This window comes from Bubalus bubalis, chromosome 6 (genome assembly GCF_019923935.1).
Source record: "Bubalus bubalis isolate 160015118507 breed Murrah chromosome 6, NDDB_SH_1, whole genome shotgun sequence".
In the NCBI taxonomy this organism is placed as follows: domain Eukaryota; kingdom Metazoa; phylum Chordata; class Mammalia; order Artiodactyla; family Bovidae; genus Bubalus; species Bubalus bubalis.
Genome location: NC_059162.1, coordinates 29378632 through 29865801, shown reverse-complemented (window position 1 = coordinate 29865801; position 487170 = coordinate 29378632). Strand labels below are relative to the sequence as shown.

At 42.5% G+C, this 487170-nt stretch overlaps 10 protein-coding genes, 2 long non-coding RNA genes, 1 other non-coding gene and 2 pseudogenes across 36 annotated transcripts; 7 read left to right on the top strand and 8 right to left on the bottom strand.

Moving 5' to 3' along the window:
• Window positions 1-3363: 3363 nt before the first annotated feature.
• PHTF1 (putative homeodomain transcription factor 1) lies at window positions 3364-74107 on the bottom strand. Of its 4 annotated transcripts, none has more exons than XM_025289425.2 (19): window positions 73594-74104; window positions 73209-73410; window positions 72549-72605; window positions 46285-46354; window positions 45690-45848; window positions 32661-32817; window positions 31341-31475; window positions 29904-30063; window positions 25777-25950; window positions 25588-25677; window positions 23815-24036; window positions 20658-20786; window positions 19862-20134; window positions 18741-18872; window positions 18153-18239; window positions 6443-6598; window positions 5266-5361; window positions 4447-4572; window positions 3364-3896 (listed from the first exon to the last, which is right to left on the bottom strand). In XM_025289425.2, exons 2-19 carry the CDS (start codon window positions 73251-73253, stop codon window positions 3876-3878), a joined length of 2289 nt encoding a protein of 762 aa, XP_025145210.2. In that variant the 5' UTR covers window positions 73254-73410; window positions 73594-74104; the 3' UTR covers window positions 3364-3875. The 4 variants fall into 4 exon arrangements, with proteins under 4 accessions (XP_025145210.2, XP_025145221.1, XP_044800468.1 ...); XM_025289436.2 differs by having other exon boundaries at window positions 73209-73283; XM_044944533.1 differs by lacking the exon at window positions 31341-31475 and having other exon boundaries at window positions 73209-73283; window positions 73594-74107.
• A 2180-nt stretch (window positions 74108-76287) lies between these two features.
• On the bottom strand, window positions 76288-119507 carry RSBN1 (round spermatid basic protein 1). 2 transcript variants are annotated; one of them, XM_044944532.1, is made up of 8 exons: window positions 118750-119507; window positions 108258-108931; window positions 91330-91467; window positions 90631-90773; window positions 82941-83108; window positions 81482-81590; window positions 80378-80854; window positions 76288-78367 (listed from the first exon to the last, which is right to left on the bottom strand). In XM_044944532.1, the coding sequence occupies exons 1-7, from the start codon at window positions 119453-119455 to the stop codon at window positions 80381-80383; spliced, it is 2412 nt and encodes an 803-aa protein (XP_044800467.1). In that variant the 5' UTR covers window positions 119456-119507; the 3' UTR covers window positions 76288-78367; window positions 80378-80380. The 2 variants fall into 2 exon arrangements, with proteins under 2 accessions (XP_044800467.1, XP_006064894.1); XM_006064832.3 differs by having other exon boundaries at window positions 76288-80854; window positions 118750-119505.
• On the top strand, window positions 118492-214663 carry LOC123334014. 2 transcript variants are annotated; one of them, XR_006551725.1, is made up of 6 exons: window positions 118492-118647; window positions 121154-121282; window positions 169653-169840; window positions 199362-199413; window positions 211543-211730; window positions 214529-214663. It is a non-coding gene; the product is annotated as an uncharacterized LOC123334014 (long non-coding RNA). The 2 variants fall into 2 exon arrangements; XR_006551726.1 differs by lacking the exon at window positions 169653-169840.
• PTPN22 (protein tyrosine phosphatase non-receptor type 22) lies at window positions 122450-180290 on the bottom strand. 3 transcript variants are annotated; one of them, XM_006064827.3, is made up of 21 exons: window positions 180097-180290; window positions 163205-163313; window positions 162875-162951; window positions 162649-162744; window positions 162177-162215; window positions 160998-161069; window positions 160822-160881; window positions 160110-160252; window positions 159552-159618; window positions 155267-155344; window positions 151878-151964; window positions 140989-141065; window positions 140038-140855; window positions 137143-137226; window positions 136877-136986; window positions 135431-135458; window positions 131949-132032; window positions 130565-130680; window positions 128999-129029; window positions 124975-125052; window positions 122450-122748 (listed from the first exon to the last, which is right to left on the bottom strand). In XM_006064827.3, the coding sequence occupies exons 1-21, from the start codon at window positions 180181-180183 to the stop codon at window positions 122684-122686; spliced, it is 2406 nt and encodes an 801-aa protein (XP_006064889.1). In that variant the 5' UTR covers window positions 180184-180290; the 3' UTR covers window positions 122450-122683. The 3 variants fall into 3 exon arrangements, with proteins under 3 accessions (XP_006064889.1, XP_025145207.1, XP_025145208.1); XM_025289422.2 differs by having other exon boundaries at window positions 151878-151958; XM_025289423.2 differs by lacking the exon at window positions 151878-151964.
• Window positions 194437-200961, bottom strand: BCL2L15 (BCL2 like 15). Its single transcript, XM_006064831.3, has 4 exons — window positions 200548-200961; window positions 200116-200237; window positions 197084-197308; window positions 194437-196184 (listed from the first exon to the last, which is right to left on the bottom strand). The coding sequence occupies exons 1-4, from the start codon at window positions 200669-200671 to the stop codon at window positions 196167-196169; spliced, it is 489 nt and encodes a 162-aa protein (XP_006064893.1). The 5' UTR covers window positions 200672-200961; the 3' UTR covers window positions 194437-196166.
• TRNAS-GCU lies at window positions 204038-204109 on the bottom strand. The gene has a single exon. It is a non-coding gene; the product is annotated as a tRNA-Ser (tRNA).
• On the top strand, window positions 204267-205374 carry LOC102406302 (annotated as a pseudogene).
• AP4B1 (adaptor related protein complex 4 subunit beta 1) lies at window positions 208917-219386 on the bottom strand. Of its 7 annotated transcripts, none has more exons than XM_006064822.3 (11): window positions 219257-219386; window positions 218767-218954; window positions 216887-217111; window positions 216311-216441; window positions 215636-215783; window positions 214582-215078; window positions 213156-213239; window positions 211596-211699; window positions 210639-210846; window positions 209931-210212; window positions 208917-209685 (listed from the first exon to the last, which is right to left on the bottom strand). In XM_006064822.3, exons 2-11 carry the CDS (start codon window positions 218877-218879, stop codon window positions 209258-209260), a joined length of 2220 nt encoding a protein of 739 aa, XP_006064884.1. In that variant the 5' UTR covers window positions 218880-218954; window positions 219257-219386; the 3' UTR covers window positions 208917-209257. The 7 variants fall into 7 exon arrangements, with proteins under 7 accessions (XP_006064884.1, XP_006064882.1, XP_025145232.1 ...); XM_006064820.3 differs by having other exon boundaries at window positions 219155-219297; XM_025289447.2 differs by lacking the exon at window positions 219257-219386 and adding an exon at window positions 219055-219192.
• Window positions 219387-219447: 61 nt separating this feature from the next.
• Window positions 219448-227701, top strand: DCLRE1B (DNA cross-link repair 1B). Its single transcript, XM_025289448.2, has 5 exons — window positions 219448-219595; window positions 219700-219962; window positions 220774-220939; window positions 221417-221599; window positions 224554-227701. Exons 2-5 carry the CDS (start codon window positions 219774-219776, stop codon window positions 225642-225644), a joined length of 1629 nt encoding a protein of 542 aa, XP_025145233.1. The 5' UTR covers window positions 219448-219595; window positions 219700-219773; the 3' UTR covers window positions 225645-227701.
• Window positions 227702-236522: 8821 nt separating this feature from the next.
• On the bottom strand, window positions 236523-252034 carry LOC102404139 (basic proline-rich protein). The gene is made up of 4 exons (XM_044945438.1): window positions 252025-252034; window positions 249428-249529; window positions 248438-249149; window positions 236523-237723 (listed from the first exon to the last, which is right to left on the bottom strand). The coding sequence occupies exons 1-3, from the start codon at window positions 252032-252034 to the stop codon at window positions 248557-248559; spliced, it is 705 nt and encodes a 234-aa protein (XP_044801373.1). The 3' UTR covers window positions 236523-237723; window positions 248438-248556.
• HIPK1 (homeodomain interacting protein kinase 1) lies at window positions 248960-302762 on the top strand. 6 transcript variants are annotated; one of them, XM_025288060.2, is made up of 17 exons: window positions 256221-256244; window positions 259771-260848; window positions 270322-270445; window positions 279505-279624; window positions 280420-280506; window positions 281435-281619; window positions 281959-282121; window positions 282916-283141; window positions 287740-287861; window positions 288805-288939; window positions 291535-291677; window positions 292077-292259; window positions 292736-292942; window positions 294562-294803; window positions 296811-296941; window positions 297648-297752; window positions 298038-298177. In XM_025288060.2, the coding sequence occupies exons 2-16, from the start codon at window positions 259773-259775 to the stop codon at window positions 297738-297740; spliced, it is 3237 nt and encodes a 1078-aa protein (XP_025143845.1). In that variant the 5' UTR covers window positions 256221-256244; window positions 259771-259772; the 3' UTR covers window positions 297741-297752; window positions 298038-298177. The 6 variants fall into 6 exon arrangements, with proteins under 6 accessions (XP_025143842.1, XP_025143840.2, XP_025143839.2 ...); XM_044944531.1 differs by lacking the exon at window positions 297648-297752 and having other exon boundaries at window positions 291538-291677; window positions 298038-298679; XM_044944530.1 differs by lacking the exon at window positions 297648-297752 and having other exon boundaries at window positions 298038-298679.
• Window positions 302763-304237: 1475 nt separating this feature from the next.
• On the top strand, window positions 304238-307376 carry OLFML3 (olfactomedin like 3). Its single transcript, XM_006064815.3, has 3 exons — window positions 304238-304570; window positions 305499-305784; window positions 306093-307376. The coding sequence occupies exons 1-3, from the start codon at window positions 304457-304459 to the stop codon at window positions 306911-306913; spliced, it is 1221 nt and encodes a 406-aa protein (XP_006064877.1). The 5' UTR covers window positions 304238-304456; the 3' UTR covers window positions 306914-307376.
• A 6481-nt stretch (window positions 307377-313857) lies between these two features.
• LOC112585587 lies at window positions 313858-319890 on the top strand (annotated as a pseudogene).
• Window positions 319891-389229: 69339 nt separating this feature from the next.
• On the top strand, window positions 389230-395652 carry LOC123334011. The gene is made up of 2 exons (XR_006551723.1): window positions 389230-391457; window positions 394528-395652. It is a non-coding gene; the product is annotated as an uncharacterized LOC123334011 (long non-coding RNA).
• A 5468-nt stretch (window positions 395653-401120) lies between these two features.
• Window positions 401121-467703, bottom strand: SYT6 (synaptotagmin 6). Of its 6 annotated transcripts, none has more exons than XR_006551722.2 (8): window positions 466211-466775; window positions 454124-454389; window positions 452190-452745; window positions 414688-414808; window positions 409817-409988; window positions 408499-408628; window positions 404641-404709; window positions 401121-402668 (listed from the first exon to the last, which is right to left on the bottom strand). XR_006551722.2 is itself a non-coding variant. In XM_044944525.2 (7 exons), exons 1-7 carry the CDS (start codon window positions 467209-467211, stop codon window positions 402597-402599), a joined length of 1584 nt encoding a protein of 527 aa, XP_044800460.1. In that variant the 5' UTR covers window positions 467212-467703; the 3' UTR covers window positions 401121-402596. The 6 variants fall into 6 exon arrangements, 4 of the variants coding, with proteins under 4 accessions (XP_044800460.1, XP_044800459.1, XP_044800458.2 ...); XR_006551721.2 differs by having other exon boundaries at window positions 408478-408628; window positions 466211-466773; XM_044944525.2 differs by lacking the exons at window positions 404641-404709; window positions 466211-466775 and adding an exon at window positions 467049-467703 and having other exon boundaries at window positions 408478-408628; window positions 454124-454472.
• Window positions 467704-487170: the final 19467 nt, after the last annotated feature.

Sequence of the window (487170 nt, the reverse complement as noted above, 5' to 3'; positions counted from 1 at the left end):
GAGAGCTCAAAAAAATGTGCTGCGAGTTCAAGTCTTCAGGTGAGTATGCATCAAGGACATACTCAACAGGGAAGGACCACCAAAAAGAATCAGGCCAAAAATTCTTGAGCTGGGAATAGTTCATGTTCAAATAGTTCAGTCAAACAGAGAAAACCCCATCATGAAGAGGGCATCATGTAGAGTGCTCAGAAAAATATTGCATCAGTTGTGGAAAAAAGTAGCACCAGGTTTAAGGCTGCTCTGGCCCTCCTAACAAAAGCTTAAAAGCAAGCCTTAAAATGATCAAACTATTTGAATAATTTAACTATATTCTAAAACAAAGCTCAAGAATAAAGAAGGCACACACACAAAACCCCAACACCCAACAATGTAAAATTCACATCCAATAAGAAATTACTAAGCATGTAAAGAAGCAGGAAAATGACCCAAAATGAGAAAAATAAATCAATTTTAAAAAACCACAGAATGACATAGATGATAGCTGTTTTAATGTTCTTATTTACTATTTCTATTATAAATGTTATGAAAGCAATGTAGAGAAAAGAAAGAGCATGTTAAAGACAGACATAAAAGATATAAAAACAAAAGAGCAGTATCAAACTTCTGCAGACAAAATACACTATGTAGGATTAACAGCAAAATTAGATTATTGAAGGCACAGCAACAGAAACTATCCAAAATTGAAGACAGGAAACTGGGACATTGTATAGAGCATCAGTAAGCTGCAGGACAACCTCAAGCAGCCTGACACATCTGTAAGGTGGAATCTCAGAAGCAGGTGGGAGAATGGGGTGCAGAAACATTTTAATAACACAGCAACCCAGCCTGGTGTTCTGTGATGACCTGGAGGGGTAGAGGGAGGGAAGGGAGGCTCAGGAGGGAAGGGATATACATATATGACTGATTCACAGTTATATAGCAGAAACCAACATAAAATTGTAAAGCAATTTTCCACCAATTAAAAAATAAATTTTTCTAAAACAACAGCTAAAAATTTCCCAAATTTTATGAAAACTATAAATCAAGAGGCCCAGTAAGTGCAACAAATCCTAAGCACACACACACACTCACACACAGAAACTACAGCAATACACATTATAACAGCACAAATTCAATGAAAAAGATAAAAACCTTAAAAGTAGCCAGAGTTTAAAAAAGAGACATTATACACAGAAGAACAAAGATGAGAATGACAACGGACTTCTTGTCAGAAGCAATGCAACTCAGGAGGCAGCAGACTAACAACATTTCTAAAACTGGAATTTTATGCCCAGCAAAAATCTTTCAAACAGAAAGATTCAAAAATATTTCTCAACAAGGAAGGCCTATATACCTTGCTAAAAAGATTTCAGATTTTTACCTTCAAAGAAATACTAAGCCATTGGTAGATTCTAAATGATGAGACTAGCATTTCAAAAAATACACATGAGTTTTTGAGATGAATAGGTGGGTATGGGAAAGAGGGATGCCATGTATATTTAAGAGCAGAAAAGCAGAATCCTGTTCAAAAACAGAAGATATTAACTTAGATGGGGGCGGTAAAAATGGGGATGGAAAAGAATGGACTGATTAGAAAAACATCTAAAAGATAATTATTCAAAGACTTGGTGACTGGATGTGAGGTATGAGAAAGGCAAGAGTCAAAAATGATTCCCAGGACTTCCCTGGTGGTCCAGTGGTTAAGAATCCACCTTCCAATGTACGGGATGTGGTTTTGATCCCTGGTCAGGGAACTAAGAACCCAAATGCCATGGGGCAACTAAGCCCTTGCACGGAAACTACCGAGCCCATGTGCTCTAGAGACCACATGCCACAACGAGACAGCCTGCAAGCGGCAACTGGGGAAAACCACACACCGCGACCAGAGGAAGCTGGAGCACTTCAGTGAAGAGCCTGTGTGCCACCATGAGGGCCCAGTGCAGATAAAAAGTGATTTTCAAGGTTCTGACATGAGCAAGTACACATACAGAAAAAATTGCCCACCTGAAAAATCACTTAAACCAATTACAAACCCTCAAAACCATAACTGAAACAACTCACTGGAGTAAACAATTCTAAATACTGCATTTAAGCTAAAGAATTCAATGTGTAAAAATTTCAAATAAAAACAATGGTGTTTTTGTAGGTGAAAAAAGATAAAGGCATCCACTTTCTTCACCTGAAATCTGCACGGAGCTGCTCAATCCTGGCTTCGAGATAATTGTTCTTATTCCTTATGATTTCTGAGTCACCTGTCAAAACACTGAAGTGCCTTTACAGATCAGTTCCTTCCAAAGGTAAATCACTATAAAGGGGTTTTACTTAAAAAAAAAAAAAAATTGTAACTCTCACACAGTATTTAGAATGGCTGCAAACTTCTGGCAATCCACTTCTAGTTCAGTTATCTTGCCCTCTATGTTTCTATCTTCACAGTTAGGAAATCTGTCAGCAAAAGATTTTTAAAGGGTTTTAAATAGTAATTACAAATGTTTATTGTGGATTTACCAAGGGTTAAGTACTTTATGCTAAGTACCTTACATGATAACCTCGTTTGACCTTAACAACCCTATTAGGTAGTTATTATCCCCATTACACAGGTGAGGAAATTGAGGTGCAAAAATGTTAAGTAACTTGCCTTGGACTATGAAGCTAATATGTAGCAGAGCCAAGGATATAAATCCAGAAAGGTCTGAACTCAATCCCTGGACTCAAGAAATTCATCTTTAAACCTCAAAAATCTTCCTGCCATATAAGGGTATGTATAAATGATACACTGATTTTGCATGTACATACTTCACATGTAATAATAAAGTTTCTTAATTATTCCCATTCAAACATTCACAAAATCTTATCATTAAGATCTGTGTGCTTTCTATTTGCCTCAAGAGAGTCTTCAAAGTGGGTAACTTAACGAGCAGGAATTACTTGGAGATTATTTGTTTTCATTAACATATGTGTGTGTATGTAAGTGTGACAGGGGATGCGGATAAGAGAACCCAAATCATCAATGGCACAGCTTGGCTCAGTATAGACACTGAAGACCGAAGACTGTACTGAGGGTACAGTAATGTAATGAATTAAATACATTCATTGATTGCACAACAAACCAAACACTTCACTTAGTACTGTGATGGAAAACATAGCTCAGATGATTCCAAATGGAAGACATACTGTCTGGTGAACACGGACAAGTGTGCATAGAAAAATGTCTTATGCTGAATTACATGCTATATTATATGCATGACTGTTTCACCAACAACTATACGGTTATTAGGGTTAACTTCAAAATTATAAACCAATTGAAAATTTCTCCATAGTTTCACAGAAAATCACAGTTTAAAGGTTATTTTTTCTTTCAACAACAAAAAAGCCTAGAAACTGAAATTCTCCAATAAAGTTCTTTTATTCAGGTTCAACCTAAAATAGTTAAAATTTAAACTTGATCTCTCTTTGCTAGAGAAATGAAATATCCAGTTCTATAGACTGTAATAGAAAAGTACTGAATTTGCATATTTCCAATATAGGATTTTGCTTCATGCTTTGGGCATCTACCCAAAAGAGTATTTCCAGTAAATATAACTGTCACAGCATTGAAATGCCCAGAATAAATTTCCTAACTTAAAAAGTTGTCCTTAAGTTACTATAACACAACATTCTTCAGTCTCCTGACTATTCATACTATTTGAAAACCATGAAAATACAGGATTTTGGCATGCACGCCCAGTTGGAAAAGGCTCTGTTCCTCTGAAAACACGATTCATTAGATTAGGAGAGCTGAGGGCACCTCTGCGTATGAACAAGCAGGTGCGTGTCTCATGGTTTTGCAGTCATCTCTTTCCTTAATGGGGTAAGCACTGATGCCAGCAAGGGGAGAGAGTCCAGGCACATGACTCAGCTTATGACTTAATTTTCCACAGCTAAGAAAAGAAAATCACCAAAATCAGTTAGTTGGGGTTGATAGGTGGGGTTGATAGGTACACTTACATGTAAACCAAGAACCATTTACATAAGAAAAAAGTATCAACTCTGGCAATAGCAACCATAGAACATCGTAGAGAAAAAAACATTAAAAATTTCCAGCATCAAAACTGATCTACTGCAGCTCATGGGGGTTTCTGGTTTTCCTTCATTCTGCCTCTGTACATTTCCCTAGCTCAGAGGCCACCCCAGCCCATGCTATTAGACTGACATGAGATTCAAACTTGACTTTTTGTTCCATTCAAGAGCACAGTCTATTGTGCTTGTATAAAATGAGAAACTCTAAGCTGAATGTCTATTTCACATGCTCATTTCTCTACCTGAAGAATCATTTCCATGCCAGCCACTCTCTCCCTCCATCCCACCTTCCCCCACTAGCTCTCCCTTTCTCTCACACACAGGCACACTGGGAAGGTTAAAGATTATTATACGTACTAGCAAGTTTTAAGACTAACAAGGCAGATGCTACAGAGTGGTAATCTCACTTACTCTTATATTAAATCCTAGAAGATCACTTATAACACCCGAGACTGCAGAAAGGATAACGACTCGTGTGATATTGTAGATTAAGGGATTCATCGTTAGTCCATAGAGTCTAAATGGTGTGTCCAACTCCTAAAAAACATGAAAGAACTGAGATGAAATACATGGTTTCACAATAGCTATCAGTGATTATCAGACTGGTTTTTGAGTCTTGGGTGAGGATGACTGCTTAAGACCTCTTTCCTGATGTTCAATAGCTACCTTCAAAAAACCTGTAACGAGGGGGAGGCGGGGGAGGGATAAATTTGGAATCAACAGACACAGAGGACTGCATATAAAATGGATAAACAATAAGGACCTACTGCATAGCACTGGGAACTATATTCAATATCTTGCAATAGAGAAGAATCAGAAAAAGAACATATGTATATATATAACTGAATCACTTTGCTGTACATATGAAACACTGTAAATCAGCTATACATCAATTTAAAATAATTTAAAAATTTAAAACTAATAATGTAAATAAATAAACACCTGGAATGGGCTCTCACCTAGTGTTCCACTAGCTAAGTTTTTAAAGGTGGATTCAAGCAAGATGCAATTTGTGATTTTTTAATGTAATTTTCAAATGTGACAGACAACAGCAATGATTAGAACTTGGGTAATAAGCTGGGAAACTTTTCTCATAGAGTCATTAACCCCAACTATCAAGTCTGTATTTGGAATCTACACAGCATTTATCTGTTACTAAGGTCCTCTCCAAGAAGTGCAGCATTGATTTAATTAAATAGTAATAAAAATGCATCACAGGGCATTACTTACTTTTAACAACTTGGTGGAGAGCTTTAACACATTGTTTACTAGGGTAAGCTGTTCTTTCTTATTCGGCTTTTTTTCCATTTTAAGATATAAATTAATCTAAGGGAAGGAATAGAGATTAGGGCAAATGTCATGTAAAAGATATATATATGTATGTGTGTATATATACATATATATTGCGTTCAATATGGCAGATTTGGAAGGCAATATTTTCAACTAAAATAAAATTTGAAATTCTAGTAGCTATTTTTACAGAGCGCATATGTCACATACCCAACCCCCATCCCTAATCAGTCACATGTGGGGGAAAAAAAAGACTATTTAGTGAATAAAAAATAATGATGAACCAATTTATCGAAACAATGAAAATTTTATATTAATTTTAACAAGATGTAAACTCCTTGAGTTCAAAAGCTATATCTTATTCATCTTGGTATCCCCCCAAAATCTAACATCCTTATCAAACATTCATGGAATGGAAGAAGATAGTATAGCTACTTTTAACTTACTAATTCCTTGTTTCTTCCCTTACAGTAAGAATTTTTCACTATAATTCTAAGTTCCACCCAACCACCCCCCCCAAAAAAAAACTAATGATATCAGATATTTTAAAACTTATGGATAAACATGAAATTAAAAACAAAAAACCAACTCTATACTACTTTATATTCATGAGAAACATTTCTCAATCATTATATCTACTCACATACTAAAGAGCAAGTATTTTTCAAACACTGAATGTATTCTATGACTGACAGAAAAGAAAGTGAAGAAGCTTACTAAACATACTTAAATGACGGGTACACCAAAGAGCTAATACTTGACACAGAACATGAGATTAAAAGCATGCTCCATTACCACCACCAAAAATAATCTTTATACTACGAAGTAGCATGGAGAATCCCCATGGACAGAAAAGCCTGGCAGGCTACAGTCCATGGAGTCGTAGAGTCAGACACAACTGAGTTTCGAAGCACAGCACCCAATCCTGGGAGCAGGTGGGGAAGATATTATCCTCACTTTAAATACAAAACAACTATATGGTTGCAGAGTGACTTGTAAGATATAAGGTTACACAGCTAGAAAGTGACAGAATCTAGACTCAACCCTGAATCTTCTGCATAAATCTTATTACACCATTTCTAACCACTGAATCAAACTATCCAGGACCAGTCAATACCTGTTCAGTAAGTAATATTGAGACATTGCTGTATTTCTTATTGGTTTCAGACCCCAGTGAGGCTAAGCGCAGTAAGAAAAGTAGTAAAGCTGATTCCCAGATCAAAAACTCCCAATTATAAGCATCATTTAGGAAAGTTTTATGTCCACGGAGTACCTATGAAAAGGACCAGAAAAAAGTTAAGTTTTTCACTTGTATTAATTACTGTAATTACTCCTTTGCCGATTTAAAAACATTTACAAGATACCACCATTTTAATACTCAGAGCAGAAGTTTTAATACTCATAAAGTATTATGTATTTCTCTAAGCTTCCCTACATTTTCTTCTTTGCATAAGGGACAGCAAGCATCTGGAAATAACGAAGGAAGAAAACATAAGTGAAATAAGACAAATGCATTTCCAAGCTCTTTAACCACAAGTGTGCCCACTCACAATTATATGGTGGTCATTTTTCAAAGTATTAAATTCGCATTTGACTAGCAGAGGCCCTAAAACCTGCTGCCCACTCCACTTACATGACTAGAAAATCCTGAGGATCAGTTCTTCACCCCACTTTAGGATCTGAATAACAGCAGCAGCCACCAGTATGCCCATTATGTGTCAAGTTTTCAGGTAAAAGTTTTTTTTTTTTTCTTCAAAACAAGGAGGACTGGAGATAACATGACAGAGTAAAAGAAACTTGAGTTCATCTCCTTTCATAAGCACACCAAAATCACAACTAACTGCTGAACAACCATCAGTAAAAAGACTGGAACCTATCAAAAAAGATATTTACATTCAAAGACATAAAGAAGAAACCACAGTAAGATGATAGAAGGGGCACTCTCATGATCATAATTATAATCAAATGCCATATCCTTTGGGTGCTGCTGCTGCTGCTAAGTCGCTTCAGTAGTGTCCGACTCTGTGCGATCCCATAGAGGGCAGGCCACCAGGCTCCCCTGTCCCTGGGATTCTCCAGGCAAGAACACTGGAGTGGGTTGCCATTTCCTTCTCCACTGCATGAAAGTGAAAAGTGAAAGTGAAGTCACTCAGTCGTGTCCGACTCTTAGCGACCCCATGGACTGCAGCCCACCAGGCTCCTCCGTCCATGGGATTTTCCAGGCAAGAGTACTGGAGTGGGGTGCCATTGCCTTCTCCTCCCTTGGGTGAGTGACCCACAAACTGGAGAATAATTATATCACAGAAGTTCTCCCAAAAGAGTGAGAGCTCTGAGCCCACCCCAGGCTCCCTAGCCTAGGCGTCTGGCATTGCAAGGAGGAATCCACAGAACATTTGGCTGTGAAGGCCAGTGGGGCTTGATTGCAGGAGCTCCTCAGGACTGGGAGAAACAGAAACTCCACTCATGGGGGGGGCACACAAGGGGACTGAGGGCAAAAGCAGTGACTTTGTAGGAGTGTGGGCCAGACCTCCCAGCTGCCGCTGGAGGGTCTCCTGGGGAAGCAGGGAGTAGTGTGGCTCTCCCTGGGGTCATAAAAGCTGGCAGCTGACATACCAGGGAGTAGTCACAGAGATGTGAACTCTGACTGGTGGTAAACATCTTGCTTGGGATCTTGGCACCAACACCTGGCCCCACCCAACAGCCTATAAGCTCCAGTGTTGAGACACCTCAGGGCAAACAACCAAGAGGGTGGAACAGTCCCACTCATCAAAAATAGGCTGCCTAAACACTTCCTGAGCCCACAACCACCTTGAGACACGCCCCGTGACACAGCCTGACCCACCAGAGGGCCAGCAACCATTCTACCCACCAGTGGGCAGGCACTGGTTCCTCCCACAGGAAGCCTGCACAAGCCTGGAGACCAGTCTCAACAACCAGGGGGATAGCAGAAGCAAGAAGCCACAATCCCACAGCCTCTGGAACTAACTCTGCAAGCATAGGTCAGAAACCACCCTGAGAGCGGCTGGTCCCTGGCCCTTGGGTAACAAGGCAGGTGGGAGAAGACTGCTGGGACACACAGGACATGCCCCACAGAGGGTCACTTCGCCAAGGTCAAGAAATGTAACTAATCTACTGCATACATAAAAAAAAACCAGACGACTTCCCTGATGGTCCAGTGGTTGAGAATCCACCTGCCAATACAGGGGACATAGGTTCGATCCCTCGTCTGGAAAGATTCCACATGCCTCAGAACAACTAAGTTCGTGCACCACAACTACTGAAGCTTGTATGCTCTAGAGCCCATGAGCCTCAACTACTGAGCCACGTGTTGCAAGTGCTAGGGCCCACGTGCTGAGAGCCTGTGCTCCACGAGAAAAGCCACCGCAATGAGAAACCCACACCACAACTAAAGAGTACCTCTCACTCCCTGCAATTAGAGAAAGCCCACGAGCAGCCATGAGGACACAGCACAGCCCAAAATTTAAAGTTTCTAAAATAAAAAAATAAACAGCAAATTGTTTAAAACAAAACAAACAAAAATAAAAATTTAAACAAAATGACACGGCAAAGGAATATGTTCCAGATGAAGGCACAAGGTAAAACTCCAGAGGAACGACTAAGTGAACTGGAGACAGGCAATCTACCTGATAAAGAGTTCAAAGTAAAGATCGTAAAGATGATCCAAGAACTCAAAAAGAATGGATCAAAGAGCAGTAAGTTCTTAACAAAAAGCCAGAAAATATAAAGAACCACCAAAAAGAATTGAAGAATACAATAACTGAAATGAAAAATACATTAGAAGGAATCAATAGAAGAATAAATGAGGCAGAAGAATGAATCAGTGAGCTGGAAGACAGAATGGTGGAAATCGCTGATATAGAACAGAATAAAGACAAAAGAATGGAAAGAAATGAGGACAGTTTAAGAAACCTCTGGGTCAATGGCAAATGCACCAACATTCGCATCACAGGGGTCCCAGAAGGAGATGAGGGAGAGAAAAGGCCTGAGAAAATATTTGAACACTTTCCTATCATGGGAAAGGAAACAGTCACTCAAGTCCAGGAAGTGTAGAGAATCCCATACAGGATTAACCTAGGGAGGAACATGCTGAAATATACAGTCATCAAACTTACAAAAATTAAAGACAGAGAAAACATGAAAATCAACAAGGGAAAAGCAACAAATAACATACAAGGGAATGTACATAAGATTATAAGCGGATTTTTCAGGAGAAACTCTGCAGGCCAGAAGGGAGTGGCCTTATAATATAAATATAAATGATATATTTAAAGTGATAAAAGGGAAAAACCTACAACCAAGACTACCAAGCAAAGCTCTATATTGTGTTTGATGGAGAAATCAAAAGCTTTACAGACAAGCAAAAGCTAAAAGAATTCAGCACCATAAAACCAGCTTTAAAACAAATGCTAAAGCAATTTCCCTAAACAGAAAAGGCCACAATTAGAAACAAGAAAATTAGGAAATGAAAAGCTCATCAGTGGAGGCTCATCCAGTAAAGGTAAAAAACTGTCCACACACAAATATAATATTAAAGCCAGAAATCATGTGGGGAGGAGAGTACGAATGCAGGCTATTTAAAATGCATTTAAAATTAAGAGATCAACAACTTCAAACAATTTTGTATATATATATATATATACACACACACACACACACATATATATATATATATATATATATATACTGCTACACCAAAACCTCATGGTAACCACAAACCAAAAATCCTAAATAGATGTACACACAAAAAATAAAAAGGAATTCAAAGACAACACTAAAGATAGTCAACAAATCCAAGAGAACAAGAGGAGAGGAGGAAAAAAAAAAATCTCCAAAAACACGTTCAAAACAATTTAAAAAATGGCAATAAACATAGATAGTGATAATTAAATGTAAACAGATTAAATGTACCAATTAAAAAAGACTGATTGAATGGATATAAAAATAAGACCAATATATATGCTGTCTTCAAGAGACCCACTTCAGATTTAGAAACACATTCAGACTGAAAGTGAGAGGATGGAAAAACGTAATCCATGCAAGTCATGGAAAAGGTCAGTTTTCATTCCAATCCCAAAGAAGGGCAATGCTAAAGAATGTTCAAACTACTGCACAATTCACTCATCTCACATGCTAGCAAAGTAACGCTGAAAATTCTCCAAGCCAGGCTTCAACAGTATGTTTGACCCATGAAATTCCAGATGTTCAAGCTGGATTTAGAAAAGGCAGAGAAACCAGAGATCAAATTGCCAACATCTGTTGGATCATCGATAAAGCAAGAGAGTTCCAGAAAAACATCTACTTCTGCTTTACGGACTACATCAAAGTCTTCAACTGAGTGGATCACAACAAACTGTGGAAAATTCTTAAAGAGATGGGAATACCAGACTACCTTACCTGCCTCCTGAGAAATCTGTATGCAGGTCAAGGAGCAACAGTTAGAACTGGACATGGAACAACAGACTGGTTCAAAATTGGGAAAGGAGTATGTCAAGGCTGTATATTGCCACCCTGCTTATTTAACTTATATGCAGAGTACATCATGCAAAATGTCAGGCTGGATGAAGCACAAGCTGGAATCAAGACTGCCAGGAGAAATATCAATAACCTCAGATACACAGATGACACCACCCTTATGGCAGAAAGCGAAGAACTAAAGAGCCTTTTGATGAAAGTGAAAGGGAGAGCGAAAAAGCTGGCTTAAAACTAAACAACCAGAAAACTAAGATCACAGCATCTGGTCCCATCACTTCATGGCAAACAGATGGGGAAACAGTGGAAACAGTAGCTGATTTTATTTTTCTGGGCTCCAAAATCACTGCAGATGGTGACTGCAGCCATGAAATTAAAAGACGCTTGCTCCTTGGAAGAAAAGCTATGACCAACCTAGACAGCATATTAAAAAGCAGAGACATTATTTTGCCAACAAAGGTCCATCTAGTCAAAGCTATGGTTTTTCCAGTAGTCATGTATGGATGTGAGAGTTGGACTATAAAGAAAGCTGAGCATTGAAGAATTGATGCTTTTAAACGGTGGTGTTGGTGAAGACTCTTGAGAGTCCCTTGGACTGCAAGGAGATCAAACCAGTCAATCCTAAAGGAAATCAGTCCTGAATATTCATTGGAAGGACTGATGCTGAAGCTGAAACTCCAATACTTTGGCCACCTGATGAGAAGAACTGACTCATTGGAAAAGAACCTGATGCTGGGAAAGATTGAAGGCAGGAGGAAAAGGGGACGGCAGAGGATGAGATGGTTGGACTGCATCACTGACTCGATGGACGTGGGTTTGAGCAGGCTGCAATGGTCTTGGACAGTGAAGGTAGTGTGCTGCAGGTCTGTGGGGTGACAAAGAGTCTGACACAACTGAGCAACTGAACTGAACTGATGCAAGTGGAAATCAAAAAGCTGGAGTAGCAATACTTATGTCAGACAAAATAGACTTTAAAACAAAGACTGTTATAAGAGACAAAGAAGGACACTACATCATGACCAAGGGGTCAGTCAAAGAAGGTGTAACAACTGTATATTCATATGTACCCAACATAGGAGTACCTCAATATGTAAGGCAAATGTTAACAGACATTAAAAAAGAGAAACTGACAGTAACACAACAATAATAGGGGATTTTAATGTCCCACTTACATCATTAAACAGATCATCCAGAAAAAAGATCAGTAAGAAAACATAGTCCTTAAATGACACATTACACCAGATAGACTTAACTGACACTTCTTTAAACTTTTTGTTTTGTACTGGGGTATAGCCAATTAACAATGTTGTGACAGTTTCAGGTGAACAGTGAATGGATTCAGCCATACACATACATGTATTCACTCTCCCCAAACTGTCCATCCATCCAGCCTGCCACATGACACCGAACACAATTCTATGTACTACACAGTAGGTCTTTGTTGGTTATGTTTTAAATACAGCAGTGTGTACATGTCTCAGACGGACTTAACTGATATTTATAGAGCATTCCACCTGAAAGCAGCAGAATGCACATTGTTTTCAAGTGAACATGGAACACTCTCGCAGATAAATCACAGGCTGGTCCGTGAAGCAGGCCTTGGCAAATTTGAGAAAATTGAAATTATATCAAGTGTCTTTTCCAACCACATTATAAGATTAGAAATCAACTACATGGAAAAAAAAAAAAATCACATGCAGGCTATACAACATGCTACTAAACAATCAATGTGGAATGTATGTAGACATACAGCTGATTCACACTGTTGTACAGCAGAAATTAACACAACACTGTAAAGCAATTATACTACAACTTTTAAAAAATTAAACAAACAAAGAAAACCACTATGACAAATTGAGAGAGAGAGACCACAGAAGAAAAGTAAAAGCTTTATATTTTGGTATCATTAACAGCACTTTTTCAAACAAGGCCCCCACCTTTTCAATTTGAACAGGCTAGAATCCATTCCTCAATCTTGATTGTAACTAGGTATAGCTATGTGACTGAGTTCTCACCAATATAAAAACAATCACCACCACCACCACCACCAATGGATTACTGAAGAAATCAAAGAGAAAAAAATTTTTAAATACCTAGAGACAAAAGAAAATGAAAACACAATTATCCAAAACCTATCAGACACAGAAAATCAGTTCTTTATAGAGGGATACAAGCTTACCTTTGGTAAGAAGAAAAATCTCAAACAACCTAACCTTATGCATAAAGCAACTAGAGAAAGAACAAACGAAACCCAAAGGTAATAGAAGAAAATAAATCAAAAAGATCAGAGCAGAGATAAATGAAATAGAGACTAAGAAAACAACAGAAAAGATCAATAAAACTAAAAGTTTGTTCTTTGAAAAGATAAACAAAACTGATAAATATTTAACCAGACTTATCAGGGAAAAAAGGGAGGGGGACCAAATCAATTAATTAGAAATGAGAAACCACTACAAGCAATTATATATCAATAAAACAGACAATTTAGAAGAAATGGACAAATTCTTAGAGAGGTACAATCTCTCAAGACCGAAAAAACAGAAAATATGAATAGATCATTCACAAACACTGAAATTGAATCTATGATTTTAAAACTCCCAGACCAGAGAGATTCACAGGCGAATTCCACCAAACATTTAGAAAAGGGATAACACCTATCCTTCTGAAATTATTCCCAAAAACTGAAGAGGAAGGAACAATTCCAAACTCACTATATGACGCCACCATCACTCTGATACCAAGACCAGACAAAGAAATCACACAGAAAAAGAAAATTGTAAGCCTGTAACACTGATGAACATAGATGCAAAAATCCTCAACAAAATAATAGCAAACTGAATCCAACAAAACTGTAAAAGGATCATATACCGTGATCAAGTGGGATTTATCTCAGAGATGCAAGGATTTTTCAATATCCACAAATCAATCAGTGTGATACACTACACATTAACAAATTGAAGAATAAAAACTGTATGATTATCTCAATAGATGCAGAAAAAACTTTTGACAACATTTAACATCCATTAATGATTAAAAACTCCCATCAAACTGGACATAGAGGGAACATATCTCAATGTGCTAAAGGCCACATATCACAAAACCACAACTACCATCATATTCAACAGTGACAAGTTGAAAGCATTTCTTCTAAGATCAAGACAAGGATGCCCAACTTCACTTCTTTCATTCAACAGTGTTTTGGAAGTCCTAGCTACAGCCTTCAGAGAAGAAAAAGAAATAAAAGGAATCCAAATTGGAAAGGAAGAAGTAAAACTGTCATGGTTTGTAGACAATATGATACTGTACATAGAAAATCCTAAAGATGCCATCAGAAAATGATTGAAGCTCATCAGTGAATTTGGTAAAGTTGCAGAATACAAAATTAATACACAGAAATCTGTTGCATTTCTATACACTAACAACAAAAGATAAGAAAGAGAAACTAAGGAAATAATCCTATTTACCATCATATCAAAAAGAATAAAATACCTAGGAATAAACCTACTTAAGGAGGCTAAATACTTGTACTCCAAAAACTATAAGACACTGATGAAAGAAATTGAAGATGACACAGCAGATGGAAAGATATATACATATATATACTGGTTTCTTGGACTGGAAGGATTAATGTTGTTAACATAACCGTACAACTCAAGACAATCTACAGATTCAATGCAATCTCTATCAAATTACCAATGAAATTTTTCAAAGAACTAAAACAAAAAAAAGTTTTTCATTTGTATAGAAACACAGAATATGTCGATAGCCAAAGCAATCTGGAGAAAGAAAAACAAAGCTGGAGGAAACAGGCTCCCTGACTTTTGACTACAATACAAAATTACAGTAATCAAAACAGTATGGTACTGGCACAAAAACAGAAATAAGATCAATGGAACAGGATAGAAAGCCCAGAAATAAACCCACAGACCTATAGTCGATTAATCTATGACAAAGGAGGCAAGAACATACAATGGAGAAAAAACAGTCTCTTCGATAAATGGTGCTGGGAAAACAGACAGCTAAGTGTAAAAGGACGAAATTATAAAATTTCTCTAACACCGTATACAAAAATAAAATGGATTAAAGACCCAAATGTAAAATTTGGATACTACGATATAAAGTTCCTAAAGGAAAACACAGGCAGAACACTCTTTTACATAAATCACAGTAATATCTTTTTGGATCCATCTCCTAGAGTAATGGGAATAAAAGCAAAAATAAACAAATGGGACCAAATTAAACTTAAAAGCTTTTGCACAACAAAGGATACCACAAATGAAACAAAAAGACAAATAACAGAATGGGAGAAAATGTTTATAAATGATGAGACCAACAGGGCTTTATTCCCAAAATATACAAATAGCTCATACAACTCAATAACAAAAACACCCAAATTAGCCCAATTAAAAAAGGGACAGAAGATCTAAATAGACAGTTCTCCAAAAAAGGACATGCAGATGACCAAAAGGCACATGAAAAGATGCTCAACACTGCTAATTATTAGAGAAATGCAAAACAAATATATAATAAAGTATCACCTCACTTCAGTCAGAATGACCATCATCAAAAAGTCTACAAATAATAAATGCTGAAAAGGGGTGTAAAGAAAAAGGAACCCTCCTACACTGTTGGTGGGAATGTAAATTGGTACTGTCACCAGGGAGAATATGAAGGTTTCTTAAGAAACTAAAAACAGAGTTACAACATACGACCCTCCAATCCTACTCCTGGGCATATATCCAGACAAAAATATAATTGAAAAATATATATGCATCCCAATGTTCATTGCAGCACTATTTACAACAGTCAAGACACAGAAGCAAAATAAATGTCCATCAACAGACAAATGGATAAAGATGTGGTATATATATCACAGGGAATTATACTCAATATTTATAACCTATGTGCTTAGTCACTCAGTAATGTCCAACTCTTTGCGACCCCACAGATTGTAGCACACCAGGCTCCTCTGTCCATGGGGATTCTCCAGGCAAGAATACTGGAGTGAGTTGCCATGCCCTCCTCCAGGGGATCTTCCCAGCCCAGAGATCGAACCCAGGTCTCCCACATTGCAGGTGGATTTTTTACCATCTGACCTACCAAGGAAGCCCATATAAGGGAAAAGAATCTGCAAAGAAAATATATAGTTACATATAAACATGTATAAATATGTATAACTGAATCACTTTGCTTTACCTTAAACTAACATAACATTGTAAATCAACTATACTTCAATTTTAATAAAAAAGAGAGAGAGCTCAGAAATAGAAAATATTTTGTAGCAAACTCAGATTTGTTACCAAAATAAATGAAATAAATGTTCAACATTAGAAAAGCAGAGATATTACTTAGTGAACAAAGGTCCGTCTAGTCAAGGCTATGGTTTTTCCAGTGGTCATGTATGGATGTGAGAGTTGGACTGTGAAGAAAGCTGAGCGCCAAAGAATTGATGCTTTTAAACTGTGGTGTTGGAGAAGACTCTTGTGAGTCCCTTGGACTGCAAGGAGATCCAACCAGTCCATCCTAAAGGAGATCAGTCCTGGGTGTTCATTGGAAGGAATGATGCTAAAGCTGAAACTCCAATACTTTGGCCACCTCATGTGAAGAGTTGATTCATTGGAAAAGACCCTGATGCTGGGAGGGATTGGGGGCAGGAGGAGAAGGGGACGACAGAGGATGAGATGGCTGGATGGCATCACCGACTCGATGGACGTGAGTTTGAGTGAATTCCGGGAGTTGATGATGGACAGGGAGGCCTGGCATGCTGTGATTCATGGGGTCGCAAAGAGTCAGACACGACTGAGTGACTGAACTGAACTGAAAGATATTAAAGCACTTTGATAGATTAACAGCAAAAAAAGAAGAAACAAGCAATCAATATGCTGACTATAGAAGGCAACTAAAATATAAAGAAAAAATAAATGAAAAGGGGTAGAAAAAAAGATACAGCATACAAAAACTAATCAAAAGACAGTATGGTTACATTAAAATCAAATAGAATAGATTTTAAGATACATTAGAGACAGAGACATTTTATCAGTTCATGAAGACAAACAAAGCTTGACACTGTTCAGGATTAAGGGAGATTAAAGAGCTAAATGACAGATGAGAGATGACAGCTAAATGAGTATGTGATCCTGGATTGAGAAAAAAAAAAAAAAGACTATAAATTACATAAAAGTCAATCCACCAAGGAGATGGATATCAATTCTAAGTCTGCATGCACCCAATTATACTGCTTAAAAACATATAAACCAAAAATTGACAGAAACAAAAGGAGAAAAAGATAAATCCACCATTAGAGCAGACATGACCACACTTCTCTCAATGGTTTATAAAATAAGCAAACCAAAAAGATGAGTAAGAATATGGGAAATTTCAGCCATACAACTAATAAACTTGGGCTAATTTATAGAGAGGGAAAACTGCTCTCCAAAACAATGGAATACAAATTCTTTCAAAGAGCTGATGGAAGATTTAGTGAAACTGACTATGTACTGGATAATAAAACAAGTCTGTACATATTTCAAAGGACTGAAAACATTCAGAGCATGTTCTCTGACTGTCGTAGAATTAAAACTCAGTAAGTGGAAAAGTACAGAATAAAGCTGTCAATTCTTGTAAGTAAAAAACCACAGAAATAGAAACAAAAATATATATAGGGACCTCTCCAAAGAACCTAGGAATGCACTTTAAGGGTCTCCCGCTGGCCAAATCTAGGACAATTATGCATCAAAACAATATAGTAACAGTTTATAATCCACTGGATAAAAATAAGAATATAGGAATCCATAACATAATAAATGAATGAATGATTAAATGGGGAAAAGTCTACTTTAGAGTGACAATAAAATTAGAAGAAATGATGAAGTTAGAAAAATCACTATTTTGTATCCATCATGATATATAGCTTTATTACCAATCAAAAACTTCCAATTAAGTTACCATGATTGTGGAGTCTTAAAGGACTAAAAATTACTCTTATTCTCATTTCAAAAGTCATAAAAATTAACAAGTATTCAAAATAGCAAAAGAAATTTAGACACAGTAAATACACACACACACACAGGGTTGGCCAAAAAGTTAGCATGGTTTTTCTGTACCATCTTACAGAAAAATCCAAACACATTTTTTGGCCCAACCCAATACTTCAGCATAACCATTCTGGCACCTTCACCTTGGACTCTCCGGTTCCCAGAGCTGTCAGCAACAAACATCTGTTGCGTATGTGTGTGTGTGTGCACGTGTGTGTAGTCACTTAAACACAGTGAACTAGTTTAAAACAGAAAGCGAGTTCTATTTTCTACTTTTCACTGAAATAGATCTGAAGCTCTTACCTGGGCACAACAAATGAAAGCAATGGAAAGTGTCAGCAGGAAGACGGAAGACACAACGACGTCCACCGATCGCTGTGGGCCCCGTCTCTAGAGAGTGAGACACAGGTTAGCGTTGTAGGTCCCCACAGGAGACAGATTAGGGGACCCAATCTTACTGTGCTGGTGTGAAAACGAACGTTTATAAGAAGTTTCTGACACAGGAGTTTAATATATTTTGGACATCTTCAACTTTAATTAAGCTCTGAGATTCATGCCATTCAAGTTAAGGGTGTGATTGATTCACTAACACATTTTCAGCGGGAATGTTTCCACAGAAGTCAGAGAAAGATGCAACATTCAGCTTATCACTCTGCCCTAAGAGTTTAAAATTTATTTTCCCTTTCCAAGCCCTTATTTAATTAGCTCTACCAGCTCTGCAGATAGATCACTCCCAATCTGGTGTCAAACAGGTGAGCTAGATGTCAGTCACTGATATGATCTGTCCAGAACATAGGACTACCCAGCCTAGTGAGTATCTGCCACCAGAAATTTCAATGAGCATGTTTTCTGTGTATTATTGCAGATATTCCATGGTTAGTTAAAACTCACCTTTAGAAAGGAACGCAGTGATAACCATATCTTAATGTTCTCCACCTTTTTAAGTCTGAAATGAGGTATTTCATATTTCCTAGCTTTCCTGGCAGAAGTAATATGGCTGAAGAGTTTTGCAAATAAAAATCTCTAGAGGAGGTTAAAAAAAAATCACAAAGTGAAATATATGTGTGTGTCACTGTGTGTATACTTATATAATTGTAAAATATTCCCAGCACATAAAAAATATTAAAAGAATCAAGTTCTGATCATTATGTATAATGTGCTTTCTGTAGCAACAGATTAATGAGCTATTAACAATGCTTTTTCACTTCCTGTCTTAGTGACTTCTTCATGGGGGTTTCCCCAAAGGCTCAGTAGGTAAGGAATCCACCTGCAATGCAGGAGACACAGAAAATGCGGGTTCAATCCCTGGGTCAGGAAGATGCCCTGGAGTAGGGCATGGCAACCCACTCCAGTATTCTTGCCTAAATTATCGCATGGACAGAGGAGCTTGTAGCTTGGGCTACAGTCCAAAGGGTCACTAAGAATTGGACACAACTGAACACGCATGTACACATCCTTCTGATATACTACACTCTGGACATTTTCAAGGAATATACCTTGGAGACCATTGTGAATCCCAACCTTCACAAATTCAAACATTTATACAAAATTCTAGCTTACTCCCAAATTACATTTCCATTCAAAAACTGTATTTTTTTGCACATATCACCAATATAATAAGCCCTCAATACCAAACTCTTATCCAATTTCAATAAATTTATTTATTTATTGGATATTGGCCATTTTTCAGAAACATTTTCACCTTGGAATTACTACACACTCTACATATATAAAACACATGAAGGCACATCAAGGAGCAGGTGCGAGCAATCAGCTAGGCTCAGCCACTCACTCCTACATATAGGCTCAGTAAAATTTCAGATTACAGCATGTCATTTGTAAATAATCAATATCAGAAGTGTTAAACCCACAAATACCAAAAGTCCACTTATCAAGCCTCCACTGCCCATGTTAGCTTCTGGAGAGAGAACAAATCAAGACAACAAAAGCAACTCAACAGACTATCATATACAAAAAAAGAGGTGAGAAATTTTACTCAATTTTCTACTGACCTGTTTATATGTTCTCTCTGCCACACACATCATGAAAAAAAACATCCAGGTAAGACACAGTCGCTCAAAAAAGTTAATTATAGACAAAATAATAATAGGTGTAACAGGTGGTGCCCCACAAAAGAGAGTCAAGATCTCCTCAGCTGAGATGGACTTTAGCTGGTCAAGGTTCTTCTCACGGAACAGTCGGTGTAAAAAAGGGAAAAATGCTAATCCAATGGTGACGACATTTCCCAGCATCTGATAACCTACTCCTTGCTGATATGCATTAACCTGGAAATTAATTTAAAACAGCTATCATTATTGCACAGCTTTATGGAGTTGTGAAGCAGTATTTGTCAAATACTATTTAGATTATTATAAACTAAATCTGTTCTAAAAGAAATACAAATAAAAATGACGTACAGATTTATGACTTTTAGGATTAAATAAGAAATATTTGTAAAGTCTACCTGAATAATTGATCAGGCTCACAGAGACCTTTGTAACAAATTTAAAAACACACTACCAAGTGAAAACTGGCCACAAAATCTAAGGTACACATACTTGTATCTTAAAAACAGAGTCAATGTTTTGATCATTAAACACAATCTGAAATAGCTGTCTGTGTGTGCCTGTGTGTTCAGTTGTGCCTGACTCTTTGTGATCCCATGGACTGCAGTCCACCAGGATCCCTCTGTCCATGGCATTTCCCAGGCAAGAATACTGGAGTGGGTTGCCATTTCCTTCTGCAATGAAACAGCTGCTGATTATAAAACAGATCTTTTGAAAACTCTGAAAACTTATTAAACCTTACCCTGCTCATGATGATGCCACTTATTTCCAACACAGACATATCCATCTTTTTGCACTCATTCCCTTCCCAGATTATTGCACTAACTCGATCCGAGGCAGGACTTGAGTTCTGAAGCCAGAATAAATGGTTCTGAGAAGAAAAAATAAATATTTCCATCCACTCATTCTTTCCTCCTTTAGAATTTTTTCCCTTTGTCCGGTTCCCAGGCCACATTCGCCAGTGCTCTGCCTTGTCATCCTCCCAAAGCCCATTGCTCCAATTACCACCTCCACGATGCTGGCTCCTGGTCCTTTCTCTTCACTAAGCCAATTTCTTACCTGAAGAGAGGTTGTATGTCTTCTATGATAATGGGAGGTAGGAGTCCATGATCTCCGAAGTTACTTCCCCCTCTAAGCATATGGAAGTGAAGATAAGCTTGGCGTATTCATGGGATATTAAGGAGGAAAGTATTTCCATAGCACCATGACTAGACCAGGGGTAGGAGGAAGTTAGGTAGGAGAGGCGCTAACAGGCCTTAGATATCACAGGAATGGAAGGAGGTCAGCCTTTCTCTGGTCTAATCAGGACATGGAAAAGCACAGAAGGTCACTATGAAAACAGCCCAGCACTTTCCTCTGTCATGTCATGTCTTGTTCTTCAAGTCCCAACTCAGGTCCATTTTCTCAACATGTGCTCTCTGAAGGCCACAAGTCTCTCTCATATTGCCCTTCTGTGAATCGATCAAAAGCCTGTACAGTCTATCGCAGATAAATTTGCATCTAATTATATGCTGCTGCTTTTATAGTGCCTTCTACTTGTTTTCCATAAAATCATCTTGTCTCCAAACTAATACATAAGTTATTTTTTTTTTAAATATCATATGGCATATTTCTTCTCCTACAACAATGCTTAGCATAATGCTGAATAGCACTTATGGATCTATTAACCGATTTAGCCAAAAAATATTTATTAAGCAGCTACTATTAACAGGAACTATGGATATAATGGAGAACAAGATACAAGGTTCTTGACATCAAGGAGTTATCAGACTTATAGAGAAGACATGATTAAATAAAGTTACTGCATAGTGTGATAAGGGAAGAGAAGAATGCTTTAGGAGCATATTAAAAAGACTTCCTAAGGAAGTATCAACTGAGCCAAGATATGAAAGACAAAAGGGGGTGACCCAAAGGAATGAGTGCTGGAGAAAAGTGTGTTTCAGGCAAATCAATCGGTTTGTGGAAAGACCCAGAAGTACATGAGGAAACTGGAAGAAGTTCAATTGAGTTGTGAGACTCAACTCAACCATGTGAGACTGTATCAGAGCAAATAAATAGAAGCAAATAATCCAAAAGGAAAAAGAAAGCAATTAAAGCATTGTAGGGGGAGTGGCATCAGATCTTTACTTTTAAAAAACAATTTTAGTATTTTATTTTTTTAATTTTATTTAATTATTTGGCTGAGGTGGGTCATAGTTGCAGTGTGCGGGCTCTGTAGTTGTGTGTGGGCTCCAGAGCCTGTGGTGCACAGGCTTAGCTGCCCCAAGGCACAGGGGATCTTAGTTCCCTGACCAGGGATTGAAACCATGTTCTTTGCATTGCAAGGCAGATTCTTAACCACTGGACCACCAGGAAGTCCCAGATTTGTATTTTAGAAGCATCATTCAGGCTGTAGTGTGGAAAATGAAGCAAAAGGGAACAAGACTAGAGAAGCTGTTGTAAGGATCCAGATGAGAGCCATCCACTAAGCAGGGTGGACACAGATGAGCAGATGCAGATATTATACAGCAGAATCGAGAAAATGTGATGACAGATTAGATACAGGGGATGGCGGAGGGAGGGGTGTTAAGGGGGGGCAGTGGTGACATCAAGAGTGGCCCCAAGAATTCTGACTTGGGTGGTTAGTGGTGGCATTTAGAAATATGGGGACTAAAAGAAGAACATGTTAGGTGGGAGAACTGGGGAATGATGCACTCTACTTAACATGGTGAGTTTCATCTTAACCTAGTTATTCTTACATATGCCTTAAAATTATACCATAAATCCCCAAAGTACAAAGGTAGAAATCATCATGATGCTATGCATAACTACCAAAGGCTAATGTAATTCAGATGAATCTTCAGACTGAATGAAAGAATATTTAGATTCAAATTTTGACAGAAAAATTGGAGGGAAAAGTTTAAAACTTTAGTGATAAAGTATATGTTGTTTCCAGGTAGTTTATGAAAATTGTATACATTTAATGAAGCAGAATGTTTTTCATTATAATGTATAACCTAAATCTAAGGTATCTTAGAATCAAGAAAATTCAATAACTAAACAAATGAATATCCAACATCCACTATTTATTAAGTCATTGTGGAAAAAAGAAAAGAAAAAATAAAACTAAGAAGAGTCATGATCATTGGCATTAAACACAGGAAGGGCTGATATGAAAACCATTTTTTAATCTTTCAGTCCAGCCAGCAGAGGGACAAGCTCATGAAATAATCATTGCAGCTCTACAAGTATTTAAGTAGAGAGTAACCAATCGTCCAACAAAAATAGTAATAACCAAGCTAACATGTACTGGCTGCTTACTCCTTGCTAAGATTGTGCTAAGCACTTAAAATTATCTCATTAGATATATCACAATATTTCTAAGAAGTAGGAACTACTGTTACTACATGACAGAAAGTAAAAACATTTCTGAAGAATGAATTCCTAGATTGATTGGAAGGTTGAAATAAACTAAGAATCCCCATTTACAGGCTATCTGATTTTATGATACTAAAAGAGAACCTGAAATTAAAAGCATCGCTTGCTTTATACATTATTAGAGAAGAAAGCAATGCCATCTCCTAGTAATTCACATAAAATGCTGTGATATATCTGAAAATACAGTATGAGGTTACTACAGCCCTGCTCATATAAAATGAATATTAAGGATCATTCTAAGGAAAATAAGGAAAGGTATTAGGAAGAAACCGTTAGGTTAGGGGAATTAGAGAGTGCTTTCTTCTGAGTACTGAGCCCAACATCTTCAATTACAAATTACGCTCAATTTCTTCATCTCTAAATTAGGGATAATAAGGGTCCACCTTATAGGGTTACTATAGAATTAAAAGAGATAATACGGTGCCTGGCACACGGTAAGTACACAGTAAATATTAGTTATTATTATCGTCACCTTTACAGACCTGCTGGAAAACATCCTCTTTGGGGTCCCGTTTGGTCCCTGAGTGAAGGGAGCTCACATGTGCCCCCTCACTGTCGCTGGTGACAGATGACCGGCACTCAGGGCCATGCAGCAGGTCATCCCATAACATGTCCTCTGTCTCCGAGTCGTGGCGGGTGCTCTCCGAGTCTCTTCTCAACATGTTGAGGCTTCGAGAGCCACCACTCATGCCAGACCTAGAGCCCTTTAAGGGAAAAAGAAAAACCAAAAAAAATTATTTCATTCATTTTTAAAAACAACTATATCTGAAATAAAATGAAAACAAGGCACCTACGGTGATGACTGGCATGCTCTCATAAACTGATGGCCATGCCTTTGTTGACAAGACTTGACATAACAATAATACCCTTTCATATTTAAACGTGAACACTGATGACTCTTAACAGACTATAAAAGAGGACTCTCTCTGAGAAGTATTGCCAAGTCATGGGATTGTTCAGCTGAGATGCCCTGGGGTGGGAGTGACTCTGGGAGTAGGTGTGGCTGAGCCTACTGGCACACCCAAAGTGTCTTCTACTCTAAATATTGTGAGCTTGACCATAGACACAATCACATCTGGGAACCCAGCCAAACAGGGAAAAGGGTAATCAAGCAGAGGAAAGGATGGACATTGCAGCTCTCCTGCAGTATAAACATAAATATGAAAGTTTTTCCACAACCCAACAACCTTGCCAATCAAAACAAAAGCTACCACCATCTCCTCCCCTGATCTCTGAATTATGATGTCCCAAATGTACAATGGGCTTCCCTGGTGGCTTGGATGGTAAAGAATCCACCTGCAATGTGGGAGACCTGGGTTCGATCCCTGGGTTGGGAAGATCCCCTGGAGGAGGGCATGGCAACTCACTCCAGTATTTTTGCATGGAGAAATCCCATGGAGCCAGTATAGTCCATGGGGTTCCAAAGAGTCAGACAAGACCGAACGACTAAGCACAGCACAGAAAATGTACAATATGTCCATTAGCTTTCATGATAAGCAGATTTACTGCTCCCATTTCTCATTTCTCAAATATCTGTCCTCAGCATTAATGCCACTTACACAGAAACAATGCTTAAGAATAAACTCCATATTCCAAGTGAATATTAAGTGGGTTTCCCTGGTGGCTCAGACAGTAAAGAATCTGTGTGCAATGCAGGAGATCTCGGTTCAATCTCTGGGTTGGGAAGACCCGTGGAGAAGGAAACGGTTACCCACTCCAGTATTCTGGCTATCATCATCCAGGGATTCAGGAATCTCTTTCTGGGTATTATCTATGATACTTTTATGATCAGATCAAAGACAAAGAGCTCATTCTTTTTCTTGGGTGACTAGTCATATAAAAGCTGATAGATTAAACAAAAAAAGCTGCTAAATAGGTACAGTTGGAGGCAGAGGAAAAAGTGAAAGTGTTAGTCAGTCATTTCTGACTCTCTGCGACCCTATGGACAGTGGCCCACCAAGCAGCTCTGTCCACGGAATTCTCCAGGCAAGAATACTGGAAAGCGTGAGTAGCCATTCCCTTCTCCAAGGGATTTTCCCGACCCAGGGATCAAATCCAGGTCTCCTGCACTGCAGGCAAATTCTTTACCATCTGAGACACCAGGGAAGTCCTTTACCCATTCCTTTTTTTTTTTTTCAATTGGTTGTCCTAAAGTTATGTGTATATTTGCTAGCCCCTCCTTTGCATCAAAAAAAAACAAAGGAATGGATAAACTTACTACATTCAAGAATAAGCCTTGAAAAAGGATACATTACCTGACTGAAGGCTGCTGATTCAAACTCTGATTCAGCCAGGCTATCTGAATCCCGCACAACAGAGCACCACTTGGAAGTGGTCTTTTTTACCTGCCAAAAATCAAGACCACAAATGACAGGAAAATATGTTAAATACTTTGTTACGTGGGAATTAATGCCTATACTTTAATAAACTAAAATAAAAGTTACCTGAGTGTTTAGTTGTCTTGAAAGTATTGATTTTCTACTCTTAATTTCACAACCGTTGTCACTTGAGGCCCCTTCCACACTCCTCCGCAGTATCATCATCTGTGTCTGGGCTTCACCGTCATCGTCACTTGACAGATCATCTGAAATCCCATTACCCAAACGCCTAAAAGACTCCTACAAAGAGAACAGCAATGTACTCACAGGGGACCTCCCAGAAAACTCTAGTAAGTTGTGTGTATAAAAACTACGAAGCAGTAAAAGTAAACTAAGTCAAAGTTGAACAAACCTACATATTCGTTGGTCTTAATAAAGAAAAATATTAAGCTTTCTTGAAACTAAATAATTTAAATAATGTAGAGGTTAGAAGCACAGGCTTGAGTCAAAGTCAAGTCTGAATCACAGCTCTTCTACTTATTAGCTATGTAACTTTCAGTTCAGTTCAGTTCAGTTGCTCAGTCGTGTCTGACTCTGCAACCCCATGAATTGCAGCACGCCAGGCCTTCCTGTCCGTCAACAACTCCCGGAGTTCATGCAAACTCATGTCCATTGAGTCAGTGATGCCATCCAACCATCTCATTCTCTGTCGTCCCCTTTTCCTCCTGCCCCCAATTCCTCCCAGCATCAGAGTCTTTTCCAATGAGTCAACTCTTCGCATGAGGTGGCCAAAGTACTGGAGTTTCAGCTTCAGCATCAGTCCTTCCAAAGAACACCCAGGACTGATCTCCTTTAGAATGGACTGGTTGGATCTCCTGGCAGTCCAAGGGACTCTCAAGAGTCTTCTCCAACACCATAGTTCAAAAGCATCAATTTCAGCACTCAGCTTTCTTCACAGTCCAACTCTCACATCCATACATGACCACAGGAAAAACCATAGCCTTGACTAGACGGACCTTTGTTGGCAAAGTAATGTCTCTGCTTTTCAATATGCTACCTAGATTGGTCATAACTTTCCTTCCAAGGAATAAGCGTCTTTTAATTTCATGGCTGCAATCACCATCTGCAGTGATTTTGGAGCCCCCCAAAATAAGGTCTGACACTGTTTCCACTGTTTCCCCATCTATTTCCCATGAAGTGATGGGACCAGATGCCATGATCTTCGTTTTCTGAATGTTGAACTTTAAGCCAACTTTTTCACTCTCCTCTTTCACTTTCATCAATGTAACTTTAGGTAAGTAATTAAATCTCTCTGGGCCTCAAGTTCCTCATTGGAATGGTGATGACAATAAATAAATAAATCCCTCTAAGGTCAGGAACAAGACAAGGATGTCCACTCTCACCACTATTATTCAACATAGTTTTAGAAGTCCTAGCTACGGCAATTATAGAAGAAAAAGAAAGAAAAGGAATCCAGATCAGAAAAGAAGTAAAACTCTCACAGTCTGCAGATGACATGATATTATACATAGAAAACCCAAAAGAAACTATCAGAAAATTACTAGAGCTAATCAGTGAATTCAGCAAAGTCGCAGGGTACAAAGTCAATACACAGAAATCACTTGCATTCCTATACACTAACAATGAAAAATAAAAAGAGAAATTAAGGAATCAATACCATTTACCACTGCAACAAAAAGAATAAAATATCTAGGAATAAACCTATCTAAAGAGACAAAAGACCTGTATACAGAAAACTATAAGACACTAATTAAAGAAATCAAAGACGACATAAACAGATGAAGAGATATTCCTCATTCCTGGGTAGGAAGAATCAATATTGTGAAAATGACTATACTACCAAATGCAATCTACAGATTCAATGCGACCCCTATCAAAATTACTAATGGCATTTTTCACAGAACTAGAACAAAAAATTTCACAATTCATATGGAAACACAAAAGACCCGGAGTAGCCAAAGCCTTGAGAAAGAAGAATGGAGCTGGAGGAATCAACCGTCCTGACTTCAGACTATACTACAAAGCTACAGTCATCAAGACAGTATGGTACTGACACAGAAACAGAAATATAGACCAATAGGACAAGACAGAGAACCCAGAGATAAACCCACACATCTACTCATACCTTATTTTTGACAAAGGAGGCAAGAATATACAACGGGGCCAAGACAGTCTCTTCAATAAGTGAGACATCTGGACATCTACATGCAAAAGAATGACATTAGAACACTACCTAAAGCCATACACAAAGATAAACTCAAAATGGATTCAAGACCTAAATGTAAGACCAGAGACTATTAAACTCTTAGAGGAAAACATAGGCAGAACACTTGATGACATAAATCAAAGCAAGATCTTCTATAACCCACCTCCTAGATTAATGGAAATAAAAACAAGAATAAACAAGTGGGACCTTATTAAACTTAAAAGATTTTGCACAGCAAAGGAAACTACAAACAAGGTAAAAAGACAACCCTCAGAATGGGAGAAAATAATAGCAAAGGAAATAACTGACAAAGAATTCCCAAAATATACAAGCAGCTTATACAGCTCAATACTAGAAAAGCAAAGAACCCAATCAGAAAGTGGGAAAGGCATCTGAAGAGACATTTCTGCAAAGAAGACATACAGATGGCTAACAAGCCCATGAGAAGATATTCAGCATCACTCATTACTACTGCTGCTGCTGCTAAGTCACTTCAGTCGTGTCTGATTCTGTGCAACCCCATAGACAGCAGCCCACCAGGCTCCACCATCCCTGGGATTCTCCAGGCAAGAACACTAGAGAAATGCAAACCAAAACCACATGAGATACCACCAGCCAGGATGGCCATCATCAAAAAGTCTATAAACAACAAATGCTGGAGAGGGTGTGGGGAAAAAGGAACACTCTTGCATTACTGGTGGGAATGGAAACTTATACAGCCACTATGGCAGGTGGTATGGAGATTCCTTAAAAAGCTAGGAATAAAACCACCCTATGACCCAGCAATCCCACTCCTAGGCATATGCCCTGAGGAAATCAAAATTGGAAAAAGACACGTGTACCCCAATGTTCACTGCAGCACTATTTACAATAGCTAGAACATGCAAGCAACCTAGATGTCCATCGACAGATGAGTGGATAAAGAAGCTGTGGTACATATACACAATGGAATACTACTCAGCCTTCCTGAGGAGTTCTTCCACAAAAAGGAATGCATTTGAATCCGTTCTAATGAGGTGGACGAACCTAGACCCTATTATACAGAGTGAAGTAAGTCAAGAAGAGAAATATAAATATCGTATTCTGACACACATATATGGACTCTAAAGAGATGGCACTGATGATTTATTTTCAGGGCAGGAATGGAGAAACAGACATAGAGAACAGAGCTATGGACATGGGGGGAGGAGAGGAGGGAGAAGGGGAGATGTATGGAGAGAGTAACACAGAAATTTACAATACCATATGTAAAATAGATAGCCAATGGGAATTTGCTGTATGACTCGGGGAACTCAAACAAGGGCTCTGTGCCAATCTGTAGGGGTGGGATGGGGAGGGAGATAGGAGGGAGGTCTGGGAGGGAGGGGACATGCATGTACCTATAGCTGATTCTTGTTGATGTATGACAGAAAAAACCACAAAATTCTGTAAAGCAATTATCCTTCAATTAAAACATTAAAAAAAAAAATAAAAGCATCTATCTCCCAGAGCTGTTGAAACAATTAAGTGAGTTATTACATGTAAATCACTTAGAATAGTGCCTGATTGCAGTAATGGTTCAAAAAAAATTAGCTCTTTTCATAACTCATAAATGCCACAGTCTAACAAATGATAAAATATTTCATGACTATAACATAAAAGTCTAGTTATTTTTAGACATAAAGCAGAATAATAGCTCTATCTAAACATAAAAATATTTTCCCAAACCTTAACACACACTATTCCTGCCTCTCTGGAAGATGACATGGAAGCCTCTACACCAATCTGTTCATTGAATCTACCAGCCTCCTCCTAAGTCTTGGACCAGGGGCAGATACAACAATAAGTTCTGCCCCTAGAAATTGGAAGAATAAGGTAAAATCTTCATATTATTCTTCATGGTGTTCTCCTTTTCATGTCCTTTGGTTTTACATTACAAATGCCACAAATCTATTAGAATCTATTGTGTGCTTTTAGCAGAGTCTAAGAATAGAAAATTTTACACAAGAAAAGGACCAGGTAATACTTATACTCATCTAAATCTTACCCTACGGCCCTTTTCTCCATCGGAAAATTTTGCTTTCTCTCTTGTTTGCCACATTCTGATCTCTGGTCGACACTGTCTCTTCTTGATGATAGGATGCAGACAACCTGAATCATAGTCAGTTTCCGTCCCTCTGTTACATATTAATTTAACTCTTTTCATCCTATTTTTTTTAAAGGAAAAAAAATGATTAGTAATTAGTTTTCTGAAAGTAGTATCTTTCATGAAACCACTTTTCTTCTGAGGAGTAGAATATGTTAATCTGGAAATCAAGAAGATTCAGAAATCGTGTTTTTCAGGCTCTCCAGCTTTCCTAAGGGTGTAGGAAGCCAGAATATAGTTCTCTCTCTACTTTCCAAAGACTTGGGTCAGTTGATTGAGAGGAATCCTGTTCTTTTTGGTTTTGCAAGGAAGTAGGTTCACAGTCTTCCTCTCAAACACAAAGCCAACCCCTCCCTCACACTGCCTGTTTGTTACACTTCACAGGATGTCTTTCCCTCTTCTGTCCTTCAAAGCCCAGTAACTCTCAGCTCTTCCGTGACTCCTGCCGACTGTGTCACCCCAGAATAGTCATTCCATCTGCTGAACTGCATGGCCTTCAGTCAGCATGATACCATTCACGGTATTTTCACATTGTTGTGACTGCCTCATGCTAGTTTTACTTTCCTAATAAGACGGTAAATCACTGAGAAGAGGAAAGTGCAGTGCCCAGCACAATGTTCAGCTAAAGAACTCAAATGCTTCAATAAAAGAGTGTCAACTTATCTTTAGAAAAATAGGTGGACACAATTTGTCTTCAAAAATGAAGCTGCAGAACACTTTACTTTTGAGTCACAAACATTAATATATGACAAAAATAAGTATTTCTTCGAGTCACAGTACCGCTGTCATGACCTACAAAATCATGCAGGAGGTCGAAGTTGTCTTAGACTCATCTCCCCTTCTGTCCTACGGCCCACTGACAGCAGCCTCCTACCCTGCATCCCACATCTATAAAGAGAAATCAGCTCTCACACTGAAAAATACCTCATCTCCTAAAAATTCTTCTTTCTCTCAAGACATTTGCCAATATGGCTTAAAATATTTAATCTTTGAGAGTATTTATATTCCTGTAATCTTGTGGTCTAAAAAGCCACTAAAGATCAAACAGAAGGACACTTTTATGGTAGATAACTGGACTTATGGGTAATACGGCAGACACTGGTGATGCTGTGAATAAGAAAACCACTCTAGAACTTTTAAAAATCACACCACTATGATAATATGCTTATGCTGCATACTCCTAAAACCTAATCAGGTTATGTACTATGCAAACACTAACGTGAACACAAAAACAAGTAAAACTTCCTTTTTATGGGAAGTATTAATAAGTATTAATTTGGTGAAAATGTGAAAATTGGGAAGTATTAATAAGTGGGAAGTATTAATAAGACTTCCCACCTGTTGCCAAAGAGAGTCCTCCAAAAACTACCATTAAGGGGTGCAGATTCCAAAGTTTCCACTCCTCTGGCTTTATCAGAGGAGTTATTTCCATTTTCTCGGCTCCCATCACCATTCACAGTTTTTCGTAATTTTCTACAAAAAAATATTTCAACAACTTCAGATTATTCAAGACCTTTTCTATTTGTGCTTAGAATATCCCTACCATTTACCACCTGAAATTAAGTATAATGAACTTCTCATAATGAGGATAAATTACGCATGAACATTTCTGATTTAAGGGCAAAAACAGATTCCAAAGATACCAAAGGGTATCATTTTGTTCATTCATTAAAGAAACAGAACTGCTATTCAAAAATATTACTAGCAGGAAAATTTTCTTATATATGATCAATAGTCTTTTCAGGAAACACTAAAAAAAATAATGAACAATTTCTTTAAATATGGATGTCAGAAATCTACCCATTTGGCACATTTAATCAGGGAAACATGAAATAATAGCAAGCAAGCATTTTTTTGGCTATCCTATGCAGTGAAAAGATATATCCTGTAAATACCAATGAAACACAGCAAAATATTTCTTTAGAAAACATTAAATAAATTAAACTGAATTTTCAAGGAATATTCTTTTCTGGGGAGAAAAAAAAAATATGTTTAGAAAATAACATTCAAAAATAAGTATAAATATGCTGAAATTCTTTGCACCAAATGAAAAAATCTTAAACTCCTTGGGGGAACAAAAACTTATCAATACTCTGAGGAAAGATGACTTGTGGAAGATAATACCATATATACTTTAAAAATGTTTAACAGTTCCAAAACCCATACACAGCACATGATCAGTAAAGACATGACATGAATCCAACGTGTAGAAAAGTTAAATCTTTATTAAAAGTTCAGAACATGTAGAAATCAATTCTTTTTATTTACTATTGAAAAAAGGTAAGAACATTAATACCATTAATCAGACATACTAAGATCCTTGTATATAGTGAATTTTCACCAAATTTTAAGACTGAATTGTGAAGAATGCTTTACAAAAATCATCATTTAAGGTAAATTTTAGTAAGGAATAATACAGTATAGAAATTTTCCTTTTAAACAACTGTACTGAATGACCCCCTCCCGGTTAAAAGTTTATGACAAAGTTTCTTAGCATCAGGGAGAAAAGTAAAAGTAAAGCACTCAATTTCTTCTAGCCAAAAAAAATAATGAAAAATATATGCAAAAGAGGAAGACTTTTATTAATTTATTTAAGATTTTGTTCTACAATGCCTCTCCTAGAAAATACACAACCACGAGTACAACTTCTTATCTCACCTTCTTCTCCGATTTCCATTGTTCCCTGATGGCCTTGTTATCTGAGTAGACACAATTTGACAGTGGACAGTTCCCATGAGTAACATAAGGCACAAGGGTCCGAGGACTTCACTTACATTCACGATAGGCATCATAAAATATAACACGAGTGCTATCACTGAAAAGAAAAGGTTTCAAAATGGAAACCATTAAGGCTCATCTTTAAAATCAATTCTAATAACCATACAGATTATTTCTCCAAAAATCTATCATGTAAAAAGGATACAGGTGATTTCCTTCAACACAATCCACCTGCACATTAGCTGGGTGAAAACCTGAAGCCCTAGATCACAGAGCGAGTGAAAAATGATGTGTCCACAGGATATGCCTTTCTGGCAATATGATAGTCTAGGTATTTCTAGATATTTCCACCACGAAACAACTAGCTGCCATATAATCCTTCATACTGTTGCTCTGCTCAGAGGAATAGTATTTTTCAAGGCCCAGAGTTATATGTAGCAATTAGTAGATCTAAGATTTGAACCCAGGCAGCTAGGCTCCAGAGTCTTTTTTGGGACGTGGGGGGCGGAGGGGGGAGGTTGCACAGTGTGACATGTGAGATCTTAATTCCCAGACCAGTGATAGAATGCAGGCCCCTGCAGTGGAAGCATGGAGCCCTAACCACTAGACCAACAGGGAATTCCTAGAGTCCTTACTGTTAACTGCTATGCTACATTTCCTCTCTGTATGTGCAAAATGTCCAAAGATATAAAAAATGAAAGAAACAGAAAAATATTACAAATTATCTCCCAAAACTTTCAGATACAAGTTTACAGATTAGTTCTTTCAGACTTGCTCATAAAGATGATTCTTGTGCTATACGAACTTTTCTATGTGGAGAAAAATTAATTTCATTCCCTAATACCCTGAAGCGGAGAAGGCGATGGCACCCCACTCCAGTACTCTTGCCTGGAAAATCCCATGGATGGAGGAGCCTGGTGGGCTGCAGTCCATGGGGTCGTGAAAGTTGGAGACAACTGAGTGACTTCACTTTCACTTTTCACTTTCATGCATTGGAGAAGGAAATGGCAACCCACTCCAGTGTTCTTGCCTGGAGAATCCCAGGGACAGCGGAGCTTGGTGGGCTGCCGTCTATGGGGTCGCACAGAGTCAGACACGACTGAAGTGACTTAGCAGCAGCAGGAGCAGCAGCAGCAATACCCTGAAGAGCATTCTTGCCTTGAAAACCCCATCAACAGTATGAAATGGCAAAAATATATGATACTGAAAGATGAACCTCCCAGGTCAGTAGGTGTCCAATATGCCAATGGAGAAGAGAGACATAGCTCCAAAAGGAATGAAGAGGCTGAGCCAGAGCAGAAATGATGCCCAGTGGTGGATGTGTCAGGGGGTGAAAGTAAAGTTCGATGCTGTAAAGACCAATATAGCATAGGAACCTGGAATGTTACGTCCATAAATCAAGGTAAATTGGAAATAGTCAAAGAGGAGATGGCAAGAGTGAACATCAAAGGAGTAAAGGGCTGAAGACACTGAGACATCACAGCAATGCTGGAAAATAACAACAGCAATACATGCTCCACCCTCCACTCTCTGCCCGGACAAAATAACCTTTAAGCAACAGTAGAACAAAAGTATTTCAGATTAAAAAACTAACGATTTCTCACCAAAGGCCTGCATTACTTCTATTCCTTAAAATGTGGATCCTCAAGAAGGAATGAAGAGTATTGCAAATGGTAAATACCTTGGTAAAATTAAACACAATTTGTCATTTTACTCTACTTAAAATGTATAGGCTGATTTAAAACAAAAATTGTTATCTTGTGGGGTTTATATGTGCTTATAATGCATATGGCAACTGTATTGTAAAGGGTTCAGTTCAGTTCAGTTCAGTTCAGTCGCTCAGTCGTGTCCGACTCTTTGTGACCCCGTGAATTGCAGCACGCCAGGCCTCCCTGTCTATCACCAACTCCCAGAGTTCACCCAAACCCATGTCCATCAAGTCAGTGATGCTATCTAGCCATCTCATCCTCTGTCGTCCCCTTCTCCTCCTGCCCCCAATCCCTCCCAGCATCAGAATCTTTTCCAATGAGTCAACTCTTCGCATGAGGTGGCCAAAGTACTGGAGTTTCAGCTTTAGCATCATTCCTTCCAAAGAAATCCCAGGGCTGATCTCCTTCAGAATGGACTGGTTGGATCTCCTTGCAGTCCAAGGGACTCTCAAAAATCTTCTCCAACACCACAGTTCAAAAGCATCAATTCTTCAGTGCTCAGCTTTATAGTCCAACTCTCATATCCATACATGACTACTGGAAAAACCATAGCTTTGACTAGATGGATCTTTCTTGGCAAAGTAATGTCTCTGCTTTTTAATATGCTGTCTAGGTTGGTCATAACTTTTCTTCCAAGGAGTAAGCCTCTTTTAATTTTATGGCTGCCATCACCATCTGCAGTGATTTTGGAGCCCCCCAAAATAAAGTCTGACACTGTTTCCACTGTTTCCCCATGTATTTGTAAAGGGTAGGGGAATTAAATGAACCTAGAAAACTGCAAGGTTTTTACACAATAGGCAAAGTGCCCAGGTTCATTACTTGCAAGTAAGGAAAGACATGGAATGTTGGGAGTGCCTTTAGATCAGGTCGTTACTCTCTTAGGTATTAGCCAAGAGAAATGAAAGCATATGTGCACACAAACATTTGTATCTGAATATTCATAGCAGTTATATTTGTAATAGTCCCATATTGAAAAAAATTCAAATATCCATCAACAGGTGAAAATATATACAAACTATGTCCCATTCAGAAAATGGAAGGCTACTCAGCAATGGGAATCAAGTACTGACATACAACAACATGAGTGAATTTCAAAATAATTTTCCTAATAAGTCAATCAAAAACAGAGCACAAATTCTATTCTACTTATATAAAATTCTAGAAAGTGCAAACTAATCTGTATTAGTAGAAAGCTGATAAGTGATTTCTAAGAGAGAACAAAGGAGACAGAGGAGAGGGATGAATTATAAATAGGAAAATGAAAACTTTGGGGAAGGGTGGATTTGCTCATTACCTTGATTTATTATATACCTTGATTATATTTTCACAAGTGTATATATATGTCAATTGCATTTCATTGTACACTTTAAATAAATTCTAATTATTATACATTAAAAAAAAGTGTGAAAATCGACATTTTAGGAATCAGTGAACTAAAATGGACAGGAATGGGCAAATTTAATTCCAATGACTATTTTATCTACTATTGTGGGCAAGAAATCCTTAGAGGAATAGAGTGGCCCTTATAGTCAACAAGAGAGTTCAAAATGCAGTACTTGGATACAATCTCAAAAATGACAGAATCACCTTGGTTCATTTTCAAGGCAAACCATTCAACATCACAGTAATCTAAGTCTATGCCCCAATCACTAATGCCAAAGAAGAAGAATGGTTCCATGAAGATCTACAAGACCTTCTAGAACTAACAGCAAAAAAAGATGTCCTTTTCATCATAAGGGATTTGAATGCAAATAAGTAGGAAGTCAAGAGATACCTGGAGTAACAGGCAAGTTTGGCCTTGGAGTACAAAATGAAACAGGGCAAAGGCTAATAGTTTTGCCAAGAGAATGCACCAGTCATAGCAAACACCCTCTTCCAACAACACAAGAGAAGATTCTACACATGGACATCATCAGATGGTCAGTAGCAAAATCAGATTGATTATATTATTTGTAGTCGAAAATTGAGAAGCTATATACAGTCAGCAAAAAGAAGACTTAGAGCTGACTGTGGCTCAGATTATGAGCTCTTTATTGCCAAATTCAGACTTAAATTGAAGAAAGTAGGGAAAAACCACTAGGCCATTCAGATTATAGAATGGAAGTGACAAACAGATTCAAAGGACAGGATCTGATAGAGTCCATGAAGAACTATGGATGGATGTTCACAACATTGTACAGGAGGTGGTAACCAAAACATCCCCAAGAAAAAGAAATGCAAAAAGGCAAAACGGTTGTCGGAGGAGGCCTTACAAAGAGCTGAGAAAAGAAGAGAAGCTAAAGGTAAAGGAGAAAAGGAAAGATATACCTATCTGAATGTAGAGTTTCAAAGAATATCAACAAAAGATAAGAAAGTCTTCTTAAGTGAACAGTGCAAAGAAATAGGGGAAAACAATAGAATGGGAAAGACTAGACATCTCAAGAAAATTAGAGATAACAAGGGAACATTTTATGCAAAGATGGGCACAATAAAGGATAGAAACAGTATGGATCTAACAGAAGCATGAGATATTAAAAAGAGGTGGCAAGAATACATAGAAAAACTGTACAAAAAAGGTCTTAATGACCCAGAGAACTATGATGGTATGTTACTTAGCTAGAGCCAGACATCCTGGAGTGTGAGTCAAGGGGGCCTTAGGCAGCATTACTATAAACAAAACTAGTGGAGGTGATGGAATTCCAGCTGAGCTATTTCAAATCCTAAAAGATGATACTGTCAAAGTGCTGTACTCAATATGCCAGCAAATTTGGAAAACTCAGCAGTGGCCACAGGACTGGAAGAGGTCACTTTTCATTCCAATCCCAAAGAAGGGCAATGCTAAAGAATATTCAAACTATCACACAATTGCATTCATTTCACATGCTAGCAAGGAAATGCTCAAAATCCTTCAAGTCAGGCTTCAACAGTACGTGAATCTGCAATTTTCAGATGTACAAACTGGATTAAGAAAAGGTGGAGGAACCAGAGATTAAACTGCCAACATCCACTGGATCATAGAAAAAGCAAGAGAATTCCAGAAAAACTTTTTGCTTCACTGACTACATTAAAGCCTTTGACTGTGTGGATCACAACAAACTGTGGAAAATTCTTCAAGAGATGGGAATACCAGACCACCCTATCTGCCTCCTAAGAAATGTGTATGTAGATCAAGAAGTAACAGCTAGAACCAAACATGGAACAACAAAACTGGTCCAAAATTGGGAAAGGAGTACATCAAGGCTGCAAATTGTCACCCTGATTATTTAACTTATATGCAGAGTACATCATGTGAAATGCCAGGCTGGATGAAACACAAGCTGGAATCAAGATTGCTGGAAGAAATATCAATAACCTCAGATATGCAGACGACACCACCCTAATGGCAGAAAGCGAAGAGGAATTAAAGAACTTCTTGATGAAGGTAAAAGAGAAGACTGAAAAAGCTGGCTTAAAACTCAACATTCAAAAAATTAAGATCATGGCATCTGGTCCCATCACTTCATGGCAAATAGATGGGGAAAAGATGGAAACAGTGACAGACTATTTTCTTGGGCCCCAAAATCATTGTGATGGTGAATGCTGCCATGAAATTAAAAGATACTTGCTCCTTGGAAGAAAAGCTATGACTAAACTAGACAGCGTATTAAAAAGCAGAGACATCCACTCACTTTGCAGACAAAGGTCCATCTAGTCAAAGCTCTGGTTTTTCCACTAGTCATGTATAGATGTGAGAGTTGGACCATAAAGAAGGCTGAGCGCTGAAGAACTGATGCTTTTGAACTGTGATGTTGGAGAAGACTCTTGAGAGTCCCATGGACAGTAAGGAGATCAAAGCAGTCATCCTAAAGGAAATCAGTCCTGAATATTCATTAGAAGGACTGATGCTGAAGCTCAAGCTCCAATACTTTGGCCATATGATGTGAAGAGACTATTTGCTGCTGAAGACCCTGATGCTAGGAAAGACTGAGGGCAGTAGAAAGGGGAGGCAGACGAGGAGATGGTTGAATGGCGTTATTGACTCAGAGATGTGAGTTTGAGCAAATTCTAGGAGATAGTCAAGGACAGGGAAGCCTGGTATGCTGCAGTCCATGGGGTTGCAAAGAGTCAGACATGACTGAGGAACTGAACAACAATACCCTGATACCCAACAAATATAACAACAGCAAGAAAACAATAAACTACAGACCTTGCAGACTCGTGAATATGGATACAAATTTACCTCTAAAATGTTAAGCACCATGAAGGCAAGGATATTTGTCTATTTTGTTCACTGCCATATCAAGATAGTATCTGGCACAGAGTACACATGCAATTATTTGTTGAATGAATGATTAAAATACTTCAATGTAAATTTGACAATATAGCAAAAGAATAATTCACCAAGACCACATAGGGTTTATGCTAGAAGGAGAGTAGGAAATCCTTCTCAAAGCCTAAAAGAGTACTTGGCACAGACATGTTAGGCACTTAAGGAATTGCTGACTGAGACAGAATCTATGAAATTTAATATTTTAATAGGATGTAGTTTTGATCATGTGCATACATGTCATCTCAATCACCAATTGTGTAAAAGGACTTTGTCCCTGATTCCTGAGAGGTAACTCTTGGAATTTCCCAAGGGTTGGAAAGTGTCTTTGTTTTCACAGTGGTTCCCTTGGACCACACCAGGTAATATATGCCAATAAAATGACTAAGAATAGGAGCAGCCATACCAGAAATACCAACTATGTAATTAGAGGGCTGGGGCTCTGAACTACATTATATCACCCTGATCTTTGGGGAGGGAACAGGAGCTAAAGACTGAGTTTACTTCCATGGCCAATGATTCAATCAACCAGGCCTACATAATAAACCCTCAATGAAAACTCTGAATTCCAAAGCTTGGGTGAGTTTCTCTGGTTGGTCATACCTTGTGCATATTGCTATCCATCAGGGATAGAAGGTAACACATCCCTAAAGATGACAAAAACTTCCTGATTGGAGCCCGCCCAGACTTTGCCCTGTACATCTCTCCTAATTTGTATCCTTCTGCTATAATAAAACTGTAAATACAGCACTTTCTTGAATGCTTTGAGTTATTCTGGTGAATTATCAAACCTGAGGGAATGAGTGGGGGACCCTGAAAGGCTGAACAGAGTAAGGATAGCCCTAGGGATCCCCAAAGTAAGGCTGGTATCTTGGGAAGGACTGTGCCTTTAACATGTCAAGTCTGGTCCAATTCTAGAAGTGAAAACGCATTCCATAAAATTAAACATCTGTTCCTGATTTGTAATTAATCTTAAATGTCAATCTTTACTAAAATACTAGGAATGTAAAAATATGTTAACATGCTAAAGAATATATAAGTAGTACACACCTTGGCAGCACATATACTAAAGAACATATAAGCAAAATCAACATACATCATATTAATGAAGACATTCTGAACAGAAACAAAATAGGGTGACCACTCTTCCTGTTAACACTGCTCTAAATATGTAGACTAATTCTATGAAATCAAATGTATGGTAAAAGACCAACTTTTCATTACACTAACAATTGGGCTGTATAATTAGAAAATCCGAGAGAAGCACTGAAAAACTGTTAGAAAAAATGAGAGTTTAGAAAACGGCTGGTTATAACAATTTTAATACAAACTAAAATCTTGCAAATATAACAGCAAATACTAGTAAAAATACATAAGCAAATAAAAAGCCTCATACCTAAAGCAGCAACAACAAAAATAAAGGCAAACTATTTTCCTTTAATATGGAACTTCCCTGATAGCTCAGTTGGTAAAGAATCTGCCTGCAATGCAGGAGACCCTGGTTTGATTCCTGGGTCAGGAAGATCCACTGGAGAAGAGATAGGCTACCCATTCCAGTAGTTTTGGGCTTCCCTTGTGGCTCAGCTGGTAAAGAATCCGCCTGCAATGCAGAAGACCTGGGTTCGATCCCTGGGTTGGGAAGATCCACTGGAGAAGGGAAAGGCTATCCACTCCAGAATTCCATGGACTGTATAGTTCATGGGGTTGCAAAGAGTTGGACACGACTGAGCAACTTTTACTTTCAAGCATCCTCTGATGGATGACATACATAAACAAAGTGTGGTCTATACACACAGTCAGTTACTATTCACCCTCAGAAAGGAAAGAAATATTGGCACAGGCTACAAATGGATAAATCCTGAAGACATTATGCTAAGTGATATACAGTATGATTCTATTTATGTGAGATAGCTAGAGGAGTCAAATTCATACAGTCAGAAAGCAGAATGGTAGTTGTCTGGGGCTGGGGATAGGACGAAGTGGAGAGTTATTGATTTAAGGGTACAGAGTTTCAGTTTGGAAAAATGAAAAAAACTCTAGAGATGGATGGTGTTAATAGCAGACTAGTACTGTGAATGGACTTAGTATCACTGAACTGTATACTTAAAAATGTTAGATGGTAAATTTTATGTGTATTCTACCATATGGAAAAAAAAATGAGCGTAACAAGATCTAAGCAAGCTTTGTAAGAAAAAAATAAATTCCTACAAAGCTTTACAAAAAGATATAATAGAAGATTTGACTAAAAGGAGAAAAATACCAATTTTCTCTCTATTCCCTCCAAATATATATCTATATTTTGGAGTGGGGTATGGGGAGTTCCAGTCCAAATTTCAATTTTTTTGGTCTTTGATCATGATAAAATATTCTAAATTATTTTGCAAAGAGTAAGCAAGTAAGAATACCTAAGAGAAAATGTTGGAAAAAACAGAGTAATCGAGGAATACTTGTCCTGCTCAATGTTACTGTATATTAAATAGCTACAGTAATTAAAGAAATATGGCACTGATATGAAAATAACCAGGCAAATTGATGGTACAGAATATATGGTCCAGAAATGGACCACAGCATATGTGAAAATTTAATATATATAATTTATCTCAACAAGAAAGGAAATTCTTTAATAACAAACATGTGGAAAAATATTTAACTTCATCCTTACAAGTAACCAAAGAAATGCAAATTAAATAAGCAAAATACTAACTTTGGTATATCAAATTAGGTAACATTTTTTAAATTATGATAATGCTGATAAGATTGTGGTAAAACAAAATCTACTACTTTCCAAAAGAATTGTCACCAGCAGTTTCACTATATGCACTAAAAACCTTAATATCTTTAAGGTCTTTGATCTGTTAATTTTATTTCAGAGAATAAACTCCAAATATATAATATATGAAAATTTTTGTTCATGATGGCATTAATTAATAGGAAAATACTAAAAACAACCTAAATGTTCACTAAATGAGAAAGCTTATGTGAATTATGGTACTTTTATATAATGGAATATTAAATAGTTATAAAAAGTGTTTACAGTAAATCCTTATGATAGACTCATACAGACTTTAAAATATTGGGTTGGCCAAAAAGTTTGTTAAAGTTTTTCCATAACATCTTAACAGAAAACCCAAGAAAGCTTTTTGGTCAACTTAATAGTATGAAATGATGGTGTGTCCACATGATGGAACATTATGCAGCAATTAAATTATATTTTTGAAGACAATTTAAAAAAACTGATGCATGTAAAAGAAAATAAAAATCACCCCAAATTCTATCACCCTAACCCAACCTTCCCCTTTCACCTACTCTTTCTTCTCATTCACATCTATCTGCTCAGGACTCACTATATCTACATTGCCCTCTTTCAGGAAGTGTTTCTGGTAAGCAATAGAGTACAGTGAAGAGCATACACTGGGTCCCTATACATAGTGAGAAGAGAGAAAACATCAGGTAGTGATGTGTGACACATAGTCCCCTGTGACAGTGACTGAGGGGTGGCAGGACTATTTAGAAAGTACAGATATGGCAAGTTTATGAAAGCTACATCTGAGTGCAGATCTTAAAGACGAGAGAGAAGACAGTCATGTGAAAAACCTTACAATTATTTCAATCAGAAAGAAAAGCCCTGGGTAAGGAAAAGAAAAAGGCCTCTGCCTGCAGTGAGCAAGGAAGAAAGTGCTAAGACATGGCATCCGAGAGTTCAGCAGAGGAGCAACCACGTAGCGCACTGGAGGCCCTGGTGAGGAGGTTTGGGCTTCTATTCTAAGAGCAATAAGAAGTCACTAAAGGGTTTTAAGCAGCGAAATGGGATATAGGTTCCATTTCAAAAGATTTCTAAATAGACATTTCTCCATAGAAGACATACAGATGGCTAACAAACACATGAAAAGATGCTCAACATCACTCATTATCAGAGAAATGCAAATCAAAACCACAATGAGGTACCATTTCACGCCAGTCAGTATGGCTGCGATCCAAAAGTCTACAAGCAATAAATGCTGGAGAGGGTGTGGAGAAAAGGGAACCCTCTTACACTGTTGGTGGGAATGCAAACTAGTACAGCCACTATGGAGAACAGTGTGGAGAGTCTTTAAAAAACAGGAAATAGAACTGCCTTATGACCCAGCAATCCCACTGCTGGGCATACACACCAAGGAAACCAGAATTGAAAGAGACACATGTACCCCAGCGTTCATCGCAGCACTGTTTATAACAGCCAGGACATGGAAGCAACCTAGATGTCCATCAGCAGATGAATGGATAAGAAAGATGTGGTACATATACACAATGGAGTATTACCCAGCCATTAAAAAGAATACACTTGAATCAGTTCTAATGAGGTAGATGAAACTGGAGCCTATTATACAGAGTGAAGTAAGCCAGAAAGAAAAACACCAATACAGTATACTAACACATATATGGAATTTAGAAAGATGGTAATGACAACCATGTATGCGAGACAGCAAAAGAGACACAGATGTATAGAACAGTCTTTTAGACTCTGTGGGAGAGGGAGGGGGGGATGATTTGGGAGAATGGCATTAAAACATGTATAATATCATATAAGAAACGAATCGCCAGTCCAGGTTCGATGCAGGATACAGGAAGCTTGGGGCTGGTGCACTGGGATGACCCAGAGGGATGGCATGCGGAGGGAGATGGGGGGGTGGTTCAGGATGGGGAACAAGTGTACACCCATGGCGGATGCATGTTCATGTATGGCAAAACCAATACAATATTGTAAAGTAAAAAATAATAATAATAATAAAAAATTAAAAAAAATAAAAATAAAAACCAAGAGATTTCACATAAAAAAAAAGATTTCTCTAACTGTTGTGAAAAGAATGATGGGTAGAAAGAAAACTCAGAATAGACATTGTTCCAGTGATCAAGGCAAAGGGATGCTGGGGCTCTGGCCTATGATGGTGGCAACAGAGACTGGGTTACATGCTCAAGACATATTCCAGAGGTCAGACTTACAGACCTGGTTACAGATAGGATGTGAGAGTTGATGACAGAGTAGAAGGGAGTGAAAGTGTTAGTTGCTCAGTTGCGTCTGACTCTTTGCAACTCCATGATTGCAGCCCACCAGGCTCCTCTGTCCATGGAATTCTTCAGGCAAGAATACTAAAGTGGGTAGCCATTCCCTTCTCCAGGGGATCTTCCCAACCCAGAGATAAAACCCAGGTCTCCTGCACTGAAGGTAGATTCTTTACCCTCTGAGTCATTAGGGTAGAATAGGAAGGCTTAATTTTTCACTTGAAAATTGGGTGGTTGATGGAATCATTTAATGAAATGGGGAAAGATTTGAAGAAGAATCAGTTCAGTTCAGTCGCTCAGTCTGACTCTTTGTGACCCCATGAACCGCAGTATGCCAGGCCTCCCTGTCCATCACTAACTCTCAGAGTCTACCCAAACCCACGTCCATTGAGTTGGTAATGCCATCCAACCATCTTATCCTCTGTCCTTCCCTTCTCCTCCTGCCCTCAACCTTTCCCAGCATCAGGGTCTTTTCAAATGAGTCAGCTCTTCACATCAGGTGGCCAAAGTACTGGAGTTTCAGCTTCAACATCAGTCCTTCCAATGAACACCCAGGACTGATCTCCTTTAGGATGGATTGGTTGGATCTCCTTGCAGTCCAAGAGACTCAAAAGTCTTCTCCAACACCATAGTTCAAAAGCATCAATTCTTCGGTGCTCAGCTTTCTTTATAGTCCAACTCTCACATCCATACATGACTACTGGAAAAACCATAGCCTTGACTAGATGGACCTTTGTTGGCAAAGTAATGTCTCTGCTTTTCAATATGCTGTTTAGGTTGGTCATAACTTTCCTTTCAAGGAGTAAGCGTCTTTTAATTTCATGGCTGCAATCACCATCTGCAGTGATTTTAGAGCCCCCAAAAATAAAGTCAGCCACTGTTTCCACTGTTTCCCATGAAGTGAAGGGACCAGATGCTATGATCTTAGTTTTCTGAATGTTGAAATTTAAGCCAACTTTTTCACTCTCCTCTTTCACTTTCATCAAGAGGCTCTTTAGTTCTTTACTTTCTGCCATAAGGGTGGTGTCATCTGCATATCTGAGGTTACTGATATTTCTCCCAGCAATCTCAATATCCACCTGTGCTTCCTCCAGCCCAGCGTTTCTCATGATGTACTCTGCACATAAGTTAAATAAGCAGGGTGACAATATACAGCCTTGACGTACTCCTTTTTCTATTTGGAACCAGTCTGTTGTTCCATGTCCAGTTCAGTGTGTACAAAAGAAGATTGTAAAAAAATTAAAATTCAATTATATCCAAATATAACTTAAGTTCAAGATACCTATTAAATCTTCATATGGAAATGTCAAATAGGCAGTTGGCTTTACAAGCCTATGTTTTCCCTGCTGGCTCAGATGGTAAAGCGTCTACCTATAATGCAGGAGACCTGGGTTCGATCCCTGGGTTGGGAAGATCCCCTGGAGAAGGAAATGGCAAACCACTCCAGTACTCTTGGCTGGAAAATCCCACGGACAGAGGAGCCTGGTAGGCTATAGTCCATGGGGTCGCAAAGAGTTGGACACGACTGAGCGACTTTACTTTCACTTTACAAGCCTACAGTTCAGCAGAGGTCAGTTTGAAGATATTATTTTGAGAATCACCTTGTTAAAGGAACAAGGCTTGATAAGAGTACCTAGGGAAAAGAATCTGGGATCTAACCTTGAGGATTCGAAGCTCAGTCAGAAGAAAAGTTTACAAAGGTCTGGTCAATGAGACAGGTGGAAAGAAATTGAAGAGAGAAGAGTTAGACAATCATATCTGCTCTCTCTGAACAAATAAATTTAAGATGATCTCGAAATAGTGAATGTCCCTTCATTTTTTTGTACATGAAACCATCAAATGAAAGGGTAAATATAAGGGACAGGAAGGTCTGCATGATGTAATAGCATAAGCAGCAAAAAGAAACTCATAGTTTATCCAAACTTCTCCAATTACCTTGCATGAGGTAAAGCAGTAGCAGCCAAACAAAGATTCTTAAAGAGGTAACTTGAATCCACCAACTGCTGAAAAGTGGAAAAAACACAACTCGAACAAGCCCCTTCCGAGTCAGAGATGTCCATGGAATTTCAGGTTTGGCTTTAGCAAATGTTGAGCCTTTAAATATACATAAAACAAAACATCAAACATTTTCATACACGAACGCCCACTTGTAACACTACACTAAAAACAAGTGAGAGCAAAAATCAGCACATAACTTGTTCAGTTAAAAAGAATCCACTTAGATGTTCCAAACATATACTAACCTCAGTCAGCCTCCTTTGAATGATATACAATATATTTTTCTTCATTACACAGCAGTAGGTCTCCAAATTCATCTCTCTTTCACCCTCACAGAAACCTTGCAATTTACATAGCCACACAGTATTAAGCAAAGGGGAAAGAAGACTAAAGCCTGAATGATGAGGGAAGAACACTACTTTGGGGAATTAAAGTATACCATGTAGAGATGATATCTAAGAAGAATCTTTAGCACTCCAAGGAAATAACATAATGATATACCTAAAAGAAACAAGTCAACTTTAGAACTCACCTCTGATTAAGTCAACATCAATCAAGTCTGCCTTTATGTGACCCATCTTTTTTGGTTTGTTTTTGAAGCCCTAGAATAAAACAAAACAAAAAAACAGAAATAAAGTTTTAAGAATCCCCTTTAAAACAAAAGATACGCTTACATCTTTTTTCTCTATTCCTGACTCCCTTTTACTGGTACATTTAATCCTAATGCTCCTTAAAGGAATCTGTCATTAGTATTTAAGTTTTATCAAGTAACACGTGCATATACTTTTATTATCTTTAAAAATAATCAAACAGTACCAAAAGGTCAGTAAGTGAAAAATAGGTAGTCCCTAACCCACCTTACCCACTTCTCCCAATTTTATTCATTAAAAACAAATAGCTTTCATCTTTTTTAGCCCTTTTTCTTGTTGTTTACTTACATAGGTCTAAATAATATGTTTATACTGCTATTTTTCAATTTATTGATTTAAAAAATCATCTATGCACTCCTAATATATGAGAATTAAGCTCTCTTACACAGCACTAACTCCTACAACCTAACTTCCACCCAAAAACATTTATCTTCACAATACAGTCAATTAATTTCTGGCAAATCAGTAATTAGTTGTTTATGAATGATTCCTTGTGTGTATTTTTCCATTTATTCTATGATGTCAGTGAAAATAATTTATCCGTTTCCAAATACTCAAATGCCAGAAAATTAATCTAAGTCTTTTTTTTCCCTAAAGGAAAAAAAAAAATTCCTGGAAACCCCCTTCCCAGGACCCTCTATCTTGCTGCTACAACTGGACGAGTTGCTGCCTGGGCCTGCTGCACGTCTATCACCCCAGAACTTCTCGCTCCCTGATAATCCCCTTCTCCATCTCTGCACTGAGTCACTGCTCTATCCATGTTCTTGGGGCACATTCCTTTAGCAGCTTCCTGAGAAAAAGGGTTACAGAAGATCACGTTCTCAATCCTTGTATGTCTGAAGATTTTACTCTGCCCTTATACTTGATTAAAAGCTACACTAGAGGATTTCCCTGGTGGTCTAGTACTTAGGAATCTGCCTGCCAATGCAGGGGGCATGGGTTTGACCCCTGGTCCGGAGAGATTCCACATGCCATGGGGCAATTGAAGCCCTTGTGCCACAACTATGAGTCCACACACCCTAGAGCCTGTGCTCTGCAACAAGAGAAGCCATAGCAATGAGAAGCCTGCACACAGCAATGAAGGCCCAGTGCAGCCAAAACCAATAAAAATAAAGCTACATTAGATGCAGAATTCTGAGTTGTTAATCATCTTCCCTCAGGAATTAAGACACTGTTTCATGGTTTTCTAGCTTCCAATGTTGCTGTTGCCAACTCCAATGCCATTCTGATTCCTGATCCTTTGAATGTAAATTCTTTCCTCTTAATCCTCACTTTATCCATGGTGTTCAGAATGATGTCTTTTTTTTTGACAGAAGTAACATTCATAATAAGTCATGTACTTTATCACATAATGATATGCCTTGATATACGAGTCTTTTATCATTTACTGTGCTGAGAATCCCTTCCATATAGAAATACATGTCTTTCAGTTTTAGGGACATTTTCTCATAATTTATATTTAAATTTCTTCTAAGACTTAACTTTTCTATTTTCTACCTCTTTTGTCTTTTTGTTCTCTTTCTAAAATTTCTTCTAATTCTTCTATTGAATTTTTCATTTTGGAGCAGAGACTGCCACCCTGTCCGGCCTGCCATGCCATCCACCGCACATGCTGGGCTGTCACTCCAGGACCTTGTTTCAGACAGGCAAGCTCCCCCATCCATTAAGCCAGTCTCTGTCGCTGACTCCAAGCTCTTTCTTTCCTCTGGAAGCTGCGTGGAGCACAGACCTTGGAGGCCTGTGGGGTGCAGCCCAATAGAGGAGTGTGAACTCTAAGGCAAAACTATCCTTCACTAGAGTCCTAATGAAGTCCAGACAGGACACAGTGGTGAGTAAGTGTGAACTGATTCCAGGGTTGGTTTGTTGTTGCTTTTAAAGCTAGACTTTGCCGTATTTCACCACGGATTAAGTGGAGGGGAGGGTTGAGGAGAAGGCAGAAGCAAGTGTTTCTATTTTAGACGCTAGAAACATTTATTAAAGTGGGGAAACCAAGTGTCCCACTTCTCACACCGTTCGCTGAACCCAGGGTGGGCAAGGTGTGAGTGGAGAAGCTGGAAGGAAACTTGAGGAGCCGTAGGAACTGCAGACACATTTATTCTCTCTGGGCTCGCAAGGCAGCTGTAACACAGCCATGCTGTATTCTCTGATGGCTGACCCAGCAGACACAGCCAAAATGCAGCTGCAAGGGCTTTTCAGGTGAGCTTATACAGGCACACAGAACAAAAGTGGCCCCGTGGCCAAGCAAGTATATCCTGATGCACATGCACAGTGCTACAGATGATCTCAGCTATTACATAACCATGTGATGTCATGGTTTACAGAATGTGGGCTGAGAGGCCGTAGGGCAAGAGCACCAGGCCACCGCCATCTTGACTAACTGCTCCTTCCTACATTCCATCCCTTCAGGGTCTTTTGCCTCACAATACATGCACAGTCCATCTTCCATGATAGTCCCTTGGTGAGTTGATGCTGACCCTTGGATCCACATCCCATAACAGCAGTACAGGATACAACAAATAGCACTCGTCACCCAAGATGCAACCTGGAACTCATGTTACCTGCAAAAGCCCCCACAGGCATCAGGCCCACCCCTCAAGGAGGGGATTTTGTGCTGTTCACAGGTCACCCACATGATTACATTTTTTAAATCTGAGGACACACAGAGGACACTGCTTTTATAATATACTGTTTTAAATCTACGTCACAGGACATAGCCTTTACAGTAAACACAACATCAACATAACAACTTCATTGATGCTGGACGCTTCCATTTCACCCAGTCTTCTGTAACCAGCCTGTGGCATATAGTTGGGCTATGCAGGTACCCTTGGGGAAGGACCTGGAATGTCCACTCGCATCCCTCCCAAGTGAATGCAAAGTGACACTGGCTCCCAGCTGTTATAGCTATAGAGAAAAAAGCATTAGCTGAGTCCACCACACGGTGGTAAGTGTCAACGGGCACGCATAGGTGGCACCGCCTCACTTAGTTCTCTGTGATCCACAGTCATCCCCCATGAGAATCAGGCTTCCGAACAGGCCACACGGGGGAGTTAAACGGACTGGACTCTAAGCGGGGTGTACAATGTCCACTTTTGCCAGCTCGGCAATGGTGGCGCCTGTTTCTTCATAGCCACTTGGTAGGTGATACTGTCTCCCAGCTGTCACCCTCCAAGGCGCTGGCAGTAACTGTGGGGGATGCTTTGTATAGCCCCTCACAACAGCCTTCACCACAGGCATTCAGAGACGAAACTCCCCCACGGAGGTCTGTAACATTAAGACTTGCAGAACATCTATCCCCAAAATATATTCTAGGATCAGGGACACATACACAGTATACACCTGCACAGGGAGTCACCCAGTTTCTAAAGGTAAGGACACAGCTTTTACCTTAACCGTTTGGCCGCCACAGACGTCAGTGTGTGCACTATGATTGGAAACTGTTCTGGCTCGCCATAAACAAGCCTGCGTTCGGCACCGGTGTCAACCAGGGCCATTACTCTGTACATTAGCCAGTGACCAGTGAATAGCAAGTTCCACGTGGGGCCTCCCGTCCCCTCTTGGGCACTGTGGGCAGGCATGTTGGCCTGAGCCCTATTCAAGGTGGAAAAGGCCATCTGAAGGAGCACCCTTGGGCACCATAAAATATTTTAACTGAACTGCTGTATCTCTTGCTGTGTATGCGTCTCCCATTTGGTAAACTTCTGCTTGGTTCTCAGTTGCTTCCATAACTCTAGAAGTACGTGCTAAGTCAATTCAGTCATGTCCAATTCTTTGCAACCCTATGGACTGTAGCCCACCAGGCTCCTCTGTCCATGGGATTCTCCAGGCAAGAATACTGGAGTGGGTTGCCATGCTCTCCTCCAGGTGGTCTTCCTGACTCAGGGATCGGACCTGTGTCTCTTATGTCTCCTGCACTGGCAGGCATGTTCTTTACCACTAGCACCACCTGGGAAGCCCCTCTAGGAGTATATCAATTTTATTTCTGTCAATTCCCACTGCCAGTAAATCGGCCCACATCTGCATTTACATCACCTGGACAGGGTCTTTACCAGATTGGTCCCCCTTCGGGATCTTCACACTCCTAAAACCTTTGGCCTGCCACCACCCTCTATTTCTCCCAAGGCAGCCACCATCAAGCTGGCCTCATAGATGGGGTGCCCCACATAGGGTGCAGAATACAGATATCCAAAAGAGGTGAGCGAGGCATTGTTCAAAATAGCATCTCACATGCTACCTATGAAATGCTTGTCATCTGAGCCTCAGGTATTTAGGTTAAACATCAACTGCTTCATGCCCAGTTCTCTCATCACTTGAGTCAGTATCTGGGAGCTCTCCCATGTTCGCCCACATGGTGTGGATGGCAGTGTTAATCCATTCTATCAGGGTGTGTTTGGTTAGATGCATAAGTACTCTGCAATCTTTGTTTCAACAAGGGGTGAGTAGTTATAGATGCTAACTGCTCTGTCTCATCCCCGGAACAAATGACACCATCCACCCCTGCATCCCAGAGTTGCAAAAGCCACGCTGCCAAGGGTTCCCCTTCTTTTGCTGAAACTGCTTACACAAGTTAACGAACTCCGTCTGAGTATATGGTCAATATGTTGTGAATTCAGTCACATTGGGGGCCCCTTGAGGATGTTCCCCCAGCCCGGGCCACAGGTTGCTCATTCTTGACTTTCTATTGTACAACGGGCCTTGCTGACAAGTGGAGACCTGTGGTCTCAGTGTGCATCATCGTTCAAGTTCCTTCACCAGGAACTATACTCGGCATCTCAGCATCAAGCCCCCATAGCTTTGAACTGTGTCTGTGAGCATCTGTGCTGTATCTCAGTGTATTTTATGCATCTGATGGCAGGATATGTCCTAAGATAATTACTTCATCACTTTATGCTACTTTGGCTTACAAAAAGTTTCACAGGAATGCTCTACTTTTGGATAATGGGGGAAACCTGTATATTCATATTTACTGAACATGTTTTATTAACACATAAAAAATGGTTTTGCAGGAAAGACTCAGGATCTGAAAGTCATGATAACTTTGCTGTATATGACGACTCACAAGCAAATTTGTAAATTATCTTTTGTGTTTCAAAATCCTGGTTTGCCTAACAGTTTTATTTCATTAGTATTAATAAGGAAAATTGTTTCAGAGGACTGGATAAAGAAGATGTGGTACATATACAGAATGGAATATTACTCAACCATTAAAAAGAAGGGAATAATGCCATTTGAAGCAATGTGGATGAACCTAGACAGTGCCATACTGAGGGAAATAAGTCAGACAGAGGAGGAGAAATATTATGGAATCTAAAAAGAAATGATACAAATGAACGTACAAAACAGAAGGAGACTCACAGACTTAGAGAATGAACTTACGGTTGCAGGGGGGCAGGGGCCAAGGATGGGAAGAAGGGATAGTTGGGGAGTTTGGGATGGACATATACACACTGCTATACTTAAAATAGGTAACCAACAAGGACCTACTGTACAGCACTTGGAACTCTGCTCAATGTTATGTGGCAGCCTGGATGGAGGGGAGTTTAGGGGAGAATGGATACATGCATATGCATGGCTGAGTCCTTCTGCTGTTCACTTGAGACTGCCACAACATTGTTTGTGAACTGGCTACACCCCAATACAAAATAAAAATTTTTTAAAAATAAGTAAAACTATTTTTAAAAGATGAATTTTAATTTTATGCTCAATCAACACTCAAATATGCTAGTTCCTGATTAAATTTTTTAGATATTTAACCATTAAAATTATTATAAAAATAAAAGGTTAGAATAATTTGATGTTTCTCTATTTTAGATACTGAGTCAATATTGATCTTTAGTTCTGTTTAACTGAATAGATGCAGCCAAACAATTTCTTTAAGTGAATCCTATATTTCTATCCAATTAACTGTATATTTTACCAAAAAAAAAAAAAAAGGTTTAAAACTCTAAATGCAACAAAGTTAAATCTAAGAAGGAATCAAATTTTGAAAATTAGACATTTCAGGGGCAAAAATAGCCCTCTAGAAAAAAACATGTGCACTAATTTTTGAAATATGCATAATATTCATGGGAATAACAATGATCTTGTGCTACATTTGAAATCAGAAATGAAAAGTTTAAAAGTAAAAATATCATTGTATTGTATTCTACCAGACATAGGCCTTGTGGATATCTGCATCAGTATTATTCTAACTAAAGATGCTTAAAGTGCCTTAACTTTAGAGCCAAATTAATTTTTCTACTTTATTGCTTTCTAGACTTTATGGCACCCCACTCCAGTACTCTTGCCTGGAAAATCCCATGGACGGAGGAGTCTGGTAGGCTGCAGTCCATGGGGTCGCTAGAGTCGGACACGACTGAGCGACTTCACTTTCACTTTTCACTTTCATGCATCGGAGAAGGAAATGGCAACCCACTCCAGTGTTCTTGCCTGGAGAATCCCAGGGATGGGGGAGCCTGGTGGGCTGCCGTCTATGGGGTCGCACAGAGTCGGACATGACTGAAGCGACTTAGCAGCAGCAGCAGCAGCAGCAGCAGCAGAGGTAAATACCGAATTATGAAAACCTTACTTAACAATGGAAACACATTCATTCTCTTAGTCAACAAACACACAACATGCTTCTTCTCTATGCCAGACACTCTACTTGAGCTCAGCATAGAGCAATAAAGAGGTCAAAGCATGGCTCCATCTTAAGAGTGTGCACAACGCAGAAGAGAAAACAGATAATAAAGCTGAATGTTTGAGTGTTCCTCAGGAAAATGTTCCCTGAACCTCCTTCACCGCTTTTTCTTTCCTAGGAGGACAAATTGGATTTGGATTAAAGATTTACTGAGCATGACCCTGCCCACCAGAGCAAGACTCAGTTTTACCCACAGCCAGTTCGTCCCATCAGGAAGCTTACACAAGCCTCTTATCCTCATCCATCAGAGAACAGATAGAAGAAGCAAGACTATAATCCCACAGTCTCCAGAATGAAAACCACAATCACAGAAAGCTAACCAAAATGATCATATGGATCATAGCCATGTGGAACTCAATGAGGCTATGAGCCATGCCATGCAGGACTCAAGACAGATGGGTCATGGTGGAGAGTTCTGACAAAACATGGTCCACTGGAGAAAAGAAAGGCAAACCACTTCAGTATTCTTACCTCGAGAATCCCATGAACAGTATGAAAAGGCAGAAAGATATGACACTGGAAGATGAGCTGCCCAGGTCAGAAGGTGTCCAATATGCTACTGGGGAAGAATGGAGAAATAGCTCCAGAAAGAATGAAGAGGCTGGGCCAAAGTGGAAATGACGCTCAGCTGTGGATGTGTCTGGTGCTGAGAGGAAAGTCCAATGCTATAAAGAATGATACTGCATAGAAAACTGGAATGTCAGGTCCACAAATCAAGGTAAATTGGACATGGTTAAGCAAGAGATAGTGAACATTGATACCTTAGGAATCAGTGCACTAAAATGGATGGGAAGGACAAACTTAATTCAGATAACCATTGTATCCACTACTGTGGGCAAGAATCCATTAGAAGAAAGGGAATAGCCTTCATAGTCAACACGAGTCAGAAATGCAGTACTTGGGTTCAATTTCAAAAACGACGGAGTGATCTCGGTTTGTTTCCAAGGCAACCATTCAACATCACAGTAATCCAAGTCTATGCCCCAACCACTGATGCCAAAGAAGTTGAAGTTGAATGGTCCCATGAAGAACTACAAGACCTTCTAGAACCAACACCAAAAAAAGATGTCCTTTTCATTACAAGGGATTGGAATGCAAAAGCAGAAAGTCAAGAGATACTTGAAGTAACAGGTAAGTTCGGCTTTGGAGTACAAAATGAAGCAGGGAAAAGGCTAACAGAGTTTTGCCAAGAGAATACACTGGTCAGAGAGACTACCCTTTTCCAACAACACAAGAGATGACTCTACACATGAACATCACCAGACAGTCAATATCAAAATCAGATGGATCATATTCTTTGCAGCCAAAGATGGAGAAGCTCTATACAGTCAGCAAAAACAAGATCTGGAGCTGACTGTACCTCAGATCATGGGCTCCTTATTGCCAAATTCAGGCTTAAATTGAAGAAAGTAGGGAAAACCACAAGGCCATGCAGGTACGACCTAAATCAAATCCCTTATGGTTATATAGTGAAGTGACAAATCGATTTAAGGGATGAGAGCTGCAGGTAGTTCTCCTCCTGGAGAACTATGGATGGAGGTTCATAACACTGTACAGGAGTTGGTGATCAAAAACATCCCCAAGAAAGAAGAAATGCAACAAGGCAAAGGGGCTGTCTGAGGAGGCCTTACAAATAGCTGAAAAAGAAGAGAATTGAAAGGCAAAGAGAAAGGGAAAAATATACTGAAATGAATGCAGAGTTTCAGAGAATAGTAAGGAGAGATAAGAAAGCCTTAAGTGACCAATGCAAAGAAACAGAAGAAAACAATAGAAGGGGAAAGACTAAAGATCTCTTCAAGAAAATTAGAGATACCAAGGGAACATTTCATGCAAAGATGGGCACAATAAAGGACAGAATTGGCAAGGACCTAACAGAAACAGAAGAGATTAAGAAGAGGTGGCAAGAATACACAGAAGAACTATACAAAAAAGGTCATAATGACCTAGATAACCATGATGGTGTGGTCCCTCACCTACAGCAGATATCCTGGATTATGAAGTCAAGTAGGCCTTAGGAAGCATTACTACAAACAAAGCTAGTGGAGGTGATGGAATTCCAGCTGAGCTATTTCAAATCCTAAAATATGATGCTGTGAAAGTGCTGCACTTAATGTGCCTGCAAATTTGAAAAATTCAGCATTAGCCACAGGACTGGAAAAAGTCAGTTTTCATTCCAATCCCAAAGAAGGGAAATGACAAAGAATGTTCAAACTACTGCACAGTTCATTTCACATGCTAGGAAGGTTATGCTAAAAATTCTTCAACCTAGGCTTCAATAGTAAACCAAGAACTTGCAGATGTACAAGCTGGATTTAGATGGCAGAGGAACCAGAGGTCAAATTGCCAGCATCTGCTGGATCACAGAGAAAGCAAGCGACTTCCAGAAAAACATCTATGTCTGCTTCATTAACTACACAAAAGCCTGTGACTATGTGGATCACAACAAACTGGAAAATTCTTAAAGAGATGGGAATACCAGACCACCTTGCCTGTCTCCTGAGAAACTGTACGCAGGTCAAGAAGCAACAGTTAGAACTGGCATGGAACAACGAACTGGCTCAAATTCGGGAAAGGAGTACAACAAGGCTGCATACTGTCACCCTGCTCATTTGACTTCTATGCAGAGTACACCACGCGAAATGCCAGGCTGGATAATTCACAAGCTGGAAGCAAGACTGACAGGAGAAATATCAACAATCTCAGATATGCAGCTGATACCACTCTAATGGCAGAAAGCAAAGAGGAACTAAAGAGCCTCTTGATGAAAGTGAAAGAGGAGAGTGAAAAGGCTGGCTTAAAACTCAACATTCAAAAAACTAAGATCATGGCATCTGGTCCCATCACTTCATGGCAAACAGATGGGGAAAAAGTGGGAACAGTGTCAGATTTTATCTTCTTGGGCTCCAAAATCACTGCGGACAGTGACTGCAGCCACAAAATAAAAGATGCTTGAAAGAAAAGCTGTAACAAAGCTAGACAGCATATTAAAAAGCAGAGACATCACTTTGCAGACAAAGGCCCATATAGTCAAAGCTATGGTTTTTCCAGTAGCCTTGTATGGGTGTGAGAGTTGGACCATATAGAAGGCTAAGCACTGAAGGATTGATGTTTTCAATTGTGGTGCTGGAAAAGACTCTTGCAAGTCCCTTGGACTGCAAGATCAAACTAGTCAATCCAAAAGAAAATCAACCCTGAGTATTCATTGGAAGGACTGATGCTGAAGCTGAAACTCCAATATTTTGGCCACCTGAGGTAAAAAGCTGACACAATGGAAAAGACCCTGAAGCTAGAAGAGATTTGAGGGCAAGAGCGGAAGGGGGTGTCAGAGGATAAGATGGTTGGATGGCATCATCAACTCAATGACATGAGTTTGAGCAAACTCTGGGAAAAGGTGAAGGACAGGGAAGTCTAGCATGCTGCAATCCACGGGGTGCAAAGAGTCAGACACAACTTAGTGACTGAACAACAAAAAGAAGAGGACAAAAGTCATTACGAAATTGATGACCAGGACTTCCTTGGTAGTCTAGTGGTTTAGACTTCACTTCCAATGCAGGGGATGTGGGTTCGATCCCTGGTTGGGAAGCTAAGATCCCACATGCTTCACTGTTGATGTTCAGTCGCTCAGTCATATCCCACTCTTTGCGACCCCATGGACTGCAGCACCCTGGGAGAAATATCAATAACCTCAGATATGCAGATGACATTACCCCAGTGCCAGAAAGCGAAGAAAACTAAAGAGCCTCTTGATGAGGGTGAAGGAGGAGAGTGAAAAAGCTGGCTTAAAACTCAACATTCAAAGAACTAAGATAATGGCATCTGATACCATCACTTCATGGCAAACAGATGGGGAAAAATAGAAACACTGACAGACTATTTTCTTGGGCTCCAAAATTGCATGTTTCATGGTCCAAAAAAAAGTAATTGATGCCCACTGTTCTTGAGTCAGATTAGAAAGTCACTACTTTCATATGTGATTGTGCTGAGGAAGAATAAAAAACACTTATGCCATGCTTTTGTTTCAGGATCTGTCAGCTTGATCCTACACATTCTATAGTATGTATATGAAGAAGCAACATTTGCCAGGCACTATTCTAAGCACTTTACATAAACTTCAAAACCATATCTCTTATGTCTCCTGTATTGGCAGGTGGGTTCTTTACCACTAGCACCCCTTGGGAAGCCCCTATTACATAAACTTATATTAATTTAATTCACTTAGTCCTCACAACTGTCCTGTGAGACAGGGGGCTTTATTATCTTCACTTTATAGATGAGGAAAAGCGAGGCACTGAGACTAACACGTCCATTCTCTCTAATAACCACTACACATCCTGCCCCTCATGATACAGTACAAAATGCATTCCTAATCAATGCAGGAAGAGATCCGCAAGCCTCTGAAAGGTTCAATGGGACTAAACCTTGGGAGCTGTGAGTGAATGTCCCTCTTGGCCACAACCTCAGAGCCCAGGAAACAATCACAGGAGGAAACTAGATGTCCTTGCACTAGCTTCTACAGCAGTGGTCTGGAAATTTTCTGCCGAACCGAGGTACAGCTGTATTTAGCCCACTGAATTGTTTGTACCCCAAAGAGCAGTGTACTGTCATCAAAGCTCAGAACCACCTGACCAATGTAGTTCCTACTTCTAGGCAGAGGAACTAAAGCACTCAAATACTGATGCAGTACCACTGGACTCCATATTTAACACGGAATAAATGACAAGTGAACCCTGCTACACAACTCTCTCAGTGTGCTGAAACGTTCGCTTTACTGCCACTGATTCTATACTACTGTATAGTAGTCAGGCACAAAGAGGGAAGTCATCTGGTTTACAATAGATGATGAACAACAAAACAACAATTACTAGGCAAGTACAGCATAATAGGAATATGTGTGAAGGACACCTAACTCAGATTTAAGAAGGCAAAGAAAGATTTCTAAAAGAAGATAATACCCAACCCAAGACTTGGAAGGGTGTATAAAAATTTGCAAAGAAAGGACATGAGCTGTAGCAAAAAGGGAAATTAAGTATATGAAGGCTTCCCTGGTGGCTCAGTGGTAAAGCCGCCACCTGCCAACGCAGGAGACCAGGGTTTGATTCCTGGTCCGGGAAGATCCCACATGCCGCCGGGCAACTTAGCCTGTGCATCACAACTATAAAGCCTGTGCTCTAGAGCCCAGGAGCCACAACTACTGAGCCCATGTGCCCTCCTAGAGCCCGTGCTCCACAAGAGAAGCCGTTGTAACAAGAAGCCTGCACGTCACCACTACAGAGTAGCCCCTGCTCACTGCAACTTAGGAGAAAAGCCCTTGCAGCAACACAGAACCAGCACAGTCAAAAATAAATAAATAAAATTACTTAACAAGATAGCATGACAAAAACTAAATAAAGGAGATGGAAAGAGTGAACATCAACATTTTAGGAATCAGTGAACTAAAATGGACAGGAATGGGCAAATTTAATTCAGATGACCATTATATCTACTACTGTGAGCAAGAATCCCATAGAATGAATGGAATAGCCCTCACTGTCAACGAAAGAGTCCAAAATGCGGTACTTAGGTGCGATCTCCAAAACAACAGAATTATCTTGGTGTGTTTCCAAGGCAAACTGTTCACCATCACACAGACAATAAGTCTATACCCCAAGCATTTATGCCGAAGATATGAAGTTAAATGGTTCTATGAAGACATACAATAAAAAGATGTCCTTTTTATCATAGGGGATTGGAATGCCAAAGTAGGAAGTCAAGAGATACTTAGGGGAGTAACAAGGCAAGTTTGGCCTTGAAGTACAAAACGAACCAGTGCCAAGGCTAATAGAGTTTTGCCAAGAGAATACACTGGTCATAGCAAACACCCTTTTCCAACAACATAAGAGACAACTCTACACATAAACATCACCAGACAGTCAATATCAAAATCAGACTGATCATATTCTTTGCAGTCAAACATGAAGAAGCTCTAAATACTCAGCAAAAACAAGACCTGGAGCTGACTGTAGGATGATCATGAGCTCCTTATTGCCAAATTCAGACTTAAATTGAAGAAACTAGGGAAAATCACCAGGCCATTCAGATATGACCTAAATCAAATCCCTTATGATTATACAGTGGAAGTGACAAATCAATTCAAGCAATTAGATCTGATAGACAGACAGCATGAAGAACTATGGGTGAAGGTTCGTAACACTGTACAGGAGGTGGTGATCAAAAACATCCCCAAGAAAAAGAAATGCAACAAGGCAAAGTGGTTGTTTAAGGAGGGCTTTCAAATAGCTGAGAAAAGAAGAGAAGCAAAAAGGCAAACAAGAAAGGGAAAGATACACCCAACTGAATGTAGAGTTCCAAAGAATAGCAAGGAGAGATAAGAAAACCTTCTTAAGTGAACAATGCAAAGAAATAGAGGGAAACAATATAATGGGAAAGACTAGAGATCTCTTCAGGAAAATTGGAGATACCAAGGGAACATTTCATGCAAAGATGGGCACAATAAAGGACAGAAATGGCAAGGACCTAACAGAAACAGAAGAGATTAAGAAGAGATGGCAAGAATACACAGAAGAACTATACAAAAAAGGTCATAATGACCCAGATAACCATGATGGTGTGGTCACTCACCTAGAGTCTGACATCCTGGAATGTGAAGACAAGTGGGCCTCAGGAAACATTACTACAAACAAAGCTAGTGGAGGTGATGGAATTCCAGCTGAGCTATTTCCAATCCTAAAAGATGATGCTATTAAAGGCTGTACTCAATATGCCAGCAAATTTGGAAAACTCAGCAGTGGCCAAGTGCTGGAAAAGGTCATTTGCATTCCAATCCCAAAGAAGGGCAGTGCCAAAGAACATACAAACTACAGTACAGCTGCGCTCATTTCACATGCTAGTACGGTTATGCTCAAAATCATTCAACCTAGGCTGCACCAGTGTATGAACCAAGAATTTACAGATGTACAAGCTGGATTTAGAAAAGGCAGAGGAACCAGAGTTCAAATTGCCAACATTTATTGGATCATAGGGAAATCAGGGAATTCAGAAAAACATCTACTTCTGCTTCATTGACTACACAAAAGCCTTTGACTGTGTGGATCACAACGAACTGTGGAAAATTCTTAAAGAGATGAGAATAACAAACCACGTTATCTGTCTCCTGAAAAACCTGTATGCAGGTCAAGAAGCAACAGTTAGAACTGGACATGGAACAATGGACTGGTTTAAAATTAGGAAAGGAGTATATCAGGCTGTATATTGTCACCTTGCTTATTTAACTTCTATGCAAAGTATATCATGCAAAATGCTGGGCTGGAAGAATCACAAGCTGGAATCAAGATTGCCAGGAGAAATATCAATAACCTCAGATACAAAGATTATACCACTACCATGCTAATGTCATGTCAACTAGATGAAGCCTCCATAAAAACCTCAATAGTCTGTACAGAGTTCAGACAGCTTCCAGGTTAGCGAACATACACACCAGTAGGGTAACATACCCCAAACTCCACAGAGACAGAAGCTCCTATGCTCAGGACTCTCCCAGACCTCACCCTAAGTATCCCTTCATCTAGCTATTCATCTGTACCCTTTATCATATTATTTAATAAACTGATAGTTGTTTGAGGAAGTGTTTCCCTGAGTTGTGTGAACCACCCTAGGTAATTAATCAAACCAGAAGAGAAGGTTACGGGAACCCCTGACTTGTAGCCAAAATGGACAGAAGTTGGGGGTAACCTAGGACCTACTTCTTGCAGTTGGCATCCCAAGTGGGACAGGAGCCATCCTGTGGGACCAGGGCCTTTACCTGTAGGAGCTGACACTATTTCCAGGCACACAGTGTCACAACTGGGTTGAATTGCAGGACACCCAGCTGGCGTCACCGAGAATTGCCTGGTGTGGGGAAAAAACTTCCATACATTTGGTGACCAGAAGTGGCGTTTTGCGTGAATAAGGGAGACTCACAAGAGAAACACAGGAAGCAGACTGAATTGAATTTCTCTAAATTTATTTCTGAAATTTCATAATAATGCTGATTACTCAAAAGATCCTTTTGACCTGTAAATGTGTTTATTTCAGTCCTGGGAAGTTTTTACAATATTATTTGATAATTACTTCTCCGCCTCCTATTTCTTTCTCCTGGAACACATACTAGTTGGATGTTAGGCTTCCTACATGAACTGTACTCATTTTTTAATATTCTTTTTCCCTATTCTTTCATACTATTTTTCTGGGAAATGGCCTCAAGTTTATCTTCCAACTTTTCTACTGAATTTATTTTTGTTACTTTTATTTTCTGGTGCTCTTTTTCATTTACAGACTTAAAAAAAAAATAGTATCCAGTACTTTAAATATATTAATTGTATCTTTAAAAATAGTATTCTTAAAATTCCTGATCACTTTTTAAAATCTCTATCTTTTTTTAGGTCTCAGATATTTGAGCATTTTCAATTATCCATTCACACTTAAGAGCAAGGCACTATCATGCTGAACACCCATTCAGTGCGCAGTGGAGGAGGGGCAAGGGAGGCTCTTGTTGAACAGTGGCCTCACTGTAGAGGGTAGCCAGACATTTCACTTCCAATATCTTTAAGCCTTTTCAGTCAGCTTGTGCAAAAAGAAATTCCAGTCTTCTGTTTAGAGATTATAAACCTGGCCACCAGCCTTTTACTTGATCTCCTTTACTAGTCCATTATTTCACCTCATTTTCATTTGTGTATGGTATTCCGGAATCTGGAACTTCTCTGGTTCAGCCTCTCCATAAAGCAATCTTCTGTCAATGGAAGATAAGGGTGGCTATGAGGTTGTGGAGAATGAGGAGGATCTGAGGATAGGTCTATTGCTCCTAATACATATGCTCAAACACTTCTACTTTCAGTTCTATAATACCTTACATCTGCAGATAGACCTGGTGCATCCAATTCCTGAGTCTTTCAGAAATTAAATACAGGGACTTTCTTCTCTTAACTTTTAAACTGAACAATAGTTGATGTATAATATTATATAAGTTACAGATATACAATATAATGATTCACAATTTTTAAAGGCTATACTCCATTTATAGTTATTTTAAAATATTTGCTATATTCTTCGGGTTGTACAGTATATCCTTGCAGCTGATTTTATAGATAATTGTTTGCACCTCTTAATTCCCTACTACCATATTGTGCCTCTCTTCTTCCCTCTCCCCACTAGTAACCACTAAACACAGGTGTTCTAAAACAGCAAGTTTAAACTTACATTTCTTTCAGTTCTTGAGGGCTGATTTTTTTCTTATTTATTATAATTTTAGAGGCGTTTCAGAAGAAACCAGATAGAGATTAATGTACATAGTCAACTGTCATCTTTAATGAGGAGTCTTATCTGTCATGTATCCACCATTCCCACTCAAGAAATAAAATGTTACAAATACAGCTGAAATCACCTCTGTGTTTATGCTTAGCTATTTAAAATTTTCTAGGTGTAAAATCATATTTTCAAATACTGATTTTTTTATATCCCAAAATTAATTAGAAAAATGAAGGAAAAGTTTAAAATATTTTAAAAGCAAAGATAACAGTAATTAGAATGTTTTGCTAATCTTAACAAATATCTCAGACAGCATGTTAAGTAGTAATAGAGACCACTCTTGTTTTATTCTTTTGGTGGGGGAGGAGAACCAAGTTGAGCTTCATCACTGAAAATAATCTTAGATTTAATATATTCTCTTAATTAAAAATTTTAGAAGACAAATTTCATTGGAAATATATAGATGAATTTCTTGTGTACTACATTATTATCTCTCCTGTTTTTTTTCTATTGGTGTGATTTAAGAAAATAGCCATATTGAGGTATAATTAATACTGTGCAAAACTCATTCATCTTTAGGTGTAGTTTTAGTAATAACCTGGTAGATTTCTGGTAAATTGAGAGAGTTGTGCAACCATTATCATGTTCAAATTTTAGAACATTTCCATCACCTGAAAATAAGAATGGCAATAAATCTGTATTTCTATTCCCCAGCAACAGGCAAACACATATCTGCTTTCTACTTCTACAGATTTGCCTTTTCAGAAATTTCATGCAAACTGAATCACAGAATATAGTCTTTTGTGTCTGGCCCCTTTTACGTACATAACATTTTTGAGGTTCATCATGTTGTAGCATGTATCAACAATTTTTATTGCTGAGTCATATTCCATTGTATGGATATAATACATTTATTTATCTACTCACAAGTTGATAGACATTTGGACTTTTTTCTAGTTTTTCGGTAATTAGGAGTAGTATTGCTATGAATATTTAAATACGTTCCTATGTTTTTATTTATCTTGCATAGGTACTATATGGAAATGTTGGGCCATATGAGAAGTATGTATTTAAATTTTTAAAAACCATCAAACTAATTTCCACTTTCCATTCCCACCAGCAGTGTATGATAATTCTAGTTCCTCCATGTCCTGGCCAACATCTGGTAAGGTTAGTCTTTTTAATTTTAGTCATTGTAACAGGTGAAGTGAACAATGCAAAGAAATAGAGGAACACAATAGAATGGGAAAGACTAGAGGTCCCTTCAAGAAAATGATAGATTCCAAGGGAACCTTTCATGCAAAGATGGACACAACAAAGGACAGAAACGGTATGGACCTAACAGAAGCAGAAGGTATTAAGAAGTGGCAAGAATACACAGAAGAACTGTACAAAAAAGGTTTTAATGACCCATATAACCACGATGGTGTTATCAGTCACCTAGAGCCAGACATCCAACTGGGCCTTAGTAAGCATTACTATGAACAAAGCTACTGGAGGTGATGGGATTTCAGCTGAGCTATTTCAAATCCTAAAAGATGATGCTGTTAAAGTGCTGCAATTCAACGTGCCAGCAAATTTGCAAAACTCAGCCTTGGCCACAAGACTGGAAAAGGTCAGTTTTCGTTCCAATTCCAAAGAAGGGCAATGGCAAAGAATGTTCAAAATACCACACAATTGCACTCATTTCACATGCTAGCAAAGTAATGTTCAAAATTCATCAAGCTAGGCTTTGACAGTACCTGAACCAAGAACTTCCAGATGTACAAGCTGGATTTAGAAAAGGCAGAGGAATCAGAGATCAAATTGCCAACAACCGTCAGATCACAGAAAAAGAAAGGGAACTCCAGAAAAACATCTACTTCTGCTTCATTGGCTATGCTAAAGCCCTTGACTGTGTGAATCACGACAAACTGTGGAAAATTCTTAAGGAGGTGGGAATACCAGACCACCTTGACCACCAGACCACTCCTGAGAAACCTGTATGCAGGTCAGGAAGCAACAGTTAGAACCAGACACGGAACAATGAACTGATTCAATATTGGGAAAGGAGTACATCAAGGCTGTATATTGTCACCCTGCTTATTTAACTTACATGCAGAGTACATCGTGTGAAATGTGGGGTTGGATGAAGCACAAGCTGGAATCAAGATTGCCAGAAGTATCAATAACCTCAGATATACAGATGACACCACCCTAATGGCAGAAAGCAAAAAGGAACTAAAGAGCCCCTTGATGAAGGTGAAAGAGGAGGGTGCAAAAGCTGGCTTTAAAGTCAACATTCAAAAAGTAAGATCATGGCATCCAGTCCCATCACTTCATGGCAAATAGATGGGGAAACAGTGACAGGCTTTATTTTCTTGGGCTCCAATATCACTGTGGACGGTGACTGAAGCCATGAAATTAAGACCTTTGCTCCTTGGAAGAAACGTTATGGCAAACCTAAACAGCATATTAAAAAGCAAAGATACCACTTTGCCAACAAAGGTCAATAGTCAAAGCTATGGTTTTTCCAATAGTCATGTATGGATGTGAGAGGTGGACCATAAAGAAGGCTGAATGACAAAGAATTGATGCTTTAGAACTGCGGTGCTGGAGAAGACTCTTGAGAGTCCCTGGGATAGTAAGGAGATCAAACCAGCCAATCCTAAAGGAAATCAGTCCTGAATGTTCATTGGAAGGACTGATGCTAAAGCTCTAATCCTTTGGCCACCTGATGCGAAGAGCCGACTTGTCAGAAAAGACCCTGAGGTTAGGAGAGATGAGGGTAGGAAGAGAAGGGGGTGACAGAGGATGAGATGGTTGGATGGCATCATTGACTCAATGGACATGACTTTGAGCAAACTCTGGATGATAGTGAAGGACAGGGAAGCCTGGCATGCTGCAATCCATAGGGTGGCAAAGAGTCGGACATAACTGAGTGATTGAACACAGCAAACAGGTGTATAATAGCATCTCACTGTGGTTTTAATTCATACTTCGCTAGTAACGTTGAGCATCTTTGGACAGGCCCAATCATTTCAGCTATTGTCTTTAGTGATATATCTATTCAAATCTTCTGCCCATTGTTAAACTGGGTTTTTTGTCTTCTGAGTTGTAGGGGTTATGTATCCTAGGTACAAATGCTCCACATATTAATAAGTGTACGATTTGAAAATATTTTCTCACAGTCTATGGCTTGCTTTTTCTTTTTTTAAAATGGGATTTTGAAGAAAGGTTTTAATTTTTGATGAAGCCAAATTTATCAAATTTTTTTCTTTCATAGCCGTTTTTCTAAGAAATCTTTGCCTATCTTAAGGTAAGAACGATCTTCTATGTTTTCTTTTACAAAACCTCAGTCTTTCAGTTCTTACCTTTAAGCCCACGATCCTTTTTAATTAATTTTTGTATACACTGTGAGGTAAGAATTAAAAGTTTATTTTTATATATGTGGATATCCAATTGTACCAGCACCATTTGTTGACAAGACTATCATTTCTCGTTGAATTGTTTTGGCATCTTTGTCAAACTCAATTTATCAAAACTGTAAGGATTTATTTCTAGATTTTCTATTCTGTTCCACTGATCTATTACTCATGTCAATACTATACTATCTGAATTACTTACAGCTTTACAGTAAATCTTGGATCCAGTGAAGTGAAAGTTGCTCAGTCATGTCCAACTCTTTGCGACCCCATGGACTAGAGAGTCCATGGAATTCTCCAGGTCAGAATACTGAAGTGAGCAGCCTTTCCCTTCTCCAGGGGATCTTCCCAACCCAGGGATCAAACCCAGGTCTCCAGCATTGCAGGCAGATTCTTTACCAGCTGAACCACAAGGGAAGCCCTTGGGATGCAGTAAGCCTTCAAATTCTGTTCTTCTTCAAGTTATCCTGAATGTTCTAGGTCTTCTGCCTTCCTGATCAACCTCAGAATTAGCTTATCAATTTTTGCCAAAAGAAAAAGAAGACTGCTGGAATTTTAAAGGGATTATAATGAATCTATAGATATTAATATATTTAGAGGATTGCCATCTTAACAATGTTAGGCCTTTCACATCCCAAACTGAAATATTACTCCATTTCTTCAGATCTTTAATTTTTCTTAGCAATGTTCTGTAGTTTTCAGTGTACAGGTCTTATATATGCTATGTTAAACTTACTCTTAAGCATTTTACTATTTTTGATACTACTGTGAATAAACTGTTTTCTTAATTTCATTTTTGGAACACTCATTGCTAGTATACAGAGATACAAATAATTTTTGTATATTGATTTTAAATCTAGAGGCCTTGCTAAACTCATTTATTGTTAGTAATGTCAGGATTTTCTAAATAGGGGTTCAAGTCATCATGAATAAAGGCAATTTTCATTTTCTTTTGCATCTCAGTGCCTTTCACTTCTTTTCCTTGCTTTACTGCACAGGCTAGAATCCCTAGTACAATGTTAAATCGATGTTAAGAGCAGACATCTTGCTTTGTTCCTGATTTCAGAGACAAAACACTCCCTAACTATAGTGGGTTTTTTATAGACATCCTTTGACAGACTGAAAAAATTACTTACTGTTTCATCAATAATAGGCACTGAATTTTGTCAAATGTTTTTAGTCTCTACTAAAAAGATCATGTGGTTTTATCCTTTATTCCATTAATATGGTATATTATATCATCTTCAAATTTTAAACTAATGACACATTTTTCAGATATCCCACTTGGTCACAGTAGATAATCCATTTTGTATGTTACTGAATTTGGTTTGCTGATATTTTATTAAAGATTTTTACATTTTTGGGCCAATGTATATGTTTAGGACAAATTTTCTTTTTTTTTTTTTAAATAAATCAGTATGATAGTTATTAAAAACTCCATATTATGTCTCAGGTAGGACTTTTTTCTTTCAGTTTTATTGAGATATAATTGACATACAACACTGTATTAAGTTTACAGTACAGAGCATAATGATATGACTTATATACATCATGAAGTGATTACCACAATAAATTTAGTGAACATCTACCATCTCATAGGTACAAAATTAAAAAAATAGAAAAAAATTTTTTTCCTTGTGATGCAAACTCTTAGGATTAACTCTGTTAACAACTTTCATATATAACATATAGAAGCACTATTTATGGTTTATCATGTTGTACATTACATTCCTAGTACTAATTTATCTTATAATCGGAAGTTTATATCTTCTGACTGCCTTCATCCAATACCCCTCCCACAACTCCCCACCCCTGGTAATCACATACCTGATCTCTTTTTCTCTAAGTTTGTTTTCGAAATACAATTGACCTAAAACAGTATGTTATACAACATAGTAATTTCATACCTTTATACAGTTCAGGATGTACTGAACTTAAGTCTAATTATCATCTGTCCATGCAAAGATATTACATAATTACTGACTATATTCCTCACACTACATTTCATACAAGTGACTCATTCATTCTGCAACTGGAAGTTTGTACTTCTTAATCTCCCTCACCTATTTCTTTCCCTTTGTAACCCGTCTCTGGCAACACCTGTTTACTCTATCTACATCTATAGCTTTTTTTCTGTTTTATGTTTGTTCATCTATTTTTTAGACCCCACATATTAAGAGAAATCATAGAGTTTTTGTCTTTCTCTGACTATTTCACTCAGAATCACATCCTCTCGGCCATTCATGTTGTCACAAACAGCAAGATTTCATTCTTATATGACTCAGTAATATTCCATTGTATACAGATACGACATCTTTATCCATCCCTCTGTTGTGAGCACTTATGTTGCTTCCGTATCTTGGCTATTGTAAACAAAGCTACTATGAACATGGAGTGCATGTATCTTTTCTAATTGTTTTTGTTTCCTTCAGATAAACAGCCAACAGCAGAATTGCTAGGCCACATGGTTGTTCTATTTCTAAGGAATCTTCATACTGTTTTCCATAGTGGCTGCACTAATTTACATTTCCACCAACAGTGCAAAAAGGTTCCCTTTTCTCCATATCTTCACCAACAACTGTAATTTACTGTCTTTTTGATAATAGCCCTTCTGCCATGTGAGGTGATATTTCGCTGTGGTTTAGATTTGCATTTCCCTTATGGTTAATATGCTGAACATCTTTTCATGTGCCTGTTGATCATCTGTATGTCTTCTTTGGAAAATGTCTATTCAGATCCCCTGTCCATTTTTTAATAGGTTGTTTCTTTTTTTGATGTTGCCTGGTATGAATTTTTTGTGTATTTGGATAAACCATTTGTAAATATCTTCTCCTATTCAATAGGTGGTCTTTTCATTTTATTGATAGTTTCCTTTACTGTGCAGAAGTCTTTTAGTTTGTTGTAGCCCTGTTTATTTTTGGTTTATTTCCCTTGACTGAAAATATATATCCAAAAAAATATTACTATGACCAATGTACAGCCTATGTTTTCTTTTGGAAGTTTTATAGTTTCAGGTCTTACATTCAAGTTTTAAATCTATTTTGAATTCATTTTTGTGCATCATGTGAGAGAACAGTGCAGCTTGAGTCTTTACATGTAGTTTTTCAGCTTTCCCATTTATTGAAGAGACTGTCCTTCCCTCATTGTATATTCTTGCCTTCTCTGTTGTAGATTAATTGCCCATATAAGTGTAGGTTCATTTCTGGATGTTCTATTTTATTCCACTGATCTATTTGTCTATGTTTATGCCATTATCATACTGTTTGGATTACTGTAGCTTTGTAGTATAGTTACAACAAATTCTCTGGTGCTGTCTTTGTAATCAGGGTAATACTGGTCTCCTAAAATGAGTTGGGAAGCACACTTTCTCCTCGGCTTTATGAAAGAATTTGTGTAGGATTCATGTATTTGTTCTTGACCTAATTAACTGTTATTTATCCTTCAGATCTCATTTGACACAACAATTCTTCAGGGAAGGCTTCTCTGACTTCCTTGACTAGGTCCATTTCCCTGTTGTAACAGCTTGAAAAGAAGAGCTTTCTTTCTTAGCATTTATCACAAAGCAATTTTTATTCATTACTAGGATTAATCTTACTATTGTTTTGTCTCCCACATTACCATAAGCTCCATGAAAAAAAAAAATCGAACGTTTCTGTTCATCATTATACAGACATATCGCCTAGCCTATTGCCTACACATAATAGGTAGCTGCTAACAAATATTGGTTAAATGAAGAATACATAAACATCTGTTTTACTTTTATTTTTTATATTTCTTCCACTTTATTTTGACTTATTTCTGATTCTTTTCATATTAGCTTGAATCATTGTGACTCTTCCTTCCTAATCAATCTAGACATTTTTTTTTTGTTAATATAGACATTTAGAGTGATATTATTTCATCAAGCATTGCTTTGGAAGCCCTCTACAAATTTTGTTATAACTACATTTTTATTTCTATCCTCCAAAAAAACAGATATGATGTGCCTCCTCTACTCAAAACCATACCATTTTTTTCATTTTCTATAATATAGTGTCTGAAGTTCTTAGAACAGTGAACTCAGCCCCAAACTGACTTACAATCTATCATCTCATTTACATATCTTATACTCCAACCAGATTGGGCTACTTATTCTTCCCTTATACAACTGTTATACTTCTGTTTGTAAATACTTTTTCTCCTCAAAATCAGCACCTAGCAAAATGCTTTAAAGACAGTAGCTCAATAAATGTTTGTAGTACAGTGCCTACCACTTTGCATGATCCAAGTTGATTTTTTAAATTTATGTTTTTTATAACTTTGAATTATATTTTTATTATATAATTTCTAATTATATTGTCATCTGATGTTATTTTTTGTTTTCAAATTTTTTCCTTTTTCTTTGTTTTCAAAAATCATTACATTTGTGTAATCTGTTTTAAATTGCATTAAATACTTCTTCATAACCTACACTTTTGTCAGTTTTCATCTAAGACTTAAACATACTTAAAAACTTGGCTTTTCTCCCACCACCACTAGATTGTGAAATTCATGAAGGCAAGAACCATGTGTGTCTTGACTGTATTGTTAGCACCTGGGAGGCCTTGGTACCTTAACTGTAAATTTTAGAGTTCTCTTTAATTTTATTCTTTCCACTGCTAAACTAAGGAGGTGTTAAGATTACCTTATGAGAAAACAATGATTAAAAATATACATAATAGGTTGGCTTTAATCAAACACAGAAATACCAAGTTCCTAGTGTGAATCAAGATGTTCTAAAAAAATGGGATACAAATGCAATTCCTGTCCTTGAGGTCCATGAAAACACACAGGTTAACAAATAACACAGGATACAGTGTACCAAAAGGAGGGTATGTATAAAATGGCATGGAAATAAGAGTTGTGGAAATATTTAAATCAGGTAGAGGAAAGAGGTAGGTAAAGAAATTGGATGACAGGAAGCAAAATCTTTTAAAACATAAATAAACCAAAACCAGTCAAACTACAGGGCTTTTTCAAGATCACAAAGCTAGAGACAGCTCACAAAAGGAGATCCAACCACTAGTACTGGGTGCTTTCCATTATACCAGACTTGCTACCCATACTTTTTGGAGCTCACAAAAGATCAACAGGACAGGATTTGAGAGCTACAATATAAAACTGGGGGATTTATTCATCCTAACCCCATCTCCTATTACTATAAAACATCAGAGACTGTACAAAACTATGAAAAGTTAACCAAGTACCAAGTATTTCTAATAACTTCTTAGTTGATTGACTTATAAAAAGAACACGCCCTAAAAGTATTTCAGCTGAGATTTAAATGTTCCAGCCCAACCAATCTGACTTGGAGATAAACAGAACCAACTATTAAGTTGTACTGGGCTTCCCAGGTGGTGCTAATGGTAAAGAACCTGCCTGCCAATGCAGGAGACCTAAGAGGCGTGGGTTTGATCCCTGGGTTGGGAAGATCCCCTGGAGTAGGGTATGGCAACCCACTCCAGTATTCTTGCCTAGAGATTCCCATGGACAGAGGAGCCTGGTGGGCTACAGTTCACAGGGTTGCAAAGAGTCGGACACGACTGAAGCAACATAACACCGAGATATAAATATTTTTTTTAATGTTTTTTTTCTTTAAAAAAAAAAAGAAAGGTCCAAAAATAAGAATCTGCCAGCCATTATTCAGTACTTTCCAAGGAGGTAAGACCCTAAATCAGTAGATCTAAATATTAAAGTCAATAGATATTCTTTAAGGGCAGGATGGTCTTTAGGCTGTTCCACATCTCTTAAGACTATGCAATTACATATGGCTACCAAGCAACAATTCCATGACTAATTTGCAACACCCCCCCTCCAACCCCCCAACTCCCACAACACATATTGATCCCACAGCCCTGGTTTGGGAACATTAGATTATTTAACCCTTCCTTCCCCTATTCCCTGGTGGCTCAGATGGTAAAGCGTCCGTCTACAATGTGGGAGACCTGGGTTCAATCCCTGGGTTGGGAAGTTCCCTGGAGAAGGAAATGGCAACCCACCCCAGTACTCTTGCCTAGAAAATCCCATGGATGGAGGAGCCTGATGTCCATGGGGTCGCAAAGAGTCGGACACAACTGAGCGACTTCACTTGACTTCACTTCACTTCCCCTATTATAAATTAATAAACTGCACCTGAATTACACATCAATTTTGGTTTCTTGGTTAGCATGAAATAACTCCAAGAAACTGCTCAGATCCAAAAGTAGTGTAGAAAAACATTTAAGAACCTGAAATACTTAAGATCATACTCTAAACCAGTAATTGAAAAAGTGATTCAGGTAACAAATGGATTTTATTTGACTTGCAGAGGAAGAAAAAGAGGAAGAGGGAGTGGGAGGGGTGGGGGACGAAAGGCAAGGGTGAAAGAGGAGAGAGGCAAGGAGAAGGAGATGCTCTAAAAAACCTGGACAGTTCATTTTCACAACTTCACCTGAAAACCTTGAAGGTCTAGCAAATTGGCCTTGTATTACCACAACTAACTCTCAATTACCACCAGTTAAAGAGCCATAGTTCATTTATACTGGATATTTGATTTCAAATTAATCACAGACCAACTACTCCTTTCTGTTTCTCTCATATGGAGGCCAAATGTTAATTGTCATTTATCATCCCACTGGTACTGTTGTTTTCCTTATAAACTTCAAAGAACAAAGAATACCTTAGTGGATAAGTGCAGATTTTTTTTTTTTAAGTAAGTACAATCCATTACTTACAACACATTAATGCAGTAAAACAAAGTGGAAAAAAATCAAAGAAATCAATTTACCTTAATCTGAGTCTGTTCGATTGACTTTTCCCATATCTGCTGATCATATGCTCCAATCTGAAATAAGAAGCAGGCTACTTAAATGATGGAAAGGAAATCCTTTTATTTAGGCCAAGTCTCACAAGTCACGAAACTATTTAAAGTGTCTATATGATATCTGGGAAATGTCTGTGCTTTTCTGAGGCTAGGATAAATTATTATTTCCAAGGACTATTTCCTTCAAAATTTCAAACTTAGCTGGAAGCAATGTCCAAAATATTTCAAATTAAATATAAACCTTAAAAGATATTTCCACTTAAGAAAAAATATCAGTAGAAAACTAAATAGAAATAAAAGGCTATGGGCAGCTCATTAAGATTGCTGACACTGTGCAGATAAAAGTTTTATGTCTAAAAAAACAGCCATTTGATGAGAAGCAAACTCTCATAGCCCTGCTGTGACACTGTGAATGTAGTCTGGAGACAGGAGGTTGAAAATCTTATGCGGGGACCTGGAACTGAATTCAAAAGACCTAGTGACCTTGTACTAGGTTTTCTATTTGAGATACCATGTAAGAATACACTGCACTACCAAACTCATTAAAAACTAACATGATAGGTATTCTTTGTGGGAGCTTTCTGCAGGGAGCATGCTTTACAAATAAAGATACACTGATATTACCTTCTTTTGGTACCACGATATAGCATCTCTCTCATTTGAGGCCATCTGTGTCTCCAGCCAGAGAATGGGATTTCACTGAAAACGAAGGAAAACCAGTCCGTGAATCCAGTAGTTTAAAGGTACTTTCCCAGTTTGGACAGAAGTCAAAAAACGCTTCTCTCAGCCTCTCCATAAGCTGCTGACCGTCTCGTTCTCCGGCCGACTGCCAGGAAAAAAAACAAAAACAAAACAAAACAAAAAAACCCTCTGGCGCAGCGGCGACCGGAGCCTCTCGGAGAGATTTTGTGCGGGTGTGTTTAGGGATGCAGGAAAGTAGGAGAGGAGGGGAGGTCGCTGGAGTTGACCCGCACCCTACCTCCGCCTCTCTCCAAGGTCCTGCACTCACCTGGTGACCAATGCCCCGCCGTCCGGCGGCCGGGACCTTCCTTCTCAGTGGCCCCGGCCCGCCCGTGAGGCCGGGGGCGAGGCGGCGGACCCGGCAGGCCGCATCTTCCCCCCGAAGCAGAGACGCCGGCCGGGCCGTTACCATGGAGACCGGGGAGGCCGCCCCAGCCTCAGAGGCAGCCGGCTGCCCAGCGCCCAGACGAGGGCAGTCTGCCGCCAGAGAGCCGGCGCCCTCCAAGCCCGACCTATAGGGTCATCGGACTGACCCTAAAATAACCAAACAATGAACTGAGAAACGAGGGCGATAAAAAGTGAAGGGGGTATTCGCTAGACTGCCAGTCGCTACGGCAACGGCCGAAGGTTTTGTGCCCGGCCGCAAGAGTCAAGTGCAGAGGTCCCAAGGTCCGGTGGCAGCTGCTTCGGGGCGGCGGGCACGCGTGCTCGCTAGGCCGGGCCGGGCCGGGCCGTGACTCAGCCGACCCAGACCTGGGAAGCAGCAGCTCCGCAGACCACGGTGCAGCCGGGCTGCAGCTTCCGCTTTCCGGGGTTTGCAGTGAAGTTGGCTCCGCCCCCGGCCCGGGTCCTTCCCGCCGAGCCTCCGCCAGGCTTCGGGACCTAGGAGCTGGGGAGCTACACCGCGGCGTATAGGCCCTGAGCAGCTCCCTCAGATCACCCTTCAGGCCACTTCTTCAGAAATGACTTCCCAGCCATCCATCTAAAGGAGGTCGGTCCAGATATTTCAATAGTTCCCTGTTCGTTTCTTTGCCAACACTCGTCTTTCCTTGTGTTTTATATTTCTTTGTGCTTCATTATTTACTGTCGGCCTTCCTCAGTAGGCTGGGGGCTCCATGAGGTCAGAAACTAGGGTCTGGCACGAGCCTGGCCTAAAGTTTCTCAACCTTTGCTGTAGGAACAAATGTTTTCGTGAATTTACGCTGTTCTGGAACCAAAGACCTGACAAGCTGCGGCTTATTAAATCTCTCCCGCCTCTCAACTGCTCTAGGACTTCATCTTTCTGGGTGCTCAGGGGTAAATAAACAGAGGGGCCAAGGTTTAGGACAGTTCCAAGGCACTTTCCCAATTAGGATAGGGGCAGGTAGCGAGGGGAAGAACTGTTTGTAGGTTAAGAGTTCAAGCAGGCTGACAGAGGTCAGGAGAAAGGAATGGTTGCCACCTCAAATGAATATGTAAGAATGGGTTAAGGTTTTAAGTAAGCTGCTTTCCTCTACCTTTTTTTTTTTTTGGCCATTAATGCAACACTGACCTCTAACGGGGATTCTAACCTCAGTTGAAGCAGTGTCCTTGCTTGGCCAGCAATGGTAGCATTTGGGTCCGTTTAAAGCTAATGAGATAATAATTAGACCAGTCTAGAAAGCCTTAGATGGGCAGTTGTAAATGTTTGCTAGCTAATTTTGGATTAGCTAGCAAATCGACATAAATGGAAGTTACTATCCCTGTTTCACCAGTGAGGAAAATCGACCAGGATAAAAGTAACTCCCACAGAATAAAATCATTTTACCCAGTCTTATTTCTATATTCCACACATTGGCAGTGGTTCCCTTTCTGCTTTTGCTTCGTGACAGCTTTTCCCGTCCTTACAACTTAAAGTTCTGTTGGGTTTCAAGAATGGCTGACTAAAGAAAAACACGGGAAGAATGACTAATCAAAAAGTCATTTTTTGTATATCTAAATATTTGCTTTAAGAGGTAGGTTACAGTAAACTAATTAAGCATTTTACTTTATTAGCACACAGAAAGGCTTTAGGGGGAGTTCCTGGAAGAACTGCAATCAGGGAAGACGAGTAAGTAGCAAACTGTCCTTCAGGAGCCCCATCTACAAAGTTACAATGCTCCCTAAGGCTCTTACTGAGCAAAGCATGGGCTTTGAGCCCACAACTGCATTCAAATGCCTGCTCCCACTATTTAACTTCAGGTAATTTATTCAGTCTAACAGCCTGCTTTCTCACCTGTATTATGGAGATTGTATTGTCACCTTCCTACTCAAGGCTGTGAGGATTAAATGTTCAGTTCAGTCACTCAGTCGTGTCCAACTCTTTGCGACCCCATGAACCACAGCACGCCAGGCCTCCCTGTCCACCACCAACTCCTGGAGTCCACCCAAACCCATGTCCATTGAGTCGGTGTCACCATCCAACCATCTCATCCTCTGTCGTCCCCTTCTCAATAGTTACTCAAAGAACATCAGTTCCTTTCCTTTTCCTTTCCTAATCATAAGCAAGAGCTATCAGCGCTTAGGAAAGGTACCTTAATTAATGAGAAGTTCACACAAATAAGAACTGATGAGGAAAAAAACCACTGAGTTATGTCAATACAGCAATGACATCTGAAATGTCTGTAAGAGCATGTTCATTAACTAACACTGCATGCATGTACTTTCAAAAATATCAACATCCCCAGATCAAAAATTTAAGACTGTTCTCAGATATGAAACAATTTTTGTGGTAAGAGGGTTAACTGCCACAATGCCAAGCATAGTTTTCCTTCTTCCCCACAAACTAACTGCCTCTTGATATGGATGAAATTTTACCCTGGCATCTATAACCTTTTCCTTAAAAAGTCAAGATTTTCTAAAATAGTACAAAATAATAGAAAACAGAGAAGAGAGGGATACTTTAAAAACAGGTTCCAGGTAGCTAGAATTCATATGTGCTATTCATTTTGTCATGAAACATCAGTAAAGGACAAATCAGACTTTGTTTATTAAAAAAATACTTTACAGGAAAAAAAAAAAACTATGCATTCCATTGTCCTATTTTACAAAGAAATAGCTTAACAATTTAACACACTTAGACAGCTACAAAAAAGCACTGTGTTAAAAGGATTATTATTCACACAAATTTAGATTTAAGACTATTCATTAAAAACCTTTTTAAAACACTCATTAATGTCAATAAACAAACTAAGGCCACAAAACGCAAATAGTCCGCCAGGCAAATTATACATTTCATCTATATGCAAAGACCTCTTAGATAAATTAAAGCCACAGGAAAAAAAAGTCTTAGCTGCCAATCAAAATGGAGTTTAGTCACAGAAAACACTATTACATGAAAATTTACAACATGTGATAGTAGTACATAAGTTTTTTAGAGAGAATTGAAAAGTGCTATATTAAGAGACATTGGTCTCAACTACATGCACAAGTGAATCCTAAAAGATGTATGAATAAAATGGAAGGCCATAATATTTATGGAGAGATACTTGCTTTTAAAGCAACAAACTTTCAGGATGAGGATAGGTCCATGTGCTAAAGAAAAACATCTGTCTTGTACATTTCCTCTACTTACTGCATGACCAATAAATACAGCGACAATCTGTTTTTAAAAAAATAATACTTAGCAGAAATATGAACCTCTGGCATGTACTAGTGAAAGGTTCTTTTTATAAAACTTGTAGCAATGATAAAACAGAAAGACACAAACTCAATTATTCTAAAGATATAAATGCAAATAAATTTTAATGGCAAATACAGATGAAAATGATCTAATAATGAGCTAATAATAATTAAAAATATATGCACTAAGGGTTTTTTGAATGTTAGTCTTGTTCCTAAATTAGCTTTCATTCTAGATAGTATTTATAGAGGGAAAAGCTATAAGCAAAAATCTCTCCAGTTACTAAGCATGAACTTTTTGCCTATTAAGACTGATGCAAAACATCTTTTCCTAAGGTTTAGTAAATAATTTTATTTGATAAGCTCCTTTTTCCCCCTACAAGAGCTTTTAATATTAGTCGTTATTCCAGCTGTCTCTAAGGGGAAAGGGGACCTTCCAAATGTCTTTAATTTGAAGTATTAATAATAAAGTACCAGTGAAACAAATCCTAAGTATTAAATTAGCAAATTAAAAGTACAATTAAGCCGATGAATTTATTTGTAAAGTTAAAACTTTGGAGGGAAAGCAGATCTGTAGTTTTTATTATTATTGCTTTATGAATTTGGGCTACTTCTTTGAATCATAATCCTACTCCGAGTATATCCTGGTAATTACAGTATGACTTCTGGGGCAAGGGGAAGACTTTTCTCCTGATTAGTGAATACCATAAAATCATTCTAATTACTAAGTTAGGAATACGTATTTACTGGATCCTTTTCCGTAAGAACATTTAAAAAATATCCCTCTGCTCCACAAAATACTAAAACTTATAGCCACATTCTGCAAGTAATCTCAAAAGAGCTGGCACAACGGATAATATACCAAAAAGGAAGATCAGCTTAAACTTCAGTTACAACTTCACTGCCATCACTACTTTACAAATCAGAAGACGCCAGATTGTTCCATGCCTCACTCCACCAAACCAAATAATTTAATTTTAGAAAAGTTGCTATCATTTGTATCGCTAAACTAGGATACAGCTTTAAAGCAGTAACAAACTCAAAACTTGCGCTTGTATATTCATCAGTCTTTAAAGCATGCTATTAAAATCTAATACTCACATAGGACATTCAGTTTCCAGATACATTACTAGCTAAATGTTTCTCTCTCGGTTCTATTGCAGTTCTAACATACAATGAATTTATTAGTACATGATTTTAAACATCTTTATACTGTTTTCATATTGGAGTTGAGGGTAGAATGTTTTATAAAAAGAAAATGGGGATTTGTTTTTGATTGTAGGTCTTTGCAGATCCGCTGGTTCCTGAGTGATTTATACACAGTGCTGGCTGTCAGGAGACAGTCTCCTTGTTTATTAGCAATGACCAGCTTAGATGACAGATGGCATCTGCTGGATGGCAAGTGGGAGATGGGGAAATCGGATCTTGGAAGACAAGAAAAAAATAAAAAGTTTTCACTTTAACAACCTTGTTCTTCATGATTATTTTGAAAAGCAAATGTTGCCTGAGAAGAATTTTACTTTGCACAGCCTGGTAAAGCTCTATGAAATTCTTCTGGACAGAAAAACAAAAACAAGAAATAACCCAAACCCACATACTCAGTGATTCACCCCCTCCCCCTAAAATAACAAAAAACACCCTCAAAGGCAGGTCCCTTAAAAACTAGTCTTGATAAACTAGAATTCACCCTAAAATTTATACCCAGGATTTTGAAACACCCCTGCAATAATCACATTACTCTTCATACCATTCTAATTACCTTATTTACAAAGATAACTAAAACCAACATCACTTCCAATTCATAAATGGTTTACACTGAAATGTTTCTCTATTTGTCTTCATCCTTTGTAACAGAGAATACATACATATACATATATATAAGGAATAATACAGATTCTAACTAATCACTGCAGTATTTGCTGATGGTTACTTTTCTATCGGTTTACACAGTGACCTCTATACTTTGCTAATATGCGTTTAACTACACAACAATATTGCACAAAGTAATATTTATATAAGATTTAACCTATTTCAGAATATTTTAGAGAAAATTCATATTTGTATTTCAAAAGATGCAGCTATGTTTTCATGGTGACAGACATAATAAAGCAGCATCTTTTTTTGCCTATGTTAATGTAAATATTCCAAATCTCACTCTCCAGGAAAAAAAAATCTCCAAATTGCACTATAACCAGGTAGATACAAGAATCTGGTCTTAGGTGTGGGGAGTACTCTTCCTTTAATAAGCAAAAGGCCTATCATATTATTAACTAAGAGAAAGTGAAATGTGTATCACATTAACATTCTAAAATAACAAAGTTAAGACTACTAGCTATATGAACTGTGCCTGTTCAGAAAAAAAACTGTTAAATACTCAGGCACTAATAAGGATTAGGCTACCTGAAACTCTAGGATGAAGTCTAGTGCCATATTCTTTATTAGACAGTAGCAACACAGAGCAATAATAAATAAACCCAGGTGTCAACAGATCTTTATCATGAAGAGGTTGATGCTAGGTGACAAAAATAGTTTTTCCTAAGTTTCATGCACAAAATATGGCAGCCTCATCTGAAAGATAGATATCATTCTATAAGTTTGATACTCATGATCAGTTTAGGAAGCAAAAGTGTCCACACAGAATGTGAGGATGCTAGGAAGCAGAACAATATAGAGTATCATGTCAACATTATCTCTTTTACCCAAAACATCTTCCATAGTTACCAAGTATTCTAGAAGAGATTAATGAACCATGGAGAATGAATGACCAAGGACTATTCATCTTTAGATATTTTTAATTGAAATATCCACTGGGCTTTAAATAACAGATACCCAAAAAAAAAAAAAGTTTGGATCAGAAAGTGCTGTGCTTTCTTTTGTTAAGAAATCAGAGAGCCACTGAATTCCTTAGAAACTACCTGCTCTTTATGGTTGAAACTAAATAAATGACTTGCCCATGTAAAAGATGCAGGACCTCTTTCCTGCAACCTATGCCATTTTTACTGCAGAAATTGGATCTGTGCCATAAAAGCACAAGTACTAAATCATAAATCTGATCTTCTATCATAAAAACAGCAAAAATGGCAAGAGACAAGTCAAGATAAAATTAAAGGAAGTGAATTAATTTACCAAATAAGAATCTGTTATTCCAGACAATTCTCATTTTGATTTGAAGAAGAGATTGAATTGTTACCTCACACCTTAAAACAGAAAGTAGCAGCAGACCCACTATTACATACTGTACTAACGGGATAAGATACAACTCTTAACTTTGCATAATCTGTGTAAAAAAGATATGCTTGACATTTGTGGAATGTCATTTCTCTTTATAGAATTATAGGCAAGATTTCTCCAATAAAACTTAACTTAGGCCAGTTATAAAACTATAACTTCACATCAAAATTTAAAAAAGTTAAAAAATGTGTTTGAATATGTACATATCACACAGGAGTGCTTGAATGTTCCTGTAGACTGTGTTGCTGGTCAGAGTCCAGTCTACTTTCCACCTTTAAAACTGGAATAGACTGAGTCATCTGATCGTGCTGTAGATTAAGTTCAGATGAAGGTGGGAAGGACGATGAAGCAGTTGTCAAAAGCTGCGTCTCTGTGCATGTTTCCTCAGATTCAGTTTTTATCCTCACACACTGGGAGTCAACTTCTAATTCTTGCTTTCCAGTTAAATCACAGTCCACATTAGAACTGCCTTCTGTGTTTTGAGAGGCATCCACAACAGGGTGGTACTGTTTAAGCCTTATATGCCAGGCTAAGCTGCACACTGCTGACACTGTTTTGAACTGATGAATGACATTTCTAGGGATGAAGTAGATATCATTGTCACACAGCTGAATTCGAGCATAACGAATGCCTTCCCGCCTCATTTGGTTTAGTTTTGCTTCATCCACCCACTGCACACACTGAAAAAGGGAAAAAAGTTTCATGAGATTTTAAAGTAAAATATGCAAAGATTAAGTCAAATAAAATAATCAGCACAGGAAAACAGTAGGTTCAAATTAAAGCCAAACAATACTATACAATATACAATTTACTACAATTTCCTACAATTCCTAAGATACATTTTTCCTCATATGTTATTACTTTTCTAGTAATAAAGTACAGGTTAAAATTAGGACTGGCCTACAGAATCATTAAATAATTCAAAATGCAACTAAATATCAATATTCTTTGCCCCATGCCAGAGCAACATTTATCTGTTTCTTTCACTGTCTTCCAGCCTTTTGTAGGTGAGGGCACACAGTGCAATCTGGTTAACAGCTGAGACTGCTCATGGCCCAAATTGAGCATCCGGGGTCCTCTCCTCAGGCCCACCTGGCATCCCAATGACTGAAGGGAGACCCTAAGCATTTTTCTTGGGAAGCTCCATTTTAATGATTTTCAACATCCTCCACAAACAGCTTTTAAAATGAAATTAAATTCACTATACCATGTATCCAACTAAAAGGTAAAATGCACAATTAAATAAGTACAGATACTTAATTTCCAAGATCTCACTCAAAGAGCAAACAAAAAGCAAAAGTTTTTACCTGGGAAACTGGAGGTTCATGAAGGTCTAACTGAAGTCTCTGTACAACATCAGTAAAATCCTCAGCATGAAAACAAATCACATCTTTGGTTATGCGAGGTTGGTCACTCCTAAGATTGACAAAATTAAGTTTTAGAAACAAGCATCTCATAATGGAAAATGATGACAATTTCAATCTTCCTGTTCCTGGAACTGCTATACTAGCAAAGAAATAGATGCATAACACCCAAGGACAAAGTATACATTTGTTTCTTTCATCAACTTAAAAAATTAAAACATCAATAAAGTGATTTTTAAAAAATTAAAATTAGTTGTTATAAAACTTAAACTTTAATGACTAAATCATCTAACCACTTTGCCCCACCATCTCCATGCCACCGGACATCATCATCTTGACAGAAAGAAATGGACAGAATACATCTCAGACACAAATACCACACATTCCAGAATACATCTCAGACATAAATACCACACATTCCAGTTTTCAAAGTATAGAGTAGGAAAAAAAATAATCTTTAACTTAAAATATTACTGTCAACCTGTGATTGAACTCTAATTCTAAAGATCAAACCAAACTCTACAATAATATTGAAGACCCTAAAGGCATAAATATGAAAAACAAAGTAAAATACAGCTTTTAAATATGTTCTGAGCCTTGGTAAAACCAGGCCCTAACTGAGTGTAAAAGGGTGCAACCTGTAAGAAAGCCAGTATAGCAGTTGCTCCCAAAATTAAAAATAGAATTACTATGCTGCCAAGTCGCTTCAGTCGTGTCCGACTCTGTGGGACCCCATAGACGGCGGCCCACCAGGCTCCCCCGTCCCTGGGATTCTCCAGGCAAGAACACTGGAGTGGGTTACTATATGACCTAGCAATTCCACTTCCGGGTATATACCCAAAAGAATGAAAGCACGGCCATGAAAAGATGTTTGCTTATAACAGCCAAAAGGTGGATGCGACCCAAGTGTCCACTGACAGACAAATGGACAAACAAAACATAGTATATACATATAATGAAGTACTATTCAGCCTTTAAAAGGAAGGAAATTATGACACGCGGTACCATATGGATGAACCTTGAGGATACAATGCTAACTGAAATAAGTCAATCACAAAAAGACAATAACTGTTTGATTCCATTTATAGGACGTATTTAAAGTGGTCAAATTCATAGAGTGATGTTCGCCAGGAACTGGGGGAGAGGAGAAAGGGGAGTTATTGAATAAAAGGTATAGAGTTACAGTTCTGCAAGATGAAAAAGTTCTAGAGATTTGTTTTACAACAATGTGAATATACCTGATATTACTACAAATATTAAAATTAAAAATTGTTAGGATTTTCATTTTCATTTTGTTATGTGTATTTTACCACAATTAAAACTGTTCCCAACTTTTCAAATTGGTTAATGCTGCCTTAAGAAAATGTGGACTCAATCTTGCAATTGAGTTCCATTAACTTACCATTCACCAAACTGTACAGCTTTCAAAACCCCAACAGCAGCCGTACTCTGCCAGTCAAACCCCTGACCTACATGATCAGCATGAGCTCTTGTCCTATCTTCAAAGAGGACTTCCCGGGGTTCACTGGTCCGAGGTAGGTACTGGAGATTTTTAATTTCATTCATTGATCTGTAGTCAATTTGGTTTCAAAATAATGAGGGAGAAGAAAGCAGCAACATAAAAAATTAACAGCAGTAAGACAAATAAGTCTACTAAAATACCAAATCTTAAATGAGGGCTCCAGAAGGTTCAGCAATTTCGATCATCAGCATCTGACATGCCATAATGTAATGCTGAATGGGGTGACCTCCTTTTCTCAGTCATGATGTCATGATAATATGACAGCTGTTATCCTGATCTGGCACAAATGCGGTGTTTGAATATACAAACACTATAAATAGATAAATATATATAGCTCTCTAGCATGTATATACTGCTCTATTTAATATGGATAATCAATGAGGACCTACAATATACATAGCACAGGGAACTCTGCTCAATGTTATGGGGCAAGCTGGATGAAAGAGGAGTTTAGGGGAGAATGGACACATGTGTATGTATAGCTGAGTCACTTTGCTGTCCACCTGAAACAATCACAACATTTTTAATTGGCTATACTCCAATATGAAATAAGAAATTACCAAAAGATTAGTTGCCTAGTAACAGAAAATTTGATTCACAATTCAAGGCTGTATGTTTCTTGTACCTGGAGTCATTTTTAAGTCTCAAAGCATTCTACTAGACTTAACTGAAGAAGGCAACCTGAGCATCTACATCTGCTTCCACATAAAAATGGAAGTAAAAGACTTCAAGCTAATGTAGTAAGGGTGGGGAAGAGAAGTGGAGGAATGGATGGGATTATAGATGAAACAGAACTGGCTATGAATTGGTAACTGTTGCTATTAAATACATGGGAGTTTATTATATTATCTTCTTTTTTGTGCGCTCAAAACCTTCTAAATATAATAATCTAAAGGTGACAGTAAAGGAATGAATGCGAAGCAACACAGAAAATGAATCAGTAAATGAACACCATCAACACATTTCTGGAAGATGAAAAATGATTAAAACTGTTTTTGGACTTAAAGCCACAGGCCTAGACTAAACAAGAAGGGAATGGCAGCTAAAAAGGCTAGTAAAATAAGGATAATGGACAGAAAGGAAGTACAGTTGAAAAAAGAGCAAATAAAGTGAAATCCTGCAAATTAAACCTGTCACCTGTCACTCCTGTGGCAGAAATGTGGTCAGGTATTTAAACTCATACAGAAGGCAATGTAGGTGACCCACCAGCATTTATCTCTCACCTTAATTTCTTTGAAAGAACTCTAATTTTTATTAGGTCTCTCTGTCCCTACCCTCATTCACAAGTTCCAGAGATGGATCCTGATGAGCTCTGGCAAACTATGTTAAGTTCATTCCCCTTGCCAGTGAATGATACAGGAATAAGCACAAACCGATTCTGGCTAGCAATATGAGAGGAAATCTGCTAAGACTTTTGGGAAGCTCCCTGGCTCCTAAGAAAGTAGTAAAGAAAACACTCTTTTCTTTTTTTAGATATAACCAGATCCAGATGTATACCTAGAACTGCTATCACCATTCAGCAGCAACTGTAACGGAAGCCACTGTAAATACAAAACCTAGGTAGAGAGAATGACAGAGGAGAAAAAAGGAAAAGACCTTGTTTCTTGATGACAACACTGAACTACTGACTATATGGGCCTAGAGTCAACCTCTCTGAACTTCCTAAAATACAAGACAACATTTTACTTTATGAACCAGTTTGAATCAATTTTGTTGCTTGTAACCAAAACCATTCTGATAAACTTTCAGCCAAAAAAATCCTGCATGTTCTTCTCTAAACACATTGAATGTACTATATACATTCACGTAATCCTCTGGCGTTTGGACATACCCTTTAATGTCCACTTCTATGCCTGTTAACTTGAAAGTGAAACCTACCTATTGACAAACCTTACTGAAATAAGACCAATGCTTTATTTCTAAATAGAAACAAGTAAACCAAGAATCACCAGATACGTGAAGACAGTCTACAGCAGCCTGAAAAACACCAAAATAAACAACACTGAAATGTAAGAATTTTGTCAGAAGACAAATGTCAAGTAAATGTCCCAAAATCGAAAGCAGAAAGATAATAAGAAATATGAAGCTAATCAAACTGGGAGATCTATTATTCAACCAACAGCAGTTTCCAAAACCATTGGTTTTGGTTACAAGCAACAACAGAAAGAAATAATAGAGAAATGAAGAGATTACTGAAGCAACTAAGCAAGAAAAATTTCCAGAAATCAAAAAAGACATGAATTTTTAAGTTTAAGGCCACCAAGCAACTAAAAGGATTAAAATCTAAGAATAGGAATTAAAAACCCAAGCAAAGATGTGTCATTGGGAAATTAAGCTCCCAGGAGAGGAAAAGAAAACAGGTTTACTTACAAAGGAACAATAATGACACTGGAATTAAGACTTCTCATAAACAATATTAGATATCAGAAGACATTGGGGCAATGTTAAAAAATCCTAAGGAAAATATATCTTCTAGACTCCAGCTAAACTACAGATCATATTTAACAACAGAAAAAGAAATTTTCAGACATTATGATCACTCAATACCTTCCTTTTCTTAGAATATAATGAGTATGTGATCAAGCAAAAAAAGAAATAAACCCAGAAAGAAGACAACCATAAGTTTAGGTAGAAAAACATTAAATGGGAACTACAAGGTAGGTAACTGTGAAATAAGCTTTTCACACTGAGGTAAAAAAAAACACAGAGCTCCAAAAGATTTCCAGGTAAAAAGTGATGTGTTAGACCAGACAGTATGGTTGAACTTCTGGATTCTTGAGGGTATGATAAAAGCAAAGAATGCAATTAACTAACAACATTCTCCCTCAAAGAAGCTATATTTAAAAAAAAAAAAAAAGCCAAAAAGAAGCAGTAGCCAAAGCCATGCAGAAAGTCAGTGTGATTTTAGAAAAAAGTCTTTGTAACCCCCTTGGACTGTAGCCCCACCAGGCTCCACTGTTCATGAAATTCTCCAGGCAAGAATACTGGAGTGGGCTGCCATTCCCTTCTCTAGGGGATCTTCCCAATCCAGGGATTACAGGTCTCCTGCTTTGCAAGCAGATTCTTTACTGTCTGAGCTACCTGGGAAGCCAAATCTTAAACAACAGAAAGAATAGAAGATATTAGAAATATGGTCAAAAGTGTACAGTAGTATCCCCTCAAAAAAGGCCATCAGAAACAACAAGAAAAACCGAACAATTCAAAAATAACCAGCAAGATCCAAATATGAACCAAACTAAAATGTGGCATGATTTTCAGTATATAGGTGAAATATAGAAAAGAAAGATCCTTTTGTTTATTATTCCTTTGAGTGACAACACACCACTCGAACCTTAGAATACAGATTTTAGCCTCCAGTAAACTTACTACCCATATTATTTTAAATGCCATTTACTGACTTTAAAATTTTAGAATACTCCTCTTGACAAAGCATATAGAGCCTAATTACAGTTTTAAAACAGAATATGAATTAACCTCAACAATGTATAAGCACAGTTGACAAAAAGTACAAGGGGAAGGAAAAGGCTAGAGTAAGAGTCATTTAACTATCTGGAAAATCCCAAAAGGAAGGAATCCCTACCCAGTATACCATGAAATTTACAAATTTCCTGTCAAAGCCTTAAAACAAAAAAGGCATTAAAAACAGAAAACATTTTTGCCTTTGGTGAAAAAAAGGTGTTTTCATCTGGAGGAAAAGGTAGCCAGGATTTTGTTTTAATTATAACCCCCCTCATACTGTTTGATGTTTTAAAACCCTGTGCATATATTTCTTTAACTCTAGAGTTCATAAATTTAAAGATCATCTTCATTTGCAGTGCCCTTGATAACTAAACAGCTTCTGCATTGATTTCATCATTTTCAGCAACAGGACATTCTCAGTAACACATAAAGATGACATTACTGTTTAAGTTCTGATTTATTCACTCTAATTCAAACTGCTTTTGATGCCTCTCTTAAGAATATTTAATCCCAATAAAAATTAAATTTGATAGTACCTCAGATTAGTGGAGAAATAATAAATTGTTAAATAAACAATGTGGGTACAACTGTCTAATTACTTGGAAAGAATGTTAAACAATCTCTCCCTCTATACTGAAATCAACACCAGGTTAAACACATAATACTGAAATCACATATGTAACTAGGAGAAAATGTGAGTATTTTGTAACACTAAATGAGAGAAGGCCTTTCTAAATTTGCCACCAAGAAAGAAATCTCAGAGGAAAAGATATATCTGACAACATATGAATAAAACTTTCTGTGACTAAAGAGAAAAGAAACAACATCCCAATGGAAATATAAGTAAAGAAAATTAAAAGGGAATCACAGAAGAAGAAATTCAAACCCCTCAAAAAAGGCAAATTAAAATAACATTTTTGTCCAATCAGATGAAAAAAGAGAATGTTAGTGGAGGGTACAGGGGAAAGGGTACTATCTTACTATGTTGGTAGAAATATAAATTGGTGCATTTCTGGAAGTCATTTAGAAATGTGTATATACTTTGAGCCTTTAGCAATTTCTACTAAGAAAATAAACATGCATATACACAAAAAATATCTACCTACCTACCTATCAACCAACCAGCCAGTCAACCCACTAGCCAGCCCCATAGATGTTTAGTAATTGGCTTTAGTGGGGGAGATGGCTGATTTGCATTAGGTTGGTGCAAAAGTAATTGCAGTTTTCATTGTTGAAATCTGCCATTTAATATTGGAATACATTCTTAAATAAATGTGATTATGTTATACATCATTTTAATGTGCATTTCTTGCTTTATGTTTTGCTAATGACTTATTGCTTACTGTTTGCTTTATATTTATTTTAGACTATAGAAATGATGTTAGACAAAAAGCACATTTGAGGAATTTTCTTATTCGAGTTCAAAACGAGTCGTACAGCAGCCGAGACAACTCACACATCAACAACACATGTGGCCCAGGAACTAGAAATGTACATACAGTGCAGTGGTGGTTCAAGGGGTTTTTGCAAAGATGATGAGAGCCTTGAGGATGAGAAGCACTGTGGCTGGCCATTTGAAGGTGACAGCAACCAACTGAAAGAATCATCAGCGCTGATCCTCACACAAGAAGTTGCCGAAGAACTCAACCTCGACCATTCTATGGTTGTTTGGCATTTGAATCAAGTTGGAAAGATGAAAAAGCCCACTAAGTGGATGCCTCATGAGTTAACTGCAAATCAAAAAAAGCATCCCTTTGAAGTGTCATCTTCTCTTATTCTACACAACAATGAACCATTTCTCGCTTGGACTGTGATGTGTGATGAAAAGTGGATTTTATACAACTGCTGCCAACCAGCTCACTGTTGGACTGAGAAGAAGCTCCAAAGCACTTCCCAAAGCCAAACCTGCACCAAAAAAAGGTGATGTTCACTGTTTGGTGGTCTGTTGTCGGTCTGATCCACTACAGCTTTTTGAATCCTAGCAAAATCATTACTTCTGAAAAGTATGCTCAGCAAATCGATGAGATGCACGGAAAACTGCAATGCAGGCAGCTGGCACTGGTCAACAGAAAGGGCCCAATTCTTCTCTATGACAATGCCTGACCGCCCGTCTCACAACCAACACTTCAAAAATTGAATGAATTAGGCTATCGAAGTTTTGCCTCATCTGTCATATTTACCTGACCTCTTGCCAACCAACTACCATTTCTTCAGGCATCCTGACAACTTTTTGCAGGGAAAATGCTTCCACAACCAGCATGAGGCAGAAAATGCTTTCCAAGTGTTTGCTGATCCCAAAGCATGAATTTTTATGCTACAGAAATAAACAAACTTATTTCTCGATGGTTGTTGTACATTGTAGGCGGTTGTACAGCTGTTGCTGACTGAAATGGTTCCTATTTTGACTAATAAAGAGTGTTTGAGCCTAGTTAAAATGATTTAAAACTCACAATCCGAAACTGCAATTACTTTCATGGCAACCTACTAGCTGATTTGCTGATTTCTGTGGTACAAATACTCCCAACATGGCCAATTTCAAGCTATTCATGTGACCTCACTCAACGTGGAATTGTGAGGCTCACAATGGCCCTATGAGCTGGTATAAACTGGCTCCAGCACACCACTGTCATGTTTATCAAAATACCATTTATCAATATACTAAAAAAAATAGAAACAATTTACATTAATAAAGAATTGGTAAAATAAATCTTGATACAACCATACAGTCAAAACTACACAGTTATTTAGAAATGATGATATGGCTGCATCTTAATAAGACACATTTTAAAGTAATCATCACGTAAAGAAGGAATTCATCTGCGTACAAAGAAAATTTATGAGTGAATATAGACCAAAATTTAAAGGTTAACATGCCTAAATGAGTGGGATTATAGATATTTTTTGCCTTTTTACTTTTTTTCTGTTATCTGATGTTTGTTTTTTAAGTTTATACCAATCAGGAAACCAATCATTTCCTTTGGGGAAAGATTATAGAATAAAAAAATATATACAATACTTTAGAATTTAGAATATCAAAATTCATCATTATGAGGTACAAAAACTGCTGTGGTTTAGCAATGTGCAGAAGTTTTGGTTTATTGCCATGTTCTATCATGCTACCACCTCACATTTATAGTTTTTATAAACTACTTTCATAATTATCGCCAAGTACTAAGGTTATCCATACTTAAATCTAGTATTACTTTTCTTTGAGTTTTAAGGTAAGGTCTAAAGCTAATCTGTTAAAACTCATTTTGGGGACCTTAATTTTGAATTCCTATTTCCATAATCTAAGCAAATATATGCCATGTTCAGTCTCATTAAATGAGATTTGTTCTCATAGTTCTAAAGTAAGTTAATCTACGTTTGTTTTAAACAAATTTTGCTTCAAACAAAAAATGTTAGGCCAATATGAATCACTATACATCATTGGTTTTACTCAGCAAACACTGATCACTTGCTATGTGCTAAGAAGAATTAGACTGTCCTTAAAAAGGTTAAAATTTATAGTAAAAACCAAAAAATTTGTCAACAGATCATTAACGGACAGAATGATGTGTGAGCACAGAAAAGGGAATGACCAATTGTTTAAGGGAACAAAGAAAAGCTTCACAAAGGAAGTGACATCCAAGTTGAGTTTTGAAAATTCATCAAGAGTATATCAGGTAGAAAGGAAGATGATGAAGGGATGCCACTCCAAGTAAAAAGAGCGAGGCAAAAGCACACAGATGTGAAAGACCATGGTTTAGAAACTGAATTCAGTGTGACCAGACCAGACTAAAAGCAGATACACCTAGAAGAAATACTGTCAGGGCCAGATGATAACAGAACCTTATCAACCACACAAAGGAGTTTGGACATTTATCTCGCAGGCAATTAGGACCCAGGTTTTAAGAATAGAAGGATTTTTTTTTTTATTTTTAAAAGGATGCCTCACTCTGGTATCTGTGTAATGAGTGAACTGGACTAAGGAACTGACAAGAGATTTACTTAAGATAGCTCTTTAAATAAGTCAGAAAAAATGGTTTTCAAGCTGCTCAACTCTCAATCATTTCTATAAGCAATCAACTAAAAAAGGGCTTTTGCTTATCTGAGAAAAACCAGTGTTTACCGTCGTCTTTTGAAGGGTGACTTTGGCATGTCTGCTGTAGGGATCATCTGCTCTCCTGGCCTGACCCACATGATGGGCCCATCATCACTCTGGGACCTACACTGGAGTCGGAGGCTGGAAAGTGTACCCCAGGGCAAAGTCATCTGGAAGTCAGAAGAATAAGTCACGTTAAAGGAAATTTTTTAGACTACTTACAAGTTAACCCCTCACACCCAAAAGAAAGCTTCAGGAAGCTTATTTTGTGTGTGTATAAGAAGAAAAAAAATGTTGTATTATTAGATAGTAATTTATATGTAAAAAAGAATAAGTGAAGTATTTTACTTAAATAATTTTCTGAACAGTTCTCTTCAAAATATGGGATAAACCTGAATTTTAATAGATAAGATTAGCTTGTGTATGCATGTGCTCCGTCACTCTGTAGTGTCTGATTCTTTGTGGCCCCAGTGACTGCAGCCTGCCAGTCTGTCCTCTGTTCACAGAATTTTCCTGGCGAAAATACTGAAGCAGGTTGCCGTTTCCTCCTCCAAGGGATATTCCTGAACCAGGGATCGAACCTGCCTTTCTTGTGCCTCCTGCATTGTAGGCAGATTCTTTACCACTGTGCCACCTGGGAAGCCCCTACGATTAGCTTAAGATTTTTTAATACAAAGTATCCATTTAAATAGTGATCAGAACTTTAATAATCTGAAAAACACTCACTTTCAGAAATGGTGATTCTTCTAACATATCAAGGAACTCAGGGAAATAATCACCAACTTCTTCATCTACTGCTCCAACGAGACTTATCTGCCGCATAGGACCTGCTCGGTAGGTGCCACAGCAGTATGTCCTGTTGACCTGAGATGAAACGAAAGGGGGGCGGAAAGGAGTGAAGTATACTATAAGAATCAGGACAGCGTATTGTTTCCAATGTTCCTATTTCTTTTACATACTAAGAATTCAATGGTCAGTACCTTGGATAAAATCAGCAGTTACAGAAAGGCACCCTAGCACACTGACAAATATATTGACATATGAACCACAAACAGAAATTCCAAAATGCAAGTCAGTCCATGGTCCCAAGGAAATCTCAAGGAAATACTGAAAACATTAAGATATACTTAAATTTCTCTGGGAATGATGATTTTTAACTCTTTAAACACTTGTGATCTTTATTAGGGAAAAAAAAATCAGTAAATAGTTAAATTGACAGGATGGGAAAAAAAAAACAAAACTATTAATTTGACAAAAAAGTCAAATTAATCTTCCATATTCATTTTGTAGTCCCTAGGCTGAAAGCTTTCACATCAAGCCAGATACAAGGACAACTACTATCAAAACCAATCTCCCATCACTTCCATATCTAAGATTCTCCACCCAGGTAGGCTGATCATTTTTTCTAACCAATTTAGCCAAACTTGTATCTACCTGCAGTGATTTTTTTCTTGAGTCTGCCTTCTTGGAATGTCTTCTTTTCTGTCAACCTAAATCTTAACTTTCAGAGATCAGTTCTAGACTTTTCCTCTGGAAGCCTTCCTGATTACTCTTATAATAATCTAATGTTACCTGCAAGCACATAGAAATTTTGTATCAACTCTCTAGTAAGCTTAAGGCAGGTTCTAAGCAGCCCTAAGAAATATGAAGCCCAGAGAATCCTAACCTTCACAGAGAATCTACCAACAATACAATATAAGCTGATATTAATTCTAGTCATATCACGTATGTTCTTAATACTCCAACCTCCAATTCAGAATGAATTGTTTCTCAAATGGAGAGACAGATTCTGTACATACAGATGACTTAAACACTAGATTCTAACCAGCATTTCACCTTGGTTCAGTAACCTAGCATTTTCTACCTTATGTAAGATGCAGATTAAGTTGAGAAGCCTAATATATAATTATACTTTTAAAAGGTAGGTCTCTATTGAACACTCAAAAATTTTTTTTAAAGACAATTGTTACTGTTTCAAAAACCGCCTATTTTGCTTAACAGAAAGAATAAAGGACCTTCTAGTATTTCTTACAGTTCTTTACTGCTAGTTTTTTAGCAGTGTTTTCAGAATCATCCCACTGCTTTTTTTTTCTATAGACAATTTAATGTCATCCTACACACACACACACACACACACACACAAAATGTCTGAGATCTTGTTATTAAATAGCAGTCATTTCTTAATTCCTTATGAATCTTTCCCCCCCAGATCTCCTTAGGTGATCCCAGACCAGAATGACCTTGCATATATTTGTATGAATTACATTCCATTTGTTTGTATGATCATCATGCTATTAAAAGTCACGGGAGGCAGTCTGGGGAAAAGGATATATTATGTGATATAGAGGTAAAGAAGTTTTTTTAAGCAAGCATTATTCTAACCTTTCTAAGCCAAGCACCCTAAACAACCAAAGCAGATTTAACTTTGGTATTGATACCAGCTCTAGGAACCATATGCTTTCAGAGTTAACAAAAGAATTATCAGTCTCCTCCAAATACCTCCTCCAGCTATTTCCAATTATCAGAAATTCCTTCCAGCAATGGCTTTCAAACTACATGGTAAGTCTCCCAAAGATGAATCACCATTTAAATCTCACATAACTTAACCTTGAAGAAGTACACAACCATGTGGTAGTTTTCATCAACTTCTGTGGCCTGCTGGCTTTGAGATTATACAACTTTTAATGCATTAAAAATCTGAAATCACATTGCTTTAAATTTTACACACAAAGTGAAATTGAATTAACATTTTTATACAGTACTCCATGATTACCTAATTTAAGTACCACTAAATTCAACAGCACTGAACTTGAAGACAACGTAAAAAGGCAAACACCTAGAATAATTAATATGTGACATGTAGTAATATAAAACATCCTCTCCTATTCTGGAAAGAGAAGAAAGTAAACCTGAAGAGGAGAAATTGTTGAATTTATGCTTACTGAGTCTAGAAATAATCAGCCATTAACCTCTGGCCCCCCAAAAAGGTGGTGGTAGTAGAGCTGTTTAACAGTATATACTGTTTATATATAATAATTTAACAAATGCTAATGTTTATAATGTATTTTAAAAATTAACAGCACAAGTTAGAAGACTGACAATATTTATGGCCAGAAATTCAACATGTACTAACTGTGACCTAATGCCAAACAAGCAAATTACTAATTATCGCCCCGTAACTATTCTTTTTTTTTCTTACAAAACTTCTTGGGCATGGCAGCTAAGTGTGACTAAGTTCTGGCCAAAATGTTAGCATAAGTTACATATGCAATTTCCAGACCATATATAAGCTGCCTGCTTTCCACTTCCTCTTTTTTTCTTTTGAGGGCCAAGTTCAACCATGCACATGACAAAGTCAAAGGAAATGGAAAAACCAAAGATAGAACAAAAGTAGAATCCAAGATGACATCAGATGGGACAGAGCTGCTTTACCTCTGGACTTGTTATTTAAGAGAGAAACTTATTTTGTTCTAGCTACTATATGTGCAATCTCTTTGTTATGGTGGTTTAGCCTATACCATACGTACACTTTGTACTAAAGGAGGTAATACTTCATATTGCACAGATGACATCTGGAGTATTATCTCCTGCTCTGGGCTAAAAAAAAAAAAAGAAGTCTATTACAAAAGCACACTCAAAAGAGAACAACTAAGATGATTAGTGACTTGGAAATCAAAAAATTGGAAGAATGATGAAATTAAAAATATTTCAGAAGTATATGACTTGAAATTATTAAAGTGGGGACACAATAATCTTCAAATACTTGGAATCTTCTCACAAGTAGCCTTACATAACCTTAAATACAGCACAAGGATTACAGGAAGGCCAGTATCATTCATTTAATCAAAGTTTACCATATATTATACGCAGAAACTGTCCTAAATACAGATACAGCAAACCAGACCTTTAACTAGTCCCTGTAAACTTACAGTCTAGTAGAAAGAGGCAGACACTAAACAAATATTTAACTATAAAGTGTGACAAGTCTTCAGGCACTTTTAGGACACTATGAGGGAGAACATGGGATCCTGATCTAGGGAATAAACTGTTCCTCAAAAATAACAATGAATTAAACTCTATAGAACAAGTTTAAGAGTTTCCCGGGTACCTCAGCTGGTAAAGATCTGCCTGCAACGCAGGAGACCCTGGTTCAATTCCTGGGTTGAGAAGTTCCCCTGGAGAAGGGATAGCCTACCCACTCTAGTATTCTTGGGCTTCCCTGGTGGCTCAGAGGGTAAAGACCTGCCTGCAATGTGGGAGAGCTGGGTTTGATCCCTGGGTTGGGAAGATCCCCTGGAAGAGGGCATGGCAACCCACTCCAGTATTCTTGCCTAGAGAATCCCCATGAACAGAGGAGCCTGGCAGGCTTCAGTCCATAGGGTTTCAAAGAGTTGGACACAGCTGAGCGACTAAACACACATAACAAGTTTAAAGGAAACAAAATCCTTAAGCATCACTCTTCCTAGGGTCTAAAAGACAGCTAATGGTGCTAAACAGAAAACAAAAGAGAAAAATAAAGATGAGACTGGAGAAATGAACTATAGCTGGATTATAGAAATCCTTGAAGACCACATTAAGAATTTGGGAAGTCACTAAAGTAAAAGGAAAAGAAAGTTATCAGGTTTGCCTTTTTTTAGTGGGGTAGGGGGCTTGGGGTTTGGTTTGGTTTTGTCAAAGGGACAGTGAAAGAGAAGAGACTAATTAGGAGGTTTCTGGAATATTCCAAACAAGAAACAACAGACTAAGCTTTCAGCAGTGGAGTTGATGTTTTAAAAACTTGAAAAATAATGATAAAACTGTGAGCTCTTGGGGAAAGATCAGATATGATAGAGAAGAGAAAGGATTGTCAAGAATGTCTTACAGGTTCTGCCCCTGGCAACCAAACAGAGAAACCACTCTTTCTACCAGAGGAGAGGACCAGGTTTGGGTGGGGAGGTGTTACCTTCAGTTGGGGACAAGGTGAGCTAAAGAACAACTCTTCTAAAGACTCTCAAGGTCTTAATCCCTAAAACCTGTGACTGTTATCTTACATGGCATCTTACAGGACTTGGCAGCTGTGAATGAATTAAGACTTTGGAGATGGGGAGATAAGTCTGGGTTATCCAGGTGAGCCCTAACTGTAATCATGGGTGTCAAAAGAAGGAAGCAGAGGGGATCTGACAAAGAGAAGGTGATGTGATGATAGATGCTGAGACTGGACTGATGCACTCTGAAGATGGAGGAAGGGACTCACAAGCCAGGAAATACACATGGCCACTAAGCAAAAAAAAAAAAGCAAACAAAAAACAAGCAGATTTTAAGAAGATTCTTCAGACCCTTCAGAACTGTTAAGAGACTAAATTTATATTGTCTTAGTGAAATGGAGCAGGACCATATGGTCCTTGCCACCCGCCATGTCCTCTGCCTGCTTTTTGCCTTGGAAAACTTCAGTCAAGAAAAAGTTTAATGAGAGAAGTGAGAAATGTGGGAACAAAGGAAAACAGTCAAAGGAGACTAAATAATAATAATGTAGTCATTAACCACAATCAAGGACTTTTAGCTCTTTCTCAAGGGCTATAGATAATATTCTGAGCCATATCCTGTGAGCTGTCTTGTAGATACTAAAACCTCGGATGGAAAAGTTAACTACATGGTGACCAGACTGAAACAAGAACCTGAGCTGCCACAATTCCAAGAATTGACTGCAAAGAAATAAGTCCACCCTGAACTGAAGATTAACTGTACCTAAAACCATCATGATGATGCTAGTCAGACCACTGATGACCAATCTGAAGATGACTGTTAGAGATGACTGTGCTGTTTCTGCATGGAGACCGCACCCCCCCCCCTTCCCCCCCCGGCCACTGTCTATAAATGCTCTCAACTCCCTGCTTGTCAGGGTTGGGGAAGTCAGCCTTTGGACAGATGTCTGTACTCTCGCCACACCCCACACCCCCACAACCCCAGCTGCTGGCACCTGAAATAATGGAAACTTTCCTTTCCACCTGCCCACAATGTGGGAAAACCAGGTTCAATCCCTGGGCTGGGAAGATCCCTTGGAGAAGGAAATGGCAATCCACTCCAGTATTCTTGCCTGGAGAATTCCACGGACCGAAGAGCCTGGTGGGCTACAGTCCGTGGGGTTGCAAAGAGTCGCACATGACTGAGCGACTCCACTTTCACTTTTCCTTTCCAGCAACCTGGCCTGCTTATTGGCTTTTGAGCAGTGAGTAGCAGGACACTGCCCCTCCACCCCCCACACAAACTCCTTTCAGTAACACTTAGACACTATGTTTTGTGGTAACTTGTTAACTTAGTTTTAAAAGAGACCTGACTAGAGAAAATAAGAGTTCAAAGAGCAAGCATCTTAGAAAGCTCCAAATTAAAAAACACAAAGGGGAAAGAAAAGTCGGCAAAAAAACAACTTACAGGAGTTGTCAAGTGGTCAGAGAGGTGTGAAAAAAACCGAGAGAGCACAGTATTATGAAAATCAAAGTAAGAAAATATCTCAAGGAATTTGATCAAAATGCTGCTGAGACTTCTAGGAAGATGAAGATGAAAAATGCTCACTGGTGACCTTAGCAAGAGATGTTTCAGGGAAATTATGAGGCCAGAAACCAAACTGATGTGGAGATATAAGGAAATGGAGACAGCAAATGCAGACAATTCTTTCAAGAAGTTTGACTGTGAAAATAAGAATGGTTTGTGGTTAGAGAAGGACACAGGATCAGGGAGAAATAGGATGGAAAGACTAAGCAACCCTCAATAGGGTGTATAAGCTTTCAGCAGCTATATAAGAAAGTACGAGTTGCCCCACTACCCCATTAAGAGGATATTAAAAAACTTCTGGATTTTCACTAATAAGTTAAAACTGGCATTTTAGTAGTTTTAATTTCATTTTCTTAGGAATGAAGTTGCATACCTTTTCAGATAAGAGTATTAAAGGGCCATTTGTATTTCTTTTTCTGTTAAGTGTCCATTTGGAATGCTTATTTTTATACTGTGTTGCTAGTATTTCTCTTATCTGTTAGTATTTCTAGAGCTCTTTATAGTTTAGAAAGGTTAATCTTCTGTCGGTGATACAAATTTGTCTTTTGACCTTGTTTATGTGATTTTTGGTTTTGTTTTGGTCATAGTTAAAAAGACCTTTGCCACTCCAAAGTTATGAAAGAACTGGTACACAGTTCCTTCATGGTACACGGTGATAGCAATACTAATACACTGCTGTCCCAGCACTACCATCTCTCTGTCACCAATGACTTCAGATGCTATCATTTTTATATATCTCATGTCTATACGTATTTGGGTCTATTTCTGGACTTTTCTGTTTCACTGAACAATGTTCACAAACTAGTCTATGCTTATTTAATAATTAAATCTTTAAAATATATTGGTATCTGATAAGGCACTCCTCCATCACTGCTTTTCTTTTTCAAAGTTCTTATCTATTTTTTCACATAAATTTCCAAGTCAAAATTGTCCCAGAAAAAAACAATTACTGGGATTATGTTTGATTTACAATTTAGGGGAATCATCATTTTGATGTTGATTCTTCTCAATCCAAGAATGTGGTATATCTTGCCATTTATGTCTTCTTTTGTGTGATGCTTTAATACTAATGCAAAGAGTAGTGAAAAGGTAAAGAAGGCTGCTAGTTAAGGTAGACTGAACATATGATTTTTTTTTATTCCTTATCAAAATCCCACTCAATTGAGAGTAAAACAGAAAGGCTATAAATTCCAGAAACTCAAACAGAAGTGAAAATGATAGATACAAGCTATCAAAACATATTCTGAAGGTAAAAAATGTATAGGAGAATCAGCAAACTGAGAACTTTGAACACTGAGTATAGAAGATACCTCAAAAGCAAGTTTGTGCTACAAACTCATGGAAAGGCTAAATATCACAGAAGACGGGAAACAAAGCACAGAACTAAAACAATGAAGATGGGTTTAAAATCTGTTACAAGTCATTCAGACCCTTCCACCTACTTACCTTCCACCTCCCACATCCAATCCTTTTTCTTATCCTATCTATATTTGTGGAGAAAATGGACAAGAGGCTATAGAAACAAAACTACCAGGTACAACTGTGAAAGTGTGAAAGAAACCCTGTATACCGAAAAGACAGAATTAAAATTCCATATAGTTTAACAATGAATCACCTACCTATTTCCATAGTTCAGTTCCAAGAATTCTAGCAGATAGGGATACAAGCTACTCTACTTCTCTAGCAAAAATGTGGTAGATTCTTAGCTGTAAAAATTAAAAGCCCCAAAGAAAAGATCTAGAAATGCTAATATCTGGAGTTTTCTGATAATGACATGGCCAGAGTCCTTACCCAGTCATCATCAAATGCTAAGTCCCACCTACGAGTTCATGAGTTTCTAATCAGTTTTGTACTGATTCATATTTAAATATAAACAGATGACCAGACCTTTGAAGAAAATATCTAACATAAACAGAAAATTAAGACAAACAAAAAGAAACCTGATGAAACTGACAACTTAGAGATAAAAGAAATTTCAAAACAAGTATAATTAATACCATCAGAGAGATGAAAGATGATACTGCATTCATGGAATAAAAACAGGAAAGTTATTTTTTTAAAAGAAGAAAAAAAGCAAAAAACAAGAACAAGCTCTTCAATACAAAGTAGTACAGCTGAAATAAACCAACAGGAGAAAAAGAAGATAGTTAAATCTCCCCAAAAAGTAGAATAAAAAGACAAAGAAAAATAAAAGGATCGATAAGAAAATTGGAGGTTCAATCCAACTCGTAAAAGTTTCAGACGGACAGGAAAACTGAGGTAAGGAAATTAACAAAGAAGTGACAGAAGAACAGAAGGATATGCATTCCCACACTAAAAAAACCTAAATGTTCATCAGAGTGAACAACAACAAAAGACTCATACCAGTGAGACCTGAGAAAAACCACAGGGGTTGGAGGTGGCCTTCAACTACAAAGTGGTGAGAATACATGTGCTTATTATTCTTTATACCTGTTTATCATTTATTTCATAAATTAAAAATTTTAAAAAGCAAAAAGAGACCCATCTCAAGGCACATTATTCTCAGTGTTTGGAAATTTTTTAGGAAGGAGGTTTTGAAAGCTTCCAGAGAGAAAAAACAGGACACCTTGACATTGGATTTCTCAGTAGCAACACTCAAAGCTTAAAGATACTGGAGCAACATCTTTATAAATCTGCAGATAAATGATCTCCAACGTAGAATTTCACATCTACCTGAACTACCAATCAAATGTAATGGTAGAAGAAAGACTTTTCAGATATTTGAGTCACTAAATTAAGGCAACAAAATAGTCACAGACTCCCAGAAGAGAAGAAAAAGGCAAACAGAAATCCCAGTATATACGTGTACAGGATACATGGGATGCATACAAGATATATACACCTCAGGATAAATCTCCAAATATATTCTTAATCCAACACAATAGTATTACAAAACTGCAAACATGCTAAATGCTCAAAAACAAGAAAATAAATTGATATAGTCACACATACACACACACACAGTGGTTAAAATAAATGAATCTGAATTACATGTATCAATGTAATTCTAAAAAGCAATGTTGAAATTTAAAAAAAGCAATGTTGAACCAAAGCAATGTGTAGAATGATACATGCCATTTATTACTTACAATGTTAAATGACACAAAATTGTTATATAACATTGTTTATATGTGCATACATGCATAGCAAAACATTAGACGATAAATACTGAAATAAATCTCATAAAGACTGACTTCTTAGGAGAATAAAAATATTCCTTTAATTAAAATGAAGGAACCATACAAAGCAGGAATTCACTTAAAATAATGTGCAATTTTCTTTACAGGGCAATGGAAGGGGGAAAGATGGGATGGAAAGATGATCTGTAAAGATCCTAGGGAAGTAGGTATAGAGTTTCTGTTTGGAATTATGAAGTTGTTTAGTGTTTCTTACACTTGCCTGATCACAAGAATCAAATCACTTGAGTATTTATCTCAGGTCTCACTCTAGACAGAATGAATCAGAAATTCCAGGAGTGGAACATGAGATTCTAAATATGTGTCTGGAACTAGCAAGCCCAGATTATTCTTAGGATCTGGCATGTTTGAGAAACTCTGGCCTGGAAATGGCACTTGAGAGCAAAGAACAAATTGAGTTCTACCACTTCCCAAAGTATGTGATGGGAAGGAAGAAGCAAGTATAATGAGAACTGGAGGGAGGTATGTAGAGAACAAAGAACAGGAAAAAATAAGGCTGCTATGGAAGCAAGAGACATAATGCCAAACAGGGAAAACTCACCCTCTAGTAAAATCAGAAGGCAAAGCAAGTAGGGGAGGATAGTTTGTACATAGGAGGGTAATGCCCATGAGAAAATGGTAGTTAGCTTTGGATGCATTAAATTTTTAAATGTATTTATACTATCTATAAAAGTTGAAACAATTATATTTGAATATATTTTGCAATATATATTGCTCTATGTCAATACATATGTAGTCCTTTAGATCAGAAACTTTATAAAGTTACCCTGTATCAACTGAGTGTTAAATAACCTTCAGCTGTGCTCCCCAATAATACACCTTGTAATAAGGATAGCCATAGATCAGTTAAAAATTAGAAGACAGTAGCTTTACTCATAATAGCCAAAACCTGGAAGCAACCAACAAGTCCTTTAATAAATGAATGGATAAATAAACTGTGGTACATCCAGACAATGAAATATTATTAATATTTAGTCCTAAAAAAAGGAAAGTACATCCGGGCTGGATGAAGCACAAGCTGGAATCAAAATTGCAGGGGGAAATACCAATAACCTCAGATATGCATATGACACCATCCTTATGGCAGAAAGCAAAGAGGAACTGAAGAGCCTCTTGATGAAAGTGAAAGAGGACAGTGAAAAAGCTGGCTTAAAACTCAACATTCAAAAAACTAAAATTGTGGCATCTGGTCCCATCACTTCATGGCAAAGAGATGGGGAAACAACAGAAACAGTGATCGACTTTATTTGGGCTCCAAAATCACTGCAGATGGTGACTGCAGCCATGAAATTAAAAGACGCTTGCTCCTTGCAAGAAAAGCTATGACCAACCTAGACAGCATATTAAAAAGCAGAGACATTACTTTGCCGACGAAGGTCTGACAAGTCAAAGCTATAGTTTCCAGTAGTCATGTATGGTTGTAAGAGTTGGACCATATAGAAAGCTGAGCGCCAAAGAATTGATGTTTTTGAACTGTGGTGTAACAGGAGAAGACTCGTGAGAGTCCCTTGGACTACAAGGAGATCAAACCAGTCAATTGTAAAGGAAATCAACCTTGAATATCCATTGGAAGGACTGATGCTGAAGCTGAAGCTCCAATACTTTGGCCACCTGATGGGAAGAACTGACTTATTGGAAAAGACCCTAATGCTGGGAAAGACTGAAAGCAGGAGAAGGGGACGACAGAGGATGAGATGGTTGGATGGCATCACTGACTCGATGGACATGAGTTTGAGCAAAGCTCCAGAAGTTGATGATGGACAGGGAAGCCTGGTGAGCTGTAGTCCATGGGGTTGCAAAGAGTTAGACATGACTAAGCAACTGAACTGATCAAATCATGATGAGCTATCACACTGGCTATCAATGAGCTATCAAGCAGGCTTCCCTGGTGGCTCAGATGGTAAAGAATGTGCCCTCAACGTGGGAGACCTGGGTTCAATCCCTGGGTTGGGAAGATCTCCTGGAGAAGGGCATGGCAACCCACTCCAGTATTCTTGCCTGGAGAATCCCCCATGGACAGAGGAGCCTGGTGGGCTACAGTCCATGGGGTTACAAAGAGTGAGACACAACTGAGCGACTAAGCACACATATTAACCCATGAAAAGCCACAGAGGAAGCGTAAATGTATATTTTACTAAGTGGAAGAAGCCAATCTGAAAAGGCTACACATTATATGATTCTAACTATATGACATTCTTTTAAAGTTGAAACTATGGAAACACTAAAAAAGATCAGTGGTTGGCAGGGGTTAGAAGGGGAGAAAGGGAAGAATCAGGCACAGCACAGAGGATTTTTCGGGCAGTTTGAAAATACTCTGTATGTTACCCTAATGATGAACATATATCATTATACGTTAGTCCAAACCCAGAGATTGTACAATACCAGGAGTGAAGTGTAATATAAACTATGAACCTTGGACGATTACGATGTTATCAGTGTAGATTCAGCAATTAAATTTATCACTCTGGCGGGGAGAGCAGGGGGCTGGGGGTGAGGCGGTGGGGAGGTGGGCTATGCTGATAATGGGAGGAACTAATGCATATGTGGGGACTGGGAGTATATAGGAAATTTCCGTACCTTCCTCTCAATTTTGCTGTCAAAACTGCTCTAGAAGAATAAAATAAAACAACTTCTTTTTAAAAAAGAAAAACCTAGTAGAACACCAAGCTAGAAATACACAATATGGAAAAACCCCGAGGGGAGGAGAAGTAGGGGGGAGGTGGTGAGGGGTGGTAGAGTAATAATTACTGCATAGAACTCATCTTTCAGGAAGAAGCCTTTTCGAGCTGATTGTTTAAAAAAAAAAACAGAAAGGAAAAAGCTAGCCAGCAATCTTCCTAACCTTGTGACCTGTGAATAGAAAGGCATTCCCACTTTAAAACATACAGTAAAAAAGCAGCATGAGTCAAAACAAGTCTATTGTAAGCTGTACTTAGAATGAGAGAAAAAAAAACAAGTCTACCATTTTTATGCTGTTTTATAAAGTCAGTTAACTAAAATATTTATTTCTTCTTTTATGTAACACACTGATGTGTAGTTCTTTAAGAGTTTCTCAGTTATTTACCAAGCTAGAAAGCACTCTTCTAGTTCTATGCTCTCTTTTAATATTTATTTATTTATGTGGCTGCGTTGGGTCTTAGCTGTGGCATGCAGGCTCTTCGTTGCTGCTCAGTCTTCTCTAGTTGCAGCTCTCAGAATCAGTTGCCCTGTGGCAAGTGGGATCCTGGTTCCCATACTTATTGCAGAACTATCACACTTCAAAGTTGAAAACCATAAAAAAAAAGTTTCCAAGTAGCTAATAATTATAAGAAATAACATCCAATCAAAAAAAAATCATAAATTATATATATTCCATAGTTTTTTAAGAAGGAAATACATTTCCAAGTGAACACTAATTTTTCTCCATTAACTGACCAAAAGATTTCACAAACACAAACTTTTGGTCAAAACTGTTATTTAGCCAATGATTATTTAAAACTTAATTTGACCTGAATAATCCACAGAATTATAAAAATACCATATTATCAATATATGTGTAGTACTTTAGATTGGAAACTCAACTTTACAAAATTATCCTGTTATCAACTTCTAATAGATAAGTAATCAAATTTGAGAATCAGCTTCAACTGATATTTATCATGAACTTACCTCCTGCAGGGTTAAAACATTTGACTTTTTTTTGAACCGTAAAGGAAACAAACACTTCCATGTGCATCCTAGCTTGCCTACTACAATAATTTAAATACATGAAAGTAACAGAAGTTATAATTTTTCTTGCACATAATAAAAACCTACATTTGAATTTTACTTTCTCCAGCCAGAGCCAGTAAGTTCTAAAGTAGTACTTCTCAAACCTTAATATGTATATGAATAACCTGAGGATCTTGTTAAAATGCAGATTCTGACTCACGACCTGGGTAGGGACCTGAGAGTCTGCATTTCTAGCAAGCTCCCTGGTGGTGCCAAATTTATTCACAGAGCAAGTACCAAGCTTCTTTAAAAAAAAAGCATAATTTACAATATTTAAATGGCCATTGTTTGCAAAGCACTGGTCTAAATAATATTTCCAATTAAATTCCTAATTAAGCAACCTAACACTTTTCTGTCCTTATCTTACTTGACTCCTAATATGGATGTGATATTTAAGCCCTTCATCAATTCTTAAAACCTAGAAAAGTTGTACTGTAACCTTCCTTCTACCTTTCTTTCTTTTTGAATTCTTCCCGTGTTCCTAATACATGTTGGTGCATCAAAGAATTCCATTCACAGCTTCATCTCTTCCATTTCTAATGCTGTCCCTGGATCATCTATATATGCTAATGGTCCAACTTCTGTATCTTAGGTCTAGATATGTCTCCCCATCTAAGATCCATATATCTTACTATCTAACAGAGAGAAATTTCTGTTTGTCCTCACAAGTACTTCAACATAAAATATCTCAAATTCAACTCAACACCTAGAAACCAACTTTTTCAGTCCTGTATTGACTTTGTCACCACAGTCCGTTCATTTGTCCAAACCGCATTTTAATACTCCATTCTTCTCCCTCACCAAGTGCAATTAATCCCATCTTCTAATTATTTCTCAAATTTCATTTCTTCCTCTCTAATGTCAATATCAGTTTGGACATGGATCATTTCCAATCTAGTTACCATAGTAATCCAACCAGTCTTCTCGCTCTCACTCTCATTTTCCTCTATTTCACCCTTCACAATACAGTGCAATCTTTGCAAACATACCTTGATAGCACTCTGCTATTAAAACTCACCAATGATTCCCCATTTCCTTCGGCAAAAAGTACTTTTTTTAAGCACATCGTACGAAGCTCTTCACAACTTTGATTTCTGTCTCTCTCTCCAGTGTTAACTGCCCTTAACAGTCAGCATGTACTCTTACTATGCATGTCAAGCTATTTGCAGCTTCCTGAAAGCGCCCCATTCTCTAATGCCTCCATATGTTTGCACAGGCTGTTATTCATTATTCACTATGTTTAAGATGACCTTATTACGCTAAGTAATCTTCTTTCAAGACTCTATTCAAGCATCACATGCTTTAAATGCCTTTTCTAATCACTTTAAGTCTGAGTCAGGTAACACCACAAACTGTGCTCCCTCTATTACAGGGTTTTGCCTATGCATTACCTCTATTCTAATCCTCAAAACTGTATTATAATTGCTAGTTTATTCATCTCTTCCACTAGGATTGAGCTCATCACTTAGTCCTTTTAAGAACAGACTGTGCAGTACGTGGTAAGTTCTCAACAACAGTTTGCTGAATAAACTGTCTTGAAATATAGTCATGAATAATTATCATGGCTACATATTTAAACTATAACTTCCATTAACTGTATCTCTAAGGTAATAAAAAATTTACTTCGCTTTATTTTTAACAGAAATTCATAAGGCTTAACAAAACACAGAATTCATAAGGTATTCACTTAATTCCCAACAATCTAAGAGTATTTTGAAAAACATTACAATAGCTTTCTGAACACTGTATTAAAGTGAGATATTTTAATTTCACTAACCACAATATTTAGACAAATAAAAGCACTAGTTTCATCAGTGAGGGAAGGAGAATTGGTAAAACAATGCATCTGTCGTTCCCGTGGCTTAGGTTTGCACACTGTTTCTTTCTGGAGGGGAGAGGCAGGCATGTTGCATGGCTTATGGGATCTTCGTTCCCTAGCCAGAGATTGAACATGGGCCCTCAGCAGTGAAAGCACCAAGTCCTAACCACTTGGCCACCAGGAAATCCCCTGACCAGTATTTCTACTTAACTAGCTACATGACCTTATTACAACAATGAACATCTCCAAGCCTCAGTTTCTTCAATGAAAAATAGATAAAACTGCTTACCTACCCCCCGACAGATTATTTCAAATAGTAAGATATGAACATGAAAGCGCTGCTATAAACCCCAAAGTGCTAAACAAATCTGAACTACTATGTGAGGTTCCATCCCAACTACCAAAAATTTTAGCTGCAAATTCATAGTTTGACGGGCTATGATAATCTCCCATACCCATACCTCATGTCCCTCCAATGACTGAAATTCATAAATAAAATTAAGTGCCAGGATCACTGGAACACAAGACTTACTTAACAGCCCTCAATATCCTTAGGTGGTTGAAATGATGAATACTATTTGTTATGTTCTTAAAAAGTGGCTACTTTATAAATCTCAAAGCAAATCTCAAGGTAAGTTGTTGGTACAGTCATTTAAATTTCAGCTCCATTAAAAAAAATTAGTTGGAGGACAAAAATCAGCAGGGAATATTTAGAGATATTTTATTCTATTAATTATTTAGACTGGGTACTGTCTATTGACATATAAGCTTGATCCACTAGAGACTAGCTAATATGAAATTAAAAAAATCACCATTAGAAAACCAAGATATTCCCCCCAACCCCCAGGTTTCTGGCTTATTTCTCAGATATGTCTGCTGGTCTATCAATTAGAATAGAAAATTTGCTGCATTTTTCTAAATGAAAAAATTGATAGAGAACAATAATTCTGCTCTCAGCAATATCCTTCTTTGTTAAATAGGGACTTAGGAGGATTAAGAACTATATTTAAGAGAATTATTTTCAGTCCCTTTTCCAATATTTATAAAAATAGGATTCCTTAACCTTCAAAGGGCAAAACTCCTTTTAAAAAAAAAAAATTAAAAGAAAAAAGAAAATCTACTACAAAAGTCAGCACTTCGGTACCTGATTGTGGTAATAAGGCCAAAATCCAAGACGAAGCCCTTTATTGCACATCGTGTTCCAACATCTTGGGCAGCCCCATCTTGCGACCTCTCCAGATTGGCTGCTCCTGCTCTCTCTACTGTAGAGAGAACTTCAATTAGAGAAATTCTGAAGCTCATAAATCTAAACTGGATACTCCCCTCATTGGAGGCAAGGATGGTAAGAATCACTAAAAAGATTCAAGTCAGAGAAGGTTTCATATAAATCTAAGTGGCTTGAAACCACTATAATGCAGGTGGCTGAGAGTCTTGTGATGCAAATCTATTTACTTAAAAAAAAAACCTTAAGGAAAAGAATGGCAGCAAATTATTAGATAACCTGAAAAAACAGGTTATATAATCATAAATCTCTAAAAAGTCAAAGTCTCCACTAAACTAGTGTAGAATTTATATCTATAATACAAATTATAGCTGACCATTCATGTTTAGAATCCTTATGAAAAAAGCAAGCAAGAAAAAAACTAGGACACATTATCAACTTCTTTTTATGCCCTAAAATAACTTCACTGAAAAAATGTTTGGTTAAAAACCACTAGTTAGGAAGGAGAGGTTTCCCTGCTGACTTAAGCCTAGCTGCCCAAGCAAGGCTTCAGAAAATGTCTTTACCTACTATAATGCATAGGCAGAAGGAGCAGAGGCTATGGCGGTCTTCCTAGTGACACTTCCAAGTCACATTAAATGGGGTATGTTTCTGGGGTAGACTGCCAACAAGTTACTGAAAGAAGAGAAACAAAAACAGCAAAAACCTGACAAGTAGGCCAAGGCCTTCATGTGTTTTATCATGACATAAAAGGTAAGTCTTAACTAGTCACCCTGAGGCTACCAGATCTAAATCACATCATCCACACTAATATTACGAATTTACAAAAAACTGGGTTGGTTTTCAAGCTGGTTTCCCATAAAAATTTGTTCCACAAAAAATGATGTAAAACAGGTATAAAGCATTTCTTAGACCAAGCAAATAACAAGCCACACCCCAAAGAATTTCAGCAGTTAAGATTTTTTAATTAGAATTATAAACAATCTGAACCACCTTTACCACCATGAATTTTAATCAAAAGTGTGCCGCTACGTGTTATAAAACAGAATGAAGTTAATACTTCTGAGGTACTGTAACCTGTATTTACTAAATAATTTAACAATGATTTTTACCTTACCTGAGTGTGAAAATTTGAAATGGTGGTTGTTTCAATATCTTTCTTGCCCAGAATTTCCATTTTCACTGGAGTGTTGGGGAAATTAAAAGCAAAGTAGTCCAAGAAGTCTGGGAGATAAGCAGCCGCTCCATGCACTATTGCTAAAGCATAGTAAGCAGCATTTTTCTCGTTTTCACTGAATGTCAAAGCAAGAAACTCCTCAGAAAATCTCTCCATCTCCATTGGAGACAAAAATGAGAGTTCATCCATGTAAGCGTGAAGGACAAGAGCACCACCATTGGACTGGTGTTCCTCATGAATAAAGTTGCTAAATTTAGTACCTGTTTTTAAGAAATTTCTACGAATAGAATGTTCCTGGTGAGTCATAAAAGGTGTTTGTACTCCTTGGGGTACCCGATATTCTTGCATGCCCAAATTTAATCGACACAGCTGTTCATCTTTCAGATACCTGAAGGACTCCTTATTAACTCCTGAAGTGCTATTTATTTGTCCTTGGGTGAGGATTTCCTTACTGATGCGGGTCAGGCCAGCACAGATGGTTTGTACTTCCTTATTGTACATTTTAAGGCGTCTTCCTCGCATATCTTCTCGGTGTTTCTTTTTCTTTTTCTTCTTTATTTTCTTCAAGACAAAATCATCAGCTCTCTGGGTTTTACCATTTTCATCTGGTGTTTCTGGCCACAATAATTAAAAAGAAGTTAGTTACTAGGCCTAGTGTCAACATACAAGCTTCTTAAGGTATGCAATCTGAAATTAAATAGCCTGTTTTCAGTTTCTCCCGAATTTGTCATTATAATTTACATGTTTATAAAATGAGACAAAGATCTTAAAATATAAAAATATTCTGGATTGAAGACTTTGCTAAATAATGCAAAGGTAAGCATATAGCCTAATATGATTTATAATCAAAACTAAAGATAACTAAAGATAAATATCTGAATAATTTCACATATACCATGCTGTATGGAGTATCTACTCAGGAACTGTAAAATCTAAATTAAAGCTTGCCATAATTTGCTGTTTGTCTATAAAACTAGTATGATACATACAGGCGAAGCAAACAAGAACAAATTAAGCTGTAACATCATCATTTTGCCTAACAAATTGGCAATTTTGGGGGGTGGCAGTCTTATATATTGTTACTAGAAATTTAAACTGGTACAACATGGAGGGCAATTCAGTATCCCCAAAATGAGTATGTACAAAGCCCTGAAAATATTTATAATTCTTGGTCTCATAAACTCCACCCCAAGTAAAAATTACTCAAGAAAATAAGAAAACAATAACTAAGAAAAGACATATAAGATATGGATGACAGTGTTATTTAGGGAATCCCCTAAATGACTAACAACAGGATATGGATTAAACTCTGGTATTTACATACAAACTCTGGTATTTAAACTCTGGTATTTACATTAAACTCTGGATAAAATACTACCCAACCATTATAAATTATATTATAGACAAACAGAACTGACAAATTACAAGGTTATGAAATGCTTACATTGTCATGCTTCCAGAAAGCGTTCTCTAACAACTCGTCCCCACCCAATCTGGACACCTTCTACTATGTAATGCCTTAATACTGCACTTCCTCTATTATATAGAACTTACCATATTAATTGTCCACCTTTCCTCTAGACTGTAAGCAATACACATCTTACCTTTCTTTCCAGAGCATCTAATGTATGTATAATCTGATCTTATTTTTATAAATATTCATTCAAACATTTATTAAGTACCCACTATATGCCAGAAACCCTTCTAAGCACTAGAGTTACAGCGTTAACTGAAACAGATCTTATCCCTCCCTACTCTCCTAGACCTTACAGTCTAGTTGGACTAGAAAATTAACAGTATGCTACTCTAGATGCTATGGAAGCTCTCTTTGGAAGGTGACATTTAGGCTGAGCCCTAAGTAATAAGACAAGCTAGGCATATTTTCTAAGGAAAAATATTCTAGAGAGAAGCAAAAGACCTAAAGAGAAAAAAGTATGACCAATCTATATATATTCTGTATATGTACAACACAAAAAAATATCTGAGAAATAAACACCAAGGTAATAATGGCAGTTATCTAGGCTGGTAGGATTATAAATATCTATCTTTCTTCTTTTTGGCTTATCCTTATTTTCTAATTTCTACAATAAATGTACATTACTTTTATAATTTGAAAAAGTACTTTTAAGTTTTAAAGGATTATCACAGGTTGATAAAACCCAAAATAAAACAGCATCTGTATTTACTAGTTGGCAAATAATACTGAAAGAAATATTGAGTCAATTAGTCAATCAGTCCTGAAAGAAATATTCCAGACTAAATAACAGGTATGGTACTGACCATCTTTCAAGCTTGGAGTGGTATTTATTGTATAGAATTTATCCATCCAAAAACTGTATTTCTGATGTGATACAGTAATTCAATGTTAAGACTGATACTCCAATTAATCCTACTACTAGATCTAGGAAGAACAAGTTCAATAGCTTTTACAGTAAAGAATTTACTTGTTATAATATGTAAATGTATGACAAATCACACTACTTAATACAAAATCATTCCAAATCATCAGATATTACAATAGTTATAAAAACTTTCTAAAGAAAATATTTAAATGTACAAGTCAGACTTTGAAATATACAGATACCAAATGACTTTCAGTCTGTTTAACAGAAATAAAAATTAAAATAAAAATTTAACAAAAATAAAACCTTTCATTTGCAACCATCACTTACGAGTAAACTGAAATCATATATCAAAATATAATGTAATTAGATTGTTTAAAGTTGCAAAAGGAAAGGCCATCTTTTATATATAACTAAATCTTGGAGAATTCTTATAATACTTAGTAATTTATATTTTTTACCAAATAAAATTAATCTAATACTTTTCTCATATATCAAATCAGTAATTTGGGCAATCCTCCCAAGCAACCAAATGTTAATGCCATTAAATATAAAGGTTAGACCAATTTTAAAATAGTCATCTAATTATCCTCTGCTTAATGTTTTGGCAATTTCACAGGAAAAAAATAAAAAGAAAAAATACCTCTGAATAGGTCTTGTTATTTTAAGCTTCAGAGGAGGCATTTGGTATGCACAAGATGAATTGTGACCTAGATCTGCCACTGAAATTAACACCAAGAAGAAGCTGCCTTGATTGTAACACATTTTCTATACTACCAGCTTACCAATGGTATTTCTATGATGGTCAAGTCTCTACTCATTTATATGAGAACCATTCAAGTAGTCCAACACAGTCCAACTCAAAAAAAACCACTGCACAAGGAGATGAAAAGGGCCTTAAATTGATTGCAATCTCATATTTCAAACATAAAAGTTTAAAATATGAAATAAATGTCAATTTCCTCACTAATCCTATTTTTCAAATTTTGATTCTTATCTAAGGTTCAGATAAAGAAAGCCTGCATTTATAGAAAAATTTGAGACTACCTGTATCATACTATGAATTTTCATGAATAAAATTTATTTTTGTATTATTGTGACAGCAACTAATTAAGAATAGCATACATACACAAAATTGTTAAAGGTTATTGCAGGAAGTTAGTCACTGTTGCTTTTAGAGAATGATACCAAAGTTATCTTGCCTTGCATTAAAAATGTTATTTAAAAGTCAATGTCTTTGCAATAAATATATCAAATCAATGCTGTATACCCTAAACTTACACAATGTTATATGTCGATTACATATCAGTTTTTTAAAAAGGGCAATGTCTAAAGTCTTCACAATCCTTCCATTTCTAGTAGAGAGTTTTTAGTTTTCCAGAGAACGTATTCAAGTGTATTTCCCTACAGTGGAAAAGTTATTATTTATTGTCATCAGATTAAAGAGAAGTATGTAATGCTACAGAGGAAGATATACATTTGAGAGATAAAATGCTGGCTGTCTTTTTAAAAAGGGCATTATAACTATAGATTAATACATGACACTATCCATAAAATCCTTATGTATGCTAATACTATTAATATATTATCAATTATTAAATAGTACCATTTAACATCACTATTGAAAGCCTTCATGAATGCAAAAAAAATTACCTTTTCACATTACAAAATTTAAATTCATCAACACCGTTCTTATGCTTGAATTATAGCTTAGAACTGAAAAATAGGTAATATCCTCAATTTCTAAAAATCATGGTGGATAAGCAAAAGCAAAACAATTATAATTTTTTTAAGGTGTGCTGCGATTCATGGGGTCACAAAGAGTCGGACACGACTGAGCGACTGAACTGAAGTGAATCATAATAAATAAAGGCTAACTTTCTCTAATAAATACTCTTTGGTCTTAAAAGTTCTTCCAGCTCCATATAAAAACCTGACTCAAAAGGAAAAACAAAAAACTGCAGATTTGGAAGGCCATCATGTTAGTAATCACTGAGCACTTAATAACACTGCCTTGTTTTACCCACAACCCCTCTAATTATGGTGTTTAAAAGTGATTGGCTAGATTTGAATCCCTGTCCGAACACTTCCTAGCAGTATTACCTTTGCAAGTTAATTTCTTTGTATTAATACCCTGTTTCTCACTGGTAAAATAGGAGGAAGTACAGTATCTCCTCATAAAATCAGTGTGCAGAGTAAATGAAACAAAGCATATAAAGTATTTAGAACAGTTCCAAAACATGACAAATACTCGATACATAACACCTCTGGGAAAGCTTATAAATTTCCTTAAACTTTTAATTTTACCAGGTAAAACATTATTAATACTAGTATCTATTTCAGAGTTATGTAAGAATTAAATGAGACAATGAATATAAAGCCCTCATTACAGTATCTGACACACAGTAAGTCCTCTCAACACCTTTATCACTTTCACAATATTTTATAACATTCTTTGAAATAACCGGTAATAATTCTGGGATATCAAAACTAGAGCTAGTGGTGGGCCACAGAGAATCACATAAAAGGGGGAGATATCTCTGAAAGAGGGAAAAAAACTATTATTAAGTGTCTGCTAGGGATCATGTGTGTTTATTTCAATCTCCAAACCAGTGAAGGAGATATATAAATTCTTTTTACAGAGAAGAAAACAGCTTGAAACAAGATACGTTACTTCTGCATGTGTGTATGCTCAGTCGTGTGTGACTCTGTGACCCCATGGACTGTAGCTGCCAGGCTCCTCTGTGCATGGAATTTTCCAGGCCAGAATACTGAAATGGGGTGCCATTTTCTTCTTCAGGGATCTTCCCCACCCAGGGATCAAACCTACCTCTCCTGCGTTTCCTGTGCCACCTGGGAAGCCCATGTTACTTAAGTCACAACTGGAACAGGTGACAAAATAAATTTAAACTCTTACCTGTCTGACCCCAAAATTCCTCTTTCTGCCTTCTCTCTCCCTATTCTCCCTAGATCTATTCTCCCTAGATGATAAAATTAAAATTATCTAACTACAGTCAACAGACCTGAGATGGCCTGGAAGAACCTCCAATAAATGGAGCATCACACAGTCAAACAATATTTTACTGAGTGCCCACTACATGATAATTCTGCATAATCACAAAAATAACATTATTAAGGTTATGTAAATATGTCCTTAAAGGCTTCTTCTCTCTCTAGGTAAGTAAAGAAATATATCAGTCCCTGAAGGTATTGCTCTGATAAATGAGATTATCTATTTATCTCAGTTCTCTATATGTGCTATGCTGGGCTGTGCTTAGTCTTTCAGTCGTGTCTCTTTGCGACCCCATGGACTGTAGCCCGCTCAGGCTCCTCTGTCCATGGGGATTCTGCAGGCAAGAATACTGGAGTGGGTTGCCACTTCCTTCTTCAAGGGATCTTCCCAACCTAAGGACTGAACCTTGTGCCTCCTGCATTACAAAGATTCTTTACACTAGGGCCACCTGGGAAGCCTGAACAACTCCAAATGTCTGAGTCAAAATTCATAATTAACTCATACACGAATTTGGATTGAGTACTGTTTGGCTGGTATGTAGAAACGTGTCTCTTAGCTGAATGGCCTTCAGAGATCAGCAAACTTCTACAAAGAGCCAGAAAGTAAGTTTGCAGGTCATACTGTCTGTCCCAACTATTGCCTATACTACCACAGTGCAAAAACTCTGAATGTATACAATACATCTGAATGAGAAGAGTGCTGTTCCAATAAGATTTTATTTCTAGACACTGAACTTGAATTTCATATGATTTTCACATGTCATATATTTTTCCCAGCCAATTAATATGTAAAAACATTCTCAGCTCATAGGTTGTACAAAAATAAGCAGTGGAATTGATTTTTGACAAAGGTACAGAAGTAATTCAATGAAGGAAGCACAGTCTTTTCACCAAAAGGTGATGGAGCAATTAGATACCATAGGCCAAAAAAAATGAACCTCGACCTAAACCACACATATTATACAAAATTTACACAAATGGATCAGAGATTCAAATGTAAAAGTTGACATTAAAAAAAACTTTTGGAAAAACAGTAGAAGAAAATCTTTGGGACTGAGGTCTTGGGACCTTAGACGTGACACCAAAAGCATAATCCATAAAAGAAAATCAATACATTTACTGAAATAAAAATATCTGCTCTCTGAAAGACACTGTTAAGAGGACGCAAAGACAAATAACAGAGTGGGAGAAAATATTTGCAAACCATTATTCTGATAAAGTATATACAAATCTGTAATACATGAAGAATTCTCAAAACTCAATAATAAAAAAGCCAAAAAATAATAATAAATTAGAAAATGGGAAGAAGACATAAAGACACATTTTACTGATGAGACTATATGGACAGCAAATGATGGCATGGAAAGATGTTAAGTATCACCAGCCATTGGAGAGATTCAAATTCAGTCCATGATGAGGTATCATTACACATACTAAAACAGTAAAATAAAAATAGTAACAATACCATATACTGGCAAGGATGTAGAGAAAATAGATCTCTCATACATTGCTGGTGGGAATGTAAAATGGTACAGATATTTCAGGAAATTGTTTGGCCGTATCTTCGAAAAACAAAACCTAAACATACATTTGCCAGCAACTACATTCACAGAGAAATAAAAATTCACGTTTACACAAAAACTTGAACATGAAGTTCACAGAAGCCTTGTTCAAAATGGCCAAACTGGAAACAACCAAAATGTCCTTCCACAAGTCACTAGTTAAGCTGTGGATATCCACAACATAGAACACTACTCAGCAATGAAAATAAGTGAGCTATTGATACATACCACTTGAACAGATCTCAAGGACATGCTGGGTGGAAAAAAAATCTCGAAAGACTGCACACTATATATTCCATTTATGTAACATTCTCAGAATGACAAAATTATAGACACGGAGAACAAATTAGTGGTTTCCAGGGATTGGGGAAGGTGAGGAGACACAGTAAGTTCTAGTATTACAAAGACAGAGCACAAGGGAGATTTCTGTGGTGACGGAATAGTCCTGTACCTTGACTGCAGTGGTGGTAAACTAATCTACAACTGTTAAAACAGCACAAAATTATAGGCACACCACTGTAACAATGTTAGTTTTTCTGGTGTTGATATTATATAATAGTTATGTAAGATGTAACCTCTGGAGGAAACTAGTGTAGGGTAAAGACCTCCCTGTATTATTTTTGCCATTTCCTGTGAATATATAATTATCTCAAAATAAGTTAAAAAGAGTTCCCGAAAATCTGAGGATAAGGGAAGATATAGTTCTATAAATAACAAGGGTTGAGCAACTCTCCTTATTAACCTTAGAGTTGTTTCAAGGACCAAGCGTGACAAAATAACAAAAAGCAGCTTTAACAGTACCTAATAACAGCCAGACATTGTTTTAAGCGCTTTCCACATAGTGTCTCACTTAAGCTACAAACAATCTTACAAAAGAAATATGCTATGCTAAATCGCTTCAGTCATGTCCACCTCTGTGCGACCCCACAGACGGCAGCCCACCAGGCTCCCCCGGCCCTGGGATTCTCCAGGCAAGAACACTGGAGTGGGTTACAGAAGAAATACCTCAACCTTATTTTACAGATAAGAAAACTGAAACTGAGGTAGCTTAAGATAATTTGTCCATAGTCACACAGTAAGTGGTGGAGCCATGATTTACACTCAAGATTGATTCCAGAGGCATGCCTCCAGCATATCACTATACCAAGTATAAAGATATTCAGTGGGAAAACAAAAGGTATCCATCAAAGTGTTGTGCAAAAGCCTGGATTAAACAAAGGTTAAACCAGTTTATTTTCTGCAAGATTCTCAGAACTTTTAAAATGTCAGTGTGTGTCATGTATCTAGAAGGCTACTGTATTGTTTTTTCCCTCAATGTATCTGACCAGGGAACCTTTCCCTCCAGAATACATAACAAAGTCTCATTCAAAAGTCAAATTGTTTAAACTAGTTATTGTGGTGATCATTTTGCAATGTACACAAATACTGAATCATTACTTTGTATACTTAAAAATAATATAATGTTATAGATCAGTTATATCTCAATTTTTTAAAAAGTTAAAATGTTTAAATGACCTCACTATAACCCACTTTTCCTTCACACACTGGCAAACCACAAATGCTTGGAGCTGCACTGTACAATGTGGTAGCCACTAGCTGAAAGGAACTATTTAATTAAAAAATAATTAGAATGAAATAAAATTAAAAATTCAGTTCCTCAGTTACACGAGCCAAGGCTTCAAGATTTGTCTGAAGGGCCACATACTAATGGCTACCACACTGGGTAACACATTTATGGAAAACATTTTTATCACTGGAAAAAAGTTCTGGGAGGCAGCACTGGGTTAAAGGTTTGTTTTTGTTTGTTTTTTAGACACGGCCTCTGCAATTTTCAGAGACACACACTGTGAATTATACATGCATTTGCTGCTTCCCCCCATAAAAGGAGGTGAAGTCAGAAATTCTAAATGGAACTGGCTACTGCCACTCTGATGCCAAAGAACAGGGAAAGGGTAAGCAAAGAACTGGAAAAAATGAATAGCAATTATGAAAAAGCAACACCATGCAGCTGGACGATGAAGCTTGAACTAGGATTCAGGAGATCTGGGCTCTACTCCCTATTATGCCAATGATTTTTTAAAAATTTTTGGTACTTGTTACTAATTAACTGTGACTAGATTAGAAAAGTCTCTTTACTACTTTAGGCCTGGTTTTTCCCTCTTCTACAATACAAATTTGATTTGGATGATCTCTAAGATTTCCTCTGGCTCTGTACAATTAAAACCCACAAAAATACATACACACATGAAATGAGAAAGTGAAAAATAAAGGTAAAAATAAAACAGAGCAAGATTATTGCATACTGGTGGTGGAAACTGGCACTCCTGTCCATCTGGCACAAGTTCTATTCCTCAGGATAAGACTTAGATACCAACAAAGGAAGAAAAATTTAATTCAATTCAATAAAAACTTACTGAGCAATAATTTGCAACAAACTGCACCATCACAAAACAAAATAATTAGCCCTAGGTTAAGATCAAATATGTGTAAGAAATCCAAAACTCACCCAACCTGAGACTAAAAGACTAGTTCAACTGCCCCAGTACTAAGAACACACAAGTATTTTAAACTCTTCAGAAGATAATGCTAAGAAATTACATAAAATCACCGACAAAGTACAAATACATGGCATAGTCAAAATTCTTATCCTCCCCCCCCCCCCCCCAACACCAAAGAGAAGGAAAATAAATGCTACAGGTACTTTTGAATAGGAAAACAGCAATTTTTGTTAATCTAATTTCTCTAGAACCCACACTCACTTAGTAGAGTCCTACATTTTCTGGATTATATTCTTGACTTTAGTAAGTTTACTGGAAATAAATGCATTCTCAATCTGTTGTGCCAGGTAAATTAAAATGCAACTGGAATTCTTGTCTCTACTATCGCCTACTGAACATTTCCACTTTTCAGAGGCTCGGCTGGTCCTGTTTTCCAGGATCGAAGAGGAGAGAAAGCCCTTTCCTGAAAATTAAAAATGATTTTTACCTCTACATAAAAAAAGAAAAAAAGATAAACTGTGTTTGATATCTCATCTTTCAGAAGCTAAGGCAACCTGTGAGTCCAGCTAATTAATCTCGGTAAAAATTCAAACTCCTTAATAGCCCCAAACCATACTCGTTAATATTGTGGAGCTTTCCATCAAGGAAAACGGGGCGGGGGGACATTTTAGCGACAAGCCTTTACTTCAGACAGTTTTTAATACCCCACATACTATCCCATGCCAAGGATCTCGCGGCGCGGAAACCCTGGCGATTTTGAAAACAAACGTAAAGGCTCCGGGAGGGGGAAATGGTAAGGGGGTTAGTAACTGACAGCTCGGCCTCCAAGCAAGAAGCTTCAAGTAGGTCAGACGGTGTCGACGGCTGGAAATCCAGGGTCCACCCCAGTGGGCTTAGGGGAGGAGAGCAGCAGGAGGTAAGCGGAGGGCAGGCGTCTTTCAGGATTAAAGGGGCGGGATATCGAAACAGAGAGAGACCCAGATAGAGCCCGAGCTCGGGGCAGTTCGGCTGCTCTCACCTCTCTTGGGGGCCTTGAGGAGAGGCACCCCTCCTGTCCTCTCGCCGTTTTCCTGCTTGTCCTTGTGCTTGAGCTCTCCGGGAGCGCAGGGGCCGGGGTCACCATCAGAGCCGCGGTGGTGATGGTGCTTGTGCCGCTCCTTGTGGCCCTTATGCTTGGGCCCGGCTGCGCTCACCGTCAGGGGCGAGAAGGTGAAGAGGGCCGAGGTGCCCGGGGCCGGGAGCGGGGCAGCGACAGCGGGCCCGGCGGGTGCCAGCGAAGGTGGTGGGGGAGGCGGCAGGAGCAGAGGCTCAACAGGGCCTGGGACGGTTGGGGCTGCATTCGTTGGCGGCAGCGGCCCGGGATGTTGGCGGCTGCGACGCCGCCGGTGAGGGGGAGCGAGAGGGGGGTCCTGGCTCGGCCGCCCTCGCTTCTCCTGAGACCCCCCGCTGCTCGCTCGGCGCTGCCGCTTCACTCCCCGCGGCGAGACCCCAGCGTGGGGTTTCTCCTTCCCGTCTTTGTCCGCCTCCTCCTGCGCCGCCACCGCCCGTACTACGCGCACCGCTCCGACCTGCGCAGCCATTTCACCCACAAACACACATTTAAATGGCCCGACCGCCCCCCCGTCCGCGTATCGCGCAAGCGCCGCCCGCGCACGGCCCGCTGGGCATTGGAGTCTCTCCCCCACCCTCCACTTCTCGGCCATTCTTCGTCCAGAGCTGAACATGCCGGAAGCGGCACTTCCCGGTGCTTCTCCGCAGGCCCCTCCGACCGAGCTCTATTGTAAAGTACCCAAGGCCGCGCAGAGCCTCACGGGAGCAGTAGTTCCCCGCGCCCCCGCCGCGTAGCTGGCTTGTCGAGCCGAGGAGCAGAAAGAGAGCGTGCGCCGAGTCACGCTTCGGGCTGCGACGCAACCGCCGCTGGGCGGAGAGTTGCCGCCAACCGCCTTAACGGCCGAAACAATGTTAATAGCTTTCGAAGTCTGTAGGCGCGTTCCCATTATCGTCTCTGTGTGCCCCTTCGTCATTTTACACGGAGTAGGTGGTCTCCATAGTTACTTTTCAGTTTGCTATTCCTCTCATAACCTTTGTGAGGTAAAAGAATCTCCGGCCTTTTACAACCCTGGACAAGCGATGAGATGCAGAGGAAAAGGGAACGTAGTAACATAGCAAATGAGGGCGATTTTGCTTTAAGATAGAATGGAGCTGCAAATCAGACATTTCTGAACCTCTTCCTGGGCAGTAATTGCTATGGTTACAAGCACAGGCGCGACAAGGCAGGTGCAAGAATTGCCTGGGAGCCCGCTGAGCGCCGCCCACCTTTCCATCGAGTCACAGCCCCTCTAGTGCCTGGAAAGGTAGAGTCTGTGTATTATTTAAATCCGTTCCTGCAGTTGCGGAAAAATTCTAGATGGAAAAGTATGTTTTGAAATTTCTTAAGATTTTTGCAAATCGTAAATATACGGCTGCATAAATTTGAGAAGTGTGTCTACCATAACACACTCCAGAAATCATCACTACTCACCAAGTTTTCTGCCCGGAAATTTATTTACAATTTGATCGGAAATTTATTTACAATTTGATCGTCACGTTACAATTTTACCGCCTTGATAAAGATATTTGAAAGTAATTGATTACAATAAGCTACTCAAGATAAAATCACTGTGGTTTGATACCACTAGTATCATGAAGTATTCAGCTCAGTGGACACTATAAAGTTAGTTTAAAAACCAGAAAGTTTATTGAGCACCTCTTGTATACAGTACACTATACAATAAAAAGGTAACATTTCATCTAATGTGTGTCTTTATTGGGATTCCTAATGAACAATATTGAAGAACAAATGTCTATTTCATTTTCATAAAGTTATAAACTTTTAAAGTGAAATCATTATTAGTCAAGGGGAATCCTTTGTAATAATCACCCACTAACTTGGTTGTTATATACAATTAGATTTGAAAGATCAACTTTCTTAAGGCAAATATATATAGAAAATATATATTTTATATATATATAGAAAATACATAGAAAAAAATTTAACTAGTAGTACCTCTGGTTAGTTGGATATAAGTTGTACATGTTTTACAGGACCTTTGAAATGAAAAAATGCTACTGTATAAACAGCATGTTTATACAGCTACTTTGTTGTTTCGTTTTGTCTTTATTTTTTATTGAAGGATAATTGCTTTACAATATTGTGTTTGTTTCTTCCCTACATCAACATGAATCAGCCATAGGTAAGCATGGTCACTTCCCTCTTGAACCTCCTTCCTGCTTCCCACCCTACTATTTTGTTGATTATTTTTCTAGATTTGGTAATTGAACAACTTTGGCTAAAGCTTTTCAGAAACTGAACATCTTGTTATTTGGTATATCCAAACAAAAGGCTGATTATTGTCATTAAGTATATATTTTATTCTCCTTAGGTGTAACTTCTTTTCTCACTACTTTGTTTCCCACAACACTTGGAAAAGGATGTGTACTCCATTTAGGCAGAAATAACTCCCAAGAATCAATCATTTTCACAAGCAGTAATTTCGTACTGCAACCACAAGGTAAGATTTTTCAAAACACTTTTTATAGTAACATCTGAGAATGTAGACAAATTGAGGTCAAATTTTTACAAATCTTTTAACTTTATATTTAGGTAGAAAGGTAAAGTAGAATAAAAATAACTTCTAAAAAGGAAAAATAAGTCCATTCTAAAACTTTGTCATACAGCATTCTCTGTACATAAGTTTAAATGACAAACTCCTATTTGTGCTTTCCAACCCAATGTAGATGAGATGAAATGTAAAACTTCTGACACTTATTTGCATATTGGTCTTCTTTTAAAGCTAGCATCATTCCTTCCAAAGAAATCCCAGGGCTGATCTCCTTCAGAATGGACTGGTTGGATCTCCTTGCAGTCCAAAGGACTCTCAAGAGTCTTCTCCAACACCACAGTTCAAAACCACCAATTCTTCGGCGCTCAGCCCTCTTCACAGTCCAACTCTCACATCCATACATGACCACAGGAAAAACCATAGCCTTGACTAGACGAACCTTTGTTGGCAAAGTAATGTCTCTGCTTTTGAATATGCTATCTAGGTTGGTCATAACTTTCCTTCCAAGGAGTAAGCGTCTTTTAATTTCATGGCTGCAGTCACCATCTGTAGTGATTTTGGAGCCCAGAAAAACAAAGTCTGACACTGTTTCCACTGTTTCCCCATCTATTTCCCATGAAGTGGTGGGACCGGATGCCATGATCTTCGTTTTCTGAATGTTGAGCTTTAAGCCAACTTTTTCACTCTCCACTTTCACCTTCATCAAGAGGCTTTTGAGTTCCTCTTCACTTTCTGCCATAAGGGTGGTGTCATCTGCATATCTGAGGTTATTGATATTTCTCCCAGCAATCTTGATTCCAGCTTGTGTTTCTTCCAGTCCAGCATTTCTCATGATGTACTCTGCATATAAGTTAAATAAACAGGGTGACAATATACAGCCTTGACGTACTCCTTTTCCTATTTGGAACCAGTCTGTTGTTCCATGTCCAGTTCTAACTGTTGCTTCCTGACCTGCATACAAATTTCTCAAGAGGCAGATCAGGTGGTCTGGAACTCCAGTACTTTGGCCACCTCATGCGAAGAGTTGACTCATTGGAAAAGACTCTGATGCTGAGAGGGATTGGGGGCAGGAGGAGAAGCGGACGACAGAGGATGAGATGGCTGGATGGCATCACTGACTCGATGGACGTGAGTCTGGGTGAACTCTGGGAGTTGGTGATGGACAGGGAGGCCTGGCATGCTGCGATTCATGGGGTCGCAAAGAGTTGGACATGACTGAGCGACTGATCTGATCTGAACATTATTACCATATCTTCATGGTTGATATTATGAATATACACTTATTTTAGCTAGCAGTATTCTATTAGTTTTATTTACAGATTCACTTGCAGGCAATATTCCAAAGCTGTTTTAAATTTTCCAAGTTGATGGTGGGTTCCTTGGTCCTTTGGGTTTTGAAAAACGATTTGCAAAACCTGGGAACAAAAATAAAACTGAATGAAGAAAGATCTCTTATATAGAAATGAACACTTTTTCTTTTGAGTATATTGTAATGTGTGGAAATATATGGATTTTTTTTTTCCTAAAAGGTTAGCATCTTTGATCAATTTAGTAATAGATTATAAAAGCATTCTAGTAATTACATTAGTGCTTAAATGATGACAATAAAATTCTAATAACACCTTAAATTTGTGGAACACTTGCAAATTTAATAACGGTAATAATTAGATGGTTAGAATAGCCTTTAGTAATTCAATATTTTTTCTCCAATATTGAGATAATATTGACATATGTATGTTTACATGTGACATATGTATGTTTAAGGTATATGATTTGATACACATAAATACTGTGAAATGATTAGCACATTAAGGTTAACACCTCCATCGCCTCACATCATCTCCATCTTGTTTGTTTGATGAGTTTTTAAGATTTTTCTCTTTGATTTAAGATTTTTCTTTTAACAGCTTTCAAATATATAATACAGCACTGTCTGCAATGCAGGAGACCCATGTTTGATCCCTGGGTCAGGAAGATCCCCTGGAGAAAGGAATGGCATCATCTCTAGAGTACTTATAATACCTTATATAATGTAAATGCTGTATAAACAGTTGCTGGTGTATGGCAATAAGACAGTTGATGGAGGGCTTCCTTGGTGGCTTAGTGGTAAGGAATCTGCCTGCTAATGCAGGAGACACGGGTTCGATCCCTGATCCAGGAAAATCCCACATGCCACAGAGCAACTCAGCCCATTGTTGCTTTCAGTAGCTAATTCATATCTGACTCTTTGCTACTTACTGCAGCAAGCCAGGCTTCCCTGTCCTTCACTATCTCCTGGAGCTTGCTCAAACTGATGTCCTTTGAATTGGTGATGCCATCCAACCATCTCATGCTCTGTCACCCCCTTCTCCTCCTGCCCTCAATCTTTCCTAGCATCAGGGTCTTTTCCAATGAGTCAGCTCTTCACTAAGCCCTTGTTGTAAAGTTAGACAGGCCATGAGCTATTGAAGTGGTGTGTCTGATTGAGAGAAAAGAAGAAAGCAAGGAACATTTATGTTTCAGGCAAAGTTTGGTGGTTTTTTCATAGGTTATAGAATATCCTATATGAACTTTTTAACTAAATGATTTAATAAGAATAATAACTTTTCTGAATATAACATATTAAACCTTAGAGTTAATGTAATCCAAGTAAAAATTTTAAAACACAAGAAACAGATCCAGAGATTCTAGTTAAATACTTTGCCTTGGTGAGACAGGGACCATAACCCCAGTTGTGGCAGAGATTGCTACCTGTCCACCCAAATTTTTCTTTGTTTCTTCTTCAGGAATAGAATAGTATATGGGAAACTTATCTGCCCAGTGTTATTGCATTTTCTGGGTGTCTTTTATAGTTTGGATGTAGCACACGCATAGCATAATGTTGCCTCTTCCAGGCTAGTGCCTTAAGTCCTAAAGAGGAGGCCACACCTCTTCAACATTTTTCTCTCTTCCTGCCACTTACAGTAGGAATGTGGCTGCAACAGTTTTGATCATTCAGATAAGGACAATACCATGGAGCAACAGTTCCCTAGGGTGTGGTCCCTGGGACTACTGGAGGTCCACCAGACCTTTTCAGGGGGTCTGCTTTTTGGTTTTTAGTAGTAATATCCTATACCATTTACTATACATCTTACAAACTATATAATACTACCTTAAATAGTATGAATTTGTGTTATATAAATAGTAGAATGCTTAATATAAAATTATTTTTAATTTATATTAAAGAGAAACTGGGCAAACAGTTCCTTTAAACTGTCAGAATTGTGCTTCACCTTCTGCTGTCGAATGAGTTTAATAAGATTAAATAGTAGCATCATCTGCTCTTTTCATCATACTTGTATATTTCTTATAACTTTGCTTAGATATGAATTAGAGTATTAATAGTATTTCAGAATTTCTGCATGTGGCTTTCACATTCATTTATTACATGCCAACATGATCATTTGGTACCTAGTTTTATTTTCCACATATGCTAGGCAATTCAGGCCTATGTAACATGTAAGAGGAAGCTAAAAATAAAAAGATAAATGGCATGAAAAAGAATATAAACATAAGGACTTACACATGTAACCTTAAATCATATTAAAGTTGTATCTCTTATACTACAAATGAATAATTAAGGTAAACATTTTTTTAACTCTACTGGAAAGTAACACACATACCAAAATTCAAAAAGGAGCTGGAGTTTTTTGACCGAGCAGTCTCTGCAGGCTTGTTTGGTGGGGAAGAATTACAGATACCTAGAATCAAAAGAAAAAATTGTAAGGGAAAGAATGAATATAGACTCAGACAACATAATTGTTGAGATTAAATGTTTCCTCCAAATTAATTAATACTTCTAGATAAACATCACATGTAACAAAATATAAATGCTTACAAAGGAGTTCATACTATTTTCTCATTCTTGTGTGCATTTTTTTTTAAGTTTTCTTTGCAAACATTGTATGGTAAACCCAATACTAAAGAGAATCACCAAAATATTCAAGAATATGATCTATTTTATTGTGAATGTACTTTCTATGGGGTTTACATTTTGATTTTCAACTGCATCTTACTTTGCATTCTGATCACTCTTAAGTACATTTTTAAATAATTTGTTCTCCACATTAGCTCATCTATGGCAAGTCTGTAGTTTTTCTTCCACCATCTTCTACTCTGGAATATCTTTATTCACTTTCCAACCAACATTTTTCTATTTTGGATGTTTCTAGTTAGGTCTACAATATTCCAAAAAGCACTGTTATGTTGCTTTGTTTTGCTATTTTAGCTCCATATAGGTAGACTTTGAAATACATTTCTCTTCCTATCACCTTAATATATTCATATATCAATATCTACCCAATTCTGAAAACAATCCAATGAAAACATGGTCCGTATTTTGCACAAGTACTGCCTTATCACCAAAAAAAGATAATTTCAGGTTTGTATGAACTTTCTAGGAAACAGTACATAATTGGGGAGAAATCGCTAAATATACACCTTTATTTGTTCTCATCATTTTCAGAATATAGTGTGAGGACTGCATATATGTTTGTACACACAAAAAATTCTAGAAAAAAAAAAAAATTCTAGAAAGCCCTCACACTTCCTGGAGCTACATCAGTATGAATTACTAGCTGCTGCTGCTACTAAGTCACTTCAGTCATGTCCGACTCTGTGCGACCCCATAGATGGCAGCCCACCAGGCTCCCCCATCCCTGGGATTCTCCAGGCAAGAACACTGGAGTGGGTTGCCATTTCCTTCTCCAACGCATGAAAGTGAAGAGTGAAAGTGAAGTCACTCAGTCATGTCTGAATCATAGCGACCCCAGGGACTGCAGTCTACCAGGCTTCTCCATCCATGGGATTTTCCAGGCAAGAGTACTGGAGTGGGGTGCCATTGCCTTCTCTGATGAATCACTAGAGTATATCATGAATTTCAGTCAGATTCAAGTAAAATATTTATTGAATACCTACTAGTGCTAAGAATTAGACTAGCCATTGATGATAGAGACATGGATAACAAGTGGGTGAAGGTGAGAAAGTTCAGGAAATAGCTATCATCCCTATATTGCACATGAGCTGAGAGTTGTATACATCCTTCAGAAAGAAAACAATTGTCCCAAAAGGGAAAATTGGTGTTTTATAACTGGAGACAAAAATTTTGCATATATATAGTGAACTACTATTTTGCTTATAGCTTGTCATGGATACTTTTATGCTTCCTGCCCAGGATTAATGCCTTCTTCTGATAATTGAATTTTACTTTAAGAAATCACCCCTTTCCAATGTTCACCTCCCATATCTTTTGTGGAGCTAATCTACCCATAGATCAGAGAGCTGATTTATGACCAGGGCTATCAGTTGGTACTTTGCCATGGTCACCAGTTGTTTAGATCTGACCTCATTCTCTATTGGTCAGTGTCTATGTGTAACAATTGTTAAATATTAGGCATGACACTATCCTCTTAATCCAAGCATTAAATATACTGGCGATAATTGGTTTAGGTTTGACCAAGACAAGCAGGCCTAACAACACTAGTCATCCATCAAGCTGTGGTTTGAGCAACCAGGAAGGAGCTCAGTTTTTTTATCATAAGCCTGAAATCACATGGTAAAATTCAAACAGACAGAAACAAAGTTGGGAGATATGGAATAAGAGATTAGGCCCTAATTATATCATTTGAACTCTTGGTCATAAGTCAATAAATTCCTCTTTTCTGCTTAAACTAGCTTAAGTTGGGTTTTCTGTCACTTGCAAGTAAAGGATTTCTCAGCAACTAAAGTTTCCCACCAAAAGTAGCATTGGATATCATAGCTGACATTTTCAACTCTTGTCACCAGCAGCCATAAAGTGAAAATGAAGTCGCTCAGTCGTGTCCGACTCTTTTCGACCCCATGGACTGTAGCCTACCAGGCTCCTCCCTCCATGGGATTCTCCAGGCAAGAGTACTGGGGTGGGTTGCCATTCTTTTTCAAAAAACAGATTTTGTAACATATCTGTCTTAAACTCTTCTGTGACTTTCTATTGGGTCATTAACATGACCTATAAGGGTTTATTTTCTGCTTTTTTTAAGAGAAAGAAAATGATGTTGCGTGAAAGTGAAGTTGCTCAGTTGTGTCCAACTCTCTGCGACCCCATGGATTGTAGCCTACCAGGCTTCTCTGTCCATGGGATTTTCCAGGCAAGAGTACCGGAGTGGGTTGCCATTTCCTTCTCCAGGGGATCTTCCTGACCCAGAGATCGAACCCAGGTCTCCCACATTGTAGAAAACAATGTTTCGTAAACTAAGCTAATCAAATCAATCTTTGGCTAACTGTTCAATTTACGCATGTTTTTGCTTTTTGCCATTTTATTTCTTATGCTTTCTATTATAATTTGCTCTTGAAATGTTTTAATTCTCTTTTGACTGACTTCAGAAGAAAGACTATATTTTCTAATCATGCTTTCCTGAATTTGCCTGCAATCAGGAGATCCAGGTTTGATCCCTGGGGCAGGAAGCTTTGCTGGAGAAGGGAACCCACTCTTGCCTGGAGAATTCCATAGACCGAGGAGCCTGGAAGGCTACAGTCCATGAGATTGAAAAGAGTTGGACATGACGAAGCAACTAACATTTTCATACTATGATTTCCTCTTGAAATGTTTAAATTCTCTTTTGACTGACTTTAGAGGAAAGAGTATATTTTCCAATCATGCTTTATTATAGGTAGGAAATTAGTTCACTTCAGAGATCAAGTGTGGTAGCAATAAAAGCAGACTAGCACAAGCTTATGGACAGGAAGATACGAGTGAAAACTCAGAAGACTAATATTCAGCTATAAACCTTCTTACTTAGCTAACACCTTACATCCAAGTTTTCTCAGTGCTCTTTGTCCTTCCCCACAATACCAGTATAGCTGTTTAATCCTTGATGATTAACCCGATGGATCAAGTTTGTAAAAAATATACCACCATATACTTTGTAGTTATAAATAGGATTTTGAAGATAACCAGTTTCCCATAGTTTCAGGAGTCAGGGTTTTGTTTTTATTACAATATAGGAAAAACAGTAAGCAACAGACTTTTATTGCTAATAATATTTGGTAAAAATGGAAATGTGTCAATACTTTGCTTATTTCATTAAATCAACACATTTGTTTCACAATATGCTTTGCTGTGACTACTTTCAAAGAAAATACATCTGAGGTTAGACTACTGGGAGGTTTAAATAACACAGTAATGACAGCATTTTAGGATGTATAGAAAGTGCCAAACATCATACTTATTATTATTTTATTATTATTCCTGTGAATCACACAAAGACTTTTCCCTCCCCTTACTCCCTGCCCAGTATTTTAGCATTGTGGAGCCTAACAACAGTGCAGGGCCTGGAGGTGACTGTTCTGATACATAGGCCCTTAGCAAGGTTCTGTTTAGGAATAATACTGTTAATTATTTTTCCCAGTGGTTGTATAAGGAAAAATTACATATACTGAAAGTAGTATGTGAAGTGAAAGAAAGTGAAGTCGCTCAGTCATGTCCGACTCTTTGCGACCCCAATGGACTGTAGCCCACCAGTCTCCTCAGTCCATGGAATTTTCCAGGCAAGAATGCTGAAGTAGGTTGCCATTTCCTTCTCCAGGGGATCTTCCCCACCCAGGGATCGAACCCGGGTCTTCCGCATTGCAGAAAGTGGTATATATATATTCTAAAAATAAGTAACTTACTCTTTTTCACGTTTCGTAAAATTTTCAAACTCTACAAAAATGAAGAAAAGGAAAAGGTTAGTTTTTTCCCTGTGAAATCCAAACACTTTAATCAACTAGAAATATAGACTTCAGTCAAGAGGATTAATTTCTTTAAAAATGGATATCAAAATACACAAAATTATTTTTCTATCATGCCATTTTTAACTCAATGCCAAGTCTCTACTTATCTTGCTGTTTAGAAATAATACTATTATTCTGTCATGAAAAAAGATGGAGTTTCTACTTTTCTTCTTTATTTTTTAAACTATTTTATGTACTGATTTATTAATTTCTGTGGCTGCACTGGATCTTCATTTGCTGCGTGACAGCTATCTCTAGTTGTGGTGCATGGGCTTCTCACTGCGGTGGCTTCTCTTGTTTGGAAGCATGGGCTCTAGGCACACAGACTCAGGAGTTGCGGCTCATGGGCTCTAGAGTGCGGGCGCAGTAGTTGTGGTACACAGGCTTAATTGCCCCTCAGCATATGGAATCTTCCCAGACCAGGGATGGAACCCGTGTCCCCTGCAGGTCTTAACCTCCATGTCTAACCACTGGACCACCTGGGAAGTCCCCTACTTCTCTTCTTTATTAAGTGACTGTTCCAGGACCCACAGTGGCTTCTGAAGATAGCTGTGATACATTCCCAGTCCCATTCTAGTCAAAAAATTTTGCCAGTCATATTCTGTACTCGATTTACTGAGATTCTCTTCATAAAATTAACCGTGCTACTTCCTTCTCCGTCCTTTAAGCAAACCCATATCTTCTGCCTCCTTGATGGTGGAGTCTCTAACTTATCTCTTCTAAAATTCTACGATCTCTTCTTTTCTTCACATTTCCTCAGGGTGTATGTTTTTCCACTCTGTTCCACAGTATATTATTTTTTTGATAATTTTCATTTTATTTCTCATATAGGTATTATATTCTAATAATTAACTATACTCTTTTCAAGGACATTTCGATGTCCTTTATGGCATTTCTATTTTTCTAACACTTAACAGAGATGTAATCTTCTATATAATAGATATTTTAAAATTTCTTTTTGAAAAATTTTATTTGGATTTTTAAATATAGATTATTTGTAATTCAAAATATCCTAGTGAAAATGCTCTCATCTTTGTTCTCCATCTTTTTCTTCTGCTTTGTTGGTGTATGTTTCTTTTCATAAACCAATATCATGCCATTTTAATTATTTGGGCTTTATAATATTTTAATACCTGATAAGACTACCCTTCTTTCACTGCTTTTATTTATTTATTTATTATGCTGTTTCCTGACTATTCTGGCTCTTTCCCCGCACATATAAACTTTGGAATCAGTTTGTCTAGTTTCAGGGGGAAAGAAGTTGGTAGTTTTGGGGGGCATGCTCTAAGTTGCTTTTTTTTTTTTTATTTTTGGCTTCCCTCTATTAATTTTTATTGCTGTGAGACTAACAATCAATATTAGTGAAGATATTTAGTCTAATTTTTTCATCTTAATGCTGGAGGGTTGGAGTGATAAGGGTTAGGACACCTCTGGCGTATTCCCATAAACTCCTATCTTTTTTACCTTACTCCTTGTAAAATTCTTTCCAGGAGGTTTCAGTGTCTGTTTTGAAGATGTTGAATTTTCCATGGTGTTAGGACAGCTCGTAGAACAAGTCTCTACAGGTTGAGCCTGTGTACCTAAAAAACAAAATGTTTTGTTGCATAGCTTCTTAAGACTTCAGATTACATACAGGTATATATTCAGTAATTCTTAGCTTGATTTTTCTGTACATTATTTTTGCAATAGATTATGCATTTTTATTTTTTTTTTAATTTTATTTTATTTTTAAACTTTACATAACTGTATTGGTTTTGCCAAATATCAAAATGAATCTGCCACAGGTATACATGTGTTCCCCATCCTGAACCCTCCTCCCTCCTCCCTCCCCATTCCATCCCTCTGGGTCGTCCCAGTGCACCAGCCCCAAGCATCCAGTATCGTGCATCGAACCTGGACTGGCAACTCGTTTCATACATGATATTTTACATGTTTCAATGCCATTCTCCCAAACCTTCCCACCCTCTCCCTCTCTCACAGAGTCCATAAGACTGTTCTATACATCAGTGTCTCTTTTGCTGTCTCGTACACAGGGTTATTGTTACCATCTTTCTAAATTCCATATATATGCGTTAGTATACTGTATTGGTGTTTTTCTTTCTGGCTTACTTCACTCTGTGTAATAGGCTCCAGTTTCATCCACCTCATTAGAACTGATTCAAATGTATTCTTTTTAATGGCTGAATAATACTCCATTGTGTATATGTACCACAGCTTTCTTATCCATTCATCTGCTGATGGACATCTAGGTTGCTTCCATGTCCTGGCTATTATAAACAGTGCTGCGATGAACATTGGAGTACACATGTCTCTTTCCCTTCTGGTTTCCTCAGTGTGTATGCCCAGCAGTGGGATTGCTGAATCATAAGGCAGGTCTGTTTCCAGTTTTTTAAGGAATCTCCACACTGTTCTCCATAGTGGCTGTACTAGTTTGCATTCCCACCAACAGTGTAAGAGGGTTCCCTTTTCTCCACACCCTCTCCAGCATTTATTGCTTGTAGACTTTTGGATCGCAGCCATACTGACTGGTGTGAAATGGTACCTCATAGTGGTTTTGATTTGCATTTCTCTGATAATGAGTGATGTTGAGCATCTTTTCATGTGTTTGTTAGCCATCTGTATGTCTTCTTTGGAGAAATGTCTATTTAGTTCTTTGGCCCATTTTTTGATTGGGTCATTTATTTTTCTGGAGTTGAGCTGGAGGAGTTGCTTGTATAGTCTCAAGATTAGTTGTTTTTTTTTAAATTATTGTCTTTATCTTATTTAATCATTCTTTGTACCTTTTCCATTTAGGTCCTATTTTATGGTCTCATTTTTCTATAAATTTTGAGAGAGTACTGTCACTTACAATCTTCATCAGCAAGAAGGAAGGACTCTAAGGTTCTCTCTGGTAGTGGAGGTGGTGGGGAAGAAGAACGATCTTGTTGTAGATCTATGAAAAAAAGTATACAAAAAAAAAAAACCTATCAATTGAAAGTCCTAAGTTAAGCTCATTTTTTGAGACAAATGTATGATATTGCTTATTTGTGGAATAAAAAAAAATGGTACAAAGAACTTATTCACAAAACAGAAATAGAGTCACAGATGTAGAAAACAAATTTATGGTCACTAAAGGGGAAGAGGGGAGGGATAAATTGGGAGATTTGGATTTATATATACACACTGATATAAAATAGATAACTAATAAGAACCTACTGTATAGCACAAGGAAATCTACCCAATACTCTGTAATGGTCAGTATGGGAAAAGAATCTAAAAAAGAGTGGATATATGTATATGTATAACTGATTCACTTTGCTGTACACCTGAAACTAACAACACTGTAAATCAACTAAGCTCCAATAAAAAGTATTAAAAAAATCCTTTTGGTTTTATATTATTTTTCCAATTTTTCAATATTAACCTGTAACAGCCAAATATAAAATTATCTGAACAATGACTAGAGCCTCAAAATTTTTGTTATTGTAGCTCTTTAGTCAGTGAACCTATGCTTTATCACAAATTTAATAGCTGATTTATAAAAGTACTCTTCCAAAGAATTTGAATCTGACTTTAATCAAGCTTCTAATCTTACTATAATTTTGCAGGGAATCCTAGAGATAGAGGAACATGTTAAATAAAACCATGAGGATACAAACAGCCAGATTTGGAATATTAACAGTCTTAAGGACATTCCCTTCAACAAGTAAATGGCAAGAGAGAACATTAAAAAAAGAACTGTTACAAACTTTAAAAGGCTTAACACACATATAAAACAAATGCAAGATGTAGACTTTGTTTGAATCCAGCTTCAGATAAATCAACTGTAAAACATTGTTTGAAAAAAAAAAATGCTTGAGACAATTCAGGAAAATGAACAAAGTCTGGATATTAGATAATATTAAGCAATTATTAATTTTATTAGTGTGATTAATGCTATTATCGTAGGTTTAAATGTATGTTTGAATATTTCTGTGATTTGATTGTTGTTGTTTAGTTGCTAAGTTGTGTCCGACTCTTTGGGACCCCATGGACTGTAGCCCACCAGGGCTCCTCTGTGGAATTACCCAGGCAAGAGTACTGGAGTGAGTTGCCGTTTCCTTCTCCAGAGGATCTTCCTGACCCAGGGATTAAACCTGTGACTCCTGCATTACAGACAGATTCTTTACCACTCAGCCACCTGAAAGCCCATTTCCGTGATAAAGAATTTTAAATAATGGAGCTATTTTCCCACAACATAAGTCCTAAAGATACAAATGGTGTTCTATTGATGTATGCTCCTCATTGTACAGCACTAAGTATAATTATATACTTTATTAATGTCTTTTGAAAATGAATACATGGTTAAGTGCTAAAGTTTTATCTGTCTTTGGTCATTGGGTTTTTTAGGTCTCAAGACTTATCTATAAAGCAAGTTCTCTTGTTTATTGCTTGTTTCCTGGGTAATATGCAAAAATTAAATATCAATGCAGTACTTCCATCACCGAATACAATCACTGGCAAATAGTAGGCATTTAATAAATATTTGATAACTACTCTAAAGTAGCTTATCACCTTCCAGTTTGATTTTAGGAAGTATTATGAGAACTATAACTTTCAGATAACAATATCCTGCCAAATACCTTCCCAAAATAACATTTTCACCTTATTGCTCCCCTGATAAAGAACCTGCAGTGCTTATTACTTATTAAATCTAAATTCTTCTGCCAAATTTTATGTGTGATAAAATACACATAACAATATTTGCCATTAATGACATTTAGTACATTCATATTGATGTGCAAATACCACTGCAGTCTGGTTACAGAATTTTAATCTTCCTGAAAAGAAACTACACACCCATTTGGTAATCACTTCCCATTACCCCCAGATTAGATGGGCAACCACAAATCTGCTTTCTCTATATATAGATGTGTTTGTTCTGGATATTTCATCTGCATATCCTTTAAGTCCTTCAGAACTTTCCCACATTATCTATCCAAATTTATTTTCCTTATTTCCCTAAAATAGAACCTCTGTTGCATTTAAATTAACCTACTTACAGTTTCCTTACAGTTTATGATCTGTACCCATCATGCTTATTTTTACCTTTGAGTCACTGTTACTCTGATCTCTGCTCCTAGAATTCACTCTTTTTTCTTCTATCAATAATTTTCAATTTCTTTTCTCTACTCAATGAAACCTTCCCTAACCACTCCAATGATGCCTTTTTTCCCCCAGCCATATAGATACAACTTAATAGTTGCAATGAGTATTAATTCTGTCTACCCAGTTTGAGTACATATATAATCATTAAGCAACCCACTCCAGTCTTCTTGCCTGAAGAATCCCATGGACAGAGGAGCCTGGTGGGTTACAGTCCATGGGATCACAAGAGTCAGACACGACTGAGCAACTAACACTGTAATCATTAAGCAAGTGCTCTTTCTTATATATCCTGCCTATTCTAACATTGGATAAGGCACACAGAACTTAAAATGTTCATTTAATAATTACCTAATGAAAATTATAATAGGTAACATTTAATGAGGGGCTTCCCTGAAAACATTTAATGAGAACTTATTTGATAACCACTGTGCTAAAAGCTTTATACTTCTTTTATCTCACTAAATCCTCACAAAAATCCTCTTAGAAGGGACGTTCTATTATCCTCATTTTATCAATGAGAAAAATCACAGTCCATGGAGTTGCAAAGAGTTGGACACGACTTAGCAACTGAACAACAGCAATATATAACTTAAACAAGGTCATGGATTTTGATAACTGTTGGTAGGCCAGGGATTTGAATGAAAGTCTACCTGACTCCAAAGCCCATGCTTTTTAACGTCTATGTTATACTACTTATTTATATATTTGAATAATATGTTAATATGAATAAATATGTTAAGGGTAACTACTACCTGTCATAATACATGTAAAATACCTATCAGCGTTCAATAACTGTTCGCTGTTGGTGGTGTTATTCATTGTGTAAAACAAGTAAGAAAGTACTGGAGAGGCAACAGCAAGTTAAAAACCACTTAAGTGGTCAGAAATAGTTTTTCAGAATGACAGTGTTAACAATGATAAAACCAGTAAAATGGAACTGCTGCAAAGTTTTAAGAAGTTGTATCTGAAATTGTTGGGTTGTATATCAAGGAGGAGAATTCTAAAATCCTGTTTTCCTCTTACCCTTCACAAAACAAAACTACTAGCCTAGGAAAACCAGAAGTAAATCAATGAGTAGTGGAAGCTATTATGGAAACTATGCCATCTCCTAAGGTGAATTACTCTAAACTTAATGAGCCATTCTTGTAGTACAAATTGTTACGGCTAAATGTCGCCTAAAGCCAAAGAAAATAAATGTTTTACCTGATTTTGGACTCCGGGGTTTTACACTCTGGAATAAAAAAAAAAAAAGTGAAAGAACAACATGTACACAAATCTATAAACTCTAGGCAATAAATAGCATTAAAAAAAATTATATTTCTATACCGAGTTAGGAAATGTTTCCCTATTTTTCCTAATTTATAAATATGCTGAATGAATTGTGAAGAATCATCTACTCTTACAGTTATTTTTTTATATATCATGACTTTTGGTTCTAAATTGATCCCTTCTATACTTATTTCCTCCTACTCAGAACATTTCCCTGAAAATTTAATTTAAGGTTAGGTTGTTGCAATTGAAATTACTTCAAGATGCTGGAATAGAGGGATTGTTCTTTTTTACCCTAGAACTTGTTAAGATAAAGACCATTAGCAGTAACAGTAACAGTTACTAGTACATTAAAAGTGTAATTTAAAAGGTAGAGAATATTTTTACCACCACTGCAACTGTAGGTATGTTTAAATGTTTTAGATAATTACTCTTCTGATCTCTGAAAGGTTAAGATAGTTGGTTCATCATAGAATTGTACACAAATGCATAACAGATTGTTGAAAGTGTAGGTTTTTCTTCTAGAACCAGATAACATAATTCCAGAAGGTTTATATTAAATAATATAGACATCTGTTATTTAAAAAAAACTGCTCTCTATAATATGATATCACAGCTAACAAGAAACTGCCTACCAGATGACTACTATGAACAAGCAATCTATTTATGAAACAATTATTTTTGCCTTGATTGTGCTTTATGAATAAAGTCAAATGTTTACTCTTTCACTAAATCTTCCTTGATCACTTCCAACCTGAAGGGATCTCTCACTCTTTCAAACCTTAAGAGCTTTCATATGGCGTTGATTATATTTGTCTTGTTATAATAAATCCAGACAAAAATAGACTTTCTTTACACATGCTATATCTCTACTGCTAAACTTCAAATTTCTTAAGGACAATAACTGTATATTACACATATCTTTTTATTCCCCACATTCTCTACCATATTGTTTTATAAAAAGTATCCGCTCAATATTTACTAAGTGATAGATGTTAAAAATATATAAAGACTAGACCACAGTCTGTTGAATCTTAGTGAGTAGAGTCAGAAAAAATAGTTATTGAACTTGCTTGGTCTGCTGCTGCTGCTGCTGCTGCTAAGTCACTTCAGTCGTGTCCGACTGTGCGACCCCATAGACGGCAGCCCACCAGGCTCCTCTGTCTCTGGGATTCTCCAGGCAAGAACACTGGAGTGGGTTGCCATTTCCTTCTCCAATGCAGGAAAGTGAAAAGTGAAAGTGAAGACACTTAGTCATGTCTGACTCTTAGTGACCCCATGGACTGTAGCCCGCCAGGCTCCTCCATCCATGGGATTTTCCAGGCAAGAGTACTAGAGTGGGGTGCCATTGCCTTCTCCGTTGCTTGGTCTAAGTCTTACCAAATCATCAGATTTCTTTGATTCAGATGTTCCACTGCATTCTAGTGATGTTCCAATTTTTGCCTTCACAGGTGAAGATGAAGATGTGGGAACACCCTGTGGGAGTTCTCCTGTAACATAAATAAATAAATATGATTCAATTCTTAGGAGTATTGTAATTTTAAAGGGCAAATGTTACTCAGCATTGGCACACAGAATACTGAAAGGGCCTGAGAAATAATCTAGTTAATCCACACTTTACTTTACACTTACTGAACTGTACTCACCGGCTTCCTCTACTACAATAAAAGATTCAGGTGTCCGTTCAGGAAGTGGAGGAGGGATTTCATCATCTATCCTTGGAGAAGTTGCTATCAAAAATATAATCACAATTTTTAATTAGAAAAATTCAAAGATTTTTAAAAGATATTTAAGCTGGTATCTGTTCACTCAACAATCCAAAGAAAATTCTTATATTCTAATCTTGATACAAATTATGTCAAGCATCACTAAGATGTATAAACTGGTATCTGTTCACTCATGGAAAAAGCAACATAAATTCTCTCATCCTAAGTTGTAAACCCAGGTTTTTTTATTATTCTTCAAAATTTACTTCTTTTAAAAGCCCAAGGATATTTTAATTAAGTTGCTGAGTATCAGTTAACATAATTAAAATTTTATATTAATTTAGGAAGCTTTGAATTGTTTTCTGCATAACTTTTGCCTTTTGTTTTACATAGAACATACAATACAGCATCATGAAGCGCCTTAACATGCCAGATTCAATTACAGAGGAGGTAAAATCATAAAGATTTTAGTATTTCTTCTTCATTCTTATAGAATTAAGAATACTGACATTTTCCTTTTTACAAAACAATGGTATAACAAGGTTTTCTGTTAATATATTTTTATAGATGTATTCAGAATTTTTATAGAATTTGCTGTTGCAAGAAATTGCCACCAGATGGCACACATGTCAATGTTGCTACAATCCTCGAAAAAGATTTGGTTTCCAAAGTTGGCACTCAGACAAGTTTAAGGTATTGTGGGTATCTAGAAAAATAAAATTTCTTTAAATCATAAAACAAGATCAAAGTATATAACCTTTCCTTCTAATCAAAGAAGGAACTAGATACAAATGAAATATTTTTATAACAAAGCTATGCATCTGTGTATCTTTTGAGGAACTCTGTACAGTGAATGTCATGGGTGGGTGCTCTGTCGCTCAGTCATGTCCTACTCTTTGTGACCCCAGGGACTGTGGCCTGCCAGGCTCCTCTATCCATGGGATTTTTCAAGCAAGAATACTGGAGCGAGTTGCTATTTCCTCCTCCAGGTGATCTTCCTGACCCAGGATTGAACCCGCATCTCCTGCATTAGCCGGAGGATTCTTTACAAATGATGTCATAGAGAAAAAGCTTTCTCTGTTTCCTACTTAGGTGGAATGTTCTATGTAAATTTCTGATGATATACCTAAGAGAGTTAAATTTGATTTTTTGCTTTCCTTCATCTTCTTCCACATCAAACTATTACAATTGGTGACTACAGCCAGGAAATTAAAAGATGCTTACTCCTTGGAAGAAAAGTTATGACCAACCTAGATAGCATGTTCAAAAGCAGAGACATTACTTTGCCAACAAAGGTTCGTCTAGTCAAGGCTATGGTTTTTCCTGTGGTCATGTATGGATGTGAGAGTTGGACTGTGAAGAAGGCTGAGTGCCGAAGAATTGATGCTTTTGAACTGTGGTGTTGGAGAAGACTCTTGAGAGTCCCTTGGACTGCAAGGAGATCCAACCAGTCCATTCTGCAGGAGATCAGCCCTGGGATTTCTTTGAAAGGAATGATGCTAAAGCTGAAACGCCAGTACTTTGGCCACCTCATGTGAAGAGTTGACTCATTGGAAAAGACTCTGATGCTGGGAGGGATTGGGGGCAGGAGGAGAAGGAGATGACAGAGGATGAGATAGTTGGATGGCATCACTGACTCGATGGACGTGAGTCTCAGTGAACTCCGGGAGTTGGTGATGGACAGGGAGGCCTGGCATGCTGCGATTCATGGGGTCACAAAGAGTCGGAAACGACTGAGCGACTGATCTGATCTGATCTGAATAGAATATTTACTTCTACTTTCAAACCACTCAGTAATATGAAACATTGTTTTTGCCTAAGAGCTTTCCAGGTGGCGATAGTGATAAAGAACCCACCTGCCAATGCAGGAGACATAAGAGAAAAAGGTTCAGTCCCTGGGTTGGGAAGATCCTCTGGAGGAGGGCATGGCAACCCACTCTAGTTAGTATTCTTGCCTGGAAAATCCCATGGACAGAGAAGTCTGGAGGGCTACAGTCCATAGAGTTGCAAAGAGTCAGACTAAGCAACTTAGCACAGCAATTTTTGTATAATATGCAAAAATACAAAATTGTAAAAGAGATAAAGTATGAAATTAAAGATTTATAAAAGATTAAAATCTCACACAGACTACTGAACATATATCATCTATAAAGTTATTATAGAAGGACAGAAAGTGAAAGTGTTAGTCACTCAGTCATGTCTGACTCTTTGCAACCCCATGGACTGTAGCCTGCCAGACTCCTCTGTTCATGGAATTCTCCAGGCAAGAATACTGGAGTGAGTAGCCATTCTCTTCTCCAGGGGATCTTCCTGACCCAGAGACTGAACCGAGTTCTCCTGCATTGCAGGCAGATTCTTTACTGTCTGAACCACCAAGGAAGCCCCTATAAAAGGACAAGAGGAAATCAAATCCTCCTCTTCCTACTCCTGCAGGAAAAGAATTCAAGTCTTAGCAATCTGTTCAATTTAGTATAGCCACATGGTTCTCCAACAAAAATTCTGAGTGACCATGTGGTACTGTTGATCGAATCTTTTCTGATGTTCTTTTGGAAGTTGTTTCTGCATGCTAAGGATAAACTGTGGACTTTTGATAGACACACTGAGGAATGAGGATTACTGCTTTTAGGAGCACGCCTGCTGGCATAGGTCCTGTACTAGATCTGATTGCCTCTACTGTTGCTTGTTTCATGGAATTTTTCTTTTTTTCTTTTTTTTTTTTTTGAGGAGGAGGAAAAAGAGGCAAGCAGAGAAGGAAAAGGGGGAAGGTGAGATGAAACCAAATCTTACAGAAACAAAGTATCTAAAATGCCATACTAACTTTTAAAAATAACTTACCTACTGCTGCTGTCTCTTGGTTCAGTGGTGGGGGAAAATTGGTCAGAGTACTCAGTGTTAAAGAATCATGTGAATTGTAATAAGGAAAGAGGGTTGTAGAGGATTTTGACAGTGAAGAACAAGGTAAAACACTTCCATCTTGCTTCTGAGGTAAATTAAAAGACATCTTAGAACGAGCACTACTTGGAGACAATGATGAAAAATAAGGATCTTCTACTAAAGACATATAAGAATGCTCATTAAAAGCACCAGAGTCATGCTGCTTTGCATTAGCAGCATTGCATGTTTGATGCTTAGAGTCATGTAATGGTGAAAAATTCAGTTCTGCTGAAGAAACATGCATCACTTTTTGAGCCTGATCAACACAAGAATTGTGTGGTTGAGATTCCAAATAAAAATTTCCCTTTATGTCCAACTCTTGGCTGTCTCTCTGTTGCATCAATTCAAAGGGAGTTGATTTGGTCCGCAGTATTGGCTTCTTTAAATTAGAATATCTTCCTGCTGCATTTACAGGTTTAGATTTAGGATATGCTCCAAACAAAATGGAACTCAAGTCCAAACTTTGATGCTTCTGAAGAGGCTCCCCAGCTATTGGGAATACCTTTGTCTCCCATTTCATGGTTGTGTCAGCATTTTTGTTACAACCACAGTTCAGTTCCAAAAACTCTAAAGAACTGCTCTGTTTAGCAGGGTGCATGACTAACCCTTCCTTTTCATTTATTTCAGAAGTCCTGAGGTCAAAGGAAGAAGCTTCTGCACTTTTCACCCTTATCCTTCCTTTGCTCTGTTGGTTCATCACTGTTGCTTCGTTTATGTTACTGAAACAGAAAGAAAGTGATGATGATACCATATTCCAAAGAGGCCTTTTCCCATATCCTCTTCTCAGCATCACGATGAGATATTCCTCCCAGACACAATTAGACAACATTGTATGTGTAAAACTATACTCACCTTTTTGGTAAACTAGGAGAATAAGATTTTGCTTTTATGTTGGGATTTTGCTCAAAAACTGAATCCTTTGCTTGAATCTTCAAGAGAAGTGAGAGATTGATTTTTAGTGAAGCGATGGTCATGATAGATTTTAACATTCATAAGATGGAAAAGTTATTTCTCAAAAAAAATAAAGATTTAAAATAATTCATGAAAGAATCATATGAGTTTCCAAAATATTGAATGTAGCAAGAACTTGTTCACATACTGAGATCAAAAGGATCAAAATAAAAGATTAAATAGTGTTATGGAGATTAAGAAGGACTTGCTTATAGCATCATCTTTCATATGTAAAAGTTTTAAAATGTTGTTTACTTAAAATACAACTTTATTCTCAAAAACATTGTACTTTCAGAAATTTCATCATCTCAGCTTTTTATGTTATGTCCTCATGCCTGCTCCATCTTTTTCTTCCTTACTGTGCTCCAACTATACCAGTTTTCTTGCCATTCCTTAAGTATACCAAATTCATTTCCAATTCAAAGCTTTTACTATTCTTTCTGATTGAAATACCCTTGCTCAATACATTTTGCATGGTTGGTTCTTTCTAAAGTGATTATACTCTACTTAAATGTCACCTATGTAAGGAAACCTTCCTTGACCACTCAACCTAAAATCACACTCCCACCCACCTGCACAAACACTCTCAATCTTTATTTTCTTCATAGCAATTATCACATTATGAAATTTGTTACTGTGGCTCATGGAATCCAAGCTACCAGCAATTGTAAAAAATATCCTGCCTTTGGAGCTGTTTAAATTTGTTTTCTAAAAAGTCAGCAGTGATAAGATTCCACTTGTAATGGGTTTAATTGCGACTCTCAAAAAGATATGTTGAAATCTAATCCCTGAAATCTGCGAATGTGACTTTATTTGGAAATAGGATTTTTGCAGATGTAATTTAAGATGAGATCATATTGGATTATAGTGGGCCCTAATACAATGACTTGTGTCCTTATAAGAAGAGAAAGCACAGGGAGAATATGGTGTGATGATGGAGACAGAGACTGGAGCGATGTATCTGCAAGCCAAAGAACACCAAGGATTTCTGGAAACACCAAAAAATAGGAATAGGCAAGGAAAATTCTTCCCCTAGAGCTCTGAGACCATGGCCTTGATGACACCTTGGTTTTAGACTTTGTGACTCCAGAATTGTGAGTTTTAAGCCCTCCTTGGTTTACAGTACTTGTTACAGTAAGCCTAGTAAACTGATACAGAAAATTTAATACTCCACTTTTAATAATGAATAGAACAATCAGAAGATCAACAAAGAAATAGAGGACAGACATGGATAATCAAATTTTGGTTTTGTTGGTTTTCTCCATTGTTTTTTTATTGTAAACCGAAAAGAACTAACAAACGTTTATAGAACACTCTACCCAGCAACACAGACATTCTTCTCGAACATTTATGGAATGTTCTCTAGGACAGACCATATATTAGGCCACAAAACAAGCTTTAATAAATTTTAAAAAATAGAAGTCATACAAAGTATCTTTTTCAATTAGAATGGATTGAGACTAGAAATGAATAACAGGAAACACTGGAAAATTCACACAGATGTATAAATTAAACTGTGTTAAACAACTAGCAGGTCAAAGGAGAAATCACAATAGAAATGAGAGAATACTTAGAAATAAATGAAAATACATCATACCAAAATATACGGGATACAGTGAAAGCAGTTCTCAGAGGTAAATTTACAACTGTAAATGTGTAAAAGAAAGATTTCAAATTAATTATTTAACTGTACATCTTAAGGAACTAGCATAAGAACAAGCTAAACCCAAAGCCGGCTGAAGTAAGGAAATATTAAAAGATTACAGCAGAGATAAATGAAATGGAGACTAAGAAAACAATGGAGAAAACCAACAAAACCAAAATTTGATCCGTTGAAAAGATCAGTAAAAATTCACAAACCTTTAACTAGATGGACAAAGGAAAAAAGAGAAGACTAAAATTGCTAAAATCTCAAATTACAGAAATAAAAGTGGGGACATTATGCCCAATTTCATAGAAATAATAAATATACATAATAATAGGAACAATTGTATGCCAACAAATTGTATAACCTGGATTAAATGGGCAAATTCCTGAAATACTTGATCAACCAAGACTGACTCAGAAAGAAATGCAAAATTTGAATAGACCTACAACTGGTGAGTAGACTGAATCAGTAATCAAATATTTTCCCAACAAAGAAAAGTCCAGAATCAGACAGCTTCACTGGTGAATTCTACCAAACGTTTAAGGAAGAATAAACACCTGCACAAACTCTTCCTAAAAATTGACTTGACAGTGCCAAGTCGATCACCTATGAGAACAGTAAATCCCTGTTACCAAAACTGGACAAAGATGCTACAAGCAAAAGACGAATATTCTTCATGAATATTGATGCAAAGTCCTCAATAAAATACTAGCAAACTGAATTCAGTGTAGGAAAAGAATTACACCCCTTGACCAACTGGGATTTATTTCCAGAGGGCAAGGAATCTTGTGCAATAATCTTCAACATAAGAAATCAATGTAACATATCATATTAAGAGAATTAAAGGGAAGAAATCCACATGATCATATCAATTGATGCAGAAAAATTTGACAAATTCTTGTTAAAAATATTCTAATAAACTAGGAATTTAAGGGAACTTCCTCGATATGATAAAGGTTATATATGAAAAACCTACAGCTAATATCATCCTCAATGGTGAAAGATTACAAGCTTTCTCCCAAGATTAGGCATATGATAAGGATGCCAATTTTTACCACTTTTAGTCAACATAATACTGGAGGGTCTAGCCAGAGCAATTAGGCACAAAAAAACCAAAGGTATCAAAATGGAAAAGAAGTAAGTAAAGTTATCTTCATTCGCAGATGACATGATTTTATACGTGGAAGGATTCCACACACACACACACACACACACAATTGCAAGATCTAATAAACCAATTCAGCAAAGTTGCAGAATATATAGTCAACACACAAAAACCAGTTGCATTACTATAAAGTAACAATAAACAATCTGAAAAGAAAATTAGAAAAGCAATTAGCATCAAAAATATACATACTAAAGAATAAATTTAACCAAAGAAATGAAAGACTTATATGCTGAAAACTACAAAGCATTGCTGACGAAAAAAAAGGGGAGACGTTCTATGTTCATGAAGTGGATGATATTATTATTGTTACAATATCATTACCCAAAGTAATCTACAGATTCAGTGCAATCCCTATCAAAACGATGCCTTTGCAGAAATAGAAAACCTCATCTTAAAATTCATGCAGAATCTCAAGGGACTCTGGCTAGCTAAAACAATCTTGAAAAAGAAGAGCAAAGGTGAAGGACTTAAACTTCCTGGTATCAAGAGGTACTACAAACAGTAATAAAACAATAAAGTTTTAATAAAACTTACGTAATAAGTTTTACAATATGTAAAACTTACCAATAAAACTATATGGTACTGACATTGAACAGCCATACAGATTAATGGAATAAAACAAAGAGCCTAACAGTAAACTCACAGAGTAACTGATTGTTTAAAATATTTATTTGGCTATGGTCAGGTCTTATTTGTGGCATGCAGGATCTTTGATGTTTGTTGAAGTATGTGGGATCTAGTTCCCTGACCAGGGATTGAACCTGGGTTCCCTGCATCAAGAATATGGAGTCTTAGCCACTGGACCACCAGGGAAATCAATGAGCAATTGATTTTTGATGAGGTTGCCTAGAGCATTCAATGGAGAAGAGACAGCCTTTTCAACAAATGATGCTGGGAAACTGGGCATCTATATGCAAAAAAATGTTGGATTCTTGCAGTATATACAAAGATTAACTCAGAATGGATCAAATACCTCTTATGATATGAAATATCATAAGAGCTAAAACTAAAACTCTTAGAAGAAAACATAGAAAGCTTCATGGCATTGAGTCTGGCAATGATTTCATATATATGACACCAAAGGCACTATCAACAAAACAGAAAAAGAGACAAATTGGATTTTATGAAAATTAAAAACTTATATGCATCAAAGTGCAAAATCAACAGAGTGAAAGGTCAACACACATATATCTGATAAGGATTAACATCCAGAATATTTAGAGAACTTCTAAGACTCAAAAACAACCAACTCAAAAATGGAAAAAAGACACAAAAACAGACATGGACAATGGAAAAGAATAGAGAGCCTAGAAATAAACCCACACACCTACAGTCAATTAATTTTCAACAAAAGAGGCAAGAATATACAATGGAGAAAAACAGTCTCTTCAGCAAGTCGTGGTGGAAAAGTTGGACAGCTGAATGTAAAACAATGAAATTAGACCACACCCTCATATCATACACAAAAATTAACTCAAAATGGCTTGAAGACTTAAATATAAGATATGACACCATAAAAATCCTAGAAGAGAATTCTCTAACATAAATTGTACCAATGTTTTCTTTGGTCAATCTCCCAAGGCAACAGAATAAAAGCGAATATAAACAAACGGAACCCAATCAAACTAACAAGCTTTTGCACAGCAAAGGAAACCATAAACAAACAAAAAGACAACCTAGGAACTAGGAAAAATATTTTCAAATGATACAACCAACAAGAGATTAATTTCCAAAATACACAGCTCATACAACTCAATGACAAAAAACCAAACAATCCAATCGAAAAATGGGCAGAAGACCTAAATAGACATTTCTCCAAAGATACACAGGTGGCCAAAACGCATATGAAAAGATGCTCATCATTGCTAATTATTAGAGAAATGCAAATCAAAACTATGAGGTACTACCTCACACCAGTCTGAATGACCATCATTAAGTCTACAAATACTGGATAGGGTAGGGAGAAAAGGGAGCCCTCTTACACTGTTGATGGGAATGTAAATTGGTACAGTCACAATGGAAAACACTATGGAGGATCCTCAAAAAACTAAAGTCATAAAATCCAGCAGTCCCACTCCTGGGCATATATCCAGACAAAACTATAATTAAAAAACATTTTTTGTTTTAAAAAGAAACTTGTTTTCAACAAATAAAGAAGAAAAGATGCATGCACCCTTATGTTCATAGCAGTACAATTTATAATAGCTAAGATATGGAAGCTATTTAAATGTCCATCAACAGATGAATAAAGAAGATGTGATATATATATATATATATATACATATATATTTATATTTTAATACGTGTGTGTGTGTATATATATATATATGTTAGTTGTTTAGTCATTAAGTTGTGTTCAACTCTTTGCAACCCCATAGACTAGAGCCTGCCAGGCTCCTCTGTCGCGATCCCTGGGTCAGGAAGATCCCCTGGAGAAGGAAATGGAAACCCACTCCAGTATTCTTGCCTGGGAAATCCCGTGGACATAGGAGCCTGGCGGGCTACAGTCCATGGGGTCACAAAAGAACTGGACACAACTTAGTGACTAAACAACAACAATAACAACTTTTTATTGTATGCATTTAGGGTGCTATAAACTTTGCTCTGGAGCTGTCTGTGACAAATCTCAATATGTGGTATTTTTGTATTTTTATTCAGTTCAATGTGTTTTTCAGAAATTTCTCTTTAAACTTCCTTTTTTGAGTCAGTGGATTTTTTCGAAGAGTCTTATGTGGTTTCCAAGTACTTGGTTCTTTTCTTGTTATTTTTCTGTTATCAACTTTGATTTTCATTCCATAGAACTCAGAGAATACATTCTATATGATATCAATTCTTTATATTTTTGAGATTGTTTAATGGCCCAGGATGTGATCCACCTTGGTATATGTTCAATCAGGACTTGAAAAGAATGTATATTCTTGTGTTGTTAGGTGGAGACTCCTATAAATATCAATTTGATCCTGTTGGTGGTGGTGGTGGTAAGTTCTCACATATTCTTGCACAGTTCCTGCTGAGTTCTATAAATTTTGAGAGAGGGGTATTGAAGTCTCCAAATATAACTGTGGATTTTTCTATTGCTCCTTTTAATCCTATCAGTTGTTGCTTCACCTATCTTGCAGGTCTGGTGCATACACACTTAGGATTGTTAAATACATCTTATTGGTGGGTTGACCCTTTTATCATTATACAATATCCCTCCCTTTCTGTGGGAGAATAACTCTTTATTCTGAGGTCTCTCTGTTACTAATATAGTTACTCCTGCTTTCCCTTTATTCGTGTTTACATGATATATATTTTTCTAATCCTTTATTTTAAACCAACTTATATATTTGAAACGTATTTCTTACAAACAGCATATAGTTGGGTCATGTTTTCAATACACACTGCCAATCTGTCTGTTAATTGGTATATTTGTACTACTTACTTTCAGTGTAATTATTAATGTGGTAGAGCTTAAGTCTCCAACTTTATCTGTTGTTTTCTGTTTGTTCTTCATTTCTCATTTCTTTTTCCTGCCTTTTTCTCTGTCCTGCATATTTAGAATTTCATTTTGATTTACCTATAATGTTTTTTTAAATATATCTTTGTACAGTTTTTGTAGGAGTGGCTCTAGTAATTACACCATATATTCATGACTTATCAAAGTCTGTAAGTGTTCAGTTCAGTCAGTTCAGTTCAGTCGCTCAGTCGTGTCCGACTCTTTGCGACCCCATGAATTGCAGCACGCTAGGCCTCCCTGTCCATCACCAACTCCCGGAGTTCACCCAGACTCACGTCCATCGAGTCAGTGATGCCATCCAGCCATCTCATCCTCTGTCGTCCCCTTCTCCTCCTGCCCCCAATCCCTCCCAGCATCAGAGTCTTTTCCAATGAGTCAACTCTTCACATGAGGTGGCCAAAGTACTGGCGTTTCAGCTTTAGCATCATTCCTTCCAAAGAAATCCCAGGGCTGATCTTCAGAATGGACTGGTTGGATCTCCTTGCAGTCCAAGGGACTCTCAAGAGTCTTCTCCAACACCACAGTTCAAAAGCATCAAGTGTTATTGTTTTACTAATTCAATACAGAAGCCTTACCTCACTTTACGTGTCTAACCCTTCCTTTTTCATAATGCAATTGCCTTACATATTTCTTCTAATACATTTAGAACCATATCAATGTTATAATTTTCACTTCAATCATTAAATAATTTAGAAAAATCAAGAGAAAAAGGAAAACCTATTATATTTACCCATGTTGCTTACCATGTTATTTTTTCCTTTCCTTTCTATTTAGAAAAATTGCTTTCCCATTTTCTTAGGGTAGGTCTGTCTACTGGCAACAAATCCCCTTAGTTTTTCTTCACCTGAGAGTGTCTTGATTTCGCCTTCATTCTTGAAGGATATTTTTTACTGGATGTAGAAATCTGTTGACAAGCTTTTTTCCTTCAGCACTTGTAAAATACTGTGCCACTTCCTTCTGGCCCCCATGTTTTCTGATGACGTATTAATTTTCATTCTAATTATTTCGGCCCTTCAGTTAATATCATTTTTCTTTGGCTGCTTCCTAGAATTTTTGTATTTAGTTTGCTGAAGTTTACTTATGATGAGAATTTCAGTACTTTTTTAGACTTGCCTTTTTTCTCCTTTCCTCCTTGGACATCAATGACATTAATGCTAGGGGTTTTGTTATTGTCACTTAGTTTCCTAAAGTTCTATATTTTATTTTTATTTTATTTTTTAGTCTATTTTATTTCTATTGCTCAAATTGGGCAGTTTCTATTGTTTTGTCTTTCAATTCATTAATTCTTTCCTTGTGTCCTGTACTCTGCTGTTAAATCCATCTACTGAGCTGTTTTGTTTCCATTACCGTTATTTTTCTTTTTTTTACTGATTAGAGATTTTTTTTTTTTAAACTTTACAAAATTGTATTAGTTTTGCCAAATATCAAAATGAATCCGCCACAGGTATACATGTGTTCCCCAATGTAAAATTCCTTTTCGGTTCTTCTTTATATCTTCTCTTTCTTTGCAAGATCTTTATATTTCTTTGCTGAGACATTTTATCTTTTAATTTGTTTTAAGCATGCCTGTAATTGCTCACTGAAGCATTTTAATCATGGCTGCTTTAGAATCTTTGTCAGATAATCCTTACATCTCTGTCATCTTAGTGTTGTCATCTGTTGATTGTCTTTTACTCATTTGGTTTGAGATCCTCCTGGTGCTTGGTATGACAGATGATTTTTCACATGAAATCTAGATGTTTTTGTATTGTTATATTATTCTCTTTTAACTGGGGTAGCTTTTAAAAACCCATTCTGACAGGGGAAAGAAGAAGGGTGGGGTGCTACCTCATTACTGCCTTGCCATTGCCAAGTGGATTCAATCCCCACCAGTTTTCTCACAGTCTCTGTTAACACCTGAAGGGAGACACCATGGGAGAGGCTCTCCAGGTGGTCTCTATTGACACCATGGTCTGGGTGGTCTCATTACTGCTGGGTGATGTTGAAAGTCCTGACTCTCCACTAGGCCTCTTCTGACACTCCATCAGTGGAGAGACGCTGGGGTGCCAGGTTACTGCCAGGTAGAAACTCAGGCTCCCCACCTGGTTTCCATTGACACTGCAGGGAAACCTCATTTCAGGCCAGTGGAAATAAAACTCCTAGCTCTTTACTTGACTTTTTCTTGTTTTAAATGATTGTATATTTTTCTTTATTAGATTGATCACAAGAATGACACATAACACTGTCCTTCTGATAGAGTATTTATAGCTGACCTGTTGTCCTTCTCTGTATTACCATTTTTGTGAGGATGGAAATCTAGGCTCTCCACTTCTTTGTTGGCATAGGTGGGGTTGGGGGCCATTTTTTTCTTTAGTGTTGACTGAAGTAAAATACTTAGTATCTTAAAGTTTTCTGGTTTGCTCGACTGCCCCTTTCCTGGTTCTTTGACTGGAGAGAGCAGGATTTTGTTGGTTTTTTGTTGTCTGTCCAATTTGTTGGTTTCTTCAGTTCCAAATCTGTGATATATGAAGAAAAAGAAAACTCAAGGAACTCACTTTCATGTCATTCCTTGGGTCCCAGTGTTCCTAGATGGTCTGTCTTCTCTCCATCTTTCAGAGTCTTCTTATATTTATTTTATATGTATGTTATCCAGGGTTTCTAGTTGTATTTAGTGGAAAGAATAGGGGAAAGTATATCTACTTGATATTCCCAGAAACAGAAGTCCTCCTTGGCTGAGGTTAATCAGTTCCTTCTGTGGGAGGTTGAACCATGTTCCTATGTTCCTATTTATTGACTAAGGGCACACTCCAAACAACTCAACTGTCTGGAGCCATGGGCTATATCTGAGTACTGACATTTCCTAGAACCTAAAGTATTAAACCACATACTCCAACAGCATGTTAGGAGAATATTCTTTGTTCAAGAAGGTTTTATTTGAAGAGCAAGGATATGACTGTATCATCATGTCAAAGGAGAAAATCCATGTGATCATTCTATAAATGCAAAGATATGCAGTTGATAGACTTCAACATTTTTTCTGAAAAAAATTCTTAATAAAATAGAAGTCAATTAATACTTCCTTAAAACAATTAAAAGATATATCTCAGACTTCCCTGGTGGTCCAGAAGAATTTGCCTGCCAATGCAGGAAACACAGGTTCAATCCCTGGTCTAGAAAAATCTCACGTGCCATGGGGCAACTGAGCCCTTGCGCCACAACTACTGAGCCCATACTTGAAAGCCCGCAAGCTGCAACTATGAAGCCCATGCACCTAGAGCCATGCTCTGCAACAAGAGAAGCCACCACAATGAGAAGCTTGCACACGGCAACGGAGAGTAGCCCCCACTTGCCACAACTAGAGAAAGCCCTCACACAGCAAGGAAGACCCAGCACAGCCAAAAAAGATAATAAAATAAACAAATAAAATAACTCCAATCAAATCAACATCACGGTTAGTAGTAAAACATGAGAATCTCTTCCACTAAAATTAGGTCATGCAATCACTTCTGTTATTTAAACTTGTTTTGGGACTACTAGCCAATGAAGTAGGCATGAATAGGATATAAGTAACAATGTCTGGCAACTATATTCTTGTTTTCATCGCCTTCTCCTACACTTTTTCTTCAGAGCTGACATTCACTATAGGATTGCATAGTTCATTCTCTAGCCTCAAGAGTTTTTTTATTTTTTCTTTTTCACTCCAAATGCTTCGTCATTCAAGTGATAGGAGTTGTGAGAGTCACATCTTATATACTTTGTATTCTTAATACTGTAAAAACAATAGGTACTCAGTGAATATTTTCAGATGCATAATACAAAATGTGGTGTCAAAATTTTAATTAATTTGTATATATTACATACACCCTGGAAGGTCAATCAATAATTTTGTCTTATTAAGGTTTGTTCAGAATCTAATACTTCGTGATTCCATAGTAAATATTTGACATCAATTTTTGTGATGAGTTCAAAATAACATATTTAGAATACTCAATATTTTTCAATTAGAATTTGGTCAAATCATAATTGTTTTTATACACAACATTTTCAGCTAAGAATCCTTTGGATATTCTAAAATATTTTCAAAATTTGATGATACATATGCCATCAAAATGAAGCTTGAGTAACCTGAAAAACCATGTAAAGTACTCAACTACAATTTCACTTTATAATTGTCACTCTAACTTCTAACTTGCCGCACAACTGTCTAAAACATGAAAACAGAATATATGCTTGCCCTTTCACCCACTCCTATGGTTTCTAAATTGAGCTTAAAATGGTATGCAAAAGGTTAACCAAGACATTAATTTTCTAAGTTAAAGTACTTCAATTAAATTGTCCTTCTCCACAGGAGATTTATAGTGCAGCCGCATGCACATCTGACACTCCAGTTTAGTTGTGATGATAAATTATAAGTCGCCCTGCAACTAATCTGAGATCCTTTGACCAAAATCAACACGAAAACATTTTTTTTACAAAACATCAAATTTAAAATGTACCTCTGTTCCAGAGTGTTTATCCCTGATAATATCCATCTGTCTCGTAAATAGTTCTAATACAGCGTTGTAGACCAGTTCATACTGTTGCTGAAGAGCATCGCAAACCGAAACAAATGAAAATAAACAAATCTTGGTGAACTAACAGAATCTCAGGAGTATGAACACCAATCAAATCCTAGTATAGCAAACCTGAAACATTAGTTTAATGATAGTGCCTTATGTCTGTGCAGCCCATGTCAGGTTTCAAAGTATTTTTAGGATGCTAGAAACAGCTAAATATTTGATCTACCTCTTGCTAATATACAAGGACCTTGCAGCATGCTTTTTATATTCTAACCCCACTTTCTTATTTATCTTTCCTTCCACTATCCTCCCTCTAATTTTGTTTGCTCACACTTTAAAATTTTCATTCCAGGGACTTCCCTGGAGGTCCAGTGTTTAAGACTCTGCTCTTCCATTGCAAGGGGCACAGGTTTGATCCCTGGTGGGGAAACTAAAATTCTGCATGCCACATGGCCAAAAAAAAAATTGTTTTTTATTTCATTCCAGACGCATTTTTTCAGGGGTAATTCATCTCTTCTGGGAAAAGGTAGATTAATGTTGTTGATGGCTAATAGATAGCTTCAATATGACTCTCACAGTTGATCTGTAAAGTAGCTAGGTTGTTAACCCTGTTAATGATTTGTCTGAGATCATTCAGAAGTAATTTCAATGTCTTGGGTTAGTACCTGAACCTTTGACTCTTAGTTTAGTGCATTTGGATCAAGCTGCTGAAATTCGGTCTTAGCAAAGGATACCAAAGAAAAGAAGACCACTAAATAAAGTTTGGAAATTTGTGGTTATAAAGGAATTCCACTGCAGAGAAATGAGACCGCTATAATTACAGGTTTATGGGTTTTTACTACCTTGTTTTTGCCTCTGTACCTGCTCAAGCACTTGATTTTTGGATCTATTTTTCATCTAAATAGGCCTATTCAGGTTTTTCAATGACACTTCACACAATCGTATACAAACAAAATATAACTTTTGCCAAAAATAATTGTAGCAGGAGAATAGTGCAGAGTCTGTATCATCCAACATAGCCATTGGCCCACTCTTCAGTTTTTTCTAAAGACAGGAAAATCAGACAGGAAGCACTCATCTGGTTACAGTGCTGTTTCCTGGTTAGAGCAGTATCAGAAAAAGCAGCTACAGCAGGTAAGTTATTTGTCCAAATAGTTGTTGATAATGCCAAAATGTGAAAGCTAACTTAAAACTATGTTAGCTGTCTTCCAACTTTTACATATAGGCCTGAAATGGACTTTTTCTGAAATGATATGTGGCTTTATTTATTGATTCAGTAATACAGTTTAATATTATACAATTAGGTTGCATACTTCCTGGAATCTTTATACATCTACATGGATTGGCCTTAAGTCTGACAGCCTTAAACCAGCCAATGCTTTCATTTCACATAAACATTTCATTTCACATAAAATAAAGGTTGAATATAGAAAACACCTACAGTCATACACATGAAAAAGAATTCTCTTTTTCCACTAACTATTAGTCGAAAACCTGTGTGGGCCAAACAGAAGGTTTATATTATAATAACTCATAATTTTTTCCCTTTGATTTAGAACTTTTACATAAAAACATCTAAAATGCCATTGTCATTGTTTCACTTCTAAACCTGTGTTCAGGTTCATTTGTAAGTGCTTTAAACACTGCTGCTGCTGCTAAGTCGCTTCAGTCGTGTCCGACTCTGTGCGACCCCATAGATGGCAGCCCACCAGGCTCCCCTGTCCCTGGGATTCTCCAGGCAAGAACACTGGAATGGGTTGCCATTTCCTTCTCCAATGCACAAAAGTGAAAAGTGAAAGTGAAGTCACTCAGTCGTGTCTGACTCTTTGCGACCCCATGGACTGCAGCCTACCAGGCTCCTCCATCCATGGGATTTGCCAGGCAAGAGTACTGGAGTGGGTTGCCATTGCCTTCTCCAGCTTTAAACACTAGGGTCTTACTATTTTAGCAATAAGAAATAGTTCTAACAAACTATGCAAAATGTGCTGTGTGTTTAGTTTCTACAGTCATGTCCAACTCTTTGTGACCCTATGGACTGTAGACCACTAGGCTCCTCTGTCCATAGGATTTTCCCAGCAAGTATACTGGAGTGGTTTGCCACTCCCTCCTCCAGGGTATCTTCCCAACCCAGGGATGTAATCTATGTCTCCTGCGTCTCTTGCTTTGTACGCAGATTGTTTATCCCTGAGTCATCAGAGATACCCATGAAAAAAGTCTCTTACCTAAAAAAAACCAATGACTGTTTGATGAAAGAATGAATGGGTGAATGCTTAACTCTATCTTAAAGATGGAGACCATTTAGAAATATAGGTAAAATTATTGGTGTTGAAATATGGACACAATATGGGTGTTGGGCTTCCCTGGTGGCTCAGATGGTAAAGAAGCTGCCTACAATACAGAAGACCCAGGTTTAATCCTTGGGTTGGGAAGATCCTCTGGAGAAGGGAATGGCCACCCATTCCATTATTCTTGCCTGGAGAATTCCATGGATAGAGAAGCCTGTCAGGAGAATTCCATTGTTAGAGAAGTCCATGGGGTCGCAAAGAGTCAGACACAATGGAGTGAGTTAACACATATGTGGGTGCTGAAATATTATAGAATGTGAGAGATTTGGGCTGGGAATGTTTCACCTAAGAGGTAGAATGTGAGCTGGAGAAGAGAGAACAGGTGGAAAGCATTTCTTATGGAATGAATAGGTATGAGCACTCTGGGGTGGGTTAATCATATACTATGATACACATATAATCATATATATATATATAATATTGTTGTAATTGTGGAGTTTAAATTTTTTTTTTAAATATGCATACAATAAGGACCAGGGAAAACTATAGAAAAATAGTAACAGTGACTGTCTCTAGGTGACAGGATTATGGATGATTTTTAAATTTTTTATTATTTTCTAAAATGAAGAAAATAATATAATTCTCCAGATTCTGTTACCACCTCCTGAAGAAGAAATTACAAATCTCTAATTTTGTGTGGTTTCAGAAATGAATTACCACCACAAAATTTCAGGTTAACCTGACCCAGCTATTTCTTTCCAATAGGTCAAATAGTTTGTAGATTTTTAAAAAATATCCTTTGTAAGAAATATTGCTTTCTTAATATTTTCTGAACAGACAATAAAATATAAGGAATGAAAGGAATTTGGTCCAGGGCCAGGGATACAGGAAAAATATTGGGATATTCAGAGTTAGAGGAAGTGGAAATGGACCAAAACCCTTGATAGTAAAGCAGTCAGCTATTTTTGGATGCCTTGCTGTTACCAAATAAAGAGATGGAACCAGACTCAGACATGTTATATTATTCACCATAGTCCATACCTGAGTTTGAACTAATGAAGGCCTCTGTGTTCGCATTTCCTGGATCAAACTACAAACACTGAAGTTCTCAGGAATTATCTATCAAATAAAAGGAAAAAATATCTTACTCTTTTGTTCCTATCTAGAAAAAAAGAATGCACTTTTAAAACTAATGAGGTTTTTCATCACTTGAACCATTACTTAGAGCCTATGAAATACTGAAGAAACTCTTCAGAATGATTTCACATTGGGTGATCAAATGTCTGAAGTTAAAAATATAATGAGGGAACACCCCACTCACACCAATGGACAGATCATCAAAACAGAAAATTAATAAGGAAACACAAGGTTTAAATGATACATTAGATGAAATGAATCTCATTGATATCTTCAGGACATTCCATCCAAATGTAGAATACACCTTCTCAAGTGCACATGGAACATTCTCCAGGATAGACCACATCTTGGGTCACAAATCAAACCTCAGTAAATTAAAGAAAATTGAAATCATATCAAGCATCTTCTCTGATCACAACACTACGAGCGAAGATATCAATTACAAGAAAAAAACTGTAAGAAACACAAACACGCGGAGATTAAACAACACATTTCTAAATAACCAAGAGGTTACTGAAGAAATCAAAAAAGAAATAAAAAAGTTTCTAGAAACAAATGACAATGAAAACATGACAACTTAAAACCTACAGGATACAGTGAAAGCAGTTCTAAGAGGGAAGTTTATAGCAATACAATCCTCCCTCAAGAAACAAGAAAAACATTGAATAGACAACCTAACTTTACACCTAAAACAACTGGAAAAAGAAGAACAAAAAAACCCCGAAAATTAGCAGAAGAAAGAAATCATAAAGATCTGAGCAGAAATAAATGAAAAAGAAATGAAAGAAACAATAGTAAAGGTTAATAAAACTAAAAGCTGGTTCTTTGAGAAGATAAACAAAATTGACCAGCCTTTCGCCAGACTCATCAACAAAATTAGAAATGAAAAAGGAGAAGTTACAACAGACAATGCAGAAATACAAAGATTATAAGAGACTATTATGAACAACTATATGGCAATAAAATGGATAACTTGGAAGAAATGGACAGATTCTCAGAAAAGTTCAATCTTCCAAGACTGAACCAGGAAGAAATAGAAATTATTAACAACCCAATTACAAGCACTGAAATCGAAGCTGTGATCAAAAATCTCCCAAAAAACAAAAGCCCAGGACCAGATGACTTCATGGGAGAATTCTATCAAATATTTAGAGAAGAGCTAATGCCTATCCTTCTAAAACTCTTTCCAAAAATTGCTAAGGAAGGAACACTTCCAAACTCATTCTATGAGGCCACTATCACCCTGATACCAAAACCAGACAAAGGCAGCACAAAAAAAGAAAACTATAGGCCAATATCACTGATGAACATAGATCCAAAATCCTCAAGAAAATTTTAGCAAATAGAATTCAGCAACAGATCTAAAAGCTCATACACCATGATCAAGTTGGGTTTATTCCAGGAATGCAAGGATTCTTCAATATACACATCAATCAATGTGATAAACTATATTAACAAATTGAAAGATAAAAACCATATTATAATCTCAATAGATACAGAAAAAGCCTTTGACAAAATTCAGCACCCATTTATGATTAAAACTCTTCAAAAAATGGGTATAAAAGGAAACTACCTCAACATAGTAAAGGCCATATATGATAAGCCTACAGCAAACATTGTTTTCAATGGTGAAAAACTGAAAGCATTCCCCCTAAGATCAGGAACAAGACAAGGGTGTCCACTTTCTCCACTATTATTCAACATATTTCTGGAAGTCCTAGCTAGAGCAATCAGAGAAGAAAAAGAAATAAAAGAAATCCAGATCAGAAAAGAAGTAAAGCTCTCCCTGTTTTCAGATGACATGATACTGTACATAGAAAACCCTAAAGATAATATCAGAAAATTCCTAGAGCTAATCAGTGAATTTAGCAAAGTTGCAGGATATAAAATCAATACACAGAAATCACTTGCATTTCTATATACTAAAAATGAAAAATCAGAAAGAGAAATTAAGGAATCAATCCCATTCACCACTGCAACAAAAAGAATTAAATAGGAATAAACTTACCTAAGGAGACAAAAGAACTGTACACAGAAAATTGTAAGACACTAATGAGAGAAATCAAAGACGACATAAACAGATGAAGAGGTATTCCATGTTCCTGGGTAGGAAGAATCAATATTGTGAAAATGACATTACTACCAAATGCAATCTACAGATTCAATGTGACCCCTATCAAATTACCAATGGCTTTTTTCACAGAATTAGAACAAAAACTTTCACAATTCATATGGAAACACAAAAGACCCCGAATAGCCAAAGCAGTCTTGAGAAAGAAAAATGGAGCCGAAAGAATCAACCTTCCTGCCTTCAGATTATACTACAAAGCTACAGTCATCAACACACTATGGTACTGGCACAAAAACAGAAATATAGACCAATGGAACAAGATAGAAAGCCCAGAAATAAACCCATGCACCTATGGGTACCTTATTTTTGACAAAGGAGGCAAAAATATACAATGGGGCAAAGACAGCCTCTTCAATAAACAGTACTGGGAAAACTGGACAGCTACATGTAAAAGAATGAAATTAGAACACTTCCTAACACCATACACAAAGATAAACTCAAAATGGATTACAGACCTCAATATAAGACCAGAAACTATAAAACTCTTAGAGAAAAACATAGGCAGAACACTCGATGACATAAATCAAAGCAAGATCCTCTATGACCCACCTCCTAAGGTAACGGAAATAAAAACAAAAGTAAATAAGTAGGACCTGATTAAACTGAAAAGCTTTTTCACAGCAAAGGAAACTCGAAGCAAGGTGAAAAGACAACCCTCAGAATGGGAGAAAATAATAACAAATTAAACAACTTGGATTAATTTCCAAAATATACAAGCAGCTCATACAACTCAATGCCAGAAAAACAAACAACCCAATCAAAAAGTGGAAAAAGACCTAAACAGACAGTTCTCCAAAGGAGACATATAGATGGCTAATAAACACATGAAAAGGTGCTCAACATCACTCATTATTAGAAAAATGCAAATCAAAACTACTATGAGATACCACCTCACACTGGTCAGAATGGCCATCATCAAAAAGTCTACAAACAATAAATGCTGGAGAGGGTGTGGAGAAAAGGGAATGCTCTTGCACTGTTGTTGGGAATGTAAATTGATACAGCCACTATGGAAGACGGTATGGAGATTCCTTAAAAAACTAGGAATAAAACCACCACATGACACAGCAATCCCACTCCTACGCATATACCCTGAGGAAACCAAAATTGAAAGAGACACATGTATCCCATTGTTCATTGCAGCACTATTTACAATAGCTAGAACATGCAAGCAACCTAGATGTCCATCAACAGATGAATGGATAAAGAAGTTGTGGTACATATACACAATGGAATATTACTCAGCCATAAAAAGGAATGCCTTTGAGTCAGCTCTGATGAGCTGGATGAATCTAGAACCTATTATACAGTGAAGTGAGTCAGAAAGAGAAAGATAAATATCATATTCTAATGCATATATATGAAATCTAGAAAAATGGTACCAAAGAATTTATTTACAAGCCAACAATGGAGAAACAGACATAGAGAATAGACTTATGGACATGGGGAGAGGGGAGGAGAGGGTGAGATGTATGGAAAGAGTGACATGGAAACTTACATTATCATATGTAAAATAGATAGCCAATAGGAATTTGCTATATGGCTCAAGAAACTCAAACAGGGGCTCTGTATCAATCTAGAGGGGTGGGGTGGGGTGAGAGATGGGAGAGAGGTTCAAAAGGGAGGGGATAAATGTATACCTATGGCTGATTCATATTAAGGTTTGACAGAAAGCAGCAAAATTCTTAATGCAAGTTACCTGGCTAAAGGAAGGGTAACTATGATTTAGGACAGTGGTTATCAAAACTACTTCTCTGCAGAAGCATCTGGAGAACTTGCCAGGCCCACCCCCTCCAGAGTTTCTGCTTCAGTTCATCTGAGGTGGGGCCCAAAAGTTTGCATTTCTAATGAGTTCCCCGGGTGATACTGATGCTTCTTGTCTGGGGACCACATTTTGAGAACCACCAATTTAGGAACTAAGTTAATTGTCTGACAAAGCCAATCTACAAGTGAATATTCTAGAATCCTAAAGATAGATGTTTTGAAGAACCAGACAATTTCTAAGTCTGAAAGTAACAAGGTTAAGAAAATAGCAAGTGCCTATTGAGAAAAACTCACCCCATCTTTTAGCAACATCCACGTGTAATCAATAGCACAGAGAACACCAGTCCTTCCACAACCAGCACTGAAATGAAAGATCACAGTAGCATGTATAGTTGCAGAGAGTGGATTGTAGCTGAAAAATTTCACCAGCAGATTTGAGGAAGAAGAAATCTAGAGACCATGAAACTGTCTAAACCCTACCATTTCCCAGAACATGTTTTTCAGTTGCCATAGACTACACCAAGCCTCAGGACAGGTCTTAGGCAAGTTCTCACAGCAAAACATGTCTAGAGCTATGATGTTCACAAGTAATTTACCAGAAAAAAAAAATCATTAATTCTCAGGTTGAATTTATCAGAGTTTCTATTGACCTTTCTTTTTCAATCATTCTCATTTTTAAACTTGATTCCTTTCTGACTGACTGGAAAACATGAGCCTCAAATTAGGAACCTACATCTACATAGGGTTTAAGTTCCAACAAAGTCAGTCTTCCTTTGGTTAAAAGCAGAAGTCCTGGCCTGAGTGTGACATTTGGTTTATTCTGGGGAGAAGGTTCACACAACAGCATCATACCTGCAGTGAATGCATATGGGAACACTGTTATCGTCTTGGTAACAACGCACATCCCAAATGAGCTCAAGAATAGGGTCTATAGATGAAGGCACATCATGGTCTGGCCAATTCTTATAATGGAACTGATAGATGGTTCGAGTTTCCTATAAAAATAACCAGGATAAAAGGAGAGTTCAAGATTAGCATGTCACCTCATTCTATCACAAGATGACTCTGTCTTACTAAGTAGCATCTTATCTTTTTTGCAATTTATGTAATCTTCTTCCCTACAGACCAGATGCCCTGTAAGAACAATTATAAGTAATTTCAGGTCACTCACTATTGGCCTGTTCCTATCTACTCACAAGAGAAGGTAGATGTGAAAATGGTCCAAACCAGAGCTTCCCAACTGGTATCCTTTAAATGAGTCACAGGCAGGCTGAGGTACTAAATCCCTTTGCCTTAGAGAAACAGAGGAGTCTGAGCTTTCAAGTTGGTTCCCAGCCTCTATTCACCCTAGAAATAATATCATTTTATATGTGGGCCATTGGTGTGAAATAGGTTGGGGAACACAGATTACACCAAAGGTCTCTTTTGGATATTACAGGCTATCCAGAACATGAAAGGCCCTTCCATCCCCTATTATGATATGTCCAGACTGCATCATATACATGTACATTTACTTGCCTGGTCTCTGTGGGCTTTTAGTTTACATTTAGTGTTCTATACTTACACTATTGAACTTGGCTTTTAGAGTCCTGATTGTATAATCAGATTTTCTATTTTCAGCTTCCTAAGAAGTAAATCAAAATATTAGTTATTTCAAAGACTAATATTCAAAAACTACTCTCTATAAAGTAGGTTCTGGAGCATCTGCTCAGCCAAAGTGGAAATAGACATCATACTTACACAGGATATGGAGAAAGGACCAAGTTGCAGTTGCGTGTCTCCTGGTTCAGCCCAGTAGCGCTCACATTTTTTCTATTGCACAAAGCAAAAGGTGGTGATTTCCTTCCATAGATTCTAGTCTTTCCTGGACAGTGAAACCCTATCCCCCATTCAGAAGCAAATTCAGCTGTGTCCTTTACCCTAGGTTAGGAATTTCTAATGCCCTTGGACTTCAACACAAGTCTGAATTTTCCAAAGATGGGAAAACAAACCTCAAAGGATATACAAATTTAAGACTTCCTGGAAGTCTCAAAAAGTAGAAATAGGGATCTGACATTTTCAGTATTTCAAAAGGATTAAAACAAAGCTACACAAGCTAACTGAAACCCCAAGTTCCCTTGGTTTTCATTGGAATTGTATCGATTCAGAATGGCAACAGTAGTTTCAAAGAGTGTTGTTCAATAGAAATATAATATGAGCTACATATATAATTAAGATTTTTCTAATAGCCACATTCAAAAATGAAAAAAAATAGTAGGGTTAATTGTTATAATATATCTTAGCCCAATAAATTAAAAAAATTTTCAAGTTGTAATCAAACTAAAATGGTTATTAGATATTTAACATCTTTAAACTGTCTTCAAAATCTAGTATATATTTTATATTTAAAGCATGTTTCAGTTGCTATGCTAAATTTTCATTGGAAATATTTTGTATCCATTTAGATTTCATAAAATCTATGGTTGAAAAAGATTCACATACCCAAGTTCCAAATTAGATTTTCCAATAACTGAATTGAATATCATTCTTTAAATTTAAATGCATTAAGATAAGCTGAGTTCTTCAGCCACACCAGCCATATTTCAAGTGCTCACCAGCCATACATGGTTAGTGAAGGCCTTGTCAAGTGGCACAAAAGGAGCTCTGACTGGCAGTCTAAAATGTCTGATTAATAACAACAGGAAAATGAATTGTTATTTTAAAAAGTATACTTTATTTTTATTTTAAAACACAGGGGAAATGGGCAAAAAAGTTTCTCACGGGTTTAAAAAAAAACCTTGAGAATCATTTGGCATTCCCAAACTGAAGACTAGGAAGATAAGCATAAATGTCTACCAAGTCACAGTTAAGGAAAATTCTGCTACCAAGTTTCCCCCTTCATTTTCTTTTTTCCTTTAGGTTTACTAAACAGCAACTCACCTTTCCCATTTCAAACTCCATGCACGCCATAACAATAATCTAGGGTGATAAAATAGAGACTTAAACACTGATACAGTTAGAAAAGCAGTTAATACATGAGTCCCAGAGTCCAAAAGTGTCATACTTTTTTTTTGTTTTTTTATAACTGAAAAAGAAGTCCTAATAAATTATAAAATGTTGCTCCTACTCTTCTTTCTTTGTCCTCACTTCCCTTTTCTCTATTCAAATCAATAAATTCTTGTTAACAAATGAGACTGTTAGAAAGAGAACTTTTGTTTCCCTGAACAATAGTGACTGTGATTTTGACTAAAGTTGCCTGAACACCAAAATTCTAGCAACTGACCCCAAAAAGCAATGATTCTGATACATAGGAAACCTCAGTCACTTATCCCGCCACCCTATCCCCCACATCTCTAAGAACTAGAGAATATAGTAACAACAACAACAAAAAAAAAATCAACTCTGCACTTACCAGGATGCTGTATTCCCAAATCATCCTCCAGAAGTCCAGGACAGTTGTAGGCAAAGGTCCCTGGGTGGCAATATAAGTCTTGGGTCCATAAACTCCCTAAAGGGAAAGAGAAATTACATGGGGTAACTACAAAAAACATGCTCTTCTTCTTGTCTAGTATTCCTCCACCCCCCACCCCACCCCCACTTTTTTAAGTACCTAGAGAAATACAGAATATTCAATGTACCTTAATGAAGTTGGCATTGATGTAGCTGGAATCCTCATCAGAGGTTATCATGCACAGTTCTACTAGGCTATGGTCATCTATAATACGAAAGAAAGACTAATTAAGAGGGTTTGGTCAGAGGGCTTCTGTAAGTCTGAAACTAGCACTGTGAATAGTGGATGCTCATAAGTGATTAAAGAGTGAATGAATGTTCTTTTGTAGTCATCTACAGTACAAACTAATTTCTCAAAGCCATGATCCAGGATTAGGAATAGCAACCAATGGGTAAAAAGAGATAAGATGACTGAATTAGGGAAAAGGTACAAGTTTAAAGGGAGAAATGAAACTTACAGGGCAAAATATCCTTATATCTGTTTTTCTTGATATTCTTGGGCCTCTCAGCCACAGTTGTAGGATAGGTTTTATCTGCCTTATACTTGGCGGATAATCTTTTCAGCATCTGTAATAAAATCACAATAATTCAATCATCCTAGGGAAAAGAGGCAAGAAGCTATCTCTAGAGAGATTTCCTTCCCCTCTGCCCAAATATTCCACTTCAGCTGTTTTAGCTTCCCTGGTGGCTCAGACTGTAAAGAATCTGCCTGCAGTGCAGGAGACCCAGGTTTGATCTCTGGGTCAGGAAGATCCCCTGGAGAAGGGAATGGCTACCTACTCCAGTATTCTTGCCTGGAGAATCCCACGGACAGAGGAGTCTGGCAGGTCACAGTCCATGGGGTTGTAAAGAGACAGACACAACTGAACAACTAACACACACTCACACATAGTATCCTCTAGGGCTGGTTCCATTCACAAGGGAGCCCAGAGCATAAGGACAACAGGGTTCAGTGACATTTGGAGAAGTGAAAAGATCACACTTAAGGCAACTGAGCTACAAACAGAAAAAACTTAAAGGTGAAACTAGTGAATATTTTAAAAAAAATAACATCTTCTGAGCACAAATTCTGTGTTCCATCCAAAGAGTCAGATAGTAAACGTTTGACTGACTTTCTTTACAACTATTACAGAACTATTTTATGTAGAAATGGAGCTTAAGATGAATACCATCTCTCTAGTTAGCAAAATTTCCAAGATATCAGTCCCCAAAGCAGTCATTCTTTTATATAACCTAAACTTCAAGCCCACCCCTCAACCAAACATGAATCTTTAAATAGTATCACATTTCATTTGTAGACTATGATCTGGGTCAGTCAGAGGGTAGCATAATATGGTTGAAAGAGGCAGTGAAGTGTCTCCTTAAAAGTATCTCCTTATTCTCTGTTTTAAAGATGAGGAAACTGAGGCACAGAGAAATAAGTGCCCCAAGATCACAAAACTACCAAACACAGTGTTCAGAATTCTAAACTGAGGTAGCCTAGAACTGGAGTCAGCGCTTAACCTATGTTGTGACCTGTATCCCATGACTAACGGCAGTCACTGGAGATGTGTGGGCATCTGTATTGTTAACCAACTTTGTGGTTGATTTCCAGTGTATATATCTGAGATGGGTGCAGTACTGGCTGAATGAAGTTGGGCAAGTTATTTAATCTTTCAGTGTCTCAGTTGCTTTTTAAGTAAAGTGGGAGGATATTTGTCTTAGAGTTGTGAGTGAATTAAATGAGTTATCATATGTGCAGTACTGGTACAGAGTACCTGTTTAATAAAGAAAAGGTGTTGTTACTAAAACAATAAATAAATAAAATTATTCTCACTTGCCAATATTATAGTACAGAGTGAAATTTTGGGTCAGAAGAAATGATAGTTCCTCTTTAGCTCCATCTGATGAATCAACTTCACTCCATCTAATGAATCATCTTCATCCCAGATCCCATTATGACTCAAAGAAACTTCATGTAGTAGATCTGAAAACTGTATTGACTGTTACTCAGTTTGAGAAAGACAAGGGAAAAACATCTGTGGTAGCTAATAAATATTTATTGACTTGAACTGCAGAAAATAATTTTCATTATTTACCCACTATTTAATGATGACTTGGTCACATGAAGATTATTATTTACTTCCTATGGGTCAGATCCCTCAGCATCTTCTCAGTCTTCATTCTCTTTAACTTAACTTCCTTCTTGAAATTTCCTCCTCCTTTTGCCCTTATTAGTCTATATCATTTTGGTTCTCCTCTTTCTTTTCTGACTTCTCTTTCCCTCTTCACATTCTTTCTTAATGCCTGTATGTCTGCTTCTGTCTCTAATTGTTAATTATCCAACATTCCAAAGTTAGGTCCTCAACTCTCTGCTCTTCTCACTAAGTACATTTGCTCAGAAACATCATCATAGAAGACGTACCAATGTTTTTAAAAATGTATCTAAGTGATTCACATTGAATTATAATTCCAACCCCTATTGGATAACTTTCAATTTTTTTCAATGAGATTTGATTACTAATTTCCAGTCCTGAATTTCCAACCACGTTCTAGACATCTCCACTTAGATGTCTCAAACTGAGCAATCCCAAACTAAAATCATCACTGCCCTTACTGTGGAAAAGGCAATGGCACCCCACTCCACTTGCCTGGAAAATCCCATGGATGGAGGAGCCTGGTAGGCTGCAGTCCATGGGGTCTCTGAGAGTCAGACATGACTGAGCGACTTCACTTTCACTTTTCACTTTCATGCACTGGAGAAGGAAATGGCAACCCACTCCAGTATTCTTGCCTGGAGAATCCCAGGGATGGGGGAGCCTGGTGGGCTGCGGTCTATGGGGTCACACAGAGTCGGGCACGACTGAAGTGACTTAGCAGCAGCAGCAGCAGCAGCAATCTTACTAAAGTATTGCTTTCCTTATCTATCTCATGCTAAAAACTACTTCAGCTAATCTCTCTTGCTACTAGAAAAAAAGAAAAACTCCTTAGCTGGGTTTTTCTGATTCTCCTCAGTTGGATCCCAAGTTAATTTTCCCATATTCCCTACTGTCCTACAGTTATGAGTCTCCCAAAGATTCATTTCTAGCTTCTTTCAAGATTGTACAAACTGATGTCACTGACAATTATATGTAACATCACTCCTTTAAAACTATGGGTTTCCTTTCCTTTCTCATAAAAATTTATATACCCAGTACTGCTTCTGCTTTTCTCACCCGTGATTATGGACTATTTTTTTCCACAGGGTAAACTAATAGATAGCAATAAGGAAATAGAAAAAGAAAATTTCTCATGTGACTGGCAATAAAGAAAAAAAAAACTTAAAAAGAAGGAAATCACTATTTTACTTAATTGTTTATATTTCATGTAGAGTTTTCACATAATTAGGATGTATATCTATCTGTAGGAGTTTACTTAAGGACACTAATAACTAAGTCATTTTTTAAAAATGGGTGAGAAAGGGAGCATCTAAAATAAAGGAATGATGACACAGAGAGACAGAGATAAGAAAGGTAGGTGTAAATAAAAATTTGTTCCAACAAATCATCCAAATTCATCATTAGATTTCAAAATTAGCTCAGGGTAACTTAATAGCTGAGTCTGCAAGGAGAGGGAAAAAGTTGGGGTCATGAGAGATTTGTTAGCTGGGAGGGACTTCATTATACAACAAATTATCAAATATCTTGAATCTAATTAAACTGATTCCAAATAATAAATAGATCATTAATCATTATAACAACTTAAAGTATAGAAGAGTATGCTTTTTCCAAATAACAATGACAAATGGAACAGACAACTCTCTGCTTATCTGCTGGACCACAAATGCCAGCATGTATTGTTTTAATGACCATTTTTTTCTGTTTCTAGAGTTAAATCAGACACAGGCAACCTATATAAAAGCAGGTATATAGTCACTTGTTAAATCCTAGTTTCTTACCATGGTTTGAATTCTTGTGGGTTTTCAGAATTGAATTTAGGAAGAGAGATGCTGAAATGATCTTTATGTAGCATATTTTTACACCAAAATGGATGAAAGTGGGCTAGTTTCGGAATTTAAGGATGTAACACAAATACACGAAAGACTGTAAAATATTTCCAACTTATGCCAATATCCAAGTTATACCAATTTTCAGCTCTCTCTGATCTTGTGCACCTTTATAATGATAATTTTCAACTAGCCATTGATTCTAGGGCTGCTGAAAAGATGTCAAATCCCAGAGAAGCTCATTCTAAAACTCTCCAGAACAATTTATACTGTTATACTGTTTTTGTTTGTCTTGCTTTGCTTTCCTGTGGAATGCTTTCCAGGGAGAATGCCATAGCCAAAGTTCTTTTTGAAAGGTATGCCTGAATTAATTTGGCAAAATTTCACACATACAAATTTTATGTGTGTGTAATGTATTATTGTTTAGCTGTCTTGACTGCCACCTTCAACAATGGGAGAGAATGGATTTTTTTAATTAATTAATTTTTTATTGAAGGATAATTGCTTTACAGAATTTTGCTGTTTTCTGTTAAACCTCAGCATGAATCAGCCACAGGTGTACATATATTCTCTCCCTTTTGAACCTCCCTCCCATCTCCTACCCCATCCCACCCTTCTAGATTGATACAAAGCCCCTGTTTGAGTTTCCTGAGTTTCCATACAGCAAATTCCTATTGGCTATCTATTTTACATATGGTAATGTAAGTTTCCATGTCACTCTTTCCATACATCTCACCCTCTCCTCCCCTCTCCCCGTGTCCATAAGTCTGTTCTCTATGTCTGTTTCTCCATTTTTGGCCTGCAAATAAATTCTTCAGTACCATTTTTCTAGATTTCATATATATGCATTAGAATATGATATTTATCTTTCCCTTTCTGACTCACTTCACTCTGTATAATAGGTTCTAGGTTCATCCAGCTCATCAGAGCTGACTCAAAGGCATTCCTTTTTATGGCTGAGTAATATTCCATTGTGTATATGTACCACAACTTCTTTATCCATTCATCTGTTGATGGACATCTAGGTTGCTTGCATGTTCTAGCTACTGTAAATAGTGCTGCAATGAACAATGGGATACATGTGTCTCTTTCAATTTTGGTTTCCTCAGGGTATATGCGTAGGAGTGGGATTGCTGTGTCATATGGTGGTTTTATTCCTAGTTTTTTAAGGAATCTCCATACCGTCTTCCATAGTGGCTGTATCAATTTACATTCCCAACAACAATGCAAGAGCATTCCCTTTTCTCCTCACCCTCTCCAGCATTTATTGTTTGTAGACTTTTTGATGATGGCCATTCTGACTGGTGTAAGGTGACATCTCATAGTAGTTTTGATTTCTATTTCTCTAATAATGAGTGATGTTGAGCACCTTTTCATGTGTTTATTAGCCTTCTATATGTCTCCTTTGGAGAACTGTCTGTTTAGGTCTTTTTCCCACTTTTTGATTGGGTTGTTTGTCTGACAACGAGTTGTATGAGCTGCTTGTATATTTTGGAAATTAATCCTTTGTCAGTTGTTTCATTTGCTATTATTTTCTTCCATTTTGAGGGCTGTCTTTTCACTTTGCTTATAGTTTCCTTTGCTGTGCAAAAGCTTTTAAGTTTAATCAGGTCCTACTTGTTTACTTTTGTTTTTATTTCCATTACTCTAGGAGGTGGGTCATAGAGGATCTTGCTTTGATTTATGTCATTGAGTGTTCTGCCTATGTTTTCCTCTAAGAGAATGGATTTTTATTTCCTACTCTGTTCCTTCTCCCAGAGTTATCTGGCTGGATGACAAATGCAGACATTCTTTTAGCAAAACATCACATAGGAAATGCCTGTAGAACTGTTAATTTGGAAAGTGTGAAAGATTTTTTTTTTCAGATGTCTTACCTAAAGGTCAGACTACTGTGAAGGTCTTTTTCTCACTCCCCTTCTCTCTCTGCTAGACCCCCAGGGCTTCAACACCCAACTAGGGAATGAAGCAGAGCCGACTCAGGACAGAGAACTAGTAAACCTCACAAGAATAAGAGAAAATCTGAAGGTTGGAAGGAAAAGAGTATAAAAGAGAAAGCAGAGCCATGAGGGTGGGTTGGGTTGGGGGAGAAAAGAGAGGCTGAAGGGAGAAAGTATTTCTCTACCAACCACAAAGTGGATATGAGTTCCCTAAAGGCAGCACCAATGAGAGAAATCAGGGAATGAAGAAAAGCTGCTGAGAGAATAGAGAAAAGGGGCCTTCTGAGTCCTGATCGTTTGGAATGTATGAGAAACTGGATTCTGTGCATATGCTTGATAAGCTAAAAGTATGCTGATTTGGTTTGTGGACTATACCCGTTTTCTTTCTTTCTTTTTTTTTTTTTCGGAATAATTTTTTAATATTTATTTTTATTTATTTATTTGGCTGTGCTGGGTCTTAGTTGCCACATGCAGGATTTTCCATCTTCGTTGCACTATGCAGTATCTTTAGTTGGGGCATTTGAACTCTCAGTTGTGGCATGTGGGATCTAGTTCCCCGACCAGGGATAGAACCTAGGCCCTCTGTATTGGGAGCACAGAGTCTTAGCCTCTGGACCACCAGGAAAGCACCCCCATTTCAAGACAGGAAAACAGAACTGAGGTTCTGGCTATGAAATTGTGGAAATCAGGACTGAATCTATTGCATGCTCTTTTTCACTGACTAGAAAAGCAATTGCTAGTAAATGAATCAACATCACTCTCAAAAGAGAACAGGAAGAAAAAGAAAGCACAAGACCGCATTTGGTGTTTGCACTCTCTGCCTTGGAGGACTACACTATTGTATAGAAAACAGAGCATAAGTTACATCTGGGTGTGGGGAAAAATCAACCTTGGCCCTCCTGAACTAGACAGAAGAGGGGACTCAAGGTTGAAGTGTCTTAAGTTAGTTCTTCATCGCCTTACAATATTACAGTATTGTAATATTACAGTATTATCTATTCCAAGCCTCCAACAGGATAGAGACAGCATGAATTCAAAGGAATGGAATTAGGAGTTCAGGCCTCTATGTCCAGCAAACAAGGCTACCACTAGCATGAACGGGGAACAAGACTGAACTGACCCGGAGTGTGCACGCAATCATCTTCAACTAGACAGGCAAGCTTATGGGGATCGTGTTGCCACACATTAGTCAGGTAAGTGAGCAAGTGGGAAAGCAGTAGCTAAACTGGGGTGAGTAAACAAAGAGTTTCAAATTTAGATCAATAAAATGTAAGGACATGGCAAAAAGAAATGTATTTAAATGTATTTTAAATGTCCAGTGAATAACTTTAAACGTGGGACTGGATGGTCCTACGTGGGACTGGAGGCTGAAGATGGAACTGGAATAAATGAGCTTTATGGATAATATGATATATTTATTCTAGTGGAAGCACTAAAAAAATCTGTACCTTAATGGGTACAATGGAGTAGGAAATGGCAACTGACTCCATGATTCTTGCCTGGAAAATTCCATGGAGAGAGGAGCCTGGCGGGCTAAAGTCCATAGTGTTGCAGACAGTCAGACACAACTGAGGGACTGAGCACAATGGGTACAAAAGTCAGGAAATGCTGATAAGTTTGTTCAAGTGATAGGCCAATTCCCATAAATGAGTCATTTCAACCCAACAGATGTTTGTGCACTTGCTATGCAGGAGGTACTGTGTTCGTAACTGCTTGGCTAGTATTGTTATAAATAAATACAGAACTAGGATGTATCTATATCTTCTCTATAGAGCTAAAATGTATCCAGGTCTTCTCTGGTCTGTCTATGATAAAGTCTTCACAAGTTGCTACAACACCAACCTGACTTCTAGTGCATTATAAACCGACATTAGCACTTGACCTTCAGGACTGGATATCTTCTTTCTATTAGGGTTCATTGAATGCTTCATATTTAATAAATGTCTTTGTATTAATAAATTCCGTATTTACCTTTTCTACAAAAGCACCTCATATCCAGGAAGCATAAAATTCTTTTTTTTGCTTTTTATTGTTTAAATGGAACCCAACAACACTAAAAGAAAAATTTTAATATAGATTTTTAAAGTAAAAAGTAATGCATATGAATTGCAGAAATTTTTAGAATATACAAAACCCATAAAAAGATGATTAAAAATCACCTTATCTATAACCCTCAGAGTTAATTATTCTTAATATTTTGAAATATTACATTCCAGCCTTTTATTCACATGTGTAATGAAGATGGGCTCATACTGCACATAGTGTTTTGTAACTTGCTCTCTTTACTTAACAGTTTGCATTCTTCTACATTATCTGTGGGCCTCCCTGGTGGCTTAAACATTAAAGAATCCACCTGCAGACTCTTCTTTTGTATGAGATGCAACATAAGTTACTTAACCCATTCCTTTATACTCTTGGACATTTAAGTTGCTTTCAATCTTCCTAAACAATCCGACAATATTACAATAGGTGGCCAGAATCAATATAAATATCTTTCATTATTTCCTTCACATGAATTCTTAGGAGTGTTCAACGAATTTGCCTGTTTTGAAGGCTTTTTATCCATATTACAAAATATACATCAGAACCAGTATACAAATTTTGCCTCCAGAAAGTTATAACAGCAATGTTTGAGACCAATATACCAGCCATGTAGAAGCCTGCATAATTCTAAATGCTGGCCAACATAAAGATTATGATGTTTTAAGTATAGATGCATTTGGTAGGTAAAGTGTTATTAGTTGTATTTTATGTTATTTGAATTTCCCTTTGCAGTTTCCTCTCTCCAAAACAGTTTTTAGAAGGAAGAAAATACACTGTAATCGCATCACCCTACCTGTATGAAACTGTGTTCCTGTTTCTGTATTCACATCCAGTCTTTGAACAAATACGTATAGACATCCAACAAACTCATATATGCATATTTAGCACACTTGCCATTCTCTAAACTCACTTTTCCCACATGATCATACTTTTTTTTTAACACGTGCTTTTTAAATCAAGATGCCTCGACTACCTCCAATGTAGAAAAGAAAAAAGCATCTAAGGAGTTTTAACCGTAAAGGAATGCATCAAATTGACCAGCATGAAACATATAACCAAGCCTTAACCCATATTTAACACAATGGCTGAAAAGCACATGTAATAAAACCACAGTTGGTTGTAGTAGTTGACCAAAGTGAATATCGATTCCCCTGTAAATTATCATTGATCGGATTCAGAAAATACATTAAAGCAAGAGGATGATCTTCATTAAGTTTAGAAGAAGGAAAATAAAGTCATTAGTGTCCAGAAAAAAGTGGTGAACACCATCCTGAGGGTTCAAAGAGATGAAGACATTGTATACCATCACAGTTGAGGTCACTAAAATCACCATGCTTATCAAGCAGCTTTCTTACTATCATTGGCTTCTCATGTAAGTTTCTCTCCAAATTCAGAGAATATGGCGGCCAGTCAATGCAAACTTCTATTCTGACAATAATTTTTCTCCACCCAAAATTACTAAATTGGCATTCTTATTTTTGGTGAATTTCATATGTATTTGCCTGATTCTGATCAACTCTCAGTGTACTGACAAAATTGATTTTTTAGACCAACAAAGCTAAAGTCAAGACACTGAACTATGGTGACTCAAAATAGTTAATACTACCCTAAGTGACTATTTGGTCTCTCTCAGTGCACTCTCGGAGAAGGCAATGGCAACCCACTCCAGTACTCTTGCCTGGAAAATCCCATGGATGGAGGAGCCTGGTAGGCTGCAGTCCATGGGGTCGCTAAGAGTCAGGCACAACTGAGCAACTTCACTTTCACTTTTCACTTTCATGCTTGGAGACAGAAATGGCAACCCACTCCAGTATTCTAGCCTGGAGAATCCCAGGGACAGAAGAGCCTAGTGGGCTGCCGTCTATGGGGTCGCACAGAGTCAGACACGACTGAAGTGACTTACCAGCAGCAGCTAAGATCACTCTGTGATCACAGCAGTAATTGCATATATTAAACCTTGGCAGAATTCATAAAAATAGGACTTCAGTGGTCTAGTGGTTAAGACTGTGCTTCTACTGCAGGGGGCATGGGTTTGATCCCTGGTCAGGGAAGCTCTGCCTGCCACACAGTATGGTGTAAAAAAATGCTTTTAAAAAGAATTCATAAAAATGATTAGAAAAAATTAAGACCCAGCTACATGCAACTAAATGAATTTTAGAAATACAATGTAGAATGAAAAAGGAAAATATTTAAAATGTATATATGACATTTTATTTACATAGAATTCAAAAACAGGTAAAATTAATCTCTATTGCTTAGTGATATATGGCCTTGAAGCTATGCAAAACAAAGGAAAAAATAATATTGTGATAGTGTTTACCTCTAGTCAGGTGGAAATTGAGAGGAGCTATGATCTGGAAGGACACCTAAAGGATTTCTGGGGTGTGGGCAATGTTCTATTTCTTGATCTGAGTGGTACTTATATAGATACCTGCTTTATTACTAATTGTTAAATTGTATGTGTGTGTTTAAAGCACTTTCCTGTGTGTATGTTATATTCTACAGTTCTCTTAAGAAGTTGAGTGTTGTGCCATGCTAAGTCGCTTCAGTCATGTCCAACCCACCAGGCTCCTCTGTCCGTGGGATTCTCTAGGCAAGAATACTGGAGTGGGTGGCCATGCCCTCCTCCAGGGGATCTTCCCGACCCAGGGATCGAACCTGCATCTCTTGTGTCTCCTGCTTTGGCAGGCAGGTTCTTTACCACTAGCTCCACCTGGGAAGATGGATGGATAAACAGGACTGGGGAGATGTGGTGGAGACCAAGAGCACAAACTCAAAAGTTAAATAGTTTTATTTCAAATCTGAGTTCTACAACTTATGATCTCCATGACATTAGGTAAGTTGTTTGATTTCTCTGACCCTCAGTGTCTACCATGTAGCAAATACTATTCTAGTTGTTGAGGATATCAAGACAAGCAGAAGTAAATCTGAGCCTTGCTTTTGTGGAGTTTCAGTCTGATGGGAGAGCAGACATTAATCAAATAACAACACAAATGAATGTATAATTGGAACTGTGATAAATGCTATGAACACTTTACTAAAGCTGGGGACTGGGGAGAAACTTTTTAAAAAAATGACAGATGGTGCTGAGGGCTTATTTGATTTATTTATGGAGGTCAAAGAAGGCTTCTCTGAGAAAGTGACCACCAAATTGGTATCTGAAGAATTATGAAGTGTTAAGTAGGTAAAAGAGGAGAGTGAAGGAATATTCAAAGCAGAGGTAACAGCATGTGTACAAAGTTCTGTGGCAGAGGAGATATAACAAGGACAAGAAACTGAGCATGCTGTAAAAAGCTGGAGAACTCGGCAGTGGGTCCCTGTGGGACTTTATTAGCGTTCATTACAAATGGCTCTTTGGGAATTAAATAAGGCTCTGTTCTTGAAGCACTCAAGCAGAGAGTCTGGAACATGATTCAGTGGGTTAGCTATTATGGAAAATACACGAACAGTAAGTTTATATGAGGAAATGCAGATTGAAAATAGTGATGAAAAGTTTTCAGGCTTGGAAATCAAATAAAAGTAACATAACAAAGTACTGTTTTATACTAATTACATTTAAAAACTAAAACATGATTTTACTTGATGTAGTTTAACTATAGAGGCTAAGAGGCCTTGGAATCAAACATATCAGAGTTCCAAATCCTGGTTTTACTATTTCAAGGATAAGATGAAGATAATTATTTCCTCTTGGGGTTGTTGTAGTGATTAAGATCATATATGGTAAACCACTTTGATAGCCTAGCATATGATAAGCAGTCAAAAAATTTATCTATTACTATCTTTTTTAGATATTAACTGAGACTAGTTCATGAGTCGCTAAGTCATGTCTGACTCTTCCCAACCTCGTGGACTGTAGCCCACCAGGCTTCTGTGTCCATGGGAATTCCCAGGCAAGAATCCTGGAATGGGTTGCCATTTCCTTCTCTAGGGAATCTTCCTGACCCAGGAATCAAACCCTGGGCACCTGTATTGCAAGCAGTTTCCTGCATTGCAGGCTGATTCTTTACCTACTGAGCTACCCGGGAAGTGCTGGTGGTAGAGAATATGATCAATTCAGATACTGTAAGTTAAAAAAAAACTCTCTTGGAAATACATTTGGCAAAACTTTACCAATTAAATGCTAATACTCTTTGGTCCAGTAATAACAATTTTGGGCATCTAGCTCCAGGATATCGGAGAAGGCAATGGCACCCCACTCCAGTACTCTTGCCTGGAAAATCCCATGGACGGAGGAGCCTGGTAGGCTGCAGTCCATGGGGTCGCTAGAGTCGGACATGACTGAGTGACTTCACTTTCACTTTTCACTTTCATGCATTGGAGAAGGCAATGGCAACCCACTCCAGTGTTCTTGCCTGGAGAATCCCAGGGATGGGGAAGCCTGGTGGGCTGCCGTCTGTGGGGTCGCACAGAGTCGGACACGACTGACGCGACTTAGCAGCAGCAGTAGCAGTAGCTCCAGGATATAATCCAAACAAAGAGGAAAACCACATGGACACCTATTGCAGTGTTATCAATAATCATGAAAAATGAGAAATAACCTCACTTTCCAACAACAGAAAAATAAATTATTTGGGTGCCTACCTCATGTCAGGCATTTTATATATTTATTCTATTCACAGAAATTTTTCACAGTGAATATTATTTTTGTTACCACTTCTTCTTTTTTTTTTTTTTCGGTGGGGAGGCCGTGTCTGTTCTTAGTTGCAGCATGTGTGATCTTTCTGTTGAGATATGTGGGCTTATGGAGGAGGAAATGGCAACCCATTCCAATGTTCTTCCCTGGAAAATCCCATGGACAGAGAACCCTGGTGGGCTACAGTCCATGGGGTCACAAAGAGTCAGATACGACTTAGTGTCTGATCGTACATACAGGCTTAGTTGCCACGAAGTATGTGGGATCTTAGTTCCCCAACCAGGGATGGAACCTCTGTCCGCTGGATAGGAAGGCAGATTCTTAATCACTGGACCACCAGGGAAGTCTAGTTACCACTTAGGTTCTTTGTTCAAGGTCACATAACTAATAATAGGCAGAATGCAAATTTAAACCCAGACTTATATGACTCCAAAGTTGTTACAAGAACAGCAAGACTGCCTTAACTCAAAAGTAAATTCCACCACTTACTAGCTATGTGACCCTGAGCAAGTCAGTTAACCTCTCTGGGTCTCAGTTTCCTCATCCATAAAATGAAAATAATAACAGTGCCTTCCTCAACAGATTTAAATGAGTTGACATATAAAAGTGTTTAGAACAGTTTCTGTAAGAGGTATAAAAGTATTAGCTATCACTTTATTATATTTTCAATATATTATCCTGCATCAAAAGTCATTAATATAGATTTTAATCAATATGATAATTTTGTTGCAGTAAGTGAAAATATGAGAATATAAAATAATAGCTATGCTTATAATGACAATGATATGAAAAGCATCCTATGAATGGACAAAAACTAGAATTTTTATACCCCCTAAAATTTTATTTGTTGGGATGTGGGTACTATGGTGATTTTCTTTTAACTTGTAATAGCATTGTTTTATAAAAATGACAATAAAAGTCTTATTCTTTTTAAGTATCTTTAAGAAATTTTCAATAGTATGATTACATACTGCTATTTCTGCCATATAGAAACTATGCCAACTAGGGACTTACCTTTAGGCTAGGTTCTATGAGGGACTCAGGGTTATTGGCTGAAGCAAGATATTATTGCATAAGGATTAATTTCACAGACTCTAATATGACAGATCCAGGTTAAATTTCATGTCTATGGTTGAGCAGCTGAGTGAACTTAAGCCAATTATTTAACTTCTTAGAGCCGCATTCTCCTTATCAGTAAGTCAGAGATCAGAACTACCTCATAGGTTTTTTTTTAATGAGTAATAAATAAGATAATGGATGTGATGTTTCCTTGACATCCCACCAAGACTATCACAATTATAATTAAATATTTAATAGAGTAATTAGTTGTTTAATATCTGCCTCTCTAAGACATCTCTAATGTCTTAAAAAGATAAGCTCCACTAAAGCATGGAGTATCACAGAACCAGTATCCAGCACAATGCTTTGCACATAGTAAGCACTCAATAAATATTTGAATGAAGGCATGAGAACCTTATAGGAGTGGTTAGTGATAGTTTCAACTACAGAAGTATTATTGAGAGACTTCCCTGATGGTCCAGAGGTTAAGAATGCCAATGCAGGGGACACAGGTTTAATCCCTGGTCTGGGACGATTCCACATGCCATGGGGCAACTAAGCCCATGTGCTACAACTACTGAAGCTCACATGCTCTAGAGCCCGCGAGCCACAACCACTGAGCCCACATGCTGCAACTACTGAAGCCCGTGTGCCCTCGAGTCCATGCTCCACAACGAGAGAAGCCAGAGCGCTGCAGCTAGAGTAGCCCCTGCTTGCTGCAACTAGAGAAAGCCTGAGTGCATCAGTGAAGACCCAGTGCAGCCAAAAATAATAATAAATAAATAAAAGGTAAATAAAAATTTTAGACAACAACAAAATAGGAGGATTATTGAGTTTAGCCTTAGCTTGGGAAAAAGACCTTGGCACGAGAAAAAGACCAAAGCAGCCCAGTACTGGCTCTAGCTGTCATAGCAGGGCTTTGTGCGCTGCACAAAGATACTTGACCAAGGGGGAAGTGGGGACTGATAGCTAAGCCATGAACCCAATGGGGGCAGGGTGTACGGAGTATCTACCTGGAAGTAGAGATATCTTTCGATAATTCCTGCAGAAGTGAAGTGAAGTGGTTAAGTCGTGTCCAACTCTTTGCGACCCCATGAACTGTAGCCTACCAGACTCCTCCGTCCATGGGATTTTCCATGCAAGAGTATTGGAGTGGGTTGTTATTTACTTCTCCAGGGGATCTTCCCGACCCAGGGATCAAACCCGGGTCTCCCTCATTGTAGGCAGATGCTTTACCGTCTGAGCCACCAGGGAAGTCAGTTCCCACAGAGACACTCCTATTTAGGCCAGCAGTGGCTATGTGTCACAGAATCAGCCCTCAAATTTCAGAAACATCAAATCCTGGGAGAATATATTCAGAGCTGAAGATGGAATGGGGACATGACCAGGTGGAAAGCCTTCCTATTGAAGAGCAGTATTTACCTTGTCCCAGCCAGCATCCTGGCCCCATTCACCACCCCCCACCTCCCCCCAAGCTATTCTTTCTGGTATCTCAGCTGAACATTTAGGTGGGGCTGAGGGAAAGACTCTGTTTTTCCACTGGAGGACGTGAGTCAGTGAACAGTGAGGTTCCACTTAATCACCACCCAAAAACAAGGTTCTTAAAATTAGGAGCTAGAGAAGCAAGGAAGTGATTAATATAAAAGTCAGGAGAGTGATTATTCCTTGGGCAGGGCAGGGTAGGGTGGGTGTGGGGGCGAGGGTGGAGGCGAGGGACCTGATGAGGAAGGGACACATAGAGGTCTTCTGGGGCTGACAATGTTCTGTTCTTTGACCTGGTGGTAGTTACTTTACAATTATATTTGGGTTTTATGTAGTTTTCTAAATGTGTATTATCACAATTTTAAACAGCTGGAAAAAACACAAACTATAAAAGCTTTTTAAGCAGGGAAAAAAAAAAATAACCAGATCACTTGGTGGTATTAAAAGATCACTTGAGTGTCAAACGGAAAATTTATTGAAGGGAGGGCAAGGCTAGAGCAGAGAAAACAGGAGGTGAGGTAGCTGCTATAATTTGGTGAGAGGTTATAATGACTGAGCTAAGAAGAGGTAAAATGTCAGAGAGGTAGTCTATATTACTTTCTAAAACACAACCAAAATAAAACAGAGGCTGCCACTGCCCCCTCAGCTCACTTCTTACCTCTCTGTATTAGAGATATTTGGCTCAGGAGTTCTAACCCAGGGCCAGGTACATGTTTAAGACACATAGGCCTGGCTTTCCACCTCCCCTCCCTCCCTGCTAATTCTACTAGAGGGACTCAGACTGTCTGGCCAGTGGGAACTAGAGTGTCATTTTTCATGACACCATGATATTATCGAAGTTGAGCTGACACAGGGGTTTCTATCATAATATGAGATCACATCATAATATCTAATCACTCGAGAATCTGCAGAGTGTTTTCACATCTTACTATCTGGTCGGGAAGATCCCTTGGAGGAGAGCATGGCAATGCACTCCAGTATTCTTGGCTGGAGAATCCCATGGTCAGAGAAACCTGGTGGGTTATAGTACATAGGGTCACACAGAGTCCGACATGACTGAAACAACTTAGCACAAACACATCAGAATGTTAGCTCCATGAGGGCAAAGGTTTTCTGTTCACTGCTATCTCCTCAGTGCCTGGAACTAAACTTGATACATAGCATGTGCTCAATAAATTTACTGAATGAATAGTCACATTTAAGTATTAGTATTGATCTTTAGTCATCACAATAATCTTGTGCAGAGAGGTAGGACATAAATTATTATCTCCGTTTCAGAACTCAGAAAATAGAGACTCGGTGAGATTAAGGAACATGCCAAGTAGTTGATAATTTGGTTGATGACAGTCATGATTTAATTTTAGACTTCACACTTAAATTCTCTTATTTTTTCAATATCCTCACAACTGCAAAGGTAAGGTTTGAATTTCTTACAGAGCCAAAACATCAGCTGGAGCTATTCCAAAACACATAATAAGTACTCGCAGACATCCTATGTCATCTGAAGTGCTGGGTTGTAAGATGAATGAGGCTGACCCAGTTGCCACTGCATCAGTAAGCACCGTTCTGCTAGAGGAAATACAGTGTCCCTCTAGGTAACCAAACCTTAGGCTACCTTGTGCCTACGTTTCTCTCCATCTCCCTCACCTTTCTCTACTCTCCATCCTGGCCATTCCACCCCTCCAAGCAAAAGAAGATTAAGGAAAACCCCGTTACTGTAAAAGCACATGTTCTCTTATTTTTTCTTCATTAAAAAAAGCAAAAATGAATATGGCAGAAAGTAGTTAGGGTGCTCTTCAAGAGTTTTTGTCATCCAAATGGAACCCACAGGAGGGTTCCATAAAAGCATAATGCTCCATGAAAAGTTAGTCTTGGTTTCTTTCCTCTTGACATTAATTAAAATTAGCTGTTTGAAGCATAAACCCAACTCAGATACCTGGGAACTCCAGATGTTCAATTAATATCATATTTATGCAACTGGAATTATGTATGTCATCTATAGGAGTCCTAGTCAAAGTCTAAGAACTAGCAAGGAAAATTTTTAAAACTGTATTTTGGAGAGAATAACTAGAATACACACAAACCACTTAGAGAAATCAAACTTTTAGGTTGCCTTCTTCCCCTGAAAGTTCTGAAATTCACTTTATCCGAAGAACAACTTGATCTATGAAAGTTGAACCACTATCAAACAGTCTATGTAACTAGTCTGAGAGTGTCACACATAGAACTTACCAGAAATTCATTAGCAAACTCCTCTTTGTTACTCTTCCTGTGTTGTGCCTCATCCAAGAACTTCTGCAGAATTTCTCTTTGGTCCATGCTGCAGGGAAAGAGAGACAGTCTACGAGTGGGTTAAGGGAGGGCATGTCAGATGTGTGTCATGGCCGAGACAGCACTGAGAAGCCACTGAAGCTGCTTGAGCAGAGCATGTTGAAGGCTGTGGTTTACTGACTTCATCACAAGCCCTAGAGGAAATTAGTATGTAACCAGCCTCTGTGGTCACACAACAAAGCCAGCACCCTCACTCCTGGGCCCTAGCGCCTTCCTTCTCAAGAAAGCAACCTGGTTGCAGTTCAAGTTTTTAACAAACAAGAGGGTAGCTAGAACACAAAGTATGTGTGGTCTGCTTATCTCTGAGACTACTCCATTCCATTGCCTGTAAGCACACTTCATCATTTTTCTTGCTTCCTAGAGAAAAGGCAGAATTGCAGGTTTCCTGGATGGTTTCTGCCACCTCTCATTTCCCCAGTGAGCACAAAAACCCTGTTGACACCTTCTATTTCCTCATGTCCCAAAAGAACTCCGTAAAAGTTCTTGTGGGCCCAGAAGAGGAGACAGTTTGGAGACACTGTTTGGAGTTAAGACACCTTCTAAAGCTTTCTTGTCAGTGTGATCAGTGGCAAACGTCTGTCCATCAGAGAAGGCATTTTTGTTGAATTTTTGCTTCTGCCATATAGAGCTAACTCTCTTTCAGATGAAGCAAAGTCAGCTGCTTCTGAGAGTCTGTGTCTCTCCCAGGGCTGGGGAAGTGCTCACCTCCAGTAAGGGAAGTGCAGCTGATTTCAGGACCCCCACCCCCACCTTCCAGCACTTTCTGAGCTTCATTTGGTTTCTAGATATAAAGACTAAGAGCCCTGGTCTACATGGGATCCACAAGCACAGTGGCCCCTATGAAGAGGACCTGACCAGGAAGTTGGCACAGAATCCCCTGTATTAATGCTAGTAAAATATGAGGGAATAGAAAGAGAGTAACCAGGCAAGAATACTGGAGAGGGTTGCTACATCCTCCTCCAGCAGATCTTCCTGACCCAGGGATCAAACCCAGGTCTCCTACATCTCCTTCAGTGGCAGGTGGGTTCTTTACCACTAGTGCCACTTGGGAAGTCCCAGTAAAATATGAAGGAACAGAAAAAGAGTCAAATCAACCACTTTGCTGACAACAATACACCTTTTAGGGCAGAAAGCCTGAAGAACTATTTCTAGAGAAGATATTTATACTCTGCAACCAAAGCCTGGAGAAAAGCCATTGTTTCTGGAAGCCACACTGTTCATGTAGGGTTTGAGCCCTGATAGGGAGGCTGTTCTAGAAAAAGCTCCCATGTATCAGCTTACATGAGTTCTCTCCTCAATGGGTACAAGCCTACCCAAGCATGTCTCATTTGGTGTGATAATGAACCAAAAATCAGTATAACATCTCTATTTGAGGACAGAAGATCAGTAAATAAGATATTAACAAAATGAGTCTGAAATAATCATGAAGAAAATTTGGAAATGTGCTGTTAGAACTTCCTCTATTTGCTATTAGCAATCCTTTCTGTTTTGCAACATTATTCAAACTTTCTTTAGGAAATGATTCTGAACACCATTTGGCTGCATCTACTTTATTGAGCCTTATAACAGGGAAGGAAAGGTCACTGAGGTATCTTGCTTACAGGCAGTGTGAAGTCAATGAAGAATTTCAATTTAGATCCACCTAATAAAATGAACCATATTTTCAACACTTGTTGAGAGCAGAATGTCGGGAGAGTGTGTAATTTCCTCAGTTCTGTCTCACTGCAACAAAGATTTCAAACAGCGGACCAGTGTTACAGCTCTACAGCTCAGTTTTATTTATTCCATAAACAAAGGATAGTACAGCCTCAAGACCTCAATCCCTCTTGGCTTCCTCTTTTTATATGTTTTGTCTCCTCCCTGCTGAGCCTGCCCTATGCAAATTAGGGCTAGCCAGGAAGGAGGCGTTTTTGTTTCACCTGAGGTTCTCAGTCCAGTCCATGGATTTTCTTTTGTTCCGTTTCCACGAGCTTTTTCCTTTCTTTGTCGTTTAGCCATCACCTTTTAGACTCCTTTTTCCTATTCTAACTACGCAGCAGGAGTTCGGTTCAGTTCAGTCGCTCAGTCGTGTCCGACTCTTTGTGACCCCATGAATCGCAGCACGCCAGGCCTCCCTGTCCATCACCAACTCCCGGAGTTCACTCAAACTCATGTCCATCGAGTTGGTGATGCCATCCTCTGTCGTCCCCTTTTCCTCCTGCCCCCAATCCTTCCCAGCATCAGAGTCTTTCCAATGAGTCAACTCTTCGCATCCAAGAGTAATAGTTCTCAAATTATTCCCCTCTAGCATTAAATTTAGAATTTCTTGCTGCTCTAGATAATACAATTTGGCTTTTTAAAAACAAAAATATGGGGAAATTTATTTTTTTATTGGTTGTACTAGGTCTTGATTGCTACTCACAGGCTTTGTCTCATAGCAGCAAGTGGGGTTTAGTCTTCCTTATGGGGCACAGGCTACTCATGGCAGTGGCTTCTCTTCCTGCAGAGCCCAGGCTCTAGGTGCACAGGCTCCAGCAGTTGCAGCACTTGGACTCAGTCGTTGTAGCACACAGGCTTAACTGCTGCGGGGCATGCAGAATCTTCCCAGGCCAGGGATAGAACCCATGCCCCCTGCACTGACAGGCAGATTCTTATCCACTGTACCACTAGGGAAGAATGGGGAAATCTTAAAGACAAAATTTCAAGTTCACCCTGACTACAACCATGTGAAAGTACGTGCATGGCTAAATGAAGACTAAAAGATGAAAAAAGAATCAAGTGATTAAGTGTTGGGATTAAGGATGGTTTTCAAAGTTCTTCTTTTAAAATTATACCATTTTTTAAATTAGAAAAAAGCCCTGCAAAAATTCATTAATCTGTTCAAAAAATTTATTGAGTTTCCACTGAATGCTAAGTATTGGACTATGTTAAGGGCTGCATATGGAGAAGGCAATGGCACCCCACTGCAGTACTCTTGCCTGGAGAATCCCATGGACGGAGGAGCCTGGTAGGCTGCAGTCCATGTGGTCGCTAAGAGTCGGACACGACTGAGCAACCTCACTTTCACTTTTCACTTTCATGCACTGGAGAAGGAAATGGCAACCCACTCCAGTGTTCTTGCCTGGAGAATCCCAGGGACGGGGGAACCTGGTGGGCTGCCCTCTGTGGGGTCACACAGAGTCAGACACGACTGAAGTGACTTAGCAGCAGCAGCAGCAAGGGCTGCATATACAATAGTGAGAGAGCCAGAACATGATGAAAAACACTCTTAACCAGTTCATAAAGCATCTCAGAACTAAAGATATAGATTTAATTACTGATAAAAATTAAAATATTCCAAATGAATTTGCTTATTTGAAAAGTAGCAAAGAATAACCCTGAAGGAAAGTGATTTTCTATACTCGGACAGCTGAGAGACCTACAGTTACATAAACTCTGTGACCTTAGAATGTCTTCACTTCCATCAAAACCAGAACTTTACTGGTAAAGTAACAGACAGACAGCTCATAAAATAAAATTTACATCTACTTTCCTTGAGCCCATATTTCAGAATAATCCCTTTCTAACTTTATTCTCTTTTTAGGGAGGGATAAGATAGAGATAAGAAAGAAAATAAGACAGTCAATAAGAAAGAAAAACTTGCTGAGATCCAATGTATGAGGATCTGAAAATAGCGTCTTAGCAGAACTGCAGATCTTCTTTAAAAGCAAGCAGCAATGCTCAGGATTCTGTTCCACTCTCAAACCAAAGATATAGAAGTATCGTGAAATAACTAAACCTCAAAAACCCACTTAGCCAAAGGCCATTTCCTGAGCAGACCACTCAAGCAAGCAAAAAACAAACTGAAGGTGAAAACAAAGCACCTGTTTTATGTTTAATAAATCTAAGTTACTACTTAATTGTTCACACTTCTTTTTACAGATGCTGGAGGACAATAGGAGCCTAATTCTTTTCGATGACGATTCTGTTGACTCATTTGTATCTTGTGGGTAGATCAAGAGCTGGTGAAGGAAAACAGGTCATTCAGCAAAGATTAGCAAATACCTTAAAGAATCGAAGAGTTTTTACAATGAACCATTTAAACCAGTCCAGCATAAACCCTAAGTGAACACAACAGTTCCATGCAGTAAAAGAGTCATAAACACTTTATCAGAACCATCAAAGGCGGGCTCAAGTGGAAAGTAAAACTGTAGCGCCTGAAAAGGAGTCAGGAAGGAACATCTCACTGCTGCCTCACCTGCCGCTGGCATTTCTTCAGAAGAAAGATGACAACAGGGAGGGGCGTCAATCACTCTGTCACCTGTTCCGACCAGAGGGGAATGTGCCCGTTTAAGGGGAAACATCAGTGTCATGGGGATTGGGAGTTAGAGGACAAAAAATCTTTAACCAAAGAGAATAGCAGTGGATCATTAGGACAAGATAAACTAGACAAGAAAGACATTCCATTTTCTCAGAACATCCTTCTCTCTGAGGAGGCAAGTTTTACCTTGAAAAGCCACTTATTAGTCTCAGCTTTAACTTCACTACTCCTGCCTTCCCTTATATCCCAGGACCGTTGATCTTATATGGCCTTTGTGTATTATCTATGAAGCACTCAGTGCTTCATAAGCATCCTCTTGGTTACCATGTCTTTCAACTTCAACTTGTCTTCTCTGTTCCCATGTATACCACCATCCCCATTTCACATTTGGATTCCTGCAGTGATAAGCTCTTAGTCATCTTCCTATCTTCCCAATCTAGTATCTCTTGGTAACTAGGGCTGGATAAAAGTTAAGACTCAGGATTTCCCTGGTGGTCCAGTGGCTGGGACTCCATGCTCCTCCCAATGTGGGAGGCCCAGGTTCGATTCCTAACAGGGAACTAGATCCCACATGCTATAACTAAGATCCTGCACACCACAACCAAGATCAAAGAGCTTCTGTGCCCTAACTGGGACCTGGCACAGACAAATAAGTAAATTTTTTTTAAAAAGTGAAGACTTCTCTTTAATGCAGAACAACAGAAGTCCTTACTGATAGTCGATGGGAACCAGTACAGCTTCCTCAGCTTGTCACCAAGCCCTTCCTCATCAAATATCCCCAACCAACCTACCCAACCACATCACGCTAAGACTTTGTTCATTCTACAGCCATATCTTTGGTTGCTGCTGCTGCTGCTGCTAAGTCACTTCAGTCGTGTCCAACTCTGTGCGACCCCATGGACAGCAGCCCACCAGGCTCCCCCCTCCCTGGGATTCTCCAGGCAAGAACACTGGAATGGGTTGCCATTGCCTTCTCCGATATCTTTGGTTATTTCTCATCATTTCCCCTGGTTTTTGCCAAGATGAAAATAAAGCCTAGTTAGTTACTCCTTGCTTCAAAGATCCTGCCCCATCTCCATGTCACTATGAACTTCTCTAAATCTGAATCTCTTCAGTATAAGTCTTTATGTTCGGCTATGGAAGCTTAGTTTCTCCACATGTTCTTTGTCTCCCATAAGTTTATTTAAAAGAGGAAATTATTCAAAGGAAAACATATAAAATGCCTCCTATAGTTTTAAGCTTATCAAAGGCAATGATACATTTGTGTGACCCACAGGACTTCACAAGGGGCAATGATAGCGTCTTCTGTACATTTGTGTGACCCACAGGACTTCACATGGTTTTGAGAATACCTAAAATAGCTCTACTGTGATAACTAACTATTGTGGTTAGGCCTGGGTGGGACATCCACTCTGACTTGGTTACTCACTCCATCAGTTACTCTAGGTCTCTTGCCTGGCACAGTCTCTGCTTGTCTTTGCCTGGGCACCTTCACTATGCCAGGAGCAGATGGGCTTTCCCTACAGGGAGGACCAGGAACCTGGCAAACAGTACTTCCCTGAATGCTGCTGACCAAGCAGCAGGGCTAGTGTTATAAAAGAAATGGTGCTATTACTGAGGCAGAGTCCACCCCAAAGGGCTGCAATGGCCCAGAAAGAAATGACCTTCTTTATCTCCAGAATCAACTACTTCTCTTTTTAGAAATGAACACAGAGGAGGCTTATAAAACACCTTTTTTCCACACCGTCTCTAGCAATTATTTGTAGATTTTTTTTTGGTGATGGCCATTCTAACCAGTGTGTCATGATACCTCATTATAGTTTTGATTTGCACTTTTCTAGTAATTAGTAATATTGTATAAAAGAGACAGCTAGTGGGATGCTGCTGTAGAGTACAGAGAGCTCAGCTTGGTGCTCTGTGATGACCTGGGAGGTGGGAGGGAGGTTCAAGAGGGAGGGGATAATGTATGCTTATAGCTGAGTCAAGTTGTTATACAGCAGAAGCTAACACATCACCGTAAAGCAATTTACTCCAATAATAATAATCAAAACACCTCTGATGCAGCTAATTTGCTCTGCTCGTTTTCACATCATCCACAGCTGGAAAGTCCCCTACCCATCGTCCAATCGGCTTCTAGTCACTGCAGCATTCTGGGATCTCATCGTGTTTTTCAGTCCACCAGTCATGAGCTTCACAGTCAACTTCCCATGTGCTACACAAGGAATCACACTCTGCCTTTGGTTTAAGAAACAGTCAAGAGGCAAAGGTCAACTGATAACTTTCAATTGAAGAAATTTATTATTATTTTTTTTAATAGAGAGTTAGAGCTCTTAGTGTGGCTTGGTGTCTTGTTCAAAATAGAATCAAACCTGAAGTCTCAGCTTTCATTTGATTGGTTATTCATTTTTCCTTCATTTGTCCATTTAATGAATATTTATGAAATCCCTATACATGCAAGAGAATGGGGAAGAGGGAAGCTTCAGAAGTGAACAACAAATTGTCCTCATTCAAGGACCCTTTATTCTAGTAGGGAAGGTGCATGTGCATACACATTCAGTTGCTCAGTTGTGTCCGACTCTTTGTGACCCCATGGACTGTAGCCCGCCAGGCTCCTCTGTCCATGGGATTTCCCAGGAAAGAATACTGGAGTGGGTTGCCATTTCCTCCTCCAGGGGATCTTCCCAACCCAGGGATTAAACCCAGGTCTCCTGCGTCTCCTGCATTGGCAGGTGGATTCTTTACCACTGAGCCACCTGGGCAAAGTGATAGGCAAGAAGTAGATTTATTAATATCCTTTATAAAGAGATTGCAAGAAAATGAGGCATGAGAGGATGATCATGTTCTAGGTCTTGGGTGAGCCTCTGGGATAGATACCAAGTGAGGGTCCTTTTCTGAGGCAGAAAAGAATTCAAGAGTGAGCCATAGTGAAGTGAAAGCAGAGATACATATTCTATAGACAGAATGTGGTCTGTCTCAGGAGGCAAGAGTGCCCTGAGGTGTGGGGGTGTTTAGTTTTTATGGGTTGGGTAATTTCATAGGCCAGTGAGTGGCAAAATTATTCCAGCTACTTTGGGGAAGGGGTGGGGATTTCAAGGAATTGGGCTACCACCCAATTTTGGCCTTTTATGGTCAGTCATGAATGTCCTGCTGCCTGTGGTGTGTGTGACCTAATGTTTTACAATGAGTGAATAATAATGATCAAGGTCCACTGGAAGTCAAATCTTCTGCTATCTTGGGCCTAGTAGGTTCTAACCAGTTTCTGTTGTGTCCTCAATGGCTGTCACTCTTTTAGTGGTTGTGCCCTGCCCTCTTTCCTCCTGTCTTAGGCACATCCTGGCAGAGGAAGCATGCAACCATTTGCAGAATGAAGGAGCTGATGCTGCCAAAAGTCTTGGGGTTCTGTGCCCACTGAAGCTGAATAAAAAAAATACAGAGACAGTTTGAAGGAAATAGAAAGGTGGCATTAATCCTTAGACAACAGAGGGCAGACACAACAGGCTCATGCCCAAGAACTGTGCCCCCAACTTCCATGAGGAGTCTAAAGGCTTATATATGATGAGGGCTCCCAGTCGGGGTAGGTGATGAGGAACAAAAGTATAAAGATCTTGTATTCTTCCTCTTGCATTGTTTCAAAAATAGTCACAGGCTGGTGTCAGGTAGCCCAATAATTGTCCAGTGTCTTTCGTGTAGTGCGCTCCTGGGCCTTCTTTCTATAATACAAGGAGAAAAACTACTAGGCGGGGTCTGCAGAGAGAGTGCTGTAAAGGTGAGCACCAGATATAGGATGTAATTAGCATAGAGTCAAAGGATAATAGGTACCAAAGGTAGCTAATGCAGAGTTAGAGGGCAGAAAAGCAAACTTAGTCACAGACTACATTAGGAACAAACTAGATTGGGAACAGTTATTTAAAGTAAACCTAAGAGTGATCAAGGGGCTTCCCAGGTGGCGCTAGTGGTAAATAACTCACCTGCCAATGCAGGAGACATAGAGATACAGGTTCGATCCCTGGGTCAGGAAGGTCCCCTAGAGAAGGGAATGGCAACCCACTCCAGTGTACTTGCTTGGAGAATCCCATGGACAGAGGAGCCTGGTGGGCCCCAGTCCATGGGGTTGCAAAGAGTTGGACATGACTAAAGTGACTTAGCACAGGAGTGATAAGGTTTGCTCACTGTTATCTTCTTTGTTCTCAGGAAAGACAGGAAAAACTCATTCTTCTTTTTCCCTTTTCACTGCAACAGAATGATGGGTGAATTGCTCAGGAGTTTTTTGAGCCTCTGCCTGACACTGTGCCAACCACCTTACCACAGACTCTGACACACTCCTCACTATAATCCTGTGAGGTAGAGATTATCATCCGGGCCATCGTACAAATAAAAACATGGAGCCTCTCAGAAGCTGAGCAACCTTCCCACTTGGAGCTGTGGGCAGGGAGGCTACAACCCAAGTTTCAGTCAGTCAGTCAGTTCAGTTCAGTCGCTCAGTTGTGTCCGACTCTTTGCGACCCCATGAATCTCAGCACACTAGGCCTCCCTGTCCATCACCAACTCCCAGAGTCTACTCAAACTCATGTCCATCGAGTCAGTGATGCCATCCATCCATCTCATCCTGTCATCCCCTTCTCCTCCTGCCCCCAATCCCTCCCAGCATCAGGGTCTTTTCCAATGAGTCAGCTCTTCGCATCAGGTGGCCAAAGTATTGGAGTTTCAGCTTTAGCATCATTCCTTCCAAAGAAATCCCAGGACTGATCTCCTTTAGGATGGGCTGGTTGGATCTCCTTGCAGTCCAGGGGACTCTCAAGAGTCTTCTCCAACACCACAGTTCAAAAGCATCAATTCTTCAGTGCTCAGCTTTCTTCACAGTCCAACTCTCACATCCATACACTTGACCTCAAAGTCTCAGGAGCCGAGGAGAACTTATTTAATGTGTCAAGACTGCACTTCTTTAGAACAGAAAAGGAGGATGAAGGTCCAGCTGAACGGAGGGAATGGGCAGGCACAGATCAGCAGAGTCAGCCCAGGAGTGCTCAGTACATCCAAAGTGAAAGTCAAGTCACTCAGTCATGTCCAACTCTTTGCAACCCCATGGACTGTAGCCCTCCAGGCTCCTCTGTCCATAGACTTCTCCAGATAAGAATAATGGAGTGGATAGCCATTCCCTCCTCCAGGGGATCTTCCCAGGGATCCCAGCCTAGGGATCAAACCCAGGTCTCCTGCATTGCAGGCAGATTCTTTACCATCTGGGCAACCAGGGAAGCCCCATCCAAGAACCAACCAAAGCCCGAGCTCTGGATAAAGCAGTGTGTCTGTGTGATCTTGAACTGAGTCACTGGAAATGAGTGGGTGAGGGATATGAGGAGAAAGGGGCATCCAGTCCAAGAAAATGGTGTTAATAAATATTAATCTTGAAAATGAAAGCAACTTAGGTGAATTGGTGGGACTGAAACAAGGAGGGTAATGAGGCTAGGAAAGCAAGAAATAAGGTTAGAAAGGCAGATAAGGGGCCTGATCATGAATGACCTTGTGTGGCTTCTCTATGGGTTTGCATTTTCTCCTGATACAAGCAACAGAGACCCACTCTCCAGTTTTAAACCTCTGAGCAACATGATCAGTTTTGCATGTTTGTAATATTACTCTGAAATGAGTTTGGAGTAATTCAAACCTAAAGGCAGGTCTGGGAGACTATTTCAATAATCCCTGTGATGGCAGCCTTAACTGTTGACTTCTTGGCAGGGAAAGAAAAGGAATGGCTTTACCTAGAAATGGGTTGGAAGAGGAAAAAAAAGTAGTCCTGTTTTAAACACAATGAGTTTGATATGATCATGGGATATCTAAATTGCTACCCACACACACATTTGAGAGGTCCACGTCTATGATCTTATCACAGATGGTCTTAAGTTATAGTTATTTTTGTGATCTAGGTTAAAGTTTAACTGTTTCCCTCACTTCAGGACTTTTCAGTGCCTCCAATATGCTATATCACGAATGCAGAGGGAGGATATAAGATGCAGTGTTTACCACACTCAGTCAAACAAGAGTGTTTCCCCCAGCTTATCAACATGTCTCAGGACAACGGGGTTACCTGCTGTTCTAGAAGTTTTCAACTATATTAAGATTAAAAAACAATGAAGAGTTTTTTGAACTGGTTCAAAAGCAATTAGAAAGCAGACCAAAAAAAGAAGCTTGAATAATCAGCAAGGTGCCTGTCTTGGCTCATGTTCTTAACAAGTGGTAAGAATGGGGAGATCTGCCTAGTGTTAAGGACCCTGTGAAATGTACTACCAAAGTGAAACAGATGTAGAGGTTGCTTAAAAAGCCAACTATGTCCAAAAAAGGTAAGCACACAAATAACTATAATTTAAGACCATTTGTGATAAGACCATAGATGTGGTGCAAACAAAATTATGAGAAGACAGTCAGAGTCAGAGCCAGGAAAAAAAAAAATTATTATGAGAAGGTAAAGATCACTTCTTACTTGGATTATCTAGATAGCCTTTAAACAAATTATTTATTTATTTGGCTGCCCCAGGTTTTAATTGCTGCACTTGGATTTTAAGAGAATGGTAATGCTTTGGGAAAATGATTCTTAGTTTTTAAACAGTAAGTGCTCCCATCTGATACATTTTTAAAGCAATTTTTATTTTAGTTTTTAATTATTTGTTTTTGGTATGCTGGGTCTTCGTTGCTACACAGGCTTTCTCTAGTTGCAGTAAGTGAGGGCTACTCCCTAGTTGTGGTACACAAGCTTCTCACTGCAGTGGCTTCTCTTGTGGAGCACATGCTCTAGAATGTGGGCTTGGTAGTTGTGGCACATGGGCTTAGTTGCCCTGCAGAGTGTGGAGTCTTCCTGGACCAGAGATGGAATCCATGTCTTCTGCACTGGCAGGCAGATTCTTAACCACTGGACCACCAGGGAAGTCCTGATACATTTTATTAAAGTTTCAAAATTTTGTTTAGTGGCATGTAAAATTTCAAAATGAATTATACCATATCCAAAAAGGGACCAAAAAAAAAAGTCACAGCTTTGGCCAACTTGGTGGTAATATATGGGACAGACTGGAATGGGTCAAGCTTGCAATAGGATGATCAATTGAAAGCATAACTAGGAGGTTTTATCAATAGTCCCAGCAGGTGGTAATAAATTCTTGTAGGAAGAATCAGGACAAAAAGGAAGGAATAGTGAGAAAGACTAACTGGGGGTATAGAACTGGAGAGAGGGAGAAGGGAAAAATGACTAAGACTTTGAGTTAGTTGGATGGCAATCTGGGAAAGTGTGGGGATAAGAAAGGTTGATAGAAATAGAGAGTTAGAGTTTGTGGGTATGGATTTAGGAAGAAAGAAAATAAGTAAGATTTAGGAATCACATTGGAGAAGGCAATGGCACCCCACTCCAGGAATTTTGCCTAGAAAATCCCATGGATGGAGGAGCCTGGTGGGCCGCAGTCCATGGGGTCGCTAAGAGTCGGACATGACTGAGCGATTTCACTTTCACTTTTCACTTTCATGCATTGGAGAAGGAAATGGCAACCCACTCCAGTGTTCTTGCCTGGAGAATCCCAGGGATGGGGGAGCCTAGTGGGCTGCCGCCTATGGGGTCGCACAGAGTCGGACACGACTGAAGCGACTTAGCAGCAGCAGCAGCAGGAATCACATTGAGGTGAAATATAAAATAAGACTGGTTTGCCTTTGTGGGAGGCAGAATTAATGAAGAGAAAAAAGTCAAGCTAGAACTTTATGAATTTCAAACCACAGGGTCTCTGAATTGTTTAAGCAGTGCTTAACATATTCCAGGCATTAGGCTAAACCCTTCACAAAGTATATTGTATCATTTATCCCTCACAATAATCCTATCGTGGGAACATAGGCACAAAGGAGTTGGATTACTTGCCCAGTGTCACATGATTTGTCTATGGTGAAATCAAGGTGTTAAAATCAGACAGTCTAAATGCATTCATGATCTCTGGGCTACAGTGTTTCTTTCACGCAGCCCAAATCACTTCAGCTGTCCTAGACAGAGGGTGGCCTAGCAACAAACACAACACCCAGGCCAGAGCTGCCTTATCTATTTGCCTAGCACCATATCCTCTGTCTCAAGGTATTACAGAGCAGGGGAACTCCTTGGTGGGCCAGTGGTTAGGACTCTGCGCTTTCACTGGTGTGGCCTGGTTGGGGAACTAAGGTCCTACAAGCTGTGTGGCATGGCCCCCCAAAAAGATACTACAGTATACTTGGAGCTAGATTCACATTCTGATGTTTTGTGGGCCACATAGGACAAAAAAAGGGAGCTGGCATAGCTAAGAGGGGGAAGAATAAAAAGAGGGCAATGCTGACCTCTAATACTTATCATTCAATTTATTTTTTTCCAGTTTTATTGAGATATAATGTGTAAATTTAAGGCATACAATGCAATTATTTGATATATATGTTTGCAAAATGATCACCATAATAAAGTTAGTTAACAAACCTATCACCTCACATAGCTACAATTTGTGTGTGTGTTGAGAATTTAACACAAGCTGGAATCAAGATTGCCGGGAGAAATATCAATAACCTCAGAAATGCAGATGACACCACCCTTACAGCAGAAAGTGAAGAGGAGCTAAAAAGCCTCTTGATGAAAGTGAAAGTGGAGAGTGAAAAAATGGGCTTAAAGTTCAACATTCAGAAAACGAAGATCATGGCATCCGGTCCCATCACTTCATGGGAAATAGATGGGGAAACAGTGGAAACAGTGTCAGACTTTATTTTTCTGGGCTCCAAAATCACTGCAGATGGTGACTGAAGCCATGAAATTAAAAGATGCTTACTCCTTGGAAGGAAAGTTATGACCAACCTAGATAGCATATTCAAAAGCAGAAACATTACTTTGCCAAAAAAGGTCCGTCTAGTCAAGGCTATGGTTTTTCCTTTGGTCATGTATGGATATGAGAGTTGGACTGTGAAGAAGGCTGAGCACCAAAGAATTGATGCTTTTGAACTGTGGTGTTGGAGAAGACTCTTGAGAGTCCCTTGGACTGCAAGGACATCCAACCAGTCCATTCTGAAGGAGATCAGCCCTGGGATTTCTTTGGAAGGAATGATGCTAAAGCTGAAACTCCAATACTTTGGCCACCTCATGTGAAGAGTTGACTCATTGGAAAAGACTCTGATCTTGATTGGGGGCAAGAGGAGAAGGGGACGTCAGAGGATGAGATGGCTGGATGGCATCACTGACTCGATGGATGTGAGTCTGAGTGAACTCCGGGAGTTGGTGATGGACAGGGAGGCCTGGCATGCTGCGATTCATGGGGTTGCAAAGAGTCAGACACGGCTGAGCAACTGATCTGATCTAAGAATTTTAAAAATCTACTCCATTAGATTCAAATATATATTATAGTATTGTTAACCATGCGCTTCCCTGGTGACTCAGCAGTAAAGAATCCATCTTCAATGCAGGAAACATGAGTTCAATCTCTGGATCAGGAAGATCCCCTGGAGGAGAAAATGGCAACCTATTCTGGTATTCTTGCCTGGGAAATCCTAGGGACAGAGAAGCCTACAGTCCATGTGGTTGCAAAAGAGTTGGACACGACTGGTGACTAAACAAGATTGTTAACTATAGTCAACATGCTATACATTTCATCCCCAGAACTTTTCGTCTCATAGGAAGTTTGTACCCTTTGACCACCTTCACCTATTTTCTCTACCCCGATCCTCAGTCTCTGCTCTTGGCAACCAGCAATCTGCTTCCTGTTGCTATATCATTCAATTTAGATTCCACTTGCTGAGAATTAGATCAAACGCACAGAGAGAATTTTATTTCATGAACAGAACAGCGTTAGTCAAAGTGAAAATAATGATTTCACCTAAGAGGTCAAATACCACAAAACTCACCATGTTGGGTTTACAACGTAACGGACAAAGGAATACATCAAGCGTCTGAAGTTGGTAGCAAGAAAAGCTAATTTCTACTAAAGAGAAACATGAAATCTCATTTCTGGATTACCAACCTAATTTATTGAAGAATAGAGGAAATAGCATAACTTGAAAAAGTCAAAATATATTAGCAGCACTATATTTTTATGTCTGTACATCTAGACAAGCCAGATAGCTGGCCGGTTGAAGGGAGGGGATGTGGTTAGCTTTGTTAAATTTAAGCCAAAGCCATTAACACCTCGCTTAAACAGTAGTGCTTTTCTTCTTGATGTTTAGGTAGGTCATCTAGTTTCTGGAGCTTAGAGATGAAGAAGTCTCTCCTTGATGACTGTCTATTAATCCATGAAATTATTAAGAACTGTTACGTGATACACAGACCATAGAAACCATATGTTTTACTTCCAATAACTTCCAATCGTTTGTGGCAGGACCAAGGAAATACACACCTCTATCAAATACTCAGAGGAGTCCGGGAGTTCACTGATTTGCCAAAGGTTTTAGAGAAAGTGTGGATTATGCAAGAACTAACAAACACTCAAACTAAATTCTGATTAAGAGTCATCCTATCTATGGTTTCTTTTGGAATTATCAGGATTGCAACAGAGTTTAAATTACTCAAGGAGAAATGGTCATGGAGCTCTGGAGCAGAGGTCTGAAAACTTAAAGGGCCAGAGAGTAGAGATTTTAAGTTTTACAGGACAGGCTATATGGTGTCTGCCATAACTCAACTCTGCGGTTGCAATGCTACAACAGCCATAGGTAACATGTAAACAAGTGAGTGTAGTTGCATTCCAATAAAACTTTCTTTAAAAAAAAAAAAAGCTGTGGGCTGATTTGGTCTGTGGGTTGTAATTCCCCAACCCTTGCTCGAATGTGATGGTTCTCAAAATTTGTACGCACATCAGAATCACCAGTGGGACCAATTAAAAAGGTAGGATCCTAGGCCCCAGCCTACCCTTACCAAAACAGAATCTCTAGGGATGCAGCCTGGAAATCAGCAACGTATAAGGTCCACAAGTGGTAAGTGAACTGCACTTCGAGAAATACTGTGGCATGTACACAGCTAGCTTCATCTAAGCTAGGATGGCCCTATAGTCCCAGAAGGGGGCCAGCACTTCCTGTATTCTGTAGTGATAGAAATGCAGTGACTGCTCTGTTGCTCTTTGGCCTTTCTAATAGAATAGCAGATGAACGGACTGCTATTTTCTTGCTTCCAGCCTTGACAATATATAAAATAATTTGGCTCCAGTGAAATTTACATGAGATTCAGGTTATGAATTTAAAAGAAAATCCTCAACTTAAAATAACAAGATTTTCTAAACCAAAGATCTCCCTGAAATGCTTTAGACTGCAAAATTAGTAGACAAGATGCCTTATCGGAGGATGGAGCTAAATCTGATGGAATGGTTCACTGTGGGCTCCCTTTTCCCTACACTATCTCCAGCAACCTGCTCTGTTGCCTGGAACTCCACTTCTAAAGTCATTACTTTGTGTCTGGAGGTCTTTGTTGCACTAAAAATCTCATTAAAACTACTGTGTCACTGGGGAAGACCCCTCATGTAAAAACAGAAAGTATAAAAATCTCTGTAGACCTCTGGGAGATGCTCCTAACTTTAACAATCAGTAGAAAAGAGATTCTTCAGCTAAATTCAGTGCTGTCTAAGAGAAAGAGGGTTTTTATTTGGTTGTTTTTAATTTGGTTGATTTTAATCACCAGAGATCAATCATCCGATCAGTCAAAGAAGTCCTGTTCAGGCTGGGAAACAGCTCCATCTCTTCTTCAGCCCTCCAGATTTTCCTAGGAAAGACAATGAATATCCTACAGTCAAAGGGATGGTCTTCAGGAACTCCCTTAAGAAACCAGAAAGACCTGCAGACACCTTAAGGGAAGGTAGCTCCTATTAAGGCTTTTGCTCATCCTGAAAATGAAGACATGCTCCACAGAGCAGATGCTGTAAGGCATAGGCTTAGAACGCCGCCTATCGTTACCACTACAGCAGATATCATTGTTCTTGGTTAGACAATAGTAAGATGATTCTGAACTTCCTCAATACACACCCAAAACATGTTAGGGGAAGGAGACCCAGAAACTTACCAAGGGGTAGAGCAAAGTCAGACTGACGTTACAACCTCACCATAAATATAATCGCAGATGATTATGTGAAGGAAGTAGAAATTAGTTTGACAAAGTTAGCAGTCAATATTTTAGGCAACCTGCCTCTGGGGTCCAGGGCTTCCCTGGTAGCTTAACGGTAAAGAATCTGCCTGCAATGCAGGAGACAATGCAAGAGATGCAGCTTCGATTTCTGGGTCAGGAAGATCCTCTAGAGGAGGGCATGGCAACCCACTTCAGTTTTCTTGTCTGGAGAATCCCATGGACAGAGAAGCCTGGTAGGCTACAGTCCATAGGGTTGAAAAGAGTTGGCCATGACTGAAGCACTTTAGCATGCACGCATGCATGCACACTCTGGGGTCCAAGACCTGCTGGCTGAGCTTCTGACTGCTCCCCTTTTCCATGGCAAAAAAACCCCCGAATAATCCTGTCATTTTCAGCAAAGTTGGAAGTCCTGTTTACCTGCATGGTTTCCAACTGACAGAAAGAACCATGAACTGGAGTCTCAGGTATTAATATAAATATATATATTAATATAAAAACAATGCCAATGTCCAGCAAAGCCAGGGGTCCAAAATACTTACCCATCCTCCCTGGCCCTGGATGTACTCTCGGATGGCAGTGTTGCCATTGATCATATTCGTTATGGGCCTCACCACCTGTCTTGCCACCTCAGGAGCCATGCGGGCCACATGTTCAAAAAGTTTCACTGACACTGCCAGAAAGGCTCTCTCATAAGCCAAGCTGGAATCTTGGGCACACCAGGCATTGCTGAGAGATTTTACTGTGTTCTGAAGTACAATTCCTGCCTGGGAAAGAGAAGATCTATCAGTGGAGTACCACTAAAAAGGTACAGGAGGCTGCAGTTGCAGGAACCCAGTAAAGCAAGTGTTTCTCAAAGAACGGCAAGGACATATTGGTTGTATCTAAGGTAATCTTTTTTTTTTTTTTTTCCAATTAAGTAAATTTATTTTGAGGTAATATTTTTTCAAACTTTTTATTTTGTATTGGGATATAGCTGATTAACAATGTTGTGAGTTTCAGGTGAACACTGAAGGGACTCAACCGTATATATACATGTATCCATTCTTCCCCCCACTCCCCTCCCATCCATAAGGTAATCTTAAAGAGTAAATGGATAAACTTTTCTTATTTTAATATTTTTTAATTTATTGCAATGGGTATTAGGAAAAAAAAACATAAGTAGCCCACCAAACCCACAATTTGCTCAGGATGAACAAAATGGTTAAAGAAAAAAAAATGATTTGAAAGAAAAATCCTAAGTACATGATAGTAGAGCTGGTCAAATCCTGAATGTCTGGCTTAAATGACTGAAGTCTTAGAAACTCTAAAGTAAAAAATAGATTAAGCTTTTCCTCTTCCTTTACCCTTCGCCAAAAGTTTGATCCAAAAGCCATTATTTGGGGCCAGTGAAAGTGAAAGTTGCTCAGTCATGTCTGACTCTGCGATCCCATGGACTACACAGTCCATGGAATTCTCCTGACAGGTCAGAATACTGGAGTGGGTAGCCTTTCCCTTCTCCAGGGGCTCTTCACAACCCAGGGATCAAATCTAGGTCTCCCACATTGCAGGTGGATTCTTTACCAGCTGAGCCACAAAAGAAGCCCCAGGTGGGGCCAACAAAGATTTCTGTGGTGCGGCATAGAGGGCCCATGGTAGTCAGAGCAGGGTGTTAGAACCCAAAGAAGCTGAGAAGGGCATCCACAGTGAGAGTGCCTATATCCTGGTTTCCAAATTATGTTCTCTGTAAAAAGAAATCAGAGTTCCCTGGAAAATGGCTAATTTCAGGTTGTAGCTTGGAAAATACAAGATCTTCTGTAAAAGGAATTAAAGTAGTACTCAGAGAGAATGATGGGGACATGCCAAAATCACAGTCCAGATTGAAAGGACTCCTACTGGTAGAATCTGGGGCAATTTGGGCATACAAATAAATAACGATAGCAACAGATTATAACCCATTGAATAAAGTAGGAACTCATGAGTCCACATTGAAATAAAAAATAAGGTCAAAATATGAAAAGGCAGTCAATTTTATGGTAATGGAGAGAAACCAGACATTTGGTGGCAAGCATGCTGCAGTGTATACAGAAATGGAATTATGTGGTACACATGAAACTTGGGCTTCCCTAGGGGCTCACAGAGTAAAGAATCTTCCTGCAATGCCTGAGACTTGGGTTTGATCCCTGGATGGATCCCCTGGAGAAGGAAATGGCAACCCACTCCAGTACTCTTGCCTGGAGAATCCCCATGGACAGAGGAGCCTGGCGGGCTACAGTCCATGAGGTCAGAAAGGGTCAGACACGACTGAGCGGCTAAGCACACACACACAGTTTCCTTATCTGCTTAAATGGATATTAAGTCAGAAAACAGGATCGATCAGCAGTCCCTGACTTTTTTGGCACCAGGGGCCAGTTTCGTGGAAGACTATTTTTCCACAGACTAGGGGTGGGGGATGGTTTCAAGATGATTTAAGCTCATTACATTTATTGCGTACTTTATTTCTATTATTATTACATCAGCTTCACCTCAGGTCATCAGGGATTAGATCTTACAGGTTGGGGTCACCTGGCCTATAGGTTCTACAGTCTAAGTTGTGTGAATACAGCAAGTGGACAAAATTGGGTTAGATGTTTGCTCTCACAGTGTTATACATACATGGGGAAAAGCTGCACTACAATTGTTTCTATGATGCCTCATAGAGTAGTGTAAGGATTAAATGAGATAATAAGTGTAAAACATTTAGAATATTGTCTGACACATGGTAAGTAATGCGTTAATACTAGCTGTCATTATTGATATTAATCAGCAACCTCTTCTAAAACATGGTCTATGGTATTTCAGAATCCAAGAATCAGGACTCTGATGAAAAGCCAGATACACCTAAGTGGGCGCTGTAAGTACTTATTCCCCATTGCATCAGACTTGTCAAATGCCTATCCTTCTTGTATATAGTTTTATTGCTGGATCTCGAGGGGAAAAAAGATGCCCATTACTAACAAAATAAACGCTTCCCTTGTGACTGAGCTGGTAAAAAGTCCGCCTGCAATGCAGGAGACCTGGGTTCGATCCCTGGGTTAGGAAGATACCCCTGGAGAAAGGAAAGGCTACCCATTCCAGTATTCTGACCTGGAGAATTCCATGGACTGTATAGTCTGTGGGTTTGCAAAGAGTTGGGACATGACTGAGCAACTTTCACTTTCACCAGCAAAATATTTTAAAAGGTGCTAAAAGAATAGAATGTTTTACCAAGAATAAAAAACATTTTACCAATGTTTTACCAAGAGTGTGTGTGTGTGTATATATATACACACACATTCTATGCCATAAAGCACAGCTCTGATGAAAAACAATCAGAAACAATCAGAAGGCTGATGAGCCTGTGCCAAAAGCTTTTTACCTCAATACCACCTTGTCTTTGATTAACTGCTAAAAACTTGGAATTGAAGAATTCCTGCTGTATCTCCTTGGATGCAATAAGCCCCCAAATCTTTCATAGAACATTTTTAGTCACAGTTGTATAGGCATAGTAAGAGAACGGTGTCTGAAATAGAATAAACCAGAAGCCAAAAATAGAAAGAAGTAGTGGAAACTTGACCTGTCCCTGAATGGTTTCTGTGATGACATTTTTGGCAGCAGCTTCCAATTCTCCATTGAATTTGTCACCCAGCATCCGAAGGCGACCCGCAATGATGGCCACATCAAAAGAGGAAACCTCCCCTAAAATGGAGCACAGTCGCATTTATCACAATGCCTGAAGTGATGGCAAGCCCCAGGGACCTGGGCATTGAAGCAAGTTCTCTAGATTTCTAAACAATCCAGTCCTCATCCTCCCAAGAAAATCTTTAATATAGTGTCAACACCAATAGACAAAAAATTCTCCCTTCGCTGAGAATCTCTTTCCCTGCTACGAGGACTCCAGATATTGCTGAAAACTTAGTGTGCCTTTTGAGACTTCAGAGGAAATAAGTTAGCAGATTCAGGTTTTCTTACTGACTTGCAATTACCACCTCAGGCCCAGAAGTCTTACCTGAATCTGATTGCTCTTCACATTGTAGGGTCCGATTACCAACCTCCAAAGCGGGGCCTAAGAAGTCTGCGAGGAGAGCGTTCACTATGCATTCTGTTTGTTCCTCAAAAGTTCGGGGGCTCATTTTGGATGTATATTTGCAGTCAAGTTTTGCTTTCCTACAGAACAAGCAATTCAGTTCAGCAGGAAGTCAGAAACCCTGGTAAACCAGATGTGTCCTCATGTAAAGTTACTTAATGGGACGTGGGGTCCTGGAGTCTTTCCGTCCACCTGTCTTCAAAGCAGCTGCTCAGAAAGGGCGAGACTTCTGCAGAGCTCACCAGCACACAGCTGGGGAGGCTTATTGAAGACTTTCAGTTCCCTGAGAGCCACACCCAAGCCAGGGTTAATGGATAACTTACACTAGTGACATAGCCAATCTAAAACTGAAATAGAGACAAGGAAGAGCCTCTTGGGTAATAATCACTAAGAAACTTCCTGTTGGGTTCTGGGTATGGTGCAATTTAAAGAAAGAAGTTTTTGAAGTTATATTACACAAACATTCAACTCCTGATGGCATTCATTTGCCACAATGGCACATTGATTATTTACTGAGTACCTGTGTATAAGGAACTGCACATACTTGGCATATAAATGATCCAGAAAAATGACACAGATACATTCCTATCCTCATGGGGCTCACACCTGGACATAAATGGCAGATATTAAATAACTAATCACATAATTTCTTGTGCTTATTGAGACATAGTGTGTAATAAGGAAACAAACCAAAATAAAGAAGGCTTCCTTTAAGTCTTAACATCTGAGAGGAGCTCTGAAGGACAAGTAAGGACTCATTAGGCAAAGAGTAGGAGTAAAACCATTCCAGATAGAGGGAACAGGACATATAAAAGCTGAGATGAATAAAAATTGGGGCATTTGAGGAATTGTAAATGGGAATAATACAAAGTATTTCACAGGGAAATAATGAGGATTAAATAAGATAATGTTATGTGGGAGGATCAAGCAGTATCTGAAATATGTGTGTGTGTTAGTTGCTCAGTCACATCCAACTCTTTGCGACGCTATGGATTGTAGTCATCCAGGCTCCTCTGTCCATGGGATTCTCCACGCAAGAATACTGGAGTGGATTGCCATTCCCTTCTCCAGGGGATATCCTTGACCCAGGGAAACCTGGGTCTCCTGCTTTGCAGGTAATTCTTTACTGTCTGAGCCATCAGGGAAACCCACCTGAAATACAGCAAGAGTTAAATGTCTTCCTTTTAGCCGAAGGTCTAATCACCGAGATGAAAGGAATCTGGGATCTATTCTCTAATAGAATTATACTGGGTTCTTCCAACAGGGCTGGACTCCATCAGTGTTTTACAGGTTCTGAGGACTGGACACTTATTTTTAGTGGTTGCCTTCTTAATGAAGCTACACCTAGATTCTGGGTTTGTGTCTCAGAAGCAGCACTCAAACCTATCAACCTTTCCAGGGTATTCTGACCTGGTGAACTAGGAGGATGACATTCAAGCATAAACAGTAAGTTAATTGTTCAAAGTGGAATTTCTAGCTTGCAAAACATTCAGAGCCAATCTTCTGCTTTCTATTCCATTCTTAAAAAAAAAAAAATCATACGTTCCTTTGGGACTAGGAATAGGAATTATATAGCTAAAGGGTCATTTTTATTTGTCATTATCACTAAGGCTAAAAACAGCGTCTAAGTAGCTTTCAGATCTCTAATGTCAGAAGATTCTGCAAAGATAATTCTAGGCCAAAGTCCTTTCACACTAAAGCTAGCCACTGACAAGTTAAGGATTCCAACAAATACATTTATGACATACTCCCAAAATAATACACACACACACAAAAAATTGTAAGATACAATCCAGCTGGTGTTAAATAGCCTCCCCAAGGTAAGTGGCATCAGTAAGCGGTAGAACAGAAATTTAAAACCAAGTATGTCTTACTATCAGTAGTAAACCTTTCCCCATAATAATAAACCACCTTCCTTATTTCACTACTAGTATACGTATGGGCAAATACAATTTTGGGAATCTAGTCTTTACATAATCTTATATATCCTTTGCATTATTTCGTACAGTCAATGGTGTAAGGCTAGAGAACCAGAGTATATCTTTCATGAGCAATGTGGGGTAAAATTTCCTCCTTTATTTACTTCTCTCTGGGCCTTCAATGGAGAAGGCAATGGCACCCCACTCCAGTACTTTGCCTGGAAAATCCTATGGATGGAGGAGCCTGGTAGGCTGCAGTCTATGGGGTCGCCAAGAGTCGGACATGACTGAGCGACTTCACTTTCACTTTTCACTTTCATGCATTGGAGAAGGAAATGGCAACCCACTCCAGTGTTCTTGCCTGGAGAATCCCAGGGATGGGGGAGCCTGGTGGCTGCCGTCTGTGGGATCACACAGAGTCGAACACGACTGAAGTGACTTAGCAGCAGCAGCAGGGCCTTCAATGGAATACCCTTCCAACCATTCCTTCCCCTCCCTGCCCCCAGCCCATATACTCTTCACTCGTGTAGTTCAAATATTGTACTCTTAATTATTACTGAAAAATGAGGCCAGAATTTTTTCACTTTCACTTGCTTCTCTTGCTGCTCTGGTCATAATTTATATCTTTTTCCCAAAGCCTCATCTCATTATATCATTAGCTCAAAATCCAGGATCTTGTCATCTGTACCAGGCCTGCATGTGAATGAGGATCCTGGGGTACTGCTCCTTTCAATGTGATGACCTGTAACTAAGAAAAAAAGTTCTTTGTCTCCTCACCCCTAAACACTCAACCTATGAAAAAGTGCTAGAATAATTGTAACAGAACTCCAATTCAAAAAGGAGGAGGGAATGGAGGCATCTAACAGTTGCTGGTCCATAGCTGTCAAATGATCATCAAAGTGAAGTCGCTCAGTCGTGTCCGAGTCTTTGCGACCCCATGGGCTGTAGCCTACCATACCAGGCTTCTTAGTCCATGGGATTTTCCAGGCAAGGGTACTGGAGAGGGTTGCCATTTCCTTCTCCAGGGGATCTTCCCGACCCAGGGATCGAACCCGGATCGCCCACATTGTAGGCAGATGCTTTACCCTCTGAGCCACCAGGGAAGCCCAAAACTGATCATCAGGAATTATGTAAATGATTGCTTCTGTAATGTTCCAAAGCACCACAGTCATTGGTGGGCCCTCATTATATGTGTTACCAAGACATTAGAAGGACATTTTTCTAAAAGCACAGTATCAACTACCTTCATAGATTTTAAAGATAAGCATCTGCCTATATCATCAAACCAATATATCTGCAGAGACTAGAGAGTGCTCCTAGGGAGGAGGAATATTAAATAATTAACTTCATTTTATGAAAGTAAAAGTGTTAGTTGCTCAGTCACGTCCAACTCTTTGGGACCCCATGGACTATAGCCCACTAGGCTCCTCTGTTCGTGGAATTCTCCAGGCAAGAATACTGGAGTGGGTTGCCATTCCCTTCTCCAGGGGAGTCTTCCTGACCAGGGTTCGAACCTGGGTCTCCTGCACAGCAGGCAGATTCTTTACCATCTGAGCCACCAGGGAAGCCTTAATCATTTTGCTTGTAAATGAGTAAAACCAGGTGATAGTTAAGAACAGTCAGTTCTTCATTGAGATGATTTTTAAATTGTTGCTGCTGTTGTTCAGTCACTCGGTCATGTCCGACTCTTTGCAACCCCATGGACTGCAGCATTCCAGGCTTCCTTGTCCATCACCAACTCCCAGAGCTTGCTCAAACTCATGTGCAGGGAGGCGGCGGTTGTGGTGCGCACTGGGTCGGTGGAGAGCTCGAGCTAAAGGGTGATCTGCTAGAGGGTGATCTGCTAGTGAGTGATCTCTAGGCGAAAATCAGAAAGAGGAAATTTACTAGAATCAAGTATGATGGATCCATGTTCAGTTGGAGTCCAGCTTCAGACCACAAATGAGCGCCATAAAACCCATTATACTCGTCATACAGGTTTCAAGACTTTGCAAGAATTGTCATCAAATGACATGCTTCTACTTCAACTGAGAACTGGAATGACACTTGCTGGGAACAATACAATTTGCTTCCATTATGCAAAAGTTTACATTGACAGATTTGAGGATTTGCAGAAGTCATGTTGTGACCCATTTAACATACACAAAAAACTAGCCCCAAAAAATTTACATGTAATTGATTTAGATGATGCCACTTTTCTGAGTGCAAAATTTGGAAGACAGCTTGTACCTGGTTGGAAACTTTGTCCAAAATGTACACAGATAATCAATGGAAGTGTGGATGTTGATTCTGAAGACCGGCAGAAAAGAAAACCTGACTCAGATGGAAGAACTGCTAAAGCTTTGAGGTCATGACAATTTGCAAACCCAGGAAAACAAACTGAATTTGCTCCAGAAACTGGTAAAAGAGAAAAAAGAAGGCTTACCTAAAATGCAACAGCTGGTTCAGACAGACAAGTGATCCCGGCAAAGAGTAACATCTACAATAGCCAGGGTCTCCTGATTTTCAGCGGAATGGACCTCTGTGACTGCCTCGATGAAGACTGCTTAGGCTGTTTCTATGCTTGTCCTGCCTGCGGTTCTACCAAATGTGATGCCGCTGTGATCGAAAGTGGCTGTATGAGCAAACTGAAATCAAAGGAGGAGAAATAATTCATAACAAACATGCTGGATAATTTGTGGTGTCTGATTGTGACCCTTTCTGTATTTCTAAAGTTCTGTAATTCTAAGATACATGTTAAAGTTGGTTTTGCCAAATGACACATATGTACTCAGTGTGCACTAACACTGCCTTTTGGGTACCTTAAGATAAATTATTTGATGTAAATTTAGATGGACTGTTTTATTACTCAGCAGTCATCTCTTCAAGCCTTTCTGGGTCAATGTAAAAAATGTATAGGCAGTCCTCTGTTTGTACAACTCCCATGTCCATAAATTTCCATGGCACTGATACAGTTAAATAAACCAGTTCCTTAACAGCAAGAAAAAAAAAACACACACAACTCATGTCCATCGAGTCAGTGATGCCATCCAACCATCTCATCCTCTGTCATCCCGTTCTCCTCCCGCCTTCAATCTTTCCCAGCATCAGGGTCTTTTCCAACGAGTCAGCTCTTCCCATAAGATGGCCAAAGTACTGGAGCTTCAGCTTCAGCATCAGTCCTTCCAATGAATATTCAGGATTGACTTCCTTTAGGATTGACCAGTTTTATCTCCTTGCTGTCCAAGGGACTCTCAAAAGTCTTCTCCAACACCCCAGTTCAAAAGCATCAGTCCTTTGGTACTGGCCTTCTTTATGGTCCAACTCTCACATCTGTACGTGACTACTGGAAAAACGATAACTTTGACTATACGGGCCTTTGTCAACAAAGTGGTGTCTGCTTTCTAGGTTGTCATAGCTCTTCTCCCAATGGACAAGCATCTTTTAATTTCATGGCTGCAGTCACTGTCTACAGTGATTTTGGAGCCCAAGAAAATAAAGTCTGTCACTATTTCCATTGTTTCTCCATCTATTTGCCCTGAAGTGATGGGACCAGATGCCATGATCTTAGTTTTCTGAATGTTGACTTTTAAGCCAGTTTCTTCACTCTCCTCTTTCATCTTTATCAAAAGTTTAAGTTCCTCTTTGCATTCTGCCAACAGGGTGATGTTTTCAATGGCAACAGTTTCATATTCTGCTATGCTTCTCACTTTACAGGAAAGCAACCAAGTAGGGCTTAATATTCTAAAAGCTCCTATAGTTAGGATCAGTGTAGTTAACTTTCAATTCTGAGCTGTGCCTAATTTTCTTTGGTTCAACATTTCAGTGATAACCCTTAATTTTTTAAGAAGTCAATCAATTTACTCAATTTCTACCACTTACATCCTATTTCCTTCCAACACTTAAAACTGGCAGTACTTAACACTTCGACTTTGTTTTAGTACCTAATTAAACATTCAGTTTAACTGAAAAGTGAAAATATGGAAAGTGATTCTGAAGCTGTTGTGATCCTCCTCCTTCCAGTCCCTGGGGATCCAGGATCCAGATCTGTCTTTTTCAACTGTGGGTGATTTTTCACTTCCATGGTAACCTGGCAACATCTGAAGATATTTTTAGTTGCCACAACGGGGGTTTGCGGGCATCTAATGGTATAGATCAGAGATTCTGATGATTATCCTACAGTGCACAGATAAATTGGAGAAAGAAATGGCAACCCACTGCAGTGTTCTTGCCTGGAGAATCCCAGGGTTGGGGGAGCCTGGTGGGCTGCCGTCTACGGGGTCACACAGAGTCGGACACGACTGAAGCGACTTAGCAGCAGCAGCACAGATAAACCCCCTACAGCAAAGAATTATATGGCCCCAAATGTCAGTAGCACCACTTCTGAGAAACCCTAGCCGAGATGGAATTCCATCTATTATCTTCTATATGGTCGACGCAATATAACAAAACACACTTCAAACACAAGTTTACAAATACTATCAGAATCTAATTATTCAAAACTTACGGCCATTCATTCAATACTATTTATTGAGTAACCACTATCTCATAGGCACTGTAGACAGAAGGAAAGAAAGATAATCACTGTCCCTAAAAACTGTCTGGCAGAGACAGACAACTGACTAAATCCAGGTCCTTGCCAGAAAATTCATCACTATCTGTTTTCTACTCCTATTAAAAGCTTAGCTGAGAGAAATCATAGGCAAAGCATTATTTGAAGGATATGCAGTCCATCTATGGATCCAGGTAGAAATCCTTGAGTTAAGCTGGATGATATTTGGGTCATAGTATCTTTAGTCCTTGAAGAATGCCCTCACTAAGCTTCATACTAAAATTATGCTCTCTGTTCAGATTGACGAACACCACAGGAAAGTCATGTGAAACACTTTACTAACTTGCCACACGAGTATTCTACATACCATTCAGTGCCATCCGTGTAAAACTACATGTACATTTCTTTTAGAAATTAGAATTGAAATATTTATTTCTCTCTGGTGACACGTGCACAAGCATTCCTCTTTATTCTGGCTGCTTCCAGGCGGCGCGAGCGGTAAAGACCCGCCTGCCAATGCAGGACACACACGAGACGCAGGTTCGACCCCTGAGTCGGGAAGATCCCCTGGAGAAGGGCTTGGCAACCCACTCCAGTATTCCTTCTTGGAGAATCCCCACAGACAGAGGAGCCTGGAGGGCTACAGTCCACCAGGTCACAAAGAGTCAGACATGACTGAAGCTACTTAGCATGCAAATCACTTACAAAGCTAAATACAACCTCAACTGTATCAACTATGTAGGCCCTTTCAGCCTGGACATTTGTATACTTTCCCATCCCTAACCCAGCTGGTCTTAACAGGTATTTTTATTTTTCCTATGCTGGGTTCTCTGGTTATTTTTACTTTACCATCAGTTTATTACATCTGTTTTGGCCATAAGTTGTCACCATGTATAAAATGTGGTCAGTTATGAAGAAAATTAAACATGAGAAAGAGTGACAAGAAAACAATTACAATAGTACTGCTGTGCTGTGCTAAGTCCCTTCAGTCCGGCTCTTTGCGACCCTATGGACTGTAGTTTACCAGGTTCCTCTGTCCATGGGATTCTCCAGGCAAGAATACTGGAATGGGTTTTCTTCCAGGGGATCTTCCCAAACCAGGGTTCGAACTCACGTCTCTTACATCTCCTGCATTGGGAGGTGGGTCCTTTAGCGCCACCCCAATAGTACTGTGAGACATATGCACTGACTGCTTTCACAGCTTGAATGAAACCCCTAAGGAAGGCAGCGAGGGTCACAGAAAACATCCTAAAAGAGCTCATACCTGAACTGAACACCAAAAGATAGACTAAGTGTTACTTAAAAAGATATGAGGGTGAGGAAATAATCTAGGCAAGAAATAAAAGCACAGAGATAAGAGAGAGCTGAGTATATTCAGGGAACTGCAAGTGCTTTGCTTTTGCCAGAACACGGGGTATTTTGGTGAGCATTGAGACACGGCACAGAGGACGAACTTTGGAGACCATGCTAGGGCTTTGAACTCTGGCCTAAAAAGCATGATTAGAAATATTATGGAGAAGGCAATGGCACCCCACTCCAGTACTCTTGCCTGGAAAATCCCATGGACGGAGGAGCCTGGTAGGCTGCAGTCCATGGGGTCGCTAAGAGTCGGACAAGACTGAGCGACTTCACTTTCACTTTTCACTTTCATGCACTGGAGAAGGAAATGGCAAGCCACTCCAGTGTTCTTGCCTGGAGAATCCCAGGGACGGGGGAGCCTGGTGGGCTGCCATCTCTGGGGTCGCACAGAGTCAGACACGACTGAAGCGACTTAGCAGCAGCAGCAGCAGAAATATTATTAACAGTAAGGAATTTACTGTAGTAATCCAGGGAAGAAAAGATGACCTTTACAAACTGATGTCCCTGTCCGTTTCCAGACACATCAGACATCTTTAATTAGTAAAATAATCCCTTAAACTAATTAGAAAAGAATACAAATACTACCCTCACTCTCTCCCCAACAACATTAACCTTTACAACATCACTTGGAAACGTGGGATCATTAACCTATAGGTATGACAGGAACATGTCAATGTTCTTTGGACAAAAATGGAAGAATCCTCACTCCCAAATTCCCCTTCTCCTTTGCATTTGATATTATCTGGACTTACAAGCAGTGATAATAAGAAAAACTAAGGAACTCTGACAGCTATTCATCTCACTCAGGACAGACAAGAAGCCATTATGATTTTATGTCTCCAATCGTTCCAATCACAGTTTCTAAAACAGAAATAAAACTCTTCAGTGTCTCTGTCCGCGCCTCGCTTTGTTTCACTGAGATCTGCATTTGCAAATTTGCAGGCTCCAGCAGCAGTTCTGTTAGGAACAGACAGCCAGTGTCGTCCTGAGCACTGAGGTAGGCTTTCCATGGCTGAATCCCAGCCCGGCTCATTGCGATGGTCTGGATGTTCACGACTTGCAGCGCCATCTGCAGGGTGTCAGGATGGACTGCTCCCTGCCACGGGAACACCTGCTGATGAGCAACTTTGAGGCTCAGCCAAGTTTTCTCAAAACACTCAGCAGGAAGCTGGTGATTGGGGATGAGCATGAGGGCTCCGGAATCAGGGAGTTCCTGAACCCTCTCCTTGTTCTCTTCAGGAATCAGGGGACCTACAAGAGTCAGAAAGCTTATTTAAGAGACGCTCTCAGTCTGCTGAAACTACATTTTTAAATCTAGATTTCCAAAAGTACACAATGTGATTTTTATCTTTGGAGAAATGGCTTAAATAACCAATGGCAAATTTTCTTGTTCACAAAGACAAAATTCAAGCAACAATCTGAAGTTTAGCTGGGGTACTTTACTCTCTACTATAAAGATTTTTCATGACAAGATAGAAAATAAGAATGATTTTTACCTGATGTGGGAAAGGCTGCAGTGTTAGGAAGCTCTGGGCCATGATGTTCTACTCCCTGGCATTTAGATATGGTTGCCCAGCGGGCTTTGCCGTATACTGGCACCAGAGTGTTGAAGTCCAAGGCCCAGCTGTTCACAGGTCTTTCTGCCTGATCCTCCAAAAGTCTGAGGGAAGGGTCAGATTTAGGGCTACACAGGATCTGCTTTGCTTCACTGATGCCAGCTAAGAGGAGGCGATAATAGAAGAGACCTCGATCTCGTACTGCCATGTCCTTTTCTTCCTCTGAGGTAAGATAACAGATTGAGTTAATTAAAAATAAAAACATTCTTTCTATTCCTGTGCCCACCAGAATAGGAGGGAGGAAACCCTAGAAAATGTTGACATTTTCTCCTTGGGTCCCAGACACGGCTCATCAAACAATGAAAGCTGTGAGAACCTCTACGACCCACTGTGAAAGTGTTAGTCGTTCAGTTGTGTCTGACTCTTTGTGATCACATGGACTGTAGTCCATGAGGCTCCTCTGTCCATGGAATTCTCCAGGCAAGAATACTGGAGTGAGTTGCCATTCTCCCCCTTCTCTGGGGGATCTTTCCAACCCAGGGATCAATCCTGGGTTTCCTGCATTGCAGGCAGGTTCTTTATCATCTGAGCCACCAGGAAGTATACACAACTGGCCACAGCAAGTACCATTTCCTCTGAAGAGCCTACCTATGCAGTAGTGTAACAAGCGGCCTAGCATGTCCTGGCATTCGGCCGGGCGAGAGAAGAAGAGGCGCAGCACAGCTGTGAGCAGCTCCATTTTGACAGCTGGGAACGTCTCTGACTTCACATTCTCTATGAAGTCTTCCAACACATAAGGAGCATTGGGGATTCTCTTCCCATGGACACCGAGTAACCAGATAAGTGCCTGCTTCCCCTAGGGAATTAGGGAGTAAGAACAGATGCTTAACATTTGGCTGTCCAAAACCCAGGCGAGAGCAGACGGCAGACAGCAGCAGGTTTTGCTTTCCCCCTAGAGTTAGCAGAAAAAGTATATTTTATTTGCTTCAACTTGCATTTATTGATCTACCCTCTACTAAACTCTCTACAAAAAACAGGAACAAAATTCTACCACAAAAAAGGAGACTTATGACTCTCACGCCTATGTTGTTTAAGCAATAAAGATTTTGGGGCTTTGGCCCCAATTTGGGGTTTCATGCTTCAGTGGAAGTTACTGGAAGATTTCCCTAAGTTACTCTATTAAAGTGATTAACCTAGAGTGCACATCAGAATCGCCTGCGAGGCTTCTTGAAACTATGTGTCCGGGGGTTCCCACTTCTGAATATCTGAGTAGATCTGGGATGAAGCCTAAACATAAGTAGAAAGTCCACAAATGACTCTGCTTTTCATGCCAGCTGAAAACCCTATGGTCTAAATCTCTCACTCAAAATAATGAATATGTTACATGAGAATAACGGTATCAAAATATTTGTAAGGAAACCATAGTTAAATCCTAATGTTTTCATAATTTATATCCCGCCTACACCCAAAAGAGAATCTGAGGTGGCAACAGATTCGAAGAATTCCCACTTCAGACACTGGATAGAAAGAATAATTCGATTCCATTTCACAGCAGGTCCCAAGCACCGCCCCTTTATCCGGAAGTAAAGGGGAATCGTGGCCTACCTCACTGTCTTGGATGTTCTCCTCACAGCCGGGCAGGGCCCGACACACAGCTTCCGTGCACTGAGGACACAGCCACGCCAGGTCTCGGAAAGCCTGCACCACCACTGCAGCACAGCTCAGGACACAAGAGCACAGGTTAGAGCCTCCGTGTGGGAAGGAACCTTAAGAAAAGTCACCCAGTCGGGCTGTGGGAATGTCTGCAAAATGGGTGTGGGAGGGGGTGGTCAGTGATCACCTGAGAAATGTCTGGCATGGGCAACGATTTCTTAAATGAATGTTGCTCTTCTCTGATTGCCATGAGGATCCAAGAATTACTGTATGTAAAGGCACTTGGTAAACTGGAAAGCCATATACAAATGTGGGGAAGTGCTGCTGTTGAATGATGCTCTGAAGTATAAATGGAGACGCTCGGGCTGGGGCTATGGTGAAGCGAGCAAGGTGCCGGGTTGTAAAACACAAGAGGACACACAGAGGTAGCCCCTGCATGAACCTGAGACTCAGTGACTCTCTATATACGTTACATATACACATATATACATATTCTTTTCTCGTAAGGCTTTTTGTTTTAGCTGTGCTGGGTCTTCGTTGCTGTGCAGGCTTTTTTCTAGTTGCGGTAAGTGGGGGCTACTCTCCCGTTGCTGTGCATAGGCTTCTCATTGCTGTGGCTTTTCTTGTTGCAGGGCATAGCTCTAGGCGCACGGGTTTCAGTAGCTGTGACGCACTGGCTTAGCTGCCCCGCTGCATGTGGAATCTTCTCACACCAGGGACTGAACCCGTGTCCCCTGCATTGGCAGGTGGGTTCTTAAACACTAGGCCACCAGGGAAGGCCTCCGTTCTGGCTCATCACAGGACACTGCATACAGACCCCTGTGCTGCACAGTAGGACCCTGTTGTTTATCCGTGGTCTATATAATAGTGAGCCCCTCTTTAAATGTCTGTATCCTTGGCACCTTGTTTGCGTCATTCTAGTCCCAGGCCTGGCAGCCACTGCTTACAGCTGCTGTTGTAAAGCAAAAAGAGGGACAAAGGTGGGGAAATGACAAGCAAGGTCATCCTGCTGCTGCTGCTAAGTCACTTCAGTCGTGTCCGACTCTGTGCGACCCCATAGACGGCAGCCCACTAGGCTCCTCTGTCCCTGGGATTCTCCAGGCAAGAACACTGGAGTGGGTTGCCATTGCCTTCTCCAATGCATGAAAGTGAAAAGTGAAAGTAAAGTCGCTCAGTCATGCCCGACCCTTAGCGACCCCATGGACTGCAGCCTACCAGGCTCCCCCGTCCATGGGATGTTCCAGGCAAGAGTGCTGGAGTGGGTGCCACGCCTTCTCCAAGGTCACCCTAGCTCCCTTCACTAGTTGTACAACAGCCTCGAAGACTCACGGCAACCTGAGGACTCCCTGCCATTAAGTCTATGTGCTCCTCTGATGGCAACAGACAATGACGTAAAGAAAAACTTAAACCTCTCATACTCAGCAACAAACATGTTCTGAGAAACCATCACAGGCCAGGAAATTGGTTCCCCTCCGAAACACACAAAAAAAATCCTAGAATGGTAGCTATTACCCGTGGTAATGTGCTCTTGTCGAAGCCCCAGCAGCTCTGTTAGAATCTGCACACACTGATCCGTGTAGGTCCTAGCGATGCCACCTACAGAGGAAGGAAAGCAGAAAAAGTGTTAAATCAAATATTACCACCTCATTCTAAAACAATTTCCTACCAACCAAAAACAAAGAGGACAGGAAACACCTAAAAAAAAAAAATCACACCTTGCTTGATGAAATAAGAATTTAAGAGAACTTAGGTAAAAATGAATTCCCCGTTGAACAGGCTGAAAACTTTCAGAGTATTTATGTGGCAGCCAGTTTGTTGCAGCACACATACACAGGAGTATTCCTGCTGGGACACTTGACCGCAGCCTCCGGATGGCAGGATTTCTACTTCCCTCTTTGTTTCCTCTTCTCTGCCCCTAAAAATAGCCATACTTTATTCTACATAGGAGAGTTCCTTCTCCTCCTTCCCTTGAAGTGCTCCAAAACTGAGCTCCCCAGCTGCTTTCATGCTGTGGCTCACTCTAGCTCTTTAAATTCCAGACACGGTAGTGTGAAAAGGTCTGTAGGCCTTAGGTTTTACTCCATGTTGGTCTACTCAGCATAATACGGAGTAGCCCAGAGTAGAAGCTCAATAAATGATTGTTGAATTGACACAGGACTTTGAGTCAGGAAAGCTGGGTTTCAGTCCCAGTTCAGGAACTATATAAACTTTGGGCAATTTAAGAACCTTTTTGTGCCCGAGTTGCTTCATCTTGAAAACCAAGTTAATAACCACTTGTCCACTTTTCTTGGCTGTCTCACAAGACTGTGGGAAGATGATATACAGAAAAGCATTTTCGGTAAGGTACAACAAAAGGCAATATAAATTGTGTTGGATTTCCCGGATGGTCCAACAGTGGACGGGAATCCGCCTGCCGATACAGGGGGACATGGGTTCGATCCCTGTTCCAGGAAGATCCCACTTGCCGTGGGGCAGCTAAGCCCAGGAGCCTCAACTACCCAGCCAGCGCACCAGAGCCCAAGAGCTACAGCTAGGGAAGCCGGTGCACCTAGAGTCCATGCTCCACAAAAAGAGAAGCCACACAATGAGAAGCCTGTGTACCACAACAGAGTAGTCCCCACTCTCCTCAACTAGAGAAAGCCTCAGAGCAGCAACTAAGACCCAGTGCAACCCAAAATAAACAAATGTTTTTTAAAATCAGTGAATTAATCATGTGATAGTTTGAATCACCTGTAGTCTATATCCTAGAAAGACATGGCAACACTGGTGTTGACCAAAAGAGCCTTCCTCCTCCACTTATTTGTAGTCACTGACCCAATTTTTTGGTGCTAGATACTTTCCCTTGAAGCAAGACTCATTCCCTTTTGCTCCCTGTGGTTCCCCAGCTCTCTAGCTGTTTGGTGTAGGCTCTCATGAAGGAAAAGCAGCAGACACCTACCAATGGCGAGGATGGCGGCCTGCGCAAAGTCGGCGGACACGTCGGTGCAGTACCCCCGAAGCTCCTCCAGCACCTGCTGCACATTCTCGTCGTTCACCAGCTCACACAGCACCTCCACCTTCTGGAGCTTGATGTAGTGCGGCTCCGAATAGGAGCAGAAAAACTTCTTGTAGTGGCTGCTGAAGTGACCCGGCAAGCTGTGCAGGATCTGGCGCACATGGCAGAGGGCAGCAAAGCAGAGCTCTCGGCTCTCTGAAGAACAGGCAGCCAGCAGAGGGCCCTTGACTTGCATGAGCACGTCCGTCTGTACGTGGGGGAATTTTTTGGCCAAGATCAGAAAGAGTTTGGTTGCTCCCATCACCACGCCTGGGCTGCTGCTCTTGAGAAAACTGTCCAAGAGATTGAGAATGTCAAACAGCTCCTCCTCACTTCGGGGTTGGTAACGGAGCAGAAAGTTCAAGACTTCAGCCTGGCCCCACTGGTCCAGTTTTGACATTCTATCCAAAAAAGAAAACAAATGGGCTATGTTAGCAACAAAAATAGGACCACCTCCATGCGACTGCTCTGTCACTAGTCATCTGCTCATCACAATAAGGGGGGAATTCTTAAAAATAGGTTGTACCATAACTGCATTATTCTTTTTATATATTACTTAAAGTTTATACAAAGTCTTTAAATAACAAGATGAGTTCACAGTACAAATGCATACTCATCTAGGGCCAAAGACATGATTGCTATACCCTAGACCCAGACTCTACACTGTAAGATAGTATGTGTGAATGGCTTAGTTTGGGGGACATAATGACTACAGGGACAGAACCTATCCCCGAAGGATCTTTCTGCCATCTCTCTATATTATCAAAAGAAACTAAGACCAAAAAACACAAAACTTACAATGAAACATGAGGTAGTTAATGGTTACAGTTAGCTTTTTTTTACTGCTCTACAGAAGTTGTTCAAGAACCTCTCCTTCATTCAATACATCAACAAGATCCCACTATGATGCAGAGATGCAGATCTGATCATGATAAAAAGAGAACAGAGGCATCCAAACCGATTTAAGAGATGGTGGGCGATGGGCTTATTGATCACAACACCTCCTTCCTGTTTCAGAATTTCCTCTAGAGACCTCAGGCAGTTCACAACCACAATTGGATCCTGGTCGCGCAGCAAACTATATAATTCATTTACCAGGGCACCATCTACAAAAGAACAAAGATCTCATATAAACAGAAGCTTCAGAGTCATGGGGATAGAGCCAGAATAATAGTTTCAGGCAGACAAAACTGAACTTCTCTGCTATTACACAAAAGTAACAAAGGCAGTAACAACGTACAAGGCTAAAAATCGCCATTTCCAGACTATCCTAAGTAGTTGATGCAAAGAATTTCACCTGAACCCCAAAGAAAGGACTTCTTTAATCTCAGAAAATACTAAGCCTTGCATCCTACTTAAAAGAGACACCTAGGGTGGAAGGGAAGTTCAAGAGGGAGAGGATATATGTATATTTCTGGATGATTCATGTTGTTCTATGGCAGAAACCAACACAACATGTAAAGCAATTATCCTCCAAATAAAAATAAATTTAAGAAATAAAATGAAATTTTAAAAAAGGGACATCCAGTAGAACCACATTATTATTTTCTACCAAAACGACATAGTGTTTTACAAAGTCATATAATGGAAGCACAAATAAATACTGAGGATGATAGATTACATTGAAACTTACCCACTTCAGAGTCTCCATGAAGATTATGCATCTTGGCACAGCCAAGGACTGCTACCCTCCTGACATACGAAGCCTTATCCCGCAGACCATTGAGAATTGGCTGTTGGATATACTCCTGCACACCAGGCATCCTAAGCAACACATTCTGGAGTCAGCCAGATCCTAAAGTACTAGTGTTGACATAATTTAGCCCCTATTCACTTAACAGAGGGTTTAGTAGATGTTTGAATATGCATTGGTCAGACTCTTCTCAACAAACTCAAGAAAGCTGCTGCCAAACTTAAAAAGCATCACTTGACTTTTCAATGTGGAATAATGCTGCAAAGGCAAGTTAAAATACACACACATTTAGAAATCTTTAACCATCTCACTGAGAGTAAGGTAGAAAAAAATCCCTTAATAAAATCATCTATGTAGTTTTTTAAACCAAAGTAATGGCTGACAACCTGAGTTCCAGTTACAACCATGTTTTCCCCAGTATTAAGAAGCTCAAATAAATTGTCATCATTAAAAATCTGCCTGTGACCACATGAACTCTTCAGCCACTGGGATGCAGGAAGGGAAGAGAGTGCTCACCTGAGGCTACACATGCTCCTTAATGCCAGCCCTCGTACCATCGGGTTGGGGTCTGAACAGTCTTTGCACAGTGTATTGATGGCCAGGAGAGCTAGATCTGGTTTCAGAGGAGCGTAGGTACACATGTAGAGATAAACTAACTTCTTCTGAACAATATCTACAGTGGCACTAGCTTTCACCATTTCCATGAAAACACCAGACATGTCCACCCCTTGAGTCATGTGCCTGAAACCAACACACACAGCAGGGAAAAGTAAAATTTATAATCCCCAACCCACCACCACCAACCCACAGAAAGCCTTTTACTTATATGTGTCCTGGATAGTTAACTAGATTGTGACCTTTTAGAGGGAAGCAAACAGGTCTACCTTTTCTATCATATCACATAAAAACTTAACACGGCCAGCAATAAACGTTCTTCTATTCATTCAACAAACACTTACAGAATTCCTAGCATTGATACATTGCAATGGCATTCAGCTTTTACATTCCAGGGATATGTTCTGGGGACATAATCTGAGGAAGGCATGTTCTCGGATCTGAAGGAACTCAAATCTACCAAGCAGGCAGACAAGGACACCTCTAATTACAGAATGACTGATAAGTATTACAACAGAAATAACAGATAAGGTACAGTGGGTATCTAACACTGCCAAGAAGTAATACTTGAGCCAAATTAGCAGGAGCTCCAGACAAGTGTAGTAGATAGGTAATGATACACACTGTGGACATGAGCAAGAATGGTATATTCTTTTGACAGTCTGAAGGTAGTTAACAGGGTGTTCCTTGGATGTTATGGTAAGAAATTTGGACTTTATTCTATAGGAATTTGAGGGGATGTCTGTTCAAAATGCAGATTCCTGGGCTCCATCCCACCTACTGAAATCAGAATTACTGGATTAAATGAAATTTTTACATTTTCTTAAAAAGCATTAAAATTGTAAAAAGCATTCTTAAAAACTTCTGTGCGTGCTAAAGTTTGTGATACAAAGTTTGCTACAGGCAAGAGATATATTGTCAAATTCATATATTGGAAAATCATTCTAACTGAAATGGGAGCAAGATGACCTAATACTCTGCTGTTGTTTTAGTCACTCAAGATGACCTGATACTTTGTTGTAGTTTAGTTGCTAAGACATATCCGACTCTTTTTGCAACCCCATGGACTGTAGCCTGCCAGGCTCCTCTGTCCATGGGATTTCCCAGGAAAGGATCCTGGAGTCGGTTGCCATTTCCTTCTCCAGGGGATCTTCCTGACCCAGGTATGGAACTGGAGTCTCTTGCATTGGCAGTGGATTCTTTACCACTGAGTCAGCAGGGAAGCCGTGACCTACTCTTAAACTACTGCAATTCTTTTTTATAAAGAAACCAGAACAGCAGTGCCAATTTTTAAAAAAGAGGATGGATATTTAGAACCATAAATCCATACCACCTGACTTGAGCAGTGAAGATCAGGTGTCATCAAGACTGACTCCCACACTTGGTCAGCTGGGTGGTGACATTATCAACACAATACAAGCTGAAGAGCAGGTCTGGGAAGGTGGAGGGAAGAATGCAGGTGCTATTTTGCATGTCTTTGAAGACCTATCCAGGCAGAAATGCCAAGCAAGCAATAGGATGTGTGAGTCTGAGGATAAAAAAAGGACGTCTGTACTAGATATAGATCAGCAGTACAAGTTCAAGATATGGATGAAACCACCCAGCTGAGTAAAAGAAGCAAAATATGCCCCACAAGGGAGACTTAGATGTCATTCCAGAGCAGCAGAAAGGCCAAACCGTACAACTGCCATGTATGAAAGTTCATTAACTCTTTCTGCGCAGCCATGGGGAGAGAGGCCTGCTGGGGATGGCAATGGGGGAATTAGGGCGTTAGGTGATACCTAATCACTCGCTGGATGACACTCCGATAGCGCAGCCTATCAGCCTGAATGTGAGGATTACACAGAGCCTTCTTCAGCTCCTTCACCACGTCCTCGGAGCCAAGATACGGCATCTTCTCCAACAGTCACGGGGCAGTTTCCACAGATCCCTAGGGAACTCGGGCTCCTTCTAGCCCTGATGTGGGGACCTGGGTAAAGGAAATGTCAGTCAGTGAAGGGACAACAGGCGCGATCTCTGCCCCAGCCTTGTCTTCCCTAAGGCCCGCAACCAGGACCTAGCATACTCAACTTCAACCCTCTCGCTTCCGGGAGAGGCCCACCCGAGGCTCTGTGATTCTATCCCGGGACCTGCAGGCTGGTTCGCCCCGCCCACAGAGCTCTCCCCAACCTCTAGGTCCTCGGCTTGATTTCCAGCCCGGCAGCCAACTGTCCGTGAACCCCTCCCTCTCCAGTTCCAGCCTTTCTTGCGCCTCCACGCGGTTACCGTCACCTTGAGGCCCAATCAAGCTCTCTGCGGAAGTCCCGCCTCCTCCAGAGGGACCGCGTAGAGCAGCTGCCAATCACCCTCTCCCAGTGAGCTCCGAGCGCAGCCTAGATCCCGACCTTTGGGTGCCCTTCCCCCAACCTCTCACCTCCTGGCGCTGCCGCGCGGCTCCCTCTGGTGGAGCTGCTGCGGGCAATCGGAAGTTGGCTACTTCGGCCTGTCTCCGCCCAGCAGCGCGCTCTTTGAGTGCCCGGCTTCAGCCCTTGGTCCTGCGCGTTCGGGGGAGTGGCGCTTGGTTGGGCGCCTTCTGCGGTTTGAGATTCCACCCAAACTCCTACCAGCAAGGTCACTTCCTTCTTTCTGCCCAGTCTGGCCATTCATTCCCTCACTGGGCTGGCTTTTCCTTACGGTCTCTAGCCCTGTTCATGCCCGAGCATGTTTTTTTTCAGGGCGGCATGGTAGGAGCCTCACACAGGAACTCTGTTCCCATGAAGAACCCACTGGTGACTCGAACCCCGCCACCATGAACGGGGTTTTGATCCCTCATACGCCCATCGCTGTGGATTTTTGGAGCCTGCGCCGGGCTGGCTCCGCCCGACTCTTCTTCTTGACCCACATGCACTCGGACCACACGGTGGGTCTGACTAGCACCTGGACCCGGCCCCTCTACTGCTCCCCAATCACGGCTTACCTCTTGCACCGTCACCTACAGGTATGGGGGGCTGGAGTCGGCCTCTGGGTGGGGCCTTCCGATCTGTCAGTCTTGGAGTCATAGAGTTGTGGCCAGGAGAACTGATTTTTACAAAAGCGACAGTTTTGGGGAACCCAGAAAGGCATATATTAAACCCAGAACAAGAGTGGTTTCCAACTGGCCGGCTTGGGATGTCTCAGCGATAAAACTGGGGAGGACTTCTAGGCCTTTCAAGGAAACTGTTCCTACTTCTTCACGTAAGCTAGGCCAGTGTTTTCCAAACTTGGCTCCTAAGAATTCATCTAATGTTCTGAGTAAATAGATTCTCCAGTGCCTCCCTCCTCCCGCATTTGAATCAGTAGACATAGCTGATGCAGGTCCTGGAAATCGGGCTGGAATTTTTTTCACAGGTACCCCCCCAAGGGCTTCCCTGGTGGCTCAGACGGTAAAGAATCCGCCTGCAATTCGGGAGACCTGGGTCCGATCCCGGGGTCGGGAAAATCCCCTGGAGAAGGGCGTGGTAACACCCTCCAGTATTCTTGCCTGGAGAATTGCATGGACAGAGGAATCTAGTGGGCTGCAGTCCATGGGGTGGCAAAGAGTTGGCCACGACTAAGTGACTAAGCACAGCACTCCAAGGGATTATTATTTGGAAAGTTGAGGAATGGTTGAGTAGACTTGCTTTCTGGACTGTTAATTTAGCCTTGTAGGAAGGATGGGGTAGAGAGAGGGAGAAGGAAAAGAGGACTGTGATCCCTATCACAGCTTCTGATCCAGGGAGGTACCAGGGAGAGGCGTCTGTGTTTCCTGGGATGACCTGCTGTTTCTTTAGGTATCTAAGCAGTGGATCCGAGCCCTGGAGGTTGGTGAGAGCCATGTCCTGCCTCTAGATGAAGTTGGGCGAGAGACCATGACCGTCACCCTCTTGGATGCCAATCACTGCCCTGGCTCTGTCATGTTTCTCTTTGAAGGATACTTTGGAACCATCCTCTACACAGGTCGGCTTCCAGAGGGGTCCTTCCCACTTTCCCAGCCTAGACACTTTTTTTTTTGACCAAGCCCCGTGGTTTTCAAGATTATAGTTCCCCAACCTGGGATTGAACCAGTCCTGCCAGCAATGAAAGCACTGAATCCGAACAACTGGACTGCCAGGAAATTCCCAACATTGCTTTTCTTGAGTAGCCTTGATTCATAGTAGAAGCCTGGAGGCCTCCTAGCTTCATGTCACATGAGCGCAATGACCCTTTCTCAATTGATTTTTCATTCTTTAAGGGTACAGACTTTGCAAAGAGTAATGAAAATGCAGGAGCACGATGGAGACATTTCCACAAAGAAACTCTGCTACATTAGATCACTGCTAGACTCTAGTTTTTTCCAAGATGCCAATAGGCAAATGCCCATCTGCTGTTGGAATTGGGAGAGGCTTGTTTTCTATGCTTTTGTCTCTGACTATGCCTCTCATATTTTTTTCCCAGGTGATTTTCGGTATACACCATCCATGCTGAAGGAGCCAGCCCTGAGACTGGGGAAACAGATTCATACCTTATACCTAGACAATACCAATTGCAACCCAGACCTAGTTCTTCCTTCCCAAGAAGAAGCTGCCCGCCAGATTGTTGAGCTCATTCGAAAGCACCCACAACATAACATAAAAATTGGTGAGGGTTTTCCTTTTTCTCTCACTATGGAACTAGTGAATCCAGGTTCTTTGGGGGTTCTTACATCTTTCATGTCTTTGTGCAGATCTCCTTTTCTCCATGAAATCTACCCTGACCTTATTATTTAAAAGTACATCTCTGCTCCCATATTCCCAACCCCAGATCCCCTAAGCCAATTCAACTTTTTCATTTTTTCGTGGCACTCAACTTCCCACAGACTTCATGTTTTCCTGTACTGTTGCTTATTGTTGGTTGCCTATCCCCGCTTCTGCCACACACACATTTATTCCTTGAGAGCATGGTTGGAGGTGGGAAGAAGTCTTATGTGTTTGTGGAACAGAGAAGAAGCCATGTGACAGGCGCATAGCGGTTGAGGAGGCTGGAAAGGCAAGAGGGGCTGAAGTGCCTGTAAGCCATTTTGAACTTGATCCTAAATGCAACCATTGCTCTTAGGTCAAAAAGCTATTGAAGGGTTTTAAGTAGGAGAGGGACACTATTGCAGTAATCACTTTATAATGTATTCCAGACTTCATGTATTTATTGTATTTAGTTCTTATCTGTCTCCCCCTGCTAGAATGGAAATTTCACAATAAACAGGCTCTTTGTTTCACTTACGGATATATGCCAGATGCCTAGATTAATGCCTGATAGAGGAATTTGATAAATATTTATTAGAAAGTGAATGCAGATTATCAGAATGTAGATACTCAAGTGAGTGTTAAGCTTGTAATTAGATACATTGAAATTGCAGCTGGAATTGCCTTTTGGGATAGTTTATGAAAACCGGTTTTTATTTTTTAAAATAGATTTAATTCCAAATACCTTTAAAAAAATTTTTATTTAGCTATGATGGGTCTTAGCTGTGGCATGTGGGATCTAGTTCCCTGACTAGGGATTGAACCCAGGCCCCCTGCATTGGGAGCATGGAGTCTTAGGCACTGGACCACCAGGGAAGCCAAATGACTTTTTTGATTGTTTCCAAAATTGTAATAAATCCACAAAAGGAAGATTTGCCACCGTAGTGAATATTAAAAGGATATGCCCCAACTCTGAAAGGAGTTTCAAAATAGGCTTAAACAGAGGCATTGAAAACAAATTGTATATCTTCCAGAGTGACACCAAATTGATGGAGAGATATGCTCTTTCAGAATTGCTTGACTTCATGAAGAAATACCAGTCTTAAGTCTTATTGGAGTTTTTAACACAGAATTTTCCTAGAGGAGCATAGCTGGCTAGGAGGGTACTGCAAAAGGGCTTGATTAATTTTTCAGATATACAATAAGCCCGTACAATGTGTCAAATATTCTGATAGGCAGTGGGAATAGAAAAATGAATAAAATATGAGGGTTTAAAGTCTAGTAGTAAAGGGCCTAGAATAGGTTTTTTTTTAAAAAGGTGGGGGGGATAGGGAGAGAGAAATCAGCTACATTTGTGCCCAAAGAGTGAGATTTTGAACCATGATGAGGAATAAAGTAGATATAAAGGAAATACAGGTTCTTTAAAGGAGGTCACAGTCTGACTGTTGACTTGAAATACACCTTCAGAAAAGGTCTGTGAACAACTGTTTAAATAGCATCTCCTGTATCTGTTACCATAAGCATTATCCAAATTCAGGCCTCCATTTCTTTCTCTCTAAGTACTATTTGGACCTTCTAACTGGTACTTCTGCTTTCAATATAGTCTTGTCCAGGCCTTCAAATAACATTGCTGCCACTTTTTTTTTTCTAAAACCCTGCTCTGATCCTGTGATTTGAATTAGCCATTTTCCTGCTTCCAACTCCTCCGTGACTCACCTTCACTTAACAGAATCAAATCCAAGCTCCCTAGCAGTAGATGCAAAGCCCCCTATTATATGGCCCTCGCTCACCTCTCTAGTGTCCTTTCTTACCCATTTCTTTCTACCTTAGAAACACCGAAATGACCTCTCTTAAAATGTTCTCTGCCATCCCCTTCCCTTGTCAGATTAACTTGGACCCATCATTTAGGACTCAGCTAAGTGTTTTCAGGAAGTTTTCCCTAACTCCATCAACTGCTAGATACTTCTCTGTGCCCCATAATACTGTGTGCATGTCTCTAACATGCATTTTTTCTGGGTCCTCGTGTGGATGACACACCCTGAGGGCTGAGATGTTGTTTTCACAGTGCTAAACACTTGGTGGGTGCGCTCTTTTGCTGAACTGAATGAATGAGTGGATTCTGTGTTCACTTTCTCCCTACCCCATCCTCCATCTGTGCTCAGTCCCATCCCACCCCCTGTGACTCCATGGACTGTAGCCCGCCAGGCTCCTCTGTCCATGGGATTCTCCAGGCAGGAATAGTGGAGTGGACTGCCATTTCCCCCTCCAGGGGATTGTCCCAACTGCCTGCATCTCCTAGATTGGCAGGTGGACTCTTTACCACTGAGCCACCTGGGGAGCCCCATCCTCCATAAACCTAGCTCACATGCACCTCCTTCCTGATATACAAACAGGGGATAGTCCCATTAACTTTGGGTATTTTTATTAAACGCTTGGTTGACTTATTAGGATTCCCCCATAGCTTCATTAAGGAGGGCATGGCAACCCACGCTCCAGTATTCTTGCCTGGAGAATCCTCCACGGACAGAGGAGCCTGGTGGACTACAGTCCTCTGGGTCGCAAAGAGTCCGACACGACTGAGTGACTAAGCACATAGCTTCATTGTGGCTTCTCTGGTGGCTCAGTGGTAAAGAATCCACCTGCCAGTGCAGGAGACGCGGGTTCAGTCCCTGTGTCAGGAAGATCCCCTGGAGGAAGAAATGGCTACCCACTCCAGGATTCTTGCTTGGGAAATCCCATGGACAGAGGAGCCTGGCAGGCTACAGTCCATGAGGTGTCACAAAAGAGTTGGACATGATTTAGCAACTGAACAACTACAGTAACATAGCTTCATTGTCTTCCTTTGTTAGTTTCCCCAATCTCTTTAACATTATTCAGGACTGTACAGTCTGGGAAAAGAGTCACTGCTGGAGCGGCTGGCCCTAGAGTTTCAGACCTGGGTGGTACTGAGTCCTCGGCGCCTGGAGTTGGTACAGCTGCTGGGCCTGGCAGATGTGTTCACAGTGGAGGAGAAGGCTGGCCGCATCCATGCTGTGGACCACATGGAGATCTGCCATTCCGCCATGCTGCGTTGGAACCAGACCCACCCTACCATTGCCATCCTCCCCACCAGCCGGAAGATCTACCGCTCCCACCCGAATATCCACGTCATCCCTTACTCTGACCATTCCTCCTACTCGGAGCTCCGTGTCTTTGTTGCGGCACTAAAGCCTTGCCAGGTGGTGCCCATTGTCCGGCGACAACCCTGTAGGGACTACTTTCAGGACAGTTTGAGCCCCAGGCTCTCTGTGCCCCTGATTCCAGACTCTGTACAGCAATACATGAGTTCCTCCTCCAGAAATCCAAGTTTTCTCTGGCTGTTTTTAGAAAGGAAGCTCAAGAGACTGAGAACCCAGGGTGTCGTGTTTGAATCCCTTGAGGAAGATGCTGATCACTCTCAAGCTGACAGGGACTCAAAGAAGACCAAGAATGAGAACCTGGCTGGGGAGCTTGAGAAGCAGCCCTCCCACCATCCTTTGCAAGTCAAGAAGCAGGCGTTCCCAGATGTCTGCAGCCGAGAAGGGGAGGGGGCAGTCCCTTCCTCTGAGTCCCAGAAGATGGTAACTGTAGTAACTACTCCTTCGGGTTTTCCGCTGCACTTAAGGTCTACAAATGAGAAATTTCTTTCTCTGGAAACTGGGGAGGAAATGGGTGTAGGGCCCTACTTGGTACGCATGGGAGACAGTGTGGCATCAGCAGCCACAGAGAACCAGAGAGCCTGGATGGGCCAGGATTCTCGCCTGTCTCCCAGCAGTGAGGCTGCCCCTCTTCTGGCTCCTGAGTTCAGGGGCCTGGCACTCAAATACCTTCTGACTCCAGTGGACTTTATCCAGACAGGATTTTCTTCCAGGGTCTTCGACCAGCAAGTGGAAAAATACCATAAACTCCTGAGTACAGACTGGAGAGTACAAAATGACAACCTTGTTTGATCCAACTCTGCACCTTTTTTTCTTTTTTTTTGGGGGGGGGGGAGCTGCACTTTTTTTTTTAATGCATCAAGAGCTGTTTATTTTCAAAGTTAGCATTCTTTGTATTTCCACCGCTAACAAATGGCAGGCCACAGCCCTACTGTACTTTTGAAGATAGTGGCAGATGGCTTATCCGGGGCCTTTTCTGTGTTACAGGCCCACCCTGTAACACACTTCCAGTGTGTTCATTGGACTCCTGGTGCTTATGGAATCCTTAGTTCTCTAACTGACTGGGGTTTAAGAAACCCTTTCCATTATAATACCTTTACAGTATTTGTGAGCATTTAAAGGTTCTGAGAAGTCCTATAGGAACTTTTGAACTTTGTTTAACCCAGTATTTCTGTAACCTTTTTGAACATGTATTCCCATTTTGTGACTGCAGAGAGAGATGAAGGGTCTTTTCAGAAAGGACCAGTTTATTCCCCCTGTTTTGCATGTCATGTGTCATTCCCCATGTCCCCTTCTGTCTCTTCCTAGATAAAAGCCCCTAGGTAGTTCTGTTCTTTAATTCAGGAACTGTGGTGTGACCCAGGCAGCATGCTCCAGTCCTGAATGTCACTGACCCCATCTAAGTCACTTCCTGTCTCTGCCTCAGGGAGGGAATAGGAAGTGATGAACGTCCTTAGAAAAGTAGAGAAAAATTCCACCTCTCCTCCATGAGAGTTTGCAGTTAGTGTCCCTGGGGACCTAACCTAGAAGAGAGCCGGGGGGACTGGACGCCCCTCACCAAGGCAGTACCTGGAACTCAGCCGACAATTAGGCTGAGGGTTAGAATGGGCCTCCCAGCCGCCTGGAGGCCCCGACTGTTTGGCAGAATAAGGTTACAGAAGATCAAATATGCTGCCAGGTAATCCTGATTGGTCACATAGCTGGGATATTTGCTGTCCCTCTCCTCAGGTTGAGAGCCAGAGGACACAGCCTGTTGGTTTTAGTATCCAGGGCAGAGACCAAGAAGCCAGCTGGTGGAAGGGGTAGGGGTGTGACGTTCTGCCCTGTCCTTCTGCTCACAGCCTGACAATGCCAAACCAATAAGCAAGACAGCAGATACCATGGTCTCAGAGGGCGCAGGCATGTGGAGCTGGACAAATGGATAAAAACTGTTTCTCAGTGGAGCTCAAACCTTCCCAGTGAAGAGGCCTGTGTTTCTTTTCCAGCGGGGAGGAAATTGTCTACTTCTGGAGGAAGATATGAAGAGTTTAGAACGCAAAATAAGGCCTTTCTTTAGGGCAAGCTGTACACAGTTCTGTTTTGTCCGTGACCTTCACTGCAACCCTCCCGTGGGCCTAGTAGGAACCATACTGGTGAGGCATGTGGGGCAGCAGGGGATGTGGCACTGTCCTGAGCATGAGTCCAAGGCACCTGGGCAAATAGAGATGCCAGGCTTCCATAATGGAGCCTGTTTCTCATCTGTAAACCAGGCATTGAGATGCTTGTGTGTGTGTGCTCAGTCGTGTCTGACTCTTTGCAACCCCATAGACTGCAGCACCTGTCCATGGGATTTCCCAGACAAGAATACTGGAGTGTGTTGCCATTTCCGTCTCCAGGGGAAATTCCTGACCCAGGGATCGAACCCACATCTCTTGTGTCCCCTGCACTGACAGGTGGGTTCTTGACCACTGGGCTACCTGACCTCTCCTGACTGCTGGAGCTTAGATAATTGGTCAGATTCCTAGGTCAGTGCCTTCCACATGATGGGTATTTCAGATATTGGTTGTCTTAGCCTCTGGTTCTTAAAAAAAAAATTATTCTCTGATAAACTTTGGAAGTCATAAACTATAGAGAAGAAAAAAATCAAACTTCTTCCATGTGGATCAACTGTCTTCTAGTCTTTTTCTGTGTGTGCAAATATATTAAATGTATAATTTTTTCCAAATTGGGGTAATACCATATATAGTTTTATATCCTGCATTTCACTTTATTAATATCTTAAGCACTTCTTCATACAAAATGTCATTTTAATAGTTTTATAATACCCTATTATGGGTATATCTTAATTAAACTATTTGTTTTATTTATCATTTTGTGTGCTCTTTTTTTCACAATTATACATATTGCAATGAATATCCTTATGCCTATATCATGGCATTTGTGTTTATTTTCTTGGAGTAAATTGCTGGAAGTGGGATAACAGTTTTAAGGTTTTTTAATTTAGTTTATTGAAGTGTAGTTGATTTCCAATGCTGTGTTAACTTCTGCTGTACAGCAGTGATTCAGTTATACATATATATATATACACATATATATACATATAATGGAGAAGTATACATATACATTCTTTTTCATCTTCTTTCCCATTATGGTTTATTACAGGATATTGAGTGTAGTTCCCAGTGCTGTACAGTAGGACCTTGTTGTTTATCCATTCTCTGTGTAGTAGTTTGCATCTGCTAATCCCAACAGTTTTAAGTTCTTGATGCAAATGGTGCCTAGTTGCCCTCCAGAAAGTTTCTGTACTACCTTTTCTGCAGACGAGGATAGCAGTAAAATACTATGAAAGGGCTTCCCTGGTGGCTCAGGGGTAAAGAATCCACCTGCCAATGCAGGAGATACGGGTTTGATCCCTGCTGCAGGAAGATCCCACACACCACAGAGCAGCTAAGCAACTATAGAGCCTGTGCTCTAGAGCCCAGGAGCCCCAACACCTGAGCCCGTGTGCTGCAACTATCGAAGCCCGTGGACCCTTGAGCCCGTGCTGCACAACAAGAGAAGCCACTGCAGTGAGAAGCCTGCACACAGCTAGAGGGTAGCCCCGACTCTGCAACTAGAGAAAAGCCCACAGGCAGCAGTAAGACCCAGCACAGCCAAAAATAAATAAAATTGAAAAATACCACGAAGACTCATTAAGTTCAAAGGATGTGATTAGAATGGTAGATGTCAACACGTGGAAAATCATCTTGCATACTTAATAAATATTTACTAAGCTATGTGGGCAACGTTTAGACTTCATCTGGAAGCCTCTAGCTGTCTCACTTCTGTACTATGCAAAGGTGGCTGGGAGAGATAAGGTAGTCTTCAGTGCAGGGGCCCCCAGATGGGAGTTATCTTCTAGCAAGGAGGACACTTGTCCACTTTTGGCACATGCTGTGTCACACGTATTCCTCGAAGCGGGATCTATATGAATTCAGATGGTGGGGGGAGGGTGAGAAGCGAAGGGCTTTGAGAAATGTAGTTGTCGGTGGCATGTCTGTGTATTAACAATGGTAAGATTCCATACTATTCTAAATCAAATTTTCTGGCTTATAATAGAGATTGGCAGTTGTATTATTTAATTTCTCAACACTCTCATACAAAAAATGCCGCAATACATGTATCTTTAAGAAGCCAATTTATTTTTAGAATCTAAGGATGACCCCATTGATCTTCGAAGATCTTGCAATTAAGCTTCAAGTTACTGGGAGGAAGACAGTTCCCTAGAGATCAATTAGTTATTTGCTTCATGATCTGTGGGGAAACTTGTACTTTTCCACAAGGAGACTGACAGTGATTTAAGTCCCCTTAGGGAAGAAAATCTGCCTGACTGGCCTCAGGCAACCATCTCTTACACGTGACCCAGACTGCCCTTTGTGGTAGGAAATAGAAGATAAGTGAGTCTGGTTGTTCAAGAAAAGGGATTTAGATCTGGGTTCTCTTATCTCAAGTCCACTCCTAAGGGGACAGTTCCCTCTGCATTCTTGGAGTGGTTCATAAATAGGAGAAATTCCATCTGGAGGTCCATGTAGACATTTTAAAAAATTGTTTTATTGAAGTATAGTTGATTTATAATGTATTAATTTCTACTGTACAGCAAAGTGATTCAGTTATACATACATACTTTTTCATATTCTTTTCCATTGTGGTTTATCAAAGGATATTGAATATAGTTCCCTGTATGTGCATGAATCTTCAGTGCCATCACTGGTGAGTAGCCCTTGGTCTGTTACCTGCTTCCCACCTCTCACCCTCCCTAAGCACCACCACCACAAGCTGTTTTGTCTTGAGTCCTTGGCACTTTCCCCTTTCTCTTCTGTAGGATATCCCATCTACATCACTAGAAAATGATTCTGCTTGCCCTTATAGAATATTTGTGTCTACAGCTGCCCATGGGGGATTCTCATCCTCAGAGTGTTGTCTTTTTTTTTTTTTTTTCAGATGATTGATTTATTTTTGGCTGTGCTAGGTCTTCGTTGCTGGGCTTTCTCAGAGTGGGCTTTCTCCGATTGTAGTGAACAGGGGCTAATCTTTGTTGTGGTGCATGGGCTTCTCATTGCAGTGGCTTCTGTTGTTGAGTACAGGCTCTGGGGCATGTGGGCTTCAGTAGTTGTGGCGCATAGGCTTAGTTGCCCAGAGGCACATGGTATCTTCCCAGACCAGGGATCGAATCCGTGTTCCCTGCATTGGCAGGCAGATTCTCAACCTCTAGACCACCAATGAAGCCCCAAACTTCTCTTTATTTTGGTCACAGTGCTTTTATTTAGATATACCCTTCCACCTTGACTATCTCATTCCTAGGTAACTTTCTCTTTGAACACCTCCTCGACCACCAGATCACAGAAAGTTCCCAGAATCTTGGGCTTGGTTCTTTTCCTAAACAGAAAGCTTACTGAATCACCTTTCAATCACACAAAACTTCTGGCTCACCTTGGGTTAGTTTTTCCCTTGCAATATTTACATAATCAAAATACTATTGGGACTTCGCTGGTGGTCCAGTGATTAGGAATCCACCTGCCAATGCCAGGGACACAGGCTCAGTTCCTAGTCTGGGAAGATTCCACACGACGGGGGGGTTGGCGGGGGGGAACTAAGCCCCTGCACCACAACTACTGAGACCTCATGCTGCAACTACCAAAGCCCCCATGCCCAGAGCCACCCAGAGCCTAGAGAAGCCACCGCAATGAGAAGCCCAAGCACCGCGACTAGAGAGCAGCCCTCGCACAGCAATGAAGACCCAGCACAGTGAAAAATTTTAAAAAACAAGCAAACTTTGTCTTTGGCATCCATTCTAGGCTGTACACTCAAGAGTCATCTTATAACTGGAAACTGTCAGGTGGCCCCCTACTCCAACTCCAGCTGATGTATGAAAGGATCAAGAAAAGAATGGAAGCAAACTATTGGGTGGATAATCGGTAGCCTTTTTTTTTTAAAAGAAATCACCATTTATTAGCGTAATCTTTCTCCACTAATTGACTGCCATTCTCACAGTAATATCTGAGCCACCCTGTAAAATGTTCCTCTGATTTCAAGGCATTTTAAGCTTTTACTTATCATGTTTACATCCTCTGTTCAACGAAGACACTGTTCTGAGAGCTACTTTTTCCAAGTGTATTGTTGCCTAAATTTCCTTTATTTCTTCTTCATCCTTTCTCTTCTTCCTATATTCTGGGAATGAAAGGAACTTAGAGGAAAAAAGTTGATTTTCCCCGCCCCTCCACTGATCCATAGGCTTCATTATTTTACTTGATAATAAATCTATGACTTTTTAGAACAACAGAAATGGAAAAAGTGAATCAAGATAATGAACAAAACCTTTCACCCACTTAAACATTTTCCAGTTGTGAGATTCCTCTTCTTGTATGTGGTCTCTTCCCCTTGTTACCCCTCTTCCCCTTTTCCCCTGACTATAGTCAGTTTGGTCTTTAGGCTCATACCAGTCTCCCCGAGACATTCTGCAGTCATTATCACCTTTTAGGGTGGATTTTATTTTGGTTTTTTTTTTAATAACTTTTTAATATTGATGCATATTTGCTTGGGATAGAGCTTGTGTAATTTACCAATCATATTGATAGTATGTGACTGTGCCCTGCAGAGGTATATTTAACAAGACAAAAATAATGTAGGTTAATAAAGGAGCCCATATTTGAGTCAGGTTATAAATGACCATGAAATCATTTACAGTTTGAATAGTGAAAATTTATGTCTCCTGTTCTTAAATTAGTGCTAGACAGACTATCATTTTAAAAAGTCTTTGTGCATTTCTGTTATTTTCCCCTTACCTTAGCTCCCTGTTCTTTCTTGCCTGCCTCACCCACCTGTTAAGAATTAAAAATATTGAGCCTTAAAGGGACAGCTCGTTTTTAAATTACTAAAGTTTGTGAAATTTTACTTTTTCCAAGTTTTTCCAACTTTTCTTTAAAAAGTGAAGACAAGATAATGAATTGGAATTTCACAAGCTGTGAAATTAGCATCTGGCAAGCTGTGAAATCTTATTATTTGAAGACGTTATCTCCTGGAAGTTCTTTGAGAATAGGAAAGAAGAACCCTGTTTTTGAAGTAGACCATTTTTCTCTCTTTAAAAATCTGTTTATATGTTCAATTTTTAAATGGCCTTTTAAAAAGTGAGGTGAGGAAAAGTAGTAATAGAAAGATGTTTAGGACAGCTAAATGCTGGGTCTGAGTAAGTATATAGTCTACTTGTTGCAGGGTTTTGTGAGGATGAAGCCATCTTGTTCAACCTGTGTGCATGGTGTTTATATCAAAGTTGCCACTTTTGTTAAAATGGTGTTATTTTCTTTATTATCTTGGAAACTGACTCAGCCTCATGTTGCTCCAAATTAGTGTTTAAGGCTCCCACAAGTTGCAGATAAAAGGATTATTTTAACAAGTAGAACGAGGTGATTCGCCTTTTGGTTTGTAAATATATGAAAGTGTCTACAAGGTCTTTATCTGCTTTCTGTCAGCATTTATATTAAATGATAAATTAATGAGAAAAAAAACCAAACAAGCAAACTATTGCATTAGGACTATCTAACCCGTCCTGACTCCTCTCATCAATTTTTAGTAACTCTGGGGAGTGGAGGATGAAGTTCATCCCCAGTGCTACAGGCCCATCCTTAATGTGCTCTCTGAAAGGTGTGCTTTTGAGAAGCGAAGAAGATTGGATCAAGCCCACTCCCCCTACTAACCAGACTCTAGAAACAAAGCATGAGGGTGGAACCAGACTCCTGGTGCTTAGGGAGTCAGGAATATAAAGTTGGAGAAAACCTGCTAAAAGGTCTGAGCATCCAGTTCCTAAACTGGAACCAGGGCTTTCCCTGACAACCAGCAATGCTAACACCAGCTGGGTGTCCTACAATTCAACTCTGGTCTGAGACTGTCTACTTGGAGATAGCATCAGATCCTACAGATTAAGGCTTCAGTCTCACAAGACTGTCCCCTCACCACCTGAGATGCCCATTGCAAGTCCAGGTCATCATCTGTGTTTCTGAGTGACCACAATAGATTGGAGGTTTCAATGATCCCCTCTTTGGATTTGACTGGTTTGCTAGAGCAACGCACAGAACTCAGAGAAATACCTTACTCACTAGATCATCAGTTTATTATAAAAGGATTTAACTCAGGAACAGCCAGGTGGAAGCAACGCACAGGGCAAGGTATGTGGGAAGGGGTGGGAGCTTCCATGCTTTCTGAGTGCTACTCTCCCGACACCTCCACCTGTTCTGTTCCTCCTTCAGGACGCTGTCTCCACCCTGGATGATATCAACGTTCTGGTGTCTCAGTCTCTGACCTCATCATTTCCAAAGACCTCATTTCCCTCTACCTTACCACCCTGTCATTATCAGAAGTTATACTACTTTTGAAATCTCAAATGTAAACCCTCTTTTCTCCAGCTGACTTGCTCAAGTATCTTCATTGCCAATGTTTCACTATTCATGAGCCCTCTCTGAGCTTCACTCCCTTCCTTGACTGAACTGTATCCTACAATCCATCTTTATAATATCACTCCCTTTCTCTCTCTCTCTCAACCTTGCCTTGAAAAACTCCAGTTTTTCATAAACCATAATATTCATTTACTCTTTGCCTGCACTGGAGCAGCTAGATGTTCCTGGAGAAATCATTCAAACAGACTGGTTTCATTTTGAAATCATGATTTCAAACATCAGAATGGCCTTCCATACTGCTAAGCAATCCTATTACATGTCCCTAATAAGCTTGGTTTCATATTCTCCCTTTCTCATTGCTTTCCCCTCCCACCTGCGTCTTAGCAAATCCTGTTGACTCTACCTTGAAACATATCCTGAATCTTCCTTTCACCATCTTAACCTCTACTACCCTTGTCCAAGCAACCTTTGTCTCTTGTCCAAGTTCTTCAATAGCCTCCTAAATGTTCTCTCTGCTTCCAACACTGTCCCCCTTTTCTCCAAATACACAGAGTCCCCATGATAGCCATAAGTCATAGCATATTATTTCTCTTCTCAAATCCTCCAGTGGCTTTCCAGATCACTCAGAATAAAAACCTAAGTTCTCCTGGTGGTCTGCATGGCCCCTATGATTTCCAGATTGCCTCACCTCCTCCTCCTCTCCCACCCTTCACTTACTCTGCTCCAGGCATGCTGACCTCCTTGCAGCTACTCCAATCTACCCTGTAAACAATCACCTCACTTCTTCCCTCTCCCCATCACCTTTTCCACCCACATGGCTCCCTCACCTACTTCAAGGTTTTGCTTAATGAGGCTATTCTTGACCATCTTATTTAAAATTGCAACCGCCTTGCCCACCACTCCCTTTCCCTGCCTTGCATTTTCTCCACAGAGCACCTTCCATATGATATCATTTATCTATTGAGGTTAGTGTGTGCCTCATGGACTAGAATGTAAATGCTAGGATTCTTTTTGTCTTTTTTCTTTTTGATTGCTTTGTTCACTGTTTTATCCCTGCTGTCTAGAACACATACTGGGTTTTTAACGATAAACATCAGGTGAATGAATAAATGAATTAACCCGGAGGATTGGATGGATGGCACATCCTTTAGGGAATCCTCCTTCAATAAACACTATTTCTCTCCAAGAGGGAATAAAGCAGAGTTCAAAGTCCCCAAGGAGCTGACCAATACTGAATGCTTAAGTTTGGCAGATACAGTATAAATATTATCTCTATATTAACTTACAACTATCCCCGTGAGAAAACTAGTGTCCATAAATCTCTTCATTCATTTGTTCATTAAACAAATATTTAATGAATGCCTATGTGCCAGGCATCTTTTCTAGACACTGGGGATATGAAATAGTGACCAAAATAGAAAAAGTCCTACCACATGGAACTTCAACATTCTAAAGGAGAGAGGCAGTATACATAAATAAATATCAAATGGTGATATGTGTTAAGAAGAAAATAAGACTGGAACTTCCCTGGTGGTCCAGTGGCTAAGACTCCATGCTCCCGATGCAGGGGGCCTGGATTTGATCCCTGGTCAGGGAACTAGATCTCATGTGTTGCCAACTAAAAGTTTGCATGCTACAATTAAAATCCCACATGCCACAACTAAGACTGGTGCAGCCAAATAAATTAATAAACAATAAAAAGAAAAATAAATAAAATTTTTTTAAAAAGAGGAAGAAGAAGATATTAATACTGGTTTAATGGGGGTGGGGAGCAGTTCAGATAAAGGTCAAGGAAGTATCCTGGTGGGAATGACACTTCAAGACCTGAGAGATGAAATGGAGCCGGCCAGGTGAAGATCTGGGGGCAGCATCAGCACCAAAACCATGTGATGGCCATGAGCTCTATGCCCAAGGAACATCAGCAAGAGCTGTGCAAGTGGAAGAGAAAAGGAGATGGGATCAGAGGCAGAGGTAGGAGTCGGATCAGATGTGACCTACAGAGCAAGAAGTTTGGGTTTTAGCCTAAGTGTTATGGAAAGTGCTTTAGTGTACTGGGGTGGTATGATCTGATACATATTTTTGAAAGCAACAGATGGAGAATGGGGCAAGAATGAAGCGAGAATACCAGTCAGGAAGCTCTTCCAGCAGTGAGAGATACTGGTGTTTTTGCACTGTGTTTGGATAAAAATCAGAGTTACCTCTTTAGCACAAGCAGCTGAAGGGAGAAAGACATCCCTTTTCTTCTACCAGAGCTTTCACAAGGGAAAAGTATATCTATATACCCAAAGATATTACATAGATAAACATATTTGGAGGAAATGAAGAAAGGAAGAAGAAAAAAATGATTTATCTACAAGTAAATAATTGAAATATTTTATGAATCAACATTATTTCCTATAATAGACATGTTTTAGAACTATGTACTTAAGAGGAAAAAACATGTTTTACTTGCTTTGGAGTCAACACAAGCCTTGGGGTTAGAGGTTACACTTCCTGAGAGACTAGGACTTTTCAGTAAACAAAAATGAATTTATCAGAGAATACTTATTTTTTAATTATTTAATTATGAAATTTTATAGCAAATATCATTAGTCCTGACCTTTGAATAGCTGCATCTTCTAGGAGAAATCTGTAAGATACAGTAGAAGACACAGCATTACCATATTTAGTTTGATTTAATCCTTTCTGTTTAATTCACCAAGTAGTGATACTTTATGTCCTTACAGAAAAGCACCTGAATGAGCAAGGCAATTTTGGTTCACGAAAGAGCAGTCTCTTGCTGCAAGGCTCTTAGTCAGTATATACATAATTAAAACCTGCACTTTTAAATCAAGATAGGACTGACAAATCCATATTTGTTATTATACTATATTCTACTTCTCAGCGACTTTCTGATTTTGTAGACAGTTATCAGTGGAGATGAATGGTAGTGGATTTCAGGATATTTTTTGAAAGTAACATTGAAGAAATTTTCCAATGGACAGAATGAGGGAGGTACAGAAAAAGGTATTATTGCCATCTCCATTTTAAGGATGAGATAAGTGAGGCTCATGAGCAGACCATCATACCCTCGTAACCAGAAGAGTTAGGATTCCTAGTGACATTAAGCTCCAAAGCCCATGCTTTTTGTTTATACTGGACATTCTCGGAGCACTGAGGTTGATCAGGCAGAAGCCCTATTTCACATCAGAAAATTTACCCTCTATGGTTTGTTTTGATAGGGAAGCTCCCCTACCCCCAACAGAGAGAACCACTTGCTAATCACTTGATGACAACTTAAGATTTTATACAAATGAGTTTCCAAAAGCAATAATAGAAAAAAAATCAGTTAAATGCATGGCCAAAGGTAAAGACTGCTATTTTGAAATTTCTTAAACTCTATTCTATAGTTTACTGAATTCTGATGCTTTGAGTACTATGAATAAACACTCAGTAATTTACCCAGCAAAATAGCTATTATTACCGACCACATATCAGGAATTGTGTTAGGCAAGGGATATTTCATTAAGGTCTTTTTGATTTCAGAGTTTGTAGGAACTGCAAAATGACACAGCATAAGTAATAATCAGTTATTAAAATTTGAGGTCCTGTCCTGATTTATTGCCCTCTCCCTTGTGGGTCTTTGTGTGCATTCTTCCAGCATTTGTTTTGGCTTTTGCTTAGAACTGATGATAGAGAATGACGTATGGAATGAAAGTGATAAAAGCTCATGCATGTAACAGTTGGTCAAAGAAAAGGTGAAAAGCTAGGAAATGATGGAGGCATGATAATGAGGAATGATGCTGATCCAGGTAAAGGGAGAAAAAAGCACTATCCCTTGGTTTTGCTGAATAAAGATCTAGTATATGAAGAAAATGAGAGACAGGACGATGGTTATGTGTGGATAAGGGAGGAAACAGAAATGAAACCTCAAACCCTCCTTCCCTCATAATTGTTGTATAAGTGGTTAAGGCATTTGCTCTTCTCCCAGAAGAGTCTCTGGGTTGACTCTTGAAAATTAGGGGTGAAGTCTTTTACCCATTATTTCTAAATCCTGCAAACTTTCATCCTCCTTTTTAAAAAAAAACTGAGGTGAAATTCGCATAACAAACAACCATTGTTTAGTGTACAGTTCAGTGGCATTTAATGCATTCGCAGTGTTGTGCACCACCACCTCTCTTGAGTCACTTTCCCGTTCTTGGTTGCGGTACACAGGCTTCTCACTGTGGTGGCTTCTCTTGTTGGGCAGCACAGGCTCTAGGCACACAGGCTTCAGTGGTTGTGGCGCACAGGCTTTAGTTGCCTGCAGGATTTTTCCGAACCAGGGATCGAACCAGTTTCCCCTGCATCGGCAGGTGAATTCCTATCTGCTGTGCCACCAGGGAAGTCCTTGACTCTTTCTCTTTAACCCCACAGGCATAGTCTTCACCCAAGCTCATGTTCGGCCAAAGCCATCACTTCTGCTGGAACCCAATCCTCAAAATGACCTATTGTGATCCAAAAAGAAAACAAGATGTAGACTTGAGAGCAAGGAAGTCAGATTCCTGCCTGCAATCAGGCAGTAACCAACCCAGTAACCAACCTAACTTTAATGGGGAGATGCTGGGGAAGGAGAGTAATGTGGATGCAGTGAGGTAACATAGCCTTCCCACAATATATAGAAGGGACCTTCATGATGATATGGAGAGTCCTTGCTTACCTGATTATCCTGGGCGGCTTCCAAATGTGCATGGGTGATTCCGTTTTCAATTTTGTATATCATGCTCTTCTCTGCCCTGGTTTTAGCTTCTAATCCCAGGGCTATCTGGCAGCCTAGTGCAGACGATAACCACTTCTTCCCAAGAGTGTACCTGTCATACTTGAGCTAATATCCCTTATATATGATAACATAATGGCATATTTATTCCTCTGTTCACATTTTACATGAAAAAATGTACTTAAGATAGTTACTAAAAACAAAGACTGATGCCCCATTTGAGCACAAGACAGCCATGGTAGCTCCAGACCTTGGGTATTCATCCTTTTGTCTTAGCCAAAAGACAGAGAAAGGAGCAAAAGAAAATTTTATCTTTATGCAAAAATAAAAAATTTCCTAAGAGCCTCCCAGAAGACTTCCTTTCATATTTCATTAACCAGAACTGTGTCTTGTACCCACTCCTAGACCAATCATTGGCAAGGAGAAATGGTATCACCAGATTGATTTAGACGAATTGTGATTTATCCCCTGATTTGGGGGTGGGAAACGGCTTCTTGGTGGCTCAGATGATAAAGAATCTGCCTGAAATGCAGGAGACCCAAGTTCAATCCCTCAGTCGGGAAGATCCCCTGGGGAAAGGAATGGCTGGGGAAAGGAAAGGAACCCCAGTATTCTTGCCTGGAGAATTCCAAGAACAGAGGAGCCTGGCAGGCTACAGTCTATGGGGTCACAAAGAGTTAGACATGACTGAGTGGCTAACACTTTCATTTTTTCACTTAACGGAGAGGAACTTAGCTTCCTTGAAATCAAAGGATCTTCCTTCTACCTGAATTAAACTGGGATTCTATTAATAGGGAAGAACGAATCTAGGGAATGGAGTTTAGATAAGTGTGACGGTGTTAGTCTCTTAGTTGTGTCCAACTCTGTGTGACCCTATGGACTGTAGCCCGCCAGTCTCCTCTGTCCATGGAATTCTCCAGGCAAAAATACTGGAGTCGATAACTATTCCCTTCAGTCAGTTCAGTTCAGTTCAGTCCCTCAGTCGTGTCCAACTCTTTGCGACCCCATGAATCGCAGCACGCCAGGCCTCCCTGTCCATCACCAACTCCCGGAGTTCACTTAGACTCACATCCATTGAGTCGGTGATGCCATCCAGCCATCTCATCCTCTGTCGTCCCCTTCTCCTCCTGCCCCCAGTCCCTCCCAGCATCAGGGTCTTTTCCAATGAGTCAACTCTTCGCATGAGGTGGCCAAAGTATTGGAGTTTCAGCCTCTATCATTATATGTAGAATCTAAAAAATAATACAAATAAATCTAAATACAGAACAGAAACAGATTCACAGATCTAGAAAATAAATTTATGTTTACCAAAGGGGAGGTAAGGGGGAGGGATAAATTAGGAGTATGGGATTAACAGATATAAACTTCATGCATTGTGCTCAATTGTGTCTGACTCTTTGTGAACCCATGGACTATGGCCCACCAGGCTCCTCTGTCCATGGAATTTTCCAGGCAAGAATAGTGGAGTGGGCTGCCATTTCCTCCTCCAGGGGATCTTCCTGACCCAGGGATTGAACCCCAGTCTCCTGCATTTCCTGGATTGGCAGATGGTTTCTTTACCACTGTGCCACTTGGGAACTCACAACAGATATAAACTACTATACATAAAATAGATAAGCATCAAGGATTTACTGTGTATCACAGGGAACTATATTCAATATCTTATAATAACCTATAATGGAAAATAATCTGAAAAACATATGTATGTAATTGAATCACTTTGCTGTACACCTGAAACTAACACAATATTGTAAATCAAGTACACTTCAATAAAAAAAAAAATATTATTACCCAGTGAGGGACAGGGACATCATCTGACTTTGGGTGTGATATTCTGAGAAGCACACAATATCATTATTCTGCAACAGATGCGGGTTTGATCCCTGGGTCAGAAAGATCCCCTGGTGGAGGAAATGGCAATCCACTCCAGTATTCTTGCCTGAAAAATCCTATAGACAGAGGAGCCTGGAAGGTTACAGGCCAAAGAGCCAGACACAACTGAGCAACTAAGCATATAAATGTTAAAGCAAGAGGGTCAAAAGGTTAATTAGTAAAGTTAATTGCAACTTTTCTATGAGTTTGAAATTATTTGAAAATAAAAAGTTTTCTGGAGTCTAGATTTAAAAAAATCAGTGAGGGGGACATCCCTGGTATTCCAGTGGTTAGGAATACACCTGTCAATGCAGGAGACCTGGGTTTGATCCCTGGTCTGGGAAGATTCCACATGCTGCAGAGCAACTAAGCCCATGTGCCAGAACAAATGAGCACACGCTCTAGAGCTCATGCTACACAACAAGAGAAGCCATGGGAAGGAGAAGCCTGTGCACCGCAACTAGAGAGTAGCCTTCTTTCACTGCAACTAGAGATAGCCAATGTGCAGCTATGGAGACCCAGCACAGACAAAAATAAATACATAAACATAAAAAATCTTGAAAGAAATCAAAGATGACACAAATAAATGGAGAGATACACCATGTTCTAGGATTGGAAGAATCAATATTGTGAAAATGACTATACTACCCAAAATAACCTACAGAGTCAATTCAATCCCTATGAAAGTACCAATGGTATTTTTCACAGAACTAGAACAAAAATTTTCACAATTTGTATGGAAACACGAAAGACCCCAAACAGCCAAAGTAATCTTGAGAAAGAAAAACTGAGCTAGAGGAATCAATCATCCTGACTTCAGACTATACTACACAGCTACAGTCATCAGGAGAGCATGGTACCAGAACAGAAACAGGAATATAGACCAATGGAACAAGATAGAAAGCCCAGAGATAAATCCACACACCTCTGAGCACCTTAGCTTTGACAAAGGAGGCAAGAATATACATTGGAGAAAAGAGCCTATACAATAAGTGGTGCTGGGAAAACTGGAGAGCTACATGTAAAAGAATGTATCCAGAACACTTCCTAACACTATATACAAAAATAAACTCAAAATGGATTAAAGTCTTAAATGTAAGGCCAGAAACTATAAAGCTCTTAGAGGAAAACACAGGTAGTACACCTTTGATACACATCCCAGCAAGATCTTTGACCCGCCTCCTAGAATAATGGATTAAAAACAAAAATAAACAGATGAGATTTAATTAAATTTAAAAGCTTCTGCACTGCAAAGGAAACAATAAACAAGATTAAAAGACAACCCTAAGAATGGGAGAAAATAATTGCAAACTAAAACAACTGACAAAGTATTAATCTCCAGAAAATATAAACAGTTCATACAGCTTATACAGCTTATACAGTGAACTAAAATGGACCAGAATAGGCTAATTAATTCAGATGACCATTATATCTACTACTGTGCGCAAGAATCCCTTAGAAGAAATGGAATAGTCATCATAGTCAACAAGAGAGTCCGAAATGCAGTACTTGGGTGCAGTCTCAAAAACGACAGAATGATCTGTTTCCAAGGTAAACCATTCAATATCACAGTAATCCAAGCCTATGCCCCGACCAGAAATGCTGAAGAAGCTGAAGTTGAACGGTTCTCTGAAGACCTACAAGACTTTCTAGAACTAACACCAAAAAAAGATGTCCTTTTCATTATAGGGGACTAGAATGCAAAAGTAGGAAGTCAACAGATACCTGGAGTAACAGGAAAATTTGGCCTTGGAGTACAAGATGAAGCAGGGCAAAGGCTAACAGAATTTTGCCAAGAGAATGAACTGGTCATAGCAAACACCCTTTTCCAATAACACAATAGATGATTCTACACATGGACATCACCAGATGGTCAATACCAAAATCAGACTGATTATATTCTTTGCAGCCGAAGATGGAGAAGCTGTATACAGTCAGCAGAAACAAGACCAGGAGCTAACTGTGGCTCAGATCATGAACTCCTTATTACCAAATTCAGACTTAAATTGAAGAAAGTAGGGAAAACCACTAGGCCATTCAGGTATGACCTAAATCAAATCCCTTATGCTTATACAGTAGAAGTGACAAACAGATTCAAGGGATTAGATCTGATAGACAGGGTGCCTGAAGAACTATGGATGGAGGATTGTAATGCTGTACAGGAGACAGGGATCGAGACTATCCCCAAGAAAAAAAAATGCAAAAAGGCAAAATGGGTGTTTGAGGAGGCTTTACAAATAGCTGAGAAAAGAAGAGAAGCGAAAGGCAAAGAAGAAAAGGAAAGATATACCCATCTGAATGCAGAGTTCCAAAGAATAGCAGGAAGAGCTAAGAAAGTCTTCCAAAGTGATCAATGCAAATAAATAGAGGAAAACAATAGAATGGGAAAGACTAGAGATCTCCTCAAGAAAATCAGAGGTACCAAGGGAACATTTGATGCAAAGATGGGCACAATAAAGGACAGAAACGGTATGGACCTAACAGAATCAAAAGATATTAAGAAGAGGTAGCAAGAATACACAGAAGAACTATACCAAAAAGATTTTAATGACCCAGATAACCACGATGGTGTGATCATTCACCTAGAGCCAGACATCCTGGAATGTGAAGTCAAGTGTGCCTTAGAAAGCATCACTACAAACAAAGCTAGTGGAGGTGATGGAATTCCAGCTGAGCTATTTCAAATCCTAAAAGATGATGCTGTGAATGTGCTACACTCAATATGAGAGCATTTGGAAAACTCAGCAGTGGCCACAGGACTGGAAAAGGTCAGTTTTCATTCCAATCCTAAAGAAAGGCAATGCCAAAGAATGTTCAAACTACCACACAATTGCACTCATTTCACAAGCTAGCAAAGTCATACTCAAAATTCTCTAAGCTAGGCTTCAACAATATGTGAACTGAGAACTTCCAGATGTTCAAGCTGAATTTAGAAAAGGCAGAGGAACCAGAGACCAAATTGCCAACATCCATTGGATCACAGAAAAAGCAAGAGAATTCCTGTAAAACATCTACTTCTGCTTCATTGACTACACTAAAGCCTTTGACTGTGCTGATCACAACAAACTGGGAAATTCTTAAAAGAGATGGGAATACCAGACTGCTTTACCTGCCTCCTGAGTAATCTGTATGCAGGTCAAGAAGAAACAGTTAGAACCAGACATGGAACAATGAACTGGTTCACAATTAGGAAAGGAGTACATCAAGGCTGTATATTGTCACCTTGCTTATTTAACTTATATGCAGAGTGCATCATGCAAAATTCCGGGCTGGATGAAACACAAGCTGGAATCAAGATTACCAGGATAAATATCAATAACCTCAGATATGCAGATGACACCGCCCTTATGGCAAAAAGCAAAGAGGAACTAAAGAGCCTCTTGTGAAAGAGGAGAGTGAAAAAGTTGGCTTAAAGCTCAACTTTCAGAAAACGAAGATCATGGCATCTGGTCCCATCACTTCATGGCAAATAGATGGGGAAACAATGGTAACAGTGACAGACTTTTTCTTGAGCTCTAAAATCACTGCAAATGGTGACTGCAGCCATGAAATTAAGACGCTTGCCCCTTGGAAGAAAAGAAACCTAGACAGGTTTGGAGAAAAGGGAACCCTGCAGCACTGTTGGTGGGAATGCAAATTGATATAGCCAGTATGGAGAACAGTATGGAGATTCACTGAAAAACTAGGAATAAAATTACCATGTGACCCAGCAATCCCACTACTGAGCATACACCCTGATGAAATCATAATTGAAAAAGACACATGTACCCCAGTGTTCACTGCAGTGCTATTTACAATAGCTAGGGCATGGAAGCTGCTGAGATGTCCATTGACACATGGATAAAGAAGCTGTGGTACATATATACAGCGGAATATTATTCAGCCATAAAAAAGAATTTGAGTCAGTTCTAATGAGGTGGAGGAACCTAGAGCCTATTATACAGAGTGAAGTAAGTCAGAAAGAGAAAAACAAGTATCAGATGTTAACACATACATATGGGATCTAGAAAGATGGTACTGATGAACCTATATGCAGGGCAGCAATGGAGATGCAGACATAGTGAAGAGACTTGTGGACACAGTGGGGGAAGGAGAGGGTGGGACAAACCGGGAGAGCAGCACTGAAACATGTACATTACCATACGGACAACAGAGAGCAGTCATTTGCTTTATGAAAAGGGAGCTCAAAGGGGTGGGACTGGGCAGGAGATGGGAGGGAGGTTCAAGAGGGAGGAGACATACATATACCTATGGCTGATTCACGTTGATATATGGCAGAAACCAACAAAATTGTAAAGCAATTATCCTCCAATTAAAAATAAATAAATTTAAAAAATCAGTGAGGATTCTGTCTTGTTCTTTCAAAAAATTTCCCACGTTTTGCCCTCTATTCTTCACTTCAGTCTTTCACTCTCATCTGGTTTTTCCAGTTTTGCAACTGTTGGTTTCTACTTGAAACCTTTTTTCTTCTTGGTCCCTCATATTTACTACCTGTGTAGGAAGTTTGCCTTAGTTTCTCTCAAGACAGCCTTTTGGTCAGCTTCTACTTGGCCTTATGCACTGCAGCTCCTGTGGAAGAGACTTCTGGCCTACAATACTGAATCCAGGCTCCAAGCCCTAGAGGGGTATCATACCCTAGATGAGACATCAGTGCTTCCAACTGGCAACAGCTCCATCTCCCTCTCCAGCTGCCCTGAATTTGGGAGGAAATAGTTCACACGCGTGCCTGCTAAGTCATTTCAGCCATGTCTGACTCTTTGTGATCCTGTGGACTGCAGCCTGCCAGGCTCCTCTGTCCATGGGAATCTCCAGGCAACAGGACTGGAGTGGGTTGCTATGTCCTCCTCCAGGGGATCTTCTCGACCCAGGGATCAGACCCACGTCTCTTCTCCTGTACTAGCTGGTGGCTTCTTTACCACTAGTGCCACCTGGGAAGCCCAATAGTTCACGTATCTGCCCCCTTCTCTCCATGTTTTCTGCTTCATCAAACCCTCATCATAGTTTTCTAAGTATGCACAGTTTCTCCAGTCTTTTCCCACTCCAGCCTGCCATCCTCTTCACTGCTACCAGTTCTCTCTTTAAAGCACACATTCCTTCATATTACTTGTCTGATTAAATTCTACTAGCTCTGCGTTGCCTTTCAAAATCTGACTCAGCCCATTTTAGTTTCCAAATCCTTACAGTCCTCTGCTGAACTGGGAGCTCCTTCAGAGCACAGACCACACCTTTTCTTCTTCGTATCTTTAATTCTAACACAGTGCCTGGCACACAGAAGATACTCAATAGATTTCTGCTGAATGAACAAATGAACTTTAGTTAAACTCTGAAACTTCTTTGAGCAGACCTGTTTAAACATCACCTTCTCTGATGGTGAATGACAGTCTTGACACTGTCATTCAAATCTTCTTCAGGTAGATGTATTTCTTCATGGAAATACATCACCCATGCATTACCCACACCCCACTACATTGTTAAATTTTCTGAGGGAAAAGACCATGTCTTATTCATCTCACATCTGACTGAGGGTCTAGGAGAGTAACCTGCCATTGAGCAGGCAGACTTTGTTGGATGGATATAGATATTAGAGGAAAATACCAGATTTTAAAAGGTCTCCATATAGTGAGACTGACTGAGGAAATGACCAAAGAACAATGAAAATGATATCAATAAGTATAAATAAATAGTGTACAAGAAGTAAGTGAAGTAGTCAAATGATGATGCATGACTGAATAACTAGAATTAAGTGGGAGTTAATCAGAAAAGGCATCCTCAGGGCAAATTTTGAGATGTGTTTGACAAGCAGAAAGGGACATAATGTTCTATTCTCCTAACAGGAGCTTAGAGGCCTGTCATGCAGTTGGGTTGAACCAAAGCACAGTAAGCAATTAGTGTATTGGAAGCCTGCTTTTCAAGTGAGATCTGCTCTTCCCTGGAGCTCAAGCCCTGCCTTTCTCCTGGCTCCCCAAGCAGCCCTGTTGGCCTACTCTCCATGTCTCGATGTTTCCCAGGTCAGCCCAGTGTAGCACTTCATGTCCTCCAAGTTTCTGTTAAAATAAGTAACCAAAATTTCCCTGTGGAATTGAACATTCTTGCTAACCCTGGTTCTCTAGGGTAATAAACTTTCCTCTTCCCAATAGAACTGTTCTAGCATTGTTAAGGCAAGAGAGAAATCCAAAGGCTGCATAACCACTTGAGTACATCTTCACAAAAATGATCTCTTTGATCCAAAGAGGTTTAACAAGAGACTTCCCTGTCGGTCCAGTTGCTAACACTCCACACTCCCAAGGCAGGGGACCTGGGTTTGATCCCTGATCAGTGAACTAGACCCTGCATGTTGCAACTAAAATATCCCACAGGCCCCAACTAAGGTCTGGTGCAGCCAAGTAAAAAAATAAATATTAACAACTTCCACTTTTCATTGACTATGCTAAAGCCTTGTGTGGATCACAATAATCTGTGGAAAATTCTTAAAGAGATGGGAATATCAGACCACCTTATCTGTCTTCTGAGAAGCCTGTATGCACGTCAAGAAGCAACAGTTAGAACCAGATATGGAACTGACGGGTTCAAAATTAGGAAAGGAGTACAACAAGGCTGTATATTGTCACCCTGCTTATTTAACTTATATGTAGAGTACATCATTCAAAATGCTAGGCTGGATGAATCCCAGGCTGGAATCAAGATTGCTGGGAGAAATATCAACAACCTCAAATAGACAGGTGATACAACTCTAATGGCAGAAAGTGAAGAGGAACTAAAGAGCCTCTTGATGAGGGTGAAAGAGGAGAGTGAAAAAGCTGGCTTGAAACAACATTCAAAAAACTAAGATCATGGCAACCAGTGCCATCACTTCATGGCAAATAGAAGGGGAAAAAGTAGAAACAGTGACAGATTTTCTTTTCCTGAGCATCAAAATCACTACAGGTGACTGCAGCCATGAAATTAAAAGGCTTGCTCCTTGGAAGGAAAGCTATAACAAATCTAGATTGTATATTAAAAAAGCAGAGACATCACTTTGCTGACCAAGGACTGTATAGTCAAATTATGGTTTTACCAGTAGTCACGTAAGGATGTGAGAGTTGGACCATAAAGAACGCTAAGCACCGAAGAATTGATGCTTTGGAATTGTGGTATTGGAGAAGACTCTTGAGAGCCCCCTGGACTGCAAGAAGATCAAACCAGCCAATTCTAAAGGAAATAAACCCTGAATATTCATGAGAAGGACTGATGCTAAAGCTGAAGCTCTAATACTTTGGCCACCTGATGCAAAGAGCCAACTCACTGGAAAACACTGATGCTGGGAAAGACTGAAGGCAAAAGGAGAAAGAGGCAGCAGAGGATAAGATGGTTAGACAGCATCACCAACTCAATGAACATGAATTTGAGCAAACTCTGGGAAATAGTGGAGGACAGAGGAGCCTGGGGTGTTGCAGTCCATGGGGTCACATCAGACATGACTTCAGTTCAGTTCAGTTCAGTCGCTCAGTCCTGTCCAACTCTTTGCGACCCCATGAATCGCAGCACGCCAGGCCTCCCTGTCCATCACCAACTCCCAGAGTTCACTCAAACTCACGTCCATCGAGTCGGTGATGCCATCCAGCCATCTCATCCTCTGTTGTCCCCTTTTCCTCCTGCTCCCAATCCCTCCCAGCATCAGAGTCTTTTCCAATGAGTCAACTCTTCGCATGACTTAGGGACTGAATAATAACAACAAAACCCAAAGAGGTAAAATGACTGGGACCTGAGGACTGTAACCTGATAGTACAATCTTATTATAGCTACATCTGCCCTCTCCTTAAAGACTGCCAGCATTCTAAGTCACTTCAGTCATGTCCAGCTCTTTACCACACTATGGATGGTAGCCCACCAAGCTCCTCTCTCCTCCAGTATTCTCCAGGCAAGCACAATGGAGTGGGTTGCCATGCCCTCCTCCAGGGATCTTCCTGACCCAGGGATGGAAGCCACATCTCTTAAATCTCCTGCATTAACAAGTGGATTCTTTACCACCAGCGCCATCTGGGAAGCCCCCTTAAAGAATATATGCAAGTAAATACCATAATTCTGTACAGTCACTTTCTAGGGCTCAGATCCTTGCTGCCTCCAGAACTTGTGGAAAGGAAAAAAATAAACTGTCTGCCTAAAAATGTCCCACACTTTAGGAATCAGAGCATTTTACACACCAAGAGGTATATCTGAAGACTTTCAGAATCTCTTGGCCAAGGGAGATGGCAACTGTCTTTCTTTTAGGATAACCTAGTTTTCAGGCAGTGTTTATTTTTTCCAGAACGTTGCATTCGTTTTCCTGAACACCCGGTTTTACTATCTCCTGGTAGAGGAGAGAAAATTATGGTAGTATGAGCTCACTGGAGCGCTTGAGGGGTAGGGTTCAGAGTACAGCTATTCTTTCTCACCTCCTGTTGCAAACCCAGCTTCCCAAGGAGGGAATGAAAGAGCCCCGTCAGGGAGTCCTAATGGGGGTGGAGGCTCACAGATCCCATACACCTCTACCAAGTAGCTAGAACGTCTCTAGATAGCAAGGAAACATTAAAGCCTAAACTTGGGTCATTCCTCACCAGCTGCCTCCCCGCGCGCTGCTCAGTCTCTGGAGGTGTCACACTAGGCGGTGGTGATGTCACACTGGCGGGGATGACATTTTAAACCTGGACCTCACACCGACACTAGGCACCTTAAGTCACCTCGGTGTTGGCCGTGCGAAGGGGGCGTGGAGATGACCCCAGCACTCTATCCACGCTGGCTCCCCATGGAGGTCCACCCACTCCCACTTCCACTCCGACCCGTAATATGAGGTCGTCGTAATCCTCCCGCTCTCCCAGACTTCCGCCTCAGTAGGTGTCATGGCGCGGGACCCGGGACTAGTTCCCGTGAGGCGGGGCGGGCCGGATGAGGGCGGACGCTCGGCGCTCAGCTTGTCGGGTCTGGCGACAACCGCGGCTGCGGAGCTAGGGGCCCGGCGGTGGCCCCGGACAGCAGCGGGAGGCCGAGGAGGGAGCGCGCGGGTCTGAGGCGGCGGCGGCGGCGGAGGGGGGCCGGGCGGTGGAGTGGGCGGGAGGCTGAGAAGGCTCCCCTCGCGGGACGGGCGCGGGGACGGCTCCGGGGGGCGGGGGCCGGGGCCCGGGCCGGCTCGCGCAGGGGGTATGATGACCCGGCGGCGGGGCCCCGGATCTCGTCTCCTCCGCCGCCTCCTCACGGCAGCCCCAGCTCGCGGCTGAGAACCAGAAGACACACCGGCGGTGAGTCGAGGCGGGAGAGCGGGCGGGCAGGGGCCTTGGCGGGGAGCGATCTCCTATCGGGTCTCCGAGGCGGGGCCGGGCTGGCCGCGGGCTCTCCGGGGCGCCCGGCCTTGCGGGGGGCGCCTCCCTCGGCAGCCCCCACCCGGGACCCGGCGCCAAGCCCTGTGGCCCGGCCGCGGAGGGGATGGCGTCCCCAAGAAAGTGGGGAGGCTGTGGGCTTGTTTTCGGGGCAACTCCTCCTGTGTCCTGCCACTTCTCTCCTGGGCGTGTTGTTGTCCTCAGATGACAGGGGGCCGCCTGGCGTCTCCTCACCCGGCCGGTTTTTCCTCGGGTGTCGTGGCCGGTTCCCAGTGTATGGCTTGCGCGTGTGAATTTCACAGCTCTGCTTAGCGCCTTGGTTTGGGGCTATCTGTGCTGTTGGGGACAAGGAAGCGGTGTCTGGAACGGACGGCGGCGGTGGGGTGGGTGTGGAAGCCCTCCTGTCCTCTCCGCTTGTGTTCTTTAATCGTTAGCTTGATAAATCGTGATGATGGTGGAGACTACGTGGGACCGGCCAACCTAAATGTATATCTGTGTTAGGTAGATCTAGAAGTCTGGCTCAAAGGGAAACTTTTGCTGTTTGTCGCCACTTTGCTAAAGCTTTCGTTAAAAAAAAAAAGTCTGGGGGGTGGGGTGGGAGGAAACCACCAAAACTCTTGGGTGAGCCTCCGCGCCCCAGCCCCCCACCCCCGCCCCCGCCCCGGTGTTCACAGGTCTGTGGGAAAGAGGCCGTTTTTGAGCCTAGCAACCGAGACCTGGGACTCAGTCTCCAAGAGCACTGGTCTAACCTCCAGTTTGTTGTGGTGATAAACCGTGAGGTTTGGCCTGTGTTTACGCTGGGCGCGCTTTCTTTCCTGTTTAGGTGGGGGAAGGGAGGAGGGGCTAGAGAAGGGGAAAAAAAACAGCCCCAAGCTCGAGTGTGTCTATTTTCCAATTAAACCATTGATTATGTTGCAGATTCTCTTTTTGAGGCAGCTCTAGGTGCTTTTTTCCTTTGGGAATTTTCAGTCACTGTATCAAATTATTAATTTCAGCTATAGACTCTTCTGCCCAATCCTTCCTTTATCTTATTTGTTTCCTAGTAACTGATGAAAACAGCAGCATGGCTTCCTGCTCCCGGTGAAATGGGGTTAAATTAAGTGGCTGATGCCCTCAGCAAAACCTACAATTTTGCTCTTGTTTGTGTAAAGCTATTTTTGATTCCTGGTCTGTAGTGTAGTTTTTTTTAAGATTATAGAGAATGCAAATCATTACCAGCTCTTTTTCATATGTAGGTCTAAAGCTTTCTGTAAAACATCTAAAAAATATACTAACAGGTCATTTTATATAGTTGTTAATGCAGCTGGTGATTTTGGAGATACATGTAATAATCTCCGGGTTCTGTGTTGTAGAACTGGTATGATGGTGTGTAGAAGGATATCATTGACTTCAAGACACTGTTCCCTGGCTTGAAGAATATTTTGGTAAGGTACTTGTGGTTGCAACTGGAGGCAGTCAGGCCAGTAAAGCATCTTACCAGTAAAATGGTGAATGTGATCTTGTAAATATACTGACTCTGGTTAGTAATAAGACTTTTGCTGGCGATATCTTTATCCTAGCTGGACATTGTAGTTTTATGGATTGCAGAGCAAGTTGATTGGTAACTTGAGATTGAAAACCAAACCAGAACTTTCTACTAACAGGGAAAAAAAAAAAAAAAGATAATCTCAGCATCCACAATTGTCTGGAAAATAGAATTCTTTTTTTCTGTGGTTTGGTTTTCATAAGCACAGCTTAGTCATTGGTTCTGTTGGTAGAAATCAGTGAGCCAAACCTGCCTTATGAACTTCTTACACTTGGAACTTGTGCAACTTGTTAGTTATATATTGTAACTGGTTCTTTTGTAATTTGAGGTAATTTTGCAAACATGAACTTCCTGATCGGCCCTTTTATTTTCATGACTGTATAAAGCAATCCATAATTTTTAAAGTTACAGTTATTAATTCCTCCCCACTATGGCGTCGCACAGAGTTGGACACGACTGATGTGACTTAGCAGCAGCAGCAGCAGCAGCAGCAGCAGCAGTTTCTTCCCTTAAATTTAATGCCATTCTGAACAGAAGTCATCAAAATAATTTTTCTTTCAAGTACCACTTCAACAGTAATTGATATGCTTTTCAGTTCCTTTTTTGTTTTTATTTTTTGTTTCCAATCTCCCAGCTCCCTAAATACCTTATGTATTTTTGTAGAGCATAATTTGACACTTAAAAAAATTTTACATCCTGTTTTTATATTTTTCTTTTTTATGTGTTGCATCAACTAAGCAACATTTTAAGTTCTTTGAAGACAGGGAAACTTAAGTGCATTTCTTTTGGCTTCTTTAAGGGTGCCTGGGACAATGCTTTCCCACCGTGCTTAATGAAAAAGAATCAGAAAACCTGAATTTTTTGACAGCATTACTGCTCATTAGCTCTGGGTAAAACTTGTGTGGCTTTCTTGGGTCTACTTTTTCTCATCTTGGAATTAGGGCGTTTTAGAAAGGGTCTTTTAAGGTCTATTTTAGCTGTAAGAATCCCTGTACTTTTTTTTGCCAGTGTCTTCTCCAGTCAAATACTCTAAACAGTTTTTCATTTTTCCATATCCCCTGGAATACTTGCTCAAGTTAGCTCTCATCTGTAAGACCTTCATCTGCCTTCCATCTGTCAGACTGTTATTACCTTACTTGAGTCCTATTTTCCTTAGGCCCTTTCTGGCTAAAGGTCCTCTCTTAGTGTTCATGTTTCATATTGGCCTATGCTTTGTTAATCTGTCATTTTTCTTATGATAGAAACTGAGGTATAGCTTTCTTTATTGTAAACTTTATAGATCTTATAGACTGTCCTGTGCACATACTAAGTACCATTTTACCAAACACCAGAAAAACCTACTTTTCTTTTGTTCTGTTGCTTTAGGTTCGTCATTCCAAATAAATCTAAGAGAGCTATTGAAATTTAGGAAACAAATTTCTTCCCTAGAAGGAAAGCATCTCAGCCAGTTTACCAAAATATTCCAAAATTGGTCTAAATGGCTGGAAATTACATAGAATTGTAGAGTTACTACTTTGTCAGCTAACACCACTATTCCACAGCCTGTTTTTGCATACTGGTTGGGGAACTGGCTCCTTTCACATGGTTCCATATGAAGGAAGTGCTACAGGAAAGGGGGTGGGGAACTTTGATTCAAATAGTGTCCTCAGGGCTTCAAGGTTATTTTTTTCTTCTGTATTACTATACTTAGAAAAGTATTCTCTTGTAGACAAGAGGCTGTAATTTTTATCATGTTTATTTCTCTAATTTAGTGAGAATGACTTCTGAGATCCCTTTATATATGGAGAAATAACATGGTCTCTTTATAGTCATTCATTCTATCAAACTTTTGACACATGCTGTATTCCATCCATTGTGATTGATGCTGGTGATACAAAGGAAGATGATACTCTGCCATTGACAATTGCCCTCTTAGAACTTGCAGTTCAGAAGGGAAGTCAACTTTTTTTTTTTTTTAAGAAGTTAACTTTTAAATAAATAATTTCAAATAGTCATACTTAGAATAAAAATCCAGAGTGGCCCACAAGTCAGTATGTGTTCTGGCCCTTGTTTTCCTTTTTGGGTCTTTCTTCTGCTCCTTTTTGATGGGCAAGGGACTCTGCTCTATATGATCATTCAGGTACCCGTGTTCTTTCCATCTTGCTGCTCTGCCCTCCCTCGAGTGTTGTCTCATGGCAGAAACTGGGTCTTCATGGGTTCCTCTTGGTGGAAAAGGAAGAGAACGCTATAAAGGCTCATGTATCACTTTGTATTGGAGAGAGGGACTGGTAAATGGAGTCTGGCTTTGTGCATGGGGTGGAGGAGAGACTAAACTATAATCCAGACCAACAGTCTTGTGCCACACTGAAAACATGAACTTTAAGTAGAGGCTGAAAGGATAAGTGGTAGTTAAAAGAAGGCTAACCGAGAGGGTAGAATGAAATTTAGAGAGACAATGTTATGTGAAGGAACTAAGGCAGAAGTCAAGTTTAGACCAGAGATATTTAGAACTACTGGAAAAGGGAGTGCTGCGGGAAAGAGTCTAGTGAAATGAGGCTACAAAATAGTCAGGGTCCAGGGCTTACAAAGCCTGACAATCTAAATTAGAGATTTTGGACTTTATTCTAAAATTTTAAATGGGACATAGATATGCATTTGTAAAAGCTTTGATTGTAAGGTGAGGAATGAATTGGAGAAGGGAGCTTAAAAAGAAGGCCAAAGAGTACCATTTGGGGAGACAGGTTAGGCAGTTGAAGTAAGCAGTGCAGGGTGTACAGTAGGGGTGGAGTGAGAGATATTTGGTGTTCCAGTGGAAGAGTTTTCTTCCCAGTCTTACCTTTTTTTACAGAATGTGTATTCTTATTTACCCACTGAATACTCTTTCTGTATCAGTGTACTGGAGGATATGTACATCTGTGTACATGGCAGCTGAGGACAAGTTCTAGAGGAAGAAATCAGTATGTAGTACTGATTTTACAGTTATTTAGTTAACCAGTTGTTAAATTGTATCAAAAAGACAAAGGTGACACCAAGTAAAAGAGTTGGGAATTTATTATTGGTGTCTCAGGGAGAAGAAGGAAGTTACTGAAGACTAGGCAAAACATTGACCAATGGTTACTTTGATTGTCATACCCAGCAGTTTCATTCATAATTATAATATCTGAATTCTTTATGGTAAGATTATCTACCTGTGGGCTTTCCTGGTGGCTCAATGGGTAAAGAATCTGCCAGCAATGCAGGAGACTGGGGTTCGATCCCTGGGTCCGGAAGATCCCCTGGAGAAGGAAATGGCAACCCATTTGAGAATCCTTGCTTGGAGAATTCCATGGATAGAGGAGCCTGGCAGGCTACAGAAGATGGAGTCGCAAAGTCTGACACAACTGAGCAACTAACAGTTTCACTTTTCACTTATCTACCTGTAGTGCCCATAGGATGGTAGTGGTTGTTGCTTAGTTGCTAAGTCATGTCCAGCACTTCTGCGACCCCGTGCATAGTCTGTAGCCCGCCAGGCTCCTCTGTCCGTGGGATTTTCCAGGCAAGAATACTGGAGTGGGTTGCCATTTACTTCTGCAGGGGATCTTCCCCACCCTGGGAATGAACCTGTGTCTCCTGCACTGGCAGGCGATTCTGTACACTGAGCCACCAGGGAATCCTGCCCCTGAGGTGGGGCACCCCGTTAATATTGTCAAATAGATGTGCCCATGGGAGGGAGGGGGGGAAGCTGTTAATTTGACTGTTTTTGATAGCCTTGGATCCTGCTGCTAAGTCACTTCAGTCATGTCCGACTCTGTGCGACCCCATAGACAGCAGCCCACCAGGCTCCTCCGTCCCTGGGATTCTCCAGGCCAGAATACTGGAGTAGGTTACCATTTCCTTCTCCACTGCGGGAAAGTGAAAAGTGAAAGTGAAGTCGCTCAGTCTTGTCCAACTCGTAGTGACCCCATGGACTGCAGCCCACCAGGCTCCTCCATCCATGGGATTTTCCAGGCAAGAGTACTGGACTGGGGTGCCATTGTCTTTTCCAGCCTTGGATCCTAGCACGACTCAATTCTCTTTTTAGTAATGCATACAAGTACCAGTAGCCTTTTGGTTACCAGTTCTGGTGTGGGATTAATTCAGTGGGCAAGTTTGTCATTATATTTAGATAGTTAAATCCTTGGAAAATCAGGTTTGAAATGCAAAGACTAGTTTACTGCTAGAGTCAAGAGGTGTAGCATTTTCAGGAAGTTAGCTTTTAATTTATTGGGAGCGGTTCTCATGTGAATTGAAAATATGTATAATATGTTCAACAGAGTGTGATACATAGTAAATTTTCCACAGATGTTAATTCTGTTGCATAGTTTTGTTTGGGAAGTCTCAGCCTAGGAAGAAAAGTGTCTCCCCATTTGACAAAGCAAATTTTGTGGGACATAGTATTTTGTGTCTAGAGCTGGCTGTTTTTAGCTGAGTTTCAAATGTAAGTAAGAGTGGAGATTTTTCTAGGCGGTTTTGATTCTGTTTTTCCCCCCACATAGTGCTAGTTGAGGTCAGGATGAATGTCACCCACACCGTAAGAGTTCTGGTGGCAGACTGTTGGCTGCAGTGTCACAGACCCTTGCCGGCCGTGGGGGAGGGGGGAGGCCTCTGAAATTGTGGGTTGTTGTTTCCCTATGGGTGGACTTAAATTTGTCTTACTGGATAAGAATTATATTCATTTATATACTTGAATTTTCAGAACAGTTTCTTAGAACTTGTACTTTTTGCAACGCTCAGTGTGAATTTGAAGCCATCAGTATCTGTTATTTAGTTCATTGGGTGACAAGTTGTCATTACATTGCTCTGGTAAATAGAATATTTTTACAAAGTGTCTAGTTATGACCATACTTTAAAAATTTGTTGTTATATTTCATGAATTCTTTTCAGTGTTATTACTTTAAACCTCCACATTCCTAACATAGCTACAAACTGCAAATTTTGTATTCAGCTAGTTTTACAATACTCTTAGGTGCAAGAAGCTTCCCTGGTGGCTCAGTTGGTAAAGCATCTGCCTGCAATGCGGGAGACCCGAGTTCAATCCCTAGAAGATCCCCTGGAGAAAGAAATGGCAACCCACTCCAGTACCCTTGCCTGGAAAATCCCATGACAGAGGAGCCTGATAGGCTACAGTCCATGGGGTTGCCAAGAGTCAGACACGACTGAGTGACTTCACTTTCACTTTTTCACTTTCAGGTATAAGAAGGTTGTGCTAAAAGATTTAGCAAATATATGATGAAACTGCTGCTGCTACTGCTAAGTCACTTCAGTCGTGTCCGACTCTGTGTGACCCCATAGACGGCAGCCCACCTGGCTCCGCTGTCCCCGGGACTCTCCAGGCAAGAACACTGGAGTGGGTTGCCATTTCCTTCTCCAACGCATGAAAGCGAAAAGTGAAAGTGAAGTCTCTCAGTCGTGTCCGACTCTTAGCGACCCCATGGACCACAGCCCACCAGGCTCCTCTGTCCATGGGATTTTCCAGGCCAATTTCAAAAATGTTTGATTTTATGATGTTATTTTTTCATATATTAATAGGTAAGTTTTGTAAAGGCACTACTTGATTTTAGTTTTTGTTTTATTATAGTTTGGTATTATGTCAGTGATATAGGTGGAACAAGATGATTTGTGAATTTGTAACCTAGGAGTTAAATTGCAATAATGTTCTTTTAATTTACACTTTTTTTTCTCTTCAAGGTTCTTATAAATTATGGAAACTCTTGTTGAAAGTAAATCCAGACAGCATTTTAGAAATTGAAGGTTGAGGGTTCTTCCTTTCAGCTCTTTGGTCCAGTGCAGATGGTTTTTAGCTACATTCAGGCACAAAGAAACACACACTTTGCTTTTTTATGTTCTGTAACATCCCTTTGCCATGTTTCCTTCCTTTCTAGGTATGTGTGTTTATTCTCTTATGACTAATAAAGCTACGGTCTATACTAGAGGGGAGACTTCCCCCATTTTCGCAAGGATAGCACAGCTAAAAGAGAGGGATGTCAAAAAGCCAAAACAGAACAAGCATTTGAGTATCCTGGAGTTTAGCACAAGCAGTAGGGAGTGGAAATGAGGTTGGCTGGCAGTGGTCAAATCAAGCAGCAGATACTGAGTGTCTGTATATCGCCAGAGTGTGTGGCACATTCTGGTGACATAAGCAAAAGAGCAAGACAGGTACCATCCCTGCGCTCATGGAACTTTTACAGTACCTGGAAATATAACATTATAAATAAATAAATAATTTAATGTTATAAGGTAGGAACAGCGTGCTGTGGGAATGCAGTGGTGACGGAGTTTGTGAGAGAGAAGAAACAGTTTTCCTAACAGAAAGTCTCCCAACATACTAGAGGGCCTCCCAAAAAATGCAAAAAGGGCAGCATGGCTAGAGTGGTAGAGCAATTGAAGTGAGGAGATTTTGTAAGACAGCAGCCAGATTTGGGAGGAGCTTTTTAAGACAGGTTGAGGATTTTTTACTTTATCTAAAGCAATGAAAGACCCTGGAGGCGGAACGAAGGAGATAGTTAAGAAAGAGTAGTCTTCCAGTCTACATGGTTTAAAAACAAAGATTCCCTGAGTGCATTCAAGATGAGTTTGGAGTCTCTTGGCAGTTTGCACTACAGAGGTTCCAATAAGGGTAGAGAAAAATGGCTGATTTGAAATATGCTTAGGAGGTGGAGTCCTGGTGGCTTCACTGGGAAGCCACCCTCAGAGGGTAAAGTGTCTACCTGCAATGCGGGAGACCTGGGTTCGACCCCTGGGTCGGGAAGATCCCCTGGAGAAGGAAATGGCAACCCACTCCAGTACTCTTGCCTGGAAAATTCCATGGACAGAGAAGCCTTGTAGGCGACAGTTTATGGGGTCGCAAAGAGTCGGACAGGACTGACTTCACTTCACTTCACTTAGGAGATGGAGTGATAAGATTTGGTTATAGGTTAGACATGGGGATTAAGGGAGTGTAGAAAGGGAGGGGAACGAGTCAGGATAATAATATTAAATGAGTTCTAGACACTAAGCCTGTCCTCTGTATTAAATCATTTAATTTTCAGAAGAGCCCATAATACAGGCATTGCTGTCACCATTTTGTAGATTAGGAAACGGAGACTCCTTGCCACCTTGATTTCTGCTCGAGATATTGGATGTGTGGTAGTGTCTCTCAGTCGAGGTAAAAAAACTGGCTGTGGGCGTCTTAGAAAGTAGCATTTGGGGCATGTTGAGTTGAGATGTCTCTAAGGGATCCAGATCGAAGTGTGAAATAAGGATTTGGAGCTGAAGAGGGGAGTCTGGGTTAGAGAACATTTACAAATAGAGAAACAGATAAATAATGCTGGAAAGTAGTAAAAAGAGGGAAACAAGAGGAGGAGGATTAGTATGAGCCCTGAGGCATCTGAGGGTTATATAATTGAGAAGGGAGAAGATAAATATGAAATGGTTTGTATGCTCAGTCAACTGGACATTTGTGCTCAGTTGTGTCTGACTCTTTGCAGCCTTATGGACTGTAGTCTGCCAGGCTCTTCTGTCCATGGAATTTTCCAGGCAAGAACACTAGAATGGGTTGCCATGCCCTTCTCCAGGGGATCTTCCCAAGCCAGGGATGGAACCCACATCTCACGTCTCCTGCATTAGCAGGCAGATTCTTTACCACAGTGCCAAGTTTGGACTTTAGTCAAAAGTCCAAATTAGTCCAAATTTGTAATTAGTCTTTGGGCTTATTGAGCTCGAGGTGTCTATATATAAGTGGGCAATTCTTGTTACCTTTCCCCATATTTTTCTAAGGATGATTTCCCCAAGGTTCTTCAGAAGATCCTCTCTAGGTTTCACCTCATCCTGATTACTTACAGTGCAGTGGACAGAGCTATTGTCTGCCACATTCTGGACACCACTTTTTCTGTGAAGATAGTTTAAGATTGAATTCGCTTTTGAGGAGAGAGGAACATTATTACATGGGATTTCTCTTGCTAACAAAAGTGTGTTTTTCATATATGCTCCTGCTTAACCTTGTATCTCTTATCCTTGTGTTTTGTGCTAGCCAGATTTCAGACCTAAGTAGGAAGTCTGTATTTGTGTTAAATGTCATTAGCTAGGTTTACTTCATGGTTTCTGTTCTTGGTGATCCTTTTGGACCTGTTACTTAGCAATATTGAGTATCCTGCCCAAATTTGATCCATCTATGAATTTTATAGTTATTATATACCATCTATGTCTAAATTTAAATAATTGATTAAAAAGCTAATTAGGACAGGAATGAAGACAGCTGCTGCTGGTGCTGCTAAGTCGCTTCAGTCGTGTCCGACTCTGTGCGACCCCATAGACGGCAGCCCACCAGTCTCCCCTGTCCCTGGGATTCTCCAGGCAAGGACACTGGAGTGGGTTGCCAGTGGGAAACCACTGGAGTGGTTTCCTCCAATACATGAAGGTGAAAAGTGAAAGTGAAGTCGCTCAGTCCTGTCCCACTCTTAGCGGCCCCATGGACTGCAGCCCACTAGGCTCCTCCGTCCATGGGATTTTCCAGGCAAGAGTACTGGAGTGGGGTGCCATTGCCTTCTCCAATGAAGACAGAGCTGTGGAATAAACTCTGAGGCCAAAGAGCTTGGTTTTGAATTCTAGTCCTGCACTTAAGAGCTGTCTTATTTGGGGCAAATTATTGTAACCACTCTCTGCCTTAGTTTCCTCATCTGTAGAGTGGAAGTAAGGATAGTATCTTTTTCAAAAGGTTGTGGTGAGAATTAATGTGTTTGAAGTGCTTAGACTACCTCTTGGTGCATAGTAGATGATCAGTCATCTAAGGCATTATTATTGATGTTGTTTTTATTTTATAAACCATCATAGATGTTCATACTCTTTAACAATCTGTCCTATTACTGCTGAGTCTCAAAGAGTGATTCAGGATGTGTAATTAGACCAAAAAGTTTATCCTTCTTTAATGGGTAACAGGTTTTGGAAAATGTATAAAATAAAACGTCAGCCAGATACGCATTTACTTGTGGGTTTTTCTGAACTGAAAATTTTCTACTGTACTAGGTGAGGAGTTGTATAAAATTAAGGGCTTAATTCCTCTTCCTCTTTCTCGATGTAGGTATGGCATCACAGCTGCAGGTGTTTTCCCCCCCATCAGTGTCGTCGAGTGCCTTCTGCAGTGCGAAGAAGCTGAAGATAGAGCCCTCTGGCTGGGATGTTTCTGGACAGAGCAGCAACGACAAATATTATACCCACAGCAAAACCCTCCCAGCCACACAAGGGCAAGCCAACTCCTCTCACCAGGTAGCAAATTTCAACATCCCTGCTTACGACCAGGGCCTGCTCCTCCCAGCCCCTGCAGTGGAGCACATTGTTGTAACAGCTGCTGACAGCTCGGCCAGCGCTGCTACATCAACCTTCCAAAGCAGCCAGACCCTGACTCACAGAAGCAACGTTTCTTTGCTTGAGCCATATCAAAAATGTGGATTGAAAAGAAAAAGTGAGGAAGTGGACAGCAACGGTAGCGTGCAAATCATAGAAGAACATCCCCCTCTCATGCTGCAGAACAGGACTGTGGTGGGTGCTGCTGCCACGACCACCACTGTCACCACGAAGAGTAGCAGCTCCAGCGGAGAAGGGGATTACCAGCTGGTCCAGCATGAGATCCTTTGCTCTATGACAAACAGCTATGAAGTCTTGGAGTTCCTAGGCCGGGGAACATTTGGACAGGTGGCTAAGTGCTGGAAGCGGAGCACCAAGGAAATTGTGGCTATTAAAATCTTGAAGAACCACCCCTCCTATGCCAGACAGGGACAGATTGAAGTGAGCATCCTTTCCCGCCTAAGCAGTGAAAATGCTGATGAGTATAATTTTGTCCGTTCTTATGAGTGCTTTCAGCATAAGAATCATACCTGCCTTGTGTTCGAGATGCTGGAACAGAACTTATATGATTTTCTAAAGCAGAACAAGTTTAGTCCACTGCCACTCAAGTACATCAGGCCAATCTTGCAGCAGGTGGCCACCGCCCTGATGAAGCTCAAGAGCCTTGGTCTAATTCATGCTGACCTTAAGCCTGAAAACATAATGCTGGTTGATCCAGTGCGCCAGCCCTACCGAGTGAAGGTCATTGACTTTGGTTCTGCTAGTCACGTTTCCAAAGCTGTGTGCTCAACCTACTTACAGTCACGTTACTACAGGCAAGTGGCAAATGCTAAACAACGTGTCTTAAACTAGAGATCTGTCTTTATATTTAGCATGTACTACAAAGGGCTACATATAACAATGAATTAGTTACAGATTTCAGCACAGAATAGGGTAATATATTTCACTTTGTTCCCTGTATGTGGCATTCCTGTATGTAACATTATTTTATTTCTGAAATTTTAACTCTAGAAAATTAATTCAGTCTGATTCTGAAATTTGTTCCTAGTTGAATTATTCTAGCATCTGGTTCCTTCTTGCTACCTTTATACACAATCTTCCCATTTTAAAGTATCTTTAAATATATAAGATATTTACTTAATTGTCATGAATTTGGGCCATATGCTGCTATTTTTTCCAGGTTCCAGCCTTGGCAGGTGAGATGCCTTGGAATAATTCCAAATTTTAACTGTAGCATCATTTTATTATTTTACGTTTTCTCTCTTGGATAATAGAATTGGATTAGATGATTGCTAACATCTCTTCTTGTTTTAATATTCTCCATAGGTCTTTGAACTTATTTGCATATGAACTCATTTGGTTATCCTAAAATGGCCTTGACCCAAGCACTTTACACTTCAGTGATTTATATTTCCATATTGATACTTCTAATAAAGCTACCTTTTCAATACATAGTAATTATTGGAACAGAACTTAAATGCTAGTATATAGAATTTTATCTGTACTATAATCAAGGAGCATTACTGAAAGGAGAAAATCTTTATATGAATTTTTATTTCTCAGTACCTCATTTATCTATCTAGTTATTAATTAATTTTAGGGAATCTGATATTTATTTTAATGGTCATGCATTAAACAGATTGTACACACACCCAGTCAAGAAGTGAAACAGTAATAAAGATAACCCCCAAAATAAGTTTTGTCAAGTTTTATGTTTGGCTAATAAATTTTGAGGGAATAGAAATTCTGAACTAAGAATTTTATATTACATGTGAAAAAAATACAAGGATATTTTAACCTGCGCAGGGATTCAGAAAATATGCCATCTATATATTTTTTGTTTTTCTGATTGTGGTAAAACCTACCCAACAGGAAGTTTCGCTCTTTAACACGTACCGTTCGGTGTTATGCAGTGCCTTCACAGTGCCCTGTAGCCTACCCCGCTGTCCGCTTCTGAATTTTGTTTTCTGGCTCTGCTGGATCTTCATTGTGGCAGGCGGGCTCTTCCTAGTTGCTCGGGCTTTTCTCCAGTTGCAGTGTGTGGGTTCATTAGTTAACGGCACCTGGGCTTAGGTGCCCCAAGGTGCATGTGATCTGCACTGTACTCAGACCGTAAAGAATCTGCCTGCAATGCAGGAGGCCTGGGTTTGATCCCTAGGTTGGGAAGATCCCCTGGAGAAGGGAATGGCAACCCACTCTAGTGGGTTGGAGACCCACTATTCTTGCCTGGAGAATTCCATGGACAGAGGAGCCTGGCGGGCTACAGTCAGTGGGGTCACAAAGAGTCAGACATGACTGAGCAACTAAGCTTGCACTCGCACACACACAAACACACACAGAATCTTAGTTCCCCCACCAGGGATGGAACCCATGTCCCCTGCATTGGCAGGCAGGTTCTTAAGGGCTGGACCACCAGGGAAGTCCTTCCAAATTTTTTTTATCGCTCAAAACAGAAACTCTGTAACCATTAAGCAGTAACTACTCTATCCTACACCCGCCACCCCAGTTACCTCTGTCTGATTTTCTGTCTCTGTGAATTTGTCTGTTCTAGATATTGCAGATAAGTGGAATCAAACAGTATTTGTTCTTTGGGTCTGACTGACTTCACTTAGCATAATGTCTTCAAGGTTAATCTCTGAAATTCTGTAGCATGTATTAGAATTTCATTCCTTTTCAGGACTGAATATTTCATTGCATGTATATACCACATTTGACTTATCTTTCATCTGTTGATGAACACTTGGATTGTTTCTACATTTTTGGCTATTGTGAATAATGGTGTAACAAACATTCGTATTCAAGCGTTTGAGTCCGTGTTTTCACTTTTTTGGGGGTATAAAACTACAATTAGAGTTGCTGGTTCATATGGTAATTACTTAACCTTAGGAACCACTAAACTTTTCCTCAGCCACTGCATGATTTTTTATTCCCACCAGCCGTGCATGGGGATTCCAATTTCTCCACATACTAACAGTTGTTATTTTCTTTCTCTCTCCCTCTTTTTTTTGGATAATAGCCATCCTTATGTATGTGAAATGATACCTCAGATAGTTTTGATTTGCATTTCCCTAATAATTAGTGATGAATAACATCATTTCATGTGCTTTTGGGCCATCTTCTTTGGACAAGTCCTTTGTCCATTTTTGAATTGGATTGTTTTTCTTTTGTTGTTGTTGTTGAGTTGTAAGAGTTCTTTATATACTCTGGGTATTAATGCCTGGTCAGATACATGATTTGCAGACATTTTCTCCCATTTAGTGGGGTTTCCTTTTCACCTTTTTGATAGTGTCATTTGCACAAAAGGTTTAAATTTTGATGAATTTTGTCTTTTTTGTTGCTGTTGCTTTGTACTTTTGGTATCATATCCAAGAAATCATTGCCAAGCCAATGTCATGAAGCTTTTCCCCTGTGTTTTCTTTGAATAGCTTTAGCTCTTATAGTTAGGGCTGTGATCCATTTTGGATTAATTTTTGTATGGTATGAAGTATGGGTCCAGTTTTATTCTTTTGCATGTGATTATTCAGTTTTTCCAGCACCATTTGCTGAAAAGACTGTCCTTTCTCCATTGAATGGTCTTGACACTCTTGTCAGAATCCTCTGACCGTAAATATGAGGGTTTATTTCTGGGCTGTCTGTTCTGTTCCATTGTTCTAAATGTCTGTCTTTATGCCAGTACCATGCTTTTTTGACTACTTGTAGCTTTGTAATAAGTTTTGAAATCAGAAAGTGTGAGACCTCTGGTTTTATTTTCTTTCAGGATTGTTTTGGCTATTTGGAGTCTCCTGAAATGCTGTCTGAATTTTAGGATGGATTTTTCTGTTTCTGAAAAAAACTTGGTGTTTGATAGGGGTCACACTGAATCTGCAAATCATCTTGTATAGTACCGATATCTCAACAACATTGTCTTCCAGTCCACCTTATCTATTTTTATCTTTTCTTTTTATAGTTGTATAAAGCTGTATCACAGTAATACTTGATGGGGGCCTAAGGCAAGGGGAATAGCAGCTCAGGGATTCCTTTTTTATCATTAATTTATCCACAGTGGTCCTCTTCATGTTGCATTGTTGCTTTATTAGAGTCCATTAAATCCTTACCCTCTTGTCTTTTCAGAAGAATTCTCTGTAATCCTTTTGACTAGTGGAGCGTTCTGGCTCCAGAGCCGCCTTCCCCGGCCTCCCTTTTAGTTCGCATTGCTTCACCTTGCTGATAATGTGCCAGAATACTATCAGTTGACGTAAGTTTTTGCACTGTGCTGTTTCTGTTGGCCATAGGTGTGGCTGGATGAAAATACTTTATTTCCTAACCTACTGTAAGTATAAATATAGATTAATTCCAAGGAAAGTTGCTGTCTTTGGGGCTTGGGTTTTAGACACAAAGGTTTGCCATACTTACAGCTCAATGCTTTTCCATTTTGAACAGGCCAGCTGGCCTTTATTTAGAGCTGAGATCACTTTATTATGTATGGAAGGACAAGGTCTAGATAAGGAAAGCATATTTTCAGTTTGAGTTCAGTTCAGCTCAGTCGTGTCTGACTCTTTGCGACTCCATAGACTGCAGCACGCCAGGCCTCCCTGTCCATCACCAACTTCAGAGCTCTCTCAAACTCATGCCCATTGAGTCAGTGATGCCATCCAACCATTTCATCCTCTGTCGTCCCCTTCTCCTCCCACCTTCAGTCTTTCTCAGCATCAGGGTCTTTTCAAATGAGTCAGCTCTTTGCATCAGGTGGCCAAAGTATTGGCATTTCAGCTTCAGCATCAGTCCTTCCAATGTATATTCAGGACTGATTTCCTTTAGGATGGACTGGTTGGATCTCCTTGCCTCCAAGGGGCTCTCAAGAGTCTTCTCCAACACCACAGTTCAAAAGCATCAATTCTTCGGTGCTCAGCTTTCTTTATAGTCCAACTCTCACATCCATACATGACCACTGGAAAAACCATAGCCTTGACTAGATGGACATTTGTTGGCAAAGTAATGTCTCTGCTTTTTAATATGCTATCTAGATTGGTCATAACTTTCCTTCCAAGGAGTAAGCTTCTTTTAATTTCATGGCTGTAGTCACCATTTGCAGTGATTTTGGAGCTCCCCAAAATAGTCTGTCACTGTTTCCACTGTTTCTCCATCTATTTGCCATGAAGTGATGGGTCTGGATGCCATTATCTTTGTTTTTTCAATGTTGAGCTTTAAGCTAACTTTTTCACTCTCTTTTACTTTCATCAAGAGGCTCTTTAGTTTTTCTTCACTTTCTGCCATAAGGGTGGTGTCATCTGCATATCTGAGGTTATTGATGTTTCGTCCAGCAATCTTGATTCCAGCTTGTGCTTCTTCCAGCCCAGCATTTCTCACGATATACTCTGAATATAAGTTAAATAAGCAGGGTGACAATATACAGCCTTGAAGTACTCCTTTTCCTATTTGGAACCAGTCTGTTGTTCCATGTCCAGTTCTAACTGTTGCTTCCTGACCTGCATACAGGTTTTTCAAGAGGCAGGTCAGGTGGTCTGGTATTCCCATCTCTTGAAGAATTTCCCACAGTTTATTGCGATCCACATAGTCAAAGGCTTTGGCATAGTTAATAAAGCAGAAATAGATGTTTTTCTGGAACTCTTTTGCGTTTTTGATGATCCAGCGGATGTTGGCAATTTGATTTCTGGTTCCTCTGCCTTTTCTAAAACCAGCTTGAACATCTGAAAGTTCACGGTTCACGTGTTGCTGAAGCCTGGCTTGGAGAATTTTGAGCATTACTTTACTAGCGTGTGAGATGAGTGCAATTGTGTGGTAGTTTGAGCATTCTTTGGCATTGCCTTTCTTTGGGATTGGATTGAAAACTGACCTTTTCCAGTCCCATGGCCACTGCTGAGTTTTCCAAATTTGCTCTCATATTGAGTGCAGCACATTCACAGCAACATCTTTTAGGATTTGAAATAGCTCAACTGGAATTCCATCACCTCCACTAGCTTTGTTCATAGTGATGCTTCCTAAGGCCCACTTCACATTGCAGGATGTCTGGCTCTAGGTGAGTGATCACATCATGTGATTATCTGGTACGTGAAGATTTTTTCTGTACAGTTCTTCTGTGTATTCTTGCCACTTCTTAATATCTTCTGCTTCTGTTAGGTCCATACCATTTCTGTCCTTTATTGAGCCCATCTTTACATGAAATGTTCCCTTGGTATCTCTAAATTCTTGAAGAGATCTCTAGTCTTTCCCATTTTATTGTTTTCCTCTATTTTTTTGCATTGATCACTGAGGAAGGCTTTCTTATCTCTCCTTGCTATTTTTTGGAACTCTGTATTCAGATGGGAATATCTTTCCTTTTCTCCTTTGCTTTTTGCTTCTCTTCTTTTCACAGCTATTTCTAAGGCCTCCTCAGACAACTATTTTGCTTTTTTGTATTTCTTTTTTTGGGGGATGGGTTGCTCCCTGTTTCCTATACAATGTCACAAAACTCCATCCATAGTTCATCAGGCACTCTGTCTATCAGATATAGTCTCTTAAATCTACTTCTCACTTCCAGTGTATAATCGTTAGTTTATCCTAGACAAAAAGCAGTCCAATTTCGTTTGACACTGAAACCACAGTTACACCTAAGCTACAGATGCAGGAAGTTAGATTTTATATAACATCTCTTATTTGGTTTGATGCCTCTGAGATGGGTGGGATGAAACAAGAGTGTTCATGAAAATGAGCAAAGAATGATTTGTTCTCTTAAGTTATTCCAACTTCAGCTTGCTCTGGGTTCTAGTGAAACAGAGCTTTATGATTTAGGTGGAATTTTTCAATTTACAGGAGTTTGAAGTTGGGAAATCAGAAGGCGAAGATTGCTATTTCTACCACCTGGTTATAGCAGTTAGAGCCTGTTTAGTATTTGTTCTTTAAGGATGGATTGTATCTTTAAAGAAGAGAGTCACTGTGTCCAAAGTACAATTAATGCCATTTTTCTACTCAAGGCTGCTAGTTTGTTTTTCTTTTTCATGTGTGTAATCTTTTTTACTGCCTAGTTGTTAGAATGTCAGAGCTGATAAGAACCTAGAAGAGTGAGTAACTTATTATATAGATGAGGTAGAACCAGACTTTCAGTGTCTAGTTTATATTGAAGGGTTGAGAAATAATAGATGCCAAGGGGAGAGATGTTATCATAATGAGAATATTACAAAGAATTTTGATCTGAATTCAAAGTTTAAAACATTCTGTCTTTAGAGGTGAACCTGCTGTAAATGATTTAAAATATACATATATATATATATAGCTTCAGTCTTTTTGCTTCCTAGAGTTTACGTAAGTCTAACATTTTGAGCCTCTAATGATTGTGAAAAGTCCTCAGTAGATTGAGCGGCCTTATTTTATTTTTACTGCTTTCATAGTTTTTCTTTTGATACTTACCATTTTGTTTAGAAGTGGCAAGGTTAACTGTTTTGAGTGAGCTTTAGCTCAAAATACTTAGCTGCTTTTGTTACCCTAGAAGCAGAGGAAGAGACCAAATGGAAAAACTGATTCCAGCCAATCTTCAGGGGTTTTTTGTTTTATGGCATTTGGGGGATGGGATTGGCATTTTTCTTAATTTCCCTGAAATTTTAAGCCTTTGAAGCCTAACAGTTATCACATGTTATGGCTGTCTTTTTAAAAAAGTAAGTTATTGGGTGGCCTGGCCCCTCCCTATGACCTACCTCTCAGATTTTGAAATGTCTTCCTGGTATAGTGGGAATGGCAAAATCAATCTGCTGCTCTTCAATTGATGTTTAGGAATGTTCTAAGCCCAGTTTTTATTTTGGCACAAAGCCATTTGCATTCTCCCTGCCAGCTATTTTTGGCACTGTCATGAACTTAGAAATTAATGAGTCTGCTCAGTGAAAGTAAAAATTTTGTTCTTTTTTGTTTTAGAAAGGCTTTTATGTTTCTTACCCTCTAGTTTATTAATGCTCTCAAATATGACACATGCTTGTATTTAATTGAACTCTGAAATTCCATCAGTAATGTGGGGCTCTAGCCACCTGCAACAGGAATGTCACTTTTGAAAGTTGTTTTCTTTGGCTAAAAAAGACACAGTGCACATCAAATGGAACAAAACCTGATGGTATTAGTGGTTCTGCCCTTTCTGGTCCAATAGTGTAAGTCCCAGCAGGCCGGGATCTTATGCTATTGGAGCCCTCTAATTTACCCTGTTTTCTAGGGGCTGTTTAGAAAATTACTCTGGGTAAGTAATATTCTTATTAAAAGAAATATCTTTATACCCTCCCCACTCAATATTTGTCCCCCTCCCTCTTCCTCCACATACACGCAGTGCAACAATAAACACATACTGCTTTAAAGGAAAAATTTGGGACACTTGCAAGGAGACAGCTATGAGATGGGTCCTAACGGAGAGATCTGCTTTTCCATTTAGCTCCTGTTAAATGAGGGATCTGGATCTGGAGTGTCCTTACAGATTCAAATTCTGGGACTTAATAGAAGGAAAGGAGATTATTTGGAGATAATAAAGTGTTTTAAGAGCTCAGTTTTTGGACCCAGACTGCCTGGTGGCCAGCCTTGAGCACCTTAACCTATCAGTGTCCAGTTTCTTTATCTTTAAAATAGAAATGATACTTTTAATGTAGAAGCAAGGTACCATTGATTATAAGATGAAATATTATTTATGTACTAATAAGAAAGTAAAAACATTGCTATTAAACTAAAATATACTGTCATTTGCAAGAGTCTCAATTTCAGAGATGTTAAAATGTGAAAAATGTGCATCATGTAATTGAGGGCTCAACAGTGATAATACTTTCATAAGATTGTTGTAAACAGGATTAAGTAAACCCCATATTTATAAAGAACCTGGAGCAGTGCATAGTGCACACTTGGCCCTACATACGTGTCGTTTATTATTATTATCCCCCTTTTGAATCCATTTATCTCTTTGTCACAGTTTGGAAAACACCATGTATACCACAATGCCAAATAGATGTATATAGATGGGTATGTATTTGTTGTTATTGCTCAGTCGCTAAGTCACGTCTGACTCTCTGTGACCCCGAGGACCGCAGCATGCCAGGCTTCCCTGTCCTTCACTGTCTCCCGGAGTTTTCTCAAATTCATGCCCACTGAGTTGGTGATGATACCTAACCATCTCATCCTTTGCCTCCGTCTTCCCCTTTTGCCTTCAATATTTCCCGGCATCAGGGTCTTTTTCAGTGAGTTGGCTTTTCATGTCAGGGTATGTATTTAACTTTGCTTACTTAGAGATAGTAATAGTACAATTTACTCAACTTCAGAGCTAGACTGCTAGAATTCAAATTCTAGCTCTGCCATTTATTAATTATATGATTTGGGGTAAATTTCTTAATCTATTTGCATCTGTCTCCTTCTCTGTAAGTGGGACTTTGCCTTGGATGTATTCATATATATATATAAAGCTCTTAGTGTATGATATTACTGCAGTCTTCTCTTTAAGGTTCCCTAGGGTTGGGTTTCTCACTGGAGTATTAATCAAAATGAATATTTCTGAAAGCACACAGAGAGTTCAAAGTTTTTAAAAAATGATGATGTAATAATAATAGTCATTGTTTTATCTAACAGTTTCATAGTGCTTACTGTGTGCTAGGCACTGATCAAGAGCTTTAATATTTGAGCAACAACATCGTCATCATTATCATCTTTTTTTTTTACTTATTTATTTAAACCTTGCCACAGCCCTATGTAGTAGGTACTCATCTCCATTTTATGAATGAGGAACATGAGATACAGAGAAATTAATTGCCTGCAGCTTTTAAATAATGGAACTAGGGTATGAACCACTATTATTTCTATAGAAGGCATATCTGTCACAAAGATATTTATTGGTCAGGCCACTTAATTGATTTTTCTGTAATTAAAAAGGTGCTAAGGATAAAAAGTGCTAAATTTTCAAAATTCAGAAAGCTTTCAAAACTAAATCTTCTTCTAAGTTTGGTGTAAGCTATTATTAGCAAGACCTGACTTGAATCAATGTAAGGCTATTAAAGGTATTTGTCTGGCTTAGTGTGATTGCTCATATGTTTTGTTGCAGAAATATTAATGTGTTTGATTATGTGATGCTTCCTGAACTCTATAGGGATTATTATGCAGTTTGTAGTTTATACACGGGTAGTACCTTTCTGAAATTTAAGAAACATATCTAGGGCTAAGAGTTTCAGATGACAGATATTATACCCAAGATTGTATTTAGTTTCATTAAATCAGTATACCTTTACTGATACTAGAATAGTAACAACACAGTTTCCCCAAATAGTGTATATCTTTTTTAATCTGCTATTTTTGTTTTTGCTAGAGCCCCTGAAATTATTCTTGGCTTACCATTTTGTGAAGCTATTGATATGTGGTCATTGGGCTGTGTGATAGCAGAGCTGTTCCTGGGATGGCCTCTTTATCCTGGTGCTTCAGAATATGATCAGGTAAGAGTGTTTATTTGGATAGTGATAGGAAGCAAGTAGTTAACTGGTGAAAGATGCTAGAGGAATAGAAGTTACTAGTGAAGTATTTAGATTGCAGGGAAAGAATAATCCAATTAGAAACAATGAAATTTTAAAGAATGAAATTTTGTCTACCTGCTTTTTAGTCTGGAAGTTATACTTGCAATTCTATACTTTAAGAAGGATTTTATTCATATTACTTTAGATTGCTACTTTTCCAGACCTGTAGTGAGACTTAACTTTAGTTAGCTAATGTGTCTTGTGAGTTCAGATACAAAAGTAGTGTAAGGATGTGAGGTTGGAATTCTAAGAGCGAACTTGGGCTCATTCAATGCTGTTATTTCCTTTTACACGTGACACACACTGAAGTAATTACTCTCTGCCTCTGAAACACACTGGACCCTGGAAGCTGCAGTGTGTGTTAGGTCTCTGTAACATAGGATTTAGGAGGGAAGTCATTAAGAGTTGAAAGTTACTTTAATAAATGATCTGTGTTTCAGAATAGACAAGCTTTAGAAGATATGCTGCAGCTTCCTAAGAAACTGGTCCTAAAGGGAGAAGTTTTGCTATGGAATAAAATTGTGAATTCTCATTTCTTGTTCTTTCAAAAAGCCAGTTCTAACTACTATGCTGTGAGCTCTTTGAGGGCAGAGATTGCTTGATTCTACCAGTGTATCCTCAACTGCTAACATTGTATCTGGGACACAGTAGATACACGAGGTTTTGTTTTGTTGTTTTCTGGATTTTTTTTTTTTTTTTTTAGAAATGAATGGTTATTTTGAATTTCTAATAGGAAAAAGAGTAAAATAGTGTTTTCCCTTATTCAACCTAGATCCATTTTAGAGTAGATGTAGCATTTACCAATTTCTAAAAATTTGGCTCTCTGGACTTGTCTCTGTTGCTGTTTGTTTTTTTCCATCACTGAGTCCTGTCCGACACTTTGCAGCCCCGTGGACTGTCGCCCGCCAGTTTCCTGTGTCCTCCACTGTCCCCTCCACTGTTTGCTCAGAGTCACGTCCATTGAGTTGGCGATGCTGTCTAACCATCTTATCCTCTGCTGCCTCCTTCTCTGTTGGCCTTCAGTCTTTCCTGTTATCAGAGTCTGACATAAACAATGAGTTGCTCATTTGATAAATAACCAGTTAAGTTGAGTTTTGTAATTTTTAATTTTTCAGTCTTTCATCCACCTTATAACCAGGAGCCATCTTCCTTATTTTAACAACCACAAATAAGTGTGAGGGAGATTAAATGATGGAAAACCACCATTAGTTGAACCAATTCACTAATTCTCTCCTTTAGGTTTTAAACTCTTTTGAGAATCTGGTGTGAATCTTCTCAGGAAAATATGTACACAGTGTCTTATATATAAAGTTAGGGAATTCATGGACCCCCTGATTAAGAAACCTTGCTCCAAGCAATTATAGCCTCCAAAGTGCCATCCCTAGGCCAGCTGTTTTGTGGCATCTCTTCAAACTTAGTAAACAGATTATATTGTAATGTTCCTAGGAAGTGGAACCAAATAAAATTAGATCTAGAAGCTAAGGTACAGTGGGGGCTTATCATGTAAAGTAATGATCTGGTGGTTTTGAGAATTTTTGCCTGGTGTATAGATTGAAACTATGGGTAGTAGGAGAAAGTTGTTTTTCCCATGCTGAATAATGGATAAATCGGATGTTGTTGTTGTAGAGCAGGATTGGGGATAGTTTATCTTGAGGTATCTTTGCTTGTACAAAGATTCATGAGGCAGGATCTTTATTTCTACAGCTGAGGTTTTTTTAAACAACTTTATTGGGATATAATTCACATACCATATAATTCAGCCATTTAAAGTGTACAACTCAGTGGTCTTCAGTGTGTTCACAGGGTTGTGAACCATCACCACAATCAGTTTGGAACATTTTCAGGACTGTAAAATGAAACCCAGTACTTATTAGCAGTCAGTACCCATTGTCTGCTAACTGCCCCACCACTACCACCTAGGGACTCCTTTCAGTCTCTTTAGAGTTGCCCCTTCTAGTATATTTTATTCATACAATATGTGGTCTTTTGTGACGGGCTTCTTTTACTTAGCATGATGTTTTTCATTTGCTGTTGCATGTATCAGAACTTGATTACTTTTTATGGCTGGTTAGTGTTTCATTGTGTGTGTGTATATGTGTCTTTATAAATATATTAATATATATATACCACATTTTTAATGTGTTCATCTGTTGATGGACACTTGGGTTGTTACCACCTTTTGGCTGTCATGAATAATGGTGCTATGTATCAGTTCAGTTCAGTTGCTCAGTTGTGTCCGATTCTTTGTGACACCATGGACCCTGTGCCAGGCTTCCCTGTCTATCATCAACTCCCAGAGCTTGCTCAGACTTATGTCCATCAAGTTGGTGATGCCATCCAACCAACCATCTCATCCTCTGTCGTCCCCTTCTCTTCCTGCCTTAAACAAATGTTTAAGTCCCTGTTTTCAATTCCTTTGGGTATTAAAGGGGGTTCCCTGGTGGCTCAGCAATAAAGAATCTGTCTATAATGCAGAAGACCCAGGTTCAATCCCTGGAGAAGGGAATGGCAACACACTCCAGTACTCTTGCCTGGAGAATTCCATGGGCAGAGGAGCCTGGTGGGCTGCAGTCCTGGGGTTGCAAAGAGTTGGACACAACTGAGTGACTAACACTTTGACTTTTTCTGGGTGTAAAGCTAAAAGTATTGTGTTGGCTAACAAGTTCATTCAAGTTTTTCTGTAACATCTTACAGAACTTTTTGGCCAACCCAATAGAATTGCTGGGTTATATGGTAATTCTATGTTTAAGTTTTTGAGGAACCAACAAACTTCTTTCCACAGTGGTTACACCATTTTACATTCCTACCAGCAATGTTCCAGTTTCCCCATCCTTCCTCATTGTCAAGGCTGGTTATTTTCTTTCTTTTTTTAAAAAAATAATAGCCATTCTTATGGATATGTTGTGATATCTCTTTGGGGTTTTGATTTGTATTTCTCTAAATGATTAGTGGTGATGAGCATTGTTTTATGTGCTTATTGGGCATCTATATATCCTCTTTGGAGAAGCCTATTCAAGTCCACTGCCCATTTTTGGATTTTTGTTGTTATTGAGCTACAGGAGTTCTTTCTGTATTCTTATTATTAATCCCTTATCAAATAAATGATTTCCACATACTCTACTATTCCATGTGGTTGTCTTTTCACTCAGTTGATAGTGTTTACCCACAAGTTTTAAATTTTGATGAAGTCAGTTTTCCTTTTATTGCTTATACTTGTGGTATCATATCTAATAAATCATTGGCAAATCAATTTAAGCTTTTTTCCTATGTTTTCTTCAAATAGTTTATAGTTTTAGCTCGTACATTTAGGTTTTTGAGTCATTTTAAGTTTTGAATATTGGGTGAGGAAAGTATCCAGTTTCAATTTTTTGCACGTGGGTTTTCTGTTATCTCAATACTGTTTTCTAAAAGACGTCTTTCCCCAAGAATTGTCTGGGCATTCTTGTCAAAAATCAGTTGACCATAAATAAATGCAATGATTTATTTCTGAATTGTTGGTTCTTTTCCATTGACCTATATCCTGTATCTGTCCTTATGCCAGTACCATACCATTTTGATTACTATAGTTTGGTAGTCAGCTTTCTTTCTTTCTTTTTTTTAAATTGAAGTGTAGTTGATTTGCAATGTTGTGTTAGTTTCAAGTGTACAGCAGAGTGATTCCTGTGTGTGTGTGTACTTTTTTTTCCACATTCTTTTCTATTATAGGTTATTATAAGATAATAGATATAGTTCCCTGTATGGGATATCTGTTAATCCCAAACTCCTAATTCATCCCTCTCATCCCATTTTCCCCTTTGGTAACCATAAGTTTGTTTTCTATGTCATTGAGTCTATTTCTGCTTTGTAAATAAGCTCATATGTGTCATATTTTAGATTCCACATGTAAGTGACATCATTTGTATTTGTCTTTGTCTGGTGGCAGTCAGTTTTTAAAACAGTGAGTCCTCAGGTGGTGGTGATTTAGTTGCTAAGTGGTGTCCAACTCTTGTGGTCCCATAGTCTGTAGCCTGCCAGGCTCCTCTGTCCATGGGATTTTCCAGGCAAGAATACTGGAGTGGGTTGCCATTTCCTTTTCCAGGGGATCTTCACCACCCAGGAATTGAATCTGGGTATCCTACATTGCAGGCAGATTCTTTACTGACTGAGCTATGAGTGAATCCTCTAACTGTTCTTTTTAAGATTGGTCTGGCTATTCAGGGTCCCTTGAAATTCAAAATGAATTTTAGGGTGGGTTTTTCTGTTTTTGTCCCAAGAAAGTTATTTATTTATTTTTTTAGGGATTGCTTGAATCTGAAGATGACTTTTGGAAGTATCACCATCTTAACAATACTGGCTTCTGATCCATAAACATGATCAGGTTTATTTACGTTTTCTTTAGCAGTGTTCTGTAATTTTCAGAGTTCAAGTTTTTTTACTTCTTTTGTTAAATTTACTTCTAAGTATTCTTTTTTTGATGCTATAGTGAATAGAATTATTAATTTTATTTTCAGTTGTTCAGTGGTTGTGTATAGAAATGCAGTGAATTTTGTAATCTTGTATTCTGCACCCTTCTTGAACTCTTTTTCTAATGACTCTAATTCTGATAGTTTTTGTGATGAATTCCTTACAGTTTTCTAACTAGAAGATCGTGTCATCTGCAAATAAATTTTCCATTTTCCCTTCCAATCTGGATTCCTTTCTTCCCCTTGCCTGGCTGCTTTGCACTGAACCACACTAGTACAGTGTTGAATAGAAATAGCAAGAGTTGGTTTTCTTGTCTTGTTCCTGATTTTAAGGGGAAAGCAGTCTTTCATTGTTAAGTATGATACCAGCTGTGGCGTTTTTGGAAATGCTCAAGTTGAGGTTTTACAGCAAATGTTTGTGAGTCTTAAAGTCAAATGTGTGTACCCTCTCCAGATATTAGTTAATAGCATCAACTTTGTTGGGAACATTTCAATTGTTTAAAATAACAAATGACAGTAACACTTTCTATTTACATAAAGGTGGGGCTCTTGTTGCTTTATTTTAAGCTATGTGAAAAGCAGATCTGTATGATAGTTCCTTTTCTACTTTAACAGGTATTAAAATTTTTTAATTTTGTAAGTGCATCATTGTAGAAAAATTAGAAAAGATGCAGTGAGCCAAGAGACAAAAATTTCATGCTTTAGTAGTTCTACACCTCCAAGGTAACCTGTTACATTTTGGTATATTTTATATTTATTTACACATTTAATTGTTAATTTTCTTTATACATTTATTGAGTACCTACTTTGTATCACAGGTGCTCTGATTACGTGGGACATAGCACTGAATAAAACATCCTTGCCCTCGTGGAGCCTATATATTGGTGATGGGAAATAGACGTTAATAATTACACAAATAATTAAATAGGACAATTGAGATAAATTCTATGAAGGAAAGCGTAGTTTTGCAGTGTCACACATGCATCGCCTGACCATCTGTGTCCTAATGCCTCTTGAGTATAGTCAGTTTTTTCCTACTGCTATTACCCTAGTCTAGTCTGTCTCCATCATGTACGTGGGCTACTGGACAACCTCCCTTTATCTCCTCTGGCCTCCCTCCAGTCTTTTTTCCAGAGTGATTTTTTTCAGAACACCAATTTGATGATCCCACTCCTCTGCTCTTTTAGTGGTTTCCTGTCACTTAGAATAAAGGGCTAAATTCTTAATATGGCCTCTGAGCCCCTCCGTGGGTTGTTCCTCCCCTTCTTCTTTCCCTTTCTGGATTTGCTCTCACACCACTTCTTGCTTTTCTTGCTCTAGACCCTCTGGCATTATTTTCGCACGGGTTAAGAGTGTTTCCTTCTAGCACAGGCCCTCATGCATACTGTTCTCTTAGTTAGGAAAGCTTCTCCACCACTCATTTATTTCATTTAGTCAGTCCCTGCTCATTTATTAGCCAAAGTGTCATTTCCTCAAGGACCTTATCCTCACCAAGCCTCCATCTTGGGTAGGTTCCTTTTGTAGAAGCCTATTTATTTTCTTCAAGATACCTGTTCAGTTTGTATTATACATCAGTGTCTGTTTCCTTCACTTGACTGCAGGGTCTATGAGGGCAGAAGCCATGTTTATTTTAAAAATCATTGTCTGGCTCAGTAAGTACTTACTGAAAGAATGAATGAGGGAATATGTGCTGCATATAGTTATGTTTCAAATATAAACGGATATAGAGGAACATACACACTGTGTTTATCAAATCTAAGATACCATTGGTTGAGAGACGCACTACTTTTCTGTACCTCTAAGAAAGAATGCTTTCAATTAAACCATGATTTATCATGGCTATCAGTTGTTAACACATATCCTCATGCAATTGCAATTGCAAAGATGTTGATGTGAAAAAACATGCCTCTTAGAATCAGGGAAGTGTAATTTAAGTGAGGTTATATTTAATTTGTAATCTGCTTTTTCATTTAGGATGTTATGAAATATCTTTCTTACAATGTCAATAAATATACTTCTATCATTCAAAATGTCTGCATAGTATTTAATTGTACAGATTTTACCCTGGATGTTACATAATATTTCACCCTTTGTGTATGCAAAAGAAGTTCACATTTAAAGTGTTCCTATTCACATGTCCCACAGACTCAGGGTAATATCCTGCTGTCTAAAATTGTCTTGTGATAGCTAGCAGGCCAGGTTTGCCCTGTAGATTGATCTCTGCTTTATACTCTTAAAAAATTGTTGAGGACCCCCAAACAGCTCTGTTTACATAGCTTATGTCTATAAATATACATTGCATTAATAATTAAAACTGAAGTTTTTGGGGAGGAGAGATGAGAAGATATCCTTGCTTACAAGTTTCTAATTTCATCATTAAATATAGCCATTCTCATATGGAGTATGTGTGCTCAGTCACTCGGTTGTCTCTTTTCTGCCCTATGGACTGTAGCCCACCAGGCTCCTGTGTCGATGAGATTCTCCAGGGAAGAATAACGGAGTGGGTTGCCATTTTCCTACTTCAGGGAATCTTCTTGACCCAGGATTGAACCCTTATTTCTTGTGTCTCCTGTATTGGCAGATGGATTCTTTACCTGTAGCACCAAACGGGAAGCTCTTGGAGGTGTTCGGTTCAGTTCAGTCACTCAGTCGTGTCCAACTCTTTGCAACCCCATGAACCGCAGCACGCCAGGCCTCCCTGTCCATCACCAAAACCCATGTCCATTGAATTGGTGATGCCATCCAACCATCTCATCCTCTGTCGTCCCCTTCTCCTGCCCTCAATCTTTCCCAGCATCAGGGTCTTTTCTAGTGAGTCAGCTCTTCGCCTCAGGTGGCCAAAGTATTGGAGTTTCAGCTTCAACATCAGTCCTTCCAGTGAACACCCAGGACTGATCTCCTTTAGGATGGCCTGGTTGGAACTCCTTGCAGTCCAAGGGACTCTCAAGAGTCTTCTCCAACACCACAGTTCAAAAGCATCAATTCTTCTGTGCTCAGCTTTCTTTATAGTCCAACTCACATCCATACATGACTACTGGAAAAACCATAGCCTTGACTAGATGGACCTTTGTTGGCAAAGTAATGTCTCTGCTTTTTAATGTGCTGTCTAGGTTGGTCATAACTTTCCTTCCAAGAAGTAAGCATCTTAATTTCATGGCTGCAGTCACCATCTGCAGTGATTTTGGAGCCCAGAAAAATAAAGTCTGCCACTGTTTCCACTGTTTCTCCATCTATTTGCCATGAAGTGATGGGACTGGATGCCTTCTTAGTTTTCTGAATATTGAGCTTTAAGCCAACTTTTTCACTGTCCTCTTTGACTTTCATCAAGAGGCTCTTTAGTTCTTCTTCACTTTCTGCCATAAGGGTGGTGTCATCTGCATATCTGAGGGGTGGGGGGAATGTAAAAAAAAACAAACCTATTATTTTCCTTTCAATTGGTTAAGTGAAAGTCACTCAGTCGTGTCCAACTCTTTGTAACCCCATGGACTATATATAGTTCGTGGAGTTCTCCAGGTCAGAATACTGGAGTGGGTAGCCTTTCCCTTCTCCAGGGGATCCTCCCAACCCAGGGATCGAACCCAGATCTTCCACATTGCAGGTAGATTCTTTACCAACTGAGCCGCATGGGAAAGGAGCAAATTGCCTTGTGGGATAGAGAGAATTGTGAAAGTAAAGACAGGTGTGGACAATAAAACTAGGAAACTTTTAAAGCACAAGACTATACAAGCACATGTCTCATTAGCCATTGGAGCAATGACATCATCACACATCACTTCTGGAACTCTCTACTGTATACCCATGAGAAAGAAATGAAAAAGACAAATAACTTCTTAGTACTATTATGAAAATAGTTTCTATTTCATAGACTCCTAAATAGATATTGGGGACCCCTCAGTGTTCCCCAGACCACACTTTGAGAACTGCTAGCCTAGTTCAAAGTAGTTGTTGAATAAATAGTGAATGAATGAGCATAGTACCTGCCCTTTATTGATGTGGGAATAGAGAAACTGAATTAAGTGCTTAATTTTATGGTATGAGAGAGAAACTGTGTGGCAGTGTAGGGACAATTGACTAGGGACTATTGACTGGAGCTAGAGTTAGAGCTAGAGGTAGCTAAGGAAGAAAGAGGCTTATAGAAATTTTTTCCTGATCTTGTGAATCTGATAATGTACCAACAAACAACCTTGGTAATCCATGAAATAGTTTGTTGAAAACTTTCTGTTCTGTCCTAGAAATATCTTTTTTTGAGCTCTGTATCAGAAGTCTACAGGAAACCAAAAAGGGTCACACAGAAAATTTTCAAAACTGAGTTTTCCTTGTAAATAACAGGTGTAGTGGCAAGAAAGTTACTGAATAAATACTTGGGAATAATATATGTATTTACAGATAAATTTCCTTTGTATTGATCAAATAGTTAATTTCTTTGTGGTACCTATCTTTTTTTTTTTTTGACTAGAGCTAGTAATATTTTAGTGTGAAAGTTTTTAATAATTTCCCTTTTCACTCCAAATCAATGTTTTGATAATTTTGACATTTCAGATTCGTTACATCTCACAAACACAAGGCCTGCCAGCTGAATATCTTCTCAGTGCCGGGACAAAAACTACTAGGTTTTTCAACAGAGATCCTAATCTGGGGTACCCGCTATGGAGACTTAAGGTCTGACTTTTATTGTTCTATACTACTCATTCCTGTACTCCTTAATCTCAATTTGAATTCAAAGTTTAGTTATTAAATTGAGGTGAAGGAGGGTGGGCAGTGAGAATGTATATTTGCAGGAGGAAGTACTTCGAGAAATTATTTCATTGTATCCATATGCCTTATCCTCAGTTAAAAAAAAACAAAACAAAACATTAAATTCCAGTACAGTTGGCTGAGATTATTTTATATATTTGAATCAGCAGCTAAGAAGAGGGTATGGAGAGTAGTGCTTACTTATCATTGAGTGATAGGAAGAACTAGAATAATTTAGTAGTGGTTTTTTTTGTTTGTTTGTTTTTTTAGTGAATTCTCAATAAATACGATACAACAGCATAATTTTATAACTGCCCATATTAAGACCTTACCTATTTTCTTGAAAACATTGAAATGTGAGTAATTTAATTAATCCAGTAGTACTCTGTGTCTCTGAATCTTTTGAATAGTTAGCATTTGAAATATTGTTTCATTTGAAAGTAGTGTTTAGAAAAAAATGGCTGTGTCTGTTCTTAACCGACATTCTTCAGGAACTGTGCTACATCATTGGTTGCACATTTATTTTATCACTGTTGAAAGGGAGGCCAGGTATCAAGGTCCCATCTCTACTGGAAGATTTCCTGGTTGTAAATTACTTTCATGTTTGTGACCTCTGGTTGGGAAGATGATGATACTTGTTTCTTTGTAATCTGGCTTTAATTTAGAATAAAGTGTGGAAATATCATACGGATGGAATTTTTTAAAAACTGTATTTTGTAGACACCTGAAGAACATGAACTGGAAACTGGGATCAAGTCAAAAGAAGCTCGAAAGTACATTTTTAATTGTTTAGATGATATGGCTCAGGTGAGTATGGAATGTTTCAGAAAGTCAGACATTTGTGTATCTCCTTAATCAGAGATACACTTCCATTAGTTATATTAAAGATAGATTCAGTTTATCATCATCTAGTGGGGTTTTTTTTTTCATTTTTAACATAAACACATTAATATTCTGCCATATATTAAAAGAATGATTGAATCCTAGCAAAGGATATTTTTAGAATTATTTCTCCTTTGCTTTTGCTTAACTAGTCTTGATGCATGTCAGTATTTTGAAATATTATTTATGAAGGTTTCTTTCTTGTCCATTTTCTCTACTGAATAAATAGTTCCTGCATTAAAAACTGCATTTATTTAGGGCTTTTATTCCAAACTCTGTTTAATCACATACTGTCTCATTTTATCTTTTCAGCAATAGAAACTTGTATTTAAGTAATAACAGTCATTTTTGTTTAATCTCTTTTATACAGATTTTGAATGAAAAGAGCTTATTCATCTTTGTTCTACCAATGAACTGTACCAAATTGAATGTTTTAGTATAAGAGCTTCCATTGTGAAAAAATTTCATCAGGTGTTTCTCTTAAGGTCTATCTATCTATCTATTTACATATATTTGTATTTATATATAAAGCATACATTGGTAAAGAATCTGCCTGCCATGCAGGAAACCAGGGTTTGATTCCCAGAAGTTCCTCTGGAGAAGGGAATGGCAATCCACTCCAGTATTCTTGCCTGGAGAATTCCATGGACAGAGAAGCCTGGTGGGCTACAGTCCGTGGGGTCGCAAAGAGTCGGACACGACTGAGCGACTCTCACACACACACACACACACACACACAAAGCATACATATTAATATTACATATGTATAAATATATATACACAACACAGATGTTAAATGTCAGCGTTAAAGGTTAAGTAATGAACTGTAGTATTTCTAAATTTTCCTTGGAAGGTGAACATGTCTACAGACTTAGAGGGAACAGATATGTTGGCAGAGAAGGCGGATCGAAGAGAATACATTGATCTGTTAAAAAAAATGCTAACAATTGATGCAGATAAGAGAATTACTCCTCTGAAAACTCTTAACCACCAGTTTGTGACAATGACTCACCTTCTGGATTTTCCGCATAGCAATCAGTGAGTATAGTGTGGTCTGGGGCATTTTGTCATGATGTAGTTCTCTGTTGATATACACTCAACAGGTTCTCTGTTTATCTTACAGCTAAATGGAAGTATCACATGAGCAATGGCTTTGGTACTTGCATATTTGGCTCAATGATGGTTTTTCTTCTCATTGAAAAGTCATGAGATTAAAAATTACATGTGTGTTTTTCCTCTTTATGGTTATAAAAATGCTTGATTCATTTTCTCTGAAAGTACTCAGGAGGGAAAAACATTGATCGTATTTATCTTGAGTTATTTGCTACCTTCTTAAATCAGAGATTTATTTCATTGACTTTTTAATCTCTTTTTCAGTGTTAAGTCTTGTTTCCAGAACATGGAGATCTGCAAACGGAGGGTCCACATGTATGATACAGTGAGTCAGATCAAGAGTCCCTTCACCACACATGTTGCCCCGAATACAAGCACAAATCTAACTATGAGCTTCAGCAACCAACTCAATACAGTGCACAATCAGGTATTCAGTAAATGATTTTGGAAACTCAGAACCTAAGTGGGGTAAAACCTAGTAAGAGTACAGGGTGAGGTAAAGAAACCAGTCTTTGCTTTGATGGTCGCTTCATAAGAAGTTTCAGACTGGTAGAACCTACTGGTCACGTGCTGACAGTCTTAGTGCAGTCAAATAAGTGGGACCTGGCTTCTTTAGTTATTATTGCTGTTCATGTACTGACTTCAGCCAAATGACTCTCTCTTTGTTAGAAAGTTTCATTACATGTATAAAAAGGTGTTTTCAGTAATTTTTTTTTTTTAATGCTGTATATTAGGTCCTCAGAATTTACTTATCTGATAAACTGGAATCTTGTCCTGCCCACCAACCACTGATCGACTCTTTGTTTCTATGAATTCCATTAATTAAGAGTGGTTTTGCATTTGTTTGCCAAACAGTGATATTTACATTTAAGTTTGTTTCTGAAGACATTAAGTTTCCTAATTTCTTAGCTAGTTCTACCTTTTAAATGGAAGAGCATATGAAATTCTGTGAGCTCTCATATCCAGTAACTTTTTACAAAGAAGGAAAAGATAGGGGTTTATTTATATAGCTTCAACTAGAGCAGAACTGTTTTTTATTCTTGGTTTTTTTATTTTCCAACTTTATAATTGACCTTAAGTTTAGAGATAGGAAGAACTTCTTAAGTGGAGAGTTATTTCAAAGACAGTTAGCATTACATTTTTAAACTTTGTTCCTAATTTTCTGGATAGATTCTGTGTATGTGAAAATGTTTATACCGGTTGTAATCCTTTTATTTTTAGGCCAGTGTTCTAGCTTCCAGTTCTACTGCAGCAGCTGCTACTCTTTCTCTGGCTAATTCTGACGTCTCCCTGCTAAACTACCAGTCAGCTTTGTACCCATCATCTGCAGCACCCGTTCCTGGTGTCGCCCAGCAGGGTGTTTCCTTGCAGCCTGGAACTACCCAGATTTGTACTCAGACAGATCCATTCCAGCAAACATTTATAGTATGTCCACCTGCTTTTCAAAGTAAGTGGGGAAACTCTTGTATTATCTATATCAGACCTACCTGCTTTAGGCAGCTCCTCATTAGGTATCTCTTTGCTTAGTTTTGATCTTTGATAGATTTAAACTCAGTCTCTGATAACGAAGATAACTGAAGAAGGCTGACCTTTTTTACACTGGTTACTTGTCTAATTATGATACTCTCTGACGCATAGGAGTTCAATTACTGTTTACTTATTTGAATTGCGGAGAAGGCAATGGCACCCCACTCTAGTACTCTTGCCTGGAAAATCCATGGACAGAGGAGCCTGGTAGGCTGCAGTCCATGGGGTTGCTAAGAGTCGGACACGACTGAGCAACTTCACTTTCACTTTTCACTTTCATGCAGTGGAGAAGGAAATGGCAACCCACTCCAGTGTTCTTGCCTGGAGAATCCCAGGGACAGGGGAGCCTGGTGCGCTGCCGTCTATGGGGTCACACAGAGTCGGACACGACTGAAGTGACTTAGCATAGCATAGCATATTTGAATTGCCCGATACTAGTTTTCTTGTACGTTGAGACCTTGTACCAATGTCCTGTATCTGGCATAAACATGTATTTCTCAATGTGCAGAGTATATACATCTTGAAAAAAGTTGTTTGAAACAGAACTGCTGTATACTGAATCATATTTCCTCTATCATTGCATTATAAAATAAAATTAGTATTCCAAATGAAAAAGTAATTTCATTCAAAAATGTAAAACTCATGTTTAAGAATATAGGAATCTCTTAAGTTATATTCAGAAATAAAGATCATTATTGAACTGAAAAATTCTACAAGCTGAGGTATTTGTGTGAGGAAGGCATTATTAAGATTATCTGCTTCAGCTTATAAATTATATTGTTCCTACAAACGCCTATCAACAGGAACAGAGTAGCTGAAGAAGGGAGCTCTCACCCGATGTGTTACAATAAGATTTTGATTTTCACATTTCCATCCTTCCTCATTTTCTCATTGTTGTTCAGTGTTCATTGATCTCATGAACCATTTAAAAAATAATTTAAAAAGTTAAATTATTTTAAGGGTATATTCTGACAACATCTTGACTTTCCCATTAGAAAGTCAGTGTCAGTGTCCTCTGGGAATAAACCTGGATTCAGGCTACTCATAGAAATTCACATAGAAGCAGTTAGCATTTTTATCTTTTTACTTCAGTTACTTATTGACTGTGACTCTCTTGTTTGTTTGGTTTCTGACAGAGTCGGAGCAAGCAGAAGGCAAAGAGGGGCTAGGGGAGACTGAGAGATTACCGGGAGGACAGGAGAGCGATAGCGATGTAAACCAGGGAGAAACCACAGGGCGAGCGGAGGAGCAGATTCAAAATCCGTAAATGCAAATTTAGCCTAATTTACCAAATTATTTTTTGCGTGTGCTTCATAGTAAATTCTGTACTTTGGGTTATCATATGTTGAGTGATTCTTCTACTTAGCAAATAGCCATCTCCTTCCCCATCACCTTTTCCAAAGTGAGTTTCATTGTAACAATTTTCAGATGTGGGACTCTGAAGTTTTCTGCTGCTTCTCAGATGATTTAAGAGATGAGGCAGAAGAACTTTTAGTTCTTTTAACAGAGAAAAATGTAAACAGAAGAGGTAGAAGGGAAAAGTGGTTTAACTGGTTTTGGTATAATTAGGTAAGTATAGCTTTAGAAAATTTTTTCGTATATCAGATCAGATCAGTCACTCAGTCGTGTCCGACTCTTTGCGACCCCATGAATCGCAGCACGCCAGGCCTCCCTGTCCATCACCAACTCCCGGAGTTCACTCAGACTCACGTCCATCGAGTCGGTGATGCCATCCAGCCATCTCATCCTCTGTCGTCCCCTTCTCCTCCTGCCCCCAATCCCTCCCAGCATCAGAGTCTTTTCCAATGAGTCAACTCTTCGCATGAGGTAGCCAAAGTACTGGAGTTTTCGTATATAGGAAGCCTAAATAACCTGAGGAGCTAGATAGAGCAAATTTTAAAATTTCCAAAGGAAAGGGAGTTTTAGAATAAAGTGATGACAGTGTTGAAAACTGATATGTATTACTGCATGTCAGATAATGTTCTAAGTGCTTTTACATGTATTAATGCATCCTCACAACCAACCTTTGGAAGTGGGTAATGTCATTATCCCCAGTTTGTAGATGAGAAAATTGATCATGATTCCCTCATCTGCCCAGTTTTTTTATGACTGGTTAGTGGTAGAACCACAGTTTGAACCCAGGCAGTGAGGCCCATAGTTTATATATGGTGTTATTCTTTACTGCCTTTCAGTATTTAAACTCAAATAGTGGTAAAGAGTTGTCAGTTGATTTGCCAGCCATAGCCATATGCTGGTTTCTGCCCAACAGTCCTCTAGGACAGGTTTGCCGTCTTCTGTTTCACCATCGTCTCTTTTATAAGATGCCTATACTTAGAGGAGAGTAGACCCTCATCATTAGATAGTTTTACTCTTCTTTCTATACTTTCATGGTTTTTTGTTTTAATTTAAAGGGCTGTGTTCAAAAACAAAAATAAAACTTTAATACTTTGAGTTCAGGGCCCAGGGAGAGCCTTCCCAAAGTGCTGCCTTTGGTTAATTCTTTGTTTCCACTTGGGGCTTCCCTGGAAAAGCTAGTTTTAAACTATCTTGACTGCTGTGGCTTAGCCTAAATTACTGTAGCAGTCTAATACTTAGAGTCACATTTGTGGGTCGGTATATAAATACTACTTTCTGTAGTATTCTAGTTGACCAAAATAGATATATATTTTGCTCAGTGTCAACTATTATTCTGTAATTTGTCCTCTTTTATTTCATCATCCTAGGACACAAAGATGAGCTTCTGTAGTGAACATTTCTTTCTAAATTTTGTCTCCTCAGTTCCTAACAATTTGTAGGCTATTATAATAATATAATAATGTAGCTAAGCCATGGGGATATAGACAAGAATTTTGATGTTACCTAGCTTTCTAATTCGGAGAAGGCAATGGCACCCCACTCCAGTACTCTTGCCTGGAATATCCCATGGATGGAGGAGCCTGGTAGGCTACAGTCCATGGGGCCGCTAAGAGTCGGACACGACTGAGCAACTTCACTTTCACTTCTCACTTTCATGCACTGGAGAAGGAAATGGCAACCCACTCCAGTGTTCTTGCCTGGAGAATCCCAGGGACAGAGGAGCCTGGTGGGCTTCTGTCTATGGGATCACACAGAGTCGGACACGACTGATGCAACTTAGCAGCAGCAGCAGCTTTCTAATTAAATAGCATTGCCTTAGGAAGAATGGCTGGTAATTTTTTAAATCTGGATACCTGGATTTGTTTCCTTTTATTTTTATGTAAGTAGCACTTTTTAAAAAGTTATTATTAGAGTATTCTAATTCTTATTTTAGTAGTCTCTTTTACTTTGTACATTTCTGGATTATGTTTTCTTGTATGACAGTTACTAAGTTACTTGAACTACGAAATGGAAAATTGCCAGAAGCAACATATTAGAGTGTATGAGTTGTGCTCATTTGATACCTCCATAGTAAGTTTCAGAGAAACTAGTTGGTGATAGCCCAGAAAGTGTCACTGACAGAGTATTCTAATTAAAATGGCTATATCCTCTCTTTTAACAAAAATGCAAGCTTTAGTGAATTAGAGGCATAATAGAAACTTAAATTCTCTACATAGAAAGCTTTGACAGGATAGGTTTAAAAGAAAGCTTTAAAGGTTCTTTTCTCAAGTCTTAGCAAAAGGTGAAACGATCTTGAGCCTCCTTTTTCCCCAGAATGAGATACTCCTGATTTGTAGAAAACATTTCTTCAGCATGTATGCCCAGAGGATAATGAGTAAAACAGTAATGAGATACGGTCATTGTTTTAAAGGCAACAAAAAGTTCTCAATTTTCTTAGCTTTCCATTAACTACCAAAGAGTCTTCTTAGAAAGCTGTTAGTGATGAGAGCAGATTTCTAAAATAAGTAGTGAAAAGTATTTCTGTAAACCACAATGTCTACTTTTAAAATACTTTTATCCTAGGTATAATTCCTTTAGTTCACATACTGGTTAAGGATAAAATATATGACTAATTTGTGACCTAGGTAATATATTTTTGAGGAGTTGGGTAAAAACATCCCCTTAAAATATTCTAAACAAAAAGATGACTGAGATAATAAATTATTGAGCTTTTTATAATGTTCCTTATCTAACCAAAAGTTATGAAGCCTTTGCTTTTAATAGATTATATTTTTTTAAATGCTCAAGTGTTTTTCTGTCTTTAGTGGATTAAAAGGTGAATGTAACTTACTAAGCAAAGTTGTTTATTTTTGCCTCTACTGTTAATGGGAGTGGAATGAGTATAATGTTTTAAGCTTTGTTGGATAAAAAAAAATTTTAGAATTTCCTGAAAGTAGCCCTCCCCCTATCAAGCATCTTTCTATTGATCTAATCTGAAGGGAACCAAGTCACCCTTTACTTAACTTCTCAGACTTTGGTGAAACTCCTTTGTTTGAAATGTCTAGAACGAAAACCTGGGTGGTGGATTATTTGAACTGAAAAGCTAAAAACCAAAAAGCCCCCAAACAGGTAGTACCCCCCACACCTAGCAAAGCAATATAACTGTGATGTTGCTTTTTACAGCTGGACTACAAGCAACAACAAAACACTCTGGATTCCCTGTGAGGATGGATAATGCAGTGCCAATTGTCCCCCAGGCACCAGCTGCTCAGCCACTGCAGATACAGTCAGGGGTCCTCACACAGGTAAGAGCCGGAGCAGCTTGGACACTCAGTAGTGCTGAAGTTCTCTGAAGCACTGTTGAGAATCAGATATTTGGTCCTAGAAAATGAAATTTGCTTTGACCATAAGATCTTTCTTGGTCATATTCAGTGGACTTAAAATGGAACATCTGTAATGGAATGATGTACTCATTCCTAACACTATTGCAGCTCTGCCATTGTCTTCCTTAGACTTGGAGACTTAAATAGCCAGACTTTGAGAAATTGTCCCCTGAGTAAATTTAATTTTGTAGGATGAAGTTAATCTTTTATCTAGATGCTCTTAAAGTACAACATGTAACAACACTTGAATTCTAAAAGTAAAAGGTTTCCCTTTTGCTCTGTGTCCCCTTTACTCTTTGAGAATTTCATCATAGTTGAGAGGTTGGATCATATCAGGATATCTCTTCAAGTAATACATCCCTTCATTCCTTGTGTTTAACTAGGCTGTAGAAAGTTTTAAAACTTTATACCTGCCATGCAAAATGCAACTAAGGTGATCAAGAAACTCATGAAATATTCCTATAAACAACAGATACTGTATTGTAAATTCTGTATGTAAATGTTTGTGGTCCATGACATATAGCAAATCCTGAAATCCAAAACCCTCATTTTGTGAGCAGGAGGAAGAGAAAGTCTTAATACATGCCGTTAACTGAGTTTTTTAGTAACTCAGTTTCCTGATCCTCTGAATCTGGTCCAAGAAGGATTCCTATATATTTTTTTTGCTTTAGGCCATTGACATTTGACCTAGTTGGCCAATGCTGTGCGGAGTTGGAGGGGAAAGTTGTGTTCGGTACATGAATTTTAAGTGATGTGAAACTACTGCATTTTGTTGGTAATAACTTGGGGGGGGATGAAAACCCTTCTGAATCCAGATAACCTGCCTCGGTGTTTGTTTCACTCACCTGCCTAATCTACGTTTCAGGGAAGCTGTACACCACTAATGGTAGCAACTCTTCACCCTCAAGTAGCCACCATCACACCGCAGTATGCGGTGCCCTTTACTCTGAGCTGCGCAGCCGGCCGGCCGGCGCTGGTTGAACAGACTGCCGCTGTACTGGTAATTCCCCTCACTTGATTGTGTTACTAACGGAGTTTCTTTGGTTTCTTTCTTATTTTTAATTTTTTCCTGTTTGTTTTTGTTCTGTTTTTTTCTGGTTTTCTCATTTTTCAAAAAAGATTTTTTTAACTTAGTCTTTGCAGAGGGCATGGAAGCATGTGCCATCTTGTGGCTGTGTTCTTGCTACATCTTTAATGTCTCATTGTTTTCCTCCCTGACATTTGCTGAAGCACTCACTGTTTGACTCTGGTGTTCAGTGTGACTCTGAAAGAGTCAGATCCTTTGGTTCTTCTTTGCCAGCCTAGTGTGATGAAAGCTCTTGGTGTAGCCTCAGAAGAGCTTCAGCACTGCCATCTGTTCTCTGCCCTATCTTTTACCTTCTGAACCTTAAGAATGAAGGAGGTGGCCTTTAGTTTGGCTCTGCTACAGGTACCTGGATGGCCAAAATTTGAACTCTTTGGCAAGTTAGCTTCCTTCCTTTACCTACTGTTTCAAGCTTCTAAACATTTTGTGCATGTAGAAATGTTTAAGATTCTCTTAATTTATTCACCAGTTGGTATTAACTTTCCCTCCATGAACCTATGAAGATAACTCTTTGCCACTCATGATCATTGGCAGCTTATAGGTTCCATTTAAACATGTTCCCTTTAGAGCCTTTTTAGATCATATTTCATTTGTTGGTTGAAATCAAAAGTGAACTCATTTATAGGTAAATAAATGATTTTACAAATAGGTCTTTATACCAAGGTGAAAATATGATTGAAAAACTTTAAGAATAATATCTTTGTTATCAAAAGTCATGGAGAAAAATTATTAAATACAGCATCAAATGTAGTAGTATGGGTCTTAGAAATTAGAAAACAAACAGATAGAACTTTGAGGTATATTTCAGCATTTGGAACACTAACAGTGATTTTTGGATGTGTTTTGGTTTTAAGGGGTTGTTAGAATTATTTATTTGACGTCCAGCATTTTGTTATTTAAAAATTAAAATCAGATAAGCATTTGAAAACCTATTTGATACTGTTGAATCCTGATATTTCCCCATCTTTCAAAGTGGCTTTAAATTTCTTTTGTTGTTTCTCAAGGACTCATGTGAGTGAAAACACTTTTAGAATATATATTTTGGTTGCTGGGGTTTGTTTGGTTTCCAGTTTAAAAGTCTGTCACCGCCAAAATAATTCCATCATAAACATAAATGCTGAGTATAAGGGAGTCAGCTAAATTTCCAGCTTGGAGTGATCCAAGCCACTGGTTTTAGCTTGCACACCTATAGTTTTGAGGTTGGGAACGGTAGTTGACACTTCTCCTTTGCTGCTTCTCTTAAGTTTGCACTAGTCATTTGCTAAGCTTTGCATATTTTTGCTCTTCCTCTGTCAAAACAGTTCGTCGCTTGGAACGCCAGATTTCTGCCTCACGTTGAAATGTTATTTCTTGCTCTGTATTAAACTACATGCTTTGTCTTGTGCAGGTGTTGGCTTATGGAAAGACGCATGGTGTGACTTAACATACTTCTCTTATTTTCTGTTTTGTTTTGTTTTGAATTCTGCTTATGGTAGCAGACATGTTTGCAGTTTCTCTAATTTGAAGGCTTCTTGTTTGGAACCGGTATTTGTAACAAGTGGATCTGTTACTTGCAGAAATATTTTTAAAACAAGTGTGTTGATGGCCTTGCAGTTTGAAATTCAAGAAACAGAACAATATGTACTCAGACATTGTAGGTGATTGTACTGTAGAATTCAGGTTTAAAAATCAGACTTTAAATCTGTTCCCTTTTTTAAAGGAAATGCCACAATTTTCATAAGAAGTACAGAAAACATATTTGTTGATATCTATTGCAAGTGGCATGGCTTGTTAAAAACTACAAATAATGTATTTTGTTTCAGTGATTAGTTTTTATGTCAAGTTATGTTCTTACAAATTACACATATTTTAGGAAACTACTAAAAACAAAATATGGTACACTCCATCTATTTCTTAAATATTTTTTTATTGCCTTTAAAAAATTCTATCACATGACTATAAATAATGTTAGTTTTCTCTTGCTGGCATAAGCTTGTTTGCCAAAGGATTTTGGCCTTTGGTCATCCACATCTGGCTCCATTTTCCAAGTACTACACTTTTAAAAAGGAACAATTCTTCTCTTTGTTTTATGGGTCGAATTGACCTGATGTCTTTTATCTGATTGGCACTCACATTTTTAAATTCTTATTTTTAATCTCAAGGGAGTTGTCTTAATTCTTTCTAGGGACATTTTTAGACCCTTTGCAAAAATATTACTTCAGCATTTAACAGGAGCTTACCTCTTTACTCTGCAGTGCAGTAGAAACTCTTAACCACAGGGATCTGCCTTTCTTTAATACCCTGGTGGTCAGGTTATGGAGGTGGCTAAGAGAAAGCAATGCATTCTTTTTCCCTGTGTATGAGACTTGTAACCTTGAGCCCCTCTGACCTTCCTTTTTTAATCTCTGCAAGTTAACAATCTACAAGGAACTTCTTTTAAGATACGAATTTTTCTTTCATCTAAAAAAAAGGCAAAAATAAAAAGCCAAGAATGAGTCAAGTCTGGATCTTTTTGTGTGTGTTTCCTTACAGCAGGCTTGGCCTGGAGGAACCCAACAAATTCTCCTGCCTTCCACTTGGCAACAGTTGCCTGGGGTAGCTCTACACAACTCTGTCCAGCCCACTGCAGTGATCCCAGAGGCCATGGGCAGCGGCCAGCAGCTCACAGACTGGAGGCAAGTGCCCTGTGCTCCTCTCTGGGAGATTTACAAGGGCAGGTCCCTTAGGGAAGGGGCTCTTGAAGATTTGGTGAGACAGGAAGAAAATAAGGGAAAGATTTATCTCTGTGAAATCCTTGAAGAAAAGAATCCATATCAGGCTAGGAGATGGAGTTACAAGAAAACTTCGAATACAGGGAAACAGTAGGTTCTAAGTTCAGGAATTGATTTCTTCAGATTTAAAGGAAGTCTTCTACAATTAGAAACCATACAGCGAAAGCCCCCAAAGCTTTATAATCCAGATGCCCAGCCTTAAATAAAAAATATTTATTTGGTTGTTTTCATTGCTTTTTGTACCTATTTGGTCCTAATTTCTGAGTGTTTTCAGCATTCACGCTTCTCTTTCTGTCAATACAGGAATGCCCACTCTCATGGCAACCAGTACAGCACTATCATGCAGCAGCCATCCTTGCTGACGAACCACGTGACATTGGCCACTGCTCAGCCCCTTAATGTTGGCGTTGCCCATGTTGTCAGACAACAACAATCCAGTTCCCTTCCTTCAAAGAAGAATAAACAGTCTGCTCCAGTCTCTTCTAAGTAAGTCTCTGTTAGGGCTGATAGTTAAACTGCCAGTTTGAGAGAGATGTTGCCTGGCATTTAGAGTGTGGAGTATAGACACTTTTGGTATGAAGCAGCAAGAAGCTGCCAAATTGAAAAGAGCTAACCTTTGGGCATGCACACAGAACAGAGGTGTCCTGGTTACACTAATCATTTATTTCTGCTGCTACTTTGAATCCAGCCTGATGGTGGCTGATGTTTTATTTTTTTGCCCACTTTACACAGTGAAATTTAACCACTGGGTAAAAAGGCATACAAAAATAAAATCTATATTCTAATTTTGGTGTTCTTGCCCCTGGAAACTCTGGCTAGAGCAGTTAGTTTATAACTTTTATAGTTAAATATATTGGCTTAATGATTTGGTAAAAAGAAATCAAAGAGTTCTGGGGGTAAGTTATCTATTATAGTTTGGGGGACCCAGCCTGAATGAGCTTTCTTACGACTTTTTGTTGCAGGTCCTCTCTGGATGTTCTGCCATCTCAAGTCTACTCTCTGGTTGGGAGCAGCCCCCTCCGTACCACATCTTCTTATAATTCCCTAGTTCCTGTTCAGGATCAGCATCAGCCAATCATCATTCCAGATACTCCCAGCCCTGCTGTGAGTGTCATCACCATCCGCAGCGACACTGACGAGGAAGAGGACAACAAATACAAACCCAATAGGTAAGACAGGTGAAAGTTTCCCTGGCTCTGTGGCTCCTGCTCTTGGTCTTAGTCTATTGGCTTCAGACTAGTGGCTGTGAAAGGAATGACTGAAAAGGGCTATTTTGGAAGCATGGCCTTTCGTGAGTGAGCCAGAACACTGAAGTTTCCATCACTGAACATTGTCAGGTTTTCTTTAATATTATTTACGTTCATCAGTTAAGTCATTCGTTCAGACACATTTGATGGTTACTCAGGCTACTCTGGCTTAGAATGCACATTATATACTACAGACATGATCCTGTGCTTTTAAGGAACTTCAGAGTCTGAAAACAGATACTGTAACAGAAGCATATAAACAACAGTTGATTGGAACAAGTTGGAAGATATGAGATTATTTGAAATTCATGTAGTTTTTTATGTAAACAGACCTCTTTGGAAGAGGTAGAGCTTTAAGTAGGGCTGCCTTTCCCCCTACTGCTACATGATCATTCAGCTTAAGAATTTAAGTACCAGATTGTTTCCTTTTATCCCAACACCTTAATCCAAGTTTAATTGAGCAGTGAACTAAGAGAGAGTGGATACATTCAAGGACTGTGATCCACACCTCTCTTGGTCTGAGCATAGTCAGTTGCCTTGATTGTTCTGTGTTCTTTTTCATTGGGTTTTTGGTGTTTGGCATATAGAAGAGGTGATAACTAAGTTTTGAGAGTGGTCATTGAACTGATTTGGGGAAGAAAAAAGTAAATTTTCCACTGAGGAACATAATAATGACAAAAATTATATAACCAGCAGGATTGCTTTGACTGGAACAAAGCCTGTAAGGTAGGGATCAGTTTGTGAAGAAACTTTTTTAAAAAAACACCTATAATGAAAAGTTTAGTTAGATACAGTAAGGAACTGCTTATAGTCTAGCTGTTGCTGCTGCTGCTAAGTCGCTTCAGTCGTGTCCGACTCTGTGACCCCATAGACAGCAGCCCACCAGGCTCCCCCGTCCCTGGGATTCTCCAGGCAAGAACACTGGAGTGGGTTGCCATTTCCTTCTCCAGTGCATGAAAGTGAAAAGTGAAAGTGCAGTCACTTAGTCGTGTCCGACTCTTCGCGACCCCATGGACTGGAGCCTACCATGCGCCTCCGTCCATGGATTTTCCAGGCAAGAGTATTGAAGTGGGGTGCCACTGCCTTGTCCGTATAGTCTAGCAGGGTGATATGAAAAAAGGTGGTGTTTGAAGAATACTGTTGAAATTACTGTGAATAGGAATGGCTAAGAGGCAACATAGAATAGTTGTTAAAAGTGTGTACTTTGGAGTCATTCTGTCCTGAGTCTGAATCCTGTCTTCACCACGTACCACTTGCATGACTGCAGTCAAGTTTCTTAATCTCCCTCTGCCTCAGTTTCCTTCTCTGCAAAACGAGGATCAAGTACCTGCTTCATGGAAGTGTTGTGAGGATTCAATGAAATACATGTAGAGTGTAAGAATAGTGCTTGATGCATAAAAAGTATTCAGAAATTTGTTGCCACTACTGTTAATTATTACTATCACATGATTATCATCATTGCTGTTACAGGAGGACTGGATACTAGCAAAGAAACATTGCTATAAGAAGGTTGAATTTTCATGTATTTTTCTTCTCCTCAGCTCTGGCCTGAAGGCAAGGTCTAATGTCATCAGTTACGTCACTGTCAATGATTCTCCAGACTCTGACTCTTCCTTGAGCAGCCCGTATTCCACTGAGACCCTGAGTGCTCTCCGGGGCAATAGTGGGCCCCTTCCGGAGGGGCCTGGCAGAGTCGTGGGAGATGGCCCTGGCACCCGCACCATCATTGTACCTCCACTGAAAACTCAGCTTGGTGACTGCACTGGAGCAACCCAGGCCTCAGGTGAGTATTGTCATGGCTGGAACTGAATCCTCCTTTAATGTGTGTTCCTTAGTACACACATCCCTGTTCGATCCCTGGGTCAGGAAGATCCCCTGGAGAGGCAAATGGCAACCCACTCCAGTATTCTGCCTGGGAAATCCCAGGAACAGAAGTCCATAGGGTTGCAAAGAGACGGGCATGACTGAGCAACTAAACAGCAGCAGCAGCTTGTGCCAGTGGTACAGACTAGCGGTACAGAGTTTCCCAAAATTTACCTCATTCAGAAATTAGTTCCTTGTAATGGGAGATGATTTTTTGCCATCAGTTTTTATCTCCTTGTGTTCATTTTGCTTGGACTAATATAAAAATGAGCTTGGAGTCTCAGAAATGTACTCACCGTTGATGGAAGAAGGTAGATAAGACATATGTTATGGGTGGCATGGAGAATTCGCAGGCAGGTTTTTTTTTTTGCCACAGGTGATTCAAATTTGACAGTCCAGAAATAGGGTAATATTGAATACTGATAATATTAAAAATGATTACAAAAGCTGTTTTGGAAAGCAGTAGGTATTTTAGATCTTTTCTTACCCAGTGGCATAGCAGTGATGCTTTTATGGGTTGTATTATCAACCGAATTACCTCCATCTTTTTTTGTTCTGTGAGATGCTGGGGTTAGGCTTCCTGGTTTATTTATTGGGTAATGAAATGCAAACTGTAATAATAAACCCCAGTTTTCCTGGCTTAACATGATGGAAATTTTCTCCTTATTCACATGAGTCCCCAGTGCTCCTGGTTGGTAGGCCTGCAGTAAGTTAGGGACCAGAGCCTTGGAATCCTCAGTATCCAGTCAGAAGGAAGTGTGGAGCGGGCACACACGGCTGTCACCTCTTCAGCCCCAGAAATAGTGAAAACTCATCACATGGCCCACCTAGAAGCGAGGGGGCCCAGACAACAGTCCTTGTCGAGGCAGCTCTTTTTCAGGGGCAACTTTATACTCTCTTTATAGAGAGGCCTGTGAATTTTTGGCATCAATATAGCCATCCCTTCCATACTTTTATAACTTAGTATTTTACTGTGAATTATAATACTACCAGAGACATAAGCAGGGTTCTAGTTTGAGGGTGACATGTGGTGGTTCTCCTCAGAAGTAGCTGTCCACTGCAGACAGGGCAAACCTTTCTGATGCCAAGCTGTGCTAAGTTGCTTCAGTCATGTCTGACTCTGCAACCCTATGGGCTATAGCCCACGAGCCTCCTCTGTCCTTGGAATTCTCCAGGCAAGAAGACTGGAGTGGGTTGCCATTCCCTCCTCCAAGGGATCTTTCCGATCCAGGGATCGAACCCAGGACTCCTGCATTGGCAGGCGTATTCTTTACCACTAAGCCACTGGGAAATCCCTGAGCAGCATTATTAGGAGCTCTGTCCTGTACTGGGTCCAAAGAAAATAGGATCCTCTGCCAGTCACTGAATATATGCTCCAGTTTTCCTCATGAGGCCACAGAAGGAAGCAAAATTTTGAAAACTGATCATGCTTATATTCAGCTGTAGTTTCTTCGAATTTTAAGACAGTGAATGCCCAACAAGATACAATCTTGTCTTCCTTTAAACCCCTTTGACACCTTAATGTTCCGAAGTATTGCCAGTATCTTACTCAGTTTCACATTGTCATTTCTGTTCTTGTTTAATTCCTTCATACATAAAACCCTAGGCTTCTTGGGAGCAGGGTCTGTTCTTACTTGCGTTTATATTTCTAATAGTACCTTAACACTTTACTGGAGATCAGATACCATTTACTGAAGTGACCCTTCTGAAGACCCTCTTGGAGCTCTGTAGAAAGACAAAAAGAGATAATATAGTTTTTGTTCCTCTGGTGTAAATATAATTGAGGAAATAAGATACACATGCAACCTTAATTCTTGCAAACTTCATATAGACATGGACTGATTAATGTGGTGCCATGTGAGGTTTAGCTCAGTGATACTGAGCCTATGTCTGCTCATAACTAAGGCCTGGCTGACCCTTTTTTTAGGTCTCCTGAGCAGTAAGACCAAGCCAGTGGCTTCAGTGAGTGGGCAGTCATCTGGATGCTGTATCACCCCCACAGGGTACCGAGCTCAACGTGGGGGGACCAGTGCAGCGCAGCCACTCAACCTTAGCCAGGTAAGCTAGGGGCTTACCCTTAGCAGCTAGGGGCTGCTGCTTTCTGTTTGGGATCCCCCCTATTGTTGCTTTCTGGAGAAACCCGCTTCTGGCTGGATTGCTGAATAAAGCCAAATGAAGCACCTTTTGTGTTAAACAGCTTGGTGTTCCATGGCCCGCATCGTATCTGCATGTGCTGTGTCTCTTTATTCCCTCTGTGAGTGAGTTCAGAGTATATGATCCAGGTTTTCCACCAGACCTTCCGAGTCTGTCCTGGGTAATTAGAGAAATGTCTGGAATTTAGAAAGCACCAAGGATGCTTTAGTCCATGCCTAGTTCTGCACTACCACCAGCGTTGAGACCAGATTCTCTTCTTTTATCTCCTGGGTCATAAATAACTTGAGCCTCATACTGTTTACTTGAAGCAAGGGACAGTGAAAAGCTGTCTGTACACTTCATCTACTGGTTCTAGTCTTACATGTTGCTCAAGTCTGGGATTTCGGGCTCTTCTCCCCGCATCTGATCTTCTGATGGGTGGGGAGGGTCCCTACTCTATTTGTGTTCACTTTTTCCTCAGCTAAAATTCTGGTGCTTGTATGAAAGCTACTAGCAGTGAGAAAGTGTAACTGTGAGGGTGTAACTGTGGGTTTGTGTACACGTGTGTGTGTGTGTGAGAGAGAGCACATACAAGTGCAGATGTGCGTTCGAGTTAGTGCATGTGTTTTAGGCACCACAATTCAAGAGGGATGTGAAGAACTTAGAGGAGAACAAAAGAAACAATGGCAAGGAAGAGAGGGTAGGGAAGATTCAAAGTCACTGACGCCAGAATAGGGTGAGTTGAGTCGACAGTTGCTCGCTCGTAGGAGTGGGTAACCCCTGTGAACTCTTGATTTCCCCTTTTCCTCTGTCATACTGGAGAGCAAACTGCTGCTGTTTGGGCTGGGTTAGGATCTGTTCTGCCAGGAGGCAGAGGGATGGATGGCCGCCTTCTGACAGCATTGCCAGTCTGGGAGATCTGTGCTCTGGCAGCCCAGAAGCAGTTTATGTTAGAACCTCAACTCTCAAAATTGGCCATTAGTGACCTCAAGATTCCTCACTCCCTTCTTCCTCCTTCCAGAACCAGCAGTCATCATCAGCTCCAAGCTCGCAGGAGAGAAGCAGCAACCCTGCCCCCCGCAGGCAGCAGGCATTTGTGGCCCCGCTCTCCCAAGCCCCCTACGCCTTCCAGCATGGCAGCCCACTACACTCGACGGGGCACCCCCACCTGGCCCCAGCCCCTGCTCACCTGCCGAGCCAGCCTCATCTGTATACGTATGCTGCCCCCACCTCTGCGGCTGCATTGGGCTCCACCACCTCCATTGCTCATCTCTTCTCCCCCCAGGGCTCCTCAAGGCACGCTGCAGCCTATGCCACCCATCCGAGCACTCTGGTGCACCAGGTCCCTGTCAGTGTTGGGCCCAGTCTCCTCACTTCTGCCAGCGTGGCCCCTGCTCAGTACCAACACCAGTTTGCCACCCAGTCTTACATTGGGTCTTCCCGAGGCTCGACCATTTACACTGGATACCCACTGAGTCCTACCAAGATCAGCCAGTATTCTTACTTGTAGTTGGTGAGCATAAGGGAGGGGAGGGGACAGAGTTCTTAATGGGCTGTCATGAGCCCCTCCCTTACCCTCTCCTGAAACTCCTTAGCCAGCAACTTGCTCCACAGGGGCCCACTGAAGCAGAAGGCTTTTCTCTGGGGAACCTGTCTCAGTATTGACTGCATTGTTGTAGTCTCCCAAAGTCTGCCCTGTTTTTTAATTCTTTATTTTTGTGACAGCATTTTTGGTATTTGGAAGAGTTCAGATGCCCATCGTCTGCAGTTACCAAGGAAGAGAGATCATTCTGAAGTTACCTTTGAAAAATATTTTTCCTCTCTGACTTGATTTCTATAAATGCTTTTAAAAACAAGTGAAGTATCTCTTTATTTAACTTTATTTTATTGTAATTCCTGGTCAGAGGAAAAACGCTGATAGGAGGACTTGAAATCTGGTAACAAGTAAGGAAAGGAAAACCATTACTTTCTGCTTGTTTAAAAACCAAGACTTAATTGCTTCTCTTAAGAGCAGCTTGCACAAGTCTGTATTTTACTGTCTCGCATTTCTCAGAATTTTACCTTTGCTAATGGGACATTTACTCTTACGGTGTTTTAGTTTTGTTTCATGTTATGTTTAGTGGGAAATTTTTATTTTTGCAAAACTGGTTACATACTACTCTGTGTTACTATTGGGATTCTCTCAGTTGCTCCTGTGTTTATTATAAAGTAGTGTTAAAAAGGCAGCTCACCATTTGCTGGTAACTTAGTGTAAGAGAATCCATACCTACCATGAAAGCACCGGGTATTCTTTTTAAATGAAGCCCTGTGCATTCTTTTTAAATTATTTAAAAAAAAGTCTTTCTCTGATTCAGCTTCAATTTTATTCTTGGAAAAGCCATTAAGGTGGTTATTATTGTATGGTGGTGGTTGTTTAATATATGCAAGCTCTCTTTGTATTATGCGATACTGGCATTGATGAGCTTTGCCTGAAGATTAGTATGAATTTTCAATAATACACCTCTTTCTCTCTTTGCCTCATCTCTCCCTTTGTTCTATGTGATTTATTTGGGGAGAAAGCTAAAGGATCTGAAATCAGATAAGAACGTTGTGTATAGCTTTTATACTTAAAAGTAGCTTTCTTTGTATGCCAGCAGCAAATTGAATGCTCTCTTACTAAGACTTATATAATAAGTGCATGTAGGAATTGCAAAAAATATTTTAAAAATTTATTACTGAATTTAAAAATATTTTAGAAGTTTTGTAATGGTGGTGTTTTAATATTTTGCATAATTAAATATGTACATACTGATTAGAAGACTATAACAAGCAATTTTTCCTGCTAACCCAAAATGTTATTTGTAATCAAATGTGTAGTGATTACACTTGAATTGTGTATTTAGTGTGTATCTGATCCTCCAGTGTTACCCCGGAGATAAAATTGATGTCTCCATTGTATTTAAACCAAAATGAACTGATACTTGTTGGAATGTATGTGAACTAATTGCGATTATAATAGAGCATATTACTGTAGTGCTGAGTGAGCAGGGGCATTGCCTGCAAGGAGAGGAGACCCTTGGAATTGTTTTGCACAGGTGTGTCTGGTGAGGAGTTGTTCAGTGTGTGTCTCTTCCTTCCCTTTCTCCTCCTTCCCTTATTGTAGTGCCTTATATGATAATGTAGTGGTTCATAGAGTTTACAGTGAGCTTGCCTTAGGACGGACCAGCAAGCCCCCGTGGACCCAAAGCTGTTCACCGGGATTTATCAGAACAGGATTAGTAGTTGTGTTGTGTATATGCATTGTTCTCAGTTTCCCTGCCGACATTGGAAAATAAAAACAACAGCTTCTCTTTTTTACCACCACCTCTACCCCTTTCTGTTTTGGATTCTCAGCTGTGTTCTCACAGAAGCATTTTCCTCATGTGGCTCTCTCACTGTGCATTGCTACCTTGCTTCTGTGAGAATTTAGGAAGCAGGTGAGAGGAGTCAAGTGAATATTAAATATGCACCCCCCCCCCTGTTTTTTTAAGTATGTGCAATCACTTTTAGATGATTGATTTTTTCCTTTTCCCATGTGGCAGTCCTTCCTGCGAATAGTCAACATTCCTAGTAAAATATTTGCTTGTTGAAAAAAACATGTAACAGATGTGTTTATACCAAAGAGCCTGTTGTATTGCTTACCATGTCCCCAATACTATGAGGAGGAGTTTTGTGATGCCGCTGGTGACAGGGAACTCACAGAAAGGCTTCTTAACCGGTGAAGAATATTAAGAAGGAACCAAAGCCTGTTGAGTCATTGGACTTCTGAGGTTTCTTTTTAACAACTTCTGTATTCTTGGGGCCCTTCAAACTGTGAAATTGTCCTTGTACTCTCAGCTCCTGCACGGATCTGAGTCAAGAAGAGGGTACTGGGGATGGCCAAGTTCCTGCCCGTAAAGATTTGAGAGAAGAAGGTTAACCCTAAGATGTGGATGTGTTCCATCTGAACTGAAGGTTATGGATTTGAGGGATATGTCTAGGACTGGTTCTTTGTAGAGATGGTGTCAAGGAGGTGCAGGATGGAGATGGGAGACTTCATGGGACCTGGTCAGCAAGCTCTGTACCAGGTTGAACACCGAGGAGCTGTCAAGGTATTTGGAATTTCTTCATTGGAAGGAGGAAGGGCTTTCAGGATGGGGCAGATAGTCAGAACAGCCTACCAGGAACACGATGTTTTTCTACTTTCTTTTCATCATTATATTGAGTTCTGTTCTCAGCACTGTGTTGGTCAAGATACCCAAGCAGTTTGTACAGTTTCTGTCACTAGTATTATACAGTTTTTTGTGTCAGCGTGGGTGATCTTTGTGTCTCTTTTTGCCAAACACATTCTCATTTTCTTTCTCAAAGGCAGATCTATGGAAACTTTTTTTGTTCCTTATCTTTCCTCTACAAGGGATAAGATTTGTTGTTTTTGTAAGAAATGAAATGCAGGGGGGGAAAAAAAACACAAAACACTCCACTCCTGTGCCCCCCACCCCCACCCCCCACCTTCAGTCTGGTAAGTGGATACCACTTAAGATAGGAGTCTTCATGGGGAGAAGACAATAATACCCAGAGCTTATATTGTTACCATAGTCACCTTACTAGCAGTGTGTGGCTTTAAGAATTTTAGAGATCTTCAGTTTTAATTTTGCAAATTGGCGTTTCAGATTTACCGAGATGAAACGCATCTGTGTCTGCTGAATGCGTATGTGCTCAATGTGGCTTAGATTCTGTCTCTGGGGCTTAACATTGCTAGCCCTGACAGGGTAAGGGAAGCCCCGTGAATAGAGTGAGCAGCTGGCCCAGGTCACAGAGGCCTGACCTCAGACCGGCTTAAGGCTTAAGTCCTCTCAGAACTTGTATTTCCAGCTTCCCCACTTCAGGGGTGAGAGAGAAAGTGGGAAGGTGCAGCCACTCGGCTCATCAGGACACTTGATCGCTCCAGAGCTGGTCAGTGCTCAGCTGAAACCCCAGCCCCAGGAAGGAGAACGCCATTTAAACCGTTCTGGCTACCCATCGCCCTCCACTGGAGGGGCTAGCTCGACTGCCCTTAGCCAGGCAAGTGCAGTAATGTGTGTTCTATTCAGCATTATTACGCAGAAACCCACTGGTTAGGATGGTTTGTTTTAGGATAGGAAATGAAATTGCCTCTCAGTGACAGGAATGACCCAAGCCTGCTTCCTATTTTGATTTTGTTTTAAACTGATGGATGGTGCAGCATGTCTACATGGTTGTTTGTTGCTAAACTTTATATAATGTGTGGTTTTGATTCAGCTTGAAAAATAATCTCACTACATGTAGCAGTACATTTTATGTACATTATATGTAACATTAGTATTTCTGCTTTGAATCCTTGATATTGCAATGGAATTCCAACTTTATTAAATGTATTTGATATGCTAGTTATTGTGTGCGATTTAAACTTTTTTTGCTTTCTCCCTTTTCTGGTTGTGCGCTTTCTTTTACAACAAGCCTCTAGAAACAGTTTCTGAGAATTACTGAGCTATGTTTGTAACGCAGATGTACTTAGGGAGTATGTAAAATAATCATTTTAACAAAAAAAATAGATATTTAAAATTTAATACTAACTACGGGAAAAGGGTCCATTGTGTAAAACATAGTTTATCTTTGGATTCAATGTTTGTCTTTGGTTTTACAAAGTAGCTTGTATTTTCAGTATTTTCTACATAATACGGTAAAATGTAGAGCAATTGCAATGCATCAATAAAATGGGTAAATTTTCTGATTCATGTGACTGGTTTTGACTTGTGTTACAAGGGTGCAAAGAGGATCGACAATGGCATCTTTGGAGTGGCTCAATACGTTGCATCTGAAGACTGGTAGAATGTTAGAGACAAGTTCCTTCTTCATACAAATCTCCACAGGAGAAACAGCTAGGGCCTGATAGGGGACACTTCCCCAGAATGGAGTGTCCAGGGCCCTAACTTAAGAGCATCTGGATCTAGCCCTTTGGAAAAGGCAGAAACTTCTGACACTCATTAATGAAACTGCTTCCTAGCATGTTCCACCAAACATTTAAAGTACCAAAATGAAAATAAGAATAATCACAAGATGATGCTGTTTTCCCCTCCTTTCAAGCTGTACTGTTAGAAGACTAGTTTTTGTTTGTCTGTTTTTTAGAGGAGAATTTCTGATCAGATTTCTCATGATTAAAATCCTGATTTGTCTAGAGTCATCACCATGGGTCTCTGAATACATGCTATGTTCATTTGACTTCTTTTGACGTATGTGTTTCAAGACAAGTCTATCTTACAGTGGCCATTAATTCATGTGGGTCTCCTGCAGTCATAGTTGGAAAATAGAAATGAAAAAACAGTTAGAAATGCCCTTTGGAGCCATAACCAAGAGAAATTATCAATAGTCTGTTCTCTCCCATTACTAGGGAAGTCAGAGTACATTTAATTTAGACCACAAACATAAATTTTTCACATTTTTTCCCCCCTAAATGAGTGTAAAATTAGTGTGCACTGAACACTCCCTAGTTTTGGTAAGATAATATTCTAGGAGCTTTCAGGCAAAGGAAGACTATATAGAATGACTCTGCTGTCAGGCTCTCTTTCAGATAGTCAAGAATTAGTTTACTAATTTCTCAATGACCTGTTTTGGGGTTTTTTTGTTTCTTTAGTTCTGATCTCAGTTACATTGTCTTTCTTAGGCTAAATCAAAGAGAGGCTCATTAAGTAATTGGATAGTCCGTGGGGAAAGGTGCATTTTAATCATGAAAACCCTTGTAAATTCGGTCTACTTGGCTTGCCTTGTGGAAAATTTTCCACTGGAGGTGAGGTCTAAGCCTTGGTTTTCCTGTTAATTCTGAGATGATACCGGGTGCTTAGCACAAGGTGGCGCCAGTGAGCTGTAGAGGAAGGTACTACAGACGTGAGCACTATGGCCTTTTTGCCCACCTCTTCCCTTCAGACCTCATCTCCCCTGCTTCCAGCTTCCACCAAAGGCAGAAAACAATCCATGGTATTATTGCTGGGAAAGGAAAGGATAAATGAAGAATGTTTCTGAAGTCAGCGTCGGAAGCATTCTAAAGCAGATAAGAGTTTGCTGAGTTGTCTCTGGGGTTTCTGCCTCCCCCTGCTAGCTCCTTTTCCTGGATGACTGCCCAGAAGGCCTTTGCCCTAGGGTTTCCAGTCCACTTCTCCTCTCCTGGGGAGCCTGCAGCCTAGGCAGGAAGTGGTTAAAGCTTCTGGCTGCTCTGCAATGGGGCCATCTGTGTTTGATCAGTCCAGGCGGAAAGGAGGGGCCTGGGGCCTTAAAGAGACTGAAAGCATTCCAGAGTAGTGAGAGAGACCAGAGATGGAGAAGGAGAGAAGGCACCGCCCCCACCCCGCCTCCAAAGCTAACCCGCCGGCTTGAGTGGAAGAGGCCGACCGCACACACGACTACACACTCTGGCCCTACTATTCCACTGCCATGGGGCCCCGCACTCCGCTCCTCATCTTGCTCCTTTTGTCACGGTTGGGACCCCTTCAAGGACAGCAGCACCACCTTGTGGAATACATGGAACGCCGATTAGCTGCCTTAGAGGTAAGTGACTCTTCTGGCCCAGCCCGGAAGGATTCCATATCTTCTAAGTTGATTCACCCAGTTTGTCAGGGACCTGGGGATGGATGACAAATTAGGCTAAGTACCTACAGAAAACTCCATGTTTTAATAAGGATTCTCAGAATTGCAAGTCTTCCTCTTTCCCCACATCCATAGAGTGCAGTGCATGTGTGCTCAGACTTGTCCGACTCTTGAGACCCCATGAACTGTAGCCCACCAGGCTCCTCTGTCCATGGGATTCTTAAGGCAAGAATACTGGAATGGGTTGCCATTTCCTCCTCTAGGGGATCTTCCGGACCCAGGGATTGAACCCAAGTCTTCTGCATCTCCTGCATTGCAGCTGAATTCTTTACCACTGAGCCACCAGGGAAGCCGACATTCATAGTGCAGTTCTAAAGCAAATAGACCTCTGTGTTTCACCCCTGGGATTAAATGGGATAAGGGAACAGAGTGGAAGTGAGAGCTAGAATTGCAAGGATTTATCCATCTCAAGAGGAGCTGATGGTTCTATTAAAAGTTGGAAGTTCTCAGAGAATCTGCAACTTGCTATTTAATGGCTTGGAGCCTGTAGCATCCTAATTCCTAAGAGGGGGATAGCATAATGGAGCAGAGATCCCTTCTCACCCTCATGCACTTAGATTGCCCTAGAGGCTCAGATGATTCGGTGGCACTGCTCACAGAGAGCAGGCCAGAGGATGCAAAGTCAGGATAGGGGCCTGTGTGGGTCTTAGCCCAGCTCTTTGCACATTTAGCGTCTTGAACATTTTGTTTCCTTTCTGTGGGGATTGCGGGGAATGCTGACGACTGGCTGAGTTTGTGCCTTTTTCCATTCCCGACTCCCTGCTCGGGCCTCTTCCTGCCTGGGAGTTGTGACCCTGCAGCCCTCCTTCCTGCTGCCCCATCCCTTCAGGAACGGCTGGCCCAGTGCCAGGACCAGAGTAGTCGGCATGCTGCTGAGCTGCGGGACTTCAAGAACAAGATGCTGCCGCTGTTGGAGGTGGCCGAGAAGGAACGGGAGGCGCTCAGAACTGAAGCTGACACCATCTCTGGGAGAGTAGACCGTCTGGAGCGGGAGGTGGACTATCTAGAGACCCAGAATCCAGCCCTGCCATGTGTAGAGGTTGATGAGAAGGTGACCGGAGGCCCTGGGACCAAAGGCAAGGGCAGAAGAAATGAGAAGTACGATATGATAACAGGTAAGCAACCTGAAACAGACCCCTGTGTTCTTCCTTGAGTGTTTCCCTTTTTTCTCCTTATCCCAGTCTATTTGGCTCTATCTTCTGGAGTCTCTTTTAGGGAAATCTCTGTAATATCAGGTTCATTAAGGAGAGTTTCTGGGGACCCAGGCCTCTGGTGCCCTTTCTCCCAATCTTCCATAGAGTAGAGATATTCACTGGGCAAATGCCCGCTCTTGTCCAAACTGCCCACCCAGGGAGGTTCCTGCAGTGAGCATCTAACACTTGCCTGTATTTCCTTGTCCTGTGTTTTTCTCCTTTCCCACAAGACTGTGGCTACACAATCTCTCAGGTGAGATCAATGAAGATCCTGAAGCGGTTTGGTGGCCCAGCCGGTCTATGGACAAAGGATCCACTGGGCCCAGCAGAGAAGATCTACGTGTTAGATGGGACCCAGAATGACACAGCCTTTGTCTTCCCAAGACTGCGTGACTTCACCCTTGCCATGGCCGCCCGGAAGGCTTCCCGGGTCCGGGTGCCCTTCCCCTGGGTAGGCACGGGCCAGCTGGTGTATGGTGGCTTTCTGTATTATGCCCGGAGGCCCCCCGGAGGGCCTGGAGGGGGCGGTGAGTTGCAGAACACTTTGCAGCTCATAAAGTTCCACCTGGCAAACCGGACAGTGGTGGACAGTTCAGTGTTCCCAGCAGAGGGCTTGATCCCCCCATATGGGCTGACGGCAGACACATACATAGACCTGGCGGCTGACGAGGAGGGCCTTTGGGCTGTCTATGCCACGCGGGAGGATGACAGGCACTTGTGTCTGGCCAAGTTAGACCCACAGACACTGGACACAGAGCAGCAGTGGGATACCCCGTGTCCCCGCGAGAATGCCGAGGCCGCCTTTGTCATCTGTGGGACCCTCTACGTCGTCTATAATACCCGCCCCGCCAGCCGTGCCCGCATCCAGTGCTCCTTTGACGCCAGCGGCACCCTGACCCCTGAAAGGGCAGCACTCCCTTATTTCCCCCGCCGATATGGTGCCCATGCCAGCCTGCGCTATAACCCCCGTGAGCGCCAGCTCTACGCCTGGGATGATGGCTACCAGATTGTCTATAAGCTGGAGATGAGAAAGAAAGAGGAAGAAGTTTGAGGGAGCTGGTCTTATTTTTTTGAATTTCTTTCACCTCCATACATTTATATCCTAAGTTTCCTGCTCTTCATTCTCCAGATGTGGGCAAGTTGTGATTCAAATCTCGTGTTTTTAATCCATGGAAGCTAAATTCTCCCGGCCCCATGCATTTCACATGGGACTCCAGATCTTAAGGAATCCTTTCCAAGCTAAAAGAAAGCAAGCCCCAAATGTTCACTCCTCTGCTGCCCCATGTAAACAAATTACAAGCCAGTGAAAGACGACCCAGCTCTGACCCTTAAATATATGGGGGCAACCCCAATGATCAGGCAACAGAATATTTCTGGCCTCAGTGGGAGTCAGGGGAGAGAGGGTGAGGAGGAGACTTTTAGCTCTGCCCTCTCTCCCTTTCCCTTCAGTGACCTAGAGGATGGGACTCATTCTGTACTGCAGACTTTTGCATTAAAAGGAAAATCCACTGCTCCTCGGCTGTGTGTGTTTGGGGTAGCCCTTGGATCAGATTTCTCCCCATGATCGTCCATTTTCTCCTCCGCCACATAGCCACTCCTTAAGCCACATTAGGGCCTTGGATAGGCTCCCAGGCTAAGGCAGAGGGGCTTCTCTAGTTACAGACTTCATCAGGAGGCGCCTGGGGAGGCACTTAGGGAGGTTGGGCGAAAGGCTTCCCTCCACACCCACTGTTGTCCACACCAGCCTTCCCAGAACCCCAGATGGCACCGCGCCTGTGGCCACGGGACTGGGGCCCAGGGGCAGAGCTTCCAATTCCAATTCTCTGAGGTTTTGAAGCAGAAAATGGATTTTAGTCACACTGCAGTTGAACGTGGGAACTAGAGCCCTGAATATACATGTGTGTTCAGTAAGAACTGTCTCACTTCTGAGGTGGGCTCTGCGCCGCCCCCTACGCTGAAGCCTGCTCCCATCTCTAGCATGGGGCTCACCCCCAGGGCCATGTTGCTCAACTGCACTCTTGGTCTGCAGCGCTCTGATTTTCCGGCTGCCACGGCGTCTGCGGTTTGGGTGAGGAGGAGGGGCAGTGACCACGTCCTTACCAGTTTCCCAACACATCCTTCTCTCCACCCACCTCGCCCCCACTTACCTACCTCAGTCCCGGACCTCTGGGAAGTCTGTCCAGAAGTCCTGGAAACTTAACCCTTTGCTGGCTAGCACCCTGGCCTCTGGTCCAGACGTGCAGAAGGCCAGTGCGGGAAGGCAGAAGGGACAGGAGATGGAAACCTAGGTTTTGGAGTCCATTCTATAGGCATCTGCTGAGCTCTGTACCAGGCCCATTCCAGCCTCATCCTCATGTCCAACATTCAGGAGCAAGGCCCTCTGATGGACAAGATCCACTGCTTTGACAGTGAAATTGACCTCGGAGCAGCCCTGGGGGGAGGAGGGGTGTCCTCCTGGTTATTAACCTCTTGGCAGGAGAGGAAAGGGACCTGGTCTTTTCCCCCGAGGATATCTCTCCCTCGCCCAGCCCCGACCAGGGTAAGGTTGATCAGTCAGGGCCCTGCCATCCTCCTTTTGTTTTCTTGTCTCCCCAGGCAGAGCTGCTCCTGACGTAGGTTGGGGAGGCAGGGGAAAAGAAAGCCCTGAAGCACCTCACAAAGGCCCTATTGTGGGGAGCCCGGGACGGGTTGGGGCTCGCTCCCATTCAGTTCTCCGTAATATGAGGCTGGCAGCAGTAATCACCACCTGTCAGCCCACAGAGGGGTCTGCCCACGGAACATCTGGTTCCGCAGCGCACTGTGCACGAGAGGCTGTGGAGGAGGAGGAGTTCCCGCAGGCCTGGAGACAAGGGGCCCGGGCTCCGAGGAGGGAGCGTGTACACGGGGCGGGGCGGGGGAGGGGAGGAGCTCGGCTCCTCAATGTGACACTTGGGTAAGGGCCTGACCCTAAGCTGCTGGATAGAGGATGGAGCCCTGTCTGTAGAGGTATCTTGATACAGCACCAAATGGCAGAAGTGGCTTTTTGAAGACCCTGAGGAGGGAATAGCTCTGGGACTGTGTAAATGACATCAGTGTGAGGCTGCTGCTGCTGCTAAATCGCTTCAGTCGAGTCCGATTCTGTGCGGCCCCATAGACGGCAGCCCACCAGGCTCCCCCGTCCCTGGGATTCTCCAGGCAAGAACACTGGAGTGGCTTGCATTTCCTTCTCCAGTCCATTAAAGTGAAAAGTGAAAGTGAAGTCTCTCAGTCGTGTCCAACTCTTAGTGACCCCATGGACTGCAGCCCACCAGGCTCCTCTGTCCATGGGATTTTCCAGGCAAGAGTACTGGAGTGGGGTACCATTGCCCTCTCCGTCAGTGTGAGGAGTGAGGACGAAAAACTGGTCCTTCAACCTCACCCTGTGTGTGCCTATCTTTATGTCATCTTTCTTTCCCGGGTTCCTCAATGAGGAAAAAAGCAGCTTTTTTATTTACTTTTTTTTTTTTGCTTAAATTTTTTTTGGAAAAGTTCACTCAGACTTTTCTGAAAGGGCAGAAATCTCTGAGGTCTTGTCACTTCTTACTTTCTGCTTTTCTTTTTTTTTCTTTTCCTTTTTGGCTCCTGTACAATAGCTAGTGCTATTCTGGAAGCCGTTTTAGAAGGTGAGTGGAACTGTGTGGGCCGATCCAGTGAACTGTCCAAATTCATTAACGGAAATTAACTGCTGCTCAGAGAGAGCACCTTGGTGGCTGAATCCTATCATCAGAAAACAGCTTCACAGCCCCTTCTCAGACCCTCCATTACATGTCACTTGACAGAAGCAGGTTATGACCTCTGGTTTGGGTTGAACAAAAGACAGTGGGAAGCAGTGGCCCTAATGGGGGAGAGAGGGGCTAAGAGTCCATGGAGAAGTTCCACATCTGCCTCCAACCCCCAGCCTGAAGACAATAACCACCAGGGATGGGGATGCAGGAATGGAGTCAAGAAGCAGGCGCTGCTGCTGAGGGGACAGCTGTCTGCCAGATGTTTGGTCCAGGCGTGTGTCTGCATCACAAGCAGGGTCGAAGAGGTCCCCTTTACCCCTACTCTGCCCTCAAGAGTTCCCCACCCTCACTTCCCAGCTCTCCTCTTTGTTCTCAATATCCTCTCCTCCCCAGCGCTGGCCTTTGTGTCTGCCCACGAGAGAAACCAACGTGTTCATATTGTCACTTTTTCATGGAGGAACCTGAGCCAGTGTTGTCTGAGTCCCAGATGGTGGGGAGGGAGAGGGCAGACTTACAAGGAATGAAGTTGTTGATTCAGCTGTCAGTGCTTCCTCTGGGATCAGGCTCTGAGCTAAACAGGAACCAGAGTCCTTTCCCTTTTCCTCCTCCAGTCGCAGACTTTCTGGATTCCTTCTCCTAGCATAGGGACCCTTCCCCAAGTTTCCTGGAAGCATCCCCTTCCACCGATCCTTATTTCTCTACCTGCTTTAGGTCAGAACATGCTCACTATGAGAGCTGTGGAGATGGTACTGGTGTGTCTCCCAGCCTGCAGGATAGGACTTTTAGCCTCAGCAGTACCTACCGTCTCTGCTCTAGGATGGCTCTTCTAGGCTTCAGCCAGAGGGCAGGAGCCATCCTTCCACCCTTAGCCCCTCTCTGCAGCTGCAGCCTCTCCTGTTCCTCTGCCCCAGCAGCCAGGATGCATCCTCCTCTGCTGCCCCGGCCACCAGGGCTGGTAAGCGCTCCTCTGCCTGCTCTTTAACTTCTGCTCTCACAATGCAGAGCTTAAAAGATTAAATCTTTATTTATGGATTTAATTATGCCACAGAAGAATTATAAATGTGGAAGCCAGTGTATTACTTTGCAGAGCAGAATGAGAAAGTAAAAACGAAGGTCTCTTGGCAGCCTCTCTCCAGAACATGGGTTCTGACAATATCTGGAGGTGGACACATCTCCAGAACACCCTGACATGACCTCTGGGTCATGACCTCCAGCCTTCCCAACTCAGCCTTCTCTGAGAATGGACACCCTACTTCCTCTTCCACAACTGTGTGGCCCAAGGGGAACAAATCAGATTGCCTCTCCTGGGGATTTAGAATTGCGATCAGAGACATTAGGTCTGAGAGAGTGTCTGGAAGCATCTTTTCCCTGCCGTGGAGAGACAGTAAGAGCCAGACCACAGAAGGCAAAGGATGAGGAGACAGCAGACAGAAGCAGAGGCAGGGGGAGGGGGCAGCTGATGCGGGCTGTGAGCAGTGATCTCAGCCAGCCCTCCCATGGTCACAATACCTCACTAGCCCTTGGGTTCTACCAAATGCCTGAATCCTTAAATACTCCCTTTTCTTGTTTGCTTTTCTTAATTTATTATTTTGCTCAAGTCATATGAGTAGTTTTCCTACAACCCAAATCTGACTCCTCATCTTACCTTCCCACCAAAAAAATCACCCCATCCCCTGAATTGTTGGGCACATGGTCTTGAGGCCTTGACTCTTTACAGTAGTGACCCCGGACCTTTTGGCACCAGGGACCAGTTTTGTGGAAGACAATTTCTCCATGCACTGGTGTGGGGAAGATGGTTTCGAGATGGTTCTCATAAGGAGCATGCAACCTAGATCCCTCGCATGAACAATTACAGTAGGATTTGCGCTCCTATGAGAATCTAATGCCTCCGCTGATCTGACAGGAGGCGGAGGTCAGGCAGTAAAGGGAGTGATGGGGAGGAGCTGTAAATACAGATGAAACTTCCCTCACTCACTGCCCACCTCCTGTTGTGTGGCCTGATTCCTAACAGGAGCAGGGCCTGCTAGAGGGGTTGAGGACCCCTGCTTTAGAGTGTTCCTCCCTGCCTAGGACCTAGAGGACTCACTAGAATAATGAAGAATCTGTGCAGGCCTGTCCTGAATCATTGTACCACAGCTGGCTCACACCATTTGCCCTTCTTGACACCTCAGAGATGGCGGCTCAGTTACCCTCCCCTGTACCAGCCCCTCCTGGTGTGTTGCTTCTTTCTCCATCGTAGCTCATAACACTGTATTCTCTGCAGCAGCCTGGTGCTACTTTAGGGTCTGGCACGCTTGGAGTCAGAACGCTCCTTGGGTCGGCATATGGCTCTGCTCTGATGCTCTGATGCTCTGATGCAAGTTACTTAATACCTTATCTATGAGATAATAATATCTGTCCAAGAGGATTGTTGCAATGAGGATTAGAGACGATATATGCCAACTCTTTATCAGAATGTAGCTCTCAAGCCCCGCTTCCACTGGGAGGCTTTCCTGGCTGTTTCCAATCTCCCTGGGTCCCCCACCCTCCGGCAGGGTCAGGGTCTAACCCTCTGGGCCCTGATTTACCCTATGCGCATCCCAGGTGGAGCCAGGACCATAACGTGTGGTGTCTGCTATTCTTTGTGTCCCCAGGGCCTCACCCAGACCCTAGCTCAGAGACGGGGCTCAATAAATACCATATTCGTGGTCACCCGGGGAGATTGTGAACCCTGGGAACTCTGGGCAGATTTGTCCTCTAACTCAGTTCGGCAAGAAGTAAACGTTTTTCGTGGTATTTTTCAATTCAGTTGGACAAAGACGAGCAAAAACTGCAAAAACAGAATGCAGTCTCTTTTCAACCGCGGGACATGCTGGCCTTCTCACAGTGACAATTTCTAGCTCCTACATCTAAGGAGAACGCCTCAAAGTAGGCTAAGCCCTGTGGCCACAGGGGAGGAAGGCAATAAAACTCCGGAAGGCAGTGGGGAGACCTTTGTTGTTCAGCATCTGGTTCACAGCAGGGATCGTGGAGTAGTTAAGCCCTTTCCCTCCCAGCCCTGCCATTTCCTATCATTTCTCTTTGAGCCTGGGTTTCCTATTAACTTCTCTTTACTATTTTCCTATTTCCTATTACTTCTCTTCGAGCCTGGGTTTCTTCATCTATAAAATGCAGATAATACCAATTCCATGTATTGCTGTGAGAACGAAGTGAGGTAATCCTTGTAAAGCAGCAAACCAGTGCCTGGCACATAATAGGTGCTCAGTAAGCATTGTTATCATTATCGACATCATCTTGATTGCAGAAGTCTTCTCAGATTAAGAAAGGCTCGTGCTTTTTATCTCCTCGGACTTTACAACAATTCCATGAGACAGGCAGTTCTCAGGAGCCTGAGGAATATAAGAGATTTAATGATTGGTCCAAGATTGCATAGTGGTAAGTGTCGTGGGGCCAGAACACAGTCTTAGAGGCCATGCAGAGGAGCTGGAAGAGCTGGAGCTCTGAACGCAAGCTGAGTTCAAATCCTTGCTCAGGTGCAGCACTCCCCCGCGGTCCCATGGATCTGTCTCATGCTCGGATGAAAAAGACCCAGGGAGGCTCCTTGCTCCAGCCTCTGACCACCCTCCAACTTTTTTCCAGTCGCAGCCTTTGGAATCAGCCACTCAGTTGTCCTCCATCAGCCAACACCATTTTGGGGTTTTTTTTTTTGCTTTTTTTAAAAAATTATTTTTAATTGGAGAGTAATTGCTTTACAATATTGTATTGGTTTCTGCCATTCATCAACAAGAATCAGCCATAGGTGTATCTATGTCCCCTCCCTCTTGAACCTTCCTTCCACCTTCCACCCCCTCCCCTAGGTTGCCAAAGAGCACCGGTTCTGACTCCCTGCATCACACAGCAGCTTCCCACTGGCTATCTATTTCACATGTGGTCATGTGTATGTTTCCATGCGACTCCCTCAATCCGTCCCACCCTCTCCTTCCCCTGCTGTGCCCACAAGTCTGTTCTCTGTGTCTGCGCCTCCACTGCTGCCCTACAAATAGCTTCATCAGTACCATCTTTCTAGATTCCATGTCTATGTGTTAATATACGATATTTAGCCAACATCATTTTTTGAGCTTAACTCCTTATTACTGATCAACCATGAACTGATGTGAAGAACTGACTCATTGGAAAAGACCCTAATGCTGGGAAAGATTGAAGGCAGGAGAAGGATACAACAGAGGATGAGATGGTTGGATGGCATCACCGACTCTATGGACGTGAGTTTGAGCAAGCTCTGGGAGATGGTGAAGGACAGGGAAGCTTGGCGTGCTGCAGTCCGTGGGGTCGCAAAGAGTCAGACACAACTGAGTGACTGGACTGAACTGAGCTGATGAACTCCCAGGTTTGTCAGAATTATTCCACTGAGGTGGAGCCCACCATCAACCACCTGGTCAGCATGTCTGCCGGCCTCCTACACCTACCTCTCTCTGGGCTTCTATTCCCACTGAGATGATGTGGCTCTGGAGGGCCTGGGCCACTTTTTTTTTACAAATTGGCTGAGAAGAAGCGTGAGGGTGCCAAAGGCCTCTTGAAAATGAAAAACCAGTCGGGTGGCACCACGCCCTCCTCCAGGATGTGCAGAAGCCATCTCAATATGAGTGGTGTAAAACCCGGGACACTGTGGAAGCCACCCTTCTCGTACAGAAGAACCTGAGCCTGGCCATATTGGATCTGCATGGCCTGGGTTCTGCCCGTGCAGACCCCCACCTCTGTGACTTCCTGGAGAGCCAGTTCCTAGATGAGGAGGTGAAACTCTTCAGAAGATGGGTGACCACCTGACCAACCTCCTCAGGCTGGCTGGTCCCCATGCTGGGCTGGGTGAATATCTCTTCCAAAGGCTCACCCTTAAGCACGGCTAGGAGCCTTAGGAGCCTAGCGGCCTTTGAGGAGCCCCCCTATTAGGGCTTCTGTCTGAAGCCCCTCTCTGCAACCACTAGGCAGGTTTTAAACCACCTTGGAGCCCTCTCCCAACCCTTGGACTAAATAGAAACAATAAAGCTTTTTCCCACCAAGGGGAAAAAAAAAATCCTTGCTCAGCTACTCACTGGCTGTATGATCCTGGGCAAATCAATTCTCTTGAGTGTCAGTGAGTGTTACCCACTCACAGACATGTTGTGAGCGATACATGGACTACTGTGTATAAAATATCTAGCAGAACATCAGGAAAATAAAGGTGCTCACTGCATGCTTGTCCCCAGGGCTGTGACTTGCAGTCTCATATCAGACAGTATGCAGCTGGCGTCCCTGCGTGGTGATCAGCCGTCTGTCTCAATCCGCTGGTTCTCTGGCTGCCTTCGCTCTCCACTTGTACATTGTCTATGGGAAGAGAGAGCACTTATTTCCCACCACAATCGGCACATGATCAACAACAGCAGGGTTGACAGGTGTCCTGTGCCAGCTGTGAGGGAAGAAAGCAGGCTGTGCGGGAGCACCTCCACCCTTTCTCTGCACCTAAAGCAACTCCACCAGCAATGATGTGTGTGTGTGTAGGTCTTAGTTTTCTTTTCTTTTTTAAAAAATACAGTGCTCCCAAGCTGCCTTTTCCCTTCTACCACGTTTTCTTCCTTGGAGATATTTTAGTTGTTCAGCATGTGTCCCTAGAAGCCATCACTCTTGACTTTTTGGATTTACTTGTTGTTGGTTTTGACAGATCCTTCGATGCACTTTGGTTGCACTTGGTCTTACAGATACTTATTACTGTCCAATTGCACATGATTTTTGTTTTGTGGCTGCTGAATATTATATTCGAGACCTGTAAATCCAGGCAGCTGTGAAATGTATGAGCTGTTTTCCATCTATTCTGCGTGTCCTTTTGGACGAAGGAAGACAGTGTGGAGAGAGCACAGGGAAGGGAGAAAGACCTTTCCATCTCAGTGTGACGGGTTCGTGTGGCTGAGCGTCCAGGCTTTGCTCCTCATCCACTCTGTGACCTTGAGTCAGATGCTAACCTCCTTGAGTCTCAGTGCTCATTTGCAAAGTAGGATTATGTTATCTGGATTACCATCTCATAGGACTGTTGAGGTTCAAGTCCTAATACCTAAAGCTTTTAGGACCTTCAGGAAGGAATCTTAGGAATCATTGAGTTTAGCTCCCTCATTTTACACTCGAAGAAATTAAAGTCCAGAGAGCCTTTTGAGGGCAGGGACCGTGTGATATTCATCTTGCTATGCTGGGGATCCAGGCAGAGTCAGGCGCACATGAGGTGTCTGATAAATACTTTGTAAATGAGTTGAGTGATCAGCTCGCAGTGACATGTCTATGATTTAACCTCTTGGTGACTCAGGGTTATCAACATCAATTACTGCCTGGTGTCGCTTTGCCCTGATGCCTTCAGAACCAATTATGCTGTGTACAGTGCGGCTATGATGCTTTTCTTCGTCGTGTTTCTCCTCTCTGCTCCTTCACTGTCACCTGTCAGTTCTCCCTGTAGCCTTTGGGGCCACTCTGAGAAATCTCCATCACTGTTTCTAATTGGCTGTCCACTTAGGCTTAGACAGAACAAGAGTTAAAAGGCTTTGAAAGATGTCAAGTTGGCAATCACGCCAGGTACTTTTATTGGCATCACAAGGAATGTGGCAGAGTATTCTACAGACCGGAAGTATAGCCTATTTTAATCTGGAAGAGGCTTAACGTCATCTAGTTTAGGACCCTCAAGTCATGCGAGTATTTTCTAACTCACCATGCCCTTCCAGGGCCTTCCAGCATGATGTGATCAGTTTACTCACTGATTTGTGAAGCGGGTATACGGTTCATGCTGGCAGTGACTGAGGATTCACTGTTCTACCCCTGGAATATCTGCCTGATGACCTGGATTCTTAAGCATTTTTCCCTCCCAGCAGAAGGGAAGTAAACACACACAGCTGTGGATTTCTCCTCTCATTCCTGACTATGACCTACAAATTCCCTTCTCTTTCTCTCTCCGTCCTTTCCAACCCTTAGTCCAGATTGAGGTGAAATATTTTTTTACTGCTGTATATTGTTAGATATCTAAGGGAAGTTTTAATGATGTAAGCTAGACACATTAGCTTAATAAGTAGGTAAGGGAAATGTTAGTTTTATCAGTGGGTTTTTTTGTTTGTTTGTTTGTTTTGGTTTTTGGCTGTCACTTGTGGCTTGCAGACTTAGTTCCCCAACCAGGGACTGAACTTGGATTCACAGCGGTGAAGGCGCAGAGTCCTAACCACTGGACGGCCAGGGAAGTCTTTATCACTGGGTTTTAAATTGAGGTAGAAGTAATCTCATTTAAACCGGGCTTTAGTATTCATCTGAAAGCCTGTAAATTGCAGACACATTATCAGCCGCAAATTGGGATTTATGTTCTGTGGGGTTTTAATGAAGACAAGGGAGGCAGCTCAACACTCGTACTGATTCATGGTCTGGAAAAGATCAGCATGGCTTACCATTTCCCTGAGGATGGGACAGTGGCAGGGCCCAGAGCAGACATCTGAAATTCAGGTTGTAGTTCAGCCCTATTCTGCCTGCATAATCTCAGTTTCCTCATCTGTAAGGTAACAGCAATATTCGTGTCTCCCTCACAGGGGCAGTGTGATGACTAAAATGAGATAACACATGTGAAAGTGTTTTGTAAATCACAGAGCCACACACAGGCCTGCTGCTCAGATCACTCCATTAAGGTTTATCGTAGAGTGTCTCGTGACTGTGCTGGGAATGGGACAGGCCGAGGAACCTGTCTGGCAAGAAGGATAAAGGGGATGTTGTACAAATATAAAAGACATCATTAGGAGAGTTGGTTATTACAAACAAAAGGAACTTATAATAAGTATCTCAGACTCTCAAAGGGGATATGATTTCTACGGAACTTGGACCCTGTTATGAGGTTGAACCGCTGTGAGTGGTCATCAGAAGGCAGAAAACGCAGTCATAGACGATGTTCAGGCTGCAAGGTCAGAACACCACGCAGTGTAGCGCGGAGCCCGATGGCTAGTACAGTGCATGCATGCTCAGTTGCATCCGACTTTGCGACCCATAGACTGTAGACCCCCCTCTGTCCATGGGATTTCCCACACAAGAATACTGGAGAGGGTTGCCATTTTCTCCTCCAAGGGATCTTCCCAACCCATACATCTCCTGTGGCTTCCACATTGGCAGGTGGATTCTTTACTACTGAGCCACCTGGGAAGCCTGCCTAGTTATAGAGCAGGAAGCAAATCTGGAGGTGAGACACACATCTGAGTTAGGGAAGGTCACTGAAAGATGCTGAAGTCTGAATGGAGCTTGTGTGAAAAGCAGCACCTGTGGGAACACTGCAATGTCAAAGCCAGCTTGGACAGGCAATTGATTAATGAAAAATGTAATGGATAATGGTGAAGTATATACTATGTGCTTCCTCACAATTGGACTTCCCTGGTGGCTCAGATGGTAAAGCGTCTGTCTACAATGCGGGAGACCCGGGTTTGAGCCCTGGCTTGGGAAGATCCTCTGGAGAAGGAAATGGCAACCCACCCCAGTACTACTGCCTGAAAAATCCCATGGACAGAGGAGCCTGGTAGGCTACAGTCTATGGGGTCACAAAGAGTCGGACACGACCAAGCGACTTCACTTCCTCACAACAGTCAGTGTCCGCAGACATGGACATGTCTTCACAGTTTGTGGACTGGTGGTTTAAAGACATGAATGAATAGAAACCACATTGCAGTGTGGTCAGACTTGTGCAACAAGAGGACTTTATTTGTGGTGGGGGGGGTGTCAACTTCTGGAGGGTCCTCAGCCTGATTGCAGGGAGGAGCCCTCTGCACACCACTCTCGTCATCACTCAGCTGGGCCACTGCAGAAGTCTCCCAACTGACGTCCTGCCCCAGAGTCTCTCCTGGCTCCAGCACCTGTGTCACTCACTGTGTCTTGCTGTATGTCACAGCTTGTTAATGGACCCATCTTCCCAGACTAGACTGACTTCCTCTTTATAGCGGTGGTAGCTACTCCTCAGGCTTAATGGATGTTTGAGAAGAATAGGGAGATGGAAAGGCACAAAGGGAGAAAGGAGGGTCTTCACTGTCCAGGGCTGTCCTCTCCTTCCAAACTTGTTCACCGTGAGCTTGAAGGCAAGTGCTCCAGACTAGGAGTTTTCACAGGTGTAAGTGCTCCTGCGGGCTTTCCAGGTGGCTCAGTGGTAAAGAATCCACTTGCCAGTGAAGGAGATGCAAGAGACGTGGGTTGATCCCTGGGTCGGGAAGATCCCCTGGAGTAGGAAGTGGTATTCTTGCCTGAAGAACCAACCGCATGGACAGAGGAGCATGGCGGGCTACCGTCCACACGGTTGCAAAGAGTCAGACACGACTGAGCACACACCAGCACACAAGCTCTCCGGAAGGAGCAGCTTCCCTCATGAGACAGCCAGCAGCCAGAACCCTAGCCAGTCCTTTTTTTGCACAGTTTTCCTTACAAGTCGCCTAGGAACAGGGCCTCGTTGCCAGTTGTGCATGCCCTGGAGCAAGTCTCACTGGATGCCCCCCGTGAATTCATCTTCGCCTTGGGCTGCAGCCTCTGTAGAGCACTTACCTCCAGGCCTGCCACCCACAGAAATAATAAACAGCGGCACTGTTTACGGAGCCTTTGGCACCCACGCTACACAGCACAAATGCAGTGGTTTCAAGCCTCAAAACAGTGATTCCCAACACATTTAATGAGAGCCAGACTTTGTGCTGGGGGCTGAAAAGATGTGATGACTTCCAGGCCTCAGAAACTGACTACCCAGTTGGGATGGGGGAATGGGGAGGCGGCCAAGGGTAGACTGATAAGACAGGCATGGATTTTCCTCTGCCTGTGGCTGGATAGTTTAGGATAAGTGGTGTCAGAGAGCAGAGCTTCATGAGAATTCCAAAGAGGGAGTGGTTACACTCCAGGAGGGGGATTTGAAGAGGTGCCATCAAATGGTGCTGTTTGAGGTGGCCTCAGAGGAAGGGCTGGACTGAAAGGGTGTCCCAGGAGAGGACACTGGACTGAAAGGGTGTCCCAGGAGAGGACACTGGCAGAAGCCCGGGTGTGGAGATGGTCGGGTGCAAGTGTACTCAGGAAAGAGCTACTAGGTGAGTTTTATGAGAATATAAATTGCCTCTAAGGGTGTACAGTGAAATAAAAGCACAAAACTCCCAATCAGGCCATATTGCTAAGGGAGTTCTTTTTGAGTTGAGCTAACCAACAAAGGTCCACCTAGTCGAAGCTATGGTTTTTCCAGTAGTCATGTATGGATGTGAGAGTTGGACTATAATGAAGGCTGAGTGCTGAAGAATTGATGCTTTTGAACTGGTGTTGAATGGTGTTGGACAAGACTCTTGAGAGTCCCTTGGACTGCAAGGAGGTCCAACCAGTCCATCCTAAAGGAGATCAGTCCTGGGTGTTCATTGGAAGGACTGATGCTGAAGTTGAAACTCCAATACTTTGGCCACTTGATGTGAAGAACTGACTCATTGGAAAAGACCTTGATGCTGGGAAAGATTGAAGGTGGGAGGAGAATGGGACAACAGAGGATGAGATGGTTGGATGGCATCACCAACATGATGCACATGAGTTTGAGTAGGCGCCGGGAGTTGGTGAGGGACAGGGAAGCCTGGTGTGCTGCAGTCAATGACATCACAAAGAGTCGGACACAACTGATCAACTGAACTAACGAACTAAGCATGTTGAAGGGATTCCCAGATGGCGCCAATGGTAAAGAACCCACCTGCCAATACAGGAAATATGAGACACTGGCTCAATCCCTGGGTGGGGAAGATCCCCCGTAGGAGGAAATGGCGCCCCACTCCAGTGTTCTTGCCTGGAGAATCCCATGGACAGAGGAGCCTGGTGGGCTATGGTCCATAGGTTTATAAAGAGTTGGACACGACTGAAGTGGCTTAGCATGCGTGGGAGAATGAAGAGGAGCCAGTGGAGGAAAAGAGACTGAGTAGAGCTAGGGAAAGTCCTCATTTCTAAATCTGAGAGGAGGAAGGACCAAGAAGGAGGAGGCAGCCAGGACCCTCAAACATTCGGAGAGTTCAGAAAGGTGAGGGAAATGGCTGGAGGGCGTTTGCTGTGGAGTGCGAGTTGGGGAGGGGAGGGGAGGCCCTGAAACAAGGCTGCTGATGAAGAAACTGGGTGTTCAACAGGCAGGTGTGGCAGGCAGGAGGCAGAGAGAGAGAGAAGCAGTGTTGAGGGAAGTTTTGTTTAAGTATTTTAAATTATGAAATATTGATATTTTAAATGTACAGAAAATAATATAATTGGCAACCATGAATCACCACTCAGACTTAAAATGTTAACATTTCTGATGCTTGCTGTAGATCTTTCTTTCTTTAAAAAAAAAAAAAAAAGACATATAAGCGTACAGATTCAGTTAACCATCTTCCCCACCCTCATCTCACCTCTCTCCTCACAGGTCATTTAAATCAGTATCATCCCCTTGTGTTTAAAACAATGTGTTTATTGCACATATCTGTACCAAGTCAGCTTGTAGAATTATTTTGTATGTTTTAAAATTCACATAAAAAGTATCTTCTATAAATGTTATTGCCGTTCCATTGCTCAGTCATGTTCGACTCTGGGACCCCACACACTGTAGCCCACCAGGCGCCTCTGTCCATGGGATTTCCCAGGCAAGAATACTGGAGTGGGTTTCCATTTCCTCCTCCAGAGGGGATCTTCCCCACCGAGGGATTGAAGCCAGATCTCCTGCATTGGCAGGTAGATTCTTTACTGCTGAGCCACCAGGAAAGTGCCTTCTCTTAAGTATATGTATGCAATCTTTTTAAGCTCCAGCATTGTTTTGGAGGTTGCCCAGGATGGTCACAGAGCTCCGGCTCCTTCATTTTAACTCCCGCTATATTCCTGCGCCCGTCTCTCCCCTCCTGCCGGCTGTTTCCACTTCTCACTGTTACACACAGTGTAGAGCATCCTGGTTCAGGCATCCCGGTGTCCATGTGGGAGTGTCCTGGACAGACCCCAGAAGTGGGGGAAGCCATGCATCATGGTGCATCTGTCTGGGGTTTCACAGGGCACTGGGACTTCCCAAAGTGGGGGTGCTGCTCCATTCCTGTTTCTCCTCAGTGTTTGTTTCCAGAAGGGGAAAGGTTGGCATCTGGGCAGAGGTTGGTGGTCAGTGTGATGGAGAGAGAGAACCAGCCCACACAGGATGAGAACAGGTGTGTGGGTAGGAGGCTTCTTGGAGAAGAGCAAAGGGATGAGATACCGAGTGAAATGGAGAAAGTTGGCGTTAGGAGGAATCAGCTCTTGGGAAGGTGAGGGTGAGGGGCCGGGAATTAGCTCTAAGTCTGAGAAGGAAAATTAGGGGAACAGCCAACACCAAAGGGAATTCGGCACAAAGGCAGCAAGAGATGGCGGAGATGTGGCTGAGAGTGAGGGCCAGGGGAACTTGCCAGGGGTCCACAGCAACTCGCCTCGTGGCCAGCCTCCCCTCCCTCTCCTGGACAGTATTGGTCAACTGGTAACAGCTAACAGCTCCTCACTTTTTATGAGCCTTTGCAATGTGCCCTTGATAGGCATCTTCCCATTTCACAATCACCTTCGGTAGCATGACAGGCTACAAACAAAAAGACTTCAGGCTTTTAGTTGCTATATGGTTTATGCTAATAGGTGCTGTGTGTCGTGTGACTGCCCCCGAAGATGAGACATCTCAGGCCAAATGAGAAGCACAACATTAGTGGGGCGGTGGCGGGTAGGGGGTGGGGGATGCGGGAATCAGTCTGCTCACTCTGTTGGGTCAGGTCTGAGAAGGAATGTTCTTTTCTGCCCTAGGTAAAGCGGCTAATTAGATCTGCTACTATTTATTAGGCACCTACTGGGTGCTAGGCTCCTGTGAGATGCTTTGCATGCCTTCTTTTTAACCCCAACAACAATCCTGAAAAGTCGATGTTATTATCTCTATTCTACAAGCAAGAAAATTGTGCCTCCAAGAGGCTGTCACAAGGCAAGGTCACTGGGATCTGGTATTGTTAATAGCCACCGGAGAGAAGACCTGTGGGAAGTAAGAGCCCTGTCTTCAAATATGAGAAAGGTCATCATAACAGTTGTTTCATCTGGCCCGTAAGTGTAAAGCAAGGCTCTCAGTAGGGATAAGTTACGCAAAGAGAGGGAGTTCCATTTAACAAAAGGAAGAATGGTCAGCCCTGTGCTAGAATGTTTTGTTACCATTGGTAGTAGTGAGCTCCCTGTTCCTGGAGGTATTCAAGCAAAGGCTGGGTGAAAGTTGGGTGGGGCTTCACAGAGGAAGGCAAGTGTTAGAGGAGTGGAATAGATGCCCCTCACAATATCTTCCAACATTCAAGTTTTGTTAAAGTTTTTAGCAAGATAAAAAAGAGGAAAGTCAAGAGAGAGGAGTTCAAAGGCCTTGGAATGGCTGGCCATGGGGCAAAGCTCCACATGCTACACCTTAGAAAATGAGCAACGCTCTTCTGGCTACTAGGGCAAGGGGTAGAACTTGGGTCCTGCCCCACCCACCCCTGACTCGGCCTCAAGTGAAGTCTCCTGGAGAAGTTGGAGGAAGAAGTTTGGTGTGTACATTTCTGCCTCAGTGACTCCCAATCCATTTTTCACAAGCTCTGGCTTAGGCAGGTGTCTGGCTGTGGTTTGATTCCGGCTTGTTTGCATTTCTGCAGCAGGCGGCCTCTGTGACTGACTGCAGAGGGAGAGATTTGCTTTGCACATAATTTAATCCAAGGGTTAGTTACTGAGTTTGCTCCTCCCCAGACAAGGGGAATCAACACACTTTTCTCCAACCTTTCCTTCATTTGGTCATTAGCAGGGATACTGCTCTGTGAGCCTCGTTAGATTCATAGGATCACAACTCAAAGGTGATTTACTGTAACTCCTGATATTAAAAACCTCTGAATGGGACATGTGGAATGAATAATGCTCTGTAGTGAATTCGTTAATGAATTTCCTCTCTGCTTGCAAAATAAAGGGACTGGCAAAAAAAACGGAGGGGGACTGGGAGCAGAAAAAGACCATGAAACAGTGCCAATTGGATTCTTGATGATTCTGGAGAGAAAACAATCAAATTGCTTTTAAAAAAAAAATCCACATTCTATTCTCAGTAGGGACAGTCATTAATTTCAGGGTAGAAGATGGCTTGGCATCTTTCTGTTATCCTTAGAATAAATAAGTAGTTACCTTAAAAAAAAAAAGGCGGGGGAGGTTATGATCCAGGATTTAAGTCATCTTGGCTGGTTTCTGATTTGCACGTAGATGATGAAGTTTGCCTTTGTTTCAGAGGTTGATCGCTGGGAAGGGGAATTCATGAAGAATGAAAACCTGTTCAGCAACAGGCGAGGAGGCAGTGGGACCTCTGAGCAGTTCCTCCGAGCTCGTTGCTGGTCGCGCACCCTCACCTGCTGGGCCACAGTGTTCTGCTCGAGGCCAGTGAACAGAACCAGCTTCCTGGGCGTGTGATGCCTGCACAGGGGTCGCAAAGGACCCCACGCTTAGAAGGGTCCCACACTTGGTTTAATGCTCAGCTCTTGCTGCCTTGAGGTTCGTAATTTTTGGAAGAGGAGCCCCTTTGCTTCCATTGTGACCTGGGTCCTGAAGTTATGTAGCTAGACCTCCCCGCCAGTGATTCTTTCACTGACCTATCACTTGTTCCATCATCTGCCGTTCCAACTCTGGCTTTTCTCAGAAGACCAACCAGTAAGATGTTTGCTCCACAAATACATGTATTGGGTAAAAGTATGTGTCTATGTTTTAAAAAGATGGACAATTAATTGCTTTTTACACTCTGAAATATAAGACATGTTAACTGTGGAAAAAATGATGAGTACAAAGAAACCATCCATACACCCACCACACGACAACATAACTTTCTAGTCCTCTTTTGTACATATTTTTGCTTTCCTCTATCTTTATGTCATTGGCAATATGCAGAAATAATGTATTGGAAAATGCTTCTAAACAATTCCCAATGTAGCCTGCTGCTGCTGCTGCTAAGTCGCTTCAGTCGTGTCCGACTCTGTGGGACCCCATAGACGGCAGCCCACCAGGCTTCCCAGTCCCTGGGATTCTCCAGGCAAGAACACTGGAGTGGGTTGCCATTTCCTTCTCCAATGCATGAAAGTGAAAAGTGAAAGTGAAGTCGCTCAGTCGTGTCCGACTCTAGCGACCCCATGGACAGCAGCCCACCAGGCTCCTCTGTCCGCGGGATTTTCCAGGCAAAAGTACTGGAGTGGGGTGACATTGCCTTCTCCGAATGTAGCCTGGGCTTTCCCCTATATTTTTTCCCTCAGATTTTATGATACTCTAGTGTATAAGGATCGGAGAAGGCAATGGCACTCTACTCCAGTACTCTTGCCTGGAAAATCCCATGGACGGGGGAGCCTGGTGGGCTGCCGTCTATGGGGTCGCATGGAGTCGGACACAACTGAGCGCCTTCACTTTCACTTTTCACGTTCATGCATTGAGAAGGAAATGACAACTCTCTGCAGTGTTCTTGCTTGGAGATTCCCAGGGACGGGGGAGCCTGGTGGGCTGCCGTCTATGGGGTCGCACGGAGTCGGACACGACTGAGCGCCTTCATTTTCATTTTTCCCTTTCATGCATTGAAGAAGGAAATGGCAACCTACTCCAGTGTTCTTGCCTGGAGAATCCCAGGGACAGCGGAGCCCGGTAGGCTGCCGTCTATGGGGTCGCACAGAGTCGGACACGACTGAGGTGATGCAGCAGCAGCAGCAGCAGTGTATAAGGATACCGTTGTCTACTCAGTCCCTTACTGTTGGGTCATTTTACGTTTATTATAAATAACACTCCAAAGAGAACACTCATGGATATAAACAAAACATTATTTTCTTGGGATAGTTCCTAGAAATCAGACTTAGTAAGACCTTTGGCGCACGTCATTGCCAAATAGGCCTCTGGAAAAGTGTTCCAACTTCCAGTGGGGAAGGGAAGAGGGAGGGGGTTGAAGAAGGGCTAAGACAGTGATAGAAGACAAGGGAGCTCTGCTGGGGCCTTTGGGCTCTGGGTCAGCAGTTGAATTTCTTTTCTAAGTTCGGATCCTGGTCTACACTATAGGGATCTGGAACAGAGCTGGTTTTCCTCTCATCTACAGCTCTTCCATGGAGAAGGCAATGGCAACCCACTCCAGTACTCTTGCCTGGAAAATCCCATGGATTGAGGAGCCTGGTAGGCTGCAGTCCATGGGGTCGCTCAGAGTCAGACAGGACTGAGCGACTTCACTTTCACTTTTCACTATCATGCATTAGAAGAGGAAATGGCAACCCACTCCAGTGTTCTTGCCTGGAGAATCCCAGGGACAGCAGGGCCTGGTGGGCTGCCGTCTATGGGGTTGCAGAGTCGGACACGACTGAAGCGACTTAGCAGCAGCAGCAGCAGCATCACAGCTCTTCCAGGAGGTGACTAAGGATCTGACAACCAGGGAAGGAGGGCTCCCAGGAGCTGTGTCACATTCGATGGCTCACTGTCTGCCCCTGCAGGGCTGCTATGCTGTGCTAAGCTGCTTCAGTCATGTCTAGCTCTTTGCGACCCCATGGCCTGTAGCCTACCAGGCTCCTCTGTCCGTGGGATTCTTCAGGCAAGAATACTGGAGTGCGTTGCCATGCCCTCCTCCAGGGGGACTTTCCAACCCAGGGATCAAACCCATGTCTCTTACATCTCCTGCACTGGCAGGCAGGCTCTTTACCACTACCACCACCTGGGAAGCCCGCAGAGATGCCACTGAGGATGTTTAAGGGTGCTCAGCTTAGCTGCACATCTGCACTCCTTCTGAAGTCTCCTGAGTGGAGGAAAATAACATCCCCAGCTTGATAGCCTCTTCCAATGTGAAAAGAGCACGGAGAGACCGCTGCCCTCTGCAGATTCATTCTGAATGTAAATAATCTCTGTTTGCAGTTGTTGAAGAAGTCGGCCTGTGGCTGTCTGGATCATTTAGATGTTTATTTAGGTCTTGGGGAGGGGGAATAATACGTGATTGGTCTATTTACTGTGGAGGCCGAGGCCTGTCTGACTGTGGGAGAAGCTGCCATACGATGCTGGGGTCAGGCGAGGGGGCTCTCGCGATCTCTGAGAATCTCTAGATGTTTCCACTCTGGGTCTGTGGCCAGGGTCACAGCCAGAAACTGACTTCTGCCAGGTGAGAGGAGAGGGGAGGCGTGTGTTCTAGGAGGCCTGGGGTTGAAAAGTGGTCTTTAGAGACCAGCAATGAAGCAGACCCCAAAGGCGCCTTGGCTCTGGCAGGGTATGGGGCCAGGAAGAAACGGGGGTCTGGCTTCATGTTTAGTTCCCCTGGTTCTTCTTTGCTTGGATGACCCTCTGTTGGCTTGGTGATTTTTCCCATCTGCTGCAGATAAAAATTTCTGCGTTACATCGTTTTCCCAGAACTTCTTTCTGCCTCTGCCCAGTTGATCTCCCCTCAGCCTTGTGCAAGGCGCTGCTGGTTCCGGGGCTCTGGTGGGAGGTTCCTCACTCCCACCAGCTGGCTGTACACCAGGCTAGAGTCTCCAGGGACAAACCGCTGGCTTTTTGACTCCTCCTCCCTAGCGTCCCCCTCCCCATCATGGGAAGAACAAAGGACTCCCAACCGCCCCTCCCCGCACCCCCTCCCTCGCCCACTGCCTCCCCTAGCCACCCCTCTGCCTTTGCGCCTTTGGTTCTGTCCCAAGTCCACTTAGTAAACAAAAAGGTCTGTGGACACAAGCCTGAGCTTCCGCAAGTTCTTTAACAATTGCTTGAATTTTGACTTTTCAGTCTTATGGTAAGTTTTACAAAATTACTGACATCCTTTATAAAGACACAATTTATAGATATTTTTAAGTCACTGTCTTTGCACTTGTGTTCTAAGGGAGCCTATGAAAAATGTCCCCTTTGAAAGGGGCTGAAAGGGTGGGGGGAAGGACGAGGGGCTTCCCTGGTGGTCCAGAGGTTAAGACTCTGCACTTCCACTGTAGAGGGCTTGGGTTCGATCCCTGGTTGGGGAACTTCGTTCCCACATACTTCACAGCACAGCCAAAGGAAAAAAAAAGGAATAAAAGGGGCTGAGTAGGACTTTCCTGGTGGTCCAGTGGCGAAGACTCAATGCAGGGGCCCTGAGTTTGATCCCTGATCAGGGAACTAGATCCCATATGCCACAACTAAAGATCCTGTGTGCCACAACTGAGACCCAGCACAGCCAAATAAATGATTAAATAAATATTTTTTTAAAGGTGGGGTGGGGATGAGGGCTGAACTTCACACAAATTTGAGAAATTCTGCACGGGGCCTCTAATGATCACGGCTGCCTTTGTTGAGCCCTTGATGAGCAGACAAGCCCTGTGCTCATTTTTCTTGAAACAGGCATCACCATCCTCATCCTCATTTTCCAAAAAAGGATGGACAAAGTGTGGCTGGACAAGGCCTCACAGACCTGGAAGCTGAGACTCAAATGTCAGTTCAATCCCAAAGCCCATGCTCTTAATTTTATTAGAATCTCCCTGTGAGAGGCATCACTCTAGGTAGTGAGGGGATGAGACTGGAATGTGGTTACCAAAATTAATTCCAATGTTCCTGGACACTTAGTTTATAATCCAGGAGGGTCTATAACACACCAAACTAATGAAGGTTGGACTGTGGTACTAATGAAGGTTGGACTGTGGTAACTGCTAAAAATCAAATGCAAGAGGGTGCTTAAGAGCAGAGGAGAGATTAATTCTAGCTTAATGGGTTGGGATTGAAGAGGGAAGGAAAGAGATCATTCATTTTAAAACTAAAATTTAATTGAGCGGCTACTACGTGCAAGGAATTGCACTGAGCGCTAGAGATACTGAGTTGAAAAAGACACTAGTCTTCAAAGTACTCTCTAGCTCAGACAGATGAATGAGCCATGAGAAAACAAGGAAACAGGGCTGTGGTAGAGGCACACACACGATGGGAGCCTCCTGGCCCTTCCTCACCTCCAGGCTGGTTAGGGAAGCACTTGGGTGGTCAGAAGAGATGGAAGGGAAAGGCTTGAACACTGTAGGCAGAGGAACAGCTGAAACAAATCCAGGATGAGCAGTGGGGCCCCACACAGGAATTTGAATGGGTTTCAGCGGGTTGAGGGCAGGGCATGCTCCTTGGACCACACTGTAGGAAGATGAGAGAGGTATATCTAAACCTGAACCACAAAGTTTAAAACATTCAACAAGGAGACTGGTATTTTCTGGCAATAGCGGGGGCCTGTTGAAGGTGTTAAGAATGGGAGTGATGAGCCTTCACTGGCAGCACTGACCAGTGAAGACTGGAGTCAGAGAGGCCAGCAGAAGGCCATTGCAGTGAGGCAGATGAAAAATGAGTTTCAGTTAAGGTTTCCCATTGCACTCTGACTAAAGACCAAAAACATTACAAATGAAGCATCAGGCCCCCAGACTGACCCATTATCTCTGTGACCTCATCTCCCACTCAGTCTCTCCTGGCTCAGCTACACCGACTACTAGCTGATCCTTGAACATGCCTGTCACACTGACCTCAGGGCCTTTGCACCTTCTCTTTCCTCTCTCTGGAATGATCTTTCTCTAGATGTTCACAAGGTTCTCTCCCTTACCTGCTTCAAGCCTTTGCTTAAGATCTCCTTTCTAATGAAGCATTGTTGTCGTTCAGTTGCTAAGTCACATCTGAGTTTTTGCAACCCCGTGGACTGTCTTCCACTATCTCCTGGAGTTTACTTAGTCTCATGTCCATTGAGTCAGTGATGCTATCTAACCATTTTATAACCCCTGCCACCCCTTTCTCCTTTTGCCTTCAATCTTTCCCAGCATCAGTGTCTTTTCCAATGAGTTGGCCCTTCACATTAGGTGGCCAAAGCTTCAGCTTTAGCAACAGTCCTTCCAATGAACATTCAGGGTTGATTTCCTTTAGGATTGACTGGTTTGATCTCCTTGCAGTACAGGGGATTCTCAAGAGTCTTCTCCAGCACCACAATTCAAAAGAATCAATTCTTTGGCTCTCAGCCTTCTTTATGATCCAATTCTCACATCTGAGAGTTGGACATGGTTACTGGAAAAATTATAGCTTTGACTGTATGATATTGACCATCTGGTGATGTCCATATGTAGAGTCGTCTCTTGGGTTGTTGGAAAAGGGTGTTTGCTATGACCGGTATGTTCTCTTGACAAAACTCTATTAACCTATGGTCTGCTTCATTTTGCACTCTAGGGCCAAACTTACCTGTTATTCTGGGTATCTCTGGACTTCATAATTTTGCATTCCAATTCCCTATGATGAAAAGGACATCTTTTTTGGTGTGAGTTCTAGAAGGTGTTATAGGTTTTCATAGAAACAGTCAATTTCAGCTTCTTCAGCATCAGTGGTTGGAGCATAGACTTGGATTACTGTGATTTGAGTGGTTTGCCTTGGAAATGAACTGAGATCCTTCTGTCGTTTTTGAGATTGCACCCGAGTACTGTATTTCAGACTCTTTTGTTGACTGTAAGGACTACTCCATCTCTTCTAAGGGATTCTTGTTCACAATAGTGGGTCCAATCATCATGTGAATTGAATGAAGAGCTTTAGTTTACTTGAAACAGTCCTTTACTCCCTATCCCACTTCCATGTTTGTTTCTTTGTTTCCAGCTACCACACCTCATCTTTTACTTATCTGTTTATGTTCTGTCTTCTTCCAGGAGAATGAAACTTCCTTGAAGGCAGGGATGTGCTTGTTTTGATCACTGCTATATCCATAGTATTTATTGCAGTACCTAGCATATAGTAGGTATCCATATTTGCTAGATGAGTGAATTATTGAATTCATGACAGGGGTAGTAGAAAAGGTGAGAGATGGGGAGAAATTTAGGAGGGATTGATTGCCAACAGAATGTGGCATTGCTGAAGAGTAGGGAAGAGAGAGGAACCTATGGTAACTTTCAGGTGTCTAACTCTAGCACCAGGTTGGTGGAGGACATTGAAATAGCAGAGAGAGAAAAAAAAAAAAAAAAAAAATATATATATATATATATATATATATTTAAGGGTTTTTTCCTTTAAGTACTCTTTTTTTTTTTTTAATTAAAGTATAGTTTATTTGGCTTCCCAGGTGGTGCTAGTGGTAAATAACCCACTTGCCCATGCAGGAGACATAAGAGATGCTGTTTGGATCCCTGGGTTGGGAAGATCTCCTAGAGGAAGGCATGGCAACACACTCCAGTACTCTTGCCTGCAGAATACTAGAGGACAGAGGAGCCTGGTGGGCTACAGTCCATGGGAGTCACAAAGAGTTGAACATGACTGAGTGACTAACACACACAACTGGCTATAGGTGTGTGGCTTTAATTCTGGGCTTTCTTTTCTGTTCCATTGATCCAAATTTCTGTTTTTGTGCCAGTACCACACTGTTTTGATCACTGTAGCTTTGTAGTATTGTCTGAAGAAAAAAAAAGTGGTTTTGAACTAAGTTTGGAGGACTCCTGAGTTAAACTCGCCCATTTCAGTCCATTTTAGTTCACTGATTGCTAAAATGTCAATGTCCACTCTTGCCATCTCCTGTTTGACCACTTCCAATTTACCTTGATTCACGAACCTAACATTCCAGGTTCCTATGCAATATAGTTCTTTACAGCATCAGACTTTCATCACCAGTCACGTCCACAGCTGGGTGTTGTTTTTGCTTCATTCTTTCTGAAGTTATTTCTCCACTGTTCTCCAGTAGCATATTGGGTACCTACCAACCTGGAGAACTCATCTTTCAGTGTCCTATCTTTTTGTCTTTTCATGCTGTTCATAGGGTTCTCAAGGCAAGAATACTGAAGTGGTTGCCATTCCCTTCTCCAGTGGACCACATTTTGTCAGAACTTTCCACCATGACCCATCTGTCTTGGGTGGCCCTACATGGCATGGCTCATAGTTTCATTGAGTTAGACAAGGCTGTGGTCCATGTGATCAGTTTGATTAGTTTTCTGTGATTGTGGTTTTCATTCTATCTGCCCTTGGGCTGATAAGGATAATAAGCTTATGCAAGCTTCCTGATGGAAGAGACTGACTGAGTGGGATACTGGGTCTTGTTCTGATGGGTGGGGCCATGCTCAGTAAATCTTTAGTCCAATTTTCTGTTGTGGACAGGGCTGTGTTTCCTCCCTATTGTTTGACCTGAGGACCAAACTATGGTTTAGGTAATGAAGATAATGGTGACCTCCTTTAAAAGGTCCCATGCATGCACTGCAGCACTCAGTGCCTCTGACCCTGCAGCAGGCCACTGCCGACCCATGCCTCTGTCGGAGACTGCTGGACACTTACGGGCAAGTCTGGGTCAGTCTCTTGTGGGGTCACTGCTCCTTTCTCCTGGGTCCTGGTGTGCACAGGTTTTGTCTGTGCCCTCCTGGGTCCTGGTCTGTTTCCCCAGTCCTGTGTAACTTCTGGTGGCTCTATGGTGGGGTTAAAGGCAACCTCCTCCAAGGGGGCTTATGCCATACCCAGGTCTGCTGCACCCAGAGCCCCTGCCCCTGTGGCAGGCCACTGCTGACCTGTATGTCTGCAGGACATTCAAACACTCAAAGGAAGGTCTGGCTCAGGCTCTGTTGGGTCTCCTGGTGTGCACAAAGTTTTGTTTGAGCCCTCTGAGTGTCTCTGGAGGATATGGGTTTTGATTCTAAATGTGATTTCTCCCCTCCTACCATCTTTCTGGGGCTTCTCATTTGCTCTTAGACATGGGGTATCTTTTTTTGGTAGGATCAAACATCCTCCTGTCGACAGTTCTTCAGCAGTGAGTTGTAATTTTGGAGTTCTCTCAGGAGATGAGCGTACGTCCTTCTACTCCGCCTTTAACAGTTGCCATAAAGACTTAACTGTCTTTAACAGTTGCCATTCAGTATCACAGTAATCCAAGTCTATGCCCCAACCAGTAATGCTGAAGAAGCTGAAGTTGAACTGCTCTATGAAGACCTACAAGACCTTCTAGAGCTAACACCCAAAAAAGCCATCCTTTTCATTATAGGGGACTGGAATGCAAAAGTAGGAAGTCAAGAAACACCTGGAGTAACAGGCAAATTTGGCCTTGGAGTACAAAATGAAGCATGGCAAAGGCTAACAGAGTTTTGCCAAGAGAACACACTGGTCATAGCAAACACCCTCTTCCAACAACACAAGAGAAGACTCTACATGTGGACTTCACCAGATGGTCAATACCAAAATCAGATTGATTATATTCTTTGCAGCCAAAGATGGAGAAGCTCCATACAGTCAGCAAAAACAAAACTGGGAGCTGACTATGGCTCAGATCATGAACTCCTTATTGCAAAATTCAAACTTAAATTGAAGAAAGTATGGAAAACCACTAGACCATTCAGGTATGATTTAAATCAAATCCCTTATAATTATACAGTAGAAGTGACAAATAGATTCAAGGGATTAGATCTGATAGACACAGTACCTGAAGAAGTATGGACAGAGGTTCATGACATTGTACAGGAAGCAGTGATCAAGACCATCCCCAAGAAAAAGAAATGCAAAAAGGCAAAATGGTTGTTTGAGGAGGCCTTACAAATAGCTGAGAAAAGAAGAGTAGCTAAAGGCAAAGGAGAAAGGAAAGATATTCCCATTTGAATGCATAGTTCCAAAGTATAGCAATGAGAGAGAAGAAAGCCTTCCTCGATGATTAATGCAAAGAAATAGAGGAAAATAATAGAATGGGAAAGACTAGAGATCTCTTCAAGAAAATTAGAGATACCAAGGTTACATTTGATGCAAAGACAGGCACAATAAAGGACAGAAATGGTATGGACCTAACAGAAGCAGAAGATATTAAGAAGAGGTGGCAAAATACACAGAAGAACTATAAAAAAAGATCTTCATGACCCAGATAATCATGATGGCATGATCACTCATCTAGAGTCAGACATCCTGGAATGTGAAGTCAAGTGGGCCTTAGGAAGCATCATTACAAACAAAGCAACTGGAAGTGATGGAATTCCAGTGGAGTTATTTCAAACCCTAAAAGATGATGCTGTTAAAGTGCTGCACTCAATATGAGAGCAAATTTGGAAAACTCAGCAGTGGCCACAAGACTGGAAAAGGTCAGTTTTCATTCCAATCCCAAAGAAAGGCAATGCCAAAGAATGCTCAAACTACCACATGATTGCACTCATCTCACATGCTAGCAAAGTAATGCTCAAAATTCTCCAAGACAGGCTTCAATAGTACATGAACTGTGAACTTCCAGATGTTCAAGCTGATTTTAGAAAAGGCAGGGGAGCCAGAGATCAAATTGCCAACATCCGGTGGATCATAGAAAAAGCGAGAGAATTCCCATTAAATATCTACTTCTGCTTCATTGACTACTCTAAAGCCTTTGACTGTGTTGATCACAACAAACTGGGAAATTCTTAAAGAGATGGGAATAACAGACCACTTTACCTGCCTCCTGAGAAATCTGTATGCAGGTCAAGAAGCAACAGTTAGAACCAGACATGGGCAATGGACTGGCTCAAAATTAGGAAAGGAGTACATCAAGGCTGTATATTGTCACCTTGCTTATTTAACTTATATACAGTACATCAAGTGAAACGCCGGGCTGGATGAAGCATAAGCTGAAATCAAGATAGCTGGGAGATATATCAATAGCCTTAGATATGCAGATGACACCACACTTATGGCAGAAAGTGAAGAAGAACTAAAGAGCCTCTTGATGAAAGTGAAAGAGAGCGAAAAATTTGGCTTAAATCTCAACATTCAGAAAACTAAGATCCTGGCATCTGGCCCCATCACTTCATGGCAAATAGATGAGGATACAATGGAAACAGTGACAGACTTTATTTTTGGGGGCTCCAAAACCACTGCAGATGGTGACTGCAGCCATGAAATTAAGACGCTTGCTCCTTGGAAGAAAGCCATGACCAACCTAGACAGCATATTAAAAAGCAGGGACATTACTCTAGCAACAAAGGTCCATCTAGTCAAAGCTATGGTTTTTCCAGTAGTCATGTATGAATGTGAGAGTTGGGCTATAAAGAAAACTGAGTGCCAAAGAATTGATGCTTTTGAACTGTGGTGTTGGAGAAGACTCTTGAGAGTCACTTGGACTGCAAGGAGATCCAACCAGTTCATCCTAAAGGAAATCAGTCCTGAATATTCATTGGAAGAACTGATGTTGAAGCTGAAACTCCAATACTTTGACCACTGATTCAATAGAATACACCAGATACACCAGATTGGTGTATTCAATAGAGTACACCAATGAGTCAGAAGAACTGACTCATTGGAAAAGACTCTGATGCTGGGAAATATTGAAGGCAGGAGGAGAAGGGGATGACAGAAGATGAGACTGTTGGATGGCATCACCAGTGTGATGCACATGAGTTTGAGCAAGCTCTGGGAGTTGGTGATGGACAGGGAAGCCCGACATGCTGCAGTCCATGGGGTTGTAAAGAGTCAGATACGACTGAGCGACTGAACTGAACTGGAGGACCCCTGGGAGTGAATGCCTGGGGGTTTCCTGGGACCATTTCAGAGGCCATTGAAAGGAGGAAGAGGAGTGCTCCAACCAAAGAAAATCTGCCATTGTCTATTTTGTTATTGGTTTTCTTACTTTTGTTTGGTTTAACTTTTAGTAATGAGATCAGAAATTATATCGATAATAGATTACAATTACTGAGTTCTTATTGTGTCCTGAATATTAAGTAAACATTAAAAAATGGATTATCTGGTGTATTCTAAACATCTCATGTGACACTAGTCTTATCCTCTTTCTATAGACCAGGAAACTGAGGCAGAAGAGAGATTAAGTGATTTGCCTACTGTCACAGTGTAGAGCACTGTGATTCCTGGATATACAGTCTAAAGAGAAAATACACAACTGTGTAGACCAATGGAGAACAAAGTATCACCTTCACTACCTATTGAAGCTCTCATATGTAGGACTTCTCCAGTGGTCCAGTGGTTAAGAGTCCGCCTTGCAATGCAGGGGACACTGGTTCTATCCCTGGTCTGAGAGGATCTCACATGCTGCAGAGCTGCTAAGCCTCTGTGCCACAGCTACTGAGCCCCGGTTCTACAGCCTTCGAGCCACAACTGAGCCCATGTCCCAGAGCCCATGCTCTGCAACAAGAAAAGCCACTGCAATGAGAAGCGTGCATGCCGCAACAAAGAAACAGCACAGCTAAAACAATAACTAACTAAATAAAATTATTTTTCTAAAAAGCTCTCATATCTAGTAAAATGAGGTTGTTAATGTCCTTTCCTTGTACACATGTCCACAAGGCCTGAAGAAACTGAGGCACACTCACTTGATGGGTTGGGTGGCTTGGGGCGGGAGGAGAGGGAGGGAGGGAGGAGAGGGAGGGAGGGAGGAGAGGGAGGGAGGGAGGGAGGAAGGACACTGCCAGCTTTCTCTGCTCACCCGCCAATCAGGAATGGGGGGCGGAGTCAGGCAGGAGTGTCAGCTCTGATAGGTCCCTTTCCGGCAAGGAGATGTCAGCAATGGGAAGAAGAGCCTGCCTAAGGGTGAGAGCCCCTGTGAGATGAGGCTCTGGGGTGCAGAGAGTTCCTAAAATGGCCAGCAGTGGCCTGAAACCAGTAAAACCGACTACTGGGAGAGAAACAGTCACCAGTTTTTGAAGATCTACAACAAAGAATCTAAACCAGGGTCAAGAAGGCAGAATCATCAAAAAGAAATTGGTCTGGTGGGGACTGTGGGGAGCCTGTGTCCCATCTGAAGAGCAGCTCTGCTCCGAACTAGCCAATTCTTGCCACCAGGGAATGTGGGCTCAGGGTTGCCTCCTTTTCCATTTTTGGGGTCTGTTTTTTATTTGTATAGCTAGAAATCTTTATTTTTGTGTAAAATCCTCTGACTTTTAAATATTGTTCCCTTCCTCCTCCAAACACTCTGTGGTCCAAACCAATAACCTTGCATGCCCTCTGATTTGTGTCCTCTGACAAGGATTCTTAACCTCTTTGGGCCATGAGATTCTGATGAAAACTGTTTTTTTCTTAGGGGGAAGAAATGTCTGAACAAACACACAAAATCATGGCTGTTCTTTGTGGGCATCCCTGTACCCCTGGAATCATCCAGTTCTGAAGGCACACTTTGTAGATGCAAAAGTGCCAAGGGCTTCTTGTGAACAGACCTGAGGCCTAGGAAGGTACAAGCCTGGATGAGGTGTGTCCTGTACCTGAAAGAGACGGTGGAGTTGTTGGGGTCACTACGTCCACCCTGTTAACCATACCTTGTATAGGGAGCGGTCTGAGAGGCCTGAGCGCTTGCTGGGAGAAGGTAGAATAGCAGGTATGGAGGGAGTGAAGAAGCCTTGATGGATTGGGTGCTTTGAACTGGACTTTGAGGGTTGGTAGAACTTTGAAAGAGATGGGGCTTCCCTGGTGACTCAGTGGTAAAGAATCCCCCTGCCAATGCAGGAGACACGAGTTCGATCCCTGATCTGGGAAGATCCCACGTGCCACAGAGCAATTAAGCCCATGAGCCACAACTGCTGAGCCTGTGCTCTAGAGCCTGGGAGCTGCAACTAGAGAAGCCACCACAATAAGAAGCCCACTCACTGCAACTAGAGAAAAGCCCGGGCAGCAAAGAACACCCAGGATAGCCAAAATAAATATAATTTTTTTTAATAAATAAATTTTTTAAAAACAGAACTTTAAAAGAGGAAATGAATCCTTTTTCTGCTCTTGGGCATAAAGGAAGGGTATGGATTTAAAGCTGGGATGTCCTAAATGCCAAGGATATCTGCATGGAGGACAGATTTTACATCCAAGAGGCTGTCCTTCTAGCCACTCATGTGTCCCAGCCAGGCTCCTGAACTTTCCCAGGTGGATGACAGCCCATCTCCAGCTCAGCCTATTAAAGACTGTGGATCTGCTCTTAATTGGTAGCGGGGAGGAGCTGAACTCCATGTACTTGTCAAATAGCATAACACTGAGCTTCCTGCAGCTCAACATTAACCAAATGCTCGGTTGCAAAAAATAGCATCAGTGGAGGCAAAAGACATGCATTCCCTCTGGATTCCGTGTCTTATCTACAGATAAGTCAGGCCTACAGAGACCTTCAGAGAGCTGGGTGCTGGCACCTATCATTTTGGCCTTTGGTTGGCTAGCTTTTTAGAACAGGACTTCTCTGCTATGCCACTGGCCTAACGATGTCCTTATCATAAGAATGTTAAGAATGTGGTTTACTTTATTAGCAAGTTTCTATAATACTTTTTGGATGCTTATGTAGCAGCCTTCAATAATCCTTGTGTGTGTGTGTGCTCAGTCGCTCAGTCATGTCCAACTCTTTTGCAACCCTATGGACTGTAGCCCGACATGCTCCTCTGTCCACGGGATTCTCCAGGCAAGAATACTAGAGTGTGGTTGCCATTTCCTCCTTCAGGGGATCTTCCTCCTTCAGGGAATCTTCCCAACCCAGGGATTGAACCTGCATCTCCCGCAGTGGCAGGTGGATTATTTACCACCGGGCCACATGGTAATTCATGTCTCTCTCTAGTCACTGCCCCCACTGAGTAGCGTCATCCTGTGTGACCAGTAGGAGTCATCTGAAATGACGGACTGTGACTTCTGAAGCTAGATCATCATCAGGTACTGCGCCTTCCACCCCATCCTGCCCACTCTGGAGGAATTTGGCTGCTTGTTACGAGGACACTCCATCAGCCCTAAGGAGAGGTCTGTGTGGTAAGGGACCAAGGCCTCCATTCTCCATCTTCCAACAAGAACCTGCCAGTCTTGGAATTGGATCTCCAGCCCCTCATTTTGTAAGCTATTTGTTGTTGTTGTTGTTACAAACTTTCATATCTCTAAATAACAAGCTTAAACTTCTACTTCCTGATTTTTTTTTGTTGTTTGAGGTGTTATCAATTTCCTACTTTTTCATTTTTATAGTGAGAAATACAATTACACCCAAACTAGCAGATTAAAGCAATAAACATTATTATCTCTCACAATGACTTTCTTCTCCTCTCATTATGGCATAGATGTGATCAACATTATATTGATATTTCATGGTTACATAATTAGGACCACAGAAAAGCTCTTTGTAGCAGCGCTATTAGTCTTTCTTTCTTACACTGTTTTGTTTGTTTATGCTGGGGATAATTATTACCATGTCTTTATGCTTAATTTCTAAGTATTTATCATTATTTCATGCCAAACATTCCTTTAATTGTCTAAACTCTTTAATACTTTCAAACATATCAGGTATTCCATCAGTTTCCTCTGATGGAGAAGACAGCTCCTACGACATTCTGGTTCTCTCTGATGGGTAGTACCCTGGAACTGTCCTAACTTTCATCTTGGAGATTCCCTTTGCCCCTCTTTTGTTTTGGATTCCCTTTTTTCTTGATTTTCATACATTTGTTTGTATTTAAAAGCACAGTAAATTGCATACCTTCTCCTGTTGCCTTATATTGGCTGTTAGGAGGCCAATCTATGATCCTTTTTATTTTTTTTGTTTAGGCTGCATTTGGTCATCATTACTGCACGCAGGCTTTCTCTAGTTGCAGAGAATGGGGTCCACTCTGTAGCTGAGATGTGCGAGCTTCTTGTTGCAGTGGCTTCTCTTGTTGCAAAGCCTGGGCTCTACAGCGCGGGCTCAGTAGTTATGATGCATGGGCTTAGTTGCCCCACAGCACGTGGAATCTTAGTTCCTCAACCAGGGATTGAACCCATGTCCTCTGCATTGGCAGGCGGATTCTTAACCACTGGACCACCAGGGAAGTCCTCAATTTATGATCATTTATAGTAAAAGAAACTTATGGAATGTATTTTGGGCATTTTCACCTTACCTTGAATTTATTCTATTCTAATTTTGCTTTTTCTTTTGATTCATGATCTAAGTATTTTAAAAATCTTGTTATATTCAATTTATTTTTGTTAACCACCTCAGATCCCTTTGTCCAAGATAGACAAAAGCCCTCTGGAGTGTCAAAGTATTGAATGCAAGGCAAAACTCTGGAGGCAGAGCAAAGCATCAGGAACCAGCAATGAAAGAACAGGGGGGAAGTTAAACACTGAGAGGTGGATCTGGAGTTGGGAGGAGGGGGAAGTAAAAACAGGTTTAAACAGTGGGGAAGCCAGAACAGTTTCTCTGTGCCTGCCTGGCTCAGTGGAGGCATTAAATTGGGGATTAGAAGGAATGTTGACACCTCTCTATGTCCCATTATGGGCTGCTTCCCTTTCCCATTCCCAACTCTGCTGGCTCCTGGCCCTTCTTCCTGCTTCTCAGGCACCCACCTCAGCATTCTTGCCATTTTTGGAGGAAGTTGGGGAAAGAGAAAATGGGGAAGTCATCAAAATTTACAGTAATCTCATTAACAGATACCAGTCTTATTTTACAGGGAGCAGAAAGCTGTGTACACATTACTATTTCAGGAAAGATGGAAAATTCATTGCATCCAGGGGTAAAGGTGTCCCTTCTTCAATCCATATGGGTCCTTTCAGCTGTGTCGTTGCTCTGCCCTCATCACCTTCTCAGGGATCCCCTATCGTCAGTTTTCCCATCTTTCTTGCATCTTCCAGTAGTCATGTACAGATGTGAGAGCTGGACTATAAAGAAAGCTGAGCGCCAAAGAATTGATGCTTTTGAACTGTGGTGTTGGAGAAAACTCTTGAGAGTCCCTTGGACTGTAAGGAGATCCAAGCAGTCAATCCTAAAGGAAATCAGTCCTGAATATTCATTAGAAGGACTGATCTGAAGCTGAAGCTCCAATACTTTGGCCACCTGATGTGAAGAACTGACATTGGAAAAGACTCTGATGCTGGGAAAGATGGAAGGCGGGAGGAGAAGGGGATGACAGAGGATGAGATGGTTGGATAGCAACACTGACTCAATGGATATGAGTTTGAGCAAGCTCCAGGAGTTGGTGATGAACAGGGAAGCCTGATGTGCTGCAGTCCATGGGGTTGCAAAGAGTCAGACATGACTGAGCGACTGAACTGAACTTGAATCTTCAATCTGTTCCTCTCTCCCCAAACCTTTCCTCTAAAGATACTCAAGTTGTTCTCATTCTTCAAAAATTCTTAAAAAAATTTTAAAGTTTTATGTAAGTATAGGTAATTTACAATGTTTCAGGTGTATAGCAAAGTGGTTCAGATATATATATATATATATATATATATTCCTTTTCAGATTCTTTTCCATTATAGTTTATTATAAGATATTGAATGGTTCCATGTGCTGTATGTTCTCATTCTTTTAAAATTCCTTCCTTGATTCCCTCTAGTCCCAGTTCCATCTCCCTCTTTCTCTTCTTAGCCAGATCTCTTGAAAAAGTTTTCTGTACCTGCTGCTTTTATTTTTTCTGTTGTGACCACAGGCCTTTTGGTTGCTGTACTCATCTCAGTCTTGATGTTATTTGACCTGTTTGCATTATCTGATGAATCTGACTTCCTCCTCCTTTTCATGACTCATTAAAAATTTCTTTGTTTATTGTATTTTTGACTGTGTCAGGTCTTCGTCGCTGTGCAGGCTTTTCTCTAGTTGTGGCGAGCGGGGGCCACTCTCTAGTTGTGGAGTACAGGCTTCCCTTGTGGTGGCTTCTCTTGTTGTGGAGCATGGACTCTAGGGTACTCAGGCGTTAGTAGTTGCAGCTCCCAGGCTCTAAAGCACAGAGAGCCTCGATAGCTATGTCGCATGGGCTTAGTTGCTCTGCATTATGTGGGATCTTCCTGGATCAGGGATCAAACCCACGTCTCCTGCATTGGCAGGCGGAATTTTTTTAGCACTGAGCCCCACCACTCACTTTTAATCTCATCTCCTCTGGTCTCTCTTCTTACCTTTTTTCACAGTTTCTATTCCCCCACTCATCCCTTAAACGAATGGTCCGTTCTTGGCCCTCTTCTTTCAGCTCTAAATTCTCCCTGATGTATCATCTCCTCCAGGGGCTTCACATTTCAGTGCTGCCAAATGTGGATATTTCCAACTCAGGCCCTCTCCTGACTTGCATTCCTGTGTGTACAACCTACTGAAAGTTAAACTCAGTCTCTCCAAAACAATTCATTGTCTTGCCCAAGCCTGCCTCCTCATGGGTTTCCTGTTCCGGAGAAGGACATGGTCACCTGAACTTGGGGTCCAAAAAGAAGCTTGGAACTAAAGAGGTGGCCATGGGGATTGGAAAGGAGACCAAGGATGTGAGATGGGAAGAGGGAGGGAGAATCCAGGATCACATGGCTTGGTGTCCAGCTGGACGTCAAATAGAGAATTGGTCAGAGGTGGTCAGAGGAGACTGGCTTCTTCTCTCCATCCCATGACTGCTGCTTTAGATCAGGCTTCCAATGTTTCCACAACCCCTTAAGTGGTCTCCTCACCTTCAAGCTTCCCTCATAGAAAATTTCTGTGTCCAGAGAGGTTATTAAAAATGCATCTCTGGGTGTGATATTCTCCTGTGTAAAGCCACATTGGCACCCATGAGTTTAGGGAAAACGTAGATTCCCCATCTTGTTCTGAGAGGCTCTTCAGAGCAGTGTCTAGCCTGTGTCTCCAGCCTCAGCTCTGTGGGGCCCTTGTTCTCACTCTTTTAAGCCTCAGTGCCACTGAACTTGCCGTTTCCTATACCTGAAGCCCCTGTTCCCACCTTCTACCCTTCCAGTACAGCCCAAGCACCCCTCTTCTGGCCTTCGCAGCCCTAGCCTGCTCCCTCGGCCCAAGCTAGGTGCAGGCCTTCTCTCTGGGTCCCCTCATCCTCGTCTCTGTCAGACACCATCACTCATACTGCAATCATTTGTTTCCTTTTCTGTAAACAGCAGATGTGAGGATGGGACCTACTTTTTTAAAGCTCTATGATTCTAGCACCTGGCACAGTTTGGCCTGCTGTAGATGTTTAACTGAATGAATGACCACATCGCAGAAGAAAATATTGTTGATACTCCTCTCACTTCACACAGTTGACACATTAATAACAATTTTTGTGTATGTGTGAATTTTAGGTACATGGGATTGGATTAATCTACTCCTTAGCTCATGGAATACGACTACCATTGGTCCACACAAACTCTTGCCATTCATTCATTCATTTTATCCCCATTCCTTAGTCTTATTACTGTTCTAATTTGTTTAGGGGTGAATTTTTGAAAAATGTGAATGACTGTTTTGTGAGCATATATTTTATTATTTTTTTGTGAGCATATGCTTTAAATTTATGTGACTGGTATTGTGTTAGAGAGCTCATTATACTTCTCGCATTTTCTATTCAGGGCCAGGTATTTAAGATCCAGCCATGTTGCCAGGTGTTCACCTAGCCTATTGCTTTTAACTGCTTTATTGTTCTCCTAAAAATAAACATTTAGGACTTCCCTGGTGGTCCAGTGGTTAAGAATTTGCCTGCCAATGCCAGGGACGTGGGTGCCATCCCTGGTCCAGGAAGATTCCACATGCTGCAGGCCAGCTAAGCCTGTATGCCACAACGACTGCAGCCCGAGCCCTAGAGCCTGAGCTTTGTAGCAAGAGAAGGCACTTAAATGAGAAGTCCACGCACTGCAACAGAGAGTAGCCCCCACTTACCGCAACCAGAGAAAGCCCAAGGGCAGCAACGAAGGCCCAATGCAGTTCTAAGTGAACAAATAAATAAAATGTTTAAAAAATAATAAAAATAAACATTTAAACAGATTTTTTGTTCCCATGATCTGTTTTGTTTTTTAATTTGATCCTCATATCAACAACATGAGGAAGTCAGAACAAATGTTAACATCTCCATTTGCCTGAGAATATAGCTCAGAGATTAAGTGAACTGCTGAAGTCACAGCACTTTTGTGGCAGAACTCGAATGATTCCCTGTTCTCTAATGCCAAGCTTCAAGGATCACACTCCTTTCTCCGTGGGGGTGTGGCCATTGCTCTAAGGATGTGATAGAGCCGAGCTTGCTCTGACAATGAGGGGATGCAGGGTCCTGGGGCAAACCTCACAAGATGTCTTCCTCCTCCAGCATCCCTGCCTCCTCAAAGTCAGGCTAGAAGGAGCATCTGGGCAGTTAGGGATGGAGGTAGGAAAGGCAATAGCTTTGCGGGTGTTGGAATCCACGAGGCCAGGGCTGTGCGGTGATCGCTAACTGTGTGTAAGGGACATTTGCCTCTCCCTCCTTCATTTACTTTCCTGAGCCATTATTGCTCTTCCTGTAGGAAACGGCCCATCCCCCCAAAGCCCAGTCCCCTGGAAGTTACCCCATCTGCCCACGCTCACCACTGCCTTCGTCTCAGGAGCAGGTGTCTATGCTGCAAGTTCTAAGAGACACCTGTGCTTGTTTTTCTAATAATAAAAATAAAAGACTATAAATGCCAGGTGAACCCTATGTAGACTCTAGCCATGAGGGAGAGTTTCAGGGCACTGCCTTTCACCTATCCTCTCCTCATTGCTGGAAAAATACATAATTATAATCACAACTAAGTTGTGATTAATCATAAGACCACTGTTTACAAAGTATCTATTACTTCATTTAATATACACATCTCCAACACAACATTGTTACCACTAGCCTCTTTTTAGAGATGAGAAAATTGAGGCTCAGAGAGATTAAATGACTTCCCCAAGGTCACACAGCAAAGAGTAGCACAGTTGGGACTCAGATCTCAATCTTCTGGTCACAGATGCTATGCCTTATCCGTTATACCCTATCAAGGGCAGATGTCCAATTTCCTCTGAGAGAATTCCAGGTTTGTGCCTGAGACTCAGCACGGAGATGATATTATAAAAGGAAGTCGCTCATCTCTCTCGCGTGAGCGCCCCAACTGGAACGACGGTGTCATCCGTCACGTAGCAACTCTGCCCTGAGCCACTGCTTGGGTGTGCAACACAGGCGTGTGGCCCTGTGACTCTCTTCAAGACATTGTGTTTTAAGTACAAATATTATTATCCAACTTTACAAATGAGGAAGCTGAGATTCTTGGAGATTAGCGATCTTGGAGACAGCCTAGAAGAACAGGAAAGATTGTACGTTTTTGATGCCTGACAGACCTGGATTCAGATCCAGACTAGCTATGAATTACCAACATGGTCTTTTTTTTTTTCTTCTAAAGCATCTCTCAACTTTTGTTTCCTCTTCTGGAAAACTCAGGACAATGACAACCAATTTGTTGCTGTTGTTGTTGTTCAGTCACTAAGTCATGTCTGACTCTTTGCGACTTCATGGACTGTCAGTCACCAGGCTTCTCTGTCCTTCACTATCTTCCAGAGTTGCTCAAACTCATGTCCACTGAGTTTGTGATGCCATCCAACCATCTCGTCCTCTGTCGTCCCCTTCTCCTCCTGCCTTCAATCTTTCCCAGCATCAGGGTCTTTTCCAATGAGTCAGCTCTTCGCATCAGGTGGCCAAAGTAGAGCTTCAGTTACAGCACCAACCCCTCAGGGTTATTCTGAGGATTAAATATGATATTACATAGCACAAGAGCTCAATAGATGCTAGCTATCTTGTTTCTATTGTTTCTGTATTATTGTCATTACTTATTGTTACTAAAGTATCAGGCAGTATTAATACTTACAATGGTATACACGCAACAAATGTTTACCCCTACAGGACCCCACATCCTCACTTCCCAGAAGTATCATAGCTAGTTGTTGTTGGAGGCAGGCTGACCATGACTTTGATTTTAGTACTGGGATTCTTCCACAGTAACTTGTTGCCCACTTCTCTATTTAGCAACTTAAAAATGCAACTAGACCATACTATATATCTCCATGACATTAATATTCTTTCCATTTCCAAAGGGATATCCAGATATTCTAAGATCAATTTTTCAAAATATCCAATTATCCTCTGCTGCTTGGAAAGGGCCCATATGTGTGCCGTCTATATCACAGCCTAGTATCATAATGTTTCCTCTAATTATTTTTAAGTTGAAGTAGACAATCAGTTTTGTACAAACAATAAACTAGGAAGCCTGAAAATAATGGGAAGAGTTTAATGTTGAGATTAATCTTAAAGCAAAGTTAATCAACACATAATCATCTTTGTGCTACATGGTGATTAGTTATAAATGAAAGCTATTTGTGTAAATGAAAATAGTCAGTAATATTTTGTGTAATCAAGCCAAGCACCCACGGGGTGAAGGGGGAGAGCAGTGGTCCTGAACGTGGGTGGATAATACAGTTAGAGTTCCCTGTGTTTCTAACTTGCTTGAGGAAAGAATTGGTCACTGGGTCCCTAAGATGTTTATTACAATGCCTGGCAATCTTAAGTATTCAATATACATTCACTCCTTCTCTTCCACATCTATTTCTTCTCCTTTATTTTCCACTTCCCATTATGATTATTGTTACTATTATTCCTTAGCCTTAACTAACATAATGGTCCCAGGACTGCTACCTTAGTTTCTAGTGTTTGAATGACTGATGATGAGCTAGGGGTTTGAAAACCCTTGTTCAGACATTGAAAAAGAAGTGGGGAAAATCTACTTTGGAAAAAATAATTTTAGGATTCATTAGAAAAGTCTAATAACCAATGATCCTTTCTTAGATAAAAAAGCAATAAACGAAGAGGCAGATTATAGTCATTTTTGAATACTCCAAGGTTGCTGGAGTTAAAGGCACAGAACGGCAACAAAGAAAAAGTGGCTTTCTGTCAGAGAAGGGTAATCATACACTCTAGGTATTGGGGGATTTCTGCCTAGCCCTCTGTGGCCCCACTGTCGCATGGGATGGCTTCCCAATATGAGTTAGTATATGTCCACAACTAAGATTCTGGCATCCGGTCCCATCACTTCATGGCAAATAGATGGGGAAAAATGGAAACAGTAACAGACTTTATTTTCTTGGGCTCCAAAATCACTGCAGATGGTGACTGCAGCCATGAAATTAAAAGGTACTTGCTCCTTAGAAAAAAATCTATGACAAACCTAGACAACATATTGAAAAGCAGAGACATCACTTTGCCTACAAAGATCCATATAGTCAAAGCTATGGTTTTTCCAGTAGTCGTGTATGGATGTGACAGGTGGACCATAAAGAAGGTTGAGTGCTGAAGAATCGATGCTTTTGAACTGTGGTGCTAGAGAGAACTCTTGAGAGTCCCTTGGACTGCAAGGAGATCAGACCAGTCAATCCTAAAGGAAATCAACCCTGAATATTCATTGGAAGGGCCGATGCTGAAGCTCCAACACTTTGGCCACCTGATGGAAAGAGTTGTCTTATTGGAAAATATCCTGATGTTGGGAAAGATTGAGGGCAGGAAGAGAAGGGGGCAACAGAGAATGAGATGGTTGGATGGCATCATCAACTCAATGGACATGAGTCTGATCTAACTCCAGGAGATAGTGAAGGACAGGGAAGCCTGTGGGTGTGCTGCAGTCCATGGGGTCACAAAGAATTGGACACGACTGAGTGACTGAACAACAACATATGTCACCTGGCTGAAATTGGATTGGATCAGCTATTGGTACTTGACTCAACTGAGCCAATCAGATTCTTCCTCCTGAGAACCTGTGATTCATGAGCAGTGGGTTCCTGTGTGTGGCTTGAACTGAGGAAGTATGAACTTGAGAGCTGAATAATGGTCTCATGTAGAGAGAAGCAGAAACAAACAGAAACAAAAAGTCTATGGCAGAAGAGAGAAGAATCAGAGAGGTACAGAGAGAAACAGACATGAGTGTCTACGTGATTCTAAAGTAAAAGAAAAATAGAAAATGGTCCGTTACTTTCCCATGGCTCCTAGTTTAGATCTGTCCCAAGACCCGTATCCTCGCCCTGATCCTTGGTTCTGTGAGATATTCTTGTATCCATATGATCCATTTTCCTGTTTTGTTGAAGTTAGCCCAAGTGGGTATTTATTATTTGCAACCAAAAAGGGCCTTAAGCAAACACATTGCTTAGTCAGCTTGGTTTCCCAGCACCTTTTACCAAAGGAAGAGGAGTTTGGATAATTTTGTTGAGAAATGGTATTGCCCAAAATAGACACGGCTGCTTCCTTCTTTGAGGCTAATGCCAAGCCTACTTAACTTACTTCAAATCAGTTTCCTCCTCCTCCTTCCTGGCCTGGAGTAATCAGGCCAGAATGGGAATGGATGAATATGGTGATGAGGAGTGGGGGTGGGCAGACAGGGACAGGACACAAACAGCTGTACTGGAGACTTCCTGTCCTGTGTGGTCACGTACGCTCAGAGCGGCAACTGCCCAGGACTCAACATCTGAAGCTCAGAGTTTTCCTCGTCAGACTCTGCCTCCTGCAGACTTTTCAAGAGGTTCAAGGAACCTGCTGCCACAGTTCTAGCTGCCGGACCTGGCCACCCCCACCACTCCCCATAGCGGATCTGGAGTTCAGAACAGCTTTCCGAGGGACTGCAAAGTCAGCGGGCCAGCAAATACAGAGTACTAAGGGGAATGGAGAAATCAGTTTCCAAGAACACGAGCCCACTTCCATTTATTACACATGGATGCAAGGCATCTGAGAAGAGCACTAAATATGGACTTAATTAAAAAAAAAAAAAATCCTTCATTTTCTTCTATGTCCCCTGTGGCAGAAAAACTCATTTTTCCCAAGCAGTTTGAAGTGGTGAGAGATGCAGAATGACTGGCAAGGGCCTCCAAATGTATTCTCTGTGTTGGAAGTAATTAAAAATCTGGAAAATGTTTACATATGTGAGTTTGGTTAGAACAGCAATGTCCCAAGTTTGGGGTAGGTCAGGCCTATCTGTGTGTAGAGGATGACTATGTCTCACTGAGCAGAGACTTCCTCTAGGGAAAAACTGAGGAGGACTCTCTGAGTTTCATTCAAGAACACTGTGTGATGGATTTCTGAATGTGAAGTCCTAATACCACCCAGAAATTCTAGGAGAAGATTTTCTCTGATCATGCAACCAGCATGCGTTTGATGGACACCTGCTTGGGCTACAATGCTGACCTGGGAGCAGCAAAAGACACTAGTAATTCACCCAAAGCAAGGATCCCACTTTGAGGACCTTAGTGTTTCATTCATGCATTCATGAAGCACCTGTTATGTGCCAGATACTTTCTAGTCATCAGAATAGTGAACCCCAGTAGATGAGGCCCCTGCTCCCATAGTTTAAATTCCTTTTCAATTTTAAAAAGTGTATTTTTGTTTATTATTTTTTGGCTGGGCTGGGCCTTTGTTGTGGCATGTGGGCTTCTCTTGTTTCAGAGTATGGGCTCTAGAGTGCATGGGCTCAGTAGTTGTAGTACAGGCTTAGTTGCCCGACCTGGGATTGAATCCATGTCCCTTACATGAGAAGGCAGGTTCTCAGCCACTGGACCACCAGGGAAGTCCCATCCACAGTTGAAATTCTAATGGAGAGAGACAAAATATAAGTAAGAGAGTTAATGAAAAATAAATGTATATGCTCATTTTCAGAGACTAAAGGAAATAAAACAGGGTAATGGGATGAAGTGGGATTAGGCAAAGAGACAATTTTAAATATGGTCAAGGAAGGTCTTTGGGGTCTAAATCATGAGAAGGAAGCAAAGAGCCAATGGAAGTCCGAGGAGAACCTTGTAGGTGAAGAAAACAACAAAGCCAAGGAATATTGGAGGACCGCAAAAACGAGCAGCACAGCTAGAGAGTGATAATTGATGGGGCTACAGAGGGGCCAAATGCCAGATTATCTGAGCCTTACAGACCATGGAAATAGTTGGATTTTATTCTAGGTGGAAAGAGATGCCTTTGGAGGGCTTTAATCAGGAGAGAAATATGATCTGATTTGTTTTAAATTGTGAAAGGGCATTTTGTGGAGAGAGGACTCTAGGAGAACAGGAGTGAAAGCTACTCGTAGGGAGATTAGACAGGCCACAGCATTGAGCCCAGAGTCAGGGTATCCGTGATTGGGACTAGGGTGGTGGCAGCGTGGCAGTGAGACCACACTGGCTTTAATACATAGCCTGAGGGGACAGGACCTGCTGGAGGTTCCTGTGTTGGGGATGAGTGGACGAACTGAGGTTGACTCAGGATTTTGGTCTGACCACAGAGCCATCACCAAGACTGGGGAAGAGTGGGAAGGAGATGTTTTAGTGGGAAATCGAAGAAGTCTGGGGGCTTCCCAGGTGGCAGTAGTGGTAAAGAATTGGCCTGCCACTGAAGGAGATGCCAGAGATGGGGGTCCAATCCCTGGGTCAGAAAGATCCCCTGGAGAAGAAAATAGCAACCCACTCCAGTATTGTTGCCTGGAGAATCCTGTGGACAGAAGAGTCCGGCAGGCTACAGTCCATGGGGTCACAAAGAGTCTGACACGGAGTGCACACACACACAGAAGAAGTTTGGAGGGGAAAATAAACACCATTTTGGACATGTTAAATTTGGGGTGCTTTATCATACTGCTTGGCTGGATGAACATACACAGGCAAAACAACTCAAGTAGTGAAGAAGTTGAGTATTCACAAGAGGCCTTGAATATATTAAATCCCTTAACACTTAAGAGTCTACAAAAAAGGATCTTCAAAGCTCCAAGCTCACTATTTGCCTAATGATTGTAGTTATGTACTTAACTCCTAAAATCATTATATTCCCCACCTGTAAAACATGGATAAAAATAGTATCAACTTCACACGGTTGTAGAAAAGATTAAAAGAAATTCTGCATGTACTTAGCACAGCTCTTGGTTTGTGGTAAGTATTCAATAAATATTAGCTCTTGGTAATTGTATTTAGTTTCCTAGTCTGTCAAAACAATGTACCACCAACTGGGCAGCTTCAAACATCAGAAATTTATTGTCTCACAGCTCTGGAGGCTAGAAGTCTGAAATCAAGGTATCATCAGGGCTGTGCTGCCTCTAATAACCTGTAGGGGAGAATCCTTCCTTGCTTCTTTGCTCCTGGTGTTTGCCCGCGACCCTTGGCCTCCCTTGGTTAGTAGGTGCATCACCCCAGTGGCTGCCTCTGCCGTCACTGGCTGTTCTTCCTGTGTCTGTGTCTTCATATGGTGCTCCTTTTCTGTGTGCACATCTCTCCTTATAAGGACACCAATCACTGGACTAAGGGCTCACCCTTCTTCAGTACAATCTCATCTTAACTGATTCCATCTGCAAGGACCTTACTTTCAAGGAAGGTGCTATTCTGAGGTGCCCCAGGTTGGGAAGAGTGACCCATTTCATCCCATAACACTAGTATTCATAATATCACTGATAAATTCTTTCCTTATCTTGCATGTGTGCATGCTAAGTCACTTTAGTCATGTCTGACTCTTTATGACCCTACATACTGTAGCCTGCCTGACTCCTCGGTCCTTGTGATTCTCTAGGCAAGAATACTGGAATGGGTTGCCATGCCTTCCTCCAGGGGATCTTCTCTACCTTGGGATCTAACCTGCATCTCTTACATCTCCTGGGCTGGTAGGCACGGGTTCCCAGTGGCACCTGGGAAGCCCATCCTTATCTTGGTAGAATATTAAAGTGTTAGTGGCTCGGTTGTGCCTGACACTTCACAACTCTACAGACTGTAGCCTGCCAGGCTCCCCTGTCCATGGAATTCTCCAGGCAAGAATACTGGAGTGGGTTGCCATTCCCTTCTCCAGGGGATCTTCCCAACCCAGGGATTGAACCTGGGTTTCCTGCACTGCAGGCAGGTTCTTTATTGTCTAAGCCACCAGGGAAGCCCTATCTTGGTAGAGGCCCCTGCCAAACAGAAACACTTAATAACCAGTTCTTTCAATTCACGGGATAGTCCTTGCCTCTAATAAAGAACTCCGTGGTACGTGGTTGACATTTTAGCCGAAAGTCGAGAAAATCTATCTATACTTAGAATCATGGCATTTTGTGAGCTTGAAGTGACCAGGAATAACTTAGTCCAACTCCTTCACTTTGTGATTGAGAGAAGCAAAGCCTAGAAGTGCAATGTGATTTGGCAGAGGGCACGTATCTGGACAACAGCCAAGCTAACTCGAGGAAGCTTGTTTTCTCCCTTCTAAGATAATGTTTCTCCCATTACGCTTACTTGATCCTGCAGTCAAGTAACAATTGAATTTCACTGCCTTCACCCCTTCCTACTCAAGTCTCCCTCTCCAACCATCCACCTACCTAAAGTCCAAACCTCCCTCTGAGAGGAAATATCATATGAGAAGATCCAGGAATCAGAAGAGGAAAAAGATACATTCCTCCTTTTCCAGCTGGATTCAAAACACTTATTTTTCACTCCCTTTTGACTCTGGGGAGGGTAAGTAGCAAGTGAGAGGTTATAAAATATAAAACTCTAAACAAATGTAATAGGTTCTTATAACTTCATCTACAGTTCCTGCAACTTGGGAATGATGGTATTTCAAGTAACTCATTCTTTAAAAAAACAATTCTAGTGTAACAAAACAATTTCAGTTTAGAATTTTTACCTTTGGAGTAAGGCAAAGGCTTAAATGCCATGTGAGTTAGACGCTTTCAGCTGCAAGTAACGTGCTAGCTGAATAGTAGTGGCTGAAGCAGTAAAGGATTTATCTCATGTAATGAGAACATCAGAGCAAGGCAATTCAGGGTTGCTTAGTTCAGAAGTTCAACAAGGTCCAGGGGCTTGAAGGGGCTTCTCTCAAGTCCTGCTGATTTTCCCGTCTGTCCCAAGATGGCTGCCACAGCCTCAAGTCTGATGGTATTAATCACACTCTTCCACTTTCTGTATTTGTTTGTTTATTTTTGGCTGCACTGGGTCTTCATTGCTTTGTGTGAGTTTCCTCTAGTTGTGGCAAGCAGGGGCCACTCGTTAGAGCTTCTCCTTGCGGGGCCTCCTCTTGTTGCAGAGCACAGGTTCAGTAGCTGAACTCACAGGCCCTAGAGCGAGCATTCTCTGGGGGTTGTGCTGCACAGGCTTCTTGCTAAGGGACATGTGGCATCTTCCTGGACCAGGGATCAAAACCATGTTTCCTGCATTGGCAGGTGGGTTCTTGTCCACTGTGCCACCAGCGAAGTTCCATTTTCTGTATTTTTGATGGATTGATCTCTTGGTCAATCTGGCTGACCTCTGGCTGACCCTAGAGAAACGGCCCCTCTCAGCACTGGCTCATTTCCCAGAGAAGAGTAATCTGCTAGCCTGCAAATAGGCTTTTTGTTTGCAAACCAACTAGTTTGGATCTCATAAGCCAAGCACCCCCTTCATCAGGCTCTCCCAGGGCGCCCATCCTCTGGGCCACCTGCCTAATCCTCCCAGGGGCTAGGTATCAGGCAAGTAGGAACTTCCCCAGAGCCAGAAATTATTCATCTAGCCGATCCTAAGCCTGCTTGCCCTACCTCACCTGTACTGCCTGCAGAACTTGCAATAAAGCTGTTGCCCACTTTCCCCCCTCCCTCTGCCTCCAGATTTGCCCCAGGGCTTCCCTATGTGTCCCCATTCCCCACCCCCACCCCCGCCCCAGTCTAAGCGTGTTCCCTCCTCTTAGAAGCTGCAACTATCTTTTCAACGGTCATCAGCTCCTGATCAGTTGGCCTCACCATATCTGAAAAACAATAAAACCCACATTTTAAAAACAATAACATCCTCACACAGGGAGTTCAAAACATGAAGGGACCCTTCCTTGAGCACCTGAGGAGGGTAAGTATCAGAACCAAATCTGAGTTCTGATGAAAGGCAGTGGGGAACCTTGGCTGTTGGGTAGGTAATCCAGACATGCTTCACGAGCCCTACAAGAATACAAGTGACAGAAAAGATCAGAATTGGGTGGAACTAATCAAGGAAGGCTTTCTGAGTGCAAGAGTTTCCACTGAGAACTGAGAGTCTGAGAGCAGGGGTCCCCAACCTCTGGGCTGAGGACCGGTAGCTCTTGTCAGATCAGCAGTGGCATTAGATTAGAAATAAAGTGCATGATAAATGCAATGTGCTTGAATCATCCCCAAACCACTCCTCCCACCCCTGGTCTGTGAAAAAATTGTCTTCTAAGAAATCAATCCCTGGTGCCGAAAAGGTCAGGGACCGCTGTCCTAGAGGACTTGGGTGTGGTATGTGGAAGCGAGTAGGCGGTGGAGGTGAAGGAGAGACAGAGCACATGAGTCACAGCTGGCCGTGAGGGCAAACAGGTGCATTTGATGTGAGGCGAGTGGGAGCCTTGGCCATGGATGTCTGCTTGAAGATCCTGGTTCTTCTTGACTGTAAATCACTTGCCTTTGGCATGGGAGAGGACAGATAGCTCCTCAAATGTGCCAACCTGGCTTCAAAGAACAGCCAGATCCAACCCCACTCAGGAGTCCTGGTTAAAGATGCTCCATGCATCTGTGACAAGGAACAGCGGGTCATAAGATCTATTTCTGCCTCCTGCCTCTGACTCATGGGATGACTCAAGGTGAATCTCTGTCTACCCTTCTCCAAGGCCCCGGCCCCCAACCATGAGCAACAGAAGACCGCAACCATGCTTCCCTTCCGGCAAGGTTGGCTGTCTCCTCAGGGGCCTGCAAAGACGTCCAGACTGTCCCCTCTGCCCGCCGCTGACTCTTTTCAGTTTTTCCAGCTCTTTCTCTCCCTTCTACCTCCTCACTTGATTTTTCCTTTTCCTCTTTCCTAAATAGCACTGCTCCAAAGCACCCAGGCCCACCGGCTGCCCCCCTGAGCTGTGCTATTGCTGCTTCCTGTTAGCAACTCTGTTTGCAGGATAAATAAAGTGATCCTGAGGGTGGGCTCCCATGGGCTGGGGCAGATTTCCATTTTGCAGTGGGTCAGCTTCCATTCCACCAGGGGGCTTTTGAACGTTACTAGACATTTCTCTCCAGGTGCCCTTCTCCATTCTTTACAGAGCACCAGTCAGGGCGGGACCTTCCACTGGAATCCTATGGAGAGACTTTTCATTGTTTTCCTTACAAATTAGCTTCTGGATTTAATGGCTCTGGTTGCTGTGCAATCATAGAAAGTTGGGGCAGAGGGAGTGCCCATTATGGGCGCCTGGTTATTGGCGGCCCCTGGAAGTGTGTGGGGCTTGAGATTCAGGTGGAATTAACTCTTGGAGACCTGGGGGCTAGGGGTGGGGATTCTCTTCCCCTGGAAGGAATATTTGTTGTTATAGTATGTTTAGAAATTTAGAGATGGTAGCCCTCGAATACAATAGATGGAGAGCGAGGATATGGATCTCAGCTGGCTGGTGGGGAGGGGTATATTGCTCAGCCGAGGAAGGATTTGGGATTAGACTCAGAACTGGGAATTGAGCATTACCTCAAGATTGGTGAATGCAACAGGCATAAAGGAAAAAAACTCCAGGGATGCTAAGGATGTGGGAACAACTACACACAGGGTGGGTAGACAGGGATAAAGTTGAGCATCACAATTCTAAGGGACAGTGCTGGGATTAGGTGGGAACCTTCAGGGTCCCAGGCTCTGTGAGAAAGCTGGCTGGAGCTGGTAACCTGAGTGAGTCAGCGTTGGGTTTAGGACGCATTTCTTTTCTCTGCAGTGAGCTAGGCTCAAGAGATGCCCTTCAGGATAACAACTGCAGCTGAGTGGGAGTCCCCACAGGGGGCTGGTGCTTTGATTTAGGAAGGTGGAAGGGGACGGTGGGATAAGCAGAAAGCAAAACAGCCATTAATAAAAAAGGAAACAGGGCTCAGAGAAATTACAGCGAGGAAATGGTGTAGGCAAAATCCTGTTCGGTTAACAGGAGATTCTTGTGATAAAAACCATGTTAAGAATTGGGTGAATGATCTTATAGCATAATAAGGCCTGGATAATTACTTCCCAAAGAATAGGGTCAAAGCTGTGTTAATGGGAAGAATATGCATTCCTTACATACCCTAGACTGTAGTCCTTAGAAGACAACTCACCGTTGCTGCAGCAAGGAGTGTTTGCTTTTAGCTCATTCAGGGAAAAGCAGACTGCAGCATTGCTCACGGAGAGAAGCTGACACAGGGTTGTAATACCCATAACCTGCTCCTCTACCCTCCTCTGTGGTTCTCAGAGGACTAGCAGAGCCCCAGAAGACAAGACCTTGTTGATGTTCTCCTGAAAGAATGGAAGGCCAGGAAGAAAATGGGCTGGGTCCATCATCCTGTGGGAAGACAAGAATACCTACCCCTCCACAGAGGAAAGGCTTAAAGGGAGGACAGAAAGTGAGAGGGAAGAAATAGACAAGGAAGAGAGGGAATGAGAAATGTTCCACAGGGTCTCACCTCCCTTATGGGCAGATAATTGTTGGTTCTCATCTAGGTAAAGACCGAGGCTGTTCTGGCTTCCCAGGTGACTCAGCGGTAAAGCATCCACCTGCCAATGCCAGAGATGTGGGTTCAATCCCTAGGTAGGGAAGATCCCCTGGAGGAGGAAATGGCAACCCACTCCAATATTCTTGCCTGGAGAATCCCATGGACAGAGGAGCCTGGCGGGCTACAGTCCTGGGTTGCAAAGAGTCAGAAACAACTTAGCGACTGAGCACAGGCGCATACAATAGGCTGTCGTAAGCCTTTATTAATACATCCGTGGTCTCACTTAACCCATAGAGCAATCCCACAAGAAGGCACTATGGGGAGATCAAAGGATGAAGAAGCTCGTGAGACTTGCTCAGGGTCTTCTACTAGCAAGTGGTGAAAGCAGGATCCATCTCAGGCTGTGTGAATCTGGACCTCAACTCTCAAACCCCATACTGAACCAGTACAAGGAGACAGAAGCAAAGTGGTTGCAACTCCAATGCTCAGGGTCTTGCCAGCTCTGGATCCCTTTGGTAAAGATAAAGAACTGCTTCAACTGCCATCAGAAACATGACTCTACAGCCTGGCAAAGGCTGGTCAGGAGAGGGAGAGTCCACACTCCAGTGGTCATCTGACACCCTGGGTGACAGCTTTGATTACCCAAGCAGAGAGGATGACCAGACGGCAAGTAATTCCCCTGCCCCTTGGAGGTTTGGAGGGAACTCTTGCATGGATTATAGGGCTGGACCCAAGCTGGTGATGGTGATGCCCATCTGACATATCACAAGGCAGCTAACAGGACAGCCGTGACAATGCCCAGGACAGCAGAGACCACAAGAGAGCTGAGCTCACCTCAGCACCCATCTGTCTGCTAAGTCAACACGCGGCAGCTGCACGTGCAGAAACAGGCCAGGGCTGAGGAGGCCGGCCTTCCAGAGATTAGAGCCACAGACCCCTGGAGAAGACAGGTGAAGGGCCTTTGTTCATTCATTCATTCAATCAGAAATGGGCATTGAGCAAGTACTATGAGCCAGGCACTGTGGTGGATGGTGAAGATTCAGGACCAGTTTCTGCCTTCAAGGTTTTAATAGTACAGATAGACAAACAAGCAAAATTCAATTGAGTATGACAAGTGGGAGCAAGTGTACTAGCTTGGTGTGGGGAGAGGTCAGTCTTCTGGTTTTGGAAAAAGTGGTGTTCAAGCTAACATATGAAAGTGGGCAGGGGTGAGGCTGGCATAGGCTGGGGGTGGGCTGGGCTGGGCATAGGGGCAGGAAGGTGAACTTTCCAGGTGGAACAAATAGCATGTATCAAGGTCCATGGGTGAAACTGAACTTGGGCAACCTAGTAATTTCTGGTTGAAAGCTGATGTCAGGAGAGGTGAGCCAAAGCAATATCATGTAGACTTTGTCAGAGTGGGGACTTGAACCTGAAGCCATGAAGAGGCTGCTAAGAGTCTCTAGAAAGGAGCAGGAAGATCAGAACTGTACTTAACAAGGTCACTCTGGCTAAGGTGTGGAGGGTAGTCTGGATGGAGACCAGTTAGGGGACTTGAGAAGTTTTCCAAGCAAGAGATGATGTTGCTGCAACCTGTGTAGGACACCCCAAAGTCAGGGGAGAAATGTCTGTAGGTGGTTTGACCTTCCTTTCCCAGTGTCCAGAGATCAAGTCACGGTCCACAGATGCCAACATGGGTGGCTGCAGAGTTTACAAGCAGAACAGCTCAAGGTACCCACAGTGAGTGAGGCAATTTGGAAGAAGGTTCTGGAAGAGACCAAAAATTTCATCACATGTAGAAGAGGTATCAAAACAAATACTCTTGGGCTAAAGCTAAGTAGCTTAGTCTGCTGTCCAAGCAGACGGGAAGGGCAGGCGGATCTCCAGGATGAGAACAGACTCCCCTGTGGGACCATCTCTAAGGGTAGGAGGGGTCAGAGAGCCATGGAACTGAGAGTGTGGTGGTTTCAGGGAATCCCAGGGCTGATAGCCTCTGTCTTCTGGTGTGAGGATGTAGCAAAAAGGATGTAGAGGATCCGTAAGCCGGCAGAGAGAGTGCATTAGGGACTGAAGCAGTTGGCACCTTGATCTTGGTCTTCCTAGCTTCAAGAAGTATGAGAAATAAATTTCTATTTTTCAAGCCACCCATTCTATGGTACTTTGTTATAAGAGCCAGTGGACTGAGACAGGATAGGTATCTGTCCTTGGTCCAATCAGCCATGGCGCAGGGAGGCAGGCAGAGCTGTGAGGTACAAAAGAGCCAACAGAGTCCAATGGCAGGAAAGCTCCCTTTGGAGGGGCTATGAGCTATGGGAGGACAGGTGCCAGGGCAAAGCCTATCTTTATTTTGGCCATGCTGTGCGGCACTTGTGAGCTTAGTTCTCTGACCAGGAATCAAACCTCCATCCCCTTCATTGGGAGCATGCAGTCTTAACCACTGGACCTCCAGGGAAGTCCCTAGTTTTGGATCTTGAATCACATCCCTTGGACCACCTCTGATTTCAGTTGCTGTGGGGGTTGGTGGTTCTGAAACCATACTCCTTTCCGGGTGGGACCCAAACCTATCCAAAACTGATTGGAACTCGAACCTACAGGCTGGGACTTGAACCCATAATCCCTGACTTAGGAGGGGACTTGCACAGTGTCTTTTAATTGAAACTGCTCATCTGGTATCAGGACATACTGAAGCTCAGGTCCTTTTGTCTCAGCGCAGAAAGAATTCAGCAACAGGCAAAGCAGCAGACGAAGAGTTTATTAACATAGGATATTTGTGAGAGAGACAGCCAGGCTGGCAATGGAGTGTAGCAGCCCTGAGAACAAAGAGGGCTACATTTTTGAAATCAAAGAAAAAGTGGGAGGGAGAAGATCACCTGCTTCCTCATCATTGGACAGATGTCAAGGCTTACGTCATTAGTTCCTCCTTTGGCCCTGTATGACTTAACTGGGACTGTCATGGTGCTATTTAAATCATGTATATTAGCAAAAGGGTGGTAACGTACTAAAATAGGGTAATTCATCTCAGGTTTCGGTATAATATCCCCTTTCACCTTGTTTCTTTCCCCTTTCACCCATATTTCTGTCTTGGCTACATGCAGAAATGCAATTAGTTCCCTGACTTCATGTAACAAGATTCGGACCCCATACCTACCGTGTTGTGTTTTAACACTCAGTGTTTGTGGCTTGAGTGTGTCTGGCATTGGATACACCTAGTCTTCCTTCAGGGTAGTATAGGTTGTTGCTAGGTTACTGGATTCTTTTCTTGAATGGTCATTGACCTACAACAGTCGCCCAAACTCCCTTCAAATTCCCTTTCTGTCCTTAATCCCCTAGTGGAATTTCTAAGCTGACTTTAATTATCCCCTATCCATATCAGTTCTGTGCAAGCTCAGGCTCACAGCTCAACGACTGGTTCCACACAGACCCACTCCACCTGCTGCCTCTGAGTATCTCTGAGGCCATAGGAGCTGCTCCAGTTGAGGAGGGGTGGGTGGTAGATACACTTTAGGACAACCTCATGCAAGGGAGGGGGCTGGAGCCCAGGTAGGTAAGTGTTTTATCCTCCTGTCTTTTAGGTGGACAATTCTGGGACTGACCCAGTAAGCATCTCAGGGCTGCAGAACTGAGCCCCATTACCTTTGGCAGATGTGTCCTATGGCACACACATTGGTTGACTCCCTTTGTCTCTTTGTTCCTGCTCCCTCACTCCTACTCTCTACAGTTTCACACACTATCTGCACCCAAGTCTCAATCTTCAACTCAGTTCTCCCCCCACTGACATTTATTCTGAAGGCAATAGGGAGCCCTTGATGTGTGTTTTTTTTTTTTTTTTTTTCTGATAGTAATCCTGTAATGAATTCTGGGTACTCTGCTGGGCAGGGAGGATACGAATATAATACATCATAGTCCCTGTACCTGAGGGGCTCTTGACCACCCCTTCCTCCTATAAACTTTTCAGTGTTTTTATTTCCATGGTCTCACTTGGCTCTCTCAGCAAACGTCTAGGAAAATAGCGCCGGCATCATTATTCCCACCTTATAGAAAAAGCAAAAGGAGACATAGGAAGGTTAAAGCAGTTTACAAGGTCACACAGTGAGCAGGTGGCCTTTGAAACAGTTAAAATCTGTGGCTGGGTATATAGATGATCACAGTTACTCTGAGAAAGTAACATTAAAAGTGACTCATTTGCTATAATTTAATTATTTGCTTGCCTTCATTATATTTTCTTCACGTTCCCCGTTTCTCCTCCACTTTCCAAATATTGTACTGGCTTTTAATCAGTGCTATATAATTTCTCCTGTGAAACTAGGTCAATGTACAATGTGTTAACATAGCTTTCCTTTTACAGTTTAAACAACATTTTAGTAAAATTGAAACTTAAAAGAAGGGAAAGAAAACCCTTTGACTGCCGTTGCATAATTTTAAGCAGGTCGACAAGATTGGATTTGCATTTTAGAAAGACAAATGTGAGGGCAAGATGGAGGAGAGAGTGGAAGGGCAAGATTCTATTGTACTTTCCCACCCCTGGTGGTTTTATCCCTTCCCATGGCTTTAAATAACATCTTTATGCTGATGACTCATACATTTATTTCTCCAGCCCCTACTTCTCTTCCGAGTTTCAGATTGACATACCCAGCCCCCTAGCCGACATCTCTACTGAAATGTCTTACAGGGACTCATACATAACATGTCCAGGATGAAACCCTTAGATTTCCATTCCTCCCCAAAACCGTCCCTTTTACAGCATTTCGTATCTTGGTTAGCAGCTCCAGAAACTCTGTTCAAGCCAGAAACCTGAAAATCATCCCAGTTCTCTTCTCTCTCAGCCTCTGGATCTAGTCAATTAGCAACTCTGGCAGTTTATGTATTTTCTGAATATGTCTCAGATCCATCTACTTCTCCCCATCCCGGCCACCATCATCTCTTGCCTAGACTATGGTTGTAGCCTCCAGACACTTACCTCTCGTTCCACTCTCTTTCCTATTGAAACAGGGTGAGGGAGTAGGGGCAGTTTTCCTTATCACTGGCTTCATGTTTCCATGTGGTGGCACCTTCATTAGATGAACAGCCCTGGTTTCTTTCCATGATCTGAGAGGTGAGTGTTTTTTTGCACGTGCATGGTTTAGCTCCCTTGCAGCCTCAGGGAGAATGTATTGGTTTTCTAATGCTGTGTAGCAAATTACCACAAATTGAGCAGCTTAAAATAACACATAGCTGTATTATGGCTGCTCCAGTGAATTTCCTTTCCACTTAAAATATTTGGGGTTTTCTTTCACTTACAACATTGACACAAGCAGTTTCAGGGTCCATCTTGGTGGAAGTGTTAGGTGTCAGCTGGGTACCTTATTTTTGTTAGAAACTCAGGGCAATCTGAGCTAGAGACAAAGACTTGGGGGACAACAGGAGATGAAGCCAGTGGAGTGCACATGCACCCAGGAAGGAGGTGCGCCCAGGAAGAAGTACAAGCTGACAGGAGAAAAAAGTGACAGAATGAACCTGAGGAACAGCACGACTTGCGAGCTGGGTGAGAAGAAGAACCTGTGGAGGAGAAAGATCAGCCAGAGAGGCAGGAGGAAAACCAGTGGTAGGTGAGGGGAATGAAAGGATTAGGGGGGTCAAGTGAGGAGAAAGTGTCCGGAGAGACTATAGCCTCAGATGCTGGAGAGGTAAGATGCTCCAGATAAGAATGGAATATAATCCACATACTTAGCAACTAGGAGGCTGCAAGAAAATCTGGACAAAGATAATTACAGAGGGCAGAGAGTAAAGGGGAGGAAGGCAGTGGAGGCAGTAAAGGTAGACTTATTTCACCAAAAGTTTGGTCGTGAAGTGAAGGAGGGAGCTGGAAAGAGGCTTGCAGTTGTTTCTAAGCCACATGCCTTTGGAGTCCAACTTTCCAGTAGTCCTGAGATAGCATGGTTTCCCAGGTGGTACTAGTGATAAAGAACTTGCCTGCCAATATAAGAGACATAGGTTTGATCCCTGGGTCAGGAAGATCCCCTGGAGGAGGGCATGGCAACCCATTCCAGTATTCTTGCTTGGAGAATCCCATGGACAGGTAGGAGCCTGGCAGGCTATGGTCCATAGGGTTGCAAAGAGTTACTCAAGATAGTATAAATTACCTAATCATATGTGATAATTTTTTTTTTTTTTTTGCTAGTTGACTACTGGGGTGGGTTCTTCTACCTAAAATTAATAATCCTGATGAGACAGCGAGCTTGAGAAAATTGATGAAGATCTGAAATAGTAATCATGGAGGAAGAGAGAGGGCTTTGAAACAATACAACAGTGAAGATATGTAAGTGTGGTTTGTTGTTGAAGGAACAGAACCAATAGAGAGAAAGAAAGTGAAGTCACTCAGTTGTGTCTAACTCTTTGTGACCCCATGGACAGTAGCCTGAACCAGGCTCCTCCATCCATGGGATTTTGTAGGCAACAGTACTGGAGTGGGCTGCCATTTCCTTCTCCAGGGAATCTTCTCGACCCAGAGATTGAACCCTGGTCTCCCGCATTGTAGACAGAGGGTTGAAGATAAAAGGACTGGCTAATGGAATGATGCTGTTGAGAGGAGGAAGAAGTGGGACCTAAGGTGGAAGTGGCAGGGTTTGCCTAGGACAGGGGGAGGGATCACTATCACTGCCTCACAGCGAAGGCAGTGGAGGTGGATATGAAGCAAGGTAAGTTGCATGGCTGTTGTGAGGTAGAAGACGTCAATCCCAACTCTGCTGAGGAGGAAGTAAGGCTGCTGCTCAATCATGAGAGAATAATGTGACATAGGATGTGGAGTATACATTTGTTATGTTATGGTTCCTTTTTTAAATTTTCTCTCTTTTTTGAAACAATTTCACACTGACAGGAGTTGCAAGTGCAGTCTGAAGAACTTGTTTTTCTGATTTATTTGAGAGGAAGTTGCCGACATGGTACCTCATCACCTTCACATTCTTTATTATTTTCTACAAAAAGAATATTCTCATATAACTACAACATAACCTTCAAAACAGAAGAACTCAGGTAGATACTTTATTACCATCTAATTCTCAGACCCTGTTCAAGTTTCATTGATTGTTCCAATAGTGTTCATTAGAGCAAAAGGATTCAAGGTCATAGTTTGTGTTATTTGTCATGCCTTTCATGTCTTTTAATCTGGAAGACTTTCCTCAGTCTTTCCTTGGCTTTCATGACCTTAGCACTTTTGAAGATTACAGGCCAGTTGTTTTGTAGACATTTCTTCGGCTGGGTTTATCTGCTGTTGCTTCATTATTGCATTAGGTTTGAAACTTTGGTCCTCATATCACAGAAGTGATGCTATGAGACTCTCATTGTACTTTACCGGGTGGCACAAGATTTCTATTTGTTCCACTGTTGTTGGTATTACTTTGATCACTGAATTAAGGTGCTGTCTACCAGCCCTCTCCACTATAAAATTATTCTTTATTACTTTTGTAATGAATATTTTGTGAGGCGGTACTTAGAGACTATGTAATTATCTCCTTCCTTATCAAACTTTCAATTTATTCTTATTTTTCATATCAATGGTGACTCATTATTTTCTATTTTAATTAAAGGGTTATAATGTGTTACTATGATATTATTTTCCCCCAGATTCTGTCATTGTGATCCCCTTTAAACTGACTTCTGTGACTTTTTTTGGACACATCTCCATCATTCTTTGAACATTTCCTTTCTTTTTGGAAAAACAGAATGTTCTAGGCTCAACTTATAGTTTCCCTGTCCCAGTTATGTGCTATGTACTGAACTGTATCCCCAAAATTCATATGTTGAAGCCTTAACCCTGAAAGTGACTATATTTGGACATAGGGTCTATGACGAAGTAATTAAGGTTAAATGAGATCATCAAATGAAAGAAGAGAGTGAAAAAGTTGGCTTAAAGCTCAACATTCAGAAAACAAAGATCATGGCATCTGGACCCATCACTTCATGGCAAATAGATGGAGAAACAGTGGAAACAGTGAGAGACTTTATTTTGGGGGGCTCCAAAATCACTGCAGATGGTGACTGCAGCCATGAAATTAAAAGATGCTTACTTCTTGGGAGAAAAGTTATGACCAACCTAGACAGCATATTAAAAAGCAGAGACATTAAATTGGCCAACAAAGGTCCATCTAGTCAAGGCTCTGGTTTTCCCAGTAGTTATGTATGGATGTGAGAAATGGACTATAAAGAAAGCTGAGCACCGAAGAATTGATGCTTTTGAACTATGGTGTTACAGAAGACTGTTGAGAGTCCCTTGGACTGCAAGGAGATCCAACCAGTCCATCCTAAAAGAAATCAGTTCTGAATATTCATTGGAAGGACTGATGTTGAAGCTGAAACTCCAATACTTTGGCCACCTGATGCGAAGAGCTGACTCATTTGAAAAGACCCTGATGCTGGGAAAGATTGAAAGTGGGAGAAGGGGAGGACAGAGGATGAGATGGTTGGATGGCATCACTGACTCAATGGACATGAGTTTGAGTAAGCTCTGGGAGTTGGTGATGGACAGGGAGGCCTGGCATGCTGCAGTCCATGGGGTCGCAAAGAGTCGGACACAACTGAGTGACTGAACTGAACTGAGATCATCAATGTGGGGTCTTGATCTGATATGATAAGTGTTCTTATCATATTAAGTAGGGACACCAGAGAGCTTCCTTTCTTTCTCTCTGCCATGTGAGGACACAGTGAGAAGGCAGCCTTCTGCAAATCAAGAAGAAAGACTTTATAGGAACTGAAACAGTCACCTTGATCTTGGACTTCTTCTAGCCTCCAGGACTAGAAGAAAATACACTTTTGTTGTTTAGGCCACCCAGTCTCTCATATTTTGTTATGGCGGCCCAGGCAGACTACCGTATCGTGGAATTAGCTGGTTCTCTAAGAAGGCCTAGCTTTTCCGCTTGAGCATGGTATTTAGAAGCCGCTACCTGGTTGCTGCGGGTGCTCATTACACTGGAGGTGTCACTATTCTCTCAGGACACTGGGCTCGAGGATTCATGTATGTGCTCACATGCACGTGTGTGTGTACACATATTTACATATATAGTTGTTTCTCTATTTATACTGAAAACAATGAATTCACACCAATCCTTCCATTTCAAGTCTCAAACCACAGTGTTGATTCTAGTTTTCCCCCTTTCCATGTTTGTAACTCCCACCTGCAACAGTGAGAAACCTAGCTCCATTCTGCTTAATATTAATTAGCTTATTCGGTCAATTTCCCTCTTTGTAGCCAGTCTCCTGCTGCTGCTCCCTCCACAGCAAGGATCCCTTTCTCACCCCTTCTAGGCTCTGGTACCCAGTGCTGAATCACTACAACTGCCCCCTGTGTGGATGCCCTCTTCAGCCTGCCTGGGCTCCAAAACTGTGTACTGGGCCACCCCCTATATCCAAACCCTCTTCATTCCTGTCAAGCTCAAATACTCATGCTGGCATGTCCCCACCTCTATGTGAATATCCTTCTCATTTGTCTCAGGCTCTAAGGCTTCTGCCCCAGATCAACTTCTTAGGCAAAAGCCCCCCTTTAACAAGTTTCAACACCCTGTACTGGGTTGTACCCTTACATGCTTGCCATCCTCAACCTCTTGGACTCTGACACTCTGTCCTGCATGGACACCTCCTTCCTTAAACTGCTCAGTCTCCATTATTCTGCATCACCCACCTCCCCTTGCTGATGTTCTCCTCACCCCACTCAGGCCCTTACACTCTGCACTGGACCACCCCCGACCCCGCCCCCGCCATTTCCTCCCTGGTGTAGACAACTTCACCTGAGTTGGGCTCTGACATCCCACTCTGAGACACCACAGCTACTTCCCCTCCTCTAGTGCAGATGCCAAATTTGTTTGGCCCATCTATTGGCCTTTTGATTGAATTGTTCTGGAGAGAAGAGGAGTGGAAAGAGAAAAAAGATCTCCTCATCAATGGATGTGATTGTGTATCTGTGGGAATAAACTAACAGATGGCCTATAATATGGAAACAAAGAATTTGGGAACACCCCAAAGTCCACTCAAGGTGTTATGGGAGGACTCCCAGGGAGGTAGGACAAAATATGATTGTAATTTAGTGGATAGTAATCTAGTAACGAGATTCTAATCATTGTACCCATCTTAAGACAAATCTGTATACACTGAAGGGGATTGGTTGGGTTCAAACCTGGCTGCTTTGGGTATTCTCTGAACACAGCAAAACTTCCTAAAAATCCTTGTATCGCCCCACTCATGGCAGCTGTTATTCACAAATCTCTTCTCACTCTCCTTCCAGAATCTTCCAGCCCATCTGGCACCTTCTTTATTCTTCTCTATTCCTCCTTCCTCTTGCCTTCTTCCTCTTTGCCTTTGAGTCTCTCTCTCTTTTTTTTTTTTACTGGTGCCTCTTATAAATCTGATTAGTTTTTACCTTCTCCATTCCGCTCATCCCTTAAAAAAAAGTAGAGGAATTTTCCTTAGAACATAGAGGCAGGAATGATTGTGAATTCACTAATATTTATATCTCTATGTAAATGTGATGACTTTAAGGACTTCCCTGGTGGTGTAGTGGCTAAGACTCCATGCTCCGAAAGCTGGGGACCTGGGTTCCATCCTTGGTCAGGAAACTAGACTCCACATGCTGCAACTAAAGATCCCATGTGCCACAATGAAGACATGGAGCAGCCATATAAATAAATGAATAAATATTTTTAAAAATAAAATACGATGACTTTATTAGTTAAGGTTTTTTGGATATAAGTAACCAAAACCAATTCAAGCCAGTTAAGTTAAAAGGAGAACTTATTACATACATTCATGGAATCAAAAGAAAAGTTGACTAATGGGGTTCCTAAAAAGATAAGAAAAAGGGTAGCTCTATGGTCTTCACATCAAATATTTGTGATTCTTCCTCCACTGTGACCCACTGAAGAGGATCAAATATCCTGAAACCTTTCAATGATTCCCAGTTTCTAGAGGACAAAGGTATTACATGAATTATCACTGCATTAATAAAATTGCAAGGGGGAATATGCATGCATATGCATATATAGAGGCATGATAATATTAACTGAATTATGTATAGGCCTAGATCACTACACACAACAGTCACAATAAACTAAGCTGGCAATTATAAAGCTAAACAATCAAGAAGCCAAAATTTACAGTAATTTATAATTAATGCTCAAAATAATTAAGCTATCAAAACCCACAGTCAATTCAAAACAACACTGATGAAGCACTAGCAATAAAGTGCCATTACTCCAAATAATTCCAACTCTCTGTGCGCCTGCTCCGTGAGAGCATCTCCTCATTGCCAACTTGGCCCGGCAGACAGCTTTCTCAGTGGAACATCAAATTAGAGTTCTATTTTATAACAGTCACTTTAGCTTGCAGACCCTACATTTTAGTGATCCACAGTGACCCATTCAGTAGATTATTAGAGAAGAGTCCCTCATTATATACAGAATTTATGGCACTGTATAGAAATGTCATTTGCACATAAGCATAGAAGCAAGGCCTTGCATTCTGGGAAGATTTGCAGCTCACCCATAGTACTTTGGGAGTCACTGCTCTGGAAACCTATCATGATTTCCAGCAACTAACAGCACACTCATCTTCCTTGGATCAAAATCTCCAGATCTCAAGGCACAGCCTTGAGCTCTGGCCCAGATCTCAGCTGGCCCAGCTCGAGCCAGCTTGAGCCCAGCCTCCAACTCCTAGGGTGGGATGGCGGGGAGGAGGGAAGAGGGAGCAGGACCTCTTCATGGGAACATGTTTTGTTTGTCTGCCCTGTGAATGTGGAGGGCAGTTCCCATAGAAGAGGAGCTCTGCAGATGATAGCACCCACTAAATCACAGTGCTGACAGTGAATACTGGATGAGACTTACACCATACAAATGCAGAGGCAATTGGAGTCTTTACTTTGTCTCCAGCTTCTGTGTAGCTGGAAGAAAAACCTTGATTCAGTTCAATCCAGGCCACAATGTAAACAATACCTCCAGGAAATAATCTCTCTGTGTGAAAATGCTCAGTTTCTCCCAGTTTCTGGAAACTTTTGTCTCCCCACCCAACGGCCCCTTAGAATCAGGTGGTGGTGTCCGTGGTTCCTGAGTCTCCAGGGCTGACTTTTTGTCTGTGGTCCTGGTCGCCGCCTGCTCTAAAACCAGCAGCTGGACGGTTTCTGATGCGGTCCCTTTCAGGCTGGGCAGGGCCCTAAGTTACTCCCTGGCTAACTCAGCCTTCCCTTAGTGTTCCTGGCCTGGTAGAGGTCCCTCTGAGTTTCTCTCATGTCCCTTACCTGGATCCCCAGTCCTGATGGTCTGTTCATAGCCTTCTCTAGCCCATTCTGCCTGACACGGCTGCTTGGTCCTCGTTGTCTATGCTTTGCCTCATAAAGTCTTTATGTCCTTAGTGCTTTTCATTTTCTGGATGTTTGAGGAGGTCAGTCCCAACAGTTGTGTGTGTGTGTGTGTGTGTGTGTGTGTTTTGTGGGGTATATGAGTGCAGGATGTGTGTATGATGAGAGGGGGAAGTATCTCCTTTCTCTATCTCTCACTTCCTCTTCCCATAATCCCTCAGGACTGAAAGGAAAGCCTTCTCTCACTTTCTCCATGTCATGTCCCTCATCTACCACAGAGAGAACTTTGTAGCTTCCCTGACACTCTAAGAACTGGTTCTTGATTCACTGAAGAGGATAAGAGAACTTTGAAAGTGATAGCCTATGTTTATTGAATACTCATTATGTTCCAGACACTTTCTAACTACTTCAGTGTATTACAGAGCTTGTTATCTAAAAGGAATACAAGGGACTTCCCTGGTGGTCCCGTGGCTAAGACTCGGCACTCCAATGCAGGGAACCTTGATTCGATCCTTGGTCAGAGAACTAGGTCCCACATGCCACAATTAACAGTTTGCATGCCACTATTAAAGATCCCATATGCTGCCATGAAGATCGAAGATCCTGCATGACCCAACTAAGACCTGGCCTAGCCAAATGAAATAAATAAAAAAATATTTCACACAGTATACTGTGTGAATGCATATATATGGAATTTAGAAAGATGGTAACAATAACCCTGTGTACGAGACAGCAAAAGAGACACTGATGTATAGAACAGTCTTATGGACTCTGTTGGAGAGGGAGAGGGTGGGAAGATTTGGGAGAATGGCATTGAAACATGTATAATATCATGTATGAAACGAGTTGCCAGTCCAGGTTCGATGCACGATACTGGATGCTTGGGGCTGGTGCACTGGGACGACCTAGAGGGATGGTATGGGGAGGGAGGAGGGAGGAGGGTTCAGGATGGGGAACACATGTATACCTGTGGCGGATTCATTTCAATATTTGGCAAAACTAATACAATATTGTAAAGTTTAAAAATAAAATTAAATTAAAAAAATATTTCACAAATAAAAAACGAATTCAATTTGTTGAATATGTGCTTTGTGTGTATTAGCTTAAATTCTTATAACAATCTTCTGAGGAAGATACCAAGTCATAGAGAAATTCAGTAACTTTCTTAAGGTCACACAACTAGTAAATGGTAGAACCTGGATTTGAATCCAGATGTTATGCCTCTGAATCTGTCATTTTAGCTAACTGGCAATTCTAACTTTTAAGATAATAGCCTGGATCTAAAGATTAGTGTCTTGCTGAGAAATCTCATTTTAAATGTCCATCACAGAATATTAATTCTTAATTTCTTTTTACATTCTTCTGCAACAATTTACTCTTGCCCCAAGCAGATACTTGGGGCTAAGTAAAGGGAAGATCATATCCTCTGAGAGGCGAAAGAGAAAACCACATTAATGATTTTACAAAGCATTGACTTCTTACCATCATCACCATCATTATAACAATACTAATAATATGAAGTGTAGAAATAAGAAAGTAACAGAGGCAAATATGGATGGTACCCATCTGAACACTGTGTAGGGAAAGGAGCTCTTGACCAAGTAGACTTTACTGCTAAGATCTTCTTGACAAAGCTACTTCTTTCTTTTTTAATCTCTGAAGTTATTATATTACTTGCAGTTAGAACAGACAAGGCCATCAAACAATGTTTGTGTGAAATCACCTTCCAAGCCCTGTCAAGGAAAATTCACACTTTTCCCTCCTGATCCCCATTCTTCCCATTTGAGCTTCTTAGGACCAGTGGATGAAACTTGCCATGAAACAGTTGACAAAGATATTTCTGATGCCTTGAGGGGTCCTCAAGCTATTAATACTTAGCTGAGAGATATGCCCCAAGGTTATGAGACCTTCTAGAATGGCTAGGGGGTCTAGCTAGCCAAGGGATTTCCTGGGCATGTGGCCTCTCAAGTTTCTCATCCGCAGAGAGAAGAGGCACCAGTTATATACACTCAGGTCTCTGGCCTGCTTGACAGTTGTATTTTGTACGGTAACTAAACAGATGGGTATTCTATCCTTGGTTCACATAAGCTTCCCCTGGGAGAGATCCTCTCTTTGGTGGAAAAATCAAATTTTTGAACCAGGAAGGTTGAGGACAAGACATGGAGATTGGTATTAACCAAGACTAGTGCCCTCTTATGGAGAAGGCAATGGCACCCCACTCCAGTACCCTTGCCTGGAAAATCCCATGGATGGAGGAGCCTGGTAGGCTGCAGTCCACGAGGTCACTAAGAGTCGGACATGACTGAGTGACTTCACTTTCACTTTTCACTTTCATGCATTGGAGAAGGAAATGGCAACCCACTCCAGTGTTCTTGCCTGGAGAATCCCAGGGACGGGGGAGCCTGGTGGGCTGTCATCTCTGGGGTCGCACAGAGTCAGACATGACTGAAGCGACTTAGCAGCAGCAGTGCCCTCTTATGGGACTAACCTGGGCAGCCAGGCATTCCTTGGGGTCACCTTTCCTGTCTCTGTCTGAGTCTGGGTTCTGCGGAAAGAAAAGCCTGAGACAAAGGCTTCAATGTGAGATTCTATTGGCAAGTGGAAACCAGGGAGTGTGAGTGAGGATCAGAGGGTGTGAAGGAAGGATGGAGAGAGCTATTTCAAAGGCCTACGTCAGAAAGTGGGCTCCTTCCTGGTTGCCTAATTGTGTGGGACTGTCTGAGAATTCTATCTGGAGGAAAGAAAGAAAAAGCATTTCCCCATCGGTTCCCATCCCTCTCTGGTCTGAGAGGTTCGTCCCTCACCCAATTAGCCAAGTGTTGATTCTCCAGCTAATTCAAGCTCCCCTCTTTGTAGGTGAGAGGTCCTGGCTGGGGTCAGGCAGTGCTAACAGCCTGAAGGTGGTCCAGCCCACTGAGGCCTGGACTCCTGCCTGCAGAGAGAGCTCAGTAAGGCCAAGAGGATCTAAAGAGATGTGTCTGCACTGCCTGCTTCTTCAAACAGCCACAACCAGCAGCACGATCTCAGGAGGGTCATTTCAGCCCATCTGGCTTTAGTTTCTTCATCTATAAGGTGGGAGGGAAGGGAGGTGGGGCAGTAAACTCAGTCATTCAGGCCCCTTTTGATTTCAACATTCTGCATAGAACAAAACTTCCAAGTGGGACCTGAGAAGAAAGGATGAGCCAGATACGAGACTAGCAGGAAGGAGCACGCTTCCTAAGGAAGGTGTGACCTGGGGGCTAAGAGAAGGAGGTGCGGCTGAAGTAGAAGATATGGAGAGGCTTCCATGATGTGGGGACCAGGAACACTCGGTTTGTGTAGAACAGCTGGTCATTTGGGGATGGCGTGGAGACGAGGTATTGAAAGCATGTGGTGTGACGGCAAGAGCGGGAGAGAATCTGGGGTCTGATTCCAGCTCTTCCTCTAACCAGCTGTGACCTTGGACAAGTCAAGCACCAGGTCCCAGTTCTTCATCTGTAAAGTGAAGAAGGTATTTCAAGGCTGTCAGGGGTTTGGGTAAGTGTGAGTGGAGGGGCCTCAGAAGGTTAAAGCTAGCGCTTGGCAGCTAACCCAGGTATAGGATGAATGTGCCCATTCTAGCCCCACAGAACAAGAAGTGAAAACCTCTACTGATGGAGCAGTCAGACATTGAATTCTGAGACCCCTAATGGAATAATAGCTGCTGCTGCTGCTACTAAGTCGCTTCAGTCATGTCCGACTCTGTGCGACCCCATAGACGGCAGCCCACCAGGCTCCCCCGTCCCTGGGATTCTCCAGGCAAGAACACTGGAGTGGGTTGCCATTTCCTTCTCCAAAGCATGAAAGTGAAAAGTGAAAGTGAAGTCGCTCAGTCGTGTCTGACTCTTTAGCGACCCCATGAACTGCAGCCCACCAGGCTCCTCTGTCCATGGGGTTTTCCAAGCAACAGTACTGGAGTGGGGTGCCATCACCTTCTCCAGGAATAATAGCAGGATTTCTAAATAGTAAAGACCTTGAGGGGAGGCTGGACTAACTAATAGCTGGCATGAGGGAGGTGAGTCTGGGATTAGTTGGGCCCAGATATCTGGCTGGGGTCATTATCTGGGCACCACTCTGCTGGCAAGAGGACTTATTTATGCAAGCAAGATGGGCTTTCATCAGTCCTTCGGGTGGTTACTGAGACAGCGATGGTAGGTCGCTGCTGAGAACCGAAGGTTCAAGCTCCTCCCACAATGTAGACGTATTGTTAGGGTGCAGCTATCTAACCAGACACCCTAGTTATCTGTACCAAGGCCCATAGCATGAGCTCTGGCCCAAAGAACACAAGTAGAAATGAAATGTGTCAGTTCTCAGCAGCAGAGATTGATTATCAGCTGTGCCTTTTCTCCTCTCTTCCCTTCCACAGCAGCCTTGGAGGCTGCCTGGCACAGATGGCAGCATTACTACAGGAAGGGCTTGGATCCCCGAGTCACTGCCTGGAGGAGAGGTGCACAGCAACATCCTCATCGGCTTTTCACTGGCAAGAAATAAACTTGCACTGTGTGTGTCCCGTCACATTTGAGGGTTGTTGTCGTGGCAGCTATCCTGTCCTATCTAGTACAACCATCCTAGAAACTTCCAATGAGCTCCAAAGCAGACATTCAGTTATCTGTGTATCTACAACTTGGGAAACCTAAGGATGAGCCCATTGATAAGTCTTGGATGATATTTATTTTAAAATACCTAGGGCATGCTTGCTACACGCCAGATCTCTTTCTGCATTTGGGGATACAATGTCAGGATGACGAAGTTCACAGTCTTTTGAGGCTTACATGTGGAAGGAAAGTTATGGCCAATCTAGACAGCATATTAAAAAGCAGAGACATTACTTTGCCAACAAATGTCCGTCTAGTCAAGGCTATGGTTTTTCCAGTGGTCATGTATGGATGTGAGAGTTGGACTATAAAGTAGGCTGAGCACCGAAGAATTGATGCTTTTGAACTGTGGTGTTGGAGAAGACTCTTGAGAGTCCCTTGGACTGCAAGGAGATCCACCCAGTCCATCCTAAAGGAGATCAGTCCTGGGTGTTCATTGGAGGGACTGATGTTGAAGCTGAAACCCCAATACTTTGGCCACCTGATGTGAAGAGCTGACTCATTTTAAAAGACCATGATGCTGGGGAAGATTGAGGTGGGAGAAGAAGGGGACGACAGAGGATGAGATGGTTGGATGGCATCACTGACTCGATGGACATGGGTTTGGGCGGACTCTGGGAGTTGGTGACGGACTGGGAGGCCTGGCGTGCTGAGGTTCATGGGGTCACAAAGAGTCAGACAAGACTGAGCGACTGAACTGAACTGTCAGCAGAGGGAGACAGATATCAAGAGGATGTGATAAATGCATGACTATAGGAGCAAGGGGGCTTCCCTGATAGCTCAGTTGGTAAAGAATCTGCCTGCAATGCAGGAGACCCTGATTCGATTCCTGGGTTGGGAAGATCCCCTGGAGAAGGGATAGGCTACACATTCTAGTATTCTTGGGCTTCCCTTGTGGCTCAGCTGGTAAAGAATCCACCTGCAATGCAGGAGACCTGGGTTTGATCCCTGGAGTGAGAAGATCCCCTGGATAAGGGAAAGACAACCCACTCTAGTATTCTGGCCTGGAGAATTCCATGGACCGTATAGCCCATGGGGTCGCAAAGAGTCGGACACAACTGAGCGACTATTACACTTTTATAGGAGCAAAGTAAATTCAGTGGTGGTGATCTTTCCTGCAGTGGAAATGTGGGCATCTCCTAGGACTATTCTGCTTATTCCTAAGTTATAGACAATCCTCTGGTCACTTTATGCTGCAAAAACAGCCTCAATTTTTAAAAATTTATTTTTAATTGGAGGATAATTGCTTTACAATGTGGTGTTGATTTCTGCTATACAATGCAAATCAGCCATAAGTATACATGTGACTCCTCCCTCTTGAACCTCCCTCCCCATTCCAGCCCTCTAGGTTGTCATAGAGACCCGGGTTGAGCTCCCTGCGTTATACAGCAGCTTCCCACTAGCTGTCTATTTTGCATATGGTAATCTATGTTTCCATGCTATCCTCTCAATGCATCCCACCCTCTCTTTCCCCACTGTGTCCATAAGTCTGTCCTCCATGTCTGTGTCTCTAGCCCTGCCCTGCAAATAGGTTCATCAGCACCATTTTTCTAGATTCCATATATGTGCATTAATATACAATGTTTGTTTTTCTTTTTCTGACTTACTTCATTTTTTATCACAGGCTTGAAAACTGGGATATCTGGTGCAAGATAATGGTTGAAGTAAAGTGAAATGAAAGTTGTTCAGCCATGTCCAACTCTTTGGGACCTCATGGAATTCTCCAGGACAGAATACTGGAGTGGGTAGCTGTTCCCTTCTCCAGTGGATATCCCCAGCCCAGGGATCGAACCCAGGTCTCCCTCACTGCAGGCGAATTCTTTACCAGCTTAGCCACAGGGAAGCCCACTGAAGTAGGTGGCCTATCCCTGCTCCAGCAGATCTTCCCTACCCAGGGATAGAACTGGGGTCTCCTGCATTGCAGCAGATTCTTTACCAACTGAGCTATTAGGGTTAAATGCTCCAATTTCATCCAAAGGTTGAATTAAATACCCTGAGTTTTGGTCTGTTTCTGGCTTCCCGCTCTAGGGAAAAGGAGGGATGTAGCCAGCTTCTGCTTTCTCTTAATACATTTTCTTCCCATCTCACCTTCTCACCTCTTCCTGGCTAATATTTTGCTCCTTTCAGTGGGGTGAGGGGGAAAGGGGGCACGTGGTAAGGGGTTGGAGCAGTTCTTACTAGACTGGGAGATTCTGTGTTCTTTAGGCCAGATAGATACTTAAAATTGACTATTTCTTTGGAGATTCCAAGCACTGGAATCCTTTGGCCCAGGTAAATGTATCTCAGTTGTGAAGTTAATTGTTTTTTCTCTCTTGATCCCTAGAAACCTGGCCTTCTCTTCCAGCTTCTTGCTGCTGGAATCACTAAATCCTCTGGGGGTTCCCAATGGGCAGAAGAACCCAAGACAACACTTCTCTGATTTTTCTCACCTGGTTCACATTGGTCCCTAAGAAATACTCAACCATCTCATATGCCAGCAGGTTCCGGAAGCATAGGTTGAAGCCAGTTCAGCACCCTCCACTCTGTTTCCCCAGGCTGACCACTTGGGTTTTCTTGGGTGAGAGTCGGGCACAAGTGCAATATCTAACACTCCTCTTCCTCTCTTGCCAACCTGAGAGAACACAGAGTAAGCCCTCTAAGTGGTCCTCTAAGGCCCTCTCTCCAGGCTTGAAGGAGGTAGCACTCCCCATCTGATCCCTTCCACTTGGGTGGAAGGAGTTGCTTCTCTCATGAAATCGACAATTCCTTCCAAAGAAATCCTCTATAAATCCCTCCTTCTTCATTTTCTTACCTCTTTTCTATTTTCGTGATCTGGCTGAGAGGACCAACAATCATGGAAATGTCCTCGGCCATTTCCTTTGTAGATTTTTTTAGAAATTTCTTTTATTTATTGATTTATTTTTGGTCGTGCTGAGTCTGTTGCTGCGTGCGGGCTCTAGTTGCAGCGAGCAGGGGCCTCTCTCTAGCTGTGGGGCACAGGCTTCTCTCTTTGTGCTGGCTTCTCTTGCTGTGGAGCACAGGCTCTAGGCATGCAGGCTTCAGCAGTTGTGGCTCACAGACTTAGTTGTCTTGGATTAGGGATCAAACCCACGTCCCCTGCACTGGCAGGTGGATTCTTCACCAGGGAAGCCCTCCTTTATAGATTTTGCCTATGGTTATCTAGCTTTGAAATTTCACATCTGTTCTTCCTTGGTCTTTTGATAGAAATTTCTATTTTAATGCCTTGTTACACAGGTGAACAAACAAATTAAAGAGAAGATAGTTTCAGATTATAATAAGCTGCATGAAGAAATGAAAATGGGGTGATGTGACAGAGGGTGGCCTGGGGGAAGAAGAACTCATTTAGAATGTGTGATCCGGGAAGGCAGCTATCTGTGAGGACGTGGCAAGCTGAGCTGTGACCTAAAGGACAAGCAGCCAGATCTGCCAAGATGTGGGGGTGGGGGGAGTGAGGGAGGGTAAAGGGTTTCAGGCAGTGGGAACAGCCAGCACAGAACCCCAGATGGGAACAGGTTTGGTGTGTTCAAGGAAGGCCACGGGCTGGGATTGAATGGAGCAAGTGATGGAGAAGACATTGGAGAAGTGAGCAGGCCAGATCATGCAGGACCGTGGGCTTGATGAGGCTCTTGGGTTTGTTTTAACTGTGCAGGGAAGTTGTTGCAGGGTTTTAGGCAGGAAATGACCTGATCTGATCTATATTTTAAACATCAACCAATGATATGGAAGAAAAGAAGGGGAAGGAAATATAGAAAAAAACAACCTTACAGGCCTAATGAGACTCAATGTACAGACCTGCTTGAATCCTGTTCAAATAAATTGTGAAAAGAGAACTTTGAGACAACCCATGAAATCTGAATACAGATGGTGTCAAATGATACTAAGTAATTACAGTTAGTTTGGCTAAGTGGGATAATAGCATGATTCTTAAAAGAAATTCTGTGTTCATTTGAGATGCACAATGCACAGGTGTTTATGGGTGATGTGCTGTGCTATCTGAGATTTACTTAGTCATATCCCACACACACACATACAAACAGAACAACAAGAAAGCCCAGGGCTTCATTATACCCTGTTCTCTACTTAGGTATCTTTTAAAAAATGCATATATCACTCTTCTGTGGAATCTAAAAAATGACAGAAAAGAACTAATTTACAAACAGAAACAGACTCATAGACATAGAAAACAAACATGGTTACCAAAGGGGAAAGTAGTGGGGATATAGTAGGGATCTGAGATTAACAGATACATACTATATATATATATATATATATATTTATAAAATACACAAACAACAAGAGTTCACTGTATAGCACAGGGAACTAAATTCAATACCTTGTAATAGCCTATAATGGAAAAAGAATCTGAAAAAGAATACACATATACCATATATATATGTATGATTGAATCACTTTGCTGTATACCTGAAACCTTATAAATCAACCACACTTCAAAAGCACTGGGGAGAGGGACTTCTCTGGTGGTACAGTGGATAAATCTGCCTACCAATGCAGGGAACACAGATTCAATCCGTGGTCTGGGAAGATCCCACATGCTGCGGAGCAACGAAACCCATGTGCCACAACTACTGAGCCTGCGGGCTGCAGCTACTGAAGCCTGAGTGCCTAGGAGCCTGTGCTCTGCAACAAGAGAAGCTACAAGGTGAGAAGCCCACACACCACAACAAAGCGTAGCTTGTCACAACTAGACAAAGCCCACACAGCAGCAAAGACCCAGTGCAACCAAAAATACGTACAAAAAATCTAAGAAAAAAAAAAAGGTCACTGGAAGAAATTACTTTCCCTTAGGAGTTACAGTTCTACCCTTTAGGTAAAACCCTTGGTTTATCCTTTCCTAGAAGAAATTATTTTTTCCACACTAGGCCATTCCATAGTGCATTTCTGCAGTGAAACCCAGAAACACAGACCTTACATTTACTCTTGGTGAGATCAAGGGTGCAAACATCTGTTTAGCCACTCACACCACTATGTCAGCATTTAGGGAGCTTGAGATGGCTGGATGGCATCACTGACTCGATGGACCTGAGTCTGGGTGAACTCCGGGAGTTGGTGATGGACACGGAGGCCTGGCGTGCTGCGATTCATGGGGTCGCAAAGAGTCGGATACGACTGAGCGACTGAACTGAACTGAACTGAACTGAACTGAATGCAGCCACAAGTACTGGTCCCAGCAAAGGAACTCCTGACTGCCCATGATCTGCCCAGAGGCAAAGCTATTTGCGGGTGGCTCTTTGTTTTGGTATCGTCCTTTTCTTTTTCCTTTCTGTACAACTGGTAAGACAAATGGAGATGCAGGTCTGTCACTATGGATCCATCAATGGCTTGGATTTTCTGGATGTAATCTTGTTTAATGGAGCCAGGGCTTTTATTGCCTAAGATTTTTCTTCCCTATGTGTAGAGCATTGTTGTTGTTGCTAATATGCTCTGATGTCCTGGCACTAAAATGTACAAAATACACACACATTCTCTTTCTCACACACACACACAGAATGCTTTTATTGCTCATCAAGAGTGGAGGCTCTGCCTAGCATGGTGTTCTGTGATGACCTAGATGGGTGGGATGGGGGTGGGGCTCAAGGGGAGGGGCTATATATACATATAATTATGACTGATTCACATTATTGTATGAAAGAGACCAGCACAGCACTGTAAAGATATTATCCTCCAATAAAAAAGATGTCATACCATGAAAAAAAAAGAAGCGTGGAGGCTCTGAATGATGCTTGGAATGCAGCTGGGGTGGTGTCGTGTGAGATAGGCAGACCTCATCCCTCATAGGCAGCAGCTGCTTAGCCTGTTTTGTAGTCTACCATACTCCCTGATCCTTGATTTCCTCCCTCTGCTTGGCCTACCCTGTCATGTTGTTCTCTAGAAAAATCAGGTCACCCTGTACCTAACTTTCCCCCGCCAATGATTTTTAGCTGCTTACTGAGCTTGTTGTGTTGCATCTGATCCTTGCTCAGCCCAGCCCTGTGTGCTACCATTAGAGAACACTATAAATCACCACTTGAGGACTATAATATCCACTCTAATGGTTAGAACACAAGGTCGCCCTCTCCCTTGTGTCCAAGTAGCAGTTGTAAGCTCCCGGAATAGGTCCCTCATTGCCTCCTGAACAACTTCAGTGTCTCCTGAGTTGGGATCTTAAATCTCACTCCTCATCACATAGTTTTCCTTAGGACAGGCTCATTTGTGTGCTTTTTCTGCTACCAGAGTTTGGCATCTCCTCCCCGGCTGTCACTTGTGGGATTTCCCCAGTGGGAGTGATCCCTAACCACCTGCCATCAGGCAAGTCACTTATATTTGAATCATATTTCTTTCTTATGCAAATAAGAGTAACATTCCTTTCTTCCTTCTTCTTTTAAATAATTTTTTTTTAGTTTATTCATTTTGGGTTGCGCTGGGTCTTGGTTGCTTCGAGGGAGCCTCCTCTAGTTGTGGCAGGTGGGGGCTGCTCTTTGTTTTGGGCATGGGCTTCTCATTGCGATGGATTCTCTGGTTGTGGGCATGGGCTCTAGGCCTGTGGGCTTCAGTAGTTGCAGCTCATGGGCTCAGTAGTTGTGGCACTCAGGCTTAGTTGCTCCGTGGCATGTGGAATCCTCCCAGAACAGGGATTGAACCCATGTCCCCTGCATTGGATGGCAGATTCTCTTATGCTGTACCACCAGGGAGTCTTCTTCCTTCTTTCGTGGCATTGTGCCAGGGCTGGGGGCATTTGCTGGGGTGATCTGAGACAGGACTTGTGGCTATTCTTTACAAAATATAAGACCCTGCACTAAAACTAGCAATCACTGTAATAACCAAGAAGCCTCTCTAAGAGGTGGGAAGTGTATATACAGCAATAGCTACGCACATCTTTTTAATTCAACAAAGCCTGTATTGAGTATGTGCCAAGCACAATGATCAGTAAGACACAGTCCCTGCTTAAGGAACTTAAAATCTTATGTCGTATACAAGCAAGAAAACAGGTGCTCACAATTCAGAGTGATAAGAGCTATGGTAATACTAACTCCTTTATGCAAAAGCACAGAAAACACATCTAACCTAGACTAAGAGACCTCAGAGAAGACCTCCTGGAAGAGGTGTGGGGGACATGCACGCTGAACCAAAAGACAGCCTGGAAGTCAGTTGCTCAGTGTGGCTCTGAGAGTGAAGGCCAGTGGTAAGGCTGGAGAGGCAGGCAGAACTGGATCATGGGGGGTTTGGAACATTAGGGTGCTACTGAAAGGTTTTAAGAGTGATGTGACCAGATTTGTCTAAAAGCCATCTGAAGAATATTTCAGAAAAAGAGAAGACTGAATGAGAAGATCAGTTAATAGGCTACAAGGATAAGCTAGCTAAGAGATTATAACAGCACTATCTAAGATAATGTTGGAACGTTGAAAAAAGTAGGTGGATTCAAGAGATCTTTGGGAGGTAAAAGTCCATAAAATTTGACGTTGAATTAGATATGAGGGTTAGAATAGAAGAGATAGTAAAGGGTAGCACCTTTATTTCTAGCTTGAAGAGCTGTATGGAGGGTGGTGCCATTCACTCAGGTCAAGATCATAGAAGGAGGATGGCCATATAGAAAAATTATAATTTCAGTTTGGGCTGTGACTCACTTTCAGGGTCTTTGGAGTCCATGTAGAGACAGACATAGTATCTGCATGTTCTGATATGAGGCTTGCTGCTGCTGCTGCTGCTGCTAAGTCGCTTCAGTTGTGTCCAACTCTGTGCGACCACATAGACAGCAGCCCACCAGGCTCCCCCTTCCCTGGGATTCTTCAGGCAAGAACACTGGAGTGGGTTGCCATTTCCTTCTCCAATGCATGAAAGTGAAAAGTGAATGTGAAGTCGCTCAGTCGTGTCCGACTCTTTGCGACCCCATGGACTGCCGCCTACCGGGCTCCTCTGTCCATGGGATTCTCCAGGCAAGAACACTGGAGTGGGGTGCCACATGAGGCTTGGCTGCTTCTAACTCCAGGAAAGGACAGAATTACAGAGTACATGGTACTTGAACGACTGCTGATGCTGGCTCGACACAGGATTTAGCAGGGACTACACTAGCTGATCCCCGGGAGGAGGAAATGGCAATCCATTCCAGTATTCTGGCCTGGAAAATCCTATGGACAGAAGAGTCTGGCAGGCTACAGCCCATGGGGTCTCAAAGAGTCTGACATGACTGAGCGACTGAGCAGGCATGCATGCACACTGGCTGACCAGCAACTCTATGTGTATGGTCTGGCTCAAACAAATGAATTATGCCAATCAGATTTTGTCTCTGGAGAGTTTCAACCAAGCCACTGAGCACAGAAGGTCATGAATGGACATTGGTGTTCGAAGGTCTTATGGAATCAGGGGCTGTGGTAGCAGCCATGTAAGTTGCTAAGAGGGAAGTGAATTAGCCTCCCATTGTCTTCCTGAAAGGCCTGAAAAAGAGGAGGATAGAACAGACATAGAGTGATGAAAACTGATGAAAACCTGGGTGTCATGTCACCACCCCTGAGATAGAAATATAGAGACAGATGTGAAAGAGAAGGTGCCTAGGTTATTTTCTAATTTTTACTGCCAGTTTCCTTGAGCCTGGCTGTCCTTGCACTTTCTCTCCTTTAGTTTCTCTCTTTCTCTGTACACACACACACAAACATGTATATGCACACACATGTACACATATATGTACACACATGTACATGTATATGCACACACATATATGCACACACACATACATATATATGATTGTGTTAAATAAACATATCATGTCCATTGAGTTGGTGATGCTATCTAATCATATCATCCTCTGTATCCCCCTTCTCCTGCCCTAAACCTTTCCTAGCATCAGAGTCTTTTCCAGCGAGTTGACTCTTTGCATCAGGTGGCTAAAGTATTGGAACTTCAGCTTCAGCATCAGTCCTTCCAATGAATATTCAGATATCTTTTAGGGTTGACTGGTTCGATATCCTTGAAGTCCAAGGGACTCTTAAGAGTCTTCTCCAGCGCCACAATTCTAAAGTATCACTTCTTTGGTGCTCAGCCTTCTTTATGGTCCAATTCTCACATCCATACATGACTACTGGAAAAACCATAGCTGTGTTTATATGGACCCTTGTCAGCAAAGTGATGTCTCTGCTTTTTCATATGCTGTCTAGGTTTGTCATAGTTTTCCTTCCAAGGAGCAAGTGTTTTTTAATTTCATAGTAAAGGACAGAGAAGCCTGGTGTGCATCAGTCCATGGGGTCACAAAAAGTTGGACATGACTTAGTGACTGAACAACAAACAACAAAACATATTTAAAATTTTTACTTTAGTTCTTTTAAAAGTGCACAACCAAAAAAGTTGTAATTAGAATGGAAATTGGTACCAGGAATGGCATTTCAAGTGCTAGAACCTTAAGGCTTGAGGTTTGAAACCAGCTATGGTATCACTGGAATGAGATATAATACAAATTTTTTTTCTTTCGGGATAGGAAGTTTGCATTCTGTGATTAGCTGGAAAAACAGCTAATTAAGTTGTCACCTACTATCGCTTGAGACCCAGACCACAGGCACACCAAAGGTGAAGCTTTGGGAGGCTTGATGCCTGAATGTAAGGATAATGAAGCAAATTGTTTACTGTTTGTTACCTTAGATAAGGGCCAGCAGCAAAGAGGTTTATGTCCAGAATGTCTGTCTATGAGCAAATAAAAAAACCAGGGTGATTATGTAATGTTGGTGCAGGAAGCCCATTTTGCCTGTAGCTGGAGCTGTCTGATTACTTAGAGTCAAGTCCAGAAACTAATGGGCCCTGCCCGACTTTGGTCTGGTCCTAATTTTCTGTCTCAATGAGTTTCTAGTGCCAAAGTTAAAAGCTCTGATTGACAAAGATGGATGTTCAGGCCATTGGGGAAAATTATTTGGGAGGAGAAGGAGTTGCTGGGGAAGGTGACACCCTCAAAAGCTCCCCCTAGGCATTTCCCACTCTGCCTTCACCAAGAAGAACCCTCCCACCAAGAGGCCAGTCTCACAGCCGGAGTTGGAATTTAGCTTAGAAAAGACGTATCTTGTGTTTTTCAGCTACATCCCTTCTGTACCATATGACATCAGCCATTAAGAGAAGGATGGTAAGATTGAATAACTAACAACCCTGGGTTCTGAAGAATAGAAGATATGTACGAGCCTGGTCCTCAGGATTCATTTGGGATGTTAAGTATAGGCAGCGTCTCGAGGACATTGGCCTTACTGTGCCAGCTACGGGTCCCTGTTGCTTTGGGATCTGATAGGGTTTAATATATGCTTGGGTTTCCCAGGTGACTCAGTGGGTGAAGAATCTGCCTGCAGTGCAGAAGATTCAGGAGACACATGTTCAATCCCAGGGTTGGGAAGATCCCCTGGAAGACAGCATGGCAATCCGCTCCAGTATTCTTGCCTGGAGAATCCCATGGACAGAGGAGCCCAGTGGGCTACAGTCAACAGGGTCGCAAAGATTCAGACATGGCTGAGCAACTGAGAGCTCACACATGCAGGCACATATGCTTAGGCCAGGGTCACAGTGTGATTCTTGTCCTAGAGATTGCTTTCCTCCTCTGTTTTGCTCAGTGAATAATTTCTTCCCCCTGCTGTCATCCTGTGTTTTCTCCTTTGTTGGTTATTAGGGAAATGGCAGAGGTTACATGTACCATTTAGTTCATAGACTGTGAGAAAGTGAGCAGTCTTATTTGGACATGATCTCACAGAAAAAGAAGAGGAACAGACAGAAACTGAACATTATAGATTCTGGGGTAAGCAAGCAGTCTTTGAGACAGCCTACTGATACTCACTGACTCTGGATGAGGAGCAGAGAGCGACTTCATGTTGTTTCTGTTGAGGAGCTGTATGATTTGTAGCTGTAAATGTGATCGAGTTAGATGACAGCAGCTTTGAAAATGTTTGAATAGGGGAAAGATTCCGTGTGCCAGGCAGGCAAGCACGAGGATGAAACTGACAGGCCTTTGTTATCGGTCCTGTCCAGTGATGCTGGAAGGGACAGCTCTATCTGTCCCCTGATCTCCTCTCTCTACAGTATCACAGCTCCTGGCCCTGTGATGGACACCTAACCTCGGGCAGCCAGTCCTGACTCTGGATTGAGTGGATATGCTCATTCAAGCAGACTCTCTCTCCCAACACTTGAACAAGGATTCATGGGCTCTGTTGCCCTGCAGCATGGGCTCTGGAGCTGGGTCCTGCACTCTTGGGGGTTAACGAGCGGGCAGAGAAAGGTGAGGGGCTATCAGATGATAACAGAATAGATGCTGGAGAGCGGGAGACAGAATTGCTGCTTCTGTTCCTAATGGGTTCCTCCTGACTTCAATTCCAGATCGTCACATTTCTGACAATGTCTTATTTTCTGTCATTGGAATTCACTGGATTTCTGCTTCCTTAAAGTAAATTCCAAACTGTAACAGGAATCTAGAGCTTGGGAGACAGATCTGGATAGAGATGTGATTTTTGGGCCCTCCACATTTCTATGGAACCAAGACTTGGTGACAGATGAAACCACCTAAGAAAGGTATAGAGGGAAACAGAAAATATTGCTATTTTGATCATTTTAAATACTTGCTGTTAAAGACACTAGCACAGAGGTAAAGAATCTGCCTGCCAGTGCAGGAGACGTGAGAGACTCGGGTTCGGACCCTGGGTTGGGAAGATTCCCTGGAGAAGGGCATGGCAACCCAGTCCAGTATTTTTGCCTGGAGAATCCCATGGACAGAGGAGCCTGGCGGGCCACAGTCCATGGAGCCGCAAAGAGTTGGACACGACTTCGAGACTGAGCAGGTACACACGCCCGTGCTTGTGTATATTGCTTTACTTTCCCTTCCAAACAATTCTGTGAGATAGCTATTAGTATTAACATAGTTTCTCAAATGAGGAAAGGAGCTAATAAGGGTTAAATCACTTTGCCCAGGTTACACAGCCTATAGCGATAACAGTGGTGGGCCCTGTCTTCTGACTGATCCGATTTTAATCCCCCATTAGGAACAGATAGGGATCCACAGAGCCAAGCTATTTGGTCTGGGCTGGAATCCGGGGGAATCATTCTCCCCTGAGGTGGGTACCACTGTTCACCTGCTCTTTGCAGAGAAGCTGCTAAGACAGTAAATGAAATAAGGGACGTTTGTTGCCAGAGCCCCTCATTTCCCTTTGTAGGTTTCTTCCTCCCTGGTCCCCATAAGCAGTCTGCTGCTCTCTAGACCCTTTGAGGAAGACCACTGATGCCCCATCATAGGAGGAGGGAGGGGCCTATGCTCCAAAGTTATCCCTCCCTGGGACCAAACCCGAGTCTCTAGTATCTTCTGCACTGGCAGGCAGGTTCTTGACCTCTGCGCTAGTGTCTTTAACAGCAAGTAAACTATTTAAAATGATCAAAATAGCAACATTTTCTGTTTCCCTCTATACCTTTCTTAGGTGTTTAGGACTCCACCCTTTCACTTCAGAGGGTGCAGGTTGGATCCCTGGTTAGGGAACTAAAATCCCACATGCCCCACAGCCAAAAAAAAACAAAAACAAGAACCCAACAAACTTATTCTTCCCAAGGTCAATTTCCAGTCTCTCAGAGGTGTTGTTTAATGCCCTCACATTTTACTAGTTGGGGGTAGGTAGTGGGGAGAGGTGGAAAATGGTGGGTTTTTTTTTGGACAAAGGGTTAGTTTGGGAAATCCTGAGTTAAATAGACACATGGAGATTTCTTAACCACACTTCTTCTCAGAGTGTCAAATGTGTTAATGTGCATCTCCCCAAGGGGCATATTACAGGAAGAATTTCCTAAACCTACTTGACCGCAGAACACTTCCGAATGCGGTTGTTTTCTAGTGGGGGAGGAGAGAAAGATATTGTGGAGGAATGTGTGTGCATGTGCTCAGTCGATTAGTCGTGTACAACTCTTTGCGACCCCACAGACTGCAGCAAGCCAGGCTCCTCTGTCCATGGGATTCTCCAGGCAAGGATCCTGGAGTGGATTGCCATTTCCTCCTCCAGGGGATCTTCCTAACCCAGGGATAGAACCCAAGTCTCCTGCACTGGCAGGCAGATTCTTTGCCACTGAGCCATGTGGAGGTGGGACACCTCAAATTCTCCTCCAAGGTAAGCAACCACCTCTCTCTATTTGCAAACTACTGGTCTTGACCAGCAATCTCCCAACTGCAGTGTGTATTTGTGTCTATACACTCATGCAGGCAGACAGAATTCCTGATTATCAGCTCAAAGGCAGGAACCAGATTGATTTTTATCACTTAGCTCTTAAGGTCTTCCATCCCCTAATATTTGCTTGGGTCCCCTTGAGGACTCGGTGTGGACTCGCTATTAAATAATGCAAAGCCTGCCTCACAGGGTGTGGGTGTGAGCGGTTCTGGCCGGTTGGAGTGGAGCAGGGTGGGGCAGAAGATCTTTTCTATCTAACGCCTGGAAGGACACCAGGCAAGGTAAGAGGACACCTTGACCCTTGCCGCTGGCCCTGACCCCTTGGAGGCCCTTTCTTCTGTCTGCCCTACCTACTGAGAATGAGTCGGGAGGAGCCTTGCAGGAAACTGCTCTCAAACTGACACCCTCTGTTTATTTTTGCACCCCTAATTACCCTTTCAACTTGCTCTGGTTTATTTTTAGAGGTTTCCCATCCACCTCATTAACAGTTGGTAAAAGCTCCTGTCTCATATTTCTACCGTTTATACCCTTAATTAAACACCGTGGCCTTTGTTATCTCTGAATACAGGCCTTGTTAGAATTTAAATGGGATGACTCCTAGCTATGGCCTTACTGATTTTAAGCATTCCCTCCCCTTCCTACAACCCTTTTGTGTGCCCCCTGGGGTTGTCTAGAGCCCTGTCTCCCCAGGGTTCTCTCTGTTCCCTTTGGTTATTCTTTTTCATAATCAAGGACTGAACTTGTAAAAGCAGAAGGCTTGAGATTCTGGCTGCTCTGTTTTGTGTTTTCCTTTTGTTAATTTTTTTGTGGGAGCATCCTTAGGCTCCTTCTTTCACCCTCATCTAAATTATGAGGAAAGAGGTTGGTTGGGATTTTTTCAAGCTTTGCCATCCAATGTGTAAACAAAACAGCCAATACTTAATTAAATGCACACCAGGACTCAGATCCCTGATCTTACACCTGCTGCTCCTCTCATCTCATCAGAAAAGTGCTGCCTAATTACCTTCTCCTGCTGGCCTAGTTTACATTCAAACCTTCTTAGTAGGACTGGCCAAAGTATTAAACCCATCTATCATCAGAGGCAGGGGCTCCCAGGTGGCGCTAGTGGTTAAGCATCCACCTGCAGGAGACTTAAGAGATGTGGGTTCAATCCCTGGGTGGGGAAGATCCCCTGGAGAAAGAAATGGCAATCCACTGCAGTAATCTTGCCTGGAGAATCCCATGGAAAGAGGGAGCCTGGCAGGCTACAGTCCATGGGGTCACAAAGAGTTGGACACAACTGAAGTGACTTAGCACACACACACATCATCAGAGGAATCAATCCCAGGGATCACTTTGCAGAGGAAAGAAGGCTGGTGTGGGGCAGAAGGAGCACTTTCAATCTGGTGGTGGCATGGGTCCAGGTTTCTAGGGAGGAAAGGAAGATGCTTCCTGGGAGGTGTTTGGGGGCCTGTCGAGGAGCTGCACTTGGGCAGGGCAAGCAGTCAGTAGTCTGTCTTTCGTGGCTTAGGCCCAGTTTGCCTTGTGGACCTCACAGCCTCCCAAGCAAGAGATAAACCCGTCATCTGTGTGGAAGGCTCAGGGGATACGCTGTGGTGGCCCCCTACTCGCTAGAAGCAGGAGAGAATTGTTAGGGTCAGACTTTTCCAGGTTTTATTTTTATTTTTCTGTTTTTTTGGCTGTGCCACGTGACATGCAGGATCTTAATTCCTTGACAAGGGTTCGAACCAGTGCCCCCTGCAGTGGAAGTGCAGCGTCTTAATCACTGGACCACCAGAAAAGTCCCTTTTCCAGGTTTTATTCTCAGTTACCCTTGGCCTTGGGCAAGTGACTTTACTTCTCTCGTTTCCTAATCTGTATAGAGAGGTAATACTAATAATACCTACCTCATCAGATTGATATCAGATTTAATCAGGTAATGCATGTAAAGTAACTGGCATGATGACTCATCCATCATAATCAATTAACAGGTAATAGCTGCCAGTGTTTGGCCATATGGTCCTAATTGGCCACTCTGGACCATAGGGGTAGTAGGAACATTTAGAGAACCTTCCAAAGATATATTCTCTTTAGCCTATTTCTCCCAGAGAAGACGCTGTGTTCTGTTGATGGTGTAGAATAATTCTGGGTCATGTTGATTTCAGTCTGAGGAGACGTCATCTACTCATTCACTCACATCACAACTTATCCAAGAGACATTTATCAAGCATCTACTATGCAAAGCACAGTGAAGACATCAGCTCTCAAGCAGCCTCTACTCTGATGGGAAGACCCTAACTATGACATACATCAGAATGATGTGATCTAGGAAGGAGATACACTGACCTTAGAGGAACAGGAACTGTTCATTTTGATCTGGGAGGTACAGAACTCAGGGAATATGGGGGAGAGACATTTGAACAGCAACATAAGGGACAAGAAAGGTTTCAAGACAAAGGAAGAATGGAAGAAGACTCCAGGATGAGGGAATAGCATTAACAAAGTCACGGAGAAGTGGCGATCCATAGTGTGCATAGAGAGAGGGGTACACGGTGCCAGACTTGAATGCCCAGGAAGGGAGTCTGAAGGATCAGGGTGGGGGTGTGCAGACAAAGAGAAGTGGCTGTGACAGAATGTGACATTTATTTTGGAGAGATGGCTAGCTGGGTCTGTGTGACCATAGCTCGGGTCCCACTATTTCACCACCAGGAAACCCCTTTCATTAATTTACCTCCGTATATCTCACAGTTTGATTTCGGCCACTTACCAAATTATATGTATTACTAGTTCATGAGGCTGTATTGAGATAAGTGTGCAGTTTCTAGTAGTTCCTTTAAACACTGAAGACCCATAGATAATCTGAAAGTGCCAGGTTGGGAACCAAGGGCATCAAGAGGGTTCAGAGGACAGAGATCTGCAGACCCCCTGGTAAAGGTCTGCAGTCTCCTGGGCCAGTGTCGGGTGGGCCTGAGCTAAGGCAGGGCTGCAGAAAGATGGCACAGGTGGGAGGCAGTCTGTGGGTACAGTGAACAGGGCATGTGAGTAACTGGGGCCGAGGGGAGGGAGGAATAGAAATGCAGAGATTCAGAGGCCTGGGCATGAGACTATCAGTGGTGTATTAATCAAGGGAGTGGGCCCAGGAGCCCTAGAGGCTGGGAGGGAGGAGAGTCAGTGGGGAGAGGGAAGCAGACCATAGGTTCCTAAGTCATCCACATGGAGTTCTCCAGCAGGAAGTTGGGAGCTTGGGCGGTATTGCAAGACTTTTTCTCTTGGGCAGAAAAACTGGGGCTCTATTGCCCTCTCATCCTTAGGCTCAATGCACAGTACTAGGGGGTGGGACTAGCGCCCTCCTGGACAGACCTCCACCTCATCTCTTACCATCTCTACTCCAATCAGTCCCTGATCACAGAGTCTACTCCCCCAAATTCTCCTGCATCGTCCCTTGGCACCTGGACCATGCTGTTGACTCTGTGAGTTCGTGCTAAGTTGCTTCAGTCATGTTCAACTCTTTGCAACCCCATGGACTGTAGCCCTCCAGACTCCTCTGTCCATGGGATTCTCCAGGCAAGAATACTAGAGTAGGTTGCCACGGCCTCCTCCAGGGGATCTTCCTGATCCAGGGATCGAACCTGCATCTCATGTCTCCTGCATTGGCAGGTGGATTCTTTACCACTAGCACCATCTGGGAAACCCATGTTGTTGACTATCAGAAGGCCAAGACTGGGTTAGGAAGCGAGGTGGATGGAGGAGCTCTGGACAGCACTCTGCCACCACGTCCTGTGTCCACGCCCAGCTTGCAGTTAGCCTAGTTTAGAGCAGATGTTCTGTCCTGTCCGGCCTCTGGGTTTGCTCTGTGGTGACAGAGCAAGGGTGTGAAATGGGAAGAAGATGGTTTGCCCTCGGTAGTTATGCCTGAGCCGCAATATTGTCGGTGGCAGGGTGGGGGATGTGACCTTCAGGGCACAGGGCAGAGTTTCCAGAGTGGGTGCCTTTGCTGCTAATTCCCCCTCCTGGTCAGGTGACAGCGTGCTGCCCATGGGACTCCCAGATAGATCCTGGGTTGGGGGGCATAATCCCACCCCAAGACTGTCCATGAACTCAGCCCTCTTTGCCTGCCTGTCGTGTGGAATCCAGGAATTCAGAGCACAGTCACCCTATGAACTGGGTCTGGGTCAGGGTTTCCTTGATTAGGAACAGCTGTCCTACTCCAGGTAAAGTCAATCTCTAATTCTGGGACCAAATGGTCCTCCATGCATGGGCCTGGACTTCACCGGCATCAGACCCAGCTGCCAGCTTGTTGAAAAACAGATTCCTAGGCTCCACCCCAGGTCTAGTGAGTCAGGTTCCCTGTGGTAGGGATTTACATTTTAAACAAAGTTTCCAGGTGGCTTGAGTGCACAGTAAAGTTTGAGGGTCATTGCTGGAGACCATCCTCATTACCATGACTCTTGATTTTCCATAGACCTTTCCTGAAGCACAGGCTTGTGTTCTGACATGGGTACTTGACTCTAGTCTTGGCTCATAGGTCCCCTCACTATGGCAGTAGGTGTCTCCTCTCTGAGGCCTGCCACGATGGGGCACCAGGACATGCAGAGGAGCAGGGGAAGCTGTAGTGACCACCCTGGTCACCGATGGAGGGAGAGTTGGGAGCCAGGGATTAAACCAATGGGCCAATGCTAAAGTTCACGGAAAGCCAAGGGAGAAGTTTGCTTTGGGAAATACTGGGTTTAGGCTGCAGCTTGATGTCAAAGGCCTTGTCTGAGGCATGGGGGCAGTTTGGGCCTGCTGGGTCTTGGCAGCTGAGACCACCACCAACATCTGCACAGAGACTATAGGTGGTGTGAAGGAGGTGGTGGGTGAAATCATCCAGGCAGAGGACAGAGAGCTGGAGAGAGGCCAAGCGCTGGGCCTGGGGGCCTTCTTAGTTCTAGGGGCGTAGGCATAAGAGTTGGGATGGATGCAAAACAGCATCCCATGAAGGAGACCAGAGTCAGGTAAGGAGAGAACCTCTAGAAGGGAGGGTTGATTATGCAGGAAACACTCCATCCGGGAGCCAGAGATGGAGTGGGAACATTTACTTTAATAAGCCATTGGCTTTGCGTCCTGGCGAGGAGATAGTGGAGGCGAGTGTTCGTGAGCTTTGGCTCTGCTCTGGATGGGGGTACGCCTGGGCGGTGGAGCACCTGTGCGTTTGGCTCTCCTTAGGGGCTGGCATGGACTCTCCCACTGCCCAGCTGCAAACCGGGCGGTAGCCCCTCCTCTGGCATGTCACCGTGTTCTCCTGCGCAGCTGGGCTTGGCCAAGCCTGAGCTGTTCCCCCATGATCATCCTGTGCTGGCTCCCCCTGCCCTGCCCCACAGGCAGCCTAGAACAGCCTGGCCCTCCTCTGCTCTTCCAGCCAGAAGCTGCACTCTGCTAAATGAGCTGGAGTTGCTGGAACTTTCCAGGACTGCCTAGGCCACTTAAACTTCCAGGTCGGTTGAAGACCAGCCAATTTTCCACTTGGATTTGAGTTGCCCCTCCTCCTCGCACCTAGGTGCCTGGGGAGGCTGAAGAGACTGGCCGCTCAGCTGTGGCTGAAAGCAAGGAGGCTCACTCCAGGGGGCAGGCGTGGAGTTGGGGAGGAAAACCGATCGGTGCTGCTTGGTTTCACGTTTTTTCTCCCCAAAGTGAAAATCCAGCTGGCTCATTCCCCTCCGTTTGCCTCTGAAGCTGTATCTGGTATTTATAGAGGACTGAACCAAGGGCCAATCAGCTCGGAATGGAAATTCCTGAGCCTGAAGTTCTCTGGAGCAACCGGGCTTTTGGCTTTCTCTCTTCCTGGAGTTCAGCTAAGGTTTTCTCTTGAAAACTTTGAAGTTCTGAGAAGTTTGAGGAGGTACGGATGGGGGATGAAAACACATCCCAGAAAACACACACTGACTGTCTTTCTCTGGATGTGGACACCTGGTGTATTTTTTTGGAGTTGATGGCCCGAAGGTGGGTGAAGGGCCAGGGGAGCAGAGAGTGGATCACTGGGGGCCCCCAGGGAAGCAGCTGTGGTGCCTGGCTCTCTTAGGGGTGATGGGCATTGTCTTCTGTTCCAGCCTCTTGAACCTCCCACTTCTGACATTACCTGCCCCTGCGGACCTACAACTGGGCATCAACTAGAATTGGTTGTTGTTAGCATGAGCCTTCTAGCAGCAAGAAAAAAAAACAAAAAAACTGTGAGAGATTTGACATTTAAAAAGACAGCTGGAATGAGTGAGATATTGACTGACACATTCATTAAATGTCACCACTTTTGTTTCTTTTCAACGTTCAGTGCTTAAGGTATTCTAAATTAATTACATAGCCACTTGATTTATTCCTTACCTCCCCCCTCCCTGCTCCCTCCAACCCTCTCCAGGCTGAAGAGCCACACAGAGGCTTAGGCCCTTTGTTCTCAAGTCACCCAGTTGTGAAAGAAACAGGCCTTCATTGCAATAAGCTATACTGCAATAAGCTCTTAGGGTGCAGATTTGAGGCAGAGCCTGACCACTACCATCAAAGCAACTATGCCCAGTTTTATAAATGAGGGAAATGAGGCTCAGAGAGGTTCTGTGATCCACTCAGGGTTGACTGGGGATGCTTGAGAAGCTTAATACAGGACAATGCAGATCTTTTGCTTCTAGGCTCTTGGGTTTTCCAGATGTATTGGAGTCATAGATGAATCCACTCTTACTTGGCAAATCTGGCAGGAAATAGGTAGCTGCTGGGATTAAGAGACTGGAGAATGTAGTTCTACCCCCACCCCTATTTCATTGCTGGGGAGAGAGCCCCTGGGAGCATCAGGGCAGCTCCAGGTTTGAGACCAGAGGTTACAGGAAGAACTCCTCTGCATAGTAGGTCACTCATATTTGGATCATCTGGGAAAGAAAGTTCCTGGTAACTGAAGGAAGGCAGTGTCTGAAGCTCGCCTGGCTTTTTGATTTCACGATCCATTTTAACTGCAGCATGTCACTGTCAGTAATTTCTCCATGGAGATGAAAGACCATGGTAGAAAGGGCCATCGTCCTTTCAAGCATGATTAGCAAGTCCTCTGTCATCTCAGGGACTCACATTTCTAAAAACACTTGGGATTTCTAGCCACAGGTTTTCATCCCTTATTGCTCCACAGCTTAAAGTGTCCCTACAAACCTCACTCAGGCACAGGCTGCAAGGTAAAGTCACAGAGAAAAGAACCGCTACACGTCTCAGATGCCTGAGGCTCCTGCCCACACTGGCGTGCTGTGTCTCTCTGGATAATCCCTGATGTGTCACCAAACCTCCCCGGTCTATGCAGAAAAAAAGAGGCACCTCAGGGGAAAGAGTCACATAGCTCCCCACTCCTCCTTCCCCGGTACTAATTTACCGCGAGCTAGTCACCCTCAGCTGAGATCCCTACAGGAGGAGGCTCACTGCTCTGGTTCTGAAAGGAAAGAGATGCAAGAAGACATCTCGCATGCCTGAGTCTGCAGGCTTCCTCTGAATTCTTCTGTCTGTCCTCCATGGCAGTTCATCATCAGTTTCCCTTTGCATCATTTAATGGCGCAGGCTTTGTTGGGAGCGGCACATCATAGAGTGATGAGCCCTTTGCAGCAGAGCTGCAGAAGTACAGCCTTCACTCTTCCTTGCATTGTCCAGCATGGAATATGTTTATGGGCTGACTGGCTGGAGCTGGGTGTGATGGGCAGACTCCCAGGTCTTTGGCTGTCTCTGGAGGAGTAACTGATATAGGGAATCAGATTAGCACGTGTGACTGAGGGTGCACGAGAGGCTGTTGTAGTGCTCTCTCCAGAAAGAATGAGGCTGAAGTCTCAAAGGGCACATTTTGGGGTGCATCATGAAGGGGATATGCATAAGTGGCTGGGCTAGGCAATCCTTCTCTGTCGTTGTTCAGTCACTAAGTTGTGTCCGATTCTTCACGACCCCATGGACTGCAGCATGCCAGGCTTCCCTGTCCCTCACCATCTCTGGTTTATCTCCAGCATTGCCTTGACCAAATTGTAATTTTCTATTTATCTGTGTCCTCCTCTGAATTGTGAGCTCCTTGAAGAGCTAAGTTAGAAGGCAGCTTGGCATCATGTTTAAGCATGTGAACTCTGGAATTTAGATATCTTGGTTCAGTTGTGTGACCTTGGGCTAGTTTCTTTTTTTTAAAATTAATTTATTTTTTTATTGAAGGATAATTGCTTTACAGAATTTTGTTGTTTTCTGTCAAACCTCAACATGAATCAGCCATAGGTATACACATATCCCCTCCCTTTTGAACCTCCCTCCCATCTCAAGTTTCTTAATCTCTTAGGGCTAGAGGAAAAATTAAGTGATATAATGGATATAAAGCCCTTAGAACAGTGTCTGGCGTATAGGAAATGCTTCATGCTTGTTAGTTATTATTAATTTGTGTGCCTTCAGCCCTAGTGTGTTACCTGATACATTCTATGTACTCAACATGTGTTCATTGAGTGGATACCTATGTTCACACAGAAAGAGATGAGTCTTCATTTATGAGAATGAGTCCAGCTGAAGTTCTTGTGTCTTCTGGGACTGAAAAGGGCAGGAAGGAGAAATTGGGCTATAGGGCTGAGCTGGGTTGGCAGGTTGAGAGTTGGGTCAGGACATTGAGAGTTATGGGAGATGACTTCTACAGAAACTTGTCAAGAATTGAGTTTAGTGTAAAAGGTCTAGTTAGCTGATTCGACCTCCATAACTTGGTCCAGCACCAAGTATTACAACAGTACCGCTTATCACAACTACTGCTTATCAGTTGAAACCCCAGATGTAAAGAGGAATTTGTGGACAGACTGCCAGCAAATGGTACTTGTGGGTGATTATAGTGTCCTTAAGAGTTGGATCCATATCAATACTACTCAAAGCACTCTACAGAATCGATCAATTTGTAACCCCCATCAAGGTCCCAATGATTTCTTTTTTTTTTTTTTTTTCAGAAATAGATTCATCATAAAATTCATATAGAATCACAAGGGACCCCAAAGAGCTAACAGAATATTGAAAAAGAACAAACTCGGAGAATTTATACTTCCTGACTTCAAAACTTAGTACTTTAAGCTATAGTAATCAAAACAATGTGGTACTGGCTAAAAGACAGAAATAGAGGCCGGTGAAGCAGAACAGAGAGCCCTGAAATAAACCATTACACATGCAGCAAATGGTCAAGGTTGCCAAGATCATTCAATAGGGAGAAGACAGTCTTGGCAAATGATGTAGGAAAAACAGGATATTCACATGGTAAAAGAATAAAGTTGGACCCTTACCTCACAGCCTACACAAAATTTAACTCAAAATGGATCAAAGACCTAAGAACTAAAACTATAAGACTCTTAGAAGAAAACACTGGAGGAAATCATAGTGGTATTAGATTTGGCAGTGATTTCTTGAATATGACACCAGAAGCACAGGTAACAGAAGAAAAAATAGACAAGTTGGACATCAAAATTAAAAACTTGTTCATCAAAAGGACATGAGCAACAGAGTAAAAAGCCCACAGAATGGGAGACAATATTTGCAAATCATAAATCTGATAAGGGATTAATATATTGAATACATAAAGAACTCTTAACAATAACAACAGCAAAAATTCAAAAGTAACCAAAGGACTTGAATTGACATTTTTCCAATGAGGAAATACAGCCAGCCAATAAGCACTTGAAAAGATGCTCAACATCACTAATCATTAGGAAAATGCAAATCAAAACCACAACAAGACATCGCTTCATATCTATTAGGATGCCTAACATCAAAAAAATCAAAAGATAACAAGTATTGTTGATGATATAGAGAAATTGGAATCTTTGTGCACTGCTTGTATAAAATGATGCAGCTGCTATGGAAAATATTATGACGGTTCCTTAAAATATTAAAAATAGAATTTATCAAGGTTCAGCAATTCCACTTCTGGGTATATGCCTCCTCAAAATTGAAATCATGAAGAGATACTTGTGTACCTGTACTCACAGCAGCATTATTCCAAGAGCAAATGGTGAAATGTCCACGATGGATGAAGGGAAAACAAAATGTGGTACATACACACAATGGACTATTAGCCTTAAAAAGGAAGGAAATTCTGACACGTAACATGGATGAACCTTCAAGACATTATGCTAAGTGGAATAATCCAGACACAAAAGAATAAACATCATACGATTCCACTCTTATGAGGTGCCTAGAGTAGTCAAATTTACAGACAGAAATCAGAATTATGATTGCCAGGGGCTGGAGAGAGGAGGAAATGGGGGCTGCTGGATAACAGGTAAAGAGTTTCAGTTTTGCAAGACGAAAAAGCTCTATGGATGGATACAAGTGATAGTTGCACAAAAATGTGAATTTATTTAAACCACTGAGATGGACACTTAAATATAGTTAAAATGGTAAATTTTATGATATGTATATTTTCAGTTCAGTTCAGTTCAGTTGCTCAGTCGTGTCCGACTCTTTGTGACCCCACGAATCGCAGCACGCCAGGCCTCCCTGTCCATCACCAACTCCCGGAGTTCACTCAGACTCACATCCATTGAGTCAGTGATGCCATCCAACCATCTCATCCTCTGTCGTCCCCTTCTCCTCTTGTCCCCAATCCTTCCCAGCATCAGAGTCTTTTCCAATGAGTCAACTCTTCGCATGAGGTGGCCAGAGTATTGGAGTTTCAACCTCAGGATCAGTCCTTCCAATGAATACCCAGGACTGACTTCACTATAATTTTTTAAAAAAGGCAAGAGCATAGCTGAGGTGGGGGAAAAGGATAGGGTGAAATAGATGGGTGTCAAGTTACAGTAAAGCATTTTGGATTAATTTGTTGTGAAGAATCATTTTATGAATCCCTTGATTGATGTTTTTGTTCATTAACATTTTCATCGATCAGCTTCGCTTAGGCACACCTCCATTATTATTCACATCGCTTCCATTCTCCTTGACCTCTAAATGTTAATGGGTCCTGAAGAACCTCTCTCTGAGACTCTCCTTTGCTGCTTGTATCGGCATGGCAGCGTCAGCCTTCTGTTTTCTCATCTCATTTTGGTGTGTGAGCTTTCTATAAATTAACATCTCATGCCTGACCTCTCTGCCAAGCTACATGTTGACTGCAGCTGTCTGCTAGACAGTCCTCCAGCATCTCAAACTCAGGTGGGCTCCAACTGGACTCATCAGTTTATCCCTTGTTCTGCTGAGTTTCTGGTTTCCATGGAAGGCGCCATCATTTTTCTGGTGCCTCAAGTGTAAGACCAACAACTTTGAGTCCCGTGTCCCTCTCCCTTCTTTCAGATCTGCTCAGCTATCAGCACCGTGGTGTTTTCTATCTGTGAGCATCACATCCTGCACAGGTGCCCCTTTTTCCCTGTGCACTGTCTATGCTAGCCCAGCCCTAAGTCCACTCGTGAATCTCTCCCTGTGGGCCTGCCACATCCGTGCTGGGGGTGCAGCTGTGACCTAGCCAGAGGAAAGCCAGTCCTGTTCCCTCTAGTAGAAGATCAGACACTTGGATAGGGCTTACTCCAAAGAGGAGCAGAGCAGGACACAGGATAAATTGTGAAGTCCCAAGTGGCTTGTTGGAGAAGGAAATGGCAACTCACTCCAATATTCTTGCCTGGGAAATCACATGGACAGAAGAGCCTGGTGGGCTATAGTCAGGGGTCGCAAAGAGTTGGACATGACTGAGCGACTAAACAGAGTGGCTTGTGGCTGAGTAATAACCTTAGGAGGTGAGGCTGGGTAAGTGGATGAGGTGTGACAGTTGGACCAAGTCTCAGATTCAGGCGAGTCTTGAAGTTCCAGGTGATCAGCCCTTTTGGGAGCAGAAGTCAAGCCTGAAATGGAGAGGGGAGGGGCAGCAGGTCCATTTCCCAAGGGAGGCGGCTGGCAAGAACTAGGCAAGGGCCAGGGCAGGGGAAAGAAGTACTCCTTGGGAGAGCAGTCCAGCATCCTGCCTGGGCAGACAATGCAAGCAAGGGGGGCATTGTGTTCAGGGGCTCCTTATCTCCCCTAGATGCAGGCTGTGTGGCAGCCCTGGGACTTCCACTGCTCTGGCTCTTTACCTGTGTAGACTCCTCAGTCTGGAATCTGCCTCCTCCTCACAACTTCCACATCTGCCAGTCCTACCCATCCTAGATCAAGGGCGCCTCATTCCTTAAGCTGCCACTCAATCTGCAGAGCTATGTTATTCTTTTTTGTACTTCCGTAGTCTTTTATTTCACCTCCCTCCCTGTACTGACCACTTTCTACCTTGGACTAAGTGTTACTTATGTTATCAACTTACTAGACTAGAAAGTTTATTGTGGGCAAGATTTAAGTCTGAGGCTAGCACAGTTTTGTGGCCCAACATACATCTGCAAGACTTGAGGTACAGTTCTTGGTTTCATGCAAAAATGAATAGACTACAGTTTCCCTTTATTAGTGTCTCTGAATCAATCCTTCAGTGGCTGTCACCCTTCATGGGTCTGCGAAGTTCACTGTGGTCTTCCCACATGCTGATGATCAAATATTTCTACTTCCTCTTCCTCTGGTTGCTTGAACCCCTTATGTTTTGGAGGCCACACGAATAGTTCTGGGCAATGAACTGTGAAGGAAAGTGATGTGTTCCTTTTAAGCCAGAGCACTGAACCCAGGATGAGACCCTTCCGCATGCTCTTTACCCTAAGACATGGCAACTGGCACTGTCTAAGGCGTTGGCCGCTTTGTTACCCTGGGTTCCCCTGAATCAATCCCATGAACAGGACCTCTGTGATGAACATTAAGCTTGAGTGAGAAATAAGCCTTTGTTGTTTGCAGTCGCTGAAATATGTAGGCTGTTGCTATTGTATAACCCAGCCCAGCCAGCCCAACCCATTTACCCTGATGGTTGATCTGCTCTAGATGTGACTAGCACATCATCAGATGCCGGTGGCTGGCGGGTGATCTGATGGGAAGGCAGAAGCAAGAGGAAGCTGCCTCTTTGGGCAGCAGAGTGCTTCTCTCAGCAGTTCAGCTCCCTTGGTGGCATCTCATTGTGGAGTGCCAGTAATTTAGATGCAGATGTGCAGGAAGGGAGAGAACTTTCCACTCTATGGGCTGCTTTCTAAATTAATTAAAAGCTGGGGGTGAGCAGAGAGGCTATTCCATTAAGTTTTTTTTTTTTTTTTTTTTTTTAAATTTTGAGTCTCCAACAGGATTTTCTCATCAAGTATTGCAAAGTAGATGAAAGCACCACACTTTCCCCATATGAGTGTGTGATCTGCTTCCCTGGAGAAGCTTCAGCATCTGGAGGGGCTGCTTGTTGAGCCAAAGAGCTGAGGAAACAGCAGAGCCCCATGTACCAAATGCTATGTGAGCTACAAGTCTGACAAAACTCCAGGTGGATTCCAGCCTTCCAGGGCATGCAGGTATTCCTCAGGCAGAATAAAAAACAAAAAAGTCCTTTGCTGTACCTTGATTGAAGGGAAGTGGGTTACCTATGTGAAACAGAGATTAAAAGTAAAAGCTTTGCAGTATCCTGTATGTGTGCTGACTGCTAAACCTCAGGAATGTACAATGACAAGAGAAATGGGCAAGAGAGAGATTTAATTGAATAAAAACTCCAGGCTGTGACAGGGGTGGGAAGACACAAAGCAGTAATTAACAATAATTTTTTAAATGACAATGCAATTAATTAACATCCTGAGGATAAGGGGAGAGGAGGGGAGAGGCATTCTTCAGCCTGGAAATACTGTTCAATAAAAGGAACTTAGCATTTAAAGGGCTTCCCTGATAGCTCAATTGGTAAACAATCCGCCTGCAGGAGACCCCAGTTCGATTCCTGGGTGGAGAAGGGATACGCTATCCACTCCAGTATTCTTGGGCTTCCTTTGTGGCTCAGCTGGTAAAGAATTCACCTGCAACTCGGGAGACCTGGATTTGATCCCTGGGTTGGGAAGATCTCCTGGAGAAGGGAAAGGCTACCCACTCCAGTATTCTGGCCTGGAGAATTCCACGGACTGTATAGTTCATGGGGTAAAGAGTCGGACACGACTGACTTTCACTTTCATTTTTGCATTAAAAAAAAAAAAACAAAACTGATATGCAAAAGGCCCTGGTTATCGTGACTTTGGGGCTTCCCAGGTAGCACTAGTGGTAAAGAACTGCCTGCCAATGCAGGAGACACAGGAGATGCGGGTTCAATCCCTGGGTTGGGAAGATTCCTGGAGGAGGGCATGACAACCTACGCCAGTATTCTTGTCTGATTCACACTGATCACACTCCCTTCTCCAAGAAGGAACTGCTCTAAGGCAGCATCCTCATCTGCCTCCAGGTTTAAAGGTGATGGACAGTTGCATGTGCATTTTGAGCTCACTTCTAGAAGGACCCCCTCACATAAATTTCTGGGCTCCTGACCCAGGAAGCCCACTGCCCCCTTCATAGTTGCAGGACTTGCAGCATCTGCCTAATGATTGAAATGGCCATCTTGATGGGATCATTCTAGAGTCAAGAATGACCCCATGGACAGAGGAGCCTGGTGGGCTACAGTCCATGGGGTTGCAAGAGTGGGACATGACTGAAGTGACTGAGCATGCATGCACGCACGCATCATGACTTCAGCAAAGCTCACATCACCAACCCAAGAAAGACATTTCTCCTAGCAGAGGAAGCTGACAAATGAATCAACCTTGTATTTCATGTCATTCTACAACTTGTAATCATTGTATTCTCATCTGTGAGGGAGAAAGATCAGGGTAGACAATGAAATTGGCATAAATTCACGCTTTGGGTTGAGTACTGGTCTCCCTTGAGGATGCTGGGGATGGGGTTCCAGAGCTGAGAGCCTCCCTGGGGTGGGCTTCCCAGCCTACAGACATTTACCAAGACTGCTGGAGCAGGAGTGGTAGCAGTTGGTCAGGGTGGTGTGGAGGCTGACCGTAAGCTGCTCGGGGAGCAGCTCCAAAGGCACTGGGAGGCTCACTCATATGAGACAGTTGCTTAGACATAAAAGGAACATCTAAGAGCAGTAACTCTTCCCTGATTCACACTGATCACACTCCCTTCTCCAAGAAAGAACCACTCTAAGGCAGCATTCTCATCTGCTTCCAGGTTTGAAGATGATGGATATTTGCATGTGCATTTCGAGTTCACTTCTAGAAGGACCCCTTCACATTAATTTCTGGGCTCCTGACTCAGGAAGCCCGCTGCCCCCTTCATTGTTTCAGGACTTGTAGCATCTGCCTAATGATTGAAATGGCCATCTTGATGGGATCATTCTAGAGTCAGGAATGAAGCTCATGGCCTGTTGGAAGTCTTTTCATGACCTTGAGTTTTTCCTTACTCTCAAGAGAATCCAGCCGCAAGATGACTTGACTGAGAAGGCCTATCAATCACAAGACATTTGGGGAGAAAACTTGTCTTTATATCAGTGCCACATTAGCCCTAGGCTAAAGCTCAGTACAGGGTGAATTCTGGGTTTATCTACATTTTTTAAAGCTGAAAACCTCTTTTGCCACAATATCTTGTTACCTCCTGCCCAATTTGGTCATCTTGAGGATTAAAAGACACTACTCAAAGTTATATCAACACAGAAATCTGATAATTTGACTTAAAACAAGGGTAGCTTTATTGAGTTGCTGCTCCTAAAGCATGTGTCACATATAAAGAGTAAGACACAAGATGTGTGAACAGTTTTTACATTCTTGACCTTCCATTGTTGAAAGAAGCACTTCTTCAGCAGACCTGCCTCTTGCAAGTTACACACACAGCTCTAGAAACTGGCATTTCTCAGCTATACACAGAAGTGAAGACCCACCCGCGCATTTACCAGACTGAAGGAGCAAATCAACCTAGTTCTAGGGGGTTGGTGGGAAGGCCATTAACTTAACAGAAATGTACGATTACAATACAGAATAGTTCAAACATACTTTTTTCCTAAACTGAATTTGACCTAGAGATTTAAAGAAAAAAAAAAAATCCTTCACTACCACTGAAACAAACAAACACTGAAATACTTAATAATTTATAGAACTAAAGTTTAAGATGAACATTGTCCCAGAGTCAAGGTGGCTGAAATAGACTTAAGCTGACTTGGTTTCAATCAAGAAGGTACTCTTCATAGAAAGATACACTCCACCTATTACTTGGATTTCAAAACTCCCCATTCAGAAAAGAACATTTTATGTAGGTTTTTCTTTGATCTGTTTAGGCATTTTAAACAGCTGCTTAATACGTCATGGAATTAGAAAGCCATGTATAACGCAGAAATCATTCCAGAACATATGAGCTTCCTTTTTTTTTTAACAACGAAGGTTATTTTTGAGAACAAAGATTCTGTTTTCAAACAAATGTGGTCATTAACTGTGGTGCGCCAGAAAACATATGGCATGTTTTGTTTCCACAGAACCGTTCCTAACGAAAGCAACTCAGCTCCCATGAGGGATCGAGTCATGTTCAATTCAGGAGGAAAGTTCACAAGGACGGGGAGCCAGGAGCCCTGCACGACCAACCAGTTGAAGGCTCACAGTGCTCGTGATTTCAACCTGGGACCAGGAGTCTGCACCTTGGTTTATGTCACATCAGCAAAGAGCTTCTAAGAGTCATAAGTCACTTTTGTAAAGGCTCTTGGCCAGGTCTGCAGCTTCCTGTGGGCCACTGATCAAAGCAGCCATTGCTCATCCTTCTCCTCCGGGGTTATGGAGCTCGGTGGAGACACAAAATTTCAGAAATTCAGACCACCTTCCCACCAAAGATGACTATTTTACATTGTATTTAACAGAACCAACATCTGGGCTCTCCCCTCTTTGTTTTTCTCTTCTTTTCTTCTTGACAGCAGATCCATAAAAAGTGAAAAAACCATGAAAACATCACCTTGGGAGACAGAAAAGACTAAGACAGCTCGGACCACACGACAAGTGTCTCGGCCTTGACTGACACAGGGGCAGCTAAGACCCTGGAGTGAGAGGCGTGCTGCCCCCGCTGCCGCTGCGGCTCAACACTGTGTTTAGACCGTTGAACAAGTGCAAAAAGAACGCTGCTGAGTCTCGTTTGTGTAGCCTGGCCGCCGCGGTGCAGCTCATGGTGTCGGAGGTGGTTTCGGAGACGGGCACGAACTCTCGCTGTCGAAGCTGGCGGCTCGGCCTTGCCACTGTGAAGAGGGGGAAAAAGCACTTAGCCAATGCCAAGGGAATGTGTATCTCAACTTGTCAAACTCATCTGGCCCATGCACTGAATCCACTTTTCTCCAGCTTTTTGTAAGCTTTTGTGAATTTTGCTGTTAGCCATGCAAAAACAAGGAAAACAGCTTTAGGGCAGGGAGATGAATTGGGAGATTGGGATTGACATATACACACTATTGATATTATGTATAAAATAGACAAATAACGAGAACCTATTGTAGAGCTCAGAGAACTCTACTCAGTGTTCTGTGGTGACCTAAATGGGAAGGAAATCCAAAAAAGAGGAGATTGTGTATACGTATAGCTGATTCACTTTTCTGCACAGCAGAAACTAATACAACAATGTAAAGCTACTATACCTCAATAAAAATTAAAAAAAGAAAGAAAGAAAACAGCCTGGAAGACCTGATTTTTAAAAAAGACTTGCTGTAGAGATAATGAAAGCTTTCTTTAGCGTGTGGAGTGTGTGTGTGTGTGTGTTAATGAGGTGCTATGACTGGACCATTTCTGAATGCTTCAGCCATTTTTCACACTGAAAATCAGATTTTGTTAGCAGCAGAAGAGGCCGTCTGCAGAGTGTGCCCTTACTGCCAAGAAGCCGCAATCATGAATTATTAGCAATTTGTCTGGGAGCTGTTAGTACAGCTAAAACTCTGATCTTGCTTCAGCGCCGGCCTCTCCTCTTCAGGCTCTGTGCTTCCTGGGGGGCTTTACACTCGACTTGTGAAGAGGTAGGAGGCAGGAGGGGATGGCGGCTGCCGCCCGTTTCGGGTACCCCCACCTTTTCCCCTCTTACTGTCCTGTCTCACACAGGCTGCCACCCCTCAGCCCAATTCTCACCCCTGTGAAGACAGTGATATAATGAGGCGTAATGGAGGGAAGAGAGGACTGAGAGTGGATGACCCACACTTGGTCACTGAACCCTTCTTTACACTTCAAAGCCAGGCAGAGCTGGAGCAATGCTTTCTGGGCAAGGATCTGACCCTGTGAATATTCTAGACCTGCTGCATAACTTCAAAGTGAGTCAATGTCCACTGCATACTCCATCCTGTCTGGGAGCAGAGGAAACACAGGACAAGACTCCAGGGAGAGAAGTTAGGCAGGCGGGTGAGATGGCGTTTCTGTCTTTCCAGCTGTACCATGTGGCATGCAAGATCTTAGTTCCCTGACTGGGGATCGAACCCGTAGCCCCTGCAGTGGGAGATCAGAGTCTTGAGCACTGGACCACCAGGGAAGTCCTGAGATGGCCTTTCTGAACCTGAAGCTCAGCCCCTTCTGCTTTTCTCGGGCTTTCTGGGTCTCCATGTGGAGTAACAGGGCTGAGGAGAAGTGGACTATGCCTTTGTGCAGTGTGTAGGGGTGGAATGGAGAAGGACAAGGTCCCGCCTCCAACCCCCAGCTCACAACACAGCCTTTCTAGACAGAGTTGAGCCATTTAAGAATCAGACCATCCCAGCCAGCATCTCCCGTGGGAGCCCACAACACAGAGTTGAGACCCAGGCCTACTGATCACCTTCATGTTTCCAGATTGAAGGAAATCCTCTCTTTCAGTCCCCAGGCTCAGTTCTTCATGGTCCCTTTGTAACCCTGGACAGGCCAACCTGCAGATCTTTACAACTAACCAAAAAAGGCTGGTCTGGAGGTACTGACGACCATCATTAGTGACCTGAGCCTGAGCTATCTTAGCATGCGGGACCCAGAGACCGGCTGGGAGATCGCCCTGGCTCTTTTGTTCTTGCAGATAAGAAAACAAAGATGCAGAGGAAGCCAACAGAGCCAGTCAGGAGCAGAACTAGGATCTGAAATCAGGTCTACTAACTCCACACTCAGTGTTCCCTCCACTCCATCCTGCAGCCGCCTTCCCACCTGGACACACCAGGAGAAGGAGACACACGATGGAATAAGAAACCTAACCTCTTTGGGTCCACACCAGGTACTTACTCCTAACTCCAGGTGGCAGTCTCTCTGCTTGCAGCATCCACGTGAATGAAATCACAACCGAGGGTTTCCCTGGTGAAATATTTTAGATAAATAAATGCCTGGTTGTTGAGCCCACTGTGACTTCTGACTCAAGAGTTCTTAACCAGAAGGTGCCAAAAGACGGTTACCAATGCTTTCATTGAATAGACCTTCATTTTAGAAATTCTCCTTTTTTTTGTTACAACCTTTAACGTTACTTTTAACGTCAGTGAAAGGTACACGGCCAATTACTGGCTTCTCCCCGAGTAAGCATGCCACTTAAACAACCTGATGGATAGGCCAGTCCACAGGAGAAAAAACGAAATGGCCACATGGAGTATTTCTTTCTCCCTTTACATAATAGCTCAAAGAGAAGTCACACAGAGCATAATTGTTTATCCAGAACAAATGAAGGAGGCACGCTGGCTCCCCTGCCAGCCTCTGATTTTTCCTGTGAAGATAAACAGGGAGGAGATGGGGTTCACGGACAATGGAAAGGTGAATGATTCCTGGCAGGCTGATTGTGGCGGCTTTGAAATAGCAGAGAACTGGTCCCCAGCACACCAAGGAAGGTGATTAGTCCAGGGTGGCTGCGGTCCAGTGAGATATTTTATTGTCCTGAAATGGGTCAGGTTCCCACAGATAGGTCCCATCCCTGGCAGGCGGTTTGGGTTTGTCCCTTCACAGTAAAACGCCTTGGAGAAGGCGGCTGGCCAACCTGGGCTCTGTGTGCGGGGGCAGCGATGGCACGCAGCGCTGGGCAGCAGGGCTGAGAGGCGAGTGGCCACAGCCGCTGCAGGGCAAAGGTGGTTCGCTGGGGCTTAATCAATTTTTATTCATGAAAAAGAATCCCAGCAGGGAAAAATACCTTTTCAGTTAATTTGTTCCCTCAACCTGATTTTAAAAACCCCAAACAAGTAAGTATGGTGCCCTCTGTTCTCGTTAATAAAAAAGCAATGATCACAGAGCTTGACACCCCTCTAAGAATGGGGTAATATAAATACAGTGCTTTCTAGATATGATGCCATTCATCTCCCTGGGGGTGGGAGAAGAAGGTTTTGGGTTTTTTTTCAGTGTATTACACAAACGGGAAAAACAAGTTCCAGCAGCCAGGTTCTTGCTCAATGTCCAGAACAGGACCAAAAAGGAGACAGGATGTAAACTCTAAGGATGATTGAGATGATAAATATTCAAGTACAACGCATCACATGAACACAAAAAAGGCTTACTTTATATTATCCTGGTGGGTTTTTAATGCATCTTTATAAAGGGACTTCAACTGTGGGGGCTAAAAGCATAGGCACGCATTTTTATAAATGTGTACTGAAGAAATCCTAAGTTGCCAAGATGAACGCCATTCTCAGCTTCTTCATACAGAGACATGATCAGCTGAGCAGAAAATGGAAGGCTGGGGAGTTGGGGATGGGCAGTCTCGGGAACCTGGTGTGTGAGGTCAATAAAAAAGTAAACCCAAAGGATATGAATCAATTTATTCTCTTTTCGTTTTCCATATACTGTTGCTTTCCCTTTGCTGTCTCATCAAATATTCATTTTCAAGGGCTTGGTTCTACTTTATCTTTCTTTTGTAGTCTGGACCAGGGAGTCAGAGTTCTCAAAGAAACAGGGCTTCAAATCAATTATTTGGCTTAATTAGGTTGTATTCATTATGGAAAACGATTCTGGGGCTGAGTCCCAGCTCCACTGTACTCCCCTGCACCCCACTTCCAACTCCAGCCACCACTGACTGGTTATTCCAGTTCATGTGGACAGACTAACCCAGTAACAGCAATGGGTTGTTGCATCTTCAAGGTTAGAAAGGTGATACAAGATGTGGGTTCACTCTTTGCCCAGTCATTTTAGGTCAGAGTTTCTTAGACAAGCTGAGATGGGAAAAGCTCACCCCTTCATTTTACCAACCAGGAAACTGAAGACCAGGTGGGGCAGTGAGGTGCCTGAGACCTCTCAGCTCCCATTCCTTACCCCTGCCTCTATGCCTTCCTGAGCATGTTAGTGTACCTACTCTATCATTAAATATATCCAAAGGATTTTAAAGGGGGAGGACAGTTGCCACACCCCCTCCCTAGATTGACTAAACACCAAGGTCAGTGAGGTGCTGGCTTCCCACTGGAGGCTCATGTGTAGGGGGAGGCTGATTGTGGGTACCTTACCCACACTTTGCAGAGAGGGCCTTCTGGGAAAGCAGGAGGGCCCAAGAGCTGGCCTCCCTCAATAAAGCTCCAGAGCTGTGGTAAAATCCAGGCAACCAGGAGACGGAAATGTGAGCTTTCATGCTGCTGGAGCACCGAAGAATTGATGCTTTTGAATTGTGCTGGAGAAGACTCTTGAGAGTCCCTTGGACAGCAATGAGATCACATCAGTCAATCCTAAAGGAAATCAACCCTGAATATTCATTGGAAGGACTGATGCTGAAGCTCTAATACTTTGGCCACCTGATGCAAAGAGCTGACTCATTGGAAAAGACCCTGATGCTGGGAAAGATTGAGGGCAGGAGCAGAAGCGGTGACAGAGGATGAGATAGTTGGATGGCATCACCGACTCAATGGACATGAACTTAGGCCAACTCCAAGAGATGCTGAGGGACAGGTAGGCCTACAGCCCATGGAGTCAAAAAGAGTTGACACGACTTGACGACTGAACAACAAGTGCTGCTGGAAACAGGCTTGACCACCCTGAGCAGGAAAGGGAGCTGAGCTTCTCTGGGTTTTATGCCCATACCTTTTCTGTGTCACAGAACATGGGGAAGGAGATATTTTGTTTTTAAGGAGATTCTGCTTTTAAGCTGAGGGGCCATGTGGTTTACTTTTTTATTAGTAGATTTTCCAATTTTTATACAACTCTTGAGACTTCCTCGCTTGAAACCTATTGCTAATAAAATGAGTGAATGATCATCTCGCTTTCTAGGTTATGGACTCGAGTCTGAAAGACTCAAAATGAGGTTTAAAACTTTTCTCAAAGTTTTAAACTCCTGCCCATAGGCTTTGGCCACCCCAACCCATGTTCCAACCCATTTAAGAAAAAAAAAAAAAGGCCAAGGGACCATCGAGGTGATAAATGGCAGGATCTTAAACTGGTGGAGTTTGGTGGAGGTGGGGCAGATTGTAGGCGTCACTGGAAGGAACATTTTCTTTGCAGTCGAGAAAGAAATAACTAGCTCAGGATTATGCAGCAAGTGAAGGGCCAGGCCTGGAGCCCATTTTGGGACTTCCAGGCAGTGCTGTGTCCATTACATCTCTGTTAGGACCTGGCTGGCAAGTGGGTCCTTGAAGCCACACTCTCTTCTCCAGCAGTGGGGAGAACCCACATTCATGAGAGCGGCATCCTCTCTCTGGCCAGTTCCATCCACACAGTGAAAACCGCTGCAGGACGGCCTGGCTAGAGCCTCAGGGAACTTACTGCTTGGACAGGGGTGGGATTTTCTGCCAGGTTCTGAGCTCACCCTCTTGGGGCTCTCTCTGAAAGGGCTGACTTGGCTCAGGGGCTCTGTGAAAGCATTCCTGGCCTGGCATGGTGAGCAGCTGGCCAGGCTTCCTTCAAGTTTTTATTTTCCATTTAGGACTCAGGGTCGCTTTCGGTATACTCCACATCAAAGCCTTCTTGTCAAGCAGGTTCCCACCGTCTTCCTCCATTTCCTTCCTGCCTGTTACACTCTGGGTGAAAAGCGTGTGCCTCCCCGCACCCAGCCACCTCCACCCCCACCAAGGACCCACAAAGGCGAGGTCTCGCAGCAGCCGACTGCCATTCTCTAGCCCGCGCTGCCATGCAGCAAACATGCCGAGGGCCAAGCGCGACCTCACCCACCTCTTTGAAGGATTTCTTTACCTCCACCAAGGAGTGCCAGTGTGCGATGGGCTTCCGTGGGTACGCCAGCATCTCATTCCAGTGGTCCCTTCCCAGGCCTTCAGCGTTGATCCCCACACGACAGACTCCAATGATCTCGTTGTGACCCACTCTAAGGGAGAAACAGAGGGCCTGGCATCGGTGACCAGACATGCTCTGAGAAAGGGAGCTCCCGCAGTCTGGGCCTCAACACTGCTGGTCTAATTCAGAGTACTGAGCTCTTTAAACAGATGCTTGGCAGGGCCTCAGGGTGCCAGCTGCAGTGAGACATTCCCCGGCCTCCTTGGATGGACTTTGGACACAGACAGATGAGCAAAAAGTTCTAACCTTGTTTGGAATCTCAGGAATGGTGGGCAGATGGCTTGACTTTGGGGAGTGGGAGTTTAAGTCTCTTCCTTTATTTGACTCAGCGAGTGCTTGAGACATCAGCGCTATTTGGAAATAAATCAACCTGCTCTGAGTACCATGTCTCCACACCCAGCGGCTATGATTTGATTTATTCACTCAGCAAGAGCATCAATCATCACTCACATTTGTTCACCAAGCACCTACTATGCCTTGAGAGCTTGTGCTAAAGATCCTGGATTGAGGCTTCACTGCATGTTTTTTTTGTTTTTTTTTTTTTTCCCTCCTTCAAGCAAAGTGACAACTGGAGAGAAGGAGGCACAGTGGCTGGAATAGTTGGAGAATCTGTTTGAGCCAGCCTTGACAGGAGAGCAGGATTTGAAAAGTGGAAGAGAAAAAACTCATACAAGGTGAGTGAAATCAAGTTGGATGGATACCCTGGGTCCAGATCTGGACGGTCTTGAGAGCTCAGGGGAAGAACTTGGACAACAGGAGCCATTGATGGTTCTTGAGAAGGGCAGGCCCCAGAACAAAGTGATCTTTTAGGAAGGTGTGGCTGGGTTGAGGCAGGGAGTGATGACGGCAGGGGTCAGTTTGGAGGCTGCATAGACATCCCCAAGCGGGAGTGGAAGTAGCAGTGGGAGTGGAGAGGAGAGGGAGGGGTTCTCAAGAACAGATGCCAGAAGGAGGAACGGGAAGAGTCAGGAGTGAATTCAGGGAAATTGATGGGTGGGGAAGCCCCTCATGGCAATGAGCCCACTGGGAAGTGAAGCTTGAGCTTCTTTGGAAACCCATGCTCTTCCTCAAACTCTTGTACCTCCCTGGCTGGAGCCAGATTTGAGGCCGTTGAGTGCCTGAGCCACATGAAGCACAAGGTCCAAGGTCAAGGAGCCCTGTGCTGTACTGGGGTGGGAGTGAGGGGCAGGGAATCACGGCCCCCTAGGACCTTACCTACCGATCATAATCCATAACAGAGATGAGCAGGCTGACTTGGTCCATGTTCTCGGGGGGAATGTCAAAGATGATGGCCTCATTGTAGACAGGGTTGAGGGTGTTCTTCTTTATGGTGGTTTTCTTTTTCTTCAGTCTCCGCCCGTCACAGAGTAGCGACACTTTGACATATGGATCTGTGCCCATGGGGGCAGCGGGAAGGGAAGGGAGCATGTTAAGCAGATGTCCTCGAGCACCATGTGTGGCAGAGGGCTGGGAGCCCCAGACCTACTGTTGTTCTCAGATGGTATCAGTGAGATGTTAAAATAATTAAACCACCTCGTATTTATGTCGCACACCTGTCTCTGTGGACACTCTGTGCTTCATAAACACAGAGTCTTTAGTGACCTCAGGCTTTCTAGGAGAGTGTTTAATGGACTTTTGCTAATGGGGAAGCTGGCCCAAAATCAGACAGGAAACCTGCCCATGGATACGCAGTTCATGACCCTAAATCTCAGCTCCATGGTGGCTGGCTGGCTCCAAAGGGTGCTGAAGCTGAACAAAGGCACTCTCCTCCTTTTACCTACTTGCAGGCTTTTCTCTAAGGGGTTCTTGTCAGAATTAGTAACCAGAGGATAAAGTGGGTAAAAATAGAATTGATGACACCCAAGGAATAGCCACAAGACAGAATAAATGAACAGCGACAGTCACGATGCTTGTGGGGTCCTCCCAACCTGACAACAGGCTTAAGCGTCTCATTGCTCCTTCAAGCTCATTTCTACCCGGCATCAGGGAGGGGAGGAGTGACCCTGCTCTTGGCCCCCCTGGAAACTGTTTCCTGCCCACTCTTGGCAGTGGAGGAGGGGGGCCATGGCCGGGGGACTGAGTGCCTCCGCCTTCTGGGACTCGGGGTGGCCAGCTGCCATTTCCTTTCTCAGTGTGATCTTGAAATCTCTCCAGCCCTCAAAGAGATGTCTTTTTACTGACCTCCCATGCACCTCCCATCCTTGTCTCTTCTTTAGTTTTCTGAATGGGTATTTCACGGTCAGCTTCCTACCCTGAAATTTTCTACTCATCCAAGTGAAGCAACACCTATTGTATCTCACCGTGCAGGTGTCTCGGTCACCATCATAATCGTTATTTATGCTGCACAGCTCAAGACACAGGAGGGCAACTCACAGGTAATAACAGCTTTTGAGACACTGATGTGCTGAGACAACTTCTTGCCCAGAAGCCAGGGCTCATGCGGCTCTGTCAGGAGGCGCAGGCCCAGCAGCCTGCTCCCTGGCTCCTCATTCACAGGCATGTAACTCTAACTCCTGGGCACCCAAGTACCCACGAGGACCTTACGCTCCCTGGGGAATCGTTCAGGTGGTGGAAGAGGTGCACAGCTTTGGGGAAGCTACAGAGAACCTCGACACCTGATCAGAAACTCAAGCCTTAAAGGCAGTTCCATAGTCGCCCAGGTGCGCCGCTGACTAACCAACATGACAACAGCATCTGTGCCTTAGCCGTGGGGGTGCCTGGGTTCATGGGGGACCTGGGGAGACCACCAGGTGTTTAACCACCCTGCTGTGTCTGACAACCCATTGGCAAGGTTTCTTTCAGGAGGATGTTCAGTAAAAAGGAAGGAGGAGTTCCTAGAACTGCCATGAGACAGCTTTCTCATGTCCTCAGGCTCTGTTCTCTATGGATATGCCCTGGACAGTGTTCAGGTACAAACAGACAAGTGGGAAAGTTACTTCCAAGACCTGTTGTTGACATGGCAACCTCTATGCTCAAGTGTGAACGTTGCCTTGGAGAGTGTCTTCAGGCTTGAGGCTGCCAAGGACTGCTCATCCCCTCCCATGCCTATGTCCATACACTCCCACAGCAGAGCAAATGCCCATGCGGCCAGACTTAGAAATGTTTGACAAAGCCACCTGCCCCTGGTGCCGCCAAGTCACTTCAGTTGTGTCCTACTCTTGCGACCCCTATGGACTGTAGCCCGCCAGGCTCCTCTGTCCATGGGATTCTCCAGGCAAGTATACTGGAGCGGGTTGCCATTTCCTTCTCCAGGGGATCTTCCCGACCCAGAGATTGAATCCTGTCCCCTGGGCCACTAGGCAAATGCCTGATGACTAACTGGGAGATTCTCAGCTTCCTTCCCCACCTCTATTCACTCCTGTGAGGCACATCTAATTTATAAAATTCCGTGGGTATTTCCCTTGAAGGAACACATAATCTCACTATAGTCCAAGAGGCTAAACAGAGACAGCGCTGTTCCCTGGGTGGTTTGCGCTGGGGCAGAAGCTTGAGCCTCTAGTGGAATGCTGGCTCCAAATGACCTTGAGGTCCTGTCCTCTCCAGTAGCCTAGGATGCAGCTAAGGGAGGGGCACAAAGGCCAGCAGTGTGTTTCAGCCTCCTTGTCACGAGGGCCATCATAATTCGGCATTTAGTATATGCCAGGCATTGTGCTGAGAGATTTATGTATATCATGTCATTTAAAATGTCAGTCCTATAAAACATTTATGATTATCCCCCTTTGACAGATAGAGAATTTGAGATTTGAGAGATTAAGAAACTTGCCTAAGATTTTAATTTAGGTCTGACTCCAAAGTTTACATTTGTAACCACTAGATTCAAAGTAGTGCAGACTAGATGTGGCAGAGATGGGTGGGTGTACTCACTCACCATGCTTTTTGGGGATACTGATCCTTATGATTATTTTGTACTGTTTTATGGTCATGGTTCCAGTGGATAGGCTTAGGGAATTGATTCATGACTAGTTTAGATCAAGGAGAACAGAAAGATCCTTGGTTTTAGAGGTCAATGTCATATAAATCAAGAACAGGCAAATGCACCCCTGAGTTTAGTCCAACAGCAAAGCAATCTGGGTGGAAGGCAAACTCAAACTTATCCTCCAAAACAGGAGATCGAGTTTGAGAGACCCCGGAGGTGAGTGTCCCAGGTATATCACCCTTTGATAAAGTTACCCATTCATTCATCATTCAATACATACTTATTTAATGCTTATGATGTTCCATGAACTGTCCCAGACACTTGCTTACATCAGTGAACAAGATGGAAATTCCTAGCAAAAGAGGACCCCTGAATCTTCAGAATCAAGCTGAGATGTAATACCAGATTCCAAATGAAAACAAACAAAATACCCAATTCCAAACTCAGGTAGAAAAGAGAGGCAATCGTGAGAGAGAGGTTGGAACTTGACATGAGAAAAATCTCTCACCCCCAACCCTCTGATGTGCAACAACCCACATGATTATCTTGGTGGCTTCGCCATAAGCACTCTCTCTCTAGCACATCAATTTAATTACACCAGAGAAGACAGAGTGGGACTTGGGCAGCAAAATCCTATTTCCTTCAGCAGTTTTGAGAGGCCTTGGTGAATTTCTGTCCCTGCACACACTTATTTTGTTATTAAAATGAAATCTACAATCAGTTGCATTTTTGGAGGAAGCCAGCTTGCTGATGTCTAAGAGCCTTGTACATGTTGAAAGAGGTTCTTCAAGCTCCCCACCATGTTCTGATGTGTGGTGGTAGCTTCTGTGGAAGGAAAAATATCAGGGCAGGCGCTTTCAGGGGCAGCTTTCAGCCTGGAAGGCGTGAGTTATGCACAGAGACGTGGAGGCGGCAGTAGAGAAGAGCTCTGGGAGCAGAGGCATTCAAAGCCACCACAAATACACCTGACTTCAGCATTTCTTGACCACCGTTCCCTGAAACCTCATTTTCCAAAGCCTAATATCTCGCCTTCTTCCAACTGCACCAGGTTGGGTCTGGGCCCAGATGTGTTCATCTGGATCATCACTTCTTTGCAGCAACTGTGATTATACTAAGGAAATAAAGAATGAAAGGGAAAATCTTCCACATACTCCCAGCCAAGTTCAGAGGCACCTCTGGAGTGGATTTATGTTTGTAATCAGAATCTGGAGAAGAGTCTCTTAGGAGGGAGTTTTAGGGAAACAAACCAAGCATTTGCATCTGAGTGCAGCCCAGGCTATTCTACGTGCCTGCTCCTTGGAACGCTCCACCCTCTTCCACTTCTTGGGCTAATTTGAGTCAACTCGGGGCAGAAGGTTCCTGAGACTCTGCTGTTATATTACAACCCAAAACCCTGCACAATGACAACAACTTGCAGAATCGTGGGAAAGGATCAAACCTCTGACACTGTGTCCAGCCTGCAAGCTCTGAGGCTGCCTCCAAACAAGCGTCTCCTCAGTTGCTAGAACAGCACTTGTCTCTCCTGTGGTACCTAGCGGCTCTCCTGGTGCTGAGACAGAGGCCCAGAGCCCTGCAGGAAAACCTCAAATACAAATGCACTTTGCTTTTCAGTGACTCTGTTCCTCTGATTCACTACAGGGCTGCTGCAGGGCTTCGTGGATCAACAAACACTTAAGACACTCAAACTTGACATAACCCGTAGAAGTCCTGAGGCCTCACACCAACTAGAAAGATATTTCCTTCTTATTTTTCCCTCCCATTTATTTGCTTCTTATCCTCTCCATCCTCCAAGAGAAAGAATGATTGTAATAGCTAATATCTCCTGACTGCTCAGTCGCAGAGTTGGACACGACTGAGCGACTGAGCAACAACTGACTGCTTATTAGGTGTCTGGCTCATTTCTAAGCATTTACATGAATTAACTTGTTTATTCTTAAAGCAACCTGTGTAAGTTGTTTTTTTTTTTTTTTTTTCTGTTCAGATCATGAAACCAAAACATTACACAGCAAGGAAATGCCATAACTGGTATTCAAAGCCAGGCCATTTGCCTGCAGGTCTGTGCTCCAATCAAAGAATACCGGCAATTCCTCCCCCTTCTTTCTCAACATCTCTCCACATCCTGAAGTCGGGACTATGGGGAGGCCACATGGCAAGCCCCTGGGGAGGAGAGGTACCTGAGTAGCCTGTGATGTCCATTGCCTTGAGGTTCCGGCATTTGATCACGGTGAGGGTGAGCCTGCCTGCTGTGGGCAGGTAGCAGAGGGAGAACATGATCTCGCCCAAGTCCACACTTTCCTGCAAAGAAGCAGACAGGAGGGCAGGTGAGGGCCACACAGCTCCTGTGCAGCCGCGGGATCACTCCGGAGCCCAGGAGAAGCTCTCCGAGGCAGAGTGCTGTAAGGCCGGAGGGTCTGGCCTCTGTCCTGGGAGTAACTGGGTATAAAAGGCAGTGATAACGACATTGGCTCTTCAGCAGACACTGTCCTCTTCAACTTTCCTTCTCAGCTCTGATCAGACTCTGGTCCTGGTCCTCTCCCTCCTGCTTTGACCTCACCTGCCCTACCTGTGCCCTTTGGCTGTAGCCCCTCAAGGCCACCAAGCCCTTGGGGGCCCAACCCTATTTTCCAGTTTACCTTTCTTGGTCACGTGAGCCCTTGACTCCCCACCCTGCTGGCCTGTGGTCCTGACAGTATCCTGTACAAGACCCACTCTGGCCAGCAGGGGTCCCCTCTCCCAGCATATCTGATTCTGGCTCTCAGCTCAGTCAATCTTCACGAGGCCCTCTGCCTTGGAAGCTTCTTTGTGTGCTTCAGTTGTGTCCCTTCAGTTGTGTCCGGCTCTTTGTGACCCCACGGACTATAGCCCTCCAGGCTCCTCTGTCCATGGAATGCTCCAGGCAAGAATACTGGGGTGGGTTGCCATGCCCTCCTGCAGGGGATCTTCCCCACCTAGGGAATGAGCCCTCCTCTCTTGAGTCTCCTGCACTGGCAGGCAGGTTCTTTACTGCTAGCGCCACCTGGGAAGCTCTGGCAGCTTCCTTGCCTCTCCTGAAACACACCTAGCACTCCAACTTCCAGGCTTGCGCGTGGAAGCACAGGGAATCAGGACCTGCTCAGGACATGGCACTGACCAAGAAGATACACACTTGCCACTCCAGGTTTGTGCCAGGTCTTGGATCCACTCTGTCCTGATGTGTGGTCATGCTTCAGCTATGCACCCAGCCTGGAGCATATACCCTGCTGCCTCTTCTGACCCCAGAAGCATCATGACCAGGGATCCCGGGAAGTTTCTGAGCAACAGGGAATAGGAAAACTTCAAAGACGGTAAGCATGTCTGACTGTTGAATTAAACAGCACTCTGCTGGACTGCCTCCTCTTCCTGTTCCCCAGCTGACAGAGGAGGGTGCTATCACTGCAAAATCTCCCAGGCTCTGAGGCTGACGTGGAGCTCCAGGAAGTAGAGATGTTTCCTCCCTTAAAGCCCCCAGATCCAGGGTGGAAGAGGAAGAGGTCAAGGGTTGGGGTGGCTCTGATTTCAGGCTGGCTGGGGAGGCCTCCTGGAGGAGGTGACTTCAGAGAAAGAGAGCAGTCAAGGATCGCACCCAGGGTTTTGTCTCTTTTTCTCTCAAAGAACCACCCTCTACTGGAGACTCCGAGACTCCTGACACTTGGCCCCTCCTGCAGAATAATGCCCCCACCCCTTCCAGAGTACGTGGTCCCAATGCGCTCCTCTAGGTGGCACTATCCCCACCTAGCCCAAGATCTGTCCTTTTTCAAAACCCACTCCCAAATCAAATCCCAGGGGTAGCAGCTCCTGGACAAGAAGCGGTGGGGGTATTGGGGGCGGGGGTGAGGGTGGAAGGGTGGTGTCTGGCTGGGGCAGAGCTGGACACACTGTAGGGAGAGCTCCCCCCTCCTCTGCCCCCCACCCCCCCACACACCCTAGTACATGGAGCCCAGACCAAAACCCATGAACCGTGCCCTGTGAAGCTCTTCTGTGATGGGCATTTCCACCTTTGAGGCTCACAGTGACTGTACAAGGCAGTGGGTATTGTCATTATTCCCTCCATCTCACAGACAAGAACTCAGTGGTTAAACTCAGGTGTAATGTCCTGACCAGGCTTGTGCAGTTGGTGTGAGACACAGCTGGACTCTGACCCTCAGGATAGCAGCCCACCTAGGGAACATCTCAAGGTAACCCTGGCTCCTCTAGACCTTAGACTGCAACTTCACCTGTTCTTTCCACTTGGATTTACTGAGATCCTGTTAAAGGCTCCATGTTTTGTGGAGAGTGTGCTGTCCGCCTCAACAGGCACGCAGCCTAGAGGGGTGTAAAAGAAGGCGCCAAGAGGATTTCCTTGGTGGTCCAGTGGCTAAGACTCTGTGCTCCCAATGCAGGGGACCTGGGTTTGATCCCTGGTTGGGAAACTAGATCCTACATGCTGCCACTAAAGATCCCAAATGGCAGAACTAAGACCTGGTGCAGAGGAAGGAAAGGAGGGAGGGAGAGGGAAAAGGAGGAGGGAAGGAGGGAGGGAGGGATAGGGAAAAGGAGGAGGGAGAGAAGGGAGGGAGGGAGGAAAGAAGGAGCCAGGATCTCCATCTTGCTCAGGTGCACGTCCAGTCTCCCTCCGGAGCCCCCTAGTCCAGGGAGAGAGAAACAGGAAGTGGCCCACGGCAAGTGGCACAGGGGAGCGTGACTGTCCCCTCAGGCAGCAGGGGTCAGGTCAGCAGAGCACCTGGCTGAACGTTCCATCTCTAGAGGAGGCATCGAGCTACAAGGAGGCCCCCAACTCCCTTGATTTCCGTATAACCCTCCAAGGTGCAATCCTGCCCAGTGTTCAAGAAACCCGTCCAGCCTCAATAACAGCAAGAAGAACCAAGGTTATTGCATGTGTACCATGTGCCAAGTCCTTTGCTAAATTGCCTCCGTGAGTCTCACCACAGACCTGTGGGATGGGTGATCTTAGTACCCCCACCGCATGCAGGAGGAAATGACTGGTGAAGTTAAGTGACTTGCTGAGGTCAAATGAGTGCTCTGGGGCCAGACTTTTATAGACCAGGGCTGCTGCCCGAATGCTCTCAGTAGCGCCCCCTGCGCGGCTTCCAGAATCAAGACCCATCTTCCTAGCTTGCATTCCGGACCCTTAACGATTAGTCCCGTCCTACCACCTCACCTGGTTATTTTTCTGTATCCCTCCTTGCCAACCCTCTGCTCCAACCAGCCGGTGTATCTTTGGTTCTTTTGGCCAACATGCTTCCTCCTCTTGTCTTTGTTTGGATGATAATCCCATGCATCTTGGAGGGCCCAGGGCCATGCCCCTCACAGGGACCCTTGCCCAGGGTACAGCCCTTACTAAGCATGTCTCCCCACGTACCTGCTACACTTTCTGCCCCTGAGGTGCTCACAGGGGTGCACGAGTCCCTGCTTTGCTACAGCCAAGCCCTCCTATAGCATCCAGGGACTAGAGGCCCCTTTGGGGCAGGGCCTTCACTTTACCCGTACTGTGCCTCAGAGATGCTTGAGAGCCCAAGAGGAGCTACACAGACGGTTACACTTTAGGCAGAAGAACCCTTGAAAGGAATGGTTCTCCATATCAACGTTTCCATCAGGTTAGCAATGGTAGAATCTAGGTAAGGTCTAGCAGGTAAGCAATCTAGAAGTTCCCAGGGTCCCTGTGAGCGTGTGCTCAGTCGCTCAGTCATGTGTGACTCTTACCTGTGAAAGGAGTGAGCCAAGGCTGCTGTCACCTTTTCCCACTCAGCCACCTGACAGATGCAGAGTGAAGCCTTCAAAGGCAGTCTTTTCGCAGGAGTCTAAGCTAGTTTGTTTGTGAGCTTGGGAGACTTGCCTGGGGCTGTGCGAGAGCCCTCAGGGTGAGCGGAACCCCCTGGGGCTCTGTAGGCCGCCCTCAGAGATGGCTCCCCCAGGGACAGCAGAGTCAGCAGGGCCCTCCTTCCTCGGTAGAGCCGCCAGCTGGGGGCACACGAGGTGCTGAGTCCGCAGACAGATTTAGAACTCCCCACCCCCCTCCTGGTTCCTGCACCCAACAGTGAGCTCCACCCTCCATCACTGGGCCCCAAGAGGCAAAAGGAGTGGGTCAAGAGTCCACTATGACTTGGGGGCAGAGAGGAAACTGGGGCCAAGTGGCCCAAAGTCCGATCTTGGACCTTCTGCTGTGGGTGATTGGGCCTGATGGCAAAACAGCTACTCTTGGCACAGTGGGTTAAGGCAAATATTAATTCCCCTGCATATGTAGACAGCAGTGTGTGATCAGTCGCTTCAGTCATGTCCAACTCTTGTGACTCCATGGACTGTAGCCTGCCAGGCTCCTCTGTCCATGGGGATTCTCCAGGCATGAATACTGGAGTGGGTTGCCATGCCCTTCTCCAGGGGATCTCCTCTACCCAGGGATCGAACATCTCTCATGTCTCTTGCATTGGCAGGGGGTTCTTTACCACTAAAGCCACATGGGAAGCCCTTGTAGACAGCAGAGGACCAGGTTACTTGATAAAGGAAAATAAATAGTTTACTTTTGAGTACATAGATGGGGCTAAGCAGACAGAAAGTCAGCATCTCCTTGAGCATCTTCCTCTCTGGAAAGCCAGGCCCAGCTTGGCCCCATGGGCAGCCTTGCCGAGTCCTCTCAGCACCACCTGCTTTCTCAGGAGGTTTCAGCTCCAGATCCTGCACACTTGCCAGCCTTTTATCCTCACTGAGGATGTTTGTGGCTTTGGCTTTAATATAACCAGGGGTGACCAGGGGCTGCAGAACAGCCAGCACATTATTCCTTTCATCTTCACCTTCTGTCAAGAGAGGTCACCATAGGGCCCCTGACTGGCAATGAGCTCCCTGGTGCAGAAGAGGTCACTGCTGTCCAGAAAGCAGCAGACTCCAACTTAGCCCTCTGGGCTGCTGACCCAAGGGGCTGATAGGGTGGGTCTGAGCCCAGCAGCAGCTGGTGAAAGTCTTGGCTATTGCTTGGAGTGGGGGCAGGCCTGCATCCAGGATATTGGCACTTGGAGAATCCTGTCCTTAATTGCATGAAGCCTGTCCACCTACATCATTGCCCATTCTAGTAGCAATCTCCCCTGGCTGCCGCGCCCAGACGTCTGGGCAGTAAGATTTGTAAAGGCCCATCCACTGCACCGCATTGCCCTTGCTGGTTCCCCAGAAGTCCATCTGCAACAGCTCATTAAAGCACTTTTCTCTCCTTGATGCACTCACACAGCCCTAAGTATAGGAAAAAAAAAAATTTCCTACCTGTGGACTGCCCAGGAAAGAGAGGGACTTTATTTAGTCCCTCCACCACTAAGTATTCAGGCTTGTCATTTCACATCTCTGGGCTTTGGTCTATAAAATGAGACCATCACCCCAGATGCTGTAGCCTTAAGGTCCCTGCCAGCCATAAAAACCAAGCATTCAAACTAGAAAAATTCATCATCAGCCATCACCAATTAAGATGGTCCAAGGATGCCTAAGGGCTTCCCTGGTGGCTCAGAGGGTAAAGAATCTGCCTGCAATCAGGAGACTGGGGTTCGATCCCTGGATAGGGAAGATACCTGGAGAAGGGAATGGCAATCCACTCCAGTATTCTTTCCTGGAGAATTCCATGGACAGAGGAGCCTGGTGGGCTACAGTCCATGGGGTTGCAAAGAGTCGAACACGACTGAGCGATTAGCACTTTCACACTTTCAAGGATGCTTAACTGCTATCTGTCTGTTTACCCACCTCAAGGTATCCAGAAACTTTGTTTTGAATTTCATATGCTCTCATTCCTTCAGTTCCCACTGCCCCCCACCTGTTTTGTTCTTCTCCAGGGCTGGGCTTCTTCCTCTTAAATAGGCAATGAGTGGCGTCGATGCCTCTGCGTCCGTCTGGGGAATCCAGGCTGAGCAAAGCAAGAACGATGCTTCCCCATCTCTTAGAGAACACTTCTAGTCTCTTAATCATTAAGTGGCTTGTCTGAATCGCTCAGCATCAGCAGAGAAGTATCTGCTACACTTTCAGAAAAGTCACAAGAGAGTAAAAGGATCTTTGAAGCACTGGGCAGGAAGTGCTGTTAGCCTGAGGCTGGGGGGCTGGAAGCGAGATGGGGTGGAAGCCAATTTGGCTTCAACGGGTAAAGAAAGAGCCAGTGAGCAATCCCTCTATGTAGGCCTGGGGCTTGGAACTGGGGGTAGAGATGAGTCACATGTGGAGGCTGGATGCCGGGACTGGTATCCACCCCCACGGCCCCCCAGACCTCTTCAGATCCCACGCCACAACCATAGCTTCTATTTGATTGTGGGGATTTTATGATGAATGCAGTGTTCTCATTAGATGGGGGGGCTCTGTGGGAGCAGGGATATGGACTGGTTTTACTCATCAATCCCTCATGTCTAGCCCAGGGCCCGATTCACAGTAAGAGCTCAGGAAATACTGGCTGATGAAGGAATGGTTGAGCCTGTGGACTTGAGGTCAGGCAACTCTGGGTCCAGGGTCCAGCTCTGTTTATGAGGAGTGTAACTTACTTTAATCCTTTTCTAGTCTTGGTTTTCTAATCTGTGAAATGGGGCTAATAACAGTACCTACTTCCTAAGGTTGATAAATAAATATTAAATGCGGTAATTTGTGCCAAGTGCTTAGCATAGTGCCTGGCACACAGTAAGCACTCAGAAATCATCAGCTGCTATTATAATTTGTTACGACTATCACAACTACTATTATCAAGAGCTCACGGTCTTGGGATAAGGCAGGAGAGAGAAAGGCACACAGGTAAGCGGCAGCATCTGGCTTGATTAGCGCTGTAAGAGAGCTGTGGACAAGATGTGGGCCCTAGAGGAGGAAAGAAGCTCTGCCAGGAATTTTAGGGTAGGCTTCCCAGAGAGGGTGCTACTCGGTAGGATCTAGCAAGGTGACTGAAAAGAGCTTACAGGAGAAGAAACAAGCAAGCAGCGCCCAGGCAGGTGTCATTGGATGCATAAAGACACAGAGCAGAGGCCTGGAGGTCCAGCGAGGCTCGAGGGCAGTGTGGACCACAGGGCAGGCTGAGAGCAGCCCAGACCAGGCTGGCGTGTCTGCCTCAGGGCTCACACCAGCAGGTGACCGAGACCTCTCTACACCTGCTCTTCCATCCCTATATCCCTCTCAGTCCACAGCATCACCTTCCACCTAGACACCCACACCAGAGACCATCTTCACCTGTGTCATTCATTCGCTACTGCCTACAAAATGTTTCCAAATACAGGGAGACAGCAGTAATGAGACAGAGTCCCAGCCCTCCAGGAGCTTCTGTTCTGGGGGAGGGAGACAAAACTCAAGTAAGCAAGAGAGTATTGTAGGCTGCTGAGGGAATGTGGGCAGGGGCAGAGGGTAAAGAGTAGGGGGCAGGGTGGAGGCTGTTTAGACAGAGCAGTCGGGAGGCCAGTCAGACCTGAGAGATGGGGGAGGTGGACTGCCACGAGGGGACAGCAAGTGACGCCAGGGGAGCGCCATGCGGGGAGGGGAGAGGTGGTTGCTGTGCTGGGGAGCAGTGGGGAAGGGAGGCAAGGCCAGGTCTCTGAGGCCCTGAGGGGTGTTTGGATTTTCTCCTCTGTGGAAAGCAGGACTTCAGCAGAATTGCAGGAAAAATGGGTGGCTGAGGAAGAGTGGATCCCCGGGTCGTGAAGATCCCTTGGAGGAAGAATTGGCAACCCACTCTAGTCCTCTGGCTTGGGAAATCTCATGGACAGTGGAGCCTGGCGGGCTACAGTCCATAGGGTCACAAAGAGTCAGACATGACTAAAGCGACTTAGCACACACGCACGGGGAAGAGAAGTCGATAGGATCCCAGCTTCCTAGCCCTCCTGTGGTCTCCATACCCAGTTTTCCAGCCAGGCTGTTCTGCCCTGTAAGAGTCTGCAGACTCTGAGGCCTGCTCCTCCCCTCCCCTCCACACTACCTTAGCTCTGACCCATACCAGGACTTCCCAGTTTTCTGACTCTCTACTCCAATCCCCTGGTGGCTCACATGGTAAAGACTCCGCCTGCAATGAGGGAGACCTGGGTTCGATCCCTGGGTTGGGAAGATCCCCTGGAGGAGGAAATAGTAACCCACTCCAGTATTCTTGCCTGGATAAGCCCCATGGACAGAGGAGCCTGGCAGGCTACAGTCCATAGGGTTGCAAAATGTCAGACATGACCGAGCGACTAAGCATAAGCATAGCCCCTAACCTCTCGGATCTATCCTCCTCGCTGTAATCAGAGGGTTCTCCTGCTCCAAATCGTTCAGTGGCCCCCCATTCCAAACTAGTTTTGTAGCTGGAAAACTCTTCTTCAAATGAAATATACACAATGGATGAAAAATGGCTTAGAAATGAGGCAACCCTCAATATTCATTGGAAGGACCAATGCTGAAGCTCCAATATTTTGACCACCTGATATGAAGAGCCGACTCATTGGAAAAGACCCTGATTCTAGGAAAGATTGAGGGCAGGAGGAGAAGGGGACAATAGAGAATGAGATCAGTTCAGTTCAGTCGCTCAGTCGTGTTCGACTCTTGGTGACCCCATGGACTGCAGCACGCCAGGCTTCCCTGTCTATCACAAACTCCCGGAGCTTACTCAAACTCATATGACCATCGAGTCGGTGATGCCATCCAACCATCTCATCCTCTGTTGTCTCCTTCTCCTGCCTTCAATCTTTCCCAGCATCAGGGTCTTTTCCAGTGAGTCAATTCTTTGCATCAGGTGGCCAAAGTATTGGAGCTTCAGCTTCAGCATCAGTCCTTCCAATCAACACTCAGGACTGATTTCCTTTGGGATTGACTGGCTGGATCTCCTTGCAGTCCAAGGGACTCTCAAGAGTCTTCTCCAACACCACAGTTCAAAAGCATCAATTTTTCAGCACTCAGCTTTCTTTATAGCAACTCTATCCATACATGACTACTGGAAAAACCATAGCTTTGACTAGACAGACTTTTGTGGCAAAGTAATGTCTCTGCTTTTTAATATACTGTCTAAGTTGGTCATAGTTTTTCTTCCACGGAGCAAGCATCTTTTAATTTCATGGATGCAGTCACCATCTGCAGTGATTTTGAAGCCAAAAAAATAAAGTCTGTCACTGTTTCCATTGTTTTCCCATCTATTTGCCATGAAGTGATGGCAAATTGGATGCCATGATCTTAGTTTTCTGAATGTTGCGTTTTAAGCCAACTTTTTCACTCTCCTCTTTCACTTTCATCAAGAGGCTCTTTAGTTCCTCTTCACTTTCTGCCATAAGGGTGGAGTCATAAGGGTGAAGTTATTGATATTTCTCCCGGCAACCTTGATTCCAACTTGTGCTTCATCCAGCCCGGCATTTAGCATGATGTACTCTGCATATAAGTTTAAGCAGGGTGATGATATACAGCCTTGACAAACTCCTTTCTCGATTTGGAACCAGTCTGTTGTTCCATGTCGAGTTCTAACTGTTGCTTCTTGACCTGCATACAGACTTCTCAGGAGGCAGGTCAGGTGGTCTGGTGTTCCCATCTCTTTTAAGAATTTTCCACAGTTTGTTTTGATCTGCCATTTGTTGTGATCTCTCTGTGTCGAGGATGAGATGGTTGGATGAAATCATTGACTCGATGGACACAAGTTTGAGCAAACTCTGGGAGATAGTGGAGGACAGGTAAGCCTGGCATGCTGTAGTTCATGGGGTCGCAGAGTGGGGCAAGACTTAACATCTGAACAACACCCAGAGTTAACTGTCACCAAGAGTCAGACATGACTACACCACCACCCAGAATTCCTACCTTCAACCCCTCAGCCTACTTCCTTGGAGCGTGTAGGAGTCAGGGTGAAAATCACTCACCCTCAGCATCCAGTGCACTCAGGCTTCTTCATGATTTGGCCCTTGCCTTTCTTGCCAATCATTCCAGTCCAGGTGCCCTATTATGGGCCATTCTGTCCTAAGTGCTCATACATGCCGAGTCATATAAATTTCACAGAAGCCTCATGAGATAGATGCTATGATTATCTGCATTTTCTTCACGGGGACCCTGACGTACCTTGAGGCTGTTCCTCCACCCTAGCACACAGCTACTCATGGCAGAGCTGGGATGTGACCCCAGGCAGCCAGGTTCGAGAGCTCACAGTTTTGGCTACTGCAACATTCTGTCTCTCTACAGCTCCCCCTCCCAAACCCCAGGTTCTTCTGTACCTTCACACCTTGGCCCTGCTCATTCCACTGCCTGAAATAACCTCTCCTCCCTCCTGACTGTCCTAGACAACGCTTGTCTTGCCAGTCCAGCTGTCCTGATCTCTCCTCTTGGGTCCCTTCTCCTCACTCTTCTGGTCAGGCTTGGGGTGTCTCTCATGGCCTGGGGACAGGAGTTACAAAGGCCTTGAAGCAAGGCAAGGCACATCTGAGACTCAATCAGCAGGATCTGGGACCCACTAGATGAGAGGGCTGCAGTGGAGGAGGGCAGAAACCAACATTCCATCCACCCCGTACATCCCCCAAGGCTGGATCAACTCTCTGCTGGCGGAGAGGAGCCGAGAGGGTGGGTGCTTCTCCTGGGGTGCCACAAGGGGGGCTCCTGCTGTGAGCACCAGGCTGGCTGATGTGGGCTGTTCCCTTCTCCTCTGGGGGCCTGGGCTTGCAGGGCTGAGGAGAACGCCACAGGCTGGGGGTGGCCCGGGTGGAAGGGCGGGCTGTGTCTGTTGTGTTGCTCGGGCTCCCTGCTGGGAGCCGGGGCCACTTCTGTTTGTTCTGACTTCCATGCCTGCTTTTTCTCTCAAGTGCTCTCTGCCCCAAGGGCTTTGCAGCATTATGAATAAATGATCTAGCAAAATGGAGGCGCCTTAAACGAACTCCATACACTCTGGCTGCAGCCCATGTTGTGGACACAGAGAGCCTGGGACCCGCTGATGGAGAAGAGAGAGACCCTCAGGCTCTCAGAGGGCGGGGAGGGGAGAGAGGAAGTGGGTGAGATCCTCGAGGTGGGCTCAGTCCCGGGGACACCTCCAGACACGACAGCACATCAGTGGGTGGCAAGTGCTTCTCTATCTGAGCATCTTCAGGGAAACAGCTGGTTTTATTTAGGAAACTTTTCCACAGCCTCTCCTTCAGGAACCTGCCCTTGAAAAGAGGTTTAGCGTTTGGCATGCACCATTACTTTTGGGCAAATATCCATGAGTCAGAATCACACTGGGAGGTACAGATCTCTTCCTAATGACTTTTTAAAAGGTGGGCGGAGAGGGAGAGGGGCTATGAGGGGGCAGAAGGAGTTTGAGGAGAGCAGAGTTTGGGGAAGCTCCAGAAGAGATGGAGGCCATGCCTGGTCAAGCTGGAGAGTCTGCACCACTCGGGCCTGTCTGGAGAGGCCAGGGCCAAGGACCTCACCTCTGCTCTGGTTCATCCACAGGCATCTTCACTAATGACAGAGAGGAGTAAATGGCACATAAATGAACTTAATGATGAGCATCTGTCTTCATTTCTTGCCTCAAATGGTCCTGCCGCATGGCTGTCAAACAGCTGTCAGTTTCCCCCAGAGGGGGCGGGTGGCCCAGCGGTGAGTGAGCTGCTCTTTGCCTGGGCAGGGCTGCAGCAGCAGGGCTCTCAGAGGAGGGAAGACAGATGCCTTGGTCCCGGCGGGATGGTCTCCTGGGGCAATGGAGAAATGCTTCTGCAAACAGGTGTCCTGGGGATGCCAACGGCCAGGGGTTCCAGACAAGGGCTCCAGCTTGAACCATGAGTGATGGGGCTCTAGCTTCTCCGTCTCTTTGGTGACCTGAAGGTTTAGGTTTTTACCTGTCTCCTGTTCCAGACACTTTGACCTCTGGGCCTTCCCGCAATGAGGCTGCTCTCTGAAGACCCTCTTTGCAGCCTTGCGTGGAGTTGCCCAGGCTGTTCTGGAAGCATTCTCTTCTTTCAGTTATTCTTCCACCTCTGCAGCTATTCCTTCCAATTTCTGCTGGACCATCCTCCCGTCCCTGCCTCTAAGCAGTGGATTCTAAACAGTCATTTGCTCCTCAGTCACCCATAATGTCAATGCCCACCTCCACGCTCATGACCCCCGAATTTATGGTGCTTTCACAGTCTGCCTCTAGACTCCGCACTCATATGTTTCAACACGACATCCCAACCTGGACATCTTACAGAAACTTGAGAAACTCAAACTTGAGATTCTCGGGGAGAACTCCGAGCTTCTGCTTACATGTTCCTCTTGTTTTCTTCAACTTGGGAAATGGCCCCTCCATCCACCCAGTTTCTCCTGGTTGATGCCTGCCTTCCTCTCTCCTCTGCATTCAGTTCATCACGAAGCCCTGTCAGTTCTCATCACTGAGTCCTGTTGACTCTATCTTCAAATCTGATCTCGAGTCTACCCACCTGTCTCTACCTCCAGTGCCACAGAGAGGACAACATCACCTTTCACCTGCCCATGCCACACCTCCTAACGGACCCCTTGCTTCCCTTTGTTTTCCTGCTCCTCCTTCCACACAGCAGGCAGAAAGGGCTTCCAAAACTGCAAGATGGACCATGTCACTCCTCTATTTAAAACCCTTCGGTGACTTCCTCCTGTGGTAGAATAAAAGCCAAAGCCCTTACCAAGACCTGCAGGGCCCTATGCGATCAGGGCCCATCCCTCCCTCCACTCGCCCAGGCTTCACCACCTTGCGGTAGCCCCTCAGGTGCCGTCAGCCCCTCAAATGTGCCCCACCCCCACCCTGCACATTGCATCCCCTCTGCTTGATCATCCTTTCCCCACTCTTCACACACAACAGGTGTCCTCTCATTGTTCGGGCACTTCCTCCAAAGCCACACCTCCTGCTCTAGACTGCGTGTTCCCAAAGGACAGGGCTGAGCAAACCAAGGGCCCAGGGTACAAAGGCAAAGTTGGTGGAGGCCCTCACTCAGCTTCACTCATAAGTGCCTCCAGCATGAATGCCTCCTTGAATCCTGCCGCCTTGGTGCCTTGCTTAACCTGTTCTCGCTCCCATCCAGTAGTTTACTCACCATTGTGTTCCCAGGACTGAGCACAGTGCCTGGTCTATAACACAGGCTCACCAACATTTGGGGGCTTCCCAGGTGGCGCTAGTGGTAAAGGACCCACCTGCCAATGCAGGTAGATGTAAGAGACGTGGGTTTGATACCTGGGTTGGGAAGATCCCCTTGAGGAGGGCCTGGCAACCCATTCCAGTATTCTTGCCTGGAGTATCCCACGGACAGAAGAGCCTGGTGGGCTACGGTCCATAGAGTCACAAAGAGTCAGCCACGACTGAAGCAACTTAGCATGCATGCATGCACCAGTATTTGTTGAATTAATGAGCAGCTCGGCTTTGTGGGGTACACCTAGTTAGAAGGTGATAAAAAGGACGGGTGTGGGCCCCTGCTTAACCTCAGCCTCAGGTCTGTCCAGTCTTGTCTCTGTGGCTAACAAGACATGGCTAATAGCTCAGGGTGGTGCCTCACAAGGTGCTGCCCAGGAAGTGGTCTGGAGCGCTCCTGTTCTGGATTCCCTTGGGAGGTGGGAACTTGACTCCTGAGTTGCATCCCAGGTCTGTGGAATCAGGATCTCTGAGGCTGGGGCCTGCATGAGTGAAGGATTGACAGGCTTCCCCAGAGACTCTTATGTATCCTTGGTTTGCAACATAATGCAAATAAGAGATTCCGAGGCTGCCCTGGACAAGACCCTTAGTACAGTCTCTATGACCACAAGCAAAGTGATTCAGTATCAGTGCTGCCGAGCAAAAGTGAGCATCACAGAAGGGCCTCTTCTCCTTTGTTAGGTGCAAACAAGGTTGCAATGGATCAAAGCCATGTCAATTCCCCTAGATGGCTTGCTCACTCTTTCCTTCCACCTTTTCCCTTTGCACCTCAGGCACACTGCTTAGCTGAATTTTAGTAAGAAGGTGCCTCACCCAAATTTAGATGGTTTAAGAAAACTGGATAGTGCTTTAAAAATGCATGACACCATTTTGTAAATATTCCTTATTGTGGTAGTTCTCCAAATGTGGTTCCCTGACTATCACCAGCAGCAGCACTTAGAGCTTGCCAGAAATGCGAATTATTGGGCCAACCCTCATCAGGTGCGGGGCCCAGCACTCTGCGTTTTAACAAGTGCTCTAGGGAAGTCTCTTCCTGAAGAATCCCATGGATAGAAGAGCCTGGCAGGCTACAGTCCATAGGGTCGTAAAGAGTCAGACACAACTGAAGTGACTTAGCATGCACTCAGGGAAGGTCTCGGGCTGAGAACTTTTGCCATGTGGAGTTAGAAGAAGCAATTGAGCACACATACTCTGATCAGGATTCCGACGTTTCTTCCACGTCATCTACTTATTTTGGTGATCAAAGCCAAAGTCAAGAGAGAAGGGGACTGAGAGACACGCAGCCAAAGCTTGTGTGTAGAGACCATGCAACACACTGGACTTCATTCATTATGTTCATACAGCATTCCTGGGAGGACCCATGATTATTGCCATACTGAGGATCACAGAGGTTAAGTAATTGCCTAGGGTCTCAGAGTGATCCACCAAGTCTGGATGTGGACTCCTAACTGCTGACTCTGAGGCCTTGCTCTTCTCCTCCGTGCCACCCAGCCTCCTCCAGAATTGTGCTCCGTGCCACAAATCCACAGTAACCTTTGGCCCCTGGTTAATGAGGCTCAGGTGAGCTAAGGACCCGTGTGGGTTTTGAAAGCGACATTTCTTGGTGTTCCAAAAGCAAGAAGCACTAAAGAGGAAGCCCCTGAGATTTAAAGTTGTGGCTTCCCTCTGCCTGCCCCTGTCTGCTTCCTCTTGAAGGGGAACAAGTACGATATGTAGGGCTCCATCTCCTGCTCACTTCAACCAGCCAATGCCCACATCTTGGCCTCAGTCAGCCGTTCCTCATGAAATACACCGGTATGTGATCATCTCACCCAGTGCTAAGTTGCTCCAATGGACACTGTCTCGTGCAAGAAGATGGGTGAGGAGGAAGCTGGGCCAGCATGGAAGAACCCTGGGCTCTCTCTGCATGATCTTCCCCACTGAGCTTCCCTGGGGTGAGACCATGTCTGGGAGGAGGAAACCCTTCACGAAGATGTTTCAGGCATATAAAGTTTCCCTCTGTCTCCTGCAGAGAGTTATTTTCTTCATTTTTGTCTTCGTGCTTCTTTAGGTCTTGAGGTGGGGCAAGGGGACAGTCTGCAGCCCTTGTGGACCTCCTAGGAGAGCTGCAAGTGGATTCACTCCTTTGGTGTGTGATCTTTGTGGATCGGAGCAAGACAGCCCCAATCACATGTCACTAGGCAGCAAGAGACCATGAGTGGTTGGTCAACTCATCCAGTCCTAGCTCCCAAGCAGGACCACATTAAATTCAAGAACTGTGATCTCTTAAAAAAAAAAAATCTCACTACCACCTTTTCCAGTGTTGCATCCTCCTGGAACTCAAAATTCTCCCTGATGTCCAACCCAGTGCCTCCCAGGTCACTTACGCCCTCCCCTCCTAGTCCACACTTGCTATTTCATCATAACACAGCCATTATGCCTTCAGAGTCTTGAAGACAGCGTCAGTTTTGACTGCCATCCCTCTCCAGGGTCCTTGGCCTTCTAAAGTTTCCAGGTATTTCAGCGGCCTTCTTCTAGACCCACAATAGTCATCAACAAAGAACTCTTGATTGCTGGGCTGGTGGGAAGTTGAGATCTTGGCTCTTCATCCAACCAGAGGGCAGGGAAATTCTGGTACCAGGGAATGAGTACCAACAACCCTGTGGAGGATGCATGGGGTTTGGGGCAGGGTTCAAATCCCTGCTCTACTGCATTCCAGCTGCATAACTGTGGATGTCATTGAACTTGCTTAACCCTTTCTGACAATGAGTGTCAGAGGTGGTTCCCTATGTGGCAGTTGCTCTAAGCCCCTGATCTGGAGGCACATGAGGAAACCACAAGGAAGACTTTGCCAGCTGCTAGTAGAAAAAAATCAAGGTTTACGTGCAGTAAGCTCACAAGGGTTGTAAATCTCTCATTCTCCTGCCATACTGGGGCAGGCAATGGCCCCGCACCTGGTGGGCTGAGGGGCCGGGTGCGCTCTGTGGCTGGCCGAGTCAATAAGAGGAGGAGGGGCAGTTGCCTTGGGTGCATCCCTGGGTGGAGGGTGGGAACAGGGACATCTTCTAGTCTGGATTTCAAAGGCCACAGCTCCTGGCTTCAAGGCCCATGAGAAGCTGTGCTGGCTGGCAGGCTGCCTCTTTTTTCCTCCTATCTCAGGGTTTCCCCACCCAGCAGCATCTTTAGTAAGTGGGGCACTATGGAAGGGCATCGGTGGGTGACTTCTTAGACTCTAGGCTCCAGCTCAGGTGTCCCCAGCAACAGGATAAACTTAGGGGTGATGTGAAGCGCTGACTCATTGGAAAAGACCCCGATACTGCGAAAGACAGGGCAGGAGGAGAAGAGGGCAACAGAGGATAAGATGGTTGGATGGCATCACTGACTCAATGGACAGGAGTTTGAGCAAACTTCAGGAGATAGTGAAGGACAGGGATGCCTGGCATGGCACAGTCCATGTGGTGACAAAGAGTTGGACACAACTGAGCAACTGAACAACAAACATTGAACTTGGAGCCAAGAGGACTAGGTTCAAATGCCAGCTTTGATGGCCTACACGTTGTTACTGGGCCTCCCTGAACTGCAGTGTTCTCAGCTGTAAAATGAAAGCATCATACCAGATGACCTCACCTTCTCGTCTATAAAATGGGCTTAACCATGCAGATGAACAGATGTGTGCACTTAAACCCCCTGGATGGTGTCTAGTGCAGAGCAGACTCTTTACACGTGGCTGCTTGCTAAGTTGCTTCAGTCGTGTCAGATTCTGCATGACCCTATGGACTGTAGCCCACCAGGCTCCTCTGTCCATGGGATTCTCCAGGCAAGAATACATCCTGGAGTGGGCTGCCATGCCCTTCTCCAGGAGATCTTCCTGACCCAGGGATTGAACCCAGGGTCTCCTGCATTGCAGGCGGATTCTTTACCATCCGAGCCACCAGGGAAGCCCCAGGCTCTTCATACACCTCCTCCAACTCTCAGCCCCCTTCCTGCTTTGTCCTGGTGTAGACATGCGTCTGGCTGGGGTTTGCCTCGGTGGTCTCCAAGCTGCATTCTGACAATCCACCTCTGGAAGGAGAGGCTACTGGTGGGAAAGGAGGGCAAGGGAGGAGGGAGCCTGGCTCCAGGACCCCTAAAGATACCAAAGGAAGCACAGAGCTCTGTGCTGGGAAGTGATGGTGAGGCCCCGGGCCTCCCCTCCCCCGCTGCTCACCCAGGAACATAATGATGAAACACCAAATTAGCTCCATTATTGTAACTCCTCCAAAAATTACAGGCCGCATGCTCTGCCAGAGAAGCTAATGTCTCCCACTGGTGAGCAGGGGACACTAATGGTTATTTCCTCTTTTCCAGGCACCGAGTACCCAGTGGCAGAAACAAAGAGCAAGGCTCAGGTGGGGAGGCAGCCCCGGGGGTGGGGGGGAGGGGATCATGGAGCCGGGGCTCTTGCCTGCCCCCGTTCTGGAGCTACCACTGGAGGGGCCTGAGCTCCACAGGGGAAGTTCTTTCAAATCCTTCCTTCCCTCTCCCAGAGGGACTGCCTCTCGGCACTGAATGAGCCTGAACAGCCCCCAGACTCAGGAAGAGGCCAGCCTGGCATCAAGGCAAGGCCATACTCCCCCAAGCCTCAGGGCATCCCCCGGCCGGGCATCCCCAGGGTTCTTGCTTCTCCTGATGTGGCTGCTGCTGCTGACAAGGGGGCCTGCTGCTCCCTGGACACACTCCCCCTCTGCCACCCCAACTCTCAGGCTCCTTATCCAAGTCACCGCCCAGCTTTTCGTCCTTCCCACACAGAGCAGAGCCATCCTCTGGCCTCCCCCTCCTACCAGACAGCTCCATCTCCTGTGTCAGAGAGGCCACTCTTCCTTGAGGTGGTAGGACATGCCCAGGCGAGCCCAGGCCCCTGCCCTCCAGGCCAGGCCATGGGAAATCACTGATTCTGGGACCTCCGTTCACTGCCATCCACGTGCCCATGGCTCTGCAGGGCGCCCACGACTTGGTTCTAGCCCACCCCTTTCTCAGAGGTTAGGGTGGGAATCCTAGCCAAGCACCTTCTACAACTACTGCAATTATCAGTTTGAGAGTAAAGACCTCTCTGTGATTTAATCAATATAAGAGCTCAAGGGGCCTTGGATGTTACAAAGATCCCTTCTCATTTTACAGATCAGAAAATGGAGGCTTTGAAAGGCTGGGTGGCCAGCTGGTGCTAGCTGGAGTTCTTCAATGCCACTGTCTCTCACTTTCCAATTTCATCGCACATGTATAAATAAGCACCTGCAGGATGAAGGCCATGGTTAAGAGCTACAGCATGTACACTTATTGCATACTCAGTCATGTTTGACTCCACAGCACTCTGGACTGTAGCCCGCCAAGCTCCTCTATCCATGGAATTTTTCAATCAAGAATACTGGAGTGGGTTGCCATTTCCTACTCCAGGGGATCTTCCAGACCCAGGAATCAAACCCGGGTCTCCTGCATTAGCAGGTGGATTCTTGACCACTGAGCCACCTTGGAAGCCCTAAGGACTACAGGGATGTACAAATAAACAAGACTGAATGGTGGCAGTGGAAAGTCGAGAACCCTGGATTTCAGAGACTGCAGACCTCTACCACAGTAAGGATGATGACCAAGAAGAGCCTTCAAGATACCACTCAGAGCCCACATTCATCAAGCACTAGCTGCGTGCCGGGTATTTGGCTAAGAACTCTGGGCATATAGATTAGAGGTTAGTCTTACCCACATTTTACTGATGAGGAAGCAAGCATATTAACCAGCTCACTTTGCTAAAGAGAAATGTGGTTCAAACCCACACAGCCAGACCCCAGGGCCACCCCCCCACCATCCACTGTGCCAAACCCTGCTGGTTTGCCGAAAGGTTGTCCTCAGGAATCATATAGTTCCACTCATTACCTGGTGTTCTGGTTTCCTCTAATGCTTCTGGAACCCTGGTTAAGCAGTGCGTGACAGTGCGTTACATCTGTTTTCTCAATTACTTGTTTTTATAAATCTTTTAAAAAGAACCTCATTTATTGCCCCACAAATTCGTGAACTAGGTCTTATGATTACCCCCACTTTACAGACGAAGAAACTGAAGCCCAGAGGTATTCATAATGTTTTTGAATTTGGAGACCATGCTCTGAACTGTCCCTGTGATGTTGTTCATTATTCTCTTCTGTTCTAGGAGCAGGGGTAGCTCTGTTTTCCTCAAGCATCTGGTTTATATTTATTTCATGGACACAGAACTCTGTGACCAGGCTTCCTTTCTCACGTAGCTGCTAGAATGCTTCAGGCCCGGTGTGAGTCGGCTCTGGGCAGCGTTGGGATGGTGGGGCATGGGTGCTGGGTAGTGGCCTCCTTGGACTCCATTTGACTTTCTTTTTTTTTTTTTTTGCCACATTTGAATAATATCTTAAGTTTAATTTGAATCATGTCATAGGTCTTGTGAGCTAGCTAAATCCTTTTAGAGCAACACAAAAGGACAGACACAAATAAAGGAAAGTTTATAGTACTTGTTGTGCGACCTTCAGACAATTAGTCTGTCTCAGCTTGATTTTCTTTATCGGCAGAATTAGGATAATGTCCCTACAAAAACTTGCTGAGGACTGAATGAGACAATGTGTGCAAAAAGGTTCTGTAAATTCAATTGTGCTATGTCAGGGCCAGGAGGACTTATTGGTAATATTGTTCTTAATATAGTAACAAGATGGGATCCCGACCCCCGGGGCACCTGACCCGGAGGCTGGGGAGGGGCCCTGGCTGGCTGGGACCTAGTCCTGCGTGTTGGGAAGACACTCAGAGCTGCGGATGGGTTTCTCAGAGGGGCCCCAGGCTGCCGTGGTGGGGTTAGAGCTGTGCTAGACCACCCTGCCCTTACCTGGAGGCTGTCCCCGGGTCTCTGGTCACTAGGAAGCCAGTTGACCGAAGAAGGACAAATGATATCGCCAGGGTCACCCCCAGTCCCCAGAAGGTCAAGTGTTCACTGTGAGGTTGTCAGTCTCCCTCTGAGGGTCTTCCAGGATGTTCCAGTCTCACCAGCTAGGAGGAGGAAACCACTCCGCACCAGGGAGCTCCCGGACTCACTGATAAAGATGAGCAGTAGCTATGGTCCACAGTGAGAAGGCAGGTCTGGAGGTGTGGAAGGGGGACCAGATTCCCGAGTCTGTCCTCAACCTCTACTCCTCGACCCTGCTCACATAACAGTCTCCTCCTTTTGTTCTCCACACCACATCCTTCCCTTCAGGCCAGCATTCTTCCAGAATCTTCATCTGGGAAACTTCCAGGCCTAAACCAGACAATGCATCAACCCTCTCTCAGCCTCCACAGTGTTCCTGCCCCTCATCGCATTCGTGTGATTTTTCTAAGTAATAGGAAGATTTTGGATTTCATCAAAATGTTAATGGCGGTTATCTCAGGATAATGGGCTTATGGTGAATTGGATTTCTCTTTTTGTGGCTTTCTGTATTTTCCAGAATATCTGAAACAAGAATATAATGCTTTGCCTTGAGGCAAGGAAGGGTAAAATATATTACAGTTGTGCAGCTTTTAAAGCAAACGATCTCAGTTTTGGTTCTCTGTTCTATCGCTTTCAAACTGACTCCAGGGAATCTCCTCCGTGTGCTTCATCTGTAAAACTGAAATGCTGATTTCTTACTGCGTTGAGAGGATTAAATGAGATCTATACCTGGAACATGCTTTATAAATATGTTAGGTATTGCTGTTAGACATGGGAACAATAAATTGTGGCAAGAACCTCTGGAGGCCCTTTCTCATGGATAGTTGACTTCAACCTTGGGAAATACAAGCCTATATTTCCCACGTTTTACTAATGAGGAATCAGAGAGGTGATGTGACTTGTCTAAGGCCACATGGCCTTCTGGTTTCCTGACTCCAAGTCCTGCTGACCTGCAGGTTCTTGCGGGCTGGCACCGTGTTTGCCAGATGCCTTGCAGAAGCCTCTTGGAGCCTGACTGACAGAAAAGAGCTGACCAAGTGGCCTTGAACAGTCTTTCACCTTCATCCATGCCTCGGCTTCCCCAGAAGTGACGAGATAATCCTTATCCCTGCTTTTCAACAAGTGGGGGACAGCCTAAAGTGGAAGCAGCTGTGGGTTTATTACAGTTATCCATATGGGCATGTCACAAGTTGAATGATCTTTAGGACTCAAGGTCTTCCTGAAATTTTTCTTTTCCAAATGCAGTTTCTCAGGGCAACCAAAAGATGTCCCTCTCTGGGGGCCTGGAGTCCTCAGAGGGGAGGTGACAAAAGAGCCAATCAAGCAAGGTTGAATGGGTAGGAGCCCCTTGTTGGGTCCCTAGTGTCTGAGGGACCCAGTGTGCCTGTGTGCGACTGTGTGTGTGTGTGTGTGTGCGCGACTGTGTGTGTGTGTGCGTGTGTGGGGCTGCCCGAGGTCTGGCCCAGGGAAGATCAGGCCAGCTCCAGCTGGCCAGACCCAAGGTGGTCAGGGGATTCTGTTGAGAGGCTCGCTTCCTCTCTCATGCAAGAGAAAACAAGTTGCTCGGCCAGAGTTTCTCTGGTAAACACTGCCCAAATTGGATTGGGGGAATATTTTTCCTTAGGAAACTCTCACTCTAGAAAGAGAGCTGGGTGTCTGCCCAGCCTTGGATAGGATTTACTAATACAAAAAAAAAAAAAAAAAAAAAGCCCTGTCAGCAGGAATTGGAATTACAAAGGCAGTCGCTGTCTGTCTTTTTCTCTGGCCTCTTTTTCTTCCTACGCCTACCAAAATGGCCCAGAAGCAAGAAGAAAGTTTGTTCCCCTGTTTTTCCTCTTAAAAGTCACCTCAGAGGGCTAACCCCCACTTTCAAAATGCCTGTGCAGGGTCTCCCTCCCAGGACAGCACGCGGGCTGCAGAATTCTTGCTAATTACACTGCTCTTCCCCACTGCCCTCCAGGTGCTCAAAACTTAGCCATTCTGCGTGTTTTCCTCCTGCTTTTTCACTTGCTGGCTAACTCTCAGTCTGATGTGTCAGTCTTGGGGAGCCAGGCTTGAGGGGAGGACCCTGGACTGTCACTCTAGCAGGACCCTTGGGGAGTGACTCAGCTGGAGACGGTTTCTGACAGTGTGGGGGAGGCATTTTCAAGCAGGTGCCTCCAGTCACACAGCCAGCCTGTCCCCAACTTCTCGTGTTTTCATGACACACCACCAGAGCTGTTTTTCTCTCTCTGGAATTTGGACTGATCTGACCACATGATCCAATGTGTCACTCCAGGGATGTGAGTCAACCAAAGGCTCTTGGAGAAGGTGGACTCACTGGGCCCGTGAGGGAAGGAGCCCCAAGCCAGCGCTGTTACAGGGCTGGGCTGGGGGAACTCCGCTCCCCATTCCTCCCACAAGGACTCTGGAGAGGGCAAGCCTGAAGCAGTACTGCCCTTACTCCCCATCCCAAGCTACCCCGTCTTCCTCTTTGGGACTAGCTGCCCCGTCATGGAGAATAAGTCAATAATTCAGAGTAGAGAATGAGAATCAATTCAGTCCTAAGAGGAAAACATGGCTATAGGGGACGACTGATAAGAATGAATGAGGGCCAGATGGGCAAAGAGTTGGCCAGGGGTTGGCTGTGGAGTAGGGGGAGGCCTGTTGGAGAGGCCACATTTATTATCTACATTGTTGCTGATACACAAACACCATAAAAACATGCTAACACTTGGACATGGTTGACCCAGACTCTACAGCTAGCGCTGTCTCCTCCCTCGTCCCAGGAAGAAACACGTATGTGTAGGGAGAGGCTTGGAGGTCGGGGGTTAGTTGGCTTGGGGTCCAAGGCACTCTGATCTACAGCTTCTGTTTCCTCTTGGTTTTCCTGCTGATGTTGCTTGTTGCTTTGCCCATTTCCACTCCCAGTAGAGACTGGGAGTCTCCTGTGGGGAAGAGACTAACTGTGGCAGAGAGAGTGTCGTCTTTGCTCTGCGCCCTTTTCTCACTCTCTTTAAAGCTCCAGCCCAAGTGTAGCCCCGAACCTGGTCTACTCCTGGTTCCCACCGCATCCCTGAGACAGCCTGGCAATGTGACAAGAACTTCTCCAAATGCTAACGGTGAACAAAAGAAATAACCACAGAGGACACAACGGCACGCTAATAGGGTGCTTTTGGAATCTTTCACCACCGAACTCCAGGCTCAAAGGGCTGGGACGACTTCTCAGGCTCTTCCCTGGCAGCTCTCTGCCCATTTCTGGTACGCAGCACCCTCTCTTTTCTGGATACTCATCAGTGTACTCCTAAGAGCCTGTATCCTTCTTGACTGAAACCTCATCCCATTCTCCTACCACCTGGGGCCTCCCTCTTAGGCCTCACTTTGGTGGGCGGGGTTGTTTCATTCTCAGCCTACTGCAGAACTAGGAGGGCTGAGATGGAGACTGAGTCCCGCTTCCTATCTCAGGTAGCAATTTCATCTGTGCCTCCCCAAAGAATGACCTCTCCTGCATTTACAGGGATGGCCCTAGATGCCCCTTTATGAGCTCACAGAAGGCCAATAGCCATAGTCATTCTTAGGTAACAAGAGGCAACAAACGCTACTTAAAACCACAATTGCCTTCTATGGAGGGTGGAGCCTTCCACACTGCAAAGACAATATACCAATCAGGTCCCACCACTCGTGAGGAAGGTGGTCCATCATTTATTTGAACATCTTCTTGGTTCTGAATGTTTGAAGACAGGGCTGGAACTGAGTCTGGGCTTAGAGGCTAGCGAGAACTAAATTCCCCAGGGCGGTTTAAAGAGGGGCATGGTTTGATTGTGACTGAGGCAGGGAAGTTGGGGAAGGTGGAGAAGAGCCAGCCAGCAGATGGACGCAGGCATTCTATGGGAGGCAAGGCCGGAAAAACCTTGGGAAGCAAGTGCCCCCTGAAGCCTCCCCAGGTGGCCATGGATCAGGCAATGGGGCAGAGATATCCAATTCCCACGAGAACAAACCTCCGATCAGAGCGCTACTACTCACTCTGTGTAACTTGGGGTGGGGTGGAGCCAGGCTTGCATCCCATGACCAGGTCCATGGTCAAGAAGAGGCCAAGAGGGGGACCCTTCAGAAAAGCGAGGAAATTAGAGCCAGAGGGGACTAGGAGAACAACTGCTGTCCCCTTCCCAGGAAGAGGCAGGCTCTCAGGGAGAGAACCCCCAACGCTCCCCCACCCCACCCCCACCCAGAGCCAGCCTTGAGGCAGCAAAGAGGGGAGTTAGGAACAAGTTCGGTGGAGCCAACGCACCCGGTTTGACTCCTGGCTCAGCCTCCCACTGGCTTTGTGACCTTGAGCAGGTTGCCTGAGTTCTCCTGTCTGGAAACCAGATAATAACAGTACCCGCCCTGCAGGGTGGTGGTGAGGATTAAATGTAAGCACGTAGCGCCTGGCATGTGGAGGCATGCTGATGCCCCGCTTCCACGTACAATCAGAATTCTGCGCGCAGGCGGTGATCTGGTGAGTCTAGTTCTCTCATCAGGCCCATCTCACCTCGACTCCCTCCCACAGGGCACATGCTCAGACTTATGATTTCTGATCACAGTAGGAAACAGCTCCCGGAGAAACAAGGTTCATTGTTAAGGATGTTGGTGCCCTCCATAAGCACCAAGCTGCTCTAAGTCCAGAGCATCGGCAGGAAGACAGGGAGTTTTCTGAAGCAGTCGCTGGTGCTTCTCAGGCCACCAAGATTGGGTGACTCCAGCCATGCTGGCCAGAGGGACACTGCAGAGAGGGGTGGGCTTTTAAACACCCTGCTCCGTCCCTCCCATCCTGGGTGCTGTCTCTCTTACTCTAATTCCCAAGGCCAAGTGGACTCCATGGAAAACACTCCGTCCCAAGTTTTGCTGCAGCCCTAGAGAGACTGTCTTTAGAGATCACCGATGCAATGGAAGTGAACTTGGGCAAACTCTAGGAAATGGTGAGGGACAGGGAAGCCTGGCGTGCTGCAGTCAATGGGGTCTCAAAGAATTAGACATGACTTAGCGACTGAACAAGAACAACAGAGACACCCTCAAGGTCTCGGAGACTTTGTCCAGAAAGGAAGGCATTAAACATTCATGGAGAATGAGTAGGTGTCAATTCAGACCTGAGAGGAAAACACGGCTACAGGGGTGGATTGATGAAGATGAATGAGGGCCAGATGGGCACGGGGTTGGTGGGTGGGTGGGGTGGGGTGGGGATTGTAGTGGGTGGCTGCCTCCTGGAGAGACCACAGTTATCTACATTGCTGCTGACACAGAAACACCATGAAAATATGCAACACTTGGGCAAGGTTGACCTAGACTCTCCAGCTAGCTCTGTTTCCTTTCTCCTCCTAGGAAGAAATACGTATGTGCAGTGGGAGACTTGGTGGTCAGGGGTTAGTTGGCTTAGGGGCTGAGGCTCTTTGATCTATAGCTTCTCTTTCCTCCTTGGTTTTCTTGCTGATGTTGCTTGTTGGTTTGCTTATTTCCACTCCCAGTAGAGACTGGGAGTCTCCTGCGTGGAAGAGACTAACTGTGGCAGAGAGAGTGTCGTCTTTGTGCCTTTTGAACTTCATGCCTTGGGCTCCAAGTCTTGGCCCTTTCCCTTACAGGACAGAGAGGCTCACAGGCATAGAATAAAGATAGGAAGTGGGCAGAGGCCTGGCAGGGAAGGAGAGAGGGAATGAGTGAAATAGCCAGGGGAAGAGAATTCCTAGAGACAAGGAAGCCAGTGAGAAGAGCATGAGGCTGGGCCTCATGAGACCGAGGTTGGGGTCCCGAGCTGCACAGACTCAAGGAGCCACCCCAGACAAGCTCTGTGATTTCTCTGGTCTCATCTTGCTCATCTGTGACAGGCAGACACGGGGCCAGATTATCACGGAGGCCCTTTCCAGCTCTGACTTTCCCTAAGTTCTCGAGAAAATGGAGTCATAACACCAGGGACCAAAGAAATTAGACACCCCTTGGGGACGGCCCCAATTCTTCCCAGTTGGTTGCCATTCCAGTCATGGCTACACCCAGTGATCTGAGTCTTTTGGATTGTAGGGGACTCGCTGTAATCCCTTCCTCTGGAATGAATCCTGTGGTCTGAATGTCCTTGACAGTGTCCAGAGGGGATGTTTGCCTGTTGCTTCCCTGCATGTCTGTGCTCAGTTGCTTGGTTGTGTCTGACTCTTTGTGACCCCATGGGTTGTAGCCCACTAGGCTCCTCTGTCCATGGGATTTTCCAGGCAAGAACACTGGAGCAGGTTGCTATTTTCTTCTCCAGAGGATCTCCCCAATCCAGGGACCAAACCCGAGTCTCTTGCATCTCCTGCCCTAGGAGGTGGATTCTTCACCACTGTGCCACCTGGGAAGCTGGTGACCAAATAATATCTCTCCAGGAGAAAATGTCACCGTGGGTTATCAGGTGGTAGAAGTCACAAGACAAATGTGTGCTCTGCACAGCGAGGTCGGGGGAAGCATATCAAATGCACCAGAGTTGGAGGAATAAATTTTGGTTGATGCATGAGCTTGTTGCCTAATGATTTCCCATTCATTCTCTTGTAAGGGGAAGATTAGATATTTATACCATTGAAATGCACAGCATACTAATGAGCAGCACATGGGGCCAGGGCAGGGCAGGGTCGGCTGGCCCAGCCAGCATGGAGCTATCGCAAGGTGCCAGCAGAGGAGGGAGGCAGAACAGGGCTGTGGTCTGGTTGCCCGTGGAAGCTGGGTTCTGCGGGCAGCTGACTAGGGTGGGCAGTGGGGCTGTCTGGATGCTAGGAATTTATCAAGGGTGAGGAGGGAACTGTCCCCATGGTTCTGAGCCTCTGGCAGCGTCTTAAGGCCATTTCGTCTGAAGCTGCAGCGATGGACCTATTGTGAAAGGCTGAGTTTAGAAATGACTTGAAAGAGAACACCCAAGGCCAATGGAGCGGTTACTGAGCAACGCTGCTTATAGCCAGGTCAGAGGCCTGTCTGGACCAATTAGCTTTGTTTCCATCCCGCTGGGAAACCTTTGACCCCCTGTACCCAGGAAAGGCTATTGGTCCCAGGTGGCGCAAGTGAGAGGTTGTGGAAGGCCGGTGCAGCCATCACCTCTGCTGAAGAGACAACTCGCTGGTCTGGAGCTCTTGCTTGCTGTGGGAACCCTGCGGCAATTCCGGGATTCTGTCCCCTCCCTCTCTCCCCTGAAAAGACTTGTTGTCTGTGGGCTGGAACTCAGACCCACACCCTGCCTCTCCCTCTTGCTGGGCTCTTGATGGATTTTCAGCAACCCTTGGGTAGAGGAGCCTTGGGCCTTTGAGTAGTTCCCAGAAGAGTCAAGGTCACATTGGCTGCGGAACCTGGGGCCTGGTGGGAGAGTCATATTCTCAGGAACTGAGCTTTGAGCGTGGTGGGACCCCTGGTGCACCCCCTTCCTACTTCCTCCCAAAGTAGAACAAGAGCTCGGAAGGCAGGGCTGCAGGTCTTATTTCTGGAGCAGGGAAAGCACTCCCAGCTTTGACATCCCCATCATCACTTGGCATCCTTGAGGAAGGCAAGCAACCAGGCCCTTCCTCTCCTCCCCTCTCAGAGGAGAAATGCTGGCCGGCTGCATTCTGCATTGGCAGAAGGGGCTGAAGGAATCAGCTGTGTGGGGTCTGGTCTGGACATTTTTGCCCTTATCCCAGCCGAAGAATTGATGCTTTTGAACTGTGGTGCTGGAGAAGACTCTTGAGAGTCTCTTGGACAGTAAGGAGATCAAACCAGTCAATCCTAAAGGAAATCAACCCTAAATATTCATGGAAAGGACTGATGCTGAAGCGCCAATACTTTGGCCACCTGACGCAAAGAGCTGGCTCATTGGAAAAGACCCTGATGCTGGGAAAGATTGAAGGCAGAAGAAGAGGGTGACAGAGGATGAGATGGATGGATGGCATCACTGATTCGATGGACATGATCTTGGGCAAACTCTGGGAGATGATGAGAGACAGGAAGGCCTGGCGTGCTACAGTCCATGGGGTCACAAAGAGTAGAACACGGACACTGAACAACAACAAACTATGGCCTGAGGGTGGAGGTGCAGGAGAGCTCAGCATTCCTGAGAATAATGAGGATAACGAGGCCAGGCCCCAGGGAGTGTGGGGGTAAGTGAACATTAGCAGAGACAAGCAGCTCCAGCTGAGCAGCAAGTAAACAAGTGAGGCCTGCAGCCCCGAGCCACGTGGGGGCTTCTGACTCAGGCTGGCATCAGGCTGCCATGAGGGCACAACCAGGGTTCACAGGGGCCGGGCCACCGAAACAGTGGGCAGGGCTGCCTGGCTTCATACATTATTCAGAGCAGCTCTGACTGGAGGGCCTGGGGAGCAGTCTTCATGGGTTTGGGCGGGCAGCCCGGGCCCAGGCCCAGCCTTGCTCCTTTCACACCTCCTGGAGCCTCCATGTGACCCTGATCTCCCCTGTGCACCTCTCTTGGAAGGTTCTCTCTCTCGGCTTCTCTCCAGGCTTGGTCCTGCTTGCAAGAGTCGAGTCCAGAATTCAAGGCAGAATTCCAGGAATACCTAGCCTTGCTGCAAATTCCTGATGCAATGTGCTGTCTTGGCCTGATTTGCTCTGAGTGGACTGGGGCCGCTCACCCACTCCCCCCAGCTCCATCCCACTTCTCCCCAAGTGTGGCAGATACATACATGCACACTGCAAAACCAGCCTGTCAAGTCACTGAGAGCTCACTTCCCTAAATGACACATAAATGAAAAACAAGAGTTCCCCTAAAATGATACATACAACCATGTCCCAATCTTCCACCAATGACCTCATCTCCAATGGGGCTCCAACTGCTCTTGGCAAGGCTGATGCTGAGCAAAATGGTCACATCTCAGTCTGCATCTAACTTGATCCATTGCAGGGTCTGATGATGTTGATCCTCCCCTCTCTCATTCTGGACACACAGTCTTGGTTTCCCAGGAAACTGTACTTTCCTGGTTTTTTCCTCCTAATTAACTGGTTACTGGTTATCAGCCTCCTTTGCTGACTTTTCCTCATGGTCCTCACGGTCTAAACAGTAGAGTGTCCCATGGTTCAGTCTTGGGTCTTTCCTCTTCTCTAAATTTGGGATCTCAACTAACCTCATGGATTTTAACACCATCTACATGCTGATATCCCCTATACTGAGTTGTTCAGCCAAGGCTTCTCTTCTGGTGCATTCTTTATCCAAGTTACTATCCAACACCTCCACTTGAATATCCCCAAAGTATCTCAGCTACCACATGTTCAAATCTGAGTTCTTGATCTTCCTCCTCATATGGGTTCTCCCTCCAGAATTCCCCAACTCAGTTGATTGAGATTCCCTCCTGAGTTACTCAGGCTGACAATCTTGATTCTTCTCTTTCTCTACACCTTAGACCCTGCACCCAATCTGTCAGCAAATACTGCTAATTCTGCTTTTGAAATACATCAAGAATCAAGAAGAGCTTACATCTCTACTCCCATCCCTGTTCAAGCCAGCACTGTCTCTTTCACGGCAACAGCTTCCCGATGGATATCCCTGTCTTTGCCCTGGTTGTATAGTCTATTTCCAACCTGTCAGCCCTAGTGATGCTTTTAAACTTTTGACTGTGGAACTCCATGAACCTTTCCTGCCCCTTCCCCCCTCTCACTTCATCTTTTATTTTCTCTCCTCTCCAGCCCCATTTCTGCTTCAGCCACATTGAACCCTTACTTCTTTGAACAAGCCGGGTGTTCTCCCACCTCAGGATCTCTGCATTTGGCATTTTCTCTGCTGGACCTCTGCATGGCTCTCTCCCTCTTATCTCTCGGCCTACTCAGCTGGCCTCCTCTTGGGGCTATCTCCCCTGACTAACCTGTTTTACCCTGTGACTGGGCTTCCCAGGTGGTGCCAGTTGTAAAGAACCCACCTGGCAATGCAGAAGACACAAGAGACATGGATTTGATCTCTGGGTTGGGAAGAGCCTCTGAGGAGGAAATGGCAACCCACTCCAGTATTCTTGCCTGGAGAATTCCATGGACAGAGGAGCCTGGTGGATTACAGTCCCTGGGGTCACAAAGAGTTGGACACGATTGAGCAGCTGAGCACGCAAGTGCAGGACCTCTCCTCCAGCCATCCTCCCAACTCAACACACCCCACCATACTTCCAGGCTTTATTTTCTCCAGGCCACTCATCACTCTCAAACATACTATCTATCTCACTTACTCATTTGTCTCCCCACACCAGGGTGTAGGCTCCCTGAGAGCAGGGGCTTCATTTACCATGCATCCACAGTGTTTTGTTTTGTTTTGTTTTGTTTTTACTGTTCATGGGATTCTTGCAGGCAAGAATACCCGAGTGGTTTGCCAGCTGAAGCTCCAATACTTTGGCCACCTGATGTGAACAGCTGACTCATTGGCAAAGACCCTGATGCTGGAAAAGATTGAGGGCAGGAGGAGAAGGGGACAACAGAGGATGAGATGTTTGGATGGCATCACTGACTCAAAGGACATGAACTTGGACAAACTCCAGGAGATAGTGAGAGACATGGAAGCCTGGTGCACTGAAGTCCATGGGGTCTCAAAGAGTCAGACACGACTTAGCGACTGAATAGCAACAACCATCCGCAATGTCCAGGACTGTGCTTGAACCCTGCAGATGCCTGGAGAAATCACCGCTGGATGAACAATTCCTGAACCATCCCTCCTTGGCTGTCCTCAGTTCTCTTTTCGCTGTGCTCTCCCCCTGCTTGGTATCCTTTGCTGGCCCCTCTCCTCTTTCTTCTTGACTGTGACTGTTCCCCAAACTCAAATCTTATTCTTGAATTCTCTTTCGCCATCTGCATCCCCCATTCCACTCCCTCACTCTTCCAGCTTATCACCTCTGTCTTCCCCCATTCCCTTTTCACGCCTAGTTAAATAGTGTTCTTTTGGTTACATTTTTACTTGCTCTGAAACCTCCACCCAACTGTCAGCTCCTTGAAAATAAGGACTATGTTTGTCCTTCAATACCCAGCGTTCTTGGACCCAAATAAGAGGTTACTGAAGACATGTGGGTGAAATTTCATTATGCTTCCCTCTTGCTCCTGCCCTCCCTCCTGGCCAGGGTAGAACTGGGAGCCTGAGATCCAAGGTGGGCACTTTGAAGGTATTGCATCAAACTGCCGGTCAATGAGTATCTGGGAGGCTTTGTCCCAGGGTGATTGAATGAGTCACAGTGACTCGATTTTGCAGATTCTTTGACTCCAATTGAAAAGGCCTTTTGTAAGCCTTTGGATCCTGTTGCACTGGAGCACATGGGTGTGAGAAAAGGATGCAACTAACTCTTTTCTGGCAAGGAAAGCAATTTCATTCCAGGAGGCCAGTTTTCCACCAACACACTGGGACCTGCATGTCCCCCGGGACAAGAGAACTGCCTTCCTACCTCCCCCATCAGATTGTGAAGCTGTGAGGACTGGACAGAGTTGAAGTTTTAGTATCCCCCGGGCTAGCCTGCTGTCTGGTACACGGTAATTACGCCACAAGTAGGTATGCACAAAGAGAAGAACCCACCATATGCGAGAGAGGTTCTTTCTAGATCTTTCCCCCAATCCAAAGAAAATAGAGAAACACACTCCCTTCCCTCTGACTCTCTCTCAATACTCTCTTCCTTCACTGCCATCAAAGCCTAGCCTAACATTTTCTTTTTCTAGAAACTTCCCAAACCAATCTCATCTGCCTCTGATTTCTTTTCTCCATCTCTCCTCAACATCTCTGCCTACGGCTGCAGTACAGCAGCTTGGGTAATTTTGTTTGTGAACATCTGAATTGGTCTGCCCCTAGGGGTGTGCCCTCTGCGTGAGAGGGTTGGGAGGTTGGCGGGGGAGTCACTGGACACAATTCCCATTAGCCTAAGCTGTAGGAGCCAGGCTCTTTCTTTGTCATCCTTTCCACAGCCCAGCCAGGCTTCTGTCCACAGCATGTGCTCAGTGATCAAACTGACTGCACACGGTTGACACTCAGTACGTGTCTGTTGACTGAAAGAGGAATGAATGTCACACTCAGTGCCCACAGGAAGAACACTGCAGAGATGGCAACGGAATCCAAGTGTCAGCACAAAGGTCCCCTGGAACAAGAGGAATGAACCAGGTCACGAAGAAAAATCCAAACCAAACGCTCCTCTGGATTTCCTGATGAGCTGCACCATTTCAGGGTCTGTCTTCTGCCCAAGGAGCAACATAATCACACTTACTGCCCTCTAGCCGTGCCAGGACATGGGCTCTGCTGAAGGCCTGGACTTGCTGAAGGCTCTCTACCACTACCTGTCTGGGTGGCAGTGGGTATCACTGAGCTTGCAACCTTCATTTATTTACTTACATATAGGGCACAGTATTAAGGCTTCCGGTGAGGATGAAATGGGGTAAAGTTGCTTGTGCTCTTGGCTCCTGGTAGGAACTCAAGTAATAACCTCCATATTAATAACTGGTAGACGGGGGGCGTGAGAGGCGGGGAGGGCGCTGAGCCCAGGTGCAGGGCTGTGTCTCGGAGGAAAAGGAGGAAGGCCGTTTGCTGACGGGGCCTTGCTTGTGGCAGCAACTCCCTGGAGGACATTTCCCAGGGGCTTGAAGAGAGGACACTGAGGGGAGGGAATTCTGCCCAGTGGCCTATCAACCCAGGCTTTAGGCCTCTACTAGGGAGACCACACTCCCGCACACTGGGTTTTTCTGCTATGAAATTGCTTTTTTACAGGAGAAGCTGAGAATCTCAGTATCTTGAAACTGGTTTCTGAGGCACGTGCAGCGCAGAGATGGCAAGTCACTTTTCCAAGGTCACACAGAGAACACAGGGCAGGACTATACATAAAAGAGAGAAATAAATAAAATAGGAATGAATAATAGCCAACCACCTGTTGGAATAGATGGTCCAGACCAAAATTGGGGCTCAGACCCCGGGGTGGTATAAATAGTGCCCTGGAGGCTGAGTTAGAAGAGAGGCACTGTAAGCATGGAGCTCAGCAGGCTGCCCTGTGACCATGCTGCCCTAGGCATCTTTGCATTTTATTTAAGTGACTACATATAATACAAGCTAGGTACCATTATTACCTCCCACTTTCCTGATGAAGAAACTGAGGCACGGTTTAGACAATGTCCCTAGGGTCTCAAAGCTAGAAAGTGCAAAAGCTAGAATTCAACACAAGTTTGCCTGGTACCAAAGCCTGAGCTCTTCGTACCCAGCTCTGCTCATTCCCAGGCTAGAGAATAGATTGTTCCACCATACAAGACCTCCCTTCCCCCCTGCAGACTGAGTCCAGGCTCCCTGATAGTCTGTGGAGTACTGACTGCATTGCCACCAAAACACACACACACATGCACTCACACACACGCACATGACCACACACACTCACTCTGACCCATGGGGAACCTGGTAAGGCAGAAAGATGGCCAAGTCCATTAACGCCACCAAGCATGGCACATATTTATGGCCCCAATTACAGCCTCCATGAAGGAGCAGGAATGGGGACAGAACAGTTGTGTGCGCTGGGGTCTGAGGCCTCTGTAGCAATAACTACAAGATTACAGAGACGTTAGCAAACCTTGGTGACGGCAGCTCTATTATAATGATAAATCTACAGCTTTATATAGAAATAATGAGACTGGGGGCTGAAGTGGGGGAAGGGAAGAGCAGAATGATCTCAGCCAATGGATGTTCTGGGTGGAGAGAAAAATGGCAAACCACAGGGAACTCCCAGGAGACCTCCAGGGGACCTGAGTCAAGCCAGCGAGAGGGGGAAGCCTCCGTGGCAGCATGAGCGTCTGGATTCTGGGGAACAATAGAGGGCTCCGATGGCCCCAACACGTCTGCTGTGCCTGCTTCTCACCCTCCAGTTGAGGGGGAGGAGTAGCTCTGTTACAGCCTAAGCTTCGCCCAGAACAACCTGGGGATTCTGAGGCCGGTGTTCCTTGGGCCTTAAGGGTTTGCGATTAAAAAAGCTCGCCTAATTGGATGCATACCTTCCCTTCACTGGCTTTGAAGCTCCACGTTCAGTGCTCGTGCTCGTAAGGAAACAACACAAATGCTCCAGGCTTTGCTACTCTAAACCACCTTAAGCACCGGGGCAGGGACCAAAATAAGGAAGCTGTCTGGTTCCACCTGCCAGGGCTGCACCTGATCCTCCCGTCCGCGTGCGAGGAGCAACAAGCAGATAGCATTCATAGACTGGTGTGACCTCAGAGCAGCCTCCCCAGCCCGCTTCTCACAGGGCCTCTCCTTCTACCAGACTGTGAGTCACTGACCCTCCACTTCAGTCCAGACCACCTGATCCGACTGTTTCATTTCTTTGCTACTCCAGACATCAGCCATCTATCCGAACCATCACTCTGAAGGAATGCAGAGCCAAGCCTAGCTCAGCTCATTTTCAAAATACACTTGACTTTCTCCTCCAGGAAGGCTTCCCAGGTTAACTCTCTGCTTCTTTAATAATCCTTTCCCTGTGCACCAATACGTAGTTTTATTTGAATTAACTAAGCCATCGGTCATTCAGCAAGAAGGTGCTGAGTTCTTATGTTTGCCTAAAATGACACACTCAGCCCTGAGGGAAAATAAAAAAGTCAAATGTGAGACACAAACCATTCCTAAGCCACTGGGAGGACTTTGCAAGACAGAATATGATTTGGTGTATAACTGAGGGACCCAGAGAATAAATCCAGGAGTGACTTCTCTGAGAGTGGAAGGACTTTGGGGGAAGCTTTCAAAGGTGGGTTGGTTTGGGTCAGAGAGGTGGGGGAAAGGCCTGGCTGCCAGAGGGAACCTTGGGAGTAAAGGCAAGAGGCAGAAATGCCAGACGTGTTCAGGGACCAGCCTGCAGGTTTGAGGAGCTGGAGGCCAAAATGCAACTCTAGGATCAGAATCCGGCAGGAATCTGGCACGCAGGAGAGATGGGAGCCGACTGGGCTCATCCACACCGGCCCCCATGGCGCTGGCTGCAGGATTTCACATACATGGAGTGCTCAATCATTCTCCGTCATTGCGACTTGGGCCTCTGTGGCCTCAACGTAATTACAATTTTAGAGTCAGCTCAAGCAAAAGCACCAGCCCTTTATTTCCTTTTCCCTTCCTTTGCCTGAATCCTCATCCCCCCAGGATAAAGAGACCGCCCCTGAGAGCCAGCCTGCTGAGAAGCTGCAGAGAGGAGGGCCCTGGTGGCCTCACCAGACAGAACATTCATCCCACAGACTGTGAGCAAGATGGGTGTATGAGCAAGTCACCCCACCTTCAGCTTCGGAAACTACTGGTCTCAGACTCCTCCTGTCCTTGGCTAGAATGCTTCCCCTTCCTCTTTGCATATCAAGTTATGTATACCAAGCCCTCCCACACAGCTAAATTCTCTTTCACCCAAGACACCGTCCCTGACTGTCCTAATTCTCAGATCTTACAACCTCACACATTATTTGCTACTTTGCATCACTAGCTACTGCATGAACATTTCTTGTCTCTATAATTCAAGTTCTGCATTGGGTCAAAGAGGCTGTCTTCTATCTGAGACCCTCCTTGCTCCCCAGTGCTTTGCACAGGGTCCTGCTTAAGCGAAGATAGAGGAGGACTATAATGGTACTGACTGAGGGTGATGAGGATGGTGAGGGTCTGTCCTTTTTCTCAAGCTGGGCTGGGGAAGAGGTGTGGGACATGGTAGGGACAGCCACGGAATTCTAGGAAGTTAGCATTCAGGTGAGGGGCGTCCCTGAGCGCAGACTGCCTGCTCCACGATGAGGGCGTCCATCGTGCCTGGAGCTAAAGTCACAGGAAAGGGAGGTCTCTGGGGAGGAGAAGGGAAGCTCCTCAGAGGGCTGAGTTGAGTCCTGCTCCTCACAGCCCCTGGCCCCCACCCCCCTCTCTCTCTGAGCCCCTGGGCCTCAGCCTCAGTATGGGGAGGACTAAGCCGCTCTTCGCTACCTGTACAGTCACCATAATGAAGCTGCTGCCATTCGAGACCACAGGGAAGAGCTGTACCAGATGTAAACTTCACAGTGATTGATAGAGCAGAGCTCCTGAGCTTGGGGCGGGTGCACAGCTGCTGTTCCAGCCGGCCCCGTCTGCCCACCCCGTCTGCAAGCCCCTCTGCCTGTGCTGTTTTCTGTTCTTGGGGATGACATTTCAGGAAAGCAAAAGTAGGGGAGGCGCTGGGACACCAAACTGGACCAAAGTTAGCACCAGCTAGGAGAATGGGCTATCTCAGAGACCTTCCTGGAGCAGAAACAGAGCCCACCAAGCTTTCTCTCCTTGAACAAATCAATTCCTTTTCCCACCAGAGTGGGGTTGATTTTCCCAGCCTCTCTCCTTACAAATTCAATATATAGATATTGAGTATTGATTGTCCACAGGGAGAGTCTGCACCCAGAGAAACAGTGAAAGAAATATCCCAGGGGACACTCAACCACTTGGCGTTCAAGACACCAGACACAAGGCCATTGGCATTTGGTGGCAACACCCTTTCAGGGCTCTCAGCTGCCTAGCTGGACTTAGAGAAAGGTACATCCCACACCTCCATCTGCGGGATGCAATTACACAGCTTCTTCAACAGCCACCCAGGGCCCTGGAGAACACTGTCTACACTGGACCCAAGGGTTTTGGAGATGCCCTCTTAATTCTCCGTGCCAAACCTGCCCACCTCTTAAAAAGCCAACTCAAGCCCTACTCATTTTCAAAATAGTGCTTGACTTTCTCCTCCAAGAAGTCTTCCTGGGTTAACCGTATCCAACTCCTATTGCTTCTTTAATAATCCTTTCCTCGTACGCCAATACATAACCCTTTCCTTGTGCGCCTTGAAACCTTCCTGGTTAATTCTAATTGATCATGAAGAGCCCAGCATCTGGCTCTGTAGTGTGTGAATTAGCCAGGTCTCCTTCCAGGCTGGCCTCCTCCCCTACCACCTTCCAGATGGCGCAGGCAGGCAGGGCCTGAGAGCAGGGGGCTCTGGTTGTTCTGGTTGTTAAGTACTTCCAGTCCCCCTTCTGGACATGTGGTAGGATTGCTTTCCCCTGTCCCCTTAATATTAGGAGTCACATGTGTCTTGCTTTGGCTAATGAAACGTGAGTGGACGTGACATGTGTCATTTCAGCATGGAAGCTTTAAGAAATAGTGTACGATTTGCCACATCCCCTCCTTCCTGAGGTGGTAACTAGGAGCACAGGGTCAAAACGGAGCCTCTGTAAACTTGGTGACAAGGTAGAATGGAACCCTGGTCAAGCTGAAAAGCACACATAACATGAACGAGAACTAAATCTTGGCTGCTTTAAGCTACCAAATCCTAGGATTATTCGTTGCTGTGGCATAACCTGGTTTATCCTGATTAATATAGCCTGTCCTTGATCGCCTGTGCCAGGCTTCTAGTACACATCAAAGCCCTTGGCACATGTTGCTGTCTGAGTCAGTCTATAGGCCTGGCCCCATCCTCACCCATGATTAAAGACATACATTATAGGTGGTAGTCCTGAGGCCTAGCAGGTAGAGGCAACCACTACAGAAGATACATCAGAAACAATAGATACAAATGCCCTTTCCTTCCGTTCCCAACCACTTGGGAGCTCCGCTGTCCCCGTCCCTCCCTGCCCACCTGGGGTCCAGTGCAAGGATTTCCCCCGGGGTGGGCTGGGCTATGAAGCGGGGTCCCCTTTCACATCCTGAAGGGCAGAGGCCCATTTGTCTCTAGGGGTTCGGGGGTTCAGGAACACATTCACTCAAATCCAGAACTATAAACCCTGAAGAGGCCCCCGGGGCAGGCGGTACTCACACTGGTGGCGTACTGGATGTCCTTCCAGATGGAGGTTTCCCGGGACAGGTCGGAGGCCTCAAAGAGGTTGTCCAGGATCACCTCCCCGATCATGTCGTGGCGGGAGAAGCGATCAAAGTCGAAGACGCTGAGATGCAGCTTGCGGTCGGCCAGCTCCTCGTAGGGCACCGGGAAGTGGAAGTTCTCGTCGAAGGTGGGGTTCAGGGTTTTGCGGTGCACCCGGGTCTGCAGCTTGCACTTGCGATCGGGCAGGAGGTAGATCTTGACGTAAGGGTCGGAGCTACCGCAAAAGTCCTTGGCTGGGAGGTCAAAGGCCTTCAGGATGCGCACAATCAGGGTTTCGTTCTCGTAGTCGTAGCGCAGGCTGAAGTTGATCTTCCCGCAACTCTTGGCCTCGGATTTGGCATCGTCCCCATCCACCGACTTCTGCTTATAGAGTTCGGGCTTGATGCGGCCGATGCTGGTGGGCTGCTCCGCCGCTGGGGGCAGCTCGTTGCCGTAGTCCACGCTGGACACGTGCATCTGCCGCGGCAGGTGGCGCTTGAAGGACGTGTGCCTGGAGGAGGGGGGAGGGGTGAGAGAGTGAGGTCGGGGGACGGGAGAGTGGGGTGCAGGCCTAAACGGCTCAAGGCCCCGGCTCATCCTACCCGGTGTGAGGCCCCCTTTACTTCCTGCTAGTTTACCCCCTTTACCTCTGCCTCACTTTGTGCGCATGTCTTAATCCAGGTAAAGTAGTTGGAATGGGGCCTGGTACATAACAAGCTTTAGTAAAGGTTAGCCATTGTGATCATTATCTTTTCCCCTGCTTTTCTGCTTCTGGCTTTCTAGGTTTCTTTCCTGGTAGACGTTGACTCTGGTTCACCTATTTAAAAAGCTCCCCTATTTAGAAGGACCATCCTTTCCCACCCTCCATACAGCAGTCCTTCATCACCACCAGGATCATCACCCCCTTTCCCTCTGCCACTTTGTAGCTACATGACCTGGGACACATTATTTAATCTCTGTACTATAAGATATGAAAAAATAAAAGTAGCAATTGCATAGGATTGCTGTGGGGTGAAATGAATACACACAATGTGCTTAGAACAGAGCTCTTATTATCGCATGGATTCTTACATTGGCTCCTCACAGCAACCTTATGAGCGTCATTAGCCCTATTTTACAGTTGGGAAAACTGAGGGTTAGGAAAATGAGCAATTTGCCTGATGTCAAAAAACAAACTCCGTAACCGTGACCCAGCACTTGTACCATTTCTGGCTTTCAATCTGAAGACCAGGCCTGCTTCCCTTTGGCCGGTCTGCTGGGATCCTGGACCCAGGAATCCATAAGAGCCCCAAATTTTTAATAAATACAATGCCTTATGGATGCACGTTCCACATCTTTTAAAAGTTTCTGAATTTAAAAAATAAATAAAGTTTCTGAATTTAGAGTAGGCTTTTGTCATTACATGGTGGTTGTTTTTTTTGTCATTTTGTTTGTTCAGATAAAGAATGTCATGTATCCAATTTCTGTAAGGCAGGGAACTCTGGCAAAGGCTATTCTCCTTTTCAAAATGTTAGGAATCTCTTGCTTCTCTCCCACACACTGCAGACTCCATCTCAGAGGCGGTGCGGACATAGAAACGTCATTAACTTTTATGCCTCTGCACCTTTGCATATTCCTTTCCCTCTGGACAAGCCAACACCTCCCACCCTCGCACATCTCAGAGTTGACCACCTGCACAGCACCCCACCTCCAAGGTTCCCCTCTCCTGAAGTCACTTCTGGTGCCCACCTCCGAGCCAGTCACCCACCATGGAAGACATCATCTGACATATTCTCCAACCAGAATACGCATATGATTATTTCCGGTCTCTGATCCTCACAGGCTGGAATCTCATTCATGTATTGGATTCAGGAATGTGGAGTTAAGGAAGGGAGGGGTCCACCCCTCACCTGGTGGATGATGCTGGCTCTGTGGTCTGTCGCTGCAGCCGTGTGTGACGCTTGATGTGCTCTTTGACGGACATCTGCACCTCGGCTGGGATATCTGGGGACGTGTGGCTGATCTTCACAGCCGCCTCTAGGAAGCCCAGGGTGTGGGGATCCTTGAGCTTGTCTGCCATGTTGCCTCTGGAGCTGGGGCTCTGGAGGGCCTCCGGGGAGGGGTTAGCAGAGGAGGGGCTGGAGGCCTCCTTGTTCCTCCAGGGCATCCAGCACAGCTTCCAAAAGAGAAAGAGAAAAACTGCCACCAGGGCCACGCCACACACAATAACTACCACTGCGAGGAGGCTGACAGAGGTGCCTGCCCTCAGCCAGGCAGGGAGGCACAGAGACAGACAGAGGTGGGGAGAAGCCGGGAAGGGTTTTCAAAGAGGGGCCACACACAAGGGACAGAGACGGAAGAAGAGAAAAGAGTGGTCATGAGAAGGCTGCCCAGGCAGAGGAGGGATGGTTGTAGGGTCAGTGCTCCACATCCAACTTGTGAAATATCTGCAGCCTCGTGTTCACCTCAGGCTGATTTCTCCAGCTTCGCCCCTCCCCCCACCGCCAGCTTGGGGAGCACCTGGGCTGCCTCCCCGACTCCCTATTGGCATGTGCCCAGGGAAGGGAAAGTAATTTAAATAGCAGCCTAAGCAAATGTGCAAATTCGTGAAGCGTTCACATTTGGATGCTGTTTGAATTTCTATTAGAACTGTTACTATGGCCAGACTTCAAGCAGAGTAATTTTTTGCAGACAGCTCTCTTCCTCCACAGGTTGTGAGGCATCGGGGGGCCCCAGGCTGAGAAACTTCATTCTCTTCGCTCACTCCAAGCCCGCCAAGCCCACAGCAGGAGCTAATATATAGTGAGTAGGTTGACTTGAAGAGAACGAGATCAGGCATAATCTCCTTGAGGGTGGGGATTAGGTCTAATGCTTCTCCCGTATTCCCAGAAGTGTGCACATAGTAGGCTCAACAAATACTTGTATGAAGTTGGAATCTCCCTGGAGAAGGAAATGCCAACCCTTTCCAGTATTCTTGCTTGGAAAATCCCATGGATAGAGGAGCCTGAAGGGCAAAAGTCCATAGGGTTGCACAGAGATGGACATGACTGAGCCCGCACACACCACACCAAGTTGGAATCTGATCCACACAGTTTACTTCAGAGCTAAATACAAATAATTCCGATAGCTGTCCTTTGCCCCCATTCCTGTGGTTCTGCTGTAACACTGGTATTTTTGAAAGTCATGATTGATTCAGAGGCAGGCACTCACTGTCCCACCCTGTGCCCCAAGTAGGATGTCCATTACCCTAGGAGAATTGTGAAGGATGCCTTTCTCTGGGAGAAGCTACTAAGCATGACCCTCACCCCCACCCCACCTTTAGGAATGAACCTTTGAGCTCAAGGCCTCTTCTTACTCTGAGACATCAGGAAGCCTTGAACCAATGGGTTTGCACAAAGGTCACTTGTAGACAAGCCAGAAGAGGAGGCTTGTTTGGCTTGCGTATGACTGAAAAATCAAGCAGTTACATCATCACCATCGTCATCATCACACCAGATTCCTGGCTTCTCTGGAAATGGCCTGAGGTCTTGGTAACTGGACCTGTGCTCCCACATACTGAGAACTGGTGATGCCCTTCAGAAGGCTGTATGCTCACTAGCTCCTGTCCCTGTTACTTGCCTACCACTGCAGGCCTATGAGCTTGCAGCCTCTGAATTATCCTGTCCCAAGCCTTAAGAATCTTGGGATTTAAGGTGAGGAATGAGCCTACAAGTACTGAGGTCAGGCTGTGCTTTTGCAGGTGGGAGCAGTGTTCCAGATGAGGGACTTGCCTGTGGTCAGAGATCACAGAGCTTAGACCAGGGTCCAGATGTCCACTGCCCACCCAGCCTGGGGCTCATTCCACTGTCCCAGACTGTTTGTCCTGGATTAAACCGTAGGTTACTACAACCCTGTGTTATTTTTTATTTGTCTGACTCAGGACTCAGCATAGAAATTGACATATGAGAATGAATGAATGAATCAGTCGATCAATATCAAATAAAACAGCTGTCATTATCGCTCAACCAATATTTACTGAGCACTTGCCTTTTTCCTGGTACTAAACTAGGCTGGGAGATGCTTGGTCCCTCTTTGGGGGATCAAGAGAACTCTCATAGCACAGGCCCCAGGGAAAGCTCTCCTCCTTCCAGAGGGACCTGAGGAAGAGGCCAAAACATCAGTCATCCTCTCTGGGGAGCGAGCACTGCCTCCTGACTCCCTGGCTGCAGGGTATTGGCCTTGATCAGCTACCGCCTTCAGGACCAAGGAATAAGAACATAGAACCCTCATGCCTTTTGCCACCTTCTCCAGCCCCCAGGCCCCTGCACAGAGACCTGGGAGCCTTTCCCCAGCATAGGAGCTGAGGTTAGTCCACCAGAGACTGCTAGGGACCAGACAAACTGATTCTAAGTGAACTTCTAGACTAAAGGTCTCCAATTACAGTGTGCATGCATCCTGGGAGTGTAAGAGAAAAAAATATTAGATTTCTTGAATATTTATTCATTATCTGAAAAATAAAAAAATCAGAATTATAATATACAAATTGATAGTAATGAATTTTGTTATTGAATTTAGTCAAGTTATGAACATTACAATGTCCAAGGCGCAAAGTGCTTTTTATGTATTCACTCATTTAAGACTCTCCAGTGAAATAGGTGAAGATTATTATCCTTATTTTGCAGATGAGGAAACTAAGGCACAGAAGGTTAAATAGATTGCCCAGGGTCACACAACTGCTAAGTGTTTGGAGAGTCAGCTTTACAATACCCCTTTTGTACATGTATATAGAACATGGGAGCAAATAAACACATATTGGAAGTATTAAATAAAAATAAATTTTGCTGTTACGATTTCATGATCTAAATAGTCTGAAGACTGTTTCCTTAAGCCCTGATACCCTTGGGGTTCACAGGAATGCTACCACAGATATAGCTAAGTATATACCACAGATATATATATATATGTGTGTGTGTGTGTGTATTTAAAAGTATCTGGCCATCTCTGAGCCCTCCACATCTGTTCTTTGTTACAGCAGTTCCGGGTGCATTCTCTGCAATATGAGTCACCTTAAAACAAAAGGTATTTCTAGGGTTTTGCTTTCCTTTGATCATACATCTTTCTTCTTCTGGTAATAATTAGAATTTTAATGAGAAAGGGGGAGAAATGGGGGGAATCCAGAGAGCAGAGAGTGCATTTAAATGTTCAGTCTGACAAAAAAAAAAAAAACAAAAAACTGAATTCATAAATGAAAAGAGAGGTGGAGGAATCAATTTTTCCTCAGCATGGTTGCTATTTGGAATGTGTCTCCACATGACCCCTGGCTGTTGTTCCCTCAGCGCTGTGAGATTATTGGGAATTGGCACCCGGTGCTCAATACTGGTTATGTAAGGCCAGGAGGCCCTTCCTCTGCCTGGAGACTCTTCTTCCAGGATACCTCACAGGCGGGCCATGCAAAGAGAATTAGGTCCCGATGCTGAGTGAGTTCACACCACAGGGGAACGAGGTGGTGAGCAAGGCTGGTAAGACCAGAATTAGGCCATGGTGTGTATGATTGCAGAGGATTTAGCTCCTTTAAAATCACTGCGTGTGACCTGGAATTCAGCCTACCCTCAGAGCCTGGCTGAAAATGTGTCACAAAGGGCTGTCCAAAGGCCCAGGTGACCTAAGACACTTGCCTTCCTACCCCGGGCCTGCTGGGACCAACCCACCAGGAGGCATTGCCTCTAGTAAACTGCAGGTGCAAACACAGCCTTCACAGCCTTTTCCCCACTCAAGTCTTGTTTGAACCTCAACCCTCTGAGGCAGATAGCATTTTGATGGGCAGTTTAGCCACCTTTTGAGTTCTGACCCAGTGCTCTTCATATTATACATACACTAGCTTCATGGTAAGAGAGAAGAAGGACACCGTGGGGGAAGGAGAGGGTAGGACAAATTGAGAAAGTAGCACTGACATAGGAGAAGGCAGTGGCACTCCACTCCAGCACTCTTGCCTGGAAAATCCCATGGACGGAGGAGCCTGGTAGGCTGGAGTCTATGGGGTCATGAAGAGTCGGACACGACTGAGAGACTTCACTTTCACTTTTCACTTTCATGCATTGGAGAAGGAAATGGCAACCCACTCCAGTGTTCTTGCCTGGAGAATCCCAGGGATGGGGGAGCCTGGTGGGCTGCCGTCTATGGGGTCACACAGAGTCGGACATGACTGGGGTGACTTAGCAGCAGCAGCAGCAGCAGCAGCAGCAGCATTGACATATACACACTATCATGCGTAATAGAGATAACTAGCAGGAAGCTGCGGTGCAACACAGAGAGCCCGGCCTGGCGCTCTGTGACTACCTGGGGAGGCGGCAAGGGGTTGTGGAGGGAGGCTAAAGAAGGAGGGGATGTATATATATAATTATGACCGAGTCGTGCTGACGTATGGCAGAGACCACCACAGCATTGTAAAGCAATTATCCTCCAATAAAAGAAAGAGAGGCAAGCCTCTGGTAAGGGAGAAAGTCCTACACATTGAAAAAGAGGACGAACTTCCTAAGTGTTTGTATTTCTATTCTTCCTTCCTCTCCTTTTCCTTCTTTATTTCCCCTTCAGCCTGGAGAGAAAGAAGCATTGTCTTGGAGTCAGACTGGGCTCATTCAATGTCCATCTCTACTGGTTATCAACTGTGACTCTTAATCTCTCTCAGACTCTGTTTCATCATCTGTAAAATGGGTAGAGTAATATATCTGCCTGATAGGGTCATTGTGAGATTTAAATGAGGTCAAGTGTATCAAAAGTGCAAAGGACAGTGCCTAGAATGTAGTAAGCCATATAATAAATATTTGCTATTTTTATTAGAATTGTCTAGTTCTGCCCAGTCTGATTTTGAACATCTTTCAATTTTAAAATTTGTTTAGTGGGCAGAACACATGCAAACCATGAACACTAATAAGAGAGATAGCTTTAACTTTATCATTACAAACTAGGAACAATCTTGCCAGTAAAAATAATACAATTATTCTATTATATAATATACATATTAATATAATACAATTATTCTATTATGTCTCTATATAATATGTATTATAATACATATATATTATAGCTAGATCTCCCTGTATCTCAAGATGTAATACATACTATGTGAAAGATCTCACATCTCCAAGTTTTTCTGTCAGTATTCACTGTTCAGTTGTTTTGCCATTACTGTCAGCAACCAGCTGGTGAACAAGCTCCAAAGGAATAAGAAGAAATTCATGGAAGAAAAATGTACAATGCAGAACGTACTATGCTTTTGCAAAGTTTGCTTGGAAACTGGGGAAAAGAAGTCCATTACTCAGTATTAGGTATCAGAGGAGACCAGTATTTTATGGGCACCTGGTTTGGGGAACCATACTGACCAATTACCCAGCAGCCTTTGGGAGAGCAGACGGCGATGGGACTTGGCTTCGGAAACACACTCGGTGATCTGGTGCTGTGCAGGGCACGTGGGTTCTAGCCTGGACTGGGGAAGTGCTCAGAGACATGAGGCGGACATCTCCACTGAGCACCAGTGCCAGAATGACCACAGAGCACGCTCATCAACTGTGTGACCTTGAACAAGTTACTTAACTCCTCCAAACATTGGTCTCTTTTACTTCAAAGAATCACTGTAAATATTAGATGAAGTAAGGCCTTGAGCACAATGCTGGATACATGGTGTATGTGCTTAGTCGCTCAGTCGTGTCCGACTATTTGCAATCCTTTGGACTGTAGACTCCCACCAGGCTCCTCTGTCCACAGGATTTTTCAGGCAAGAATGCTGGAGTGGGTTGCATTTCCTCCTCCAGGGGATCTTCCCAACTCAGGGATTGAACCGTGCCTCCTGTGTCTCCTGCATTGCCAGGTGGATTCTTTACCCACTGAGCCATCGGGGAAGCCCAATATATGGTGAAAGTTCCCAAAGGTAAGTTGCTGTTATTTCTTTCTGGTTTTTGTTTTTGTGGTGGGTAATAGTTCACTGGGTACAGAATGAACCCAAAGCTTGGCCATTGAGGCAGGGAAGTGGGACATGGGACCAGGGGGCAAACATGTGAGAGACTTTAAGACCCTTCTTTTCTGGTGATGATGATAAGGCCCCTTCTTTCCTGATGATTCCCTGAAGGCCATCAGGGCAGGACCTGCCTGTCACCTTAAGTGAGATTGTCTGACAGCGGGGATGGCTCATGGCCTCCCTCTCTCTCTGGAAAATGGTAGGCTATTAATTAGCAACCCAGGCATTTCTTATCTCCCCACTGACACTTTTTTCTCCAGAGACAGAGCCCTGATACTCCAGTGCTCCCTCCTCTTCTCTCCACCCATAGTGTTAGGATTTATCAGCCTTTCTCATCGCTTGCTATTGTTCCCATTTTTCTAATGGGCTTCCGTGTCAGGAAGACATTCTTGCTAACAGACTAATTGAAAAGATAAACTGGAGAGAGGAAGTGAAAAGAAAGGACCATTTCCTCTGCTCCCCTCAAAGCTGGAGAAAGCTGGCTGCAGGGTCTGGGGTCGCTGATGGACCCTTAGAAATGGGCAATGTCAGGCTCTGCAGAGCGAAAGCTGCCTCAGTGAAGGAGCTCCCGGGCAGACGCAGCTGGAGGCACAGACCTGCACAACTCAGGGAGCAGCCAGCAAGAAACTCAGAGGCCCCAAACCCTGGAAGGTGCAGTGTCTAATCTAGGAAGGGAAAAGACTCTGGTCAGAACCATTAATACGAAGACTAGTAATGAAAGTGTTAGTTGCTCAGACGCGTCCGACTCTTTCTGACCCCATGGACTACTGTAGCCCACTAGGCTTCTCTGTCCATGGGATTCTCTAGGCAAGAATACTGGAGTGGGTTGCCATGCTCTTCTCCAGGGCATCTTCCCAACCCAGGGTCAAACCCATGTCTCTTACATTTCCTGCATTGTGGGCAGGTTCTTAACTATCTGAGCCACCAAGGAAGCCCTAGTAACAGTATTTGTTATTTATTTCTATATAGTAAGTGTTGTGCCCCTTACAAGATCTCTTAATCTTTACATCCTCCCTAAGAAATTAGTATTCATCTCTCAAAGAAGGGCTTCCCTGGTGGCTCAGAGGGTAAAGCGTCTGCCTGCAATGCGGGAGACCCAGATTCGATCCCTGGGTTGGGAAGATCCTCTGGAGAAGGAAATGGCAACCCACTCCAGGATTCTTGCCTGGAGAATCCCATGGACAGAGGAGCCTGGTGGGCTATAGTCCACGGGGTCCCAAAGAGTCGGACACAACTGAGCGACTTCACTTTCACTTTCACTTTCTCAAAGATAAAGTAACTATGTGAGAGATGTTAAGGTAGTAACTTGTACAAAGTGTACCTAAGCGGAAGAGTTGAGATCTGAACTGGGGACTTTCTGATGTTGAAGCCCAGGGTCTTGAGCAGTTCCCTGAGGGGTCTGGAGGCAGAGCTGAAGTGTTCCAGAGGCAAAGTCTGGGCAAAGAAGCTGGGGAGGCATTTCTTCATTATAATTAGGAGAGGGTGGGGAGCATCTTCAGGTTTTTAGCCTGACCCTCTGAACCTGGACAGAATTCTGGGGGCCAGCCTCCTCACCCCCCATCTCTTTCTCCTTCCCTGAAGATGCAGAAACTATAGCCATCAGGCAAATAATCAATGGCCCCTGGAAAAGTCCCATCTGGAAATGTACCTGAGAAATCCCTGAGAGAGAGAGAGTGTGTGTGTGTTGGGACAATGAAGGCTATTTTGTTCTGAGGCTCACATACATCTTCCATTAATAATAAGCACTGCTTATAAATTTATTAGGAGAACCTGGTATAATTAAAATTCAGGGTTAGGGGGAGGGGAAGCAGGAAGCCTTTGTTTCCTTTCCTTCTTTCAGAGATCCAGGCTGAACTACTGATGGGGATAATTAGTGGAGTCCAAACAGAGAAGGAATTAATGCTCTTGGAAAAGCTGTGATGAGGAGAGACAATGCTGGACTAATTACAGCCGCACCAAGCTTTATGACTGGGTGCCTGTTTCCACCACCATTAGAGGATTCAGGGATAAATCAGAGACTAATATGGAGTGTCATAGCTAACAGAGCATTGGCATTAATTTAGGGATTATTTTAGTATTATTATTTTGGTGGATGGTAACTGTACCTTTCTGCCTGGTGGTCAGGATATGTGGCCCTTCTGAATGGAGCAGTCAAGGCTGGGATGATGGGGAGAGGGGCAGACAGAAAGTTGGATTCTTTTTCCTCCACCTGCATCTCCCTGTTTATACCTGCAACCAGTGAGAAAAGAGGTTTGCCTGGACCTCATGGAGCAAGAAAAACAGTTCAGTCCCTGCATAGAGAGAAGGGAGGGATAAGGTAGTATCATATACCTGGAGAATCCAGAGCTGGATGTACTGCTCACTTCCACTTTTCAGTCCCTCTGCTTTCAATTCCTAACTGTGGCTGTGTCCTTCTGTTTTTATTTTTAAAAATTTCCCCCTTTTTTCTCCACCTTCTGTTTTTAGGCATCTTTTCCTAAGTTGGACTAGCAGGGGTGCCACTTAGCTGCGTCAGGACTTTTCTCTTACCCTATGTTCCCCCTACCCCCCACCCCACTCCAGACAGTTCTGTGGGAAAGTGAAAGTGTTACTCAGTCATATTTGACTCTTTGCAACCCCATGGACTGTAGCCCACCAGGCTCCACTGTCCTTGGAATTCTCCGGGCAAGAATACTGGAGTGGCTTGCCATTTCCCTCTCCAGGGGATCTTCCTGACCCAGGGGTTGAACCTGGGTCTCCTGCATTGCTGGCAGATTCTTTACCATCTGAGTCACCAGGGAAGCCCTGCTGCTGCTGCTGCTGCTGCTGCTGCTAAGTCGCTTCAGTCGTGTCCGACTCTGGGCGACCCCATAGATGGCAGCCCAACAGGCTCCCCCGTCCCTGGGATTCTCCAGGCAAGAACACTGGAGTGGGTTGCCATTTCCTTCTCCACTGCAGGAAAGTGAAAAGTGAAAGTGAAGTCGCTCAGTCGTGTCCGACTCTTCGTGACCCCGTGGACTCCAGCCTACCAGGCTCCTCCGTCCATGGGATTTTCCAGGCAAGAGTACTGGAGTGGGGTGCCATCACCTTCTCCAAGGGAAGCCTTATACAGATCTAAAAATAACCTGGCCTGATCCACATGCTTCAATCCTAGTCCTCATTATTTTCAGTCACACATCATACTCCAACTCTGTGGACAGGGAGGACACAGTCATGCTAGAACAATTAGAAAAGAACATATCTTTTGTGCAGAGCTTGGGAGGATAGAACATTCTGTATCTACCATCCCCACTCTTGAAGTTCCCACACAGAGAGAAGGTAACTTCTAGAACTGTAAATCCAAGGGCTCTACAACTCCTAGATCCTTGATCCTGGTTCTGGAATCTTAAAGCCCAAGACACACCATAGTCTGAATATCATCACCATGGGTTCTAAAGGATTCTGTATTGCACTTTTCCCCAGAGAGGGCAAAACCTGCAGAATTCCTTCCTTCCATCAAGGAGTGAGGGACTGACTCAGTTACAGAAACAGAACTTTTTTTGTGTGTGCTTGGATGAAATGCTGTGCATTTAATTTGGCATTACAAGCAGGAGAAATACTATCTGTGCTGCAAAAGGCCAACTTCAAAGCCAGGTGGCTGAATCACAGAACATGTCCAGAGTCATTAGAAAAGTGAACAAACATCACATATATCTCATGGCCATAAGTGCACCAGAGAATAATCATTCCTGCCTGCCAGCCTGGGAGGGGCAGGGCCGCTCAGGCTCTCTCAACAGATCCTTGCATTTTCTGGAACAACTCTGTACTTCTTACTACCTTGAGAATGCTATCAGAACCCAAGCTACCCACACCTAACACTCTGCAACTTGGCTTATGAAAAAAAAGTTTATTCACCTCCATAAGGCAAAGGACACAAAGAAAGGTGAAGAACTGCCTGCTAGTATCCCTGGGGTGGGGGTGGGGGTGGGGCGTGAGCGCAGGTGGATAGTAAGAAGGAAAGCAGACCCTTTACCTTTAGAGTTTTTAAAGAAAAGATAGGACTTGCTTTTAGTTCAGATAGCTGTGTACAGATGTTTCCAATTCAGGGTCTGATTGAGATTTCTTGTGCAATTCGTATCACAGACCTTGGCATGTAAGAGGGTCCCCGAAAATGATAGTAGAGTCAGAATCTCAGTTGTTGAATCTCAGGGTGTTACTTAAAATTACATGAGCTAGAGACTTACAGGAGTAGAAAGGCAGAGGAAAACATTCAATGGCAAAGGGATCTGGGAATACTCTCATCACTTGCATTTTTCATGAAACTGCAAATGAAAAGATGCAGCATTTCTCTGAATGGAGAATCTGGACCCAGACAGTTGTTCTGGAATGCAGTTGTTCTGGGATGCCTGGGTGTGGGATACCTCAGGGCCTGATCCCAAATTCCACAGCATCACCCCAGACTCCATGCACACCTAAGCCTCCAAGATCCCAAAGCCACACTTAACCATTTTTCTTTTTCCTGCTCTGAACAAGGGTCTTCTGCCTCTCCCATCCTTTTCAGACCCCTCCCCCCACAGCTTGGCCCCAGGGCTTGTGACTCAGCAGCCAAAGTTAAAGTTCCCCAGGGCTGACAATTCAACCTTGCTCTCTGAAGCAGCCTGCAGGGAAGGCATACTGATTCATCTGGGCCTGCTGGCTCTTACTCCTCAGCCTTCCCTCATCCCCAGCCTGGCCATCCAGGTACCTGTCATTGCAGACTATGCGGTGTCCCTCTGAAGTCAGAACAACAATGCCTCCCTGTATCAGGATGTGTACATATGAATGCCAGCTGCCCCCCACCCTTAGCATTTCTGCTCTAAACAGACAGGAGGAACAGTCTCCATCCAGAACTCGACAGGTGTGTTCTCAGCTTGAATTTAGGGTCTGAGGGGGTCAGAGCAAGCATTAAGAGACCCACTGGAGAAGGATCATTGGAGCAAAGAAGGGAAGGGAGCTGGGGAGGCAGGCAGGAAGAGACTCCCTGACTTGGGGAAAATTGTGTGTCTGACAGGCATACGGAGTTGGGTAGTGCAGGAGGTGATGGCACCTGAGAACCAAAATCTGATAATACTTACTGGGCCTAATTTGTTCAGAGATTCTTCAAGAAGAATCGACCTCCACCACCGTACAACCCTCTAAAAGTTCTTCTGCATATCTAACCTCAGTCCTTTCTGCTGCAGTAATCAGCTCATTGATTAAACACTGCCAGGACCAGAGTTGGGGGGAGCAGCGCCCCCTACAACCCACACAGAGCCGAGGTGGGCTCCACCCGCTCCACGGTTGGACACAGCCCCCTCACGCACACAAGCCTCCCCGGGGCCACTACCCTCCTCCCTCTCCCCTATTCCCCAGCGGCCCTCTTCCTAACCTAGGACCTAGCTACATCTCCGACCTTTAACCTCAAGTGAAAACAGGGCCCTGGAACCTACGGCCTCTGGAGAGCTTACTCCACCTGTATCTCCTTCCAGAACCGCAGCTCCAGTCCCCTCTTCTGGTCCCAGGAGAAGCGCGTGGAGATAAAATTCCCGCCTCTCGGGGCCCCCTCCTCCCTCTCCCGCGCGGATGATGCGCCGCCGCGGGGCGACCCCAGCGTATCTCTAGGCCCAGCGCCGCGGGGGTCAGGGTTGGGGTACAAGGAGGGGTGGAGTCTGTGGAGCCAAAGGAACCCCGGAGCCCGGGTCCCTGCAGGACCTCCCCACCCCCACTCCGTATTCTCTTTCGAGGCTTCACACTGCCCCCAGCCTCTCCCCATCGCGCGTTACTCCCTCCCGCCCAGGACCCTCCAGACATCGGGATCCGGACAAAGAAGCCCGGCTGCCGGGGGTGAGCGCGGCCGCGCGGCGCGGGTGAGGCAGGTAAATACCCGCGGCGGGCCGGCCGCCACGCCGCCCACCCTCCCGCGGTTCCCGCCGCCAGGGCGCGACACGCCATTCCCGCTGTCGCGACTCCCGGGAGACGCCGCAGTCGCGCGCCAGGCCCGGGCCCCGCGGGGCTCGCGCTCCCGACTCACCGGCTCCGGCGAGCTCGACCCGGCTCGGTCTCCCTCCTGGGCTCGGCAGCCGCCTGGGACTGCGTCCGGCGCAGGGTCCGCGCCGTTCGGGCAGGAGTCGCCCGCTTGGCGAAGTCGGCAAGAGACACCGGCTCCGTCGCTCATCGGCCCCGAGTCCGAGTGAGTCACAGAGAGACCGAGGGAGCGAGTTATAGGGGTGGGGAGTAGGGGGTGCGGTGGGGAGGATGCCGAGACACCCTCCCCCACCCCGCCCCCCGCCCCCCAGCGGAGACGCAGAAAGCCACTCGCAGTCGGAGACACCCGGACACAAAGACCTCGTGCCAGGCGCAGACCCAAGTTTCTCCCTGAGAGACCCAGGGGGCTGGGGCCGCCTTCCCCGAGAGATCAGATAAACTGACGGGACAGACCGACAGACGCACCCAGGGACCTTGACACCCTCCGAAAAGACGAGTTACTTCCTCAGCCGGGATGTCCCTGGTCTCCTGCTTGCTCCACGGACCCCCTCCGCGGGAAGATCGCCCGCGGGGCAAGCAGAGAGAGCAAGAGGGAAACTGAGGCCCCGAGGGGAGCCGCGTCCTTGCAGCCCGGCTTTCCGCAGGGGCCCCGCAGAGTCACACAGGTTTAAGCAGGGTATTCTCTCCCTCCCGGATCCCCTTCGCGTCTCTATGCTTGTCCTGCGAGCGATGGCCAGTGCACTAGCCGGGGCTGGATCCGAATCCAGAATCCTGAGCTAGAGTTCTCCACATAGGCTCCGGGGTTCCCGAGGCTGGGGCTTTGGAGAGCAGGGACAGCCAGGGCGAGACTCCAGGAAGGGAAGGGGCCTCTGCTTTCCTGTTACCTGAGTCGGCAGCGCTCGGACTCCGCTCTGGGGGCTCTAGCTCGAAGCTCCGACAAGTCTCCACGTCCAGCCCGAGAGGGGGCGGCCGGGCCCGGCACAGAGAGGCCAGGACCGCGAGCGCCGCCTGGCACCGAGGCTCCCCGGTCCCCCGCACCCCACTCATGCCCCGGACACCGCAGCCCTCCAAGCAGCCGCCGGAACCCGCGCCGCGGCCGGACTGGGGCGGGGCAAGGCGGCTCCAAGAAGACCCTCCCCGCAGCGGCCCCCTCCGGCTCCGTTCGGCTTTTAATCACTTCCCCGCAGGGTCTCCGCCCCTCACGTGGCATCCCGCGGCAGCTGGCAAGTCTGGCGCCTCACGGCCGCCGCCTCTACACTCAGCGACCGGTCTGAGTCCGGGCGGTTCGAGGCGGAGGGACCGAGTTGTCCCGCATCCTGGAGGGTTCAAGACCTGGGAAAGAGCCTAGGATCCGGCTCCGCATTCACGGCCTGGTGTGACCTTGGGCCTCCCTGAACCTCAATTTTTCCTCCCTGTGAAAAGGGTACAAATGAAAACGTGTGCTTCACGGGCTGCGGGGAGATGTAAAGACAGCGGTTGTGAAAACACTGGGTAAATTGCCACGTGCCACACAAGTGGCAACGAAATGGAGAAACCTATTCTAGAAAGATGGATGTCCCTGCTAGGAGTGGGAGGACCTTGGCCAAGGTTCCTAATCGGGGAAGTTAGTCAGACTTGCTCCCCTGTGCCAGCTTCGAAGGCAGAAGACCCCAAGACTGTGGGGCGATGCGAACTGCAAAAAGACTTTCTGAGCCCCTCATTACTGCTGTCCGCGGTACCCGCACGTTGCTATGGCGACGGGAGGCAGCGGCCGTCTCTCTCCATGGCAACCGGAGGGGAAAGTTTCTGGCGAATAAGAACGGGGGGCGTTTCAAGAGGGCCCTCGGTTCCCGCCAGACCCATGTCCCCGCATCGGTGTAACACTACCGACGTTACGCTTGCTGATAAGCATAACAAGAGCCAAAAGGACCGAAATTTAAACGGAAGGATTGAGGCTAGACTGGGCAGAACTCCCCTCTCGGAACTGTGGCGTAAGGTCCAGAAGCAGGTTGACTGAGGGGGCTTTTAGGTGCCCCTTTCAACCTGGAGGTCTGTGGACAGCCGCCAGGCCCCTGCGGGGCCTGTCACAAAAATCTTGCGTTCTCGGCTGGTCGGCGGGTGGGCCTCTTCCTCTGTGGGGTTCAGCCGAAACTCCAGGTTCAAGTCCCTTTGCCTTCCCGGAGCTGAGAAGGAAACTTTAGCTGCGGTCTCTGAAAGCCAGGGGGCTGGTGTGTATCTGGGTGGCGGGTGGAGGAGGAGGGTCTTTCCTCCTAATTAACACGCTAATTGGAAGTGGCTCCGGCGGTGACTCACTTCCCGGAGAGAGGAGATTCGGAGCCCCAGCTCCTGGCGGTCTCCATCGTGTGCCATCTGCGCTAGCCGGCCCTTGACAGCCCTGGGCAGCTAGTGCCCCGGGTACGGAGGGTCAAGACGACGCTTAAGAGGACCCTGGCAAACCGCCTGCGCTTCCTAGCTCTGTCCATGGTGCTGAAGGCTCCGTTGATGCAACTGGTGGCATGGGCACCCCATTAGAAGAGGGAGGTAGGCCGGGCAATTGCGGCGGGTTCAAAGCTTCCACTCTGACTTCAGGAGCTTGCGATAGGGGAGGACTTGGAACTCAGGCAGGAGTGATTGAGAAGACATGATCCCAGCCACACAATGCAATCCAGGCCACCTTCCTGTGAGAGGTGCTCAGTTGCACTGCCAAGAACGAATGAGGCTTTAAGAACCCACCTGATAGGAAAGGAGTATCTGGGATGTGGTTCCTGGGTCCAGATACAAACAAAGTAGGAAAAAAAAAAAAAAAAAGAACCCACCTGAGGAGCCCAGAGGTCCCATCAGTTTTCCCTCCACCACCTGGAGAGACTGGAGCTCAGAGGCCCCTTGTCACACACTCATTAGCAATTTCTGAGGGGGTAGATTTGTGTTTATATAAAATAACAAATGGAGACTAACTGCTCTTTGCCCCTGTTTAAGGCAGCTCTGTTACTCAGCAGCAGCAAGTTCTCCCTCCCCTGCTCCAGTTCCTGGGGAAATTTGCAGAACAAAGCGCCTTGTTTTGCCTTTGCAGAGAATGAAAAAAACACTGGTCCGTTCCAAGGGCCCAGGCCTGTGATGCAGGGAAATCAATATTTTGCTTTACAACGAGTGAGGGAATTTGCATCTAAACTGAAGGCAAAGGAGCCTGTTCGGAGCAGAGCAGGTGGCAGGAACCGAGAATTAACAGATAATTTCTCATTGTTCCCGGATTCTGCCTCCACACTCGGCAGGCAACTCTGCAGCGTCTCTGGCGCCCCGGCAGCAGCTCCGGACCTGGCATTTCTCAACCACAAGGGGAGAAAAAGGTTCGCTCTGACAGGGCTGTGGGCAAGGGGCTCAGGCTCCCCGTTCAGTCAATAACTATTGAATTTGGACTGTGTAAGTGATCGTGTGTGCGTATGAGGGTGATGACAGAGACAGAGATAAGAGAAAGAGAGACACATGGAGAGGCAGAGGATGAGAGGGACATGTAGCGAGACAAATATAAGACAGAGATGCTGAGAACAGAGAGACACAGAACTGGCATATTTATAAAGGGGCCCATAAAGAAACACTGATTCACAAAGAGAGATAAAAGAGAAACGTAGTTATTTAATAATTCTTACATTAAGAGAAAAGCTCTGCCCTAGTTGTCATCTTCCTGCCCTCTCCCCACAGTTAATTGCTGATACATTTGGTCACATAACCAGCCACAAAGCAGAAAGAAAAAATCCTCATGTAAAGATGGGACTCTTTCCTCTTTAGAATCCCTTTAGACTGCAAGCCCACTCCCAAAACACATCTAGGTTTCTTTCCATATGAAAAGACTAAATTCAGACTCCAGAGTCCTATTCAGACCCGGGTAGGGGAGGAGAGAAAGAAGTGAAATTGTTACCCCTCAACTCTTATCTCTCAGAAGAAGATTCTTCTTTGTCCTCTCTTTGGCTTGCAGGATCTTCTTTCCCTGACCAGGGATCCAACCCACACACCCTGCAGTGGAAGTTAAGAGTCTTAACCACTGGACTGCCAGGGAAGTCCCAGGAAAACATTCTAAGTTTTTGGGTTAAAGATGGGAAAGTGAAGGAGGCACAGAGCCAGCAAGGCATAGGCAAACGAGGGCACAGAGCTGTGCCCCAGGGGGGCTGGGTCCCAGGGCTGGTACACCAAACCAGCCCCGGGGCAGTCTTGGTTTCTTTATTGACAAGATAACTAAGTGGGATGAGAAGCTCTTGGAGGCTTCTTCCAGCAACCACACTCTAGGATTTTACAGGAGAGGAAAGGAGAAAGCTGAGCAGGGAAAAGAAGCAGGGAGTGAGGTTTTTCTGGCTCTGAAGAAGAGGGTGAGTTTAAAATGTCCAGACTCTCTTTGGGCTTCTCCTCCCTTGTTACTGTCATTCCTGTACAGTCCTGGCTGGAGCTTTGTAAACCAGATTCCCCCCACTCCCCAGGCCAGACTGCTCAGAAGCAGGAGAAGGGGGTGGAGGTGAGGCAAGAGGCAAGGTGAGAGGAGGTTTGAGGCAAAAGCCAGCGGCCTCCCACTCCTATGCTCTCCTCTGATCAGAAATAACTGAAGTACACTTCCCCTGCCCCCCACCCCAAGTCTCTTAGGCAGTGGCCTGACTGCCCTTGGAAACTTCCCACCCTGCTCTGAGCTGCAATGTCCTGTTGAGTTATGCTACAAATAAAATAAATTAAAACAAAATAATAATTTCTGAAAAATTAAACCTCAGTAGGAAATTGCTAATGCTGTAGGCGGGAAGAATGAGCTCCTTTGACATGAGCCGATGTGTCATATTGTCTTTCCATCTCAATGCAATTTCTAAATAGGGAACCCTTTCCCCATTCCCTCCTCCCCTCCATACCCCCAGCAGAGATGTAAAGGGAGCAGTGTGACATTCATAGATACAGAGAAATAGACACAAGCAGACCCACCACTTTGCTAAGCAGATTGGAGCCGAGAGGACTCTGACCCAACCTTGAGGACCACTGATCTCCTCTCTCCACCTCTCCAATCTCCTGCTTACTGAAGCATCTGGCCACTTTTGTGAAGGTTTTCAATTTTCTCTAAGACAACAGACATCAGCTCAACCTGTTCTGGTGGTGAAGAATTAAGTTGATGTCCTGAATTGGGGAGTGGGAGTAACTTTATACCGTTATTTGGAACACACTCTTCCATGGAATCCCAATGGGGTTTCTGCCAAAACAGCTTTATCAGTATTTCCAGCAGATGTCACCCTGTACCCCTCACCCCCACACCAACATAGCAACTCTAGGCAAAGCTCCATGACTTTTGCAAATCTTACCCTTCCATGCCATTATAAGAGTTTCCAGGAATTCCCCCTTCCCTGAAAGATAGAGAAGACATTGTAGAGCTCTAAGTCAATGCCCAGGTGTTTTTGAGAGTCCAATCTTGCTTTTATTTTAAGAAAGGTCCTCAAAAATTCAAGCTATCTAAAGTGAAAGTGAAAGTCACTCAGTTGTGTCCGACTTTTTGTGACTCCATGGACTATACAGTCCACGGAATTCTCCAGGCCAGAACACTGGAGTGGGTGGCCTTTCCCTTCTCCAGGGGATCTTCCCAACCCAGAGATCAAACCCAGGTCTCCCGCATTGCAGGTGGATTCTTTACTAGCTGAGCCACAAGGGAAACCCAAGCATACTGGAGTGGGTAGCCTATCCCTTCTCCAGTAGCTCTTCCCAACCCAGGAATTGAACCAGGGTCTCCTGCATTGCAGGCAGATTCATTTCCAACTGAGCTATGAGGGAAGCCACCTCAAACTACCTAAGCCAAGGGTATATTTGCCCTTCCTAGGTGGCGCTAATGGTAAAGAACCTGCCTGCCAATGCAGGAGACAGAGACATGAGTTCAATCCCTGGGAAGATCCCCTAAAGAAGGGTATGGCAACCCACTCCAGTATTCTTGCCTGGAGAATCCCATGGACAGAGGAACCTGGCAGGCTATATAGTCCATAGGGTCGCACAGAGTCAGACATGACTGAGCAACTAATGCTTGTAGGCCAAAGCAGTCTGGGAACCAGGAAAGCAGATACAGGTTCAAGGTCAGAAATCATCATCTGTAATCCAAACCACCTGACCTGCCTCTTGAGAAATCTGTATGCAGGTCAGGAAGCAACAGTTAGAACTGGACATGGAACAACAGACTGGTTCCAAGTAGGAAAAGGAGTACGTCAAGCCTGTATGTTGTCACCCTGCTTATTTAACTTATATGCAGAATACATCATGAGAAACGCTGGACTGGAAGAACCACAAGCTGGAATCAAGATTGCTGGGAGAAATATCAATAACCTCAGATATGCAGATGACACCACCCTTATGGCAGAAAGTGAAGAAGAACTAAAGAGCCTCTTGATGAAAGTAAAAAAGGAGAGTGAAAAAGTTGGCTTAAAGCTCAACATTCAGAAAACGAAGATCATGGCATCTGGTCCCATCACTTCATGGGAAATAGATGGAGAAACAGTGGAAACAGTGGCTGACTTTATTTTGGGGGGCTCCAGAATCACTGGAGATGGTGATTGCAGCCATGAAATTTAAAGACGCTTGCTCCTTGGAAAGAAAGCATATTAAAAAGCAGAGACATTACTTTGCCAACAAAGGTCCATTTAGTCAAGACTATAGTTTTTCCAGTAGTCATGTATGGATGTGAGAGTTGGACTACAAAGAAAGCTGAGCACAGAAGAATTGATGCTTTTGAACTGTGGTGTTGGAGAAGACTCTTGAGAGTCCCTTGGACTGTAAGGAGATCCACCCAGTCCATCCTAAAGGAGGTTGGTCCTGGGTGTTTATTGGAAGGACTGATGTTGAAGCAGAAACTCCAATACTTTGGCCACCTGATGCGAAGAGCTGACTCATTTGAAAAGACCTTGATGCTGGGAATGATTGAGGGCAGGAGGAGAAGGGGACGACAGAGGATGAGATGGTTGGATGACATCACTGACTTAATGGACATGAGTTTGGGTAGGCTCAGGCAGTTGGTGATGGACAGGGAGACCTGGCGTGCTGCAGTTCATGGGGTCGCAAAGAGTCAGACACAACTGAGTGACTGAACTGAACTGAAAGCAGTTTTAGAGCTGGACCTAACCATCGTGAGCCTAGGGCACTCTCTGCATTACCTGAGAAGTGAGAATGATGTTGGAGGGGAAGAGCTAGGAAAGAAGCCAAGTGTGCTCCTCTTCACACTGACTTTGTGTAGAAGAAAGAGCATGGGTTTTAGAGCCAGACAGACCTGTGTTCAGCTTTTGGCTCTGTCACTTACCAACTGTATCACTTGAGGCACTGTATCTTAGCTCTCTGAACCTCAACTTTTTCATCTGTAGATTGGGACATATGAGGTCTGCTTTATAGTATACAAGGATTAAATGCCTGGAGTTAAATGCTTATTTTTTTATGGCTGATTCATGGCAGGTGTTCAAACAAACAACAGTTCCTACCCCTTCTTCTTTCTGTCAGACCATACAGGGAAAGCCAGCAGGCGCATTGGCTAAAGATTAACCCATAAACTGAAGATTGCCAAGAGAAAATTTCTCTCATTTAATTTTGGGGGGGGGGGCGCTGTGCCGGATCTTCACTGTGGTGTGCAGGATCTTTTCCCCGACCAGGGATTGAACCCAGGCCCTCTGCATTGGGAACACAGACTCTTAACCACTGAACCACCAGGGAAGTCCCCTCTCTCATTTAATTTTATAACAACCCTAAGGCTAGAATGTAAGGGTGCTAGTAGTCCATTTGGTGAGTGAGGAAATTAAGTAACTGGTCCCTGGTCACCCAAGCTAAAAAGTAGCAGATAACTGGAATCTGGGCCTTCTGATCCCTGGTGAGGGTATGAATAATTTTTTTGTTTTACAAAAAAGGTTATAATATTTTTAAATTGACTTCATAATAAAGAAAAAGTACTTGGAAAGAAATTACAGAGCAGTGAAAGAGTCACTCCTGTATCTTTGCAAAGGTCTTGGCCCTCTGACCTTAGTCATCCAATTACCCCTTGGACCCGGTTGCTGGTCTAGAGAAAACAGTATCATTGATGAAACACAGGGCTGGGGCCAGACAGCTTCATGGCTCGGGACATGCTTGCTGCTCCGCTCTTGACAGAGACGAGACTCCTCCGAGGGCAGCTTAGGGAGTCTCTGCTGCAGCTGGCTTCCAGGAAGGGCCAAGTCAAGGTTCTGGGAAAACCAGGACCCCAAAGACTGGAATTATCCCCCAGGAGCCTGGAGGGGGTTTGTAATCTCAGGACTCTGGCTGTTCCACTAATGAAAAGAAACCAGATAAAATGCCAAAACTAATTAAAATGACAAATCCACAAAAGGTCCTGTCAAAACTAGAAAGTCTTAAATCCTTGATTTCAACAGAACCCAAACAGGAGGACTCAACAGAGTGAGTTTTGGGTCAGGGGCCTTCCACTCCCTGTGCAATTGAAGGGTTGTACCCCCGGGAGAGAACAAATCTGTTTCCTAAATTGTAGCCTCCATCCATTCAGTAAAATAAAAATCCTTTTTTATCCCTGCTCCCAAGCCTCATCTATGTGTCTCTGTTTGCTAGAAGTGCCATGAATGACTTTACTGACTCAGCCCCCACCTTCATGCCTACTCCTGTACATTTGTAAAGTGGTACAGTTTACACAACATGTTCTTAAATGATGTCTCACTTCATACCTGCAACAGCCCTAAAAAGTGGATATTATTATCTTTCTTTTACAAGGTGAGGTCTCAAGAGAGGCTAAAAATAACTGTCTCGAGATCACACTAGCAAGTGGCAGAGCCAGAACTTGAGCCTGTGTTTTCACATCATTCATTGATTCAGCATTTATTGAGATCCTACTAAGATCCAGTTCTGTACCAGGCTCGTGAGATACAGTCCTATGTTGTTTCCCATAAGCACTGGCCTCCAACCACACACAGCGTGCAGAGCCCTCAGCCCATGACGGGCTCTGTCCTGGGAGAATGCCCATAATCACTTGTGGAGAGAGGCCACACGTGAAATTGGTTTAAAATGAGTTCTTTGACCTCTTTGCTGCAGAGGTGCCCAGGCCCACATCGACTGTGAAATTCTCTTCGGTGGCATAATTCCCTCTGGATCGCCTTCCTCTCTTGATTCTCTCACTCTCTCTTGTCTGCCTCCTCCCAACCCTTCTTTTTTCTCCAGGATTCAACTCTCATCCCTTCTTCTGTCCCTGCATATTCTCTTGAGAGATCTCATCTACTCTGAGGGCTTTAAATACTAAATAATACTAACAGTATCAAACACTTAAGATTTATTGTGTTTCAAAATCTATGTTGCTTGCTTAATATGTGCTGTGCTGTGCTTAGTCGCTCAGTTGTATCCAACTCTTTGCGACCCCATGGACTGTAGTCCGCCAGGCTCCTCTGTCCATGGGGATTTTCCAGGCAAGAATACTGGACTGGGCTGCCTTGCTCCTCCAGGGGATCTTACCAACCCAGAGATTGAACCCAGGTCTCCCGCATTGCAGGTAGATTCTTTACCATCTGAGCCACCAGGGAAGTTGCTTAATATGGATTGCGTCATTTAATTCTTACAACAACCCTATTATTACCTGCAGTTTATAGGTATCAAGTGATAGAGCCAGAATTTGAACCCAGGAAGTCTCACTCCAGAGCCCATACTGCTCAGTTCAGTTCAGTTCAGTCGCTCAGTCACGTCCGACTCTTTGCAACCCCATGAATCGCAGGACGCCAGGCCTCCCTGTCCATCACAAACTCCCGGAGTTCACTCATACTCACGTCCATCGAGTCAGTGATGCCATCCAGCCATCTCATCCTCCGTCGTCCCCTTCTCCTCCTGCCCCCAATCCCTCCCAGAATCAGAGTCTTTTCCAATGAGTCAACTCTTCGCATGAGGTGGCCAAAGTACTGGAGTTTCAGCTTTAGCATCATTCCTTCCAAAGAAATCCCAGGGCTGATCTCCTTCAGAATGGACTGGTTGCATCTCCTTGCAGTCCAAGGGACTCTCAAGAGTCTTCTCCAACACCGCAGTTCAAAAGCATCAATTCTTCGGCACTCAGCCTTCTTCCCAGTCCAACTCTCACATCCATACATGACCACTAGAAAAACCATAGCCTTGACTAGACGAACCTTTGTTGACAAAGTAATGTCTCTGCTTTTGAATATGCTATCTAGGTTGGTCATAACTTTCCTTCCAAGGAGTAAGCGTCTTTTAATTTCATGGCTGCAGTCACCATCTGCAGTGATTTTGGAGCCCCCCAAAATAAAGTCTGACACTGTTTCCACTGTTTCCCCATCTATTTCCCATGAAGTGATGGGACCAGATGCCATGATCTTCATTTTCTGAATGTTGAGCTTTAAGCCAACTTTTTCACTTTCCACTTTCACTTCATCAAGAGGCTTCTTAGTTCCTCTTCACTTTCTGCCATAAGTGTGGTGTCATCTGCATATCTGTGGTTATTGATATTTCTCCCAGCAATCTTGATTCCAGCTTGTGCTTCTTCCAGACCAGCGTTTCTCATGATGTACTCTGCGTATAAGTTAAATGAGCAGGCTGACAATATACAGGCTTGGCGTATTCCTTTTCCTATTTGGAACCAGTCTGTTGTTCCATGTCCAGTTCTAACTGTTGCTTCCTGACCTGCATACAGATTTCTCAAGAGGCAGGTCAGGTGGTCTGGTATTCCCATCTCTTGAAGAATTTTCCACAGTTTATTGTGATCCACACAGTCAAAGGCTTTGGCATAGTCAAGAAAGCAGAAATAGATGTTTTTCTAGAACTCTCTTGCTTTTTTGCTGATCCAGCGGATGTTGGCAATTTGATCTCTGGTTCCTCTGCCTTTTCTAAAAACCAGCTTGAACATCAGGAAGTCACGGTTCACGTATTGCTGAAGCCTGGCTTAGAGAATTTTGAGCATTACTTTACTAGCATGTGAGATGAGTACAATTGTGCGGTAGTTTGAGCATTCTTTGGCATTGCCTTTCTTTGGGATTGGAATGAAAACTGACCTTTTCCAGTCCTGTGGCCACTGCTGAGCTTTCCAAATTTGCTGACATATTGAGTGCAGCACTTTCACAGCATCATCTTCCAGGATTTGAAATAGCTCCACTGGAATTCCATCACCTCCACTAGCTTTGTTCGTAGTGATGCTTTCTAAGGCCCACTTGACTTCTCATTCCAGGATGTCTGGCTCTAGGTCAGTGATCACACCATCGTGATTATCTGGGTCGTGAAGATCTTTTTTATACAGTTCTTCTGTGTATTCTTGCCGCCTCTTCTTAATATCTTCTGCCTCTGTTAGGTCCATACCATTTCTGTCCTTTATCAAGCCCATCTTTGCATGAAATATTCCCTTGGTAGCTCTAATTTTCTTGAAGAGATCTATAGTCTTTCCCATTCTGTTGTTTTCCTCTATTTCTTTTCATTGATCACTGAGGAAGGCTTTCTTATCTCTTCTTGCTATTCTTTGGAACTCTGCATTCAGATGCTTATATCTTTCCTTTTCTCCTTTGCTTTTCGCTTCTCTTCTTTTCTCAGCTATTTGTAAGCCCTCCGCAGACAGCCATTTTGCTTTTTTGCATTTCTTTTCCATGGGGATGGTCTTGATTCCTGTCTTCTGTACAATGTCACGAATCTCATTCCATAGTTCATCAGGTACTCTATCTATCAGATCTAGGCCCTTAAATCTATTTCTCACTTCCACTGTATAATCATAAGGGATTTGATTTAGGTCATACCTGAATGGTCTAGTGGTTTTCCCTATTTTCTTCAATTTAAGTCTGAATTTGGTAATAAGGAGTTCATGGTCTGAGCCACAGTCAGCTTCTGGTCTTGTTTTTGTTGACTGTATACAGCTTCTCCATCTTTGGCTGCAAAGAATATAATCAATCTGATTTCAGTGTTGACCATCTGGTGATGTCCATGTGTAGAGTCTTCTCTTGTGTTGTTGGAAGAGGGTGTTTGCTATGACCAGTGCGTTTTCTTGGCAAAACTCTATTAGTCTTTGCCCTGCTTCATTCCATATTCCAAGGCCAAATTTGCCTGTTACTCCAGGTGTTTCTTGACTGCCTACTTTTGCATTCCAGTCCCCTGTAAGGAAAAGGACATCTCTTTTGGGTGTTAGTTCTAAAAGGTCTTGTAGGTCTTCATAGAATCGTTCAACTTCAGCTTCTTCAGCGTTACTGGTTGGGGCATAGACTTGGATTACTGTGATATTGAATGGTTTGCCTTGGAAACAAACAGAGATCATTCTGTCATTTTTGAGATTGCATCTAAGTACTGCATTTAGGACTCTTTTGTTGACCATGCTGGCTACTCCATTTCTTCTGAGGGATTCCTGCCGGCAGTAGTAGATATAATGGTCATCTGAGTTAAATTCACCCATTCCAGTCCATTTTAGTTTGCTGATTCCTAGAATGTCGACGTTCACTCTTGCCATCTCCTGTTTGACCACTTCCAAATTTGCCTTGATTCATGGACCTGACATTCCAGGTTCCTATGCAATATTGCTCTTTACAGCATCGGACCTTGCTTCCATCACCAGTCACATCCACAACTGGGTGTTGTTTTTGCTTTGGCTCCATCCCTTCATTCTTTCTGGAGTTATTTCTCCACTGATCTCCAGTAGCATATTGGGCACCTACTGACCTGGGGACTTCCTCTTTCAGTATCCTATCATTTTGCCTTTTCGTACTGTTCATGGGGTTCTCAAGACAAGAATACTGAAGTGGTTTGCCATTCCCTTCTCCAGTGGACCACCTTCTGTCAGACCTCTCCACCATGACCCGCCCGTCTTGGGTTGCCCCATGGGCATGGCTTAGTATCATTGAGTTAGACAAGGCTGTGGTCCTAGTGTGATTAGATTGACTAGTTTTCTGTGAGTATGGTTTCAGTGTGTCTGCTGTCTGATGCCCTCTTGCAACACCTACCGTCTTACTTAGGTTTCTCTTACCTTGGGCGTAGGGTATCTCTTCACGGCTGCTCCAGCAAAGCGCAGCCTCTGCTCCTTACCTTGGACGAGCGGTATCTCCTCACCGCCGCCCTTCCTGATCTTTAACGTGGGATAGCTCCTCTAGGCCCTCCTGTGCCCGCGCAGCCACCGCTTCTTGGACGTGGGGTAGCACCTCCCGGCCGCCGCCCCTGACCTCGGACGCGGGGTAGCTCTTCTCGGCTGCCGCCCCTGACCTCAGATGTGGGGTAGCTCCTCTTGGCCGTTCCTGCACGGTTGCAGCCTGGCACTCTAGGCCGCTGCCCCTGACCTCTTGCAGTAACTCCTCTTGGCCGCCACCCTTCGGCCATGGGGTCCTCCCGGCTTGTGCCCCTGACCTCGGACGTGGGGTAGCTCCTCTCACCCGCACTTAGTGCGCCGGTCGCAGCCGTGTAGGGACTCCCAGTTCTGAATCTGGCTCCTCACTTTCTCCTTGGTTCTAGGCTTGCATTCCTAAATTCTTCTTGTGAACACTTTTACCCGAGGCCTCCTGAATCAAACCTGTTCAAGATAGAATTCATATTTTTCTTCACAAACCTTCTCTGCTTCTTTAAAGAAGGACATAACTAAACCAAATTAGACCCTAAATCTCAGGGCCCTCCTTGACTCTTGCCTCTTTCATATCCACCCACATTCAGTCTCTCACCAAATCATCTTGTTTTAATCTTTAAAATGATGAGCCCCTGTCCTCCTCACCACTGTCACTGCCCCAGCACAGACACTCAACATCCCTCTTCTGGATCATGGAAGTCACCTTATGGGATATTCTAATTATGTCACCCTCTCACTTAAAACTCTTTACTGACTTCCCAGGGCCTTCAGGATGAGGCTGACACTCTCTAGTACAGCACTCAAGTCCCTTCCAGACCCGGCCTCGGTCCACTTACTTAGCCTCCTCTCCCAGAGACCCCTTCTACCTCTACAGGCTGCTTGTGCAAGGGTCACAGAGTGATAATCCCTGTTTCTCATCCTCACATCCCACCCAACCTTCGTGCTTTTGCTGATGGTTCCTGCAGATCCTCTCTTCTCTACCACAGCCCTCTTTAGATTCTGGAACTTTGCAACTGCTTGTCCCTCTGCCCTAAACAACTTTCCTCTTTTCCTTATCATTCAGCTGGTTCCTAGAGGACATAGTGGGGCATGGAGGTTAAGACTGTGGGTTTGGGAGTCAGGCTGTGTGGGTTTGAATCTTAGATCTGCCATGTAGTAGCTGTGTGACCTTGAGCAAGTTACTAAACCTCTCTGTGCTTCAGCTTTCCTGTCCTTAAAATGGAGATGATAATAGTAGTATCAGAGTACACTCTCTTTTCAGTATAACAATGTACCAAGAGGTTTAAATGAATTGAAATATATGAAGCACTCAAAACAGCCCCTCCCCTGAGTTCCAAAACTATCTCAGATGTTCCCTTTCTCATTAGCCCGATGCTCACTTTTTTTTCACAGAGTTTAGCAACAGTACATCATTGACTTGTCAGTAGGTTGTGAGCTCATTGAGCTGGGATCTCTGTCTCATTTATCTTCATCTCCTCAGTACCTTAAACCTAATTCACACTCAGTGAGTGACTACTGCTCTGAAGACAGATATATATATATATAATACAGTGTAAAGCAAGGATGTGAGTGCTGAAGGAATTCCAGAGTAGAATTAAACTAGCAAAATCAGGGAAGGCTTCCTGGAGGAGGAGAGTTTTTAGTTTTTTAGGCAGGTGAGACTGGAAGGAATAGGGGAATGGGAACGCCTTCCAGGCACACCCTGGGACAAGGCTTTCAGGCAAAAATAAGCTCTCCAAGTGAAGAGGGAGTAAGCAGCTTTCCTCAGCTGGAGCATAGTTGAGGACAGGTGGGAGAGAGGACCATCAGCCCTCATGCATCCCCACATTCATGGCTGGAAGCTCAGTCTCACTTGCCTGGATGTTTACCAAGAGCCCAGGTTGTTCTGGCCAGTCAGGAGGCCAGCCAAGGAAGACCAGAACCTGGCCCTCAGAAGGAGTATGATGAAACTACAGGAAGTTGGGGAGGACAAGATCCAAGCCCCTCTGTGAACACACCATAGTCTAGGTCCTGAAAAGTTTTTTTGTGAGAGGAAATTGCTCATTTTTCCAAGTATCAAGGCATCACTGGAAAGCAAGTGTGTGTGCTGGGGAAGTTAACTGTTTTCCAGTTTTTTTTTGTTTTTTTATGATAACACCAATTACTGTCCAATTAGTGCTGCTAATGGGGACTGCTGCTAATGCGGACTGCTAATGGAGAATGAGAAGTCAAGTGGGTCTTAGGAAGCATCACTACTAACAAAGCTAGTGGAGGTGAGGAATTCCAGTTGAGGTATTTCAAATCCTAAAAGATGATGCTGTTAGAATGCTGCACTCAATATGCCAGGAAATTTGGAAAACTTAGCAGTGGCCACAGGACTGGAAAAGGTCAGTTTTCATTCCAATCCCAAAGAAAGGCAAAGCCAAAGAATGCTCAAACTACCGCACAATTGCACTCATCTCACACGCTAGTAAAGTAATCCTCAAAATTCTCCAAGCGAGGCTTCAACAGTATGTAAACCATGAGCTTCCAGATGTTCAAGCTGGATTTAGAAAAGACAGAGGAATGAGAGATCAAATTGCCAACATCCGCTGGATCATCGAAAAAGCAAGAGAGTCCCAGAAAAACATCTACTTCTGCTTTATTGACTATGCCAAAGCCTTTGACTGTGTGGATCACAACAAACTCTGGAAAATTCTTCAAGAGATGGGAATACCAGACCACCTGACCTGCCTCTTGAGAAATCTGTATGCAGGTCAGGAAGCAACAGTTAGAACTGGACATGGAACAACAGACTGGTTCCAAATAGGAAAAGGAGTACGTCAAGGCTGTATATTGTCACCCTGCTTATTTAACTTCTATGCAGAGTACATCATGAGAAACGCTGGTCTGGAAGAAGCACAAGCTGGAATCAAGATTGCTGGGAGAAATATCAATAACCTCAGATATGAAGATGGCACCACCCTTATGGCAGAAAGAGAAGAAGAACCAAAGAGCCTCTTGATGAAAGTGAAAGAGGAGAGTGAAAAAGTTGGCTTAAAACTCAACATTCAGAAAACTAAGATCATGGCATCTGGTCCCATCACTTTATGGGAAAATAGATGAGGAAACAATGGGAACAGTGGCTGATTTTATTTTGGGGGGACTCCAAAATCACTGTAGATGGTGACTGCAGCCATGAAATTAAAAGACCCTTGCTCCTCAAAAGAAAAGCTATGACCAACGTAGATAGTATATTCAAAAGCAGAGACATTACTTTGTCAACAAAGGTCCATCTAGTCAAGGCTATGGTTTTTCCAGTGATCAGGTATGGATGTGAGAGTTGGACTGTAAAGAAAGCTGAGTGCTGAAGAATTGATGCTTCTGAACTGTGGTGTTGGAGAAGACTCTTGAGAGTCCCTTGGACTGCAAGGAGATCCACCTAGTCCAGCCTAAAGGAAATCAGTCCTGAATGTTGATTGGAAGGACTGACACTGAAGCTGAAACTTTGGCCACCTGATGTGAAGAACTGACTCATTGGAAAAGACCCTGACACTGGGAATGATTGAAGGTGGGAGGAGAAGGGGAGGACAGACAGATGGTTGGATGGCATCACCGACTCAATGGGCATGAGTTTGAGTGAACTCCAGGAGTTGGTGATGGACAGGGAGGCCTGCTGTGCTGCAGTCCATGGGGTCGCAAAGAGTCAGACATGGCTGAGCAACTGAATTGAACTGAACTGAACTGAATGGGGACTGTGGAATCCACTCCCCTACTACTCACACACCTCCTGTGGCCTCCCTCCCTTTCTACTTCGTACGCTCTTTCTCACTCCTGCACACGTATTCTCTTTCCATCTCTCCCTCCAACCGCTGAGCTGGCTGTGGGAGAAGAGAGGGCCAAGGATGGGGCTCTCAGGCCTCCCAAATTAGAAAAGTGCACCAGAGCTGGGAAGGGGGCAGAGAACAAAGGGCGGAGGATGGGGAGGGTGGTAGAGGTTGGCCTCAGGGAGAACATCTGCAAAGTTCATAAGGGACTGGCCATAGCCTGTGAGGGCAACTTGCCCCTCAGGGTATGTAATGACTATTTGCCACCCCCACCCAAGGAACCTGTTGTGCCAGAGCCCTGGTACTAAAGGGGTTCGCCCCAGCAGTGTGGAGATGGCCTAGTGCTGAAACCAGGTGATGCATTGTCTAGGCTGCTGGTAGGAACATCAGCTAAGCTTGCTAGGAACATGTTTTGTTTCATTCTGAGTAATTCTTTCACACACATGCACACACGCAGTCTACCACACAGACATACACACAGAGGCCACATTCAGACACATGTACTCAGGGGGATTTTTCAGCCCTGGTCCTGAAAGCCCTGACAGTTTCTCTGACTTGCTCTCCCTCTGGAAGGCTTTGAGCTTTTAGGAAACCCCAGCGGGTTTTGTAGAATGGATGAAGTGGGAAGTTTTCAAAGTGCTGAGAAAATCATGGAGGAGTGGCCCAGAGCCTACTGAAGTTTTGGTTCCTGAGTGGGCTTCTTCATGGGGGTTTGGGGGGAGGTGGAGAACCACCCGCTGACCCACCCCAGTGAGCAGAAACCAACAGTGGCTGATGGAGCTCAACACTGGAGCCCTGGGGAGAGACAAGGCAGGAGGAGGAAATGTTAAGCCTAGGGCTTAAGAAGGAGGAACCAGGAACAGGAGGTTGCTGAAGTGCGGCCTGGATGCAGAGGAAACTTCCAGATGGAGAAGACATGGGGGTGGCAGCGGGGCCACAGTTCTGCAACCCCAGGGGGAAAGCACAGACTGAGAGAGTGCCTGGGGCCCCGGCAGGAGGGGTGCGCAGCCTGGCTTATCTCATCGCTTTCAATTCTCTATGATTCTTGCACGTGAAAATTGCCAAATACCAATTGCTTTCCTCACAGCTGTGGTCGCCTGGGGTGGAAGGTGGCTGAGAGGGGGTGGGTGGGAGGCAGGGGGCTTTCGGTTATTCACTGGACTAATTGTTAGAGCAGCCAAATGGCCTAATAAAGGGAAGTCAGTTCCTCTCCCTGAAAGCCATCCTGATCGTCCTGGAGGCTGCCTTGGGGTTTGTGGCCAGAATGCGGGTTCCGCTTTCCTCAGTTCCCTCTGGCTACCCCCATGCCCCTCTCTCCCCGACCCTCCCCACAAGGCCCTTGAGTCTTTCCTCATTTTGAGTTTCTGCATTAGGAGAAGGGTCCCATCTTCCTGTCTTGGTTAGACTCCTGAGGGCCCTTTATAGACCCTATATTTCTGCTGCCTTAACTGCCTTCAGACTTCACAGGAATGATTTACTTAATGATCCATCTCCTAGACCAGAGAGGGACCAGACCATCTGTGATGTGAAGGCAAGGCATGCATCTGTTTTGTTCACTTCTGTTTTCCCAGACCTTGCTTAGTATCTGTTGCATAGTAGGTGTTTAATCAATTTTAATCAGGTGGATTAACTGACATAAGAGTTTCAAAATTGGTGGTGGTGATAGGGGAGTTGATTTTAATTTGATCAATTCCTCCTTTCCAGGAGAGGAAGGAATAGCCATGAAGTGTCTAAAGGCAAACGATAAGTTTGTGGATCACAGGATGGGAGAAGGGTGTGTCCACAACCTGAAATTCCTAAAAGAGGCTGCACAGTGAGAGCAACTGCTTTGAAGATCTAACAACTAAAGCTTTGAGCTTTTCTCAGAAGCTCTTAGACCAGAACCAGGGGCAATCCTCCTAGGAGGAGTTTGCCTCCCTCCCCTGATTTCACTGGTTCTGATGCTAGGTGCCTCCAGAGATGTAACTCAGGGCAGGTACTGCCTGACTGGCTCCACACTCAGCCCTTACTCAGTCATATCTGATATCTTTGCAACCCCATGGACTGTAGCCTGCCAGGCTCCTTGGTCCATGGGTATTCTCCAGGCAAGATCACTAGAGTGGGTTGCCATGCTTCCTCCAGGGGATCTTCCCAACCCAAGGATTGAACCCAGGTCTCCCACACTGCAGGCAGATTCTTTACCATCTGAGCTACCAGGGAACCCTGGCTCCACATTCTGGAAATACTATTCTTGGACCAGGAGCCTCATCTCTTCTGCTCAGTTTCTCCTGGGAGCTGTTGCTGTTTCCTACTGCCACTCTATGTTGTGCTTCTAAGAGGAGTGTCTCCATCCCTTAATGGTCCTACCCAAATGAAGACAGAATTTTATTTCTTAAGTATTCTCAAGGTGCAATGACAGTCCAGCAGTTTGAAAAAGAGCCTCCAGAACAACTAAAGGAAGGAATTTTAGATGATATAAAAAGTTTTGTGTAGTTAGATTCCCAAAGCAGAGCCTCTGATCAGAGTTACCACACTTAAGCCAGAAAGAGCATGTGCATGTCATTGGCACTCACAGAGGTCCTGGGCTTGTGGGGTTGGACCAGTAGGCCTGGGGTCTCAGGGGTCATCAGCAAAATGGCAGGAATGAGTCCTTCCCATACAGTGAATCATTCCTGACATTCACTGTAGGCTCTGCAGTGGCAGTTCATGGGTTGCTTGTGCAGTAACCAACCAGAGAGTCCAAAGCTAAAGGCCACCAGGACCAGAGCAGGAGCCAATGCCCCCACTGTAGACCCAGAATGCCAGAGGCCAACAGGCGTAGGGTCAACACATAGCAGGGCCCCAGGCAAGTGCCACAGACACTTGCGAATGTTCAAACTCGCCTTTACAGGGAGGGGGTGTTGAGCTATGTGGTTGAGTGGTTTAAGCAAAATGAGAGTTTAGGGCTGAGCAGAAAGCTTCCTTTCCTTCCAGCCACTGCCCATCTTTGGTTGAACTGATCAGGCTACACTGAGCTCTCTAATCAAAACATTAAATAAATAGGACCACAGTAAACTTTCACCTGCTTCCCAAGTGGCTCAGTGGTAAAGAATCCACCAGCAACACAGGAGATGCAGGAGACATGGGTTCACTTCTTGGGTCAGGAAGATCCCCAGGAGAAGGAAATGGCAACCCACTCCAGTGCTCTCACCTGGAGAATTCCATGGACAGAGGAGCCCAGAAGTCTATTAGTGACTAAACAACAACAAACTGTGACCCAGAGAATTGGATGACCTCTGTTTCAGCCCAAGACCGTTGTCATTGGGCAAGACCCAGCAGAAGTTAAGAGCAGGGCCTTGGAGTTAGTCAGAGATGGTTATAAATTCTGGGGATCTGGTTAATTCAATGTACATAAACCACCTCACCCCCCATTTAACCTCCTTTTCCTCTTCTGTAAGAGGGGATAATATGGCCACCTGCTGAATGTGGTTAATACCTGGGAAAGACTTAGCATACAGTAAGCGGTTATTAAATGGTAGCTCTGTGAAGATTATTCAGACTCGGTAAGTGATTACTGAGTGAGCTCAAATACAAGGGGATGGCCTTGATAAAGTGCCCTATTCCAGATGCCCAACTGGATGCATTAACCATGAGGAACAGTCATGCACACTCCTGCCCTGGCCCCAGATTGTCCTCAGATCCAGCAGGAGTACTCTGCCCCCAGGTAATGCAGGCAGATGTCTTTGCAGGCCTGGAAATCTTCAGATGGTCCCTTTCCCTCAACATTGAGATAGGCACTAGTGGAGGAGGGGGCTACTGGTTAAATCAAGCCATTTGACATGAATTATGAATCGGTGACCTTTCCCAGCTTAATTACTCCCTCTGCTGGGTGGTCCAGGCTCCAGTGCTACGTCCACGGGGGGCAAATTTTGCTCACAGTCAGCAAAGCCCAGAGCATAGAGCTTCTGCTTTCATCCACTCTGGTTTGTGCAGTTATTTCTGTGGGAGGAAAGTTCTCTCACTGTGATGAAGGTCATGCCCTAGGTCAGTAGCTGGCCCCCTTTGGGCTCTCCTAATCCCTTGACCTTTGCAGAATCAGCTTATCATTCTTTTAAGCTTGATATCATTGCCAGTTCATTTTTAAAAAGTTGAACCTGAAGGTTATTAATGAAGCTGAGATACTAATAGATCTGTGGGTTCTTAAATTGCTGCATAGAAACAAGCACCTTCAGACAAAAAATTCACAGGGCA

What these genes read in the sequence shown, in the direction of transcription:
- SYT6 (XM_044944525.2), bottom strand. Translation starts at nt 467,211, where the DNA reads ATGAGTGGGGTGCGGGGGACCGGGGAGCCTCGGTGCCAGGCGGCGCTC. An exon ending in ACATCCAGTACGCCACCAGT is followed by an intron (nt 414,809 to 452,189) that starts GTGAGTACCGCC and finishes GCTTCTTTGCAG; the next exon opens with GAAAGTGTGGACTTGGGCGA. An exon ending in TCTGTTATGGATTATGATCG is followed by an intron (nt 408,629 to 409,816) that starts GTAGGTAAGGTC and finishes TTTCTCCCTTAG; the next exon opens with AGTGGGTCACAACGAGATCA.
- BCL2L15 (XM_006064831.3), bottom strand. Translation starts at nt 200,671, where the DNA reads ATGAGCCCCCGAACTTTTGAGGAACAAACAGAATGCATAGTGAACGCT. An exon ending in TGAAGAGCAATCAGATTCAG is followed by an intron (nt 200,238 to 200,547) that starts GTAAGACTTCTG and finishes GCTCCATTTTAG; the next exon opens with GGGAGGTTTCCTCTTTTGAT. An exon ending in CAGAAACCATTCAGGGACAG is followed by an intron (nt 197,309 to 200,115) that starts GTCAAGTTTCCA and finishes TCTCTTTCCCAG; the next exon opens with GCAGGAATTGTACTTCAGAA.
- RSBN1 (XM_044944532.1), bottom strand. Translation starts at nt 119,455, where the DNA reads ATGTTCAGCTCTGGACGAAGAATGGCCGAGAAGTGGAGGGTGGGGGAG. An exon ending in CCTCAAGGCCCCCAAGAGAG is followed by an intron (nt 108,932 to 118,749) that starts GTGAGAGCAGCC and finishes TATTGTGGCCAG; the next exon opens with AAACACCAGATGAAAATGGT. An exon ending in TTTCAAATTTTCACACTCAG is followed by an intron (nt 91,468 to 108,257) that starts GTAAGGTAAAAA and finishes GTTTCATCTCAG; the next exon opens with GTCAACAGGACATACTGCTG.
- AP4B1 (XM_006064822.3), bottom strand. Translation starts at nt 218,879, where the DNA reads ATGCCGTATCTTGGCTCCGAGGACGTGGTGAAGGAGCTGAAGAAGGCT. An exon ending in TCATGGAGACTCTGAAGTGG is followed by an intron (nt 215,784 to 216,310) that starts GTAAGTTTCAAT and finishes GTTCTTTTGTAG; the next exon opens with ATGGTGCCCTGGTAAATGAA. An exon ending in GGCCGCCATCCTCGCCATTG is followed by an intron (nt 213,240 to 214,581) that starts GTAGGTGTCTGC and finishes CTTCCTCTGTAG; the next exon opens with GTGGCATCGCTAGGACCTAC.
- PHTF1 (XM_025289425.2), bottom strand. Translation starts at nt 73,253, where the DNA reads ATGGCCTCAAATGAGAGAGATGCTATATCGTGGTACCAAAAGAAG. An exon ending in AGGACTCTCTTTGGCAACAG is followed by an intron (nt 30,064 to 31,340) that starts GTGGGAAGTCTT and finishes TAAAAAAAATAG; the next exon opens with GATGAAAAGAGTTAAATTAA. An exon ending in CAAGACAACTAAACACTCAG is followed by an intron (nt 25,678 to 25,776) that starts GTAACTTTTATT and finishes GATTTTTGGCAG; the next exon opens with GTAAAAAAGACCACTTCCAA.
- OLFML3 (XM_006064815.3), top strand. Translation starts at nt 304,457, where the DNA reads ATGGGGCCCCGCACTCCGCTCCTCATCTTGCTCCTTTTGTCACGGTTG. An exon ending in GCCGATTAGCTGCCTTAGAG is followed by an intron (nt 304,571 to 305,498) that starts GTAAGTGACTCT and finishes CCATCCCTTCAG; the next exon opens with GAACGGCTGGCCCAGTGCCA. An exon ending in GAAGTACGATATGATAACAG is followed by an intron (nt 305,785 to 306,092) that starts GTAAGCAACCTG and finishes CTTTCCCACAAG; the next exon opens with ACTGTGGCTACACAATCTCT.
- LOC102404139 (XM_044945438.1), bottom strand. An exon ending in CCCGAGGAAAAACCGGCCGG is followed by an intron (nt 249,150 to 249,427) that starts GTGAGGAGACGC and finishes CTCCCCGCCAAG; the next exon opens with GCCCCTGCCCGCCCGCTCTC.
- HIPK1 (XM_025288054.2), top strand. Translation starts at nt 256,220, where the DNA reads ATGTTATTTTTTCATATATTAATAG. An exon ending in GATTTTCCGCATAGCAATCA is followed by an intron (nt 281,620 to 281,958) that starts GTGAGTATAGTG and finishes TCTCTTTTTCAG; the next exon opens with TGTTAAGTCTTGTTTCCAGA. An exon ending in TCAATACAGTGCACAATCAG is followed by an intron (nt 282,122 to 282,915) that starts GTATTCAGTAAA and finishes TTTTATTTTTAG; the next exon opens with GCCAGTGTTCTAGCTTCCAG.
- PTPN22 (XM_006064827.3), bottom strand. Translation starts at nt 180,183, where the DNA reads ATGGACCAAAGAGAAATTCTGCAGAAGTTCTTGGATGAGGCACAACAC. An exon ending in TATTGTAGTAGAGGAAGCCG is followed by an intron (nt 136,987 to 137,142) that starts GTGAGTACAGTT and finishes TTTATGTTACAG; the next exon opens with GAGAACTCCCACAGGGTGTT. An exon ending in AGAATTTTACAAGGAGTAAG is followed by an intron (nt 129,030 to 130,564) that starts GTAAAAAAGATA and finishes TCATTTTTGTAG; the next exon opens with AGTTTGAAAATTTTACGAAA.
- DCLRE1B (XM_025289448.2), top strand. Translation starts at nt 219,774, where the DNA reads ATGAACGGGGTTTTGATCCCTCATACGCCCATCGCTGTGGATTTTTGG. An exon ending in TCTTGCACCGTCACCTACAG is followed by an intron (nt 219,963 to 220,773) that starts GTATGGGGGGCT and finishes CTGTTTCTTTAG; the next exon opens with GTATCTAAGCAGTGGATCCG. An exon ending in TGGAACCATCCTCTACACAG is followed by an intron (nt 220,940 to 221,416) that starts GTCGGCTTCCAG and finishes TTTTTTTCCCAG; the next exon opens with GTGATTTTCGGTATACACCA.